The following is a 566,418-nucleotide window of genomic DNA, read 5'->3' on the forward strand; positions in this document are numbered from 1 at the left end:
GTGATGGGAACGCGTCATTTTACGTTGCACCTCTGTCCTTTGCACACCAGATCGTGCAGAAAACAGCACTTTGGACAGAGGCTTGGACTTGGGTGTCCAATTTGTGGTGTTGGTTGATGCTGGCTTTGGTAAGACTGGAATTTAGAGGAATGGGTGGAAAGGCAAGAGGACAGAAGCTTAAAACATGCTATAAACCTCAAGTGCATTATCCATAGGTAACCAGGCATTCCTCTTTGACATGGAAGAGAATAAGTTTCCAAGGCTCTTTAAACTGTATCTGTTTTGAGGTTGGAGCATGGGTTTAGATACCTTTTTCTGCGTGAGAGGGACAAATCCGGTGCACGTGCGGTATCTTCCCTGCTGCACAGATGTCTTTTCATTCCAGCTTTGTAAAATTAGGTTAGCCTTGAGTGAGCAATTTATTTTGACGGGTAAGTAAATTATTACGTATTCCTCATGGTAAAAGAGCAAGCAAATAGTTCTTCTGCTTGCACTGATTTATTTTCATGAAGCTATTTGGGGAAGAGCAGACCTGAAAGGGTTAACGTGGTATTGGTACCGTGCATAACGTACAGAAATGGTACTCCATTGCCAGAAGCAAATTAGTGGTCAGTCTTTCAGCTTGTGGTCGTGACCTGGGGCTTGTTTCAAGTATATAGGTCAAGTTTGCGAAGAAACAAAGAGCATCGGAGGCAGGTCAGCAGAAATATCAGTGGGGAATTGTTTTGCCTTGTGGACTTTCCATATGGTTTGTAGCTGGGATGTTGCAGTGCTTTTGTGCCACTTGCTGATGGGTTGTGAACTGTCAGCATCCCAGTTCTGAAGGGTCTTTTTCTGTGATGGAAAGAGAGGCAAATGATGATGTCACTGAATTTAAGGGGGAATCTGACAACATGGGGAATAGTGCTACTTTGGACGTTTTCCTTTGGGCTTCTGTTTCTTTTGTGGACTTCTGAAAAGGAAATGTCATTTTGCTGTTTGAATGCATTGTTTTGCCTGAAGTGTCAGACCACACTATGGGGATGATTCCAGTCAACTTCCCCCGTTTCAAACCAAACATGTCAGCTACTGTCATATGTTTATACAAGAATTCAGTGTGTTTTGCAGGAGCCCATTCTACATATTTCCAAAAATAGGTGATGTTTTTCATTATTGTGGCTGGAAGAGTTCGTATAGGAGACAAAAAATGGAATGGTTTCCCTTGGTCTTTACATCCTCCTCTCCACAAGTACAAGGAAGATGTTGGCTTCTTCGGGGTTATGTTCATTTGCACTTCTTCTCACAATATTCTTATCTGTGTAGTTCTGTGTGATTCCAGTGGCTGGGACCAAGGCAGGAGCTGTTGTCTCATAGCTGTTGGCTCGATACCATTTTGGCTGATTACAGGGTTAGGGCAGAAAGAGAAGAAGCTGTAAAGAGCTGCAGGAAAATGAGTACATTTTACTTGCAAACCCCTGGACTAATTGCTCTCGTGGCACTGTAAATGTGGGTGGCTTCTATCAGATAGCGTGTGCTCATGCAGGGCCAGTTCCCTCCCCAGTTCCAGGGTCTGGGTTCAGTGTGGTTTCATGCTGGGTTTCAGTGGGCTGCAGCAGCATCTCCTACAAGCAGAGCCTATGAGCTTCGTGATCAGGGGATTTGATGATGAATGTGGTAAGGCCGAGCCAATAAGGCAGCCTGACGGACCCATTCTCCACATCCAGACCCCTGACAGACCCATTCTACTCCACCAGATTCCTGCAAGGCTTTGAACTCGAAGATGAGCACATGCGATGTCTGTGCCTGTCACAGTGAAAGTTGTCATTTGGGTCTGGTAGCTTTCCTCAGGATGTCAGTTACCTTAATATGAAATAAATCAGCTGAAACATCTATCAACTTTTAAAGCCCACAACTGTTTTCCTTGGGAAAAGAAGTCAGTTTGGTGTCTGGGTCACTGAGTCTGGTCAGTGGGAGCCTGTGGATTTCTAGAGTGATTTCTATTCTGATGCTAATCCTTTGCACAGGCTGGCTGTGCGCTGTTAGCCAATGCGAGAAAGGGGATATGCATACTGAGGACGCTCAAGGGAAGCCATTTGGTTAGTTATTGTTATGCAGATGGAGTCTTCCATCCAACCAGAGTTTGGAGAATCACATAACCTAAGGATATAATGCTGCGGGTCAGCAGTCCTGGAGCAATTCTGAGCCAGTTTGGTTGAAGCTGTTTCTTTTCAGCATGAATTTTGGGGGCTTTTGTTTGGTTTGTATTTTAATCCATGTCGTAGCTGAAAACAAATTGGTGCTTTACAATTAGAGCTGGGAAAGAGAAAGTTTTCATTTTTAATCATTGTGTTGGGTAAGAAGTGTAGGAAGGCAGCAAAGTTGTCACTCCATTGATACAGCTATGAGCTGCTCAGTTGGATTCTGCCTCCACTTCTGATGGGGACTTGCTGTGATTCTGCATTGCCTCAATTTCTGCTGCGTAAAACACTTCGGACTGTTGTGTAGCCTGTGTGGGAGGGCTCATAAGTGTGTAAAACCAGGTAAAACATGTAAGTCTTACTCAGCAGAGTTTATTTGTTTGCTGTATATTTGTTCCCTAGAGATTGATTTAAAAATAGGAAGTACTGGAGTAATGGCAAAGTGAAAGGAATGCTCCAGGTTAGTCTTTGGTTGCATATTATACGTGATGCAACTGTATGTGGTTTTCCTCCTTTTAAAGATTCCAGCTAACATCATGGGGGCTTCTGCAATATGTTATTAGGGTGGGGTCAATGTTCAAGTATTAAGAAGCCTTTCTATGTTTTAAGTGTTGTTTTGTGTTGCTGGAGTCCAGAGTAGATCAGCATAGCACATTTTTTGTCTCTCTAGCGTTACATGCTTTGGAAGTGTGCAAAAATAATTAAAAGCTGCCCTTTAAACTATTTAGTAAATTGGATTTGCTTTTACCAGCAGTGGCACAGAAAGTTAATCGTGTTTAAGCTGATGGTGACTTTTCCAATCTGATTTTACCTGGCAAGAAACTTTGCTACCCAGTTGTTAAATGCAGTTAATGAAGCGCTGATTGTTTAAGCTGATAAACCAATGCTACCGTGTTTACTGGAATCACTTTGGTAAATGTGTATATGCTTCCCTATGTTATCATCCTGCTTTTTGATTAAACGCAGTATTAACTACCATCAGACTTACAGTTAGAATCTATTTAGATGCTATTGTCAAGTGATGGTTATGACATTTAACTGTTATTATCCACTGGATGTACTTTGGCTCTGTCTTGGTTACACATGTGTAATTCTGGAGTTCATAGTGTTGTCTCTGAGTCAATAGCTGAGAATACGGCTCAGCAGCTCCTGTCTTTTAACCTGTGGTTTCGAAGGTAAAACTCTGAGCACGTCCTGTTGATGTGGCTTGAAGTCACCAGCTGTAGCAATAGTTCAGCACATACTACTGATCAATGACTCATTCATCCTCTTGTCAAGTCAGTTTCTTTGGCTTGAAGTCGCTACTTGAATCAATAGTTCAGTGCAAACTACTGATCAATGAATCATTCATCCTCTTGTCACGTCAGTTTCTTTTGCTGATGAAGAAGCTGCAGTTGCTGCCCCTCCATTCCCTTCCTGATGTGCCCAGTGCTTCTGCCTGTCGACATCTTGTCCCTTGCTGGTTGCAGGTGAAAAGCATTGATTTAGCATATCCATTATAACTCTCCAAGAATCAGAGAACGGAGAGTTTTGCCCATTTCTGACATTAATTCATTAAGCTGTGGCCACAAGAAGTTTGGAGCCAGGCTTCTGATGGATTTCAGAGGAAAATTAAATGCTGAACTGTCCCTGAGGTTGTCTGTTGGATGGAAGGACACTAATTCAGCTGCAGCCTTAGATCTTCAGTAGTGGTCCTGTGTTAATTCAGATATGGTTTTGCTTCATCTTTTCTAGTAAGCATAAAGTTGTAAAGCAGGTGGAAAAGTGTCTTACAGCAGAAGTTTGCTGGTGTGACATCACATGTGTGATTCAAACCTGTAGTTCAGCAGTACATGGACATGGTAGTGGTCCCCCGGCCATGGCCCCAGAATCCAGCTGTAGAAAAGGATGACAGAGATTGACTTACTCCCATAAGTTGCTCTTAAGACACAACGATGAAAGGGGGTGTTCTAACAGCTTTGTGAGATTGAGGTAATCAGTTTTGCTAAAAATAACTGACGGCAAGGTGTTAGGTTCTTAAAAGTGGCTCTAAAATTCTTGCTTCTTAAAGAAAACCATGTTAAATCCCCTGTGTATTTGTTACCTGAGAAATATTTATAACCTGAAGACTAGAGAAATATTTATCACCTGAAGACTAAACGAATATCTACTGACATGTTGAGCTGTTTGGCTTTTAATTTCAGTAACAATGTTTCCTGCCATTTGGGAGGTGAACTTTTTGCACTCAATATTCGTAATGCTCAAGGTGTGTGTGAAAAGGAAAGAATGGTGCTCAGTGTTTTGGAAGCAGATTAACCACACTCTGGTCAGATCTGTCGTTACCTCAATGCTTTGTTCCCCACACTGGGCACCAAAAAGAACTGTTGTGGTGTAAGCCCAGCCAGTAACTCAGAACCATGCAGCCATTTGCTCACTTCCCCCCCTTTTTCCCCCCAGCTCCTGGAGGGATGGGGAGGAGAATTGAAAGAGTGCAACTTCCATGGATTGAGATAAGAACAGCCCAGTAACTAAGCTATAACACAAACCACTACTGCTGCCGCCAGTAATAATAATGATAAGGGAGATAACAAGGGAAGAGAATACAATTGCTCAGCACCTGCCAACTGTTACCCAGCCTGACCCAAACAGCAATCTGGGCCTTCTGGATAACTGCCTCCAGTTTATATACTGGCCATGACATGCTCTGGTATGGAATACCCCTTTGGCTAGTTTGGGTCAGGTGTCCTGTCACTCTCTCCTCCCAGCTTCTTGTGCTCCTCCTCGCTGGCACAGCATGAGACTAAAAGTCCTTGATTGGAGTAAACGTTACTGAGCAACAACTAAAACCATCGGTCTTATCAGTGTTGTTCTCAGGCTAAAGTCAAAACCACAACACTACACCAGCTACTAAGAAGGAGAAAAATGACTGCTACTGCTGAGCCCAGGACAGTTTGTTTTGTGCCGGTGTAAAACCAGAAAGTTTTCCAAATAAAAATGCTTTGGTTTGGCCGTATTCCACCTGACTTCACTAAGGTTGTAAGTGTGGCTGTTACAAAGAAGGACATAGCTGGGCAACCTCTGTTTGAGCCTAATTTTAACTGTTGGAGGAACCTTAGAGTATTCACTGGGATCATTCACCTTTATTCCTTGTTATGATTCCATGAATGTTTTCATTAGATTTCGGATTAGCTGATATCTTTAGTGTTGCATATTTGACAAGAAGAGTCAGTTCCCACCTGTGAGGAACAACCAATCTTTTAAAAGGATAAATGAAAATGTAAGTTTAAAAAGGCTAAATTAAAACTTCTTTCAAAAAGCCACTTCTCCTGCTCAGTAACGCACCTTGCCTGTTTTCCTCCCAAAATTTACATAGCAGCTGATAGAATCTTTACAAACTTTACCAGCAATTTCCAGATCATCCTTTCATGGAATGTGAATGTGTTTTATAGCTGCTTTCTGTACACTCCAGGTGGGATATAAACAGGAAAAAAATCCCTCTTTGGGTTTCACTGTTTGCTTCAAGTGCGTATGTGTGTGTGTGTTATTTGAAACATTGCTGACAGCTACCACTTTTGCATTACAAAGTAGAATTTTATTATAAACTCCCAAATCATAGAATCCTAAAATGGTTTGTGTTGGAAGGGATCTTAAAGCTCATCCAGTTCCAACCCTTGTATCTATTTTCTTATATCTCCTTCTATGTAACCTGAACTTACCTTGTATCAGTTTGAACCCATCATCCCTTGTCCTATCACTACAGTCCCTGATGCAGAGCCCCTCTCCAGCATCCCTGTAGCCCCCTTCAGACACTGGCAGCTGCCCCAAGGCCTCCATGCAGCTTCTCTTCTCCAGGCTGTACAGCCCCAACTTTCTCAGCCTGTCTTTACATGTGAGGTGCTCCAGCCCTTGATCATCCTCGTGGCCTCCTCTGGACTTGAATGAACAAATGAATGTGCAATAGTTGTAAATTTATTTTCAGATAAACCAAAAAGATGTCTTTTATACAATCTGTAAACCAGAATCTATTGGTCGGTCCTCGCTTCTCTGTATGTGCAGGAGCGTGAAATACTGTATATTATACAGGAGTATGAAATTCTGTATATACTGTGGAGGTTGATATAATAAGCAGGAGATGATTTTGATGTCAGAACAAGTTCTGATCATTTCTTCTTGAAAGCGTAAATGAGATTCCATAGCCCTTGAGATGAATGATGCACAAGGCAAGCTTTAGGCAGCAAGTTCACTCATTGGTAACTGCTGCAGCTTATTTCATTGAAGAAACAGGAACAAAAGTTGGTTTGTAAGTACTCTGGAATGGAGAACAAAGGCTGTGGGGACCTTTGAACCTCTCTGGCTGTGCAGCTGAAGGAGGAATTGTTCAGGAATGGGAAAAACTGCCAGAAGACCAGAGATCTGCTTTTCCCTATGTCTTTCTACAGCAGTGTTCAACTACTGCAAGCAAAGCAGAAAGTAGTTAGTTAATTGGAAGAGTTTCTTTCTTACTCTTCCCCAACTTGATAATCAAGTGCGTGCAGGAGTGGTTATTCTATCAGTTATTTTTCACTGAGGCAAGCTTAGAACAAATGAGTGTGTGTGCTTTTGTGTCTGCTTTTCTTGGGGGGGTTGGAGGAAGGGAGAGAAATCTGAATGGTTGATTGCATCCTTTAACATTTTGTTCTCTCTCCAATGTTCTGTGCAAATAATTCAGGCCTATGAAGCAATTTGTTTCCATGCTTCCTGGTGGTGTTCTGACATCATTCTGTGCTAGCTATCTCACCAAGGAAAGATGGGAGGGAATAATCAGTGTGCTGAAGAAATGGTTATTCTCTGCAAGATGTGATGGCTGGCTTGTTGAGGGTTCCACCTCCAGTGAGTTGCCCAGCTGGAATGTTCTGCTTCAGGCGGTGATATGTGCTGTATCATAGAACCATAGACTCACAGACTGGTTTGGCTTGAAGACACCTTAGAGCTCATCCAGTTCCAACCCCCTGCCACAGGCAGGGACCCCTTCCACTGGAGCAGCTTGCTCCAAGCCCCTGTGTCCAACCTGGCCTTGAGCACTGCCAGGGATGGGGCAGCCACAGCCTTCTCTGGGCACCCTGTGCCAGCGCCTCAGCACCCTCACAGGGAAGAATGTTTGCCTTAGATCTAACCTGAATTTTACAAGGCTTAAAGATAGGATGGGCTATATTCAAAGAACATACTCTCAAAATTGCTTCGTGCTGAGGGAGAGAAACCGCGGTAGTGTTTTTCTTTGAGTAATGAACATAACCCACCAGCTGGAAACAACAGGGTTGTTCATTTATCTTTCTCAGCCTGTACATGCAGCTCATAACTGTGCTCAGGCATGCATGTAGTGTTCATGCCTGTCCTTCTTTCTATTGCTGAAGAAATACTCTATGCTGCTCTGGAACTGGTTGGGTGGAAGGGAAAGGCAGAGCTTGCCCCACATGGTCTCTCCGGGATTGAATTGGGAGTTCTGGCATCTGGTGTTCTTCCGCCTGGCTTGGTTCAGCCTCTGTGGAGAGAGGACTCTCCCTGGCAGTTTGGAAGGGCTGCAGCCACCTTGAGAGCATCGTTTGGGGTGTCCTGTGGGTTCCTCATCCCCAGAAGCACAGAGAGGATTGGAAAGGCTCTAGCTACCAGCAAGGGGAGTAGCAACTGGGCATGGTTTAGTTGAGAGATTAGTGTTTTAAGCATGATTCTTCTTGCTGCTAGAAAACAGTTTCTTTCTTGGAATGTTAAATTGTTTAGGGGCCTCCAGTACCCATTTTGGTCCTTTTTCCTAAGGGGTTCATGCAGGCAGTGAAGGTTGTGTGTTCAGCCTGCCTTTTCAGCTGTCCAAATGACAGCATTTCTCAAATGTCTTCTCTTGCTTCTTCCAGCTTGTCCTCTTCCTAACCTTTGGCTGCAGATTCTCTGATATGAGGCTGTGCTGTAGGGAAAATCAGCTTCCTTTCTTCCAGGCGGCATATGAACCTGGCTCCTGGGAGCATGGTGAAACTCCAGGGTGGTTGTCCTTGTATCTTAGAAGTTCTTTACAGTGTCCTGGTTGGTTGTCTCCTTGTTTTTTGCTTCCTCCTTTGGAAAGTTGCACAGCAACTTGAGCTACACCAGTAACCTATCATGTTTTAAGGATTTCACTATAGAGAGTATTCATTACCTAATACTTCCAGTCATCCATACACAAAGCAATACAAGGAAGCCGATACATCCTTGGCTACTTAGTTATGTAGCCATATTGTATTGATTTAGGGAGAATTTAGCTGTCTGGAGTACAGCGTAGGAGCTTCCTGAGTGTTTTCACCTAGATGCCAAGAAAACTTTTCCTTGCTTGCATCATTTGCTATAGGTACCCTTTGCATTTCCTGTTCTTCAAATGCCACGTTGAAAAATTAAACCACGGTAGATTTCGAAGATTAAAATTGGAAATTAAACCATATAGATCAGTGTTTGAGAAAACTGAATTTGTCAGTTCTTATCTCCAGCAAACGTGTGTGGAGGAGGGCTGCCATATGGCTGCTAAATATAACCTAACTTTCTCCTGAAAGCAGTCTGAAAAGTACAGAAGTTCACAATCTGGTATCTGTGTTTTTAAGAAGAGTGTGCTGCAGAGTTTAAGAATTCCATGAGTGCAAACTAAGGTGATGGGAACAGAGCCAAAAAGTTATCCAGTAACGTGTAAGTATTTCCTGTGCAGAGGTGACACTGGCTGACACGCTGGAGAGGTGCTCAGCAGCTCGTAGATACTGGACGCTTTAGCTATGCCTTTAAGGTGTAAGGGTGGTAGTAGCTGTTGAGGGTACATCAGTTGTTGGTGCTCACTGCCCTGTAGGTCCAACAGCTTGTATTCTTGTTTTCCTTCAGGAGTTGCACTGTTACATCTCAGCACTGGGATGCTGGGGAGCTTCATCTCTTGCTACACTGTGCAAGATAGTATTTCTATGTGATTTCAGTATTGAGCAGCTTTATGAAATACTTTGGCATGTAGATGAGCCATTTTCTGACTGGGAAACCCCTGAGCTGTAAAAGAATTGGGATGCTGGGGAGCTTCATCTCTTGCTACACTGTGCAAGATAGTATTTCTATGTGATTTCAGTACTGAGCAGCTTTATGAAATACTTTGGCATGTAGATGAGCCATTTTCTGACTGGGAAACCCCTGAGCTGTAAAAGAATTGTGATTTCCTCCTCTCCCCCAAGACTACTCCCTGTGCCATGCTGTCCCTCTCCTCTTTTTGTCTGGAAATGTCCAAAATAGGTATTGAATTTCAGATTTAGCAAAGCACTTTAAAATAGGTCTACTGTTAGTAATGCGAGGGCTCTGTATAGGATAAAAGGCATTGCTGAACGGAGTCAGATATATCTGATAGGAAAAGCTTATCTTGGAAAAGAATCAGAGGAGAAATTATATTGGTTATATTCCTTAAGGCCTTAAAACATATCAAAGGGATGAGTATAGATTTACTGATGGGGTTTTGGTGACTAAAAATGCTGTTATGCAAATCAGAGCTTGTCATGGCAGGGAGCACATGTGCCCCTTCACTGGTTTCTCTATGAAGTTGAATTATAGACAACAAGAATGCACTTTGTTGTTCTTTAATAATAAATAACAGCACAGCACTTTTGATCTTCAAAGCACTGCTCAGACCTTAATTAATCTTCATAACAGTCCTTTGAGAGCCTCACAAATGCTCCCTGCTCTTTTGGGGAAGGAACTCCTTAACATGGAGATGTTGGAGGATTTACTGAAGGCCATATTGTCAGTGCTTGCTGGGACAGTGGCTCAGAAATCCCTGCTGTGGCTGGTTCAGGAGGCTGTGTTGCTTCTCTTTTAGGTGTTAAAATTCCCCCAAATTTGAATACATAAAGAAATGGAGTTCTAAATTCCTTGTGTCATTTTGGATTTCCATCTGAGCGTTAACTTATGCATATGCATGTTGGAATTTCCCTTTTGAATACTCCTGTAGGCGCCAAGTGCCGAAGGTTTGTGTGTGTGTGTGTTGTGCACAGTGTGTGGGAGCAGGTATGCAGAATGGCACTGCACAAAACCTGGGGCACAGCTTTGGTGTTGCAGGAGAAGCAAGTAAAAGGATACTTTCAGCGACTGTAGGACACATAATAAATAGATAGCGTCTCTCCGTCTGCCTTCTCTAATCTTCCTAATTATTTATCAAGTTTAAAATTAAGAGAAGAAGAGGAATTAGTGTTGATTTTCAAGATTTTTTCCTAGGTAATTGGTGATTTGAGTTCTAAACCAGATTTAGCACATTCCTGCCTGAAAGCCTGCGCTTGGAGAATGAAGTAAGAATGGCAAAACCCGAGACTGTTCAACTCCTCTGGAGAAGTGGTTCAACAGAAATGATCATCTAAAGGTGGTGATCTCTCTATATAACCCTGTGTGGCCAGAGTCTGGAGAACAGCAAAGCTTTGTTGAACGTGTGTTTTTCTCGCAAACAAGAGGATGGAGTGTTTGTGAATCAGCGTAACTGAAGGTAAGGGACTCAAAATGCAAACCATCACAAGGAATGCAGAGATACATCTCTAACACGTACACAGTTGTGTTAGATTCTGAAATAACCAATGTTTAACACTTTCTGAACTCCAAATAGTTTGTCATAAACTGGGCTGCCTCAAACTAATGAGTGTTTTTATAATGAGCTCCGTCTTTGGCATAAGGCACTGTAATTCCTGCTGGAGGTTGCACCAGTTTGCATGAGGAATGAATGTGGGTCTAGTTTGTGAAGGAGAAAGCTGAGAACCTGTTAAACAGGTTTGAAGAATTCTTCAGTACCAACAGCTAAGTCAGCAGAATGCTGTAAGCAGTGCCAGCAAACCCTGTTCTACTTAACCTGGTGACCTTGTCAGCTCACAAGAACTGGCTGACAGCATGATGCTTCCAGCTTTATTTGGGTGAAGGTCTTCTCAGCCTTCCCTGCTGTGGTCCAGGAGCTCCTCATTGCTCGGTACATGCATTCAGAGGAAGGATCTGTGAAGTGATTTAAATGCCTGTGTTTAATTTATTAGAAATGCAGTGATTTAGGCTGACTCAAGGGGCAATAGAATCGTAGAATATCGTGCATGTGGAAATGGCAGAGAAGACTCTGCAGAACACACTGACACCTTCTAGCCCCTGAACTCGGGCACTGTGGGCTCCTCTGCTTGACCTTTGAAAGCATGTGTGTGACTTTGCTTGTATTACTGCTTCAAGTAAGGTAGTTCCTCTTTGTGTGGGGAAATGTGGATAACATGTAGCTCTGGAGAGTGCTTTTTGAAAGCTGATTGGGAAGGTTGTTTGCTGACTGACATATGGAGTGACATACGGTGCTATTTACCACCTCAGGGGCTGAACTTCCAGGGAAGTGAGTTTTTCTTTCTGAAACATTTAACTCTATTAAGCACTTGTAGAAATCTTCCTTGTCCTAGCCAAACCCATTTACACTTTCCTTTGCTTCTGTTTGTCCCATCTGGTTGTGATTGTTTGTTGTTTTTCCTGTTGTAAATGGACTGTAGTGTTCCAAGGGCTGAGGTTCTCGGTGGCAACCAGCACTCTTAGCTGCAGCCCTCAAGGTGTTAGGTTTCTTTCACCTTCCTAGAGGATGGAAACGCATGCCAGGCCAACTACTAGGCTGGAAAAATTGCTCTCTGCAAGGTCTAGTGGAGCATCTTTCCAAGTCATCTTAGTTCTCCTCAGGAATAACGAGTGTTGGAAACCGAGTAATGGGTGAGGATGGAGAAATGACATCAGAGGTGACATTTTTTCGTTGAAAAGCTGGTTTGTAATGGAAGAGTGGCAAAAATAACATGGAACAAACTGTTACCTTAAAACCTGTGCAAAAGTAGCTTGAAGGCAGTGGAGCTTCTGCAAGATACATCATGCCTTTGGGCGCTGGTGGGAGATGTTGGAATAAAAAGGCTTTCCAGGGAGAAGAAATGCACTGGACTTTTCCAAGCGTGACTCCTGATAGCATGGATTCTGCTGTCGGGTTTGCTGCCTTCCAGCTGGCCCTCTGTAGGGATTGCATTGATGGTGTTATTGGTTTGGTTGTATATTACTGCTTTTTCACCAAATACTTGGAGTATTCCCCTTATATAAAAGATAAGTGATAAAAGACTTGAAATATATGGGGGGGGGAGAGGGTGCGCAGAATGGCCTGTGTATGCTAAGCTTGTTTGCATCTTTCTAGCTTATATTAGTCTCATTGCTTTAGCAGATGCTGCAATTTTGCAGAATGAAACATTGTGTGTGTACAAATAGCTTGAGATTCTTCCTTGTGCTCTGATTCCACTTTCGTCTTCTGCGGTCTCATTGGGAGCAGCCTGATTGAAATGTGGCTGTACATCCCCATGAAAACAGCGTGTCAGAATGTGTCCCACTGCTCACCTCCTGAACATTCATGTAGAGAGCAAGCAAGAAATGTTCCTCCTCCTTGTTTCTTCCCTTCTCCTCTATTGTTTCTTTCTTTCCCTTTTTTCCCCCCTAGTCACTAAGAAATGGTATTGAAAGGTTTAAGCAAGAAACTTGTGTAAACTACTACGTTTGCTGCTTAAATTAATAGGTGGTAGAAAAATTGGAAGTGAAGGTCTAGCCTTGAGCAGTTTCCTGTGTTTCTACTCTACCCCAGATATATGGCTTGATAATCTCATTGTAAGATGCTAAATGCTGATCCTTTTTTCATGTATTTAATGCAAATAGTAAGATGCATGTAAAGGAAAGGTTTTTTACTGCAGATTATTAAGTTTTTCATGGTGTGAGGTGCACACAACAGAGAAAAGTGCTCTCTACTTCCATGAAGCTTTGTGAAGATTTAAGAGATTCCAACCGGAAAAATCTATCTGGATTTGTCAGTCAGATATTTGTTTCTTAGAACTAGTTTTTAGAACGTGGAGAAGTGATTGCTTCAGTATGTCAGAAGTGCGGGATAATGCAGGATGGGGAGGCAATCCAGGTCATCAGTGAGATGCTTAAACCAGACAGGACAACTTTAAGAGGCTTTCTTATGTCTATGAAATGCCCTTGTCAAAGTGCTTCAGTGAGGGCTGGTTTTGGTAACAGAGACCATACATTTACATAAGCTTAAATGCAACTGCATGGCTTCTGAGGGGACATGAAACACACTTTTCCCCCCTTCCTTTCCCATTAGGCCTTTGAGTTTGCCAGATGACACTGCTCTGATGGTATTCAGGAGAACCAAAGTAAATTTCCTTGTGTGTATCCATGCATGACGAATGTTGAAAACCTGGTGCCATAGGAAGATAAACTGTGTATGACAGCAAAGGGTTTACTGCCCGCAGGACTGTGACAAACTCATCGCTTTGGTAGTCTCTTCCTATGTGTGGTAGGATAGAGGACATTCTTTACAGGATCTTAGAATATAGTGGAGGTGGCAAACTACACGCCAAGGGGGAGAGAGACTTCATGGGAGTACTGTGATCACAGCTCAGCACTCGAAGGGGGAATAGCACAGGAAGCAGAACGGAGCCATCTGTCAGTGGCCATAAGGTCTGCAGGGAATGTGCCTGGAAGTTTGTGAAAACAACTTCTTTGTGATGTAAATGTTACTTGGACTCTGCTAACCCTCCGCAGAGAGTTCTGCCCATGGAATGCTTTCTCTGGAGGTCCAGAAATTAAACACCAAGGTCCAGGTCTGGAACTGCTTAGAACCCACATGGCTTTCAGTAGGGGAGGTGATTACACCAAGGCTCCAGACACCTTCAAACCAGCGTAAAGCGGAAGAGCAGCAGAAAGGAAACGGATCGGAGCTTCATCAGATCCAGCTCCAGTTGGTACTTCCTTGCAAACCCAAATTTGCTTGCAGGTTTGGTCTCCTGGGCTGGCCTGTGATCTGGAGGTACAGGTGCTTCCCTGGTTCTGCAGTGGTATTCCAAGTGGACACATGATAATGCAGTGAAGCTCTCTGTCTCTGGCTCTCGTTCATTGCTACTACATTTCGTAGAAGTATTCATCAAGTCTGTGTGTTTTCCTGATGGGTGGCAGAGGTGGCTCCTGAATTTCACTCAAGGTATTTCTTTGTCAAACTTCCCTACATAAAAGAGAGGAGATTAAATGGCTGTGTTCTGGAAATGGGGATAAATCTCTCTGAAGTGGCTTGAATAAACGTTGCTGCATAGTCTATGTCCATCCTTTGGAGGAAGTGTTGACAGAGCAGTTAAGGTTTTTGCCTCCTTTGATGTATGAGGGTTTGACAGCTCTTCAAAATCACCATTTCTTTAAATAGGCCCAAATCTTACTTTGAAGGAAGACGAGCAGGAAAAGCGAATGACTGATGAGACCAATTTGCTTAAGAACTTCCCATTTAGGCAAGAGATCAAACTGGTTTTCATCTAAATTCCCAATTTAGAGTAAGACTGATCAACCCAAGAGCCCCATTAAGTGTTTCTGTGCACATCTTCAGATCAGATCAATCCTGTGGCTGTGTTCTGCGGGGCTTTTTGCTCTAAGTGAGTATGTGCCTTGTGTTCTCTGGGTCACTGACTTCTTTCCTGAATTACCAGAGCCTCTGTGTGGGGAAAGGACCCTAATATTAAGAAAACAGTGGAGTTATAATTCATTTTGTGCCTGCAAGCACAAATTTGTAAGGAAAAAACCTGCAGTATCTAGAATCTAGCTGAGCTTTACAGAATCACTTTGGAGAAGTGATCCTGAGTGGCCCTGTGGAGAAGGACTTGGGGTGTTGGTCAATGAGAAACTGAGCATGAGCTGCTTCAGTGTGCGTTTGCAGCCTGGAAACCAACCGTGTGCTGGGCAGCATCAAAAGCAGTGTGACCAGCAGGTTGAAGGAGGTGATCCTGCCCCTCTGCTCTCGTGAGACCCTGCCTGAAGAACTGTGTGCAGTTCTGGTGTTGTCAACATCAGAAGGACATGGAGCTGGTGAAGCTAGTCCAGAGGAGGCCACGAGGATGAGCAGGGCCTGGAGCACCTCCCGTATGGAGACAGGCTGAGAATGTTGGGGCTGTTCAGGCTGGAGAAGCTGCATGAAGACCTCAGAGCAGCTTCCAGTGTCTGAAGGGGGCTACAAGGATGCTGGGGAGGGACTGTGCATCAGGGACTGCAGTGATAGGACAAGGGGTGATGGGTTCAAACTGAAACAGGGCAAGTTCAGGTTAGATATAAGGAAGAAGCTTTTTCCTGTGAGGGTGCTGAGGTGCTGGCACAGGGTGCCCAGAGAAGCTGTGGCTGCCCCATCCCTGGCAGTGTTTGAGGCCAGGTTGGATGGGGCTTGGAGCAAGCTGCTCCAGTGAAAGGGGTCCCTGCCCATGGCAGAGGGTTGGAACTGGATGATCCTAAGGTGTTTTCCAACCCAAACTGTTTGATTTTATGATTTCAAGCCCAGTAAGCAGAACTTGTCACCTGCTTCCTTTTGCTCTGCTGGAATTGACATCTAAATGCAAGAAACAAAGTAATCCCAATCTAAAAACTTTGGAAGGCTTGAAAGCCTCTTCAGATAAACTGCTTTTGAGTAGTGTTGTTGCTTCAGTCCTTTGCAAAACTGCCCAGTGTGTATGGGAGTGCAGCAGACCTGTATGTTGCCTGGCTCACCTGGAGCCTGGTCTGTAGCATGGTATCTGTGTGCTACAGAATCCACTCATTAAAGTACAAAATGTGGTGCAGAGTATGTGCTGCTGAGCAGTCACTTAGCAAGGTGAGTTCAACTTCACATGTGATTTGGTACCTGCATCTTAATCTTGTTGATAGTCTTTGAGATACATCATTTTAGGGCTAGGGGAGAGGATTGAATCTCTGTCATGTTTATCCATTTATCCATGACAGTTGAAATGTTCTTGCCCCAAAACATATCTATGTTTGTTCAGCACAAATATACTCTTCTGGAAGAGTTCCCATCTGTTTCCTTTCTTCTGCAGCTGTGAAAACTGTTCTGGTTTTCCCTTTTTTCCTCTGGGTAAACTTACCCTTGTTTTTCAAGCCTGTAGTAGATGATTAGTAGTTGTATTTGGTTTGTTGGTTTGAAAAAGCCTGTTGTGAATTCAGTACTTAATGTCATCATACTGATACGCTCCATGAAGTTCAATTGGAAAGCAACTGGTGGCAATAAGCGTTTTGGTTGACAGACACATGGAGTGGTTGACAGACACAGAGAATATTTGGCTCGTGTAGCGGAGGGAATTTGTAAGTGTCCTGCAATGGGTTTGACACAATGCACAATGGCAGTGGTGCTCTGGCCTAGCTGATCCTCAGCTCTGTTGTCATGTACCAAACTCCTCCCCCAGTGTTTGGTTCTTGTGTTCAGTTTATAGTTACCTACCTTTGGAGATCATGCTTGAAAGGAAATTTTCCTTCTTCATGAGTGGTGTTGATACTTGATGGTGTTTCTTTTTAGTACTACTCTTGCACACTGCTTCCAAAGCTTATTTTATCCTTTAAGCCAAAAGCATTCATTTTATGGCTCGTGATGCGGGGTTTGCAGAAGTTCACGTCAGGAACATGACAGGGCTTGCAGTGATGCAGTGGGGAAAAAAATCTCTGGCTCAAGGTGGTTTTAAAACCAAACGAATTAATTTTCTCTGCCTTTGACTGATGGTCATGGTGCTTTGCTTTAGTTTTAATCTTTTACTTAGTCTCTTGAAAGCTTCAAGGAGCTACCAGCCGCCCTGAGGCTTAGAAACACAGTGCCTTCAGTTGGAGCTGCAATAAATAACTCCTAAATAAGATCCTCTTTGCTTTAGAAAAATCACGCAAAAGAGAGCAGGATCAGGCAGTGGTCAGCATGAACTCTAGTCACCGAAGGGGTCGTTTTCATGGCTGCTGTGTGAGCAAATACAACAAGAGATGCCAGGAGGATTCTGCTAAATGTTGTAGCTTATTATTGGAGATGCTGAACCTGACCCAGCAAAGGAGGTTTTGTTGCTGCTGTTTTCAATGCACAGGCTGAATGACTCATTCTGTGGCTGTGAGGATGAGCGAGCAAGGTGCAGCCTCTTGCAGGGCTATCGGTGATTCACTTGGGTTTTGCTACAGGTTAGTTAGAATTCCTTCAATAAGGAATCCTTTTCTTGAGCTCTTTCAGATCATACGCACGTTCAGTAACTTTAATAGGCATCTCTGGGAGGGAACAGCACATTTAACAGCGCTTGAGAAAAAATATCATTGAGATCTTGTATTTGAGGACTTTTGTTTAAAGAGGGTTTTTATTGGTTCTGTTGTCTTTGCTAATGAACCAGTTTGTGTCCACGTCAAATGATTTGAGCATCTTGTGTATAAAATAGATTGTAAAAGCCCCTTTGTATAGTTTCTCTGCAGTGGAAGCGCAGGTCTGCAGCCTCTGTGTGTGCTGACAGGCTCAGAGCCTTGCAGTTGCCAGCTGTGAGGCTGGATTCTGCTGAGCCACAATGACTCCATGGGAAAGGGAATGCTCTCAAGAGTGGCACATTTCACTGCAGTTTTATTTACAAGCCTTCACGCTTCTGGGGGGCACGAAAAACAACATTTCAGCAGCAATTTGCTTCATAAACACTGTTCATTCAAGTTGCAGATGCACTTGATTGAGGACAGTGTTCCCAGCGGCTGCTGAGCCTGCAACACAAGCAGCCCCATGGATGTCAAGGGAACTGATGTATTTAACTTAAAGCATATGCAGAGCTGAAATGTAAACTGCAATAATACTGGATTCTGTTTTCTGGATGGATCTGAATTCTAACCCATTCTTCTGTACTTGTTGGGAGTAAAATGGCACTTTCTCCATGCTTGTTTTGCAGCGTAGTTATTCCACTTGGATAGCCTTTTTAAGATTTAGGGTAGCTCTTCCCCATCTCCATTTATAGTTGAACTCCATAGGTTTATCTTCATAAAGTCATTTCTATGAAGCAGGCAAGCAATCTCTTGAACGTTTGTACCTAGTGTGCAAAGTGAAGAGCCAGTTTGGGTTAGAACCATGCCATGTCTGTGGGACTGCATTGTGCTGACATTTGCTCTTTGCTTGCACGCTGGAGATGACTTTCTCCTTCTGGCTTTTGAAGCAGCAGGCACTCAAGGTTATCCCCTCCTACCACTCAGGTTCTTAGGCTTTATCCTCTCACCTGCAAACTTGCCCCTTCATAATGAGGTGGAATCAGCTCATTCCTTATTCCCCAGCAAAGCCATGACGTGCATTGTCCCTCTTCATCAGGGACTGTAGCGACAGGACAAGGGGTGATGTGTTTAAGCTGAAACGGGAAGTTCAGGTTAGATGTAAGGAAGAAGCTCTTCCCTGTGAGGGTGCTGAGGCGCTGGCACAGGGTGCCCAGAGAAGCTGTGGCTGCCCCATCCCTGGCAGTGTTCAAGGCCGGGTTGGACACAGGGGCTTGGAGCAAGCTGCTCTAGTGGAAGGGGTCCCTGCCCCTGCAGGATTTGAAATGGATGAGGTTTAAGGTCCCTTTCAACCTAGTCTGGGATTCTGTGATTGTCCTGTGTGATGACCCCTGCAGTGGACAGTGCTTGGATCTCATATTGATGCTGCTCAGACATGCTGTGAGGCTCTTTGCTCAGGTGACAAATATGATTAGTCCCATTTTACAGGTAGGCAGACTGTTTGTTGTAAAATCACATGTGATCATTGTTAACCTGAGGAAATTGTTTTGATCTGAGACCGTATTCTAGGTGCTCGGGAATGGAACTGGGAGTAGGAATGGCCACCAGCCTCAAGTGTTGCTGTGTTACGTACATGAGTGCATTCACCAGTGGTATGAATCTGAGTTTCTCTTGACTGAGCCTCAGCCATTGGTCTGTCCTTGTTCTTCAATTGCAGCAATGTTTAGGCCAGAGTACTAGTTCCTTTTTCCCCCCCTTTCCTTTCTTTTTTAGGGACAACATTTTTGAGGCTCACATTGTCTGGTCATGCCTCTTGAAATGCAGATTTTATCTGACAGCCCCTGGATTTTGGCTGCACCTTCTCTTCAGCAAGTTGGGTATTTAAGAAGAGGAGGTCACCACTTGAGCGTGAGAAAAAAGGGGTTTATTGAATTGCAAAAGAGCATACTCCTCTCTTTGAATTCCTTTGAGAAAAGCCCTACATTATGTGTATTGCTGTTTGGAATTGGCCCCATGCATTTGGCAAGCACAAATGGAAGTGGGTAGTAGAGCCAGAGTATTGTACTTGTTCCTTTTAGTGCTAGATCCTGAAGGTTGGTGTGTCTTTAGGTTTCAGTGAAGTTACCATATCAATAAATCAGTCACGTGGGTGTTTGTATGTGTTGGAAGCAGATTTTAATAGTCCAGTTGATTTCAGTGGTTCTGAATTTTTCCCTGTGCATTTGCATTGAATAAATCATGGCATTAAAATGCTGCTTGTAAAGTAGAATAATGTATGTCCTGAAGCAAAGACATTAGAAATAGGAACTTTGGAGACCTATCTCTGTTTAGCGTGTTGTAAATGTGATCCATGTTCCATAAATGCTGCGGTGGGGATGTTAGACCAAAACAGTGGTGGCAGTTTATGCTATGCAAGAGCAAAGTGATGTCATCAATTACAGAAAACAATAGAAGAAGGATGTTTATTGAGGAGAGAATTCTCAAACTTGTTATAAACTTCAGCATTCATTCTGCTTCCACTGAAAGTAGGAAAACTTAGTTTCAAAGAGCACAAAGCAGCACTGGGCACACAAAATAAAGGGAAACTAATTTCACATTATTGCTTGGGAAAAGAAAATCTACATTCCCTTCCTTTGCTGGCTCTCCTCCAGCTGCTGGTGGTGACATAAAATGGGGATTGTGGGTTTGATCCTATGCTTATTCCAGCTGCAGTTCTGGGACTTGCAATTGCACTGTATGCGGTTGTGCCCTCAGCATCAGAAGGACATGGAGCTGTTGGGGCAAGTCCAGAGGAGGCCACGAGGATGAGCAGGGCCTGGAGCACCTCATGTATGGAGACAGGCTGAGAACACTGGCGCTGTTCAGGCTGGAGAAGAGAAGCTGCGTGGGGACCTCAGAGCAGCTTCCAGTGTCTGAAAGGGTCTACAAGGATGCTGGGGAGGGACTGTGCATCAGGGACTGTAGCAACAGGAGAAACTGAAACAGGGGAAGTTCAGGTTGGATATAAGGAAGAAGTACTTTATTGTGAGCGTGCTGAGGCCCTGGAACAGGCTGCCCAGAGAAGTGGTAAATCCTCTGTCGCTGGCAGTGTTCAAGGCCAGGTTGGACAGGGCTTGGAGCAACCTGCTCTAGTGGAAGGTGTTTCTGCCCATGGCAGGGAGTTGGAGCTGGGTGATCTTAAGGTCCTTTTCCAACCCAACCCATTCTATGATTTTCATTTATTGCATGAAATTTCTTTTCCCTCCTTGATCTCCAGCACTTGGTACAAACGAGGTCTTCACGCCTTCTACTTCACCTTTTTCGGCCACACGTGTATGTGAAAGCCCTTCTCTGGGTTGGATTGAATTGGTAATACACTGAAGTCTACAGACTCATCTGCTCCTCAAAGTGTCTTTGTAAATGGGGCATGGAGGCCTGGTAGTGAAGTGTTTCCCTGCTTTACCTCAAAGTCAGAGCAGCTGAGCAGCCCATCTTCTATGGCTCCTGCATGGCATGCTTACCATTTATAAAGGCAAATAGGAAGTTGTCACTCTCGGCAAACTAATCATGCCAATTGTATTTGGCCTTTCAAAGGCATTCTCTAATTGAGCTGTTAAAGAAATTGCTTACCCAGAAGGCATGCAACAGGAAATAATAAAAGCAATTTTCTTTGGGGAGTGTTTTTAATGTCTATGTTGGGTAGTTGATACTTGGAATTAAATAATGGGGAGAGTAGTAACTGCAGACTGTTCCGAAGGGAAGCATCAACAAAGGGGAGGAATTTCCCCCCTGAAAATTCTGGGCTGGCAAAATGGTGCTCTTTGGATTCCGGATTGATACTTAAAATGTATTCAGCTCTGCAGCATCCCCCTTGTCTCGAGGCCTTGTTTGCCGAGTGCTCTCTGGGAGTCACTTTGTCTTGGCATTGACTCTTATCTAAAATGTAACTATTTCACTAAAGTACTCAAAATCCCATAGACCTGTTTCAGTGATATTTTGTCAAAGAAAGGGTAGAGAATTGCTCCCCAGTGTCAGATAGGTCTGGTCCTTCTCCTGGTCTATGAAGATGATGGAACCAGTGAATTTCAGAGGGCAGTCAGCTTCAACTGTTTTAAATATATGGATTTTAGTGGAGCTAAAACCAGTTGAGGATTTAGTCCTTGGTATAGCTGGTAGAACAGTGTCACGACAGGGCTGTCTGTTTCTATGTGTACAGTAACCAGTGAGGAACCACAAACCTCATGTTATGAATACATTTACATAAAGCATTGTTCAGTGTTCTGCAGTGATTTTTACGCTGCTGCTGAATTTATAAGTTGTTGAATATATCAAGATCTAGAAATGCCTGAATTAAAGGCACCATAAGATCTTTCTAGTGAGGAGAGTGGCTGTTATGTCTTGAATGTACCAGGATTTCTTATTTTCACATTAAATTCCAACCTTTGGAAAATACTGCAGATGCTTGGGAGCTGTTTGTGAGATGATCTGGGAGATGGTGAATTGGAAGTTACCTGGAACATATGTTGACCAGAACTCTTCTAAAACCTGTATTTAGCTCAGTGTGGATGTAGCAAAAGGAATAGAACTTACAGATTATAATACCTATTCATCTTTGCAGCTTACTGAGAGATCAAACTTGCTTTTTACATGGTGAGTGCTACTGGACCAAGTCTGTTAATTTAATGGGATGGGAGGGATGCAAACAGCGTATTTTTCTTTAGCCTAGGAAGGTGATACCTGTTTAAAAACTCCTCCTCAGGGCCCTGAGGGCACTAATAAGCCCCACTGGCCCTGAGCAACCTCATCTGGTGTCTGCACCCACATCCCTGAGCCCAGGAAGCTCAGGCTCAGTCTCTCCCTGGGCTGTGCTGGAGGAGTGTGGTCTTCTGCTTGGCCACAAGTGTCTGCCCCAGGAGTGTCTTGGTCTGGACCTCAACCCACAGGCCAGCCTCCTGGCTTGGGCTTAGCTCTCTCCAGTTGCTACAGACCTGAGCCTAACCCTGACCTAAGGACTGGCTTCCCAGCTTTACCTCAGGCCTGCCTTAACACCAGGATACCATGTTATGAGCTGGACTCTGGGCTGGAGCTGCTGCCGTCCCTGGGTCAGTCTTGCTTGCCTTGCCAGGGGGATGTGACAGCACCAGAGGCACCCAAGCTGGGGTTTGATTGATGCTCGCTGCTTGCCTCTCAGGCTCTGTAAGCAAGCTTATTGTACACGAGTAGTTCTCACAGGAATTTAACAGTCTCACAGCTGAATTTGGCTTTGTGTGTAGCCAGTGTATCAGGAGCAGGTATGTCTCAAAAGGCTGTACTTTTCAGAGCCTTTTTCTAGTTAGCTTGCTTTCCATTTTCCCTCTTTTATTTTTAATTAAATGTAAATGCTTGGAATTAGGTTTTTTTCCCCAGTTCAGCCTCTTGCTGGTTCTTATAGTTCTGTTAAAAACAGCGGAAAGCTTTCTGGAGGGCGATACTCGAGCCGTGGATCTGTTAAGCCTCTTGCTTCGCCCCCCCCAGCTTTAATTCCAAAGCAGCAGCCTATCCAGATCTTCTGCTGCATTCTCTTAATCCTTCGAAGTTCAGGATATTTTTCTCTCTCTCTCCAGAGGAATTTTAATTATTCTTGTATCATGAGTGTGGAAAAAAATATCCCCTTTCCTGTAGTGTGAATGTGCAGGCAGTGCTATTGTCAAGTCTCGGTGGGTTACTTGCATATAAATAAATTACAGGGGGGGGAAGTAATCTTTTGTTAACGTTGCGTTCTCTTAGGCTGCTATGGTAACAGATGAGAGGGAGACAGGGCTTGCATGGTAAAGCTTCATGGCAAAGCAGGAGCAAGAAGGGAAGAGAGCACAAATCCTTTAGCAATCATAGAATGAACTGCGTTGGAAAAGACCTTTTAAGACCGAGTCCAGCCGTTCCCCAGCACTGCCAAGGCACTGAAGGCAAAGGGATCTCTCCTTGTGGCTGCCACCCATGATCTCAACCCACAGCCACCCCTCATCTGCCCCCCATAGTGAACCACACTGCTGTCCCTACCCTTCATAACCACCCCATATCTCCTCTCACGCTCAGCCCTCACAATCCATGGGTGCCCCTTCTCTGCCATCATGACCTCCCAAAATGAGTCACCAATTCAGTCACAGATGGAGAAGAGCTTGCCTATTTACAACTGATTTACATCAGATTTAGTCCATTGTATTTGGAGCAGGGGGAGTGGCAGACTGGACCTTTGGGCAGCAGTAAGTGGGACTGCATCTTTCTCAGCTGATTCTTTGGGGTCGTGTCCCCCCCCCCCCCCCCCCCCGCCTTGAATCAGCTCCTCTGTGTGGCTTGTCAAGGTAGCATTGCTGTGGGGATGGCTTCTGAATCATCCTGAGTGACTTTGCTGACTCTGGACCTTGCCAAGGCAAGGCAGTGGGCAGTTTCATAGGTTCTTAGAATGGTTTGGGTTGGAAGGGACCTTAAAGCTCATCAAGTCCCACATCCCTGGTACTCTGGTTTCTCTTACGTTTCTGTTGAGTGGTGGGATTTTTCCCCTTCCATGTATTCCAGTATGACTTCTGTACTGCTGAATGATAGTGATTTCTTTGAGCTCCTGGGGAGGAGGGTACTTGTCATCTCAAGTTCTTGGTGAAGTATCAAGAGAGAATTATAATTGCTGCTTCAGTGGGAGTGCTTAAGCGCAAAGTTCCAGAGCACGGGATCTTTCCTGCAGCAGCTTCATCCGAAGCTTTAGCATTGTGGATGTCATGTCATGGAAGTGATTCCAGAAGGGAGTAAACAGATCATTTACTGTCAGTTAGCAGTGCCAGATAGTGTCAGTTCCACAGCTGGGAAGAAAGAGCAATGCCAGGTTTTCAGCAGAGCTGGAGGGAGGGAATGGGACGTAACAGGAGGGGCAAAGGGAAGGGTTTTGTGAGAACAAGTGACGTGTGAGATGGAAAGCTGAAGTGCGGATGGTTCGAGTGGAGGATGTTTAGCGTCAGATTTCAGTTTCATTAAATAAGGCAGAACAGCATGGCATGACCCTTGGCAGAGATGGGCACGGGGTATTCTGCATTGCCTTGGGCCTTGGTCTTAGTCTTTCTGCCTGTAACTGGAAGCAGAGTACCCAAGGTTGCTTCATGAGGGTAGAAATGGATGGTGATTGAACAGGGTGGGAGAAGAATTAACTGAGATGAAACCCCGATTTCTATGCAGAGTTATAAATAGCGGGAAGTTAAATTTGGGCCTCTCGTATGTGCTGTGAGCTTGTTACAATGAGAAAGAACTCTGTCACTGCTGTGTCCTTGCCATCCTCAGGAGTTCGTGGAAAAAGCCTGCTTTTGCAAGGCGAGAGGCTTTGTGGGACCTTCTGTGTCCTGTTTGATTGTCCCAGCCTCTGGGGAGAGATGGAGCAGGTCTATTAAGGACTGTTGAGTGCCGATTCAGGACAGGTCTTGCAGGGGAGGGAATACTCTGGGGTCCTTTACAGTCTAATTCAGGTTGCAGGAATGGCCTTATTTTGCAAGCTTCTGTGGTTTGAGATGTGCCCTGAAGGACAGTGAAGGATTTCAGTGTAGGATTGCCCTATCTGAGCTGAGGAAGGCAAGCCATCACCTTGCAACATCTTCGTTAGTCCTGGAAATGCATTTTTATTTGTCATTATTTAAAGATAAGTGCCATTACATGATGTATTTCAAACAGTGCAGGTGATTAATTGCACTACCTCAGATTATTACTGGCTTCCTGTTTCCTTTCCCAGTTTCACTTGAATGAAGGATATTTCATCCCTAGACACTTCTTCATTTTCTGCTCCATAAACCAGCATAGTGCTGAAGAGCTGATCTAGCAAGAAGCACCTTGTTAAAGGTAAAGTTGGGTCATTTCCTTGCCTCTGATGATGTTGTTCCTTTTCTGGATGGTGTAGCACCATTCAGGTACAGGCTGAGAGAGCTGGGCTGGGGCAGCCTGGAGAAGAGAAGGCTCCTAAAGGGGAGACCTGAGAGCAGCTCCAGTGCCTAAAGGGGCTGCAGGAAACCTGGAGAGGGGCTTGGGACAAGGGCCTGTAGGGCCAGGCCAAGGGGAATGGCTTGAACCTGCCCGAGGGGAGACTGAGATGAGCTCTTAGGCAGAAGCTCTTCCCTGTGAGGGTGCTGAGGTGCTGGCACAGGGTGCCCAGAGAAGCTGTGGCTGCCCCATCCCTGGCAGTGCTCAAGGGGTTGGAACTGGATGAGCTTTAGGGGACCATCCAGCCCAGACCAGTCTGGGATTCCATGATTCCTGCTAAGGCTGGCTTTATTCCCTCATAACTGTAAAGGAGAATGATTTTGAAAAGTTAGAATTTTTACTTTGGAATTCATTTAAACCAAAGCAAACTGCAGATAGGGATTTAAAATGAAATCTTCTTTTCAACACCTACTTCTGTTACAGCCGACGAGTACTTGGCCTTTGTGTGCCATGGATGCAGGATGCACTGAATTGTTGCTGTTCTCTTGGTGCACCGCAGTCGCGTGCTGGTTTTGGCTGCCAGGGGAAGGAGTAAAAGCATGCATTGAGAGAGCCTGAAGTGTTACAGGGAGATCACACAGTTACTTGTGTATATGTTTTGTTTGGTGAGCTCTGTGTTGTATAATCACTGCTGGCAGTGCTCTTAAGTAAGGAAGCTGTTTCCATTTGGGACACAGAAAGGGAAAAGCATGGAGGACAGAAACTGTAAGTGGTTGAAGACATTGGGAAATAAGGATGCTCAGCAAAGCCTTTCCTGTGTCAAGCAACCGGTGAGTCTAGAGCTTGAAATAGAACCGGGCTGCCTGACTTGCCCACTGCTCTGCTGTGAAGCTACTCTCATTTTCTAGCAAGAGTCTCGGTGTCACTGTGGTGTTGGTAATAAATTGAACCAGCAGATGTTCATTTCCTGCTTTGCAGTGATTTCCACAGAGCCTTCTCAGGTCTGAGTAACTACTCCAAACAACACATGCTGGGTGGTGGTTTTGTTTTCAGCTGGGAAGTTCAGCTTTTGACCCTTCGTGCGGCACTTGAGGATTTTGGGGTCTGGCTGGGTTGGTTTGGGTTGGGGTTTGTTGTTACTGTTGTTTTTCCACAAGTGCAGTGGAGGGGCAGTGCATTGGAGCCTGGTTTGACTTTCATTCGTTTTCACAGCTACTTTAAAACCCTTCTGACCATGCAAGCCTTCAGCCTCAGCTCTGCTTGTGCTTGGCTCTCTTGTAGTCCTCCTGGTTGGGTGGTTGTTGTTGATCAGCCTGTATTTCCAGTGGGGTTCACATCTGTCAGGCCTCTTTGAGGCTGAAAGGCAGTGTTTGGGGGGTGAAGTGTGATCGCAGTGGAGAAGATGGGTGTGGGTCGGATCAGGAGAGACAGAGACGAGTGGAATGAATCAGACACTGGAAGCTGGGTGGGTACATTTATTCTGGGTACAGGGTGGTTGTCCTCATGGTTAGGAGGAAATGCAATTTGGGAAGCAAAAAGAGGCAGTGTATGGCAGAACCCTGCTGGTTCTCACTGAAGGCCTGAGAGACAAGACACGGATGTTGTTTTGCTACAAGATCAGCAGAAAGCCTTTTCAAACAACTTGTGCCTTTTAGAGCCATTTGTTGTCTGTGGAAGGGGAACAGCTGGTTTTGGCTCCTTTCTGTCATTGGCCTTTGATGCTATGAGGGACAAACTATAGAGAACCTGATTTTGAACACCATAGGGTAAGTATTGCTCGCTAAATACAAAGAAAAATTCATTCTTGCCTGGTGATTGCTCAATATACAGGTATAGCAGCACACCTGGAAGGCCTTAAAAAGTTGGGCAAGATGAGACATGGCAAAAGCCATTTTGCCTGAACATGTTTCTCATGTGAAAGAGAAGGCGTGTGCTGCTCTGAAGAAGCTGTAGCCGTTCCTGAGGCCTTTAACAGCCTCAGTCAGGGTGTTGCTGTGGATGCTGTCGGGAATATTCTCTTACCAGTAAGAACGAGTTCATCTTTATTCCATGTATTTTCAGTGTCTGCAGGTTGTGATGCTGTCAGGTTGTGATGCTGTCAGGTTGTGACCCATGGGGCACGAGGTTCCTGTGTTTTGCATAGCAGACAGTGTGTTCGCCTGTCAAGTGTATTTGTGTGGTTCCAGGGGGGCATGGTGCCCTCAAGGTTTGATGTTACTCTCAGCAATTGCAGAGGCTTCCAGGGTCATTCACTATCTCAATGTGCCATCAAATAAGGAGATACAGGAGACAGACCTCTTTCTTCCTGAATATAAGTTTAGAACATAGAACTAACCAGGTTGGAAAAGACCTTTAGGATCATCAAGTCCAACTCAGGGCTGCTAAGACCACCACTAAACCATGTCACAGACGGCCTCATCTATGCAGTTTGTGAACCCTTCCAGGGATGGCGATTCTACCACTTTCCTGAGCCATATCCTTTTAAAAGGAAGAAAGGACACAAAGATCCAGCGTCCAAGGGAAGCCCCTTTCCCCTGTAAATCCTGAAAGGCCTTGGACCAGCCAAGCGATGGATTTGTAGCTCTTACCAGTCATAGGACACAAGGTTATAAGATTATTATAATAACTGCTTTGCCCTGTTATTTTTATGTCATTTTAGCTCTGAGAATCCATTGCTGAAACTCCAAAATACCATCTATTGAATTATGTAAAGCATTAATCTTTAAATCTAGCAGAGATACTAAAAAGGTTGGGATTATGAGGCTTTTCTGGAGGCATGCAGTCACACTCAGATCTGGTCCTTTCTGTTACCAGGCCTTCATGGGTGTCTCTGATATCATTGACTGTTTTTGATAGGAGAAAGTACTTTTCAAGCTCTGAAGCTTTGAAACAGAAAAGATGGAGATTAGTGCTCATTGTTGGGTTCTTAAAGCATGGTTTTCGTGCAGTGCAGTTCCTGGGGGGGTTGAGGACAGATTCTGGAGATGGTAACAGGACTCCAGAAGATTACAGGAAGCTATTTAATGGTTTTGGGCAGGTTTTCAGCCTGACTAAATGAAGCAGCATTTCATTGAATGAACGGCAGTTTCATTATTTAGTGTACATTTTATGTCTCTTCTTTTTTGAGAGGAAAAACCCACTCACCAGTCCTTTATTAGACTTTTGCTGAGGGCCAGATGTTTCTCTGCTCCAAAGCTGAGGCCATAATGCAAAGAGGCACTCTGCAGTCAAGTCCTTTGCAGCACAAGTGCCTTACTCAGAGAGAAAAGCGAATGTGTTGAGGGTAAGATATTAACTTCTATTATGAATGATTTGGGAGGGGGAATATGTTTGGGGCTTGATGAGGGATCGTGGGTAGCGCTGATTTGTACAGTCCCAATGAAGTAAGTGCAGAGTCCTTTCTAACGAGCACAAATGACAGTGCAACTGTCTAAAACCAGTTAGATGGCAAATAAACAATCTTCTGTCATCTAAGGGGTGGTTATTGTCATCATGGAAATGGATTGCCAAAGCTCCAGGCCAAAGGAATACGCTGTAGCTGAGCAGCGCATAACACGAGGAGGTGTTCCTGCTCCTGCGGGTCCCAGCTCAGTTTGTTCTCAGGGGAATGAGTGGCATGCGTTGTTCCTGTCGCTTAGGTGACACGCTAACAGGAAATTCTGATCCATTGGTCTTTGTGCTGTTGTTTAGTGGCACATAGAGAATATGCCAAAGGAGACGGAAGTGTTTGCCCGTGACCAAGAGTGCTCCCTTTGCTTCCTGTGATGATGATGATTTTCAGCTTGGAAACAGTTGAAACTGGAGCAAAGCTGGGCCAGGATGTATATGGACAACAGTGCATTCTTTCAGAGAGAAGCAAACAGATGTTCAAGCAAAAATAATCAAAATAGAACATGACCTTTCCTCTGCATTAGCTGCCATTAGAAGAGATGGAAGGGGAAGCCTCCAGAAATGAAGTTCTACTACCGAGAGAGGCACTCGGGAAGTTGCACCGTGTCCTGTGGCAGAAATAGCTCCTGTGATGGATTCCCTGTTTCCTGGTTGTGTTTGCAGCAAGCTGACTTCTACAGGAGTGTTTTTTGAGCAGTCTCTTCTATAATGGTCTTGCCCAGACTTCCCCCCCCCCCCCCCCCCAAATTGCTTGTTTCTTTTTGAATGAATTTTATATGTAAGACTATGGAGCACTGAGGCATCAATATTGTCACAGAAACTAGAACTGCAGCGCTGGCTTTCAGCCAGAAAACACACTGATTCATGGCTGGGATGTGGGTGTCTGGAAATGAAATAAATTCTGATTCTCAGGTGAATCAATGAAGGAGGAATTTGTGTTTGTATATATTGATTCCCCCCCCCCCCCCAGAGGTGTTTTAGAACATCTTTCTTCCCCTGTCTCCTTCATTTGTACCATTTTAAATGGTAGGAAGGATGCTAACTACACCTCAACTGCTTAGATGAGTAAATACAGCTCTGTGAGGTGAATACTAACTTGTTTCTTCTTTTCCTTTTAGCTCAGCTTTAAATTCACAAAGTATGAGAGGTGGAAGCTGGGATTTTGTGATATAGCAGTTTGATGTCATTATGGGCTGCTTTGAGAACAGGTTTGTGTCTGGAATGTGTGAATGCGGTTTCTGTGTAGGCCACCAGGATGCGCTAATTGCAGATCAGGGTTGCTAAATGCAACCTCAACTTCTATAAATGTTGGTTGTGCCCACAGTGAATCCTACGTTTTGTTTATATTTATACATAGAAATAAGGTAATTGCAGCACACACACAGGCACAAGTGGAGATGTGAACAGCAGGGCTGTGTTACGGGTACACGTGCTTTCAACATCCTCCTGTTGCTGGGAGTTTCTCATTGCTGTCTTTGAGTTAGGGCACCTTCTCATAGAATCAAAGGAGCCCAGACTGGTTTGGGTTGGAAAGGACCTTAAGATCATCCGGTTCCAACCCTTGCCACGGGCAGGGACACCTTCCGCTAGAGCAGGTTGCTCCAAGCCCCGTTCAACCTGGCCTTGAACATTGCTAGGGATGGGGCAGCCGCAGCTTCTCTGGGCACCCTGTGCCAGCGCCTCAGCACCCTCACAGGGAAGAGCTTCTCCTTATCTCCAACCTGAACTTCCCCTGTTTCAGTTTGAACCCATTACCCCTTGTCCTATCACTACAGTCCCTGATGAAGAGCCCCTCTCCAGCATCCCTATAGGCCCCCTTCAGACACTGGAAGCTGCTCTGAGGTCTCCACGCAGCTTCTCTTCTCCAGGCTGAACAGCCCCAATGTTCTCAGCCTGTCTCCATACACAAGGTGCTTCAGGCCCTGCTCATCGTCGTGGCCTCCTCTGGACTTGCTCCAACAGCTCCATGTCCTTCTGATGTTGCGGACACCAGAACTGCACAATTAGTATCAGTTAATAAGGAATCATTCCTGTCAGTAATTTGAGACTACAGTGAAGTAGTTTAACAGGGTTTATGCATTTGAGTGCCATGTGTTAGTAACGATTGCTTTTCAGTTTCAGTCCTCTGTTATTGCAAGTAATATGCAAGATGCTCTTTCCTTCCATTTCTTCCTCCTCTTTGTGGCTTAGGTGATTTTTATTTCATGGGCTGTGCTTGTCTCTGCAGGTCTTTTACCTGATCATCCTCGTGGCCTCCTCTGGACTTGCTCCAACAGCTCCATGTCCTTTTTATGTTTGAGGTCAACACAGACGTGAGTTTGTAACAGTCCTGACAGAAGGCAAACCCATTGACCTCTTAAACAGGGGAAGTTTAGGTTAGATATAAGGAAGAAGTTCTTTACTGCAAGGGTGGTGAGGCACTGGAATGGGTTGCCCAAAGAAGTTATGAATGCTCTGTCCCTGGCGGTGTTCAAGGCTAGGTTGGATGGAGCCTTGGGTGAGATGGTTTAGTGTGAGGTGTCCCTACCCATGGCAGGGGGGGTTGGAAGTGGATGATCTTGAGGTCCTTTCCAACCCTAACTATTCTATGATGTTGTGAATTTGTTAGTCCACAGGCTTTTGAGTGAGTTGCTGCTGAGATGGTGTATCCTGTGCAAGTATGTACCAGGGTTTTTGGTGCTGCTGTGAAGGGTGATACTGCTCTTGAAGTTTGGAGTCCCAGAATGATGGAGACCTCGTGGGTTCAGTGGGGCAGAAGATTCAGAATGGATCTATCTTCTACTCAGTGGTGCTGTGGATGTCCCTGGAGACATTCAAGGCTGTGGTTCTGCGCATCCTGGTCCAGTTGAGGATGTCCCTGCTCATTGCAGGGGGTTGGATTAGATGAGCTCTGAAGGTCCCTTCCGATCTCAACCATTCTATGGTTCTACCTGTAGAGGAGCTAGAATCTGCTTATGTAGCGCAGGAAAAGTGTGCTACCAGGAGGACTGGTTGGGAGCCAATATTGGTTCGCTTTCCCATTTCAGAATGTGTTTCAAACGCTCCCCCTTCTGCCTTCTGATTTTAATAAAGCAAAAGAACAAATTTGTTCTTGAAGACTATTGTTTCATTAGATTCTGAGGCTTAGATGGTTCCAGCATGTACAACTGAGAGACATTAGGTGTGGGGGAGAGGGGAAGAGGAAGCCTCTGTGGCCCTTGAGTGCTTTAAAAAGCATCTCTGTTTCTAAGGTGCCCGTTTCTCTACTATGAGTTGTTCTGTGTGGGGTTTTTCTACCCTCTTAAATTAGTGGGGCAATTTTGGTGGTTATTGTTGTATATTTTCTTAATATTAGGCTCCAGCTTTTCAACAGGGGGACAAAGCTAGGTGGGGAAAGCAGGTCCTTCTGTCTCCCTGTGCTGTGCGCCTTCGTTTGCCTGTTGTCTTTTCTGAATAGTATGGCTTTTATATCCTCATTCCAATTGGGAATGGATGTGGAGGAGGCGAATGAGGTAATGCTTCCTCAAAGACATCTCTGTTGCTGCTAAACAACTCCCTGCTGTGCTTCCTACCCCGTGTGGTGAAGCTGCTGCCTTGTAGCTGCCCTGTCACCAATGGCAGGGATGTCATTTTAGGTCTTTTAGAGTCATCCTTGTGTTCTGGGGCTGTATTTTGACTCAAATTCACGAGGATGCGTATGAATAAATGGGGCTCATGGAGTACCTGACAGCAGCTAGAGATGTGTCTAAAGGAAAGCAGCATTCTGGTTGGGCTCTTGAGGAAAGTGCTGGAGTAACAAGCATTCCTGTACATCCATTATTTGCCTTTCAGTCAGATGGGAGCAAAACTGACCCATGTTTTTAGTCTGGCAGTAGATATGGAATATGAAGTAAAGAATAGACACAAATGATGGCAATTACTGGTTCTTTGCTGCAAATGTTGGGGGCATTTGACTAACATGGCTTGTGAGTGCAAACAGACTATTGAACAGCAGAACACATCACTGTTAGGCGTAGACAGCGCTTGGATTTCACAATGAGGATGAAGGACAGGATTCAAGGCAAAGAATGAGCTGGTTTGTTTCCCCTGATAACCACATTTGACAGCATAGCAGCTGTGCTGGCAATAACTTCATGCACACAAGTTCTGCATAGGTTTGCTTCTCTCTAAGGCTACTGTGTTTGGCATGCACCCGATTCAGCTGTTCAGACCCTAAATGTGAAGCTTTTTAGACTGGTTTTATAAAGCCAAACCAAAACACCCTCCCCAACCCAAATGTAGGTTAGAGATGATTGTGACCTGATGGTTCTGTTTAAAATTAGGACTGGTGGGTTGGTTTCTGCTTCCCCCCTTCCAAATGCTGTCTTCATGTGAGCCAAGGAACTTAAGCGACCTTGTTTCTTCTGTAGTGTCCTGAAGTTTCTCCTTATGATGTTCCACTCACTGGACCGGATGAACAGTTAGAAACCACCTCCTCTGGTAGGACACATCTGCCCCAGCTTGTGCAGTTGAAAACTGGTGACTGTGTCTTCCTCTGGAGCCCATGCAGACAAGTGAGCACCTCCTGGGGTGAAAAGCATCCCTGTATCTCCAAACACTGTAGGTGAAATATATGTATTTTAAGTTCTATGCACAAAAAACCTTGAGTTCTGGAGGGGCTACAGGATTTTGATGCTAACCATGGAATCCCAGACTGATTTGGGTTGGAAAGGACCTTAAGATCATCCAGTTCCAACCCCCTGCCATGGGCAGGGATAATTCACACTAGACCATGTTCTCGCCCATCTCTCAGAGTTGATCTTTTACCTCATAGTGAGCTCTGAAAGTCTCTTTGGCCCTTCTTGAGAAGAACTGGTGAGGCTGCGGCGACTGGGCTTTCAAGTGTCGATGGAATTGCTCTCATGGAAACTGAGATTGTGTTGATAGGTGCAGTATGGCAACAAAAGCCAAGTAGCAAGCAGAGAGGCTGTTTTCCTCTCCTTCCACAGCCCTGTTGTGTCCCTGTGGGGTAGTTGGCATCTTCAAGCATCCATGTATCCATGGCTGACGCTGCTATGGAGGAGAGCAGAAGGAGGTGCAGGTCAGCAGGGTTTGCTGTGCTGGAGGCAGTGCAGCAGAGCTGCCCATCTCTCACTGAAACACATTCAAAGCTTTTGGAATAACTGTGCTTGGTTCTTTGCACTCCTCTGAATCCCAAATACTGAGGAAGAAGGCATCACAGAGAAATACAGAAGAGGTTTGGCTGCATGTGCTGAGCCTGTTGGGACAAGAGCTTGTTCTGTCTTGAAACAAGCTGAAGATGAAAGGCAGTTAGTGAATGATGAGGGTTCCGTAGTTCCTAATGTGTATTACTTCATCTGAGGGGCCAAAGTTCAGCGAAGGTGACTTTATAACTGCCTTACAGTGCAGTGGTTGGTGCTGGGAAATGAAGAAGGATTAATCAGAGCATTGAACTTGATGTGAGTTTTCCATGTCTAGTGTTGGTAGGGTTTGGGGTTTGAGCATAGAATCATAGAATGGTTTGGGTTGGAAGGGACCTTAAGATCATCCAGTTCCAACCCCCTGAACAGCTTTCTTTACTCAAAGGACTGAGGACATGGAGGTGCTTCATTCATCTCAATTATTAGGGTGTTAAAACCATGGGGAATGTGTGTAGTTACTGAGGGTTCAACTGATAGATCTCACTAAGAAACAAAGCCTAAGCCGAGTCAAAGCAGCTCCGAGCAGTGCAGTGTCAGTGTTGATGTCTCTGTTTGATGGAGGGTTAGTTATTTGCTACTGGTACTTTCATGAAGGTGAATGTTTTCCCTTTTCCAGCCACAGTTTCAGTTGTGGTCAGTGTGGCTTGCCTTTGGCTTGGGCAAAATACGAAGCACGATGCTTGTTGAAACCCACACGGGAGGAACATCCTATTGGCCTGTCATGCTCAGAAAGAGGCCTTTCTGGTGCCCTTCTGTATGTTAAGACTTAATGGCACCTGCTCTTTGCTTGTCTGTTGTCTGAGCAGTGCCTCTACTGCCGGGTGATATGGAAATCTCTGTAGCATAGAAAAAGAACTTAAAAACTTGATTTGACTGCAGTGAAAGGGCAGGTATGTTCCTATCAGCAGAGGATTCTAAGGGTTGGCAAGATAAAAAGTCTTATCTCAGTTGAGAGACGGGGCAGCTATAATTCAGAACAGGTCAACTGACAGGCAGGAATGCATGGGGATTCAAGCTGGGCCTCTGAACACTACAGAGGCTTTTTAGTAGCTGCTATCTGTAGTAGAAGCCTTTATCCTGATGCGGATGCTACTACAAGGCCAGAATCCCCAGTCCATTCTCGGTGGCCATCCTTTGCAAGTGTCATTATTCCCCGTGTTTGGGGTGGAGGGTGGGAAACAGGAACGAGAGTCATACTTTTCATTTTGGGATGCTAAGGACTAGCTGCTGCTAGCATTGAAAACCAAAGGGGAGGAAGAGAAAATGGTGCTGACAGCAATTGCTGCTGCTGCTGTACACAATTAACACTATTCAGTTGGGATAAAGCCCCATCAGGAGCATTTTCCAGCAAAAGGCTGATTATGACCTCTGAGCCCTTCTACAAGCAAGCATGCAGAGTACATGATGATGCACTGTTCTTGTACGGTGCAAACAGGGAACAGCCCTTCTGTTATTAACTTTTAAAAGCCTTGATTCCTGTCTATTCCCTTTTTTGTTTCCTTTTGGTTTATTCTTGACCCAGTGCTGTATTTCTTTGATGTTTTGGGGTTACTGCTTTCTGCTCCTTCCATGGCTGCATGCTCTGATGTTGCTTTTGATAGAAGTGGATGTTTTGGTGACACTGTTCAGCCAGACCACATCGCTACAGAGTCCGAGTGGCCTGACGTGGAAAGAACGAGCAGAAAGAGAGCAAGACGGTGAACTAACTGCTGCAAGAGTCTGCCTGAGCCCAAGTTGCTGCAAGGGGGCAAAGAAGCTGTCAGCTGAGAAGTAGGGCACATCTGGGGTCATGCAGCTGCTCCTGCCCTGTGTTCTCTCACGTGGATCTTCACTTTGGGCTTGCCTGCACTTGCAGTGTGTTGCAAGTTAACTCCTTGTGTAAATTAACAAAGCTCTGTGCCTTTTTGTGCACATCCTCTGGTGTTTTACAGCACATCCTTGTTGTGTTGCTGGTGCAGACTTCAGCCCACAGCTAAGTAGGTGTGGGTGCTTTGGAGCCCAAACCTCTTGCAGTTTGGGGGGGGTGTTATAATTCACTGATTCACTGGGCTGTGTTGTCTGTTCTCAACTTCATGACTATCTTAAGTAGACATTGACTTTTATTGTTTAAGTGAAGTCAAAGCCTTTCTTCTAAACACCCTGCAAGCTGGAAGCCATGTGTGCCTTGGCTGTATTTATTCCATCACTGCAGTGCTAGGAATCATAGAATCAGACTGGTTTGGGTTTGAAAGGACCTGAAGATTGTCCAGTTCCAACCCCCTGCCACAGGCAGGGATGCCTCACACTAGACCCTGTCACCCGAGGCTCAACCTGGCCTTGAACACTGCCAGGGATGGAGCATTCACCACTTCTCTGGGCACCCTGTGCCAGCGCCTCAGCACGCTCACAGTAAAGAACTCCTTCCTTATATCTAACCTGAACTTCCCTGTTTCAGTTTGAACCCATCACCCCTTCTCCTATCACACCAGTCCCTGATGCAGAGCCCCTCCCCAGCATCCTTGTAGCCCCCTTCAGACACTGGAAGCTGCTATGAGGTCTCCATGCAGCCATCTCTTCTTCAGGCTGAACAGCCCCAACGTTCTCAGCCTGTCTCCATACACGAGGTGCTCCAGCCCCTGCTCATCCTCGTGGCCTCCTCTGGACTTGCTCCAACAGCTCCATGTCCTTTTTGTGTTGAGGACACCAGAACTGCACACAGTGCTGCAGGTGGGGTCTCACGAGAGCAGAGGGGCAGGATCACCTCCTTTGACCTGCTGCTCACTCTCTGGGGGTGCAGCCCAGCACTCGGGGAGGGGGGGTCTGGTCTCAAGCACACACTGAAGCTGGGTTATGGGGAGCTTCTCATCACCCAACACCCCCAAGTCCTTCTCCTCAGACTGCTCTGAATGGCCTCTTCGCCCAGTCTTGCAGAAGCAGTCTGAGGCTGAGCTGTGAAGCAGATGTGGCTCTCTCCAGCAAAGGGATGCGGTGGAGTGAAATGCAGTGGGTGGCTTTATGCAGGTGCTGGCACAGATAAGGACACTGGGAGGTTTTTTGTTTTCCTTCCGTACAAAAGATTTCCATGGGTTAATTCTCCTGCTGCTTCAAAAGTTACCGGAGAATTAAACATTTCAAAGGATGGATTCAAAGCACCGAGGTGTCAGTTAAGCAGCAAACTGGAGGTGGGGGGCAGAAGGATTTACCTATTTGGATATGTGTAGCATGCCAAGTTCTAATTAAAATCCCTGTAGGTGCCTTCTGTTTTTCTTTGTCAGGTTGACTAAAAAAGGGATTTTGTGATAGCTCACCTGCATGGAGAGAGAACATTTTCTAGCAGAGATAAGAGGGTCTGGGAGGGAGAGAAAAAGGAAAGCCTGGAGATAAAGAAGTTATCCTCGTGGAATGTGTGCATGAGTTTCTGAATCAGAGCTGTCTTCTGTTTCTCTTCACTCCTGGGATTTTGTATGACACTGGGGGTGGCACTGGAAGGGGAGGCAGGAAATCCATCCCTGGCAGTGTTCAAGGCCAGGTTGGATGGAGCCTTGTGTGACATGGTCTAGTGAAAGGTGTCCCTGCCCACGGCAGGGGGTTGGAACTGGATGATCTTAAGGTCCTTTCCAACCCAAACCTCTCTGTGATTCTATGATTCTATGGAAAGATTGTGTTTACTTGAGTAAGGAAGCGGGAGAGAAGAGAATGGGGGATGGAACATGTCTCACTAGGGTTGGGAATCTCAGAGATATCCAAGTAAAGTTAAGGAAATTGTAATTATCCCTTTCTGTAGATGAAATGGGGACAGAGGTTAAAAAAGCAGCATCTGAATTTCACGGCAGGGTTTAATGGCAGCAGCTTGTGCCCAGGCAGCCAAGAAGCCAATAGCATCCTGGCCTGGATCAGAAATAGCATAACCAGCAGGACCAGGCCAGTCCCATCACCATCCCTCCCTGTGTTCACACACTGTGGAGATGAGGCCCTCAGTGCCATGGGTTAGTGGTGGCCTTGGCAGTGCTGGGAATGGTTGGACTTAAAGGTCTTTTCCACCCTGGTTGATTGTATGATTCTGTGCTTCCATCCCTGTCCCAGAGACAGGAGCTCCACACTCATGCATTGTTCTTGTAGGGAAAGTAAGAGTTTTCAGACTATGAAATCCCATTTTATCCTTGTGCTAAGAGCATAAAAGCCTCTTTAAAACATTTCCCTTGGAGTTTTGTTGGAAGACTATTCTCTAGACCTGATGTGCAATGTATTTTTGGCTGATGTTTTAACTGAAAAATGGGTTTCTGACTTTTTTTAACTTTACCAATTGCCCTGCTTTAATTTCTTTTCTTTTTCCAAGCTATTTCATGTAAATTAAAGTCTGTAGAAATAGCAGTTAATTATAGTCAGCTCAGAGTTAGGCCTGAAATAGGTCACATGCTGTTTGGAATAAAACACACTGGAAGTTATTAAATCTGTGTTGTTGGGCTTGAAATACCTTCTGGGGTGTTTGATCCTCCCCTGGCTGCTGCTGTTCCAGTTTGTTCTTATCTACCATGGCTGCACCATCAGGTGATGATCAAGTGACAATGTCTCTTCTAAAGGGAAGAAAGAGGGTGTGAAACTGTTGGGCTTTCTGTCTTTAACACTGGGGCTGAAATCTTCTTTCACTGCATCTATTTGAGACCAACTAAACTTCTTCCTAAGGGTTGTCGCCTTATCTGAGTTCCCAGGGGGAAGATGTGCTGTTTGCTGTCTTATAAAACAGCTAATCTTCAGCTTAATCATTCCTTTCCTTTTTCCTCTGGAGTTGCATTTCAGGTCCTGGCTTTCAAGGGAGTTTCTTTCCCATCCTGTTTAGAGGGGATAAGGATGGAGCTGCTTTGGTGAGTCAGCAGGATCTGGTTAACCCTCTCCCTTCTAGGGCTGTAGTGCTTTTCTGCATATAGGTGATGCTTCTTGTTGTGCTTCATAGGAATTTCTGCGTTGTGCCAGTTGGGCTTTTTTAATTGAATTCTTCTAAATGCTGTTGAATCAATGCCATTAAAGCAGCTTTACCAGTGACCTTGAGCAAAAGGGATTTCCAGCAGCAGAGCTTCTGCATTTAAGCACTGACTTCATGCCTGCACTTCCTCAGGTTCAGCTTTTCTACATCAACTCTTGTTTCGCATTCCTGATCCAGAGTCTCTGCAGTATAAGCAGAAGGGGGATTACTGTAACTTCGCAGACACTAGGAGATGGGTAAATCCAACTGTCCTTTCCTCCTGTTCTCTCCTCCACCACTAACCCCAGTTTCTGCTTTATCATTGCTGATGGAACCAGCTTGTGTGTTTGGGTAAGCCTGAGACTTCCCAGCCTGTCCTCACTGTCCTGCGTTACTCCCACTGGATTATCTGCTGGCAAGGAATGGAAGTAGGCAGTTGTGTTGATCTGCTGTTGTCACTGAAGGAAGGAGGCAGGGCTGACCTTGGGCAGCTTTCAGGAGCTATGCTGTTGAGCTAAAGGCTGTTTATGCTGAGTTAGTGTTAAGGATAAAGCTGTGGCTCAAAAATAGGCCTTTCCTAAGAAGTGTTTTCCAATACAGTTGTGAATGCACACACAGGAAGATACCAGTGCAGCAGTCCTGTATGTGATCTAGTGCATGAGGCCTTGAGCATCCTCGCTGTAGACGGTTGGATTTCTCCCAGTCACCATCACCGTAAGTCTGTTGTGAGTGTTCTTTAGGCTTGCACATCCACAGGTAGCAGCATGTAGCAGTTCTGTATCGGCATCTCCATCACAGAAGAGGTTAGGCTGCAGGTGCTGTCTCCCTTTTAATGATTTTTAGGACATCTACATCATGAAAGGTAAAATGTTGGAGCACTGAGGTTGTTTGACTTGAGATTAATGGAAAACTCACCAAGTACAGAGCAGATTTGTTTTCCCTTGGCTGACATCACTGAAAAGGGGGAATGGAGGCAGCTTTCCATACTCAACATGACTGTGGAGTCACAGAATGAGGTAGTTGGTGGTATCTTTCTGTTACAGCTTCAGAAAAGATGGATAATGGCTTCCCATCCTTGAAGAGTTCACTCTGGGTGCTTCTTATTTCCAACTCTTGTATTTTGAGCTGTGGTTTAGCAGGACCTGTGAGGAAACAGAAGGAATGGGGATTTCTAGCAGCAGCTCTAAGTGTGTTTAGGTTCCCTCAGTCCCACTGTAAAGCCATAAGCACCTCTTGGTGAGTTTGGGGCTACGTTATGGATACAGTGAGCCGCATCTCTGCAAGAGGAGAGTAAAGTTTTCTAGTCCCTGGTTACTTATATGTAGGTCAAGAGGCAGGTCCTGCAAATCATTCCTGATTGTAGTCACTTCTATATGGAAAATTTTATAGGAGATGGTGTCCAACTTTTCCTTCTCTTCATCTTTTGTGATTCCTTCTGCTGTTCTTTGAGCTTTCCCCACTGAAGGCTACAGGGATGTTTTGTAGAGAATATGATCTTTGAAAAGAGCACTTGATGGAAGCAACTTGTGCAAGAGAAATACTCTCTGTAAAATGAAATCATTCATGGCTTTTAGCTCTTTAAAACCCCATCTTAATGCTCCTGCTGGGTGCCTTTCACTGAGAAGTAAAGCAAAGGATTAGTCAGCATCAGCTCATTAGGCAGCAGCAAAGTCTGTTTAAGCGATTCTGCCCTGATTCAGTTTCCATTCATAGGGCTTGCCCATTGAAACCAAATGAAATAAGGACATCTTGATGGCATTGGAAATGTCAGAGCAAGTGTGAGGTGAGGCATTCGTGAAGGAGTTTTGCACCTGAGGAGGAAATGCAAGGTAATCCTGTGCAGTTTCCATACCCAAACAGTTTTCCTGTGTTCTGAGTGAGGCTACAGGTTTATCTCCTGGTTTCTTAATAGCTCCAGTGGTTTGAGAGCTTTAATTCCACTCTATCCTTCTGAAAATGATGGGAGTGAAGGAGTTCATAGAATCCCAGCCTGATTTGGGTTGGAAGGGACCTTAAAGCTCCTCCAGTTCCAACCCCTGCCATGGGCAGGGACACCTTCCACTGGAGCAGCTTGCTCCAAGCCCTGTCCAACCTGGCCTTGAGCACTGCCAGGGATGGGGCAGCCACAGCTTCTCTGGGTGTTCCGGTGTCTCACCACCCTCATAGTAGAGTTGCTGGAGAGTCTTTCTATTCCTGCGAGTCTGCGCTGCCTTGGGGTCCGTGTTGGATTGGCTTTGCATGGATCTGTGGCTGAGAACCCTTTAATACCCTCCCTTGCCCCCCAAACTGCTTAGCATCAGCTCTTGGCAGGCCTGAAGCAGGAGAGCACAGCTTGGGGGTGCCAGGGTAGGTTGATGGACTCTCAAGATCCACGGAAACTGTGGTTTGCAATAGAGCACACAGGGACCGGGAGCAGTAGCTTCTGTTGGAAGGTTTGTCTTGGCCTTCACTTCATAAAAGCACTGCAGCACATACTTAAATGCACACAGACCTACATGTTATGTGCTGAGCAGCTTGCTCTGACTTTGGATCTCGCTGAGGAATGCTGACACTTCATGTTTGCCTATAAGGACCAGCTGGATTTTACTTCTTGCCCAGTGGTTCCCATAAGATTACTTACAGCTGAGGAATTTGGGAAGAACAACTCAGCCTTTTCTGAGTAGAGATTATTCCAGTAAAGCTTTGCCAATTGGGGCACTGGGTCTGCGGAAAGGGAGGAATTGACCTTTTTGTATTGAGCTTTATAAGAAACAAAAAGCAAACCGTCTCTTTCATACTAGCACAAGGGATCTTTGAGTTAACATGGTATCGTTTTAAACAGAAGGCATTGCTGGAGATCATCTGTCATAGATGAAGTAGGTGGGATATGGTGGAAGAGAGGATTCAAGGGGTTTCTGCTTTTCAGTCAAGACTGCTTTCTAGTGACAAGTGGTGTTATTTAACACATCACTCCTATTGCTGGTATTGGTAATGGACCAGTGAATTACTCTTTATGGCTCCCAGTTTCAACGTAGGACCTTGAAACTGAGCCCACAAGCAATCAGCTGGTGAAGAAAGGACATGGAACCAAGAAACACCCATTCCTTTAAGTGGAACATACATTTTGGTGCCTGTGAGTCTGTCTGACCCTGTTACACAGATGAGAAAAGGGGTAAAATCCCCTCTTTGTTCAGCTGGTGAGGAGCTTTTAGGAGGAAAGAGAAGATTGGGTGACTTTGACAAGGTGGCTGCAGCCTTGAGACTGTTGAAGGGGATGAGGTGAGGCTGGGGTTCAGGGAACTGAGAGAAGAAAGCAACGAGGAGCTAGGTAGAGTGTGAAGAAGTGGGAGAGACCCAATTCCTCTTTACCTTTAGGCACTGTAGAAAGCATGAATGTGGACAAGTTGTTTCCCTGCCTCCCACACCCCCTCAGGAACACCAGCTGCAAAATACTTCTCTTTTCCAGTCTGTGGAGTACCAGAGTAGATGAGAGCCTGTTCTTCCCAGCGTTCAGACAGGAGATCCCTAGGGACATGTCTGCCAAACTTCCCAGCCAGCCTTCACTGCTGTCTTCCTCATTTTTCTTACTTTAAAGGAACATCCTCGCTATAACAATAAAGCAAAATAGCAATTCACTTACAGAGTGAGAAAAGAACTGTTTAACTTGTCTGCCCATTGTAGACACCTTTGAAATGATGTTCTGCATGCAGATGAGGGCTTGGAGCTTCCCCTTCCTGATGCTATGGTAGGCATATGGTAGTGTCATGTGGAATCAGGATGACAGCTTCTGGTCTAGCAGTTCCCTCACATCGTTTTTGAGCATTCTGAAGCTTGAATATCCCGTTGTTTCCTAAATGTTGTGGGATGAGCTTTCCAAAGAGATCTTCTTTTCCTTTGTTTTTATTCCTTGAAGAGAAGGTGCATTGTCTGAGGCAGTTCCAAGGTGAGTCACTTGTATATAAATAGAAGTGCTGAGCACACCGGGTAAGCTGCAGCGTGCAGAGGACAAGAATGGCTCAGAAGAAGGAAAGCTGCCTTATTAAAATGATCACATCATTGTAAATGCCTGTCCTTTGAGACTGCTGTCAAGGGGACCTGCCACAGCAGCTTTTCCCTTCCCCAGGCCCCTCCTTGCAGTGCAGGTTCATTTCAAATGGTGATTAGTGCATTTGTAGGACCACTGAAGCTTCAGCAGAGAGCACCTGGGGTGGTGAGAGCTGCAGTACAGATGCTTGCGGTGTAAATTCTGTTCCTACACGGTATTTCAGTTTGCCAGCACATGGTTCATGTTGCATTAACATGGTAATATCAGATCCTGGGCTCTGGTGCCATGCTGCAGGAGAGCAGAGGCCTGCTCACTCAGGGGTGCTGAGCTCATTCAGGCTCTGACAGAGTTCTTAAGGCTTTATTCAGTTAGATCTGATATGAAGAGCAAAAGGAGGCTTCTGGCAGGATGAAGCATGAAAGTGTCACCAGGTTTGCGGGATAAAAGGCAGCAATTCAGTAGCTGTGACAAAAGGTCAATTTGTTGGTCAATGCAGACTCTGGGAGAGGTGTGATGGGGAAGGCAGAGGCATGTGGCTGGACTGGTTCATACAGCAGTATAGGGGTTTTGCACCCAGTGAACCTGCCCAGGTACATTTTTCCATACATTACAGTGTTTCAGCATGCCCAAACTTCTCTTTCTGAAGAGCCTGCTCCCATTTAGAGGTAAGTTTTTGCTTATGTCTCTAACTTCCACTATAGATTGGGCTGGTGTTGGAGTTGTTTGTTCTCTGCAATAACATCCTTGAAATCTTTGTTAAAACCACTCTTGGCAAAACTTGAATATTTTTAGAAGCACTTTCCCTGGGCAATTCTCACTTTAACATTCACGTTTTGAGTCAAAAAGGCATTTCAAGGCCATTTCATTTTCATAATCTTCATTTAAATGCAGTCCCTTGCACTATACAAGTGCTGATGCGGTACACAGCTCACTAGGTGAGGGTTTGGCACTATCGGAATATGAATTAAATCAGCCATGAATTATATTTGGTCTGTAAAACACGTCTGGAGCTTTCCTGTAGTGATTTAAACTGATGGGGATGATCTGGATTTCGTTTGCAGGTGTGAGGTCTTGTTGGTTATGTCTTCAGAGCAAATCCACAGACAAAAGCTTAGCATCTGGAGAGCTTGTAGTGAGCTTGAAGCTTGAAAAGTAGTTGTACATGTAACGGTGGTGCAATGCACCAGGAGAGCTTAAATTGGCTTTATTCTAGAATATCTTGATTATTATCTAAGTATATAAGATTTAAATTGTGTATTTTATATATCATCATTTGGAAAATGATTCTGTGTTTCCCTGATAATAAAGCACAGGGTGCAGCAAAAAGGCTTTGAGACCCTTTGCAGAAGCATCAGCTCAGGTTTAGGATCACAGCCCTGCAAGCTCGAAGTTGGCCTCAACATCCAAGGAATCAACTTGTGTGCTTGCAACCTGTCTGGTGCTTCCCTACCTTCATCCCTGAGGAGTTCTTCACAGTGCTTCTCTCTTCACTTTATCCTACCACAAACAGAAAAGGGACACTTGCTGAGGTTTTGTTGCTCTCAATTTCATACAGTAAATGTCAATCCGCTTGTTCAGGTTTGAAGATACATTTGAGGGAGGAACATGACATTTTTGCATCTGGTCCTTATATTCCAAGAGCAGTCTCCAAATCCTCATTGTGGCAAAAGTACCCTCTTTGTATAAAAATACTCATCTGTAAATATTGATGATGAGAACTTCATAGCACCAAATTGCAGCCTGTCTATGCCAGGGCGTGATTCACCTCCTCCGGCACAGCACTTGTCACCCAGGCGTCTGGCACTCGGGTTTCCTTTTATACATTTGACTCGAACATAGGGATTTTGAGTTCTTTATTTGCCTCCCTCCATTCCCTGTGAGTCCCAAGACATCTAAAAAGCCACATGGGGATTGGTGAGACTTCCAAGTGACAGCCCGAAAGAAACCCAAGGTGTTATGTCTGGATGTTCGCCTGTGGGACTGGACAAACAGGCACAAAAAGTGACTCCACGTTCTTGGTGCCCTGTGGATTTGATGTCCCCTTTGCAGCATTGTTCCCCTTGAAATTGGGATTCCAAATGGAATTGGGAGCAGTCTGTGTTTCGTGCAGCTGTGGTTGATGTGGATACAAGTACCTGGTGCTGGAGGTCTGCTCAATACCCTGTGGTTCGCTGTGAAAGACTCCATGTCTCTAATGATGCCTGTGCTCTCTTGTTAGGCTATTTAAAGTGATGTTCTGTTTGGTGTGAGTTAGACACCTGTGTCCTCTCATAGTCCATGAAACAATTGACTTGGTTGGTGTAGGTCAGTGTTCAGAGGTGAGCTCCAAGGGCTTATTTTGGCTTAACCAAACAGGAGATGCAGTTTGCCTTCCTTTCTGGCCCCAGATGATGGGTTGTCTTCTTGCTGCTTTAATGAGAAAGAGCAATCTGGGTTGGTGAACCAAATGGGCAGAGAGGTGAGGAAATGGAACTGGGTCTCAGGAGAGCTGGGCTGTAATCACTGTTTGCGATCAGAAAAGTCATTTCATGGCCCATCCCTTCATTTCTCCTCTGGCTTTTCAGCCATCAGACTTGTGCTCTAGACCCTTCAAAAGGCCAACTGTGTCCTACAAAGGGCTGTACTTAAACTAAACCCAGCCCTGCTGCAGAATCCTGAGCATGAAGACAAAACCCCAGGAAATCCCCATTTCATTGCAGTTACTGAGGAAATGCTTTAAATCTCTTTTCCAGTTGGTGTTTCATTTAGCTACCTGTGGCATTGTGGATGATGATGAATGTTACCTCACAGAGATGCGAACCGGGCTCTGTTTGCTTTTGACTTGCTGCTTTTACACCTTGTGTGCTCATTACGTGCTTGAAACTCAGCGAGGAAGCAGCTTCTTGGCCTTGTGGGGCCAATTTCCAGTTGTCTGTTTAAATCTTCGCTGTTGTATTTGCAGCAAGGCTGGTTCAGAGGGCATTAAAGCCTTGAAGTGCAAAGCATCAGTGGCCGTGCTCTCAGAACTCTGGGATCAGTCGCTATTGAACTACTTCCAAGATGCACTTTTCCCCCTTTGTTTCCTTTCCCTGTCTTCCCCCCCCCCACCAAAAAGGGAATTTTTTGCTGCATCTTGCAGCCCATTTTTCTATTACATGTATTTAACAACTCTCCCACCAAACCACTCCCCTGGTGTGTTAGGCGATGGGCAAAGCAGGGCAGTAACACCCTCTTCTGTCTTTCCCCCTGACCACAGCACTTGCGTGTTTTCCTGCTGTAACGTGCTGCTTGGATGTTGTTCTCCATGCAAAACTCCTGACAAACTTACCAAAAGATTCTCCGAGCTCTTTCTCAATCTGCTTTTGTTTTCTTGATGGTGCTTTGTGGGTTTATTATGCTTTAAAACAGTTAGATTATACCAATGGGGAAAGCGATGAGAAGAAATCCGTGCATCAGTGGATTGTAATGGGAGAAATTAGATGTCTTTTGTGTTTTCTTTCCATTTGAGAACAAGAAAGAAAGCGTAATCTCTTCTTCATGTTCAAAACAGCCATTTTATTCTTCTTTAGCGGCTTCATGGAATTCCCACCTCTGGGAGCTGGTGTGCACGCATGGAGTTAGATCACCCCTGCTGCAGAGGACAGACGGTGCAGTCCCAGGAGATACCTGGATGCAGCCTCTAGGTGAAGTGTCTTAGCTGACAGTTGTGTGTGAAGAGCAGCTGGTTGAAAAAGGGACTTGAGGAAACTAAGACAGGGGAAGTTCAGGTTAGAGGTAAGGAAGTTCTTCCCTGTGATGATGCTGAGGTGCAGGGTGCCCAGAGAAGCTGCGGCTGCCCCATCGTTGGCTGGCAGTGTTCAAGGCCAGGTTGGACACAGGGGCTTGGAGCAAGCTGCTCCAGTGGAAGGGGTCCCTGCCCGTGGCACTGGATGAGCTTTGAAGTCCCTTCCAACCCAAACCAGTCTGGGGCTCTGTGGTTCTATGAAATGTGGAATGATGCTCAGAAATGAGAGGGATGGACCGGTGCGGGCAGCATCTGAAATGTTTCAGCTACCGTGGAGTCTCTTCTGGTTCTAGATATGCAGATGCTCCAATCACTTTCTGTTTCCTTCTTTCTGCTAACCTCTGGCACTGGAGAAAAAGTCGCTCCTTCAGGTACTGGCTTATGGGGGCTGAGAAGCTGTTAACCTTGGAGGACTTTGACCTGGTTGCAGTAAATGTGCCTGTGCCAATTGATCTGCTCCCCTGTTACTCAAACTTGGAGTCTGGATTTGGCCACCTTCCACCACAGAACATCTCAAGCTGTGGCTGTCCTTCCTTGGCTCTGCAGAACACTTGCATCATCCACGTTCAATGAAGAAGAAACAGTGCTGCTCTCTTCCCCAGGAGATGTAAAGGTGACAGACTTCTTTACAGTGTCAACTGCCCAACATCCTTCTCCTTTGCCTGCCTCTGCTGCTGAACCTGCTTCTGTCTTCTCCAAGTCTTGAGGTGATCCTGCCCCTCTGCTCTCATGAGACCCTACTTGCAGCACTGTGTGCAGTTCTGATGTCCTCAACATCAGAAGGACATGGAGCCGCTGGAGCAAGCCCAGAGGAGGCCAAAAGGATGAGAAGGCGCAGGAGAACCTCCGGTATGGAGAAGAGAAGCTGCGTGGAGCCCCCAGAGCAGCTTCCAGTGTCTGAAGGGGGCTACAGAGATGCTGGGGAGGGGCTCTGCATCAGGGACTGTAGTGACAGGACAAGGGGTGATGGGTTCAAACTGAAAGAGGGGAGATTTAGGCTGGATATAAGGCAGAAGCTCTTCCCTGTGAGGGTGCTGAGGCGCTGGCACAGGGTGCCCAGAGAAGCTGTGGCTGCCCCATCCCTGGCAGTGCTCAAGGCCAGGTTGGACACAGGGGCTTGGAGCAAGCTGCTCTATGGAAGGTGTCCCTGCCCATGGCAAGGGTTAGAACCGGATGAGCTTTAAGGTCCCTTCCAACCCAAACCAGGCTGGGATTCTGTGAAACCCAAAACTTGTGTGGGGTAACCACCGCAGCTGTGGTCTTGGCAGTGCTGAATCCAGGCAGGTGGATTGCACAGACACACCTTGGACACAGCATTGCAAAGCATCCCAACAAGCAGGAACTTGTGTGGAGCAGCACTAGCTCAGGCTGCTTGACAGAGCAGGAAAAGCAGTGCAGGAATACTGGAATGAATCATCTGGTTCAGCGTCTGCCTCGTGAGGCTGGTTCCTCTCCGCTTTGGAATAAGGTTTCACTCGCAGTAAGTTGCAGGGAGCACTTATTTCTTCTCCTAGCAGGGATTCCACCCATGCAGATCATGGTTCATGACTTAAAACTGCACACCATGTTGTGTCCCATCCATGCAGGATTTGGAGCTGGGTAGCTGCTCCTTAGCCTTCTCTTCAGGTGTTGTTCCTGGTCAAGCTGAAGTATAAGCATCCTCCTGTAGTTTTACACCTTTTATAGACCAACATTCAGATGAGAAAGGATTTAAAAGTGTTCAGTGTGGGTTTGAGTGTGGATGTGTCAGTCTTTACTGCATTAGTGTGTGCAGGAGTGTCCTAAAGCCATGCTACATGGGTGCTTCTGCTCTTTGCACCAGCCTCAGCCTGCTCTCAGGTTTAGGAGGGGGAGATAAGACACATTCTGTGTGCTTTTTGGCACCTCTAGCAATAGCCCTGCTGCTGAGTGTTCCTTGTGAGGTCACAGCACTTGTATTTGACACCTTTGAAGCAAAAAAGGCTTTGGGAGTTGAAGATACTCCACGTTATGTAGCCAGTGTGGGAGGGGGTTCTCTACACCTCAGTCACCCCCTTTCAGTCCTGATCGGAGGTGCTTGCAGGGCTGGGTTTTCACTGAGATCCTCAATGATTTGTTCTCCTCTCCTGCTCATACCACATGCTCTCTGCAGCTCATTCATAGAGACGTCAGTAATATACCTGCAGCAGACCAGTTGGGCATCAGAAGAACAGGACCTACACCAAGAAGTCCAGCATGGCATAACTGTCATGGGGATGTAATAATACAGATCTGTATAACTGGCCTTGGAAGATGGTTAGCTGGGAGGGGTGCAGCAGTGGCAATAGCTTTACATTTGAAGTAGAGCCTGGAGCCTAGTTCTGATCCAGGGAATGTGTCCCAAAGGAATCTCCCTTTAGATTGGAAGGTGTCTGCTGCAGCCTCCTCAGCATGCCTGTTGTCTTCATGGGGAAGGCAGAGCTTAAATCAGCCCTGGGGAGAGTCTTTGGATCTAAGCCATGTGAAAGGAGTGTCTGTGGTGAGGGGTTGAAAGGCCTCTCTCTACATGTGTTTTGTCAGCCAGAAACTGTGGTCTGGTTTTCTCTTTCTTGGGCTGTCATTCACCTATAGACCGCCCTTATCTCATAAAGCATTGAAACAGGCTATGAACTATGTGCTCTGTGGCTCATGGAAGGCAAATGTCCTGCCATCCGCTTCAGTAGAGAGCAGTTTGTGACCCGTGTCATCACTTAGGAATGAAATGGTTCTCATCTCGGGGCTAGCAGCAAGGTTTTCTTGTCAATATCGTAGTTTCTTGGTTCCAGTTGGTCTTGATGTTTCTTGGACTTGTTTCAGTGTGTATTGAGCAACGCCTGAGCTAAAACTGTGGTTGGAATACACAGTGTGAGAGCGGAGTTGCTTCAAGTCATTGATTCAGAGGTAGTAGATAACCTCAAGCATTGAAAGAGGTTACATTTAAAACCCACTGTTGCTGGGCATTTTAATCCCTTTAAGGGGAATGGTGTTTAAACTCGGAGGAACTCTGGAAATTGGAATGAATGTGCTGGCAGAGGTGACAAGTTGGATCATCTTATTCTGTAAGTGCTTGACAGAAGTTGCTGTTAAAAGGAGTCTGCAACAGGAGTTGGTGTTGCAAGTGCCCAGAGTGTATTTAGGTAGTAGAAAGCTGAAACAGGATGTAAATCCAATGGTCATTTTTGGTATCATTCTGTATCAAGTTGGAAGTGAGGAAGTTGGTTGTGTCATAAAGAAGCTTTCCAGATTGGACACTTGTGGTGATGTCTGATTCTGCTCTCCCCTCTGTTACCCCTTGGTTTAAGAGGTTAAAGTTTTCCAACCACTGCTAATTCAGCAGCAAATTGGAGCTTGCAGTTAGTGACAGGCTCTCTCTGTCCTCTCCATCACAACCACCGAACCACCTCCAATCTGGGTCAAGATTTCAGGCTGGTTTTGCTGCTATTGTGATAATTCAAGCCTCAAGTAAGGATAAAGTGCAGCTGAACTTGTCTGCGTTAGAAAACTGATCCTTTGCTATCAAAACTTGGTTCCAGCAGAAGTCCTCCAGCTCCCATGCATCGAAGCTCTTAGTTCACATCAAATCTCAGCACGGTTTTGAGCCTGCTCTTTGAGGAGATGCCTTAAAAGCACCGTTTTTAAACTGCGACACTTGCTGTGTGTTTCTTAACTAGGGAATGGTTGTTAGATAGGAAACAAAGCCCTTGTTACTGTTCAACCATGGAATCCAGAGCACTGCTCTTGAAAACAACCTGGCTGCGGCTGAATTACCTGCACTCAAGTCAGAGAGGGCAAACCACAAGGTGAGGGATACAGTCGCTGAGATGAATCCATCCACTGTACTTGGGTCTCTGCCACCAGGAGCTACAGGAAGGGGAAGGAAGAGGGTTGTGGCAGCTCCTGGAGCTCTACAGCATTTACCAAGGCAAAGTCAGGGTGGTTATTTCCTAAATGGGCATGTTGTTTCCTCCTCAGTTCTTCTATCTTTAGCTTGTCCCACTCAGATGTGTCCGTTTTAGTGAAGCAAAGAGAAATTGGCATTGGGAGAAAAGGGTTTAGAAAGAATAATTAGGCTTTCGAGGCACAGAACAGGTCTAACCTGTTTGACTTTGCTCAGGCTTTGCCAAGCTTGCGTCTTCCCCTGTAACTGCTCAAGGAAGGGCTGGCATGGCTCTGTCCTGCATCAGGTTATTGTCTCTGCTATACAGCACTTAACAAGCAACATCGATCCAGCCAGTGAAAACTAGGGGAGAATCCCCTCCCTCCACCTCCTGCTCCCGCTCTGGGGCTGCAGCACAGCACATGGTTTGGGGGTTCTGGGCTCAAATGCACACTGAAGCCAGGTCATGGGGAGCTCCTGGGATCCCCATCAGTGTCACCCTGTTCGCAAACTGGAGGAAGCAGAACAGCGCATCTGTCGATGTGATCCACCCAAGGTCGTGCACTTGGCAGAACTGGGCTTAGACTCCTGCTTGTAGGACTCTTATTGGTCACAGTCAGAGTTGCTGAAGTTTTGCGTTGGGTAAAACCCTGCAGAGAGCAGGTAAGAACAAAGAAATCCCTTTCGCTGCCTCTCCTCCTCCAGCTGGGAAAGGGTTACACTGAAATGCCTGGAACAGCCTCGGGAAAACATGAATCAGTGCTAGCAAGAGAAAGCAGAATGGGAACCCGGAATTGCGACCTGGTCTGTGCTTTTCATTGCTATATACATTTTTTGGGGGGGGGGGAGGGGGGTGGGTGTTAGTTAAATCCCATGTTTCAGAGGGTCGGGGCACAGCTGATGCTTGAGCAGCTCCTGTACGGTATCATTACTGGGTGCCTTTGTGCTGGGGTTAGGGGGGGACAGCATCATCCCTTCCTCCTCTCTGTGCCTCCTGTTCCTGCAGAGCCAGAGTGCGAGTGTGAGTGCACACACGCAACATGGAGGGAGGGACCGGAGCTGCTGCCGCTGCTGCCTTCCCCGTTGGGTCTCCGGCAGCAGCGGGGACGGGAGGAGCTGGAAGCGATGCTGAGGAATCGGAAAGGTCAGTGCTAGCCGTGCATCACCCGCTGAGAAACACTCCTTGGAGCTGCTCCTTTCCTTTCCTTCTTAACCCTGTTCTCTCCGAGATGGAGTGTTAAAGCAATACCGTGTCTCTGAGGAATGGGATGGTGTCACAGTGTGTGATAGAGATGTGGAGCATGACTTAAGCAGGCAAAGCTGTCATTTCGTGTAGCAAATACACCTTCCGTTTAATTCTCAGTGTGTTTTGAAGCATATGTATATGACTGTCTTTTGAGTGGTTGAGTTATTTGAATGGAGAAAGGTTAATTGCTTCCTTCAATCAGATTGCATATGTAGGTTACAGTAGCATGCAGAAAGCACACCAAGTATAATCTTGCGTCCCATTCTTCATGTGACACTAGTCCTTGAGGCATTTTACGGTGAAGTGTGTAGAATGTGGTTGTTGGCATGACTGCAACATGCATTTAGAAAGCAAAAACCTCCTGTATCCTGTCTGTAGCAGAGTAGAGCACTTTGGTTGTGTGCAAACAGCAGTAGTCACAAGGGCTCTGTGCTTAGTGGGCTTCCTTTCCTAAATGGATAACCAAGTGCTGCTGATCTGGTGGGGATTTAGGAGCAATGGGGCTGGAAGGCCAGGTTATGGTGGAGTTGGAGTTCTTGTGGAATGAAGCAGTGCTGATTATCCTCATGACCTCCATCCCCTTCACCCTGGCTTGGGTTTGCACTGATGGGAACTAAGCCCAGTGCTGCTGCAGTTCACTTGGGGTTTTCTGCTTCAGGGTTGAGGGTGCATAAAGATTTACTGGTGGAAGAAAGCAAAAGAGGGACTTGGGGACACAGTGAACCAGTGTGATTGAAAACTTGCCGTTAGCCCTACCTGTGTTACGCATCCAGGCTGCTTCTCCCAAACTCCAGGTTATTTCTGAACATAGCTGCTGGCAGCTGGAGATGCAGGTTCCTGTTTCGCTGGGTAAGAGATGATAATGAAGTCCTGATAATTTATGCTAATCCCACCTCCTACAGCTCCCACTGCTAGGAACCGGAGGAGAGAAGCTCCAACACTGCAACATTCCTTCTTTCTTGAAGTATCGCCACCTGTGTGTATGGCCACGCACATGCCATAGAGGATTTTGTGAGCAGGAACACCATGGGAGTTTGGTGTGAATTCCCTTGGGAGTGTGCAAAGTGACCTTTGTGAGTAGCTGGCAGTGTGAAGACCGCTACCACCAGAGCTGTGGCTGAACCCAGCTGCAGTTTAGCAGTGCTGTGGTACAACCTCTGCGGTTCTCTTCCAGACAGGTCTTGTATCTCACATGGAATCCGCAGCCCATTCCACGTCTGGCAGTGGCTGCACTGCTTGTACAGACAGTCCAGAGCATGATAGAACTTCCTATTAGCTTAAGACAGTTGAGTTCCTGAAGGGAGACCTCTCCTCGTGTCCCCTCAGTGTCCTCCTCTTTAGCATAGACAAAAACTTGCATTGTTTCGTAGAAGCAAGACTTTGATAGGATTATAGAAGGGGTTTTAACTTCATACTCTCAGTCTGGAGATACTTGGAGCTTGCAAACGTATTTGAGGTGAATATCCAGAAAGCAAAGGTGTGTATTTCATGCTCAAGCCTGTTCTTTGTGCTAGAGACCAGAGTGGGAATGGCAGGAGGGATTTGAACTGGTACCCCCTTGCTTTGAAGCACTACTTATATTCTGGCTTCTCCTACATCCTGAGTTCACTCCTTCTGAAACTGAGTGTGAAATTTGTTATCGCAGCACCCCTGCAGACACCCGGGGTGGTGCAATACCTGTTTTTCAGTCAGTTGCTTTTTCTTATGCAATCCCTAATCTAATCTGGTGTTCTTCCTGTGGGTAAAACAGCAGAAGTGCAATATTTATTCCATACTTACTAAGTCACAAACAAAGTTTTATTTCAAAGCTGATAGCAACCCGGGTGCTTTGTAGTGGCAAAGACCGCACTCGGTTCCAAGAGGAGGTGACAGAGCCCAGCGTGACCTTCTCTCTGTTCAGCCTCCTACACCAGGAACAGCGTGGATGTGTTGGGTCGTGTGTGTTAGATCATCCTCATGGCCTCTGCTTTAGTTTCTAAAGGGTTGCCCGGCCTTGCATTCCCTTTCAGTGTAATCCCATGGCTGAATGAACTCCTGAAGCATCCAGAAGATGACAGTGCATTACTGCTTGTTGACTTGCATATTTACAGTTACTCTAGGTTCGCTTCCAAGCTCGTCCTTGGAGGAGTGAAATCTCCAGTTAATCCAACTTGGGGAAGGCCTTGTAACACTTTTTGACGCTTCTCATGATGTTAAGGGCTAGAACTTTATCACAGCTCTTTGTTTTTTAATTCAGACAGTTCAAGCTGGGGGCAGTTTTAGCTGGGTGATCACAAGCATCCTATTGCTCTTGCTGAAAGAAGATGACAGCTTTGTGGCCGTGGAGCTGCTACACAGGCAGTGGCAGTGGTTTGAATTCATTGCAGTGTGGGGTCCTGATGGGATTTAACCACTCTGAGAAGGGGGGCAGGTCTGGTGCAATGATTTTCCACTTGGTCTAAGTCTCTGGCTGCAGCTCACTGTTGTAAACCCAATGTGACACATGGGTGAACTCTAGCAATGTGTGTTCATTCTGTATTGTACGACACCTTTCCTGATGGCAGCACTAGTGAAGCACCAAGTTTCCAAGCCTTTCCAGTCTCTTGTTCTCTGTGTGTTTTCTCTTGCTGATGATCTAGTGCAATTACAATAGAATTTCTGTATTAGATAAATGTGATTTGTGCCATAGTCTGTATCTCTCTGCGGCTTGTTCAGTCTCGAACTGTGCTGAATTATACTGGAGAAGTGTAAGGACCAAGGCATGTTGGGCTTCCTTAAGGATTACAGAAAATCCTATTAGATTACCTATTGTGTGAAAACTTCCTTGTTCTTTAAATAAAGATGTGCTGGGAGAGAAATTCTGGGAACCAAACCACTATATACCATGAGAGCAAGAGCCAAAAGGGAAATAAAAAGAGCACTCAACTCTTTACCACCTCTTTTTGATGGTTTCTCCTGATTCAGAATGATGGGAAGAGAGGCTAGGACACAGTATTTCCATGTTTTCCATTAGTGATACCAGAGTAAGGCTGGGACTTTGGCATCAAACACACTTGGACTGGGAATGAGTTTTAACCTCAGTCATGTGTCTTGAAGCACTTGGTGTGTCTGGAACTTAGATACCCTGTGTTGCACACCAAGCATCTCACTTGGTACACTGCAAAGAAAAGTGGTGCACTTTCCTACCCAGAGCCAGCACATGGGTTGCAACAAATAAGAGGAGGAAATTACAAGGATGTCTTAATTTTGCATGGTTTCAGCTGCAACACAGTGCTGACAGCTTCCCTTGAACTGAGGACTTCCCTTACGCTACCGAGGGAGCTGCTTACGGGCGCATATGAAAGTACTTAGATTCTCATCTATTAGTGAGGGAGGGGAATGAGGCCAGTGAAATAGCATTTTCAGAAGATGCTTGTTCTGAAATCCAACTATTTGTGGTTGCAGAAAGCCTCTAAATTCGGGCCCAGAAGGCTGACCAAATCCACGTTGGGGTTTTTTTGTCTCCAGCCTAATGTGTTCAGTACTGCCACAGTCCATCATAACTTTTTGCAGGAGCAATGTAATGAGGTTGACAATCTGATCACTTCTATATCTGATACTTCAATCCCCTGGGGAGGTGTGAAAGTGTCAGAGCTCTGCTGCTCTTGTATGGGGGGAAAAGCCAGGAGTTGTTCTGTATGGAAGATGTGGAGTTGGTTGCTGGGATGATGGAGCAGCAAAGCTTCAATGTGCAGCCTTGGAGCAGGAGGGACTTTCAGAAACAGAGCAGAGATGCCGAGGGGTTCATTATTGGAAAGAAAAGCCAAACAGCCTCTCCTTCCCCTCACGATCCTCTGAAGAGGGAAGCAACTTCCCTCGGGAGATAGTTCTGCTACTGGAAAAGCTGCTGTGACAGCAGTGGAGTGCTTGTGGGGAAAAGCCATGTTACATAGACACTGATTTCTTCCCTTTTTCACCCAGTTAGGCATCTTGTATATGCAGAGTGCTGTCACTGCTTACCTCCTTCCATGGCTTTCTTTGCCTGCTCCAGGCTACCAGGCAGTGAGGTGGTTTAGTTATTTCAAGTGGGAATGCAGTTTGACCTCTTAGTTATATTTCCCCCTGCTTCTAAAAGCATCCATCGTTGATTATGCATGCAAAACTAGCAGCCTTGTCTTAAAACCAAACCGAGAGAGAACTCTGCATAGTTTTATTGTGAAAGCAAACAGAACACAACTGAGTATGATTCTGAAGCAGTGGTGTGTTCCTGGGCTTGTTTTAGCCAGCACTTTAGTACTGGTGAGATGTTAACAGCTGCAATACAGATGTTGTAGTCTCCACACCACCATAGCTCACAGCAGCTTCTGGGTAAGGTGCATAAGTCGTTTCCCCCAGTCCAGTTCTCGAGCTTGGTAGAGATGTTCCCTTTTGCCTTGTGCATGGAGCTGGTGACTCGTCGGAATAATACCTCTTTTTTTTTCCACTCTTCAATGTACATGAACAACCACTGGAGACACGAATCGCACAAAAGCCTTTTCTCCAGCCAATGTCTCTGCGTTTGAATGCATTCTTCCTTTTGAGGGCTTGACCACACATGGAACTTCTCAGGAACAGCTGCTCCCAAATAATTCCAGATGCAGACATTCAAATACAATGTTCTGCTCTGTTTTGGGCCTGTTTATGCTGCCCTTTTCCAATCCCTTTTATTGCTCTTTAAGCTCAGGATTACCTCTTTGCTCATTTAAAAATACAAACTCTAGATACTTTAAAATCTCACCATTCACACACATGAGCTGAAACTACTTTTACTCATAGCTGTATTCTTTTGGCACACTGAAGGTGCTTTGCTGCTGTTGGAACTGTCCCTCTAACAAGAGCTGTAGGATTTGGGGGGCTGCAGAGCCATTGGTACGCAGGCAGTGAAGTCTTTGCTGCTTATAGACTTGAGGAGAGGGCTTTAGCCCTCTGAGAACCAGTTATTTGGTTACTCACCCGGGTAGGTCAGAAGTGCTGATATGGCAAGCGAGGAGCTGAACTTGTTGGCCACAGGACTCGGTGAAGCTAAAGATTTCCCCTCAACAAATACTGACTTTGGTTTCTTGATCATGATTTGCCTTATTTCCCTCTTTTTCAGCGAGGAAATGTCAGAGCACGTTACAAATCCTCTAACTCATTTTCAGGTGAGTCCACGTGCACTCAGTTAACAATGGAAACGTACCTGACCGCATTGACACAGGCAACAGCCAGAAGGAGCAGGGCTGGAATTGCTCAGACCTTCTTGACTACAGGGAGGAGCATTCCCTGTGCCAGCTGGAATGCAGCTGCCCCTTAAATCTGGCACCTAGAGTCCTATCGAAGTACAGGGGGACCTTCGGAGGTCTCTTCCAGCCTGAACTATGGTTCTGTGATTCCTGGGGCTGAAACCTCCTTCAGTACTTTCTGCCCCTTGGATGAGGAGTGAAGCTGTTGAAAACACTTGATACGTTTGGGTGCTAACACCACGTAGCTGTCATGTTGAATTTCATCATCGTTAAATGAACATTGCTAACAGGAAGAAGGTTAAAGCTGATTCGGTAAACGATTTTACTGGGGTTTCTTTGGCTCTTTTCATACCTTGTAAATGATTATGACAGAAAACAACAGAGAATTCCAGTTTATTTTCAGTTATGTGTTTCCTTTTGTGCTCAGGCTTTGCACGGTGGGGTTAATACATTTATTCTCCTGGCAAGCAGCACAGGCAGACATCCATCAGAGATAAAATGAGAAAGGGACTGTACGTGTGATACTGTGAGTTGAATTACGATGTGTTTTCTATTTCTCTATCTTCACAGCTGCTTTACTGGCAGATCTGAGCAAATGTGAGCCGAAATGTGAGGTTGTGGGAGAGAGAAGGCCTGCCTGAAATCTGTCACGCAGCTGTTAGGAGCAAGCAGTACCTTTGGGAGATACTAACGGTATTACAATTATGTGTATACTCGGTAGTATACACATACTATCCTTCACTACAGTGAAGAAGACAGTAACGCGCTTGTGTCCGTTGTAGCTTTTCTTTCCTCTTCTCTCTTAAGGGAATAGAAAGTAAGTTCGTTAGTGGAAATAGGGTGGATCCCTTTCTTGGGGGTTGACTTTGCCCTACCTGTCGAGGTGATGTTTCTTCTGCCTGTGCTTGAGGCTGTGACAGGCTCAGAGGTGGCTGACGCACTCCTCTGTGTGAGAGGAAAGGTCCGGTGCTGACTCACAGCCTTGTGCTTGAGCAGAGTGAGCAGCACACTTCATTTAGAGGGGTCGCAGTAACATTTCTTCCTCCTGGACGGGAGGAAGAACCTCTGTACAATGAGGGTGGTGAAACACTGGCACGGGCTGCCCAGAGAGGTGGTGGATGCCCCATCCCTGGGGACATTCAAGGCTGTGGATGCGGTTCTGGGCAACCTGGTCTAGTTGAAAATGTCCCTGCTCATTGCTGGGGGTTGGACATAAGCTTTGAGGGTCCCTTCCAACCCAAACTGTTCTGTGATTCTAACAGGGTTCACAAAAGGATTTCTCTGTTTAATTCTGGACTATAGCTTCCTCCAGGCATTCATCTCTTCCATTAGATGATAATACTTTATCCTAGTGCTATCTTATACCAGAGATTGTGGGGTTTGCTGTTCATTGTTTTCCTATGGGAATCCCTTGCCTGAGTCTGCACAGTCACTCAGGGACTGACAGGCTCATTGGAACGAAATGCTGAGCTCCTACAGTGGCTTTTCATCTCTCTCTTGGCCCCTCCAGCATTTAAAACCCAGCAGTCAAGTCACTGACACCCCTCCAGATTGCTTTTTAGAAGTGCTTTTTCAGGTGCACTTCCATTATTTATGGGGTTTTAATTTGAATCCGGTTTGAGATTTAAATGCAAGGCAGGTCGTGTTGTGCAGCTTCCCTCTGCACCATGGGCTCATCACTATAGGGAAAGCTGAGGGTGTTTCTTCACTCTTTGGCTCCGTGACTGGAGCTTCGCGAATACGAAATGCTGGGAGTCTTGCAGTGGAATGATAAGGGATTCTAACAGTGAGCCTTGCATGGTGTATTCTGAAGGTCATGGGCAGTCCCAACGACATCTGTGCTCATGGAGGTCTTAGTGGTTGGTCTGGCAATGAAAATATCTCCCCATTGCACCTCAGCTCCTTGAAAACAGCCAGAAAGGGTTTTTTTTCCTTCTTGGGCATGTAGAAATGTGCACACATTCTGTCTGCTTTCTGAAGGGCATCTGAATCCAGCTTCATATAGAATTGTGTTCTACTGCGGCAGCATCCCTGCTCCGTGCAGGGCTTTATAAATACACACTAGCACTGGGTAAAGGTGGAGTTGCAGGTACTGGAAGAGGCCCTCCCGTCATGCTCTTTGCCCCATGGAGCTGATCTTTGTCTCCTCCAGGGAAGCAACAGCCCACATGTTATATGTATTACTTGTGTATATCCCACTGAAGTACCCTGAATGCTTTCACTTCGGAGTCTGTGCTGGGCTTCGTGAGCTCCAGCTCTTCAGCAGCAAGGGGAGGACAAGGTGTTGATCTCCCCTGGCAAATGAGACCTCCTATCTGATTACAGCTAACAATCCATGGACATAAGATATGGTAACAGATACCCAATGAGATGCAAAACTGTTGCTGAATAGCAGTTGATGCCCAGTGGGCTTTTTAATTAGGACCTGGCCTCTTTTTGAACCACGATGTGCCTCTGTAGAGGAAGATTTTGGATGCGTTTTGGCTCATAAAGCACCAGAAGGTAATGTTCTTTTCCCCTCTTCCTCTATGTGTTTTCCTTTTTGGTAAGGAGATGCAGCGCTGGTGAGTCTGGGTTTTGGTGCTCTGGGGTTTTCCCTGCCCTGATGACAAGATGAACTTTCTTTTCCAAGCGTTACAGTGGTGATGAAGGGATGTGAGGAGTGAGGAACGGATGAGTAGCTTTCCAGGACATATCTGGCTGTTCTGTAAGGCCAGACCTCAATGGGAATCATTTGGAAGTGCTGTCAGGCTGCTCTGGTCCCTGGAAATTGTGTTACATCTTACAATTCTACTCTCTAATTTACTATGTTCTTACCTTTTTTACTTCTTAACCTATTCTCTCACAGCTTTCTGGTCTTGCTGAGGTATTCCTTATGCACTAAAAGGTCTCTTTTGCAGTTGTCTGTCCTAAAATCATCAGGATTTCTAAGGTGGGGGGGAAAGCTTGAAATGTACGTGCACTGATGTTAACAGTATCTCGTTCCTTTGGGAAGGCCAATAGCCTGGTCACTTCATTATCCTGCCTTTCTGCACGAGAGCCAACGTAACAGAAACGCTTCCATTTGCCACACTACCCGTTGGGTGCTTGAGACAACTGCTTGCAGAAGTGGAACCACGCTTTCTTCTTTGTTCTGTCAATAAATCTCCCCATCACCTCTCCGTGTAGGTCAGCATATTGCATGTGCAACCCTTTTTAATGCTGTTAATGGTGTGCTTGCCCTGGTAGGTACTTTACCAACTCATTAAGGCTTTCTTCGTCTACCTATTGATTTTCCCAAGAGGGCATTTTATTACTGACAGCGTGAGCCAGGGCAGTTAAAGGTTGCAGTGAAATACTCCAGCTTCTGATGTGATGCAATAGGAACTGGAATGAAATATTCCCTTAGACACAGTAAAAAGAAACCCCTATTAACATGCTGTGGTACCCGTGAGGTAGAATGCTGCCAGGTCTCCCTTCTCAGTAACTTCTTCTCCCAGTGTGCATCATTGTTCTGTGTTAGTGTGCAACCAGCATAGAGTTAAAGTGTGTTGTCCACACTCATGTTTTATGGAGAGAAGGCTGTTAGGAAGGAAGGAAGGCAGGACTCTGGGGTTTTACTCCAGGCTTCACTGACTCAGCCAGGGCTGAGTCTTCTTGTGCATTATTTACACCAGTTTTAGGCAAGGGTAACAAAAATAGCTATTTTACGGGAAGGTCCTGACTGAATTTGAAGGGCTGTGTATAAATGCATATACAGAGAGCTGTATATATAAAGTATAAGTATAAAAATGACTTCAGGGCAAAATTTTATCTTATTCCCATTGGTTTTGAAACAGGATTGGTGGTGGCTTTAGTGGCTGTGTGGAATTTGCAGCAGGATTGTCCTTGTCTATTGGCTTCCCCTTGGATTGTAAGAACTCTGCCCAAGGCAGGGTGGATGTTGACACGGTGTTGCAGATACTGTGCTTCTCCTCACTATGAATTCCTGGATTTAACAGTAACTTGGCACACTAACACAGCAGCCTAGCATCCATCTTAGTCCCTCACTGCCAGCCATCCAGCCACACAAACACATGGGGTCATGGAATGGTTTGGGTTGGAAGGGACTATAAAGCTCATCTAGTTCCTTAAAGCCATTGCAGGGACACCTTCCACTTAGACAAGGCTGTTCCAAGCTAGGTATAAAGCCCCAGGTCCTTGCAGGGTTTCATTTCTCAGTGGTGGGAATGGGCAGTGCCTTGTGTTAGGTGGTATGGCCTCAAAGGAGAGCATTTAGAAGGTCATTTTAAGCCCTGTTACCTCTTCAGCTGCTCTGGCCAGATTTTGTGGCCTTTCCTCCCCTTCCCTCTGACTTTATAGGTCCCTGCTTTAGCCAGCCCAGTTACACAGATACATTCCATGGAACAGAGAAGGTGTTGCCATCCTCTCAGCTTCTGTTCTGCTAAGGAGAATGGTTGCAGAGATACCACGTAGCATCGATACTGGTGGAAGCAGGCCAGGAGTGGTTTTAAAAGCAGAGGAGAAGGAAGTGATAAGACATGGTATTTCTCACAAATGGTGGGAAGGAGTTTCAGTTACCTGATATCGCTCTTTTCTACCCCTTGAAAGCACATCAGCATCTGCTTAAATGTCACAGCACTTTACCACATGGCTCAAGCAGCAGCTACCTGCACCCTTGCTGCTTCCCCTGCGGCTGGTTCCAGGCTGAAGGGCAACTGATGTGTCAGTGGCAATTTAGAGGATTAAATGTTCTCGAAAAGCTACTGCAGAAAGGTTTGTAAAGGAGGGAATGTGTTAAAGTGAGCAGTGAGAGCTGCACAGCTTTCCTTATCCATCTGCTTGGACTGTGTTAGCTGTGTTTAACGGATTACATTTCACCTTCCCGTTTCAGGGAGGGCTCTTGAGCCTCAACAGCAATGGGAGAGATGTCCTGCAGAGTTGTGCAGGTAGAGCAGGAGCTTCAGCTTCACTCTAACATGAAACAACAAGGAGGTGAGAACAGCAGACGAGGTGCAGGGATACCACATCACCTTTGTGTCCTGACCACTCTTGTTGGCGTTACAGGCCGGGAGATGCGGGCAACTCTCCTGCTTTGCTTCCTAGGCTAGTGCTGGGTTCACTTTCTGCCTTCCCTGTGCTTGGGGCCTGGCTTTAGCTTCCTGTTGAGAAGCCGGTTCCCAGCCTGCCCAGGCAGCAGCAGTGGTGAAGCAGGGGTTAAAGGAGCTCAGTTTCCTGCTCTTCTGCTTACTCAGGTGTGCTGCAAAAGGGCACAGAGAATGGCTGATCAGGAGAAACAACTTTGTGCGAGGAGCTTGCGGGACCAGGAACAATTCCAGGCTGGGAACTCTTCGTGTTTCCCTTTGTTTCACTTATTTTCCCTCTGGTAGCTGTCATTCCTTATGGAAAAGCCTGTCCTATCTGCAGCTACATTTTTCTTCTGTATTTTTTTCTTCGTGCTGAGTCATTGCCCAACTCAACAGTCATTTCTGTGCTCGCTTCCTGGAGTCTCGAATGGGTTTGTCACGGCCCTTTCTGCTTCCCTCTTACGTGTAATACAACTGCACTGGCTTCCAGCACAGCAGAACTCCTCTCCGATGGTGCCACGGTACCTCTCTGTGATCAGGGTGAGTGGGGATTGGCAGGATTTGTCCTGTGGAACAGATCAGTAGGCTGTTATTCCTGGGATAATGTTAACATGTAGGAATTACTCATTTTCCTTACACAGAGGCAGCCGGGGAATGCAAACGTGTTACCTTATAACTGAGGGGCAGAAAACTTCCTTTGCTTTTGCTTTTTCATGCAACATCCCACTGTTGGCAGCTGCAGTTAAACACCTTTCATCTTTTTCATCCTCTATAATGCATGAGAGGGGTCCTTGCTTTGTTGTTTGTTGAGTATCTTGCCAGTCCTGACTCATCTATGAATATGTATTTCGCTTTTCTCCCCTCTTTTTGTCCCCCTTTTCCTTCTGCCTTTAGAAGTGGGTTGGTGTTTTAAGGACTCTCTTGGCCTGGCTGATGTTAAACTGAAGAGGTTACCTAAACCTCATTAATAGGTTTGTTTTAAAAGGGGGATAATTCCTGACTGATGTTTCATCAGTGGTAAAATGCTGTTCCCAGCTGCAGGTTGGTTCGTAGCTGCAGGTTGTGATGTTCAGATGTTGTTGCTCATAATTTGCTTTTCAAATCAGAAACAGAATCTTCACCTTTTTTTCTTCCCCTTCAGGTGTTTGTGTTTCAGATGCTTCCCCCCCCCCATATAATCAGAAATCACAACCAACACAACTGTTCTTTTTCGTGAGCTCTGGCATTCCCAAAAGATTTGGGTGACGTTGCATGATGAAGCATTGCAGCAACCTCCGCTCCTCAGCTCTAGCCCTTGCAAAGCTAAGATAAATATCCATATCCTCTTCACTCAGTATGAAGGGACACATGTACAAATGAGGATGGGATCTGCAAAAGCCCACAGGATGCTCCATAGGGCAGGAGGTGGCCAAAATCAAAAGGTCTCTGAGGAGAGTGAAGATGTTGCTCATCCCCTCTTGTGGACCGACCTTCTAGGGCAGGTGAATTAAAGCAGTAAATGCCCTATCCCTGGCAGTGTTGAAGGCCAGGCTGGATGGGGCTTGGAGCAAGCTGCTCTAGTGGAAGGTGTCCCTGCCCGTGGCAGGGGGTTAGAACTGGATGAGCTTTAAGGCCCTTTCCATCCCAAACCCATCTGGGATTCCATGATTCTGTGTTGTGTCGGAAGGAGGCATTTCCAGCCCTGCCATCTCCCTTAGGCCAAGAGGAGCTGCTGTGGCAGGGGCTTTGCTGCTGATCCAATGAAAGCCAGTCCTTTTTGGAATGTATTTCTTTATCCTCCAGTGTCTGTAGAGAGGGGCAAGCACCTCTGCTGGCATGGGGAGATACATCATCAGGTGCTGGGGAGAAGTGGGGAGCTGCCCTTTTGGCACCAGCAGAGCCCTTTGCATTGCTTCTTACTGTTACAGAAACCTCCTTGCTGGATGAAAGTGCTGTCTTGAAGCTGTGCTGCACAAGCACTTGAATGATGCTCATCCCTGCAGCCCAGTCCTCCTGGGTTTAGTGGGCCTAGGCAGTCTTTCTGTACATAGCTTATGGCTATCTCCCTGAGTTCTTTTCCCTGGGTCTCATCGTTTTCCCTTCAGGCCCTGATAAGGTGTTTGGTACTCACCTGCCTTTGGGTAGAAGCTGTGTGTGGTTAGGAACTGTGAAACCCAAGTGATTTCCTACTTCAGGCTCAGTCTTCCTCTGAAATACAGGACAAGCTGTCAGTTACTTTGGGAAATGGATGGAGGTACTCTCTTTGCTCACCTCTTGTCTGCATTGATGCAGATAGTCCTTACCTTGATGTTTTATAGTCTCCTGACATACCCAAGTGCAGCATAATTGGGGTCACTGGGCCCTAGGCAATAGTGCTTGTTGTCAGAAATCCTTATAATCCCAGGTTCCACGTGGTATTTCAGTGTTGTGCTCCTTTGAGTAGCCTTTAGAGTTAGCGGTTTTGTTTTAGGATGTGCCGCCTCTCAGCCTGTCCTCCAAGCAGAAAAAGCAATTGAAATTTGCTTGGCTAATTGTTCTTTCTCTATTCATCCCTTTGGCAGCAGGAAACCTAGCAGCAGGGTTTCCATTGCCAGCAGACATGGTACACTTCTGTCCCTAAAGTGTGGGAGAGGGAGGTAAAAATGACTGGGGGCAGTAGTGGATGCAGCTGCATCCTCGAGACCTCAAGGCAAGGGAGAGCAGTGATTTCTTTCCTCTATGTTGAGGCTTACTCACTGGGAAAGATACTGAACGAATTACTCTAAAAGGGCCAAGTGAAGGTATTTGGGGGTCTGTTTGCAGTGCTGTGCACAAGGGAAGAATGGAATTGTGCCCTGAAGCACTGCGAGACAATTCGACCCCTACAGCACCTTCATCTTCTGGTCTGCGTCGAGCTCTCAGGTGCTGCTTCACGCATCACCCCTACATCTTCCTTTGCTGCTGGCTCTTCCCTTTCCTCATCTCGTGCATCAGGATGGGTGGCCTGGGAGGTTTGTCCTGGTCAGCAGTTTGCTGTTCCAGCTTTGTGTGAGCCTCGGGATGACCCATTTGCTCATGAGACACGTCTCTGCTGTCGAGAAATAATCATGGTATGGCTTTGCTCATGTCATGCCTGTATGACCCCCGTGTGTTAAATCTGACCCTGATGACTTACTGTAGTTGCAGACCTCCATTTAGCTGGGCAAGAGCAGTCCAGTGGGAATAATAGGAGTGAAACATGTAAGTAGTGGTTTCTACACATGAAAGCATGGAGCAGCCTCTTGTTTGCTGTTGATGCCGTCAAAATGGAGTGATACTAGCACAGGTAGGAAAGTGCTGTTGTGAGTAAGATGCAAGAGGGCACCACACCTTTCAGCCTAGATTTAAAGTCAGAACAACTGTAGCTATTCTATTCTCTGTTTAGTGCTCAAGGCCAGGTTGGACAGAGCTTGGAACAACCTGGATTAGTGGAAGATGTCCCTGTGGTCTCAGTGCTGCTACATGTTAGGAGCAGTTGTCACTTAACAGCATGCGAGGCTCATTGTAACTGAGGAGTTGACTGCCCTTGAGCATTGCTGAAAGCATCAGTTTTCCAGTATACGCTTCTATGAGGAAAGATTACATTTGGCTTTGCCCTGGCACTGAGCTGCAGCCAAGAGATCAGATGAATGCCCTTGGATGTAGGTTTGGGTCATTCTTTACAATTTGGGGTGTACTTTGATCTCTGCTACATTTGGATGGGCTCTAAGCAGATGGGGTTCGTTACTGCTCTGGGTTACTAGACTATTTGAAGACTCCAGCAAGGATTAGAATGGCTTTTGCTGGGCAGTGGGGAAGGAATGAGGCTGGTTGAGGAGAATCATAGAATCATAGAATAGTTAGGCTTGGAAGGGACCTCAAGTTCATCCAGTTCCAACCCCCCTGCCATGGGCAGGGACACCTCACACTAAACCATCCCACCTAAGGCTTCATCCAACCTGGCCTTGAACACTGCCAGGGATGGAGCACTCACAACCTCCCTGGGCAACCCATTCCAGTGCCTCACCACCCTAACAGGGAAGAATTTCCTCCTTAGATCCAATCTAAACTTCCCCTGTTTAAGCTTTAACCCGTTACCCCCTGTCCTGTCACTACAGTCCCTGACGAAGAGTCCCTGCCCCAGCATCCCTATAGGCCCCCTTCAGGTACTGGAAGCTGCTCTGAGGTCTCCACGCAGCCTTCTCTGATCTTAACAAGTCAAAGGAGGTAGCAAAGGAACATTACTTCCCAGTGCAGCAGGAAGGCAGGAAGGAGCACGCAGTCCTTTCCCATCTCTCTTCCGTGTTCTAAGTTCAGTGCTGCTTTTAGCAGTTTATCAATTGTAAATGAGAGGTTAGTACCCTTTCTCCCTGGAGGAAAATACCTTTAATACTTTCATATTTGTTCCTGAATCAAATGAAAGAAATCCAAGGCAGGGCTCAGTGATTCTGATTTTTCAGTGATTTCCTAATTCCTTTTCTTAAAGTGATAAGAAAACCCTATTCCTGAAGAACTGTTTTAGTGACTGCCACTGTGTTCTTCTGCAAGAAAATGCCAAGCACCTACTGAAACAATGTTCTCTTATGTGTTGCCAGATAACAGAGCAGGTTTGTTCAGTAATATATGCATGAGGATTCTGTGATTATAAAGCTTTTTAATCACTAAGAATAGGTCTCAGAGCTTGTAAAAGCTGAATATTCCTCAAACTTCTTCTTTTCATAATGAGTTTAAAGGAATTCCAGTTATGCAAAACTTGGATGCAAATTGTTGCAGCCCAGTTCAACAAAGCTCTGGGGTACATGTTCCATTCCTTCCAGAGCATGCTCCTGAGCTTCCATCAGAAGCAGCAAGTCCATATCCTTCTGTTTTGTTCCATTGTTGTTCCTCTATTTTGTTCCATGTTCCATTCCTTCTAGAGCATGTTCCTGAGCTTCGATCAGAAGCAGCAAGTCCATATCCCTCTGTTTTACTTATGGAGATGGTGTTACTGAGTTGAGATGTAAGACACCATCAGGTGAGATAAAAAGTAGTGAAAGAAGCTGTCAACACTATGGCAGAAGAGCAGAACAAAGGGAAAGTGGGTCTGTTAGTTGCTATTTGTTGCCTCCCTCCTTACCCCTTGATGGATGTGCAGAGCATCTCTTCAGTGGGTGCATCTTTGACACCTTGATGGTACTTTACACCTTCTTCCCTGTGAGGGTGCTGAGGCACAGGGTGCCCAGAGAAGCTGTGGCTGCCCCATCCCTGGCAGTGCTCAAGGCCAGGTTGGACACAGGGGCTTGGAGCAAGCTGCTCCAGTGGAAGGGGTCCCTGCCCATGGCGCTGGATGATGGGTATATCTACTTGTGAAATACTCTTACTCTATTCATTATTCTTGTTTAGTGGCTTCCCAAACAATTGAATTTTGGCTGCCCGACCCTGAGCTTCCATCAGAAGTAGCAATTGCAGCTCTCGGCTTGGTTGAATCAATCACAGTAAACCATTTAGTTATGCCAGGTCTTCACGTTGTGGTCGAGGATTAAGTACAATCCATTTACCATTTGTTTATTTATGATGGAGGCTTTAAGCTGACCTTGCTGGTCTTTTCTAGCTTCATGTTGTATGATCCTTGAGACAGAAACCTTTATGTAGTACAGATGGACATAATGGAATCAGGAAGGTGTTGACAAAGCTGATTTAAAACATGGGAAATGAAACCCTCTTTCAGGTCAGCCCTGGCAGCCTTCAATTCCCATCTTTTGTTTCGTTTTTCCTGGGGCTCCTGAGCTATCTCTGCTTCCCATATTGCACAATTCTTTTCTTCCTTTCCACTGCATTAGTTTTAATTTCATGGACACAGAGTTTACTTGAAACCATTCGGATTTGATGGGTTTTAACCCCACTGAAGCTGAACTTTCAAGGTACCTCCCTGTCGATTCACTGTTGGCTTTTATGTGTCCATGCTGTGATTGAGACCTTTGGGACTGAATCCTGTCAAGACTACTTGATTCCATAGGAAGAGACGGGGATGCTGTTATGCCGAAGGGCCTTGAAGTGTTGATATGTGCTGTGGCTCACCCATAGTGACATCCTGAAGCTGAATGTAACCTGTCTCTGCTGTTCTCTTCCTTGAGCACTGTCTGGCAAACTGAAGAGTGCTTATTGAAGACAAACATGGTTGCTAGGAGTGAGGGAGATGAGCCAAGTAGATGTAGAGGTCCGTGCACATGATATTTGCAAGCAGTGCAAAGCTCAAGCCATCGTTCTTTTTAGTGTGGTATTTTGGCCTTTTGTGCAAATGACTTGAGTGCATAAATACCAGTTTTCATCAGCCGGTGTTTGGAGCTCCTTGGCTTTCAGGATGAGTTTGTGTCAGCACAGTGTGGCTTTTTGGGTAATATTTATAGCACAGAAATCATCCCTTTCTGTGGCGCTCTGAATCCTCTTGTATCGTTGGTTCTGTAGGGCAAAGCTTTTACATTGGCTGAGAAATCTCCAGGCGCATCACCTGTGTTAGATAATAAATACACTAATAAATCAGCTCTCATCAGCTCCCACCTCTCCAGTTGAGCTCAGAAGCAACAGCCATTTGTGAGAGAAGCAGCAAGGAGAGCTGAAACGCCTCAGGTCCCCATGGGGGAGCACAACCTAAAGATCAGGCTCGGCATTTCATTTAAAGCTTATATAGCCAGGCCCCAACGAGGCTCTGTCAAGCAGAAAGTTCCCCCTCTGCTATGAGGAGCCTGGCATTCAAAATGCTTCATGCTTCTACCAGCATGGGGCTTTTAAGCCACCTCTGCAAGGCATTTGTCAGCAGCCTCGTGTCCTCCCGGAGCAGAGCGGTTCATCTGTGTGTCACCAGCGTCGAGGTGACAGCAAAGCCCATGACAGTTGTGTTTTGTGGTCTGTTGTGCGATGCAGGATGTGCCAAAGAGCCTCAAGCAGGGGAACAAGGGTTCTTTCTTGTAGGGATCCCACAGTGGTTTAAGAGCTTCTGTCCTTTCTTCTACAAGGATGCTGGAGAGGGACTGCATCAGGGACTGTAGTGACAGGACAAGGGTGATGGGTTCAGACTGAAACAGGGGCAGTTCAGGATGGAGATAAGGAAGCTCTTCCCTGTGAGGGTGCTGAGGCGCTGGCACAGGGTGCCCAGAGAAGCTGTGGCTGCCCCATCCCTGGCAGTGCTCAAGGCCAGGTTGGACACAGGGGCTTGGAGCAAGCTGCTCTATGGAAGGCGTCCTTGCCTGTGGCAGGGGTTGGAGCTGGATGAGCTTTAAGGTTCCTTCCAGCCCAAACCACGCTGGGGTCCTATGATTCTCCTCCCTGTTTGATTTAAGGAGTTCTTCCCACAGACCCACTTCTGGGACCAGCAAATTGAGCACGTGGAAAAGATGTTTCTTGATACAGTTTGCTATGGCCAAATGTACATCCCTGGCTCGAAATTCATCAGCTGGACCTACCAGAGAGCTTTAAAGAATGGGTGTGAATGTGGGCTGGGCCTTTTGTGAAATGTCCTGCAAACATTTGTTCCAGTACATTTGCTTCTCAATTTACAATGAAGAAGGATTCATTCAGCTGAACAGGGATTGCTTAATGGTCTCTATGCAGTCAGAACCTTTATTAATGTAATGGTGTCAGCCTGCATTTGAAGGGCATTCAGAGCTGCTCAGCACTTGAAGAAGTGGCATTTTAAATGAAATTGGGGTTCTATTCTTATGGCTCCTGTTAAATTTCCCAGTGGATTTTCAATCATTTATAACTCCCATGGAACAGCCAAATACCTGCTCCCTGCATAAGTGTCTTTAATGCATACAAAGTATGGGTGTCGGTGTTTGTAAGTGCCAGTGGGACTCTGGATCTTCTCCCAGAAGAATCCATGGCAGAAACAAGATGAGGGTGGATGGAGAAATAATGCTTAGAAGTGTTGTTGCTGATGGATGTCAGACCCTGAGGTTTGGTTTCCTTGTCTGTGTCACCCTCGAGAGCGCACAGTTGAAGTAAAGGCTGTTGGAGCAGTGTGAAAAATGGGAGCATCTTGAGCAGCCTCCACCTTTCTGACCCTACTCAGACCCATATTTTACTGCTGCCAATCCATACCGTTCATTTTCTATCATCCCCATTGCGGATAGGGAGGAAGAAGCCACTAGACTTAGTGTATAAGGGACTGATATAACCTATAGCATCTTGAGCCTTCCTCCGTCTCTTGTCTCAGCTGGCATGGAATGCCGTAGTTACAATTCAAGATAAATAAGGGTTCACAGGTGGTTATCAAGCGGTTTTGATTGTGTTAGAAAATCTTCAGGATTCCACCTTTTTTATGGCCCTGTGACAAAGGGTTTAATTTTCATCAGTAGTAGAATATTGTGCTCAATATGGAAGTGGACACACAGATTGTTTCTAATCCCAGGAAAAGTCCAGAGCACGCTCAGGAGGAAGGGTAATGGGACTGTGCTTCAGGATCTCAGTGGGAAGGCTTTTTGGGGAGGTATTTCTCATGGAGTTCTATAGACATAAGCAGATTAAATGTGAGTAAATAGATGGGAGTCTGTTTAAAAGGTCTGCTGACATCTGTTTGTCCACTGTGAGGGCAGACCCGAGAACCCTACGTGATGTTACAACAGAACGCATTATTCTCTGTGCTCAGACCACCACAGGGTTTGAAGCATCTTCCAGGAGGAGCTGAGCAATGGTCACCATAACCAGGCTAAGGACAGACTGTGTGTGATACAACCATTCAGAAGGCGTACTTCTTGAAAGAAAACCACATCTCTGCTGAGGAACCCAGGAGGAATTGCCCTAAGCCTTAGGAGTTGTGTAGTAAATGAATTTGTAATCCAGGGTGCTGATAAAGGTGTAAATTCAGTCTCATGTTCTTCCATATAATGAGAAAGTGTTCATTGTGATAAGCTGCTTGTTTTAAGCATGGGGTTGGAAGCTGGATCTTGCCCATGTTACCCATCCTTTCCTTCCAGCACCCACTGGAATTAGACTGAACGCTGTCTCACAGCATTAGACTGAAGCTGCTGAGGGATGGTTTGGTCAGAATCTCTGTCTACAGCTGCAGTAAACCAAGCCCCAACACTCTGAAATGCTGAGGAAAGCCTCACTGGGCCTTGTTCAAAATCATGAGGTTGATTTAAAGAACTGTGGACTTTTCCCCCACTTTGTCTTCAGTTTTGGAGTTGCACAACCCAGTTTGTGCTTGTAAGATCAGTGAAAATAAGTGGCAAACTCCTCATGTGGTGGAGAAAGAGGCCACATCTTCTCACTCTGGGTACGGAAAGAAGGAGGAAGGGAAGAGCCACCTCTCTGAAGTTTTCAGGTTCACAAAAATCACATTCTTTTGGCCACATACACGTCAAAGGTGCCCATCGGAGCTGGCATCACACCTCTACCTTCTAAATCATGCTATGGTCATGCAGGGCTTTTCTGAGGCTGGAACTGGATGATCTTAAGGTCCTTTCCAACCCAAACCATTCTATCAATCTATGGAAGCTGCTCTCTCCATTTAGGCAAAACATGAGTGGACAACTAGGGTCTGGAATGTGTGTTTCTTCTCATGTTGCTTGCCTGGGCAACAGAAGCAATTGGGTTTGAATGGCCTGAAAATGACTGCTCTGCATTTGTGTTTCAAGACTTGCAGACTGTGCAGTGATTAAACAGAATGATCCATTGGTTGGTTAGGGAGTGCAGCTTTCTCTCCACCAGATTGACACTTTGTCCTGCTTGGATGATAAGAAATGAAGAGTCCTGGGTTTATAAAAGCATTTGTATTGTCATATGAGCCACAAACCCAAGCACTAGCACAGACCACATGTAAGATTACCTAAACCTTATCACCTGTATCAAACCTCTCTGTCCTCCTTTCCAGAATGATGAAGTCCTCTGTACACGCAGAAGAAGATGACTTTGTGCCAGAGCTTCAGAGGAGCATCCATCCCAGAGAGAGGCCAGACTGGGAGGAGACGCTCAGCGCTATGGTGAGACGCTGTGTGCTGTTTTCTGTCTGTGTTATTTTCAGTGCTGCACGCTCTTCCAGTTACACACTCATTTACATGCCCTGAGTTTCAGATTGCTAAATACACACTACTTTCAGGACCAAAATACTTCCCTTCCTCTGGCAGTTCGTCAAGGAGAGAGAAGGAACGTGCATCATGCTTCTGCCCTATTAATACGTGCCCCAAAGCAGGTCTAGTAACCAATTAAAGGTCCATAATGTCACAAGGATTTTGTCTGCAGTAACCTCTTTTTTCAGCAGGGCTTATGAGCACGAAGCATGTACAAACAAGCTCTTTGAAGCATGCAGCATTGTGGAAGAATTAGGTTTTAGCAAAAGGCTGCTTTAGTCTACAGAAATAAAACCTCAGCCTGAAAGCTAATGTACCATCAGAGGGAGCAGAAACAGAACCACAAAGGTGCTGTTCTCGTGCTGACAGAAGGCAAATGGCAGTGGGCCACAGACAATTGTTGTTACCTTCATACAGAATCATAGAATAGAATCATAGAATATCTTCTAAATGAGGGAGTAAAGTACCTGCAGTTCCACTTTCCCAACCCCCTCTGGCAGTTGCTGAGATTGGAAGGTCAGATGTTATGTATTACCAGCCAAACAGGGCAACGTGATGAGGTGGTTTTGTGGGGTTACCTTATCTCACAGAAGCTTGACCTGCTTTGTTGCAGTTCAGGAGTGTCTGGAGGTTGGAACTTGTCTGGTGTTTTCAGTTGTTCTTATCGTACCTCCTTAGCATCCTAAATTGGAGAGGAGATTGCCTTCTGTGACAGAGCTTGGCCCCCTGGTTTTGGATTAGCTGTTGGTTATACAGTGCTCAGAAAGTGCACAGGTAGTAAACTCCCTGTTTATGTTGATTTTAAACAGGGGAGCAAAGATAAGTACTCTCTTTTACTCTCAAAAAAGCATCATCAAACCCCATATAATACAATGATCACATTTTGTTGCAAACTTTATGTTTAAGGCAAAAAAATCAACCCAAAACATAGGATTTGGCATTGGTTTTGTCTGTGGGTGTTTTCTGTGCTGCTCACTCCACTGAACCCCTCAATCCCCAACATTAGTGTTGACTTTCTGCAGCTGGCACTATGTTTTTTCTCATCTGCAGCTATTTTCTCCTCCTTCTCCTTGGCCAGCAGCTCACACTGGTGCTGGGTGTCTGAGAGCATTGTCTGTTCTCATCAGCATTCCCCAGCCTCAGCGCATGGTGTTTCTTACCCCCCTGGAGCCATGCTGGTGTCAGTCACTGTGTGACCCCGCTCCGTGCTGGCTGTAACCTCATGGTGTGTCTCAGGATTGGGAGTCCCTGCTGCAGTGTCTCCCCATGTAACACAAGGTAGCTGGCATACCTCATTTGTTACTGTTCTGTTCCACTGTTGACTTACAGGGAAGGAAGTGTTCACCTCTTCTGCCTTGGTACTTCCTTTGTTCTCATCCAGGCTGTTGTGCTCATGGCTCAGGCTGTTCTTTTTCCTTAAACGTTGATCTTTAGGGAGAAAAGATGCCGTGGTTTTAGCTAATGATGCATGAAAGCATCCTTGGAGGATGAAGGTTCTCACTATCACTTCCTGCACAGTTCGCTTCATGTTCAGGTGTTTGGGGTATAAATTGCATGTCACAAGTAGACACATTCTTCACATTACTATGTTGTTAGAAGAGTTGGGGAAACGAGCGTGTCGTACACCAGGTTTGTGTTTTACGCCACTGGAAACAGCTCTTTGTATAAACCAAAAGGGGAGTCCAGGTTGGCTTTACATTGTTCAGTGTTCAGCTCCTACGTGTATGCGTAAAGTTGCTCTCACTCCACTATCACATCACTTCTTAAACAGCTCTGTGCCAGCAATATAAAGATTGAACAGTCCAGGTGGCTGTAAAAAAGAGATTTAGAGGACAAGAAACAAGAAAATTCCCATCTCAGATCTGCTGCACAGGGATTTGGAGTCATGGAAGCGCAGGGCTCGGTGCACCATCCCTGGGTTTCTAATGGCTTGGATTTGCGCTTACGGCGTTGGTTTGACCTCCTGCTCCTCTGAATGCATTGTAGATGGGTAGAAAACCCTCATGTTTACCGTGCTGAGAGAATCACATTTCCTCTCTCAATCCCTGCCTTATGGCCTGTCAGAAGGCAGGATCTACAAAATGTCAGTATTTACAGGCAGGTGGAGAGGCAGCTAGGGACAGGGCTTTGTTACAGAGCTGAATTCCACGGTCTGAGCAAATACTGGGAGTAGGAACACTATGGAGAGCTCAGGATACTCAACAGACTCGTGATGCTTATTCATTTGTCCCTTGAACTTTGTCTTCATACATGGCACAGGGTGCCCAGAGAAGTTGTAAATGCTCCATCCCTGGCAGTGTTCAAGGCCAGGTTGGATGGGGCTTGGAGCAAGCTGCTCTAGTGGAAGGTGTCCATGCCCATGGCAGGGGATTGGAACTGGATGAGCTTTAAGGTCCTTTCCAGCCCAAACCATGCTGTGATTCTATGTTTTTTTACTTTGGGAAAGGGCCATTTATGCAGTCACAGTTAGATGAACCCTGGTCATCCCCACTCTCCCTCCTCCCTTTTATCTGCAATCCATTTCGAAGTGCTTATTATTAGTGTATAAAAGGGCTTTGTTTCCAGACCTTTTCTTAACTAGAAATAAACTAAACGTCTTTGAAATGGATGGAGGTTGAATGTCCTCTGCTGTAAATGTAAAGTAGGGCAAAACCTCTATTTCTAATGTTTCTGTGCTTGCCAGTTTATTTTGGGCACCTGAGTAGCTTCAGTCCTTCAGTATCAGTGTGCTACTACTTTTATCATAGAATCATGGAATAGTTTGGGTTGGAAGGGACCTTAAAGCTCATCCAGTTCCATCCCCCTGCCATGGGCATGGATACCTTCCACTAGAGCAGCTTGCTCCAAGCAGTTAAGTGGATTTTGGGAACCAAGCTGGACAAGATGCAATACTACGTTGACAGACGTCGCAGCAGCTGGGTACGAAGCCAGCTGCCTGCATAGTCCTCAAGGACTCCTGTTTTATATTCCCCTCCCAACTCCTGTTGTGTATTTATGGAGTTTGGGGATATTAGAAGCTCCTGGTCCCTCTGTGCCTCAGGGTAACCTTCATACAGGTCTTTTTCTCTCTCTGCTCATTTGGAAAATGCAGTTGATGATACTGACTTTCTTTGGAGGAGACTTGTGAGTTCTAGGGGTGAAAAGCCATATTTGAGGCAAGTGATATTGCAGGATATAGATTTCCTCTAAATTGATACTTAATACTACATTTACCTTCTGTTATTGACCATCTCAGCACCTCTGTATGAGCTCAGTAAACTTCCCACCCTTCTGAACACTTGCTTTTGGGATCTAGATTGAGGATATTGAGGTGACAGCCGTGCTGTCCGAAGTGTTAGTGGTTTATAGCCAGGCTGCCAGCAGAGGTGTGATGAGGAACCTCTACATTACCAATAGAAAACCATGATGAATCCTTGAATTTGGCCAACGCAGAAGTGAACAAGAAGGCAGGCAGGTGGCACTTGGTGCACGTCATCCTTTTTGGCTTATGCTGGTGGAGTTTTCTGTAGAAGAATACAAATCTACAAGTGTTTTGGAAGGGCACAGGGGTTATATGATATCCTAGGAAGGCCCTGGAGTAATCTTCATTCCTGTGTCAGGTCAGTTTTGTTCTGAGATCAGCAGCTGATAGTAGATAAGGGAAAGTACCATGGCTCCGGAAGGTAATAAAGGCGTTTTAATGAGACCTCGATACATCACTGTTAAATCTGGGACATGAGTGAGGAGAAAACTATTTTTAAATGCAGTTTATAAAAGCGTGTGGAAATGAGTGAATTGCAAAGGTTTAAAGAGAGATTTCACTCTCCTTAGCACAGGGTTCTTTTCTTGTTCTTCCTGCGGCACTTAGCCCAATGCAAGGGACCTTAGCGCTCATCCAGTTCAGACAATGCAGTGGAGACGGACTTTAGATCTTTTCTTCACTGAGATGCTCCGGCAGTTGGCTTCTGGCTCTAAATCTCTGCATTTCCTGAATGCCATGGAAAACGTTCCCTTAAAACAGTTCCGTGCAGTTCTGGTCTGGCCTTGCACCTATATTCCATTTTCAAGCCCCATCACTTGTTTTCCTTGTTCTTGCTGCAGAAATGAAATGGTTTTCCCCCTTATTAGGCTTTTGGCAAGGTGTTCTGTTGTCCTGCATGGTTCTTTCTCTCCCTCTTGGTTAGAGAGTTGTTTTATTTCCCAGGCTAACTCCCAGCATGAAGCTTGTCCCTGAGAATCTCGGAAAACTGGGACAATCACTGAATTGGAAGCACATTGGCTTCCATTTGGGCTCTCTAATTAAATGAGTTCAATTAAACCAGAATGGATCCCATCTTTTTGGCAGTAAATATTAATTTATAGCAATCATTTAATTTTCAGTGGTGGTGCTATAGAAGGGATTGTTTCTGGTGGCATTTACTCACTTTACACTGCACAGCGTTGATCCAGGAGAAAAGTAATACGTTTTCTCTATTTCTGGTTTAAATCTGTGTGGTTACACCATTTAGCCAAGAAGGAATGAGTTGGAATTTGGGAAGGCTGGATCAGTAACGTTGTTGTTCCCCATGATCATGACTTTATGCCCCCTTCTGCGTATTTATCCATCTCAAAGTGAATCCGAGGCACATCAGTGAAGTGTTTGGGGCATGGATTTATGCACCTCCACTAGGAATTCTTTTATGGTCATACGGGATAACGGCAGTTACAGAGATAAAGATGGCACTGGAGTGTAATGGCTCGTGTCTGGAATGCTCCCAGCCAAATTCCATAAGTGTAGGTAGATGTCATCATGTATTAATGAACACGAAGCACTTAGGGCTGGATTTACTAAGGCATTAGGGAGCCTGAGCGCTTCACTTTGTCACGCTGTGAGTAAACCACTGGGCTCAGTGGTGTGCATACTCTAGGTAGCAGCTTTTGTGAATGAGCAGCGTGCATTTCTTGGGGTGTAGATGGTAGAATTTGAGGTTCAGTGTCAGACAGTTCCATATCCCAGTATCCATTACCATTATCTGCCTGTTGGTGCCAGTATGGTGATGCTGTTGTGATGAGTCACACTGCTGGAAGCTCAGAGAGGCACCATGAGATGAGCTCTGAAGACAGGAGCACGTTGTCATGACCCTCCACCCCTTTTCCTCCTACCTTATTCCAAAGATGGTCTCTTTTTAGTAATGTTTTGTTGTACTAATAGGAGAAAAGCCGTATTTATGGGCAGCGTGCTTCTTTGGGAGATAAGACTCATCATTTATTTATCAGGCAATCACTTTTCCCTACTCCCAGCTGCTTGACAATAAGATGGAGCATCCAGGATAGGAAAGGAGTCTCTTCTAACTCAAGTGCTTGCTTTTGTTGGGGGGGGGGGGTTTGGTTTGGTTTGAAATCATTGATTCTTAGTTACCATAATGCAAGGAAGGATGGAACCGCTCTTGAAGGGTTGTCAGTAGTTTCCTTATCTATCCCCTTCTGTTCCCCAAGAGTCAAGCCAGACATGTCATATATTCATAGAATCATAGAATCATAGAATGGTTAGGGTTGGAAAGGACCTCGCCTTGCTTAATGTTGTAGGCATGAATTGTTTGTCCCTAATTCAGCCTTCTTTATTATAAGGTGATGAATTACTCCCTGAAAGCACTGATTAATCTTTAGCCTGGTTTATTTCTTTTAAATCCAAGTGTTGTGCTCATTGGATGTGCTATTTGCTGGGGCTTTTTCCTCACATTTGTTTTGTAGGCTCTACAGAAGCCATAGGGAGGACACCTTCCACTAGACCAGGTTGCTCCAAGCCCCATCCACTGTGGGATTCCATTTAACCAAAGCTGTTGTTTCACATGTGAGCTGGAGATGGTTTTACCAGGAGGTGAATAGTTAAGCATTTGTTCTTTGTACATTCCAGTCTGATCCTTTAAACTATGGTAAATGGATGCCCTGGTCTAACTCCTTTACAATGCTGAGGCTCAGGAATGAGAGGTTTCTCTTCATTTGCCAGCTCATGGCAATGCTTAGAAATGTTTTTCTTCTTATTCCCCCCTTTTTTGGAGGGGAAAAGCTGGGTATAGAAAAAGTACATCCTGTGTGGTCTTTGGAAAGAGTAGAACTCCCTGTTAACTGTGCCACGCAGCGAGTACTGCCTACAACAACCCAGCATTGACAGGGAAATGTGGAAAATGGCATTAAAAGTCCTAAGCTCAGAAAATGATACACATGAAAGTGTCTTCTTTATTGAATGCAGATTTCTTAGGCCCAGGATTAAGGATGTGCATTGCCAGTATTCAGAGTTTCCCTACTGGAAGCACTTGCCAGTTTTTCACTGGCTTTCCTCTATCCCATTTCTCATTTACTGTGAGCTTTTAAAGGCATCTCTGGCTGGGTAGCTGCTTCCCTGCATTGCACAGTCCCTGAACTGAGAGCTAAATGAAGAACTCAGTGCTGCCTCTAATGAATGACTCCAGCCATTGTGGCCTGGAGCTATCCCTGCACATGGTCCTACTGCTTTCTTATATATCAGAAAGGATGCATCTCTTAACTTTGCAATAGGGATCAAGACATTTGCACTGCATAAGGAGCTAAGTGATGGCTTCACACTGACTAAAGAATACCTGTATAAAATGTAAAAGGTCCCACTATTTCTCATTGTGCCTTCTGGTGGATCTCGAAGCTGTTTACTTGCTGTGATCACAGTATGTTTGGACCCTCGAAGTGATGCCTTGCTGCAGCTCTTGCAAACGTGGATGGGTACCCAGGCCCCTCGGGCATGAGGAGTGGAGCTTGTCCTTGGCTGCAAGCTTTGGTACTGCTCTGAGTGGTTATTCAATGTGCCAGTGCTGCACTCTGCTGACCACGCCGTGAACAGCGCAGATCTTCATACCTAAGGTGCTCCATTAGGAAAAGCGCTTGGAAAGGGGGTGGTTATTTTACTTTTTGACTTCTTCAGTAAAGCTTCTGTAGTACCATGGGCAGATAGCTCTGTTTCAGCTGAGACTGATGGACCTGGAGACACTCAAGACCAGGCTGGACGTGGTTCTGAGCAACCTGATGTAGTTGAAGATGTCCCTGCTCGTTGCAGGGGGGCTGCCCTAGATGAGCTTTGAAGGCCTCTCCCAACCCAAACCATTCTATGATTCCATAACCCAGATGCAATTGCTTCTTCATCTTAAATGTGTCCAAATGTCTGAAGGAGCTCTGAAAAATGTAGCTGAAATGTGTTAAAGTGTCACAAACACCCTGGATGAAAATGCTTAGGAAGATTCATTTGCACCACTGAATGAATCAATGGGAAGTGCTAATATGGAGAACTTGGCAAACGTTTGCGGTTCTGTCATCTTGCCTCTGTATCTCAGACGGTTTTGGGTGACAGTTGCATCTTCTTCAATGACCAAACTTTTCTGCTGTTTGCTAAAGTGACCCAGTTGCAGCCTCGTGTGCTTGATATGTTCTCATCCTTTTCAGAGAATCAGGGAATCAGCCAGGGTGGAAAAGCCCTTTAAGCACATCCAGTCCAACCGTTCCCCATCACTGCCAAGGCCACCACTGACCCATGGCACTGAGGGCTTCACCTCTATGGTGTGTGAACACTTCCAGGGACAGTGACCGCAGCACTGCCCTGGGCAGCCTGTTCCACTGTATGTGAGTGGCTGTGGAGGATGAAGCTGAGCTGAACCATCTTTCTCCTTTTACTGTGCTAACTCTTGAGCAGTAAGGGTCAAAGCAGGACGGTGCTGATGAAGCCATCATCTGTGACCCGTGATGAGGGGACGGTTCCTTCTTGATGTTGCCAAGCTCTGCAGAGAGGTTGATGCTGAGCCAGCTTGGTGTAGCTGGTTGGTACCCAAGGTCTGGAGTAGCTGTCGACGTCCTTGTGCATAGACACCCACTTCAGATAGGCAGCTGTGTAGTTCAGTCCACCCTCTTGCTCAGGTTAAGTAGACTATTGCCACAAAGTCATGTCTTACTGAACCAGCGTTTCTCCAGTGAAGAAGTAAAGCTGTAACAGAGCTTTGGGGTTTCTGATGATGGGGTTTTTTCCCTTCTTTTTTTTTGTTTTTTATCTCTCCTCCAGGAAAATGGAGGGGAAATGAAGATGATGTAAAGGAAAGACTGTCATAGAAACCAACCAGCTCAGCCATTTCTAGAAACAAGGCCATGTGCTGAAAGCATCCAGAGCAGTCTGGTCCCTCCAAGCTGGTTTCAGTGAGAGATTGGTGGTAGGAAGGTGCATAAAGGCCAAGGCCAAATTGGATGGGGCTTGGAGCAACCTGCTCTAGTGGAACATGTCCCTGACCATGGCAGGGGGTTGGAACTGGATGGGCTTTCAGGTCTCTTCCAACCCAGACCAATCTGAGATACTATGAAAGTCAACTAACTGAGTTCTCGATCAAGTCCTAATGTGTTGACTAAGTCTCAAGACAGAGCAGCTTGGCTCAGCAGTGGCATTAAGCTGTGAAGACTGGGCAAGCTCATTTGCCTAAACAGATTTGCTCTGTACTTCCTGGCTTTCCACAGACCAGCGCTGCATGGAAAGCAGGGAAGTGAGGAGCAGTCGCTGAGGCTGGTGAGCTGATTTTCAGATGTGAATAACCCAGCTGTTTCAAAGTGATTTAAAACATGAAACCACTGTGACACAGAGCACAAAAGATGACAAATCTCATTTGGAGAGGTTTGTATTTTGGGAGGAGGGGACAGTTTACATGCCAGGTTTTGGATCAGAACAGGTACAGACTAGTAGGGAATAAAGTGCTTTTATCTAGCTTCATATCTTTGGCTTAAATAGAAAGTAGTTGCAGTTTCCTTTGGAGTAACATGGTTTCTAAATGGCAGTGAGTTTCTTTTTTGCTTACCTGTCTATCCACCCTGTTTTTTCTGGGGTTAATACCTCCTACTAAAGAGTTTAGCTTGCACAAGATCACCATTGTGTCCCGTTTCCCTCAGCTGTGAGACTTGAGAGAGATTGTCACCCTGCAGCAGAGTCAGAGAGCTCAGATCTACTTGGAAAAGCAACTCAAGTGAATTACTGTGTTGCATCTCATTGTAGTCCATTGAAACGGATACTTGGTGGTAATGGGAGACAGACCGCTCCTTCCAGCAGGGTTTGGACGTAACCGAACTGGGAAGAAGAGGATAATGCAACTTCTTCAAAGAGAGATGCTGGCATTTCACTCTGCTGGAGGTGTGAGTTTTGCCTACGCTGCTTTGAGTCAGATCCAGGAGAGTCTCTACCCACTGCTGCAAACTGGCTTAAAGCCCACATTTTTCTGTCAGAGTTGTTTATCCATTTTTATATCCCACCAGCTTCTAGTGCTGAGGGAGGAGAAAAACTCTTCTTCTTCCTACAGAAATTCTGTTCCTTAGAAAACTAAGGCAAGCACATCCAGCTTTGCCTGAAAGCAGCTTGCAGGGATGGCATGTTTATTACTGTCCTTAGTTATCTGCTTAGGTAGAAAGACCTGTCAGGTTTATTACATTGGTGATCCCCTTAACGTTACAGTTCACAAGGAGACTCTCAAGTGCCCTGTTCCATACTGGAATAATCGTGTGCTTAGTTAGCCAGCCCAGGGAGGTTTCTGTAGAGGCATAAATACTTCTTTAAGGGTATATTGCTTGCAGTGCACGGTCTGTACAGTGGTGGGACAGTGGAGCTGAAGGGCTGTGAATGGCACAACTGGGAGAGTGAGTGTCCTGGCTTCAGATTTATTTAGGAATGTTGGAAAGGGGGAGCAGTAGTGCTGTAGAGAACAGGAATTTGTCAGGGTGCAGAGAAGATGCTCTTCTCGCGGCCTGTGTAAGCCGCAGTGATGGTTGAATGAATGCAACCAGGATCATCCCACATTCCCTGTGTCAAGGGAGGAATAGATCCTGCCACAACACAGTTTCTTCTGTCCTCATCTGTTGCCTGAAGTGTGTGAACTGGACCCCAGTGTATCTGTGGTGACTGTGAAAGCATCCTCAGGTAGAAAGCACAGTTGGAGCTGTGCACGCCAGGAGCTGAGAGACATGAATCCCTTCCTGTTGAGGTAATGAATTAATGAATCTAGACAATATTCAATTAATGAATCTAGACAGTATTCAATTAATGAACCTAGACAGTATTCAATTAATGAATATAGACACAGGGAATGATTTTGAGTCATTTGCTGCAGCTATTTCTGATGTGGTGAAGCATGTGGAAATGTGACCTGTGTCCAGCTAAGAGGAAAGCTTCTGGGGTAGGGATAAGAAAGATTCCCCCATTGTTCATCCCATATGTGGGCTGCTGGCTGGAACTGTAGTTGTCTGACTCTGAAGTTTTGGGGTGAGGACCGAGTTGTTTCCATATTTTACATGTATTCTGTTGCATGCAGCAGCTTTTGGACTGAGCATCTCTGTTCAGAGATCTTTGGTGGGCCAGGTTAGAAGCATCGGTACTGATGTGGATCAGGGAGGTCATCTCTGCTCCCAAGGGATCTGATGTAATACTTTTTCATTGCAGGCCTGTAGGGGAAGAAATACTGAGGTGCCTTTCTTCCACATAATTGGTTGTGTAAAGCAGAAAAAAGCTCCTTCAACCAATGTCACCCTCATCACTAATGACTGCCTCTGGCCAACATCAGGGACTGTGTTTTTCTCCTCCCATTTGATCACTGCTCTCTTCATAAGAGCCTCACCTAAACCCCTTGACTCCTCTAGAGCTCAGGGCCCGGTGCAGCACAGCAGGAACAGGAGTGTTTCAGAGCCCCTGGGGTGGTGAATGCAGCTGGAGGAGGGAGAGGATGGGGAAGCATGACAGAACAATTGAGAAGAGGGAGTTTGCAGTTCTGTCCTCCTGAAAGTCAACCAATTTCAGTGATTAAGGAACTTTAATATGCACTTACACCAATAGCTTCAAACACCTCCTTTAAATGTTCACCTCCCACATCTAAGCAGCTCTGTCATTAACTTGATTTCCCAGTGTGTGAGCTCTCCAGCTTCTTCCAGTGCCTGTGCTTGAATCCAAGTGTTCGGAAAAGCAGGTACTCATGAGGAGTCTGAGGATGGAGTTTAGGGATGGATGTCTGACTCCTACCTCTGAAAACCTCTTTAGACACCAGCAGCAGCAATGAATGAAGTCCTGGCACTTGCAGTTATTACTGAGAATTGGGAAGGTTCTGCAGCAGGGTGCTGGAAAAGATGATCCCCTCCTAGATCCTAATCCCGAGGTTCCCTTTTCCTCTTTCAAAGGGCAGAAGTGCAACTTGTAGCACATACATTTTAGCTGCGTTTGTAAAAATACGGGCTTAGCAGGCAGCAAGCCATAGCATGCCATCAGATTTGAAGTTCCTTGTTGTTTCTTCCTCCTGTTCTGCAGGCAAGAGGTGCGGATATTCCCGACATTCCAGGGGAGCTGGCGCTCCGGACCTGCGGCAGCACAGCCAGTATGAAAGTGAAGAATGTGAAAAAGTAAGAGCAGTGTCCTTTGATTTTCCTGTCCTTGCTTGGCTTCTCTTTCTGATATCCCAGCGAGGGCATTTGGGAACGATTTGGGGTAATACCTTCCTCAGAGCCACCAAGATCCGTGTGAAACCAAGTAAATTAGAGCCGATGGAGTCTAAAAGTGGGGATGTGAGAGGCTTTGGTGGCTGTCCCCCCTGTTTGTGGCCATAGAAGCAAAGCCTCTTAGAGTTTTGAACTTACACATTTTCTTCCTATTTAGTAAAATAACTTAAAAACACACATTAAAAAAACCTGAAGATGGTCCCAGGCAATGTGTCAGTGAGAGAATCTTCCCTCTCTTCCCATGCTCTGGGAAGCTAAACCAGGACAAATGGGTGGCCTAGATATATTTTTTCTCTTTCCCTTTCTTTGCGTTCTGCCCTGTACATCTTCATCTGAATGGGGTTTGCACAGTTTTAGGGGTATTTTTTCTTCTCTGATCTCCCAGATTTATTTCTCCATGGTCTCGCACTGTCCTTCTCTCTCATTCTCCCCCAGAGAATATAAAGCAATTGATTCTGCTTGCAGCTAAGGTTTCAAACCTCTAACCTGCAAAGGGGATCAGCAGCAATCAATATGTCTTTGCTATGAATGCTGACTGGAGGACCACAACTCCCCAGCATCGATTGCTCTGTGCCTTCAGCTCACCTCTCTGATGCTGTAAGGGAAATGGCTCTTTGTTCTAGTGCTGAGCAGCCAGCTGCTGCATCTCACTTCCCACTTATATTCCCGTGGGAAGAGAGAGCTAGATAATGACAATCTCATTGGCTCACCACCAGCAATATCTATAGGAGTCTATAATAGCTTCAGCAGGAGCGAGAGCATGTTGCAGAGCCAGAGGATCTCCCCGTCAGCCCTCACTGTAAATGGAGACACTTGGAAATAATTATGGCTCACTTTGGAATTTGAAAAAGGCAAAGGATAAATAGCGTTTGTTCTGCACCCTCAGATACATCAACCCGGGACTGATGGGCTGTGATGCCTTTCACAGGTAAAGCTCTACTTTCCTATGTGTCTCGTGTAAGGCTGTGTATTTGCACTGCACAAAAGCTTTTGTAAAGATAGAGCAGCTTGTCCCTGTGCCTGTCCTTCAAGATGGGGGCTTTGGTGTGGATGAGCTGCCACACAGTGCTTTAAGGATGCTGTGGTAAAAGCCACTTTGCACTTTAGTTTTCCTTTCTCACTCGATTCCTTTCTCCACTCTTTTGGTGCATCACATCAACAAATCCCTCTGTTCCCTTGGCTTTTGGATGCGAAAGTGGGAAGTGTTATTTTCTATTAGTAACTGCATTTTGGAATGGTACTTGATGCTTGGTTCGCTGATTTGCATCTATCTGATGGGGTGCTTTTGATGTGCTTCAGGTTATCCTTTACAAAGGGTCACTTCCCGAAGATGGCTGAATGTGCACATTTCCATTATGAAAACGTGGATTTCGGCAACATCCAGGTGAGTTTCCGGCTTCTTTTATATAGAAAACATCCCTGGGTTTGACTGCCAACTAACCTGCTGGGGAAGCCAGAGGAGGGACCTCCACTAAGGTTGGTTTAGCTTGTTGTTTAGTAATGAGAAGTTAAAGCAATAGGGTCTCTTGCTGTGGGCTTGCTTCCATGTACTGGGCCAGCATCTTCACGTGTTGCCACCCCTTTGAGGCTGGAGTGGTGTTATTTCCACTGGATTTGACTGAGGTCACTGAAGACTGCATCAAACACTCATGTTGGAGTCATCTCGATAACTGCATGCATGATTTTACGTGTGTGTGTCATTAACCAGCTGTGTGGATGTATTTATGTGAATAGAAATCATTCCATTTTGTCCCTTCTCTTCAAGTTATCTTGGCTCTGCATTGTGCGGCAGAATCCAAGCAATTGTTAGTCAGCCTGAGTTGCACTTCTGGAAGTGGGATCCATCCATCAGAAGCACTTTTTGCTGGGCAGTAATGGGGAGGGCTGAGTACCAAGAATCACAGCTGGTTTCTCCTGAACAGGGCACATCTTGCTCTGCACTTAGAGAAGCAGGGATGCCTCCAGCGTCTGCCAGCCTTGGAGCCAAAAAGAGGTTACAACCTTTTCATTTGTAAGACGTTTCCTGGACTAGAGAGTGAATTATTTAGAGCCTTTCATGTTTCTGTACTCGACAGGTCTGCAAGCAGAGTTACGCATCCGATCTTTCTGTCTCTATGAAATTCCAACTGAGAAGGAGTTTGGGTCCTAGTTGGGGGTTTTATCTACTACTGTTCACATTTAGTGGCTCTAAGTAGGTCCATTCTATTGAGCATAGGCTGGCAGACACACATACACAGGCAAAGCAACTGAGGCAAAATGGAGATGACACCAGCATAAGAGCTCAGTTCTCAGGAGGTCACTGGAAGCTGCTGACACAAACAGGAGCAGTCCTCAGTTTTCTGGAGCAAAACTGTGTTTCTTTATTTGCAGCGTATAGGAACAGGTTGGCTACTCCGTGTGTCTGGTTTTGGTCTCCTGGTAGTTTTCTGATTTGGCACCATTACTTTTTCACTCATCTTGGAAAGAAGTTTGCTGTTGGAGTAGGTGTCAAGCAGGTATCTGTATCCATACAGATCTCTCTTGCATCGCAAGTTTTCCTTTCCATCATTCAGAGATACAAGCAAGCTACAGAGAGATCACAACCCTTGCATGGCACCAGGATTTGAAGCATTTTAAAGGCAAAGTGTGGTTGTGTATGCTAGGGGGGGGGGATCTGTGCTCTGTTTCCACCACTCCTACCTCTGAAAAATCATATACACTTCACTATTTAGGTACCTAAAGCAAAGCATATGCTTAGATAAGGTGAATGAGGCTCTGAGTACTGGCTCTGTGCCTCTCGTCCCTTTCTTTTTCTAAGCAAGATTTCTGTAATGACCATTTGATACGCATAAAAATATCCTAAGAACAGAGCTTTGCTCCTGAAATGCAAGAAGTGTAGGACATTACAGTATTTCCTTAGTAGCAGAACAGTGTTAAGGGTAAAATAAATGCAAGCTATTAATATAACAGCAGTATTAGTCTACAGGTTTCAAAATAGGTTCATCTAGGGCTCATATGTGTGAATCAGAAGGCATTCATTGGTGGCTCCTTGGTGCTAAGAAGGGAACCAGAGAATAGCAGTAGGCTGAAGTGACTTGTAAGTGACAGCTTGGCACCTAATAGTGAGCTGCCAAGTTGCATCTGAGGGGTAGTGGGTGGAAACTCCTTTCAAACTCTCTTCAGTGTTCAAGATGTGCAGAGTTGCAGTGCAGCATTAGCAGGTATTGTGTAATGCTGCCTTTTAAGAGCCTGGCTGGATTTCAGCTTGTTTTGTAACTGTTGATGTCACTTCGAAGATGGGCTCATGGCGCAATCGGTATTAATATCCTGGCTCCTCACCTCATGAGCTCATTCTAAATTAACTTTCGGAGATGTGTGAAATAGGATTTGTTCTCTTCTTACCCTAGCACCGTGCTAACAAAACTGGGTGCTTCTGGGGATGCTTTTTCTTCGCAGAAATGTGCTGCTCTCCTGCTTTCTATGTGCTTTAACCTTGTTTGCTTCTGGCCAGTGAGGCACATGTTGCATAGGCAGGAAATTGCTGGTTTACCATGCACAGGTAGTTGATGTCCAAGCTGTAGTTATAGGAGAGGCTTTACAGATTGCATCAGTGCCTGAAATTCAGTGCTGTTTTGCTGAAATACCTTCAATTTCTTACTGCAGTGAGTTTTTAAGGCTACATCGATTTTTAATCTTAGAATGAAAAATCACTGCATAATAGATTTCTCTTGACATTGATTTCATCTTAACATTCTCTTAACATATCTAACATTGGATTAATGTGTAAGAATCCCATTAGCAGGAGCAGAACTGTGGTTGAGCTCCACTGTGATCTGGGTCTCCCAAACATCATGCCTTGATGATCTTAAAGGTCTTTCCCAACCTGGTTGATTCTGTGTGAGGCCATGGCTGGATTGGCATCACTCAGCATCAGTTACGTCAGTTCTGTTGCTTTCCTTCCCTCTAAGCTCTGCTGCCTTCACACAGGGCTTAGCTAAAACCTCTCAGTGATGCCTTTCCCTCTCTGGAACATCAAAAGTCAATACACAAAGCACTGAGGTTTGGAGTCCTCAACATCTCTACCAGCTCTTACATTAAGGCAGAAAGGATCATGATGCCTTTAACTTCATGAGTGCCTAAGTCATCCTAATGTAAAATAAGTTCATAATCAGCTTCTAAGGCAGCTTATTAAATTAAGCACAATTTTTGGGTCTCAGAGTTGCCTTCTTAGGGGCTTGAGTTGTTCCAGTATGAAGCTGAGGTACAGCATAGCATCTTCCTGGCAGGATTTGAGTTGGAGTGGAACCCTCAGCCAACCTGATGGCCCGTTCCAGGTTTTGGGCTGTAGCTGTAGAGCTGTTGAGGTGAACTCATTCACACGGGATTTGGGTATCTCAGTGCAGCATTTGTGTCATGTAGTTTCACTGCCTTTCATCAGTGAGCTTTAGGCCTAATATGTAGGAATGGAACTATTTCAACACCTCCCCGTGTCGCTAAGTTACACAGAGTATAGTGATTGTCCCCCCAGTGTGGTGCAAATGTGATTGTGTTTTCCTTAGTGCTGTGTGCCATTCATGTTAACAGGAAAAATAGAGATTGGGTATTGTGTAACATCTGTACTTCCTGCCAGCAATACTTTGTTCTACCCTTGAAAGAATTAAGACTTCAGCTTTGAGTAGGTTTGAGTAATAGAATATGGGGAACTGATCAGCTCCCTGCTTCCCAGGTAATATTCCTTGCTGCCTGAAAAGCAGATTGCTAAAGGCAAAGTGCTGTTAGGCATTCCAGCACTGGTCATGGATTCAACCCCTTCAGACAACAGGTCTCTTGTCTCTCTGTGTAGCTGCCTTCTAAAAATAACCCCATCGGAACAGGATGGGATCACGGGGCATGAAAGATCCTTTGCCTCTCCTTATCTGTTAAACTTTGGCATTGCAAGTGGTAGGAGCATGTTATCAGCCGTAAAGGAAGTATTTGATCCAGAATCACTTCCGCCTGCGGAGGCATCGGCTGCCAGGAATGCTGCCAGGAATTCCTGTTCCCAGCTCAGCAGTATTGTTTGCTGCTGAGTGCCTTTGGCAAGCTGCAGCTTTCCAGCCAAGATGATGCTCTGCCTTGCAGTGGGGGCTGTGGTTCCTGCCTGTCACCGCGTTTTGCTGTTGCATCTTCAGAGGGAAGAGCAGCTCCGTTCTTCTCGTGCCTTCTGCCAGCAAAGCCTGTTGAGAAGGGATTTTTCAGGGTTGTCTTCTTTTGGTTTGCCTTTTTGTTGAATGCCGTTCCAGGGAAGGGGGTGCAGAGGGAAGCGTGCTTGGGAAGGTGTCTCTGTTAGTTATACAGTCATTTTCCGGAGGTGGATTGCAAAGGAAACACAGGTGGTAAAGCCTGACCAGGTGCCCTCCTCAGGAGTGAGCTGGGGTAGTTTCAGATGTTTGTGCCACAGCTAAAAGCAGTTCTCTGCACAGATCAACCAGAAAGAGCAGGAGCAGAGGGGTGCTGCTGGTCTGTGTGTGAAGTCAGGCAGCTTAGCTCGATCCCCTTCCAGCAGTCGTTTCAAAGCAAGGCTGCTCGCTACCTTCAGTGTAGGAGGGTTTCTTCATTCCGCAGCTCTTCTGTGGGCACGGTGGCTCTCAGTGTCTCGGCAGTCATGAGCAGCTCCAGGCTGTAATACCTTTGCAAAGTGTTCTAAGAGGAAAACGCCATAGAATCACAGAGTGGTTTCGGTTGGAAGGGACCTTAAAGCTCATCCAGTTCCACCTTCCACTAGACCAAGCTTTGATGTATTCTGCTGCGTTGTGTTCCCCTTCTTTAGATGGATACCTCCCTCCTGTTCCCTGTCTTTTCTATATGGTTTCTTTACTATTGCCTTCTACAGGGGCAGGGGGAGATGTTGCAAGGGCTGCTTTAAGGACATGGGTATATCAACCCAGCTATGTTCATAGTGTAGGTGGAAACTGCTCCTATTAAATTAATAATTCCAGCCACAATTCCCTGAAAGCTGGCGCAGTCTCCTGCCAAGATTTAGAGTCTCTAGGCCAAGCTTCCTGATGCCAAAAAAGTCAGGAAAATATTTGAGTTAAGTTCACCTCAGTTTGTGGATCCTTCTGTTTCCTGCTCTTGCATCCAACTTTGCCACGAACTCCTCAGGAATATTCCTCCCTGGAACGAGATCGGACCTGTGACATTCCAGCTTGCTTGGTTTTCTTCCAGGGAAGTGGGGGAGAAATCCAGCACGGGTGTTCCAGTGGAAGGGTAACTTCAAGTGGATGGAGGATCTCTCATGGAGCTTTATGGTTGCCTCTCACACATTTACTACTTGTTTACTCGTGTTGCTTGCTGTACAGAACAGTGGCAGCCTTCAAGTGATCCAGCTTTAACGGGGCTGTGTTGGAGGCCAGGTTGGACACAGGGGCTTGGAGCAAGCTGCTCCAGTGGAAGGTGTCCCTGTCCATGGCAGGGAGTTGGAGCTGGATGAGCTTTAAGGTCCCTTCCAACCCAAACCAGTCTGGGATTCTATGATGGACAATTACTGAAATCAATAACTGCTCCATGTTCATCTTATAAAGTAAAAGGTAATTTGCTGACGTTACTCAGCTGGAGGGTTATTGAATTGCCTGTCACAGGGAGGAAAGGCTCTAGACTAGCTCTGTGATTCCAGGTATGTTCATCATCTAGGTGTGTAAATGGAAGGGCAGACCCCCAAATCATCGTTAAAAGCAAATGAGATTCTACCTGTCACTCTGTTGAACAAGTATTTTTGCTTTCTGTCTTCTCCTCAACACACAGCAAACTGGTTTGTGGATCTTGAGTGCATTGTGGCTGTTCGATGGCGTGAATAAAAGTGAGTGCAATAAACCCAGCTTTAACTTTGGCATTGACCTGCCGTTTGCCACCGTCGTCCATCATCTCTAGCAACGTGTGACAGAAATGTACTAAAGTTGTTTTAATTAGTGACTTGTGTTGGGAAATTTTCCTTCCCTGAGGATTAATGGCCTGGAAAAAACAGGGAGATGTGTTACATGTGTGATTGAAATGTATTAAAAAGAATCCATAGGCTCCAGAAAAATAACCCCTTACCTCACTGGTGTTTCGTAGTTTGAAAAGGGATGAAAACCCCTGGTTTTGTGTCTAGTAAACCACGTTGTTAACACGAATGGTGTTAAAATGCAGCATAATCTTGTGCTCAGAGACCTGCCAGCGTGCCAAGCTGGTGGGATTTTAATGACCAGCAAACTTCATGTTGCTGTGATGCTGAGATTTCCCGAGGCAGGGCTGCGTTCTCAGTCCGCAGGGGAGGTTTGTGGTGCCAGTGGATGTATTAGGTGTTAAAGCAAACAGCACGGGCAGCATTCCCATTCTGGATTTGCCGTACCTGCTTGCAATAGGGCAGTTTATTTACTTTGGGCTTCTGTGCCAGAAACGTGAGGTTTGATGGCAGAGTTGGCAGCTCAGGGGGAGCAGGTTAGGCTGCAGGGTTTTAAGGTGTTCATTCATGGCCTTGGCTTTCCCGTGGTGTGTGTGTACCTTTGGCCCGCAGTTCCAAGCATCTTCATTCATTTCCTGGTGAGGAAGCATGGATAGGATAGAACCTATAGATGTGATCTTGCAAAATGTGGGTTCCTCACTGGCTTGGCTTTGGGAGCTGTTGGAGGGAGGCCAGAAGAGGCCATGGAGCTGCTCCAAGGGCTGGAGCAGCTCTGCTCTGGAGCCAGGCTGAGAGAGCTGGGCTGGGGCAGCCTGGACAAGAGAAGGCTCCTGAAGGGGAGACCTGAGAGCAGCTCCAGTGCCTAAAGGGGCTACTGGGATGCTGCAAAACAACCGTGCTTGTGCATGCACAAAGTGGTGCTTCTGCCTTCCCCCAGGGCACGGTAATGAGCAAGCAGCTAAAGGCCATAGGGTTCATTGGGGAGCACTGGGAGTCCTGTAGCTCTGCGTGTGCCTATGTGATACTCAGATGCTTGCAGCGATCAGTTTAGTCCTAGCCTGACCTTAGTGGAAAAGCAGGGGGTGTCGGAGTGGAATGCAGCACTTAGGGTTTCCCACAGCCCGATTTGGGAAGATGAGTGGTTGTTGATCTTTCCCACTTCTGGGGTCATGGCAGGAAATGGACTGCGCTTCCCCTCGGCTTTTATCACTTCCTCCTGCCAGCTAAGGGGAGATTATTTTCCTTCATTCGCTTCTCCTCTTGTCAGCAAGAGGAGTTGGTGTTTAGCCAGATAGCAAATCATGCTTTTCCTGGGGAAGGAGCTCTCAGGAATGCTGATTTCCCCAGCCCCTTGTTTCTCGCTTGATCTTAGTCCTGCAAGTTCTTGCTTGGGAAGATGTGCTTTGCATATATGCGATGTGCAAAGCTTGTTTGCTTTTGCTTACCGTCCTTTTCTGAAGCTTTTGCAGCAGTTCTGATGGTGGCTCCTTATCTGCTGTTGTGTAAGGCTTTTGAAGATGCTGCAGACCAGCCTTGCAGTGCAAGTGTGTGCTTGTGCACGCTGGGTTAGTATTCTGCATTCTTATTTATGGAGTCTACTTTATCATTCACAAAGGGAGACTTTGTCATCTTGTTGAGCTGATTCTCTTCACCTGAGCCTGCAAGGGTGCTGCACGCCTGCAGTGGGTTGAAGAATATGGATCCCTCTGTACTTGGTGATGGGTAAAACGTGGAGCGTGGGGTGAAGGCTGGGTCTTGCAGTGCTCCGGGGAGGTTAACAATCACCAATCTGAAATCAGCACATCAGGATCCACTGGAATACTCTCCAGAGCCTATGGAATTACTGGGCACATGGGTCTGTGGGAAGGAAGTTGTGCATCACCCATGGGTAAGTTGAAGCCAGGAGGTGCACTTGCTACTGAGATTCCAGAGTTATTCATGTCCTACACCTCCAGCTACAGCACAACCAAGCTGCTGACTTCAAGGCTCTTCAGGGTACATTTGCTTTTCCCTTGTGGGCATTGGTAAGGTTTGCTTGCTTCCTTTCTGCCCTGGGGATGTTGGTTCCTTGTTACTGGTTCTCTATAAATGCAGACTAGGAAATGTTACTGAGCACAGTTCTTGCTTTGGCCTGTGCATTCAGAGTAACGCGAGCACCTCTCTTCAGATGAGATGAAGGTGAGAAGTCATAGCAAAAACTTACCTGCACTCTTGAGTAAGTAAAGGTGCTTTGAAAACATAGCAGGGAGACAGGATCAATGACTGCCTTAAGCACATTAAGCTTCTCATCACCACAGTACTCTTCCCCTCATCAAAAGTATGGTTTCTGGGAGGGGTTTGGTGTTCTTTCTCCCCTCTTGCAGCTCCTGCTGGTATTTCAGATATCTATAAGACATTTTTTGGCAGTGATTTTGATTCTTCTCAGTGTGGACAAAAAAGATAATATTGATTTAGTGGGGGAGAAGAAAGAAACAGTGAGTGAGTAAGAGAATAATAGCCTGGAATGACAGGACTGTCAATTTTCAGTTCTCTCACAGGAGTAATATGCTTGTTTCAAGCAAATGGAAAAGTAGACTGTGACTAAAACTGCCGCTGACCTCCCACAGAATTGAATGGATTTTGGAGCTCAGAGAAGAAAAGGCAGTTGTAACTAACGTGGTGATTTTAATGTGCTTTCCTTGAAAGTCAGCACTTTTATGAGATGCTGTATGCGGGGAGCTTAAATGTGTCTGTAGAGGATCATGGAATCCCAGCGTGGTTTGGGCTGGAAGGGACCTTAAAGCTCATCCAGCAACAACCCCTGCCACTGGCAGGGACCCCTTCCACTGGAGCAGCTTGCTCCAAGCCCCTGTGTCCAACCTGGCCTTGAGCACTGCCAGGGATGGGGCAGCCACAGCTTCTCTGGGCACCCTGTGCCAGCGCCTCAGCACCCTCACAGGGAAGAGCTTCTGCCTAAGAGCTCAGCTCAGTCTCCCCTCGGGCAGGTTCAAGCCATTCCCCTTGGCCTGTCCCTACAGGCCCTTGTCCCAAGCCCCTCTCCAGGTTCCCTGCAGCCCCTTTAGGCACTGGAGCTGCTCTCAGGTCTCCCCTTCAGGAGCCTTCTCTTCTCCAGGCTGACCCAGCCCAGCTCTCTCAGCCTGGCTCCAGAGCAGAGCTGCTCCAGCCCTCGCAGCATCTCCGTGACTTCCTCTGGCCTTGCTCCAACAGCTCCACATCCCTCTTATCTTACAAAGCTATAAAGTAATTTATATTCACTGGCTTGGTCCTTTTTTTGGTATGGTTGAATGCATTTTTCAATAAGCTTAAACAATACCATACATGATGGAATTATAAATGTATTATAGGTTCAGCCCATAGAACAAACCTGTTTAAAAATGATGGCTGAAAACCTGAAGCAGTCTCTTTCGAGTGGCTTTTCTGTGCGAGCAGCAGCGCCAGCTATGAAAAGGTCCCTTTTGCAGGCTGAGGAGGGACGTCGCACTTGTGTGTATTTATTGGCAACAGCCCGAGTTAAGAATCCTGTTCTGTCCCGTGGCAGACAGTGGAAGAAAGGACACTTTGTTTGGTGGCAAAGCCACTTTTCCTTTTAAATAAGCACATAGATAAATAAACAACAATTTAATTGAACTGCCTCTTTGTGCCTGAAGCCACCGAGGGGCTGGTTCCTCTTACAGAGCCATCTCCATTGTGTTGACACTGTAAGTGTTCAGGCAGTGGTGCTGAGCACCTGGCCTTTCAGGAGGGCCAGGAAGGGATTTCTGGTGGTGGTTTGCCTAGGAACCCCAGTCGGTGCCTAATCCCTGCGATAATTTGTAGTGCAATGCCATCTAGTGTGCACGGGGCTTCCAAACCTCTGGAAATTCATCCAGCAGTGATCTATCTTCCTTGTGCGTCTAACTCCTCCCTGTGCATCAAGCAGCCGCATCTTTCAGTGGACATGGTTCTAATAGCGTTGTAAGTGTTCAAGGCTAGGCTGGATCAGGTTTGGAGCAAGCTGCTCTAGTTGAAGGTGTCCCTGCCCATGGCAGGGGTCGGAACTGGATGAGCTTTAAGGTCCCTTCCAACCCAAACCAGTCTGGGATTCTGTGAACTTCCAGCTTTTCTCTTCTGGGGTTTGCATCATGTCCAGTGGCTGGTAGGTGTTTACATCTGGTCTGTTGTTACTGTTGTGCTTCTGTATGAAACACAGCTAGGAATCACCTTACCAAGTCAGAGGCCATTTGAATTGACTTTGCTGTTCTTCAGACCTGTTGTCTAAGAGATTTGGGGCAGGAGCAGCAGTACTTCATCACTCACACTGCCTGCGCTTTGGTCTCAGTTCCGCACATGGAAGGATATGGTTTTCCCTGCCAGTAGAATCATGGAATCATAGAATAGTCAGGGTTGGAAAGGACCTCAAGATCATCCAGTTCCAACCCCCCTGCCATGGGCAGGGACACCTCACACTAAACCATCCCACACAAGGCTTCATCCAACCCGGCCTTGAACACTGCCAGGGATGGAGCACTCACAACCTCCCTGGGCAACCCATTCCAGTGCCTCACCACCCTAACAGGAAAGAATTTCCTCCTTATATCCAATCTGAACTTCCCCTGTTTCAGTTTGAACCCGTTACCCCTTGTCCTGTCACTACAGTCCCTGACGAAGAGTCCCTCCCCAGCATCCCTATAGGCCCCCTTCAGGTACTGGGAGGCTGCTCTGAGGTCTCCATGCAGCCTTCTCTTCTCCAGGCTGAACAGCCCCAACTTCCTCAGCCTGTCTTCATATGGGAGGTGCTCCAGCCCCTGAGCATCCTCGTGGCCTCCTCTGGACTTGTTCCAGCAGTTCCATGTCCTTTTTATGTTGAGGACACCAGAACTGCACACAATACTCCAGGTGAGGTCTCACAAGAGCAGAGCAGAGGGGCAGGATCACCTCCTTCGCCCTGCTGGTCACGCTCCTTTTGATGCAGCCCAGGATACGGTTGGCTTTCTGGGCTGCGAGCGCACACTGCAGCCGGCTCATGTTCATTTTCTCATCGACCAGCACCCCCAAGTCCTTCTCTGCAGGGCCGCTCTGAATCTCTTCTTTGCCCAATCTGCAGCTGTGCCTGGGATTGCTCCGACCCAGGTGTAGGACCTTGCACTTGTCGTGGTTGAACTTCATAAGGTTGGCATCAGCCCACCTCACAAGCGTGTCAAGGTCCCTCTGGATGGCATCGCTTCCCTCCACCATGTCAACCGGACCACACAGCTTGGTGTCATCAGCAAACTTGCTGAGGGCGCAGAATAATCCTTCCCTCTCTAGTTCTGAAAAGTGATGGTTGGTATCGCTGCGTGGTACCCAGTGTCTCACTGCTGCCAGGAGCAGGGCTGTGTCTCTGCAGGTGGTGACTAGGCCCCAGCCTGGCAAAGGATTTGTTTCTGAATATTCTCATTTGGGTTTCAATTAGTTGTGCAATCAGACTGTAACGGGGTGTGAAATGGAACGAGAGAGAGGTAGCACCAGATGCCTCGATTTACATGTGTTAATCAACACAGACCCAAACAACAACAACGGATTCAACTGGAGCCGTTCGTACAGTTTGAAACGCTCCACGTTGTAAAATGTATGATGTGGGAGAGAGATGGAAGGTCAGGAGCATGGAGCCAACATGCCAGCGTCCGATCCGACCCCCCCCTGCAGTTACAGCATTTCAGGAGCACCCAATGTGGCTATTGAAACCCATCATTACATTGAATTAGCTTTGCTGTGAACAGTAATGTGGACGATATTTACTTCTCCCTTTTGGAGCATAGCCTGTGGAGTAACAACGAACACACAGTGTGATGTGTGTTATTCTGTGTACTTTGTATCGCAAAATGCCTGCTTCCAAATGGCTGCTATTATATTCACCAGGGTCAATTTACTAGTGACTAAAGGGGGTTTCCTTTGGAGACAGGCTGCTGGTTCTGTAATGGTAGGCATCGGAATTCTATGGGAATTTATACTGGAAGCAAAGTTTGGCAGCCAGAGGGATTTTGTAGTTAACTCTTTAATTGAGCTCAGTGGGGTGAGGGAGAGAACCAGTATTTCATGGTGGTTGTGCTGCAGATGGTAGTAAGAGTTTTGTCTGAGGAAAAACACACTTGCGGCTGGTTCTGTTGTTCAACAGAGCAATTGGATTTGGGTTCCTGGGAAACTTGTGGGTTTTGATGCTGTTTGGGGATCAGGTTTGGTGCAACGAGGAAGGTGATTCCTCTAGGGAGGAGTTGAGGCAGGTTGGTGCAGTAACAAGAAAGAAGCCTTTTACATAGAAGCACCACTTCTTCTGGTGCCCTGAAGTCCTTTTGAAACCCTGTTTATAACCCTGCAGACCACGTAGATCCCCAGCTCCCCCTGTGGTGGGAGAAGAAGTGGTCAGTGTCATCCGTAACGTGTTCAAAGGGTTAAGAGGGGACAAGGGGAGTTGTGGCTACGTGGCGTAGGGCTCTGCGTACTCCTGGGTGCAGATCTTCAGCATCCCAGGTAGGTTGTAGGATGTACTGACATCAGAGCGCCTGTCGAGGTGCTCTAAGCTGTAGTTGAGCCTGTTTTGTTTCAGCAGCAGTACTCACCATTCAAAACACGCTATGTGAAATGCTGCTGCTGTTTTAAACCAGACAATGATTCAGGATTTGAAGTTCAAGCAGGTTTCTTACCCCCTTGCATGAACCAGGACTGAGTGTTGCTGATGTAAGGGTATGAGCAATGATTTCATTTAATAAGGCTAATTTAGAGAGGAGTTACAGTTGTAGCTGGTTCAAATGTGATTTGTCAGTTGAGGGAATAAGAACTTCATTTATTTGCTGGTGTGTCTTTTCCCTCTTAGAAGGAAATCATAGAAGCAACTGCATTGGAAAAGACCTTTAAGATCGTTGATTCCAACCATTCCCCAGCACTGCCAAGACCACCACTAACCCATGGCACTGAGGGCAAAGTTCTGTTTGCCTTAGGGAGTATTCTTCCATCCTCAGAAGTGATTTCCTTCATTGTCACTTTCTAGCATCTCTTTGTGCCAACAACAGGCCAGTCTGCACATCAATAGCAGCACCAATTCTGCATCAGGAGTTGCTTTCTAATGGACAAGACCAGGTACAGGAGTGGTTAACAGAGAGCAGGACTTGGAAGCTACTACTCACTGATTACTACCCTCTTTTGCACAAAAGAAGGCTGCTCCTGAGGCGTAGGCTGTGTGATGTGAAGGCACTGACTTCCTTCATTCCCTACTGTTTTCTCTGTGCCATTACAGCCCCCTGTAGACTCATTTACTTTGGTGTACGAGAAGCAATCTTATAAACTTTCCCAACTTCTCATCCCTAAAAATACAGCAACCGGTGGCACTGTTTAATAAGTTTTCCAATGGGACAGTTTAGAAGACACTTTAACGGAAAGCAATTTTCCAAGGTTTGGGAGAAGTAGTGTATTGGATGGGAAAGGAACTGGAGTTTCTTCACGACAATGTTAGTTTGCATATTTGAAACAGCTTGGGTTGAGCATTACACATTCTCTGGGGTATTTTCATGTTTTCTGGAAGAACAGAAAGAGGCTTTGACGAGGGGAGAAGTCAGTTGATGAGTAAATCAGTTCTATCAGTTGATGAGAAATCAGTTCTATCAGTGTGATAGACGTGTATGTCCCTATATGATGTACATGTGATGGACCTGAAAACTCTCACCTCGCTGCGTCTTCCACTCCACTTGTTAGAGAAATGAAAGTGTGCAGCTTTGCATTTTAACCTTTGAATTCAGGAAGAGAGATGTGAGAAGAGGGAGCTGACTGCATTGCCTTCCTTCAGGGTGAAATTACTGCCTGGGGAGGGCAGGCTGGCTGTAGCTAGAACCAATTCCATGGTGAGGAACTCTCTTTCTGAATAGAAATGACCAGAGCTTGATATTCTGGACTAGCCAAAGTGCTGGGAAGCTGCAGCAGCAGTATTCCACAGCGTGGTGGTCTTTAGTTCATTGCATGGTTAAATAACCAGGCATGCTTTCAACTGAACCTAAATTCTGGGGCTGGAGGTAAGGAATGATCCCCTTGTTAGTGGTCACCGTGCTCAGGAGCTGAATGGGAAAGTCCTGCCAGGGAAAAATGGTCTGCCAACTTTGATTCTGCACGTGCCCCAGGACCATTTGTTCTGTAGTGATAGTACAGGAGCCCTGGGCAAGCAAAGGTGTTCAGGCTCTTAACTGAACAGGGAGCATTTTGACAGCAGACTTTTCACCATCGAAATGCTTGTTTTCCTTAGGGAATACGTGCAGTGAACAGAGAACCCTTGTACCTAGGCGCTAGGGCACGCATCCTGCATCGATCTGCACCGGGGACTGGAGGGGAATTTCATGGAGCTTTAGCTCCATGGTACCAGTGGAAAAGGACGAGCAAGGAGGAATCGGCTTTCCTGGAGCCGTGCTGGGCTTCAGGCATGTGATGGCAGTTTGCTGTCATTTGTTTTCTTTCCCTTTGAGCTGTAGCAGCAGACTTCTCTGCCTCAACACAGCCCCTGCCTGCATTCCCTCCCTCTCTGTTTCTCTTGGCTCTTGTTAAACTCCACGGCATGTCTTGTGGGACCTTTCCAATGCGAGAGCGAACGGGAGAGAAAGGAACACCGCAGCTTGCTCCCCGGTGCAAACTGAGCATGAAATGGGCAGTGTGGAAGCGGCGATCAGGGCTGCGGAGGCAGATCTTCAATGCTATTCATAGGCACTGAAGAAGCAGCAGCACCGGGAAGAGAAGAGAGCGAGGGAAGCGAATGTGGGGAGTTTGATTTGATTCTTCCAGCCTGGAGTTCCTGCCTTTCGGAGCTGATGCCTGGAAGGTTTTTGCACTTAGCTGCTGGGAAGCCACGGAGGGACCTGGAACCATTAGGCCTTGGCTAGGGATCCATCCATGAAAAGAATAGATCGTTGTAGCAGGGGTAAGTAGCGCGCTCAGCCTTTGAGAGATCCTCTGTGCTTGAGAGAAGATCCTTTTTGTTACTGGCACGCTGTAACCGTGATGCTAGCAGAAAACCAGCAGGAAGGATGGTACCGAGTGCTAATGTGGCAGGAAGGGACGATTCCGATGGCGGTTTTACAGGCAGCGGTTCCTTTGCAGGGTGATCCGCTGCAGTTTCCAGGGGGGGTTTATGGCATCGTTGTGCAGGCTGTCTCCCATTACAGATTTGAAAGCTCAGCACAATGCAAACTGTGGCTCTCCTGCCCGAGGCTAACCTGTGGCCTCTGGGAAGATCCCTGTTTCTGAGGTGCCCGGAATTAAGTGGGAGTGGGGCTGGGAACATCCCAGGAATGATTTCCTTCTTTGGCTCTTCAGATATACAGTTTTCTGTGTGTCTTTCTGAGTGTTCTCAGTGTGCCTTCTACTGATTAATGAGGGCCAGTAAAAGAAAGAATATATCCCATTTTAGGGTGCTAGATGTGTTCCAAAGTGTTCCTGATAGTACCTACAATGCTCCCTTTGTTTTAAGGGTAGGATTAGTAAAGGCTTCTTTTTGCAAGAAGGAGATTTCAGAACTAACTTCATTTTCTTTGCTCTTTCATGCATCTTCCTTTTAAAATCATCACTGGAATGTGAAATATTGATAATGGGAGTGCGTATTTGACTTTGTAAGCCTTCATTCTGTATTTCTTCTTGAGGCAGGTATGTCTGTATGTGACTCAGAGATTGGAATAAATCTTTATTCAGGTGCATGGGCACATAATACTCATCTTTGATGCCATATTGACAGGAGCCATAGGACAATATGCAAGGACAGACGAGGATTTTTCCATTCATAGCCAGTGAGGTATTAACCATGCAAAAGCAGCTTCAGGGCTTTCTAGGAATGACTTTGTCCATGTGCCTACCTGTGGAATTCCTGCCACAGGCAGCTCAGTGCCACTCCAAGCCCTCAGTTATCAGTGCAACCTGGTACAAAGCATCTGTGAGACCCCTGCAAAAGCCTTCTGAGGGTTGCCGTTGCTCCTTCATTGGGGAATGGTAAATCACTGTGAGCTTTTAGGATGCGTCCTAACTTCTCCCTTTGTGGTGGCTCAGCTCTCTGCCTCTTTTGTGCAGGAGAGCTGGACTTTCGACCACTTCCCATTTCCTGCCTGTCTCTGCTCATTGCTTTTCATATGGCCCATTTTATCCCCTGCCCCAAGATGTGCGTTTGTGAGCAAGGGGCATCTCTTTACATCCTTTTTTCCCCCTCTGTTGGCTTCATTGAGTTCATTTGAGTTCTTGCTTAGTGTTGCTGGTGATACAAACATCTGAGCTTAAGATTTGCCATAAGCTAAAGAAACTGAGAGCTTTTTTGTGTTGTATTGATGTGTTTGGCTGCTTTCAGAACACTGCACAGTTTGCTTCTCACACACCAACTTCAGCAACTGTGCCATTTAAATCCATTCTTTGGAATCTATCTGTTGGACTTGTGGCTTTTTTCTCGTGCTCCTTCCTTCCAACACACTTCAGTGAGCAGCCAGGTTTTCTGCTTGTGTCTTCCTTTGTTACCTTTCACGTTTTAAAAGGTAGGAATTCATCAGGATCAACTTGTTATGCTCTGGAGCTCAAGGGGACAGACTCCTCACAAGAACTGTGCTGCTTAATAAGACATGTGACACGGGGAGGCACGTGGGGCTGCAGGCGATGTGCTGGTCACTGCTTCAGTGCAATCATTTAATCAACAACATGCCATAATAGAGGCTCTGTATTTACTGAAAGCAGATGCATTCATGTCTCTCAGGCTGGGCTTAAGCTTCACAAGAGCTGTGGTTTTGATTCCCATTGTAGGTGTGCTAGCAAAATGGGCTTTTTCCTTGTTGTTTTATCCTATGCATGTTCTATAATGGATAGATACATGGATAATATATTTATATCCTTCCCTGTGAAGGTGCTGAGGCACTGGCACAGGGTGCCCAGAGCAGCTGTGGCAGCCCCATCCCTGGCAGTGTTCAAGGCCAGGTTGGATGGGGCTTGGAGCAAGGGGAAGGTGCCCCTGACCATGGCACCGGAGGAGCTTTAAGGTCCCTTCCGACCCAAACTAGTCTGTGATCCTGTGATATGATTCTATTGTATCTCTCTTGGTGGTAATACGAGTTATAAATGGAGTCAGTAACAGATCCTTTTCATTTATCTTCTAGTTCTTAATCCCCGAAGCACATGTCTAGTGGCAGAGTAGCCCTGGAGCCCTGGACTCCGGTTAACGTGGTGTTGGCTATGGCCTAATAAGCTCTCAAGGGTGAGTTTGAGGAAGGAATATGATTCCCTGCACCCATTCACACTGCTCTGGCAGTGATTCCCCGGTTGTGGTCACAGTTACTGGATGCAGGGACTTTCCACGTTGTCACCATGTGTAACTGATTACCCCATTGTATGTCTGGCAGCAGTACAGCCACCCGTGTCCACACTAAGCGTTTGCCTCTGCTTAGTGTCATGTTTCATTGCTGTCTTCCGAAACCCCAGAGACTGGAAGTAGTTTCCCCCATGAGAAAAGGAGAAGAAAGAGGTCATCATGGAAGCTAAAACCATGCAGGAATGAGATCTGTGAAACAAAGCTCGTAGTCGTTCCCTGTTTCTCCCATGTCTTCCCAAATTTCATTACAAGTGAGAGAGGAGACACAGGAAGATGGGAAATCCAGGTTTCACCCAGCTAAGGTGAAAAGCAGTTTTCAGCCTCAAAATCCTCTCACTAACAATGTTTTGGGTCTAATTTATCTCTTGGCCACTATTTCTGTGGACTGGAATACATGGAGTGAGCAAGTTTCTTAGCGGTCAGTTCACTCAGAGCTTTAAAGACGAAAGTCAAAGCCACTAAACTCCATCCAGGTGACAATTCCAGCTTATGGAGCAGTCCAGGATGTCGTCAGCCATGAAGAAGTGCCCCAAGCAGTGCTCTGCATGCAGCCACGTGGAGGGGTTTGTTTTTCATAGCAGCAGATACTTGAACTTTGTGAAAGCTTTCTGTTGTCAGCCCCTAAGAAGTTGGTTTTGCCTCGTGGAGTCCCTGATGGCTGCATCTGAGATGTTTTGATGACTATTTCATTGCTTAGGAAGACTGACCTTCTTGCACATTGAGAGGAAATCAGAGGGTGAGACCACATGAGAAAACATTTGCAGCTTAATACAGGAAAACCTGGGGAAGAAGTATCCGTGACACAGCTCTCTGAGATTTTATGTCTCAACAGGCTTAGGCATCAAATGTACTTGGCTTAAGAACTAGAACCAACTCCAGCAGCATATACATCATCTGCCTGTGTTGCCAGCTCAACCTGGAATCAGGGATTGGAAGTATGGTCGTTCCAATTGTGCATTTTTCTCTCCACTGGTTCTTGGGGGTATTCCTTTGCTTGGCCTTGAATCCCCCCAATAGGTACCGAGATGCACAGCACATGTCCATGGCCTCCTTGTAAGCCCATACTGAAACCAGCATAAAACAACCCAAAGGAGACCTGATCTTGTGCCTATGAGGCACATATGGAACTCTGTGTGATTGAAGCACCTCGAGGATCCTGCTGCAGGATCAGTATCTGCCCTTTTCTCTAGCTGTGCATATTTATGGTAGGATTTATTAGTCTTGAAGGTGAAGCTCAGTCGAAGGGGTGCTGCCTGCTGAATAATCATGCTTCCATCGGAAGAACTTGTCCCATGTGATTTGCAAGCTTAAAATAGTTCTGAAAGTAACTACAGGCAAAATACACATCCCACCACCTTTCCTATTTACTTAGCGCTTGTACTTGCAGGAAATCCAGCCTTCCCAGCACACCTGCGGTTTGCTGGGGCTTGTGTCTGCGAGGAGGAGACTCTAAGCCAGGAGTTAATTTCACCTCTGGCACTAGTATCCTCCTTGCATGTTCTAGGGATGTTTTTCTAGTGTTGTTATAGGCTGATTTGGGTTGGAAGGGACCTTAAAGCTCATCCAGCTCCAAGCCCCTGTGTCCAACCTGGCCTTGAGCACTGCCAGGGATGGGGCAGCCACAGCTTCTCTGGGCACCCTGTCCTCAGCACCCTCACAGGGAAGAGCTTCTACCTAAGAGCTCATCTCAGTCTCCCCTCGGGCAGGTTCAAGCCATTCCCCTTGGCCTGTCCCTACAGGCCCTTGTCCAAAGCCCCTCTCCAGACTTTTCTCAGCCCCCTTAGGATGCTTCTATGCAGACGTATCACCTACATTTTGCAGTACTTGGATCATTCAGCATGTTTATGCTTGGGTAAAGAAGCTGCTCTGTCAGAAATGTGCTTTTCCTGCTCTGAAGCCACAGTTCAGTATGAAAAGGATAAAGCAAAAGATGGGGAACCCAGTGGGAGGATAATTAGTACATTTAGCTAGAAAAATGTGGAGCAAGGAAAAATAGGCCAGATAAATACATGTATGGTGTCGGAGTCATGAGCTAGAACACGTTTCCCTGCTTGAAACGGTTTGCCAGCCTAGGATTTCAAACACAATAAAATCCAATCCTCAAATACATCAAAACCCAGGTCAGGAAGGTGCCTCGGTGCAGGACAAACGTGTGTCATGGGCTCAGCTAAATGAAGTGGTTTGTGAGTCACCAGCGTGATTCAGGAGATAGCGGAAGTATTGGCTATCAGGGACTGGAGCTGCGAAAGGGAATAAAAGCTGTTTCTTATATATCTCTATGAGTGTGATCAGTGTTAACTCTTTTAATTTCTCCAGGGTTTATCCCAAGGATATTTGGGCTTTTTTGAGGATCAAGCATAGCAATGTTTCACAGGAAAATGAGCCTCATGTTTCTTGCTCTTGGCCACCACACGTACTTTTCGCCCCATCCATACATTCCAAAGCGATGCACGAAGGTGGCATTTGTCCTGTGGTTTTTTTTTCCCTCGTCTGATTTGCTCAATTGCACAAGCATCATAAATTCCCATGGAGGAGGCAGGAGGTGGTTCAGAAAGAGAAGAAAGACAAAGTTTGTGCCTAACGCTGTCAGGAGAAAAATCATCAGATGTAATAGTGGTTTGGAAACTTAATGAGCTTTTGCTCTGCTTGAGCTTTCGGTTGCATGTGTCTGGCTGCTTTTAACCTGAAATTCCAGCTCGGAAAAACATAGAAGGATTACCAGGTTTCCTTGGAACAATGACACATCCTTCGCCAGGAAAAGCATCAGCCTTTCCACTGACTTCAAGCTCCTGGCAGAAGACTTCCTCACCATTCTTGCCATCTCTCCTCTCCGGGAGATCTCCACAGATGTGTGCTGTGTTTGCGATGACACCTTGAAGCTCATGCTTGCCAGGGAGGCTGGGTCATCGCCATCTGCCCCATCACATCCCTCCGGGAGCTCTTCATCCCGCCTGGAACGCTGTGCCAGATGCTGCCAGTTGTGGGATGTCACAGCGGGACAGGTTGTGGGTTCAAGTGAGAGGAGTGGGTCTGTATTAGCTAACTTTATAGCAAACTTCTAATAATATTAATATTAGGAAGCATTACAGTTTCATAGAATCATAGAATGGTTTGGGTTGGAAAGGACCTTAAGATCATCCAATTCCAACCCCCTAACATGCTCCAAGCCCCCTCCAACCTGGCCTTGAGCACTGCCAGGGATGGGGCAGCCACAGCTTCTCTGGGCACCCTGTGCCAGCGCCTCAGCACCCTCACAGGGAAGAGCTTCTGCCTTATATCCAACCTAGATCTCCCCTGTTTCAGTTTGACCCCATCACCCCTTGTTCTATCAGTACAGTCCCTGATGAAAAGTCCTTCTCTGTCATCCTTGTAGGATTCCTTGCAGGATTCATCCTTGTAGGTTTCTCTTCATCTGTAAAGAGGAGTTGTATTCATTTTAGGTACCTGATTACTTCGATTTGTCATGGAATACGTGTTTCACAGGAGAACATGCATTTGCACTGCTCAGATACGTGTGTGCAAGTGAAATCCATGTGTTCCTGACTGTTGGAAGCAGAAGCTGAAATAAGTAAGGTTCAGAGATGAATTAAATCTGTCCTTCCCCAGTTTTTCACATATTATCCTGTCATCAGGAGGGCTGGATGATGGAGTTAACATCACTCAGCAAACAAGGAAACGAAAGCCAAAGCTATTTAAATGAGCTTATTTGGCATCTAGGATCAGAGGCAGAGCGAGGAGGAGCAGACACAGCCCCACTGACATTGCAAAGCAGAGCCAGCTCTTACTTGGTAAGGATTTGGCACTTCAATTTAGTAGCCAACACTCCTGCTGTTGGCAATGGATTTCTGTAGTGCTTTTCCTTGAAGTGATTCTTCAGAGCTTCTGCAGTTCCTAAGAGGAGCACACAAGGATGTGACTCTGGTTTAAAGCCTGTGGTCACCCTGACAAGTGAAGGACCTGCCACTGCTCAGATTAAAGCCCTCTCCCCAGTCACCAGCCCTTGCTTTTTGGCTCTGTGTGAGGAACGTGGCAGCTCCCATGTGGCTCCCAGACAGGTTCACAGTGGCCTTGTGGAGCTCCAGGCCAACAAATGTGTCTTTAAAACACACGCTGCTTTGCTCCAAGCACACATCTGCCAAGGTTTGATGCGACGAGTGTTCTTGGAGGGCGAGCAGAAGGCAGCTTCCAAAGCCGCTTTGGAGAGGAGGGATGCGAGTGTGAGTTTTGTTCTTGTTAGCCCCAGTTCTGGAAGGTAAATGCACAGCATTGCACCTTGTAAAACTGCTGAGCGTTGGAATAAGCCTTCTGAATGTGCTGTATCATAACTTACCCTACTGTTCACTCTGGTGCTGTTTAGCTCTACAGGAGGAATAAGCAGTAAATCATCCTCTGCAGGGAGACTCCTGTAATCACTGTCTTTATCTGCTGGCTTACCAGAGATGAGCTGCTTGTTCTCAGACTGCATGAACTAGGGGCACTTGGAACCTACTCTTGCCTCTCTGTGTGACCCAATAGTCTTGGCTGGTGAGCTCTGCTCTTGTGTATGAGCAAGGTACATTTTGCCTTTCACCCTTCCTGGTGATACCATGAGGTCCCGATTGCTTCTTCCTCCTGCTCTGGAAGTCTTTGCTTGGTTTATTTAGTTTGTTGTAGTTACTCATCCTTTGGCAGGTCATCGTAGTAGGGACTACCGCTCTTACTCGTCAGCTGCACAAAGCAGCATAGTGTGAATGTGCTGGTAGAGGGAAAAAGGCCTGTCTGCTCCAGGGTTTAATACACTCACCGGGTCCTTGTGGATGTGTGCAGGAAGGAAGAAGGGAGGGGATTCACAACGATAGCTTGACATAACATTCACAGCACTCTGTGCTATTCAGGCACCTGTTAAACCTCATAGGAGCATCTTTAGGGCTTTCTTTATGTATCGTGAAATGCTTCCACTGGAAAGTTTAGGGTACCATGGAGTCAGTCGTATCTGCCTGTGCTGGCTGAGCAGAGCATTCCAGTAACAAATGTACCCCCCAAACCTAATGCGTCCTATGTGCTTATCGTGCTCAAGAAGTTTGACACGTTTTGAATGTGAAAAAAGAACATTTTGGGTTCTATATCAAGCCACATCTATCTGAAGGATGCAGTTTAACCCTTTGCTCAGCCGCCATAGATGCTATTCACAGGTTGTTTCAGCTGTCTCACATTTCTGCTTCCATTTGTTGGGATTTTTTTGCTCTTGGCCAATGATGATTTTTTCCAGACTTCAGTTTTTCCAAAAGAGAACCAAGTCTCTTGTTCCAAAAGACCTTTGTGGAAAAAGGCCTGGACTCTTCCTCAGTGCTTTCTGCTTTTAAGCTGGCATCGTTTCTGCTTAACAAGGTGCTGTCGCTGCAATTTAATGTCTATCACACAAGGAATAAAGATAGCTGTGATGGCTGTATGAGTGCTGAGAGGCTGAGATCTTCATCCTGCTCTGTGTGTAATGGAGTTTTTCATATATATGTACATATATATATATATACAGTTTTTAGTTCCTGGGTCTCTGTGCTGGGTAATGATCTCTTCCATAAACCAACTTTTTGGAAGATGTTTCCTTTTATTATTTGCTTTGCAAAGTCTTAATTTGCTTCTGATCACTTTTAATGGTGACTTTTCAGAGAAGATGATGAAATATAAGCAATTGTACATATAGGATGTTTAACTAGCAGGAGCAGCAGGACTAGTAGTAGTACTAGTCAAGGCACTTGGTACGTTGAGTGCATGTAAGGAATGAGGTGGTTAAAATCCCTCCTCCCTGCTCTGAAATGAAAGCACATCCTGATGTTGTATTTAATGACTCTGTATGTGATGAATGGTGCCATAAAGCTCTCTGTTGTGGTAAATTGCTTGACAAGGCTGAAACGAGGAGATCTGATTTGTTACCTAATGTCTGCTGAACAGATTGAATAGAAAATGAATGAAATTGGGGGGGGGGGAAATCACTGTTATCTGATACATGAATATTTATAGAGATATTTCAGTGAACAATTGATTTTGCAGACTCCTGAGCTGTAATCCCTGGCTTGAATACTTTGCCTTCCTAGGCTGGTTTTATTTTTGAGCCATAGTTTCAGTTTTAAGCTGTCAGGTGAGATGCCAAAATCCAATGGCATTCCAGTGCAAGCCATGAAGGCTCGATGTTTCCTCTCTGACAGCTCCAGACACACAAACACGTCCCGATTCCCTGCTACTCAGCATGTCTTGGAGCAAGTTGATGTGAACGTTGTGCTTCATGCGTGATTACATGCCTGGCTTATCCCTGCTCACTGACCTGGTCTTTCTCTCTTTCTCCACCCCATCCCTTCTCCCTTGGTGTAGCTTTCGCTCCCGGAGGAACAGAATGAAGTAACAAGAAATGGCTGTGAATCCAAGGAACTGGTCTACCTTGTACAGATCTCTTGTCAGGTAAATGCTGTGTTTTCTAGCCCCACTTTGTTTTACAGCATGTTTGGCAGCACAGCGTTTTGATGGGACACTTCTCGGTGGTGGGGAGGGGGGTTTCTGCTTCTCACTTTGGGTCCTCCAAAAGATGCTGTCTGTGGGACTGCAGGGAGCTTATTGTAAGCAAAGGACCATCAAGGGGAGAAAAAGGCATCTCAAAGCAAAGAATCCTTGTTCCAGAGCTGCTGGATGAGTAACCTGGAGATGCAGCACTGCTCCATGAGTAGCCTAGAGATACTGGCTGCTGGCCGCCAGGAGATGGGGATTCTCCATCTATGTCTGTAGGCATCTGGCATGGAACTCTTTCACTGCCTTTCATATCCAAATGCTTTGGGCAGATAAATCTGCTGCTTTGGACCCTGTCTGCTTTGACGAAGATAGTGACTTTGTCCAACGCTGCTTAACAAGTGATCATATTTTAATACGTTGAATTAAATTGTTGTTTGTGTGAGACATTGCATGGATGGGTTCAGCTAAGTGTAATGCCTGTCTTTGGTCATTTCTCTCCTCCTGGCGTAGCAGTTCTTTCTGTGATTCATGTCAGCACCTCTTGAGCATCCACCTTAGCAATTTATGCTGAACATCACTCCAGTGTCTGTCTTTTTAGAGCTCTTTATGTGATCCTGCTGGCATTTCTCAGGTACCAAAAGGAAGTGTACAGACAAGGCACACCTCTCCTGCCTACATGTGAATTGCTGAGGTAGGAAAGTATCTTTCTGTTGAATATTGGATTGTACTGGCCCAGTGGCATTAGTACACACAGAGACAGGTAGTGAGTTCACAGTGTACTCGCTCCTCTCCTCTACCTCTGTGCGCACACTGGCGTGGGTAGAGCTGAGGAGCAAAGCATCCCGCCCTGTTTCAAAGGTGGAGCTTGGCAAAAGCTGCACCACAGCAGCGCAGTTGGTGTGATAGAAACACACAGAATAATTCTTCTCTGTTGTCCTGCTCTCTCAGATGCTTTGCAGGGATGTGTCTGAGAACACAGTGCAGAGATTTGATTTCTGTGGGGACAGTGTGGGGAATTCTCTGCCTTGGCTAAGGAAGATGGTACTTTGCAGCTGCTGTCCAATAGATCCAGAGGCTGTGAATAATGGAATCATGGAATGGTTTGGGTGGGAAGAGACCTTAAAGCTCATCCAGTCCCAAGCCCCTGCCACAAGCAGGGACACCTTCCACTGGAGCAGCTTGCTCCAAGCCCTGAATGTTCAGCCTGGCCTTGAACGTTCTTGGGATGGAAGCACTTCATGTCCAACTGCTGAGAGGTTCTGGTACCTTCTGTTTTCCTGTTTTCTATTCTAAGTAATCCTCCCAGCTCACTGGGATTCCTCCCTACCCCAGCCATTGATTCACCTCCTGTGTCTTAGTCTATGCCCTTGTCTCTCGGATACTTACAAAGTTGGGAAGCTTGTGGCATCTGGATTCAATGTGTGGAAAGGCATGGAATGAACTGCACAGCTGAGCATCATTCCTACCATGGCGATACTTCACCCCTGACATCTCGCGGCCTCTCCTAATGTCCAGGGAAAGATTCCATTCTATCACACATTGGACACTGCCGGTGTCTGGATGGGTTTGGCTCCACATTAGAATGGAATGGGAGGTGTGAAATAGCTCATGGAATGATAGTGCAGTGGGGGAGAGATTTTGGCAGGATGCACTTGGATAACGCCAAAAATATTGAAGGAGGGAGCAAAAAGGCCTATGCAGCAAAGTTTACTTTGCTCACCCTTTGGATGTACTGCTACCACTGGTACTGCAGCGCATGCAGAAACCTTGTCACTTCTCAGATGGACACAGAGAAGACCAATTCTGTTGATGAAGGCTAAACCCACGTACTTTTAAAAGCCTTAAGATACTTGGGGTTTGTTGCATAAACTGATAGCATGGGGAAGAAGAAGGGCATTTGGCCGTCCTGGCAATTTTAGATTACAGACCTTAGAGAAATACCCCAAAGCCCTCAGTTTTGGGGTTGAACTTAAGCTACTGCTGTGCCTTGCACAGTTTGGACTGTGCAGCCCCAGTCTGTGTGTTGTGTGGTCCATGAAAAGACATTGATTTTATCCTCTCACTCTGTAGCAGGCAACAAACCAAAGCTTGTGAACATTAGACCTTTAAAACCTCCAGTTCAGCCTTAGCTGTGTTTGGCAGACTACACTAAGGAAACTCAATCCCACTCTTTCCCATCTGTAAGTATGATTTCAGTGGTGTAAAGAGAATTATTGTCTTGCAAAACCCTCCCAGATAAGGGTTGAAACAAGTGTTGAGGGGAATTATGTTTGTGACACAGTTCTGCTGCCCCTCAGCTTGTGAAATACAAGCTTTGTGTGAGGTTCAGAGGGGGGGTTCAAGTCTCTGTTCAGCTTTTCTTCTGCTTAGAGACCTCAAAACAATAATCCAGTTTAGTAGCTGTTAAGAAGAAGTTGGGGATATTGAGAGGTTGATATTACTAAACTAAACCTAACCAAAATCCCTTTCTATGATAGAAGAGGGGAGGGAAGAAGGGAGGAAAAGATTGCGGGGTGGATGGATGCATGGATGGATGGATGGGCCTCTTGGTGGGAGTAATGGCAAGTCTTAATGATAACCCTGGTCCTTAAAGGACTCCAGGGAATGCTGAGACCTTGGTGAACCTGTGCTATCCCTGCAGGCTGGGAAGGACCGTGGGCAGTGTTTGCAGTCCTTGCAAGGTTCCACAGGGATAGACAAAGAATTTACAAGCTCTGCAACACATTTAAAGGGGTTATTCTGTACCTTGAGAAGAAATGAAGCCTGCAAAAAGGTTGAACTAGGCTAAGCCATGGAGTATTGTCAAGTCCTAAAGCGGGCTGTGAAAAGACACGTTTTCAGTGGTTCTGGACCTGTTTGTGTGACAGTACAGCAGCTCGCAGCCCAGAAAGCCAACTGTATCCTGGGCTGCATCAAAATGAGCGTGACCAGCAGGGCGAAGGAGGTGATCCTGCCCCTCTGCTCTGCTCTTGTGAGACGTCACCTGGAGCACTGTGTGCAGTTCTGGTGTCCTCAACATAAAAAGGACATGGAACTGCTGGAACAAGTCCAGAGGAGGCCACGAGGATGATCAGGGGCTGGAGCACCTCCCGTATGAAGACAGGCTGAGGAAGTTGGGGCTGTTCAGCCTGGAGAAGAGAAGGCTGCGTGGGGACCTAATAGCAGCCTTCCAGTACCTGAAGGGGGCCTATAGAGATGCTGGGGAGGGACTCTTTGTCAGGGACTGTAGTGACAGGACAAGGGGTAACGGGTTCAAACTGAAACAGGGGAAGTTTAGATTGGATCTAAGGAGGAAATTCTTTCCTGTGAGGGTGCTGAGGCACTGGAATGGGTTGCCCAGGGAGGTTGTGAGTGCTCCATCCCTGGCAGTGTTCAAGGATGGGGCTTGGAGCATGTTAGGGGGTTGGAACTAGATGTTCTTGAGGTCCTTTCCAACCCTAACTATTCTATGATTCTATATTTAAATATCCCAACATGAGAATTACCAGTCTAAGCTATTGTTTTGAAAAACATGCATTTGAACACTTCAGACATCATTTTGCGGTGATGTTTTGAATGGGAAGGAGAGAAGAGACAAATTATGAAACTGTTCTAAGGGAGACCTTAAACTCCAGTCATCTCCTGGGGGTTTTCTTGTTCATTTTCAGCATCACAGGTCGATTGTTGAAACAGGAGTGACAGACTGCAGGCATGGCTGATGTTTAGCACCATGAGAGAAAGGTTTGGGTTGGAAAAGATCTTAAAGCACATCCAGCTCCAAACCGCTGCCATGGGCACGGACACCTTCCACTAGAGCAGGTTGCTCCAAGCCCCTGTGTCCAGCCTGGCCTTGAACACTGCCAGGGATGGGGCAGCCACAGCTTCTCTGGGCACCCTGTGCCATCACCCTCATAGTGAAGAGCTTCTTCCTAATATCTAGTCTAAATCTTAGGACTAGATCTCATTGCAGACCTTTAAACCCAGACTGGCTGTTGTGCTCTTGGAACCGAGCCACAGCACCTCCTCTGCTTCCTGCGGTTCAGGGGGTAACACCAGTGTCCTGCAAAGGAAGCCTCTTCCTGCTGCACCTCTGGCAGGTTTCTGAGGCTGTTCTCATGGGCCAGGTGTGGGTTTTCTCTCTTCTTCTGCTCCCATTTGCAGACCACGTGCTGGCAGCAAGAGGAGTTGTGTGGCTTTGTTGTGCAGGATGCCCTGTTCCTGCTTTTTGTTCAAGGCAGCCACTGCTGCCTGTGCTGTGTTCATTTTGATTGATAGAATAAGGTCTCTAATGCACTACATGAAGGCTTTTATGCAACTCTGTGCCACTTGTATCTCCCAGCTGTGCCTTGCAGGAGATTCAAGCTCAGTATCTTCTGTCTGAGAAACAACATTTGCAAACCTCTGAAGGCACCCTCATCCAGCGTTCCATGGCTGGAAGCGTGGTTGCAATCATAAGTGCTTCAAGGGCAGCAGAGAGAATGCCAGGAAAAAGTGGGATCCAACAAGGAAGAACAGACCGGACTCCCTATCCTGGGTGGTTTGTGGGGAGAGGAGAGTGGGGTCTGTTTTCACAGAAGCAAATGTCTTACTCAGACTACTGACATGTAAAGTATGGTTCTCTCTGCCCCTCACAGTCTCTGCTAGAAACCACAAATTGCTTGCAGTAGGATTCAAAACCCTTTTGTGTGCGTGGTTTTTTGTCTTGAAGGCTTGTTGTGTAGCATGTTGATGGTTTCATCTCGTGTGATTGGAGTTCGAACACCTAGGGAACAGTTACTCAGTAGGTGCTGCTGACATACCTCCTATTGGAAGCCACAGGTCTTTAAACAGGTGACTCGATGGGACTTGTCCTTCACTCCCAACCACAGAACAGACTCAGTATTCCTGAGTGTAAATCCATCCCCTGGTGACGATTGATCAGGAATCTTAGCCTTCAGTATTCAAATTCTCCGTTCATGGCTCTCTCTGAGCTTTCTCCTCTATTTAGATATGGATTGGGAAGGGAATGGTTCTTTCTTGTTCCTGACTCTGGCTGCTTGAGCTGCGGTACCAGGGTTCTAGCTGTGCTGTGTGGATTTTGAATGGAATGATTTCTTTATTGAGTGACGCCATAGGGATAAATACCATGGAATGTTTGTGCTAAAGCTCGTTCCTTCAGCAGATGCAAATGGAAGTGCATTTCAAGCTGTCCCTTGATAGAGAGGCTTTACTGTGCTCTGTGCTGAAGGCTTCCAGTGTAGACTCTAGGAGAGAAATCATAGAATCCCAGCCTGGTTTGGGTTGGAAGGGACCTTAAAGCTCATCCAGTTCCAACCCCATGCTATGGGCAGGGACACCTTGCACTAGAGCAGCTTGCTCAAGTGGAAGGTGTCCACTTGAAATGGTGGGTTTATTTAAGGGTGGTTTTTACTGGGAAAAGAAGGCATCCAAGCAGATACCAGCCTCTCAGTTCATCAGACCTGTGCTGGACCGAGCTGCAGTGCAGTTGTTGAGTGCTCTATAGCAAAATCTGCTTTCATGTGCTCTTCAGATGCTTTGCTGTAATGAAAACCCACAAGCTGAAGCGAATGCTTAGTGTAGCCCTGGTCTAGGAAGGGATGGTGAGCAAGAGGGGAAATGAGCTCTCCGAATAAAATGCAGTATCACATAAAAGTGCTGCCACGAAAGAGGGTTTTTTTAAGCAACAGAAGCTTTTACAATTACATGGTAGCTTGTTATTGTCTTGTCCTTTGGGCATTTTGCTTTCAGAAAGCAAGCTCTGAATTAGAGACACCAATCCTCTTGTCTCCAAGTTGTATTGTGCTTAGCTCTGAAGCCAATGTGAAAATCACTGTTGCAGTGCAAGAGCCAGGATGATGATTATGGTTTCTGTCAGTAAGTGATGGTTTTGGCAGGGCTTCCCCTTGTCATGTGGTGCTTTGTAGACAAGGCTGGGCCCAGCCACAGATTGAAGAGTAGAGCTGGCTTTTCATCTGAAGAGACACTGAATCCTGCCCCGTAACCAGGCAAGTGCAAACCCATTGCAGAGGAGCAGCTTGTCTACAGTCTTACTTGTTTTACACCTTCTCCAAGAGCTCACATCCAAGCTAAGAGAAGGATTATGGTGCATGTTCCTGGTTTTCAGTGGTGACAGAACCATAGAATGGGTTCGGTTGGGAAGGACCTTCAAAGCTCCTCCAGTCCAACCCCCCTGCAATGAGCAGGGACATCTTCAACTACATCAGGTTGCCCAGAACCACATCCATGGTCTTGAATGTCTCTCCATGGCCAAGAACTGAGACTTAAGCAGATGAAGATCACTGTCTGCCTAAACCAGCCTCAGGCGAGCCATGGGGAAAGCTGTGTCTTGTTTTCCTTCCCTAACCTCAGGAGAGTCATTTTCAAAGGGTTTTTTTTTGTTGCTCTGGTTTAAAGGATGGTGCTGTGGCCTTACTGTAATGAAACTCTGCTGCTGCTTCTCTGTGGTTAAGATTATAGCACGTTTAGAGCGTGGGGTGAAGAGGGCGTTGTGTTTCAATATGAGCAGTGCCTGTGTAATCATTTGTAAGTGTATATCTGTATCCACTCCTTGCCTTGCTACCTGGAGGATGGGAGAATCTTACTCCCTGTTACTCAGCAGTCGTGTTAGTGCCTTTGAGCTATTCCTTTTGTGGCTGTAAGCTCATGTTGGGTTATTCCTTGTACGTTCTGCAGCGTAAGACAGCAATCCCTGTGTTGTGGCTTCACCTCTGTGTCCCTCTGCGACCTGCTGCTCTTACAGGATCATTTTACTAAGGAGATGATTGATGCTGAATTGTTTCAATTAGAGCGTGCCAGGAAAGCAGGGGATTTCATTCACGTGGTGAGAGTTGTAAACCCCGTTTCAAGTTCATTAGGTGCCTGTCAGCCTGCCATTCAGAAGCAGGCTTTCCTGTGGGAGCAGAAATGGATGTTCAGGTTTCAAGTACACGTGGTGGGTCTTCTTAGCGTGCCCTTATTTCTCTGTACCACGGATGGGGCAGCCACAGCTTCTCTGGGCCCCCTGTACCAGCACCTCAGCACCCTCCCAGGGAAGAGCTCCTGCCTAAGAGCTCAGCTCAATCTCCCCTCTGTCAGTTTAAAACACAGTTCCCATGTGTGTTTTTAGTGTTCCAGTCTGTAATTGGCATCAGGGTGAGCAAGGAAGTACTAATTTAGGAGAGAAAAGCTTCAGTGGTTTCCATTAAAATCTCTTTTCTTTGCTGATTGCAATTAGTTGATATTAAACTGATAATTAATGCTGAGAGACATGAATTTCTTCTGTGGAATAAGGCTGTTAAGGATTCAGCACATGAATGCACTGAACTTTCTCCTCTGCCTTCTGCTTTGCAGTCCGTCTGTGTGCTCCCTTCATCTTGTGATAGTTGGTCTCTGGTGTGATTTCAGTAGCGCTGAAGTTACAGCATTCCCATTATTTTCACCCTATTTCACCTCCCTCCTGCCCATACTTCATTTTCTTCTTGTCATAAATAAGGGCCTGACAGTGGAATGGGGATCACACTGCAAGCTGTGGCTGCTCTCTTCTAAACGAGTCAAGTGAGCAGACATCACCTTGGTGTAGCTGTCCTCACCATTGCCTTGGCTCTGCCCAGCTCCATCAGCCGAAATGGGAGCAAGCACTAATGTTTGCCAAGGGAAATGTGTTCATCAGTTCCAGTATCTTGGAAATGTCTTCCAGCTTAAGGAAAAGCCATAATGCGTGTTCCATACCCCTGAGGAGCAATGCAAGTGAGCATCCATCTGTGGCCTCAAGGTGAGACCTGGAAGCCCAAAAGCATCGCGCCGCTGAGGATATGCTTTCATTCAGAAATGAGGTTGCATTAGTGCAAACTCCCTTTAAGTTTTACTGCTTTATAGTTTCCCTAAAGTTATAATAATACACCAGAGGTCATGAGATCATGCAGGACATTTTGGTCAACAAACTGAAGCTTAGATAAAGCCACCTATGGCCCCAGCTAAGAACACTTCCTGGGGAAACCCAAAGTGATGGATTTTATCAGGTTTGGTTTCTGTTTTGACTAAATTTCTAAGCCATTTTCCAGTGTGACTTGAAATAGAAAAAGGCTGAAGGGTCATGCTGGAATAACATACAGAACCCAGGACCCAGACAGCTGTAAAAGTCACCCTCATGGCAGGGTTAAACCCTATTGGGGGATGCTGGAAGTTTCCAGCTATTTAATACATGGTGTTTTCTTACTGTCAGGTCAAACTGAAATGACTTTTGCTGTATACTCCGGTCTCATTTTCTGGGCTTGATCTGGTAAGGTTCATGAGAGCATCCACGTGATTTCCCTCAGGAAATAAGCATTTGAACCAGAAAAGAAAGGTCTACCCCTGCCTTTAAATAAATAAATCCAAGGTGCTACAGAGAAAACAGAGACCGTGGGACAGGCAAGTTGTGCAGGCAGGGACTCAGTAGGACCCTGCCTGGCTTGAAGGGGCATTGATAGACACAAAGGACTCCTGTCTGCTCAGCTGCAGGCAGATGCAGCTGGAAACACAGTCTTCCTTATATCTAACCTGAACTTCCCCTGCTTCAGTTTAAACCCATCACCCCTTGTCCTATAGCCACAGTCCCTGATGAAGGGTATCATGATGAAGAGTAATACGTGTTATTTCTCCTGCAACTGTGATCTCTACTAACGTACCATATACATAAGAGCCTGAACTCGAGGGCTGGGATTGCAGGCATTGGGCTGACCGAATACAACAGGGGTTCTGGTCACCCTGGTTGTGCACCACCCCTCTTCTGGAGGTTGCTGCTGCTGCTTCCGCAGGGATAGCTCAGGAATAGCTCAGCTGGTTGCTTAGCAGCAATTGGAAGGTACAGGAACGGGTCAGGGCTACCTCTGCACCACGCTCAGGCTGTGCTGGCTCAGTGCTTGCTCCACGAGTTGTTGTGAAGAAGCTCCCAGAGAGATGCTGCTGCCAGGAGGTAAGCTGTCCCTGCTCACCGAGCAGCTGCCTTGCTAGCTACTAGTAGCCTTGTCACCATGATGGTGTAGCATGGCTTTCATCAGAGGCAAGGAGAACACTGTATAATCTGTTCTCTGCAGCTCATCCTGCTCGCTCCATGCCATGGACCGGTTGTTTGCCAACCCCAGCTATTCCCACCTTGTAAATATAACTCGAATGTCTTGATTACAGGTAAAAAGAGACTGCGTATCTACAGTCCAACGCTTGAAAATATAGAATCATAGAATGGTTTGGGTTGGAAGGGACCTTAAGATCTCATCCAGTTCCAACCTCCTGCCACAGGGGGATTGGAATCTGTCATTGACTTACTGACAGATTTATGATCATTTGACAAATCTGCTTGTGTTTTGTGTGGGTAACGTGTGAGATCATGTTGAAATATCCTCTGAAGTGCAGCAGGCAGAAGGAAATGAAGGATTGCAGCGATTTCTCTGTTGTTTCTTATATTGGTGACTAAACCTTGCTTTAGGTGACTTACCTAGAGAGCAAGAACCACTGAGCTGCAAAAGGTGGAGAGGTTGGAAAGGCTGTCACCTTTCTGCAGATAGACTTGCACTCCTGGTTTTGGTTTTCTCCTTTAGGTGAAAAGTAAATCGACATAACTTCTGGAAATCACAAAGCATTTATGTCCTGTGTAGGTACCCTCTTCGTAGGGTTGTGAAATAGGGGTGATTCCTTGTTTCTGGGCACAGTACACGGTCTGGAGTTGTCTTAAATAAAGAGTTGGTATGCTGAAGTATGGGGTTTGCATTTACAATTGCCTTGAAGGCTTTGGATGTTGGTATAAAAATGATGCTTAGAAGCCTCCTGGCAAATGAATCTAGCAGAATGGTGAATGTGAGGTAATGCTTTTTGTATATCAGGTGAAGAAGGCATCCAGTGGAGATTGAGAGCCACATACAGCACATCTGGTTCAGGCTTTACAGCTCCTTTCCCTAGCGAAGTGTCCCCTCTTATACCATGCATTTCCCTCCTGTTTGTGCTGGTTGCCAGGCTTTTAATCCTTGCTCTGCCTTACAGTGGGCCATGTATCCTGGAGCAATGTAATTCCTTCCTCTGGCATCTTCTTCTGAGTCCATGCCAGAGCACCCGGACTTGGACAGCATGGCTAACATCTCTTGCAGGCTGTGTTGGTTTTCCCATCCTTTCCCAAGGGAGAACAACTGCCTGTGGAGTGAGGCAAGAGTCTGCAATGCTGATGGAGATTCTCTTCTTGCTAAATCACAGAATTCCAGGCTGGTTTGGGCTGGAAGGGACCTCAAAGCTCATCCAGCCCCAACCCCTGCCACGGGCAGGGACCCCTTCCACTGGAGCAGCTTGCTCCAAGCCCCTGTGTCCAACCTGGCCTTGAGCACTGCCAGGGATGGGGCAGTCACAGCTTCCCTGGGCACCCTGTGCCAGCGCCTCAGCACCCTCACGAGGAAGAATAAATAACAGCCATACTGTTGAGTTTGGGCAAGAAAGACTGAAACAAGCACTTTGCACTTGAAAGACACGGTGTGGGAGCTTTGTGGAGGTCCACGGTCACTGAGTCAGCATCCACATCTGTACCACGCGAGCAGTCTCACTTAAGGTGCTGAGAGGATGAATGACTGTTCATAAAGTGCTTTGACCTGTAAACTGCTGCGTTGTTACAGCATTCTTTTATTGATCATAATAGGCCATGCAGCATTTAGAAGTGGTCATTTAGATAGTAATAGCTTCGCAAAGCAAATTATGCTGCCCTGGGCTCTTCCTTGTCCCCTGAAGCAGTGTGTGTCTTGTCAGTGTTTTAACCGGGGCAGTGATATGCACTCAGGAGTAATGTGTTATGCAGCAGAGATTGGTGGGAACAGTTCCTGCCCCAGAGGGTGCTCAGGCATTGGAACAGGCTGCCCAGGGCAGGGCTGCAGGCACCGGCCCTGCAAGTGTTCGCACACCGTGGAGACGAGGCCCTCAGTGCCATGGGTTAGTGGTGGCCTTGGCAGTGCTGGGCAGTAGCTGGATTTGATGAACTTAAAGGGCTTTCCACCCTGGTTGATTCTGTGATTCTCCACACTCTTCTGTTTTCTCCGTCTACCCCAGTGGGTGAGGAGCCTCTAACAGAGGGATTCTCTCTTGTCTTTCTGCAGGGGAGGAGCTGGATCGTGAAGCGCAGTTATGAAGATTTCCGAGTCCTGGACAAGCACCTTCACCTGTGTATTTATGACCGGCGCTTCTCCCAGCTCTCCGAGCTACCCCGCTCTGATGCCCTGAAGGACAACCCAGAGGTGAATTCCCTAAAGCACAGTCATAGAATCATAGAATAGTTAGGGTTGGAAAGGACCTCAAGATCATCCAGTTCCAACCCCCCTGCCATGGGCAGGGACACCTCACACTAAACCATCCCACCCAAGGCTTCATCCAACCTGGCCTTGAACACTGCCAGGGATGGAGCACTCACAACCTCCCTGGGCAACCAATTCCAGTGCCTCAGCACCCTCACAGGAAAGAATTTCCTCCTTATATCCAATCTAAACTTCCCCTGTTTAAGCTTTAACCCGTTACCCCTTGTCCTGTCACTACAGTCCCTGACAAAGAGTCCCTCCCCAGCATCCCTATAGCCCCCCTTCAGATACTGGAAGGCTGCTCTGAGGTCTCCACGCAGCCTTCTCTTCTCCAGGCTGAACAGCCCCAACTTCCTCAGCCTGTCTTCATACAGGAGGTGCTCCAGCCCCTGATCATCCTCGTGGCCTCCTCTGCGCTTGTTCCAGCAGTTCCATGTCCTTTTTATGTTGAGGACACCAGAACTGCACACAATGCTCCAGGTGAGGTCTCACAAGAGCAGAGCAGAGGGGCAGGATCACCTCCTTGGACCTGTTGGTCACGCTCCTTTTGATGCAGCCCAGGGTATGATTGGCTTTCACCAGCAAGGGCTTGGAAGAGAGAGCTTGAAACTGCTTTTTCATGTACAAAGTAGTTTTTATGTAGCCAGGGTTAGGTTTGGACATTGATTACGAGTAAGAAGGTGTAAGAACTATGTGTTTTCCACCCTGAATTTCAATGGGCTAAAGGGAAATGCCCTGCAAGTTCATAAGGATTAATGTGCTGCTAAACATGGAATGGTTATTGAGAGTGTCAGGAGAGAAGCTGTCCAGTCCGTACCTTAGCTAAGAATGTAGTTCCATCTTTGGAAACATCTTCAATGATGTGGATGAGTTCCTGCCTTAATGTTAGCAGCTTGACATTCCAAGGAAATTATGCTGTGCCAGGGCTGGGCACTGCAAGAGCACTGTCATTTGCAGTGCTAGACTCACATCTATGGGCTGAAAACTACTGAAGCATTTGCATTAATGCATTATTTAAATGCTCTTTTAAAAGCTTAAAAAGTGGGGGTTTTCCCTAAATGAAGAAGAGGTGTTTTTCATTGTGAGCTGGAATTCCTTTGGCTTCATAAGCCTGTTGATAACTCAGAGATTCACTCATGTCCATAATGATCTTCTGGGAAGCAGCAGGTGCATCTTGACTGCATTGTGTCAGAAGATGTGGAGAGGGAAGCAATGTAATGCATGGCCAGAGGTTACTTGAGCCAGTGGAGCAGGACAAAACCATTCTGCCTGTCTGTCTGCAGGAGGAGGCTGTTACCCAGTGATGGACAGTGCCCCTTGCTTCATTTCACAGGTCACTTAGCTCAGGGACCTGTGCTTGTATGTTTGCCCGCTGCCATCAAGCACAAGTATGGGACAATCCTGACATGCTGTGCGGGAAGGCTGATGTTGCCTGCCCACAAGATGCATAGCGGAAAAGGGAAACGGGGAAATTGAGGCCATTCAAACAAGAATCCATCCAGCACCTGTAAATCAGAATGTGTGCTCTTTCAGCACGGAGCTGGTGAGAGCTGATTGCTTTTGAGCAACAGGCAGTGGCTGAAGTCAGTACCCACTAGAGTCTGCAGGGCCATTGCATATGGGAAGTTGGTAATGCGGTCCCATTGCTCATCAGAACGTCTGATTTATTAGTTGCTTTGGCTTAATGCAGCCTGTTCCTGTAGAGAATTTAGTTTCTAATCTTTTAAATTCAGCAGAAGCAGCAATATTCAGGGGAGTGAATTCCTGGGTTTATTGTTTTAAGTTCTATTTTAGGCGTTCCTATCTCTTACATCTTTATTTGTACAACTGATTTAATATGCGCTTTATAGCATGAGCCTGAAAATTTCTCTCTAAGCACAGGAGATGTAAAGGTACTGAACAGCTCTACTGCTCCAAAATGGAATTCTGCGGCTGGGTGGCATCTTGCACTGTATTTTTCACTCTGAATTGACCACATTTGAACAGACGTTTGAAGAAAGCAATGTTTTAAACCCCCCTACCAACTCGGGGCTGCTTGGTAAAAGCGCTTTATAACACTGGGAAGCTTTGGGAAGTCCTCCCCAGGTTCTCTTTACTAAAAGCAAGTTTACTGTTACAGAAAGGACATTGCCAAGTGTATTTTAAAACCCCTCTTCTACTGTTTGAAATATTCCCTCTTTCACCAAGGGGACAGCCTGAGTTGCCACATTTCTAAGGGTTTGCAAGTGGGTGGGCATAGTGGGGTTTGTTGCGCTAAATGGTTCCAGGCTGTGTTTGATGTCCATAATGTATGATTTGTTTGGTATGAAATTCATGATGAGAAAAGAGCTTTAGGTTTCAGGTGTCTTGACAAGGGAGATTAATGAAATCTTATATCTGTTATAAAAAGAACTATTACTTTCACAGGGAGCTGCTGCTTTACCCTGTTTTTCTGGTGTGTAATCACTGTAGTGTGCTGTCCTCCTGCCAATGACAGATTTCCTTGCAAAAGGGAATATATCACTTTTATGACAATGGACACTTTATGGTCTCTCTCTAAGTCTGAAGAAGTCTTTCCAAACTGGTGCATTAACAGAACAACTCTGTCTCTCTTTCTTTCTGTCCCAGCTTGTCACCCAGATGCTGATGGCTTACCTGTCACGTCTCTCCGCCATCGCAGGCAACAAGATAAACTGTGGGCCTGCTCTCACATGGATGGAGGTATGGGATGAAGCTTAGGTTGTTCTTTGCTTCATGACCTTAGCAAGCCGCAAATGTGCTCGTTGGCCTTTCCAGAAAGAGGTAGAATCCTTCCAGACCTATTGGTGTCACTGAAACGCTATCCTAAAAGCTTTACTCCCTGGTTACCAGCATATAAGTGGCCAAAGAATGTCTAGAACGAACAGAATCAGATCCAGTGTTCATACAGGAGCTTTTCCCTCCCGTCTTGCTTGGATTTTGTCACCCAAAGACATATCATTCTGCTAAGACAAGTAAAAGGAGGTGACAATTCCAGGGAAGCAGTGACTTGGGCAGTCTGGAAAAGTCCCCGAGGAACAGACTGCAGAAAGCACACACATTCTTACCCTCCTTTTAGGCAAGGCAATAGTGCAAGTGTGGCAAAGCTATTGGGGCTGTCTCAGTTATGGGGTTTGCCTGCCCTCTTTATTTTAATTTCCCTGGTGATGGCTACAGAAGCAATCAAATCAGTTCCCATTTACTGTTGGCTAAACCGGTGCTGTTTGCATATTGTGAATTGTAGCTTTTGTTTCTCTGTTAATGCTCTTCTGCCACCTCAAACAACAGACCTCATTGGGCCAGGAGTACAGGAAAGACTGGGGCTAAGAGATGAAGCCCCCCTTGTCTGTGTCAGCAGTGCTGTTGCCGATTAGTCGTGTGGAGATACGTGTGTCTTTCCATTGCCTGATGGTATTGCTGCACACCAGAAATAGAAACACCTATTATTAGGCTGTTGCAATTCAGGTTTAAATGGTTGTAATAAGGATTTTGAGTGCATTTTCCTGCAATTTTCCCTGCTGATATCCTCCTCGCCCTGAAATACTCTTCCTGGGTTGCTCTCCCTCTCCCTGGCTGTGTGTGCTGTGCCCTGCTCTGTGTGCGCTGCTCTCCTCAGGGGGCCCTCAAGCTGTGCTGTTGCTGGGAATCAGCTTGAAGCCCCTGCCATGGAGATGAGCATCACTAAAATGCCTCCTCGCTTGTCCCCAGCTGCCTCACAGTCTCCTGTGCTCTTTATTTCAGATTGATAACAAGGGGAATCACCTGCTAGTCCACGAGGAATCATCCATTAATGTTCCTGCTATTGCCGCTGCCCATGTTATTAAGAGATATATTGCTCAAGCAGCAGATGAACTGTCCTTTGAGGTAAATAACAGAACTTCTATTCCTCATTGTCATATATAGCAGAGTGTAACGTGTCTGTGGTGTGTGTGCACATCAGGAATATATTCAGACACTTACAGAATGTTTTGTGAGGTGAAGCTTAGAAGATTCAGTTAAATACTCGATTTGCAATGGGTTAGATACAGGGAGGAGTTCAGTCATCTGTAAAATACAGCTTTACTTGGCATTAGTATCTCCTGATTACACGGATGCTGCCAAGTGCTCCAGCCTGGTCTCTGAGCAGCAGCTCATACTGCACAGGGTATTAAAAGTATGTTGTCTCTGTCCACATACGTGTGTGAGGACACATGCCAAGTTCATTCCTCACTGGCCAGTTTACACAAGCTGTGCTCCTGTTGGCAAGGCCATGTCTAACCCCGTTTGTAAAAGCTTTTGCTCCCATGGAAAGTAAAGAACCAGACTGTCAAAGGATTTGATGCTTGAAGAATGTGATCCTCTAAAGCTGCTCTGAAGATCTTGCTTGATGCAGAGTAGGAGCTGCTGTTGGAGCAAAGATCTGGAAGATGAGACCCTGGAAGTCTTTGGGTGTCCACCTCTTGTCTGTTCTACCCAGAGAGCAGCATTTCATGCTCTGATTGTTCATGTGCAGTGCTACTATCAATGGAGCATTCATGGTGGTGTACAAAGAAGTGTCAAGGGAAACAGGTAGTGCCCAGAGGAGCGTTTGTGATCACATTGTTGGCATGCAGCACAGGAAGGAAAGATAATGGTGCTGGTCTGGTGCTGCCATGGCTTTGTGCGTATTCAGGTGCAGTAACTCTTCTGCCTCACATTTGGATCTCACAAAGGCAGATACCTCAAGATTGCATTTCTGCAGTTGAACAGGTTTTCTGCAGTGTTGAAAAATGCAGTTATTCAAACCATGCTGTGAACTGCCGGCTGTGATTGATGTTGCCGTTGTTTTCCAGGTGGGAGACATCGTGTCTGTTATTGATATGCCACCAAAGGAGCTGACTACATGGTGGAGAGGCAAACACGGATTTCAGGTAGACACAAGCATCGGGCACGATATGCAACTTAATGAAAGGCAGAAAACTCAGCAGTGTGTTTATGGGACTGCTGTGCCTGCACAGGATGTGAGCAGTGCCCCTGTGTCGGTGTAAGAGGACTTTCTCTCTGGACTTCCTGCCTAACTGTTTGAGTTAAGGATAGCCATGACCCTTTGGACAGCTGATAGCAGTGGAAGCTGATACTGCACCCCCTCCACTGCAGCTGACACTGTTATTCAAATCATCTCTGTAATCAATGTTATTCAAATCATCTCGTTCCTTCCACTCTCTAAAGCTAGATCAGGCAGAACATCGAGGGTTTAGAGAAAGCCAGTTGGTGAGACACTGCCACTGACTTGGACAAGGCACCCAACTACCCTGTGCTTTCATGTCTGCATTTATTGTGTAGCCTTAGCACTACTGGTCTCTGTAAGTGTTACAGCAGAGAGGATTAAACTCCATTTTCAAGAGATCCTAAACATTCCTGGGAATTAGGTACCAAACCTTTTGTGTCAAAGAGGCACTGCTCTGCCCAAAGAGTTTTATTCCCAGCCTGGGTTTCCTCATCAGGGCTTTAAAAGAGAGAAGTCTCTATTTACAAACAAAACCTTCCACTAGAGCAGGGTGCTCCAAGCTCCTGTGTCCAACCTGGCCTTTAACACTGCCAGGGAAGCCACAGCTTCTCTGGGCACCCTGTGCCAGCACCTCAGCACCCTCACAGGGAAGAGCTTCTGCCTAAGAGCTCAGCTCAGTCTCCCCTCGGGCAGGTTAAAGCCATTCCCCTTGGCCTGTCCCTACAGGCCCTCATCCAGGTTTCCTGCGGCCCCTTTAGGCACTGGAGCTGCTCTGAGGTCTCCCCTTCAGGAGCCTTCTCTTCTCCAGGCTGCCCCAGCCCAGCTCTCTCAGCCTGGCTCCAGAGCAGAGCTGCTCCAGCCCTCGCAGCATCTCCGTGGCCTCAGTGCAAGCTGCCTGCTTGCCATCAGCGTGGCTGAAATCACGACTAGATACGAGAACTGCTGGTGATTGAAGGCACAAGAAGCAAGAGAGCTCTTGTGCAACCTGTCACTGCCTTCTGCCTCTCGGATCAGAGCAATCCTAGGGTGCTTTCCCAGCATAAAGATACGTTGATCAGCAAACCATTTGAAGAGGGATTTGTCTGTATCCATGCACAGTCAGCCTACTGACACAACAGATCCGAGCAGCTGCAGAGGTAGAACACCATATTCTGGCTTAACAGAAAACTAGGGGTGGAATAATCTCGTGTCTTACGTTATAAGCAAGCCTTTCACAATGTGAGTCCGATCATGACCACTGAGCCACACCACTGGAAGCACAGCAGCTGTAGTACACGTTTCAGTAGCTCTCAGGATGCGCTTGGTTGTGTGCTTTGGGAAGCAAACCGTATCCTGGGCTGCATCAAGAGGAGCATGACCAATAGGTCCAAGGAGGTGATCCTGCCCCTCTGCTCTCGTGAGACCTCACCTGGAGCATTGTGTGCAGTTCTGGTGTCCTCAACATAAAAAGGACACGGAACTGTTGGAACAAGTCCAGAGGAGGCCACGAGGATGATCAGGGACTGGAGCACCTCCCGTATGAAGACAGGCTGAGAAAGCTGGGGCTGTTCAGCTGAGGCAGGTAACAAACCATCTGGGTGCTTTCTGCTCCCCCTGACTGCCAAGTAAAGCTGCTTGGAGCAGAGGTGGTTTCCAGCAGCTGTATCTGGGCTGACAGGCAGTGATTTCGTCAGCTATGCAAACTCAGTTATTACTACATCAACAGAGTTCTTCACACACCGTGGCTCTGATTTGCAGAGAGGTGCATTTTTCCTAGGAGTTGATAGGTTTTGTCAGTTCTTTGAGCAGGACTTGGCAGAGCTTTTCATTTCCATGAAATCAGCTACCAAGAGATGCCAATTCCAGTGTGGTACAAAGAGGGAGGGGGGGGGTTAGTGTAAGTTTAAGGCCCATAAGCTGTGAGAGTGCAGGAAAAGCACGCTTTCCTGATATAACAGGGGATTTTGGGCCATGCTAACTGCTGCAGTGAGAAGAGAATTCAGAGAAAGGAGATTATCTCTGGTGCTGGTACACCAGAGTGTGTTACCATTCAGTACCAAACTGGTCTTGATGAGTGTACAGGTGAAGAATGTTGTTATAGTTACAGGTTCTGATGAAGCTCTGCAGCCTTGGAAGCATTTGTTCTAGGCAAACAATCGTGTTCCCGTGTAGGAACAGAAGGTGATAAGGTGATAGCAATCAGTTGATCCAGTCATTTTAATGGGTGACATAAATCAACCAGCACTGGCTTGCCCCAGAGGGTTGTGATTCTGAGAGCAGAGAAAAGGACGAGGCCCAAAGACCAAATGCGTGGCCAGTTTATTCGTGTTAATGCTCAGGTTTCTGCTTTGGGCTCAGAAAGGAGCAAGGTTTTATGCAACGGCCGCAGCTTACACTGTAAATCATGCCTTGATAGAGGTGAGCAAGGCTTTGCTCCATAGGGAAAACCATGACTTTGGGACTGAAGAGAACTGATTTGGTTGTGTGCATTTAAAGCAGCTGTAACTTGGTTATGTCTGGGCAGAAGTGTGTTCATTTCTGCACGTCTCCCCAGCTACTGGAGTGAATAAAGGCTTTCTCTGTGGTGGGCAGATGAACAAGAGGCAGCTCTACTGATACCATCAGAAAAGCAGATCCAATAGGTTACAAGTGTGTTCAATGTGAGCTGGAGCTTTGATTCTGCGTGGAAGTCAATTTATTCTGTGCCAGGCAGAGCTATCCTGCAGGGATGAATCACCATTCCTGTTACCCTCCAATTCCCTGGTAGAGTTGCAGGTCCTTTTCTCCCAGTACCTGATCTAATGACTGCCTTGCAAGACACTAAAGCCAATGCAGAAGGGAACAGCTCGCTGGGCTATCATTTACTCTGCTTAAAGTAAAGCGATTTTGAACACATTTCTCCTCCAGCCTTTCTCTTTTCAAATGCCCTTAGTGAGTCACTGCTTTCCTTGTCAGATTGTTACCTAAATTGCAGCCACCTCCACACTAAGAGCCTTCCAGCCCTCTTTGTTCTCCTTTTCCTTCATGCTTTGTCTTTTCAATCACAGTTTCAGGCAGCTGAATCACGAGGGAGAGGCCCTTTTTTGATGCACAAGTGCCTTTGGATGTGCTGGATAATTCTGTCTCTTAGTTGCACTGCTGCTGGAGGTGACACAAAGCACTGTAGTAACCAGAAGTGGATTGGACTTTTTGGTAACACATGGGCTTGAACTGGTTGTGGCCCTTGCTTTCACACCCGTGGTCCATGCTGAACCTGAACACGGGCTTTAAGACTGAATAGATTTCCCAAGAAGGGACATGGATCGGTCAGTGGTGAAGCATTAGTTTGCTTTCCTCCTTTGGTTAAGGTGTGTGGTGGTATTTTAGATGACTTTGTATTGATCTAAATATATTGCTGTTCATTTTCGGATGTTGCCTTTAATCCAGTGCCTGACTCCATCAGTTGAGATTAACTCCTGGCCTAAACTCCTTTATTCATACAAAACCAGGGAAAACTTTGCAGGGGAGGAAAAGCAGCATCTTTTAAGTGAGTGGGAATGAGGCAAAGTAACAGGTTGTGACCCTGAAGATGATCTCTTGGGATCATTTCATCATTTCAGTCATTTCATTGCTTGAAAATGATCTTGAAAGAAGAGTTGGAATAAATAAGTCAGAAGATGTAAGCCATGAGATGTGGTACCAGGGAATTAACATCGGATTGCTTGTCAACAGCAGCATGAGGGAAAATGCCCCTTCCCTAAAAAATCCGGTAGTTGGGAACATGGCAGAAATGACCCCATGAGAACAGTACAGTGTTTTATTTGGGCATGGTTCTGAGGTATCTAGAAGTAATGGCAAAAAAGGGGTTTTCTTTCCTTCCTGAATTCGTGTTTAGCATTTTCTATTGCTAACAGGGAAAACATTAGGTTGCCAATCAAAGGCAAATGAGCTTTTGATTACAGGATGGGATTTGGGGCTGGATTTAGATCCACCGTTTTTCACAGTCTCCCATATGTATCGTTTGTGTGATGGGCTCAGACTCCCACTGGATATGTATATTTTTCCTAGCATAAATATTGTCTCCTTCATCTCTTGCACAGGAGATGCCCAAGAGAGGCTCTTAGCTATGGTAAAGTAGTTAAAAACCATAGACTAGGTATTGTTTAAGTATATTTTGCCCAGAGAAGCTGTGGCTGCCCCATCCCTGGCAGTGCTCAAGGCCAGGTTGGACACAGGGGCTTGGAGCAAGCTGCTCCAGTGGAAGGGGTCCCTGCCCGTGGCAGGGGTTGGGACTGGATGGGCTTTAAGGTCCTTTCCAGCACAAACCAGGCTGGGATTCGATGAAATCATTTCTCCCAGATATGGAGACTGTTGAGTGGCATGTGAATTCCTGCTGGCACATCCTATTTCATCAGAGCATTAAGATCCTCACCACACGCCAGTCTTTAAACTCTACACTGGTTTTGACAGTGTCTCTGCCATTTCTGAGTTAGGGATGCAGGGAAAGCTGCCACGATGAGGGTCGGTGCAGGAGCACTGCAAATGAACATTTGAGAGGAGTGGGTATGGTTAAGAAGCTCGTGTGGTATGTTCATCAGCTGTTCTTCAGGTCAGTGTTCAGTAATGAATATATGGCACTTTTCTCCCCTGTCCTTTGGTGACAGAGAAACTGAGGCACAAGGGTTGCACTGGCTTGTCCACGTTCAGATGCTCACCAGGAATTCTGGCTCCTGTTAGAGCTGGTTTTGCTACCTCACATTCTAAAACCACTTATGTTTAGTCAAATCTCTGGGTTCTCACTTACAAAAGCAGAACTCACTGTGTATTTTATTACATCTCAGTTCTAAGACTGAATTGAATTCAATAGAACTAAAACCACATCTCTTAAACACAAGTTGTGAATGCTCCATCCCTGGCAGTGTTCAAGGCTAGGTCGGACAGGGCCTTGGGCAACATGGTCTAGTGTGGGGCATCCCTGCCCATGGCAGGGACTTGGAACTGGATGATCTTAAGGTCCTTTCCAACCTAATTTGATCTATGATTCTATGAAACACACTTATTTGGGATGCTTCAGTAGTATCATGAATCACCCCATTAGCTCATCAGACCAAGCACATGCAGTAAGGCAAGCACATGGTAGAGAGCTTTGTGCATTCAATGTGTCGTCTCTTAACTTAGTGCATGAGAATACGCCTTTTTTTCTGTAATGGGCCTACACAGACAGGCAAATACATTGAACCATACCGGATTTCAGTTTTCTAAAGGAATAAAATGCTCAAGTGCTTGTGAATATGGTATTTTAGCAGTGAAAACAGCGAGGTGTTGGTGTGATTTGAGCACACACGGTTGAGCTGCTAAGAGCTCTTCCTTACATTTCATGGGACATACATGCAGTGCAGGAAACCCAGCAGAAGTCTTTCTGCCTCTCTTGAGCTCCACTTGTGCTTTAGGGGTGTGTAGCACACTTATCCTCTCCCCTCTCTGTTACAATTGAATATGAACCAGGCTTAGAAAACAGACTCACAGCAGTGGTTTACAGCACTAACTCTTGGGTTTGTAGGATTTTAGCTGCATCACTTCTCTCAGGCTGGTCATTTTATGGTGGGGCATGTTTTGGAGCATCAGAGAGGAAGGAAAATGTTTCCCAGGTGCTGGTTTAACAGGTCAGATGTGAAACCCACCGCACTGAGCCTTGTGCCTCTCTTTGTGTTTCTGCCACAGGTTGGATTTTTCCCTAGCGAGTGTGTTGAACTAATTAACGACAAAGTTCCTCAGTCCGTGACCAACTCTGTGCCAAAACCAGGTACGTGTGTTCAGGTTTATGATGAGCGAACGGATCTTTTCGGTGTTCCATGTTTAATACCGCCTTTATACCTACACACCGTGTTACACTCTGCGTGTCGATCATTCTTTGTACGTACCGTGTTACCCTTTCTATGTGTCAATCATCCCCACGTTCCCTCTCTCTGAGTAGCTCCCACTGGTGAATGTCTTTCATCTGCAGTGTTTTGTAAGCTCCTGTCAACGTCCATCTCCTGCATGGTTTGAAAGATTTTAAGCTTGTAAGGACTTAAATACATTCAGCAATCTGGAAGTAGCGATTCCATGCGACCTCCTGCTTCCTGGTGTCCAGAAGGTGTTGTCTGTTGGGTTATTTTCATACAGCGGACAGGTGACCCAAAAATGCTTCTGCTGACTTGGATGGAATAGATTAATTAGGTGCTGAAAGCTTCCTTCTGTTTGAGGATTGATGGAGAGGGTCGGATTTAACAGAACTTGGAATCCTGATTGCTTCTGCTCTGGGTATATGACTCCATCTACTTCCTACTGCCCTCTGTACCAGGCAGATTACTACCCAGCATTGCTGAGGAAAGGGAAAATAAATAGAAAATGAGACCTTGGATCTATTCTGTTGTCACCCCAGTATACACTGGAAGTAACTGCAGGTAAATGTGCTGGCATAATTGCCATCTCTGCAGGGCGTGCTGGTGGTGAAGCTTTTGTTCTAAGTTAGAATAAGAAAATCTGTGTCTTCATGTAGATGAAGATAGAGCTATATATCTTTTGTATCAAGAGAAGCAATCTGAAATTGCTGATCTTTCTTCAAATGTTATGCAGCTGGCAAGTTGGGCTGGAAGATGGTTAACTGGGGTTCTTTGCATCTATTTGAATGATGTTCCTTATCTTCTCAGATTGCTGACTTGATATTTGGAAACAAATAGATGTGATTCAGAAGTTTGGCTTTTACTGAGGGAAATGTGTTTTATCAGATCTTGTCTTGCAGCTTGGAACTTGTGGTTCAGTGGTAAAAAGCCATCAGTGCACTGCATGAATCTACGTGCTTCAAAGAGCTGACAGCTTAGGGAAACCGTGTCCTCAGCCTTTGGTATTGCAAGCCTTTGTTATTCCTGGGAGCATGCAAATGGATTTGTTGGAATCAGTGTCATGGAGAATTCAAAGCAATCCAAAGCGCTGCAGCAGGTGGTCATTCCATAAATCCAGTATCTGCCTTTTGCTGTTTGAAGTTGATGTCTCAGGACTGCGATCAGCCACTTCTCTGTGCTCTCTGCTAAAGCACGGGGACAAGGGCGGCTTTAAATCTAAATACAGGCCAGGCTGATCCATACAATCATAAGCAAAGTGTTTGCTATTAAATATGGCTCAGGCAGTGAAGTGTCATGAGCTGCTAGTGAGTAGTTTCTTGCTGTGCTTTAATGAGAGATAATGAAGCAGCACGGAATAATAGATCCTGTTTGGCTTCAGCAACACACGTGGTGGTGGATTTCCTCTTTCAGCCCTGGGAAGTGGCTGTTATGAGTTGATACCAAAAGCCCAGCTCCTATTAAAAGTGTTAAGTTGAAAGATATCACCAAGTCATGAGGCTGTCCCTGTTGACCTTCCCAGGTAGTTGTTGTGGGCATACAATTCAAGGCAAAAGTCCACTCTAGAGGAACACAGATGAGCTTTCGGATGTAAGGATTGCTAGAAGGAACGTCGACACTGGCTCTGCAGTCCTGCTCCGCTCTTCCTTTGCACCCAGAGTTGATGATACCATTCCTTTGTCGCATTATGCTTCCCATGATTCCCACCTTCGGACGTAACAGTGCTTCTGTGGTGGAGGCAGAAGTCTTAGAAGAGTCTTCCTTGGGTGCTACGGAGTTTGGCATGGGTCAGAAATGAGCTGCTGGAGCACCCGGAGCAGCTTAAAGAGCACTGCTGAGAAGTGGGATCTTTCCAGAGCTCACTAGGAATTGCATTGCTGGGATAGCACGGAAGAGCTTGTGTTTTCCTCATCCATATTCCGTGCATTTAGTATAGTCTATGGCTTAAACATATAAGGTAGTTCTCACACACTTAAATGTCCACATCCATGTTTTTCTCTCTTTAACTATATTTAAAACAGCGGATTGGCTTTTCCCAAGGAATAAGAGACTTCTCTCAAAGGAACCACTTGGAGCTTTTGTCCTTACTCGTCATTAGCAGAGTATTTCATCTAGAATCAATGTGATTTGGGCTTGATAAGAGGTACTTACGACATGCAAGCTGTGTTTTCTTCCATCCAGATGTGCAGGACATTTTGTATCTGCAGCGGAAAGCTCTTTGCCATGAAGGAATTTACAAACATAGAGCTCCTTGTGCTGTTCAGTTGTCCATAGGCTTGGCTGGGTTGAGGAATCTAATGAAAAGCAGATGGAAAGCAAAGAACTTCCTGCCCTGTGTTTTTATTATGATTTATAATGAGAGGGTTTGATTTGCAGAAGCGATGGGGACAGCATTTTAATAGAACCATAAACTACTGCAGTGGTCTGCAACAGGACAAATAATGACTGGAGTTCAAATGGAAACGAAACGCAGGGAATGGGAGGGGAAGGTTGGGTTGAAGTGCCAACTCTGCTCTTAGAAGCAGTATTTTCTTTGCTTTTAGACTCTAATGATAACTTCTTAGCCTAAATTATGATATTGAATTGATAGCTGATAGTTCAGAGCTAATCCCATTTACTGCGAATTCCAGTACTAGAATAAATGGAAGCAGCTCGTATTTCCTAATGGTTTTTGAAGAGATCCAGGATAAAGGTTGCATTTGAATTTCAGATACTCAGTGAGAAGAGAATCTCTTCAATATTCATTAGTAATAGAAAAAGCTCCTGTTTTTTCCTTCTCAGTGAACATCGGGGAATTGTCTGTAGCATGTGGCTGTGTTTACTCTGCTCATTCCCTTCTGTCCGTCTCTGGTTTGGTCTTTTCTGGGAATGATGTGTCTGTGTGTGTGCTCATCTTGTCCCCACTCATCATAGCTCACAGTCCCAGGCAGCATGTCTCAGCTATGTTTCGGTCCGTTCTTCCTCATAATCCGGGATATCCATAGCTTCTCAGTCTTGCTTAGGACAAAAGAATGACTAACCCCAGCAGCTCTGGCCAAATTCCTATCTCATCCATTCATTACATTTGGATTGAACAGGTAAATGTGCTCTTACGATACGCAGCTAAGGACACTTTAAAGGATACTTGTTAGTATTCCAAGCTTAATCCAGGTCAACACACCAAATACAACTAATCCACTGACCTTCAGGAGGATTGAAATCTAGGTCTGGACCAGGCAGCAGACTCTGTTCTGACTTCCTGAAGGCTCTGGTACAGTGCTGAAGGAGTGAATGTGAACTGCAAAGAGTGCAAACTGAGCTACATCCACTGTATTTAGAGCTATTGCAACCATGACAGACCCTTACGAGGTCATGCCTGGGTTGAAACAGGCCAGTTGCTAATCCCTGGGCATAAAAGGTTGTAGGTTTTCTTTTACATAAGAATAAAAAAGCATGAAGAATAAGGTACAGATAGGAGGTAGGTTCTCCAGTGGCCTGGGTTGAACAGTCATTGACACTGATGAGCGCATAATGTTTTAATCACTGGTTTTATAAAGAGAGATATATGTAATTAGTACCATTCTCCTTAATCTTATAGCAATGAACTAGTCGTTTGGTGTTCAACATGCAACTGTCTCATTAAAGCTTAATGAACTGAAGCTCTTACTGAGCCAAGTTAGGTCTCCATTTCCAGTGTGAGAGGAGACAGGGAATAAACATGCTGAAGGCCCCTAAATATAGCTCTCGATGCAGAAGACAGGACATGTGCTTTCAGTATTGACAGAGCTCAGGACCAGTCCTTCAAGTTATCTCCTGGGCTTTGTGTTTTCTCTCTTCCATTAAAACCAAAGCTCATCCTTGGGGCTGAGGCAGAGCTAAGTCTCTGCCTCCTCTGCAAGTAATGATTGTCAGGAAGAGCACCTTTAGTCACTAGGAAAACAGAGATCTGTGCCATTTCCTTTTTGCGTGGAATGCACAGCAAGATAAAGCATATTAGAGATAATAAAGATATTAAAATAGAGGAAAGCTGGGTGTGTAAGTTACCAAACCACACAAAATACACATTTACAAATCCGGGTGTTGTTTTCTTATGGAAGTGCTTGGCATTGTCCATTTGGACAAAGAAGTCTTCCAGCCCTGTTCCTGACCCCCCAAGGTACTTAAACATGGGCTTAACCATAAACACATGCTCAGCAGAGGGTGGAAGTAACACAGAGGAATCCCATGCTTCCCTGCCTTGCTCAGCAGGGATGGGCCTTGTGCTAAAGGTTCAGACATGCAACATGTTTGGGGGTATTTTTTGACCTGGGACACGCTGGCTGGGGAGTTGTTGGATCCTATGGAATTTCCAAAGCGTTTAGGGAATAAAGCACCAAACAGCGTGGAGGATTGGGGCTGAGCTTTGTGTGAAATGAGCCCATTTCAATGGGTGCGTGTTTTAACCAACTGTTTTGTTTCTTTCTTTCTTTTTTCGCTTACTCCTTCCCAGTCTCCCCTGCCCACGGAGCCCGTCCAGCGTCCTGGAGCTACTTCCCCCCTTGTACGTTCTCATTGATTCCTTTTTCCTTCTTTCACTCTTTCTCTCCCTTTCTCTCTCTTTCGTTAAGGATTACTGTTTTCCTCTGTACTTGCAGGTCCAGGTGCTCTGAAGGATATTTAGGGAAACCAAACCGATCCTTTAGTCTTACATGCCTTTTTAAAAGCTTAAAAAGAAATAAGCTGCCACATAGAGCAGGGGAACAAAGATATTTTAACTCCTTTCTGGAGGAGATGATAAAATCATTTGGAATGAATAAAACCAGAAGGGAAAGAAACTAAGCGCCAGGCAACCAAATGTCAGTTTGAAAGAAAGAGGGGATAAAAATGGGTGATGGAGAGGAATTAACTGTTGTAAACGACCTGCCAGGGTGGGGAGGCACTGGAAGAGGTTGCCCAAAGGAGTGATAAATGCCCCATCCCTGGCAGTGTTCAAGGCCAGGATGGACAGAGCCATGGGTGATATGGTCTAGTGTGAGGTGTCCCTGTCCACAGCAGGGGGTTGGAACTGGATGATCTGAAGGTCCTTTCCAACCCAAATCATTCTGTGATTCTAAAGTTTATTAGAACTTGAAAATCTTAGAAGCAAAGATTCCCCTTTAGGTTTTTTTTAAGCCCAGAAGATGCTACTTGAGCTCAGCATCCCCCAGTGCCCAAAGTGAAGCTGTTACGTGACTTACTTATTCACAGAGTCCTGCTTCACGGTGCCCTGGTCTTGTTTAGGTCCTGCTGGTGCTCATCTAACCTCACAGCAATGATCTGGTATGAGTAAAATCAGTGACTGTCTCCACAGATGTACCTTTTTTTCACACTAAAGGTCTCATTTACACTTATTGATTTCATACATCAGCCTTAAAACTGGATATGCAAATACTGTAGAGAGAGATAGATATAAAACTCAAAATGTGTAACATGCATATATATATATACACACACATGTATATATATATGTGCTTTCCCCATGCACATGTGCACTTCCAGCCTGTTGGCATAGAGACGTTGTGCTGGTAGCCTTCTAACATGGAAACAGGAACATGGTTCCTATTCCTGATGCTTCTTCCTAGAGAAGAATGTTATTTGACAGCAAACATCTTGTTTTGGAGCGCCTTACTCGGCATGTGCCAACATTATCAAATGATGTCCAGACAGAAAGGTAGAGACTTCAGAGAGGAAGGAGAGAACAGGGTTTGTGTTTCAGCTATAACTTCCAGTACCTACAGGGGATGACAGGAAACCTGGAGAGGGGCTTTGGACAAGGGCCTGTAGGGACAGGCCAAGGGGAATGGCTTGAACCTGCCCGAGGGGAGACTGAGCTGAGCTCTTAGGCAGAAGCTCTTCCCTGTGAGGGTGCTGAGGTGCTGGCACAGGGTGCCCAGAGAAGCTGTGGCTGCCCCATCCCTGGCAGTGCTCAAGGCCAGGTTGGACACAGGGGCTTGGAGCAAGCTGCTCCAGTGGAAGGGGTCCCTGCCCATGGCAGGGGTTGGAACTAGGTGAGCTTTAAGGTCCCTTCCAACCCAAACCAATCTGGGGTTCTGTGATACAGGAAGAGAGGACAGATATTTCTTCGGGTTTTCCCTTTTTTGTAGTTACGCTCCTTGAACCCATCAGTGATGCAATTCCTGTTAAGGATTAGTAGCAGTTAACTGCATATAATGAAGGCAGGGTTGGGCTTTTTGCCCTTTTTAACATGAAAACAAAGAACAGCCCCATTCCTGGTTATTTATAGCAGCGTGACAGCTTAGCATTCAGTCACCCTCCTCCTTGAGCCATTGTCGAGAAGGGAGACTTCAACCCCAGAGCAGCTACAGCATTTCTGCTCAAAGCTATAAGGCTTATTAGTGCTTCTGCTTGGTTTTCATGTCAGATTAATTTGTTTGGGCAGCCGTGTCCCTTTGTGAGTCATGGAATTGCACCAGGGACCAGAAACTTGAGTGGGGCTGTGCCCAGAGCCCTGCTACAGGGACCACGTGCCGCATCCCGCCCGTGCCCCAGCGCTTCTCTGTGGTCTGCGCTCGTGGTTCCTGTTTATAACGTTTCAGTCCACCAAAGGTCATGGCTGCAGCAGTGATTTAGGGAGGTACTTCATGTGTTTGTTTAGTGTGGAAGGTCCAAGGTCCTGCTCAGAGCTTGCCAGTGTTAGAGGGAAGTTACTTTCTGGGAGAAAGCTGGAATAGGCTTTGGACAAGGGCCTGTAGGGACAGGCCAAGGGGAATGGCTTGAACCTGCCCGAGGGGAGACTGAGATGAGCTCTTAGGCAGAAGCTCTTCCCTGTGAGGGTGCTGAGGCGCTGGCACAGGGTGCCCAGAGAAGCTGTGGCTGCCCCATCCCTGGCAGTGCTCAAGGCCAGGTTGGACACAGGGGCTTGGAGCAAGCTGCTCTATAGTGGAAGGGGTTGGAGCTGGATGAGCTTTGAGGTCCCTTCAACCCAAACCAGGCTGGGGCTCTGTGATTTCTCTAGCACTGTCTCTAGCTGCTGTCTCTGCAAATTGAATTGTTACGCTCCTGCTGTTTGTTCCAGGAGATACTTTAACTTTGTCCTTTCTCTTGCCTTCTGTCTGTCCCTTGTCCCTCTTCCCACCTGACCTTACTTACGTGCAGATTTGGAGATGGATAGTGTAAAGCCAGGCTCTGCGTATGTTACAGAGGCTCTGAACCACTCCCAGCCGAGCTCAGGTAGAGCCCATTGGTGTCCTAACCAAGTCTAACACTGTGTGTGATAGCAATAACCATTTACTAACACCCTAGGTTTGGTTACAGAAGCTAGATGTAGTTGAAATAGTTTATTATTCGTTTTATTTCTATTCCTGTCTGTTGGCTGGAAGAGCCAAGGGCTGCTTCTCAGAATCCACCTTCTCACAGGCAGGTTTTCCACAGGGGATTTCATTCAAGTCAATGAATCCAGATCTTAAAGAGTATGTTTAACACAAGTGGGCTTGGATTGCGAGTGTCTGCAGCATCAGGACTGTGTGACTCTTGGTCTCTGTATCCTAAATTACCTTCTTCGCCCCTGCAACTGCTGGATTTCTAAATATAGAGTGTTCTTCTCTTCCCAGGCTTTCAATTTGTGTCTCAGAAAGATATCTGCAAAGAGCGTGCCAAACCCCATTTGACCATGCTCTGTAGGAAAGAACTCGCTTGAATAAGAGAGAAATGTGGTTAAATCCTATAGTTTGATGGCAATGTAACGACCTTAATAGCAGAAAACAACTGTGTTGTGTTGTCTTTGTCATGACGACGTCGTTAGGGCTTTCCAGAACTAGCACTAGGTAAAATCAAAGTGCTCCAGTGGAGCTGAGCAATGAGATGTGTCTCGGGTATGTCTTAAGTACATGCCATGTACTTAACCAGTTTGATCCTCAGTTGTTGAGGGCTGTTTGACAACGGACATTTCAATTGGGGTGGTTTTGTTAAATCAGACCTGGACTTCAATTTTGCTGGAGCAAAGTGCTTTGGAAAAAGATGTAAGTGGAATTTTAAGAGAGGCTGAGCCGCAAACTGTGGAAGTTCTGTTTTCCAGAGGTCTGGATCAGGCCTTTAGAGTAAAGCAAAGTGTTTCTTGCATAGTGCTCAGGCAGTGCGTTGTCCTCTCATGTCCCTCTGTTTCATCCAGTCCTTTCATCCTGTGGTTGCAATGCATTTGCAGGGTAGCTACCTGTCACAGAGATCACCCCAGTCTGTTCTGTGGGTAAAAGGAATTGTTTAGTGGCTGGCTGGTACGGAAGTGATGCTGAGAAAGGCAGGCAGCGCTCCCTCGGGTCCTGCTGTCCACGATGCTGGGTTTACGTTTCATTGCATCTTGGATACATTAGGAATGCCAAACTTCGTCTTCCATAATTATGTTGCATTGCTTCTTGCTTTCAGTGCAAGAAATGCTGAGAAAGTGCTTATTTAACCCGAATTGCTCCAGTAATTACCTGGTTGTAAGAGAAGGGGATTTATTGCAGTGACTGAACACAACTCTTAACGTGTTCTATTGCAGTGGTTTTAGTCTTCTTAGGTCTTCAAATTCATGCACAGAATGGTACCAATCAGAACAGCAGCAGCGTTTTCCTCTTGGTTCTTCATTCCCTTGGAGTCTTCCTTTCTCCTTGCTCTCCCTCCTTTCTTTAAAGTGATTCTTCCCCCTGCTTTTTTTCCTCCTTCCCATTTTTTGGCTGAGCTAGAAAGGGACAAGGACCGTGGGCTGATCTGTGGAAACGCTGCTATATACAGGATGCATCTGGTCCTCTCTGAAAGTCACACCATCAAATCTGTGATTCTGCTGGAGAAGTATGGGTTTGAGAGAACAGCTCCCTCGAGCCTGTGTGCCGGGAACACATAAGCGATTGAAACTCTAAATGACAGACACTGTATTCACCAGGCACGGAAGCATGGGTAGGTATGATGAGCATCCCAACTGCACAGTGTATGTGCTGCCCTGGGTCCTACAAAATCAGGGTGCCCAGAGAAGCTGTGGCTGCCCCAGCCCTTGCAATGTTCAAGGCCAAGTTGGACACAGGGGCTTGGAGCAACCTCTTGACTATAAGAACATGTTTTTCTGTGCAACTTGCTTTTGGATTCAGCCTTCAGCAGCGTATCTGAAATACTCTTCCTGACCACCTAAATGAAGCCAGTAAATCTTGGTATAAGTGAGGGATGAGCAAGAATTTGAAGTATTTCAAGGCAGTTCCTAAGGATACACAGCATTAGGAAGTCAATGTATTTTTTGTCTCCTTCTTAATCCTTTAATCCTTTACCAGTGCAGATGTTTTCTGCACTGACAGCAGGAGGGAGAACCAAGCCTTCATTTTGGCAGGGTTTTTAAGCGCCATGGTTGTGGTTCTTACCCACAGACTCTGTGGAGTTGGTGGTGGTGTTTGTAGCCAATGGAGCATTTGCAGTGTGAACAGATGAGGTATTTTTGGAACACTTCCTAGGTGCTATGGAAACACGTCTGGATGGTTATCGGGTACTTGAGAGCAAACTGGTTGATGTTTTCTTCAAGAAGCCTGGATGGGAAAGTCTGGAGTTGCCCATAGGAGAGAAGGGATTTGGGGATTACTGATGGGTCCAGGGTCAGAGGCAGAGGAAGCTCGGCAGGGCAGGAGATCCATAGTTTGGAGAAGACCAGGAGAGAGTCTGGACTAAACCTAAAGGGCATCTGCAGTGATGAGGAGGAGTTTCCTCACTTCAGGAAGTGCTCAGGTGTGCACAGTAGTTATTGCACATGAGCATTGCCTTGCACTAGTGCAAACTGAACAAGGTGATTGTGGGCTTCTTTGTACAGGACCAAGTGGTGAACATCAGTGAATGCGACCTTGGGCTCCAACCCCAGGCCAGGTTTGCACTCGTGCCTTTCCTGGCACAGCTGTGGATATGGAAAAGGTCACATCAGAGCTGGTACAGCCAAAAATACCCCCCTAAGGACCCAGCTGCAGTGTACGCACGGCCAGAAGAGTCCCTTTGCTAGCTTAGGCTGTGGCGGAGCTCTGCCAGTTGGGAAGCATCTCCATCAGCACATCCCGCATCTCCACTGGGAGGCACTACCGGTGTAACCACAGCATTGGAAACCACGTGGAGCCTCCTCAAGTGCAAGGAAACACAGATGGCAGGACAAGACAGATTAATTTCTGCATTCCCTGTAGACTTCTTCTTTGTGCAGGCTCACTCTCCCCACTGAGGCTTTCTGAAGAAGCTGAACCCATGGGCTTCAGGCTTCAAGTGTTTTTACAGGCAATTTTATGGCAAATCCTGGCCATGTTTCCTGGAGGAATTATAATTGGGAAAGAAAGCGTGGTGTATGGCTCTGTATGCCTGAGTTCAGAAATAATTACATAGCTCCATGGATTGTGTAGGTAAAAAGAGCCATATTCATCTTTCCGTTACGGAATCCTTCATGCCTCACCTCTTTGCAGAGTTTTGGTGGAGAGTCCACCAGCATAGGATGGCTGGTTGGGAAGCCAAGTGGTAAAGCATGGCTGAGCACAGGGGTGTTCGAGGCACTGATGTGCTGTTAATAAGGCCAGCTTCCCTTTCACATGTTCTGTGCTGCTTTCTCACTCTGCCTGCTCTTCACTTACTCAGGTTGGAGGGGTTGTTATTTTTAAACTAGATGTTTTTTCCCTTTAACACAAGCTCTGTCGAAATAGGACCTAACTCTAATAATAGTTGGCTTGAGCACAACTCCGCAGTTACGCTAAGAGCTTGGAAATCGTGGCAAAAGGTGGTTTGTTCTGCTCTGCTTTCCTCCTGGATAATCCTGCAGATCAGTGTGGGAGCCAGGCTGTGGCTGAAAAACATTCTCATAGAATCCCAGCCTGGTTTGGGTTGGAAGGGACCTTAAAGCTCATCCAGCTCCAACCCCTGCCACGGGCAGGGACCCCTTCCACTGGAGCAGCTTGCTCCAAGCCCCATCCAACCTGGCCTTGAGCACTGCCAGGGATGGGGCAGCCACAGCTTTAAAGCCATTTCCTACAGGCCTGGCCCTACGTGCCCTTGTGAAAGGTCCACACTGGCAAATCCCTGTGTTTGGCTTTCGCAGAAGGCCTTGGATTGGGCACAGCTATGGTGTCTACTGGGGTCATGTAGAAATGGATCTCCTCCAGCAGCAAGGCAAGAGCATCCCTGCCCCTCTCTGCTTCTCCATCCTTCTCTGTCATCCCTCCTTGTCTTCCCCTCTCCCTGGTAGTGAATTCAATACCTGCAAAGGGCAGCTCCCAACATTACAGTGGATTCTAGGACTCGCTTTGCTAGCTCGTGAATCAGCCTGGCTCTGTGATTAATGCACAAGTCTTTGGTGATCAGAAGTTTCATCTGCCGGATTTCGTTTAGGAGCTGGTCTCCATGCCGTGCTCATTCTTCTTCAGCGTTTAATCCTGTGACTGCAGTTGGAAGCTTGCTGCAAATTCTTTGTCTTGTTCTCACGGGAACTGCTTTTGCTGAAGGAAAGGCAAGTAAAAGGCTTCTATTACCTGCTTGGCTGTGCATCACCTCGGTCCTGACTCTGGGTTTGCCTTTGTAAATGCACTATTTGGACTTGCAGACCTGGAGAGCCATGGCAGACCATGGCTACATCCACCCCAAGAACAGGTCACCACCTGGCTGTCCAGGTACCCTGTGACAAGGTGATTCCTTTCTGTCCAGCCCGGTTTCTGTGAGCCCTGTGAATGGAATCACATCACTTTGATGATGTGCCAGGACAGTCTATTGCATGGTGTGCTGTTCTGTTGGGGTTTCTTTAATCTCTGAGCCTGCTTTCGTCTATAATCCCGGTTTCTCCCCAAACCCCTTTATTTAAGAAGGGGGGCTGTTTATTGGGGGGGGGGGGGGGTCTTTTTATGTGTTTTGAGAGCATTTGAGTGCAGGATGCCAGGTTGGACAGAGCCTTGGTCAACTTGGGCTAGTGTGAGGCCTCCCTGCCCATGGCAGGGGCTTGGAACTGGATGATCTTAAGGTCCTTTCCAACCCAAACCAGTCTGGGATTCGATGACAAATCGAGCTGAGTAAGACTCAGCACTGAAAAATACCGGCTGCCTGACTTCTAATAATGGGTTGAGGCTTCCTGCAGCGGTTGAATCTGCAAAACCAGGCTATATTAATAACAGTTGTAGGCCCTCTGCCTTCCCAGGGCTGAACCAAGCAGGATAGCTTAAAACGATGCAGGGCAAAGCCTGTGAGCTCCCGAGCAGGAGTCACGTCCCCGTGGTGATGTGCACACGCTCCTCAGTGTGATGCCGTGCTGTGCCGAAGGCAGAGCTGCCGTTTCCAGGTGTGGAAGAGCCGCATCTCTGGTTGCTCAGGTTTCGTTCCGTAAAGAAGGATGTTTTGGGACAAACACAAAGTGTTTTCCTTTACAGGAAGCCAGGTGCAGGTGGGGCAAGGTGTGCCATTGTACACCAGGTAGTAAGGCAGCTCCTCAAGCACTGCTGATCATCATGCAACCAGTGTCGAGGTTTCTACCTTTGAGCTTGTTGTCTGTGTCTTTCGTGTGTCGATTGGGAAGAGCATGGTTTCTGTGCTGTTCATTCCCTCTCTGTGTTGGGATAGCACCACCTTTTATCCATAGGTTTGAGAGGAAGAACGTTCCTGGCATGGGCGTTTGTATCAGGAGGAAGGGGTTGCATTCAGAACTGGGTTTGGGAGTCATGCGTGGCTGCTGAGGAGAAAAGCGATGTGGTAGCGTGATCATTGTCCAAGCACAGCACGGCCGGTGATAAATCCAGTGTAATGGGCAGCTGGAGAAGGGGCACTGTTTGGAGATGACAAGTCTGAGAATAACCCATTTGCTGGAGGAGAAGCTGCGAGCACGGCAAGGAAGGAGCTGTACCCTCCTCAGCAGCAGCTGTATTTAGTCCGCAAGCACGGAATAAACGTGGGTAAGGCAGGAAGGTTCGTCCCAGGTTTCCTGGAGCCCGGTGACCAGCTTGGCTTGTGTCCCTGCTGCGGGGTGGCCGAGCAAGTGATGGTCAAGCCGAGCCACGGCCTGCTCTGCTCCCTGCCCCGGAGCACGGTGCGCTGGTGCACGGGTCACTGTGCAGCGAGCTGTGTCCTTTGCCTTTGGTTTTAAGGGCAGAGCTCCTGGAGCTTTGAGCTGAGGGGGGTTCTGTTGCATCTGGTCAGCGCGGCCACGAACTGCTTGTTGATGGCCGCTCAGGGCGGGGATGGGTGAGAGAAGAGGCCGATCCGTGCCCGCAGCAGGGGCTGGCGTGGGTGATGCTGAGGGGAACCAGGGCTGTGTTTGCCCCCCCGGCCCCAGGAGGCCGAGCAGGGTCCGGGGGCAGCGCCGCTCCTCCGGAGCCGGCGTCGAGGGAGGCACCTGCGGGAGGTGGAGCCGGGCGGTGGGGCCGGCTCGGCCGGGGAGGGGCCTGGCAGAGCCGCAGAGGCGGTGAGCGCCCGGCGCACCGCACCGCACCGCACCGCACCGCCGGGGAGGGAAGAGCCGAGCCGAGCCGGGCCGGGCCGGGCCGTCCGCGGCTGCACCCCTCGGTGCGGGGAGCGCGGCCCCTCCGCGGGCGCGGACAGCGGCGGAGCGGCTGACGGTAGGAGCGGGTTTCTTATCCCCCACCTCCCGGCCCGGCGTCGGGTGAGACCCGCGGTGTGTGCTCGGGCTCCTGCGCCCACTTGTTGCTTCGTGCCTGTTTCATGCGCGGGTGCGGAGGGCGATGTTGGGGGGGGGGGGGAAGAGGCGGTTTGGGACCCCGTGCGCCCGGCAGTGGGCATTGGGCTCTCCTTCGACCGAAGGGTGATGGGGGAAACGCCGTGTGCTTCCCCCCCTCCCCGTGCTCATGGACTTGTTCCGCCGATCCCCGGCTCCAGGTTTCGATTGCGCCTCTCCCCTCGCTAGGTCCGTAGTTGTAAACTGGTTTATTGGACTTGCTGCAGGGTGTGTAGCAAGCCGGAGCTCGTAAAGGGAGCCTCCTGCACGGCTGGGATGGGGTGTGAGGATCCCCCCCCCCCCCATATCCCAAGGGAGAAGGGATTCCAGCTTGCGTGCCCCTGTGAGAGCAGGGCTCCCTGCTCCCATTTAGACCCAGCTGACAGATGGGAACGGCTGGAATCTCCATTGCGATGGCTTTTTGCACATCGCTTCTTCCCCCCCCCCCCCCCCCACTGGCACTCGGAGGACATAGGATGCATTCCTAGGCATTCCTCATTCTGTTGTTCGGGAGAAGGGGGCTTCCTGTTTAAAAACGCCAATCCTTTGTTTGCTGGAGCCCCGGGGCAGCGAATGCCACGCTGGGGAAAATAACATTCCCAGGGAGAGCAGTTACTGGGATCATAGGAGGCATTTTGCCTTGTCTGTTCCCATTGGATCATAAAACCTCCTAGAAGCTCCAGTCCCTTTGAAAGGCTGAACGCCCCGCAGGAGCTTATTCTTTATGACAGAGAAGGCAGGAGGCCTCCCCTTTCCACTCTTCCCTGACCTCCTTTGTTCTGGGCACCACACAGGAATGATAAAAGAGCCTGATTTGGAATCGAAGCTCTTGCTGGTGAGATAAAGGAAGAGAATAAAGCAGGCGAAGCAACGCAATATCTGCATTCCTAAGTCTGAGAAAGCAGATTTCAAATCCCCAAACAGATTGGGCCCCATTTTCTTTTCCCATAAAGCTTTTGTATCCTTCTTTAGCTGCGTAAGGAGGACGTATGGGAAGATGCCATTTTCATCCTCTTTAAAGCTACTGATTCCTGCTGCTGCTGCTTCAAGTGACTCTAATGTGGACGAGGCTCATGCCTGTTGTCTTCAATAGTTTCCACTCCAGGTGCGTGAAATTGTGCTTCCAAAGGCAGAATGGTCTCGTGCAGGTGTTAATAGCTAAAGTCTAAATCACTCAGGAAGTCAGGATTGTGACTACAAAGAACCAGAACGATACCGATCTCGGAAGAGGAGGTCACTGTGATTTGCAAGTAACTGGTCTGGGCTGTAAACAGCTGCCCTCTGGCTACTGAAAATGGAGATCAGCATCATCTGGGAGTGAAGGGATTGAGAGAGCAGCAGCAGCGCTACTTGTCCTACTGGCAGTGCCACATACTTCAGAGGAGTCCGTACTGAGGGTTGAGGTAATGGCTGCGCCGTGTGGCTTAAGAGAAGGGAGGTAGCGTGCTTTGACCCGAGCCTCCTCCTTATTCCAGCTGGATTGCTCATCTCCCTTCCTGGTGGGATGAAAAGTGGCTTTCCGGGGCCTTGCGTAAGAGCAGACACCCTCTCGCTCCAGGATCGGGCTCCATCTGCCAAACTCCTCATTATTCAACTTGTGTTGGCTGTTGATTCATGTCAGATCTCCTCTCATCACTCGCCTCCTCCCACCACCCAAGCTGGAGCGTGCTGCCGTGCAAAACTGGAGTAACTGGACTGCCGCAGTCACTCTGGTTATCCTGGTTCAGCTGATGGCAGGATGGGGCTGAAGCGTTGTGTTTGAGTGACTAGTGAAGGCTCCAGGCTGCGTGTGTGTGTCCAAAGCACTCGATGTCATTTGGGGTTGGCTTGGGTTACTGTCGAGCTTTTGGAAACTCTCCTATACTGATGGTAGCAGAAGTGGAAATGGTGTGGGTGAGGCTCAGCAGCGTCACTCAGGCTGTTGTAAAGCTTTTGAGCAAGGAAGGCTACTGCACGCAGCATGGTGTTTGAATAAGGCAGGGCAAAAAGGCAGTTAGCTTTGGGATTTCTGGCCTCTCTGAAGCCACGGCCGCTGTAGACAGGACAATGAATGTTTAGTGTGGATTGTATGAGAAGGAGGTTGGGGCCAGGCAGTAAGAAACTACATCTGTAAAGTTAGAATCACAGAATCCTATCCGGCAGCTCAAAGCAATCACCAACAGAGCACGGGCGGCATTTTCATCGCTGGCAACTGCTGAGGTGGCGGTCACCGAATGGGTTAGGTGGCAACCTGGCTCTTGGTTTTTCTCTCCTCTCTTCCTTATTTACAAGTATCTGTAGAGTACCTAATGCACAATTGCAGTACACAGTGTGAATGAAAGACATTCCAAGTGTCTTGCCCATTTCCTCCTAGGTCTGCATTTCCCAGTTTGCTCCCTTGTCTCCCAGTCCTGCTGCTGGTTTTGTCATCTGAGCTGCTGGTGCTGCTGCCTTGTGTGCTGCACGCCCTCATCTCTACTCTCTATTGGCCTCTGATAACTTATTCCCCATCTAGTATCCTTGTGTCATGTACCTGAAGCCCATCCCTGCTGCATCATCACAGGACTGCAGTCAGCGCTGCTTTTTTGTCCCAAATAGGATTCAAATATGTCGATAGCATTACTAGACTGAACTTGTCAGGTCCCTTTGGAACCTCTTTCCCAGTTAGCCTTCAGCTGACTGATTTCCATCTCCTAACCATAGACTGCTTCCATCAGAGTAGGTGCACTGCGGGGAGTTAATGCAGAGATGTCCCATGATCTAGGAGGCCAGGTTGTATTATCTGATGGCCTTAGAGTCTCTGAAGAGATCAGACATGTCTTTAACCTGGAAAATATCACAGATTTCTTGGTATCAGACTTCCCTAGCTGTAGGTACATGACATATCTAACTCACCTCGTGGTTATCATTCTTACCCCATTATAAATACTCAGCAAATTTGACAATGAGGGGCACGGAAAGAAGTTTTGCCATTGTAAATAGTGCCTGGTTTTTGCCTGCATTCACATAAAGGAACTTTCTCTACACGCTTCAGGCTGTACGTACTCCTTGTGTGTGTCCTTACAGATGTGTGCTTTGAGTTAAATCAGTGGTGCTGAAAGGAATCAGTGCTGCTGGTGAGAAGCGGTTGAATTTGCAGCCGCCTGCCTCTGGAGGAGGACTGATTAGACCCAAATGAAGCAGAACCTGACAGAGGCTCTGCATGGAAAAGCACCGAGTGAGTTGCCAAAGCCGGTCCATCTCCAGCTAACCAGAATAAGCCAGTTCTCCAGCTTGAGCCGAAGGCTGATGTTGGCAAGGATGAGGGGGAGCTGCTCTTCTGAGGAGATGATTGCTTCCAGATGCTGCCCAAAGCATGGCCCCAGAAGCTTGGGCAGATGCAAGGATGAGCTCTTTGCTACTAGACTGTAAGAACAGCACCGTCACTTACTGCTTTACTCTCCATGTGCATGGTGATAGCTGGAAATCTGTGCCGCTTCTTTCCATCATAGTTAGTTTGAATGGTTTTTATCTAATGCCATTTAATCACCTTTAACCTGTTTCATGACTACTTCTAACACAAAGGCCAGCTTTAACTGATGGCAGCCTGGCACGAGATAAGCACTGCGGCATCAAAGAGCATTTTCACTTCTCTATAGAGTAAATCAGTAAGCACACATTTATGAAGGTTATTTTTGATCCTCTTCCTGAAAACCTTTATGACCAGTGAGGGAGGCCGGTGCAGAGATGAGTGCAATTATGGATGTGGTGTTGGTTGGTCCTTCTTCAAACCCAGCCTCCTATTCAAGGACTGAAGGATGGTGCTCGGTGGCGCGTGGTTCCAGATTCTGGTTGGGATTTTAGGGCTGCATAAATAAGCTTCCAAAATAGAATGTGCCGTGGCAGGAGGAAGGGGAGGAAAATGTCTTGTTGCTAAGGAACATGACAGAGAACTGGGAGATGTGACTCAGTTCTTGGCTTCATGTAACTTCTCTTCAGGAAGATGTGGGTCCACAGAGCTTGTCTCTCTGCATGTGAAGCAGTGGGTATTTACTGAGGTTTTAAGAAGATGCTGTGTGGGGAACCAGTTGAACTCTGTCCACTCTCACACTTAAGTGTACTTCTGAGTGTCTGCAGCATCAGGAGCACGGGGAAATAGTGGCAAACCAACCCTGGCTTCTCACCTCCTGATTCCTCTTCTTCAATAGGGTCTGTTGCTGCTCTTTCTCCCTGTTTAATATTAGAGGAGGATGGATCCTGAAGGCCTAATAGCCTGGAAGGATGATAGCTTGACTTGCTGCGAATCTCTCTTCAAAGACGAGGGATTTGGCTTTTGGTTTGTAATACCTACCTGAAGCTTGTTCTATGCCATCCCCATGCCTTTCCCAGCTTCGATGTTGTGACTGGATGTCACAGGTTGGTTGTACCTTTTCAACTGTAGCAACCACATGTGTTCATGTTCCTGACCTTAGCACCACGCTCTTCTGACACGGCTGGGTTCTGGGGCCTGTAAAATCACTGCTAATAAGAAGAGAAACCCAGAATAAGAGAAACAAAGGTGGCCGTGTGTTGGGGCAGCACACCCCTCCAAGATGTTCTTTCCGAGTCAAAGTTTACTGACCCTGTATTAGGACGTGCTCTGTTGTCAGGTTCAAATCCAGCATATTAGTGATAGCAACACGAGATAAAGCAGGTGTTCTGTGTTTGTTTAGCATGGGTTCGGTCTCCCTTGGCAAAGTGTCCTGGGGGAAGCTGCCATTATCCTGTTCAAAATGCAGGACCATGCGCTGGATGGGCACCGAGCAAGCGCTTACCTTGCACCGTAAGTGTGCGAGACTTGAAACGTGTTTTGTTCTGGGAGCCGTTGTTTCATGGGGTTTTTCTTACTGAAAAGGGGAGGAAAATGCAAGCACAAGGTGATCTGGGGGACACAGGAAAGCTTCAGTTATTAAAAGGCTTCTCCTGTTTGTTTGCCAGGATTCAAAGCCAAGGAGTCAGTGCTCTTTTCAGAGAATCATGGAATGGTTTGGGTTGGAAGGGACCTTAAAGCTCACCCAGCTCCAACCCCTGCCACGGGCAGGGACCCCTTCCACTGGAGCAGCTTGCTCCAAGCCCCTGTGTCCAACCTGGCCTTGAGCACTGCCAGGGATGGGGCAGCCACAGCTTCTCTGGGCACCCTGTGCCAGCGCCTCAGCACCCTCACAGGGAAGAGCTCCTGCCTAAGAGCTCAGCTCAGTCTCCCCTCGGGCAGGTTCAAGCCATTCCCCTTGGCCTGTCCCTACGGGCCCTTGTCCCAAGCCCCTCTCCAGGTTTCTTGTTAGCCCCTCTAGGTACGTTCCTGACCTAACCCAGGAAGGACATACCGTGGCCAAGAGGAGCCATGCAAGTACCTTGAAGCTGATGCTGGCACATTTCTCCATGAGCAAGCTTCATAAAGTATATCCCAAAGTGCCTTTTCAGTCTGGGCATTAGGCTGAGCAGTTTGTGCCCTGCTTTTAATGAAGTAATTGTTATGTAATGGTTTTTATCAGAGCCAGGGGAATCTCAGGCTTCACTTCTACTACAAAAGCTTGGTGGTGGAACAGCAGCATGGCTTGATGGATCAGTGTTCTTCAGGGAGGTACAGACTATGGCAGCTGCCCAAACCCACAATAAACTACCTGGCACCAACCTTCCTTTTCCTTCCCTCCCTTCCCACCATATAAAGACGTTGTCCAGTGTAGTTATGTCGGCCAAGGGTGTGAGGTTTCTTCTCACTCCTAATAGACAGAGTCGTGCCAGCAAAGCTTCACAAGGAGTCCAGCCTCAGGTGAGGGGTTTTTGCAGCCAGTCTCACGATGGAGATGGAGAACTTGTTGTTGCTGCTTCAGGCCCTGTGATTTATCCAGACCCGAGGAAAATCAGCCCTTGGCTCTTCCAGGAAAGCCTCTGTTTCTTGGATTATAGTGGTTAAATCCCAAGTGGAAAGTAGTACGGATAAACGTTAGGATTTGTGTTGAGTTTTATTTGCCTTTCAGTTGGTAACTCTTGTCTCTGACTACAGCAACCGTTTAAAACTGCCCTGTAGGAATGCTGCTGCATCTGAATTTACTTCTGAATTCACCTGAATTTACTTCTAGGACCTTTGTTGAACGCCTCACATGGAGACACAAGCTGTGAATGGTTCAGATGTATCGTATCCCCGCTTCATTGGTGCTGCTAGTTTGGGGGTCAGAAAGCATTCCCCCTTTGCTTGCTGTTTGTTGGCAGGACAGCTTGTCCTTATCAGACACCTCCTGGCTTTTTTGATCTACTTTTCATTAACCTGTCAGCAAAGAGATGACTGCTTGGGTTGTCTTGATGTTCTCCTTTTCTCCCCCACCCAGGAGAGGCTGAACTCCTACCAGTGAATCATTCCTGCGTAGGTATAAAGCTCTGAAGTTGCTTTAGCCTGAGAAGCTCTCCTACAGAGCAGGCAGTGATTCAGAGGAGAGCAGTGCAGGCAACTGTTTAACCAAGGAACAATGCAAACTTGTGGACGGGCTGTGGATCAGGGTATTTCTGGCTATGGAACCTGTTCCGGCATTGCCCTGGCAGTGTTCTGGACACTGATGCAGAAAACAAGGGGATTATTTTAACCTGCACTGAGTGGCTTAAAGGCAGAACAGATTTATTGTGGTTTAGAACTCAGCTCTCCTTTCTGGTTCGTGATCAGTGCCAAGCAAAGTACATCTGTGCATCCTGGAGGTGCATCCCTTGCACCTTTTCCTGCATTGAGCAGCCAAGGTGACACCCAAAAGTCACTTGCTGTCCTGGTCACCAGCATTAGTGGGATTTCTGCAGTGCTTGGACTGCGTTTTTCTCCATTGGACTCATTTTTCATTATGTGGAATAAGATCCTCCACGAAGAACTGTGTGAGGAGTCTGTAAATGAACACCTTTGTATTACTCGTTGCTTCATTTGTCTCTTTATTTGACTGCTGTAAAAGCATCCATCTCAGACCTATCACCTCCAACTTTGACATTGCCCCAAGTCAGGATGAGACCCGCACTTGGGGGATGGCTGCTCCATCCCTGGCACTGTTCAAGGCTGGGTTGTATGGGGCTTGGAGCAAGCTGCTCTAGTGCAAGGTGTCCCTGCCCATGGCAGGGGTTGGAACTGGGTGAGCTTTAAGGTCCCTTCCAACCGGAACCAGTCTGTGAGCCTGTGATTTATTCTTGAGGAGGGCTGATAGGAGGTGATCAATGATCAGTTAAAGCCCCCATAGCCACAGCTGATGATGCTCAATGCTTGTGTTTGGTTAAGTGATTTGGAGTTGATGCAGACACGGGGTTTGTGGGAGATTTGAGGATTTCAGGTGTTCCGATGCATTTGGCTGCTGCAGATCGTGGTGGTGCCACATCCGAAAAGCAACGCTCTGCTCACACAGGTAGAAGCATGTTAAGGTCGTAAACAGAGGGACCACATCAATACCTGGTAAAACAGAAGGGGAAATACTCAGCTGTTTGAAGGGATTAAACCAACTTGAAGCCTATGGTATAATCTTGTTCCTGGGACAAGGTTTTTTGTGCTGGCTGCTTGAGGAATACCCTGCCTGCCGTAAGTCCCAGGTTTGCTGAGTCGCACTCCCAAAGCTGCTCCCTGCATTTCCAGCTGTGTGTGTTAGGGAGGCGCGGTGACCCTGAAGAGATGCCCCTTTGTCACCAGGGCTCTTCGCTGCTTCTGTGGTTTGTTTGAACCAGCCTCACTCTGCTGGACCCTGATGACAGGGCTCAGGGGGTTAATGCAGGTGAAATACGGGGTTGTCTTTCCTCCCTGGGATCGGAAACGGGAGATGGGGAGAGGGATTGCTGGTGCTGCCGGAGCCTTTACAACCTCCCAGAGCTGTAAAGGCTTCCTCACAAAGCAGCACAGCCCTTTCTACCCTGTGATTTGTTCTTTTCAATAGAGCTCTTCTGTTTTTACCTCCACCTACACAATAGCACTTTTGTTGGGGAGGCCTCTCCGCCTCGGGAAGAGAAGTTGACATCCAAGGGCATTGTGCTGCGTCCCATGGGAATGCTCAGCTTCTCCTTCCAGTCTGCATGGGGTTGTGTCATCCACTTCTGCCCTTTGTGACTCCCCGCATCCTTCCACTGTGGATTGTCCTCCTTAAGGGACTGCCTGGTGTTAACAGGGACCGATTGCACCAGTGTGGCAGTGCGGAGAGAAACGGAATGGGAGGTTTGGAGGGACAGCTCTCTTCCCTTTGTAGGCTTCTTGTATTTATTCTGGAGAGGATAAACTGCATCCCTTCAAGTCAGCTGCCTTAGTTTGCTGTTAAATCAAACAAAGACGGTAATGTTTTCATCTTGCAATGGCTTGAGGAGACTCGGAAAGCCCTGGAATGGAGCGTGCGTCCGCAGCTGCAGCGAGGGCCATTCACGCTGCAGGTGTGCTGGAAAGGGCACTCAGAGCCAAACGTCCTCCACGTTCCGATATTATTAGGCACTCGTTTGTTCTGGAGGCCCCTAAAACCACTCGAATGAGAGTAGAGTTAATGCCAGTGCATTTCTTTGTGCTCACGGATTACAGATGGCGTTGGTCCATGCACACAAGGTTACCGGGCTTGTTGGTTTAGCCTTTTGCATTCTCCCAGCTCTCAGGTGCTGCTCACTGTCCAGTACTCCATGTAAGGTCCTTCAGACGCTCCCACCTGCAGCTGCATTGCTGATGAATGTGTCTTTGTGTTCGGTTCTCCTGTTATTTCTGCGCTAGCACCAAAGCCAAGTCTCTGTTTAGTATCGGACCTTGGAAAATCTGTAATTGGAATTATTGCCACTGCAGTTCTTGCTTGCCCTGTAGAACGTGTTATGCTTGGCCTTGCCTGACTTGAGACCAACCTAAACCGAGGTGTTTTGCCTGTATTTTGTTGTGCAGTGTCGAAAAAGCACGGCAAGCTCATCACCTTCCTGAGGACATTCATGAAGTCGCGCCCAACCAAGCAGAAGCTGAAGCAACGGGGGATACTGAAGGAAAGGGTGTTCGGCTGTGACCTGGGGGAGCATCTTCTCAACTCTGGCCATGACGGTAAGAAACACTCCATTCTGGAGTTCTTCCTCTGTTGGGGATCTTATTGCAGGGTGATGGGAGCCAATAAAGGGCTAGTTGGGGCTAGCAGAGAAATGGGTGATGGAAGAGGAGAGGAGGGAGGAGAGGAGAGAGGAGAGAGAGGAGAAAGGAGAGAGGAGAGGAGGCTCTAGGGAGACCTTAGAGCAGCTTCCAGTGCCTAAAGGGGTTACAAGAAACCTGGAGAGTGGCTTTTTATAGAGAAAGTAGGGATAGGATAAGGGATCATAGAAGGAGTTAGATTTAGATTAGATCTAAGGCAGAAGCTCTTCCCTGTGAGGGTGCTGAGGCGCTGGCACAGGGTGCCCAGAGAAGCTGTGGCTGCCCCATCCCTGGCAGTGCTCAAGGCCAGGTTGGACACAGGGGCTTGGAGCAAGCTGCTCCAGTGGAAGGGGTCCCTGCCCGTGGAACTGGATGAGCTTTAAGGTCCCTTCCAACCCAAACCAGGCTGGGACTCTAATAAGAAGCAAATGTGGTTGATGTGGGAGTGCTGGAGCTGGCAATGAGTTCTCAACCTTTCGGTGTCTCTGAGTAAAGAGTGAATAAGGGGTTTTTTTATTCTTTTTTTCAGGGAAATAGACTTTATTTTAGACTTTATTTAGAAAATAGACTTCATTTACGTGTCAGTGTCAATGAGTGATTAACTGGTGTGTTAAATCCATACGTTTCTCTGACTCGGGACCTTGCGGTGTAAATCCTTCCTCCGCCTTTTCCCTTGGTTTCACAAAGCTCACTGGAGTTAAACGGGCACAATGTTTGATCACAGCCTCCTTTCCCCTCAGCTTGTCAGGGTGAGGTTTCTGTAGCTCTTCTCAGTCCCTTTCACTTCCCATCAGCAGCTGAGGGAGGCAGCAGAGAAGTTGTGCCCTTTCCAAGGTAAAGTTGCGCTGTTGTTGGTGCTCCTCCTTGGATGAACTTCTTTCGCGCGCTCTTTCCTACCCTCTCCCTTTGGGGTGGGGAGGTACCTGCATTGCTGTGGAGCAAACCCAAGACAGGGATTCTTTCACGGTTCGCATGGTTTCACATGGTAACAGCAACATGCACTCCTTGGCTTTACACGAGGTGTTTTATGAATAACATGAGCTTGTTCTTATGGAATCAGGGCTGTAGCAAGGCTCGTTGGCTTGTTAACTAGAGCCAGTCTTTATTGCTGGGCCTTGAAAAGCATCAGAGAGCCAGGACCAGGATGGTTTGGAGACAGAAACAGACAGTAACCCGGGGAAGAACTACATCAGGGGTAGGTAATTCACGCCGCCGGGTAGCTCGAGAGCTGGGTTTATATTCCTGCTGTGGGAGCAGTGTGGGAGGGCAGGAGGCACGCCAGCGGAGTGAGCTCATTCATGGGAAAGAGAGGGTTCTCTTTTATCCCCAGCCCTCCTCCTGCCCGTTTTAGCTAGGCAAAAGTCAGCAGTAACTAAAGCTTATCCCTGCCCTCCGTGATGACGTCTTCCCCCGGCTTGGTGTGCGTTGCATTTAGCATTAAAAGACACATCCTGAGCTGAACTGGATTGTTCTGAGTCCACCAGAAGCTCCTGTTTGACAGTCTCGGGGAACTCAAGTCTTCTTCTGGTCACTCCCATCACATGTGCCTGAGTGACTGTGCTGCGTGGGGCTAATGAGGCCTCTTCACCTGAGGAGCTGCCAGTTGCTTTCAGCCTTGAGTTACTAACTCTTTCCTAACTCCCTGGAGTGGAACAGATCCAGTTTGGATGCTGCTAACAGGCGCATGTCTCCTTTTCGCACAGCAGGGTTGGTTTTGGGTGTGATTCAGCTCTCTGACCTGTATTCCAAGTGATGTAATCCTGGGGTTGGTTTTGTGGAGATGTTGCTGTTTTCCTGTGAACCAGGCTCCGTGCATGAGCAGCGCTTTAAGATTCCCTCATCCCATAGCATTAATGTCTTGGAGGCAGCTGCTGAAAGGGGATGGAGATGCCACAGCAGACCCTGGGTGGAACTGGAGAGAGCAAAGAGCTCGGCTTCCTCACCTCATAAGCAGAACATAACCAGGTAGTTTTATGGGAGCAGTGTTTGAAATGAGCAGCAAGGTGTTCACGTGCGCCTCAGAAATGCAGTGTTGAACCAGACTGGAGTTATGTTCATTACCAAAGCCTAAAGAGGGGCTCTTCATCAGGGACTGCAGCGACAGGCCAAGGGGTGATGGGTTTGAGCTGAAACAGGGGTAGTTCGGCTTGGATACAAGGCAGAAGCTCTTCCCTGTGAGGGTGCTGAGGCGCTGGCACAGGGTGCCCAGAGAAGCTGTGGCTGCCCCATCCCTGGCAGTGCTCAAGGCCAGGTTGGACACAGGGGCTTGGAGCAAGCTGCTCCAGTGGAAGGGGTCCCTGCCCATGGCAGGGGTTGGGGCTGGATGGGCTTTAAGGTCCCTTCAACCCAAACCAGGCTGGGGTTCTGTGATTCTGTGCAGCACATTCAGTGTAACCTCTGGCTCAGGTAGAGGCCGTGTTCCCTTTGGAGGTAGGGAGACTTTTTTTCCCCTGTTTTTCTTCTCCTCTCAAAGGAAACCAAATCGAACTTAAATTTAGCTTGACCCCAATTAGAAAGAATTGTGCTTGCAGAGGCTGTGTTTGGTTGGTGTGGGAGCTGGTGAAGTGCTGCATTGCAGCATCTGTGCCATGTCCTCGTTTGTGCCTCTGAGTATGTCGAAACAGAGCACTCTATGGCTTCAGGGTGCCCAAGAGAAGCTGTGGCTGCCCCATCCGTGGCAGTGCTCAAGGCCAGGTTGGACACAGGGGCTTGGAGCAAGCTGCTCCAGTGGAAGGGGTCCCTGCCCGTGGAACTGGATGAGCTTTAAGGTCCTTTCCAACACAAACCAGGCTGGGATTCTATGAGTCTATAAGAAATAAAACGAGCACCCTGTGTCAGTGCTTCTTATCGGGGGTCCTCCAGTGTTACCTGTTCCTTCGAGCCATGCCCTGGCTACAGCTGAGTGATGCAGTTGCCTTTGATGCTAATTTATTGCAGATTTGAGCTAGGGAGAGTGCCGTGACCAGAACAGGAACATAAGGAATGAGATGTTGGGCAGCATCTTGGCATGGATCTGTAAAGACCTGGTTCCCCTTAGCTCAAGGGTAAGGTCGGTCATGTCTGTGTTGTCGCTTTGGTTCCTACTATTAATGTGAGGAGTCCCATTTACTAAGAGTTTTCATGATAATAAACGTCTGCCTGGCTGGCTTTGGGTCTTTGCCATCTCGATTTGGAATTCAGGACAGCTGAGTCTTAGTATTTGGCTTATGTGGATGTTTCAGAGGGTAAATGCAGCCGTTTTGCCCTCTCTCTCTTGCTGCTAGAGAGTGAAATGGAGCAGAACAAACCAGAAGTGAAGCAAACTTTGCTGGAAAGGAGAAAGTTAGAAATATTTACAGATTTGTTGCTTTTTCCCCCCTTTTCCTTTCTTCAAACCCTAGACTGAATTGTAAACACAGGGCACGTCCTGGAATCCAAGAAGACGCAGGTGAAATCCCTGCTTGTGATGGCCTGGACCACAAAAGGGAGTTGCTTTGCACCAAGGTTTTTGCTTCAGAAAGTGCTTTGCAGAGCTTTCATGAGAAATAGATCCTGAAGCTTTAGTACAGACTCGCTCGTGGAATGGTTTGGGCTGGAAGGAACCTTAAAGCTGAAGGAATATTGCTCAGGGAAGGAGTCAACCCAACCCCATTAGCACAGTTTTGCTATTTGCCTGGGAACATGGAAATGGAAAGGGCTTTGTGCTGGGTTTAACAAACGCAGACACCAGTTCTGGTGGGCCCTGAGGCTTCCTGAGCAGAGATTACCGGGGCTGGAGGCATATTCTGTGTGTTACCCTGTGCCGAAGTGGCTTGGTTGTGGTGGTCATCAGGAACTGGGTGCTGAGCTAAGACAGGCCTCGATGGCTCTTGATGCAGACCACGTGTGTCATCGAGCCTGGTTGGTAGAATTGCAGGAAACCACAATTAACTAACATTAGTGTTAGGGAATTTTAGTGTAGATGCTACTCCATCCTGTGAGAAGAAATGCCCAGTGCTACGTTTCTGATTGGTCTGGGATCCAGAAGCTGGAATCGGGCTCTGAACTGGCAAGTTCACAGAGGGATTTATGCCACAGGCAGGGAGAGAGGCCTGAAGAAGTCATAGAATCATAGAATAGTTAGGGTTGGAAAGGACCTCAGGATCATCCAGTTCCAACCCCCCTGCCATGGGCAGGGACACCTCACACTAAACCATCCCACACAAGGCTTCATCCAACCTGGCCTTGAACACTGCCAGGGATGGAGCACTCACAACCTCCCTGGGCAACCCATTTCAGTGCCTCACCACCCTCACAGGAAAGAATTTCCTCCTTAGATCCAATCTAAACTTCCCCTGTTTCAGTTTGAACCCGGTACCCCTTGTCCTGTCACTGCAGTCCCTGATAAAGAGTCCCTCCCCAGCATCCCTATAGGCCCCCTTCAGATACTGGAAGGCTCCTCTGAGGTCTCCACACAGCTTCTCCTCTCCAGGCTGAACAGCCCCAACTTCCTCAGCCTGTCTTCATACGGGAGGTGCTCCAGCCCCTGATCATCCTCGTGGCCTCCTCTGGACTTGTTCCAGCAGTTCCATGTCCTTTTTATGTTGAGGACACCAGAACTGCACACAATGCTCCAGGTGAGGTCTCACGAGAGCAGAGCAGAGGGGCAGGATAACCAGAAGCCACTGTTATAAAGTCAAGTCTTGGCTTGTGCTGTCATCCCATCCTTACATGACATGGTCCCCTCCAGGTGTGTGTCTCTACATGTAGATAAGGATGTAGCTGGAGGGCTTGGGACTCAAAGGGCAGAGGAGGTTGAACACACATGGAATTGTTAAACATTCAGAACTCAGAACAATCAAGTCACCATTCCAGCCAAGGCCTTCAGGTATAGCTATAGCCCTCCTCGGGCTGCAGCCACTTCTCCAACCCTGCAGAATTCCCCCAAAATACCCATGCTGCTGCCATGATATATTTAGCTTAAAGAACAGCTCGTCCTGGTAACCAGATTAGGAAATGCATCGAGCAGGTCTGCTGGAGCTTTTCAGTGTCTATTCATTATTCTGGCTGTGTCCATGACACGTAAGTACTTTGGGAAGCATATCGTAGGTGTCGCATCCCTCACCCTTCCCCCTGTTGTCCCTTGACCTGGTTCACATTGTCACAACAGGTTGCTGCTCAGCTCAAATACCATAAATACCATGCAGACACTGTTCGCAGCGTGCTGTTTGTTGACACAGCTCCATAAACCCCAGGGGATGAGGCCCTGGAGCGGTGCATAGCTCTGGAAGGTCCCACACACAGTGTGTGCATCACCCTTCCTGGGCATTATCAGTCTCCTGGTAGGAATTGGGCAGGAATGTGCTATGTATTTATTTGTTTATGTATTTCTTTCAATGGGAAACCCCAACAAGATTCAAATGTGGATTGTTAAAGTCTTTGGGATTGTGGAGCTGAGCATTAGGGGCTTGTTCAAGCACTGGGCTGGGGCAGCCTGGAGAAGAGAAGGCTCCTTAAGGGGAGACCTTAGAGCAGCTCCAGTGCCTAAAGGGGCTCCAGGAAGCCTGGAGGGTTTGAATCTCTTTGCAGAAAGGGTTAGAATTTAGGGCCATTTTGTTGGGCCCTGTGCTCGGGTGCACAGCACCAGTGCCCTGTGCTCAGGACTCACCTGCTGATTGCCAGGGAACCCGTTAGTATGGGTCTTTCCTCAGGCTGCAGAGGGGGGAAGCACAGAGCATCCGAGTGCAGGAGAATGGGCTCACAGATGGCATTTGCTGCTTGATGGAAGGGGATTTGCCACTTGACCTGTTCAGGATCTGTCACGTGGCGAAGTGATCAGACCTGTCATCTAGCGTAAGGATAAACGCAGATCAGCACAGGAGCTTGCGGAGGGATCCACCGGGATCTGAGCTTTTCCCATGAAGATTTGCTGATGCTCACAAGAGCTCAGTCCTGATTTTCCTTCGGTGTTCAGGGCAGTTCTATCTCCCTTTTAGTAAGGGATTTGCTCCTTCGTCAGCTTCCAAGGGTGCGCAGATAGCTCCAGCAGTGGGTGCTGCATGAGGCTGAGAAGTCAGCTGGAACGAATTGGTTGGTGAAGCGGTTTGAACATTAACTTGACACCTAATTATAGCCTCTGGGCTTATTCTTTCCATTCTGCCATAGCCTGGTTTGTCTGCAGCTTCTGTGAGTGGGGCACATTGTGTAGCTTCTAAATCCACTCACGCTCTGGTAGACATTAGCGGGGGAAACTATCGGTGGTAAAAGCTAAAACTGGCCTGGCTCTGGTACAGAAAGTAGCATCTCCTTCATGTTTGCCTTTGCTTAAGCCAAGGGGTAAGGGTTAATCCTGTGTAGATTTGCAAACAAAAGAAATCTTGGGCTAATATTGTGTCTTTACTCAATATTGTAGCTCTCCTGGCATGGAATTTCATGCCATGGTTCTTGTGGGAGGTGCGATGGGACCTGCGCTGCCTCTGCTTGACCACAGTTGACTCTGTTCAACCTGATTCACATCCTGGCATTTCTTTAGAGCAAAGGAAACCTCTGACCGCTTTCCACACCAGTTCCTAAAGTGAAATTCCTTACAGACTCTCTCCTCTAAGAACTAAAGGAAGAACTAAAGCAATAGCTCAGCTGGGTTTAGTGTATGGCATCTGACAAGACCGCAGCCTGAACTAGGACTTTAATCACACGCTCAACTAACCAGCTACACTTGCTCCTTAGTCCCACAGGTCCTCAAGAGCTGCACTGAATTCATTGAGAAACATGGCATTGTGGATGGGATATATCGTCTGTCCGGGATTGCATCCAACATCCAGAAACTGCGGTAAGGGCACCATGTCTGACCCGCTGGGATGGGCTCTTCACCCTCTGGTGTGAAGCAGCAGAGACCCCTCCTGTCCCTCAGTCCGGCTTCCATCACACATCATTGTGTCTAAGGGAAGGCAGGAGCTGCTTCCTCACCCTGTATGGGATGTAGGGGTGATGGCTGCAGTTGCAAATGCACCTGGTACAAATGGGCTCCGTTCTGTCAGCAGAGAGGTGAGCTCTGTGTTTGGGCTGTGCTGAAGGCACATTTTATCTTGGCTACAAATCGCCTGGCTTGGACATGGGGGAGAGGCCGGGGCTGATGCCACCAAGGCCCTGACATTGTGGTTTCAATGTAGACAGTTGATGGGCAGGTTTGGTTTAAAGCTTAAAGCCCCTCGTAGGGGAGCGCAGCTTCAGCGGGAGCAGCTATGTTCTTGCGGCCCCTGCCAGTCTGTCTTCCTGATTCAACCCAGCACTTTCCATGCACATATTCCAGCAGCTCCATATTTCATAAAACCATATTTCATAAATGGTTGTCATTTGGGGTTTCCTCTCTCTTGGAAAACCAGGGGAATGCTCAGGGATTTTCTTCATGTGGTTCCTGGCTCACATTCCCCTTTAGCAGAGGCGTTTCCCTTGTGCTGATAGCACTGCTGCTGGGCATTGCTTTCTCTTTTTGATTTCCAAGCCTCTGCAATGCAAAGGGACAGCAGCTTCCCTTCAGACCTGGGCACTGTGCCCCACCAGGCAGCCCCCAGTCACAGTTAAGCCTTCGCATTGCCTTTGTGCTTGTGGAAGACACGCTCAGCCTTTGGGAAGAGCCCTGTCGCAGCAGTAGGGCTTGCAGGCCAGGCAGTCAGTTGGAAAACTAACTGGAAATGCCTTGTCAAACCAAAAAGGTCTTCCTTATGGAAAGCTCCATTCTAGCAGCACCATGGCCATCGGGCACATGGCTTTGGGCACTAAGGGTTCATGTCTTCCTGTTTATCAGGAACTACTCGCTTTTCTTGACTGCCATTTGCGCTGGTTTTCCTTTTCATCCCTCCTTTCCGACCCCCTTTGCCCATTGTCCTGTTCTCCTTTCCAGCCACGAGTTTGACTCCGAGCAGATCCCTGACTTGACAAAGGATATTTACATCCAGGACATCCACTGCGTGGGCTCCCTCTGCAAACTGTACTTCCGTGAGCTCCCGAACCCTCTGCTGACCTACCAGCTCTATGAGAAGTTCTCAGTAAGTACTTTTGGCTTTCCACTTCAGCTCCACTTCATCCACATGGAGAAGCCCTGAAGAGGATCCAGCAGGACGATGAACCTCTCTCACGCGCACCTTTCTTTGTCTTACTTCTGCTTAAGTTGGGGTTTTTAGATGCAATCTGCTCCCCCTTTAGCACTACCATGTGCTGTTGTCCCCTGTGCCACATCTCAATTCCAGTTGTGGGGCCCCAGGTCGAGGCTATTGGGACATAAGTAAGAATTCCCCTATATCGTTTGCCAGCCCCCAGTGATTACTTGAACATGACTGGGATTAGAGGCAAGCAGTGCTTGGAGCTGGAAACCCTCTGTAAGGAATGGCTCAGTTGTTTTAAAGGTGATGCTTTACAGCCTTGCTGGAAGGAGGGAATGCGGATTTCTCTTTCCAGTCTCACCTGTAGTAATAATTGCTGCCTCATTCCTGCTTCTCTGTGTGTGTCCCCATTCAACAGCAGAACAAACTGATTCATGTCCAGCTCTGTATTTTTGCCCCCATTTATATACACGGATAAAATAAGCCCCAAATCCCAGGCAGTGCATCTAAAATTGCTTGTTTTGCACCCGCGTTATCAAGTCGCTTTAAAACCAGTCAGTCCCTCAATTCTTCCCCCTTTTTTCATCCCTGTTTCAGAGCACAAAGGGACCTTCCCCACCTCTTGTTCCCTCTTGAACATCTGGGCTGAAAGGCTCCATTTTAAAGGCTGATTCTGAAAGTCTTTATTTCAGTTTTCTTACTATAGGTACTGAGGTGCCAGCGTGAGTTGTCCTGAACGGTTGGACTTGATGATCTTAAAGGTCTTTTCTAACCTCTTTGATTCTGTGCTGCTAGAAAGTGGCCTAGATCTTGATGTACTTGACCTTTCTCACATTATCTGTGTGCTGCTCTGTCCCCAGAAGGCAAAGACCAGCACGATCCACCTCACTGCCACAGAGGCCACGTGGATCCAGACGACGCGTCAGGTATTGAGTCTTATTCGCAGCTAAATCCCTTCCCGTCTCGTTCCAGGATGCTGTTTCTGCTGCTACAGATGAGGAACGGTTGGTGAAAATCCATGATGTCATCCAGCAGCTGCCCCCTCCTCACTACAGGTCGGTGGCACGATGGGTTCTAGCCCAAGTTTGCTCCTTAGCCAACACTACCTCCTCTGCATAGTCTTGTTTGCCTGCCTTGGAAACGACATTTGGAGGCAAATACAGGGTTGCAGTAGATTAACTATAATACAGGGTTTAAAAAACACCAGCTAACTATAATATATTCCAACTTATTATTAACTAATTTGTGAGTTATTGTGTAACTCACAAATTAGTTACTAATTTGTGTTATTAGAGTGTAAGTAATTGTGTTTAATACTCAAGGCCATGTTAATAGTTATGGTAAAAAGGCATTAGATACAAAAAAAGCTGGTGATTGGTATTACTAACTAATATAATAGTGTATGAGAATGAGTCTTTTAGTCACTAAGTGTTGTAATGGGGTGTGCTAAGTTCTCTTCATCACCTATGTATTCTAATGGCTGCATGCAGCTCCTAAAGTTATTTGGATATCGATAACTGCTTATTGTGTAAAGAATGCTAAGCAAGCAACAAGATAAAGCAAAGTAAACCAGTGCTAATTTATGCTAATATATGCTAATTTATCCAAGTAAATGCAAATGTACTTGGATGAGGGAATCTGGTGATCGAACCCTATTCAGATTTATGCTAATACATTGAAATGAAGGGATCTGGTGATCTTGGGGTTTAGCTCTATGCAGATTTATACATATACATGGAAATTTATGTTAATGATACTAATTTATGCTAATAGATGGAAATAAGGAGGACCTTCCATGTTCTGACTCTATGCAGATTTAGGCAGAAATATTAAAAAAATATGTTAATGAATGATAATTTATGCTAAAATTGAAATGAGGGGACCAGCTAATCTCATGTCCCGCCCGACTCTATTCAGTAGTATGAGGCTTTATGATAATGTATTCTAGTTTATGCTAATATATTGAAATGAGGGGATCTGTTGATCTTGTTTTTGGGTTCTGTGCAGCTTAATGGGGTATGAAAATGTGTTTGTGATTAGATACTATGACTGTTTGAGTCATTGTAATGTATGGTGGTTAGCTGGGCCATTGCTGTGCTCTAACTGTCTTATATGTTACTTCAATATCAGTAATTAACTCTATGGGCATTCATCTGAGCGAATCATTGTTAACTAATGTGTTATAAGCTATAACTGTGTGCTAGCTGGTGTACATTACTAATGGTAATACTCTATATATGTTAACCAAGGGGACAGGGCCTTGAAGGGGACCTTCTCACAAGTGGTCTCCTTTTCTCTAGCGCATTCCACCTTTTCCCTAAAATGCCTCTTCATTTTACGGGGGTGAGCAAAGACTCGGAGCTCATGGGTCCTCTGTGTGTGGTGTAGCCCTAGACTAGAGGGGGGACATGGGAGACACCAGGATGGAAACCAGTGTACAAAGAGGGAGACTTCATTGTTGCCCTGCTCTATGCAGAGAAGTTCCATGGGGTGCTAGAGCTCTGTTTTATTTCCAGCTGGAAACATCCATCCTCACTCCAGGCCTTGTCCCTGTGAAGTTTAACCTTTATATGTATGTACAAGAGCCCTGGAGCCAGTCATTTCACCAGTAGACTCAGACACAGCAGAGTTTTGTGGCACAGTGTTACACTGAAGCAGCCAAGCAGTGAATTTCCAGGGCACTCTGCTTCTGGATCCAGCCCTTGGACTGAGTGGCTTTTCCTTGAGCCTACACAAACGAGGACAGACACCCCCACCCCAGTGTAATTATCTGCTAAAGACAACTTCACCATCCCTCTTAGGGTACATCCTGCGATGTTTTCTTTCCTGGGAGCTGTCAAACCAAAAGAAACTAATGAAGTGGGGTTTGTTTTGTAAGCCACAGCACGGCTCTGCTCATCCGTGCTGAACATTGGCCTATCTCCTCTTTTCCAGGACACTGGAGTTCCTAATGAGGCATTTGGCTCGTCTTGCTGATTACTGCTCCATCACAAACATGCACACCAAGAACTTAGCGATTGTCTGGGCTCCAAACCTCCTGAGGTACTCTTCGGCTTTTCTCCCCCATTTCAATACAGGATGAGCTTTTCTATTTACATAAAAGCAGATAGCTGCTCTCCAGCAAAATCACAGCTTTCAGCAGGTGAGAAAGAGCTTCCTTTCCTCCATCCAATGTGCTCTTTTTCCTCCTCTGAAACCTGCTAATGGGAACGAAGCACAAGCTCGAGGCCAGCTCCTGACCCAGCAATGTAGTTCAGCCACGACGTAGCCCCTGTTACACTGATTCCTGGACTGCTTTTGTGTCCAGCCTGAGAAATGTGAGAAACCTGAGTCATAGATTCCCCTATGGACACTTAATTAGGGTAGGCTCTTTTCTCCTTGCTGGCAATTCACCCCCAAGCAGTCAAATGATGTCTTGTTTGAGTTTGCTCCTGCGAATACTGGGGTAATGGCTTGGCAGGGTCAGTGGGAGACAATCCCTACCCCTGAAGTCTTGCGTTAGGAACCAGGCACGACATGCCAAAGCCTTACCCACAGGGAGCACATCTTCAAGTGTTCTTCTGGCTGTTGGTGTTTCATTTCCTCTGCCTTCTCTTCAGATCAAAGCAGATAGAGTCTGCCTGCTTCAGTGGAACCGCTGCCTTCATGGAGGTGCGCATCCAGTCAGTGGTCGTGGAATTCATCTTGAACCACGTGGATGTCCTCTTCAGTTCCAAGCTCAGTTCAGTCATACGGGATGGAGCAGGTGAGTGGCTTCCTCCAGGAGCTGCACCTTGATCAAAAGAGGTAGCAGGCACTTCATGGGCATCTGGGACATTGAAAACGCATTTGTTCTATAAGCTAAAGGACATATTTCTAGGGTCGCGATGTTAGAACCTGGCAAATGCAGCCTGGTGTTAGAAACTGCTGTTAGCACCTTTCATAGAAGCCAAGGATGCTCCACATAAGCATGCATCTTAATGTTTGGCTGCTACTTTTATGTTCTAGCACTGAGAAATTGCAAGTAATCTCCTGAACCTTCGCACCCCTTGCTCCCTTCCCTTTCTTTTTAAAACCATCCTCAAGGATGCTCCTGCATGTCCATTCGAGCTGCCTTGCAGTACCATACCATGCCTGATTTGTCCACCCTCACCAGCACCTTAGAACATAAAGAGAAGCAAAGCAATTTAAAGCAAGCTTTCTGTGTTCAGTAATGGAATACAGAGTAAGTAAGGAACTTAACAGGGAATGCTTTGGCTTCTGCTGTAAGTATGCACATTCCATTGAAAAGGAGCAGAGTTGCATCAAGGAAGTTTACTCCCTGTTAGCTCAGCAAACTTAGGTACCACGAGCTGTTACTACTCCTAAGCAGCAGTCAGCCTGTACCATCTGCTTTGATAACCTGCCGTTCCTATGAAATGTACTCATCCTTTGCAGGTACAACCACCTGTGGAGTACAGATAGCTGGGTTTCCAGTGTATTTACTGCTCCCCCTTTTAAACAACTCCTCTTAGACAGCAGAGTTGCTCCAAGTCCGGCTTCTGTTCCTACTGGAGGGCAATTTCAAGTCAAGAAGAGCCAGAGGTTAACTTGGCTGAACAGGAATAGGCCACAGCAGGCTGAGCACTGCCAGGGCAAGATAAGCACACTAAGAATCAGAGCCAAATGATTATCCAGGCTTAGAGTGGACCATGGAAATTCAGCTAATTGTTCAGTGACTTGGTCATTCACAGTCAGTGTGCTCCGACACAAATCTGGCAGGGAGGTGGCGCAGGCTCTTTGACAGCAGATGAGGCAAGAGCAGGCAAGGCAGCATCTCTTCAGTGCTTCCAGGAGCCTGGCTCTTGAGCATGGCTTCCTTCCCCCTTCCACCCCTGAGAGGTGAAAGTGGTATTCCCAAGCCTGCTTTAAGCCACTCCAGGTAAGGCAAAGAGAGCTGGAACCCAAACTTCACCTGGGATAGCATTTACAGCTGACAAACACATACACTGCACAAGAGGTGCTGTAGGGAAGGAACCAACCAGGGTGTAGATGCAATGGCATCCTTCCCCCGACCCCTTAACTCACACCACTTCTGTTGCACCAAGAGGTGGAACTTGGGGCTGACCAAAACTGTGTAAGAAGAAACCCATAGCTTTCTTTACAGGCTTTTGCATGCACGTGAAGCTTAAGGAAGGCTTATGTTCATGTTTCTAACCTCCCTGCTTCTTAAAAGGCACTAAGCTGCTCTCAGTTATGTGTATTTGTGTTTGTCATAACCATACCTCTACAAAAGGGTTATTCTGACCACGTCTTTCAGTGGCTGCAATAACAAAGCTTTAGGAAAACACAGCACCTCCCTAGACACACAGAGCAGGGCTTTGATCTCTGTACTGCTGTGTTCTGATTCTCCTCTTGCCTGTGGTTTTGCCTTGCAGGGCACAGCTCTTTATCACGGCCCAAGTCTCTGTTGGTGTCCTCTCCTTCCACCAAGCTGCTCACGCTGGAGGAAGCGCAGGCACGGACACAAGCCCAGATCAACTCTCCCATCGTGGCAGACAGCAAATACATCGAAGTGGGAGAAGGCCCTGCAGCTTTACAGGGGAAATTCCACACAGTCATAGACTTCCCATCCGAAAGGTAGGGATGAGTTTTCCTTTCCAGCACGTGTCATAACTGGTTGGGGGTTTTAGCACAGCAAAAACTTGCCGGTATTGACTTACACTAATCATACCTGGAGGAACATAGCCAGTTTTTCCACCTGCTTTGGACTCTGTGAGGATTCAGCTCAGATCAGCTGTCTGCTGGACTCAGTTTCGCCATGTCACTTCTGTGCCACTGCCACCTCTTCAGCAAGGTTATTACACGTATAAAGCTGTGTTGTATGTGATGCATAGAGATCACACACACTGACGTGTAAGGGGGGTGAACACCTGGAAACATGGGAGTTTCCAGGTTTCAGGACTGAGTGCCTGGAACAAATCCAGGTTCCGCTCGAAATGGAGCAGTTGAATGGATGCGATGGCACTAAATATGGCAGTGGGAGGAGGCAGATGTGATTTTACAGCATCAGCAAGAGATGCTTTCACAGTTCATAGAGAGCTGGTGCATCTGCCAGCTAAATAAAAGCCATTCCTTCACTGCCGTGCTGTATGAGCATGGGGCTTAGCTCACCTGCACCACACCAGAAATTTACCCAGCAACACCTCAAGGCTGAGCTATAGAAACAAGAAACATCCTCAGCTATTGGAAAGAGGCCTTGTTTCTAAGCTCAGTAAACCAGACAGTGCTAATAGCAACTGACCAGTAACGGGAGCTAAGTGCAGCTTCCCCCCGCAGCAGTTTGCCCTGTTTTCTCGCTCCAGGAAAAGGCCTCCCAGCAAGATGAAGAAGTCTCCAGTTGGCAGCTGGCGTTCCTTCTTCAACCTGGGAAAATCCTCCTCCGTGTCCAAGCGCAAGCTGCAGCGCAATCCCAGCGAGCCCTCGGAAATGAAAGCCATAGCCCTGGCAGGTGAGGCTGCAGACCCAGCTCCCGAAGCAGGGAATACTTCAGATTTGCAGTGTGCTTTTATCTCCTTCTAGCGTTCGAGCCGTGCATGACACCTTCAGCTAACTGCTCTCTTCCCTCCATGGATCTCACATTAGCTCAGATCTAGAGCACACACCTCTTAGCGCTCTCCTCAGAGGAGCTTGTGAAAGACTATATAGAATCATAGAAGAGTTAGGGTTGGAAAGGACCTCAAGATCATCCAGTTCCAACCCTCCTGCCATGGGCAGGGACACCTCACACTAAACCATCCCACCCAAGGCTCCATCCAACCTGGCCTTGAACACTGCCAGGGATGGAGCACTCACAACCTCCCTGGGCAACCCATTCCAGTGCCTCACCGCCCTCACAGGAAAGAATTTCCTGCTTAGATCCAATCTGAACTTCCCCTGTTAAGTTTTAACCCATTACCCCTTGTCCTGTCACTACACTGTAATAAGTCTGAGTAATTCCTTATGACACTTACTATGAAATAATAAGTTCTGTCTCCCTTTGCTGCTCTCACAAGACACCAGTTAGAGTAAGTAAAGTCACTTTTCCACAGACAGCTTCACCCCAAAAGCGTAACTAGAGGCGGCACCCAACAGGTTTTTATAGCCACATCCGACGTACATAGGGTGAATTCTCAGCCCTTTCCATGTACAGTTTACTGTCTCTTTCCCCATTTAAAATAGCAACAGTATATTCTTGTGGTAAAACACACCACAAATCCCTAAACAGCGGCTAGCGAGGACTTTTATCCCATCTTTTACCTGGTGCCATTCCCAAATTAAGACTGTTGTAGTATAAGAAACGCGTGCTAGGCATGCCCTTATGGCTGTCCTCTCAGCGTGCTGAGGTCATACTTGTTTAGTGCTCATCAAACAAGTTGTGTAAATGTTACCTTCTTCCCCATTTTTAAGGGGGTTTGTGTGCTGGCAGGAGCCAGCCCATTACCATGGGTACCTCCAGACAGGGCCTGCAGCAGAGGGAAGGGAGGGCTGTTTCCCAACCTGTCGTCTGCAGCAGGTACTATTTAGGTGGGTTACTTTTCCGCAGCCTCTAAAACAAGCACAACTGTTACCGTTGCTGGAAACCCATCTGCGGGTTTCCTGCCAGTGTTACATGGCCAGATATAAACCAATTCCCTAACTCAGCCTTTCCCTGTCTTGCTGCATTCCCTCAGGTGGACGAGGAGACAGCGGGACTCTTCGCTCAGCTAAGAGTGAAGAATCGCTCACCTCCCTGCATGCTGTTGATGGTAAGACGAGTTGTACCTGCCCTTTTAACCTGTGTGCATTTAAAAAGGCAGTTTGGCATTACTGACTGCTGATTTTCATTTCCAGCCCTCCAGTAAAAGCTGGACTTGCTAACTAATGAAGCAGCTGTGCCCAACATAGATGGGTATCACAGAGAAAGCCTTAGCTCTACAGCGCACTTAAACTAGTTTTGCTTGTGCACACAGCTTAGTTCCAGACTAAATCAGACCAGAGTGCTTGAGCAAGCACAATAAAGAGCTACTGCTAACTACATTGGTTTTGTGTGTAAGAGTTGAGCAGGTGAGCATCTCGCACACCGCCTTAAGTCTACTTTAAAAAGACCACCAAACCGTCACCTCGTGGACAATAAGGTTTGACACAAACCCATCTCTCTCTGCCCTTTTCTAGGTGAATCTAAACTCTTTAGGCCCAGAAGACCTAGGTCCAGTAGCGATGCATTGTCTGCTTCCTTCAACGGAGAGCTCTTGGGAAACATGAATCGCTGCAATTCTTACGACAACCTTCCCCACGATGACAGCGATGGGGACGAGGGGCTCATCCACGTTCCTGCCCTCATTTCTCCTCGGTCTGCTGAAGATGTTGACCTGAGCCCACCCGATATCGGAGTCGCAAGCCTGGATTTTGACCCTATGTCTTTTCAGTGCAGCCCACCCCAAGCAGAGTCCGAGTGCCTGGATAGCAGTACCTCCCTGCTGGAGTCCATTGGCCTAAATAAGGAGAAGCCAAGCCTACTAAAGAAAGATCTAGAATCAGGCAGCCAGTCGCAGACACCAGGCAGTGCCACGAGCTCTGAGCCAGTCTCCCCTTTCCACGAGAAGATGAGTCCCTTCTTCACTCTGGACCTGAGCCCCACGGAAGAGAAGAGCTGCAAACCCCCCACGTTCTCACCCAAGATGGGCCGGAAACCCATCATATCTCCACCACTGACTACACCAGAACCCGTCTCCTTCGCGCTGCCCAGCCGCATGCCAGAAGCCACTGGGGCAGTGCCCGTCACATCCAGAAACTCCTCTGCTTCCAGCTGGAGCAAAGGGATTGGCATGACTGAAATCACAAACAGGTCCCCAACCCAGATGTCCTTGCCCCTGAAAAACAGTGAAACAGGAACAGGGGAAGGAGACCATCAAGAGCTACAGCACACGCAGCTAGTGGCTGCTGGCAAAGCAGAGTTGCCAGAAGAAGGGGAGAGACCAATGTCAAGCAGTCAGAATAAGACTGTACCCACTGGACACACACAGCCAGGTACAGTGCATTTTCCTCCATTCTTTCTTTAAGTTCCAAAGGGGACCTGCTCTCAGAAACATCCTCCTCTGCGTGCCTTTTAGGAGAGGGGATTGCCCGTCAGTTCTGATCACAAGTGTCTTGCAGGGCTGTGCAGATCAGTAAGGTCTTAACCTCTGCCTTCTCCCTACATCACACAAATCACATAATACTCTATATACCGCTTTTTCCCCCCCCCATCCCATCATACGTGAAAACCTCTAGCATGTCCTTCTAAACCATTGCAGCCAATAGACCACCTAAGACTTTTCTTTGTTAAATTAAAAGTCCGCCAGCACTCGAAGAAGGGACCTTTTCGCCTAAAACCTTATGATCAAAATTGTGTAAGGGTATCTCATTCTCTGCTTCCTACCTCTCTAGAAATGCAAGAGGAGCCTTTAGACAATCTCTTGCGGTTTTTTCCCCCCCTTTTTGTGATGAACTGCTGTGCTGTTGAGCAGCATTGTGAGACACGAGCTCTAAGTCGTGTTTCACCTCAGAAGGAACGGCCACTGTGAATAAGTGTGGAAAGCATCTATTTTTCTATAGTAGGCATTACGGTTAGGTCACTCTCCTTATTGGGTAACGTAAAATCAACTCTCTCTCTCGATTTTCCCCCCATTAGGAGCAGTTGCCCTCGACTCCCCCCAGGATCCTGTTCCCGTCAGTTCTGTGTCTCTTATCCCTCCTCCTCCTCCGAAAAACGCGGCGCGCATGCTGGCCCTAGCGTTAGCCGAGTCTGCGCAGCAAGCGTCCGCCCACTCTCAGAAAAGGCCAGGAGATGCTCATGCTGAAAGCACAAATTATGGAGAGGCTGAAGCTGGCACAGCTCTAGAAAAGCTCCATCTCTCTGCCGGTGCTCCAGACAAGCTCCATCTCTATACTGGTCTGCCCGAGAGCCGACTTCACTTCCAGACGGGTGCACCAGTAGAGCAGGATTTCCAAGGTAGCAGCAGCACACCCGGGGAGCAGAACCACCCACCGGGTGCACCTGGAAGCCAGGACCCCCTTCCACCTCTCCACACCCCTGGGGACGTGCCTGGCAGCAGAGATGCAGAGCAGGAGCAGTCCAGCTTCCATCCTGGTAAACCGGGGGACCAAGACCACTTCCCCTCGCATGCTGGGGACTGGGAGCACACCCCCCCCCACCCTCCTGGTGCACTGCCTGACTGGGAGCCACCCGCAGCAGACTTGCCTGTAGATAAGCCCCAGCTCCGCACCTCTGGGGCTGGGGACAAGCACCACATTCCCATCTGCACAGCCGATGACAAGCTTCAGTCTCCTCCTGTCCTAAGTGCCGGGGAGAAAAGCACCCCGGCCTCCCTGCCATACTTAGCACCCATCCAGACAGCAGCAGCGGAGCCCCAGCGGGGACCGGCGGGTGCCACCACGACGCAGGCGGAGGTGGCGGTGCCAGCGCCACGCACAGCACCGAGCAGCCAGCCCGCCCCGGCGCAGCGCCACGATCCCCAGGCAGCGACGGGACAAGTGCCGGTGGCCTCTGCTAAAGCACCCAGTGCTTCCAGTCAGGTGCGTGCATGTTCCCCCCCCAGCCTTGCGTGGGCTTGAAATCAGAGGAGGCTCAGCTCTGGGAGAGTCCCATTCCAAATGGCACAAGGCAGGGGAGTCACAGGATACTGGGAATCCCACCAGAGCCAGGCTTAGAGGAAAGCAGGGCAGGATTTCCTCAGGAACACCCCAGTATAGAATCATGGTTTGGGCTGGAAAGGACCTTAAAGCTCATCCAGTTCCAACCTCCTGCCACAGGCAGGGATGCCTCACACGAGAGCAGGTTGCCCAAGGCTCTGTTCCACGTGGCCTTGAACAGTGCAGGGATGGGGCATTTACCCCTTCTCTGGGCACCCTGTGCCAGCGCCTCAGCACCCTCACAGTAAAGAACTTCCTCCTTATATCCAAACTGAACTGCTGCCCTTGGCTTTAAGGAAATAAAAAGGTATCTGCTGGGGTAACTGGTACAGGGCATGCTAGTTCAGAAGTGCTCAGAACCAAGTGAGAACTTCTGCATCCTCTCTTGTGCAGATTCCCCAACACTGGGCACTCCAAGATAAGGGTGCTGGGACATCTAGCTGAGGTCCTGCTTTGCCTCGAAAGGTTGGACCAGATGATCCTTAAGGTCCCTTCTAACCTGGGATTCTAGGGTTCTGCACTGAGATTGACCATACCCTCAGATTCGTTGCATGAGGGTTAGACATCCACTCAGAAATCCAAGCTGCTGCAGCCTCTCTTAAGCACCATAGCCACATTTAAGTAAGGGATTTCTGCTGTATCACTTGATCTGCTCACCAGGGTGTGAGGAGTTGAATTCCAGCTGCGTTTGCATTTGTCTAAGTGTATTTGTAAGCAAAACACTGTATAGAAGTTTTAACCTGTTGCTATAGACGGACAGCTTCTCCCCTTGCCCTAGATTGCTACTTGTGGTGGGTCCCAACACCTCCCAGAGGCACCACCAGCTCCTTGCTCCCCTGCTCCCAGTGGAGGGGGTGAGCTTCCGCATGTCCTCTTTTCCAGAAGCACATTAGCTCTCCAGAGCAAGCCAGAACTTAAACTGAACTAATCTGTACGAGCGCCTGTGATTTTAGGTACAGAACAGGACGGGGAAGACTTGTGTCTAACCAGTTCTTTCTCGGTAGGTGTGGGGCACAACCGCAGCTGAGAAGCCACCGGAGCCCACGCCTGGCTTTGTCTCAGAAGGCAGTTCCACCACCCGCTGCTCCTCCTCTTCCGTGCCCACGGGTCACCAAAGCCATGTGGAAAAGCCTCGGGAGATGACGAGGGCTCCCCCGCTGCACCTGCGCTCTGAGTCCGTCCCTACTCACTCCTCCTACGGCTTCACACCCCCTGTCCCACCTGTGAGAACGCTGGAGAGCAAGATCGCTGCCGCCATGCACTCGAACAACGCAGACCCCATCAACAACTCCAACTACCACGCTTTCCTCTCTTCCTCCATGCTGGCCTCCTCCATGGAGGAAGCCCTGCTGCCACCACCACCACCGCCCCCTCCTCCCAAGCACGCTTCCCTGCAGACCGTGTACGTGCCGCATCCCAAGCCAGAGAGCATCCCTGAGCCCTCTGGTCCAGACAGCTACCTGCACCACAAGCCAGCTTCCGTCCACCAGTACAGACCCGAGAGCGTTCCTCCACACATGTACCACAGCAAGCCCGACCAGCACCAAGCCTACCCTCCTCGCTCCGAGACACCCGCGTCCGCAGGCACTCGCTACAACACCTACACCACCCAAGGGAAGAGCACCTCTGCCCTGCACTCCAAGCCTCGCAGAGAGTTTGTGTCCTCCGTGAGCCCAACGGGCCTGCGCAGCGCCGGCTATGCCGAGGATGCTCCACCCTACCCCACAATCCGGAGGGTGCAGTCGCTGCACGTGCCCACCCCTGCTGCCTCCGCCATCCGCTCTGTTCCCATTTCACGGACCGAGGTCCCTCCGGATGATGAGCCAGTGTACTGCCCGCGGCCCCTCTATCAGTACAAGCCATATCAGCCCCACTCCGACTACCACGTAACTCAGCTGCAGCCTTACTTTGAGAACGGGCGGGTACATTACCGGTACAGCCCTTACTCCAGCTCTTCTGCATCCTCTTACTACACCACTGCTGATGGAAGCTTTTACGACCTGGATCCCTACAGCACCGTGCGGGTCCGGCCTTTCCACCCCCTGCCCAGCCGAGACTTTGCCTCCTATGCCTCGCGGCTGCAGAGCAAGGGCCTGTACCGCTACCCCAGCTTCTCAGCCTACCCTCGGGGTGGCCTCATCGGTCACCTTGCAGGCAAAGAGCACAGCTTCATCAGCAGAGACGTGCCACCTGCCCCAGACATCAAGCACATGTACATGTCCTGGGACCTGGAGGACATGGAGAAGTACCGCATGCAGTCTATTCGCCGGGAGAGCCGCACGCGCCAGAAGGTGAAAGGGCCGGTGATGTCCCAGTATGATAACGTGGCCCCACTGCTGCAGGAGGATCTGGGAGGACTGGATGTGATACACTTGCGCAGCAAGTCAGATCCTGGGAAAACTGGCCTGCTCACTGTGGCAGAAGGGAAGGAGGGGAGGTACCCGGCCAAAGCAGCTACGCCTGAGGGTGAGGAGCGTTACTACATGCAGCACCCTGAGCCAGAGCTGGAGAGAGCCCACTACCACGGGGCCTATGGGAATGGGCAGTCAGAGAAGCCGTCCCTTCCCCAGAAGCAGAGCAGCATCCGGAACAGGAAGCTTCACGAGCCAGGCTGCGGCACAACCGAACACAGGACGCACTTGCAGCAGGAAGCGAGCCATAGGCAGCCTTCTGAACCCAAAAACGGGCCCCCTTATCCCGACTACAGGCCCAAAGGTGGCCCCGAGCCCTCTGAGCCCATCGGTTACCAGCACGCGGGCAGCAAGTACGTCCCGGTGAACCAGGAGACCCTGAGACTGAACCACAAGGAGGTGAGGTTGGCAGAGGACAGGCCGGACTTGGAGAGGTCTCGAGGCAGACCCACCACGTCCATGGAGAAACACTCCAGAGACTGCTATAAGGAAGAGGAACACGCTGCCTCCCCCATGGCACCGCCGCCCAAGCCCGAACGGAGCCACAGCCTCAGAATGCAGCACCCCGACCCCATGGAGAGGGACTCAGCCCTGCTCTACCCGTACCAAACCCTTGGGAAACGCCAAAGCACTATGACTGTGGTGTCCCAGTATGATAATTTGGAGGATTACCATACCATGCCTCAGCACCAAAGAGGGGGCTATGTTGGAGGAGGGGGGTTTGTGCCCCCCAGTTTTACCCATGTGCACAGTAGAACTTATGCCACGGCGCTCGGCCAGGGAGCCTTCCTCCCGACGGAGCTGTGTTTGCAGAGGCCTGAAACAGAGGTCCACGTCGAGTGAGTCGGTGGGGGGGAAGGTGGGATAGAGTCTAAGCAGCCTCTGCTGGACAGTGGACTGTTTTATTTTTTCAGTGATGGAAAAAAAACCCCACAAACACAAACCAGTCCTGCCCCGATGAGCAAAGCAAACCCCCCTGCAGCACCCCAGCCCCGCCACTCACTGTTTTTATGTAGTAGAGATAGAGCTTTTCCATGTAGTTTTGAGACAACTGGAATGATAGGGCAGGCTCTTGGCACACAGATGTTGCCAGAGAGGCTGGGCAGAGCTGAAAGAGATGCTGTTGGGGCAGGGAGGGTAGGAAATGCTTGTCCTTCCCCACCTTTGCCATTGGCGGTTAGCGCCGCGTCCTCCCCATGCATGAGGGACTGTGCATGCAGCTCTTCTCCCTTCCCACTGCCAGCTTCTCAGCAAGGGGCTCCATACAGGCCTTGGAAAACCAATGTTCTGCCCCCCCTCCCAAGGTTACACAGCAAGAACTGGATGGGGGGGGAAGAATTCCCAAGTATTTTCCTGATAAATGCTGAGGTCTCCCTTGAAAATTAGTGCTTAGGCCTCGTGGATCCATTTCAATTGCTTTGAAGTGGGTGGGAGCCAGTTTTCACTTGAAGCCTGTGGAATAGGCTCTGAAGCAAGCTCAGAATACAACACACTTTCTAAATTGCTGACTTCCAAGCTGTTTCGGACGACAAGAAATCAATTACTTGCAATTTCTATGGGAGCCAAGTAGGGCAGTTTGCATTTCGCATACCAAAAGAAACAACACAAAACCACACCAAACCATGCACACCCATTGGGAACAGCACACCCATTTCATGCCAATTCCTCTTTACTGCTAGGCTGTCTCCGGTCCAGACAATGTGATGCTGTGTTGTGGCTGGCCAGACAGCATCATCTCTACAAAACAATACTATAAAGTCTCTTTAGCGTTCTGTCCAGCTTGTAAATTGGAGCCAGACTCACCAGCTGGGAATGACTGTGTAAGTGCCGAGTTACCTGCATGACCAGCTATTAGCCCCGGGCCAGATTCTGCAGCTCTTAGATCAGGGAATGCTCCTGTGGACCTCAAGGAAGGGCTCCAGGACATGGTTTTCTGTAACCTTTAAGTTCTGTGTTGGCAAGGGGATCCCTGTGAAGCTGTGGCACATACAGAGTAGTTATGTGCTGTCTGTGCGCTGTGAAATAGCATTGCCTCCCGTATTGCAGTCGAAGCTCATACCAGTGTTCAGTTAGCAGTAGGGACAGAAGGTCAGTGCACTCTCTAATACACTAACCACGTTGTCCTAGGTATTTAAAAGCTTTCCATATTGTCAAAGAGAAGAAAAATGGGCATCCCAGGATGCCCTACAACCTCACCTTATAGATAAAGCACACCCATTTCATTAGGCAGGGCTTTGCAAGCAATACTTGAGACTGCGTTAGTTTTTACGTGTTCACCAAGAAATTCCAAGGCCATTCCTGTTCCGTGTGGTTGAAGGAAGAGCTTTTCTACCCGTGTTGAACCTCTTTAATGTTTTATTAAAACCCTGGAGGTTCTGCAGTCAGCACACAGCTGTTAAAGCTCACAATCATAGGACAGAACTTCCATGGCTGTTTTAAATCCTAAGGAAAACCTGTTTCTAGTTGCTACCCAGCCTTTAACTTCTTTTTCATCATGTAGCCCCATCTGGGGCTGTTTCAGTGGCACCACCTCATGGTCCTGTTTCATGGTGCAGTGCTGTTGGTTTAAACATCGTGTTGAGAAGAGTCATTCTGCCATGTTACAGAGCTAAATCTGGCAGCAGGGGGGGAATGGGATAAAGGAAAAAGCAGCACTGTGAGCCAGGTTACCACCATCTCCTTGTGAGTCGTCAGCAGGTGAGAGGGGTCAGGGTTTTGTAATGTTTTCTGTGGAGGAAAAGTAACAAGAATAGATAGAAAGGGGCCATGAGGTGAGCCACATTGGGCATTGCTAGCTGACTCCATAGGGAAGGGCTGACCTGTTCGGGTTCCTCAGCGCAAGCGCACCAAGCGAGTCCGCTGTGAGGACCTGCTCTCTCAGTAGAGGCGTGTGTTGTATTAGGACTAGTAGCAGTCTTCAGGCGTTGTAGTACAGTCTCCCCACAGCTGCCAAGTTACCTGCTGAGGCCTCCAGTCAAAGCAGGGAACAACATGTTTGGTTCAGGCTATTTGGGATTCAGGTAATGAGAGCTGGAGGTCAACCCTCTCTCTCTGTGGAAGCCTTAACTCCCCACTCCTGCCCCACAGCAACTCTCCTAACCTCCATTTTGGCCTTAGGTTAACCAGGACTATCCTACTATGAGGGAGCTGAGCCCAGCTCTCAGGAATTGTCAATGCCTCTCTGGATTTTCCTGCTCAAAGCCACTGTCTCCCTCTAGTGCCATCCTTAGACAACTTCTGTTCCTTATGGGCTTGTCACTACTCCTGCCTGAGCCTGGGCCCTGCAGCTCGGTGCATTGTGTGAGGTGCCAAGTACCCTGTCTCCCCATGGGAAGGAAAAGCTGTAAAGGGCTTTTGGAAGTGAGGTGGCTGCTACACACAGCCTTCTTCTTGAGAATAAGGTCTCCATCTAAAAAAGGCAGCAGAGAACTTACTATCCCTCTGCACACAGCCCCATCAGTGCGTACTTCAAGGGCTGCAAGCTCTCCAAGAACCCGAAGTAACTGCTGTACGTTAGTGTTGAGCCACAAGGACAAAAAGGCAAACAGAAACCAAGGCTAAGGCACCAGCTTTTCCCCGAGAATAGTACACCAGCACCTTTCTTTTAGTGTAGCTACTGCCCATGGCTTAAACAATTTAGGCATCCCGCATCCACCCCGCACAAAGCCATACAGTGAACTATGCAGTCCTTTTGTACTGTGGTTATCCTCATCCTCATCAACTGAGTCAGCATCAAGTCAAAACATCCCCAAATCATAGCTGAGCTTACAGGGGGCATCATGCATCAGAGTGACGAGGGGGGTTTACACCAGATGTGTGAGTAGGACCTCTGAGTTGGTCGTTCAGTTCTTAGTGTCCTAGCAGAGAAATGGGAGGGCAACGCAAAGAATACTCTTCCTGCACATCCCGTTCTGCTCCGAGTAGTAATTCCTTGCCTAACCCTATCTCCAGTGATACGACAAGCAGCTATGTTGTTAAGTAACACCCTTCTAAGTTGACACAAGCTGTCTGCATCTGAAATTGCCACTTCCCAGATTTCCAGCCGAGGTTCTCCCTAACGCATGCAGGTGACACTGGATTGTCACCTCTGCTTCAGAGCAGAGACTTTAGAGCCGGGGGAGTGCAGATGTTGGGTAATGAGGACCTAACCCTTATGAAGTCTTAAGTAAGGCATTAATGTCTCCCTTTTAAAGAGTCTTATCAGGTGAAATCTATATGCACAGACAAAACACCCACAGCTTTGTGCCTATGTCTTTCCAGAGGTCCTGACTTTATGCTCATCGTTTGAAGGGGGGGGTCAGTAAGGATTGCACAGCGGTAGTAAGTTGCTGCACCAAACCAAAACCAACTTGAAAACCTGCTGTTCCTCTCTACCTCCAGAAAGGGACAGACCCTCACACTTACTCTGGTGATCAGTACATTGACTGAAAGCATTAGGAAACGTGGATGAGAACCTGTTTTGCTTCCCTTAGAGGCAGCTTAGGAGAGCAGCAGTTTCCCCAGAGCCTCGTGCTGCAGATCCCTAACGGTGAAAGGCATGGTCTGGTCTCAACAGATGTAAAACCTGCGTGTGTGGAGCCTTGCCTCATCCGGTTGTGGGGAGGGAGGAGGAAAGGGTTGTTTTGCAGTTCATTTTCCTGCTGTAAAAGACTTGAGTTTTCTTTCCCTGAGCCGCATGAGAGGAAAAACCTCGCAGAAAGTCTTGGGTTCCCTTTGGAGTTCCCTTCACTTTAATTTATAGAGTGTCTTTTTTTGTGAACTGGTGTAAAATGTATATGCTGACAAGCTCCTGTATTTTTATGTAAATATCTTTTGTGGTTTTCCCCCCTTGCCCTTCTCTGTAAATATTTAGAATTCTCATCTTCTTCTCACCTTGTATGATGCAGATGTGGTTTTGTTTCTGGTTTTTATTTGTACTGTAATGCAACAATCCAGACTGAGGTGTCTTGTGGTATTAAACAAAAGCAACAGTCCCACTGAGCTCACACTCAGATGTGCAACTTGACAGCATTAATCAAGCCAGGTTAAAAACGATTCCGTTGTGTTTGTGTCTCTTTTTGCCTCTGCCTCATCTGTTAATTGTAGATCCTTAAAGCATAGGAAAAACTGCTTCAGAGCCATGTTTAGGAGAGGTCTCCAAAGCAAATGAGGTAACTTTGTGTTATCCACCAAAGCCATCACAAAGCACTCACCTTAAGCCCTGCTCATCTCTGCAGTTACTCCTATGGCCGTGGCATACTCTATACCCATGAATAAACCATCCTGGGGTTTTGAGCCTCCCTTTATTCCCACCCAGCGGGACAGTGCGAGGAGACACAGCTTGGTGCTTGCACACAAGGCACATGGCAGATGAAGAGAGGACTAACAGATGGCACAGGCCACCTTCGAGCTGGCCAGGAGGGATTCTAGGCACCAGTGTAATATTGTTCCTAGTTAATTACAGCGAAAGGATGATTAAAGGAAGCTAATTTCATACTTTTTTAACATTGTAAGGACTTCTGTTGGTCCTCAACAGAGGACTTGGGGTGTACAAGCGTCATTGAGAGTGTTTCTTAATCACACACCCTTTTGTGTCACCTTCGTGACACAGCAGAAGCAGTTATCTGCATCCGCTCCCTGCCTGGCAGTGCTGTGACGATGCTGGGGGCAAGGGGAAGCCCTGGAGGGAAAGTTTTACCTCTCTGTGGAGCGTGGGAGAGTGAAAATGAGCGGAGTTTTGCATGTGGCAAAGACCGCAAACCTCTGCCTGAGGTTTTACCCCTGCCGAAAGCAGCCCCTTCTCGAGCACTAATGGAGATGGCAAGGGAATGCCTTTTGGAAGCAGGGGAATCTCTGCATGTGTTGAATACAGGCATCTGTATGAGTCTATGTGCAGAGCCTTTGTGTGCTGACAGCATAGGAGGCAGAAGGGCTAGCCAACAGCAGGGTGGTTTGGGGCTGAGTGGTCAAGGCCAAAGGGGAAGGTGGGGTAGACTTGTCTGGCTTTGTGCTGCTGTCCCCTCCCACTTCTGCCCTCAGCTTCATGAGTGTCTCACTTGTCTCTGTGCCTGCTCCAGTGCCTCCTCCAGATCTGGCAGCCTCTGCCTGAGCCCTTCATTGTCAGCTTTTGCCTGCCAGGTCATGTCCCTCCAAGGAACAGCAAGCCTGAGATGCACAGGAATGCCCTGGGGACAATGTGCTTCCTGCCAGGTGACCCACACCACAACCTTGGCCTGAGCACAGGCAGGCAAAGGGCACCATCCATGCCATACTGGGTGGCTATTCCCTACCCAATACCTTGGTGCTTCAGATCAGCAGTGATTTGTTCCTAGCCTCTTTGCTCCCAAAGCCAATGGGATGTGGACACCACCTCAGCCTATACCTGGCTCCAAGCCTTGCCTGAAGAGTTAATCCCATAGCAAGAAACCTCCCCTTTGTCTCAGCCCAGCACTGTGCTAAGGAAGCACTTCCAGGGGGGTTCCCCACCACGGCATCCCTTGCTTGGTGCGGCCCCTGGCTCCTTCCAACCTTACCCAGGGGCTCTTTTCGGCACGTTAACCTCCAGTGCCATTTTCCAGTGCTTCTCTTTCTGCAGCCAGAGGGAAGAAGGAAGGGGCAGAGCCAAGAGCAGCTCTTGGCCCAGGGGAAGCCTGCCTTGGGCCCTAAACGCTGCTCTTGCCCGCAGCCATACATGCATGAGATGCACATGGAGAGCCAGAGGCACCAAGACACACTCGACCAGCACGACGTGGCTTTCCAGCACAGCCATGGCGAGGGATGGCTGTGCCCATCCCCATCATGGGCCTGAGGGATAGAAGCAAAGAGGTGCTTGGCTCTTCTTTCCTGCAGGAAGGGCATCGTCGTGGGCAGAAGCACCCTTTGCTTGAAGCCTCGTATAGAAACACAGCTGTAACGTGGAGTGAATCGCGCCCAGGGAAGCAGATAGTTGGGAATGCAATTGCTCAAGCACGTTCCCTGATCTCTTTGGATTGGGGCCATGGTGATTTTTGCTCCACGAAGCCGGTGTTACCCTCGCCAGCCCTCTCGCCAGGTACCTGTGGTATTCCGGCACCCTCCGGTGGTCAATCCGGCTTGACTATTAGCCAGGATCCATTAGCACCTAATGGGGAAAGCCTCAGGAACACGGCCTCAATAAACGCTGACATAGTTGAGGTCGATATAATCCTGAGGAAAATTTGCCCAGGTAATTAAAGCCAGACGAGGCTTTAAAGCCTGCCCCACGGATATTTACCAAAGGCAGTAACCCCAAGACGGTTTAATAAGCGCTGCACGCAGGGCTGCTTTGCCACCCCTGGTGCTGTGTGCCGCTGCTCCCTCCTGCTCATCCCATGCCTCAGCACGCCATGCGCTGGGCGAGAACTCACCGGGAGCCAACGGGCAGGAGGAAGGAGGCTGAAAAGAGGATCTGAAGGCAGCGAAGACCCGGAACCGAGCACACGCCATGATCCCTGCAGCTTTGGCGCTGTCAGCTCTAAAAGGTCCCGTTTCTCTGCCCGCTCTCACCCCGTGTGCACACGGCTTTGACCTTCCCCTTTGTGCCCTTAGGGACAAACGGGAACCTGCTCCTGGAAACGGGAACCGAGCCCGTTCCGCACGCTCCGGAACGGAGCCGTTACCGGTCCCCTCAGCCGGGCCCGGCTCTGCCCGCCCCAGGCGCGGCCCTCGCCGTTTCCATGGCGACCGCGCCCCGCCCTCCCGCCCTCATCCAACATGGCGGCCGCGCCTCCCTCACCGCCGCCCTGCGCCTGCGCCACGGCAGCCGGGCGGGGCCTGGCGGACGGGCCGCGGCTCTCCCCGCTCCCCCTCCCTCGGCCGCGGGTATCGGCCAATCAGCGCCGGCTCCTCCCCGGCTGAGGGGGCGGTCTCGCCAATCAGCGCGCAGCGTGGCCGGGGCGGAGGGCGGGGCCACGCTGGAGCCGGGCGCCGCCGCCGCTGCTGCCACCGCCCGCAGCTCCCGCTGCCGCCGCCGCCTTGCCCTGCCCGGCCCGGCCGCACGTCCGGTTGTCCTGCAGGGCCCCGGCCCGGCGCAGGACGGGGGGGACGGGCCGGGCGCGGCTGCGGGCCCGCTCGCGGCTGCCCCCCGCCCCCGCGCCGCCCTCATGTCGGCGCCGCTGAAGAAGGGCCCCGGGGGGCTGATCGGGCTCATGAAGGACGCGTTCCAGCCGCACCACCACCACCTCGGCCCGCACCAGCCCGGCGCCGTGGACAAGAAGATGGTGGAGAAGTGCTGGAAGCTCATGGACAAGGTGGGCCCGGGCGGGGCGGGGGGGGGGGGGGGGTCGGGCTGGGGCGGAAGCGGGACTTGTCGGCTGAGGTAGGGCTGAGGCGAAGGGGTTCGGGCTGGGGATTGGGGTAGGGCTGTCCTGGAGAGGTTGGGCTGGATGTGGGGGCTGAGGTAAGCCTGGAGCTGCAGGGGTTTGCAGGGTAGAGGAGCTGTGGGGCCGGGGCGAAGCCGGTTTGTGTGGGGTTGGGAGCTGTCTGGGCGCAGGAATGGGAGCAGCGCTTTGGGGAGGGGAGGATGTGGGAGCTGGTGGCCAGGTAATGCGGTGGAAGAGAGGCCGGAAGCGGGATGGGAGTGGGATGTGGAGATGGGGAGGTGTGGACGGGGAAGAGCAGCTCGGTAAGGGATGGGCTGCACGCAGGGCTGTGGAAGGGAACAGGCTGGAAAAAGAGGGGCAGGTTTGGGATGGAGGATGCAGACCTGCTCAAGAGGATCAGGGGTTTGTACCACTGCACTCTTGTATGGGCGAGGTGTGGTAGGGAGCTGCAGGTGCATCCTGGTGGCGGCAGCAATAGGAATTCCTACCTGGGTTAGAACTGCACGAGGGAGGAATCTAGGATTTGTTTGTCTGCAGGTGAGCTTTGGCCTGTGGCAGAGCCTGCTGTGTGGGTACTGCATGGTAAGGCTGAACGTGTGCTTTGTGGCGGTTCAGGTGATTCTGAATCAACGGGGCCATGTTACCGAGCTCAGCACAAAACCTTTTCCTGGGACCCTGATAAAAAACCCCATAGAAGTCTGAATAAAACTCTACATGCGGTGAATGCATGTAGCTATGCAAAGATAAATGGGTATGAAATCTAACATTAAATAATGAGAACCTGTGGTGCAGGGATTGGAAAGGCCATCTTACAGCCCTACACCTTTTTATGCAGGGCACTACACTCTGGGGTCATTAAGACTCTCCCCTTCTCCACCCCTTACAATGCCAGGGAATGGCTACTGAAAGGGGCAGGACACCAGACGTTTTGGCCCAGTGGTGTGATGGAGCGAGGCAAGTGATGTACTAGCCTGGCTGGGTGTGTTGGTAAATCCATTGTTTCAAGGGTGATGAGATGTTAGTGAATGCTGGCATTACTTATAGGAAGTAATCCCCAGAAAGATGAGCACAGGCATCCAGAAGTGGGCATAAAATAAAAATCCTCCGATGTTTTCCCTGGGATTTTGATTGATCCTTTCATGTTACTACTGTTGAGCCCTGAGAATTGAGGCTAAAACATGCAGTGCGTTCTATAATGCTGGGTTCAGGGCCCTAAAAGTACTGCAGAGTTAAAGCATTGGCAAAGATGCCTCCAGTCCTTGGGGAGTGTCACCTTGCTGCCTTCTTCCCCTCTGGGGGGAGAGCAAGCCGGGCTGATGGGCACGCTTCATCCCGGTGCCCTGCAGGCTTATGCATTTCGACTTTTCTTTCTCTTTTCCCTGCGTTGCTTATCCATGCAGAGTCTGAATCTCCTGCAGTAAATCCCGAAGCAGGCAGAGCAGGTGATGTTTTTAAGGACATACTAAATCATGTTCATGCCAAGAAGTCACTTTGTGTTGGCTGGCTCAACAAAAGGCATGGTTTATAGTTGTGCCTTGCTGTGCTCGTGATGAGCTTTGATCACCTTCTACAGAGAGAGACTGGGATAAAGAAGAAAGCCTTTTGAGAGGTGCCAGTGGCTCTCTAGCAAACATTGAGGGCAAGCATAACTGCTACTGTGGGAAAGGTAGTTTGAGCATGGAAACGTGATCCTCAAGTTTAACTTGCAGGTACAGCTTGTAAGAGTGCACATCTTCCTTCTTGTGCATGCGATATGGATGTGAATGTCAACCTGTGTTTGACCTCATAACCTGGTCTGGTCAAAGGAAAAGGTTGGGCTGAAAACAGCCTTTTCCTTACCTTGGCGTTTCGAATTGCAGTGGGATGCTTTAATGTGGGGTGGGTACTTTCACAGCTTTAGATCTGCATAGCCAGCCTTTGGCTGTATACCCTCTCCCCCATATCACTGACAGAAAAGCCAAGGCTACTGTTGTATTTGTCACAAGTGAAAGAAAACTCTTTTAAATGTGCCCTGGCAGGGCAGCATCTGAAAACACTGATGTGTAGGCTTAACTTTTAAGGGCTTAAAGAGTTAGTTGTTCAGTCTGATTTGTACAAGAGGAAGGATTTGGCTGTGAAAAGCCTTGCAGATTTCAGTTAGACTTCAGTTGTACTCATGCACACATCTGAATTAAACATCTTTTTAGTAGTGTAGCAACTTGCCAGGCTGACATAGTCCTTGTGAAACCAGTGGTGAGAAAGGCTTAACGTATGGGAAGTGTTGAAAATGGGTTAGTTTTCTGGGCCAAGAAATGAAATTACAGGTGCAAATCAAAGAAATGCTTGTGAGCATGTTTAATAGATGATGTGTTTGCCTTTCAGAGCTGTATCTATGTGCGTACGCTACATTCATGACCTGATTCGTTAAGTCTGCATAATCAACTGGTGCTGTCAAAGCATTCGTGCTTCTCTGTTTTCAGATGTGACTGATGAATTTCCTATGCAAGTTGATTCTTGTCCAAATATTTTCCCCATAATGTTCTCCATAAGCTGCCTGACATGGATTCCTTTTGCTTCAAGTTCTAAGCTTTGTCAGCCCTGACTGTCCCTCCCACAGTTGCATGTGGACACATAGAGAGCATGGACATCAAGTAGCCCTTTTCATCCCTGTGCAGCAGGTTGTTCACCTTCGGTTGAATTACGTGATGGTTTTGTGCTTATCTATGGAATAGGGGTTAAGTGTGTCTTTGGAAGCTGAATGCATTGTCCTGTATCTGTGAGCCTACAGTGCTGAATAGCAGCATAGCAATTTCCTTGCAGTGTCCTGAATCTAGTCAAGAGTATAGATTAGTGCCGGTGGGAGGAACTGCTGTTAGCTTGGTTTTTTTATGCTTATAATAAACTCATCTCATTGTGTTTAGCAAATAAAAGTGTTTAGTGTAAGAAACACACAATGTATTGGCTGGTGAAAACAGTTCCGATTTTTTTACACAAAAGGATGAAATTACAAATCAGTTCTTATGAAAGTGATCTGGGCAGCAGGTAATGCAAACCTCTGGAGTTCATTGCTGTGGCTTCTATTTGAAGAACTGGTGGTGTAGTTGTGAGCCACTCAGGGTGAGATATAAAGGCTGTAGCAGAAAAGTGGTAAGAGTACATGCAGCAAGACATGGAGGAGGAAGACAAGCTTTGAGATAAAGCTTCTCCAAACAGCGTACTGATACCATTCAGTTTCTAAAACTGATATAGAGAAATGCCACTGTAGGTCACCTTCATTGTAAGTAGAGGAGAGGCCAAATGTAAATTCAGCAGGAGATAAGGGACCTTTGAGTAGGTTTTCTTTTTGCTGCTGGCTTAGGATGAAATGGGATGTGATTTTAGTAAAGAAGGTACTTATTTAGTTCTTGAAGGAAAAGACTATGGCTTTTCAGAACTGTGGTGAATAAGGGGTCTGAGCTGGAAGGGGAAAACGTTCATCTGGCAGAGAAGCACATTGGGGGCCTGTTAGTTAAACACTGTCCCCTGCCTGAGGCAAGCAGGTAAGTGGTGTCTGTGCTGGGGGCCTTCTGCCTGAACAAGAAGCTGGGTGCTGTACCAATGGCTGCAGCAAGCAGGCTGGCACCAGCTTTTTCATGTGTGAGGCTGGGGATGAGCAAAACAGGGAAAGAGGATGGGATGGGCAGACAGGAAGCTGAGAGAGGGGGATTCAGGATGTGTTGGAGGACAACGGGTGAGTGTGCCTTGAGGGGCCACAATTTGGATAGGTTTGTTAAGCTGCATTCTCTGCCCTTCCTAACAAATACTGGGTATTGTTAAATGAGTGCATTTGCTTAGGTATCTTGTTTTTTTTCGAGTGCTTCTTTCTTGCTTCTACAAACATGCACCTAATCCAGCTGCATAACTGGACTGCACTGTTCAGATAAGCTGGTTCTTGCTGTGTTTTCTCAGGTTATGTATACGTTGTGCCTGTGACAGCGCTTTCTATCTAGTATCACTGTTCCCTACACTGGTTACCCAGTGGCTTTATTTGTGCAAGCCTAGCGAAGCAGTGCTGAAGGGGGATGTTTTACATCCAGAGACAGGTCAAGGCAAGCTGAGGAGTCTTGAGGGAAAAGACTCAGTTCCAGGCCTAGAAAATCTGCTTGAGACTTTTTTTCCTCGAGTGAGGAGGTAACAGATTCATGCCTCCAAACAGAGGGAGGAAACGGTTTGGTTCTATTATTTTCTTCTCTTGAGGTTGGAAAATGAAAATCAGACAATTTTAGGCTTCTTCACAGTCTCTTAGACTCTTTGTGCTGAGTTTGAAATGCTTTATTGGTGTTTCCAAAAACCAAAAAATATCTCCATAAAAGGCTTGTTCCTGAGCGAATAAAGCGTAAGCCGGGATGAGTTTGGGTGGTATCTTAAAAACACGGATTGCTTGTGTGTGTTACCATCCCACCTAACTGAAAATACTTGCCGCTCTTTGCTCAGTTCCCTTCCACGTTGCTGGTCCCTGTGCGAGGCAGGGGAGCTCGCTGAGGGGCAGCTGTTCCCAGGGCTGGGAACATTCCTTTTGCCGTTGTCACGATGCTGCAAGTGCACGCTTTGAGAAACAAGCAGAATGCAACTGGTTTTGTTGCTCCTGTTCCGGGATTACCGACTCTGCTCAAGAGGCAGCAGTTTCTACTTCCATAGCTTTATTTAAATGCTTCTCTGAGCAGATTTTAGCCTAGGTGGCAAATGAAGCAGCTCTGATAATAAAATCACAGCAGTTTTGGCCTTTCGGTTAACTGTTTGAGGTATCTTTGCAAGTAATTTCTTGGGACACATTTCTATAGAGGCTATGAGGATGCAGAGCTTGCTCCTGCTGTGGGGAAGTTTTTCCTGCTTGCTACTGGTTTGTTACATGACAGCAGCACAGTGGGTCTGCTGCTTCTGTAGCTGGGTATTTTCAAGGGGTAACAGCCAAACTGTTTCCTATTACAGATGACGGGGAGAAGTACATACTGTGACGTGTATGCTTGCTTAACGTGGCTGCTCCATGAGAGCTGACTGCGTTTTTGCTAAGGGTTTAAAACGTGTAATAACCAATTTCTCTTGGGGAAAAAAAGAGAAATAAATCTTTCTGAAAGCAAGGTTTTGCTGTCCACAGCACAACTGTGCTGTGTCTGAGGAGCAGATTTAGAACTTATTCATGCTGCATGGTGAAGCAAGTTCTATTCAGGGGACAAGCGTGTTGACTCAAATCTGTGGATGGTGTTCATTGTACAATGTTCACAGGAGCTGAGGCATCAGAATGAACTGGGTAAATCAGTTGTCTGGCCATCCATCTCCTTATCTAGACCGTGGCAGCTTCTTCAAAATGGGGGGAAAATTGTGGCAGGAGTTTTCCATGTGTTCTTGCAGAAGCTTTTTTAGGCACGTCATTCTTTTAATGGCAGTCAGATTTTTCTCTTTGACTTTTGATCCACTTTCTCTGCACTGAGATTGAATCTTTCTCAGTGTGCTCTTATTAGAAGCACTACTGTAAGTTGGATATAATTGGAGATGTCACTTGACAGGGTTGCTTTTTGCATATACTCTGACTGGCAAAGGTAAATGCTAAAGCACTGTTTCAGAATAAATTACTTTGTTTGCCATCAGCATGTAAGTGTGTGAGGGAAGTAGGTGTTTAAGTATGCGTTGTAGGGAACTAGTCGATTCCTCTTGAAGGTTTCACAACATGTTGTGGAAATGATGTACTGCGAAACGACATTAGATGGTTCTTTCACTTTTTCTTATCCATTTCCCCTTAAGCTTTGCATTGTGCAGCACCACACTGTTTGATGCCTGTAATGCCCTTGTACCTTGCAGCATCGTTAGTTTAGACCTCATTTGTGTGCACTAAGACTATACCAGCTGCTGGTTCTCTGCTCGTAAACTCCATCTGAAACTGGCCTTGCAGCTCCAGAGTTTCAGCCCTTGTTATAACTGAAAGTGCACCACTAATTTTGCTGTTATCTCCATCATTCTTTCAGTCTAGATAATGGAAAATTTTGGCTATGGTGGGTGATGAAGTGACTTCCTTTATCCTCCCCTATGACATAAACTTGCTATCGTGAGCTTCTGGCATGTAAGCTCTCTGTTCCTGTGTGTTAAAGACTTGTATTCAGTTCAGCTTGCATCCTGATTTGGGTGTGTACAGGTAGAACTATTGCATTGCTTGTGAGTCCTGAACAGGAATATTCTACTTGTTACTTGGGCCTTAAGTAAGTAATGCAAAAGTAAGTGCCTGAAATCATTTTGTCAATGATCCCATAAATTCACTGCAGAATGCACAAAATGTGGGTTAATAGATTCAAGTTCTTAGCCTTGAGAATATGTGATCTTGCCGCTGAAATAGAGAGAGAGCACATGTGGCTTGGAAGGGGGAAAATTAAGATGTTTAGTTGCATGCCAAGCAGAAGACAGGTTGAGGTCATTTAATAACCCTTTCATCTAATTCCTGGTATCACTGTGGATGCGTTATTACAAAAACAAAACCAAGCAAACCCACAGAAATCACTGTGAAGAATCTGGATTTGCCCTGAAATTCATCTAACAGAAGCTAGAAGCATAACTGGTGTTCTAACAGTTGTTCTGATGTTCTGAATAACTGATGTTCTAAGTACGCTTCTAACAGCGTAACATACGTTGATGCATAACTGTGGACACGAGTTCTTGCAGGCTGAACTTTTACCCAGACTTTTCTTACCACATCTACTATGCTGCTGCTTATTTGTCATTCTGGCACAGAAAAAATCCCTTTGAATTAGTTCTTTCTTGATGGTTGTTATTATCCACAGCAAATAGAGTTTGTTGCGAGTGAACGTATCAGTGTATTGTGTTTGTAACGCTGAATTGTGTTTCAGTATCTGATTGCTGCTTCCTATTCTTAAGTTTTCATAGTGGGTTTTTCTCCATCAACCATAGGTGGTGCGTTTGTGTCAGAACCCAAAACTGGCGCTGAAGAACAGCCCACCCTATATCCTAGATCTGCTGCCTGACACCTACCAGCATCTCCGAACCATCCTGTCGCGCTATGAGGGGAAGATGGAGACCCTGGGAGAAAACGAGTATTTCCGCGTGTTCATGGAGAACTTGATGAAGAAAACCAAGCAGACCATCAGCCTTTTCAAGGAAGGGAAAGAGCGGATGTATGAGGAGAACTCTCAGCCTAGGTAATGGCGAGAAATGATTTCCAGTATTTATGAGTTTTGCAAAGCAGCAGGTTGCTCTTAAATTATTTCAAGCAGAATTTGTCTTGAAAATGGTGTTGTGTGTTGCTCCCCAGTAATAGAACTGGTGTTACTTTCTAGAACACTTACCGTTATCTCCCAAAGTAGGCTAAAATGGTATATAAAACCCTTTGGAATGTATCTGTGATATTTGTTCTGATTAACTGTGTGTATGTTGTGAACATCTGATGAGTAAGTAACTGATAGCTGTGTCAATCTTAAGTCCAACATCTTGCCTCCAGTCCCTTGTTCTTTTCAGAGAGAAGTAAAGAGAAAGGATTCCAAAGGGTTAATCATGCTGGTCAGTTTGTAGTCAAACTAATTGATAAAAGGGGGTGGGTGAAATCCAAATCAATAGATATGAACTTCAGAAACAGAATTCCAATAGAGGCTTGCTTTCTCGCAGCAGTGATGGGAGTCTTTGGGGAATTGCTGATTGTACCACTTATGAATAAACAGCTTAACAGGGGAGCAACTGTGGTGAGACTTGTAAACATAAGAGTAAAAGCAGAATCACATTCTGGCTAGTTTCAGTAGATCTTCATTTGCTTTCCACTCAGCCCAGGAAGCAGCAGTTACTGGTTTGTCACGTAGGGGAAATACCAGACAGCCGTTTCTGGGTACTGATAGCGAGCATCTTAACTTTCTTAATGCTCTAATTTGTCATATAGACAAATAGAAAAGGAAGTGGTTGGAGCAGGCAGTGCATATGATTCCAATACCAGTTCAAGAGATACCTGCACAAAGAATGGCCCTTTTGCTTCAGCTGGGGATTCTGTTCAATGCCACACTTCCAGGATCAGACTCTGTGGTTGTGTAAGCTTTTGGGGCCTGATCACTTTAAGTGCAGCTTGTTTCACCTGATGCTTAGTTAAATGAATCATTGCTATCAAGGCACCTTTAGATTTAAAGTGTGTGTAATAATTTAAGGTGAATAAATTTAGAAAAACCTCTCACCTTGTCAGGAATTGAAGAAAAACAGGGTTTTTTTTTTCCTTTTGTAAGGATCAATGACTTCAAATATTCCAAGAGTATCAGACACTTCAGATATAGAAACAATCTTTCTTGAAGATTATGGGCACCATTGTAAAGCAAATGTAACCCGAACCTGGTATTCAGTGAACATGTACTCATGGGAGTGTATGTATATATAAAGCAATCTGGTTTGCTCTTGATCTCCTGCAAGGTGTGGCTGATGTTAGTCTGCAGTGTTTTGAAGCCATGCCTTTAAAAATGTAGCCTGGTGTCCTGAAGTATCGCTTTGTCTTGACTTTTCCTGACTTCTTTTTTCCTCTTGTCCTTGAATCTTCTTTCTTCCTTTCCTCCACATTTACCATTCACTTTGTTTCCTGTTGTCTCTGCTCTTGTTTTCCTCCCCCAAATGTCTGCTGATGTAGAGCATTAGCAAACACCTGCGCAGCTTTCACACTAGCTATGCAAATGCCAAACATACTAGTAATTAGAAATTACTGGTCTCTTTTAGACTGTAGGATCAGAATTGTCTTGCTCACTTCACAAATTCTATATTTATTATTTCTATATTATATTTATACTTATTTGTTTTTCTATATTTACTATATTCATTATTCTCTATTATTTCTTTATTATATTTATTATTCTATATTTATTATTTCTATATTGCTCTTTGCATATTTCCTCTCTGACGTTTTAGATGTTCTCCAATGTGTCCATCCAAGGTGGACTGCGGCACAGCTGTTGGGAGCACCATGTCTTGTAGCTGCTTGTCGTGCTTTGAGAGTTCTGATAGCCACAAGATGTGTGTCATCTGGCATTGAGCGGTTTGGTACATTGCTGTCTCTGTGTACAGAATGTGTAGCACTATAATCTGGATGCTGTTTGGTGTTTGCTGTAAGGCAGGCAGTTCATTCTCTGACTTTCAAAATACGGTAGGGGAGTAAAGGTGCTGTGAACAGGGTGAAAAAAACCTTGTGTGAGCATTCACCGTGCTTACGGATGTGGGTGAATGTTTGTTCCTTCAGTTTTTAACTAGTTGCAGTCATAAAGCTGGCAAAAGTGAATGTAGGTCTCCTGCGTCATACCTTAACCATCAGGGTGCTGAAAGCAGCCTTCTGTTGTGGCTAACTCACAGTTAGGTGATACCTGATGCTATGAACACTCAAACACTCAATGGCTTCCTTTTCTCAGGGCTGTAACGGCTGGTTTGTCTGTGTAGCACTGATGTATAGACTTTCAGCTGAAAATGTTACTCTTGCATAAACTCATACTGCTATTTTTGTGAAGAGAGCTCGCTTATGATATCAGGAGAGCTTTAAAGATGCTGTTTAAATTCTGCTCTAAGTCACTTCCATATCTGTTTAAAAATTAATGCCGTCGAGTGTGCTTTTAAAGCTATGTATGCACTTCCTGACTCATGTACACACAATAACTTCTAGTTGCTGTTTACAGGCTGAATTTAAGCAAGTACATCAGCTTCGACTTGGTGACTTCTGAGTAAGGTGTGGGTTTTATAGTGGAGATATATATAGGTTTTCTGAGTTTTAGCAGCTTAGGAGCTTATTTGGGTTATCCTTGCCTATCCTATCCTATATATACCCTATCCTATAGGATATATAGGATAGGATATATCCTATCCTATAGGTAGGTCTATAAAAACAAATTATGTATTTGAGGATCTGGTAAAACACAGTGATAACATCTGCAGGCCTCGATACTGGAATCAAATAGTATTTGAAGAGTTAATAATTCTGGATATTGTCATATGCTTGCAGTAAGGTCCAGGTAAGTTAGTCAATAATTAGTTGGCTTTGCTGCAGTAATAAGCAGGTATTGAGGCTATCCACTTATCCAAAGCTGTTGTTTCCTGTTCTTTAATAGATCCACAGTGCTTTCTAATGCAAAAGGTATTTTAAGACTCATCACCTTAAGTTTTAAAAACAAAGCGAAGACCAACCCAAAGGTGAAGTTTGTAGCCTTTATAGCTGAAACACTGCAATAAAAGAAATCCTCTACAGGATCCTTAGCAGGTCTCTATGCAGAGCAGAAAGCTACACCTGTTTAGCACTGAGTAGCTTGCTGTGCTGCTGCAGTGGTAAATATGTGACTTCTCTGACCCTGTAGGTATGGTGAATTTCTTGAGTTTACTTTTTAACTCGTGATAACAAAAACTGGTTAAACATACATATTGTTTTTCCTGCAATGGGATGCTTCCATTGATTGATAGTGCCATTAATGCTAATGCCACGACTGCTCTGAGCATGCTGAACTTGCTTCAGCTCTTGATTACAGTTTAATTTAGAGGCACAGTGGTTATGCTGGAATAGTTCTTGTTTCTATTGCAGAAAGCTTTTACTCCTCCAGACCTCTTACTTGCACCGAGGAGCTGTCATTTGTCAGCTTTCCCCACTTCATAAATTACTTACTGCAGCAGCTTTTTTGCACTTGTGTAAATATTCTTCACATGGCGGGACAGAAGAATAGCTTGCTGATCAGTAAACAGGGATAGGAATTGTCTGTTACGTAGAAAAGGATGAATTAGGCTAAAGAGTCCCGTTTTTCTCCAATGAATCAAATTTACTGATTATGTGAAACCAGTCCATTATGAGGGAAAATGATTTTTCTGAATCAAATCAGACCACTGCAACTGTTTTGACATTAGAATGCAGTTCTGTAAGGCAGAGGGTAGGGGTTAGGCGAAAGGCTGAGCAGAAGTAATTACTCAGGATGTGGACTGGATGTGTAAGAAATAGCACAAGTTATTGTACCAGTTCAGCTTGCATACTGTGGAAAACAAACTGTTAACAAAACGAGTTAGCAAAGCTAACATATCTGTAGAGGAGAATGGGATTAGGTGGGGAATGTGGGGAATATCATAAACCCTCTCCATAGAACATGAAGTTGCAAAAAAGCTTTGGGAAGTTAGTCTGTATTTAACTGTCTTTGTGACAGGAGCCTTATGGGATGCTGGCTCAGCAGGATTTCGTATTCTTCTCGAGCTCCAAAGTGAAGACTTACTAATTTGCACAGGAAAAAGCTACCAATATTTAATGTCTCCTGGAAATGACCGTGCTCTAAAGGGAGAGGAAATGCATGAAGAATGACTTGGGCCGGGGGGGGGGGGGGAGTTGTCTTTTAAAGAGGAAGAAGTTGGAAAGCACTTGTGCTAAGCCATGAACCAGTAAAGCCCTTTGGGGGGAGGGCGTGAGTGCTCTGATCTCCTATTTTAGAGTGCTTGCACATATTGCTGTGCAGTGAAAAAGCGATGGTATAAAATGTGGAACTCGAGCGGTGCGTAGTGTGTGAGTCCTCTTTCTGTCACTTCCTTCTACTACAGCTAAGACTGGGGTTTTTTTGGTAACAAAACCCACTAGCGTGAAGAAGTCTACATCTGCATTTAAATTAGAACATCTTAAAGAAAAGAACAGGCTCCAAAGCAGCCCCACAAGAAAGGTTTCCTTGCCAGGCTTCAGCATATGAACACTAACTAACTGCTTATTGCCCAAGAAGAAATCCATTATCATTTAAATGTTGTTGGAGGTTGAAATGTGCTATTTCGTTCTAATTTGGCTTTAAATTGCTAGTTTAGGTGATAGTTGTGGAACTTAAGTAACACTTAGCATAGCTGGCAGAAGCGTTCGTTTAGTTCAGTTTTCTTTCTGACAAAAATTGATCACAGTCTTGAAAATCAACTTATGGACAAATGCAAGCTTTCAAACTATTGCATAATCAGGAAGGAAGATTGGCTTTAGTCTTTGTTCTTGGAGCCTCTAACAGCATTGAGTTTTATGGAAGACTGACTCCGAGGACTTGATGTGGATGGAAGTGCAAGCGTGTTACTTAATTTGCAGGAATTACAATTTGAAGTGTGGTTAGGTTTCTTGATGCTGGCAAAACCGTGTTGCTGCTCCTTGGCAACCATAGCCTGTTTCTTGGGTGCTTGGTTTGCGTATTAAGGGCTGAAATGCTATGTGTTGTATTTCCATAGTGTTTAAATCAAGAGAAATAAGTGGAATTTTAGCCTTTTAACTTTGAAAGAGATCTAGCTTGTTAAAAATACAACACTAACGTGTGCCTAGAATAATAAATCCAGATGCTCTAAGGGGTCAGTGGGCTTGGTGTGCCTGCTCAGCATACTGGACTCTTGTCCTCTCTGCTTCAGATCAGTCACATCCTTGTGCATAATCATACAGGTATACCAAAATTTGCTGCTGCATTTTGCATGCCACTTTAAACTGATTGGCATTCTCTACTTGCAGAACTCAAGGTGTTTAAATACATATATATGTTAGTTGAAAAGTGCCGGGATTCGGAAGACTATAAGGAAACGTGTGTTTCGTGTAATAGCTCTGTCTTGTAGTATCTAAAGCACTGATAAAGGAATTAGCCCATAGTATTTCTTGCTTCTTTAAAGCTTCAACTGGTACCATTAAAAATATTTACAATGGGAAGGAATACCGTATATAGTACTAGCCAACTATTGCAATTCATGGGGACCTTAGGTAGTACCTAAGCCTCATGGAGGCTTAGGTACAATGTCATATGAAGTCTAGCTTCCAGGTGCGGTTAGATGGGTGTTTTGCGCATGAGCTGACATCCTTAGCCAGGTACGCTGGCATCCATGGCATCCACTAATGCAGACCAGCTCCACTGCAGAGGAGGCAATGAACAGTGCATTCAGGTTATTCCAGCCTGCTGTTGGGACTATGTAGTGGAGCTGGGATCAGACCTAGGAATGACAGAAATATCTGCTCCTGTGGTTTATGTGTGCCCATTCCCATTTTGCTGCTTCAGTAAATGAAGTCTTGAAGTTGCAGAATTAGCAACTGGTTTTATAGCTCTACAAAGAATGAAACAGTGAAGCCCCTAGTTCTTGAAATGGAGAAGTGTTTCTGGAGCTGAACCTTGTATGAACAAGAGGTGATAAACATGTTCCGTGTTAGTTTCCTTTTTTCCTAAGGGTGCTGGGATGAGCTAGTCTACCAAATCAGTGTAGCTTTAGCTGTCGAAGTTTATAGTACAAGCAGTCAATCTGCTGATTCTGAATTGTTTGGTTTGCTGTCAGTCTGCTCTATTGGTCCTGTGCGAGTACTGGAAGTGTTGGAGCAGTGGCCCAGCGTAACTTTGTGAGGTGACTTCTGTTGGGTCAGTAATAGTTAAATGGAATTGCATTCACTTCCTGTGTTGCAAGTTGTGCTGAAAGTAGTTCCGCTGCTTCTATTTTTAACACTGATTACTGTGTGTGGAGAGGACTGACGCTGTCTCCGAGTTAGAAAAGGCATCTTGGGGTCACTTCAAGCATTTCCACTTAACGGCTTATAGGCATAGGCTGTTTCTGGTAACATGAAGAGCATGCAGAAAACTTCTTCCTGGTGTGGTAGCAGCATATAAGATGCAGTTCTTGGAACCAGGCTTAGTCACCTATCTACTGAAATTGGGTCTAAATGCTCACATCTGGTGCATATTTGGTAACAGCTGTGTTGTGTGATAACCTCACGCCTTTGTGGTTTCCAAAAGGTACATTTGACTTGTTGGAGGCTTGTGAAAAGAGCTGATTATGGGGGGTTTGGTTGGCCTTTTAGGTCTTAAACCTTCACAGTATCCAGTTGTAATATGTAAAATAGTCACAGGAAAAAATAGCACTTGGCTGCTTGCAGGACCCAAGACCTGTGGTTCTTGCAGTAGTACTTAGTAAGGGGATAACATCCTGCAATCGTGAGCATGTGATAAGGAATTAAAAGTTCATAGAATGCATAGACAGCACATTTCTTACTGTGAGCTGCATTTTTTGGGTCATGCCTCTTGAAGCAGCCAAGTTGATGTGTAGAGAGAGCCTTCTCTTGAGTTTTGAGCAGAACGATTGTACAGTAACTGAGGTCCTGTGATTTTAATTTATTTTACACATCAGCAGTGAAGATTCAAGAGGGGAATCTTAGCCACTTCGGCACTGATTTGATAAAATAAAGCATTTTCTCTAAAGTGTGTGGAAATGAAGCCAGTTTGAGTAGTGTTCAGCTTCATTTTATTTTGGGGCCAAGGTGAAGGTGTGGCTGTGCAGCCTTCTCTTAGCTGAACATTACTGGTGTAAATCCAGTGCTCACAAGTGTAACTGAAGTCAGTGGCAGCGCAAATACGGAAATCCCTATGAAAATCTGGTCATAGATCCGAAATATGCACATGAACTGAGGAGGAATGAAGCGCTTTGTTCCAGCTCTGAATTCCTCTGCACAACAGTGTTTGTAGCACGCTTTCAACAGCACAAGCTCTACAGACATGACAGTGCGTGCATGTCAAATGATGGCATGTGAGCACAATATTGTGACTATATCACCCAGTGGAGCAGTCTCCCTGCTGTGTGTGAGGAATGGAATTGCACCGTCGCAGTGTTGGCTGGGAAGCAGTTGAGAAATAGTGGAGGAAAACAACTGAATTCTGCCTGGTAGTGGCAGAAGTGTTAGGACTACATTAGCATTGCCTTGAGGTGAGAAAGGCGCTTTAGGTGCTGTATGACTTTGTAACATGAATTAATTTAACTAATGGTGTCAACATAGCTGAAAGAGGCAGCACTGATTTCAGCTGTCCTCTGCCCTTAATGGCTTTGCTGAGACTGAGCCTGGAAAAAGGCTTTTGTCCAACCAACAGGAAGCTGGAAAAGCAAAACGTGCTCTAGGTCTGGAGGAGGCAGCAGCACCAGAACCCCCAGCTGGGGGCCAGCCTGCGGTGCAGAACTGGTGCAAATGGAAGAGCCTGCTCGACCTTTGGACTTCCGCTAAGATGCGCGGAGCAAACACAGGCCTGAAACAGGAAGGAAGTAGCACAACCACAGCGAAGGGGGCACGGAGGAGGGAGCAGGAAGGAACATGCCTGCTCAGCCTGCAGACCTGGCCTTGGGGAGCCAGCTGATTGATAACCACGGGGTAACTGGAGGAAGAGTCTTGCTTCATGCTGGTTTTTGTTCCCCAAAACGGCCGCTCTTTGGAGTCCTGTCAGTGTCAAGGCAGTGCAGTTTTACAGGCGACTGTAACTGCAGCTGTACAGGCTCTGGTGATGCTTCTGGGTTGTTGAAGAAGCTGTTCTGTTAACATTGTGTGTGTGGAAGGAACTGCAGATGTCTGTTAGGCAAATATTTGGCTACTGTATGGAGTGGAGAAATGTTTGGCTTTCTGAGCTTTCACCTTTTCTGTCCTTCCTTGTTTCACTGTCTAACAATAATACTCTGCATGGATGTGTGGAAGCACTGGCAAGGATGTGAAATCCCACCTAAACTGAAGCAGTTGCTCTGCGTGGACGTTAACCACTGAACACAAACATGCTGTAGTTCTGTGTTTGAAGCTGGTGCAGGTGTTACCTTCAGCTCAGTTGCAAACAGCGAGAAGAGCTAACTGATACGGCCTGTGGTCCCTGGGTGATGCTTTCAAGAATGCTTATATGACGGGTGTTTAAATCCAGTGGGATTTAGGTGCCTAAATCAGTGATTCCCAAACTGCGGTTACCATACCTCTTATGCGGCTCTTGGTAACAGTATCTGTGTTCAGCTAAAGTCTGAAAGAGGGTCATTATGGGAAGTTGCTGGAGTTCTGTGGCCAAAAGTGTTTGGGAATCTCTGGGCTAAGTCACTTAAGTGTTCATTGCAAATAGTCCGCTCTTTTTCTAGGAGAATACTTCCTTCTCTTTAGTTGAGGCAAAGGAGATGAGGACCAGTGCTGATATTGCTACAACTAAAATACAATCACTGAACTCCGATATGCCAATAAAGACGTTCACTGTCCTTGCAAGCACTTACTTGGTCTGTATTAACTTCCAATTGTGTAACTTGCCTGATTGAAATAAAGGAGCACACTCTTGAAAGGAAATGTCCTTTTGGCACAGGATTGGTAACTGGTCGCTGGATGTAAAAGCTGGCTCCTGACATTAAACATTCACTTTCTGTGCTTTTGCTGTTGTTGATGTAAGATACAGCAGAATATGAAAATATGAAGCTGAATATGTTCAGTTAATAGAAACTTTCTTGGAAACAGAGTCCCTCATTGTGTGTCTGTGTAAAACGATTTGTTTATCCCCTTTCCAGCCTGTGCAAGTTCATTCTTCTCTCGCTGAACTGACATGCAAGCACTTCCTGAAACTCAGCTAAGGGAGAAGGCTCTAAGGCAGAACCTATGAGCAACTTGACACAGGAAGATACCTCGTCATCTTGCAGTGCTGTTACTTGAAACCGTGCTCTTGTCCACTTAGCAGCTTGTTTGAGGGTCAGAAATGGGTTAGGGTGCTTGTTTTTCACACTGCTGGGCAGCAATAGGAAGAGTATATGCCTGAAATGACTTCCCTTCCACCTACCAAATGCTTGAAACGAATGTATGCAGTATGTTAAGAGTACTGTATAACTAAGCAGCTTTAGGGTTGCTGACTTTGTAGTCACTTGGCATTAATGGATTGCTGCAAGATGCCACATTACCTGCTAAGATGGCACACAAATATTGCATGCTGACCCTTCAGAGAACTAATTCTTACCAATGACTTCCATGTTAGTGTAACAAAGCCTCCGTTTTTATCAGCTTAGGAGAAAGCAATCTCGCTGTTCCCAAGTTGTGAGTGATTCATAATTCACGGCGTTTGCTTTGTTCCCTTGCACTGCTGTAACCTGTCCCCTATTCTGCTGGTTTATGGAAGTGAGGGCTTTCAGCAGCCAGTTTGAGGAGCAAGCTCTGCAGCTGGAACCTCTGATTTGCAGCTTTTGTACTGGTTGTCAGCCAGAGGCACTGCAGGGACATGGTGGGACCCTACCCTCCACAGGGAGGGAGGGAGGGAGCTGGGCTGTGAGTTTGCGCTGAGTCTTCTCTATAGCATTAGCCAGTGGCTGTGCCTAGGAATCCGAGCCTTCCCACTCAAGGCACAGGTGCTTATCTGCTCCTGGGAGGAGGGATACACAGCTTTGAACTGCTTCACATTACACAAGGGTGGGGAGATGCACAAACAGCCTGGTTTTGTACTGCTCTTTGTGTATCTATACATTCTAGGTCCTAACCAGTGATCTTCACAAATGCAACTGTGATCACATAGGAAGATATTACTTTGCTGTTCTAATACAGCTTTGTTTTCCCGACACACGCATCCTGTAGGACATGCTGTATAAACCCTCCTAAAAACAGAAGGTGAGGGATTACTGTAGCGCTCCAAAGGTATAACAAACTGCAAAAGCAGATGACTTGCAATTGAGATGCACTACTAAGGCAAGGGGACTTTCTGCCAGCCCCTCTCTGTGGGGGGGGGCAGTTAACTCACAAAGAGTGGTAAACAGCAAAGCTTTTTGGTCTGTGTTTATAGGCTCAAATAAGCAAATCACATAGCTGCTTTAAAACACAGCCAGTTTGAGTGCGTAAGGCATCCAGTAGAGAGGTGCTGAACAGAGCAGCTGACGGAAGAGCATCTGCATGCTTTTACTTTGTTAATCTTGAGCACCTGTTGTTATTGGGCATGTATGAAATGACAAAAACCAGAGCCCCTTGCTGTGTAGCTGACACCTTCTATAAACGCTTGGAGCAAACATCCGTGTTGTAGTTGAATAAATGAGGGTGAGGAGCGAGAGCTGCTGTCCGGGAAGATTTACAAGGTTGAGCCATGTATACCTCCTAGTCTACCCACACTCTATCCCAGTGCAGAGAAAGAACTCCCATGGAGTGGAGTAAATAGCAGAATATATGTCAAGCAAAATGGGCCACTTTCAGTTGAATTTAGAGTGTATGAAAGCATGGTATGGAGCCAGAAGACCTAAGCCTGAATGTCCAGAGGCTCTTTGCAGAAAGTCTGGAGGCAGTTCCCTGTCTCCAGCTGGGGTCAGTTCTGCAGTCAGGCAGAGTAACAGGATCAGTATTTCAAGTAGGAATGGCCTATCTGGGGTAAGGGGTGTCTGAAAAATGGCCAGGATTAAGTAAATTGGACCCAGTCCAGCTAGAAGTTGTTGAAAAGCTGAAACCTGGGGGGAGCATAGTGTGCTGCCAAGCTCAGCTGTCTTAGGGGAGGTGGCACACTGCAATAGTAACGTATGCAGGGAGAGAATTTGGAATCGAGGCGTTAAGAAAATGCTGTGTGACTGGAGATGCTTCTAGCCCTGGGTGCTTTTGCAGTCTGCGGCAGAACTTGTTGCTCAATGTCGTAACTGACTCCTTGCAGTGCCTTAGTGGTTGTGCAGTCTTCTGACCAGCTCCGGTCTGTTGGGTGTAACTTAGAAGTTGTCCTTTCCCACATGATGCTAGTTCCTTCTTTTACCTTCAGGCATGTGACATGGGGGTGAAAAAAAAGCTTCTGGCCTAGAAATAGCCCTGTCTCTTTTCAGGAACTACATTTTCCTAACATCTGGATAATGTAATGGAGTGGAAAAGAAAAGAATCATCCTTTATTTGGATAAAGAAGTGATACAAATAGATGCCACTAGTGATTTTCCCCCCCCCCATCTATGAATAGAAGACTACCTGTCTAGTGTGTAATAGTGCTATTGTTTCACTCCTAAATAGGAAGACTGTTATTCCTGTACTGCTATAGTATAAGTATTCCTGTACTGCTATAGGCACTGATGCTTTGAGGTACCCAAGCTAGCTCTATTTCTGCTTAGCACAGTTACAACATAGAGCTTACCTCCTTGTGTAGTTGCTCCCGGTGCTGCTGTGTCCTCTCTGCTAGGCAGGAGTCCTTCTGTCTTCCACTTCTGGAAATCCTTTACATGTTGACTAATTCTCCAACTTTCCCTCTCCGGTTTAGAAAAGGTCCTAACCTGATGGACTAGAGCACTTCAGATATGTGTGTTTAGGCAGAGAAGGGATCTGTAGCAATTTGGAATTAAATTGGATAATTACTCAGTGCAGTGTTGTTGAGGACTCTCAAGCTTTTGAAGAAGAACCATCAAGCTTTTGTATGTAAATTATTCACATTATAGATAAAAACTGCAGGTGTTTTGACCTTCCCTTGAGAGCTGGACCTGTTGTTATCACTTAGAAGTTATCTGAGCAAATCTGCTCTGTTGGAACCCTTGGAGACTTGGAAAGACATTCAGCTTGCTTGGTCCAAGGCAGTAGTAGTTTTATGTGCTGTTGTAGGGAATTCTTAGACCCAAGAGCAAAGGAGTCTGATGAGGTTTTGGTTATAGTGTTATTGAATTAGTAGGTAAGGTCTGAATGCCTGTTTTGGACATTTTCTGTGCCTGTGTTTTCCTGGGAGGGTTTGCCATGGAAATAACCTGCCCACCTCAAAGAGATTACGCAAAGTTAGTCTTGATGGAAAACGTCTTCACAAACACAGACCTTGCTGGTAAGTACATTGTGGTGGATGTGCTCTGAATGCTGAGTAAACTCAGTCCCAAGCAAGAGGAGTTTTCTAGGCTGGGATGCTTGAATAGCAGTAGGTACCATTTCTGGTTTGTTCCGTGCTAAACCACATCTGTCTTTTCTACAAGAGACCTTTGGTTTTTTGTGCTCCTTTGTAGGCGTAACCTGACAAAGTTATCCCTGATATTCAGCCATATGCTGGCCGAGCTCAAAGGTATTTTCCCAAGCGGCCTTTTCCAGGGGGACACGTTCCGGATCACCAAGGCAGATGCTGCCGAATTTTGGAGAAAGGCTTTTGGTGAAAAGTAAGTTTCTAACTGGGATGAAAAATAGAACGGTGGGAACAACTTGCACACAGCAGTGTGTAGGTTTCAGAGCTGTTCAGAAGAGTCTTTGTAAGGTTCAAATGGACGATGGGAGAGACCTACAGTCATTTGGTCCACTCTCTGGGGTGAGATACAGGATTGTTCCTCCGTTATATTCCCTAGTTCATTGTCCTGTCTGGTTTTAAATGTGTCGGGTGATGGGTCTTTCCTCACTTTCCCTAGGAAACTCTGGTGCTGTCACAGAGTTTCCCTCTATTATTCAGCTTCAATTTTCCCCTCCTTAATTTAATTCCTTAACTTGTAAGTAACTATGCAAACTAATCTGCTTTCTTCTTCCAAAGGTTACCATGCCCGCAATATTAGTTGTCCTTTAGCTAAGCCATTTCACCTTCCCTCCAATTAGTTTGTCTAATCACTTAGTCACCTTTCTTCTGGCTTCTCTGAACTTCTGTCAGTTTGCATAATGGCTTTGTTAGGATGGAATGGAGGAGAAAGTGAAGTGCTAATGGTTGAAATCTCAGTTTTCACTTTTGTATCTATTGAAAGATGACTGCATGAACTGTAGACGTGTCCAAAGCAATGTTTGAGGATTAAAATGAATGGATTTGGCTACTGCTTTCTAACTAAGGTAACTTCAGGTGCTTCACATAAAGAGTTTAATTAGTAGCTGTCGGAACCAAAAGCAATAATATCTTTAGTCATGAGGAACATGCCTGAAGGTAGGCATGTTCTTTCTATGTCTGTATTCCACGTGATATTTTGAAAGAAGGAAAATATTCCCGTAAACAGGAGCCTTGGTTTTGGCTTGTGATTATCTTCTCCAGTTAATCCCTCCTTTTGCAGCTTCTTTTCTTTCCCTGTTTTTGAACTATATAGACCTCTACTAAAAGACTTCCTGTGAACTCCTTCCCTACCAGCCACAACGTTCTGAAACTCTTATCAAGTGATAGTGTTTCATGCAGCCCAGGGTACAGACAGGTCCATACATGACCAGAGTGCAGAAAAAGGGAAAGGAGAAAGCAGAACTGGACTTTAAACATTCCGCATATGCAGGGAAAATTGTTCATTTGGCTGCTAATTTACTGCAGTAACAAGAAATCTGTCCCTGCACAACATGAACAAATCTCTTGTGGCTAATTCTGCTTTTCTTCACTTTCGTTACCATGAGATGCATACTCACAATAAAAGTATATAAGGTATGTATATAGTGGTGGTCTTGAGATGCATCACATTTACACATGGCTTGGTTTTCCCCAGGACCATTGTTCCTTGGAAAAGCTTCCGTCAGGCCTTGCATGAAGTGCATCCAATCAGTTCAGGGCTGGAAGCCATGGCCCTGAAGTCAACGATCGACTTGACGTGCAATGACTACATTTCAGTATTTGAATTTGATATCTTCACACGACTTTTTCAGGTAAGAGTTGAGGCTTGGCAGTCACTTGAAATCATCGAATCATAGAATAGTCAGGGTTGGAAAGGACCTCAGGATCATCCAGTTCCAACCCCCCTGCCATGGGCAGGGACACCTCACACTAAACCATCCCACCCAAGGCTTCATCCAACCTGGCCTTGAACACTGCCAGGGATGGAGCACTCACAACCTCCCTGGGCAACCCATTCCAGTGCCTCACCACCCTAACAGGAAAGAATTTCCTCCTTAGAGCCAATCTAAACTTCCCCTGTTTAAGTTTGAACCCGTTACCCCTTGTCCTGTCACTACAGTCCCTGACGAATGTGGCTCAGTGCTTCAGTTCAGACCCCTTTCCCAGGACAAATTGTCTTTTACACACTGAAATGATTTATGCTGTAAGGGATTTGGTCGTCTTGCCCTTCATCCCCTGAACAGCTGCAGTACTAAGGCCTTATATTGCAGTAAAAGTGTGTAGTACTTCTGGTTGTAGAAGAAAAGATTGTCTAAATATGTACTGCAACTGTAAGGCACATTCACTGTCCTCCCACGAATCAGTTTTTCCCTTTCAAAGGTCACTTTCAGACTCAAGTTCTGACACAAGTTCCGTAAGCCAGGAAATGTGAAGCTTAGTTTATCACTTTGTCTTTCCTTGTCCTTTGCTTTCTTGTCAGATTTATTTTCCATGGAGGGGTTGTTCAGGATGGAGCGCAACCATGGAAGTTTGGGCTTCCTAGCTTTTGAACCATCACAGCCAGGATGTTGTGGACATGTCTGTGTTCTGTGCAGGAGAAATACCCTTATCGCTAGTAGCTAAAATTCTAAGCCATAGTCTTTAATAGTGCTAGACTGAAAACCACAGCTTCTGATGGCACAATTGGGTATTTACAAGAACAAACACTTACTTCTTTAGCTCTGACTTGCCTTTTCCCATGTGATAGGGTGGGTTGTAATTAAGATATGTCTAGATGAAGAATGCCCATGTGCAGTGTTGCAATGTAGCTGATCTCATTCAGTACTTTTTCCAGCTACAGTACATAAAGAGCAAGTTAAGAGCTGCTGCAGTTTCTCAGAGGTGCAAAGTTCTTAGGGAGAGCTAACATCTTCTTTTAGATGAGTTGAGAAAATCAGAAGAATTGGATGAGATGGAGACACCCAAACCCTTCTCAGGATTGAAAGCTTCCAAACGGTTGTTACAGCTTTTTCTGCATCATTTGAAGGAATATTTGACATGGATGTGCTGGTTTACTTATTCAAATCTTAGAGTAGCAAGTAATCCTTGCCACACCCAAGTGAGGTTAAGTGGCTAAGGAACAGTCACAAGCATCTTACACATAGTGAAACTGAGACAGAGAGGGGAGGGCACTTTCCTGAGGCTGTTTAGGAAGTCAGTGTTAGAGATTGGACCAGTCATGGTTTTGGTCCTGTGCATAATCTTACTAAACTCCCATCTTTATCCCTGTCTCAGGAATGAGTCATTTTCTCTGCAGAAGCAGTACAAATTGGTAGCTATTGTTGAGCTATCTTTATGTGACCTCAGTGGCTTCTCCCATAGCTTTTATTAAAGGAGTTTTGATTAAGGTCTGTCTTAAGTGATGTTTTTTATCACCGACAAGAAACTCAAATGCTAAGGCTGCTGCCTGGGAATGTACTGTTTAGTTCCTCTACTGGATTTATGGTGGATAAGAAACCTGCTGCTTTCACTCTTTATCCCTTTGAGTAAGGAATATTGTATGTGTTGCTACCTTTTAGAAGTGGATGGTTAATATACTTCTTTGTTGTTTCTATAGCCATGGTCTTCTTTGCTCAGGAACTGGAACAGTCTAGCGGTGACTCATCCTGGCTATATGGCATTCCTAACGTATGATGAGGTGAAAGCCCGGCTTCAGAAATTCATTCACAAACCTGGCAGGTTAGTGCTCAGCAGCAGTTGCTTTTTTGATCATTCTGGCTAACGTCACTGATTACTGCACCAGCTGAGATTGGATTTGGTTTGTCTTTGTCCTTCCTCAGAAACCTAGACTATGACAAACCCTAGCTTGCCCTGCATTGATGGGGTGACTTACCTCCTGCCCACCCCTCCCAGCTGTCACAACAGCTCCCTCAGGCATGAGCAGGACACAAGAGGCAGACCCTGCCAGAGTGAGCCTAAACAATGGCCATTTAGGACCACAAATAAGGGCGTGTATCTATAGGCCCCATAACTTTCTGATGTATACGCATAAAACCAGGAGAGCTGAGTGGATTGCAACCCTCGGAGTAGTTTGTACCTTTGAAGCCAACTTTAGACAAAGAAAGCAACGTGGTGGTGGGCAGAGCAGGCTGCAAGATAATGCTGCAGGCTGGGCACCCTTCAGAGGCTCTGTGGGGCAACAGTTTTGAGCTACCTAAGGTCCTAAATAGAACCTGGCCCAGTGCAACAAGGCTTTATGCAGGAAGGGCCAAGTGTTAATTTCTGGAGGTTGTTACTATGTGATTAATTCTGTGCTGGTTTTATGAATGGAAACCTTGTGTCGTCTGTCGGGTTTGTTGTTTGTTGGGGGGGGGTTTAAAGTTAATTTGAAACAAATGATTTTAAGGCTGCTAACACTTTTCTTGCTCTGGATTCTGGGTTTAATTTCACCTGGAGGCCAGGGCTTGGATGCTTTGCTCAGTTTGTATCAGATTGCAAGGTTCTCCTATGATCTGCCTGGGGGATAATTAAGGAAAGCTGGTATAAATCATCAAGTTATCCCTATTAGGTTTTCGTTTGCTGTCTAGAGATAGCCAGGCAAAGGCTGCCTACTTGACATTCAGTCTTTTCTGCCTGGTCCAAACTGAAGTTTCCTTTCCTTTGTGTGTCTTTAGTTATATTTTCCGATTGAGTTGTACACGGCTTGGTCAGTGGGCCATTGGCTATGTCACCGCAGATGGGAATATTCTTCAGACAATCCCCCACAACAAACCTCTCTTTCAAGCACTGATTGATGGCTTCAGGGAAGGCTTGTAAGTAACTTTATCAAAATCAAGTGTTTTGCCCTTTTTTCACTGTTTGTTCTATAAATGTTCATCCTGTGATGAGGGCTTGAAGTCAGTCGAATGGTAAAATGTACCTTCTGGGTTTATCACAAGAGAGACAGCACATTGCAGAGGTCAAACAATCACTATTGAAATCACTGAGACCCTTTTGGACACCTCTTGGCTCTTCCTTTTTATTTAGTTGTTGATTCAGCAAAACAGTTCAGTTGCCAATAGTGCCTAATTTGAGCCACCGCGACTTACATTATGGTATCAGGTTTATTACTGTGGATATTACGGTTTCACTACAGGATGATTTAAGAAGAGTAGTCTGGGACCATAACATCCTGTTTGAAAGGAAAATTACAGGCAGGAAGGAAAAGAAGCTTTTCTTTTGAAGATGACATTTTGGGTTTTGTCCCATAGTAAAATCCTTCCAAATCTCCTTTTGAATTCAGAATACCTTGAATTCCCACCCCTTGCTTCTTTCCCACCCTCATTCTTCTCTTTCCTCCACCATCCCCAAAAGAAACCTTACGTGTGCATTCATGTGTGTGTATGCACGTGTGTATGTGCACACACACAGAAAGAGATCTGTTTTTTCCCCCAACTGCTTACAGTTATTTATTTCCCGATGGCCGGAATCAGAATCCTGACTTGACTGGCTTGTGTGAACCCACACCTCAGGACCACATTAAAGTTACACAGGTGAGCAAGGTATTCTGTCCCATCAAACTTGCTAACTTTCTTCCTAATTCCTAGTCTCCTTAGCTGTTTGCAGGATTCTGGCTTACTTGGTATCCCCAAGACTTTGTTTTTAAGGATGATGTATTTTAGAGGTGGGGATTTGAATGGTAGGGACGAGCAGAGGAGATTGCAGAGGTTAGGTAAAGCTTTTGTGCAGGGCTGACAGTTTTATTTGGGTTTAGAATGTTTCTGACAAATATTCATGCTTTTGTGCCATGCAGCACGTCTTGGGCCCTGCTTTTGGGACACCTAAATGAAAACCTGGCCTAGCTTGAAATCCGTTCTTTTCAGACCTTGACAGATGTATCTAGTGCGTAAAGCTGTAGTGAAATCTTTGCAGATCTCTGTTCTCCTTTGCGCTGTGTTCTTGTGTCGGGTTTACAGCATTAACCACGTATGTCTGTCTTGCCCCAAGGAACAATACGAACTGTATTGCGAGATGGGCTCCACGTTTCAGCTGTGTAAAATATGTGCTGAAAATGACAAGGATGTGAAGATTGAACCGTGCGGCCATCTGATGTGCACGTCCTGTCTCACTGCGTGGCAGGTGAGGTGTTGCCTCGTGTTAATCCCTGTGAGTAAGGCTAGTTGCTCTTTTACAGGAGCGGTATATAACAGCTCTCTTCTCCTCCATGAAGGAATCAGAAGGCCAGGGATGTCCTTTTTGCCGCTGTGAAATCAAAGGCACGGAGCCAATTGTAGTAGACCCGTTTGATCCCAGAGGAGGAGGAGGATTGTCACGACAAGGGGCAGAAGGAACTCCCTCGCCCAATTATGATGATGATGACGATGACAGAGCCGATGATTCCCTCTTCATGATGAAAGAACTCGCTGGTACCAAAGTAAGCTCACCAGAGTGTGTGCTAGCAGATGTGGCAGGATGTACGCAGACTGCGTGTTGTCCTTCAGTTTTCTGTGGCCTTACTGATTTTTGTAGGTGAGGGTTGTCAGACCTTATAGCAGAAAAGATATCACACGGTATGGAAAACATGGATTTAGGATCAGTTTTGTCCGTTTAGTTCATACTGTCAGGTGATTACACTTGGAAATCTTTGCTCTTTTGTGTGTTGTCTTGAAAGAAGAGCAAAAAGGCTGGCTTGGCCTGTTGGAATGTAAGATCTAGGTTTATAACACTTCTCTGTATACTCAGCAATGCTGCTTTTGATTTATTAGCCATAATTCACTCATATCAGCAAGAATTCATCCATTTTCCCCAGTGATTAATACAGCCAACTAGATAGAATCTTACCAAGGTCCTCATGACTAATGGGGTAAAGGGCAGGCTATTTTGCTGTGCAAGTCAATTTGGCTGTCATTTTTTTATATGGTGTCTGATAAATCTGTATAATAAAGGTGTGATAACTCTCTGCCATTAGTGCTGCGTCCTTCCAGGAGATGGGCACAAGACAGGCATTCTGTATGGATCCCTGCATGGTTTACTTCTATTAGCTTGTTGCTGCTCTTGCACACCTGCACTTTGCAGTGTTTTACTGCATAGGGAAGTGGGTTTGAACTTGGCTAATTTTTAATAGTCGAATACACTAAATGAAGTTGCCTGTCCTGGTCAGAAAGAAGCCTTTACGCTGGTTTACCTGTGGTCATATTTCTCTTTAGCTTCCACCATGTGAAATCGTGCCCTAAACAGTAAAACCTATTCCCGGAGATGGTTTTTGTACCCATAACTTGAGAAAGCAAAGCAGTTTCCTCCATGTGACATCCTGTCATGGTCTGCAGCAGGCTCTGTTGGCGCTACGGAGCACAGTGGCACCTGCAGTGGGTTTTGCAGCAGATCATGCCCTCTTGTGTTGAAAAGAAGCTTGCTCCTGCTCAGGGCCCCCAGTAAGGCGACAAAACAGCTTTTCTGTTACTGCACCACTGCTAAGTGTGCATTTTCAGTTGTGTGCCACAGCTAAAGCCGTTGGTGATCTTCAGGGCTTGCTGAAAGTCAAATGCTGTAGTGCTGGGAAATTGCCTTCATTCGCTGGTGTGTGGTGGTTACTAATCCAGTAATTATTGTTAATTCAATAGCAGCATTGAAGCCGGTACAAATCACAGAGCTTCAAAGCCTCTCTAGAGGAAAGGAGCTCTGCTGGGGTTTGTCATTTGTTGATTTTCCCATTCTTTTCTTTCTCAGGTCGAGCGTCCTCCTTCTCCCTTCTCAGTAGCTCCACAGGCCACCCTTCCTCCTGTGCCACCGCGACTGGATCTCTTGCAGCAGCGAGTGTCCAACCCGCCTGGGGCTTCCAGTCCTGGGACCACTTCAAAGGTCAAACACACTGCTTTCCCTTTCAGCTGTCATTTTGGTGGGGCAGGCAGGAAGGAGAGCGTTCTGGTGAACCTTTGTGGCATCCCCAAGTGCTTGCACACAAGACTTTTTCTTCTTCCTTTTCCTGTTAGGCCATTTTCCTTCCATTCCCCATGGGAGTCCAGTCTGTCCTAAAAGCAAATGCTTCCTTCTGGAATCCATGGTGGGAGAGTCCCTTTATGCTGTTTAAAGGGCCTGTCTTTTCTTCACATTTGCCCATACAGTTGCTAGAAAGAAGCCAGTGCTAAGGTGAAGTACTTGCTCACTTAGTGTGACTGGTGTCCTCCTGCTGAGCTACTAAGTTATTGTGATTACCAGTATCTTCACTGGTTTTTAGCCTGTGCTCTTTGGAGCTGCATTTGTGGGCTTGTGTTTTGTTCTAGCTATCAGGGAAGGTGTCGTATTAACTGCTTTTCTCATTGACTAGCAGAAGGCAGTAGTATGATCTTGGTGGCATCTGATCACTGGCTCTTGAGGTACAGCAGCAGTTCAGCTAGTTTGGATGAAGTAATGAAATCAGGCTTCAAAATACAGGCGGAAGAAAACACCCATTTCTATGACTATTCATGGCTGACTGATGAATGTTAACTTGCATAAATGACCCACAGTTGCATCAGTTTTGTGAGTGATGGGTGTGCTTTGGAATCCAATCTAGTGCTGATGTGAGCTTCTTTTCCTTCTACAAAAATCATCTGGGGTATTTAGTGCCTTGCTGTAGCTGCACGTAGGTACCCTGTTATCTCTTCAAGCCTGTAGAGAAGGTATCTCGGCAGGGTTAGCTTGTGGAGATGTGGAGAGTTATCTCCACACCCTTTGAGATAATTTCTTGTAAAAATAGATAAAATGAAAGCCAAAGCTCACCCTTCTGCCGCCTGCCTCCCTCTTTTTGATGTTTTGTGGCTGAACTACCTTTGTTAAGCAATATTTAACATTCCTTTGCCCCGCAGGCTGCTCCTGGTGCTCTTCACAAGGATAAACCTCTCCCAGTCCCTCCCACGCTCAGAGATCTCCCACCGCCGCCGCCTCCGGACAGGCCACATTCCATTGGGACTGAAGGTCGACCTCAGAGACGTCCCTTGCCCTGCACACCAGGAGACTGCCCTTCGAGAGACAAACCACCCCCTGTGCCCTCCAACCGCCAGGCAGATCTGTGGCCATCCAGGCCCATTCCAAAAGCCCCCTCTGTAGCTCTCAGTCCCGGTGACCCTTGGGCTGGGAGAGAACTGTCAAACAGGCACTCCCTCCCCTTCTCCTTGCCCTCGCAGATAGAATCCAGGGCTGACAGCCATCGGCTTGGGAGCACGCTCAGCCTGGACAACCCAGTGGTGAGTAGGCCTATTGGAGGTGAAGGTAATCTGTAAGGAATTAAGTCTTCCAAGGTGTCCTCATAATGAATAGAATATTCATTTGAATAGGGTGATCTTGGGCCAAGGGAGAGATGGAAAGGCACTGGTGAATGCTGGGCAAGGGAGAATAATGGGAGGACTTCCTAGGGAGGTGCTTTGGTGCCTCGTGGGAGCTAGGCTGAAATCCCAGTTTGAACAGTCATGAGGCACAATTTCATGGTCATAGCTCACCTCTCAGTTCTGAAAAACTGGGAATCTTTTGTGCTGGGAAATGGAATGCTGGAAAAGTGCAGTTTATTCTTCTCAGGAGCTATGACGAGTTTAACACTGTAAAATCTGAGTTAAATTTGGATCTATTACCAATGTCATCATGTGTAACTTAATAGTCCAACGTATTGTTCTCTAAAAGAAATTCCAGGCAGATTTGCCCATTTTTGTCATTCCATTCCCCTATTTTTTCCTTTTAAAACCTCCAGCTTTCTCCAGTTGAGAGGCAGTACATTTTAAGCCAGATTGTCCAAGAAAATAACACTTGGACATTTGTCATTCTGTCTTGGGATGTGTGTGCTTGTCTGCATCCTTTTCCTCTTGTCCCCTCTTTTGGCCTTCTAGCCTGTTTCAGCCAAATTTGCCAAAGCCATTGGAATCTCAAAAGATACGAAGTTCCTGCAGGTTTTATGTAACCAAGCAGTTGGATACAGGAGGAAAACCCAGCTGGTACCCCCACTGAGGGAAAACTGTCACAGAACTCCGGGATTTCTAAGGCATTAGTAAATGCTTTGGCGCAAATGAAGATGTTTCATTCCCACCCGGGATGTTTGGAATGACTGGCTGACAGCTTGGCAACTACGTTGTCGGTATCTGTGGTGTTTCTGATTCCTGGTTGGAATTTTGTCTTGCAGAGCTTGAACAGTGGTCCCCCAACAACCTCAGAGTGTGAACACCCCAAGATTAAACCCTCCTCGTCTGCCAATGCGATCTACTCCCTAGCTGCCAGGTCTGTTGTTTTCTAGCTCAAGTGCTCTTCTGTGCCTTACAGAATGGTAACTGTAGGGCTCTCTCCATGCTGGTGCCAGGGACAGAATTTGACACAACTCTGTCAGCCTTAATTGCAACCTCTGACAGATTCAAAATACACAGTCTAAAGGAAGCAGATTCAATCAGAATCCCAAAGGTCTGTGGATGGTGGTGGTAGTTCCCCTTGGCTGTGGCAGTAGGAAGCAGGCTACAGTTGCTATTAGCTCTTGTATGAATTCACTTTTGAGTTGGTATTTATGTGAAGTTGGTGGTGTGTGATGTGTATGATTGCATTATGAGCTTGTGTCAGTGTGACCGTGTATCTGGGCTGCTAAGAATACTGAAGGCCAGGTTATTTCTGTAGACAGAATCACTCTGACTGCTTGTTCCATCCACTGTGGATTTTAAAGGCCACTTTGGTATTAATCGGATTTGGTGTAAATGTGTTTCTGATGTTTGTATCTTGTTTCTTCTGCCTCCAGACCACTGCCTGTACCAAAACTGCCTCCTGGGGAACAGTCTGAAAATGATGAAGACACCGAATACATGTCACCATCCTCTCTGCCTGTAGTGCCTCCAGGTCCTGCTGTACAAAAACCAGAGATCAAAATGCCTTTGGAGATGGCTCAGAGTTTGCGGTGAGGTTCTGTTTGTATGTTCTGGGCTTTCTCCTCACAGCTCTGGGAAAGCTTTTGCTCATTTGTTTACTAGGGAGGAGATTTTGCTTGCTGGGTTTGCTGAATTCCCCCAGTGATACTCACCAGATCTAGCCTAACATAGTAACTATACGTTCTGCTCTGTAGCAGAATCCCTGTACAGTATTAAAGGAGTCAGATAACCACTCCCCTGTCTTTCTGATAGTAACCTTTGGAGAGCAGCAGCAACTGAAACTCCATATTCTATTAAAAGGTGGTGTTCTGGTGGTATCAAACTCTTTTAAGCCAATATGCTCTATTGCAATAGACATTACTGAGCATTTTCTAGAGTCACAGAGGCTCTGTATTAGTGGTTTACTGGTGCCACTTGTCCAAAGGGAAATGCTTGTTCTCTCCCCCAGAGTTTTAGACTGCGACCAGCAGACGGATGGCTGTACGTATGAAGCAATGTACAACATCCACTCCCAAGCAGCATCCTCAGCTTTCGAGACTGTCAACACTTGTGGTGAGTGGGTGTGCTAAAAAAAGCCCTGAGAAACTGGAGGACAATAGATTGGTCCCACTCACAGTTGGAAAGGCGTTTCAGGCTCAGTTAAATGTTACGTGCTTTTGCTGTTAAAATAGCCAGGGTGCATGGGGAAACATCTGGGTCTCTGTACTGCAGGCTCATAGCATGTGGGGATGTTGTTGAGGAGCCTGGTTGGAATGCGTTGTAAAAATAATAGTTGTTATAAAAGTTGCTGTTTGGAAGATTCTTACTTTTTTATGGGCAGCAGTTGTCAGCCCACATTCATCATAAGCATTTTTAATCTAATACTACCTTCTGGAAAGAGCTTCCGTTGAATGTGGGGTTTTGGCAGCAAAACCTTTGTTCTGTGTCCTGTCAATGTTTGTGGACTACAGGGACCAGAGTCTGCCTCGAGAGACAGAGGTTCTGTTCAGTGCCAGCACTCATCAGAATGTGCCTCTTATTCTAGACGAAGGGGATCTGGCAGCAGCCACTGCCAGCAACGGCCCTGAAGAGTCAGAAAATGAAGAGGATGGCTATGATGTCCCCAAACCACCACTACCAGTCGCCATTGCTCGTCGCACCCTGTCTGATATCTCCAATGCCACACCTGCCTTCAGCCGAATGTCTTTGGAAAATGACCCTGTGACAGGTTAGAGAACATGATATTCTTCATGCTGTAGTGGGTACTGATGGCTTGCTATGCACTGTCACTCACTCAAGGGTTTGTATGTAAGCTGTGAGGGTTTATAAAGCAGATTGCACTGATTTCTTAGGTGTTCGGTTGAATGCACCGCCTTGGTCATTTAATCACTGAGCTAGCAAACAGCATTTAAATCACTGTTAGGAAAACCTTTCCTCAGCTTCAAGGATATTCCTTAAGCCACTGTTTCCTACAGGGCATGGCATATGTCTTGTGCCAGGGTGTACCGGGGCATGCAACAGATCTTCAGGACATCACTAACGGCTGTTGCAAGTAGATGACATTGCGGGTCTTGCCCAGCTTGGCTCGGTCTCGCCTGCGGTTGCGGCCAGCAGATGGCACAAGTGAGCTGCTTGAGGCCCTCAGTTCCCTCGAGCAGGGACCTAGTGGCTCAGCAAGGTCAGCTTTTTGTCCCTGGGGAGTAGAGGACATCTTGTCCTTGTGGCTGTAAGCGCATTCTCCGAAGGGAAAACTAAAGCCTCATCTCTCCAAGAGCCTTTCTGAATAATGCTCGACTTATTCCCTACAACTGCCCAGCAGCTCTAAAGGAAGCTCTGAAACGTTTCCTGTCGGGGGGCTTTCCGCATTGTCTAAACACCCTGGTGATTTGCCAAGTAAGAGGAGTGAGTTTCTTGTTCCTTATGGAGGACCACTTGCCCCAGTGAGTGCTTTGTTCACCTCCTTCACCACTTCCCCTTCCCTGAGCTTGCCCTTCTTCAGCACAGAGAAGGGCTTAGTAGTGCAGAGAAGTTTATTAGCTTTTGCCACTCCTCGCTGCTCCCTGCCTCATTGTTTAAGTCTCACTGTGCTGTAGAATGTTGCTGAGAGGGCTGAGAAAGGGCAGAGAGAGCTCACATCCTCCTCCCACGTGAAGTCCTCCGCTTAAACATTGACTCCTCTTTGTTTTTACAGCCCTGAAATAACAATGCTATTGTCCTGATATGTAGTGGTAGGAGATCTGCTAATGAGGAATGCTGATTGTTGCTGCTCTGGGGAGCATATGCAGTTTTGTGAAACACTGGCTATTGGCCCCTGCTGTAGTCTGGTGTGAAGCAAACGTGCCTAGTCTGGGATGCATTTGGGCAGATTTATGTTCTCATGCCTTGTGCCCTACAGTTTGGTTTCTTAATCATTTACCAGGCGAGCTGTGCTAGTGGTTGTCCTTTCAGATTGACCCACGGTCTCTGAAATTTGATCCAGTGCGAGCAGAAAGGGCCAATTCAAAAGGCACTTTAGGGGAGAGAAGTGGGTAGTCCCTTTTCTCCACTCTACAAAAAGCTTTTTATGTGTCAGAAGCTTGGAGGTTGAAGAGCAGGGAGTTGAACTGCATTGTGGTTGGGGAGGCCGCTCCGATGAATTTGCTTCCTGAGGAGCCTTCTCCATCTTAGTGCTTTCAATGCAAGTGTTTCAGAAAGGCTCTTCAATGACTGCTTCTCTTCTGACCAGTGCTGCAGTGCCCACTGTTAGAAAGGGCTTGTTTGGGTGTTCTTAGCCCTATGGATTTGTCTGTTGTACTGCTAGAAAGCTAAGTCTTGATTGCCTTGAGGAGGTTTTCCAGGAGGCAAATACAACTTTAAGGTGGTGTCAAATACTCATGCAGGAAAGTTGCCTGTGATTTGCAGAGTGGGGAAAGATGCTCTCTACCATGCTAGATGAGGTTAGAACTCAAAGGTCTATCAGATGTTGGATTAATGCATTAAGCAGCATTGGTTTTCCCTAAGGCCTTGGGGTGTTATGTCTCTCGTTTGGTTTATTGGCTGTTCTTTTTCCTTCCCATGATGTGGCTACTGGCAAGTACCACGTCTGAATGACTAAGGGGAAAGGCAGAACAGGCTGAGCTTATTGATCTGTCAAAGCTGCCAGCCATTAGGTAGGATGAGCTTCAGCAGGAGCTCTTGTAGGTGGCCCTGGCCTGCAGAGGAAGAGGAGAGACCTTTCAGAGACCATAATTCAGCTGCTGGAGCACTTACAGTGGATGAGTTGGAACTGATAGATCTGGTTTTGTGCACCCACTCCCTCAGCACGCTTCTATGGGGGCAGCAGTGTGAGGCAAGATCAGGATCTCAGCAGTTAAACCGGGGGTTGCTGCCTGATTCTAGGAGGAAATGGGATGTTTGGTGAAGTTGCATATCCTTACAGGCTAGGTTGGTTGGAGAAAGTGGCGTAGCTTTTAGTGGCATTCTTTGCAGTGCCGTTTATCCATCTAATATCATCGCTGCTTTGTTCCAAGCAAGAATTACGTATCCTTTCTTGAAGCGATGCCTTTGGTTCTCCTTCCAGGTTTCTCCGATGGCTCTCAAGTTCCAGAAAGGCCGCCAAAGCCGCTACCAAGGAGAATCAACTCTGAGCGGAAAGCAGGGAGCTGCCAGCCAGGCGGAGCCAGCAGTGGGACCAGTGCATCACTGCAGCTCTCCAGTGAGATCGAGAACCTAATGAGCCAAGGCTATTCATATCAGGACATTCAGAAAGCACTGGTCATTGCACATAACAATATTGAAATGGCCAAGAACATTCTCCGGGAGTTTGTTTCCATTTCCTCCCCTGCGCATGTGGCCACATAGCACATTACCTCCACACCTACATCTTCTGTGGACCAACTGCCTGGGCAGCTGTAGCCCAGCTCCGCACCAAAGGGGAAGGGGGTTCCTTTAGAGACTTCGTGCTGAGGTCAGTCCTGCCTCTCAAGAGAATCAGTTATCAGGTTTTTGTGGTTCCAGATTTCAAAGCAGTGGGATGAAATGGAGCAGAATGGTGTTTTATACAGTGTATGTTTTGGAGTCCTTTACCCCTACCTCTTGTTTGAGAGAAGAAATTTCTTTCCAGGGTGTTTGTAAGAGAAAGGTATCGCAACAAGGGATTCCCAAGCTGATGCCCTGGAGGCTGGGGGGAGTGTTTTGTGCTGTGAATTCTAAGTGAATGCTCTGAGAAACCAAGTCTTGAGGTCGGCGTGGTGTGTCCTGTGGTTCATGGTACTAGGTTTGGATCTGTTTGCTGCTGTGTGTCTGGCTCAGGCTTTTTAGGCCAGCTGGGAGGTCACTTTCTGCTGGGAATAAATAGGAGACCTCAGAAGAATCTTTAGATTGCTTCCCGTTTGCCATGGCGTTTCCCTCTTGCCTGTAACAATAGCATTTATTGCTCTTGATTCGAGTCCTCCCTTTTTGCCTGGAGATAGCTTGATGAGCTTCTGTCAGGCATTTGGGTCCTGACAGGGCACTGAGTTGGATTTCTCTCCTATGTGTCCTCTTGCTGGCAGCACTATCAGATCCCAGGCAGCTCGACGTGCTGAAAAGGTTTGCATGCTTTTGAGGGGTGGGAGAGGGTGGGAAGAATTGGAGCCAAGATCTGGCTGCTGCTTCCCCTTCTTTAGCCTTGAGCATTTTGAGCTTCAATGCTCAGACTTGATTGTGGCCCTGCTGGGCCTTGAGCAGCCGCCACTGGGCGCTCCCACACGCTCTTCCTCTGGGAATGGTGCACCTGGTAAATATGATGTTTTATTTATCTTAATTGCATGGTGACTGTGCAGAGTAGTGGCCTTCATGCACATTCCATCATCTCCTTCAGAGAGCTTTTGCGGGAGCCAGCTGTCTTCGTGCCAGGCTGTGTTGTGGAATTGGTAGGTGCAGCTGATGTGTTCGTTGGTGTCTTACCTGCTTTGCAGTATAAGAAGTGTAGCAGTTCTCTGCATGGCTGTCACAACAACATGGGGGGCTCTTCTTTCCATTGCCATTACTCTAAGGTATTGCCAGAGCCTGTGCTAAAACAGATCTGGGAATCTTCTGTATTTGTAAAGTGATCACATGGCTTTAAAAGTCAGTACTCAGCTGTTACTTTGGAAAAACCTGACTTGCATACTCAGCTACTTGACTCTGTTCATATGTGCTTGACGTGTGAGAAGTGTGCAATTCCTTCTGAGAAGAGTTAAATCAAGCAGGCACGCACGCACCGCAGCCTGACAGATGAACAAGTGCTCTGTGTACACTGAGAGGCTATTAGCCTTTCGAAGCATGGCTAACATCACTGGCATCTCTCAAAGGGCAGCAGTAGTCACTAGGCAAAGGACTGCGACTTGAAATACTGTTGGGGTGATTACTGGATGCAGGTTAGCCTTTTTAAGAGCCTCGTGGCTGGGCCCAGATCTCTGCTTGCAATTGGCAGAGAGGGCTGACCAACTCCTGGCAAAGGGAACTAAGCGTGGAATGTGTGGTTTATGTAGAGTATAGGTTTCTCTCTAGACCTACAGCTTTATAAACTGATGCAGCGGGTTCCAGGCAGTCTCAAAGCAGGAACTGTCTCTCTTTACTCCTCTGCATTCTGTAGTGAGGAATATTTTCTCCCGTGCTGTAAGGAGATCTCCTGCAGCGCTTCCAGGCTATCACCACCGTTGCTATTTCAGGGTGAGGGCTGAAGCTTGGAAATGCAGCACACTGGGGAGATTCGTGTCTGCGGGCACGGCGCTCTGCTGTGGTGCACCGAGAGGGCGGGCGCAGGCAGGAGCAGGGTCTGAGCGCTTCCCCAGGTGCTGAGCCGAGTTGCAGAGGTGATGTCAGTGCACGTGGCACTTGGGGAAGAAGAGCTGTTCTTTTTCCCCTGCCCATACGTGCAGCATTGTGAACCAGTCCTGCTCTTGCCGTGTGCCCTGCTCTGCCAGTCGTGCATAGCAGCCTTGCTCAGTGCATCTCAGCCCAGCACTGGTGCTGCTGAGGCAGGAGCATGGGGCAGCTCTGGTTGTTCCCTCTGTAGATCTGCATGTTACACTTGTGAGCAGCTAGTCCTAGCGTATGAGAGTCACTTCCTTGGCTTTGTACTGGAGAACCAGGTAAAACCCCTTTTGTGAGGGAGCACTACGGTTTTATAGCCCTCTTTTTGTGTATCCTCTCCAGTGCTGCCACTTGGTCCCTGTTAGGTTTGGAGCCACTTTGTTCCCGATTTGCTGTGTTAACTCAGTGCAAGTGTGTTCAAGTGTGGTGTGTGACTCTTGCCACTGCCAAGGCTGCATAAGAGCCAAGTCCAGCCAGCTAGAAAGCCTTAATTCTCGTCTTGCACAGTGTGTGTGATCAGACTAGTGATGCCCTGTCCCGTACAAGCCGTTTATTACAGGCTTCTTGTTGTAATGTTTAATTAAATCATGCTTAGCAGAGCTGTTACAGGCCTGTCTTTGGGGTTTATGTGCCGAGAGATGTTCCTATGGCTATTGTTCCAGGTTTTAGAGATTAGAGAGAACAGTCTTTGTGGCATGTGTCACTGATTTTTCTGCATGTGTCCTTTCTGTGCACTGTTTGTGTCCCAACCTGATTAAAGAAACTTAAATCTTGACTTTTTGTCCTTAGACATGTTAGCATTTGCTGGAACCACTGAAGTGCAGCAGAGTCCTGACCATGTCCTATGGCTGTGCTCTGTGAAGTCAGTCCAGGCACTGTACAGTGTATTTTTCTTGTTCTTTCACAAAAATAAGCCCAAGATTGATTTCTCTTTCTTCCCTTCACCTTCTTGATCTTTATTCTGAAGAAGTTAACGTTATGATGCTACTTTAAAAGGAAATAAAACCCCCACATGTCTAGTGCCTTTCTTAAGGGAATGCTGCATCTCTAGGCTGGACCTGAGTATCCACCCCTCTGTGAAAATGAGGAGCCCAAAGCAGACAAGCTGTAAAGACAGCCTTTGAGCCATGAGGCTGCTTGGAAGAGGGTGAAAAGAAGGGGCAAAAAGATGGGCAATTGTCACTTCAGCTCTGACACTGTTTGGTAGCATTTCAGCTGTGCAGGTCACTTACTTTACCTGTTACTAACAGTGACTTGTCCGGACTGGTGCTGTACTAAGCTTGGTTGTGAAGACAGTAGAATTGTAGGACAGGATTGCTTTTGCTTGTAACACAGGATAAGTTCCGCTCTTCAAGATGCTGGTTTTCCCCCTTGCCTGTCAACCATGGACACACAGCAAGCAGAGAACAGCACAGTAAGAGCTGGGCACAAACCAGTATGAGTCCCTGCCCAGCGAGCAGCTGTGGAAAGCAGGCAAGTATTGACTGCTCTGAACAGGGTTTCTGACTGACTTCCAGTGCCACCGTAGCTGAATGGGAATCAGAAATGGGACATATCCTGCCAGGGCTGCGGGAGAACCTGCCTGCAGCGCTGCCCCTGTGTGTCTGCCTCTACAAGTGCTGCAGCTTGAGGCCTGCAGGGTCTCTGCTGGGAACCAGCGGTCTTGCTTTCCCTATGAACAGCTTTTCTGCATGCCCTTTACTGAGCCCTTCCTTGCGGGGAGCCAGGTAGGCTCGGAGTGCAGCATGTTGCTTCCTGCACTAGGCTGATTCCATTACTGTAGCTAATCCTGAGGCAGGGTCATTACTGTAAATGGGTTTATTTGAGTTGAGCAAGAAAAAATGCAACTCCCAGGGCCCTTCCTTAAAGGTGCCCCTTTAAAAAGGAGTGGGGAATAAGGACACTTGTTTTTAAAGTTCCTAAGAGAAATGTTGCTTGGAATTCGCGGGGCGGGGGGAGGGACAAGTTGTTCTTCCCCTTGAATGACAAATAAATACCAATTTGTATAATATCAGTGTTAAAAATGTTGAGATTTTCACAAACTATTTTAAGAAAGCTATAATAGCGTCGTTAATATAAAACTATAATAGCAGTATTTAATCCTTTCAGATCTGTAAAGAATAAGGAGAAACAGAAGGTAAATATTCTTACAGAGAGTAGCTGAGCTTTAAGGTTCACTCGGTTTAAAGTCCTCGTTGGCGAACGCACTGTTCATGTTTAGAGGTTATACTAATGTTATTTATTAATTGTTTCCATTCTCGTCTGCTGCCCACTAAAGAGCTGCTTTCTTTGGGATTTCCTTCACCTGTGTCAGTACGAAAAGAAGACAAAAAGGTTTATTTTTAAATAAAATCCCCTTTGTTGTAGCACATGGTCCGTGTCGCGTCGCTTCTCTCCTGGAGGAAGGGGTATCCTGCTCGTGCCTGTCGCAGTCACCTCCGTCAGGATAGCCAAGTTGGAGGTGTTCACGCAGCCTCCTTGCGTCTCTTGCACATCACGGCTTTGTACCTATTTTAACTAACTCTCTATTGTAACAGTTATCTGTTAAATTCACTTTCATGGATGCTAGCAGAGGGCAGAACTGATTTATACCAAGTTGATACTGATAATTCTGTTGATAGAGTTATCTATCATAGATAACTAGATAGATATCATAGATAACATAGAAATTGATACTAATAATTATAATTGATACTAATAATTCTATTGATAGTTATCTATCATAGGTAACTAGATAGATATCATAGATAACATAGAAATTGATACTAATAATTCTAATTGATACTAATAATTCTACTGATAGAGTTATCATAGACAACTAGATATCATAACATAGTAATTGATACTAATTCTAATTCATACTGATAATTCTGTTGATAGAGTTGCCTATCATAGATAACTAGATAGATATCGTAGATAACATAGAAATTGATACTAATAATTCCATTGATAGAGTTATCATAGATAACTAGATATCATAGATAATGTAGTAACTGATACTAATAATTCTAATTGATACTAATAATTTTATTGGTGATAGAGTTATCTATCATAGGTAACTAGATACCATAGATAACATAGTAATTGATACTAATTCTAATTGATACTAATAATTCTATTGATAGAGTTATCTATCATAGATAACCAGATAGATGTCATAGATAACATAGATAGTCCGTTCTAATCAAATTGATTAATAAAGTCCATAATCCAGCAGGACCTATTGGAGTCTGAGAATGACATGAAGAGATTTGTTACGTCCCCTGAGGAGGGTCTAAGAGAGTCCATGGAATTTGGTGGAGCCTCATGCAGTGCCTGCTGGGGTCCAGTGGATCCTGAAGCCATCATCCCATGCTTTAACCATCCCCATTAACCAGGGTGGGTTACTACTTTACTATAGACTCTTAAAGACTTGTCTGATTATTGCATACCATCTCTGTAACTCCATATATCGCACAGGTACACACTATATATATGAAGTATAAAGGAGATACAATGGATCCAAAATGACATCTACACAGGCAATATTACACACTTCTCACAGTGTGTGTTCTGGTGGGTGTTATACAATGACAAACACTGTTAGAGCCCAGCGTGTGGGGCTGGGACCCGTGAGAGGCGGAGGTGTGAACCTGGTACCCTGGGGCACTGAGAGGCTGGATCCATGAAGCCTGTGAGCCTGGAGCATCCCTGGTTTTGGGCTCTGTTAACACAGAACCACCCCAAGAAATGGAGCCGAGCGAAGGCGAACTGGTCCAGCTGAACCCCCCAGGGCAGCTGGGGGGCAACCGAGAGTACATGGGGGCAAATGAGGACACTCAAGTGGCAAGGGGTTGAGGGAACCCCAAACCAAGTCACATTGGGGTCAGATGAAGACATGGGCGTTACCTGGGGTCAGAAACCCCCATACTCACCCTGGGGTGGAGGTAAATGAGATCGTAGGGGTCAAATGAGGACACACAGAGGGGTCACCTCAGGTCAAAGGAGCCTCTCAAAAGGTCATCTTGGGGTCATGGGGGGTTAATTTGGGGTCAAATGAGGTCATAGGGGTCAAACGAGGTCACAGAGGTTGCTTCAAGCTACACCTCCAGACTTTGCCAGGGGTTACTTTAGGTCACAGCAGGGGTCACGTCAGGTCAAATTCACCTCTCGAAAGGTCAACTTGGGGTCATCCAAGGTCAAATGAGGTCAGAGAGGGGTTACTACAGGTCAAATAGGTGCCAGAGGGGTCACTTCAGGTTAAATGGACCTCTCAAGGGGTTACCTTGGGTTGGATGGTGGTAACTGGGCTCAGCTGAGCATATGGGGGTGAATGGAGGACAGGAGGGGTTAAAGACTAAGTCCTCTGTTCGTGCCTTGCATTGGGCTGGAACATTCCAGCTAAATGCTACTGGAGATCCTAACCATTAGGACCAATAATCCCGGTTTTCAGTTTCTTCTAGTCAAAACAATGGCCTATGTGTCATTATTAGCATCTACAGCAGGGAGTAGCAAAGGGGTTTTTTATGGATCCTAACAACAGGCCGATGTATCAGCACCTCCAGTAGGGAGTAACACAGATGATAACCACAACCTATACAGTAGGTACTATACCCTAACAAGTTCTCTATAAGAGCAGTTGGTCCTAAGCAGTAACTACCTTGATATTTGTACCTGTTTTAACTATTTTATGCATTAACTCTCTATTGTAAGAGTTACCTGTTAAATTCACATTCGTGTCATGGATACTAACAGAGGGCAGAACTGATTTACACCAAGTCGATGCTAATAATTCCATTGATAGAGTTAATCCAATCAAATCGATGAATAAAGTCTGTAATCCAGCAGCTGATGGCTCAGAATCATAATCCTAATTGATCAGAATATACTTGTAGACTTGTGGCTTTATTAGTGCCTACAATAGCTGGTGATGGGATTTGCTCTACCAGTACCGAATAACACTGTTATTCACATTAGAGATCGTAGCATCTCTAATAGCTAGAAACAGTAGAAACGATGGCAGAATCTGCTTATCCAATTGACTATAGTAGTTATTAATGCAATTACCTATCAGTATTGCTGGAGTTCCTTATACTTAACAGCTAGCCATATGATTTTGTCTCATGAACTATGAGGATCTTTTAACAGAATGATCTGTTCTTACCTGTATCAGTATTATTGCAACTGTTAATGTGCAATATTTTAATAATGGTAATAATAATAATTAATAAATAATTACATGTGATTACTAAATAACCATTTAACAAATCCCCTAGTTGTGTTTAGCATCTATAGTAGCTATTAATACAAATTAAACCGTATTGGAATATATCGATAAGAATGCTCGATTAGGATCTAGAGTAGCTAGAGCACGAATAAGCTATACTGTATTAGAGCTCCTTAAGAGAAAAAAGGCATTACTATCATTTAGTGTCTATAGTAGCTATCATAACAACTATCTGCTATAATGTTATTCATTAGAATCTAGTGCTAGACTTAACTATGAGTAGTTAGCAGTACCTGTATTAGCTGTGGATGCACCTAATCGATTCTACCACTGAGATCTATTAAATTCTATTGACAGTATCATCTTGTCGTATCTACCATCACTAATAATAAAACTAAGTATTACAATCTAGTACTGCAGTTATCTGTTAGAATACCTAGATTACCTATTAGAATACCTATAGAAGTATTAGCATTGGTAATCGTGTCTGTATTAGATGTCAGTGCAATTACCTATTAGAACCTATAGATGTACAGGGGACATCATCTGCTCTCTGTACCTCATCTGCCCGTTTGGTATCAGACTGACACCTGTAAATAGCATCACCTACGGCCAGTGAACACAACCCATTTTCCTGCCCCAGCCACGGTGCAAAGGCAGGTTGAGCCAACAGTGTTCTGCCACCCATGGGCACGATGCCACCACCCTCGGTAGGGTTAGGGAGCCCTGCAGCTGAGGAGGGACAGGGCAGATAGGCAATCCTTACCGCTCCAGTGGAGCTGCCCTCTAGCAGGACCACACTCAGACCCCAGCTTGGAACTTGGTACTTTTATTGTCACATATATAAAAAAAACAGACAAAACTTCTGGAAATGTACACACAACCCAACAAAAATATATATAAACCAAAGCTCCGGCTTCGACAACACTTGTAGCTCACGAGTATAGCTCGCTGCTTTGGGAGGGTGCTGGCTTGCTGCACGGCTCCCCATCACCTGCAGAGAGCTACCCCAAGGGCTGGGGCTTGTGGACAGCATAGCACTGAGTACATTGCTTAGAGGAAAGGGGCTGCAGGGCGCTGATCTCTCTAGAGGAAGGCAGGAGAGAGCCATGTTGCAGGCGGAGGGCTGGGAAGGGCCACGGCAGCAGAAACTGAAGGCAGGCTGCTTGCCCATCCATCTCCCCTCTCCACCATTCAAGCTGCCTGGTGCCACCGAAGCACAGAAACGAACCAGTTTAACCTGGGGGCCGGTAACTGTTCAGCACGAAAAACACAAACCCTGAGACATCGCCAACTGGCTCTGGCCTAATATTCCTTAAGGTTTAAATGTGGGGGGGGTTATCCGGGACCTGCTGTTGCCAGCCCCTCTAAAAGCAATCCAATTCCTGGGGAATGGGGAGAACGGAGCCCTCCCGCTCCTGTCAGCGAGGCTACGCTGCAAACCAGAGACCCTAAGCCCTTAGCCTGGCATGTGCCTGAGAGGTGGGCACCCCTGTCCTTGCTCCACCGCATCCTCGCCTCCCATAGGATCACAGCTGCCCATCGTGGAGCTGTGCAGCACCACCAGGACACGCTGGGCTAAACGGAGACAAGGACAGGTCAATGGGAAAGCAAAGCACTAACACCTCCCCGCTCTCACAAACACTGCTCTAACCCTCCGCTTGCATTCCCCACCTTGTCTAACCTGCACACCGCTGCACCCGACGTGCCTGGGCCATCCCGAAAGCACAACGCCACCCGCTTCGCTGAGCAAGTCTGGGGTAAAACACATCAAAACCTTCCCATATGCGTACAGATTCCCTGCAAAAACGCCTCCAATCCTGCCATCAGGCAGCTTAAATGGGGTATTCCTGCCTACTGTTGCTGTTGGCTTCTCTGCAGTAGTTAAGCAAGTCCAGCTTTGCTGCTGCTAAGCCAACAACCTGCAAGCCCACGGTTGAGGTAACAGAGAGGTGAGCCAGGGAGGTGTCCTGAGCTCAGCACCGCGACGCAGTCATTGTCTCTGGCTGTGCTCCCCAGGTACTGGAGCAGGGGTGGGACAAGGCAATCCAAGAGCAGGAAAGGTTTGAAGGAAGAAAGCACTTGGTAGCTTCAGGCCCTCTCTAGTTCCTCAGATCGATGTATTTCTCGCTCTTCAGGCCAGCAAAACAGAAAGAAGGGGAGGAAAAAAAAAGGCCATTAGGGGTAATCCTCTACCGCAGGTAGACAGCAGACAGCAACGTGATGGGGTTGAGCCCAGGAGACTCATCCCATCCTGCACTGAGAGCTGTGGCTTAAAGATGCCAGAGCACAGCCTGGCAGCCTCTGACTCTTGGCCAGAGGTGTTTAAGCAGTTCCTCTTCCCAGAGCTCCTTAGGGAGCCTGGCTCCTGCTCCAGGGAGCGCAGGAGGAGGCAGAGCCAAGCAGGAGGTGCCAGGGGCTGGCACGGAGCAGAGCACGCGCTGGTGCCGCATCCCTGGAGCAGGAATCCATGCCGTTATCACCTCCCCTCCCTGCATCCCATGGCCCCTCTGAGCGCGGATGATGGATGACGGAGGCCCATGCAAAGGGGGGGAGCTTGCGGAGAGGAGGGAAGCGCAACCTCGATGCAACCTCACCTCTGTGCCCAGCCCTGGCCCTGGGTGCAGCGCACGATGATGCTCTGTCCTACCTGGTCAGCGGCAGATCTCTTCTCGCCGTTGGCGCCCTGCAGGAGCCCAGCCTCTTCGGACACTTTATCTGACTTAACTTCTACTACAATCTTGTCTTTACGTGCCTCTGGCCTTGTGCTAGGGGAGGGAGGTGACAACTCTGAGACAGGATCGCGATACCGAAGAGGGCAACGTGGCCGCTTGTGCTCGGCTCCATCACAGGGGATGCTCTGGAGCGGGGCCGGGGGGAATAAGGCTCCGGCCACAGAAAGCTTTGGGCTGCCCATCCCCTCTCCCTTGGCTGCTCTACCCCTCTGCTCTCCTCCTCATTGCCTCCCTGCAAGGACGGGGCAAGCAGTGCGGTCCCCAGGCTGTGGAAAGCTGGAAGCGCTGCCGAGACCCCAGCACGGTGCCCCCCGCCCCGAGGCTGCACTATTGCCCCTCTCTGCAATGAGCAGGGAGCAGCCGGTGCAATGAGATGGGAAGCATGAGTGATGGCAAGCACCTCTGTCCCCAAGGGCTCCCCGGCTGGGCAGGCGGCAGTGCTTACATGTCCTGTTTCCCAGCGCGGCCACATGGGATCTTGCCTTTCTTGTGCAGGAAGTAGATGACGGACCCCAGCACGGCCACCACGAGGATGCAGACGATGATGGCCACAATGATCACCCCTTTGCTCTCTGGGATCTTTTGATCTAAAGACAACGGGAGAGGAAGAAGTTAACGCCTGTCTCCACCGTCTGCATTGCTGCACTCCCGTGGGGGCAAGGAGAGAACCCGTGCCCTGAAGAAAGCATTGTGGGGAGCCCGGTTCCTGGTGCTTCTCCAGCTCCCTGCAGGATGCAGATGTCAGTACAGAAGTGCAGGGTTTCTGTTTCTATTCTATTCTATTTCATCCATATATTCTGTATTTATACACGGACAGGCCAGTTTCTGTACAAATACACCTTGCATCCTGCACCCGGCATCCTGCTCCTGGCATAATCCCATGCATCCTTGCATCCTGCACCTGGCATCCTGCTCCTGGCATAATCCCATGCATCCCTGCATCCTGCACCCGGCATCCTACTCCTGGCATAATCCCATGCCATGGGATTATGGCTTCCAGGCCTTCCTGCGAGCCATCAGGCCACCCTTTTGCTTCCAGCAGGCCTGCGCTGCAGGAAGTGGCACTCGATGGCCTCACCGGGCTACAAGCAGAGGACAAGCAGGCAGCTTCCACACCGCTGCAGGAACAGATGGAGACAGAGCCCCTGCTTCCCCCTCGGCTTGGCAGGGAAGAGAGGAGCAGCGAGAGATGCAGGAGCCAGCAGCCACGGTTGCCTCCTCAGCCCAGAGGCTAGCACGACCCCCATTGATGCCGGGCTGATGGGCGCATGCACCCAGCGCAGTCCGGGCACTGACCTTTTCTGATGGACTCCACTGGTAGAGCAGGAAGGGAAAGAGACAGAGCTCAGCCACACCACGGCCGCAGGGCACACACGGTGCCCGTGCGAAGAGCACCAATCCTGCTTTGGGTTCCCTTCGAGAGCAGAGCGCGGGACTCACCCAGCAGCTGGATGTGCTCCTCGCTGACGCCCAGCGCATTGGACACCCTGCACATGGCTCCTGCCCGCAGCAGGTCGTGGCTCACCCGCACTGTCAGGTTGCTGGCGATGTGCTGGTCTTCCACGTACTCATGAGCCTGTGCCGGGGTGGGGAACAGCAAAGGATTCGGTGCCCGCAGCAACGCGCAGCCCCTCCGCCACCAGTGTCTGACGCAGCTCTCACCGTCCCATTGACGCTCCAGTGCACAGAGGGCCTGGGGAACGCGATGGCCTTGCACGTCAGGTTCACCACCTCGTCCTGCCGCACGTACAGCGGGGAGCTGATGGACACGATCCGCGGCTTCCCTGTGGGGAGGCCATTGGGGGCACGGCGCTGAGGCTGGGCAGGGCAGGCTCACCCCGGCGCTGACGTGCCCGCACGCACGCTGGGTCTTACCCTCAACAGCCACTGCCACCCGCTTGCTCTGCTCCAGCCCCGGCACGCTCGGTGCCATCACCTTGCAGCTGAGGTTCCTGGAGGTTTCGAAGGTGAGGTTGCTCAGGAAGAGCTGGTTCCCTTTCGCGACCGTCCTGTCCTGTTGGCAAGGGACATCCCCCAGCACTGAGCCCCAAGCACTACGCCCTCCTGCTTCCGGCTCCGAATAGCCCAGGCTTGCTCGGTAACAGCCCCTGAATGCCTGCTCACCTTCTCGTCCCTCCACTGGTAGTCCAGGGACAAAGGGCTATGGGCGTTGCAGCTCAGCCTCACGCTATCCCCTTCCCGAAGGGGCGAGGATGGCTCCATCTTCACGCGGACCCCTTCAATGTCTAGGAGAGGGATGGAGACCAGGGCAGGGTGAGCTGGAGGGATGAGACACCCGCAGCAGGAGGTCCACCGGGTCCCGTCCCCCCTGCCTTACAGTTCACAACAAGCTCCACGTCCTTCTCCAGCTGCCTCATATCATCCAGGTCCAGGGTCTGGCATCGGTAGAGGCCACTGCTGTTCTTATTCACATCGTGCAGATTCAGCACCCCACTGCTGGTGTCCGTCAGCGATGACAGGTCATGCCAGACATCATCCAGCTGCAGGCAGCGGGAAGCGAGCAGAGCCCTTAGCCCCACGCAAGCATCCTCCATCCCAGCCCCACGCAAGCATCCTCCATCCCAGCCGCTGCATCCCCCTCCATAGGGCCCTGTGGATGGGGACAAGGAGCCAGAACACAAGGAGGTGCCCAGGTCCCCTCTGGCCTTACCCCTCTCTTGAAGAAACTGAAGACAGGCGCCGGGTTTCCATCCGCCTCGCAGACCAGCTTCACGTCATCGCCTTCCTTCACCAGCGCCGACGAGGGCAGGACCTGCAGCTTCACGTGCTCGGCGGGGTCTGCGGGGAGGAGGCAGCGGGAGCGCTCGCTGCGCATCCCTGCCCCGCAGCGCCCGCGCCCGCGGCCCCCGACTCACAGAACACGGTGATGTTGACCCGCCGCGACTCGGCCGTGCGCCGCTGGCCCCGCAGCCGGTAGTGCACGGAGCAGTGGTACAGGGAGTGCCGGTCCTCGCGGGTGACGTGGGCGAAGAGGGTGCTGCTCACCGTGTACAGCCCGCTCGACTCGCGCGTCAGCGTCGACGGCATCTTCACCGCTGCAGGGGACACAGGGGCTGCTCGCATCCCACAGGAAAAGACCCAGGCCATGGCAGAGAGGAGGAGCACAGGGCTCCTTTGGACGGCCTGGAGAGCACCCCAGTGCCTCTCGCAGGCAGGCGGGCATCATCCCCATCCCCATCCCCATCCCCATCCCCATCCCCATCCCCATCCAACTCACTGTTCTCCTCCGGCTGCAGCTGCTCCCCGTTCTTGTGCCATGTAATATTGGGGGGTGGGAAGCTGTTCCTGCTCACACAGCGGGCAATCTGCGGGCATACAGAGAGCCCTGAGCACACGGGGTGCCCCCATGGGGAGAGGGGAGCAGGGGGCTCGGCGTGGCTCGGAGCCTCCCCCTTCCCCGTCTGGGGCATCTCCTCACCTCGGGGATTTCACTGCTCTGCACGGAGGCACCTCCTGAGCTGGCCACGATCTCGGGGGCCTCGGGCACCTCTGCAAAGAGAACCCACCCCACACGGGTCGGAATGCACAGAACGGGATCCCCCAGCAGCCCGGCCACGCCGCCCTCCTGCCCCATCACTCACTGTACACGTGGAGCCTGGTCTGGTTCTCGCCCAGGACGTGGCTGCCTTCCCCGACCTGGCACACAAAGGTCCTGGCGTCCTGCACCGTCACCCTGCTGATGGACAGGGCTCGGTCCCCCCCCACCGCCAGCCGGCCCTTGTAGTCCACGTTCTCCTCCAGGAGCTCGCTGCCCGCGATGCGGCACAGCCTCACGCGGTGGTTGCGGTCCATCTGCAAGCGGAGAGCCCGAGGCTGTGCTGATGGGAGCCCCGGGCTTGCTGCTGCCCCAGCCCCACTGCTCCTCCCCCAGGCCTCACTCACATAGAACCAGCTGATAGAGGTGGAGGAACCATTCTCAGGGGTGTAGAAGTTGCACTCCATCCTGGCCGTGCCCCCGGCCTCCGCCTCAACCACCGCCGGCATGGAGACCTCCAGGCCGCCGGCTGCAGCTATGGGACAAGGTCCGTCAGGGGCAGGAAGCCCAGGGAATCCCTCGTGTCTGAGCGCATCCCCACCTCCATCCCACAAAGGGCACGGGGCAGAGCTGCCTCCTGTGCCAGCGCTCCCTCGGCACCACGTCCCAGCACAGTGGAAGGGCCAGCCAGGAGCACGGCATCACTCCTGCTGCCACAGTGCCTTCTGTGTGCGCACAGCATGGGCAGCACTCAGGGGGGATGTTCCAACCCTGCGGCTCCCTTTCCCCCTCCATGCCCCCCAGCCACCGTGGCCATGGCACAAACAGGACTCCCCACATCCCCCCTCCAGCACATCCAAGCTGAGCCCCTTGTCGCTCCTCTGCTGCCTGCCCACCCGTAACACCAGAGGCCGGAGCAGAGCCTGCCCATCCCTGCACCACGCTGCTTGCCCACACCAGTAATGGAGCTGCTGGCCACGCTCCAGAGCGGCAGGGAAGGTAATGGCTATCGATCCAGGACAGCTTCCCAAGGGGCTGGGGGCTGCGTCACAAGGATGGGAGCTGCCGTTGGCACTGCGGGTGCCAGGACAAGCAGGGTCCGCACGCCCCTGGCTGGCACACAGCCCTGCAGAGGGTCTCTGCCCCAGCACACAGGGCTCAGCACCCGCAGCCCAGCCCAGGTATGGGAGCCTGGGACAAGGGTACTGAAAGAAGGCAGCTGTGTCAACAGCTCCCTTGATAGTGCCGCTCGGTGACAGCCACCGAGCCCTGCAAGCCAGGGGACTTCAAAGGGCGATGCCGTGCTCACAAAACGCTCTTTGTCTGGACAGGGTATGCAGTGGCACGATGCCAATGTGCGGCCAGGAGCCCTTCTGGCACAGCAAAGGCCCCGGCTCGCAGGATTAGGCACCTGAGGACATCCCAACGGGCAGCTTTTATCCCTCAGCCATCCCGCTGGCACTAAGCACAGAGGGAGAAGCAAAGCACTGAACAGGAAAGGAGGTGCTGGAAAAACAGGTGAAAACCCCAGAGGCAGGCGTGCAGCGGGGCCAGGAAGCTACACCAAGCATACATAGGAAAAGATAACTGTGCGCTGGAAGCACCTGCACCTCCATGGCCATGACTCGGCTGCCTGCTGCGCCCCTGTGCCCTCATGCTTGTGAGCTGCAGGCAGGCTTTGTCCCCCCAGCATCCCTACAGACCTCCGACATGGGCCCAGGGCAGGAGCAGCCCCTGGGAGAGGGAGAGCTGGTGTCCAGCCCCACTGACCTGCTCGGCATGAGAGCCCTCGCCCAGGCAGCTGAAACATGAGCTCAGAACTGGGGAATGAGCGGCATCCAGGGCTGGCATGAGGCACGCAGCCCTCCCAGCCACCCGCTGCCCTTGAGGAGGTGGACATGGTCCTGCAGCCCCCGCATGCTTGGAACAAGGGTTCATTGCTCCCCACCTCCTCCAGGGCAGGCTGGATACTCGCCTTCCCCAGCCACACAAGTGCTGCGGGACACAAGGCTTCCTCCTGCAGCTCCAAGACCCCACAGCTGGCTCTTTGCATGGGCACCCTGGCTCTGAGGACATGGCCAACCCTCTCCTGCGCCCAGCGTGGCTGCAGTTTCGGCGCAGGGTCACGGGCAGCGCTGAGCTCCATCCCTCCCCACGCACCCCAAGCGCCTGGCACAGCTCCGGCGATGGGGAGAGCACCGGCTGCAGCAAGCGAGCGGGGAAGGCAGGAGAGCCCCCCGGTGCCGTTCCATCTGGCCGGCGCACAGCCGGCCGGCAGCCAGCGCTCCGCAAGAACAAAGATCGGCTTTTAGAGCCGGGGAAAAGGGGTGGGGAGAGCGCAGCCTCCTGCGGAACGAGGTGTGCGGGGCAGAGCCCCCGGCGCGGAGCCCCCGGGGGGAGCGCTCTTGTGGGGCGCCGCAGGGGTCTGGAAGCCGCGCATGGGATGCCTGAGGTTCCCTGCGCAGGGAAACCAGCTGCGGCCAGATCCCGTCTGCTCCCGGCACAGCCACACACGCTGCTCCCCTCTGTGCCTGGGCAGCGAAGACCCCCGAGCCACGGGGCCCGGCTCAAACGGAGCAGCATCACCTGCACCCCTTCTTCTCCTCACAGGGTGCAGAGCCAGGCCCTGAAGCAAGCAGCACCACCCCAGCGCCCCACAGCCTCCGCCCCAGCCCTTTTGGTGCTGCGCATGGAGCCCAAGCTCTCCTGCAGCAGGGATCAGCACCCCCAAACCAACGCCAGCACCCCATCAGGCTCAAAACCCCGGTCCTGCGGGCAGGTGACAACACGCACAGAGAGCTCTCTCTGAGAGGCTGCGATGCAAAGGGGGCAACGGTGGCACCGGCACCAGTGTGGGCTCAGCCCCTGCAGCACAGCGAGACCCCCGTCCTGTCTGGCAATGGCTTGGCTGTGGGGCTCCCCCCCAATGCTTCTGGGAAGCATCAAGGCTTCCACAGCAGCTGGGCTTGCAACCACACCAGTGAAGCCAACCAATAAACTCCTCGCTCGGCACATGTGCGGTGGGGAAGGGGATCGCTGGCTGCGAGCATGGGCCGGGGGTGGAAGCAGCCGGCTTTGGCTTGGGGCTTTGTGCGCTCCTGCAGAGCCAACGCCTTGGCCAAAGCAGCTTCCCCAGCGCCTGGGGCCACCTCCGCTGCTCGGCAGGGCAGGGACAAGGCGAGAAGGCGGCAGGGAGTAGCCAGCGCACCGGGACCGCTCCCTGGCCCCCGTGGAGGAGAAGGGCATGCTGCAGGGAGCAGGGCAGGGCAGGAAACGCAACCTCCCCCCCCCGGCCCCGAGGGTGAAAATGGACTGGAAAGAGGATAAAAAAAGCAAGCGTGAAAAAAGCCAAGAGAAACAGAGAGCTCGGGGAAAAACTCCTTAGAAGGAATGGGGTGGATGTTTCTTGGTAACTCGACCAATTCAAGCTACTGTACACACGTGGGGGCACCGCCGGCACCCTGCCCCTTAAGTCCTTTTCCCTGCCCCACGAAGCACGCACCCCTGGAGCTCGCCTTGCCCCGGCCAGCGCCCCCCGGGACAGCAGAGCCGCCTGCTCTGCATTAGCGGGGTGCTGCAAAGGGGTCCCGAGGGAGCTGCTCCCACCTGGGCTCTGCCGGCACCACGGTTTCAGCGCTCCTGGCCCCAAGCCAGGCTGCTTCCCCAGGGCGTCAGCGGGCAGAGCCCAGCACGGCTGCGGCGCGGAGCCCCGAGGGCAACGGGGGGCCGGCGGCAGCACGGAGCGAAGCGGCCGCGCCCCGCAGGCGGCTGCACCGACCGACGGCCCCGCAGGTGCGCCCGCCCCGTCCCATCCATCCCATCCCGTCCCGTCCCGTCCCGTCCCGTCCGGTCCCGGGGGCACTCACCGCAGCAGAGCAGGAGGCAGCAGCCCCAGCGCAGGGCGAGCCCCGCCGCCCGTCGCCCCCCAGCCATGCCCGCCGCCACCGCCGGCCGCCCGCGACTGAGCGGGACCACGGGCTGACGTCAGGCAGAGGAGGAGGAGGAGGAGGAGGAGGAGGAGGAGGAAGGCGCGGAGCCTGCCCACCGCCCGCAGCCGTTTACCACCCCCCAGCGGCAGCCGCCGGGGCGCCGGCACACCGAGCCCCGCACCGCCCGGCGCGGCCGTGGGGAAAGCGGGGGTACGGAGCCCCGACACCCGCAGGCATCGCTCGGGTGTCGGCCGGTGCCCCCGCTGTCCCAGGCGGGCTGGAGCTCCGAGCCCCGAGCAAATCCCCCCCCCTTGCCTGGTGTTGGTAGGGGCCGTTTTCAGGCATTCCCAGCTCGGCTGGAGGGGCTCGTTCCAAGCTTTGCTTGCAGACGCGCCGGCTGCCAGGTCCTGCCTGCCCGGGCGTGCACAGGCGGATCGCTGCAGACTGCAGGGCGCTGGAGGTGTAAATCACTGCAGAGCCTGCGGCGGGGGCAGAGGTGTAGGTCGGGTTGTTTTCCACATGGGGTTAAGGGAATGCTGGAAAGGGGAATCCATCCCCTGCTCAGCCCTGCCGCAAAGCCCAGCCACAGCAACCAACACAAACCTCAAAACCAGGGGGACCAAACCGCTCCTCAGCGATTGCCTGGGCTCTGAGGGGCACCTGAGGATAGCAGCAACAGGGACGCAAGGATGCGGCTATCCTAGGCGGGTCACTGAGGTCTGCAGGGTTTGTGCCCCATGCCCTGCTCCCCCTCGGTTTCCCTGCGCCATGGGGAAGCTCTGTTCAAAGCCCCCTTGTCCCCGCAGCAGGGCCCCGGGCCCCGCTCCACGGAGCACACAGCCATGGCACAAGCCCCACGCAGCTGTTGAACAGGGCGGCTGTGCAGAAGCCGTTGGTTGCGGTGGCCGGGGCAGCACGCCTGGCCCGGGGCCAGCCCGGGGGCGATCGGCGCTGCACAAGGCCGCTATTATCGAGGGGTAATCACCCAGCCCAAACACAGCCCTGCAGGAGCACAACAAACACCCCCAGGTACCGCGGCCAACCGTGCGGGGCACGCAAGTCCAGTGCTCTGCCCCATCGCAGCTTGGTTCTGAGCCTCAGCTTCCCCCCGGGGCAGTGACAGCCGGAGGAGCTGCGTTGGGAGAAAGCACTGGGGGTTTCTTGTCCTTCAACACCCTTCTTCTGCCTCCCACACTCCTGCTCCCCATTCACAAAGTTGCATTCACACCCTGAGGACAGGCCCCGGGGCTGCCCCAGCATCTCCCAGGCACAGTAAGAGCATCCTCCTCCAGCTCTCGGCCCCAAGGTTTCTGAACCTTTGCCTATCCTCTTGTCTCCTCCACTTGCTTTTCCTGCAACACGATCTGTGCTCCAGCCCCTGAGCCTCGCTGGGGCCAGGCTGCAGCTTCCTACAGCATTCCTCCCAGGCATGCCCAAGCACCTCTCATACCTCCAGCCCCAGCAACCCTGTGCTGGCCCCCAGCCCCACTCCCCACCGGTGCTAAGCAGCGGCTCCTCCTGCCTCCTCTGCATGCCTGGCCAGCCCCACACACTGTGCCAGCCACATAGATGATTCATCGGAAATGATTAAGTTTTTCCCCACCAGATCAACTGCTTCAAATGGCAGCGCTGGGCAGTGATAAGGCTCCGAGCCCTCGTGCTGCCAGTGCGGAGGGCACGGGCAGTGGAAGGAACAAGTCCAAGGGAGCTGTGCCATCATGTGCAAGCTCCTCACGAGGTGCTCTCCAGCCCCACGGCTGCAGTGTGGGGATGCTCCCTGTCTGCGGTGGGTACAGCCACCCCCCAAGAGGGTGCCCTGACAATGTGCTCGCACTTTCCGTCCAAAGGGCAGGATGCAGCATCACAGGGGGCTCAGGCTTTGCTCCCCTTAAAGAAGAGAAAAGGATGTTCCATTAGGCACAAACCATCACTCAAATGCCACCCTACAAGGGGAGAGGATCCGAGGAGTCCCACTTTCCTTTGGGAAAGCAGCCTCCAAGTCAAACAAACAAGTGGGAGAACTGGTTTGGTTCATTTTGTTCTGGTGCCCGCTTCTATCCCGCGTTAAAAATAAAGCAAACTGTTGCTAATAAAACCTCCGCAGAAAATTCCCAGCGCTTGGAAAGGACAATGCCCTTTCTCCAGGGAAAACAGGCCGGCCAACCGCTGCGGCAGGAAGCGTGCCACCCTGGAACAGCCTCCTGCTCTTCCTGCAATGCCCGTGCCTCCGCTTGCTTGGGCTTTTGCCTTTCGGACTGCTTCACTTGGAAGTGAACTTGGTTGTCCCCTGCCGAAGCAATGGTGCTGGGGGCGAAGGGCAGGGGGCGAAAGCAAGGCCCTGCCAGCCTCCCGTCTGCCACGAAACCTCATTGCCACGCTGTGTGTGGCACCCGGCGGGCTCAGGGTGTCTCTGCGTGGGGAGCTTCATCCTCCCTCCCTGTCGCCTTACCACATGCCTTCTGGTTTATTTGCTCGCTTAATGGATTTGGCTTCGGCTCCCATTCACTGCTATGCAAATAAACAGCATGGATCAGGCTCCCGTGTCGCAGGCCCACGCGCGCAGCCGGGGTGGGAAGGGCAGGGCACGTGGGTCCATCCCCAGCTGAGCTCTCCGGCAGCATAGGGAATACATGGGGATACCCTCCTGACACCACCGGGATGAGAGCCACACACCTCAGCCCCTTATGCCTTTTCCTTGCCTTCCTTTTGAGACCCGCTGGGTCCTGCCCATGCTGGCCCAAGGGAGCTGGCCCCGGCGCGGGCTGTGCTGGCAGGCAGCGCGCTGCACACCCCTTGTGCATGTCCTTACATGCCGCTCAGGTAGGCATGAGGGGCCCCACACCTTCCCCAGCACCCTGCAGCATCTGACCACGCCGATGGCGCCCAGAGCAGCCTGGGTGTCTCCGGAGAGCTCTGTGGGATGCTCCATGCACCAGCAAGCCCCCGCTGGTGCTGCTGAGCCACGAGCTGTCGGCTGGCGCTGGCTCCCTGCGCTGCTGCAGGCTGGATGAAGGGCAGCCGTGCTGGGTGGAAGCCGGCTGCCGTGTCCGCCCGGGCCTGCACCTCTTCACACAACACCGGCAGGGCCGAGAGGGGCCCCATTCCCTAGGGAAGGGACGGGATGCGGGCCAGTGCTGCGCTTTCCCACACCAGCCTTGCAGATGGGGCATGGCAGTGCTGAGGCTCTTTACATTGGGGCACCTTCACTGCAGCCGCATTCAGCTCCCCATTCCCTGGAAGACCATGAGGGGTTGGGAATCAGATGTGCCACTTCCACCCTCTCTGTGTCCGCCTTTGGGAGCCCTGTTTGATGCCCCTGTCCTACAGCTCAGGAAAGCGCCTTCTTCCACCCCCCTTGGCTGGGCTCCCAGCGGCTTCTTTGTGTCTCCCCTCTCCTTCCTCTCCTCTTCTGCAGGGCCTTTCTGCGGGGATTATTAACCATGGCTACGGGGCCTTTGTTTAGGAGGGGCCAGGAGCCGGGCAAGGGGCTGGGCGGGCAGAGGAAGGAAGGACGTGAGCGGAAGCGGGGAAGGAAGGTGACATCTGGATTTCTGTGCTGGAGGAGCGCAGCCTCGCAGGGCAGCTGTGCAGAGACGGCCCCAAAGAGGAGCCGAGCTGGGTCACCCAGCCCCACGCCGTCCCAAGCGCAGCCCCGTGGTGATGGTGCCGTGGTCATGGGACAGACCCATAAGCCCAGGGCTGCAAGGGGCTGGCTCGTGGCACGCAAGTGATGCGGCTTGGCCGTATCACAGCGGTGGGGGGGAAGGCTACGGAGCCGTGCAGCCTCTTGTGCCCTGCCCTGGGGACCCAAACCTCGCTGTGTGCAGGGTGGATGGACCAAGACAGCTGGGGAGTGGGTGCTGACTGAGACCAAGCCATTAGGCCTTAGTTGAAATAACTACTTTTTAGCATGAGTAAGACTTAGCACTCAAACACCACTGCTCGCTTAACAGCGGGCTCCGAGGGGGGGAACCTGCCCTTCTGGTAGGCGTGATAAACCATGCGTTAGAATTCGGGCCTGTAGACAGCTTGCATCTGCTTCTGTAAAGGGCTTCTAAGCAGGGACATCCCTCACGGTAAGATAGGATAACAATTTGAACGAGGAACTAAGCACATAGCTCACAGGTATTAGCAGTTGAAAGCTAAAAGGTAACCAGTAGACTGTTGTCATAGCCCTAACCCAAGCGTGCAGGAGGATAAGAGGACTACAGATCTATAACTTACCCAATTATATCTATGGATGCTTCAGATAAAATTATATCAAGGTGAGAACGTGAAGTATAAACCCCCCTGAAATTTGCTGTGCTTTGGAGACGTGGATGGAGGTTTGAACCCCCACGTGCTCCCCATGGCCTGGAGCAGGGGCAGCCCTGGGACAGCGGGCAAACATCCCCATTGTGCCCTCTCGCTCGCACGTGTGGCACGTGTGTGCCCCAGGCTCCTCTCCCAGCCCCTGTGCATTGCGCTGGGGCTGGGGGCTGATGGGGCAGCAGGGGGAAGCTGGAAGCGTAGGGATGGCTATTTATAAAGCGGCTTTTTCCTTCGGAAGACTTCCGAGTTCATCTCCCCCCACCCTGGCCGGAAAAAGGCCCCATTGTCTTGACGCCAGATGGGCCGGGGCTGGGCACTCGCCCGCACAATGGGGTGGATTATGCACCCGGATGGTTGGAGTCCGGCACTGGGATGCCCGGGAGGAGCAGCTGCCATCACCACCCATGCAGCAGCCCCATGGCTGGGCAGGCAGGGGCTTGGACACTCTTATTCCTCACCCTGCTAACGAATGGCACGGCTCTTGTGCCACAGCTCCCTGGAGGAGCATGGAGGAGGAACACCCCTGCCCTGTGCTCATTGCACCGAGCAGTGTGCTTCCCACTACCAAAGAAGGGAGGAGAAGCCAGCACAGGGGACCAGCATCATTCCCTGTGCTTACCCTGCAGCCCGCAGGCACTGACGTCTTCATCCTGGCTTTGTCTGTAAGGTTTGGCGCTCCCCCAGGACACCTCCTTAGGAGTCACTACAAGAAAGCACAATGAGAGATCAGCCCCAGGCAGGTGGCGAGGGCAGCCCCAGCTTTGGGGAGCCCCTTTCATACCCAAGGGCTGTGGAGGATCCCTCTGGAGGGCTTTAGGGAAGGCTCCCTGCTGCTGCGAGGACACACGGAGCAGAGGCAAGGGCAAGAGGGGAGAAGGCAGCGAGTCCCCATGGCACCTCCCTGTGCCACTGGCCCCACACCCTGCTCGGCCCCACAGCACTGGGGACATGCCAGAGCACCAGGGCCCTGGGGAGCTGTGCGGCCGGCCCAGCCAAGCAGGGACTTCTCCTTGTGGGACTTTCCCAAGGAAGAGGACTTGCTTTTCCCAGGGCTGTCTGGCCGGGCTCCAGGAGGAGAGAGAGATCCCAGCTCCCTCTGTGGGGATCCGCACAGCCCTCACATACAGCCTGCCATACAGCGGGCAGCCCTCGTGCTACCGCTCTGCAGGGCAAACAAAGGCAGGGAAGGTGCCTGCTGCTGGCAACCCAGCGGGAGATGGGCACCTCCAGCTCCTAGGGGGTCTCTCCGGCAGGCTCATCCATGCGGCACGCAGGGCGGATGCCAGCTGCCATTCCCTGCCTGCAGGGATGCGTGCAGTGCGGGACACCGTCACCTGCGCCTCCAAGGCTAGGCGAAGGCCGGAGGAAGAGTGAGCCATGTCATCCTGGAGCTGAGCCCAAGTGGGGACGGGGACTTCCCTGGAGTGGATGCACTGGAATGAGCTATTGTTCCAGCCTGGCCTGCGAGCACGGGGCTGCAGGCGCCCGCTAAGGCATCTGCCCAGCCCTTGGCTGAGGGGAGCTGAGGTAAGGATGCTGGCAGGAGGACCATGCTGGCTGCCTTCCCCCAAGCACTGGGGCTGCTGCGTGGCCAGGGGTGTGTGATGGTCCCGGCTGCGTGGCCATTCGTGAGCATGCTGGGAGCACTGGTGTGATGCCGACAGGACCCACATCCCAGAAACACCCTTCCTGCCTCAGGGCAGGAGGTGCCCATGCAGCAAGGGCCTAGGAAGGCTGGGTAAGATGCTGGGGCTGGGGAAGCTGCACGGCCCCTCTATGGAGGCAGGCCTGGAGGGAACCACTGTGGTCCCCAGCACCATCTCCCAGCTCTGTGGCTGCAGGCTGTGCTGCCAGCCCTTCGTCTACCTCATTCTTCCCATTCCTTTGCCACCCACAGCCTGTTCCCAAGATACAAGGCAGCCCCTGCGCTGCTAGCATGGTCCCAGGCTCCACACAGCCTGGACACCAGAGCACAGGGTCCCGATCCCCCTTCAAGCACGTCAGGCTCCAGAAAGCTCCTCACGCACTGTGACACCCAGCCCTGGGGCTGCTCCCTGTGCTTCCAGCTAAAAGCCCTATAGCTGGCTTCCTCCCGGCGCTCTGTTTCCCCGAAATGCGGATCAGCTGCCTGGCTGCAGTGAGCTCAGCACCGGGAAGGCAGCTCAGAGGCATGATGCAGCAGCAGCTCTGTGGCCAGGCTCAGTGCCAGCACAGCCAGGCAGGGTACATGCAGGGCAGGCAGGGGTGAACACATCCTGGGGTCCCTCACCCCCAGCGTGGGCTGCGCTGGCCCTGCTTAGCACCAGTGCAGCCCAGTTTATGGTACAGCCCTGTCTATATGAGGAGCTGATGAGGAGAGGGGGCTCACAAGCCTGTCCTGCTGCTGGCAGCTGCCACGGGCACAACTGGGAGCTGGTGGCATCACGCCCGGACCTCCAGCAAGTGCAAGGACAGCTGGGGGGGACCCTCCTCATCCGCACACCCTGCCAGGGACCTCTGTCCCCAAAGCAAGGCCCCAGGAGGGTGTTCCTCACCCCTCGCACTCCATCCCCTCCACGGGGAGCCCTGCTCTGCTCCAGTGTTCCAGTCTGAACCGATCCCCCTGGTGCTCCCCATGCCGGGGTGCCTGAGCCCTGTCCCTCTCTCCAACAGGTCGGGATGCTGCGGAGCCGCGCACCCTACAGCCGGGGAGCACAGGCTCCCCTCTGCCCCGCGGAGCAATGATGGAGAAGCCCCTGCTACTGAGCCACGACCCTGCAGCCGCTGCATCTCCCCGGCCCCGCAGCGGGGACCCTGCAGGGATGCAGGTGCGCTGCCGGCGGCAGGGAAGGAGCGGACCGCGCCCTGCCCTCGGCTCTTCGCCTTCCTGCTCCCGTTCGGTGAAGCGCTGAGAAATCCAAACATTACCATAAATGCCGAAAGCATCCTGGCTCGGTGACGCGGGCGCGCACACCGCCGGGGGGGTCAGGCAGGGAGGGGACGGGGCTGGAGGGGAGCCAGCCGGACGGACACGGAGCTGCCATCCCGGCTCGCCTGGCACCGCGCAGCATCAGGGTGCTGCGCCTGCCCCGGCCACTGCTCCGAGTGCTACGCTTCAGGAAGCGGACCCCAACGTCCTGCTCCCTCGGGGCTCCTGCCTTGCTCCCCCGGGGGGACAGAGCCGGTGCCTCCCCGGGCTGCAGATGTCTTTGCCATGGGTCATCGGCTCCGCTCGCTCTCCCCTTCCTTAAAAAGGCTCCAGGGCTGGGTTTCCTAGAGCCTGTCATTGCTCTGGGAGCGCTGGCAGCCCCACGCCCTGCCCGAGGGCCGGCGGGGAGGGCAGGAGCTGCTCTAGGGCCGTAACCTCGGGCCGGGTCACGGCCATGAGTTTATTCTTAGACCTCCTGCAGGAAACGGCTCGGTGGAGCGAGAGCAGCGCTGCCCCGGGCTGCCCCTGCCCCAGACACTGCCGCCCCTGCGAGCGCAGAACCTTCCCCGTGCTCATCACACCCCGTGGGTGCGGGTACCCCCCCGCGCTGCTTGGAACCAGCGTGAGGGGGCTCAATCGTGCCCCGGGGCACCCCCGCTCTGCCCCGTCCTGCTGCGCCCGCACTATTAAACACGTGCTACTGGCCCTTTAAATGCTCTCCAGCGGGCGTGGCCATGGGGCCGCGCCCCCTCCGCGTCGTCCGAACCGCCCAATGGGCAGCGGGGAGAGGCTCTGCCCTCGCCGCCGATTGGCCCGGTGCCGCGCGGCCGCGGGAGCGAAGATGGCGGCGCCCAGCGCCGGGGGTCCCCGAGCGGAGCTCCGGTAACGGCCCCCCCCACACCCGGTACGGGGCTCCCGGCGCCGCCGCCATGGACCTGCTGTTCGTGCTGCTCCGCGGCCTGCGGCTGGCGCTGGACCTGCTGCTGCTGCTGCTGGACGTCAACTTCTTCCTGGTGTCCTCGCTCGTGTCCGCGCTCCTCTGGCTGCTCTCCGCCGCCTGGAGCCTGCCCGCGGCCGCCACGGCCGGCGCGCTGGCCTGCTGGGACGGGCTGCTGCTGTGGCTGGCCTCGGCGGGGCGGGCGGCGCTGGGCGCCCTGCAGGGGCTGTCCGCCGCGCTGCGCGGCTGCTGCTGCGGCCTGGAGGGGCTCAAGGTGCTGGGGCACCTCCTGTCGCACCTAGCGCTGCGGGGCAAGGAGCTGCTGCACCGGGAGCTCTGCGGGCTGCTGGGCTGCGGGCAGGCCCTGGCCAGGCAGGCGTGCGAGGGCCTGGCCATCGGCACCAGCCTGCTGGCTTACCTGGTCAACAGCCTGGTCAACGTGTGCCTCATCGGCACGCAGAACCTCTTCGCCTTGGCCGTGGTCCTGTGGGATTCCCTCGCCGGCCCCTTGCTCAGGGTCACCGAGCTGCTGGCCGCTTTCCTCGCGCACGTCTCCAGCGGCGCCATCGCCGTGTCCATCCTGCTGTGGTCGCCGTGCCAAATGGCCTTCGAGCTCCTGGCTTCCGGCGCCCAGCTCTTCGTCACCACCTTCTTTGTGAATATCTACGGCCTGGGCTTGCTGGTCCTCATTATTGCTGTCGGCGCCTTCGTCTTCAACCCAGGGCTGCTGTGGACGCTGACGGACTGCGTGCTGGGTTACTTCAACACGCTGCCTTCCTACCACCGCCTGCAGCGGGACGTGTGGCGGCTCTACCAGGTGGCAGTGCTGACGCTGGGTATGGCCATGACCTCGCAGACCTGGCGCAGGTTGGTGGACTGGAGCCTGCAGGTGACCAACTGGAGCCAAGGAGGCAGAATGGTGAACGGGGAAAGCAACCAGCGAGGGGCAGCTGAGCCTGCCCTGAGATACGCAGCTCCTGGCAGGCCGGTGGTGGCAGGGGTCGCCCAGCTGCCCGCAGAGCACGAGGACGATGAGGATGCTGAGCGGGTGCCACAAGCGCGCCCTGCTCTGGGTCGAAGCGTGTCGGGACAGCGTCTGCAGCCACACAGGGAGCAGCCGGGTACCTCCTGGGGGAAAGCTCAGAGGAGGCAGCAGCTGAACGCAGGGGCTAGGGATGCTGAGGGCGCTGCGGATAACGACCCCTGGATGCTCCTGAAAGAGCAAGAGGAACGCAAGAAATGCGTCATCTGTCAAGACCAAACTAAGACCGTCCTGCTTCTGCCCTGCAGGCACCTGTGCCTGTGTCAGGAGTGCACAGAAGTCCTCCTGCAGCAGGCCATCTACCAGCGCAACTGCCCGCTGTGCCGCCAGATGATCCTCCAGACGCTCAATGTGTACTTGTGAGCCCAAGGGGTGGGTGCCTTGGGTCACTTTGCCAGGCGGTCGAGGGCACCGCACCCCTGTCTGCCTCTTGCCAGGAAGCAGAACTTCCCAGGGCTGCCTTGAGCAGCTTCCAAAGAACTAAGGATGGTGCTGAAAGGGCAAAAGGCTTTTAGGGGTGTCTGCTAGCCACGTTTGCTACGTAACTAGACTGTAGCTCTTGCTAGCAAGCGCCAGAACTGATCTCTGCAGCGGGCTGAGTTACCTTTTCTTTCGTTGACAACCTCTGCTCTTCCAGGGCCTGTCGCCTGGAGCCTGCAGCAGTCTCAGATTCAAAGCAGAGTGCAAGAAGGATGCTCTGGTTCCTTCTAGCCAAAGGTGGTGGCAGGTTTAAATGCTGTGCCCTCCTGGGAGTCAGAGGAGCTGGTGCAAGGTAAGGGAGGATTTTTCCCAAGGTCTGCCCAGGAAAACTACCTGGCAGACTGCATTCAGGTCTCTGTTACCTCCTCCCACCATCTAAGTATGGGAGCTCCCTGAGAAGGGAGAAGCAAAGGGAGAAGCAAAGCCCTACGAGAGCAATGAGCGCACTCAAGTTTAAGCTTTGCTACCAGGGGGCTGAGCCTGGCTTTCAGCTAGAGAAGAGCAGGGTTTCTGGGGTTCTTTAGTATCCCAGCCACCATGGCTTTGGTTTTTGAGCTTCCTGTTCCCCTAGCCAGGACAATGAGGAGCTGTGACCATCGCAGGCTCCCTGCAGGCCATAGCTGACTGCAGAGCCCAGTGTTGCTGCCGCTTCCGTGCATCACCTATGCAAGACTAGCAAGCACACATCGGGTTACTCATATGGGGAGGCCAGAGGGAGTTACTTGTGCTGCAGGGGTGGTGCTGCTGCTGGGGAAAGCTGAGGGTCCCTGGCAGCACACATCTGAGCCAGTGCTGGAGAGTCTTCTCTAGATAAGACATCTTCAGGCTCAGAGGGCCATGGGACTGCATAACGCACACCAGTGCTTGCTTGCTGCCTCCCAGGCTGGGCTGCTTAGAGGGAGTCATGTTCTGGGAGGAGATTGGGACACCCCAAAGCTCCTGGGAGCCCATTGAGACATTCCCGCTCCAGGCACAGGTTCTGCATATCCATTCCGTGGATCTGCAGGCGTGTGCATGGAGCAGTACCAGGACCATGGGATATCATTGCTGAGGGCAGGGTTCCACTGTTACACTGCTGTTCTGTCTTTCTTGTCTGTTCAAAACGTAGCTAGTTTAAGTGTCTCCTGAAGGCATCAAATCCCAGCTGGGAAGCCGGAGGTGGCTCATCCCAGCTTAGTCAACCAGCACCATTCCAATTACTGGGCTGCAGGAGGGCCTTGTGCTTGAAAGCTTTTCCTTTTCCAGCAGCTTGCCTGAGGTCAGCCATGCACCACAGCCAATTTTGGCTGGAGCCAGACTGGAAAGAGCCTTGACTCCTGCACTGCAAGCCAAGAGCCCGAGGGTGGCTGGCATGGTCTTCCTTCTCTCTTCTCCTTGATTAGTGATTTAAGCCAAAGCAGGCAGCAGAGAGGCTGGGCTGTGCTGGGAGATACCTCTGGGCTGTAAACCTGAGCTGCAGCAAGATGCTATCTTGTTGGGAGAGCGGCTTTGCTCTGGGAGGCACTGCAGGGGCTGGTTTACGCCACTGTGATGGGGTCCGGAGGCACTCCCTGGGCTCCAGAGTATTAGCAGGGCCTGGTCCCAGGGCTGTCAGCTGCTTCCGCCTCTCTTTGCAGAGGTACAAAACTCCCTGCCCAAGCCCTTGTTGCTCAGCCTCTTGTCCCTGTGCCTCCCCAGGCACAGCACCCACGGTAATGTTTGCTCACTCCAACCCTCTCCCCTATAGCTGCGGCCAGTGATGCTTTGCAGTTGAGTAGCCAAGCCTTTGCCAGAGCAGCGAGTGCAACCCCACCGCATTCCTGCATTCCACAGGCATTGCAGAGGTCATCCTTCAGGTGTGCCTGCGGAGACACCCAGGAGCAGGAATGTGGCCATGCTGCAGGCTGGGGTGTTTGGTCAGGGACCACCTCATGGTGCAATGTTTTCTATGTGAATTACAGGGAGGAAAGGCCGCCTCTCCAGGTCTGCAGTTTCTCCCCTTAAACCCTTTTTCTATTATAATACCTATGCTTTTTGTTTTAGGGGCTGTTTGTTTGCTGCCTGTTTATAAAGGAAAAAGAGAGAGCTTTGCCTTAAGTTTTACTCTTTGCACTATGGATTAGACACTGAGCAGATTAAAGTCTCCTTTACCAAAAGCTGTTTGATGCCTCATTCTTGGAAAGGGTTTTCCCTGGAGGGATGGGGTCTCACCCCTGGGCTCCCCAGCAAGCCTAGCGCTCCCCGAGGGTCACAGCTGGAGGGGTGACACCACCAGCAAGCTATGGGGTGCTTGCATCTCTAAAGGCAGAGCTGGATGGAGCTCGCCAGGGCCTGAGCAGCCCAAAGCTGAGGGGCTGTTATTTTTCAGGTGGAAAGGAACACGATATGGACATAAAATCCCCGCTTCTGCAGGTCCTTGATATCCTGCTGCTTGTGATGGAGGGCGATGCAAGCCTGACTGCCCCAGGGATGGAGGCAGCACCCAAAGCATCAGGAGCTGTGGAGCCGCAGGCAGCACAGGGCTCCTCCGCCTGGCCTTGCTGTGGCAGGCTCAGCCACTGTGCTACCGGTGAGCAGATGCATTTGCTGCACGATGGGTTACTCCTTGGCTGCGGTCTGAGCTCTTGGCAGGCTGCTGTGTGCTTTTAAGCACCCCCTGCTTCTCCAGCATCCTTGTAAATTGCTTGGAAAAATGCTTCAGGACCCCGATGGGCAGAGATGCCAGGAGCTCTGGCTCAGCCTGCCCTCAGCTCACCTGCCTTGGGAGGGCAGAGCCAGCTAATCTGAACCTGGCTGAGAACCATAGCAGGGAGAGGGAGGGCTGCAGGAACAGAGCCCTGCCTGGCGCAGGGAACACCCCATTGAGCCCTATGGGGGCCTGGCTGTGGATGGGTGACTGCTGAGGCTGCAGACCTACCCCAAGGAAGGAGGATGGAGGCAGCAGGGCCATGCCTGCATCCCCTGCATCAACAGGGTGATCCCAGCCCATCACTCCCCAGCCAGCCCCAGTGGGGGACACAGAGGGTGCTCAGCCAGCTCAGGCCACTGCAGTCGAGCAAGGACAGGATGTGAAGGACAGTGGCTTCCCCTGGGAGCCATGCTGCACGCACTTGGCTCAGCCCCTGGCCAAGCAGTGAGCAATTACAGGAGGAAGACACAGTCACCTCCCAGCTGATGGGCAGTGCGTAGGGTCCCTGGGACTGATGCTATGCCTGCCTTCTCCAGCACTGTGGCTCTTGGTGTAGAGCTGCACTGCCTGGGGAGGGTACCCAGCAGCAATAGCACTCGCAGACCAGGGCATGAGATCTGGAGTCCCGGGGTCCTCCCTCCTCCAGAGCTTGCTAGGGAGCCTTGCACATGAGCTGAGCGGGCTGGTCTTAGCCCATCACAATGCCACGACCCCTCCCGAGGGAGGGAGGAGCAGGATGCTGCTGGGTTACTGCAGTTCAGGAGCACTGGGGGCTGACAGCTTGCTGAAAGCAGGGCCCCGCAGGCTCTGGGAAGATCCCCGGGATCCCTTTGTTAGCCCAGCTGCACCAGCCCATCCCTAATGAGCCGCTATTGCAGCCTGGGGACAAGAGCCACCGCCTGCCTGACAGCAGGGAGCAGGCTCGGCAGACGCTCGCTGCAGATGCGCAGCTCCTGATACCAGGCCAACAGGGAGGGAGCAGGTGATGCTCAGCAGCCGAACCATGGGGGGCCTTTGGGCTGCTCCCGGGCCCCAGCTTTGCTCCTTCATTATCAGCTCAGCGCAGGGAGCCTCACCGGCTCCCCAGACACTGTGGCAATCCCCATTTAAAGCTCTCCTTAGCACGTCAGCTGGCCGAGGTCACCTGAAGATGACTGAGGGTGGTCCCTGCATCTCCTCAGTGATGAGGGCACCGAACCTATGCCATAAACCACAAGCTTTTGGATGGAGCAGCATCCATCCTCCTACTGCCAGGAGTCACCAGGGCAACCTTCACCATCGGGGGCATTTCCACTTTCAAACCTGTCAGGAGGATGCTCTGTTACCATCGTCAAAGGATCGGGCTCAGAGAGATGCGGCTGATCTCCTTAATGCCCTCTTTGACACCATATAGCACCCTGACCACCTCCACTTGCCAGCACAGCTCCAAGATGCACAAACCACACACCTCTTGCAGGATGCACCCTCAGCAGCTCAGGAATGGCCAGGCTGTGCCCTCCGGCATTGCAGGAATTGCTGCTCCAGTGGCTGTGACCTTGGTGTGCTGGAACTTTAAAAACCCCAAACAAGAAAGCAATCAAAAAGGAGGAAAATAACCCCAAAAGAACCCCACCAGCCTGCTGCCTCCCTCTACTGCACTTTATGGGCTGAGCCTGCCTCTTTTATAGGCTTCTGCCCTGCACTGGATAAGGGATGCTGGCCTCTCCCTAGCCTGGGCTCAGCTGGAACAGGGCCTTCAAGCACTCCTTCCTCAGGTGCAGCTTCTAGAGCTCATTAGAAGCAGCTAAACCACACCAGGAACATGGCAGAAGTCAAGGACTCCTGTGATTCCCCTTACTGTTATCCTTCCCTTATCCTCTTCCACCCCAGGCAGCAGCAGGCATCCCCCGTGTTCCTCAGAGGCTTCCCAACAGCCCCACAATGATCCCAGACAAAGCGTCCCAAAGACCAAGGGCATCTCAAAGCAAGCAGAGCCTAGAAACTGCTGTGCCTATGGCTGCCTCCGTTAGCTGTGCGATAGGGACCAGAGGATGCTCCCAGCCCCCACACACCTTCCCCTGGCCCGGTCTCAAGCCATTTTCCTCCTCCCAGAATAGATCCCATGCCATCGATCTGCTCTGCGGCGCTGTGTGCCCCTGGGCGGCTCTGCTTACAGAAAAGGCCATCCTCAACCCAAACAGCCGCTTCCGCTGCAACCCAATCCTGGCGCTGGGGAGAGGAGCCTGCAGGATGGCTCCGGACCCGCTCCATTCGCTTCACCTTTGGTCCCAGAGCCTCCGTGGGCTTAACGGGTTAAGGGTGGTCCTTGGGATGCTGGACTGCGCATCCCCCCCTGGTCGCACACAGCCGGGCAGACTGCAGTGACGTGTCCTGGGCCCCAGGTCCCTGCGTGGTCCCCCAGCCCCATGGTGGGGAGCTGTGGGGCTGTGGGCAGCCCCTTTTGGAGGTGGTGCTGGCTGTCACACAGGGGCTCCCAGCTCCCAGCCGGGTTTGTTCATCCCGGACGGGCATGGCCATAGCCCCGGGGGCTCCGTGCACTTGTGGGGCAGGAGGGCAGCCGGCCGGGAGGAGAGGTGGCTGTCCCGTTGTGTAGATCCTGCTGCCATGGCAGGAGAAGAGCCCAGCCCAGCTGCCGCCCGACGGCCGGGCAGAGCAAGCCGTCCGCAGCCTGCTCCGGCAGCACGGCCCATTAAGGACTTGGGCCGCTGTCCAAAAGCCCCCTCCCTGGCTGGAACCCGCAGGGACCCATTTTGGGCAGGAATGAGGAAGCTCTTCATTCCCCTGCTAAAAATAGGGACCTTTCTCAGCGGCGGGTCACTGCGTTCACACTGGAGTGCGGGGCAGGCAGGAAGGGGGGCCCCATCCCGGGCACCTCCCGCGGCGCTGGGGCGGCCGGTCCCCCGCTCCGGGATGCCGGTACCTCCATCTAGTGGCTCCCGCTGGCTCTGCCGCTGAGGCCGGCAGCCCAGGACCGTTCCCTCCGGTCTCCCGTCGCGGTACCCCGTCGGCAGGACCCGGCACACGCGTGGACAAGGAGCCCTTTATTGGAGGTGGAGGAGGAAGGGGAGGCGGAGGGCAGGGAGCCGGGGTGATGGGCAGGGTAGCTGCCAGCCCTATGGACCCTGCCGGCCCTATGGACTGGGCTGGCTGTGTGTGTATGGGGAGAAGCTGGCAGCACCAGGGCATCGTGTCCGTGATGGCTGCGTGTCGAGGAGGCTATGGCGAGTTGCATACAACAGCCAGGTTACTGTGGCTTTCAGGCCTGGGTGTCCTGCCCCAGAGCCGGGTGCCTGTGATAATACTTAGCTCTTATACAGCGCTGCTGAAGGGATGCTCCCCACCACACCTGGGTTGGCAGAGGAGCTGTATCCCTGCCCTGTGCTGGGCAGGGGTCCTGGTTCCTACATGGCCAGACCCCGGCTTTACCCTCCCCAGGGCACCAGTGGCTGGGAAGGGGCAGTGCCCAGGTCCTGGCCCCAGCCAAGGGCAGGCTTAGGCGAAGACAGCGGAGTTTTGCCAGTAGGAGTAGACGAGGAAGCCGGTGAAGGTGCTGTCCGTCTTGACGCTGGCATAGAAGCCGATGTAGTCCCCGACACCAACCTGCACCCACACCTCATCCTCAGGCTCCAGGCGGACCAGGGCACCCCCAGAGAGTGAGGTGGGCTTGGGCCAGTTCCCATAGTACTGGAAGAAGGAGGCGATGGACTGGCCGTTCTTCATGATGTCAAACTGGAGGCTGGCGCGGTACACCGTGGCATGGACGGCGAAGTAGTAGAGGCCGGGCACCTCGCAGGTGAATTTGCCCGTGGCGGGGTCGTAGTGGCCCTGCTCGTTGATGAGCACCACGTCGAAGCGGATGGGCTGGTCAGCCAGGGGAGGGCTGCGGGACTCGGAGCGCTTGGCGCTGAAGGCTGAGCGGGGGGCCACTGCACACTCGCCCTGTGCCCCCTTCTCACCGTGCATGCCATCCATGCCGGGGCTGCCCACGTCCCCGCGGGGACCGGGCACTCCTGGGGCAGGCAGGAGGGGAACAGAGTTACCTCTAAGCCATCAGGCCCCCCAACCCCACCATGGTTTCAAGCCTCCCATAGGATGCGGGTGGTGCATCACAAGCGGGAAGGGATAAGTGGAAGAGAGGGATGGCAGTTGGGGATGGAGGGAAATGCATCTTTGTTAGTGACAGGGACCTGCTGCCTGTTGCAGGCACCACAGGCAGGACCGGGGGTGGGGGGGGCAGTGGTGGCAGGATTTGCTCTCAGTTTGGTAAAGTGGGGCTGTGCCAGCATCTAGGGCTCCCCCGAGCATGAAGGCATTCCTCGCAGGCAGTGCAGAGCAGGTCCCCATCCCCAGCCAGCACATCTCCTTCCTTACCCGGAGGGCCCATCTCGCCCTTCTCCCCTGGCATCCCCATCATCCCATCCCGGCCGTCTCGTCCATCTCTGCCTGGCAGACCCTGGCCCCCATGCAGGCCCGGGGTCCCCGGGATGCCCGGCTGCCCTGAGCACAGCCCGGGGATCTTGTTGTCTTCAATCTGCAAGGAGCTGGTGATGAGCCCCAGGAAGAAGAGGAGGAAGAGCTGCTCCATCTCGTCTGCTGTGGAGGGGCTGGAAGGGGCAGAGAAGGGGAACGGCTCTGGGCACCTCAGTGAAGAGGGCTGGGAAACAGCCTTGCAGTGCTCAGCAGGGAGTGGGTACAGGAGGTTGATGAGGGATTGTTCCTCCCTTCTTTCCTCTTTGCCTTTCCGGCTGCTCTTCACAGGGGCTGCACCTGCCGCAGCATCCCCATCCATCAGCACTGCCACCACATCATCCTGCCTCATGCACTGGTGTATCCCACCGTGGAAGTGCCAGGAGGCATGTGCGGGAGGCAGGAGCCCCGTGCGTGTGTTTGGGGCTCTATGGGGTGGGAGCTGCCCCATGCCCGGCTATGGGTGTACATGGGGGTGCCGGCAGGGCTGCTGCGGGTGAGCCGGCGTGCACGGGGCGCGGTTGTTGCAGCCGGGACGGCAGCTCTCCACCGGGAGCGCCGAGCTGCCTCACGGCCCAGCCCTTGGCAGCATCCCTGCTGCCGGCGGCTCGCTCCACGCCTGCCCCGCTCCCTGGGGCATGGCTGGGGCTGCAGCATCCCCGGCCGTGCCGGACCACCCCGCTGCCGGGACCACCCCAGCCCACCCCACGCCAGCGCAGCGAGAGCGGAGCCCCACGGCCCCCTTCCCCGTGGCCTTCCCCGGGGATCGCTGCTCTCTTCCCCCTCCTGGACGCGACGGGTGCAACAAAGAGGAAAAAGGAGGAGGAAAGAGCCTGTCCTCCGCCCCGGAGCTGGAGCCAGGACCCCGGCGAGGCCCGGCTGCCTCTAGCGCGGAGCGGGCAGAGCTGCTCATCCCCACTCACTGCGACCCCACGGCTCCTGCCCCGGTGCCTCGCTGCTCTCCGGCGTGGACGGGCTGCGGCTCTTCCTGACCGCTTCGCTCTGACGAAGGCCCGGGGAAAGGCAGCCTCTCCCCCCCCCCCCCTCCTCCTCCTCCTCCTCCTCACGTCTCTCCTCCCAAACTCCAAAGGAAATCAAGGGCCTTGGGAGCCAAAAGCTACAAGAGAAGGGGAAAAGAAAAATAATCCCATGGTGTCAGAAGTGCTGTAAGCAGGGGGAAGGGAGAGCGAGGCAAAGAGCCCGGCAAAGGGAGAGGAAACATGGGTTGCAAACCACCCCAGCTGGACACGGCTGAGCAGCGGGACGGAGGGAAGGGAGAGAAAACAGGCAGCAAAGTGAGGGTGGAACAGGAGAAAGGCCAAGGGAGGGAAACCCAGCAAAGGCAGGCAGGGATGGAGTAGCAGAAGGAAGACCGAGCTCTTGGGACATGCAGGTCCCCCAGCCTTAGGGCAGGATGCACTCAGGCTGCAGCGCCAGCACTGGGAGCACCTATGGGCGCTGCAGCCAGCCAGGGGGCAAGGGGCCGAGCATGGGGCTGAGCAGGCAGGGATGTGCCAGGCAGCAGCGGCATTGGAAGTGCAGGCAGAGCAGCGCTGCGGCCGTGCCAGGAAGCAGGATTAGCCCTGGGGGACGGCGGAGCAGGAGGCGAAGCTTTCGAGGACATTCCCAGCTTGCCTTTAACTCGTTCCAGCACTGAGTGCGTCCAAGGGACACCACCAGGCTCCAGCGGTGGGGAAGTCCTATGGCAGGGGGGAGTCCCTGTGCCCTGCAGCCGGCAGAGCCTTCCTTGCCTGCGCGCCCAGCGCCAGGCTGGTGCTGGCAGGGAGCCGCACGGCTCCTCCCTCCCGAGGTGTGAAGGGGTTGTTGGTTTTGGCCAGCGTGGAGCTGGGCTGGGGCCACGGGGTGTTGCCAGGCTTGTGGCCATCAGGGCGGCCTGGAGCCAGCACAACCAGCTCGGACAGCAGGGACACAGCCCTTGCTGGGGCAAGGATCCCCCCGCTGCACCATGGGGCCGCCAGCCTGACGCCCATCCATCTCCCCAGGGCCCTGCAAGGCTCTCAGCCCATCGAGGGCACAGCCAGCAGACAGGCAGCAGCCCCTGAGCCCCTCCATTCCTGCCCAGACCCCCCCGCTCCAGCCCTGGCTTCCCCCCTTTCCCTTAGGATCTGCAGGCAGACCCTTCCCAAATGAGCCACCTTCTCCATCGGGTTTGTCAGCTGCTCGTGCTGTTTATTCTGCTAGCTTTGGGGCTGTGGGATACAGGCAGTCCTGGGCTCTTCTTCTGCCTGCTCCATTTGGGGAGCATTAAACCCTTCCCCTTTCAGGCTAGCAGCTGCCTGAGGGCTGTGGGGAAGAGGCCTGGAGATGCTGAAAGAGAGAAATGGGCTGGGAACCACGCACAACCCCAACATGGGGCTGGCTGAGGATGGGGAAGCAGCGCCCAACTCTTGCCACCGTCCCGCTGCTCAGCAAGGGGACTACCAGCACAGCTCCAGCCGATGGGCACAACCCCTCCAGCACAAGCCTTTCCCTGGAGCAAGGCTGGGAAGGGGCACTTGCTCTCCATGGCATCCTCGAACTGAGCTGGCTCTGAGCAAAGGTGCTGACCCCAGGGCAGGCGAGGAGCCAGGCAATGGGGTGCTGCTGATGGGGGACACCCCGTTAGTTGGGTATTTGCAGCAGGAGGAGGAGGATGGGAGGGACATTTGGGGCAGAGCAGTGGGTGCTTCAGCCCTGGCTCATCCTCTCTTGCCGGATCAGGGCTGGAAGCACTCTATGGGGTCATTGGAGTCAGGCAGGATGTTGCAGTTGATGGGCCAGAGGATGCCGAGGAGGCCGAGGGACTGCTGGCACCGCAGCTCGGCAGCCAGGCACACGGCTCGACAGGGCTGCAGGACCCCCCCATCCGGGGTGCATTTGGGCACGAAGAGGCTGCAGATGAGGAGTCGGAGGTGCTGGTAGCAGGCGAGCTCCATCAGTGTCTGCGGGAGAGCGGCAGTGATGGTGCACACCACGGTGTGGTGCGGGCAGCCCTGCGGGCATCCCTTGGGAAGCTCACCTGATAGTCCTGGAGCACCTCGGCGGCTCCCTCCTGGTCCGGGATGGCCAGCCAGATGTTGGGAAAGGAGGTGGCGTTGTAGCCCAGCCCCAGGCACATCTCCACTTGCACGGGCTCACAGACAGACCCTGCCCCGGGGCACTTCCCTTCTTATAGCAGCAGTGATGCCCACCGAGTGCCACGGTGCTGGGCCAGGACGAGGGGTGGCACTCACCGAAGGCGGGGTAGGAGACCCCGGTGCAGTTCAGCTCGTCGGTGCCGTCGGGGCAGTCGTGCCACCCATCACATACAGACTCCAGCGCCCGGCACTCGCCATTCCCACAGGAGAACTCTGCGGGGCTGCAGGTCTCTGTAAGAGCAGCATGGGCATGGGCAGGGAGCAGGCTGGCCATGGCTGGGGCTCAGCCTGTTCCTATGCTGACCACCCCTGCCTTCACTCTTCTTGGTCACTGGCCAAGAGGTGAGCATTGCTGGCTCAGCTTAGGGGCATCCCAAATTCCCTGCGTTATCTAGGGGCAGCCCTCAGGTGATGGGTCGCGATGTGTGCAGGTGAGCAATCCACATTGCAACGGCTGGGATCAATAGGGTAATGCTGTAGCCCAAATTCCTGCTCCAAGGAGATGAGGGCAGTTTTTCCCAGAGGCTAGTCCAGTCTGGGTTTGAAGGCCCCCAAGGACAGTGACTGCATAGCCCCTCTGGGCAGCCTGTGCCCCTGCTTGGCTACTTACTCTCTGTGGCATTGCGGGCTTGGTAGGTGGCAAAGAACCCATCGTCTGCAACCCCTTCATCTGCCACGAAGAGGACGGTCATGACGTGGCGGGAGGAGGTCAGGATGGGTGGCAGCTGGTGCCCACAGAACCTGCCGAGGTGGTGGGGTGAGAGATGGGGTCCGGGCGGGCAGCACCTCCCCAGCCCTGTCCTCCGGTGCCTCCTCTTCACCAGCCTGCCCTATGCATGGAAGCCACAGGAGCCCAGCGCACTGAGGCTGGCGCAGCAGGGCCAGGGATACCATGGCCTGTACCTGCCCATGAGGCTGGCAGCCCCCGTGCCGGCGCTGTCGTGCACCTCCACGAAGTCGAAGCTGCAGTCCTCATGCATCTCCAGGCTGAAGTTGTGGAAGCGCAGGTCGATGACGTGCCCCACGGGCACCGAGATCTGCCAGAGGCACAGCTGCAGGGCAGGGGGCAGCCGGGACACCCATGAAACCAGGGCTCTTCCCAATGGCAGGTTGCCTTCCTCCCTGCCCACCCTCACCCTGCTCCCACCTCCATCCCACCAGCATCCCCTCTCTCACCTGCTGGTGCGGGTATGGCTGGGGGTGGTTTGGGGTGAAGAAGTGCCCCTCCAAGGCGGTTAGCGGCCCCCCGCACTCTGAAGGGAAACACACACATGCAGCTTTACCCCCTGCCCCTTTTCCTTTGCTCTGTCTCCTTACACCCCTGCCTCCCATCACCGTGCCCTCTGGCCGGGCGCTGCAGCAGCTACGGGCAGGGGTAAACGCTGACCTTTGTGTTTGAGGCTGCAGTTGGCCTCATCGCTCTTGTCCGTGCAGTCATGGAAGCCATCGCAGACAAAGCCCAAGTGGAGACACAGCCCCTGGTCACACAAGTGCTCATCCCAGGCACAGCTCTCTGGCAGAGACAGCCAGGCTGGTGGTGGCATCCCACTGGGCACCCTCCCGTGCCCCGGTACCCCAATGCTACCCAGGTCCCACAGTGAGGAGTCCGAGTGATGCCCGGGGGGGGTACTCACTGTCACTGGGGGCCACAGCACGGTAGCGGGCACTGAAGCCTGGGGCACCCACGCTGCTGTCGGAGACGAAGGTGACACGCAGGTGGTTGGAGTTGGTGTTGAAGGTCGGGGGTACCACATTGCCACAAAACCTGGGGGCACAACAAGGGGTGACACCGCTCACCGCATCCCGACTGCATTGCCACGCTCCGCTGGTGCGAGGTGCCCTACCTGGTCGGACCCCCCCTAAGCGTTGCAGGGTCCGCGCTGCCAGCACCCTGCTCTTCATAGAGCTCCACACGGTCAAAGAGGCAGGAGGCAGTGCCCTCCACGCTGAACGTCTCCATCTTCAGCTGGATGGCGAGGCCGGGGCTCACCTCGATGCGCCAGATGCAGAGTGAATCAGGGGGGTACGGGCTGGGGTAGTTGGGGGAGCTGAAGGAGCCCTCGGGGCTCCGCAGGGTCCCACCGCAGGCTGCATGGGGCAGTAGCGTGGGTATGAGACGATGCTTCAGGGCACCGCTGTCCCAGCACGCTGCCCCACATGGGACTTACCCGGTGCTGCGGTGCCGGCGGTGGGCAGCCAGCTCTGGGTTGGGGTGGCAGCAGTTCTGGGTGCCGGGGGGGCCCTTCGGGTGGGTGCTGCGGCTCCATGGGCAGGCAGGGCTGCGGCTGGGGCGCGGGGTGGCTGCGGGGATGTCAGCTCTGTGCCCAGGGAAGAGCAGGCGCGGCTCAGCCCCAGCAGGGAGAAGGGGCTGCAGTGCAGGGAAGGGGCTTAGGAAGCCCACCCAGCCCCGTGTGCTGTGGCCCCAGGTGTGGGCAGGTCCCACAGTGCCCTTCCCCATCCCAGGGAGGTGGAGATCCCACTTGCTCCTGTGCGTGGGGGCCCTCTCACCACGGAGGTGCTGTACGGAATGGATGCCCTCTCCGTGCTCCTTTCCCCCCTCCGTGCTGCCTCTGTGTGCTCACGGCACTCACGGTGGATAACGATGCCCAGCAGGAGGGCGATGAGGAAGATGAGGACTGCGCTCATCAGAGCCACGCAGAGCCAGGTGAACTTGAAGTCAGCACGGAACCGCCGGCCTGCCTGCCCCCAGAGCTGCTGGCCTGTGGAAGGCAAGGGAAGAGGGCAGAGCAGCAGCCACGCTGATAACGGGTCCCTAAATGCTCCCTGGGGGGGAGCTTGCCCATCACCCTGCTCCCCAGCTGGTGCCTGTGCACAAACCCCAGGCTGGTACCGAGGCCGTCCCGCTGCGATGTGGGGCTGCTCCCATCCTCATCTGCTGGGCACCCTGTGCTTGGTGCTGCCCGGGGCTCCTCGCCCTCGAAGACGGGGTTGCAGAACTCGGTCTGCAGGAGAGTGAGCACGGGTGGCACCATGAGGAGCACGCAGCAGGGACCCCTCAGTGCCATTCCCCCCCCAAACCCTACCTTGCTGTGGTCCAGAGCCTCTGGGCAAAGCACGATCTCGGTGAAGTCCTTCATGGCAGCAGGCGGTTGCCAGCAGAGCTGGGCTAAAAGCCTCCCCAGCACACCCTGCCCCACAGCACAGCCCCCTGCCCCACTGCCTCCTCCTCCCCAGCCGCCCCCATTGGCCCTGGGGTGGTGTGGGACCCCCGCTCCACCATGCACCAAGGCAGAGGAGGTGGCAGTGCCGGCTGTGCCTACGTGTGCTGCCCCAGCACCGGACCCCTTGGAACCCCAAAGGCCATTCCCACTGTGCGGTGAGTGTGGAAAGCGCAGCCCCAACCCCCTCGGCAGGCCCCTTGCCCTGTTAATCCAGCTCAGCTGAGGATGCCGAGGTCAGGCTCTGGCACAGAGAACCAGCGTCTTAAAGGGGAATGTGTGCTTGCACCCACTCTGCTGGGAGCCCATCCAGCCGGGGACCTCGCTTTTGGGTGCATGGAGGCAGCATCGGTTTGCCTGCTGTTTCCACGTCCCTATCAGGGCAGGGCAGCACTGAAGGGGCTGTGTTGGGGGCATTGAACACATCCCTCCTTGCCTTGTGCCTCCCCAGCACTGAATGCTTGAGCCCTTCCACCTGCACTCCCACTGCCTCTTAATGCCCTGGTGCCCGTCCCTGTTCCTAAGAAGGGGAGAAAAGCGCCATTGTTCATGGGCTTTGAGGGAACGGCATGGGCACGGAGGAGCTCCACAGGGCTGGCGCAGGAGGAAAGGCTCCCTCTGCCTCTGCAGGTGGCTGGAGGAGAAGGGCTGCTGCCTGCATCCATCGCTCCAGGCACGCCTTGGGGCATGGATGCTCCATGGATGAGCACTGGCAGGCTCTGGCGGTGGTTTCCCTCTGGCTGCTGGAGCCACAGTCCCTCGTGTGCCCACGCAGAGACAAGCACAGGCACACAGCAATCTGTTCAAGCTCAGATTTATTCCCGCACGAGTCTCCCTTGTATGAGACACTTCCTGCCCATCTTGCTTACACAGTAAACAAGCCACCTGCCAAGAAGCATCGCTGCCCCAGTCCGGTACCTGCCGCGGGCAGCCCCTCCATCCTGCCTGCCCTCCCCTCCCCTCCATCCGAGCCCCACTGCGATGCCCCCGGGCTGGGTGGGATGCTCATGGCACCAGAGCGCTCAGTGCGTGCCCGTGGCACCAGCGAGGGCGAAGGAGAATGGGTTCGCTGGGTTGGATGTAGCTGCCTTGCGAGCTGGGGCTGGGATTGGGCTGGGTTGGGCCCATCTCCCCTCCAGATGCACCTCAGGCAAGGCAGGATGGGGAGGAGAATAAATTAAAGGCTTAAAAGGCCACTGGCATTTGCTAGCTGGAGGACAGAGCAGCAGGGCTGGGGGGGACACGCACCCCGGGCACCCAGCGGGGCTCCTGATCGCAGGGACAAGACAGCCCCAATCGCAGATGGTCCCGGAAAGCCACTGCCCTTCCCTCCCTCTCCTCCACAGGATGGATGTTTCTGTGCAACCCCAATGGCCTCCCGCTCCCCCGGAGGGTTTAAGGCACCGTCGCATGAGGATGCAGGTAAAAACCTCCCTGAAGCATCCCCCGGCACAAGTCCCTGGAGAGCCAGGAAGCAGCGGGGTGCTCCAGGTTGAGCAAAGTCCACTAGAAATACATAGAAATCCCCCAAAAGGGTTTCCTCCTTCCTGTCCGTGAGTCTCGCTTCGAGGAGCGTGCGCGGGGCAGCTGGTGGGGACATGCTGCCTGCGATGGGACGGAGGCGACCGAAGGGCTCAAGGTCCTTTGCCAGGAGGTTCGGAAGTGCTGGGAGGAGGCCGGGAGCAGTTCACAGATCCTCCGGGATGGCCAAGCAGAATGGGAGCGCCAAAGAGGCCAGGAGGGATGCGGGAGGCTCTCCTGGGTCCCCAGCTGCGGGTGCTCCGCCGGGGGAGCAGAGGTCCTGGCTGAGTCAATGGGGCCGGCAGCCCCATGCCCGCGATGTCCCTTGCTCAGTATTTTTATTACACACCAACCAAAAAGAGAAGAAGAAAGAAACTAAAACGTACCCCAAGGTAAAAAACAAACGCCAGCGACCAGGAGGTGCCTGAGCTGCCGGGGCCCTGCCCTGCTGCCGCTGCCCTCCTCGGCTTGTGAGCTGGGGTGTTCCTTGCTCGGGGTCTGCTCCTTGGCTGCCTCCAGCCTCCCGCTGCAGCCACCTCGGGGTCCTTCCTCTTCACCTCCTCCTGCACTTGTGGGGCCGGTAGTGAGGGGTGTCGCAGGGGATCCCCAGGCAGGCAGGGCTGGCTACATGCGGGAGGACGGGCTGGCCAGTTCGTAGAAGAGCAGGTAGGCATCGCTGCTGCGGATGTGGCTGGATGACATCGGGGTAACACTGCGGACAGGGGGGAGATGCGTTGTGAGCGATGGGGACAAGGCACCAGGATGCTGCTCTGGGCAGGGGGTCCCTGCTCGCCCTGACCCTGCACCCCACGCTCACCGTGAGTCATTGAAACTGTGCCACTCGTTGGAGATGGGGCTCTTGCAGTAGGCAGTGTAGTGTCCCCCCATGGTGGTGCCCGAGTGGTTGGAGACGGCATAGAGGTTGTAAACGGCATGGTCTGTGGGGAGCAAAGGGGTGCTCAGCCATGCAGGCTGCTGCCCTGCTGTCCCCCAGTGCGCCAGCACGGAGCTGGGGCCAGGAGGGACCAGTACCCATGGCTCTGCCCCCCAGCACTGCACTCACTGCAGCTCTGCGAGGCGAACTCCCGGAGGTCCAGGTCCTTCAGCTGGAAGTTGATGAAGGTTGTGAGCTTGCTGGTTCGTATTCTAGCCTCTGAGAAGCGCTTCAGGTCTGGGCATCAGGTCAAGGAGGCAACGGATAAAGGGGAGCCTGTGAGGAACTGCCTGCCCCCCCACCCAGCACCCCTGGCCCCATCCCTCTGCCTGAAAGGATACGGAGCACCAGGATCTTGGGGAACTTCTGGATGCTGAATTTCTTTGTGCACCTTGTCCTGGCTTTGCAGCGACAACACGTCTGTGGGAGACAGACAGCATGAGGAGGAGGGTGGGAGCAGAGCGCGGCCCCATGGGGCTCTGAGCCCACGGTGCTGGCAACACAGGCACAGAGGGAAAGGGGCCCAGCCTGCATCGAGGCAAGCCCCATGCCCCCTGCCCCATACCGGTTTCTCATCCCCATCCAGCACATCCTCTTTGGTGAAGAGCCGTAGGCAGTCCATGAGGGTCACCTCCCCATAGCTTTTCTGTGGGAGCATAGCGTGGATTAGGGACAGGGCGTGCGGGGCAGGGTGCTGGGGGTTTAGGGACTGAGAGCACCCGTCACCTTGGGGATGGGCAGGGACAGGTCCCAGAAGGGATCGAAGGCTGTGGAGCAGTATCCGCACTCACTGCAGGTCAGCGAACTCTTCAGCTGCCCAACGAAGAGGTCTGGTGGGACAAAGGTGGGACGAAGCCAGGTGAGACCCCGCGTTTCCAGCCCCGCTCCCAGCCCTGCCCTCCTCTCCCCACCGCCCTGCTCACCGCTGATGCGGCTGTCCTCCCTCTCCTGGTACCTCCTCCACATCTGGCGGCTCTTCTCATCGTCGCTGCGGGAGATGGGCAAAGTGGTACCAAGTGTGGCCGAGGGACAGCATCCCCCGTGACAAGCCCAGAGTGGACCCATGTAATCCCCCTCCCTGGGCCGAGCCTGCCTCTGCCCCAGCTGGCACTTACGGGAGGTGGTCCAGGGTGTCCGTGCTTGCCCGTGGCCGCACCAGCACGCGGTTCACTTCGCTGTGCAGCCCATCCAGGAGGAACCGCAGGAACTCCTGTGCATCCTGCTGGCTGCAAGACAAAGCGCATGGCCAGTGAGCAGTGGGGGGAGCGCAGCACCCCCCCCCCCCCCCAGGCCACCGCTGCACCAACACCCCTTACTTGTAGCCCACAAAGCGGGGGGCATATCTCTGGATCTGGATCTTGAACTCGGAGGGGCTCACGCTCTCGTTGGGGGACGAGGTCCAGAGCAGCTGAAGCAGCTTTGCAAACTCTGCGTGCACAGAGGCAGGTCTTCAGCACAGGGGCCGGTGATGGGACCCACAGCACAGCGCCGAGGCTGGGGGACGTGGGGCGTCCCAGGGGAGCAAGGACACGGTGCGGGGTGCGGAGGCAGGGGCTGGTGCCCGGCGGTTACCTGACATGAGCGCGGTGCGCATGCGGCTGTTGTTGTTGAGGTCCCGCAGGTACTGGTTCTGCAGGCAGTAATCCCGCAGCTCCTTGGTGTTGCTCAGGCACTGCAGGATGGAGTTCATGAAGCACTGGGGGAGGCAGAAGAGAAAACCATGGCAACGAGAGGCAGAGGGAGGCAGGCGGTGGAAGGGGGACACGCGGGGCGGGTGGGCAGAGGATAGGGACGAAGCGGGGATGCTCTTCCCCAGCTCGCTCCATTGGGATTGGCGTGTGGGGAGACACCGGGGTGAGAGCGCGGGTGCTGCGGGGCGAGGCAAAGGGACAGGGCTTCCCTCTGCCCCATAGACGTGCCAGCAGAAGGCACGGTGTGAGCTGGGACCCCCAGCCGGGTGCCTGGGCTGGCACTCACCGTGTTGCCGAGGTTTCGCAGGCCGGTCAGCCCCTGCACCACCTTGGAGCTCTGCGGAGAGAAGGAACAGGGCTGAGACAGTGTCCAGCACAGGCTGGCCATGCTGTGGGCAGCACAGTAAGGCCATGGTGCCATGCAGCAGACCCTCAAGTGCAAGCAGAGGCCCTATCTCCCTATGGGCATCATAGGCAGCACCGCGGTTGCTCTGTGCTCCGGATGCACACAGGACTGTAGCCAAGGACCCAGAGGGAAGCCATGGCTGGCCTGCCCCATCCTGCCTGCCTGGCTGCTGCTCCTTAGCTCCCTGGACAATGTGCAGTGGTCAAAGTTCGCCCTGCCTGGTGCCACTGCTGCCCCATGCCCTGGGCTGCAGGCCAGACCAAACACCCCTTCTTCCTCCCCTTGCCAGCCCTGTGCCCTAGGAAGCTGTGGGGTGGAAGCACCCTGTGCCTGCCCCACAGCTGCAGGAGGTGCACAGTGCCCCACTGCTGCCTGCCTTGTCCATGCTGGGTGTCCCCCCCCTGCACAAGCACACCCAGACCTTGGCACAGGATAAAGTCCATCCAGGAAAGTGCAAGCCCAGCCCTGCCGCACGGAGCCCAGGCATGGGGCTGCATGTCCAGCACTGCCCTCCCAGCCACTCGCTGGCCTGGCTGGGCTATGCCTGTGCTATGGGTCAGCTCTAGGTCCACCAGTACTCCCAGAGCCAGGCAGGATCATGCCAAGCAGAGACAGCCATAGGCAGCGGGGTGATGGGGCCAGGAGGCATAGCCACTCTTTGCTGGAGAGACCGAGAGCGCAGAGGGGCTTTGGGAGCCCCAGGGTTGCCTGTGTTGCATGGAGGGCTATGGGGTTGGTGGGATGGAGCAGGGGTCCTGCTCCCAGCCCTGCACAGAGGGTGGGATGAACCTCCCGGGTGCTGTGCCCAGAGCAGGGTGCTGGGACAATGAGGCTTGCAGGGCCAGGCTGCCCATCCTGCTCCCTCGGATGACCAGGTTTTAAGGATCCTCAGGCACGCCCCCAGCTGCCCACCCCAGCGTGAGGAGCGGGAGGAGAGGAGGGGAGGGGGCCCAGCAGCTCTGAAATAGCAGCATCTGGTGTGTGTGTGGGAGGTGCTGAGCACCCAGCCCTGACAGCAGCCCAAAATAACCCAGATCCACTTACACGTGCTCCTTAGCGACGGCGCAGGCATCACCCACCGCAGCACCAGCGGCCACTCGGCCGCCCTGTGTGGGTGCACATGGCACGGCCGGACCCAGCACTTATCCCTGTGCAGGGACCCACAGGCCATGGGGCAGGCTGGGCTGGCTGCGGTGGGTCAGTGTGACACACCAATGGCACGAGGAGCTGGCCTGGCTCTGCAGGCAGCAGAAGTGGGTCTGTGCCCTGACAGCCTCCATCCCTTGAAGGGGCTGCCCCTCACTGCTCGCATCCTCATGCCTATTGGAGGCAAGGTCACAGTCCTGGGGCTGGGCGGGGGGGGGAACTGCATCTCCCAGGAGCTGCCCCAATGTGCCCCAGCCATCCCAAACAGGACCCTGCTCATCCGGTGGCCCTGGTTGGGCAGCTCCCTCCATGTGCCCAGAGCGACCCACCAGTGTGGGTGCAAACCTCCCCATAGACACGGCATTCACTCGCTGCCTGGCCAGGCCAGCGGCTGAAGCACCAAAGGCCCAGGTGCCCCCATACCACGGCACAAGCGCTGCGTGCACCCAGGTCTTATCTCCCCCCTTGGTTTTCCCTCCCGTGGGTGACTCAACTCCAGCTAATCCCCCTCGCCCGTCCAGGGCTTTATCTAGGACACGGCACTGCTCGGAGGCGGCGAAGGAGAGCTGGCTCACGCGGCGGCGGCTGGGGAGTCCCTGAGGCTGCACTGCAGGAGGGGGACAAGGGGCAGGGGATGGGGACAAGGGACAAGACCCGAGCTGTGCTGCTCCCATCCGGGTCCACAAGCCAAGGGCCTGTTGGGGCAGCAGGAGAGCCGGAGCAGGCAGACTTACATAAGTGCCCAGATCTGCCCTCCCCTGCCCCTTGCCTCGGCCATCCCTGCATGGGGGAGATCTGCCCCGGCACTGCCGCCCTGGGGACAGCCAGGCTCAGCACGGGGACACTGCCAAGGGGCCAGCGTGGCCAGGAGCCCCTTCCTTGCACTGGGCAGGGCTGGGGAACGGGAACCTGGCCAAGGTCACCACAAGGGCAGGGCTGGGAGAGTGACCCAGGCGTCCTGACACGCGCCTTCACCCGCTCCTCGTCCCTCCTGCGGGACACCCGGGCACCCTGGCCCCAGGGCCAGCCAGGATGGGCACCCAGCCCCAGGCACCCCATCCTCCAGCAACGGGGATGCCGTGGGGTACCCGCTGCTCCCCAGTGAGGGCAGGGGCCACCCCATCCCCATCCCTCCACCCGTGCCCCCAAGGCGGAGGGCAGGGAGCTGCAAGGCAGAGCTCATACCTTGGTCTTGTTGAGGACGAGCCCGACGAAGGTAGAGACCAGCAGCGACCCTGGCATGGAGGTGCGGGGCCGCAGGTCCTTGTGAAGGTCGGGGAGCGCGGGGGGCTCCTCGGGCAGCGTCACCGTGTACGAGTCCCTCATGATGGCCCCGTCGGGCACGGCACGCTGGGGACCAGCGGTGGGTACGGGGGGATGCCGGCGGGGGCCGGGTGGGCACCTCTTGCCTGCGGCCGAGCTATCGCCCTGGGTACGGGGTCAGGCGCCCGGCTCCAGCGGAGCGCCTGCAGCGGAGCCGGTGCCGGCTCCGGGGCTGACGGCACCTGAGCGGCTCTGACATCAAATGGGTGGAGAGGCGGCCGCGGCTCGGTGACGGCCGGCCCCCGCCGCACCGCGTGGTACAGCCGAGCCCAGCCCGCAGCCAAGGGGGCCCGCGAGGGGCGGCGGGGCCCGTAGGACGCGCTCCTAGCACCGGGGGGGGGGACTCTGCGGAGGGTGCTAGAGCCCCACTGCATCCCTGACCCCCCCCTTCCATCCGCCGCAGCCCAGCTCCAGGCAGCGCTGCTCCCCACGCACAACGTTGTCCGCCTCGCAACACCGGCACCGCGCCAGCATCATGAGGGCAATAGGGCGAGGAGGCAGCCGGAGGAGCGCTTGCTTCCCCTCCCTGTGCTCCCGGCTGACTGATGGCACCGGCTTCCCATCGTCGCCAGCACGGTGCTGGTCTGAGAGCTGGGCAGGCACCGGGCAGAGCGGGTCTGTCCCAGCAGGGAGTCACTCGCCAGAGCTCGGTCAAACTGGGACACTGTGGGTGCATGGGGTACCCAGAGGGGGGATAAGGATGTCTGAGAGGGGCTCCCAGCCATGTGCCTTCCTTGCAGTGCTGTGCTGGGCTCCCGTTTGTTGAGCAACAAGAGACAGAGCATGCCCCCCTCTACGGAGGATGCGTTGACACTGAGCTCAGAGGTATTTCAGTGCCTTGCTTCATCTGCTGGGGAAAAAACTCTCCCCAGATCCTGTGTGAAGCAAAGAGCCCATCTGGTGCCTCCCCTCTGAGCACTGGGTAAACTGAGGCACGGAGCGGGCAGCGCTCAGTCTCTTCTCCCGCAGCAAGGGCAGGTGAGGAGGCTGGCAGGAAGCCCAGCTATCCCGTGTCCCAGTCCTGCGTCTCCCCTCTGACCACAGCAGGGTGAGCAACAGAGGCTTGCGATTGCTCTGTGTGCGCCCAGGTGTCCTTCCTGCCTGCTCCGGGAAATTTCCATGGGCAGTGGAGACAGGGAGAGCGGCCCGGCTGCTCCGAGCACATCCAGAGCCTTCAGCATCGCTGACCAGGCTGGAGGCATGGAGCAGAGCCTGCTTTCCTCCCAATACACCCCAGCCAGAGCCAGTGGCTGCTGTCTGAATCCCAATTGCTGCAGATGCAGCCTCCCCTTGTCCGCGGCGCAAGCTCGGCACAGCCAGTGGAGGGGCTGATGGGGGGGGGGAGACTATTTTTGGCATCAGCAAAAATATCCGAGGAGGCATCTTGCAGCGTTATTCATCTGCAGGGCCAGGGCTTTTTGCATCACAACAGGATGCTTGTCGTAATCCCTGCTTGCGTGTGCGCGCATGTGTATATATATACACACCCCGCCGTGTGTACACCGTACACACTCAGGGACACGCCGTTCGCATGGGGCTGCGCACCCCGTCAGCATCACAAACGCTGCGTGGCTCTCACAGCCCCTCCGTGTCCCATCCTGGGCCTCAGGACCATGGCACAGCTCCCCAGTGTGTCCTCTGCTTGTACCGGTGCTGCCCGCACCAGCCAGCATCCCACCGCCCTGCCCTGCATCCCGGTGGGTAGCTTGGGGACAGGATTCGCCCCAGTGCACAGCCTGCCCCAAGCTCTGTGCAGGGTGCTCCCTGCCCTCAGCAGTGGTGACCTTCGGCCACGAGCAGAGGTTGCCGCGGGCCTGGTTGGCACCGCAAAGGCACTGGACCAGCACTGGCCTCAGGGCAGAGCCGTCAGCTGCTCAGGATGGGGCTGCGGAGAGCTGCCGGCGCTTTTGCGGGTGGCTCTGGCCTTCTGACCCTATGTCCACCCAGGGTGGTTAATGGGGCGGCACAGCCACTCGCTGCAGCTGCACACACCTCCCTTTGCCCTGCGGGATGGTAAACTGAGGCACGGAGCGATGGGTAGGCACAAATGCGGGCGTCCTCACCTCCTGCTCTGGATCACGGCTCGTGTGGTGCACAGGCAGGAGGTGCATGGGGAAGAAGGGGTAGGAGGAAGCACTGAGCCAGCCCCACCGTGCCCTGGCTCTGGTGGGTGCTGCTGGCGCTGCCCAAAGGGCTGGGTAATGGGGCAGAACCAATGGCGCTTGTTTCCGGCGCCTGGCATGACCGCAGTCGTTTTACGACGGGTACATTTGCTTCCTGGCTTGGGAAAGGGAGGGAAAAACCCCACAGGAATGGAAAATAGCCCATCAAAGCACCAAGGAAACCTTAGCCAATGTCACTGATCCATGCTCCCCGCCTGCCCTCGCACCCTGTGCCAGCTCCACCGCCATCAGCCCCAGCTGCAAAGCCCCCGGCCCTGTCCGCATACAACCCCAAGGTGTGTTTTGGGAGTAGCTGCCCCATGGCCATCCCATGGGGCCCCCACATCACAGTGGTGCGTGGGCACCTGGTGGTGGGGACCCCAGCCCAAGCAGTGGTGGTGAGGGCTTCAGTGAGTGCCATGGGGGCAGCAGCTTCTGGGTCCCCCCCTCGGTCCCCCCCACCAGGACCTGTTGTGGGAGGCAGGAATTCCCTTCAACAGCATCATTCCTCCACTCACCCAGCCCTCCAACCTGCTCCATCCCGGGGCTGGGGACCAGGGACCAGGCAGGTTGGGCACAGGGGGACCCACACCAGGGCAAGGGGGCTGCCTGTGTGCGCCAGGGCAGCCTGGTCCCTCCACCATGGGTGAATGGAGGCTGACTGGAAAGAGAGCAGGAGACGGCGTGTGCAGAGCCTGACAGGAGCTTGGAAGGAAACCTTCCAAGTGGAAAATTACCAGGCTGCTCCCCTCTGCGCCCGAGCCGGGCTGCGCGTGCGATGCCGGCTCCTGGCCTGGGCTGAGGCCCTGGGGATGGTGCAGCACCGATTGATACCTGGGGCACCGAGTGCCTGCCACCACGTGTGATGCTGAGCAGAGCAGCCGCTGCCATGGAGAAACTGGTGCTTCCCTGGCTGCCATGGCCTACACTAGGAGCTGGGGCGCAGGGCCCCGGGATGGCAGCAATAAACCATTGCAGTGATCAGGCATCACCGGGTATCAGTGGAAAACCTGACCAGCAGCTGGCTACCAAGTCATTGTGCCAAAGCACCAGCCAAACCAGCCTCCCCAGCTGGGTGTCACAGCAAGGTGAGTGCCCAGCCCGGTCATGTCACCCTCTCTAGCTGGGCTGAAGCAGCAGGAAACCCATCTTGGATGGGATGGAGCAGACGCAAGGGGTGCGGGCACAGTCAGCTCTGTGTGTCAGCATCCAACCTGGCCTGGAGATGGGGCAGCCACAGCTTCTCTGGGCACCCTGTGCCGGCGCCTCAGCACCCTCACAGGGAAGAACATCCTTATATCTAACATGGGGCACCCTTAGCTGCAAGGCACCCATGGGGAGCCCTGTGAGCTGAGAGCACAGCCCCTCAGAGCGCACCTGCACATGGCTGCGTCAGCAGCTCTAGCCCAGCACTGCTGCGACAGCAAGGGCGGCTTCAGAGGGTCAACAGCAGAAACAGAGGCACAGAGCGATGCACCGAGGTCCCCAGCTGAGAGCACGCAGGGTGTCCCAGGCTCCCTACCCCAGCGCCAGCAGGCCCGGATGACGGACCCCAGTACATCCCATCAGGAGCCCCTTACCGTGGTGCTCCGTGCGGACGCGTCGCAGCACCCATCATCGCTCCTCTCGCAGGACTGAGCGGTGCCGCGGGTGCCTGAGGGTGGCAGGGCCTGTGAGGGGCTGGGGAAGCTGCTGTGGCCGCTCTTCCTCCCGTAGCTCTCCACGTAGCTGCGGACGTAGTCGGAGTGCGCAGCAGCCTGGTACAGACCTCGCAGGGCACCGAGTTCTTGCTGTCCCTGCGCGCCGGTGCTTGCATAGGCGCTGTCCGAGGCGTGCAGCCCGGAGAACTCCCGGGCCAGGTCGGCGTGGCTGATGGATTTGCGACGGCTGAGGGATGCTGGGGGGGGCAGGTAGGCTGGGGGGCTGCTGGGGGGCCCTGCGAAGGTGTAACAGGCACCCCCGTTCAGCCCACCGCCGGGCGGCCGGGGCTGGCTGCGGATGTACGTGGAGCTCAGGCGGATGCTGGAGTCGGGATACAGGGGCAGGCGGCTGCTGTCATAGCCGCTGGTCGGGGACAGCCCCGCATGGTGGTAGCGAGGGGAGGGCAGGTAGCTGCTTTTGAAGCCGATTTTGTCACTGCTCGCATAGGATGTGGACAAGGTGGATCCGTAGGAGGTGTAGGAGCTGTAGCCGCTGGGCACCTTGCTGTAGGTGGTCTCAGCATAGCGGGATGAGTCAACGTACCGCTTCAGGGTGGAGGAGAGCTGGGACATGATGGAGGCTGGGGGTCTGCAGGCTCTCCTGGAGTCATCGACTGCAAGAGAAGAGTCCAGGGGTCAGCTCCTATGGGCCATGGGCACCCAGCACTCACCCAGAAGCTCACCGGCTCCTGCCTGGACATCCTGGGACAGGCAACAGCGGGATGCCAGGGGATGAAGGGTGCAGGGAGGGCTGTGACTTCTGGAGAGCCTGGTACACCAAGACCTAGCTGGCACTGCCACCCATGTGCCTTCGGGTACCATGTACCACACTGAGCGTCGGGGCACAGCCAGAAGCACCCAGCATCCTGGTACCCACAGTCACCAAAGCCAAAGGACTGCAGTGGTCACCTCTGCCCCAGCCCTAGCATCCATCCATCCCGTGGCTATTCCACTTGTGGGGCTGCAGAGGTATCCCCAGTGTCTCCTCCACATAGGAGGCAGCTGCCTGGTCACATTCATGATGCTGAGATAGGCACATGGGATGGACTGATTCAGCCCATCCAGCACCTCCCCGGGTTATTCAGAGTGAGCACCAGGGCTTGGCAGGGGGCTGGCGTTTCCAGCTCACTAAAACACTCCCCATTTGGCTGATGGGGAAACTGAGGCGCAATCAGGAAGTCAGCACAGGAGTCCTTGCCATCCATCCCTGCTCCCCACTTGGTGCCTTGGGGGACTGTGGGTACAGCCTGGGACCCCCTCACTGCAGTGCCCAGCCAGCCAAGCAGCCTGCCCCATCTCCCTGCTGCCGCTGTGCCCTGCTTGCCTCTCAGCAGTAATTCAAGCTGATGCAGATCGTCCTGCGAGGTGGCTGCTGTACCACCCCCCCCCGCCAGGCAGAGCCAGTCCATAGGGGTGGCTGACACCCAGTGCTTGATCCCCACAGGGTGGCTTCTGCCCCATGGCATCCATATGGGGCAGGAGTATAGAGGGGCAGAAGCACCCAGAGCACACGTGGAGCCGGGACGGGGCAGACCCCAGTGCCTGCAAACACTGTCTGGATCTGCGGGGGAGTTTGCTCTCAGCACCCGTGGCTGGTCCCCTACCTGTCCAGGGTCGCAGGACCCAAGCGGAGCTCTTCTGTCCCTGTGCTGCCGGTGCTCAGCTCCCTAGGAGCCTGGCGTCCCTTCCCTGGCAGGACAGTGGCTCATGTGGCTCCCAGAGTCTCCAGTCACCCAGGAGATGACCCTGATTCAAAGGCTTTTCCCAGCCCAGCAAGGGCGGGCTCTGGCCTGGCTCCAAGTCAGGAGGTGATGGAGACGGTGCCTGGCCCAGCCCTCGCACAGCCCTGGCCTGGCAGCACACAGGGCGCATCCAGGCTTGGGGATGGGCACTGGATCCCCAGCAAGAGGAGCCACCGCAGCATCGCTCCCTGCCTGACCCTGTGGGGATCCAGCTCCTGCTTAGAGCCCCAGGCATGCCACCCATTAGTGGGACACCCTGCCCAGAGGGGCCAGCAGCACCCCTCTAGGGGAGCCACCTCCTTGGCTCCACAGACCCTGGGGTGGTGGGTACCAGCTCCCACTGCCCATCTAACTAACCCTGGTGTGGAAATGCCCCAGGACTGCTTTGCTTTTAGGAGGTGGTGTCAGAAGCAGCATCCAGGCACCTCCTGGAGAGCAGCCCAGCTGCATCCCGGCTACTGTTGTTATTGCCCAGGGAACAACCATCCCACAGCGAAGAGGGAACTATTTACAAGCAAGAGCGAGGTGGGGCCAACAGACCTGTTTGGGAATGGAGGCTGAGAGCTGAATAATCGGCTCGCAGGCAAGGACTCCACCAAGCACCCAGCTCTTCCAGGCCAGGCTGCGGCCACCCTCACCAGCACTGGGAGGACTCAGGAGTGGTTCTGCCAGCCGGGATTTGACATGGACAATGGGGACCCCAGGCAAGGGACTGGCATCCCCTATTGATGCTGGAGTTAGAGCCCCTCGCCTTCCAGGGAGCACACACTTCCCTGTGTGCCATAATGGGACACAGGGGCTCTCTCTGGGCTGCCTCTGCTCCCTAACCCCTAGCCAGAACCGACAACCAGTGCCAGGACAGCCCCATGCCATTGTCCCGCTGTGCCACGCCACTGCTGGCACCAGCAGCATCTCTTCTTTGCTCTCAGTACAGCCACCGGCTTGCGAGTGGGAGGGCATCAAGGCAGCAGGACACATCTCCACAGGGCAGCGTGTGCCCTGGGGCCGTGCGGGAGCTGATGGAGGGATGCGGGGCCCGGGGAGGGGAACCTGTCCCAGACACAGGAGCTAACCCATTGGCATTGCGGGAAGAGGGCTCTTACCGCGGAGGAACGCCGCATCTGCTAGGACCGCCTGCGCTGCGGAGTCCCCGTGTCACATCGGAGCCGAGCCCGGCGCCGTGGGGCAGCGGAGCACGGCAGGACCCAGAGGAGCTCGCGGGGTGTGAGAGCACACAGGTTCCTCCCATCACTTCCTGGCCTGCCTGGCCCCTCCCTGCCCGTAATAGTGCTGAGCTTTCCTGGTGCCTGGCGAAGCCCTGGGGCTGGCATGGCTGAGTCAGGGCTCCTGCACCCTCATCATCCTCCTGGGGTGTCAGGGGAAGCTGATGCACAGGAATGTCCGGTCTGCCTTCACGTGGCCAGCGCCAGGCACCCACGGGGCTCCTATGGGAATGTTTCCATAGGAAGTTCAGCCTGAAGCCGGGAGGCAGAGGCTCCCTCTCCAGCCATTCCTCTGCACTGTGGCTGTTCCCCTCGGAGCCCCAGGGCAGGCTCAGCTTACACAGCACTGGCTCCATCCAAGGTGTTGGATGCACAGCACAGCTGCTCCTCGCTTACGCAGGCTCGGAGCTGTATCCCCTGTCCCTTGAGACGCAATGTCCCAGCCTGGAGGTGACACCAGAGCTCCCAGATCCCTCTGGGAATCTGCATTTCCCTCTAGGAAGGGTGGCCCCAGGCAGCCCTGCAGGGGGGATGTGCTGCTGGGGTTGCTCCCTGCATTGAGCCCAAGTCACCTCGCGGGCGGTGATAGAAAACCAGTGCCCAACGGGACCTGCCCAAGGTCATGCGTGCAGCTTGGGCCAGCCTGAGAGGGCTGGAGCTCACGGCGCAGCGCTGGGCAGGAGTCATCACCCTGGACCCGCTCCGTGCTGCTGACCCATACCCAGCTGCCTGCGGAGCTCACCCCTCAGGCAATAGAACCCCAACCTCACAGGGAACCTTGTCGTAAAGACCCAGCGAGTGTGTAATTGCTCTGAGGTCTGCGGGGGCAAGGGAAGAATGGACCCCGGGGAGGCTCTGCCCGTGCTGGGGCACAAGGATGGTGCCGGGGAGATGGTTTCAGTGGAGAGCTGCCAGGTTGGGCCCTATGGGGATACAGAGACCGCAAACCTCTCCCCCATGGCTTTACCCAGCCGAAGGGCTGAGTCCTTGATGCCAGGGCCCCCGGTGCCCCCATGGCACCCCCTCCACTCACCTGCGTGCGGGGCAGCGGTGCGGGCGGCTGCTGGCTGCTCAGGGGCACGAGGCCGGCGCGGCAGGAGGCAGGCGGCTGGTCATGGGGCTGAGCGGAGGGGCCCGATCCTGCCCCCTCGGGGCATGTCCCTTTGGGGTGGGATGAGAGCGAGCGATGCAGAGCGGGCCGGCAGCACCCCGAGCCCTTAGCGGGGGACCGGGCACCCCGTGGCTCGGCTCCTCCAGCCTGCACCGAGAGGACAGAGGGGGCCGAGCCGGAGGGCTGTGGGGCCGCATAAAAACACCAGGGCAGAAATTCGCAGCTCAGGTTACCGGGTAGATAAATATAGAGCCTTTATCTGACCTCACAGGGCGCTGAAATGCTCCTCTCGCATTCCAGCTTCGGGGAAGCTTAAAGGGGACGTGAACCCGAGAGGGCTGGTGGCCCACGGCAAAGGGGGGAAGGCGACAGAGGTAAGGGGGAGTTGTTGTGGGAATGAAGAAGCGTGTCCGAAGGTATGGGGAAGGGAGAGATGTGGGGAGGGAGACGGAGGTCTGGGCAGGAAAGGGTGGATGGAGCATTAAGAGAGGGAGCTTGGTGTGGGGGTCAGGAAGGCAGAAAGAGGGGGTGCCCGTGGCTCCCACTGAGGACTGGAGCAGAGCATCAAGGTGAGGGGAGGAGATGCTCCCTTGGGGCAAAACACAGGGACAAGAGTCCCCTAAGCCTGCATCGACGTCAGGCACGGGGTGGGTGATGTGGCGGTGATGCACAGGAGCACCCGTTCCTCATAGCTCCATGCGGCCACCGGGGCACCCACCCAGCACCGCTCCCCGACGCCTGACCCGCCCAGGGCGCTGTGGCCTCACGGTGCCGGCACCCCGAGCGGCCGTGACTCAATGAGCACCTGCCGAGGGTAATTAGCAGGGATGTAATTACGGTGGCATTTGGGGCCCTCCTGCCTGGCTCCAGCCCTTAAACAGGGAGGGATGCGTCTGGGCGTCACTCTGGGAGGCTGCTATAGGGTCACCAGTGGGGTCAGTGGGTAGTGTCGGGCCCCACTCCCAAACGTGAGGGTGAGGAGAGCCCCCGGTCCCAGGGTGGCAGGGAGCAGTGTGCCTGCTCTAGGAGATGTGGGGGCCCTTGGCATCCCGTGTAGGAAGGACCCTGGGATGACAGACGCAGCGCCAGGAGCTCCAGCACACGCATCCACACCCAGCCCTGCTCCTACACACACTCCCAGCTCCGACAATTCCCTCCCCAGAGGATGGTTGGGCCGGGATGCATGCCGGGGTACCCAGTTGTACCTACCCTGCTTCGCCTCCCTGCTGGCACGATGGAATGCCCTGGCCCTGAGCTCACAATGGGGCCAGGAGGGTTGGGGTGCGAGAAGAGAGTACGGGGCATAGGGACAGGGGTGGGATGATGGGATGGGGTAAAGGGACTGGGTGCAGGGGTCCGTGCTCTGGGTTCATAGGAGGGCATCACCCTGGGGAAGGCAAGACTTGTGTCTGCCTGCTTCTATCCCTCCTGCTGGAGGCTTGCGGGAGGCAGGACGCGGGTTGCCCAGGAAGGGTGCCCCCCCAGATGGGAGGCTGAAAGCAAAGGTTGGATCCCGGCCCTTCGCCCCATCACCGCACACACGGGTGGCCGCGGCTCCAACACACAACCTAGGGTTTTATTGTGCAGACAGAGGAACACGCCTGGAGGATACGGTGGTTTTTTTGTTGTTGCTTTTCGTAGGGTTCCTTCCCCCCCCCCCCCCCCCCCCCCACTTTGACAGAGTTTGGTTTATGACAAGCTGTGGAAAACAACTACAAATGGTCACCCAAAAATGAGACTCGAGATGCATCCGCGCTCTGCTGGCTGGGCTCTGCGCCTGCCCCAGCGCTCACCAGCAAGCCCAGGGAGCTGGGCGCAGCCAGACCTCAGCTATACACGGCCTCAGCAGCACTAGACAGCAAGCAAGCAGGCAGGGACGGGCAGGGAACGGGCAGGGGGGTAGGTAGGAGGCAGCTCGCAAGGCGTGGGGAGCAGCTGCTGTGGGTTGCTCTCAGCCGTGGTGGCACAGCTCAGGCTGCACGCGTAGCTCAGCGGGGCTGGGGTTCACCCCATGGACCAGGATGCTCCTGCCTGCATCTTCCCCTGCTCCTGTGCCCTCTCCTGGGTGAGGGTACAGCAAGACCAGCCCTTTGGTCTCTCTCCCCATGGCCGGCTGGGCTGCCCTTACACCCTTTCTGTTCTTGAATGGAGACAGGGAATGATGAAAGGGAGGAAGGAGAAGGGAACGGGTACAGGGGGACCTCCCAGCGGCATGGTGGGGCTGGAGGAAGACTGCTAAGCCTAGCTGTGGCCAGGCATTGGGATGTGCCCTCCCCACCAGCCTGGCTGGATCCAGCTCTGGGGACCACAGGGAGAGGAGTAGGGGCAATGCGGGGCTGTGGCTAGCTCAGAGAGGCTCTGCTTGCCTCCACTGGTGCTGGCAGCAGTTCTCTCGTCACAGCTAAGGGCTGGTCTCGGGGTGGTGTCTGTGGCTTGGGCAGCCCAAAGGTACCAGATGATGCCTGGAGGAGGCCTCACTTCCAGCTCGGCTGTAAAAGACAGATCAGGAAATACTTGTTGCCAAAGCACGTTTGCAGTGAGCCCCCTCCCCAGGGCCCCGAAAGAGCCCTAAGGAGGCAGGGTCATTTGATGGTGTCTCCTAAACCTGCTCCCTTTCCTTCTCCCAGCCCGGCCAGGCTGGGGACACGCAGCCCCATCTCCAATAGGGGCACAGCACCCAGCATGGGGACCCCTCTGCATGCTCTCGCATCACCTCCCTCTCTTACCTGCCGATCCTGCTGTGTTTCCCCAGTTGAGAACAGGCAAACCCCAAAAGCCAAAGGGATGGGAGAAGCAGGCTGTGTGGGGCTGAGGCTCCAGTGCTCCCAACCAACCAGCCTACCGAGCGGGGAGGAGCGATGGGAGAAGCAATGCTGCCTAGCAGAGCCACCATGCTTCGGAGCAGGGCATGTGTGCGTGTGACGGCGGGCCTTGGCACCGGGCGGTGGGTCGCGTTATATACGGCTATATAGAGATAACACGGAGAGAGGTTTCACTGGTTCCAGATGGTTCAGCTTCTCCTTCCAAGGGCTGCGTTCTGGCGGGGGAGGCGGGTTTGCTGGGGTGCTCGGTGTGTGCGTGCATGTGTGCGTGTGTGCTTTTCCTTTCACAGGGACACGAAGTCCACGGCTTGCAGGAGAGGCAGGGAAAGGAGAAGGAGCAGGAGCCACGAAGTGTTCTGGATCAAGAGGCTGAAGCCGGCGCACTTCTCCAGTTTGTCTGTGAGGAAAGGGGATGGGGAGGGAGAGAAAAGCCATGATGAAATCCCTCAGGAACAGGCATCAGGTGTTATAAGGGGTGTTGGGACTCAGCTTCTCACAGAACCGCACCAAGTCTCATCCTGGCCCCGTGCCTGTTTCCCCTCCCACCTTGTGCCCTTCAAAGCTTTTAGGGGCACGCAGAGACCTGGGGAAGCATAACCCTGCTTTTGGCTGACTAGGGTGACAAGGGGATGGGCACCAGCGCAGATGCAGATGGAGGGCTGCTCCTGCACAACCTAAGTGTGGAAAAGCCACATCCCTCTTCAGTCCTTCCCCAGCAAACTTGTTCCCTCTGCTGGGACTATGAAGCATCACCTATGGGGGGACACCTGAGACACGTGGGGCCCAGGAGAGACAGGGTTAAGCGGTCAAGGCAGAGCAAGTGGGGCTGACGGCTCTGCCTGCAGGATGAAGGGCTTGTAAGGGCTGGAAAACAGCTCAAGGAGGGTCTGGGGACACCATGGGGGGTTCTGGTTCTCTCTGCTGGCCCTGCCAAGCCAAGGAGCAGGTAGGAAAGAGGGATTGAAGCCAGGCTGCCCATCTCACCTTTGATGACGGTGATGTTCTTTATCTGGTTCCCGGTGTAGTCGTTGGTGGCCTTCAGCTCACACATGTAGACACCCTCATCGCTGGTGGTGAAGCTCTGCAGGTAGAGGCACACCAGGTTCTTGTGCATGGTGACGTTGGCTCGGCTGCGGTAGATGTTCTCCGAGACGCTGATGGTGCTGTGGATGACGTGCTTCCTGTTGTCCTTGGTGATGCTGAACTCGTAGGTCAGGGGGTTGCTGGTTTTGTTCTCATAGCGGCAGTCCACCCGGAGGCTCTGGCCCAGCAGGCAGGCACTCAGGTCCTTGATCATCTGGCAGTGGGCAGCCTGGAGGACTGGGAGAGGCAAGCAGGGGTTGGACAAGGAATACAAGCACTGGGGATGCCCACATAGCCTCTGGCTCTCGCCTGGCTGCTCTGGGCTGAACTCATTGCATAGAAGGGAGGGGATGTGTGTCTACCTGTCAGGATGACAGCGATGCCGACGGTGGGGTTCATCTCTCCGCTGAGGTGCCCAGCAGTGGCTGTCACTGGAAGGGGAGCCTGGGCAGAGGGAAGGAGAGGAGGTTAGCCATCGAACCCAGCACAGAGATAGGGGCACACACGGCACAGGTAGGCAGGCTGGCTCTCTATGATGCTCTATAGCTTGCTTCTCATCATGGTGGCTGATTGACTGTGCAGGGACTGGCCGGCCCTGCAGCCAGCTAGGAAATGAGGGATTATGTGTCTGGCCAGCATTACCTTCCCATATCCCCAGGCCACACCAGCCACACTCTTTTCCCTGTCTGTATCCCCACACCAGACATTAAATAAGCATGGCCCAGACCTGCAGCATGGCCTACGTGCGCTGCCTTCCCTTTCTGCTGCCCCGTGCCCGGGATGAGGACCAGGCAGGAGGACTCAGTGCCTGCCCATGATGACCATAGGGCTGCCAGGTGAGGGACCGTCCATCGGTGCCGGCGGGCGCCAGGCCGCCAGCCCTCCTGCGGCTCCAGCGGGTGAGCTCAGCACGGATGAGTCACTGCGATGCAGCGAGGGAAAGGGGCCAACAGCAGCGGGAAGGAGGGACACGGCAGCTGGACACAGAGCCAAGGCGGCCAAAGGATGGCACCGAGTCCCCGAGGGCTGAGCCGAGCCTGCCCAGCTACAGGGTGGCAGGGCTCTGGGGGGGGCAGAGCCCACCCTCTGGGTTCCCAACCCGTGTCTCTTCAGGGCGAGGGGCCCGTGGATGTGCTGTCAAAACCGCAGGGCTGCCGAGAGCCCAATGTGGCTGAAAGGAATCAATCAAAGGTTTGCAGCCCAGCCAAGCAGCCGCATGGGGAATCCAGCCGCAGGCATGCGGAATGGAGGCAGAGGGTGGGGGAGCAGCAAAGCAGACACCGGGGCTGAAGGACACCGCATCCTGCAGCCGGTTCTCCAGGCTGGCGATGCGGAGCCAGGTCAAGAGGAGGAGGTGAAGTACCACCCTTTGGGGCTCCAGGCTGGCAGAGGGGAGAGCGGGCCACCAGTTTGCTCCCTCTGAGCCTGACTAAGCATCCAGGGAAGAGCTCTGCACTGCAGCCAGCTGGATTATTCTTCTTAGCATATTTTCAGTCTTTCATATAACGTTCTACGAGGAAATACCAAACCCATTTGCTCACTGTGCAGCTGTGAAATATCGCTGTATCTGCAGCCCCAGACCCCGGCCAGGAAGAAAAATTCCCTTCTCTATGGTCTCGACAACCAAAAAGGTGCAAATGGGCACAAAGGCATGATGGAGGAGACTACTCGAGTCTCCTCTGGGTACCTAGAAACTGCCCCCTGTCCTTTCCTTTCTTATTTCTCAGCTCTGACCCACTCCTCTTTGAGTGTCCTGGGACACTATCTAGGTCACAGCCAGGCTTTTTTTTCCAGAAAATCAGTGCAAATAAGCTCCCAGAGAAGGGGGTTTCCTCCCATCTATGTGCAAGAGCACCCAGATATTCCAGGCTCTGGATTCATGACCGCTTGAATCCATTGTACCTCTCCTCCTGACAGTGGTGCCAGGTCACTCTTGCTCCTGCACAGTCCCAGGGTCTTTGCACAGGGACAGATCTCACAAGAATGGTAGCATTAGAGCAACCCCAGCTCTTGCAGAGCACAGCTTCCTATCGTGTTCTCTACCACCTACGTGGGGCCACGCTATGATGGTGGTACCTCCATACCCACCACCACGACAAACGAGCTGGGACGGCAAAGCCATCGGGGCAGAAGAGAGCCAGGCTGATGGGCTCGGATAAACCACGGGAACCTGGCTGCAGATCTGGGAACAAGGGTACCTGCGCTCTCCCTTTACGCCGTGTGGATGCTCAAGGAAGCGGGCAACACCTCTGCCGGGCCCTGGAGGGGCAGGAGGGCTCCGTGCGAGCTGCTCAGCCCGCAGGCAGCGGGCGTGCGCGCCGCCGTGCCCGTGGAGGAATGCCGCAGTCCCGAGCCTTTGCAGGGGAGGGAGGGACGGAGGGGAAGGGAAGCATGGGGAGCGCCGCCCTGCAGCAGCATCCCGGTCCCCGGTCCCCTGGGCGGGCAGCGCATCCCTCCCGCACAGGAACGAGCGGCTCCAGCTTTGGGGCCCCGACCCTCCCGCAGCCTCCGCTCCCCTTTCCCCGTCCCGTAGAGGGGCATCGCAGCGGCGGCTCCGCTGGGTGCGGCGGGGCCGAGCCGTGCCTTACCTGCCGGCGCTGTCCGGTGCTGGCCGCGCTGCCGCCCTCGGGGCTGCCGGCGCTGTCCGGTGCTGCCCGTCGGGGCTGTGGGCGGCGCGGCGCTCCCCGCAGTTTGGGCCGGGCCGGGCGGGCGGCCCCAGCAAATCAGGGCCGGGCGGCGTCACGCAGGCTCGGCCCCCGGCCCTGCGGCGCGGGGCGGAGGGGGGGGCTCGGCTCTGCGGACCGGCCCCGCTCCAGCCCCCGCCCCGGCCTGCGGCCGAACCGGCCCCGACGGGCCGCGGGGGCGTCGGGGGTGACCGGGGAGGGAAGAAGCCCCCGGGGGGCCCCTCGTTGGGGCACAGGGGGGGTCCTGTTCCGCCCCTTCCCCGTTCCCCTCTTAGCGCAAAGCGGGAAGGGTGACACATCCCCATCGCTATGGGAGCACCACGTTCTGCGGAAGAGCGGCCAGCCCCCGGCCTTCCCGGCAATACGGGTGCTGCTTTGCTGGGAAGGGGGGGTGCTTTGGAAGCGGTCATACGAGCGTGGCTTGAGCCCTGCTGAGGAAGGGGGACGTATTCCCCTTCCCGACATGGGTATAGCTCAGGTGCGCAACGAGCAGCGGACACCAAGTCGCCAGGGACCCATGCACCACGCAGGCTATGGTGGTGGAACCACGGGACACAGCAGAAGCTCTGTGATGCCCCTGGCCACAAGCGTTAAGCTTTAGGCCCCGGGCTGGTGAGGATGCAAACAAGGGCTTGCTCCCCATGAGCTCCCACCACTGCATGGTTGGGAAGGGGCTAAGCAGAGCTGCTTCTGTGCAAAACGTCTTTGAACCCAGTTCAAAGGAACTCGTCTCTGCTCTAGAGCCAAGTGGAGACGACAGAAGAGGACAGCAGCATCATGGAGCTGCTCTTCCTCAGAATCTGTGCTCTGAAGCATCCCAGCAAGGAGCAGAGGCATGCAGGATGGCCTGCCCTGTCCTCACCTCTGCCCGCAGCCCTTGGCTCTGCAGAAAAGGGCTGGCGCTGCGAAAGTTGATAGGAGAAGTCATATTCTGCTCCAGCAGAACCTGATCCCCAGTGACACCCAAGTGCTGAGCTGGCTGTGCAGTGGGGTTTTGCTAATTCTACAGAATATTGGCTCTGGCTATGCTGCCCCAAATGGGGCTGGATACCCAAGCTGGCCACAGGCCCGTGATGCCCAGGAAGGGCTCCCAGTGTGCTGCCATGAGGAGGGCAAAGGCCTGACCCTATCTGGGTACTGAATGGACCCAGGCTGTGGTCGCTACCACATGTGCATAGCAACGCAACTAGGATGGTAACCCAGGGTACACAAAGCTGACAGTGCTGGCTGAGGATGGGATTAAAGGCATGGCAAACTGACACAGAAAGCCATCACTAACGACTGGAAGCAGATTGATGCAACGCAAACAGACAAGAACAAGAGGCGCGTTGCCACGTAGTTAGGGTGCAAAAACCATGCAAGCATGAGGGCTGCATCCAAACACAGCTGTGATGTAACCATGCACACACACATGTCCCTTTTATATCTAACTCCACATCCCCACCCTCACTCCCAGCTATGCAAGCATAGGCAACCAAGGAATTCAGGCTTGAGGGACTGGCTTTTGGAAGCATGCAGTTGCCCAAGCCCTGCTGCACTGCAAGAGATTTCAGCTCCCTTCAGATCCCTGGCTGGTGGTGCTGTGGAGGCAGGCATGATTGTGCAGTTTCTGGGCAGTGCTGGCAGCGAATGTCCTGCCTAGGTACTTGCAGGAGGCTCCTTGCAGAGGTTCTCTCACTGGGTAGCCCCTTCACTGCAGATTGCAGGCTGGCTGCTATCCATACACCAGGGAAAAATCAGTCCCCAAGTCACACCTAGTGCAGAGGCCTCCGGATCGTGCTCCAAGGCAAAGAAAAGGGTGCGTGGGGAGGGGAAAACCTAATCATGACAGAGAAACGGAGAGGGTGCAGGCAGCATTTGCAGTGGCAAGGGACAGGCGGAGACAGACAGACAGACATAAACAGGGGCAAGGGGGGAGCCAGACACAGCGCAGTTACCAGCAGGCATGGGTGGATGTGGCAGGACAGACAGGCAGAGGCAGGGCACAGCTCTCCTAAGAGCTCAAATCAGTTGAACTGCCCCTATCTCCTCTCTGGAGAGCAAGCCAGGGCATGGGGGAAGTCCTTCTGCTGGGATGGAGTGCGTCAGGGGCATCACCGCTCCAAGTCGCCCTAGGACCATCCCCAGTAGCTGCAGGGGTTAGGCTCGAAGCTGAGGCACTGACTGGGGACCGTGACTCGAGTGTCTGGTGCTGCTGCAGCAATTAAAACCTGGCCTTGTCCCAAGGACATGCTGCTGCAGGAAATGCCCTTCTAGGAGAGAGGTGCGCATCCTTCCCAAGAGGAACATCACCCCCCCTGCCCTCAGCCTGCCCCCAAAGACAGGAGGAAAGGGAGCATCCCTCCCTCCTGCTCATGAATCACAGCACAGCATCACACTGGGTCCTGCTCAAAACGTGACAGCAGGATGCCCACGCAGCAGCCGGTCCCTACCAGCAATCATTTGCTCCCCCACTGCTAATTGCAGGGGAGGAGAGACATTAGGTCCCAGCCAACAGGATCTGGGGCAGCACTCCTGGGGACAAACCCCTGGCATCCTCTCCCAGGCCATTAGAGCTGGGGAGTTACGGGATGGAGGAGTAAGGGAGGGCGTCTGAGAATCAGTGCTATCGATCTGGCAGACATTGCAGCTCTAGGCTCGACTGATGGATACGCTCATCAGCTTCACAGCGCAGTGCCTGCCCCTGCATGTCCCCGCTCTGCCTGGCCCCAGAGCTCCAGCTGACAGGAGGGTGGCAAAGACTTCATGCTTGTCACTGCACAAAGCCAAACCCAGGCCCTTCCCACCCCATCTTTGAGGCTGCAGAAGAGCTTTGCCCTTCTTTGGAGAGACAGAAAGGCCCTTGGGAGCCCAGCGAGGCCCCACGGATGCTATATGTAGCATGGCCCAGATTCAAAGCCCTTGGGCTTCGTGGCACCACCACACGGAGCAGGGGTGGAGGAGACTGTGCTCCCCTCCTTCCTGCCTGCAGCACACAGCCATAGAAAACAGGGGCAAGCAGGGCTGCTGCTGCAGCACGATCCTGGCCTCTGCTGTGCTTGGAGCAGCCACATTAGCCCAGCAAAGAAGATGGCTGGCACGATACCCCAGCACTGCCAGGGTGGCTTGCCTGCAGTGTGCAGGGCTCCTCCATGGTACCTCTGCCTGCTTATGGCTGCATCCTGGCTACAGAGAAGCCCCAGAGATGTGAAGACCTAACAGGAATCGGCTGTTAGAGGAATCGGCTCCAGTCCCTGCACTGACACCTGACAGCAGGAACATCCCTCCCTTCCCTCTGTGCCTCCCTGTTTGCCTGCAGGGTCTGGATAGCCAGGTCCTGGCTCCATGCTGACATGCAAGTCATGCAAGAGTGCCCAGTGGGGATGCTGCACCCTCCTGCTTGTGGCAGTGGCTTGCCTTGAAGGGAGACACTGCTGGGAGGCTGCCAGCAGTGAGTATGCACTGCAGTGTAGGATGCTCCATAGCAAACCCCTGCTTCACCTGACATTGCTATCAGGGTCTGGGAGCCACCAGGCAAGGTTCCAGCAGTGAACTCTCCTGCCCAACCATTGCAGGGCAATTCCTTGCAGTTTGATATCCATCTGGAGGATGGGTGACCATCTCTGCTTCTAGCCCTTCATTCCCAGAGCCACTACACTATTCCTGTGAGAGACTTGGAAGCCCTGGTCGAGCCAACTCAGCCTGCAAGAGGGGTTGACTGAGGCACAAAGCTCTCAGCTTGCTCCATCTGCTCCTCAGACCGAGTGGGAATGGTGCTTGGCTGCCTGCTCAGACTCCTCGCTGCCTCCCGTTGCAACCAACAATGCATCCTGGTGGGATAGGAAAGCTGGTTTCTGGACCATGCCCTGCAAACCTGACCTCTGCTGAGCTCAGGGGGAGACTCGTCCCTGGGGGAAGGAGAAGCATCTCTACCGAGCCAGGCAGATAACTTGGTTGCTAGCTCAGAGGCTGCAGGTCTGGGTCTCTTACCTCAGGGCGAGTGGCCAGAGGGCCTGTATTCAGCCTCTTTGCAATGGTGCCACATCCCATGGGCTCTTCATATGGGAGCTGACATGAACGGAGAGCTGGAACTGGGAAAAGATGCCACTTCGGATGGTGGAGCCCCCCTCTTCAACCTGCTGAACACCTACCCCTGTGACATACCATCACCCCCTGTCCTGCATCAGGATGGCAATACCCCACTGATGCCAGGTTGTGCAGCATTAGAAGCCCCAGACATGCGACTGATTGATTGCCAGGGCAGCTTAAAACCCCTTTGTCTTGGGGAAATCTACCTGTGTGGGGAAGGAGAAGCTCTTAGGGCCCTCCTAGGGCAATGCTGGATGGAGAAAGAGGCATAGAGCAGAGCACTGCTGCTCTCCATCCCCAGCCTAGCTTTCTCCTCTGTGTCTCAGGAGGCATGAATAATGCAAGCTACAGAAAATGGAAACAGCTTCCCTGAATTTTCTCCTCCTACCTGCTGGGCCTTAAGGAATGGAACCTGTTTATTGGCATTCCTTATTTATGAAGGAACCATCGGGGCAGGGTGGTCAACTCTCACCACACGGGTTCCTGGGGATGATTCCCAGCCAGCAAGGAGGCTCCTCAAGGCTGGGGAGAGGCAGGTTAAATACAGGCACGGAACAGAGCTTGGTTCTGCTATTGGGGGGCCTGGCTCTCACCCTGGCAGTGCTGGACAGGCAGGGGCTGTCCCTGCAGCACGCACAGAGCTTCCCTTTAGCATCCAGCCAGCTGCTTGCTGCACTTGGGTTTGTGTCATCAGCTCCAGCACTCGCTTGTCTCCCCCATTGTTAGTGGGGACAATGGGAGCGTGTACCCAGGCTGGGCAGAAGGGCTTCCCCTGCTCCCTGCCTTCCCTGCAGCTGATAGGAGCCAGCCAGTCTGTGCTGCAAGGAGCAGAGGGGCAGACAGCGCTGCCTGATGTCAGCTCTCCCTGGAGGCACTGGGCAAGCCCTGCTCTGGTCCTTACTCCTCTCCTCTGCACCAAGCCACGAACACCAGCATCCTCCCAGCCACATCTGGCCGTGCGGAGCCACATCTGCCAGCCCTGCACTGTACTGAGTCACTCGCTGGGTCCTCCCAGCCCATATGACAAATGGTTTGGAGCAGAGGGAGATTTTCAAGCATTTCCTCGGCAGCTTTTTACCCACTGTTGTTTGCTTCTGATTGCTTAGGAGGCTGGAGAGCCTTGTGCTTCCCCAGGCTCTTGCAGCAGAGCTAGGAAGCCTGAGTCTCCATCTCTTCTACAGTCTCCTTCAGGGACAGGGTCACTTCACACCTCTGTGCATCAGTATCGCCACAGAGGACCATGTCCTGAAGAAATTCCTTCCTTTTTCATCCAGGCTGACCTTCTGATTTGAAACACTTGTCTCTAGGAAACAGATTGTAGATGGAGACAGCACCAGCAGAAAGAATCACTGCGCTTTCATCAAGAGACTCCAAAAGCCATAGGTCAAAGTTATCAATGAAAGATAAAGTCACCCAGACACCCAGCGAAGAGCTACACTGGTCCCTCAAGGGAGTCCCACTTCCAGGCCAGACAGGATGCCCATTGGCCCTGTACTCCACTTGGGAAGGGACCGAAGCACCTCTGGAGCACTGCCCCATAAGGTGCCTGCTTAAGGGGCACAAAGTATGGCAATGTCACCTACCTGGCTACCACCTCATGATACCCGAGGTTCCACTTGGGAGTACCCAGAACAAATACACAACCACCTTGTGACAGCGATAACTGCAACTGCTGTTGAAAAGGTGCAATTGTATGAGCGTAAGAAACAGGAAAACAGGCAGGGAAAATGGCTATAATGCAGAGATTGAAAAATGACTTTATGGAGGAACCAGAACACTGAGTGATGGGAAGGGGAAAAAGGGCAATCACAGACGCTGTACCTGCACAGGAAGAACACTGATTTTCCAGATGTGGGGTCCAAAGTTGTTTCCAACATGAATATGCTGCAAGAAACCCCAAAATAAGCGAGACAAACCCACCACAATATATCTCTAACCTAAAGGACAACAAGGCAGCCTAAAAGAACAGAGTAAAGGCTCCATCATACAAGGACACCCATTCCACACAGCTGCATGACAAAACACTGCAAAAGAAAGCCCCAAGCAGGTCCTACATTAGAGCGTTTGATGACAATCCCCCCCCCCCCCATCACAGAAACCCCCTCTTACTTCAGCTTGTCTCACCGAAGCGATGTGCTGCAGGGTTCTGGATGGTGCTGGAGCCTCTCACCCCTGGCAAACGGTGCTGGATGTGCAAAGGTGCCGCAGCCCTGCTTGAAGAGAGCTGCAAAGCAGCTGGGGCTGCAGGGCCCTCCAGCAGCCCACAGGCTGCTGTAGAGCTCAGCCGAACACAAGAGGCCCTTTCATTTCCTTTATTATAGGTAGTCGGAGATCAACCCTGTGTGCTCTGATTTGGCTGCCCCAAGTTCCCCATCACATGCACCCCCTGAAGTGGCTTTGTACAGGAACACATCTGGTTTCATCTTTTCCACATTTGTGCTGCTGTTTTCCCAGAACAAACGCTTCGGCAGTCACCATTCCTCTGCCAGGAACAATTCCAAAGGGAGCACGCTAGTTTGTGCTGGAACGCGCGGTCAGAAAGAGCTATAAAAGTTAAGGAAATAAGGCTGGCTCCTTATGCATTTTTAAGCCTTTCTTTTCTGCCGCTCTCTGCACAAAGGTTCTTGTGGTTAGCAGGAAAAATGTACATTTCCTGTCACCAGCATCCTGGGTCAGATTGCAGCCCTGCGTCCATAGGACTTCAAGCTTCCGTTTCCAGCACTCAAGAGCCTCAAAAAGAACCCCTAAGCAAGGCAAAATAGGACCCCCAAAGCCAATTCGTGAATTACTTTCTCTAGAGACTCTTGGCCCTCTTGCAAGTCAAAGAAATTACATTTACTGGAACTAGAAGCTCACATCCAGGCCTTGAATACCCACTTCCAGACTGGAGATACTGTGCCAACACAAAATGCTGAATCGGTGTAAATTCACTCTGCTGACTCAGGTGTTCAAGCACTATTACTCTGAAGGAGGAAGCTTTGTCCCAGCGGGTTGATGCCAGATAGACTATCAGCTGTGCTCCTGCAGATGACACAGCCAGCACAAACAGCTCTGCATGTGCCAGCAAATGGGGCTAAAACCTGCCTGTGCATCGGTCTGGCCACCGCTTTCATTGCCAGGTGATGCACAGGTATGTGGACCCAAGTTGGGTCCACAATCAATGCAAATCAGCAAGCCTGATCAATGCCTGATCAAAGCCTGATCAATGCAAAACAGCAGCCTGCGACAGCTATGCTCTAAAAAGGGACTAGACATTTGGAAGTGAAAGAGAACAGTCTCAAGGCAGGGAACAGCAGATGCCAGCACTGACACACGGTTCCGGGTCTGGCAGAGCAGCAGCCTCTCCACTTGTTTTTCTAGGCTTTTCAAGGCATTATCAATGTTTCTGCAAGCATTTATACCCAGTCTCCAGCCAAATACCTGTATCTGCCTGGGTTCCTCTGAAGCTTTAATGCAGATCGTACTGAGGACCCTTCCAGCACCTCATACCAGCACAAACAACAGCTCCTAGCTGCTGCTGGGAAAGGCACTTATAGGCATCCCAGCTGCATTTCTAGGGTGATGGGGGCAGGAGCCCTCATTGGTAGCACCTGAGGGGCAGTTAACATCAAATCCATTAACCCTTGCATTTATATCATTCAGGAGTTGAAGTCTAAACATGATGTTTTAGGCCCTTTACAACCAAAAATGCTGTCACTCTATTGTATATGAGCAGGAAGTTATTGCAGTTTTTCAGTGGTCTCCTTGGTGTTTTTAAAGAACAACCTATCAAGAAGTTGTTGTTATCTATCTTTCCTGTGCAGTGCTAGGAAACAAATGTGGAAATGAAGATTTATGCTCTCTCTTTCTAGTGATGCGTCTCATGCCTGCATCCTTCCTCTCTCTGCAGCTGGATTTGTACTTGCCATTGCCTTGAAATGCCTGGATGCAAAGCACTGGCCAGTCTGAGTATCAGTGTTCTCCTGAGCCCTCTGAGGTATTCAAAGACCCAAAACATGATTAAAACCCATGAGATGATGAGTCTTATAACACAAAGAAATCATCACTTAAGTTTGTATGTTGGCTTAGAACCCCTTTGAATGAGTATGTTCCTTGGTTTTTTACATCTCTTCTTTACGCACTGTGTTTCTTGACATATACACAGAGACCGCGTTTATTGACATAGTGCTTTATATTGCAAGCAGTGGAGGGTGTTTGTGATGAGTCAGCTGTAACATGAGGTGTTATACATATATTTCACTCCTGCCATGGGATAGATGCCTTTTTATGTCGTGAATCTCTGTTTTGAAGAGATTCAGTAAGTGCATTGGGACAGATACTCCAAACCCCGATGTCTAGTATATAACCAGAATCTAGGCTAAGGCTAGGAAATGGTACAGAAGGCAACCCTCACAATACACATCACTGGAACCTTTGCAGCTGTAACCAAGGGGAAATACACATATTTTTGTGCATCTTCCTCAGTGAGATCCCTTTTCTTTCTGGTGATCTTTTAACTTGCAGGAAGCTCTTAGAGGTATTTCTGAAGCCACAGTAGTAAGCTCGAAAGAATCCTCAAAAAGCAAGTTATTGGCAACCAAAGGAAGGTTTTCTTGGTGAAAATCAGAGGCAGGGCCAAAGAGATGGAAAAAATGAGGAAGGCAGGGAAAGAATGAGATGAAAAACAAGTACTGTCAGAGGAAAACATGGCTATTATAATCGCGCATGCACACAGACACAGGGGAAAGCTCCACTTAAATACAAACACACACTTAACAAAAAGGGGATTTATGAAGCATCGCAAACAATGTAATCTGCTGTTTACCACAGGAATGGTAAATCAACCCTAGGAACCAAACCACAGCCTGTTTTAATGCAGTCCTGCCTGTGCTGGCAGGCCAGGGCTCCATTTCTGAGAATTGTATTAGAAATGAATGACAAAAAGCCCCATGCAAGTGAAGAAAAGGCTTGCAAATGTGAGTTAATCAAGTGTGAAGGGCCGACAAAGACTGCCACGAAGTCTCCAGGTGCCCTCCTCATGCAAAGCAATGACTTGATAAGAGTTAGCTTCTTCCTCCATTCCCTTTAATGCTACATTAATTGCTTTGCCTGCGGAGGTACAGAATTTACACTGAAACCACTGAAAAGAGTCAGAAACAGCTTTAACAGGGGGAGGGAAAGGAAACACCTCCATTGCCTGCACAGATGAGTGTGAGCACAGCCCGTTGCGCCTTGCTGTGTGCATTTAATAGCTTTCCATGGTGAAGGTGGTCTGTGTTATTGGGGTGAGCCAGTCAGCATCGTTGGACATCTCTTTCCAGTGCAGTGTTTTAGGGAACCTGGGGTGCTATGGCACTCTCAGAGACAAAGCTGCCCCATACACATAGGCTGGCCTGTCTGGAGGGATGTGAGAGGAAGCAGTATGATAGCATCCCTGCCTTGCAGGCCCTGTGTCAGCTCTTGAGCAATGGGCAGGCTGGTTATTCTGCTAGGAAGCACCAGAGGGTAGCATTGCCTTTTGCTGGAGTACGCTTGTGGCAACCACTGTAGGGCTGCTGTTATCCCTAGAGTGAGGATTGTCGGGATGGAGCAGGCTGGATCCTAAGGTCCTACAGTGGTCTGTGCTTACATGTGAAAAGGAATACATTGTAAGAGCCTAAAGTTTATGGGGTGAAATAATAGGGATGAAAGTGAGCTTTATGGACTCATCTAGTCATGAGTTGTACAGCTCTATTTCATGCATATGCTAAGTTACTGTGGCAGGGCTTTAGTGGGGAAACACTGATTTCAGCACTGATCTTCTAGAAGCTTACCAGCTGAAATGATGAAAAGCAATAGCAGAACAGCTTCTGGATGCCTTGTGGAACCCATTGGGAGCTCTCCTGGATTGTCTTTCCAAATCTAATGTGTCCTTCCCCTGCAGGTGTGCACCAGGATGAGGAAGGACGCTGAAGCTGCCCTGATGACTCCAGAGCTCAGAGCTGCACTGTGCTGTGTGCAGCTCAAGCTGCCTTGACCTATAAAAGGCAACCAGAGGCTCAGAGCTTCTCTGTGCTATGGGGTACTGACAGCGTCCTGCTTCAGAGGTAGCTGCATCATCTTCTACCTACAGCAGAGCCTGGGTTCCTTAGTAAGAAGCATTAATGAAAAGTAAGCCAGAGCTTAACAAAGTGTTGGGACGCTGATCTCCCATGCAGTTTATGGGATGCGATGGCTTACCTTCACCTAAGTGATGCTGGAGCGTGGTGAACATCTTGGTTTGCCTCTTACTTGAGGCAAATATACATATACTGTGGAAATAAAGCAGCTTTCAAGGTCACTCAGCAATCCTGGCCCAGTGACATCTCTAGACAAGGTTCACCCCACTCTCCACATTGTGCCAGGTACCAGTGTCCAGTCAGTGGTGTCACAGGACCTTCAAACACCCTTCTGTGTTCCCTGTGCCCTCTGCCTGATGCGCTTTCTTCTGCAGCCTTTGGTTCTTCCTCATCATAAATCCTGTAGGATTTAACTTCTAGCTACTGATCCTTTTGACAGTAATGGACCATTAACTAACTAGACATAAAATTGAAAGTGTAAATCCCTCTCCCTTGGGGAATTACAAAGTAGGTTTAGGATGCAGGCCATGAAACGCAAGAGTTCACTGTAATCACAAACAAGGCCTGATTAACTCTGCCTGCCCAGCATTCCCAGGTCTGTGCCAGCTCATAAACAAGAAAGCAGAAGCTGGGCTAGTACAGCAGAACCATTCGCATCTGCCAGGGAAAAGCCTTTAGCTTCTGTGTTTGAGCCTGTTCATCCCATTGCCAGGGTCTCCCCTGTAAGAGCCTGGGCTATGAAGGAGTTATATCCAGAGGCTGATGCTGTCTCCGACCACAAGCTTGGTGTGTTCCCCTTTCCTGGGACAGGGTGAAAAGGGAAGACCAGGAACTTTGCTCACTTCAAAGGTGAGGAGGACGGAAAGCGCAAGCTGCCCCAGGGGAATAATGCCAACTGCTCCCACTGGGGAGAAGGATGGGATGATACAGCATCCTTGGTGGGTACCAAGTCCAATCCCAGCACTTCCCCTCTCTCTCCAGTAATGTGGCAGCGCTCCACTACGTATCTGTGGGAGTGAGTTTGCCGCTGACTCTGTTCTATAAACCTTGAGATCAGCGCCCACTGATTAAAGTTAATTACCTTCCTCTTGCAGGAGGGACTCTGCTTTCAAGGTCTCGCAGGTCCTTAACCAAGCACCTGCCTTTGAAAGAGAATTTGATTGAATTGCAATACGCAATTAGAGCCAGGATGGCCCGGACAGAGGAGGACGGGTCCAGAAACCGGGCTGTCTGTATTATTGCCCTCCTGTGAAGCGCCAGGTCACTGCTGGCCAGCACCCCCCGCACACCTCAGGGCATGCTCCAGCTACTCCCTCCTTTCCTTGCTCCACGCTCCTGCAGCCAAGCCGTGTGCTGGTGCCTGTGCCATCCATCATGCCAGCAGCGTAAGAGCAGCTGCAGAAAGTGCCTGGGATTTATCACCCGTGGCAGGAGCTTTTGTCTGTAATAAGCCCCACTTTTCCCCTCCCCTCTTGTAAAGCTTTCCCCCTTCCCTTCTCTCATTATTATTATTGTTATTTTTAAGGAGCTTAATGCCATATGCCTTGCTGTGTCATAAATAACCCCTGTAATCAAACAGCACTGGGTAAATGTAGTATTCCAGCTTATGCAATTTGTTTGACAAAATGAATCCAGAAGAATATAAGTCTGTGGTGGAAAGACAAATAGAGCAGCTTGGATGAATGTGTTAACCAAGAGAAAAATGGCTTGGCAGAGGGGTTGATGCTATATTTATCCATGCAAATGGAGCTCAGGGCTAATTTATTATAAATAGAGTGCAGAGCTTGCCAGAATGGGCAGTGTCTCCTGAGAGGGACAGCAAGAAACATGGCCTTGCCAGGGTCATGGAGGGGAGCTGGGCTCAGGCTTGGCATGAGGCTGTTAGGTCTTTGTGCACTGTGTGGAGACAGGCAGTGTGGAGGGGCTAAAGGGACTCCGCTCAGCTGATGGACACACGGGATGCAGCAGTGCTAGCGTGTGCTGGCAATGCAAGTAGCCCTTGCCTAGGTGCTGGGTATACTCAAACCCAGACATTGCTGCAAGGAGCACACAGTCCAGTAACAATGATCAGCAGGTGCCTGTTGAATCTCTCATCTTCTGGGCTTTTTTCATGCCTGTCCTCTGAATCTCTCTCTGAAGGTGCTCAGTAGATTCACATCGAGCATCAGCCCTTCCCTGGCCTTACTGATGCATTTGTATTGCTCATGGGGAAACCAGGAGTCCACACTCCCTGTTTCGGGGCTAAGCAGGTCAGAGCTGGCCACTGGCAAAAGTTTTCCAGCCTGAACACAACTGGTTCCAGCTGGGAGACATAGGCCAAGCGTGGCTCTTTGCCAAACGGGTTGTGGCTGGCCATGGGATGATGCTGCCTGGCTGGGGACTGGCAAGAAGAGAGCCGTATTCTAGTCCCTGTGAGCTGGGAAAGCCTCTGAGCTGTATGGAAGCCAAAGGGGACCCCCAGTCTCTGCAGTTGCTGCGTTGCTGGGCCTGATGAGCTTGATTGAGTTGTTTCCTTCTAGAGCTTGGGTGCAGTCCTGATAATATCACAGGTAACGTGGGGTAGCCAGGATCTGAAGCTGCAGCCCTTTCCGTGAGCTCTGTCTGCCCCTGGTCTGTGTTTCCTTTGTTAAAGGTGATCTTTGTCTTTCTCCTTTGGCAAAGTCCAGACCCCTCATGGCTGCTCTCCTTCTACCCACCCCAGCTAGGCTGGGTGTTCCTAAAGCTACCCTCAAGGTGAAGGCTGTGGGCCAGGCTCCCCATAGTGCTGCTGCTACAACACAGTGCAGGTGATGGTGTTTCTGGGTACCCTGCCTTGTTTCCTGGCAGAGGAAACAGATAAACGGTGAGCACTGAGCACACAGCCTTTTGTCTCCCTGAGAACTCCTCCAGTGCTTGTACACAAGGAGCTGAGCAGCCGGTGTGCACAGCAGCAGCCCTTTGCTGTGTCTGGGTTTGCTGGGAGGAGATCTGCGCCTTCCTGAGCATCTCTCTGCAACCACACTGCTGCTGCCTGTACCCTGCTGCAAGATGTAGCTGAGCCTATGAGTGAACTTCTCGGGGCAGGAGAAGCTGAGGCGTGCCTTTAGGCATCTCCTGTGAGGTTGTGTCTCTTCACCAATGCTGTGTGTAGTCTCTTCCATGCGAAATCCACCCCAGAAGACGCTGAGAGCCTGCCTTAGCCTAGGAAGTGCTGCAACCTAGAGGAGAAATCCCTTTACACTGCAGCAGAGCCCTTCCTCCTCTTCACCATCAGGCGGCATTGCAGGCTCTGGTGACCGGCAGGGTTGGGATGCGCCCAGAGCGAAGATGAAGAAGGGCATTTCTCATTGAGGAGGAATACCTCAGCTCCTGCTCCCTGCGTTTCACCTTTTACACACTTGCCCCTTGGCCATGTCGGCTGAAGAGCTGAATTTTTCATCAAAGCAACGACCGTGCTTATAGATAAGGGGGGTGTTTGTGTGCGTAGAGGGGGATGTTTTCCTACCTTTTCACCCCCTTCCTGCCCTCAGAGCCCCTGATCTGTCTCTGCGAGCACAACGCTGCCCTGCAGGCTCGAAGGGGAGCCTGGGGGATGACCCACACATGGGACGCAGGCTGGAAAAGCAGAGGCTGTTGCTCCTGCAGGCCTTCGCTGGCCTGGGCTGTGTATGGGAGGGAGAGGCAGGCAAGGCTGCAGTGCAGGTGGCTCACGTGTCGGGCTGCACATCCAGCGGGAGGAATGCTGGCTCATTAGTCCAGGAAACACCTCCTCCAAGCGGGAGCGCAGCCCCCCCTCGCCACCCTTCTCCCCATTCTTGATGTGTACGAGTATTCTTTTTTAAGTGGCAAGCTGAATATTTTAAACCAACACTGCTTAAAATCTATAATTTATGGGCAAAGCTTCAGAAGAGGAGATCAGTCGTCTCTCAGTGCTCAGGGTGGCTCTCCATCCACAGCAGCCCCCACTGCTCTGCTTCCAGTCAACTGGCGCAGGCATAAGGGATTAGCCTTGGGCAGGGCAGCCACCAGAAAATTCCTAGCTCTGAACGAAGGGAAACCGGATTGTCTTCTCTTGCAGGCAGGAGCAGCTCGGAGCCTTTCCCCAGCACATGCCCCCATTGAGAGCCCTGGGAGCAGCTGGCTGGGCGCTGGGGTTTGGGGCTGTTTCAGCTCTCAGTGTAGGATTAGGAATGTGCTGCCTTCCTTCAGCCCCTCTTGATGCAGTGCGCTGGCTCCTGCTTGGGCTGACACAGGGGAGGAGGCCAAGAGGCTGAACTCCCAAAGCTGACAGGCTAGACACGATGGGGAGCTGCACCAGGACCTGCGCTGACGGGCACTGCTGGGAAGTGGTAGACCCCAGGACACTGGGAGAAGACCCTGCCTTTGCTGTCCTTCTCCCCTCGATGCCCTGGATGTTCCCCAAGCTGAGCTGAGGGAAGATTCCAGGCTTGTTCGTTAATGGGAGCAGAGAGACTTTTGCTTCGATCAATTAATTTGCTGCTCTTCCCCATTTTCAGGACCATCTTTTATTCATAGCCAAGTGGTACAGACACCGCTGCTTGCTGCCTTCTCAGGATGCTCGCATTAATATTTCATCCTGGAGCCTGCTTGTGCTGAAGAGAGTTCACGTCCCACGTACCTGCCTCTTCCCGCTGATCGCCTGCCCTGGGCCAGCTCATGTTCCTCCCTTCCAGACCCAGACCGGGTCTCCCTGTCTCTTCCCTGGCTGTAAAGAGCTCATATTCTCTAGCTATTAAATGTGGCACACTTAGAGACGGAGCTCGCAGCTCACTTTGTGTCCTGTGTGATGCTGGGTAACCAGCCCTGTGCACCGAGTGACATGATTACTGAGGCGATAACAGGTTCTGGGGGCAACTTACTTGGGTATAAGGCAGTAAGGAAGGGGATTGACCTGTATTCTTCTGTCCTTCTGCCCCGTGCTAGGAAATCAGGGAACAGAGGTGCCAGAGGAGCAGTTCAGCGCTGTGGCTGCAACCTGGGAGGACAGAAGGCTGAAGAAGAACCCCCTGTCTATACCTGGCAGAGGAGCAGCGGCAAAGGAGCTCTCCTGCTTCTTCACCCCTCTCCTAGCTCCTGTGCATGCACTCACTGGCATCACTTCGTTCTGCAGAGCTCCAAGGCCAGGAGCAGCCTTCGCCTGCAGCCCCAGGAAGGCTGTCTCTGAAGACAGGCAGGCCACGGTGCAGCCGTTTGGAGTGGCACTTCATTTACTGAATGGCAGCTCCATAATCCTCTTCAAATAAAAAGACTGTGAAGTTTCTGCGCTGGGAGCGGGTGGAAGCCTTTGCATTCAGGCAGGTTGCACAAAGGAGGATCTCCTTGCTGTAAGAGCGCCTGGGTTTTGCTTGGGCTTTGTGATTTCAGTATTTGTTTTCCTTTGCACTGGGAGTGCTAAGGATTTATCAGAGGGCCTCATAGCTTATTCCTGGTTGCCCTCTTCAGGAGCAGTGTATCCTGTGCACATTGTATCTGGGGCTCTCAGCAGCACGCTGATCTCTGGCTGTTGCAGTTGAGGAGGCAGATTAATTACGCCTCAGCTCTAGTTTCCAGGGGTGCCTTTCGTATCAGAGTGAGCCTGTGGATCAGGGGGGATGTGTTTTTCCTCCTTTCCCACCTTGGGATACACCCTCCCTGACTCAAGGGCTTGTGCTGGCAGGGTAATGCTCACAAGGTGTCGGATCTCTGCTCTCGCCTCTTCGCCCCAGCTCTCAGCAGAGCTGACTCTTGGTACATTGTCCATCTCTTCCAGAGCAAGCGACTGCCATCCACCCTTACCCACTACTCTCCCCCTTTCCCCCCTCTCCAACATCTTGCCAATTGGCTTTTCTCCATTAAAATCCTTCACACCTTTGTGGACGGCAGCAATTTGCACTTCTTGACATGAACCTTTCCAGCGTTTCCCCAAGCTGTCAAGGGAGCAGCTTAGACCAGTCTGCTCCAAAGAGCGCCCGAGCTGTAGAAGTGCTGCTCCAACCCACTGGATATCCCAGAGATTCGTTTAAAGCAGGAAAGCTGCCAAAAGGACAAGAGACGCCTGGAAAAAGCACTTTACTGGGTGCCAGCCGCACTGAATAGCTGGGAAAAGGGCAGCGCCAGAAGCTGTTGCAGCACACAAAGGAGGAGCAGGAACTGCCAGGAGCCAGGGACCTGCTCCAGAGGCACAGGCATCATCCCCAAAGGGCCACGGTGCTCCAGGTGCCCTCAGCCCCGCGGCCAGGGAGATCCCCAGACCAGGAGCGCTCTTCCCTCTCCCCTTCCTCCGGCGCTGCTGCTCCGTTCCTCTTCTCGCTCTCGCCTCGCCGCAACTTCCACACCCGAGGGACGTGTCCGTGCTCTCCTCCGCCGGCAGCCGCTGCAGGGAGGAGCAGCCCTGGCTGTCCCCCACCGCTCCGCAGTGGCCCCGCTCGTCCAACCCGTACCCCCCCTCCAAGCAGACACCTCGGCACTCGCCTTGTCTCACTGGAGCCGGGTTCCGGGGCTCCGCCGGCGCTGGAGGCGGCACCCTGGGCACACGCTGCTGGGCGTGCAAAGCAGCGGCTGGAGGGGGCGGCCCTGGTCCCCAGCCCTCGGGGCTCCCTCTCTCCCATTCAGGGGCACCCTGACCTCGCTAACGGGGCGGTCACCCCACACAGGCTGCGCGCTCTGGAGAGTGCGGGGCAGCGCAATCGCTACAGACTCTGACAAGGGCATTTCCCCGGAGGGTTCGGGGGCTTGGGCAGAACCTCCTGAGGTGGGTCCCTCCCCCTCGGGAGAAGCTGTCGCTTTAACGCCGAGCAGCTGGTGGCGAACTGGATGGTGTTTGGAGCGTGCAAGCAGTGCTGGCCACCCTCAACCTGCTGCCATCCCATCCCACCCGCCTCGCCGTGCGCTGGTCCGCTCGGTCTCTGCTCTCAAGACCCAGGAGTCTGGACAGAGAAAACCATCCGGGAAGGCGGGGGGCGAGGGGAAAGGGGCTTGTTCAGGGTTCAAGCCCTGCCGGGGCTCCCCTTTTAACGCCCCGGCTGGACCAGCGCCCCCGAAGTAAAGACGGGGCCCCTGCTCTGCAAGTCCGGGCTGCTGGGCACCACAGCACGGAGAGAAGCGGGCCCGAGGCAGCGCACGGGGGAATGACGGCCGTGGGTCAGTAAGCACCGCAGGGATGTTCCTCCGGGGCCGGCGCCCCCCGGTCCGCCGGGCGGAGGAGTTGGCGAAGGCTCCCCTGTTCCTTGGCAGCAGCCCCCGGAGGAGAAGGTTAAACAGAGGCATCCCTCGGGTGTGGAACTGCAAGGCAAGAGCGAGCCAGAGGAGAAGCAGCGGGCTGAAGGAGGGCCCAGAGAAAGGCTCTCTGGGCAAAGGGACGTCCCTGTCACCGGGGCTGCAGTCACGCTACAGCATCCTTAGTGCTTTTGGGAGGGTCTTTATGGGTCTGGGGAGGTACTTGGCTCAGTGCCGTTCCCTGCTGGTTTAGAAGCCATTCCAGTTCTGCCATGAGAAGTCACATCTTCCAGATTGTTGCCCCTGCAAGGCTGGGGCCAGGGACACCCACCTGCTTACAGGGGGGGCCCTCCCACTGGGAGCAGGGGACCACAGCCCTCCTTACAGGTGGTTCCCCTTGCCTCAGTGCTCCCAGCAAGCCCCACGGAGCCTGAGGTTCCGACCTGTGCCTGAGTTATGGACCAGACGTCCTGGCTGCAGCACATCACCACCACCATCACCATCACCATCATCATCATCATCAATCATCATCATCATCATTATCATCATCATGTGCTTCTTCAGGAGCCCCAACGAGGGGGAGGTCACCCCAGCCAAAGGTGGGCCTGCATCCTCCAGCACAGCACTTCCTCAACCTGCACCCTCTAAAGGGCCAGGGAAGACTCTTTCCTGTGGGCTGGCTAAAGCAGCCTCCCAAGCCCTGCTTAAAGCGGGCTGGGGATGCTCCTCGGGACAGAGGCTCCATGGACTGTGACACACGTTCTGACAGCAGGGATCACACTGGCAGGTCACCAGCAGGACAGGCAGCCGTGCAGGCAGAGACCCAGGTCCTGACTACAGGCAGGTCGCATTGCCTGCACCACGACCAAATGGCTTGGCGCTGTCCTTAGAAAGAAGAGGTGAGCCCAGAGCATCCCTCCGCTCGCAGACTCAGAGGAGACCTCCCTGTTCCTGCACAGAGCCCTGCTCTCCTGGGAAGTTCAGGCTAAGTACGCTGCAGTTATTTCAACAAGGGCCTAAACAAGCTCATTCTGCTGCTCATGCACACGCACACAGACTCACATGCAAATACAGACACAGAGGGAAACAGAAGTTCCACATGGGCTCCATGCAGCCAGTGTCTGGGGAGTCACCCTACTCGCGAGCAGGAGAGGAGAGCCCCAGACCGGGCCCCTGGGGTGCGTGGAAGCCGGAGAGCTTCAACACGCCAAGGGGCAGATGCTGCGACACCCCCTGACAACAGGGGGTCACGCTGGGCAGGCCACCAGCAGGCAGAAAGCTGCTGGGGCAGAGGAGTGGGGCAGGGAAATGGCCCTCCCCTGCTTACAGGGTGGCCTGAGGGTCAAGAGAGCTCCATTTCCCCCTCGGGTGTGGGGATGGTGGCTCTCACCTCCTTACAGGGTTGCCATGCTCTCCAGGCAGCCAAACCATGGGGCATCGTGGCAAAAGGCCAAAGGCTTGAGCCCTGTTTACAGGGGGGTCACCCAGTGCACCACCAGTTAAAGGTGTTGGCAGTGCTCTTGTGGTCAGCCCACCGCCCCTTGTCTAGCTCGCCCGTGGTGCTCACTGGCACCATTCCATATGATGTCCTTCTTGTCCAGGAGCTGCTGCCAAGGAAGGGGGGGGTCACAGTCAAGACCCAGGTCCTCTGCCCGGAGGAGTGAGGGACTTCAGCCTCAGAGGAAGGTCCCAGACAGCGCGCCCTGGCCCCCGGTCCCCCTTCCACCCACACCTCCCATAATCAGCTGCCTTAGGCCAACCTTTCTCACCTCCATGATGCTCAGCGGTCCGGAGGGAAGCAGCCCAGCCAAGAGAGGCCCCAGCCCTGCTTGTGGGGCACGAGCGCAGCTCAAGGCTAGGACTGCCCAGGCATGAGCTGGACCCCACTTGCAGGCACGACACAATAACACAATACCCACAGGGGGTCCAGTTCCCCCCAGCCTCCCACCTTCCCAGTAGCCCACTCCCTCCTAAACCGCTGCTAGGGCTGAGAGCAGAGAGAAAGGGGCGTAGGGCAGGGCATGCCCAGCCCCACACATCTCAGCCCCACGCATCTGAAAGGCCAGGACCCCCCGCCCTGAGGCAGTTACGGACCCTTCCCCACCAAGGTGACAGCACCGCTTCCCTCCTGTCCCAACGCCATTGCAGACCCTTCCCCACCAAGACGACAGCACCGGTTCCCTCCCATCCCGAGGCCATTGCAGACCCTTCCCCACCAAGACGACAGCACCGATTCCCTCCTGTCCCAACGCCATTGCAGACCCTTCCCCACCAAGGCGATGGCACCGGTTCCCTCCTGTCCCAACGCCATTGCAGACCCTTCCCCACCAAGGCAATGGCACCGGTTCCCTCCTGTCCCAACGCCATTGCAGACCCTTCCCCACCAAGGCGATGGCACCGGTTCCCTCCTGTCCCAACGCCATTGCAGACCCTTCCTCACCAAGGCGATGGCACCGGTTCCCTCCCATCCTGAGGCCATTGCGGACCCTTCCCCACCAAGGCGATGGCACCGGTTCCCTCCTGTCCCAACGCCATTGCAGACCCTTCCCCACCAAGGCAACGGCACCGGTTCCCTCCTGTCCCAACGCCATTGCAGACCCTTCCCCACCAAGGCGATGGCACCGGTTCCCTCCTGTCCCAACGCCATTGCAGACCCTTCCCCACCAAGGCGGGGGGGGGGGGGGGGGGGTGTCTCCCAGTGCCTGAGCACCCCGGGGACCATCCCGTGGTGCTGGGGACAGCTCCCGCTGGTCCCCGGCTCCTGGCGTCTCCTCCTGCGCATCCCGCAATAAGCTCTGTCGCTGCTCTTAGCCCAGCTATTCCTTGCGGTGGGCACCCACTAAAACGCCTTCTCCAACCGTTTCTTGTCCATTTGGCCCCTTTCCTGCCCAAATCTGCTTCAAGCGATGCAGCGCAACCGCACAGCGCGTGTGGAACGTAAACCCCAGCTGCCTGGCTCAGAACAGAGAGGCCTGCCCCGCGGCAGAGCCAAGCGCGTTAAAAGTCATCACACCGCAACCCCGCTTGAATAGAGGTCCCAAAACCGGCGTGTGAGAAGCTGAGATTTTGGAAGGACCAGATGTGGTTAATGGAGAGTCACAGGCCCTACATTTGCCCTATGGACTCAGGAGCCTGGGAGGAGGCATGGACAGAGAGGGGAGCTGGGAGGAACTGTTCTGCAAAGGGTGGATGGTGCTGGAGCGCACGTGCACGTGAATGTGCATTCACACACGTGTAGCGGGGATGTGTTTGATTAAGGGAATGTGACTGGAGGTTGCAGGATGTGGAGGCTGCGAGTGGCAGAATCTCCACAGCCTCATTAAACTCTCATGTCCAAATTAAATGTCAGATTTGCATATCGGGTCTGCGTTTTCAGGCCCGTGATGCAGCAGCCAGGAAGAAGCGCATGGGTGGGGAATGCTGTGGGTGTCCAGCGAGCCCTGATGTTTGCTTGCTGGTTTTGCTTTTCAAAGCCATTTACCAAGCAGGGCATTGGCCCAGACCAGTTTGCCCATCAAAGTTGAGGAAACTGAGGCACAGGAAAAGATTCACCTACCAAAGCCTTTTTGCCTCCAGGAAGCCCTTTACAATTCCCCCAGGCTGGATCCCATTAAGATCTTGTTTTAATTCAGATCTAATTATCCATAAAGACAGACAAGCCTCTTCCTTGCCCCTTGGGAAGCACAGCCAGCAGGGGAGCTTCAGGTACTGGTACAAAGCCAAACTGCAGCCCAGGCTGGTGAGCCCCTGAAGTGCACAGGGATTTCCTATGTGAATGGACATGTGTAATGCAGCAGGAGCAGAGCAAAAGCCATCCTGTTCACCTCCCCTCCTCAGGTAGGACCAGACTAGTGATCAGCATGAAGATTAGAGCACCTCATGGGGGAGAGGGGGAAGGTGAGACAGTGTTCAGTCTTTCAGGAAAGGAATCATGGTGAGCTGGGTACGCTGTTGTGTGCTGCTACTGGGACCTGACGGAGTCTGGCAGATTGTGTGTCTTCAGTCCCTGGAAAGCAAGAATGAGGAATGAGGTCTCTATTGCTCTGCAAAGCCTGTGCCTGCTGTCCCGCACATCTGTGTAGCATGTCACATCCCTAATGGGCCAGATGCTGAAAGATGCTGAACATCCTTAGAAGGTCAAACTCAGATGGCAGAAAGCCCTCCTGGCTAATTCTGAGATGGGGAAGTGATGGGGCCTACATGACAGGAGATGACTGGGAGGCAGAAAAGCATCTGAGCCAGCCTCTAGAGAAAGATTTGTCAGTGGATGGGCTAGTTTTCACCAGCTCCACAGCTGGTGGCAGTTTCTGCACTTCATGCAAGAGGCATCTTGTGTGGCTGACATGCTGGTGCCTGGAGGGGAGCCAGGCAATGCGACCACTCCTTTCTCACTGGGGGTTGATGCCTGTGGACTTTATCCAGGCACTCTTTGCACTGCGGTACCACTTCCCCAGGAAGAAAAGGGGCCCAGCATCAGGAAAGAGCCTGTGGGCTCAGGGCTGGGAGACTGAAGGGATTGAAGAGTCTTCTCTTCCTAACTCATGCTTGCCTAGGAGGCCAGGCTATGAGAACAGCCCCACAGCTCACCACCTTACAGCAGGCTGCTAGGCAGGTGTACAGTGTATAGTATACATATATATATAAAGACAGTGTACTTCCAGGGGAGTTGCTCCAGATTTGCATGATTGTAAAGGGAAGGGATGCAGCTTTCATTAAACCTAGGAGGAGCCCTGGCAGGGGCAAAGTGATGGATGACTGGGATAAAACTCTGAGATCTGCCATAGCCTCCCTATAAGTCAGGTGTATAATTCCTCCCAGTCCCAATTCTCCTATCCATAAAAGCTGGGATACCTCCTGCCTTGGCTATGAGGAATACAACCCTTTCAGGTCTGAGAGTGCTCCTGCCAACCATCACAACAGCCAGGAGAGTAATGGAGTTCCACGTGCTGCTCTGCCCACTGCTTCAACCCGATTCCGGGTTGGCAAAACTCACTATGGAGTAAAGCTCACAGCAGGAGCAGAAAGACTCAGTGAGCGGTGGAGGAGAGCATCCTTCATGGCACAATGGAAGCAGTGAGCCTTGGCCTTCTGCAGGCAGAAGAGCGAGGCATGCAGGACGGCTGAGGTTACGGGGCTCTGAACAGGAGCAGCACTGAGCTTTTATGCACATGCCCTTTCCTGCTTGCCTCTGTTCATGCTGGCAACGCAACTGCTTTCTCTGTATCCATCTTTCTGTCAGAAAATCCTTAGCCTCTGAATAGATTTACTCTCTGATTTGTAAGCTGTTTGGCAGCAAGGCTGTCTAATGGAAGGAGGTGAATGTGTCTGGAAGGCTTTATTGGCAGGACAGTGCTCTGGAGGGGAGGCTGGCTCACTTGTTATTGATGGAACCCTTCATTGGTGGAGATAGCCTTGAGGATGGGGAGTTAGGCAATGGTGGTTAGCCCAAGACTAGACTGGCTATAGGTTTGACCCTGCCACTGCTCCCCTGCTCTGTAGCCAAGGGCAAATCCCTAGTATTTGCTTTACTTCTGTAACAGTTGCCCTTCTGTAAAACACAGTGAAGCACCCCTCTCTCTATGGATGGTGAAGCAGAAGTCTCCTCTTGTATTTAAGACCCACAGCTAAACAAGGTCGTTTATGGAAAGGACACCACATGGAGCGCTCATTCGGGCTCTGCTTTCTGTCATTGCAATGATGGTGCAGACAAATCCTTGCTCCTTTGGCTGGATTCCCCAGAGGCAGTTGTTAATGCTGCTTCCCCCGCTCCTCCACTGTGCTGTCTCTGCTTACTGCACTCATATAATCAGAAGTTGTAAACCCACTGACAAGTCTATAGACCAGAATGGAGATTACATGCAACATTAACATTAAAAACGGGCCAGACTTACCAAGTTGTCTTCATTAGGCGGCTGTGTTTTATTTGTGGCTTTTACTGCCAAATAAATAACCTTCCAGGTGAGTTAGTTAAGCTGCCCTCAGGAGCAAGAGAAGGTGGAGAAGGAGAGGAAGTTCTGCATGGCCACTGGGAATTCTGTCACAAATGAGCCAGCCTGGAGAATGCGGGACTGGTCTAAAATCAGGATTCTCATCACTTTTAAACCCCTCCAGCTCTCCCTGAGCGCTCAATGCAGCCCCAGGGATCAAATTGCGGGATGAGAGAAGTGATGCTGCTACCACTGCCAGCAGAGGAGCGTCAGTGTGAAAAGAGCTACCTTTCACTTCCTGACAGAATCACAGAATCACAGGATCCCAAGGGTTGGAAGGGACCTCAAAAGATCATCTAGTCCAACCCCCCTGCAAGAGCAGGGTAACCTACAGTACATCACACAGGAACTTGTCCAGGCGGGCCTTGAATATCTCCAGTGTAGGAGACTCCACAACCCCCCTGGGCAACCTGTTCCAGTGCTCTGTCACTCTTACAGTAAAGAAGTTCTTCCTGATGTTAACGTGGAACTTCCTATGCTCCAGTTTACACCCATTGCCCCTTGTCCTATCACTGGATATCACTGAAAAAAGCCTAGCTCCATCATCCTGACACCTACCCTTCACATATTTGTAAACATTGATGAGGTCACCCCTCAGTCTCCTCTTCTCCAAGCTAAAGAGACCCAGCTCCCTCAGCCTCTCCTCATAAGGGAGATGTTCCACTCCCTTAATCATCTTTGTGGCTCTGCGCTGGACTCCTTCAAGCAATTCCCTGTCCTTCTTGAACAGAGGGGCCCAGAACTGGACGCAATATTGCAGATGCGGCCTCACCAAGGCTGAGTAGAGGGGGAGGAGAACCTCTCTTGACCTACTAACCACTCCCTTTCTAATGCACCCTAAGATGCCATTTGCCTTCTTGGCCACAAGAGCACATTGCTGGCTCATGGTCATCCTCCTATCCACCAGGACCCCCAGGTCCCTTTCCCCTTCACTACTTTCCAGCAGGTCAACCCCCAACCTGTACTGGTACATGGGGTTGTTCTTCCCCAGATGCAAGACTCTACACTTGCCCTTGTTAAATTTCATCAAGTTTCTCCCCGCCCAACTCTCCAGCCTGTCCAGGTCTCGCTGAATGGCAGCACAGTCCTCTGGTGTGTCAGCCACTCCTCCCAGTTTTGTGTCATCAGCAAACTTGCTGAGGGTGCACTCAGTTCCCTCATCCAGGTCATTGATGAAAATATTAAACAGCACCGGTCCCAGCACCGACCCCTGAGGAACTCCACTAGTCACAGACCTCCAGCTAGATTCTGCGCCATTGACCACAACTCTCTGCCTTCTTCCTTTCAACCAGTTCTCGATCCACCTCACTACTTGATCGTCAAGCCCACACTTCTTTAGCTTATCTATGAGGATGCTGACTGTTCTAGGCTGCGGTTCTGCCTCCCTGATTACTCCTTGACTCCCTGACACTGTCCAGGATCATGGTTAGCACGGAAATCCAGCCCTTCCACTGCCGCGGCTGTCAGGCTGTGTCAGAAGAGCTCCTCAGTACTAATGGGGGAAGATGAGATATGACTCGGGAAGGTCAGGTATTCTCTGATTATCTCTTTCCTCATCAGAAGGCTGCTTTAGTGAAACTGAAATTCTTTGCAGAAAGCGCTTTCATAAATAAGTCAATTTTCCCAAGCAAATGCAATAACAGATGAATCTAAGGGAAAAAATGAAAGATAGAGGCGAATCATCCCTTTTCAACACTCCCAAAATCGACAAAATCTTCCACTTTACATTAGAAGACACCATTTTGTTCAGAAATGAAAGTTAACTGATATTACAAAAAAAGATCACAAAGGCTGAGCTTGTATGGGTATAGATAGGGAAGGAGCCCTTGTCTTCTTCCTGCTCTGGGAGCTCAGACCAAGCTCAGCTGAATGAACTTTATCCTTTTAATACAAAGCAGGTCTTTTTGCCATCCACCTTTACACTTTAAAGTACCGTTCACTGCAAAGCCAGTGCTGTGAGCAGGCACATTATACACTTTGCACATTACACCACATTAATAGGTTGAAAATAAACAGTATAGGAAGCGGGGCCTTGGTTGTGAGACCCCTTACGAGCAGCGTGGGGACCTTTCCCTTTGTGGATGTCTTTGGGTAGGGGCAGAGCATCCCATGCGGGATGCCACCCCAGCCATGCTGATGGCGTGGAGGGCAGTCATGGAGCATCACATTTGGATGCAGATGTTGGCACTGGTGCAGACTTGTTTCTTGGCCTTGGTTTTGTCATTTAGATTTCTCTGGGCATCTCGTTTCAGAGGCTGTCAGGAAAAAAGGGAGAAAAGCAACTCCTGACTTCTCTCCCTTAGGCATGTGATAAGGATGTGTGAAACCAGTGAGGAGATCCTATACAATAGCCAAAGAAGTTATTTAAGCCTTGGAGATGGGTATGTTTTCACTGGCACAGATGTCAGACAGTAATCCATTCTCCATGTCAGGCAGGCCAGAGCCCTCGGCTGCGCTCAGCAGCGTGCCTCTGCTCCCCGTGCAGCCGGGCTCCATCCTGCCCGCGCTGCCGTGGCGTGCGCTGCTCCAAACAGCCTGTGGTGAGCACGAAGGGAAAACTCCCCCAGCCCTCAGTGGGGAGCAATTGCTGCGAGCTCCAGCGCTCCCCAGGGAGGCAGCGGGAGAGCGTTCATGCTGTTTGTCTCTGTGTGTCTATGTGTGGGTTTTCCCTGGCAAAAAAGAAACCTTGGCTCATCTGGCAGGGCATGATGGAGCTCCTGCCTTTGTTGCATAGCCTCGCTGTGAAAGCCTTGTCACCCCATGGCTCTGGAGGGGCACAGCGCGAATAACTGCACTTGGTCCCCAGCTGTGCTCTTAAGGAGGCGGTACTCATTTGTATAATGTCCTATTGTTATGGGATTTAATTAGCTGTGGTTTGTTCGCTCAGCAGACACAAACGAGGTTTTAATTTTTTGTGTACAGTTGCGAGGTGGTTTTTATTCATCGCATCAGGAACTCTCGGAGGCCTCCCACGTCAGAAACTGCCTCTAAAAGGATGGAAAGAGCCAGACAAAACTGGGATGCTGTTCCAGAAGTGGCAGGATGAGATTGCGGCTTTAATACCAGCTGGGGCTATTTGTCACAGACACGAGGCACTAGAGTGTGCCCTTACTAGCACCTAGGAAATGTCCTGGTTGCACAACAACATAACATACTTCTGGGCAATAAGTGACTTAGGACAACTTGTCCTCGGCAACAGTGCCAAAACAACGCAAGATTCCTAGGACCATCCACCATGCGAGTACTGGTAGGAAACTCTCTCAGCTCAGCAGAGGTGTTGAACGCACGGAAAGAGGTGTTCAGCATGGGAGAACTTCTGGAGATCGGACAGTTGGCTTCATCCATGCTGAGAACCAGGCAGCAATATTGGATGAGACTCGCAAAAAGCCATTCCAGAAAGATGGAATGCTAGACACAACCATGGAAACATTGATTTTGGCATGACTTTTATCCTTTTCTCTGCCTGCTTTCTACCTTTGCCACCTTTCTCAGCTTTTGCTGTCTTGCTGTCTCCATCAGAAAGCCTAAGTCACTCTTCCTCCCATCTACACCTCTCAGTGTGTAGATGCTGAGAGGGGCTGGGAGCAGACCTAAGTCTCTCTAAAACTTTCCAGAGCCTCATTTCTTTCTGTTCTACATTGTCTATGCTTTTCACTCCCTCCAAGCACCCAGAAGCAAAGTGGCATTTACTCTCTTATTTAACACCAATATTTGCTTTCCTTTGGTTCTTTCTGTTTAATAATAACTCTCAAGAACAGAAGAGAGGTGAGGCCTCTGGGACCAGCTCTGTGAGCTCAGACTGAGGACGGTAGTCCTCTTTTCCTTTGGGAGACATTCTCCTGGGGTTGGAGCAGTGAAGGGAAAATGCCTGGACTCCAGGATGCTCATGCATGCTTGCAGATAGACGTTTGACTTCGGTGGGATGCCAATATACGTGGCTCCTACTCCTGTACGATTCTCTTCACTCCCCTTCCCTCTGCGATGAATGCTGTCTATGAGACAGGCAGCTGCAGAGGGAGATGCAATTTTTCTTAGCTTGCCAGCCATCAATCTCCTGAACAATACTCAGCTAATGAAATGGCAATGTTATCACAAGCCTGTCACCAGCAGTAATGGGGCGATTGTTAGAAACTCAGACCAGACGGAGAGAAGGCGAGAAAGGCTTCAGAGCTTGTCTTCAGAGTGCAGCTCCTGGTGAACTCTGGCCATCCTTTAGTGCAGAACCAGGAGCCCCGGTTTGCTGTCCATCTTCTCCCACTTTGAAAGCAGCACCTTCCTCTTGTACTGGGGGAGGACAGAAGTGTCCACACGTGAACAGCCACTGTCCTTCACACAACACTGTTTTAATCTGAGTTCACAGAATGGACACCTGTAGAGATCTAAGGAGGCAATTTCTCCCGTTCCTTTGGGAACTGATATTGCCAAGTGAGCAAGAAAGGTTTTGATGCTTCTTCCTTTGAAAACCAAGTGGGTTTAAAGTGGGCAAGCTGTGCCCGGAGCTGTTGCTATTCCACCCCTTGCTTTCCACACTCAGCATTCCTTAGATTAGGCAGAAAAGCACTCATTGAACAATACTTTGTCCCTGAGGCCCTTCTGTCCATATTCTTAGTGAATCCTAAGGCACAAAGCACAGTGAGAGAGCAGTGCTTTGCCTCCTGATAGCCTTTCTGCTCTGCATGGCTTGTTTTTGTTCTGAGTGATTAAATGCAGACTGGTGATCTGCTTTCCTTGCGAGGAGATGGAGCTGATAGCAGATGGAGACACACTTGGAACCTGCAGGAGACATTAATCAAAGCAGAGGTGCTGCCTGGGCCATGCTGCACCTACCATGGGGCAGACTCCTTTAACGGCGAGGAATTTCCAGTTACGACAAAACTCCTGTATGTGTCAACAGATGGAAGGGGCAACTGGGAGGAAATGAGAGACAAGGGGAAGATACCAAAGGAGCAATCCTTCCCTTAGCCAGGACTTTGGGCTGCCTCCAGACAGGAAAGATGAGCTACTCTTTAGGTCTCATCCTGCTGATGATACGGACAAGCATCTGGTGCAACGAACCCTGGGGAAGTTGGCAACACCTCCAAACAGTGAAGAAATGATAAAAATATAGGTGTTACGTGCTCACTCTTTCTTAGTAGCTTTGGTGCACAACAGGTACAAGTAAGAAAGTGCTGGGGGTGTCAGGGGGTGCAGAAGTGAAACAACACAAGCTCTCTGCAGCAAATATGCTTAGTGCACCCAAGGTCACTTGGGCTCTCAGAGTTTATGGAACAAGTGAATCCAGCCCCATTGCTTCATCCTTTATGAGCTGTGGTTTACGTGACTGTTCTCATTCTAGGTGTTGGATGGAAAAAATGTTGGGTTTTTTTTTTTTAGTAATAATTGTCACTGAAAACTGAAAATAAAAAAAGAAATGAGAAATGACCAGAAAATAACCTCCTGAGAGTGCTGTAACACAATATTGGTGTTTATTTACTTTGGGAGAAAGACGACTCAAAGAGGAGAGTCATAAGAAAAAGACTCTGCAATGAGAGAAAAATGCAATTTTCCTTTTAAAGATCTTTCTGATTCTAAAGTGACAGATGGAAAAGTATAAATGGTCCTAAAAACCTGCACCAAAGCAAAACCCAACCTGAAACACAGAGAAGAGAAATTAACTGCAATGAAGGGCACTATATCAAGGGTCGTATCTGCCTTCATCTCCTGTAAAACAGTATTTGCTGCAACAAAGGCATGGATATTTTTGTTATAACAACAGTGTTCTGTGTTACCACGTAACCGGTGGCATCACCTTGCAAAAATGATGATGGGGAAGACAGTTGTGATGTGCCTTGCCCATCCTGAAAACTGCTAGGCCGAGTGAGCCACTGGGCATTCCATGCAAGAGCCCCCAACACCAGAAAGATAGGCAAGCTGTGAGTAGTGCTGCAGACAGCCAGAGGGAGCAATGCCATTTGTGCATAGCTCACTTGGCTTTTCAAAGCACAGTTAAGAGGCTGTTGAGCTGCAAAGAGGCACAAACGTTTCCTCCCACCTTCGTTGGGCTTTAGTTCAAGAGTTTTTCTTGAGCTTGTCCCTTCTTGTCGTATCTTGGAAACAATCAGATGAGATGTCCAAGATGGGATCTTGGTGTTAGCTCTCATCCACCAAGATGATCAGGACAGGAAAACATGGCTTAGTTGCAAGCTGGAGCAATGAAGAGAAGGCAGAGAGCAATTTGCCTGCAGCTTTCCAGAAGTGGGTTCTCCTCTGGCATCAGTCACTATAGTCAAAGAGCAGCACGGCTGGGTGTAGGTAGAGGTGAGGGACCCTTTCCCTTGCAGCAAGAGGGTGTGGGAGCCAGGAAGAGTTCCAGGAGGATGAGGATGAGGATGAGTAGGAGGGTCTGTCTGATGGAGCCTGCCTGGTGGCACATCTCAGCACCCTGACAACCCCCTGTGCAGCTTCGCCTCCATCATCCCGGTACCGAGGTACCTCCATCATCCCAGTACTCCATCATTCCTGGCGCCAAGGGGGAAGCTGCAGTGCTGGTAGCCTGGGGGTCCCAGTGCTGGTAACCTGGGGTCCCAGCTGCCCCCAGATGTGGTACTGGCACTCTTGAAGGGCATGGTCACTACAGTGAAGTTAATAGGGATCTGAAGGTGACATGAGTACAAGGAAGAAGAGGTCTTGCAGAACAGGCAAAGTGGCAGACAGCACCTGCGGGGAGAGGGCTGCACTCGTTCAGGCACACTCACACCACAGATAGACACTAATAAGCAACATTTAAAAGTGCCAGAAACCCACCACCTTTTTCAAGCGAGCATGATGTCAGCTCTTCCTCATCCCAGTTTGTGGACTGAGTGTACAGAGTCTCTTTCAATCCAGCCCACAAATCATCTTGTCCCTTTTATGTCTTCTCTTCAGGCAGTTGGTATTTGTCATTAACACATTTTAGCAATCCTTATTCCCCACCCCCAGTAAGAAACCACCCCACAAGTCTTAATAAAATGCCAGCACACATACTGAGCGGAAGAACAAATTGTTAATGCGTTCGTTAAACAAATACACTTCTCCTCCAGTCTTCGGATGGAAATTAATTACCCTCCTGGAACTTAAACCTGGATGTGTGCTCTGATTGACAGCTGGAGGTTGACTCTGAATCCTTTTTGTAGGGGCTGAAGTGAGAACTGGCTTGACAGCACTGCCGAGCGGAGTCCAACAGCTTGATGGGTGTAATCACCCCAGCATGGTTTCTGATAAGCCTCAGCCCTACCCCCCGAAAACAACGCGCCAAGGCCAAAGCCACATCGGCCCATTTACAGCGATGGAGCTTGGCTGTTAACTGTGACGCTTTCAGTCCTGAGGTCAGGTATTGGCAGGGCTCTAAGAAGGGCTCTGAGAAGGGGGTGAGACAGCAGTTTGCAGAAGGTGGCTTCACTGGGTGCTGAAAAAGACAGGAGCAAGAAGCTTGCTAAGCTCTCCCAGCAGCTTGCAGGCTTTCTCATTGGCTTGTGGCCCAGCTAGAGGCAAAATCCTGGGCTAGCTGAGCCTTTTGTCATGCTTGTGTTACTTCCCTCTCCCTGCCTCCCATTGCCAGAGCCATAGGAAGGCAGGATTCCTCTTTATCCTAGCAATAAAGTGCCCTTAGATGCAGCCAGATGCATAACCCCATGTAGCACATCTCTGCCACACCACTGAAAACAGCTCCAAAGTCCAGACCCAGCATCTCCTGCAAGGCCAGACTGGCCTCCTGCTGCCAGCCTGGGTTAGTGAGGTTTCTGGGACATGTAATTGGACTACCCCATGATATGGGTGCGTTATTAGTCCACGAGCATGTGATAATGGACATTTTGCCTGCGATTAGAGAAGGGGGGAAAAGAAAGAGAATGAATGAGGTGGGAAAGAGAGAATGACTGAGGATTCAGTTAGTTAACAAAGGGATTGCAGAAAGCAAGGTGAAGAGACAGTGGTAATTTTATGCACTGCCAGTCAGGCCCATTTGTCCTGGGAGCAGCTCCAATTTCTCTCTGAGCTGTTCTTTTACTTTAGAAATGTAGCTGTGAAAGGGAAGGAAAAAACCAAGAACCAAACCCTGATTAAAATCAGCACCCAAAGTTATAAGGGAAAAAGGCATTTTCATCTCTGCCTCCGTAGATGTATCTTCTCCCAAATAAGTGAAACAAAGGGGAATTCAGATTATTGGCTAGTCATACAGATCAGAGGCTGAAATCATCCGGACTTTGATGGTAGTCTTGTTATATCTCAGTTCTAACCACAAGGGAAAGCCAAATTTCATCTTTACAACTATTAATTCCCACACATATACGCATCTATCCACTCCGCCCTCATTCACTCCCCATTCATTCATGACTGTTTCAGGGCAAGCCTCCCTTAAAGCCCTTATTAGCACTTTAATGCCTTATCTCTACAACTGGTTCAATCTTCTTCCCATTATTAAGTATTCTTAATGCTGCATCATAACTCATAACCCTTGCCCTAGCCTGAGCTGAACTCAGAGGAAGAGGCAGTTGCTACTCTGCCAGCACCACACACTGGGCATCTATTGCTTTTAAACTAACCTCTTTCAGACCCCTGAGCATCAAGGGGGAGGGAGATGTACTCGATGATGGTGCGTAAAGCTGCAGTTTCTAATTGAGAAGAAAAGAAGTTATTTGGGGAAGGGCATTCCTGTGTTTAAAAGCAGGCATGGATTTTCCGCTGCAGTCAGTGGGAACCCGTTGTGGAAAGGCTGGTTATACTTTAAGACCAGGATGGGGACATAAATAGGAACCTGTAAGTATTCAATTCTGGCTGAGCGGGTTTGGAAGGGGATGGATGAGGCAGTTTTGTGGCAGGTCTTTGGGCAGATGGATGTGTTTGCCTGTAAATCCCCCTTCACTACAAACCGTTCTCCGCAAGCGGGTCCAGGTTTTGAGCTCCTGAGCAGTTAGTGCGCGCCAAGGTCATGCTTTTGCCTTTGAGATAGATGCTCTGGCCAACTGTGGCAGTGGCTTGGTACAAGGATGAGTGGGATTGAGCACATGGAGCACAATTTGTGCATCTGCAGATGCAAACTGCTAGTATAGGAGCATTCCTGTTGCAGAAGGCAATTGCTTTGTTTTATCCTGTCCTGTCCATCCTCAGCTTGGCTCAGAGAAAGCTAAGGCCTGGCCACAGTAGATGTCAGCAAATGTAACCACTCAGGGCTGTTAGAGAAGCTTTCAGGGCTTGTCTCCAAGGGAACACACAGAAAGGTTCAGGAGCAAAGCCAGTGCATTTCTTAAAGAGATTTAAATCTAACGGGGATTGCCTGTAAGCACAGCGTCTTGCACAAAAGGCTGAAAGTCCTCATATATCTGTTTAACCTCTTTTAACTTCTCTGCCTTTACCCCTTTAACTGAGTGAGCACAATTGCCTTGCTCTTGTCTTGATGACTCGAGTGCAAAAAGGTGTGTGGGATTCCTTTTAGCTGAAGCACCAATAGCACGTGCCCTTTCCTCAGGCACACAGAGGATATAAACCACTCATCAGAAAGATGAGGGTGTTTTACTTTAGTGTTATTACTCATGGAGATGAGATGTGGGGGGTGTTTAAGAAATGAAGGCAAGTAGCATTGCTGAGCTTTGCTATAAAGGAGGATGCTGTGGGTATTAATGTGAGGGGCAGTGTTGGGGCTCAGTGCAACGAGGTGGTTTGCGTGGTGCAGCTCAAGCTTGAGGGGACCGTCCTGCTCTTTTATCGCCGACGGTGCTCTTTGGTTGGGGCTGTAGTTCAGCACAGTTCAGCTCTGGCACAGAGGCCCTGCTCCAACCGATGTAATCACATTACAGGGAATTATCAGGTGGTCGCACCTGGCTCAGAGAGCTCCAAGGAGGCGCAGGGTGCAAAGGGGAAGGAAAAGCACCGGTGGCTTATGAAATTGAAAAGTTCATGGTTGCCAAGTCCATGTGCTAGAGAGGAGCTGAGAGATGGAAGGTTTCAGGAACGTTTCATCAGGAGGTAGGACAAGGAGATTGGAGTTGAAAGCACTGATTTGCTATCTTTTCTCTGCACCTTGGCTGCAAGTTCTGCCTTTAGGGCTTTGTTAGGTACCTTGGGTGAGAACTATTTCGGTATGTATTCAGAGGGCTCTGCTTGCAGAGGCATAGCACGCATAAGGTAGAAAACCTCTGCCTGGAGAGATCAGATCGAGTGTCTCTTGTACCCTACTGCAAATAAAAACGGAATAGGGAAAAGGAGAAAAAACCTAACATGGGCTTCAGATGAATCCTAAGGCTTAAACTGCTTATGATGCTCTTGGAATTGGGAGTGCCTGGCATGGGAGTTTTGGCAGAGGAGAAAGCTAGACAGCTATGTGCAAAGTATATAGGGCATCTGTGTAACATGGTGTCTGGGCCTCAAGTGATGGAGAGTTGACTTGCTGCTGTGACCTCTGAGTAGGGCAGGACTGCCTAGATGTTGCAGTGGTGGAAGAGGTGCCAGAGCTGCTGTGTTCTCCACACATTGCCCAAACAGTGGCTGTCTGGCCAAAGGCCTTTTGTAAAGAGAAGACGTTCGTGGAGAGCCGCCATAAAGGGGCGCAGAGCCTCTCACCACCACGGGCAGCATCTGGCTTGATGTGTGTCCCAATGTCCTTTTGGAGATGGATGATCCAGTGTGCTTCCCCCTAAGCCTCCTATACTTGGAAACAGAATTGGTATTTGCACTGTGAATGTTATTGGTTTGATCTGTTCCTATTTGAAAGAGACCTTGGCAGTACCTGGCTAGCATGCTCCTGTCTTGATGGAAGAGAAGCTACGCGTGGGGCAGAGCAGGATTTTTCTTGTGTGACATGCCTGCTGGATGGGAGTGTGTGGAGAGGAGAAGGAGAGGTCAGGATTCCTCTGAAATACAAGACCTTGCCCTTTCTGAAAGGAGGGGACCAAATGCTTAGACAGACATCTTGTAAAGCTCATTCTTAGGAGACTTGTTTTCTGTTGCTGCTGAAGGGGAGATGGGCAGCCTTGTAGTTAGCTCAGAAGGAAGTTCACAGAATCAAACAGGTCTGTGCAATGCAATGAGTGCCTGTGGTTAGTCTGGGCATACCAGCAGATCAGGAGGCTTGCTGGCCCAGAGCTCAGCTGGTGTTAATGTAGGAAAATCTGAAGAAGTTAAAGGCCTTAAATGATGCTGAGAGAGGAACCGAGGCTTTACTTTCTGTCTATAAAGATGGGGCAGTTGGCTCATTTTGCCTCGACAGTGTGCTGCCAATTGAAAAGAGGATCTCAAGAGAGTGGATAAGATTCTCCTTTGCTTTTAGAGCCTACTGTTTCATCTCTACTCTTTCCTCAAAGGAAAAATCTCCATTCAGGGCTGGAAACCTTGGTACCCCTGGGCACTTGTGTATTGTCAGATGCTGGTTGCCAGTGTAATGTAGGTCTGGTCCTGTAGATGTTGGTGCTGATTGGAGATGCTTAGTAATAATATCACGACTTGCTGGCAGTGGCACAACAGGAAATTGGAGTAGTAAAATATTTCCCTCCTCACTGCATCCCATTTACATGCTTATAATGGAGGGTTTTAAGACCCTAATGAGGAAGAATGCTCATTGCTGCGAGATGATTAAAGCAGAGACAGAAGGGATTTCAGACAATAACAAAGGGATGTTAATTACATCAAAGGAACCAGGGGGGTGTGCAGATGGAGTACTGCTGTTTGCCACCCTGTGATTGGGGCTGACCTTGTCCCCTTGATCCCAGCACAGATGTGCTCACCCATAGACTCCAAAAGCAGCTGAGGTGCAGCTATGGGCAGAGAGGGACAAAGCAGACAAAAAAGCCCCAAAGAAAACCAAAGTCTCCTTCCAGCTGCAGCTTCCAATAGAAAGAGGGATCTGAATAGGTGCATGGAAAGCAAAGCTTGCCTCTGTCTGCCTGTGGGAAAGTAAGCAGTATTCACAGCAAGATTGAAGATGCTCAGGAGAAGCAAAGAGAGAGCAGAAGGGCCCTGGAGACATGGCTGAGAGCACATCCTGTTAGGTGAGGTGGGCTGGGTAGGGAATTGATGGGGTGCAGATTAAGGAGCTTCTGTTGGGTGCATATAAATCAGAGCCAGCCTTTGAAGCTATGTAGAGGGTGCTGTGGTTGTTTCTTCTCTGCCAGCCAAGTTCTCTCGGCATTCTGATTTCTGCTGCCTTGCTGGTGAAGCAATGCCCCAGGGAGGTATCTCCTTGGATGGAAAACTCAAACTGCCTTCCCATGAGAGTACAGGGCACAGCGCTGTGCTAGAAAAGGTGTTTGAGGAGATGTACACTTGGTGACAGAAGAGAGACAGAAAGGAAGGGATAAAAGAAAGTGCATGCATATAATTCAGCATAATCAAAAATAGCTGGGGAAAGAGTGAATTAATGGAAGAGTGCATGAATGAGTGAAAGAACAAATGAAAAAGAGGTCTTCAACAATTGCATAGGGCCTAATTTAAGCAGAATAATCCAGCTAATTTCTCTTTAAATAAATATATCAGCAGAGCCCAAAGTGTTTGAGTTGGTCGCAGTCAAAGCCTCAGTATCAAACTTTCATCTCTTCTTGACAGAGCAATTAAAGGGAGGGATACAGGCTGGGAAATGTAGCCAAGAGTAGACTGAATATTTAATACAGTTCCAGGCTTTGAAAGCCCCAACAAACCAGTGGGATGGAGAAGCTGATGACAGCTTTATCTTAATAAGGAAACAGGGGGGAAAAACCCAGGTGGCACGTGTTCTGCAGAGGGGGAAGGCCTCATTAGAAGGAATGGAAGCACAGCACTGGCAGCAGTGTTACTCCAAGCTGTAGCTGGGAGCATAAGCACCTGTAAGTGAAGGACAAGAGGGATGTGCTGACAGCCAAAGGGCTGTTCCTGTGGAGCAAAGGGGAAGCAGGTAGAACTGCATTAGGTATGTTTGACTAGTGCCTATCTCCCCCTAAAATCCAGAGGAGGAGAAACAAAGCATCAGACCTGGTAGGTAAGCTTCCTACCCACGGACACTGCAGCAGGGCTATGACCAGAGCCTGTGGTGGGGAGGATGTTCAATCAGTGTGGCTGCTTGTATGCCTCCATTCTCAGCATTTGAATCTGATTTGGCTTGGTCCCTGCGAAAGCAATTAAAGCTGCCAATGTGGGGCAGTCAGAGGCTCCTGAAGCAGTAATCCTCCCTCATTCATGCCTGATTTACGCTGTTTCTTTGCATCAGGGCAAATTGTAGCACCAGTGCAAAATAACAAAGAACAGCCGTAAAGGCTGGATGAGGCCACTGTGATGTGTTCTGCCATGCATTATCCATGCAGAGAAATTTTGCCTTGGGATCAAATCAAGAATGTATCCCTATCATCCTTGCTGGCTGGGTAGGAAACAGGCAGCACCTTTCCAGACTGTCTCCTTAGATGCTGCAATAGCATTTCCCAAGCTGTGTTCTGTGAAGAGCGAAGTGGATCTTCCCACCTCTCCTGTCCTATCTCAACGTGAGTGCTGGGGGTGGATAGATGGGCTTTCTGTTTGAGCAGTACTGAATGACTGTGAGCAGTGACTAATAGCAGGTTATTGGGGACTCTGGCCATGGGGTCTGCACCCTTCAGAGGCAGCAGTGGTGTGTACCTTGCCTCCCTAGGGATGCAGTTTGGGAAGCTCTGCTCTGTTACACTGGTTGGAAGCCTTTCCCAGCCCAGCAGGTGCTTGTCATAGAGAAGGAAGTGTCATTAGCTCCAGTGAGCCTTGGGAATGAATGGCTGCGAGTGAATCAATGGGAGGTTTTAGCCCTTGCACAAAGCCTAATTTAGGGAGAGCAGTTCAGCCTAATGTGCATGAATAGCCCAGGGTGATCCCACTCCTATTGCTGTTCGCAGGGAAGATTCTGCTTGCCAAAGAAGTCGCCTTGCCCGTGAGCACAGCTTGTGTGCTGTGTGTGTGATCTGAGACGGGGCCCTGAGACACCCGGAGGGGAGCTCAGCACTGGGAGGAGGTGAAGGTGAGCTTGTATGGGAGGAGAGGAGAGCCGGTGAGTTAGCATACAGTTTAGCTCAGCTGCCAGAGCTAAAGCAACTCATTAAAGGGATTAGGCACCATCCCTGACTGGATTTAGGACCGTGGCTGTTGCTATCAATAAGTAATCCTATCTCCAATCCTCTCTAGTGGTTTGGGGAAGACAGACAAGAGAGGAAGGATGGGAGGGACAGTAAGAAATGAGAGGGATAAATTAAGGGCAGCAAGTTCAAAATCAACCCTGAGAGAGGCTGGCTTGCTGGCTAGCCAAGGAGCAAACTATTCCAGCTCCCTGGGCTGGGGAGAGGGCTCTGTGCTGTGGTGAAGAGCCAGGGAATAACCAGTTTACAAGTTACTGGAACCCCTGACTGTTTCACCCTTTTCTCCCTCCCCAGAGCTGGGGCTGCTTCACTCCTGCAAAGGATGGCATTGCAAAAGCAAGCTCTGGCATGGGACCCCCCCCTTTGGCATTGCTGTACAGGGCTTGCAGCCATCCAAGCTAAACTGGCTGGAAGGGGATTGTGTTGTGCAGTGGCTGGGGATTGAGTTTTGATTAGTCCTGACACAGTCACTTATAACCTTTTCATTAGAAAATTATGTTTAATAGCAATTGTGCTGTCACCTCAGCAGTGTTTTCTGCTAATTCATCACAGGCTCACATGGTGGGGAGGGATGGCAGATAAATGGAAAGGTATCTGTTCAGGCGGTTCCTGTTTGGTGACAATATTTACGCTGATCAGGCTGTGGTGTGAAGTGACTGGAGAGCAGGAGCACAAAGGAGAAATGCTAGTGAGAACAGTTTCCTTGAACCCTGGGGGAGAAGAGGTGCATCAACCCAGTGCACGCAGCAGGGAAATGTAAACCAGCAAATAGTGCTGCTGCTTGTGCTGGTTCCACAAGGCTGGTGGGTACCAACAGCAAATGCTGCATGCAGGGACTTAAAGCCCAAAAGCATCCTCAGGAAACTACCTGCTGCTGACCTTGCAAGTGGCATGTCCGGCCTTCCGCTCATGAGTGCTGTATGTTCACTGAGCATCCCTTCACACAAACTCATCCACCTGCTTACTGCTGTATCTTCTAGCTACATATTTATTCATACATTTACAATAGCCACACACCTCTTGTTTACCTGCTCACCTATTTGCTAACTTGCCTGTCTATTCCTCCTTCTTCACTATCCATCCAAACATGGGGGTGAATGTGTCTGCTTTCTGTTCTGAATTAGAATCCAGTGTTACTCCTTTCTGTGGAACACGAGTTTTTGCAAGCAACATTGTTTTGGGCCAACTGCAATATTTCTTTTCAATTGTGCCTTGAAAAGATAATAGTATAAAAGCCATGTTCTGAAATGGCAGGGCTTAAAATGAGAAATGAAGGTGTTCCTTTCTAACAGTGTCAAAGCTGTTTCTGCTTTATAGAAAGGGATCTCTACCTGGTTTTTAATCAAAATTTCTTCTCAATTGCTTGGTGCATGGGTGGTGGAGGAAAAAAAACAGCAGAGCAAGCATAGGAAATGTCTCCATGTCTTCATCTGCATGATGCAGCCTAGTATTGAAATGCTAAGGCATGTGTATAGCTTACACTTGGGTGCGAAGGATGTATTTGTGCGTGGATGCTGATGTGTCCAAACTAAACTGCTGCTCCAGGTAAGTGCCATGTGGGAGAACATATGGGCATGTCTGCATGTTTTGGGTTTCATAGAGGGCAGGAGAGATAAGGCTTGGCAGAGAATTTGTTGGTGGCAGCAGTGACAGTGCATTGGTCACATCAGTAATACAAGGTGCTGCGGTGTGATTGTTTGCATTAGCTGACCTCAGGCTTGGGGGACCATGCCTGAAGCACCACGTATGACACAGATCGTGTCATCTCAGCATCTACTTCCATACCTGCGTGATGGAAAGGAATACCATGTGTGGGAACGTAAGGAATAATAGTTATTTGCATAGCTCTTTGAGATCCTTAAAGGGAAAACCCGGGAGAGATGTGAAGCATTATTGTAAGGGCTGTAAGCTCTTTTCAGGCAGTTAAAGGGATAATAAATTCATTGCCCAGGAGATCTGGTAGTACAGTTCAGTGCAGAATATGGTAAAAAGGTAAGATTGCTGGAGACCAGGAGCTTTTCAACATCGATACTGAGCAGAAGGGCAACGTAGCCAGCGTTATCAAGTTGAGGGTTATCTTGGTTCTGGGTTAAAGTGAGATTGAAGGAGGGTCTAAGAAGGGTCAGTGTGTGTGTGCCCACCTCTTCGGGATGATCTGTGCTGTGTGTTAGCCCTGGGGTCTGAATATCAATTCTCTCCCCAATAGGGTTGTGCAGCTCAGAAAGGGGACAGGTGAGTGCATGGACAGCCAGGAACGATAATATAAGGCACTTGCTCATCTTGCTTGGTAACAGAGCTATGTTCAGCAGTTTTTCCTTAGGAAGCATCAGAGGAAGGGAGAACTTGAAGAAGCTTTTTCTAATTCTAGGAATTCTGTTTCCTTTCTAGCAAAAGGCACGAGCCCACTGATTTGTTGTTGGTTAAGGCAGCCTTTCATAAAATACTACATGTCTGGAGCTTGTGCTATTCCTCTGATTTGTTATTATTTAATCACTATGTAGTCAGATATTTGGGCCTAAACTCTCATTTGAATTTCTTTGGCTTCATCTTGTAGTCATCGCATTGCTCTAATGTCTTTTTTTTGGCAGATTAATGAGGCCTTTAGTACCTGCTATTGCCTCCCCACAAAGGTTTTAAACAGTTCCAGACAAGGCACTTCTCAATATCAAAACTTTGCTTTGATAAACTAAAAGGATTGAGCTCTTTATGTCCCCCTCCAGGGAGCAATGCATCAGTGCTATCAACATGCTCTGCATCCGCCTTCGGTCTCCACCAGGGAAAGCAGTTATCCAGACACCAGCCCCGCTTCAGTGAATTCCTGCTATATGGATGCTTGCTAGCCGGCGTGCTTTTTCCTGGCCAGGTAATTTGCGAGGCTCCAGATTTGTAGCATCCTTTGGAGAGCAGAGTGGGAAGCAGTGGTTGATTGCTCTCATTGCAGCTGTATCCAGTGGAGCAATTGCCTCTGCTTCACTGCTACTCATGCACCGGCTGCTGAGTTACTCATGTGCCTCCTGCCTCTGCTCGCTATGGAACTACAGACACACTGTTCCATGTCCTTTGAGGCTTGAACAAGCCCAGCTTCCTGAGTGATCCAGTGCTCTTCCTGAGCAATTTTGCCTCTTTATTGCCATATACCTCTCCTTAGATCTTTGGGCTTAGTTGTTAAGGAGATTTCGTTAGTATTAATTTAATTCTTCATATCAAGATCATCAAGGAAAATGGAGTGCCAGCCTAGAAATGTGTCAGAAGCACCATTTCTGCCTCTCTCCCTTGTTCAATGATAGTTCTCCATTGACAACCCATTTCCAAGGAACCGTCAGAAAGCTGATTCTTAATCCATTTAACATGTGCTTTACTGATACCGTATAGCGCTAATTTTTTAATCAGAAGGTTGTGAGATACAAAGTCAAACATCTTACAACAGCTAAATATATTACGTCTTTGCAGTTACCCTTATCAACCAAACTTGTAATCTCATCAAAGAATGAAATCAGATTTGTCTGACAAGACCTATTTTCCATGAAACCGTGTTGACTGATGTTAATTATATTCCTCTCCTTTAATTCTTTATCAATTGAATCATATATCAACTTTTCTGATTACTTTGCCAGGGACAGATGTTAGCTGGCCTAGATTCCCTGGTTCAGTCTTGTGGCGGTTGTGAATACAGGCACTGTGTTTGCATTTTCCTTCTGTGATTGCCTTCCTTTTCCAGGGAACTGGATACACGTGAGCCCTCATGTATAGGGGAATATGGCTGGGGGAGAAAACATAGCAACTGCTTTGTACAAATGGGGGGGAACGGAGGTTTCCTGGGAGCTGAAGTGGGAACCAATGCAGGACCATGCTGGTTGGCCCTATTTTGGTTAGGAAGCCCACCTCTTCTGTGTAATAGAAGCACCCAAAGACCCACTGCAAACACTCCCGGCATCGTGTGTGTTTATTATATGTATTGTATTGTGTGTATCCATCCACCTGATCAACTATTTGCATCCGAGTTTCACTCTGCAAAGGTAGAGAAAAATTAGTAGCAGCTTAATCTCCCTGTGCTGGATCACTCGGAGGTGTAATTGTGCAGAAAAAAGAGGTATTAAAATGCAAAACACTCTCCTATACTTTTTCATGTTTAATCCCTTCTTCCTTCTGTTCTTTTAATTCTACAAGAGGGTTTTCACTTTTTTCCTTCCCCCCCATGTGTGTATCTGTGCATCTTTCATAAAGAGAACGAGCTGGGCATGCAGGGAGAATAATTTCAATTTCTACATGAATCTCAGAAATGAATACTTAAATTCAAGGAAAAAAAACCCGCATTCTTACACCTTTAATTTCCTCTCTATGAAGTATAATGTAAAAGCCTGATTATTTTTAATTCTTCCCTTTAATAATTCAGCAGCAGAGTGATTTAAAGCTGGGCACGATAATTACCTTTTCACTTCCCTGGTAAATGGAGTTTTAATAGAAATGGAAGCTCAAACGCTGGAATTAATTCAACCAGGTCAGTGTCAGGTCATCCACAGCATCTTCTGTATAAATCATTTATCTGAAAAATGGCCTGCTTCTCCGTTTCACAGGAATCCCTACCCAGAGGCTACATTGAAGAGAGAAGATGCTATGTTTATACCTTGTAAAGCATGGGGAGGGAGGTGGAGGGAAGTGCAATTCACATCATCTTGGATGGATTTCTTTAATGCAAATTAAACTGCTAGTTGAAGGACAGGAGAACGGGGGCTTGTCTAGATTAGGAAAATTCAGCTGTAGCTACAATGATCATTTACTCTGGAAGCTTATATAGATCCCATTATCTAAGCAGTTTGTGCTCCTCAGTCTATTTATCTTCATACTACACCTGCTACACCCATTTTATAGAAGAGGGATGGAGATGAGCGATGTCATCCAGAGAGAGCGGAGCAGCTCAGACTAGACCCCAAAATGGTGACTAGGCTCTAATAACCAACCCAGTACCCATTAAGGTTTTGGGGTGGAGAGGGTGAGCCTCTTCAGCTCAGCCATCCATGGAGGTGTGTGTTGTAAAAGCGAGGAAGGAAACAGGCCGGCTTTGGCCAAAGCTGACCCTGCCCTGGGGACGATGGAAACCCCTCAGAGGTGATGCACCAAGGCTTTCCTTGGGAGGAAAAAGGCTATGATGGCTTTGCCGGGATTCCCAGGGCCTGCACCAAGGTCCTAACCTAACAGATTCAATTCCCAAACCATCCCAATGGCCTTGGGAGCTCTGCTGAAACACTTACCCTGAGCAGTCCTAAGGCTGGGGTTGATGCCTCTGCGCAGGGAGGGGATGAGCCCAGCACCCCACTGGGACGTGGTCCAGAAGCAGAGTTTGGCTGGAATCAGGCAAAGCATCCGGGGGTTAAATTTTTCATGAGTGCTAAACATAAGCAGCCTGGTCTCTAATTAAGCACTGGGACGATGGAACTTTAAAGCACTCCAGCTCTGATTCGCCACAAGTGCGTGGTAATGATTTCTTTTCAAATGTCAAGCAGTTTTGTTTCTATTTCCTTTCATAAATAATTGGTGCTGAGCCGGTGGCAACACCAGCATCCAGCTGGCAGGAGGAGCCCGCGTGATCCACTTCTAGCATCCAGCTGTGCACTGGGGCTGTTGCAGCATATCCCAGGAGTGCAGGCAAGATTTAGGGTGCTGTTCCACCCTAAAGGAAACAGGGAGAGGGGCCGAAGAATTCATTTTGCTTGGGTGGAAATCTGTTCTTTCCTGCTGTCAGAGCAGGTACAGAAAGCAATTGCAATGTCGTTGCATTTACAGTATGCTCATGTTAGAGAAGCGTGGCTGTGCACTGCGAGGATGGAGGACGGCGAAAGACGTGCTCTTTTGCACCTCATGCCTGAGTGCTGGGCGAATTCTTTGCTCCTGTGTTGACTTACAATGGGGGAGGAAAGGAGCATGGCGCAGACTGCTTGTCTCCCATTGAGCTGCCACCAGGCTAGCACTGGCCAGAGAGCCTGCAGGTGAATAAGTACATGCCCAGCTATGCTGATCCATCAGACGGGAGCCAACTGCTCCATGTGAGTTGTCCCCTTCCAGCTCCTCTGCAATGAGCACCACATCCTGCTGGGATGCACTGTCCTTCCTAGAGCTCCACTGGTTGGTGTGTGTTTTCTGGTTAGACTCTACACTAATACTTCTATATCCATTACTGTTTACAGCCACGTATTATACACCATTGCCTGGGGAACTCAAGCAAATGATTGCATTGCTGGAATCTCAAACTCTGTCGGTAAATACAAATACAGCTTCCAGACACAGGCAATGACCCAATCAGTCATCAAGTCAAGGAGTTCAACTGATGTCTTTTTTTGGGGTCCTACTTAAAATGCTGCTGAAGAGCTGTGTGTTATAAAAATGTTCAGTACAACTTGCAGGTCCCTATTTAGACTGACAGACTCTCTAATCCAAAGTTAAATAATGCCCTTTTTCCTTTCCCTCCTCTCTGCTGTCTTCAGGGGTGGCACTGGCAGTGCTATAGATAAGTGCATTCAATCATACAGAGAAAACGTCCTGGAAATGTAAAAACCATGGAAATCAGATCTCCTGGCAGAGAGGTGCCCTGCTAAGGGACATCCTGCCCTTACTGCAGTGGTGGCATTGATCAAAGGAATGCCTGTAGTTCTTCAGATTCCCTGGATCTATCCAGCTGAGGACTGCAGATGGTTAAACCCTGATTTTGCTTGCTTCTTGCTGTATTCCTTATTTAGCCCCAGAAATATCTGAAGTGGGCATGCTGCCTATCTCAAGAGGGAAGGAAGAAAATAAACCAGACAAAATAGAAGCTGGGTTGTTTGCTTAAGGCATGTTAAAGAAGTGTTTGCACAGCCTCCTGCTTCAGCTGCAGGGTGCTGCCATGGCTAATATCTATTCCTTGTTTCAGATGCTTCTTGGGGCCAGCCAACTTGTATTATCTGGAGCTACTAAGCCAGAGACCTGCGTTGTATGCATTTCACTCACAGACCCACAGGCTGGCTTCTGTCTATGCATACCCTGGTGTCAGCACGTACACGTATAATATACATACATAGCTCTCCCATGCGCATGTGGCTCTCCCATATAGTCCAACCCTCCACTATAGGAAGGTGGAGCAATGCAAGGGTATGCTCCAAACAGCCCGGGCTGCTTGGTGAACCACTGCTCTCTGAATCACTGCTGGTTGCAGCCTCTTGCACATACAGGTCTTTCTCCTTTCCCCTTGCAGTGATGATGTTTATTGAGTCACGCACGCATCCACTCTCCTGCATTTTTCATGGCCTGCTCTCCAGAGGCAGTGAATCCTGCTAATCAGACCTCACCAAAACAGGCAATTGCTTCTGCTCCCTACTACAGCCGATAATTACCCTCCTTTCCCCGCAACAAGCCCTGACAACTGCCACCCATTGGTCACTAGCCACATGTTTAATTGACAGGCACTCTATTACCTCTGCTCATGCAGCCTCTCTGATTAAGTGCTAGGAGAAGGCAGCCGCTGCCCTGTCCGTCTTCAAGCAAAGGAGGGGTGGAAACAGGCCGTGCTGTATGGCTGGGACCCAGCCACCAACATTATTATTCATCCTGTGATAATAAACTCTGCCTTTTCCATCCTGTCTTCTTACAATAGTTCAGCAGGGGGTGCTGGCCATGACAGTAAGGCAGAGCCCTCATCTTACAGCAGAAAAAAGGCTGGAAAGGTTGTTCTCTTAAAACAGCCCAGCAAGCATCTGCTGTGTGAAATAATCCCCTTCATTTGAAGGCCTCAGCCTTGAAAGCAACGAGGTAGCAATCCTGTTTTCCTTACAATGGGGTTTTTAACAGCAGGAAGAGTTCTGTGGCACTGACAGACACACACATAGTTCCCCCTATGCACACACACAGGGAATAGGAGAGGATTGACTGGGACTCTTGGGATACAGAAACGTTACACATATTCCTTTCTCTTTTCATCCCTCCCTCTAGGCATCTCTTTCTCTGTATAAACACAACTGTCTCCCCAGTCATCCATTGCTTTCTCTCCGTCTCGCACACACACCTCTGCCTTTCTGTGCTTTACCATCACAATATCTTTGAGTCTCCCTCAAGAGTGCTCCATTTCAACAGGAGATGGGACCTGGGAATTTGCCTTTAATATTTCATAAGCTTCCGTCTAAAATGTAAAGCATATTTACGTTATTTGCATCAACTACCAGGAAAACAAATGCCTTCGATTTGCAAGCAGATCCTAACCTGCTGCCCATTTTTCCAGGGCTGAGCATAAATAACACAATGTATTCAAAGGAATCCTTTCTGTTATTTACATTTATATTGAATAATGTAAAGCAACTTTCTCCACTCCCATCAATTCTTCCATCCAGGGTGGGAGAACCTGTCCATGCCTAAGAAACATGCTTCTAAGGGACACTTAACTGCACAAGCACACACATAGGTTTGCAAACCTGATCATATTCACGCCTGACCCCTGCCTGAGGATGAACGGACCTTACTGAGCAAAGAGACCATACCGTGAGCCCAGGAGTGAGAGCTGCGAGGTGGATTATACTGAGGAAGAGCTCTCACAGAGGATGTAAAGATGCCAGTGTGAAGCAAACTGGCATCAGTACTCCGGTCTTGCCCAGACTGTGTTGTTCGCTGTGTGCTCACTTGGGAACGATGGAAGAGTTTGTCTCTCGGAGGTAAACTGTCCCTACACCCTGCCAGCTGAGACAGCAGAGGACTGAAAATCACCTGGCCCTTCCCATGTTCTCTTCCTTCCTCTTTTGCCTGCATCTGAAGAGAAAGATGCAAAGGGACTGCATTAGAGATCAACACACGCTGATGGCTAACGCAACAAACTCAGGCTCCGCAATCCTAATGCTGGAAAAAGCTTGTAGGATTCAGCCTGCAGAGTGTTAGGGCTGAGCTCCTCCCAGCAGCAGCTGGGGAGACAGATCTTCAGCTGGTGTCAGTCTGTGATAATCAGTGAGTTGATTTAAACCCACTGAATACCACTTTCCCACTTTCATTTCCTCTCTCCCTGGACAGGTTTAGGCTCTTTGTCTCTTATCTCTTTCTAATCATTTATATTTTCATCACTTTCTCTTCCTCAGGGTTTCTTTGGCAGTATTCTCTTAAGTCTGGTTTGTTTGCTAGACACAGAGTTAATGTTATTATTCTATACTGGCTTCCAGACACATTGTCCATCACTTAGGCATGACAGGGAAGTGAGCCAAAAATGAATCAAGCTATCACACCCCAATGGATGGGGGAATCTCTGTTGGAAACCCAAGCAGGAGCAGCCAGAGAGGAAATTCTACAGTGAATCTCACTACAGGAGTGGGAGTCCATATTGATTAGCAATAGTGAGGGGGGGAAGTGTGAATAGTATCTGTTTACCTAACATAAAACCCATCTCTATCCCTCTCAAGACTCCAGGTTCTCCGAGCACAGAGCATGATCTAAACCTTACCGTGTGCCCTCAATAGCTGATGATTTTTTGACCCTGCCTTTACAGGAGACTATGATGGAGGTATGATTCTTTTCCCCTTTAATTTCTTTAATCTATGCTAATCTCAGCCTGTTGGACCCCTCTGTGTAGTCGACACAGGCGTATTGCAGTGTGTGGTTTATCCACAGGCAATAGGGGGATCTCCTGTGGCTGGAAAGCCTCCTGAGTTTACCTTTGCTAAATGGTAATTGTTAAGTTGAGGGGAAGCCAGGGAGGTAGAGGAGGGCCCTTGAAGCAGACTAAAAGGGTGGTAATCGGCCATGCAAGGTTCATAGCTCCTCTGTGGGAGGCATCTGCAAGCTTTAGACTGGCGTATTGACTTGTTGTATGTTTGGAGGTGCTAGCTTGTAGGCTTCTTATCGCAAATGGGAGGAAGGGAGAGAAATGGCAAGTAATTTGCTTGCCCTTTGGGAATAACTTCTGCAGGCACCGACAAGAATCACAGGAAGCTCTGCTGGGAGGAGCCTGATACCGCACTGAGGAGGTGCCAGAGAAATGGAAGCAGAGCAACAGGCAGAAACACCAGGCAATGAGGGTAGGAAGCTTCTTCCTTTTCACTGCAGCTTTGTTTTGTAAGGGGGAATTTATATGCTGAGCCTTTGGCTGAGAAAGCCCTCAGTTCATCCCTCAGGAGGTAGCGCATTCCAGAGTACGGACACTCGCTTGCTGGGCTGAGACCTGCACAGCTCGGTTCAAAACTGCTCAGAGACCACCAGAAGGGTGCAAGTCTCTTATTCAGGCTCAAGGCAAGTTCTGGGACCCCAGATCAGGAAGTCCATTGTTTTTAAGGAGAGTTTTGACTGATGGCCCTGAGGTGATTTGTACTTAAACTGAGTGCATCAGACCACAAAGGGGTGGGAGGCCAATCCCAAAGAAGACACAAACGGCAGGGAATGCTATCCTTAAATTGGAGTAAATTTGGAGCCATTTAAATGAAGCCCAAAGCACTTGGGAACTATTCGGATAAATACATTTTTAATCTGGTGTTGGCTTCTTTAGAAACGGAGGAACCTAATTTCTGCTTGCAGTAAAACTGGAGAAAGATGCTGGCAAATAAAGATGATAGAGTAACAGAAGTGTTAATCTTTTAATTGAAAGTGGAATAAATCCACCTGCACAGAATACCTCCCAGAATATTCCTCCTCAAAGCTTCCTTTTCTTTTCTCAGCCATTACTAAAATCTCAAGGTTAGAGATTAATTATAATGGTACTATTGCCGTTTATTTTACTGCCAGCTGAACAGGGAAAATAAACCTAGCTTCAAAATAAATTGTGATTACTGTGTCCACACTTAAAAGCTTGCGATGCTGCCTCTGTATTAATGAAATATTATTGACTAATTCTATTGAATTTGGCAAAAGCACTCCCTTGCTGCTTCCTCTGCACCGAGGCAGGGATCTTGAAAACACGAGATCTTGTTCAAATAGGAGTTCAGCTCCTGGCATCGAGCAAACTGGAACATCAGAAAAGAAAGTGATGAACACCCTTTCCTTCCTTGCCCTTAATCTAAAGTAGCTTGTTTCCATTCCTCCTTCTTTTGTTTTTAGTTCTCTGAAATCCAACCTCCTGGCAATGTTTTATGTTTAAGGGCGCAGATACCCATTTAATTAACTCCGTAATTGTATGGTAACCTCTGGTCTTCTCATTCCACTGTAAGCAGCAGATAGGCTAAGACAGTAATTTCATGGTTATTTCTCTTTCCCAACTGCTGGGGTCTCCGGGACAAATTGAGATATCCCTTGGGAAACTTAGAATGAAGCAAAGCATCTCACTCAGGCCAGGTGAAGATCGGTGTACCCAGAACATCTGCACATGCCTATTGACCCAGCTATTAATGCTATAATGGAGCTGGAGCTCCCCACACAGGGCTCAGCAGCATCAAGGGCCACACGACAGAGATCCCTGTTCATGTTGTGGGAGAAGGCAGCTCTGATTTCTCCTGCAACTGTGTGATACAATGAACAAACCCCATGTGGCTGCAAAGCATGAAACTCTGGGCTTTATTAACTCAAACTTCTTCACTGATACTAGACTTGTAATGCCCACAGAACAGATTGCCCATTAGCTAGGTAAATTATGATAGGAAATGAAAGCAAGTTCCCTCCTCTTCTCCCACTCTCCCAGTCCGTTTCAACTAGTGGGTCATGGTCTTGCTTTTCCCTTTCTTTATCAGCTTAAGTTAGACATGAGGTTTTGGAGTCTAGGGTTGCATCAGGAATGACAAAATCACAGAGACTTCACATTCTCTGTTGACTATGAGGCTGGGCCACATTCTATTGAAGCCAGTGGGACACTTTCCTAGACATTGTGTCCAGACTTAAAAAGGGTTAAAATAGGAAATAACAGTAGAAAGAGAAATTGGAATGACTTGGCAAACACTGCTCCCAGTGGGTATGGCTGAACCTGCAGCAAACCCAGTACAAGATTCAAAGCTGAGATCCACTGGTAGTTTCCGCTGAATCTTCAAACTGTCTTTAGTTGTCAGAACATTTGGGAGCCATATGGTACTGATGGCACTTGCCACCGAGCTTGAAGTGCTGGAGATTCTGTTTAGGAACCAAAATAATATCTTCTTTCTGGATACACTTCTCAAAGACCCAAATTGTGATACCCCTTCAAGCACCAGCCAGGGGCCCGTTAGGGCGCTTGTGTTTGAACATTCGAAGCAATTATTCATGTTCATCGAGCTCCGAATAGCTACCAAACACCATGTGTTTCTCCTCAGTGTTAATAAAATCCTAAATGATTCTTCATTAAGAAGCCCATTAAGACGACTTCAGTTTCCTCGAAGCTCGTTAGAGGATATTCTCACCACTAAATTATCACACTGGAGTTTTATAGAAGGCTGAGGAAAGATGCCCTATTGTGATTAATTCATGATAGATTTTCTCTCCCTTGCTTGCAGTCTGTCCCCCAGACTTGGCTTTGCCAAGCTCTCAACCTTTGGGTTACATGGCGAATAACAGTGGTTCTTCAGCTTTGCTTCATGGGAAGGATGCTCCAGAGCTCAGAGGTGCTGAGCCTGACAGTGATGATGGCCAGGAGGAAGCTGGCTGGCCGGTACGTGGCCTCTGTTGGCACATCTCTGCGGGAGGTCAGTGGGCCACCCCTTGCCCGCAGTGGCAAGTGGCGTGTCTGTATGTGTTGCCTGGAGAGCAAGGCTCCAGGCACCAAAACACCACACTGCACCCATTAACCACACACCCTCCTCTAACTCTTCCATCTCAAAAGCATTAGGATCAAGAGCAGCCCTTGCAAGGCAAAAATCTGAAGACAAAGTGGTCAAAACGATAGCAGAAGACAGAATCGTTTAAGCTAAGCCCATGCTGGGTCAATGTGTGTTCTCCCCACACCAGGTTCTCCTGAACCCAGTGGCGAGCTGTAAGGGCTGTGGATCATTGCAGTGTGGGAACACAGGCTGTTTTAATACAATAAAGCTTACTGCTCTAATTTCCCACCGAGTATTAAGATCTCATTTTATGCTACATTATACACTTGGCCTTTTGAACAATCAGTGACCATAAACGGTGTTTGCATCCTGAAGCCAAATCTGGGGAAAGAACAAGAGATAATCTGTCTGGCTGGAGAGGATGGAGCGGGAAGGGCCAGCTCTGCACAATTATTTATGTCCATTCAGAGACACAGGAAAATGAAGTGCATTAACAGGGTTGCCAGGCCCTCTTCAGAATGGGGCTTTAAATGATATTGATGCGGTGCTAATAGGTGCACAGTTTATCTTTTATGTATTACAGCTCGGGGCCTGGAACAAGCACTTGGATATCGAGCTCAGGCATATTCTGCCTCTTCCAGAGGATTTGGTTCTAGGGATTTGGAGCTTTCCGAAGCTGCACATTCTATCTGAACCAACAAGAGGATCATGGAGGTGACAGGAATAGCCACGTTGCTAATCTGAAAGTTGACCTGCAACTACTTCTGAAGTAGGACGTGTTAAGGCATCTCTGGAGCTGTGTGTCCAGGCATTTGGGGCATGCCTTCTGCTGGATACTCTTGTGCTATAGTGACTTAAAGGGTTTGGTCCTTTGCTGGCTTCTGGTCCAGGGAATTTCTTCTTTTGACCTCCTATGTTTTTGGGACATGTCTCCTATAAGAAACCACAGGAAACCCTCTGTCCACTCTTTCAAATGGTCTGGCTGCCCTTGTAAGGCTGCCTAGGAAATCCTTCCCACCTATAGACACAAGTTCCTTGTATGTGGCCTATTCCTTTCGGCTTTAATCTTCCCCGGAATCAGCTATTACATCAAGAGTGTGTGTGCTTATCTGCTGTCATCTTCGGAGGAAAAGGTGCCGAGATTGAAGGCAAATGCTGTTTATTCATTCAGCTCCTTCTGCAGCTCAGGCAGAACACTGATCCTGGCACAGAATTAGGGGAGGAAGGGCAGTTTGCTGTGATTTGTTGGCTTAATTTGACAGGCAATTTTCAGATCTGGATCAGGAAGTTATAGCGAAAGTTTTAGGAATGGCTGCACTTGGGTTTAGCTTTGGGGGAGCAGAGTGTTGTTTTTACTCTAGGTTTGGAGGAAAGATGATGAGTTTTCCATAAGTCATTGCAGTTTTTCATGATTCAGTTCTGGAGCTGCAGTATCAAGTGAAGCTAGCTGAGACCAGATACTAGTTGTGCTGTGCACTGCACGGAGCAAGCACAGTCCCACCCGAAAGAGCCCAGGTACACTAATAAACATAAGGAATAAATGAGGAAATTATTCAGTGAGTAATAAATCACAACGATGGAAGTATGTAACACCATTATTTTCCAATTCGCTTCCGATGTGAGGGTATGAATACACCACTTGGATCAGCTGAGTGAAACTGGTCTGATGTTAAAGAAGTCACGGGGCCACGTCTGTGCAGTGGGCAAACCAGTGCAATGAACTTATTCATGGGGTACTTCACAGCATCTGTTTCTGAAGGGAAAGCCTTCTCCAGATGCCTTGGGGAAAACACAAGCCAAGACTGTTTGATAGCAACTCAGAAATCCAGGGAGATCTGGGCACATGCTGCTCATGTTTTCTCTCTCCTTCCCTCTCTCTTTTCCTCCTCATGAGCTGAGATAATTATTTCTGTGCATCGTGGTTCTAAAGTGAACATCCCTGATACCAGCTCTGCCTCTTATCATGAGGCAGCTGCAAAATTGCTTTCAGATTGTTTTACAATCGGGTTTTGCATGCGAACCTTTTGATTGAGCAAGGCAGAAATGACACGAGAAAAGCATTTGGGAAGGAGGGAGCAGAGAGGAGGCCAAGAGGTTGAGACTGGGGAGACTGAAGAAATGAAAAGAGGGATTAAAGATGCTGTTTTCAACAGAAGCTCGTGGCTCACAGCAGAAGGGACGGGTTCCTTAACCTTTCAGAGTGAGAAGCACTTGGTGTGCACAAGCATTGCTGCTGCCCTGCGTCTGTGCAGAGCCTAGCGCATGGTTAGAGAGGATGTGAAGCACTACAGGAAGGCCAATATCTTTGTGCCTGTAATATCGGCCCACACATTATGGTTAAAATCAGTCGAGTTGATTGCGACAGCCCCAAAATCCATTTAACCTGGAATCTTCTGCTCCAACAGTGATAGAAAAAGGGAATCGTAGCCATCGTGCAAGCGAGGATGGAACCTAGTAAGAAATGAAAGGCCCCAGGTGAAATTGTGTCCTCTGAGAAGTGGAAAGTAATTTTTCTACCGACTGCATCCACCACAGTTCCACCCTCTCCCATCGGGTGCGAGGCCATAATCAGCACCACTGCCAAGGTATTTCCTTGAAGTGCAATAAAAACAAAATACTATCTGATCCAGCAGTTCTGATAGCAGTGACTTTGTTTAAGCAACTTTATAATGAATCCTAGTTCTTCTCCCAATAGATGCCTTTGCTATAATATCCTCGAGTAGCAAAGGAGTAAAATAAATCAGCTTTTACAAACTCATAAACACATAGAAGGGAATGTAAACCAATTTCTGATCTAGTTGAGGTGCACTGAGATTTCACTGAGTGGCATGAAGCTTGAGTGGGTTCTGAAATTGCTCTTGAGCCTGTGAATTCATCTCTCCTTTCCTCTGCCAACAGGGATGTTGCTCTTAACCCTTCGAAGGCTGTCCATGCATCCACACTCTCTTTTGGTCTCTGTATGTGTGTACTGTATTCTCTTGTGTAGCTATGTGCAGGTAAACCCAAGTATGCACACACACAATCTCCCAGGGCATTTTAAGACAGCAGGCTGAGAGAAACCAGATTGTCTTCTTGTGTCCTCAACCCGACGAGGATATGGCCCCACAAATAAAGAAGATGCCACTCTACGGGGAGCAAATGAAGGAAAGCGGTGATTTAGGCGGAGAAAAGACATCTGCACTGTCTGGTGCAGATGGTAGCACAGAAGAGGTCCTCAGGGGCCTGAGGAGACAGACTTGCAGCCTCTAGAGCCATGCCAAGAGACAGCCCCCAGCCTTTTTGAAGCACGTCTCTTTCCTTCATTATTTCAAAGTAAAGATTTGGCAGGTAAAGGGGTTTTTCTGCTCCCAGGATGCTTCCCACATCCCCTTCTATGCTAGTGCTTTATCACAGAGCATAAAGAAATACTTCTTAGTTTTATTTGTTACGCTCCTATTGGGCACGTTGCCTGACCTGGCTGTAACGGGGGCTGGACACAGCCTTGAGCAGGGACCAGGGAAGACAGCAGCAGCAATGCAGCATCCAGAACATGCATCCAGTCTGAGCTCACAAAGCAGAGCCTGTCACTCTCAAGGGAAGCTTGCTCTAGAGTTTGCTGCTGCATTTAGTATTTGGAGAAGAGTCCAATTTGTTGATTGTGCTGGTGGGTTGTGAAAGGCAGGATAGAGTTTTACTGCAAAGCAGTTGACCTTGCTCCAGAGATATTGCCGATACACAGCTGCTATTCAGCGTTTCAGAACACTGTAGTCATTATGTGAATCTGCCTGCTAAGAGTAGCAATTAGACTTCAGAGCATTATGGTCTGCCTGTCTAAAGAAAGGGCACATACAGGTGGGATGATGGGGGCAGCTCCCTCTCTGTCTCAGTTGGAGAGCTCTGGAGAACACACAGAGTGTCTTGTGCTGTCATTGAGGATCCAGGCAATGCCTCTTCCCCACTCCAAACCCGTTGAAGACAGGGTGACAAATGTGGTTCTATAGGTTGCTCAGTGGGAAGGGAGTATGCAGTGGCAATCTCTAGTGGTGAGACCAGTCAGAGAGGGGTTAAATAGTAGAACAAATCCTATGGACTCTTCCAAGCTCTCCTTACTAACATCCTTGGTTCCTTCAACAAGATCAGCCGAAGTGCAGAGGTGGCAAAGGGGCAGTCTCCCTCTAGCAAGAAGGTGTGAGGCTAATCTCAAGGGCTGTTGCAATATAGGATGCTCAAGAGGAGGGAGGGAGGACAGGGAAGGGTTTTGTGCTTACTGGTGAGCTGTAATTATGCTGCAAGTCTGTATCACCGATTACACTTGTTCTGCTTGTAGAGCACAGGGCTGGTGGCTTGTTTAACAATGCACAGCGCATTGTTCCTGCTCCAGCCCTTAACGCCGCAAAATTGATATTGCTTTTCCACGGGCAGAGAGATAAGACATGTGCTTAGTACACAGTCAGGGCCATGATACCATCGCCACATGGGGAAATTAAAAGTCTCCACATGGCACCAAAGCCTCTCTCCCTTCCTCAGCACATTGTTGGGCAGCACAGAACTTCCCAGCAGGAATAGTAAAGAGGGCAACAAGCAAGAGGGGATATGCCATTGAGGAGCACCTTTAGGCTGCAGGGAAGGGAGGAACGCCTTCTGTACAGGAGGGGAGTTGAAAACCAGCAGAATCCAATAGAAAACCAACTGGATCTCAAGGCCATCGGGGAAGTTGAAGTCCCTGTCGCTTTAGGCTGAGCCTTTAAAGCAATGAACGCCTTTTCTGCCCTCCCCATGGCAGTTCTCCAAAATACACTCTTTAGCTGGGCACAAAGCGAAGAGTGTGTTTGTACAGCAGAGGGCAAGGAGCTGTTGTGTGCTGCACTTGGGAATAAGGGAACTGGAAAGAGAATGGTGAGCATGAGATTGCCTCTGACAGGCAGCCACAGCGGCAATTTTTGCACCGAGATGCATTTTGTCCTTCACTGAAAAGTGCTGATTTGTTGCTATAGAGCTATTCAAGATTTGGAGTTTTCTGGGTTGGAAAAACATAGCTGAAAATTAGCAATGAACCTCATATAATCAAGGCACAAAGTCTGGGAAAGTCTTCATTGAAATCTATCATTTCACTTGAAGCTTAAACTTGTATGCTTTAAAATACCCCAGAGCTCAAAATCAAAATGGAACAATCTAAAGTTATTGGAGTAAAGTGTGGAGCGACCTAATCTAAACTGTATTTCTCTTGGTCATCTTGGGGAAAATCGGCAATGCATTGACTTCTTACCTCAATTTGAAGTGGATTTCTGTCAGTAAAGAACATCATTTCCCTCCCCATCCTTTAACATCATTTCCCTCCCCATCCTTTTTTCTCTCTGCATGGTGCGACATGAGCACATCGTGGGCTATGGCCACTGTACTTGGCTATGCGGGACCCTGCAGCCCCTGTGCGCAGTGCATGTCTCTAGGAGCAGTCCCTCTCCTCATGCTGGGCACCATCTCTGCTTTGTGGGATGGGGCTGCCTTGTGATGGGAAAACACATTTCATAGCGCTGCAGTGCGGGTTGTTGGTTGGAACAGAAGAACACCGCATCACACACCTGGTTTTGTCAGAGACGGATGGCTCCAGGAGAGCCATCAGCTCAATATGAGAAGAATTATTGCAGTTTTAATTAAACTTACTTTGCTGCCTATATGGGCCTGGGGGAGAGAAAGTGCTCGGAATCAAAACCCAATATTTTTCAGAACCTGTGGGGTCTTTTCTGGCTCTTCCCTTCCCTTCCCCCTCTTCTCTTCCCCATCCCTTCTGCAGGATTCACTTGTGCTCCTGAGCGGATCAGGAGCATGAAAACTGCATGTAGCCACGGCAGGAAACTCGTGATCGGTGGCAGAGAGGCTGAGGTTGCATGAGGGAAGAATGGAAGGTGTAAGACAGAGTGGGAGCCATGGTATGAAGGTTCAGCCCCGGAAGGTGTGGGGTTACCATCAGGTCTAGGTGAAGCAGTGCCACATGAGGGAAGGGAATACATGAAGCCAGAATGGGAGTAGAGGCGAAGGGATGGAAGACTTGCTTCAGAGCCTGAAAGAAGCTAACATGAGCTTTGTCCAAATATTTCCATGCTAGAACAAATAAGATTTGTTTGTGTGGGCTGGCTCCCAGAAGCCTGGCTCTTCTCCTCAAAAGCTCCCCTTTCCCCATTGCTATCCTCTTAATGAAGTTGATAATAAGCAAAGCAAATCCTGTTGGATAAGTAATTAATCAGGAGGCTGGAACAGTGGAACAGCATTCATTTTTGCAAAGCCAGAGATTTCTTCGCTGGGAAACCCCACAGCAAAAGAAGATGGGAAGGCCTCGGGAGGGTGCCATGAGGAAAGGAGGTGTCTGCATTGGTGATAGGCAGTGAGAAGATGGGTCAGAGGGACAAGGGGTGTTCAGCTGGGTTTCTCAAGATTGGCCCTACTTAAGGGGAGCACGCTTTAGTTTCCCTGCTCTGAGACTAAAACGAGGGGAGGTTCAGGTACTGTGGCACTCTGGAGGGGATGTAAGGCTTACACATTGCACATCCCCTTGCAGGCTGTCTCCTAGAAAATACTGCTCAAACCACACGTGGAACCAGGACTTCTCAAGACCTTCAAGATGCCTCTGGCATAGCTTTAACACATAATGTGGGCCAGGCCATTCCAGGAAACAGGAATGAAGCAGGGGTAGCCTGCTTTAAGCATCCATCTGGCAAGAGAGGATGCAAAATAGAAGGGGCTGGGCAGGGGCTCTGAAGTGCACAGATTGCACCTCCTCTCTTGGCTCTTCAAACACAGATACCCAGCCAGAAGGAACCATTGATCGGCATGACTAATGGGGACTTTAAGGGGGAAGTGTGCCAGATCAATATGCAATCCACAGTACATGCATCACTCCGGCTTTTCCAATTTATTCAGCTCCAAATCAAATGAATGAAACCAAAGATAAATATATAGCCATGGGGATGCTGGGATGGGGGGGGATGTGTGTGTGAGGAAGGTGGGAGAGGGAGGCAGAGTCTCACAAGGGATAATTAACCAGCTTTTATCATTCTAACAAAGCATTAAGCCGGTAAATCTATGAAAATGGGAATACCCCAGAGAGTTCTTACTGGCATAAAGCAGAGATTCCAGAGTCCCGCTCCTCTTCTCAAAGTTGTTCGGGTTGAGGCAGAGCTGAACATGGGACCCTACAGCCCATTTCTGTAGCACTCCTAGGGGTCCCTTACCGATAACAGAGCATCGGCAGCCTCTGTCTCCATAGTGATGTCTTAACCTCTAACTTCATCTCCTGGATTATCTCCCGAGTTAGCAATGCCTGAAAGCAATCATCAGAGCCACCAAAACCTGCATGTTCCCAGCCGCACCAGGTGTGACAAAGTACAATCCCTCCTTGCCTGCTACAGAGATGGAAAGGCACATTCGCCCGAGTTCACAAAGAAGAATTAGTGGTTGAAGCAAAGACCTGATCCCAGCCACGCTGTGCACTCTGCTTAACGCTTCCATTGTCAGATGATGCATCAAAAAAGCTGCTTTAGGAGTGAGGAATTGGAGAGCTTGCTGGTCCAGGCATTGCTCAAGGGGGAGAGGAGGGCAATGGATGTTAACATTCCAGAATGGGTCCGCTAGACCCTGAACACTGGGAATTTCTCCCAGGAGCTCATTTGAGGCTTGAATACTTACTCCACAAGGTAAGGGGGACTCAAACACAGGCTGGCTGGAAACAATCTGCCTTGGATTCAAAGGTTGCAGGCTTTCCTGGGAGGAAGCAGAAAGAACACAGGAAGATTTGCAAATCAAAAAGCACCCAGGATCAAAGGCAGCAGAGGTAGGAAATCTTTCCTCCTGCATGGAAAGCCATCAAGACAGGGCGCTGCCAAACCAATGTCATTCTGCACTAGCCTAGCACTAGTCTATCCTCCAGCAGAGCTCATAACACGCTCTACTAAGGTATAGCAGCATGACCTGCCTCAGATACAGGCACAGCTAAATGGGGACATTTAGCCAGTCATCACAGAGCCATCAGCACCGCCAATTCCAGGTCTCAGCCTCCTGATTCCCTACTTTTTGGTCTGAATCACTTCCACACATGGCTGGGCAGGCATCTGGATCCATAACCCATCTTTCAATCCCCCGGTGCCTCGGGAAGCAGTTTTAAGCTATGTGCTGAGGTGGCAGGCACCAAAATGCTACGGATCAGTGGTTTCTAACCTGTACTTTGAAGACTGTTAGGGGTCAACAGATTATATCTAAGGAGCTGCAAGAAGAGACTAAGAAAAGCCAGCTTGTCAGCAGGCTTAGCTGAGGTCTTCAGCTGGCAGGAAAAATATGCCTCCATGGGAAACTTAACAGGATCTGGAATACAAAGAAGACTGAAAGCTCGGTATGTGGCTGAGGGTCAGAACACAAATACAAGGGTAATACAGGGGGACCTTTTGTCTGTTTAATTTAAAGGTATTTGTATTTCTTCCAGGCTGGGTTCTCCTCAAGAGAAGCTGGTTGGTCAGCACTGCAGCTCGGGGCTGTGCCCCGAGAAAGGGACCAGGTCCCCCCTCTGAGTGCTCCTGTTGACCCCTGGGTGGTTCAGAAGCAGGAGCAGTTTGCCCCATGCTCAAAACCAGTTTTGCCCACACTAACAAAGCAAATGGAATTAATTCAGGTTGGGAAACCTTATTCTGACACTGTCTCATAAGTAAGTCTCATAAATCAGTCCCCTGCTCTCTCTTCAGGAATAGTCCCAGCCTGTCTCTGCTGGGAACATCATCACTGGGACCAGCAAGGAGCATTTGTGCTGTGTTCAACACATGCCACAGCCCCAGCAGGACCTGACAAAAAGATCTCAAACTTCCCATACAAACTCAGTCATCCCCTGAGGCTCCTGGGGGCTGATGTGTCAAAGCTACATGTGAGCCCGTTCCATAGGGTCCCCTTCCTTATGCCTGTGCTAGATAGGCAGCAGAAGGGGAGATGGGTCCGCCTTGTCCTGTCAGGCTGATAAAATCCTTCAGCAGCTTCAGAGATGCTAACATGTTCTGCCTGCCAAGCTCAGGGTGATGGGAGCACCTGACAGACAGCAGCTTCCCTCTGTGTTAAACATTAATAGCTTTGCAGCTTTGCCGCTGGATTTTCTGTTGCTAAGACCTGAGCTGCCTCTCTGGAGATGTCAGTCCACGACAATACAATTACTGCCCCAGCTCCACACTCGCTGAAGAGGCCTGACGGCTTCAGCACAGGCGGGGAATGGATTGCCCAAGAGTGATTAAAGGGAATATGGGGGCATGAAGGGACTGAATTGAAGATGTGTTGCTTGGCAGGGGCAGAGGACAGCTGCCAGGTTGTGGAATCCATCTCCACTGAGGAAGATGAATAGCTTGGTTTCAGGGAGATGTTATCACCGATATCTTATTACTCGTGGTAGCTTGGACAAAACCTAGGGCCACGCTCCAGCTCTGCCACCACCATCATCTGTCTCCTCTATTTCCCTCACTCTGAATAACTTTCCAAGTACCCATTCCCCATCTGCATCCTCACCTGATCTATTTCTGCAGGCTTTTGGCTCTCTGGTTCTCTTCAGTGATGTCTGCTTTCCAGGGAGGCTGCTGAGGGATGTAAATATGGCAATGTTGCATGAAGTCTCAGCAGCTTTTTTTCCCCCCTTCTTTTGTATATGATTCACAATTTTGCCTTTCAGGAAAATTCATGCCAGTGAAATGTCTTCTCTGTGAGATTTCGCCAAGCAGAGGGTTTTCCCTGCTGAAAATATCTGCAACTGCAAGTGTGAGAGGTTTTGGTACAAATCTGCCTTCGTGATACTCACCACTTGGAGCTGATTCAAGATTTCCTTCATGGCCACATGATCCTTCACATAGGCTAGGTTTGAAAACAAACCCATTTTCTCTGCCAAAAAGAAAAAAGGAGGAATCCTTTCATAAGAACAGGATAGGTTCCAACTCAGCAATGATCCATGTAAGCGCACAAATATAGGGTGCTATCCTTCAGAAATCTAGACATTAAAAGATCAGCTAACAGAAAATAACATGATTGCTTTGAAAGCTACATCATTTGCACTGTTGGATGGGAAAATATAGGCCTATGAAGTAAAACCAGCAGGACACAAGTGTTAATTACTACAGAAACAGTCCTTTCCTAAACAGCGTGTGTCTCTCTATGTAGTTCTCCCTCTGCCTCTCTTGTTCTCTGTTCTGGCTCATGAACCACAAATGTGTTTCTGCTGGTGCCTGGTGTGGAGGACACCATCCCAAAGCCTGGGGCAGACCTGTAGGAACTGGGAACAAAAGATGCAGTCGAGCCTGTTGCTTCAGATCTTGTTGCTGGTCCCATACCACTCATCAGCATCACAAGACTTTACACACCCCCAGTGCCACTGCTGCAATAGATGGCTATAGGCAGATGCAATAGAAAGATCTGCAATAGGTCTTTGGATGCAATAGGAAGATGTGCTGTACAAATAGCAATGCAGGATGAGGGAAAAGAAACAAGGTTACCTATTTACCAACCTCTTAATATTTATGAGGGCTATCAACCAGATTGATTTCCATGCACCATTTCACCTGCAGTGCTTTCCTTCCATGTTTATGGAAAGGGGAAATAAACAGACAAAAGAAAACCTATCTAGCTTCTTTTAGATGGTGTATGAGCTATCTGCCATTTGCATCAGGATGCTTCTCTTGATGCAGAATGTCTTTGTCTTCTGGGTTAGTGGGAAGCTTTAGGCCAAGGGATGACTTGCCAAAAGACTTCAGAGTATTATTATAGGGTCAAGGCAGCCAAACGCTGTGCTTTTCCTGTGAGTGGTGCCATAGGGACCTATGGGAAGCAAAACCTACAGGTCAGATATGGGTGGGAATGGGTATCCTCAGAGTCATGGATGAAGCAAAAAGCAAGGCCAGTGACAGACCCACTGTATGCATTCCCATTGTATGCATTCAACTGCACCTCTAACTTCAGCCCAGGTAGTTGCAGCTTTGTTATTTAGAAATGCAATTCTGCTCTTTGGATGCTCCCAATCCCCCAGGGAAACATTTTCCTTCTGTACCTAGGAGAAACACAGTTAAGTCTGTTTATGAAACCAGTTATTGCTATAAATTAACATTTAAAACCCTCTACACTTTGCATTTCCATTTATAAGATTTCCTGTTAGGATTATTTGATAACGTGAATTCTCCTCTACTGCTTTAATAGACCCTTCAGTGTCGGGGTGGGTTTTGATTTCAATTGCTTTTTGGTGTTTTTGTTCTTCTAGTAATAGGATTTGCTCTACATATGACAGATTTGTCAGTGGAATTTGAACAAATAATACCAAACGAACTCTAAATGCCATTTGTATCATCACTTTTTAATTTCACAAGTGTCACCCTATTGCATTTGGGGAATGGGGAAATTGACAGCTCACCCACTAAATTTTATGGCAGCCCAACGTGTCCGGAATACTTCCCGCTGATATTTCTGTTTAGTTAATCCTTGCAATATAAGGGAAAGATTAGTTGTTGGTCTTTCGTTTATTTCTTTCAGAATGGCTTCATCTTTCTCATTAATGAAATGATGTAGAGTTATGCAAAACAAGGTACAAATTCTATTGGAAGCAGACTATGAAATACACAGCTTGGGGTGGGAGAAACCCGGGCTAAAGAAACGGAATGATTACAGTGTGCGACAGCACGTGGTAAGAGTCTTTAAAGCCCTGTATTCGTGTGGCTTTACAATGAGATACAGACTTGAGAAGGTAACTTGCAGTGGAGTTCTTGCTTCTGCAGGATCACAGCCCCTTTACAGCTAGATAAATAACTCCCTTCGGACCAGTTTGCTTCACCGACTTCATGGCCCATGCCAACACACTCAAACACAAGAAAGGATCATCGTGTTAATTGCAATCCTCTTGTTATGCAAAGTCATCAGCAGACTAATGTCCCGTGTTATTACCTGGAGCTGCAGACACCTCAATTCGAACAGAAGCCAGGATGTGTGCGGAGACAGACCTGAGACCTACGGCTGGCTGGCAAGCTGGCTCAGCTCTGTGTGTGCTTCGGGAAGGCAGGCAACCCTCTCCTGTTATTGTTGGAGTTAGTAACTGTGATGTTATGACATGCCAAGTGCAAGGTCCTACACCTGGGTCAGAGCAATCCCAGGCACGGCTACAGGTTGGGCAAAGAAGAGATTCAGAGCGGCCCTGTGGAGAAGGACTTGGGGGTGCTGGTCGATGAGAAAATGAACATGAGCCGGCTGCAGTGTGCGCACGCAGCCCAGAAACCAACCGGATCCTGGGCTGCATCCAAAGGAGTGTGACCAGCAGGGCAAAGGAGGTGATCCTGCCCCTCTGCTCTGCTCTTGTGAGACCTCACCTGGAGCATTGTGTGCAGTTCTGGTGTCCTCAACATAAAAAGGACATGGAACTGCTGGAACAAGTCCAGAGGAGGCCATGAGGATGATCAGGGGCTGGAGCAGCTCCCGTATGAAGACAGGCTGAGGACGTTGGGGCTGTTCAGCCTGGAGAAGAGAAGGCTGCGTGGAGACCTCAGAGCAGCCTTCCAGTACCTGAAGGGGGCCTATAGGGATGCTGGGGAGGGACTCTTCGTCAGGGACTGTAGTGACAGGACAAGGGGTAACGGGCTCAAACTGAAACAGGGGAAGTTTAGATTGGATATAAGGAGGAAATTCTTCCCTGTGAGGGTGGTGAGGCACTGGAATGGGTTGCCCAGGGAGGTTGTGAGTGCTCCATCCCTGGCAGTGCTCAAGGCCAGGTTGGATGAAGTCTTGTGTGGGATGGTTTAGTGTGAGGTGTCCCTGCCCATGGCAGGGGGGTTGGAACTGGATGATCTTGAGGTCCTTTCCAACCCTAACTATTCTCAGTATTTCTTGTGGTGCAGTGTCAAGCGTGCCCCTGGCCCCTTTGCTCACACATCCTGCCACTTCCACACGTGTACCTCTTCCTGTCTCCTTTTCCCAGAGCTTCCTGTATCTTTTGTCTTTAAGCTTTAGTGGCAGTAGTTGGGTTGTGGGAGCCTTCAATTTCCTATTCAGTTCATCATGGAGCAGTAATTTTCTGCACTTCCATAATTAGGGGAATTTTAAGCAAACCACCCTGTGGATGATTACAGCCGGATTCAATTTCTCCTGCTTTGATCACCAAAGGACGAAGACGCCGCTTGAATATTTGGTTATGTGCTCTGCCTAAAGAAGAACCTCACACCAGCTGCTTCCTTCCTGCCTTCTCTCTCCACCTCTCCCTTTTCAGCCCCCACCACCCCTCCCTACCAATCGGGAGATTGTCTTTCTGCTGCTTCTTTAGCTCGAGTGGAAGCCAATGCCCCTTCCTGAAAGATGGAGCTCTATTTAAATCAGGATGTTTTCCCAGCTAAAAGGCAGCATGATCTGATTTTTTAGAGCAGGGCATAAGGAAAAAGCATAGTCAGGGAATTTAATTTCCAGGTGTGTCCCTTGGTTTGCTCATCTATAAAGTGATGGGGCAGAGGAACAGGGCATTCATTTGCTGTTCTGTTTTGGAAAGGCCCCTATATGCAGTGTAGCAAGGACAAACTGTAAGCCTCATTTCTTGGGTCTGCAAGATGGTTTGGGAAACCCTATGACATCAAGGTGTCTTTGAAGTGATAATTGGTTCTTCCTGGTTTTATCAGCTTTATCACCCAGGAATAAACACAAGACCTTTTGCCATCACCTTTTTGCTTTAGCTACGCTCTAGCTATCTCCCTGATCATCTGCTTTCCGCTCCAGGGCTGGGGATTCATCCATGAGAGAACAGTCCATGGCAGCATTTAATCGTCTCTAGTTCTAGAAAGGGGAAAACGACAGAGCACTGCTGAAGCGGCTGAGGACACCCTGTGTGCTTCCCGAGCCTCAGTGTCTAGTGAGGGCTGCAGAGAGTGGGAAGGATGCGTGATAGGAGACACAGGGAGATGCAGTTCAGGGTTGAAGAAGAGGACAGCACAGCAACTTCAGCTGATGCGCACAGGTTATGGCAGGAGGTGCACCAGACCTGCCACGGTCCTTCCCAGCAGAGGGGAAGATCAGACCTTACCTTTCGCAGGGAGCTATTCTCAATGGGAGACCACACTTCAAGGGGTTCTGCCTTCCTGTTCCCAAACGTGAGCATGATGGGCTGTCAGCTCCGGCATATTAATAGACTATAAATGCTTCCAAGTTTCCTGAGCCACGTGTATGGGTTTTCGATAGGTTAATTAGGCCATATTTCAGGATAATTACAGCTGTATATTTCTACACTAATTAAGTGGCTTTAAAACATAGCCACAATGTGGCTCAGTGAATCATAATTAAACTTCCTCTGCCTCCTGCTATACACTATGGAACTAGGACCCATAAAAGACCCAAGCGCTGCTCCTCGCCAGCAGCAAATTAGAGCTCACAAAAATAATCTTATGGAATGTATCTTTTTTATAGAATCATGTACAAATTAATTCAAAATGAATATTACATGAGTCATCAAAATGCTTCAGCTGCCTTCTCTTTATTTATATTTATCCTCCCACTTGAACCGTCACCTGGTGGAGACAGTGGGGAACCAGGGTGAAGGCAGAGTGACTCATTCATGCAATGCTTCCCGACAGTGATGTGCTTTGATTTTCCCTCCCTTCGAGCTGGGGAAGGTATAAGGTCCATGGGAAAACTGACAGTGAAATCCACGTTTATTTCTTCCACTTCCATGGAAGCCTGCGTGCCACAGCAAAGCACAGGCTGTGGTTAGGTGCTGGTGGGGTCAAGGAGACTGGTACTGGATGCTGTGGGTCTGTCTGTTGCTGTCCCTCGGGTGAAGCAGGTTGTGTGGGGCAGCCAGAGCTTGCCCAGCCAGAATCAGCCTGATGGAGATGAGGAATGCTCTGGCACATCTGGGAAAGGAGTGGCCGGGGATGCAGGCAGCCCCAGTGGTACTGGCCTATGGCTGATGTGACCAGTGTGGTCCCCTCTGTGCGCCGTCATCTTCTCCAGCATAGAAAGCATCATCTGGTGGCCCTGATGACAAAGAACCTCTTTCTTCTTTCTGGCCTAACTGTAGTCACTGATGTTTTTCTCTGTTTGCCCTCCTCCTTTGTTATTGTTTGGCTGGAGGACTGAAGCTCCCTCCTCTTTCCTCTGCTGTTTATAGCCGCAGGCATCAGATGCTCTTTCAGCCTCCACTTTTGCTAGACAAAGATGCCAGCCCCTTCTCTTTGAGGTTTATCATTCCCTAAAAGATCCCAGTAATACTTTATCTGTACTGGTTTCTTTTGTGTTTTTCAAGATGAGATCTATCCTTTTCTTTGTGCCTTGTCTCAAGCTATTATCACCACCTCCTGCCTACTGGAAAGCTGCTGTTGAGCCATTCAAGTCTTTTCACTGCCTGCTTGTAGGCACGGTGTCCTGACGCTTGGCTCCGGGCATCCACACTCTCCTGCAATACAATTAATAGCCATCCTTTTCTTCCTTATATCAGATTTTTACATTTCCAGTGGAACCTGAACAGGTTCAAACTTACCCTTTTCATTCTCCCTGGATTTAGGAATGCTGTCCAGCAGTTTTAAAGGGCCTGAAAAACTGGGATTAAATACAGGGAACTGGCTAGCAGATTTCAGACAATATCTGTCTGCATTTTCAACTGGTTTACTCCAGTTGTATCTACATGCCTTTGATGCGAGCTTGCAGCAAACATTCTAGTGGACGAATTAATAACTAGATGGTGCAGTGATGGGTGCTCTAGAAACAAAATTAGACAGACAGATAGATCAGTCTGACTGAGGGAAGTGAATTTTAAGCGGTGTTACAGAACATTAAAGGAAATCAAATGTGATATTCTTATTCATCCTGGAAACTCATTCCAGGGGCTGAGTTCAGCTGCTCGGGAGACAGACACAACGCCATGTGAGCAGCATAGCCAATCCAAACCAGCTCTCACTTCGAGTCCTGGATAACTCCTGCTGCAAAGGAAAGCAAATTCAGGACTTCCACTAGGACCTGGGATTCACAGCCTCTGCCATTGTGTGTGTAAGCTCACCTAATGAATAGATTCTGGGAGAGACATCTTCATGCAGAGAGCTCACAGGCAGGAATGGAAGCCAAACTGGTGGGATTATTCAGCCATCCCTGCCTGTAACACTGACATGTGAGTCAGGAGCTTCGTGCCCTGAGGCACCGCATTCACTGTGGGAGTAGGAATCCAGGACTGCTGGTTTATCATCAACATACTGCATAAACGCCTCTTACTTGTGCAAATCAATTGACTCCAGGTCTCAGGCCTTAGCCTCATGTGCCTCCTACTTGGGAACAAAGAATTGAGTTCTGGGTGGGGCTCATTCCCTATGGTTCATGCCAAAAGCTCTTACCGAGGCATGAAAACTGCTTGGTTCGTTACTTACCTGTAATGAATGGGAGAGGGAAAAATGCAACGATTCAGGTGAGGTATAAGGAAAAGCTTTCTAATTCTGGTAGGAGCAAGGCATGGGAACAAGTTATCCAGGAGAGTCACTGGACCTCCTCCCTCAGAGACTTCTAAAGGCGGGCAAGGATGTGTTGGATACGTACAGTTCTGTGTCAGGGAAGCAGGGAGGGATGCGATGCCCTCCTGACGTCCCTCCCAACTGTACATGTCTAAGGCAGAAAGGAAGGAAATTAAATCGCAGGTCAGCTGAGGCAGGCTTCACCTGGGATGAGGGTGTTTCAAAGACATCACTGAGTGTGGGGAACGTGAGCCTTGGCAATACGCAGATTCCCCAGGATGAATGGTACCCACCTTAATTCAAGACACGGACCCATCGGGCTTCAGCCACCATCAGTGCTGAAGGTGGGTTTTTAAAGCTGTTTGGAAGCTTTGGGTACCCTGTTCAGAAGAAAGGGAGTCAGCCTCCCCCTCTGCTGCCCACCCAGGTTCCTGGGCAATGCTTGCCACATGCCATTAACCCAGCTTTCACGCTGCATTGCCCAAGGGGCTATCTTTCTGGCTCTGAAGGAAACAAGGGTCTGTATTTTGGTGCAACCTCCTAAGTGCCCTGCACCGCTTAGACTGGAAGGCACTGTATAAAATGTTAACCATTATCATTAAGCGCTCCTCTATGTTGCTGCTGACTTTTATGTGGCAGGCACTGCAGTCTATAACAAGCTACTGTCACCGTAAAAATATCCCTGTGCATTTGTGGCTGAGCTGGAGGGCAAACCAGGAGAAAGGGAACAAGCATTTGCAGCTGCTGAGAGGGATGAAAGGGGTTGATGCCCTGCAGGGGTTGGCAGAGGTATAGGGAAGAGGCTGGATGCAGCAGCTTCAGTAGGGCTGCGGCTGTACCAGTGCTTCCAGCGGGAGTTACAGTTTGCTGCAATAACTCCATCCCTGAGTGCAAACACAAGGATGTCGGCTCTCTGAATACAAATGGACTTTTTTGGCTGTGTGGACAGCTTGAGGAAAATCAGACACTTCTTTTCCTGCAGTTTGGACAGCAATAGCACACCTGTAGTGACTTCCAAGAAAACTCTGGATCAGGGGGTGTAACAGGGTGTTTGGCACTTGATTTTGAGGACTGAAGGAATCCTGCCACTGGGCAGCTGAGAAAGACTCCCATTTTAGGGGACTCATGGGACAGGAGAGGGCTGTTAGTTCAGGGCAGGGGTGCTGGGGTTGCATCAAGATTGGGTTGGAAGAGCTAGAAAAAAGGAGGATGCAATGGAAGGAGGAATATATTATAAGGAGGAAGTTCTTTACTGTGAGGGTGGTGAGGCACTGGAATGGGTTGCCCAGGGAGGTTGTGAGTGCTCCATCCCTGGCAGTGTTCAAGGCCAGGTTGGATGAAGCCTTGTGTGGGATGGTTTAGTGTGAGGTGTCCCTGCCCATGGCAGGGGGGTTGGAACTGGATGATCTTGAGGTCCTTTCCAACCCTGACTGTTCCATGATTCTAATGGGGGTACCTTTTGTTGTGCAGAAGGGAGAGCATCCCTGCTAGGCAGGGGTGAGGGCCCAGGCTGCAGTAGAGTGCATCCCTGGGCACTCAGTGCACACTACAGAAGAGCTCTTGAGGTGCGGGTGAGATCAAGAATGTCCAAGACAGAAGAGGATCTGACAACTGCACCTTCTTTCAGAGACAGCCCTTCTGGGCAGACACCTCCTCTGTGTTGGAGGGTATGAAACTGTGGCTTGGCTACACCTTGCGCTCCCATCTCCTGTTGCTGAAAGGGGGTGTGATCCCCCCAGCAAGCCACAGCCACTTGCCTTTCCTGTTGCCAATAAGGCTGGTGAAGGATTAAAGGAGAGAACAGCGGATTTGTTCTAGAAGCAATGCTATCACCTTGGGCAGTTTTAATAAACTGATAATCAAATAAAGAACAGAGTACAATAAATTAACATCTTTTACCAGGAGCCAGGCAAGGCTATCCTTTTAAAGCCATTGTCAGCGTTGTAACCAGTGAGAAGGAGGAGGGAGGAGAGATGAAGGAGCAGTCGAGGGGAAAAGCAGGGGGAAAAGAAAAAGGCATTTAACCCTGCTTGTTAGACATGTGAATCCCACGTCCAATTTCCAGCGGCCTTACACCATGTGTGAGCGCTGATAAGGCCCTGTGTGAAATTGACAGCTCGGTCTGAGGCGTCTATCTGCCATAAACCAATTCTTTATTGCACAGATAAAGGAGCGAGGCTGGCTGAGCATGACTGCGCGATTAAACTTTCCATCCGAGGAAGGAGAGGTGAAGAAAGAAACACATTCCTATTAGGGCCGCTATTAGTTAATGAGCAAGTGTGCGTGTGTGCGATGATAGAGTGTTTGCACACACGCACCTGGTCGCAGGTTGTGTGCGAGTGGAGCAGAACGAAGGTGGAAAGGCAGGATGGGGAGCGGAGGGATCAGAGGCACTGCAAGCACCGTGCAATGCAGGTGGGCTTGGAGATGTGTGTGAGAAGCAGGTAAACAGGGAGCAAACCCACGTTTGGGCACATTCAGCTGTGTTTGTGAGGACAGGAGGGGCTGGAGGAGTGGACCGTGCACTAGTGCTGCTGCTGCCTGATGGAGCGGCTGCCTGAGCTCAGCTCCGGAGTTCTGCATTTTGGGTACCGAAGCTTCAACAGCTTTGCTGAGTAGTGTTACACTGCCTGGCACGTTTCCTGAGGGTGTTATCCCTGCACTTCTGATGCTGCTTTACTTACATCTCTGTCACTGGTGCAGTCCCCAGCTAACATCACTGGTGATCAGTAGGGCGATCAAAGAGGATAGATATACAGCCCTCAGGCTCTTGGATTCCTTGACTCCTTTCCCCAGCCGGGGAAGGTCTGATCTCTGTGCCTGGACAGTGGACTAGCATGGCACTATGTGGCAGGCAGTGATGCTACCCTCACTGCTGATGGAAGCCAATGTACTGGGTAGGAGAGAACAAGTGGTCCAGAGGGCTTCGGCACACTTGGACTGGAGCAGGCCTGTTAAATCAGAGCAGATGGCCACGTTAGCCCTGCGGAAGAGCAGCAACTCCGTACTCATCACTGGCCACCCATCCAGTCTCTGCCTTCCAATTTTCTCTGCAAGCCTTTGACAGCTGCTCCCAGGGAAATTGCACTCATGTGGCGAGCCGGGGTTAGAGAAACGTATCCCTCACCTCCTTTTCATTACCAATAAGCACGCACTCCCTTTGTCTTCGAAAGCAATTTCATAGCCGGTGCACAAACACGGAGCCATCAAAGGAGCCTTTCACTGGGCTGGCACGAGAGACAATGGGAAGCAGATACACCTTCATCAACAAAGAAGCGCATTTCCATTTTGATAACAAATGTCTCTGGCTCCCTGTTGAACACCTGCATCTTGTTCTCCCTCTGTTTTCTCTCTCCTTCCCCAAGCCAGCGAGAGGAGGCCGCCAAGCAGAATGGTGTGTACAATAGCATCTCCCCCTTCCCTCCCATTGCCAGTTGTCGTGCTGACAGATCTGATAGGCCTGCTTGCCACGCTTTGCCTTTCGTTCCTAACAGCAGAGAGAGAGAGAGAAATGCAGGCCTTATTTTCCTCCCTTCAGCGTTATCATCCTCTTTCATGTTCTCATTACAATGCCACCATGGCGATAGAAAAGGAGAGATTCAGGAGCTGCCAAAAGAGCCGCCAGCTATTTCACTGCTCCCAGCAACCTGACACATGGCAAACTCTGCATGGACATGTACAGGGGTGCTGACCCATTAGGGTAGGTGAACATGGCCCTAACCATACAAAGGCAAGCAGAGCGCTATCGTAATTAGATGACGCCCCAATTTCTTCATTATTTACCTCTTTTACCTCCTCCCTTAACTAACTGTCTCGAGCAACTGCCCAGCAGGTCTCAGTGCATGTTGCAGAGGATGAAGAACTCTGGTTCCTTTTACTTTTGCAAGGCTGACAGAAGCAAGGCACTGAGTTTCCATCCATCTCCTCATCCGGGCTGATGCTGTCCTGTGGTTCGGGTGTTTCCCTCGCTGCTTGAGCAAGACCATCATCTGGTGACTTGCCTGCATTGAGGACAAGTTGCTAGGCATTGTATTACACAGGGAAAATGCCACAGGCAGCCCTTCTGGTTTGGTTGCTGCCTCCCAAGCCTTGCAGTATTCATGCCCCCACAACTGAGTTCAGCTACTGCGGATCCCGGGAAAGGCAGGCAAGGAAATGAAGAGCTCCAGCTCTTTGTCCTTACGGACACTCTGTAATGGAGCACTTGCTGGGCACAGGAAGGATGAGTTTGCTCCCTCCAGACTCTGCTGGGAGAGCGTCCTGAAGCGTAGTTGGAAAGATGTGATGCATTATACAGGTTCCTCCCTTTACTGCTATCAGGTGGCAATCCAGAGAAGGGCCCCGGTGCCAGGAGCTGTCCAGAACTCTGCTTAGTCTATCTTGTCTCTTCTACCAACATTTCTTGGTCTGGCAAGTTTTCCAGCCTCAGCAGAAGAGCAGTTTCCTGATCAGATTCATCCGGAGGGGATGAACAGATGCCTTCTTTCGTTGCAGGACCTCTCTTGGTGGCATGACATGGTGCAGGGATTGAGAGAGAAGCAGGGGTGAAAGGGGAAGCTGAAAGAGAGGGAAGGGTGGGTGAAAGACAACCTAAGGAGAGGGAGATCAGAGTGTAAAGAGGGCAAGGAAAAACACAGGAGACCTTTTTAGAGGTAAGAGGGGATGAAGTGGGGAAGTGATGAAAACAGGGCAAGAAGCATTGCGTATGGTGGATTGTTCACCAGGAATCTAAGATCAGAATGCCAACTAAATTAGGGTATTATAGGTCACTGAACAGAAATTGCACCACTGCTGAGTCTCTAACAAAGGTTAAAACATGGAACAAAGGCAAATAATGACACAATCCATAGTCAGTGACCATAAACTCCGAACAAAAAGGAGGGCGTTGCGGAGATGATGGGAAAGCAGAAGAAATCGTTGCCTGCAATCAGTGTTCAGTGGGTCAGATTGAAAAGAAAATGCGCTTTTCAGAGCTTACATCCTAGATGCAAACACAGATGTAGGTTTGACAATGTCTTTCAGTAACATTAATGCACTTAGAACACTCGGGAGGAATGAGAAGCCAACGCCGGCTTAGGGACAGGCAGAAACGTGCCTAAAAGGTACAGTATGAAATATGAACATTAGAATGAAGGAAGGAAACCCTGGTTTCTCTGAGCTGCTGAATACAGCTGTCTGCAAAGTTTTCAGTGAAATCTTTGGTTGGAAACTGTCAATTTAGCAAAATTGAAGCCCTTTCCATTAAAAAAAAGGCAGTTTTGCTGAACTTCTGGGTTCAGGGGTTTATGCGAGAGGCAGGTTACGTAGACAAGATGTTGGGGAAGCAGCTGTGTTGTGAGATCAAAAACCAGCACCCAGAAACCCTGACTCCCCCTAATCTGATGCATAAACCATCCCTGATCTCCCAGACAGGCTGTCCTTTAGGTGACTTTTGGGGTTGCTATGGCAGCAAAATTGATAACTCCCATCTAAACAGGCATTTCAGTGTTGCGCAGGACGATCAATGATATCCATCATGCCTGTATCCCATAGGTGCTAGGGTATATGACCACCATATCCACTCCAGGAATCCTTATAGCTGCATGCTGTTAGTTGGACCTTGTCTCCTCACAGTTTACCCCGTAAAGAGAAAGCTGTAGCCGAGCATGTGGAAAAGGAGTGAAAGACACACAATATTCTTGCTTTGACAGAGATGTTTTACTTCACCTCAGGTAAGTCTCTGTAGAGGGTGGCTATGACCATGGCTGCTGCTTGTCAGTTGCTCAGTAGTGCACTGCTGTCTAGGATGATGCTTTGGGTCCTGCATGCAGTGATAGATGCTCCTTCAGCTTCATATCTTGTACTGCTGTGAGTCTGAGATAGTGAAGTCTTCGCTGGATTTCTTTAGGGTACTATCTTTTAACACCTCAGATCTGCCTAGCAGCCAATGAGGTTGTATAAATAGGAGGAATCTGGGGATGCAAAGGATGGAAAGGCAGCCCACGTGGTCTGTGACATAAAACCAGGGCTCACAGCAGCTATACTGGCTGGAGTGAAACAAAAGGGAGTGTGAAGAGACACATGGCAATGCTGAGAGCACAGCCTGGATCTATAAACTCCAGGCTGCAAGAAACTCAGGTGACAGCAGCATGTGGAAGATCTTGTTACTGCTCTAGACATCTCTAGGGTCACCGTATCTCACCCTGTTTCAACACAATCGCGCCTCTGCAAAGCAATGTTAAAGGCAAACACTGCTTCTCTCCCCTCCAAAATCCCAGGCAAAAAGACAATGATGAGATCCAGCTGCAGCTGCTTGTGCTACGGCACTTAATAAATGTTGACATTTTTACAGAGAGAAGCGTGTGTTCTATTGGTGTTAATGTGATCTACACAGGATTAACGGGACCCCAAACGTTCTCTCAACATGCAAATAAAGGCATATTTGCTCTTGCAAAACTTGATTCCAGCTTTCCTTCCCTTTGATGCTGAGATGATGCAGCAGGGAGGGGATTAGCCCTCCCCAGCTCCCCAGACCCGGGGACCCACTTTACACCTCCAGGCCCCCTCCCTGGCAGCATGGCCATGCTGCCCTGCTCTGTTTGTCGAAGCAGTCACTGTGCTGCTCAGCTTCATTTTCCCTCGTGCTCCCTTTTGACCTGCCTTATTTTTAGCTGCTTCTCACAGCTCTCTGAGCTGCACGTCTTCAGCTTTGATTGTACTGGCTGAGGTAGCAATAGCGAGCGCAATTTGCAAGCTATGTTTCATGGATGGTTTAGAATAAAACCCCCTGCATTAGCCTGGGCAGCTCCTTAGTGTTCACAAAGCTGCTGCTTATCACGCATGCATACTGCATTCTGCCCTCTCTTCCACTTACTCATAGGAGTGACACCATTAGCTGGACTGGCCTGGAGCTACTGTTTTGCACTCACACAGTCTGCAAACAAACCTCTTTCTCAGTGCTCTCCAGAGTAAGAAAGCCATTCCTTTGTACTGCAGCATCCCTCGCCAGTGATGGAGATGAAGGCTCCTCCTTCCCGGTCTGACAGATAGGTCATCCTCCATCCTAAAAGGGTACCACAGACCACGACCCTGTCTGCTGGGTCCTGTGCTACCTGTCAGACTGTCCTTCTCCCCAGACAGGGCAGTGTCTATGACAAGCATCCAGTCTTCCCTCTGGGACTTGCTTTGCAGCCAGTTGAACCTAGCTTAGCTCTGTGACCAAGCATGCTGCCAGGTAAAGCACCTCCAGCCGAGCACGGTGCTCTAAATCACTGCGTATACCTCTGAGTCTTTTCCAGCCTGCCCCTCAGCCCTCCTTCCTGCCTCTCTCCATGGTGGATGAACAAATAACCATGACAAGCCCCAGGGATGCTAAAGGCAGGCTCTCATTCTCCCCCCGGACTCATCGGTGCAGATGCAGTCACCTTCCTCTCCATTAATCCCATGGAAGCTCTGCTAACTGCTGCACCGCAGTCCCAGCACTGGTAAATCTCTCTCTTGCTCACAGCTGTTTATTCCCTGGTTGGAGCAGCTGGGATTTGCAGCTCTATAAAAGTCTCTGAGCACCACTGGGGCCCCCAGGCACCCTCATGAATAACACTACTCAGTATGGAAATGATCTGACTGGAGAGGAGACCAGGCAGTGCCCCTGGGGGGCCATTGTTGTCTCTTGGCTGAGGGGACCTCATCTGTCTGGTGTCAAAGCCTGAAGCCTGTTGCCTACACGATGGTTTTGTGTGTAAAAGCTTCACCCAGCACACAGGGATAAGGGAGACTTTCCTCACACCCTCCTGGCTTCTGCTCCAGCTCTGTCCTTCCCAACTCACTGTGTGCAAGGTCCCCAGCACCATGTACCCAGACAAAGGGGGGAAATGCATTCGACTTACAGGAGATGGCAACTCAGCCTTAGTGATTTAGGGTGTCCCTGCCAGCTGAGTTGTCTGTACATGAGACCCAGGAAGCACTGTCAGTACCCTTATTAATGTCGTGCTAAGGCACAGGTTGCTCATGGAAGCATGCAGATAGAGGAAATAATGCAGATCACAGTCGTTCCCCCTATAGCCATGCATGATTTTACTGTTTTTCCTTGCCATCCACTGCCAGCCCTGTCTTTCTACCCCGCTGTTCAGTGCACGTCCAGTACAACCCGAGTCGTGCTGTTCTCAGTGACTCAGTAAGCAGATAGCTGGTAAATACACTGAAAGCTCTTGTCTCCCCACATTACCCAGTGCCTGGGGAAAAGCTCTGCAAGAACAAGTTCCACCCCACTTGTTCTGATGCCTCCTTGCCTGGCCACCGACCAAGCTGAGTTCAGCATCCATGTATTCTCCAGTGGATGAGCAAGGAGGAATATAGCCAAGACCCTATCAAAGCTGGAGTCAGAGGAACAGTGAGGTCTGCACCTCATTAAGTGGAGTTAGGAAGTGTGACAGTGAGCTACAGGCTGCTGGGCATGCATGTTCTGAAGAAAGAAATGTCCTGAATGCAGAAAGAGGGGGGAAGTGAAGGGCTTTGCATTGAGGAGTAGAAACAAAACACAAGTAAATAGCAAGGCCAGTTTTATCTACGGCCTCTAAGGGATCTCTGCGCAATTCAGACTTGCTTTGCTCTTTCTCCTCGGGATGGCACTGGCACAAACCTCAGCAACCTGTCTGTGTGTGCAGTTTGGTCCAAAAGCAGTGCAGAGCTGTCCCAGAGGACTTGGTACTGCTCCTGGTCCTAGCATCGGAATGGTTTCTGCATGCTCAGAAATCTCTGCCCACCTCAGGGCCTTGTCTCAGCATCTGATGAACCTGCTGATGGACCTGCAGAGCATCCGGCCCCTGCGCCAGCACCTCTGCCATTGCATCTGCCTGCGCTGGCACCTGAAGCAACAGCCTCCGACGCGTTGTGTGTGCAGCTCCAGTCCCTGCGACACCAGGGCACACATCTTGGCACGGAGCTGCTGGGAGTGCCAAAGGGATCCTCCCAGCTGGCGAGGGGCTGGGGCCAGATGGTGGGCAGGATTAGAAGCATTTGATTTTTCAGAACACATCAGAAACGTCGATGATCTAATACCGCTCCAGATGTGAAATGCCTTAATCCACAGGGAAGAGAGCTGTCTTGGGGGAAGGGACAGGCCCTGCCAATTCCCTTCCTGGAAAGGAATTCTCTTGCCGAAGTGGGGAGTAGTGGTCTGGGAGTGTATAAAAGAAATCACAGCACGTAGCTGGCTCACTCGTCACTGGCAAGCCTTCCTGCACAGCAGCTCCCGAACCCCTCCATACAGTCATTCAGGCTATGAGACTTTAAAACATGCCTTTATTACAGGGATTATTATTGTAAGTAGGTTAAACCATCATTGACAATGCCAGCTACGCTGAGGAGGGAAAAGTAGTGACTTGAAGACTGGTGATGTCAAGCAGCTGCCCACCTCCCCTCCCAGCCCCATTCTGACTCATTCGGACCTCAGGCAGTTGCCTCTTGGCTGTGATGTGCAAGGCGCAGAAAAGGCATTATAAATAACCGCTATTGTCCCAAGATAGCCATCTCTGCCTCTTGCTCCTTCACCCTCTCCCAAAGGCAGATTGCAAGGCCCTCATTTGTGCTAAGGAGGAGAAGGAAAGGGCTGCTCAAATCTTCCCTGTCCTCTCCGCATTCCCTTGGCTTTGGCTTTGCTGCAGCAGCGACACAAAGCTGTGCTCCCCCTGCTTCCGAACTGCCCCTTCCGTGAAAGGCGAGGGGGAGCTCAGCTTTGTGTGTCTTTGCCCACTTCAGCCTTGCATAACAGCAGCTACCAATGTACATGTTGGCTTCACGTATAGGTTTGATCCTTCTCTGTGTTCCTGAGCATCCCTAAGTGAAGAAGCGTTTTACCATTCAGGGAAGCATACGCCCGAGTAGGGTTTGTAAATAGGGACTGAGCCTCGGCTCTGCAGGACTCCGAGGTTTTCCATGGAGCTGGCCTGAGGGACTTAACAGATGGGGGCCCTGATGGAGGGGTGGATGGAGAAGGGGGGAACGCAGGGAACACACAGGCACCCACCGTGTCAACACAGGCTGGTTTCTCACTGTGTGTGAGCATGAGGAGGGCAAAGCTATTCTCCCAGCCTGATGTACAAACGTCAGTGCCAGGGGGTATTTTCCAGGAAGGATTTCTAGAGGAGGGAAGCAGAGCATTTCCTGGAGCTGGTTTATGGTCGTTTCCACACTTGCCAGCTGTTTGCACATGAAATTGTTTCACGCGATTAGGCAGTAGCAGCACCTCTAAGCCCTGTGTCAGATATCATTGTGCAATAAAATAAATCCCTGAAGGCAATCGTCTTGACACACACTCTGATTTACACCCTGCACCATAAAGATAATTACTTTTCAGTGTGATATATAAAAGGCAGCGTAAGAAGCTTGTGAAGAAGGTGCAGTACCTGCTAAGTCATGGGAGTCTTGTTAATCACTGGTTTACAGGGATCCAACAACCATTGGTACAAACAGGGACTAACAGTTCTGATCCACGGGGTGGCTGCGAGGAGGGCTGGGAGCAGGGCTGGCTGGGGAAGACTGAACAGTAACAGGAGGATGAGAACTGTGGCCTTTTCCTGGGCCTCCGTTTCCAAAACGAGCATGTAGCACTCATTAGCTCCCTGATCCCAACAACAACAGAAAACATGGCTCGAAGCGTGGCTGCAAATGTAGTTGAAGATGTTAAGGCTGTTGGAGAGGAGAACCGGGAAGGATGCCTTTGCTCAGGAGGGAATGTAATGTCTAAGAGAAGGGAAAATACCCCTATTCCCCGAATAAGTGCACTGGGCCAGGTTGAGGCTTTATTCTGCCTCTCTGTCCCCGTCCATGAAAAAGGGAAGTATTGAGTTCAGTAGTCACTAGAGCTTATTGGTAGTTCCTCTTCGCTTTGCCTTCATGCAGGAAGACATCCCTTCTTTCTCATTTATAACAAAGGCACCTCTTTGATTTGATTTCTTCCTGAGAAATCCCAGGAAGAAATGAGATTTAACCATGTCTCATTGCCAAAAAAGCTCATGCCATGAGCTCAAGAGCAGCGCTGGTTTTTCCTTCTCTTTCTTGGAGGCTGGTGAGACGAATCCTTTCAGGGCATGAAAAAGGGCAGAAAAGCCTAAGGCAAACGGAAGTCTCAGCCCCCACCTCCTTTCCCAGTAGAGAAGCTGTGGCCTGAAAGTGCAGCTCTGTGTGGGCTCTAAGCAGAGCAAGTCAAACGAGGAGTTAGATGTTCTGTTGACCATCAGTGACTGAAGTGAGCTGTGCAGGATATGAAGCACTGCATCTCTCAATGGTTCACAGCCCTTCAGCCTTGGCAGCCCCTGCAATTCATCACTTAACACAGAGGAATACGTATGAGAAATGACAGGCAGATTACACTCTGGGTAGAGCCAAACCTTCTTCGTTTGGGTCTAGAATTGGTTTCAGGCTGCAGGGGATCTTGACAGTGATGAATAGTTGGTGTGGTGGTCACTGCTGCTTACACTCACAACTCATGGAGTGAGTGGGTATTCATTAACATCACTGTATTAACTTTCCAGTGACAAGTGACATCAGCCATCATGTTGCATTTGGGCTAGAGAGAGCACAAGACAAGCCCGAGACACAGCTGAAGGTCCACAAAGTGGCTCCTCTGAGCTGCCTTTGCCGGCACACACCCGGGACATTGAACTGAGTTCTGTCCCTCTCTTATGCCTTAGCCTTTTTGCTTGACTGAGCATTGGTGAAATAACCACCGTGATTAGGAAAAGAGGAGAAAGAAATTAATTACTCATAAGAAACTTTTAAGATCATGGGTTAGACACTGCCTTCTTAAAAGTCTCCAAATCCCCATGAAAAGCCAGGTCCTTGCAATGCACTTTACATACTAACAGAGTCTAATTCCCTGTCTGATAAAAGCAGAAGGAAAGATAAAAAAGCCTGAAGGCAAATAGGATTAATTGTGTGTCAGAGGTGCCTAATTAGAAAGAATGATGGACTGGAAGGCAGCACACAGGAGGCACGAGCCAGCCCAAGCTGCTCTGAATGGCCTCTTCTGCTTCGGTGTATCCAGGAGCATCAGCTATATGCAATGTAAATGCTTTAGCATCAGTCCTCTTTTTCTGATGTTTCCCTTCACTCAGGGGGCTGGGAAGCCCTTCTCTAGTGCCTGTCGTGTGTCAGTGTGACCCTGGCAAGATTTCACCCATCCACATGCTCTTCGTTCCATCTACTTTTCCCCTCAAAGATCAATGTGTTAAGGAACTCTTGCTCCTTCTCCTCTTTCCCTCTTCATTCCAGTGTCTGCCCTCCCCAGCCTTTTCTCCCACAAGCATTTTGAGCACCTGAAATTTCTAAGTCAAATATTTCTCTTCACTCTCCACCTCAGGAGAGCCCTGAGTCCCTGGCCTCCTATGAGGACACAGAGTTGGCTTCGTTAGACATGCCCCATGCTGGTAGGAAAGCCAAGCTGCTCAAGGGAACTCAAACCATGAGCCAGGCAGTAGAGATGGGGAGAACCTTTAATCTCTGTGATTCTTCTTCTCGTGTGGATTAGGCCATTCTCTTTGTGGCTCCAGGGCCCTACCTAAAGAGTAGTCCTGCTGGTTTGAGCAAAGAAGAGGAGTCCATCTGACACAGCCAGTAGAGATATCAGCAGCTGGCTGGACTAGAGCTACCTTTTGGCAGTGTCCCATTAGGAGAAGTGCTGCCCAGAGAGACGGTATGGGTTGCCATAGTAAATGGAAATACATGGCCAGCAGTGTTGTACTGGAATTTTCCATAAGGGAGAGAGCAGCTGGAGGGGAGCTGGTTATTACATGTGATGGGTAAGTGCCAGTCTCTTCTCCTGCTTGAAGGCTCAGGGAGCATGAGTGGGACTAATTTCATTTCACCTAAAGCGTTCAGTGAATCCTATTCACCATGTAAAATCCATTGCAGTTTTCTCATTAATCCTGCAAAGCACAGACACTTACTCCAGGCCTAATCCCACTCCGCTATTGTGTTTCTCTACTGCAGCCTTCCCTCATCAGCTTAACAAATTCCCTCTATTTCAATGGAATATCCAAAGCTGAACATGCTGGGCATTAAACTGAAACCATCTCCCAAGGGCTGCTACCCCTTCTTCCTCGGCAGCCTCATTTCCTGGCCTGGGCAGGGAAGAATCCTGAAAGCAGACAGGAGAGATGGAGGTCATGAGCTGTGACATTAAAAGATTGCTTCTCTGAGCCTGTGTCAGGTGAGACAAAACCGTATCATGTCCCAGGCAAATGAGAATTGATTGCACTTGGTGTGGGGTTGGGATTTCATTTTTCCCCTTTGTCTTGCATCCGGGGCTGATTCTAACTCAGGGGGGCAGAATATATCGAGAGGCCATGCTGGTGATAAGGCACTGGATGTAATTAAAGACTTCGTCAAAGGGCTTTGTTTCAGAGGCTCAGCTCCAACCGCCAATAGATCCCCATCCATCAATTTTAAGCAGGCCCTTGCTATGCATAGATACTGCAGCCCAAAGTGAGCAACGTGCTGAGGGCTTCTTAAACCCCCAGCCACTGGCCCTCACTCTGCTCTTGTTAGTGGGAGCAACACGGCACAGAGCTGCTCACAGTAAAGTTCACCCAAGGACTTTTACTTCTTCTGGCTTGGTGCCTGGTTTCCTTCCCCTGTGTTCATTTTGGTTTCCTTTCCTCTTTCCACACAGAGGCAAGACTCCAGAAGGACAACTGAGCAAGTAACTACACACACTGATTCAGTTGCAACCTGCCGTATCCCAACTATTGGCCCATTTGCAATCCACTGGGGACCTAAGGAGACGTGCACAGCTCAGTTTTCCTATTCTACCTGTCTCTTCTTTAGCTTTCAAGAGGCACCTAACACCTGAATAAGTTTCATGTACCTATCTGGCCTTAGACCCCTTGTCAATAGTACAGGCTAATACCATTTGCTGTGTTTCCATTTTTAAGGCATGGTTCCCATGTAAATGTTTCACTTGCTTTTGAAACTACTTTGATCTTTTCCGCGATTTTTTTTACCTCTTTTTACTGCATTCTGTGATCATAATCCTGCTTTATGTCCTGCTATCTTTCGGATAGGCCAAATGCCTACACGCATTTGGTTTTCAGTCTGGCATTTTCACTGTGCAATTGCTGCATGAGCACACTTCTGAGGGAAAGATTCACAGTGGAAATTAAGCGCAAAAGACTAAATGCTCCTATTGAGCTATGCGCTGTTGTGTTGCTTTGTTAAATTTTTAAGAGTATTCGGATGGAAATAGTCCCTTTTTTTGGCTTAGTTTTTACAAATCTCTGAGGAACCATAGCATTCTCCTGGAACATGCAGGAAAGACTTGTCTTCTTTAATAACAGTGAGAAGGGAGAAAAGAAATAAACCCAGAAACAAGCCGTATATCCCCTGAAATTACAGGCATCCTAGTAGAACTAACTTGGGAATGATGGTGTAACACGCACAGAAATGGGGTAGAAGCAAAAGGGGTGGGAAGGAAGTGTGGGTGAAAAATAGGCTTAGAGGAGATTAATATGGTACAGAAGGGAGAATGTGTACGTGGCATATTGTCTGTGCCTGTGCTGTGAGACAGCAAGAGTTTGTTTTCCATCTTTATCACATCCTGATTTGTAAAGCGAGCTCACCCAGCCAAGAGGATTGCTCTGCTGCTGGCTCCTGAAGAAACAAAGGAGATCTGTCCATAAAGGACCAGTCTGAAATACCCAGCATCAAGCTGATAGTCACATTTCCATGCAGGCTCTCCTGTGGTTTATTTCCATGCATTAGTGAGCCACTTCTGCTGCCTTAGATTCCGGAGGGGATTTAACCTGAACACGCATGATTACTTGGGGAAAGGCCAGCTGAGGTGTCTAGGTTGCCAATTACATATGCATATAACCATGATGCGTGCTATGGATGGATGCTGAATTTATACAATCAGCCTCTGATCAGATGGGCCTGAGGCATTACTAAAACATAAAGCACAGGACAGGCCTAGGGAATCCTAAAAGCACAGGCTCAGCATGATCAAACCCGTCTGCCCCTGTTACACTTCAATCCCGTCTTCCTACCGATCCTTCAAAACAAAGTACAGCCAACAAGACAGACAAAGCAGCCACCGGTGCTGTCTGTGAACAAAGCATTCGATGCTGATCCCAACATTTAAAGAGGAAGCACTCTTCCCCAGCCCTCGCTCCAGTCCACCGGCAGAGGAGGTTCGATGACAGCCCCCATGTTTTCCCTTTACCTCCCTCCCCATCACTGTGAAGTGGGATGTTTCCACCGCGTATTTGTCTGAGTTGCAGAGTTATGGCTGTTATTAAGCTTGGATATCTTTATAGACTTCTCCACTTACAGTATACAAGCGCACCTACACACACGACCCTTTTGCTTTAATTTAGTTCTCTCCTTCCCTGCACCACATCAAGTAACTTCTAATAAATGACCGAATAAATGCATTCAGATAGTGCTGTAATGGAGAAAAACTCAGTGTCTAATGAAGAGATTGTTCATACCCCAGGACTGTAAAGATGAATGATGGTGACTACAGCTTGAAAACTCCTTTTAGTTTAAAATATTGCTCCTTCATATAGGAAAAAGAAGGCTCAAAGAAAAATAATCCCACCCAGTCCTGTATAGTTTTTACCAGGAAGGAGCTGCATGCGCACAGAACTGTCGTAGCCAAAATTGCTTCATACATCATAGACCAACACCAGGCAGATAATGGCAAACAGGTTCTGATCAGGCAGTGATTACTGCTCCGTGCTCCAAGCACTGACTACAGCTTGGGTTTTCTTTAACTGAACTGATTTTTTGAGGTTGAAATTAAGAATGCAATCACACCGGCCGGAAAGATGAGGTGCCAACCTGAAGGGAAATTCGTATAAGAAGTCAGTCCTTCCTCTCTCATGCTTTTGTTTTCTGTTTGGAATAGGATCATCTCCTTCCACATTGTAGCTATGGGTGCCTGTGCTTGAAGGAAAACATGAAAAGGCTCATCTTCCTGACCTGATACTGACAGAAATCAAATTATCTCAAAATCACCTTGCACCTGATGGAAATCTGTAGTCAGATGAGTTATCAGATTTCAGACCCTGGCAGAAATAGGAAGCAGAGAGGAGGGAGTTATGATGAGATAATTTAGTTTAGTGCCAATCTGCTCTACCCCAGTTTATCTGATGTGATGCTCAAGCACCCATCATCTCCCATGCAGCTGGAGTTGGTGTGCGTTTGTTTTGCCAAAGCAGGGAAAGAGTTGTTCATACAGAACAAAAGGCAGGCTGCTATGAGTGGTTTGGGAGCAGGGGGGTATGCCAGGGGATGCAGTTGCAGGCAAGGCACAGAGCCTCTGAGCACTCTGTCCACTGGCCAGGAACATGTAAGGAGTGCTCATCCTTCTGGCCAGTCTTGCTCAGCCACATAGGTCCTTTGGAGAGGATACAAACCTCGGCAGACACCAATGGACATCTGCTCAATGCCATCTGCTCTGTTACACCCCTCTGGTTGTTAGCTCCTTCCCCTGGGTACCACTTCATGCTCTTTGCTTTGTTTGGCTTTGACTGTACTGCTGGTGCTTACAACCACATTCATGCTTTTCAAACTCACAAAGGACGCTGGGATCAAGTACCCTGGCACTGGAGGTTTAAACTGGAACAGGGGAGATGCAAAGGCAGGTCTGCCCGGTGCCAGTGTGATGTCATATGGGATCATCAATCAGCTCATTTGGCCAGCCTCAAAACTCTTCCCTTCTCCCAGTATTGCATCTATTTAGGTCATATGAGTTTCAGGACAGGGACATTTTCTACCTGGTACAGAGCCCAGCTGGACAGGACCTGAGGGACACAGTGCAAATAATGATCAAATGCACCAGCTAAATTCTGTCCACTATGAACAGAGCTGTGGTTGAGCAGAAGGAGGGAATAGAACCTGCAGCAAGGAATCTGCCCTTTCCTCTATCCATCCTGATACGGATACAGCTTGAGCCTCCAGGGTTAGTGTGGTGGCCAGTACTCCAAGGGAAGAAGTCGAATTGACCAGCATTATCCAAAGGTTCAGGGGTCTATAGCATGTCAGTGCACTGGCTGAGCAGTTAGCCAAGATGAGTCCTGATAGGGAGGTTCAAAGGAAGAAGCAAATAATACAGTAAGAAAATTCATGCACAGATGAATCCCCTGCCACTAAGACAACAAGAAGTCAAACTTTCACCTTTCATGGCTGAGACAGCACATTAAAATTAATTGAATGAGCCCCAGCTTTCATGAAAAGGATGTTCTATGGCTGTTCATCTGAATCCTTCCTCCCCTCAAAGATGCCGCTGTGTCATTAATCCAGACTTGCTCTGCATATACTCTTTCTTGTAAAGCACAATGAGACACACAAGACCTGGGATCTGCCAGAGTTTGTTATTGAGTTTGTAATATGCAATTGTGGAAATGATTATAATATTACCAACTGGATTTCATCTGTCCCTGCACATTCGAACGTGCGAGCTGAAATGAACAGTGACAGGAAAATGTTCTTGTTTGCACACAAATACTTTAATAGCTAGCAATTTCAGAAAGAGAAAAGTAGGAGGAAAAAAGGAGTTGAAGGGCAAAGAACTCACGCATTAAACTCTACAGCGACGTTAACTCTTAAAAAACATATCATTAAGGCTTTCAATGTGCCTTGAAGAGTGGTAAAGGGTTAATCCCCCCCTTACATCTCTTATCCAGCGACCACTACTTTGCATGCCTTTTAAGGCAGCCAGGAAATTACATTAATTCCTCTAATGTGTGCGATGCCACAAGTTCTTTTTTTAATTATGATGATCAAAATATTGCTTAAAATTAAAGGCAGCTGCATTTGTTTCTGACGGATATCATAATTGCAATTGTAAATTGGGAAATGTAATGTTTCCTGGTGCTGCTGTGAGTAATGGTTCTGAAATCATTATGGATAGGTAGATATAAATAAACCAAGAGATCTGTGGAAAGGGAGCAAAAGCAAGCTAAAAGGGTAATTAGCAAAGCGAATGGGAGCAGGAGAATCCAGTGCTCACCAAAATCTACAAATTCTGTAGAGTTCTGTGACTGTATTTGTAGCATTTTGCGAAAAAACAAAGGGGAAAATTGCTTTCCAAACAGGAAGGAAAAGGAAGAATTAATTTGAACTCTGTATTTATCACGATGTTTCTTTGCTGTCGGTTGTTATACCCTGCAGAGAAATAAATTCCTCCCCATAAGATACTCAAATCAAACGCCACAGATGATAGAGTCCTGTTCCTTTTGGTTTGCCCTACCCTTGGGCTAGACTTGGAGCAACGCTGACGCTTTATGCTGACTGCCTTGCTTTTCCCTGGGGATCAGCAGGTGAAAAGCAACTTGTCCTGGGGCTCTGTCATTGCCAGTGATGAAAAGACAAGTCCCATCTTTACAGGGGAGGATCAGCTGCTTCTTTTCACCTCCTGGTCCTGAAGAGGGAATGGAGCTCCTTGCCTCAGGGCTATGCCTAATCCGGATGCAGTTATCCTGAGAGAGGAAAGGAGTGGTTTTACACCCAGGAAACATTTCTATTCCACACAGTTATGGAAAAACAGAAAGTATTCCTAAAATCCCTGAAACACCCAGCAAGGCTGCTGCTGTGTAACTGAATGCACACCCAGAACGTAACAAGCCAATTCGGGATGGGTGTAAATGCAGAGGAATGCATGGCATCACTTTGAGCCATGGGGTAGAAAACAGAATCACAGAACAGTTGTCAAAGGTATCTTATATTTGCCCTTCCCCAAGGCCCATCTCTTTAGGCTGTGAGGGAAAGAGGTAAAACTAATAAAAGAGGTAAAACTAAGGAGGAAAAGGTAAAACTGATCTTAATTTTCAAGTCTCAGGCTGCATTTTTTTGTATTTAAAGGAAAAGAAACGAAAGGCTTTCTGGTCTTGTGGCCCTGATAACTGTAAAGCAGGCAGCTCAACGGCGACATTTGTCAGTAGACCCTGAGCAATAACAAGCAATCGCACTCCAGCTGGCTCACCATCAATAAGCAGGGATGGATTATTAGTAACAATTCTGTAGGTTTTGGGAAGCGAACACTGAAAAAGAGCAGTTGCAGACTGGAGACCTCGGCCTGGATTTCCTGCTCTGCTAAACTCACTTGTCCAACAGCTCCAGGTGGTGCTGCCACATAACTGCATCCCGAGTGCCGCACTGGAAATAGCGGACTGAGCCGGTGACTCATGGAGTAGATAAACAGATGGAAACGGGAAAGCAGCCAACAGCTGTGCAGACTCCGGCAACATCCCCAGATGGAACGAAGCTATCGCTGGATGCGCTGACCACAGGGCTGGAATTGTTCCTAGCACAGGCAGGAGCACACAGATCTAACACTCTTTCGAAGATACTTGCTACCGGTCAAATTAGAGGCATAGGAGACTGCAAAACCCAGTGGAGCTCTGAGGCGCTGGGAGAGCCCAAACTGGGCTTTGATTGTTGAGCCACAAAATCTGCAAGCACAAGTAGAGCTGAAATTATCTAACATCTGCTGGAGAAATAGGTGCTGTTGCGTATGTGACATTTTGGCCTTAAGTGAAAGAAAACAAGCACCAGAATCTGACTAGCCAGGCAGAATTCCAAGAAAAGCCAGTCCATCCCATAAAGCTGATTGCCAAGGAACACTTTCCCTCTACTGGGGGCTGGAGGAGAAGCCGAGAGACTTCTCCGGGTTCGTTAGAGAAATGGGATCATTATTTTCCTTCTTCAGCTCATAGAATCACCTCCTGAAAGGCTCTTTTGGCAGCCAGAAATGAACTTAACAAGGACACTGACTGATTGAAGAGCCTTTGTGGATTCTGTAAACAGTATTGATTTTCGCATTCACAAAGAAATGAATTAGATGCCAATTGTATATGAACTGAGCCATTGTCTCTTGTACACAGTGTGTCTCCCTACCTGTATGAATAGAAATAAGTCTGCAAAACACAGCGTACCCTCAAGCAAAGAAAGTGTTGAGGACAGAGGGAGTAGAGGGATTGAAAAGGTGAGGTCTCCAGTTTAGTCCTCTGCTATTGTCAGCAAGCGCCTTAGGGAAAGCCATATCTCAGCTAATCTGGCTGCTCTATAAAACCTTAGGGAAGCAGATTTAAACTCCGTGATCGCTGTGGTGCTGATGTGCATGGTTATAGACTACCCTTGCACCTCCTAGCTAAGCGCATGTTTATTCTCTTGCTTGACAAATGGCAAAATAGACATGTCATCGAGCACCACTAACACCTCTGTGCCAGTCACGATGACCTTTCCCTTTCGGAGCTTCCAAACTACTGCTCAGGACAGTTGTTCAGCTCTGGGAGATGGAGGGACGCATATTGCTGCTGTGTCCCATCATGTGCTGGCCATGTTTGACAAGGGCAGACCTAAGAGCCATGACAAATGACCTGACCCCGTGTCATGAAGCTCTGCCTCCTACTCCAGCATTCATTATCACCAGCACGAAGAAGATCTCAGACACTGAAGTCAGGGCTGGTTTAATTTTCTGCAGGCCTGTAATGACTCTGAACCCTCTGTCTAACATCACTCAGCATGACTGCTTAATTACAGTAATTAAGGAGCATGGTAGAAACCTGCGCAGTGTGAAGGAGGCACTGCACTCAGGAAATGGATTCTCTGTCAGTCGGGTCCATTAGGAGCTGAGCCCGCTTGTCACTTCCATCTCCGGCAGCAGATGATGCTCAAGTCTGGGAGCTTGGGAGGCCTGTCTGAAACACACTGGACTGGACACCGTGTCCTAGGCACGGGACATGCAACTTCCTATCTCCCTTCCTTCCTTCCTTCCTTCCTTCCTTCCTTCCTTCCTTCCTCCCTTCCTCCCTCCCTTCCTCCCTTCCTCCCTTCCTCCCTTCCTCCCTTCCTCCCTTCCTCCCTTCCTCCCTTCCTCCCTTCCCATTCCCAGGACTGCTTTTACACTCCAAGATTAGGCCCATTGAAAGGCCACTCCGGGCTACTCTTTATCAGACAAAACAGTGTTTGTTAGTTAGGGAGGTGTCCCTGGGAGAGATGGTGACAGTGAGGGCTCCTCTCTTACCATCACCCCCAATAAGAGTGCAAGTGCTCACCATAGCTTTACCACCGAGTCACAGGGAGTCTGTGCATAAGCCAGGATGGCATTTAGAGTCCATGGCATGTTAAGGAAGTGAATACAGCTTGCCCTCAAAGTAGGTGTGATGTCTTTCTGGAGAAGCATCTCACTCCTGACTATTGTCCAGCCACCTAAACAGGTTGTCTTAGGTCAGGCAGTGCAAATCCTCTCTATCCTGTGCCATGAGTGGCTTCCGCAGGCTCACAGTAACTCTGCCCCAGACTTGGAGCTGGATCTCCTAAGCACTGCTACAAACCTTTTGCCACACGTTCGTTGCAGTCCTGGCACTTAACCTGCCTGCAAGGATTCCTTTGGCTGCTCTCACTCTGCTCGTCACACCTGATCTGCCCTGAACTGTAACCGAACGCATTTCACACTAGGTCTGCACCAGGGGTATTGACCTTTCCATCCTCACGTGGTTCAGAAACACCTTCCTGCCCGGTGCGATGCTCCTGTGCGAGCTCACACAACTTTGTTCACACTCCAATAGGGGATGCCGAGTGTGGCCAAGGGATGCGGATTAGAACCTGGCCCCAGCCAGGGCAGAAATAATCCTGGCCCCACACTACTGCACCGAGGCAGATCTCTGGCTCCGAGTTAATGAACCATAAATTCCAGCTTAATGAGTTTTATACTGAGGAGAATAATTAATGTAATTAGTCCTGATATGAAAATGATGGTACTTGAGCCTGGATTACAAGGGGGAGGGGTGGATCTGGGGGTGGAATGAAGCTTGGAGAAAGTTCATTTCGTTCTATGGTGCTGTTCACCCAGAGGAACAGGCTGGATGCATTCTTGGCAGGCTTTAAAACCTCACCTCCCATCCACCATAAAGAGAAAGAAAATAGAGCATGACAGAATAGAGCAGAAAAAGAGATCAGCCATCCCTGTTTGCAGCAGAGATGTGGAATCTTTAATGCAGCTCTTTCCTGTGCTCTCCTCTAATTTGCAGCTCCCCCACTGCACTCCACACTGGTGGTGTATCGTCTGCCCTCCGCAGCGCCTAGTTATTGCTTCTATATGAAAAGCTCTTTAGAAAGGCGACCAGCTCCAAGTGTAAAACAACAGCTCTTAACCTATACAAGTATTTTAATACGGTTTATATACGCAGTGCACTCTAAGAGGTAGTAATACCAACATGTTAGTTTTATGCACACAGATTCATACGTAGAACTTCTGTATACACACAAAGTGAGGCTGCAGGAGGTATTGTGTTCTGAGTGAAGCATCGATCATAGGACATTCAGCACTGGAGGAAGAGACCTCAAATCTCATCTTAACTGCGGACCCTGCTTGCATATCTGGTATCAGTGGGGAAATAGAAAACAAGCATGAATGGATGTGCTTCACAGCATCTCTGAATGGGCATCTTTTCCACCTTATCTGTGCAGTGTCTGTGATACTGGCCTGGGTGTTTGTGTGCCTTTTTGACTTAGATGAGCAAAGCTTTAGCTGGGCATTGGTGGGAGTCTCCATCCAAACATGTTATAACTGCCACGCATGAGAGAAATCCATATTCCTTTCCCCTGTTTAGAAAGTAGATACAGTCCTGGGGGGAGATGCCAGGATCCAGAAATACAGGATAAACTCGTCTGTGCAGAGGGGCTAAATCGTTCCAAAAGATCTTTATCCAGATGCAGAGGCTCTGTCCTTGTGCAGAGGAGTTTTTACCCTGGGGCTGCTGGGGCTGTGCAGTCATGGGGCTGTGGTGGAAGTATCCCCCCCCCACCCCGGAATGCTTTCCTCTTCTTGCCCCCTGCCCTCTTGCCAGACAGCTTGTTTTTAACCAGAGGACCCCCTTTAAAGACGGGGTTTTATTCTGTTGCCTGTTTCTCATGCGAATCCAGCTACTGCTAATCCCAGATTAACCAGGGGGCACTTCCCAGCAGATGATTGCCATGTGCTGCTGGTAAGGAAGCATCCAGGACACCAGCACTTGCTGCTCACTGCACCATGATTCACGGATGCTAGTGGAGCATGTAATGAAGCAGGGGCAGAGATGGAATAGACTTGTTCCCCGTGTGTTATGGATGAGGTAGAGGAGGGCTCCTCATCCCTCTCTGACAGCTCCCACGCAGCACATCAGGGTTCAACAGAGGCTCCTGAGCACTCCCTTCCAGCAAAGGCAGCTGCAATGCATGTGCTGTCATAAAACAGTGTTCAGTGTCTACCTGCATATGGAAACATATGGAATGCATATGGAGTGCTTGCCTGCAGAAGGAAATCAGGGCACTTACATGAGAAGTGGGCTAGAGAGGAAGGGGCCCCAGGCATGACTTTACCTGCTCCTTCCCTAAATAGCTGCTGGCCCAGAGAACTGGTTGTGACTCTGAATCTATTCCACCCACTTGCACTACAGGGAGGAGGCTTCCCACAGGAGTAGGAAGTGAACTAAGTGAAAGGGGCATCTCCCCTAGAGCACTCGGGCAGCGTAATTGTGTTTGCATTGCTCCGAGGGCAGAGCTCTAGCAGTGATGTGCATCAGGCATTGCCTTGCAGGTCACCTGAACGCTGCTCCTCTGCTTACCTTGAAGTCCCAGGTCCCTGCCAGTGCTGCAGGCAGTGAAGGATGCAACATGAAAGGTGGCTGAATCGAGTCCTGAGGACAGCCTTTGCAGAACTCAGCCAGGAAGAAGTGTGTGTGCACATGTGTACGTTCTGGGGTGTGAATGTGCAAGGGATGATGGATGTAGTGAACAACTCAGGAGGAAGTCAGCACTGGGAGAAAGGAAGAGATCAAGCGCCTCACACCAGCTTCACAGCTATGAGAGAAGCTGTAACTCTTCAGCTCATCTTTATTTGAGTTCTGTGATCAGTCTTTTCCATCTGCAAGAGCTCGGGTGTCAGCGCCGCCAACATACGAAGCAGGAATGATGACATTTCACCCCAGTAACAGCAAGAACGGCTTCACGTCTCACACCAGTCAGACGTGGGGATAGAACACCAACCTCTCCCATATACTGCGAGCCCACTGGGTGCATGATCACACTGGACCAGTTTCCTGTTCGACTTGTTCGGCAATCTACGCCCAACAATGCTACTGGATGGCTCTGTTCCCGGAGAAGGGATCTTATTTGCACCATGGCAGGAGGAGAGCTCCTCTCATTAGCATTGCTGTGGCAGGATTTCTGTGCCTGCAAGGTCACCACAGACATGGGTAGGTAGTGTTAAGCCCATGGCAACGAGTGCAGCAAAGTCTGGAAACAGCCATTAGGCAAACGCAGTGCAACCGTATGGAAAATAGGGAAGAATAAGAGCCCTGACCCTGAACCATTTCTAAATGCAGCTTTATAAAACTGAAACAAAGGACTTGCACCACACTGTCTCCTTCAGCAGGGGCTTTCTGAGGGGGTTTTCCCCCCTTTTTCTAGGGTACAAAGGAATTTGGTGGTGTCTGGAGACTCTTTTGCTGTTTTCTTGGAGACCAATGCAGTCTGAAGAAGAGAGGCAAAGAGAACCGAGGCATTCCTAAATTTAACGTAGGTGCTGACACAAGTCAAACTACTGCTTGAATTTATGCTTTTCTTGCTTTTTCCCTTTCTAAGGAGGGTTGAAATCCTTTTCCTTTGCTGGAAAGCACAGTAAAACCCTTTGTGGCTGTGATTCAAAGCTGCACAAGGCAACTGGGCTCTCTGTAATGCTGCAGTCCATATCTCTGCCTTCTCCTTCCTTATCAAAGCATCATCTCTCCAGCCACAGGCAGCACAGAAAACCACCTGCATCGTGTTCCCTGCCTCCTCTGGAAAATGGTCCCTTATGTATTTGAAGATCTGACCGTATTTCACTTCTCATTTACATTCTTAGATCAGTCTGAAAGTGCACCAGGTGAAGGCTCCCAATCAAATCTACTTTAATTGCCACTGTGCAGGCAGCATCCTGCTATTGCAGGCAAGCAAATAGGGAAGTGTCTCATGGACTTTTCCCTGCTTTTTCTCCATGGTCAGTGGCGCTGGGTTGATTCTAGGATGTCAGAGAGCCCTGGATTCTCCAGCACCTCATCACCTTTCCAAATGGAGTGACCCAAGACATGTTTGTCAGACTCCATGTTTCCCCTGCCAAGGTGAGTGTGTTGGTTGTGGCTTCAGTTCAGTTCAGAGCACACCCAATTTCCAGCTCTGCGGTAAACACAAAGCACCTTCAGTATGGTGAGAGGAAAACAAGAGAGAGAAATACATTATCTGAATCAAGACACGTAGCACTCGAGTCCATTGCTGTAAGGAAATGGCTGGCTGAATTCCCTAGAGACTGGCAGAGGAAATGTGAATCCAAATTACTCTGAAAAGGGTTTCATCAGTCAAGACCAAAAGGATGGTATTGGAAAAGTTGTGTTTAATGCTCTAAGGCTATGTCTGTACAGTGCCCTGATCCTCCGGGAATGAGAGTGCTCCATGCACTAGCACGTATGGAAGCTGCTATGCCTGTCAGAGGTACTGGCCCTATCAGCATGGCCAAGAAGCACATCAGTGCCCTTTCATCCACACCTCATCCAGGTAGGCAGAGCCAGGTCAGCCAGCTGATACTACAGCCTCTCAACCCAGTGTAGAACCACGTCCCAGCAGGAAACTACCTGCCCACATGGTGTAGCCATTTCCCACCTCAGAGACAACAACCTCGTCCTTGTGACCAGCTTCCATGCTGTCTCCACAAAGCACAAAGTGGCAACGTGCACCAGGGAAGCAGGGGAAGAGGGAGGGTTGGTTCTCCAAGGGTGTGCTGCATGCCATGCAGGGATCCATGCACGTGGCGTCATCCTCATGCAGTGCTGTATTGCCTAACTGAAGTATGAGCATCCCTCTTATATACAGATCTATTTATTAGCCTGCAGGGAATCCCTGAGGTAGTGTGAACACAGATGTGCTTCTCTGTGGAGGAAGAGGGTCAAGCGGGGTGAGTCTTGAGGCTGCTTTAGATGATGGGAACACAGAAAGTGCATAGAACAACTATAGCTGTTCAGATTTAGCTATACAGAAATAAAATGGTGCCTCAGTCCGTGCGGCACAGCAGGAGCTGGGTTGGAAGCATCCAATGCAGTATTCATACCTCCTCTTATGGGGAGGGTTTCATCTTGGTAGTTTCACTTCTTATTTGTGCAGGTAGCACTGACACGTTATCGGTGTGTGGGCAACAGGATAATGGTGTGGTCCCCATCTCTCCCTCCCACACGCGCTTCGCTCAAACATCTTCATGGTTTCCAGAGTGATATTAAGTGTGCAATGTCTGCAGACTGCCAAATACCCAACCTGAGACAAAGGAAAGTAAATGCCCATTCACCAAGAAGGCATATCCCTTGTCCAGAACTGTCCCAGCCATCATCTCTTTTATGCCATACCTGGGTGAGACAGACAAAAGTTACCCTTGAAGCCAAGCTCTCAGACAGGATGTTAATGCCTTTTTCTCCTCTTCTTTGCTTTTATACACATTTAAGTGTGTATCTATATTTATTTTTACTCTAATACAAGTGAACACAAATGTGATGTGGAGATGAGTTCCATTCTTTAAAACACTTTGTGGTCACAGGAATATACACGTTTGCATTTACACACTCACACACATTCCAGTATCAAAAGATTTGTAGTCCCAAGACCAAGATGCTTTAGAAAAAAGTTAAAAGGCCAGATTCTGCTCTTGGCTTTTATCCTTCATTAAGAGCAAGAGGATTACCTGAAATTGTGATTTATTCTTTATATTCTGCCTGAGTTCATTCTGAAATTCCAATCAACAGATGCAAGGAAGAGAGGGGGAAATGCTAGTGGGGGGTCACATTAGGCTTTGAAAAGGAAAATTAGAGAGAATGTTTTCCTTCCTATATTTTTTTTTTTCCCTTTGGGTTTTGGGTTATAAGACAGTTATTTAAAGGATGCTGTCTCCAAATGTGTTGGCTTCAAAATATATCCCCATGCCATCTGGATTTAAAAGAGCCAATCCAAGATATTGGGAGTGGGAGCAGGAGGGAAAAGGGAGAGAAACGAAACCCCTAAACCAAGACCTTTTCTCTATTCTTAGGTTGGTTTTGAGCATCTTTCATTATAAGCATCTTACTATTTGGTTCAGCAATCTTGGCTGTTTAGCTCTTCGCAACAGGGATTTCCTATCCCCACTGCCAAGGGGGAAACAAATTTCTGCAAAGGAGGGGAAAAAGCCCTGCTACAGCCTCAGATTTAGCACTGGCTGTGCTGTAAAACTTCACACGAGCTGAAACAAGGGCTGTGAAGAATCCACACCCAGCTACTCTGGTGCAAACAGTGCAGAGACTGGCACAAGGGAACCTACGGACATTTAATCAGGTTGGGCACATCCCATCCGACACAGGGCAGCTGTCACCCACATACACATGCACGCACAGAGCTAGCTTGATACAGGAGGGCCAGGATGAGAAAAGAAAGATGCAAGTACCGAATGAGATGTGGGCGATGGCAGAGTGCTCCCTTGAGCATAAGCAAGCCAGGCAGATACTTAACCTAACCATATCAATTACAATCGCACCCCAATTTCAAATGCCATAAATAAAACAAGCAATGGCAAGAGAGGGATCTAAAAGGCCTTGGTTGTTGAGCGACTGGCCTAGGAGAAGTGAGAAACATTAGCTTCTTCATTTTGCAGTGCTGATGCTTTAAACATACTGTTCCTTAGGACAGATGTAAGGAGCCCGGGAACCAGGAGGTGGGCAGCAGAAGGAGATGTCAGGATGATGAGGATAAAGATCTTGCGGAAGATCTGACATAGGGGTGTAAACGTGAGGGATCTTCTCCAGATACCGATCTTCATGTGAGTAGCAGCGGGTCAGGTAATCACTCGCATTCGATACCTCTGAGTGACACTTTCCAAAGTTCTGGAAGTAGAGACAAAAGTCAATGGGTGAGAACTCTGGCATCAACGGCCATAAACCACACAACTCTTCAGTTCCTTGCTGAGACACGTAGAACAAGAAGGATGGAAAGTTAAACAGTTCTGCTTACTGCTTCAGAAAAAGAGAAACCCAGGAGATAAATCCTCACATTCCAAAATCAACATCTCACTTCCCGAAATATCCATCCTGCTGATGAATATGGATAGATTTTGCACCGTTTGCCCCTTGTCTGTAAATGTACAAATGCCTCTGTACAAAATAAGCACTTGGCCAAGCAAGGACACTTTCTTTTCAAGCTTCCTAAGTCTTCCACAGCTGAACTTTGAAAAAGCAGTGCTTGTATGCATCATTAATCTGATTCGGGCTCATGTTCTTTTATTTAAAGGGCACATGTATCTGACCAGGGACTTTGGATGCAAAATGGGTTATAGCGTGTGATGTTTACCTAGTAGATAGGAGTGCATGTGCTAAGCTTTACCTGTGTGAGCGATCCCACTAAAAGCCTTGGGGCCAGTTTTGTAAGTCAAATCAACTACAGAGAATGCAAAGCGCTCTCAAGAATGAGACTGCTCTGTGGTCCCACGATCTTTGCTCTGATGGAACGCATTCTTATGGATGCTTTGCAAAATCTGCGTCAAAGTGCCAAACGCAATGAACCCCTCTGAGAGTCCAAAATGCTTTGATTTCCACTGAGGTAATTTTGCAGAGGCAATACTGAAGAAAGACTGCTTGTTCAAGTGCAAGTGTTGCAGAGACCCTTTTTGTCCGTGCAAACAGCAGCATCAGGAGACGGAGACCCCCTGCTACACGCTTGTGTAAGCTCGGAGGAGCGCGGAGCTTCCCCGTAGACCAGGACTCCGGCTCCCCAGAGGGTGGCAGCAGATGGGAAGGATTCCTCCCTGCTCCCAGACCCTTCACTCCCGTTTGGAGCCCTACAAGATGACCCAAGCAGGAGGGACATCTAGCGAGGACAGCGCTTTTGGTCTTTAAAATCAACCCACATTCAGTTGCTCTCCCCAAGGGCTAATCTGTTCTCTAAGAGAGAGCAAATGCGTTAGCAATCACCTTTTTATGCCTGTGGTTTGAACGGGGGCTGGTTGAAGCAAGTAACTTGCCCTTGAGTCCTTCCTTGTTCTCTTTCAAAATACTAGAAACAGTCACTTTAGTGGAAAGGACGAGGATGTGACCCTCAGGAGAAAACGCCTGAAGGAACAGAACAATCTACTCTGCTCGTCCGCTGCCAGCTCCTGGATAAATATTTCACCAGGGTGCTTAAAAAATCTGATGGAAAATGAAGTGTCGACAATAATTTATTGATGGTCCAGACTGCTCGAAGAGGCTACAAGCGAGTCGGAGGGCTGCACGGTTAGCGCAATGTCAGGAACAGCCTCACTAAGAGCAATGACGGCTGCTAAAGGGTGGAAAGTTTGTCTAAGCACCAGGAAAACCGCAGCAATGCCAAGGCCAGACTGATGTTCATTTCCCTTTCCTTGGCAAAACTCTATATCCCATCACTTAAGCTGTTAAAGGTCAGTGATCTTGACCTGGCCACGTAATGAAGGACAAAAAGCCCTTTCTATTTAGAACTGCTGCATGGGTATGTGAAATTTAGGTGAGCCATTCCCACAGCTACCTCATGAGGGTTCCATCCACTTCTGGCTTTTAAATGCCAAGTGAACACGTGGAGAAGTGCTGTGCATCATTATAGCTGTTAAACTGGAGGAACCCAAGCCAGGGGACATGAAGAAGCTTCACTAACTCCACCTGAACCCCTACAATCACTTCCTGCTGCTTTAAGGCACCCTTCCAAGTGGCAGCTATACTTACAGAGGAAGTTTAGGCCTCTACAGAGTCAGATTCACTCTGTACACATACAACCCCGTGGCTAGAAAACCAGGCAGGCTGTGGCAACACATACTTCAAGCCTGGAGACAGTTATCTTCATTCAAATGCTATAGCATTACCAGGCATTCGTACCATAAGGGAAGCAGAGAACAAAGAACAGCTGTTTGCTATTCTCCTGATTGAGCCAGCTGATAAAAGGGGATAAAGAGAGGTTAACAGGTTGGGGAGAGTGTTGGCTACCAGAGAGTTGGTAAATGGTTTCTCTATGCTTAATCTACTCTTGAGGAGTCTCAAACACAGCAGAGATTCTTTCCATGCCTGCAAGGGGGAAAAATTATTAGCGGTGCTCTCCTCCTGCGTTATTATAGAGGTAAGTTATTAACTGATTGCTCAACTACCTGGATAAAACTAACCTGGAAGGGAAGTTGTCTTAATGATTGAAACTTAGATGTAGCAGGCAAGAAGGGTCTTTTAGGAAAGCTACAATCTTTTATCAATTAAATGGTAGGGTGGTTTTATATGATTTTTGAGCACGCAAACGGAAAGCATAGGACTTCATACTAGTATGTGCACGCAAAATGTCTCATAGACAGAAAGGTCTAACAGGAAAGATGAGTTAACATAAGTTAACTTGTGTAAATTGAGTTGGGTATTAGCATCTAACACTGAAAGAAGCAGAAGAGGTCATGAGATGCTGTTTGTGGGCTGCCTATTGGCAATATGCTGTGTTAGTAAAGCATATTTCTTTCTGCTTATCTATCAGTTAATGTGGGCATGAAATGAGCATCTATGAAGTAGGACTAGAGCAAATAAGTGATGTTTTGTCAGGACTTCGGTTTGGCCAGGCGAGCATATGAGCAAGTTCTTTTCTTTCTTCACTCTGCATGGGTTGGAGTGTGGCCAGAGCAGGGCAGCTGGAGAACACCAGCACAGGGTCAAAGAAAGAGACTTCCCTGTCTCTTTTCACCTTCCTGCAGCATGTGAAGCCAGGAGCCACATTGCTCCGTTTGCTCCCTGATCTCATTTCTAAGTGGTAAAAGCGAAGAGAGCGAGATCAGCCTGATGTTTTTTAACATATTTAGCAGCTGGTGCCCTTTGACTTCCCTCCCCATTCCCACTGTGACTTTTCCCCATATCTAATTTATCTTCACCAAAAGTTTGAAATTAAATTAGGGATAATGAACTAATTAAATTGAACTGGCACACGATTCTGCCACCTTCCCCCACCTGACTTCTCCCACTTGTCTTTGTTTCCAGCATGATTCCATACAATTCTTCATTATCTGGGTTATATCCTCCCCTCTCAGTTTTATTTTCAAGAGTTTGATTAAAGGGGATGTCAGTAATCTATCCGTTTCAGACAGCCTGGTAGATTAGCTTTAAACAGTCTTTATTTGATTGAATTAGCTTTCATTTCTGCCATGATTTACTCTCAACCCTTCTCCATCCCCTATACACCTTTTCTTCTCTATCTCTTTGGTGAAACTAGGTGTGCTGCAGACAGCTTTCCCTGTGATCTGACCATATCCTGTACCTTTAATCATCCCAAAATAACGAGTTCTTGCTGGTCTAAAAGTGAAAACCTCCTTCTTGGGGTCCTGAGGATTCCTCTGCTATAGTTACAGGAAAACCTGAAGACTCTGGTAACATGTGAGAGTTGGAAAGATACCGCTACAGGGAACTGGGTTTCTGTTACTGCTCAAAAGCTCAAGAGCCAGTTAATAACCTCTCATGCAGTTTAAGCTTGTCTTTAGTCTTGCAGCATGGCTCACAAACAGAAGTAGGCTGTTCTTTCTCTGCTTGGCCAAAACCAAGGCAAACACAGTGCACATTCATGCACTGATCTCATGTATCAGCTTGTTCCCTGACTGGGAAAAATCCCTGCAGTTCAAAGCTGTTCGGACTTTGGGCTGCCATTATCCTGACCCTCTCCACGAGCTGGTTTTGAATTCTGGGATGGACAGAAAGAAGCAGTCCTGTTGAGTGACAGCAACTGAAGACAGTTGTCGTAGTGTGGACCAGTCCGTGGAAAGGATGCAGATGTTGGAAGATAGAAAATGTAATGGGAACCAAAACTAAGCAGCAGTTAAGTGTGGTGCTCCTTGAATAATCGATGTCTGAGTAAAGAATGAACATCAATGCACTGGGGCTGAGCAGGAACCAGTGTCTCTGAGCTTGCTTTTAGGAGTATTCTCCTTTTTGTGAGGACAAAACAGAGAGCGAGTGGGACAGTGGGGCTCACCCCTGGGTTAGAGAAAAAGAAAAGGTGTGAGGAAGGCTGAAATGCCTTATATAGGGCAAGGACCTACGATGAGCAATGCACCCGCAGACACATGCAAGTGTTACTTACACAGAAAACTTGCTCTTAAAGCTGCATTCCTTCTTACAGCATGCTTTGAACATTCTCTTGCTGTCTACAGTACGTACCCGTTGTGCATTCCTAGGGGATCTTAGACCAACAATGATCTTAAGCGCTTCCCTCCTTGCTGTTTCCCTCCTGAGTCCTTCTGTCTGCCCTTTTGGAGTCAGAGCAGGGCTGTCATCCTCATGTACAAATGGGAAACTAGCAAGGAGCCCCTGAGTTCTTTGCTTTATTTCTCCTGGAAACTGGAAAAGGGGGCTCCTGACCTGGGTGTTGCTAGGAAGGAGGTGTGTTCACTGGGAATTGAGTCAGGCCTGCTACATTAGGTGGTTAAGGCATCATTGAAAAGGCATAAAAACATCTCCTTGCTCTATGGCGTGTCTGAGGAGGGAGGTTTTGTGGCGGTGAGATTACACCTTCAAAGCACCATATGACTGGCTTTATTTTTACTTCAGAGAAAGTGGGAGGATTTCCCAGTTTGGATTTAGAGGATTACTGTGCTTTCGCTGGCAATAAAATCCCCCACCCCAGGGAGGACGAGGCAGGACCTCCCAAGATGGATTAGGGAGCGCTTGTCTTGTTACAGGAGGAGTGGTCCTCCAGCGCAGGCCAAGAAACTGGTGGTGCTTCCAACCGCATCTTGCTCTGGGCTGGCTTTTCCATCCTTTCCCTGTATGCAAGAGGTTGGTGGTGCTGCTGCCTGGGAGCTGTCAGCACCTGTCTCCAGTGACAAACAGATCCCACAACCAGATGGAGAAAGAAAAACCAAACCAAGCCAGCACTTACTGTCCGCTCTCGCTCGTTACGTCTACGAAGACCTTGATCCTCATTCTGGGAGCAGGGGTGGGTGAGACACCGCAAGAGAGAGAGGTTACCGTTCTGGTCCGGGCCAGGCTTGCTGCAGACACTTACCTAGGAAGGCTTTTGCTACAGCAAGGGAACTACAGGGCTGCTTCCGACACAGGAACACCAGGGACCACAGGGATAAAGGCAGACTGAGCTAACCCACTGCACATCATCTACCCTGGTCTTTGTGCTCCACTTTCACCCACCTCTTAGCATGGATGGTCCTAGCCTGCAAGGAGGCACTAAGCAACATGTGTCCTGTGGGACACCGTTCTCCTGCACAGAGCTATTCCCTTCCTTCTCAAGGATACAATTCCCTTGCCCTTTACCTTTTCCAAACCACATTTCTCCATCCCTGGGCCACTCTGTGCCTTTTATGATCTGCCCTGGGTGACATGGGAGGGATTCGATGAGCTGCAAAGCACCTTATCTCTCCCTTTGCTTTCTTCATTGTCTCCCCATCTCTTCACTGAGTAGCCCTGTGTGGCTGTAGCCCCATTAAATCTACAGCCCCTTCCTCCCATTTAAAAGGCAGTAAAATAAAGGGGAAGGGGCTGCAGTAGCCAAACTCTGGGAATACCCAGGAGCAAGGGAGAGTTGTAGCCGAGGAGGGGGCTGCTAATGGAATTTCTTTGGCCAACAGCTCTTGGTATCGCCCAGCAAATATCTCCCAGTGGGTGGGAGAGGAAAGTTGCCTCCCTTTCAGATAGAGACCTGCTGGCTTTAATAACAGAGAAAAGGGTATGATTATAGGAGAAGGTAATAAAAAGTGCTGAAGACATTGCAAACACTATTCCCTTTCAAAGGGTCACTGGTAGCTAGGGATAGTCCAGAGCAACCACTTGAAGGTTTAAATGCAAGCTGAGTCCTAATCAGCCCCTGCTGCAAGACCTGAGCTTGATGACACTTCAAGTGGTCAGAAAAGCAGAAGAAAAGGGAACAGTGAGGTCTGGGATCCAGTTCTGAGAAGGAGAGCTCCAAAGAAAACAGTCTTTCTCCCTCTCTTTCAGACATTGAAATGCGCTGTCTGCACCAACCCCGCACAATACAAGCTCTTTTATTTTAACATCCGTGGTTCCTCTCTGTCTGTCTCTTATTCACTGACTCTTTTAGATGCAGGAACCTTTATGTGTTCCCATATCCTCTCACATCCTCTCCCACCTTGTTCTTTCACACATGCACATATGCTCCATCTTATCTATAGTTGCTTCCATTCACACAAAGCTCCTTGTTTTGCTTTTCCTTTCAGTAAGGCCCCTTTCCTTTCTCTCCTCTTGTATTCGACTAGCTTGGAAAGGCCCTCTTAAAACCTCGTGGGGATGTTAGGCTTCTGCACATCCTGGTATTGCTGCTCTGCTTCATGCTGTTGAGCCTCATAGAAATCCCTGAGACCAAATCCCACCCCAAGAGCTGTACCCTTCAAACCCACCTCATTGCTCCCTGTGTCTCCAGCCACACTGACTGCAGAGGCAGCAGACCCCTGTTCTGAAACAAAGCCATTAACCCTTTCCCCTTGCCTCACCTTATAAAGCAAAGGAAAACACTGCAGAGCATGCACGGGAAGCAAGACAAGGCAAAGGCATTGCTGTCAGTGCCCCCAGAAACAAGGGTAGCAAAGGGACCGGGCATCGTGGGCAGCGTGCAGGAGGTGGAGGGAGGAGAATGAGGACGGACTTGATGCATATGAGCCACTCCACAGAAGGGAAGGAGATGCAGGCGGGAGGCACTGACTTCAAAGGGGGGCAGTGAGGAAGGCAGAGTGTGATCATGTACCTTGAGGCCAGAATCTGAGGGGAAAGGGCCTAGAGTGACATGCGCTAGCGTAAGTTGGGCTGGATAGTTGCATACTCGACTAGGTCTCCGCCAGCATGGATGGAGGTCCGAGGACTGGGTGACGAGGCCAGAGCGGAAGTGTCCAGCTCTGCATAGTGGACATCACAGTCCTTGTTGCCAGTGTTCTGGAGAGAAGAGAGCAGCAACGTGGTGGGGATACAAGAGGGAGGAGGTGGGGTTGAAGTAGGGAGGCACAGGAGTGAGAACACAGGAACCATGCAGAAGGTGGGGAGTGAGTGAAGGAGACAGGAGAGGGTGTGTGGAGGGTGGAGGGGGAAAGAAGAAAAGGGTGAGAGGGGGGAGGAAGAAAGAAAACCAGTTAAAAAGAGGGAGGTGGGGAGGCGATGAACAGTCAGTCAGGTAAAATCCCAAATCAAAAGGTCCCAGTGGCACTGCTCCCTCCACCACTGAGCTGAGTGACACAGCCCAGCTTGGTAGCATCTGCCCCAAGCAGCATCTCGCTGCTCTTGTCCTCCCATGAACCTTTCCAGGATCAGCATTTTCCTTAGCTGGGGTGGTTCAGTGAATTCAAACCCTATCCGATATCTGAGCTGTCTGTTTTGACCCAGGAATTTGGGGTTTGTTGCAGCACACTGGATGCAAATGCAGTGTTGGGGACATGAGTGGAAATCGTGAACTTTGGGTGTCAAGAAGGAGATTCCTAGAGGCAGTGGTGTCAAAGACATGGGTGGGTTTGCAGTGGATGCATTACCATAGGGAAATGACACTGCTATGCAGCATGACATTGTCATTGTAATAATGTCTAATAGATGCTAAAAGCATCCTTCTTTCCATGAAAATATTTGTGGGTATCCCTTTACTAAGCGGGCTTATCAGCAAGAACTGCATGAATGGAATATTATCCAATTTGAGCAGGAAAGATCAGACATCTTTCATGCCTTACAAATAATGGTTGGAGAACCCTGGAAGGCAGAATGCCCTGGAAACTTCACTGCTTAATGGGGAAAATTAGTCACCAGGAGGAGCCCTGGTGTCGGTATTGAAGGTGGGAGGGGATACTCTGGCTACTTGCCCTATGGAGTTAATACTCGCTTTTGGGCCTGGTTTCTTCTTCCAGCCTTAGCCAAGTGTCTGCTAAGCTTCTCTGAGAAGAGTTATCTCTTCCAAAGGAAATCGCTTCCCAGTTTCTCTCTCCATTCTCCAAAACGGCTGCATCACTTGGCAATTAAGCAAAAGGTGTTTAATTTGAAAATGGTTCTCTTCTCTTCGTTTGGAAGCATCCTCAGCCACATACCAGCTGTGGCAGAGCCATTCTCAGGAGTTTATAGCCCCTATAATGAGCTGTTTCAGTGCCTGTTGCTGGGAGGGGTTATTCAGTCAGTGATTCTGCTGTGCTCTTCTGTGACAGGGTTTGGTTCGCTGACGGTGCCCCTCAGCCACAGGGATGAGGGGAAAGGGGAACGCTGCCGCAGTGGCATTTCCAGTATCCAGTTCCCCTGTGGTGCTCAGCAAGGCTGCATGCTGGAGGACCACGAGGCTTGAGGTCCCCCTTATGTCCTGTCACTGGGGAGGTGACCAGACAGCAGGGACAAGATGCTGGTGTGAAAGCTGTGCACCCTATGGCCTTTCTGCTTCGTGTCTATGGATGTTTGAAAAAGCAAGTGATGCCAGCTCCATTCTTAAACCTAAACCTATGCCCTGTAGAACTTTCCCCCTGACCTTTGTATCTCAGTACCTCTTCTAGTCCCAGAGAAAGGCAGACTAAGTCTTTACCTCCTACATTTGTACTCTGTTTGCCTCACTTCTCTCCCAAATAGTGCTTCTTTCTCCCTGGAGGTGTTTTCTCCATGGACATCCCCTGCTTTCTGCCACTCATAGGCTTGCTCCTGCTCTGTGCTGCTTGTTTGGAGCAAAAATGATTACAATATCAATAATGTGACTTGTATACAAGGCCTAGCACTGCCACATGCAAGTGCTCTGTGTAAATCATCGGCATCGACACCCTGGTAATTGCCCTGTAAACTGAAAGGAATTATTTTGCTGTCTATAGCAATGGAACTTTCCTTTCTACCTGTGCAAATGGGTATTGCTGACATGGGCACCAATCGTACTTCTGCTCCTACACGCACGCGTGCTTCCACCTCTCTTGCTCATGCTCCCTCTCACACGCATACCCACAGGATCTACACGACGCACAGGCTCTGCCATGTGCACACAGCACACTTGAACACACACACACGTGTTACTCTGTGCACTGACACGCATGGGTACCAGCGCTCTGGCATGCACAGTCTTTGTAGCTGTTACCTGAAACACGCACTTGCCTTTCCATCCCATCCACTCCTGCTTAGATATTCTCACATAAATCACAGCTTTTACCCTACAAGAGCTCAGAGACAAATGCTGCAAGCAACCCCATCCCCTTATGCTATCCTATACTATCCTTGCGTGTTTCTGTGCTGTTGGCCTCATGCTATGTTTCCCACAGTTTGCAACACACAAACGCACATATTCACTCACAGCCTCTGACACGGGGCCCATCCCTGCTCCTTTGTGTAGGTATCTTGTCCCTGCCGACATGCCCCAGCCTGTCGCCTTCACCTGGTCCCCTGCCAGCACGCATCTGCACACATCCACACGTACCTGCACACCCTCTTTGCGCATTCCTCCTCCACTTGCCTTCGTATCGCCTGGCACCTCTCCCGTTTCCCCTTCCCTCGCTCTTTGCCACCTCTAATCACTTTCTGACTCCCATTCTAGCGCTGTGAAACAGTCAACCCCAGGCAGTGGCTTTCATACCGCCTTGTGATGAATCTGGTTTATCCCAAATTACGAGGTTTTGCACAATTCATTGAAAGCTGAATGCACCCGCCCCATTTTCCTGCAGAAGCCGTTCCCTTCAACTCTCATCTTCTTCACTACCCTCCCAAGCCAAATCTCCAGATGAAGTACATGCAGAACAAGAATAGCCTGCCTTTCTTTTGTGCCTTCCCCTCTAAAGGATCCCAGAACTGCATATATATAGCAGAGCAGCTGCCTGCATCTGCATCTGAACACAGTGGGAGAGGGGCTGTATCAAAGTGAGGTTGGCAGGGAACCAGTGAAGCTGAAGGAAATGTGCTTCCCTCCTCATCCTCCACCTGACCCAGCTCTCAGGCAAAAAGGACTGTGCAGGTCTAGCTTGCATTGGTCAGTCCCTTAGCACGCTGGTGGAGTGTGATTACTGGGACTGAGCCAGGCATGCTGGTATTGGTTTTGGTAACCACCACTATCCCTGGAGGTTTCCATGCAAGTGCTATCCCAGCCAGACGCTCCTCAGCATCCCCTCTGCAGGGAAGAGAATGCGTTTGACATGAACAAGAAACCTCTGTGATGCTTTAGGGGTGATGCCTGTGAGTGGTCCTGCAGAGAGGAGGGCAAGCGCTGGCTCCTTGCACATGGGCAACGTGATGCACACCTGGTGCTAGCTGTGGCAGTGCGTACTGCCTGTGTTACCTGGGCAGAATCCAGCAAAACCAGCACTCTTTGGCAGCAAACCCACACCCTCCTTCCCCTTGCCAGTCACGAACCTGAACAGCCTGCTGTCTGCCCAAAGGATGCAGTGATTTAGCAAGAAATGGGAGCGAGCCTCATCTTGTTCCTGCGGCAAGAAGCCAAAGCGCGGTGTGTGGACGTGTTGGGGGAGCCTCATGCCACTCGGAGGGACTGCCAGCCAAGCTGACCAGGGGACAGGACCAATGCACAGCTGTGCTAGTCTTGTGCCAAGAGCGGGCAGAGCGGTGGCTGAGTCACCCAGACGCCACATCCCCACTGCACAGGGAGCTCCTTCATGGGCCAAGTGAAATGAGGGCTCCACAGTCCATCACCTCTTGGCTAAAGCCACGGGTAAGGAGCAGCGAGTGCCAAGCATGGGACAGAGAAATGCATCTTCTCAGACCAGAATTGAGAGCAGCAAACTCGGTTCCCATGGTTACGGAGCAGCTACCCATCAGGCCCCATCTCACATCACTAACTCTGCCACTTAATTAACTGACTGCTCGTTATTTCCTGAAATGAGCTCCTCCATCCTCCCGCTTGCCTGAATTTTGGCTCTCGGATGCTCCCCACAAAGCCGTCCATCTCAGCCTAGCATCCTGTGCCTCATTTAAAGCTCAGCTACCACTCAGCAAGGATTAGAAAGAGCTAGAGAACAAGCCCTGGGACTGAGGGAGGACTCCAAAGGGAAGCTTTTCTTTAGGGACATCAGTCAGGTTCAGCTAGAGTGAAGTAAATAGGATCACATCAACACAGCTCAGTACAGAGCTGTGCCTTTTTATTTCCAACACCCTCAGGATCTGCCTTGCTGCAGACTTCTTCTAGCTAAAGGTCACTGGGCCCTGTCCTTCTATTACCTGCACAGGAATACGCATTAAAGGGTCACACCAGGATGAGCTGGAGGGAGGGTTTATCATTAGTTAGGTTCATAAAATATTACTCCGCTGCGGGCTGATATTTATACTTGATATTCTCAGGCAAATGGATTCACATTGCTGAGCCCCAGAAGCACCACTCGTGGTGTGGAGCACTGTGAACCAGCCCTCCTGGAGGAAGAATCTGAGAGAGACCTGCAGCATCAACATGGGGGATCCCCTGTCTCCTGTGGAGGATGGGGAGAGCAGCCCCATGCCATGGGGTGAGGGAGGGAAAGGATATTGTCCAAGGTCTGGGAGGAGGAAGGTTTTCTGTTTTCTCATCAGGGGAGGACTCTCACTCTGCCTGTTTTGTGCTTCCCTTGACTTTGCCCTTTGAATCTACTATTTCCTCCTTCAGCATCGGTCATTGAAAACCAGCCTTTCCTGCATGGCTGCTAGTATCCCTCTGCTGCTGCTGCCTCACATTAGCATCTCCCTATCTGGGGCTGAGCAAATCCACACAGATAAAGGGGGTTTAAAGAGCTGGCTGTCAATTGAGAGTCAAACACGGGCATGCTCAGCCTCATGGATAATTACAGGGTTTTTTATAGAGGAATGACCTATAAGGCACAGCTCTAGGACCTATAGAAACCAACAGCAAAGGGGGCAAGTGCTGAATTAGCATCAGTGGTATTTGAGAGGTGGGCTCAGGTCAGAGTGTGGAGGTTGCCTTGCTCCAGGAGAGGATCTCCTATATTGGGAAGGCTGTTTGTTCACACCCGTGGATGGTGGGGCTCTTTTGCTGTTTAGGGTGAAAGGCAGTGAGGATGGGGCCAGGCAGCACTATTAGCACCCTGGTCTCCTTACCAGTTTGTCAGTGTAGGGAGAGGGCTCGGTGGCTGCCATGTCATAGTATGGAGTCTGCAGAGGGAGTTTCTGGATTTCCTCCTCGTGTTTCATGTTGTCTAAATGAACAACCTACAACAGACAAGAGAGAAGAGGGATGAGAAGAGCAAGCAGTGTTCTTCTGTCACAGCTCAGGGCCACATCTGCACCACCACCGGGTATCACCATGGTAAGCAGCGCATCTTGCCTTCTCCCTTCCTCCAACCATATGATTTGCCTCCCATTCTCTTTCTTTCATTCTCATACCCCTCACTACCACTCATGACATTCAGAACGGGTGGGAATGCTCAAAAGTCCTCCCATTGGAACACCACCTCCTTTAAAACTCAATCCCCACGTAAGTCAGCAGGATCCCAATTACAGCTTTCAAATAGTGCCAATATTTGGGAGTTCTGGGCAGAGAAGTCCTCACTTTCTGACCCTCAAACTTAGGCCGTGGACGATTTTACTCTTGCAAACCCAGTGTTCCCACTGTGGACACTGCTTGAAGTCGGTTTTCCTTGCCAGAGGAAGGAGCTGGGCTAGGGAGCCATACCTGGATGTCTTCTGCAGTCAGGTGGCTTTTCATCTCCTGTTTCCTCTTTGGTGGAGGGGCAGGTTTGCGGGATGGAGGCAAGTCAATTCTGTGGATAAAGAAGTGGTTAGAGAGGAAAGGGCTCTGCTTGCTTTGGTGTCCGTGACAAGCCGCATCCTGCATGCACCAAAGACTGGGTTGTGTTTGGCACCAAACTGCCGATATAACCATATACATTATTCTCTGTAACCCCTCCGTGCCCTCCTTCTCACCCCAATTAGAAGTGCTAATAGAAATCAGCATTCCGTTCCTAACTCCAAGCAGATCTCCATGTCGCATTGCAGATCCTGAGCTGCAGCTGGGATACCTGTCTCCCAGCACTCTTTTGGGATGGCTCCAAACCATCCCATGGGAGGTGGCTTATTCAATGTATAGCTGTAGGGTACCAGGAAGTGTCTGACAGCGGTCACTGCAAATCAACAGGGTCATGTCACCCCCAGTTCAGGAGCTTGTCTGCTATGGCAACCCCTGCCACAGGCTTCCCAGTAGGACTTTGAGTCTTCCCTGTAGACGTGCTATGCCACGCAGGCGTATTTATCCCTGACCCCAGCCAGGGGATCAGCTTTTGCCCCAGAGCATAAGGATTGGCAGCCATTGTAATCCCAGCCTAGAGACTGTCTCTGCGCATTCTGTTCACATGCATAGATGTGCCTAATCCTTTTACAAAACTTATTAAAACCGATCCACTAATTGGCTGGGCCCCCCCCTCTCTTCTCTCTGTACAATCTTCCCCAGATCTTCTGACAGAGATGGGTGACTTTCCTTGGCAACCCAATGGGTTCTAGCGTGGGATCGGAGTGTAGGGGCGAGTGGGAAGGTAAAATGGGTCCCCAAGGCTCTGCAAAGCATTGACATGATGGCTTTAAAGGAAAGAAATGCTGGTACCTTTTAGAGGCTTTGGAGCAGACTCCGCAATAGAGGCAGCACCTCTGCAGACTAGGGCACCATTGTGTTTCTATTCTCCGCTAAAGTGGCTCTTCACTGTGCCTGTGTGGAGGGCCATTGTGGGAAGTGGATTGTCTGAATGCATCTCTAGTGTAGGGCTGATGCTGTTGATGCAATTTCACCTTGTGGTGCTATGGTTTTGTTTGTGTGCCTTTCTGTTCCTCCTCTTGCTTTCCCTGTTCTCTCCCCCCCTGCGCGCCTTATCCTCCAATGCCCTCTCTCAAATGGGATTAAATGGAGCACAAAATGCGGCCAAGATGTATCAACAATGAGGATGGGTGTTGTGGAAGATAAAAGCAACTTCTGGCCTTTGGGCTTTCCGTGCCTCCCCTATGAAGTGGGGAGGAAGGGAGGGGGTGCTCTTGTGAAAAGGCAGTTACAAGATAGAGCTTTTCAGGAAGCGGCCAGGATAAACAGTTCTGAAGAGGGCTCTGTTCATGCTGCATTGCCTGAACTCCACAGCATCGAATTCCCTGCCTGGGATCCGTGCTGCACAGCCTAGGGCAGAGCAAAGCAAGTACCCGTCAAAGAGGAGCCCCTGGGGCATCCCCTTGCCCTGCCCTCGTGTTGCCAGAGTTCAGGTCTTCAGTCTGGCATGGCAGGAACAAAACTGGAATGTGGAGTGCCTGTGACTGGATTCCTTGGGATACCCAAGTGCTCAGGCTCTATCAGAGACCCCTCTCTGAGTCAAAGGAGTGAGCCAGGGGATGGCAGACAGGGAGAAATGGCAGGAAAGCCAGTTTGCTGACCAGCTTTTCTATGTGCAGGTAGTGAAGGGCCCGTGGTGCTCTCTGCCTGTAGCCCCATCCATCCTGTACCGCCAGCTGTACTTCAAGCATGGGGCTACTTACAGGTCGTTGTCTGTTTCAGTGCGGTTCTTCTGTTGCCTCCTGTAGACAATAATTACGGTGACAGCCACACCGATGATGAGGACTGCTGCGATGACACCTCCCACGATCCCAATAATGCCTCCTGGCGCACCCTGAGGTAGTGGCTTATCTGCAACACACAGGGAAGCAAAGGGAAAGAGGGTTAGGGTATCAGACAACACAAGGGTAAGGTGCTAAGAGCAAAGGTCATGCCGAAATGTAGTTATCAGAGCTCAAAAGGAACAGAACTCTGTAGCTGCCATTGCAGCCCATGGGTTTCCAAGGGCTAACCACTTCCTTATTCCGTTCTGCAATTCCCCCTTGAACTAGGTGGTTATTCCCGGGCCTGTTGTTCTGCTTTTGTTCTGTCCCCAAAGAAAGAAGGGCTCAGGGACTAAAGGTGCTTCCAAGATGACCCCCATGTGGCGCAGTGGGACTCATATGGAAGTGTTATCTATCTCAAAAGCCTTCTGCAGGGCCTTATCACAGTGTCTTCAGTGAGGTCCTGGCACTGCTGAAATGAAGGAGAGCTTTGCTATTCATGTAGACCTTAGAAGACCTGAGGACCAAAGCTCAGTTTATCGATGTGGAGTATAGAGCTATGTACACCCCCAAACCATACCAAAAAGAAGTCCTGCATGGAGGATTGAGGGGCGAGGGGAAGATGTATCACATCTTGCATTTCATTTCCTCTTTGCCTCATGGCCAGAGAGCTCGGTGACTTGGGCCAGCTCCTCAGTGGCTAACATGGACCTCATTCAAAGGAAATCTATCCCATGGGCCTGACGGGAAAGCGCTTTGAAACATACGATAAAAGGATTTAATTTGCTCTACCTTCCAACCTAATTAAACTTGAAAACTAGCTAATTGGTACTTTGTACTTACAGCTCCGGCAGTGATGAAAGAAGGAGATAATTGGAATGGAGGAAGATGGAGGAGGAGGAGAAGGAAAAGGAATTCAGGGGAGGGGAGCGAGACAGGGATGAGGGAGCGAGGTGTTTCGTAGAACTTGTCTGTCACATCTAATTCTCCTACTTAATGCCCTGGCTGCTGTTAGAGACTAGACACTGGACTATACGGACCTCATTCTGCAACAGTTGGCTTTGGGTATCATAGTGGTAGCCTGTACCTCCACTAAACCCAAGGTCTCAAAATTGCACGCACTTTACATGTGTGCATGGTTATAAAACATCCGCACACGTTCCCAAATCACACAGAACAACTTAGGACATTTCAGGGTGAAAATCTGCCATGTACTCCCACCTCACATCCATGGATTCATCGCTTGCTTAGCTCGAAGGCTGGGCTCCCTGAAATCACATACACCAGGCACAACTGCAGCACTGTGCTGCTGAGAGCCTATTCCCGGATCTCACCTCTTCACCTTTCAGATTCACTCCTGTCACCCAGAAATGAGCTGAGATGTACAAACCTTTCCCAAGGAAACCCCCTCTCTGGTCAATACTGACAAATTGCACAGCAGAGAACTGGCATGTTCACTGCAACACTCGAACTCCCAGCACCATGCTGAGACATTGCTACCAATGAGGCGTTTTCCCTGGGAAGCATCTTGACACAGATCCCTCATCCCTTTCCATGCAAACCTGGTTTTCTCTTGCCTCCCTCAGTCAGCATCCCACACCCCACCTTTCCCTGTTTGTTAACTAAGAGCTTAGAGCTGTGTGTCTTCAAGTGATGCTGTAGTCATCAGCATGTGAGGCTCCGCTCCCCACCATCCTCAGCAGTGGCAGTCACTTTGCTTTCTCTTCCTTTCTCCATAAGCCACATTATCTTGTAAATAATATTTCTGCCTTGAGACAGCTCACTTACAGCCATGCTCAGGCTGACGTGTTGCAATCCAAACCCCAGGACAGCATTCGAGATAGCGGCAGGGACAGCGACTGTAAAGAATCTTCCAGTCACTTTGGCTGGGGCATTTCCATGATGAATTGGCCCCTAATGGCTCTCTGGAAGGCAGGTAGTGAGCAGAGAACATCAGCCTCCTGCTACAGCTGTAAATCAGCAGTGTGTATATGTGTGTGGGGGAAAGGGATGGAAGGAGGAAGAGGGAAAGGGAAATAAATAAAGCTAAAATGAACCTCCAGGAACTTGAACAGGGCTGTGCACCAGTGGAAAAGGGCTAGGAAAATCTAAAGAGGGGAAAATGCAGCCATCAGTTTGCAGAAGAGAAATACCGGGCACTGGGCAAAGAAAGTAAGGGCATGACGAGAGGGAAAGGACAAAAGAGCACTGTGAATGCTTTGCGGGGTCTGACAGAGTACTTCCTTCTTTCCAAGCTAAGGTATGAACATTCTGGTGCAGGTACCCATTACGGCTGCCTAAGATGGGGCTGTGTTGCTTCCACAGAATGGCAAATACCAAGCAATGACACAGTCCTACAGTAACAAGCCCTGCCCTACACGTGCAGGTCTCTTTCCTGAGGACAAGCTGAGCCCTCCTGCAGAAGTGGTGGTGACATCTTTGCAGGAATCCAGCTAGGAAGCTGTGAAAGGCAATGGGATCATTGCTGTCAATGAGCGGAAACACCAAGAGACAAGGGAGATGAATGAGAGATCATGAAAGTGCAGAGGAGGTGAAAAGAAATGGAAAAGGTAGAGAGAGACCTTCCTTTCTGCTGGCTCTTCCCTCTCTCCCCCCTTTTTGCTTTGTTTTTCTTTCCTGTTTTAAACCTTCCATCAGCATCCCTGGCTATTTCCTCAACCTCCCCTTCCTGGGGAAGAGTTGTGGCTACCATAGTTTGGAGGACTCACCTGCAAGCCAGCCTATGCCCTTCCTTCCTCTGGGCACTGCCTCCTTAACAGGTAAAGTCAGAGGCACCAACAGGGCTTGTCTGGAGGGCAGGGGGGCTGCAAGAAAGGATGCTGTAAATGAAGCAGGAGGACACGAGGAAAGCCTCAGGAGGAGATAAGAACGGGGAGATGAGGATTCAGTTACATTGACAAGGCTTTCGTGCAGCCCTGGGAAGGTGTTTGCAAGGCTTGCGGATCAGGATCAGAATAAATTGGCAGGGCAACTCAGGGGCCTCCGGACCAGAGTGGGAAAAGGCTTTGGCAATTAAGAATGCAAAACCCCTCGCTCCGTGTCACGCTCGGATAATTTAAACCCTCCAAAAAGTTAGTGTGAAGCAGTTGGCAGTGAGCTTGGTACCAGAGAACCCAAAGGGGTTGAATGAAGAGCTCAGCCTTATCTGGATGCCTAAGGGCTGCTGGGAACTTCTCGCTCCTGCTGGAAACTGAATTAATTCACAGTGTTACAATTAAGGAGAAAAGAAGGACACTCCACCCCCAGTCTCTTTCAGCTCAGTTTCCTTCATTACTTGTTCTCCCATGGCTATTCTGGAGATAGAAGACACAGGAAAAGAAGAAAAGGGATTATCTATCCATAAAGCATCCTGCCCACTCACCCAATGCTGTGTGTGTGTGTGGCCGGGTTTCCAAAAGTAACTGGTAACAGATGAAGACCTTTCTACCAACTAGGTCAACTAAAGCATGGTGTGAGGTGCCGATACTGCAATTCACCAGTCCCCATGCTCAGTTAAATCACACCCAGAAGTTCAATGCTGTCTGTTGTTCCCGTTTCCCAAACAAGTGAAGAATGTCCACTAGACAAGAATGTCCGCCCTGGAGAGATGCATCGGCCGCAATCACAGCGCTCAACTGATGCATGGCTTCATAGCACCGGCTGTGGAAAAACCCTTGCCCAAACAGCCCCAGGGCTCTGTCTGTATGGACAGAGCCGTGGCTCAGATTTACTGCATGCAGCCATGGTGGCAATTCAAAGCACAGAGACAAACGGACAGAGCTGTCCACACGTGCTATGCCCACGGGGTGAAACAGTGCAGCTGCAGAGCGCAGTAGTAAATAATAATAGAGGAACAATGAAGGCTTTGGAGAAGCAGCTTGCAGGAGAGCAAGAGAGATGTTCCCAAAGGGAACTTGAAGTGAGGCAAAGACGGATAAACTGGAAAGCTTCCAGAGGAGGGTATTCCAGAGCAGAGGAAATGACTCAGTTGCTCTTGGTGGAGGGTGATGTGAAGGACTTTCTAAAAGGAAAGGAGAGACAGAAGAGTGTCTGTCACTCTTTTGAAAGTAAGGTGTCTTTCCTTACAGCTACTTGTATGGCTGGGACATTTGCATCATGAAGCAGCTTGGCTGTTGCTGGGATCAAAGCATGCGAGCGGGATATATTACATCCCCACCGAGGGCCTGTGCCTGTATGGGATCGACATTATGTAAAGCTGGGATTGGCCAGACAGTTCTGTGCTTCCTGCAGTTTGGGTTTCACACCTTTAATGTCTTCTTTCTATCCTGTCTGCCATGTATTCAGCTGCCCCGGGGAGAGCCTAAACCCCATCTAATTGCTGATGCACTAACCTGCATCTCCCAGGTAAATCTGGAAGCTGAGTCAGTCTCTGGGCTCAGTTCACTGCCACTCTTTGAGCTCTGTGGTTTATTTGAGCACCACTTTGCTCAAATAGAGCTGCACACTCTTCTCCTGTCTTTGCCTCCTCCTGACTTCAACCTGATCCCTCAATGCTTCGTAGAAAACCAGCATGACAACATACACCTCTTCTGATAAGCCATTTGCTCAAAGATCTGCCTGCATCTGTAACCAATTGCAAAGCAGGGTTCCCTTTCTGTTTATCACCTCCCCACACAAAACAAATCCCCATCTATTTCAAGGCTAGCTGGCCAAGGCACTTCGCAATGTGCTGCCTCGCTCACAGACAAGTTGCAAATCAATAGGAAGGAATCGTGATTCTTTTCTTTATGCTGGCAGCTTTGAAGCTCTTCTAACTGCCAGCCGTGCTGGAGTTAATGTTACCTTGGTACTCAACTGCATCCCTGTTCACAGGCATACACAGCTTGCAGATATAAAGCAGCCTGTCCTGGTACAACGCCAGCTCAAAGTAAGCCTGTCTGTGACCTGGATTGTCACCCTGCTCCAGTGGAAGGAGTTAGCACTTGCTGGACTCTTTCTGCTGCTAAACCTTTGAGCAAGGCGCTGAGATCAGATGATGCATATTTATAATACACCCCACCTGACACATTCCAGGGAGCCTGAGACACGGCAAGTTCACAGAGCTAAATTAAACTGAGTTGAAAAGCTTGGCAGAACAAATACATCCCCAGTTTGGTTTAAAAGACAAGAGCAGGATTGGCTAATTTGAGACACGCTCCAACAGCACACACATCCGCAGGCATGAGCCGCTTCAGAGCCTCGCGATGCTCTGTGTTTGTAAAGGGTTAATGAAACGCCGTTCTCAGGGGAGCGGAGATGTGAGCTGGTAGAGTTGATGGGCCGAAGGGTTAGATGAACAGCAGGGCTTGCGAGTCACTGGAGGTTTTAAAGGGATCTGAAGTATGAGGGAGGAGAGGTGGGGTAGGTTTCTCTGGGGGCAGGTCCCTTTGCTGTGTATGCTCAGTGAATCCCTGACACGGACAGCTAAGCATCCAGGGGATAAAAGGGATTAAGAAGGGAAAGACGCTGAGCCAATGGCAGTAGAGCATTAGCGTGAGGATAAAGTTCCATCCTACCCCCTCCCAGCATCAGCATTTCCATCACCCATCAGAGCTGGGTCCTGAATCTTCATGCCCTTTCCTTTTGTCCTGGCCTGAAATGGAGTGGAGAAGGGGAACACAACATCTCGGTATTCATCCAGAACCAGCTCTGTTACCAAGTGTTGTTCATCTGCTGACATACGCCGAGAGAGAAAGAAGGGGAGTTAGAAAGATGGGCAAGAGGAGTGATTTGGTTAGCAAGGCTGGTTGGCAGGGGTTTCTGAGCAGGAGGAGTGTCTGGGCTTCACTTGGCAAGAGCAGCCCTCCCCATCCCTGCCTCCCAGAGACTCCTCCAGCTACAAAAAGAGCTGAGGACCGATCTTGCTAACAAGAGAAGGTGCTTCTGGTTCTTCAGTGTCCCCAGGGGTAGTTCAACAAGCAAATGCTCCTGACTTCTCTCTGTGTTGTCCTTTCTCTCCCTCCCACAAATGGGAATCCCTCACAACTGCCAAGCCCTCTATGAGTGACCTGATATATCCCCCATCTAATCCTGCTCTCTTGAAGTTATGGGTGTTCTCTGGGTCCCAAGTGCATTCCGGGCATGGGTATCCCACTGCCAGGATACTAATCGCAGCATCCTTTTAAGATCCCTGCCCACTTTGCTTCCCCCTGTAATTTTTACCAGCCCAACTTAAAGACTTTGCAAACCACTTTGCCCGTCTCTGATGAGGTTTTGGGAGAGTTTGGCAGTGTGATGTGTGGATCCAGCCCTCCCTGGGGTGCCTGCTTTGAAGAGCATGCCCAACTGCAAGTGGACACATGGATCTGCTTGATATTAGCAGAGATTTCACACACATTCCAGCAAAGGCAATTGCTTTGCCATTCACCAAGGGTGGAGGCATCTCGGCTCTCTCCAGTAATGACCAGCTTTCCCCCTTTCCTCTCCTGCAGGAGAAGCAGCAGAGTCATCCTTGGTTAAGTAGCATCTGGTTAAGTAGCTGCTGGCTGCAAAAGCATGTCTGGAATGTGGCTTTAACCCCTGGTGACCTTCCCTTGCAATGCTTCCCAGTGGCCACTAAAGAGGCTGGGGTTTGGAGAGCAGCAATAGGAGCAGTGTGTTAACCCCATGGGATCCAGCAGAGAGGAGGACTGACCCCTGCAGACACCTCTTACTGAGCTGGTTTCTCTTCCACTCCTGGAGCAAAGGTGTTAAGCAGCACCTGGACACATGGTTTGGGAGCTTAGGAAGGAGGGCCTGTTCTCTATGTGAAAGGACAGAGCTGAGCAAGGACATCACTGTGCAACAGAAAGGGCAGATGTTGAGGGTGCAGCAGCAAGCAGCCATTTGCAGCAGTGGCCACCCTTAGAAACTGAGCTCTGTTTGTGCACATCCCTGTGCTTTCCACTCAGCCAAACAATGTCTGCATTAGCTCCATATCCTCGGATGTCCCTGTCTCTTCATGCCACTCAACAGCTCTAGCAGAGAGGGAGCAGACATGACTTTGTCTCTAACCCATCTATCCAAATCTCTGCCTTCTCTTCATCCTGCTTGTCCACCTCCACAGATCTCCCTGCCTTCCCAGAACTGGGGGCTTCACAGCTCAATACAGCAATATGGAGAGTGCCCAAACCTGTTTTGGGGGAGAAAATGGGCCCCGAGAAGACAGGAAACGTTATCTGACATTTCTTCTGCCTCCCAGCCCTTAATTTTAGTTCTGCTTCATTTCCTTGCAACTCAGCAGAGTAATGAACAATCAAATCCCTTTAGCAGTTTATTTCCTCTGCTGTACAGCTTCAAGGAGGTGATGACACTTTAAATTGCCTCTCCTGGAGGAGGAAGGGGCCAGATCCTGAACCCCATTACACCACAGTGTGTCTCTCTTGATCTTAGCAGGCTGCCCAGGGCACAGTGTGGTCCCAAATCCATGTTTAGTCAGAGATGCAGCCTTGCTCCCTTGATGAGTCCATTAAGGTCATGCTATTACAAGCAGCCACCAGATGAATTGTGTCAGATAGAAGGTACAGGGACTGCAGCTCAGACTCTCATCATTTGCGTTAATAGAGTTAATTTGCTCAACAATCTCCAGCAGCGCTCCTGGGTACATCTCGCTCTGCTTGGCCACGTGCCCTGGGTCGTATTTGTCTCCTGTTGCCTCCTGGATGCTTACAGCACAGGGCAGCTGCATCTTGGATGTTCCCAAAGGATAAGATCAGTTCCCTGTTTGTGTCTATGCAGAGAGAGGTGCAGACACAGGGTATGTGCTGCAGGGCAAGGAGGAACTGCTCTGCTCCTGTGTCATCTGGCCAAAAGGGCATGAACAGTTGTGCAAATGGAAAGGTGGACAGGGCTACAGTTCTCTTATTTCCCCTGGTAACTGCTGTCTCCTCTGCTGCTCCTCACATGCATCCTCCTGACCAGTGGTGCTCAGGGTGAGATCTGCTTCTCCCAAGCCAGGGCTGTAACTGTGCCTGCGCTGATGTAGTAATAACATCCCTGGCTTCCTCTATTCAATCCTGCTCCAGAAGAGAGACAATGGGGCAGAAAGCAACTCAGACTTGATGCTTCTGACCCTTTTCCTGTTTTCTCCCTCCTGTTAATAGCAATGGAAACTCCTAACACACCTTCCCTCCTAACTTCTCAGACGCCTTGAAAGCTCTGTGGGACAGCCTCTGCCTTAGCGTGGAATTTAAATCAATATTTAGCCACGTAGACTTAATTCAGCTGGGTACTTCTTAGCTGGCACATAGAGAACTTCCCTTATGTCCAATATAGATCAAATGCAAAAGCTGGCAAGAGAGCGATCAGTCAGTATGAAAGGGAAGCTGTGAAGGACAGGCGATGGATACAAAAGCAAGGTTTACCCTGTGGAATACAGCAGGAACAAACAAAATCTCTGCAGTGCTCTATAGTCACTTTACCAGACGGATATGGTCAAGAGGGCAGTAACGGTTCAGAAAAGGCAGGAGATTTGAATAACTATTCACGATCTCTCTCTGGAGACCAACAGCCATTCGTTGTTTCTAAGAGGACAAAACAATTGGTGCATGTTTGAGGATGACAGGAGCAAGGAGCTTGCTGGACACCATCTCCTTGGATACTCCACTTAGTATAAGCAAACAGACAGGTTGAAAGTGTTAGCTGAGGAGATCCCTAACTGAGTCCTGTTAGTTTTTACTATATGTTAAACCAGTTGAATTCTAGAAGGTTAAATTCTAGCAGGCTGGAAGAGGACACAGAATGCTATAGGGTGCTTTGCTGGCATCAAAGATAAAAGCTAACGCAGGTTCCAGTTAATAAAGAATTAATAAAAGGCAGGCACAGAATCAATGCCAATCTACCTGGTTCATGGGAAATAGCTCTTGTCAGTCAAACACATTGTCATCTTTTGCCTCCTAAACCAGTCATCTCGTCAACGTAAGCGTAGAGGTGGAATGGAAAATAGATTAAGACTGGCTAGCTGACAGGTCTCAGGAGGAGTTGTCAAGAGGGAATCACTGTCAGCGGGTGCATTTCTACATGGTCTGCAAGGAGGGGTGGTGGTTGTGATGCCACACAATGCTTTCATAGGGCTGCTGGAAATAATGACCGCCTCAGTGCCTTAGCAATCCCTGGAGGAGACAGAGGTTGGTGGATTAATGCAGAAGACCATTAATACACTCAGGACATTGTAATTCAGCCATTGCAACGCTCTGGGAAGAGGACCGAGAAGGGAAGAATGCAGAAGATGCCGGAGTATAGCTTTACAGTAAGTGTATTGAAACTGGACCTCAAGCGATGCTCCTTAACACCTTCCTGGCCAGAAAGAAACCGGTGCCAACCTGCAGCAGAGAAACAGGGGAACAAGCAAGAGCTGAACACGGAATCTCACAGGCTGCCAGCACCTATCAGTCACAAGGTGATGCTGTAAACCACAGGCAAACCTTCCCCATCTCTACACCTTCTCCTCACCCTAATCCTCTGCTGTGTGTCAGCCTTTTTGGCTCGGCAGTCAGCTGAATGCTGAGAGAGGGGAGGTGACCCCCTCTGTGACACAGGGAATATTACTGGCTTTGAGGAAAGAGCATCCTAGGGAGGGGAGAAGGGTGTCAAAGCCTCTGTGGATGGTGCAGAGCTCCCTGCACACATTCCTCCGTGCAGGGACCGGCTTCACACATCCTCCTCTTCAGCCCCCCCTATTCTGTTGCTCAGGTAACACTTTCAATGCAGGTCCTCCAAGGAAATTTTTAGGTCAGTTATAATTGGGAAACCTCGTGTGGAGCTATAAAACATCAGTTAATATGCTGGAACTATCTAGTTAAATGCCAATTATAAAACCCCATAAGCTCCTCAACTCAAATATATTAATAACATAATTAGACATTTATTGCTTATGCAAATTAAAAGTTAAGTTAATCGGACATCAACGAAACCCCAGGAAGTGACCATTTAAGTAACTAATTTCTATTTGATTATGATTTCTTCCTATTATAAAGCCCCCATGCCATTATTTCTCGACTGCTCCGCAGTGTTTACCCATTCAGACTTGGCATTCCCACTCTGATATCCATTCATAATAGCAGACAGCTGCAGCATTCATACCAACAGCCATGGTCCTCGCACAGCTGCCAGCAGCTGGACTGGCTGCTCCTCCTACTTGTTGCTCCTTCTCCTACCTCTTCCTTGTCTAAGTTATTAGGAAGGGCACAGCCAGTATTAAATGTCCTCCGGGTTCTGTAGATTAAGAGGGGGCAGAGGATGAGGTATGCACCAGACCCATGGAAAAGCATCTGCTGGGGATGGTGACAGGGAGCGTTATGTTTGTGCACATTGCATAGGCAGAAGTGTGCTCTCATGAGCAAGATAAGGATTTAGTTCTCCTAAGTCCGCCCCTGAACCTTCTCCTCTGGTTCCCTGCACACTTTCGCTGAATTCATTTCACTTCTCTGTATCACCCCCCCCCCCCCAGGGAAAGGAGAAGAATGATGGACCTCAGGGGATGAGTGCTTCATGATCAGATCAGCTCCTTGGGCGGACGAAACTGTGTGCCAGCAGAAAGCTACTGTTCATTATGACTGTAAGGCGGTAATTGAAAGGGCTGGGAGCTACAGCAGGACAATAAGATGAGGCCGGGAGTCGGAAAATGAAGCGGTTTGCTCCTTGAGGGATGGCGACATTTCCCCTGGTGAGCGGAGGCTGCGCAGCCAAGGCCATATGGATGGACTCCCTCCCTCCAAGCAACAGGCAATCAGTTAAACCTGACGGGTGTGAAGTTGGCAATTTTCTTTTCAAAGCAGCGAGATAAACAGGCTGCCAGGAGCAGAGAGATAAGGGAGGAATGGAAGCATCCAGGTGCCCTCTCCCCATGGGGCAACCGGGGGCTCACAGGCAGATGAATGGAGGAAAGCGTTCGCTTTGCAAAGCTCCAGATACGCCAGGGGCTTGGGTGCAAGGCTAGGAAAAGGCTTGGCACAAATGAAAGAGAGAAACCCATTCCTCCCACAGCTCCTCAAAGGGCGCTCCCTTTGATGTCTTAGCATTTGATCCCTATTAATCTCCCGGGATTTAGCCAGCACTGAACTGTTCCTCCTGATCTCCCCGGCAAACTGCGGGAGCATTTAGTGCCTCTTCGCATGCATTTTCTTCCCGGTTCAGACAGAAACCTCTGCCTGCTTCCTACGAGGATCTGGGTTTGGTTCAGCAGTTGTGAAACCCACAGAGGAGGGATTGTCCCTAACTCACCTTGCACTGGGCTTAGTCAGATGAGGTGAAGGGAGCAGCTCCAATGGCTGGTATCCATAAATCACTGCCTTTCAATAACTCAGCCCCTGAGGGGTGATACAACAGTTTCAACCTACATTTTAATAGCGGGCACATTTATCTCGCTGTGCCCTTGCTTTGCCTACGTGGCCATGCCTATGCAACATGGATCCGGCTGAGTTTTAAACAGGCTGATCCTCATTCTGTTCATCATCTGGCAAACCCTATATAAGCGAGAGAGCCTGCGCCTAAACACACCGAGGAAGGCTGTGAAATGCATCGTTTGGAGGAGGAAAGAAGCAGCCCCCCCTTGCCCTCTGCCAGGCACCACTGAGAGCATCGACAGTGCCACAGGTCCCCCAGCTGGAATACATTTGCATAAAGCAATTTCCTCTAACAAATACGTTCATACAAATCGAACTCAAGATTGCAAACACTCTGAAACCATGAAAACAACCTCATCATACATATTTGTTACTACAAGTGATTCACCCAGCGCTGCTCTAAACCGACAAGTTTCCCTCAGTTCCACTTTTCCAGCACTAGCTCCAAGAGATTTAATGGTATGTGTGACCTTGAGTGCTTCGCCTTGAACTAAAGCACAGACTGTCTCTTACCTCACAATGAAGGTTAGACTGATGGCTGTATTTCTGGACTGGTGGCGTGTGGCCTGACCTGTCTCCAGTGCCCCTCGAGCTCCCACCCCTGCATATCCAGCCTGGGTTAACACCTCCCAGTTACACTGCCTTTCTCTCTGTCTGTTGCAGCCCTCTGTGCTTCCAGTTCTGAGTCTGCCATGAATGCGGTTTTGAGTGTTGTGCAAGACAGTAACACCAGTATGGGAGGGACATCCTCCCAGGAGCCAGTGCCCAAGGGTGTTGGGCAGGTTGCCTGCTAATTACACTGGACTGTATCTCACTCTCACTCCCTATATGTCCTACTTAGGCCACACGCATTTGTATGGGTGGAAATAAGCATAACTCCACTATAGGCAGAAAAGGTGGATATGCTCACACCACCAAGGAGCCTGGCTCTGTCTCTCCACCATGGACATTTCAGCCCTGAATTCCATGCACATCTCCCAGGTCCAGGGAGATAAATCGCATGGCATTTGCTCTGGTTCAGACTGGCTCTCTGCTGCCGGACCATGCTCAGCAGTGGGCAAACAGCCTATGAGCAAACACAAGCCTCTTGTTCATCTCCTCCTGCCCTGATCCAGCTCCTCCCCTGACTCTGCTGGTACCTCTGCTCTGAAGCTGCTGTTGGGGCCAGCAGCGCTCGCCTGCAGAGATGTGGCTTTGAGAAGGGATCCAAGCCACGCTGCCATTTTTCCATGGGCTACATGCATTGCTGGCATTCCCGCCCCCAACGTGTTTCTGTTTTGTTCCAGAGAAACACAATACTTGGGGGCACTGCATGGGAGTCACTTCCCGCTGCGTTCAGCTCTCTGCAACCTGAGCTGCTGAGAAGAGGCCCCATGCAATGGGTTTTATCCATCATCGCTTAACTGTAAGACATGGCCTGGGAAACCACCGCGGCATTTCCCAGGGGCTCATCGCAGTCGGACCACGGGCAAAGACAGCCCCTCCTATGCTTCTTTCCATCCAACAGCCCCATCCCAGCTCCCTGGTGTTCCTTTTCTTCCTCCTTTACTTCCCTACCCCCAAACTTGGCTGGTGTGGATGAGCCAGCTGCTGGGGATCCAGTTCTACAGGTTCCGGCCCCTCGGCATCTCTGTCCTGGTTGGTCCTAAGGCTGCTGGCCTGAACCGCTGCAGCTGAAGCAAAGCTACGCTCCCAGCATCTTGTCACGACTAAGAGGAGCTGCAAACAGGGGAAAATGAGAGGAGTAAAATATGTGGGCACGTGGATACAGGCCAGATAGTGGTCACAACTCCCTTGGCCACGTTGAAGCCTGATAACAAGAGTGTTCCTGGCTTTCTCTCTCTGCATCTGACGAGAGGCTCCCCAAGGCTTTACCTTTAACCTCTTCCAAAGTGAGGTGCCCTCTGTCCTTTATCAGCAGAATGGCTGAGCACTGGTCCCTTTAGTGGCATGGGGTTTTGAGGGAGCCTGTCTGCCAAGCAGCACACAATGCACTGATCATCAAGCCTTGTATCAGAGCCTCCTGCTGCTCTGGCTCATGCTCCATGCCTGCTTTGCTGCTGACTGGGAATGAAGAGTCTGCACCAAACCACTCCTTTCCAGCCTAATCCTGAACTACTTCCTGCCCCGTCCAACCTAACTCTTCACGATGGAGACCAGTTCAGATCTGGGTCAGGATCCCTCTCTCTGTGATGGGGTGTGCTGGGGTTTGGCGCTGATCTCCAGCAAATCATTCACGTGCTGAAGCTGGGTGCAAAATTCCTTTCCCAGGGAGTATTTCGCTCTGTAGGCCAGAGCCATGGCAAAACGCCTGTTGATATCACTGCAAGGAAGAGCATGGGCATTTTCTCTCATCTCTTGCTTGCTTTGTCTCTCCCTCCCTTGCCAAAGCCTGGGTCTTGCAGAGCTGTCTGCCTTGATCTTTGGGAACAAGGCTTTCTTTGCAGCGTATATTCACAGTCAGGAGTCTGAAAAGCAAGGGGAAAGACAAACTGCTCTTTGCAATGCAGAGATCAGTAACGGGGACGCAGTGATGCAGTTTGACTGATCTTGCCTCTCAATGGACCTTTAGCATCCCTATAGCATTCAGACGTTTTCGATGTGCTATAGGAATACCCTACTGTGTCAAATCAAAGGTTGGCCCGGCCCAGTATCCTGGCCCTGACCACACCTAATTAACAGCGCCTAGAGGAAACGTAAGAAGAGAGCAAGTGTGTATTGACATATTTCCAATAGCCTGTCCCATCTGCTATAGCTAACAGCAACTTAAGAGCTTCCTAAGCTAGAGGCAGTGTCATAACTGTTAATAGCTTTTGATGGATTTTTCTCCCCTAGGTTCTTCTAGGGAAGAACTCTTTCAGCTCAGGTTAACTTTGGACACCAGCAGCATCCTTTAACAGGGAATTTCACTGTTTACATTGATAAGGGGGAACGCTCCCACCTCCTTTTGTCTATCTGGAATCTGCTGTGAAGAATTTCACCTACTACAACCTACGTCAGCGGCAAACCCGGTCATTCCCCGTCCACCTTCTCCAGGCCACTCATTGCTTAGCACATCTTAACCCTCACCCTTGAGCCTTCATCTGCAAGCAACTCCCATTACAAAATACCGCATATCAAGGGAACAGCCCTAAGTCATCGGAAAGCAGATGCCATTCCTGCTACTGTGACTCTCCTTGCAGCTTCAGTCCCACGTTGCGAATCGACGCAGTCACAGATGCACAAAGGAAAAAGTCTCTTTTTCTTTTAAAATTCTTTATTTATAAAAAAGTACATTTTTTTTTTTTCCACAGCTGAGCCACTATTGGGTTTTATACAAGTAAAAGGAAGGGTGATGCAACACCCTGCCCACACAAATTATAACCATGAAAATGCCTCCCTGGACCCCAAACAAACAAATCACAAAGGATGGAAAAAGAAACGAAACGGAACGAAACCCAAACAAAAAAATCATAAAAGTCCATTACATTATTATTATTATTTTTATTTTTTATTTTTTACAAAAGCACTTACAACACAGATTACAAAAAAAAAAAAAAAAGAAAAAGAAAGAAAGAAGTGGGGTTGGGGTTGTTTGTCTGTCTCTAGTCTTTATTCCACAATTTAATTACAGCAAGAGGAGGAAGAAAGAGAGATCAAATCACTGCAGTTAAGGAATTATGTTTAAAAAACAAAGGCAAAAGAAAAGAAAAATCAGATCCTCAGTATGAGAGTACCTCCACCAATACCAGCTTATGCTAGCGGAGGATCGGACTCCATAGGCTTCTTACATTCACCCCTAGGTAAATGCCGTATGAAAGTCACACTGGTCCAAAGTACAAACTCACCCCCTCCTCTAAGGCTTGGGTTTCCCTCCCTTGCTGGTGGACTGAATCCTCCCCTCAGCCCCATTGCGGAAGGCAGCACCCTCTGCTCCAGCACCCCAGCCCTGGCTGTGCTCTGCTATCATAAGCCCGGCAGAATGAAGAACAGGCATCGGTACACACGATGCTGGCAGCATCACTTCTCCTCACTGGGTCCTAGCAGAGCAAACAGGCCCCAAAACTCCAATGGCCCCCTCATTTCCACAGTATGAAACCCCCAAGCTCTGTGCAGCCGGCAGGCACAACCCATTTGCTTCCTCAGTGGGCTGGGCAATGGGGTTTCCCCTCCACTCTTGAGCATAAAGACTGGTGGCTGAACCTCCAGAAAGCTCTGTGTGTGCGTGTGTGCTTATGCATGGGAAAGAGTAACAGCAAAGGAGAGCAGCAGCTCCTGTTCTAATTTCATCCCTTCCTCTAATTGCTTGAAGATCAATCTTTCGAATCCCTCTCTCTAACCCTCAGTGATTCCTGCTGAACAGTTGTGCTCCTTTTTTGACTCAACATCAGGAAAATGGCTCCCTTTGTCCCTTATGTCTTCGCAATCAATTCGGTGCTACCATTTGGTTTGATTTTTTTTTTTTTATCTTTATTCAGAAATCTTCAGGGCTGGTTTGGGTTTTTTTTTTTTTAATCCTTTTCTTTTTTTCCCCTGGCTGAATGAAAATGTTTTAACAACAGGGGTGGGGTGGAGCAATTAAATAAGGGAAAATAACATCACCAGGGTGAATGGCGATGAATAATCTCAGAGCTAAGCCCCAGCAGGAGAGCAGCTGGGGTGTCTTTGTACATAAACTACAGGCTTGTTTTGGGTTGTGACATCGATGCATCTGCATCAGTACCACTCCCTGAATACACACAGGGGCTTGGCCCAAATTCAGCTGCATTTGCTTTGTTGAGATGTGGGTGAGACCCAGAGCGATGTACCGCAGGGCTCAGGCTGACCTCCCCTCATCCGCCTGTTCAGCTTTCCCATAGGCACATCTTACATCTTGAGGTACCACGAGGTTTGCCTCAAGTTGCCATTCAGGATCAGGGCTTGGGAAGGGAAAAGCACCATGTTGATAAGTCTCTTCACTGGCAAGAACCCAGCAAAGGGATGTGGACAATGACACCTTCAAATGGAGGTAGGGCAACCGGCCATACCTCCAAGGTGGCTTCCATCTCCCAGATGGAAGCTTCTGCTTGTTCTTTGCAGTGTCCCACAGGGACATTTTACACCTCTTTAGCACCTCTGATGAAACGGGGGTAGAGAAGCAGGGGAGTTTTCACTTGAGGTAGCCGGAGGGTCCCTGGGAGAGGTGGCTCAGCTGGCCCAGCCAGTGGGAAGCGCATCACCACTTAAAACCGGCAGCTTGACTCCAGCCTGCCGGAATCTGGACCATGGCAAGAAACTGAGGCACAAAGGGACAAGTGACACCGTCCCCCAAGGTAAGAAGATTGCCCCTCTGCCTTCCCTCGCAGCCCTAGGGGCCTCCAGGAGGCAGATTGTCCCTGCAAGGATGAGTACGGCACCGTCTCCAGCACCTCCGCTCCCCTGCAGAACCCCCCAGGATACACACGGTCTCGGATTTGGCATCTCTACTGAGCCCACCCTTGCATTCGAGTAGAAGCAGGTACCACTTTCTTCCTGACGCTGCTGGAAAACCTGATCTAATTTCCTTCAATGGCCCCCTCAGAGCAATTCAACCCGGAGAAGGGAGCGATGCTATTACTGGATCAAAACAGCTCTCGGATGCAGCATCAATCTGATTTTTTTCCTGCATGCTTCTTTTTTCTTCTACCTTGCTCCAGTTTAATGGCTAATCATTTGGCTAATTACCACCCCAAGAGTCTCTAGGCCAATTAGCTGACCTTGCAAGGGACAGCAAGAGGCAAATCACTGCACAGAGGTGGCATTTCTCCATGGCTGTGTGGATAATTGCACCGACGCAGTAACGCTGAAGGATGAAGAGGAATGCACTACTGAACCTTGAGCTACCTGAACCTTGCAGGGTACCTCACTGCTGTGCAATACTGTCTAAGGATCTTCCACTCCAGGTTCTGGATGAGAAATAACCATCTGACCCCCTTTCTCAACCACTCTGATGAGCTAAATGGCTGAGCAATTGTGCCGCTGGGAAACAAGAAGCGTGATGTGGCAGAAAGAGAACTGTATAGAGGCTTGTCGTGGTTTAACCCCAGCTGGCCACGAAGCACCACACAACACCTGGAAGCACCATATTGCTTCGCTATTTCCTCTCCTTTCTCTCAGTCCCACTGTTTTTCTGAGCTAGCTATGTGGACTGGGTATGAATGGGCAATGAAGAAGCCAAGGAGGCTACATATCACAAAACAACACCTCGGAATGCAAGGCTAACAGCTACCAAAGCGTATTTCTTAGAGCTCCTTGTTCATACTTCCTGCAAGGCATACGTTATCTCAGGAGCACTCGCACTGGCCCGTTCTCTCCCAGGTCTGCTTCACTTGCAAGGCTTTGTACCTTTGGTCTTTAGGAGACAACTTCACTGCGGGCTGGGACCCTGGGGGGATGTGGAGTCAGTGCAATGTGAATCTGCCAATGAGCTCAGTGGTCCCTGCTTGTGACTGGTGCAGAACATGAAAGAATCACTGCTGGACCCTGCGGGCTTTATAAAGGGTTGTTTTCTTCCAAACCCATTGCCTCGTGGAACGTATCTGTCCTGGGGGAGATGTGCAGAGGAGGGGCTGCGCCACTGATTTCCACTCTGCGCTTGGTCACGGACCACCCGGAGTTTGATGCTGGCGATGTTGCCACAACCCTTTTTAGATCCGTGTTGTGACATTCAGATCTAAGGGATGATTCACTTGAGAAACGGACTTTGTGGAGAATCGTCTCTGAACCACAAACGGCGCAGGCTCTGAAGCACATCCTGTGTTACGTTAAAGTAAGCTGTGGCTAAGGTACAGTGCTCAGCAATGCTGCTCTGTCCTGATCCAGATTATAGGTTCAATCCCAACAGCTCCCGAGGGAATCTCTGTCTGCCCTGCTTTGAGTGGACATAAAGCAGCCTTCCTGTGGCATTTGGCTGTTCTGCCAGAAGCCAGGAAGCCTGAAGGGCTGGCAGGAACAGCAGAAAGATTACAGGGTAACAATTGGATTTCCCATTCCCTCACACCGCTAACACAATAAGAGCAAGCTACAAAGTGGGGATGGCTCAGGCTGAGCCTCAGTTGTCTGGACCAAGCACCACACGCAAAGGAAAGCATTGGAGGCTGCCTGGATGAGAGATCTGACCTTCACTCATCCGCGTGGGTCTCACTCTCCACCCTCCCTTTTGCAGCAGGATAGCTACTGGATGCTACGGAACAAAACCCAGCAGGTAAGGCAGGAGGAGAATTAGTCCTGCTATTTTTAGATGTGCATGATAACACAGCTCAGAAAACTGGGGATTTCTTTTCAAACAAAACATTTATTTGTACATCAACTTAAAAAAAAATGAAAACAACCCACGAGAAGGAAAATAAGCCCCCAACCCAGTGAATCTGATCTGGATATGGTCAGTGTCAGAGGGGCCCTGAAGTCTGGAATCCCACTTCTCCACAGAGCAGCGATAGCAGCAATCCAAGCCTCCCCATCACAACACAGTGGCTCAAGGGAAGGAGGACAAGATCAATACCCCAGGCTCACTCAATCCTGCCCTGTCTACCAAGGCTCTGCTTAGAAGAGGGATGTGATATTGAAAAAGTGGCAATCAATGCAGACTAAAGCAATGGATCTAACGGCTGGGGCTGTTGCTAGGAGAGTTAAAGAGAAGTACCCCCGTGCTCTGACACCCCCTCCTCACAAAGAAGTGTAAACACATGACAATTAAGTCTTAGTGGTATAACAAAACTTAGGGGCCTGATCCTGGGCTGAAGCCCTCGAAGACACTGGATGGTACGCTGGGAGACCTGCCCTGCCAGGGCCAGGCAGTGGGGATGTGGAAGAAGCAAAGTGGTATCAGTTGGTCCCCTTCCCCAGGCGAGGTGCGTGCACGACCACAGCGCCAGAGTTGACCGCTCTGTGGCTGGTACGAGCAACAACAACAACAACAGCAACAAGAACAAAAAGAGCCGGTATTTCTCTGCGCCATCGCAGGGGGGAAAATGTCAGCAATAAATACTCCTTTCCTTTCTTTTAAAAGAACACTCAAACAAAGACAGAAAATGAAAAGCCAGGAAATAATAAATCGCAGGAGGAAAATGGCAGCTGTTTCCCTGCCCCGCTATCAGCCCATGCACCTGGGCTTTGTTCTAAGGGCTTTTGCTCCCCCTTTGCTTCTAATTCTCCTAAGTTTGTTTTGGAGTCCTTAGAAACGGGGAGTGGATCTCCCCAGGCATGCAGTGGGCAATGGGATACCCAGACCCCACTGAAAACAAAGGGATGAGGGGGAAAAAGTCGATCAGTTCACCTTATAATGGCACCTACGTTTCCATCGCCATCATCTTTCCTGGCCTCTGTCCTTCTACGGACAGCCCACTTGACCCCCTCCCAAGGTTAAAAAACAACAAAGAAGACAACATACAAACAAATTCCAGTGTTTCAGGGGTGCGGAAGTGGGAGGAGGAACCTCGGGGAGGGCAGTGGGGCCGAAGGGCACTCTGAGACATGAAGACACAAACAAGAGTGTAATATACAGGCTGGGCAACAGTCGTTAAAGCAAATAGTAACACCTAAGCCACCGACCAATACAAACACCACAGAAGGGGACGAAAAGTCATCAAGGGAAATTAAAAAGCAAAACCAAAAACTGAGAAAATAATTACCCGACCTCCCACCTCCCGCCTGCCCCCCCCCCCCCCCCAAAAATGATCTGTAAGCAAAGCTGCCCTCCCCGCTCGCTCCTGCCACTGCTGGCAGCATCCAAAGTCTCTGCTTGAGCGCCTGGGGCAGGCGTGCGTGCGCAGGGGGGTGAGCACTGTGCGTGCAAGTGTGCGCGCGAGCGGGCGCGCACGCTCGGCTCCGCTCGGCGGGGATGCAGGCGAGCGGGAGGGCATCACTCGTGGTGCGTGTGTATGGATGTGGATGTGTGTGTTTGTGTGTGTGTGTGTGTGTGGAGTGATGCGGTGCCGAGCTACACGTACCACTCCTTTTTGGAAATAAAGGATCCGTCGTTCTGTGAGACCATGTTCTCCGCGATGTCGAGCTGCTCCGGGTCGTATTGGAAGCCGAGTGTCCTTTCGTCATAAGGTTCGGGGTGCGCCTCCCCTTCGTCTACCGTGAAGTAAGGCCGCTTAGCATCCTCCTCGTATTTGTTGGGGCCGCCCAGCTTGCGCTCGCCTCCCGCATCCTCATCCTCATCTTCATACGTGCTGCCGCCCAGCGGGCCCGGCTTCTTCTCGTCGTCCGAGTCGTCGGGGTACTGGAGGTTTTGGGCCATGGGGGGGTGATGCTGCGGGATGCCGGCCTTGCTGTAGCCATTGCCGTACACGTGCTTCTTTGTGCTGTAGTCACCCTTGAAGGTGTGACGCCGGCGCCGGAGTACCACAAAGAGCACCACGGCCACCACCAGGACCAGCGAGACTCCTCCCACTATGCCCCCAATCACCGGTGTGGGGATGTTCGGCTGCACCATGGATTTGCGATCATCGATTGGAGACGGGGTGTAGGGAAATTCTGGGTAGGAAAAGACAGATGGAAGGGGGAACAGTGTCAAACCATGCGGAAACGCGCCCTCCCTCCATGCTTTCATTGCCATTTTTGTGGGGTGAGGGGGTGGGAAGATGAGGGTAAGGAACAGGGAAGGGAAAAAGTAGGGAAAGGGGAAGAGGGTGCATCCTCAGAGGGAACAGCGCATGGGAGCTCTGCTTAGCAAGGGGAACGCAGCGTGCTGTGCCAAGCTCGCCAAGCCTCATGCAGGAACAGGCTGGAAGCAGTGTTTCCCTTCCCACCCCACCTGGTTTCTCCAGACGAGCTCAGATCCCACAAGCCCAGTGCCTTGAGTCCAGACGCTTGCCATTTTACTGGGTGAATTTCAGGTCCAGTTTACCAGAGCACACCGACAGCCCCAGAGTGCTCCTGCTGGGGAGCAAGACCCAGACCCCGTTCCACAGTGGGCAGGGAGCTCCCATGGCTGCTCCTATAGGATGCCATGCTAGATCAGCCCCCTTCTTGGCATCCCAGCTTGGCTGACCCTAACCAGGGCAGGTCAGGCCAGAAGGCAGCAGCACTTTGTGATCTGCCCTCCCATCCGCCCCACAAGTGATGTGCTCAAGGCCATGGCTGGCTCCTGGACCCGCTTACTGCCCTGGCTGTACCCTGCAGCACAAGGGCACAGCCCTCCCACTGTTCCTTTTCCTTCTGCTACCGCTGTGGCCAGCTGAACACCACTGCTCACGCTATTGTTCCTACAGTTACCCTGACCTATTTAAGAAAGCCATAAATCACAAAGAGAAAGAGAAGACATCACGAAGAAACTCTTCTCTTTCAGTTCAACACCTACACTTGGGCACAGATAAAGTCTGGTCCAGGACTTACATCAGTCTTCCTAACACTCCCTGGGCACAGTTACAGCCCCTGGCCAAACTCTGCTTTCACACAGTGCCTGTTGAGCATCTCTGTCTGTGGGGCGTTAAGACCCAAATGGCTCTCTTGGTACTTTGCTTGCCTCTGAATTTAGACAGCAGGCTCCTGGTTCATGCCCCCGGCAGCCTTGCCCTCCCACACCATGCTCTGACCCCTCACACTGCTTTTTCCCACCCCCAAGGCCTGTCTGCAGTCCTTGTGTGCTGCTCTGGAGCCTCCCGGCCCTCACATTTTAACCTGGCAGCCAAGGAGAGGCGCAGAACAACCAGCAATCTCAGCACACCCTCCCAGAACAGCAGCCGGGATAGGGCGATGCGGAAGGAAGGGCTCAAAGGCAGCACATTTAAAAGGGATATGAGGCAGAGCCTGCTTCTTGCCCCCTCTTCATGTACCTGTGGCTCTGCCTGCTGCTGGAAGTCACTTTCCTGCGTTAGAACAAGCAGGAGCTGGGCAGGGAGTGGGTTTCCCTGCAGCACAGCTTAGCCCAGCTGCTAAAGGAAGAGGGTAGAACAGAGCATCCCCAGGGTAGAGGCAGCTCCTGAAACAGCTGCGGAGTTTGGACAAGGGTACCGAATTCAAGCAATCGCTGGCCTGATCCTTGCGGCATAAACGTTTTGCTTGTGCCTGAGAGCAGTTTCGTGCCTGCCTTTCCTGAGACATCAGCCCGACAACAGCATCTTGGTTTCTGCAGCGCTGACTTGCCTCGAGCAGAGCCTCACGAGCCCGAAACCACACACGGAGCAGCACACTGGGTAGAAAGAGCTGGAAGACAGGCAGATGGGGGGGCTCCCTGCTGCAGCCAGAATGAGGAGCAAGACACTGTGCAGGCAGGAGCCAGCATCCCTGTCCAAAGACAGCCTCCAGAGCAGGAGCGAGGGCATGTCTTTCAGCACGGAAAGCCAAAGCCACACGTTGCATCAACAACACATGGCTTGTCATAGCTAGCTGGTTCATACAGAACCTCTCTGCAGAGACAGTAAGAAATGTCACGTCCATCCCCTGGTAACCCTGGCTGCTGAGGGCTCGGCTTCAACCGCACAAGCATCCATACAGCTCTTTCTGCCCTCACCCATAGCACCTCCTCAGGCCTGCTCTTTGCCACCACAGCCTCATCCACCCCCAGAGCTCCAGTCTGAAGCCTCTTCCTACCCAGAGCAAGGCATGGGACCCAGACATGGTGTGCATGTCGCTGAAGCCATACTGATCCCCTCTGCCTCCCAGCGCCGGAGCACAGACAGATCTGAGAGCAGAAATCTGTGTCTGCGCACGATTTCGAGAGGAGCTTGGCCCACTTTTCTATTAAAAGCCTCATTAACAGCCCAGGCTGGACGTGGCAAGCAAAAGGACGAATGTTTTTCTACCTATTTTTTCCCTGCCCTTTGTGCTGCCCACCCCTACGATAGCACTCTCCTACATGCCACCCCCCTGCCACTGCCAACGCCGCGGACACGAACGCTAACACGCCGCTGTGTTGGATTTCACACGTTGCGCAGGGAACAAACTATTTTCTGCTCGGATCCCATCCCCATCCTCCTCGCAGTGGCCCAGTTCCCATGCCAGAGAAAACAAAATCCAACGGTGGGAAGAGAGGGAGAAGAAAGACGGGAAGATCGCAAGCCAGCAGCCGAAACCATCCCCTCCCTACCCACACAGCTCCCTCCCCTGCTCGTCCACCCACCGCACTCCCCCGGAGCCTGGAAAACCGAGTGGGGATGCGGATGCGGAGGGGGAACGTGGTAGAAGGGTACAAGCGACCAAGAGAGGAGGAGGAGGAGGAGGAGGAGGAGGAGGGGGACCGGCGGCTGGGGAGCAGGGCAGGGCGCAGGCCCGACACCGCCGCTGGATGGCGGTACAGACCGCGCTGCCTCCGCAGCCCATCGCCGTGGCCGCTGGGCTGCAGCGCGCAGCCAAGCCGGGCTAAGCCGGTAAGGGATGGGGGTCCCCGGCTTGGGGCAGTGTTTCTGCCCCGCAACAAGGTGCAGCCTCCTGCTATGGTTTGACACCCAGGTAACGTGAACTGATGGGCGACGGTCGCTCCTTCATCAGTTACAGGTTACCCAGGTAACTAGAAATGAATGACCTGGGACAGGTCCGGCTCTCAGCGGGTGCTGCTTCGCACACAGCCGCTGCTGTCAGCCCCACAAAGGCGGATTTACCCCTCTGCCCACCCAGCTTCGTGCCTGGGGTGCACAAGAGAGCCTGGGGAGAGAGGGCAAAGTGTGGGAAAAGGATCCCCCTTTTTTGTGTCCAAGGGGTGCGTGACGTTTCTGGAAAGCAGCGCGCAGCCTGAGCGTGCCGGGGGCCCCGTGTGAGAAATCCATTAGGAAGAGTCTGCAGAGAATTAAAGCCGCTGTGAAAAGCGGCCTGGAGAAACAGGAGACAGCAGAGCAGAGGGAGGGGGAACAAGCCAGGCTTTAATGCCAGCATAAAAAGCCTCCCCCATCTCCTGCTCATAAAAAGAGGGAGTGCTGTGTGAATAGGAACTAGAGCAGCAACACTATCTGCCCGCTGCCCAGCTCTGCCAGCTGTTGCATTCAGCCCTGCTTCCTATCCCCGTGCCAGGAGCCAGACCTCTGGGGCGGCAGCTGGGAGCGCAGGGAGACGGGGCCAAACCCACAGCTTCTCCTTATCCCTCCATGCAAGGCTCCGAGCATCCCCCTGCCCCGGCTCCTGCCTGCTGCCGTCAGTGCCCAGTGACAAACCAGGCCTTCCCCATCACAAAATACACGGTTTAAAAGACACATCTTTCTTCTAATGGCTGGTTTCCAATGAAAATGAGACGCATGCAAATCATCCTGCCTGTCCATCATCCTGCCTTATCTACCGCTTTTTGAACCTGCTGGCCAATTTCAGCGCTATCTGGCAGAAGAATGAGCCCAAATTATCCTACCATAAAGCTCTTGCAGAGAGCTGGAGTGGGATCCTTGGTAGAGGTGCGAGCTAAACCTCATTAGACATCAGAGAACCCACGGGGACAAGAGGCTGCTCCCAAGGGCAGGAAGGGCCCAGATCAGAAAAAGCGTATTTTTAGACATCAAGTAATTCTTCTAGGATATGCAGATCCACAGGAAACCAGCTTTCAAAAGCCCTTCTGCTTATCGCACTGCTTAGGTATTTGAAAAGATACCATGTCCTGTGGACACGTTGCTTCTTGAAGTTACGTTTCCATCCTCCTTCCTTCAATCATAAGCGCCAAGGAAAAACCCAGCACCAGCCAAGGTTCTCACTGTAGCCATGGGCACTGAGGACAACGTCAAACTCCATAAGAAATCACACTTTCTTGACATGTATCAGCCCAAGCTGCTCCTTGTGTGAAGCTCTTCCAGAGGAAGACTCTGGACTGGAATGGGGCTTCCCAGTCCCTAGCTGGTCTCAGCAAACACAGCAGTGATCATGCGGGGTTTGTTAAGAGGCAGCTTGCTGGTGGCAAAGCTTCCCTTGCCACTCCAGTCCATGCCAAATTACGCCAGGGCTGCAACGCGAGAAACCTGTAGCACTATCTTCTTCCCTTCACAACAGCCCTTGCACCGATGCACGCCCATCGCTGACTTCGAGGCATCCTGCTTTTCCTCTCCCTACCAGGGATTTCTGTTCTCCTGTGGAGCAGGGTCATGGGGAGAGGGGGCAGTGGGGATGGAAAAACCACTGGCAGCTAATCCAGAAGTTCAGCAGCTGCCGCTGGCGTTTCAGAGTGTGACGGCTTTCAGGCCAGATGCCAAATGTGTCTTAGGTTCTAATCTCTCTGTCAGGTCACCTACCGCTTGTCAATCAAGCGCTGCTCTCCCAGGGGCCTGCTGGCACAGACACCATCAGACAGGATGCAGCAGACGCTCCTACCGCCATCCATGCATCCCGAAGATTAGCATCAGTCAGACCCCCCGGCTTGCTCCTCTGTAGCCCCTGGCCCTATGTCCTCCCATCTAAAGTAGCCACGAGCAAACACTTGCTGGTGCAGCATCTGGCCTTTGCATTTAACGCTCCCCAGAACGAGCATCCTCTTCAGCTCTGAGCTTCTGCAAAGGGCTGGGGCAGCATGGCAGAGAGCTCCAGCGAGCCCCATGGGCTGTTTGCAGTGACCTTGCTGGGAGGAGATCACTGGTGGCGTGCAAATAACTCCCTGATGGGTTTGCCAAGCAAACGGGGGGGCCATCAGCCCCTGCCTGCATGTTGCACATCCAAGGCCAAGGCTGCAAAGCTAGTCCCTGGGCAAGGAACAGAACAGTGTCCATGAGCCTGCTGTATCCTGGAAGAAAGGACCCCTTCCTGGCCTTGGGAGGCAGGTGGGAGCCTGTCTTAACCTCTTTCTCCTTCTGCTTTCGCTGGCTAAAGCCAGTGCACAGGCGCATGAACATCCCCCTGCAGACACACAGATGTATATGTCCACACATGCATTGCTGCACACAAGCCCATACAGAGCAGCGCATGTTCATTAATACATGCATATTCATACATGCCAATGTGATGCTCTTGCACCCTGCATGCACACGTGACTGCAGGCATGCAGGTCTGGGAGGCCCATTTGCATGCCAGGATACAGACTGGGGTCACACGTATGTGTATGTACATGACACATGTGCACGTGTGTGCAGGCATGCAGGGACGCCCATGCAGGTTATAACCACAGCCTTTTATAAGTCACCTAACCGCCTGCAATAAATAGTTACATGTCACACTACACGGCTTGGCTGCAACTGACAAAGGTCCTGCAAGGCAGGAGAAGCTATTATGGGAACAGATTGCTGGAATAAAATATTAAATTTCCTCTTATCAATCTCTTCAATGTGCCATAACTCTAACAGAAGTGTTCAGCCTTCTCCCTGCGAACAAATTGCCCTCCCCAGGAAGGGGCTGAACTATCCATGCACTCCTATCCGGAGCCAGGGCTGGGAGGAAGGATGCTGTGCGGCAGGAGGGGGAGGCCTCTACCCAGGGAGACAGGAGGGGGAAAAGCTGCTGCAGGGTTTTCTCTGCATCAGCCTTCTGTTTTTATTCCTCCCAAGGCTGGCTGCTCCCTAGATTGAACTCCATTTATTGCATGCAGCTCTTGAAAGAGGTTTCGTGGTCCACTGACAATCCCTAAATTGCCTGCAAGACCCAAACAAATGTACCTGTAATAGCTGAGCGAGGACGGCTGAGCCCTCCCCAGCACTGGCCTAATCGGTCCTTAGGGAGAGCTGGATAAACATATTCAGATCCCATGAATTATTAAAGGCGTTTTTTTATGTGGTGGAGGCCTGGCCTGACAGATTGCCTGGTAATCCCTCCTAGCCAGGCAGCTGCGGGAGTGCCCTTCCTTCCCTCTCATTTAACCCCAAACCCCATAACCCGCTCCTTTGGGAATAAACTGAGATTACAGGCAGGCAGACATCAACCCAACATCATTCCCCCAAACCCCTGCCAGTCCCCACTTCCCTTGCCAGCACTGCACGGACAGAGCATGAGAATGATGCTCTCCCATTCCCCTAAAGAAACACCAGGAAGGGAGACGTTTCCTAAAGCCCAGAGGGGGAACCCACAGGCTCTTGTTCCTAAAGGAGCCCATGCAGGCAAGTCAGGCTGCGATGCTATTGTGCTGAGACAGATAAGATGCTGGCAGGTGGCAGAAGGAAATATGAGGACAAGGCTGTATCTGGTATGTCAGAACGTGTGCCCTGACACTGCAAGAGACAGAACGACAGCAAGAAATGGACGGTCTATACAGAAATGGAAAACGCGTCATGGTGAAGTCTTCTGCAATACCCATCCCACCTCCTCCTCTGCGACTGGGGACTGAGGCAGGAGGCTTGTTCCCCCCACTTATTGCTTCCAATGTGACTCAAGGTGCTTGTTACTGTGTAGGGTTGTTTTCTATTGCTGATGGGAAGCACGTCTGATAGTTTGTACCAGGCACTTGCCTTCACTGTCCCAGAAACACAGCGCCTTTAGTGGCAACTGCCATTAAATGGCTAGTGGCTGAATGGATTTTGACCTTCCCCCCAGCTTCGGGTGGTTGGGCAGGGATGGAAAGGGTGCTGCGCCACATCTGTCCTGAACAAAGAGCTGTGCTCTTCTCCTGCCTTTCACTGGCTAATGAAATATCCCCCAGAGAAAAGCATCCACCAGCAGGCAAGGATCCAGGACAGGAGGTGTGAATTAAAGGCTTGCTACAGTTGATAATGATCATAAGTAAATACTTGGTAATTAGCATCTAATTAGCACATCCCATCCACTGACCTCCAAGCACTTGGATAGAAGAAGATTAGCCTTATTTACCCATGTTGCAGAAGAGGTGGCGAGGGTGCCAGACACAGTATTATTGCTAATTTCAAGGGGTCAGCTGCCCAGGCCTCCTCTTTATGCTTGCCCAGCACTTGCCACTATGGAGAGTGGGTGAAGAGAGCAGCGGCTCGGCCCCCCTGATAAGCCCATTTCATCACTCCCAGGTCAAACAGCTCCTCCAGGACTGGTGTGGCTCAAGGAGCTGGCCTGCTACCAGGTCTGATTTGCCTTAGGCTGGACAGCAGGTAGGGGTAACAACCCCAGGCACCTTTCCTTTATTTCTCATGCCTTGGGAATACCCCAGCGCATCTCATTCCCCATCCGGGTCGCAGGCATCAGTGCTGTCTGTGGTATCTGCAGGATTCAGGCTGCTCCAACACCGCATGGTCCCTGCTGTGAGCCCGGCTGGAAAAGTGGCCATGTGCCCTGGGCTGTGCTGCCTGCCCACCTTGTCTGCATCCCGTGATGTTACTGCTTTCTGCAGCCCAGACAATGCTACTCACAGCTTCTTGGTAACGTGTGGCAGGCAGATGAGCAAGTGCACAGACCAACATGGCCTTGGAAGGAGCATTGCCTAACATCAGAAACACCAAATCCTGAACAACTGCCTCATCCATCTCATGCTTTACTGCCTCAGTGGTAGTCCATATCCTCATCCTGCTCCTTTCTTCTACCTTCTAACAAATGTCTCCCTGTTGTGCCTTCGCTTCTAACTTATCCAATAATCTCTCTGAATCCAAAGCGGAAGACAAGGGGGAAACAAATTGAACGTATCTTGGTTTGAGAAAGGAAAAGACAACAAGCGGAAAGGAGAAAAAATCCAAGCCAAAACCAGTGCAAAACCAGTACAAAGCAAAGAACTTCACTGCTCCCTTCCCATCATGAAACTTCCACCTCCTATGAAGGGACACTGGTGATTAAGGCAGACATTAAGGAGACATAACTGGTAGCTGTCAGCTACTCGTACGCTTCTCTCCCCACCTCCTCCTCCTCTTCTGTCTTTCAAAGCACACCAAGTGTTTTCCTACCTGTGACATTGACTTCTACCAACCCCGACCGGGTACCGATGGCGTTCGAGGCCTCGCAGACGTAGGTGCCAGCCACGCTGTAGGAGACGGGCCCTTTAAAGTAGATGGTGTTGTTCTGGATTTCCACGCTCCCTGGCAGAGTCCCATTTGGCCTAGAGGAAACAAAGAGGGTAAATCCATTGAATGATGAGAATCAGGCTCTTTATATGGATTGTTTGGGGTTTTTTTTTCCCTTCTCCATGATTACAAGGGAGACTGGACACATCTGGGTCACCTCCAACCATGACTTTGCATTTGATGGAATACACAGGAATGGGACACCAACCTGGCCCTGTTTTACTCCAGTTTCCTCCCCATGGAAGTCTCCTGGGCAGCTTATCAGCCAGTGCTAATTGCAACTCAGGTCGAATAAAGCAGTGCTGATTTACAGCCCTGCCACCTATGACCTGCCCATGTCAGAATAGGTGTGAAACTGGCATAATGCAGGACGAGATCTAGAGATACACAGAATGAATGAACAAAAGCAGGCAAAAAATAAAACCAAAACCCCTGTGTGTCAGGAAAAGGCACACATGGCCTGGTTATTCTTAATTACTGAAGCAAAGTAAAGTAATTACTTCTCTTAGGCAATTAAAAATTACTCAAGTCATTCTTTCCCCTCCTCCCACCAAAGATGTGCACATATTGTCAGCAATTTGTAAGAAACAAAAGGGAATAACGGGGGTATAATTAGGTCTGTGAAGAAGTGCCTAAATGCACATGCACATATTTTGCATGTCTACATGTACACATAGGCACATATGTATAGCAAACACTTTAAGTCTTCCTCAGCTACATCAGGCCAATGAAAAGCTGTTAGAAGAACACAAGAGCCTAAGGTTGATCCTCTGCCTATAGGGCCCTGAACAAAAGGGCGCATCTGAAATCTGTGGTGTGTGATGCTAAAGAAGGCTATAGCTTCCTGTAACAGCTCCCCTGACTGTTGCTCTTCAGGGATGGCTGGCTTTTACATTCCAAGCAGGAACCAAACATCCTCCTCCTTCCTTTCTTCCTCTGTTTCCCCCAGTCTCACTTGCTTTCTCTATTTTCCTCTTCTTCCATCTCCACTGTCCTTATCTTCAGCTGCACTCCCTCGTTCCTTTCCATCCTCTCAGGTCAATAACCCTATACACTGTCCCAACTGACCCATCAAGTGTGCAAGATAGACTGGGGAATCAGGCTGAAGCACTGTCAGGCTTTGAAACCCACACTCTGTAGCTCCTTGCTTTCTCTCTCCATTATTCTTCCCACAGCTCCTTCTCAAAGCAAAGTATTGATGCTCCCAGCTGTAAGTCAAGAAACCCTTGCAGGCTAAAGACAGACAAATGGACATACGCCCAGCTCATAGAGAATCCAATAGGAAAACAACTCTTTCCAGCGCTGAAAAAAAAGGCATCAATCAAACAAGCACATGGGGACCAACTCAGTGCCTGGCTCACAGAGATGCTGCTCCCAGGAATCCATTTCTGCCAGAGCTGACTTTATTACCCACACAGTGTATAAACCAGGTGTGCAAATGACACATAATAGTCATGCGGTGCCATTCTCAACCCTAACACCTGCATCCCCTGTTGTGTTTGAACCTAGCTGGTAACTAAACCTCTTTCTTGCCCAGGGCTGCAGAAACACCACGTGGCTGAGACATTTGGCACCTGGTGACGCCACGCTTCAGCTCTCAGCCTGACTTCAGCATCACTACCACAGCAGAAGCAGACTGCTCCAACAGAGGTCAGGGTCAGTGACAGAGCCCCTGCCGCAGAAAGCCTGGGAGCCCAGCAAGCATTCAGCCTCCAGCCTAGGTGTGAGCAATAGCAGAACAAAGGGATGAAATGACTTGCCCCAAAGCAGAGCAAAACCCTGCCTTCCGTCCCCAGCTCCATCTCACAGGGCTTGCTTCAGCTCAATCCATTGGTCCTGCTGCACAGAGATAGCCTAAACCTGAATCTCTTCTGCCTTGGTGCCACAAGGGGCATCTTTGCCTCTACCGCTTTCCTGGCAATGTTGTGAGGAACCCAGAAAGCCCCTTGGAGTTGAAGTCGAACTGGCAGAACCAACAGAGCAAGAGAAAGGGGAACAAGGACTAGAAAGAAGGCAAGAAAAACAATCCTCTTCAGCCTTTCACTGCGAACAGTTTGATCTGGGAAGCGGAGTAAGAGTGAATATGCCTAGCTCCTTATAAAGCCATTTTGAGAGCCTCTTTCCTGATGACAAATGCCAGCTGAAAAGAAGAAAGGATCCATTTGATCTTTCTTTTTTAAAGCTACATGAGTGCCTCTAGAAAAGAAAGAGGGAGAGAGAACCACACCAGGTTGCATCAGTTCCCATCCGACTCCCCAGACGCCCTTCACTCACTCTTCAATCCCTTTAGTGCGCTCAGCCAAAAGCTGAAACCCTGAAGGATCGGGAATTGCTTCTGTTCAACGTCAGTCACAGGAGGATGAGTGTTCCAAGGGGGAGCTCCTGCTCACTGCTGGGGCGGATTCCAGGGAAAGGCTTTTTGACATGGAGATAATTTTGATGCTATTTGTGCCCCTTTAAGGAAGGGAACTCTTGGGTTCTTTTTCTCGCACTGACTCACTTCATTGGTGCTGGGCAAATTATTCACCTTGTCATAGCTCGGCTGCTTCACATCACCAGAGCAGCATGTTATTCCAGTGGAATGAGAATAGGAAGTTATCCAGGGTATTGAGGCTGCAACTGACCAACTCTCCCCTCACATACACAGGTTTTACCGTGGACATTATCACTGACAGTAATGGGACCAGGCCTTAACTGACCAGAGAGTGATGGAGGTTTCTATAGGTTTCCTTGTCCCTGTTTGAAGATCATATGCGCTGCTCAGAGCAGTAGCACTGTAGATACTTACAGCTTCCACTCATAGGTGTGAGCTGGGGGGTTGGCATCAGATTTGCATATCAGCTTCACATCCTTCCGGTTGAGGAACCAGTTGCCATCAAAGCCCTCGATAGTGACTTCTGGCTCATCTGCAAGGGGATGAAAAAGATAGAAGAGCAGGATGGAAAAGGAGAGGAAACAATCATGGAAAAAGAAGAGGGAGAAAATTAAGTAGGAAGAGATGAGGGGGCAGAGGTAACACAAGAAGAGAGATTGAAAGGTGGGAAAGATGATGGGACAAGGAATGTGAGAGAGGATGAATGAAGAGAGAGAGAGGGGGAGGAACAAAGGGACATGGCAGAGGCAGAGAGGGAAAGAAGAAAGAGAAAGCATATGATTATTCCAGGCATCACTTCATCTTTCACTCTCCAGAAGGAGAGAGCAGTCCCTACTTCAACCCTTGCACCAGGCCAGCATCTTGCATTCAGAACAATCCCTTTTCGGCCAGGTTTATGCCCACCCCAGGGCCTGGCCATGGAGCGTTCTCTCCAGCCCTGCCCACGCTCACTTACACTGCACGTTGAGGGTCATGCTGTCGGTAAAGCGGTCCAGCTGGTAATTGACCACACACATGAGCTGCTGGCGGTGGGCTTCCCGGCTCGGCACCAGCCGGTACCGGCTGATCACGGTGATGGTGCCATTGCTATTCCGGATCTCCTCGAACTCCGCTTCCCCTTTGAGCTTGGTGTCCCAGGTGACAGTGCTGGGGGGCTTCCCATTAGAGGAGGTGCAAGTAGCTACCAAGATCTTTTCTGTCCTGCCAGACTTAGCAATAAGTGGCCGCTTGGTGCCCTCCATCCAATTTGTGGGCTTGGCTGCAAGGAATTGCAAAAAGGAGGAGAAGAAAAGGGTTAGGAAAGCAATGCTACTGCCCGAGAGACATCTAGCACCACTGAGCCTGATGCTGAAAACTGCCAGCAACCTACTCCGGGGAAAGAATGGTGGAGGTCCCTCAGAGGCACAGATACACCGTGGAAAGCCAGTCCTTTCCTGCCATAGGTTTTCAGCACTATGCTTGAATGAGAAACCAAAACTGGAGAGCAAATGAACCACGTACACTGTGGGTGGGGTCTCTTCACTCACAACCTAAGCGCCATGGACAAGCTCTACTTGTGCATAGGATCTTTCTATTGTCTTTTCTCTGTTCGCTTGACAGCCACGGGCTCACTACAACTCACCACTCCCTTAGGGAGCAGGTCACTGTTATTGCTGCTGCATTTAAGAGGCAGGGCAACTGAGGCCTGGAAAGAGGAAGAGGCATTCCTGTGAACGCTCAGTGAACCACCTACCCTGAGTTCCCTGCTCTTTGCCTCTTTACAGTCAACCTGAAAGATCATCATAGGTGTAATTCACACCCAAGATTCACCTTTGCCCTAAGCTCGCAGGAAATGAGTCTCAAGCTCCTCCAGATCTGTTTAACTGGAGGCAATGGCTCACACGACTCTTACCCAGCACAGTGAGGTTGAGTTGACTTTCCCGGTTGCCGGCTGGGAAGGTAGCAAACTCACAGATGTAAACCCCCTCATCCTCCAGCTCTAGCCGGGAGAGCTGAATGGTGCCGTCTTTGAAGGATGGATTCCGGAACGTCACCCGCTCTTTGTAGGGCGAGAGGATGGAGACCCCCATGGCAGGGTTGTAGATGGCCACATTCTGCTTGGTGCCATTGGTGGCTTTCTGCCACGTCACTTGCGTGATCTTCACATTGGGGAGTGGATTGGTGAAGCTGCAGTGCAGGACCACGTCTGTTCCGATAAACCCCGAGACTGTGTCATTGACTAAGACAGTCTGAGCTTGCAGCCCTGCAATAAAACACAAAGACGTGAATATACCCGTGCTCCTCAGACAGAGAAAGTGAGAAAAAGAACAGTTCTTGGACATCACGCCCATGAATTCCTTCATTTATTCATTTTTCTGCTTCTTGGCATGGCTGATATGAGGTCAGTCTATGGCTACAGGCACCCATTATCTTCTGCAGCTACCTGCATCCACCTCCATCTCCTGCAGCTCCATTCCTGTTCATAAACACCTTCCTTTCCACAGTCGGTGTTTACACTTCACTACAACCAACCCCAATGCTCTGCAGCCTAGGGTTCATGGTCACCAAAAGGCATGAGGTTGGATCAATAATACTTTCCTTCCTTTTGTCTTCAAATTCGGATGACACTTGATCAGTTGCTGTAAATATACAGAGCATGCATATCTGGAGGCTCATGAAAGCACTGATATTTATCAGCCCAGCATATCCTAACATATGCTAACACACACTCAGACATCCATTTAATCCTATTGCAAATGCATCAGTAATTAAGTGAGCTGCTAAGACTCAGCCCTGATTTTGGAGTAGCAATAGTTCCCATCTAAGAACAGATTTACAGCAGTGCCCATACACCTTGCATGATCTAGCTGCGTAATCTAGATTGTTTCTGTGGCCTTTTATTAACCCCAGAAGTGGCTGCATTGAGGAACCTTCCACCTTTATCCTGCGGAGTAAAGATGAAAGGTGCCTGGGCAAAGCGGTGGCTGGTGCTCATGACTGCTATTCTGTCTCAGCTGATCCCTCCCCTAACAGCTGGAGTACAAGGTCTCCCACCAGGCTGACCCTGAAATTCATCTTTGACTGCCACTGTGTCTTTCCCTAATCTGTATGTTTAGAGATAATGCTCTGGTAATTATACAGCCAGTATTTATATGATAAATGCAATACAGAAGCAAGGTGGTAAGAACAAGAAAAGCGGGTTTTGCTCATTGCTTCTGGCAGAATCTGAAATTGGATGTATTCTGGGAGACTGAGAGTGAAGGAAAAGAAAGGGGTAATAAAAAAAGAAAGATGTACAAAGAGGGAGGAACATGAAAGGGTAATGAAAGAGACAAAGTCTGGGCAAAGAAAAAACCTATGGCAGGAGAAACAGGGCAGCATCTCCCAACTGAGGGGACAGAGCATTTCAGAATGCTCTATTCTTCCAGGGGACAAACAGGTTCCCCATGTAAATCCAAGATGAATTCCTCAATCTTAACCCTCCCCAGACTCCTGGTGGATGTACCCTGTGATGCACACGTGAACCTGAGCAAGGTCTCCCTCCTGCACCTTCGCACGCACACAAGCGCAGGCATACAAAAGCCTCACCCACAAGCATCACCTCCACCATCCCCTCGCCATGCTCCCATGCTGTCCTCTCACACCGTGCCTGCAGCACTCCGCCTCGTCTCAGTCCCCACATCTCATCTCTCAGCCTCTTCTTTCTCCCCTTCTCCTTCCCACCACGCCAAGCCTATGACCCTGAGGACAAGCCTCAACAATCCATCCCGGCCATGAGACGCCATCAGCTGACCACAGTCATCAGCAGTTAAGACCGAAACTCAGTCTCTAGAGCTTTGTGTGAACTTGCCCCCTTCCCTGAGTCAAGTGCTGGTTTGCCCCACACCCTAGCATCGCGGCTGGGTGCTCAGGAATGCCTTTCAGTGCCGCTCACAGCCACAGCAAAGCACCGGTGCCCTCATGTGCCTGCATGCATGACTATTCGGACACCAGACCAGCCCATGAGCTGCGGGACCCCAGCACACATCAGCCTTCCTGTTGGAATGAGGGCACTGGATGGAGATAACGCTATGCTGGGATGAGAGGAAGATGGATGGCGAGAGGGGAGATGTCTCCAACATGCTTCACAGCATGTGCTGCTCCTTCTACCCTGCAGGTGAGAGTCTCTTGCAGAATTGCCCACACCCGCGGAGGTGAGCAACACAATTTGCCAAGCAGTCTGGCTCGGAAGCCTTCAGAGCTTCACAAAGCGTGTGGGAGCTTGCCGGAGAGCAAAAGCAATCACGTAGCAAAGGCCCTGGGAACAACCTGCCGCCCATCTCATGCTGTAGGTGTGCTCAGCACTCCCTCTTTCTCCCAAGGCTGGAGCAGAGCGGATTCATCAGCACCGGTCCCCACCTCTTTCATGCGGGGCCCATGCCCTGGAGCAGGACCTGCCCACGGCTGGGGCGATGGCGCAGCTGGCTGCGCTCCCACACAAGCTGCCTGACCCCCCACAGGCCCCGGCGCTTCCCTTTGAACCCAGCTTTCCACATCCCAATAAAAGAGGCCCCGTTCGCGACAGCAGGAAGTCGCAGCCCTATGCCTCCTCCCTTGCCAGCAAAGCGAGGGACGAGCCGAGGGATGAGCCGAACCCCTGAGAGGATGGATGGAAAGCCAGCGGCATCTCCCCAGAGCTCCCATGCAGGGCAGCAGCCTGGTCTCTCCCTAACAAGGGCTGCGGATAGGCGCTGCATGCAGAAGGCTATGCCAGGATGCAGGCTACCGCTGCCCAATGGGTACCTAAGACATGCCTCTTAAATAAGGATATTGTCAGCCGGCCTGGCAGAGAATGCGATATGCATCACAAGAGAGAGATCAATCCAGCCCCTCACTTATCATTGCTATGTCCTTTCTTCAAGCTATGATTTCCCTGCAAATTAATGAATGATCCTGTTAAAAATCAAGTGATTTTTCTTGCCTTTGAGAGGTGGAAACAATTCCCAGTCCTGCTCTCCCCCTTCTACCCTACCACCGCCGTGGGGTCCATGCACCAGTGCAGACTGCTTGGACAGGAACTGGAGAAAGAGCAGACTTCGGTGCTGACAAACCAGACCCCAGAACGGTCCTTGCAGAACCCTCTGCCCAGGTGTAGCAAACTTTTGGCTAGGGAAGAAGCTGGTGCCAGTTCAGGACTGCCTGCCAGCAACACCACGCTGCCAAAGCTGGGATTCAGGCTCCTACATGTAGCAGCTTTAACAAAAACACATTCCAAACTTTCTAAAGGCTTCAGGGAGAAACGGGGGAGACTAAAAACAGCACGAGAACAAAACAAATCAAACAAAAAATACCCCCAAAAAACCCCAAACACCGTGCGGAAATGGTGTTTCCTTTCCAGGTGACTGAATAACCCATGGCTCTTTTGCAAGAGAGGGTGAACCCTTTCTGCTGCGCTCCTCGAAGCCTCTCGTCAGGAAAACAGCTCACCCATTGTTCCGCTCCATACCAGGCCAACAACACCCGCGCCTCAACCGCAGCGACGAGGAAGGGGGATAGATGGGAGTAAAGGGGTTTTGCAAGTTGCTGGATTAGCCTTCCATGCACCCATCCTAAAGCAGAAGCCAGAGGGCAAACTAGCGGCCGTCATGCTCTGGGGAGCAGTTGTTTGCAAGGTGACTGAGCTGGGATGGCAGGTCTTCCCTCGCCCCGTTACACACTCAATAATTCATTAGGGCAAACGCATAGATAATTGATGGTAATGAGTGTGCAAGGCCGGGAGAGGAGGAGAAAATAAAATCACTAATCAACCTCTGGAGAGCCTTGAACATATTAAGCAGTGAGTGGGGATGTGCAGCGCTGGGGGTTCGCCTTGCTGCTGCGTTGCTGAAGGATCTGTGTGGTCGGTGTGGCAGGGAAAAGGCTTGGATGCATCCTGCCATCTACGCCAGATCTCCCAGTGCCCACCAATCCACTCTGATACCTCCCAGGGGCAGCCAGCACACATGGAAGCGTTAGGTGTATAGGTTGAAGCTTGCCAAGGTGTTTTTTACTCGTTAGTTTTTTGGTGTTAGCTTTTGTTCAGGACCAAAAGCAATAAAAAAGGCCCAGCTGAGTGCCAAAGACATGTTGGTGCCAAGACCTCATTAGTGGAGACCTCTGAGATCCTACTCCTCCACCTTGGCCTCTGAAGTGGTTTGTGCTGGTGCCTTTCCCCACGATCCCAAACCCAGATATTCACTAGGTCACACAAGGCCTGGGGGGCACCATGCAGAACTCAAGGTGCCCTGCGGCACAGGCAGCGGGCTGGGAAGAGGAGGTCTGGACTCCTTGGGTGTGAGGGGCGCTGGGGAGGGAACTGATGAAGTGGCAGCTTGTGGCTCCTGAACCTGAAAACCCTTTCTCCTAAAAGCCCGCAAGGTGCTGTTATTACATCAAGGCTCCCACACTTGTAAATCTGGTTCTTGCTCCCCCATATAGAAAGCTCTGGAAACGATCTCCAGGCCCTAGCGAGCTCTGTCACAACAGCGAGCCTCCAATCAATGCCTCTTTGTTAAGAACCATGCGAACTCCACGCTGCTTTGCACAACCTTGCCTCGGCTGAGCCTCTCACCAATTTCTCTCCCTCCTGTTCCCTGATACTCATCTCACCCCAAGGGCATTGAAACAGCCCTTGGCAGCAAGCGTGATGAGCCACCCTTCAGTGTGGCAATATCATGGCTGATGCAAAAATCAGAGGAATCAGTACTGATAGTCTTTGCATCCCTTATATAACTAAACTGAAGGTCACAGTAGCTGGACCTTACAAAAGCATTTGCTGGCATTCCTGAATTCACCTTCCAAGTCTTCCTCATTCTCACGTGGAAACCAAGGTCTGAAACACAACCCTTGTGGAGCAGAACACAACCAGACTCCAACAGCCCAGAGGAATGCCACAGGTGTGCTAGGCAGGGTGGGAAATGGGAAAGAAGATCCTAAATCCCAGCAGGGGAATTTCAGGTGGCAAGAAGCAAAGGTTTGAGCTGGTGCTGTGCCAAGATGTTGGGGTTAATACCTGTCCTCTTGCCAGAGAGACTTTGTATTGATTGCCAGGCATTCAAATCAGTACTCTGCTGCTCTTCCAAAAGAACACAGTGCTTGCCTCACCCTGCTTAGTCAATGCTCGCAGCCGACTGCAACGAAGGAGTGGTCTCCAGTGATTCACCAACACGCACTTCCTGCAGCAGCAGACTTTCACTGGAGGTCTCACTGTCATGCACTGATTCAGTTCTGCCCCACTCACTGTGGAGCTTGGACACCAAAGGGATTAGAAAGGGAAGACCGAGTTTCCAACACAAGGGCCTTAGAAAGAAGATGAATGCAAAAGATGTGGCAAGATGATAGCTCCAGGTGACATGGCTGCACATGAAAGTGAAAGGCCTGAGATAACACTGTGATCGGGTGGGGGCACACCAAGTGAAACTGCAAGCCCAAGCATCCCTTCCCCAGGCTGAGAGCTGCGAGCTTTATGGGAGTTGAAAGGGAAATGGCAGTGTGCACATTGGCCCATCTGGCTTTCATCCAAATCCCTCTCAGAAAAGAACCAACGGGCTTGGCTTTGGCTTGCAAATGGGAAACACAAGGTCTTTTACTCCAGGTCACTGGTTCATACTCAGAACCAGCAGATAGTAGCAGCAGCAGAGATGTTATTGTCTGAGGTCCAGTCAATGGCTTGTATTGAGTGAGGTCTCTAAGTCAGTCCTCCATTGGCCATCTGCTGGGACAGGGCAGTGGAGATGCCTTTGGGATAAAGCAGGGTTGCCTTCTGCCTACGCAGTATTTCCTCTTAGGATAAATGGAGCACAAGGTAGCCTCAGGATCCCCTTCAATAAAAGATCTTCCCCAAAGGGCCTGATCCATTGATGCTCCACTTGCTCTCTGTTAAGGTTTGGGAGGTCTATTCATTGAGCCACCACTGGGATTCACACAAAGGCCCCAAATAACACCGAGGCCATGTTTGTCCCAGGCGCTCTTCACAGAAATAGATGAAAGAAAAGCAGACGCCCAGGGTGAGCCTGGCCACCGATCAAACAGACAGTGGCAAGCAGAGATGAGCACCAGGCTGGACCATTAGTTCTTGCTGTCTGTGCTTCTGCTTCGCGAACGGTCTCAGTTGCAGCCAACCTTCTAGTTCTCTAGGAAAAGGGCTGCCAACCAGAGGAGTGGGAACGGAACAATGATGCCTGCCTTTGCTCCTGGCTCCCACTCCGTGCTGCACCTCTCCTGGCTTTCACACAGCTGCTTTGCTTCCCCCCCCTAAGTCAAGGAGGGGAACATGCCCCATGGCAAACGCAGGAGGGCTGGCAGAGCAAGGGCTGCTGCTGAAAGAGCTGACACAGCACTGGGAAAGGCCTTCCTGCAATAAAGCTCTGAAACCCCATGCTCAGCAACAAAGCACAAAGGCTCCTCAGTCACCACGGAGGAGCCGGCTCCGCTGCCCGGCCCGCCCCGCAAGCATGTCGGCTAATCCTTGGGCAAGAGCTGCCAGTTCCCACACACCTGAGCAGCGAACCCGGCTGCCCCCGGCCTCCATCTGACGGGCACGGGCACCGCGACCACTTCCCCATCCATGCAGCCTTTCCCTTCAGCCCTGCTCCCACTGCGAGCTCGTACTCATACCTGCCCAGTGCCTGGCTTCACAAGACCGTCATCTCCTTTCCCCTGTGGCCTTGCGCAGCTTACTGTAGCTAACTCACAGCTCCCTCTTCCCCTGCTCCCTGTCTCAGTAAGCCAGGGGAGGATTGCTTCTCAACTTGGTCTACAATGCTTGTCTCTTTCACTTGCCCTCCTTCCATTTTACAACAGTTCCTACCCCTTTTGTGTCTCTCCGACATCACTTGCATCTTCTCATCCCTAGCCACTAGTCTCTCTGGAGGGGCATCGGTGAATATGCCCAGGATCATAATTCTCCACTAGGAAAAGCAGGCAGCGGGACACGAAAATACAAGGGTGGGCAAAGAACAAAAAAATCAAAGACCCTTCTCTCAAGACCCATCTTTTTGCCTGCCAGCAAGGAAAAAGCCAGAGTCTTCTTGCTTACCAACTCTGCGCTGTAAACAAGAGGGAAGACTGGGAAAGAGGACCACAGTCAGAGCCAATGCTTATTTGGTGGTTGGGTGGGGAAGCAAAGGCAGAAAAAAACAGCGCAGCTGGAAAATCAAGTGTGGAGGAGGGGGAATGCTGGAGCATTAAGCAGGGGTAAGCTAATTAAGCTGAGACTGTCCTGAGACCTTATCTTGATGGGCTCAGTCCCCAAATGTACATGAGTATTTTCTCTGCCCTGCCTCCTTCTTGGACTTCCTTGTTGCCTTGGATGTCGTTCAAGGAGTCCTGGTCCAGGGCTAAATATTCTCGCTATTAGAGCTCTCCAGGTGCGAAGGAGGAGGGATTTAATGAAGAGCTGTGAAGAGGGGATCAAGATAGTAACCCATCGAGCGTCTCATTTCCGAAAGGGAGGAACTTGAGACTGAAGAGATTCAACACAAACAAAAATAAACTCGATGGCACAGAAAGAGGGAATATCAGATCCTTCCTTCCCTCCCTGGGCTGACAGCTCAGAGCAGGAAGCCGGGGAGCTCTCAGGGCTCGGCCGGTCATGACTCATTCGCCTCCACAATGGGAACGCGACAAAGCCGAAACTCTGCTGACTCAGGCGTGACTTCAGCGCCAGGGTTAATCCCTGGCAGCCCTAAACTGGCTGCCCCCACCAGCCCCTGGTTCTCTCTGCCCTCACTCAGATCAGGCCTCTTTTATCAGAGGGGTAGATGCCAGGTCATGGGAAATTACCAAAGGACACAAGCCCTCTGGTCTTCTGTCCAAGACATGGTGAAAAATGCACCCCTGCCTGCCAGACCAACGTGGTGTTGACCACGACCTGCAATTTCTGTGAAGATCAAAAGTCCCACTTTCCTATAGTTTAAATGCACGCTAACCAGTCACGGCTTTGTGACTGTGGTCTTGCTTTCCTCTTGTCTTTCTTCCCATTATCCTTTTAGTATACAATGTACTACTGATATTGCACTATCTCCTTCAGTTAAAGGCAAACGTTTCCTACTCCTGCAAGTGGGAATGCCGCGCTCTGTTCTACTACAATTTGTTTGGAGACAGAAACAACACAAACTTTATGTGACCAGAAGAATGTGATCCATGTTCTGGCGGCTCACGACCCATCAGAGCTGACAACTAGGCAAAAGCTTTGCAAACAACGTAAGCGCAAACATGGCACCAAACACATGCAATGGACAGACGCCCTTTGCCAGCCGACTGCCTCTCTCGTAATGTGTGGAAGGTGTCCCTGCCCACAGCAGGGGGTCTGGAACAAGATGATCTTTATGGTCCCTTCGAACCCCAAACCATTCTGTATTTCTATGATGATCTTATCCAAGGAAAAGTAAAAGAGACCCAGATGTCCCAACTTTGTCTGACCTGTTTAGGGCCTCCTGCCCATGAATAACAGGCTGTCAAGAACAGTGTGTACATATAAACCCTATCTCAGTGCCCTGCCTTATTTCCAGCCTGCTGCTGCTCAGCTTTCTTATCACCAAGTCCTTGTGCAGGGAACTAATTTAACCTCTTCCCGGATCGACGATCTCCACAGTGCACAGGGACAGACACCAGCCTTTAGTCCTACCTGGGCCCCATCTGTAGGCATAAGTCTGCATCTTTATGAAAAGCTTTGCATCTTCAAAAGGCTTTTCAAAGAGTAACTAATTAATCTTCCAGCACCCTGAGAGGCAGGAAAGTATCATTACCCCTGCTTTCAGGGATGGGGAAATCAGAGGTGCTGAATGACAAAGAGATGTGCCCAAGGCCACCCAGGCAAGCACTGGCAATCTCACTTGAATGGCTCCGTTTAGATGTGGGTATCTGCCTATTATGGTGACAATTCTCACCTAAGGAAGCAGGTATGGAGGCATTTGTGGTGAGGCCCCACAGCCCCACCTACCACTCATGCGAACAGAAGAGGTCACTCTCATTTTTATGGCTGAGGAAACCAACCAAGGCACTGGGAGATGAAGTGGAAAACTGAACTCTGTTGACAGCGCCTGGGAGCAAAACTTAAACATTATCCACATCAACAGCTAGACTAAAGGCTCCCAAAATGCGGCTCCTGTTTTCCTCAAGGAGCAAACTGGCTGCAACCAAATCTATGCCATTTTGTGTAAGAACGTGCCAGAAACTATGAGAGACATTGAGGCTGATGCTGAGTGTCCCGTTCAACCTCTGAGCAAAGCCAGCTCCACAATTCCAGCCCCCACTGCCCCAAGGAGCACTCCGGGTTTGCCTCATCTCTCGCCTGCTGAAAGTGGCTGCTGTGATCCTCCTAGCCCAGGTTTAGACCCGGCACAGCCCGCTACAGCTCAGCAGCAATGCCACATCGGCGAGAAGAGACACGTGAACAGGACAGATTTGGGTGCATGGGAGTCCCGTTGACTCCAGACCTCGCAGCAGATGGTGGGGTTGAGCGGAGGGCGGCTGGCAGAGACACACACTCTGCGCGGGATGGAGATGCATCACTCTATTAAGGTCACAGCCTCCATCCAGGCTGTCTGGAGAGCGATTGCTGAGCTTCACAACGCCTGCGCAGGTGGGGGCTTAGAGGAGCCTGCTGAGCTTGTAAGGCTCAGAACTGTAAACAAGTGACAAGACCACCCATTAAAGGCAGCCTGGTCTGGCCCCAGTGATGAGCATCAGGACTGGGGGAGGAAGGCAGCGAGGAGGCCTCCCACAGGGGGTCATGCTCCTGCCTGCTACACAGCTCTAGGATACATGGGGCAGCAGCTTTGCTTTCCTGGGGATGACAAGGGAGACCAACACGGTTATATCCACTCTTACCTGCCCAAAAAGGTGAGGGCAGTCAGCAAGAGCTCACTGCACTGTGAAGGCATTTAGCACTTAGCCCAGCGCAGAGGGCAAGTCGGGAGGAAGAGGAGTTCAAAGGGACTTCTGCAGAAAGAAGATGACTTGTCCTGCAGAGAGCTTACAAAATAGGGACCACACTGCATTTCCCTTCGGATACCTCAATGGGAGCAAGGCTTGGTCTTTCCGGTGGGGTAAGCAGGGGTAACTGGAGACTTTGAGTTAATGAGGGCTTCTTGGAGCCTCATTATCCCCTCCTCAAACAAGACAGCTTTGTGCTTCTAGGTAGCCCCAGGGAGGAGGTGGGTTGTGATGCAACACTCAGGGGAATTCGATGACAAATGTCACTCAGAAGGAGGAATGACAGGCTGTGCTGAGTGACTCATTGGGCCTCCTATGCCCAGGTATAGAGATGTCCCTTCATACACATCCTGTGAGACATTTCTGCTATGCAGCACCCAGAGTCTGATGGATGCATCAGCATCTATATTGGGTTTCTACTGTTTGGGCTCGTTTTTGGGGTCTCTCTCTGCACGTGTCACTTTTTCCCCCGTCTGGGGATGCCTGAGTAGGAAGGCTGGGATACCAACAACTGTGATGGGAGCTGCAGGTCTGAATCCCAATAGTGGGCTCTAAACCTAACTGTTCCCTAACTCTAGATTCACGAGAAACAAGCCAGAACCAAAAACCAATCAGCTCCCCACAAACATCTATTAACAGCAGACAGGATGGAGCAAGCCGAAAGTCAACATTCCATTTTCAGCCTCACACTGGAGAAACTAGGCCCATAGACAGAGGGTTAAATAGCTCGCTTGGCCTTAATTGCCGTATTTCTTTTACTTTCAGAGCTATTTTATTGACTTCTGTTGAAACTGCATCAGCACGAGGCTCCCTGTCACCTCACAGAGCATTAAGCCATGGTCCAAAGGCTGGCTATGTGGACAGGAACAGCAGGCTGCTCAGCAGGGCAGATGGATTCTCCTCTATGCCACTGGGGAGAGCTCCAGTGAATCATCGTGGTCTTCAAAGACCAAGAGGTCAACTGCTCTCTTGGGGCTCCTGTGTGCTTCGTCCTAGCCGAAACCAGGGGCTGACGAAGTTGCCACAAAAATGGAGAGCATGTGGAAAAAAGCACTAGATCTAGTGGAAAATCTTCCAACATGGCATGTTTTTTCTGATGGAAAGTGCCATTTAGTCCAAGCCAAAACTGTCCTCTGGAACGTGCTGATTTTGGCAAAATTCAATTAAATAAATAAAAAGCCTTTTGATAAGGTTGCAATGGCCAACCTTGGAACTGAATGTGTCCTTTTTTTGTGGTTTCAGCTTTTCCCATTGTCAAAAAAAGGGTTTTCTCCTTTTAAGTCTTATTAAATTCATTATCGAACAACTTATCCTTTTGGACTCTCCTCTCTTTCAAATGGAGCATGGTAAAACACTGACCAGAACTGCAACCAGAATGAAATGCTGTGGTTGTAATGCAAATGGCACATTTTGGAGCAAGCCAGGCCAAAGTTTCCCTTTGAAATTTCATTTCCATGGACATTTTCAAATGCCAGTTCGTTCCAAAAGCAGAAGGAAAACTCATCCCGAAACACCCGATGTCCCCACTTGCAAGCCCATTCTGTGTTTCAGCCATCTCCACAACCGACCTTTCCAACAGATCTCACACCCCAAGAGAAAGCACCTCCTGCCTGCCTGCAGATCTCCCCACCTTCATTTTCACAGCCCACTCTCAGCTCCAATCCATCTGGATTCATTCTGTAAGAGCCTCATCCCACCCTGTCCTTGGGTTAGGAGTCATCTGGGGACTTGGGACAATCCACACAGCCCAGGATGGGACCGCGCAGCCCCGCTCCACAGGGTGCCCCGTTCCAATGCGTGTCCCTCTGGATTCCATTCCTTCTTCCTTCCTGACAGACGGATTTGCTCCCACCCTCCACCTGCCTGCTGTGCCCACCTCCTCCTCCGTCTGCTGTTTGTGTCTTCCCACTTGCTAACAACTACATGGGAGGCTATTTCAGAGAACTCGTGTTCTTTTCAGATTGGGGTGGGGAGGAAAGCAGGAGAGAGAACACAAACCAGACTATTGCGTTTTTCAGCAGACGTGACAACATGGACACAGCTCCCGTGGAACATTGTACCTTTTTAAAGCCAAACTTTACCAAGGACAAATGCTCCCCAATACCACAGCATCACACAAGAGCAGCCCTGTTCCACATCACGATGGGGAAAACGGCTCTGGAGCCGAAGCGCTGTAAGCAGAAGCAGGGAGACTTGTAGATCAGATGTGATGGAGTTTCCTGACCTACTATGCCAGGTCCTAGAACCGCTGATAACCATCACACAAGGGAAGGAGGAGCTGTGCAGAATGAATCCGCACCTCCCCTGGTGTCCTGATGAACCACAGAAGGACAGGACAAGGCTGGCCAGGGCTTCACCCCCTCTGGGCATGGCAGCTGGGCTTGAATTGCTCACAGGCTGTCACTTGTTTGCCACCCCTGCTCTAGAGCAGGCATTGCTTGAGCTAACATCTGCTAAGAAACATCTTTACTTGTTGCTTAGGCACCAAGGTGACAGATATAACACATCTGGACGCTTGACTACGTAAGAAGATGGATGGAAGCATATAAATAGCTAAGAGCAAGAGAAAAAAAGGACAAAAAGTCCCATCTCCAATTCAGTAACAAATGACCAGAATAGAACTGGAGAAAGACTTCCAGAAATATCCACATGGGTATTTAATGAATGCAACAAGGAAAAAAAAGAAACCAGGGAAAAGAGATTAAAGGAAGCTCCTTAACTTGTTTGAACGTTAATTCTCCCATCCTGCAAAAGGAATTGATGTCACCTGGATGCCACAAACCAACACTGGCAGTAAGGTACCCAAGGTACCCAGATACTTCAGTGTGGGCAGGGGAAAAGACAGGTAAGTATGCAGATAGATGTCATGAACTCCTATTAGTGTGGGGGTTAAAGGGTTCAAAGGGTCAATCCAGTTAAGCGTAGAGGTTTCAGGGCTGTGCTTGTCTGCAGAAACTCTGAGAGGAGGCAAAGGTGGGCAGAAACACATCAGTTTTAAGGCACGTTGTCACCTTGTGTGAAGACGGAGCAGAGCAGGACGTGTCCTCCTGGCACAGCACAGTGCCACGCAGAAATAGCTTACCTTGCTCATTAAATGTAAGCTCAGGTATTGGAAAACGGCACAGTCATTCTAGTAAAAGCCTCTACTTGTGCTAAGCAGCACAGTTGGTTTAAGCAAGGGGAATACTGCTGCAAGGCACAGACTGGTGCCTTGCCAGTTACCCACCAGTTGGATGAAATGAAAGAATCATTAATTAAACCAAAAGCTAAGTTTCTTCCCAGTCCTGGAAAGGCACCAGACTTGAGAATTGGCTGTTTCTGATGCTGTCACAGCACCAAATCCAACAGGCAGAAGGAACAGGTCTTTGGACTTGAGCTTTCAACAGGTCTACGGTGTGGCGAGCAGATCGGTCTACACTGGAATTGCCCAAGCAAGAATGGACGATGGGTTCTGCATCTGAAGTCACCCTGCGCCAGCAAAACACATGGGCAGAGAGGGAGGAAACAGTGCAAGAGGATAAGAATGATGTGCCCCAAAGGGAAATGAAGAGACTTCATTTAGGGGAGAGACACACCTTCCTCAGCAGAGATCCCATCAGAAACAAATAACACCCCTCACATGGAAAACAACTGCCTCTTTGCAGAGCTGAAGGCGACCTGAAAGGGCAGCCCAATCTTATCCCCAGGGCTATTTTCAACCCTCTGGGCTATACAAGCTTGACAAGCACTAAGAAAAGGACTGGGAGTTTTTGCTGTGGATCTCCTCAAGGGAAGGACTCAGCCAGGGAAGCAACAGGAAGCCCAAGAGGAAGAGGAAGTTTACAGCTGTCCTCAGAAAAGTGCATGTGGCATTTTCTCTCCGAGCTTCCGTATCCCTTGGGAAAGCATTAACAGCTTACATGCAAGTCTGCACAGGACCCTTTGGGAGTCTGAACCTCAGGCCTGACAACCGACTGGCACAGTGTGAATCTAAAGTAATTGCATTGTTTGCTCAGGGAATACTCCTGATATGCTTGGCCTAACTGAGAAATAAGACTGCAAAGGCTCCTACTGTAGGATCTACAAATCCCCTGCTCTTTCACATCCCTTGGACCTGTTTCTTCTCTTCTCTTGTGCCCTTTCTTTCCATTGCCCCGATCCTGGAAAAAGGTATTTGAGTTTTGCCTTCACTCTCTCGCTATGTAATGAAATCCTTGTATCCTCCAAACATGCCTTGCAGTTAAGGGGTTCTCTGGAGCAGACAATGAGGTAAGGGTCCCTTGGGCATAAAGACAAGTTATCTGCAGGCAGCTGTTTGGGCTGCAGGGTTAAGCCATTTTAATTACCTGTAAGCAGAGCACCAGCCAAAGAATGGTCAATGTGTAAAGCAAGCCCTGCTGTCCCAGTGGGGCTGGGATGTCTCAGGAAGGCTGCCTGCTGATCTTTAGCTAGATTAAATTCTTCTGTGAGCGCTGGCCTACAGTTTGATAGCAATGGGGATAACTTCTTCCCTGCACCCTCGAGTCTGTTGTTTGGTTTGGGGCAATGCCTGTGATCCCAGAGCACTGCAACTGCAAACCTCCCATCCGGATTACAACATGGCCTGCAAAATCCCAGGAACCGTGACTTCAGCAGGGTTTGAAGCTGTTGCTTTTCCATTCCTGCCATTGCAGAGAGGCAGACCCCACTCTCTGAGCCCTAGAGCTTCAGGAGATCAGTGTATATTCCAGGATGTGTCACCCCCAGAAACAGTTCTCATACACACTGCCCTCAGCAAAGTGCTGCCAGGTCTACCACTCTCACCATGGCTCAGGCTTGGACTAAACAGGAATGTGGGACTGAGGTGTGCAAGGGGACTCACTCTGTCATGATCGTATCTCACCCACCCAGCAGGTTGTTTCCACCTCTGGGCTCCATCTACCTATTTAGTCCATCTGCCCCAGTCCTACCTAGCCCTACCCAATTCCCAATAGTTACCCATGGCTGTGGTCCCGTCGTATCCCTGCCTCAGTGCCCACAGCATACCGATGTGAAAGAAAATGGTGTTTGGGTGTGTTTATATGTGGGCAGAGGGAAGGGAAGGAACAGCTCTTTCCCAAGAGACTAAGACGGGAGCCGGTGCTGAACAGCAGCTCTTCCCAAAGCAGGCATGGCCGTCTGCCTGCTGGGTTGCCCTGTCCCTGTGTGGTCACCGGAGGCTATGGCAGCACTCCCCACCAAAGGCTCCAATAGCCCATACATGGCATACTGCTTGGCAAGCTGTGCTGTGCCTCTATGGCACTCCTGCACATGCCTAACCCCCTTCTCTGCTCTTCCCTTGCCTCCTTCCCAAGGAAGGCTGCTTAATCCCTGCAGATCCATGGAATACAGTGATGTTCTCCACGGTAAACCCGTCCCCTCCCAGCTGGCAATGGCTCAGCTGCATGGACCCCACATGGAGCTGCTTTGCTGAGGACAGCATGTCTTCTTGGCTCCTTGCCTCCTTCCCTTCTCCCTCCATACTAGGAAAGTCACGGCTTGGTCCCACAGGACTCGGGGTCTCCAGTATGGCCCTGTCATGTGGGAAGCTGCACCCTGACCTCTTCGAGCTCTGACTTGCTTCCCCAAATTCAACTGGTTATGGGTAGGACAAGCCAGAGCCTGCCCCCTCCTCCCCATCCCTTTGAACACAGACACGTAGGCAGCGAAACACGCTCAACGCAGCTGCGGGATCCAGCCCTCCGACTTTGGTGTGGAAAAACCACAGCTCCATGAGTCACCTGCAGAGACAGGGCCTGCAAATGTTCCCATCCTCTTCCCTTGCTCAGTGGGACAGCCGTGCTCCCAAGACACCACGTCTCCCTCTTCCCTCCCCAGTAACTGCACCTGGGGGGGGACATAAACTGCTTTGAGAGGAGGATCCTGGCCCTTAGGATGGGTGAAGGGAAGGCTTTCATGCAGCCTGATGTCCTGCTGTGAAAAAGGGGAAGGAGGGAAGAGCCAGGGATGTCTGGTGCTGCAGCAGATAACTACAGCAGGCGGCTCCCTGCGGAGCAAGCCGCAAGTCACGGAGGGCTGATGTGCTTCAGCCTCGACTGCAGCGAAGGAGCCTGCCTCAGCTGAAGCATCCATGCTCAGCATCGACCCCTTCCTCCTCGACTCCATTATCACCCTGTTCAGGTGCTCCCCTCCTTCCACTGGTGCCTTTCCAAGGGATGAGGTGTATTGGGTGTGGGTTGTTCCTGCCTAGCGCTGGGGGAGCCATCTGACAAGCGGGGTACAGAGCAGTGCGCGCGCAGAAAGCACGCGTTGGGAAGAGGCATCCGTGCTCTATTCCCATGGATGCACTCCTCCTTTCAGGGCTTGGCACAAAGGCTTTTCAACTTCCGCAGCCCAGCTACAAATCCCCCACAAAGGCCATTTTCTCAGGCAGAGAGACAATAGAGATCTAATGCAAACAACCTCGTAGGGGTTAGCACACGGGGAACAAGCCTGCCCCCACTGCTGCCTCTCTTCTCCCTCCGTGGAGCTGATGCTGGCGTGACACAATGTGTAATTAGGTTAATGAGCTAAGCATGGATTTTAATTGGGATTCCCTGATTTACTGGTCTATCTCCTTCTTTTGTTTTACTGGTGGGGAAGGTTCCTAAAAGCTGCCCTTGCTAAAGGCTCTGATATCAGAAAGGTCTTACGGATCTTTAATTGTATTTAATCATCAAGGTAATTAATGATCCTTGAGCAAAATGGAGATTGCATCTAGAGTAGTTCCAGTCTTGCCCTTCAGCATCTATTGTGTCTGGGCAGAGGCATTCTGCAGGCACGTAGGAAGGGGGTTGAAACAGAGAAAGACAAAAGGATAGTGGATTCCTATGGCCCTGCCTGAGCTACCCAAGAGGACAGGAGGCTACAAGCTATTTAATTCCAGAGCCTGGAGCATTAGCTCATGGGGGATGGCTGCATCCCTATGCCTCCAACCATACAGCCTCAACAGGTGCTTAGTGCTCACGCTCCAGCAAGTTTCCTCCCATAAGACAGAATCACCTGCTCCTGCTGTTCCCCTTTTTCCGCCTTTGCTTCCGTTTGGCACCATTTCACACCTTTTTTTTCTTTGCAGGGACATTTCCAAAGTTCAAAACCCTGCGAGGGACCCGGGGAGAAGGGGAGCAATGGGCAGCAGGTTACAACACATCCCCTTCTCTCTCTCCCAGGCCACAACCGTGCAACTCCCATCCCAGGTGAAGCCTGCAGCCAAGCTCCCCATTTCTCCCAGAGCACAAAGCCTGTCCAACAAGAAACTGGGCTGCCTGCTCCGACTTGCCCCACAAATGCAGCTGTAGTTAGAAACGTCAGCGGGAAAGCAGAAGGGCCATGGAATCAGTCCCTGTCGCTTGGGACCTATGTGCAAAGCAGGGAGAGGTGCGCGTGTCGACAGAGGGGGTCTGTGCTGGCTTGTTGAGGAATGTGCTCCGGCTTCCAGCCTCAATGACAAGGGGTGGTTTAGCACAGGAAAGCCATGGCCCTCCCCAATTCCAGCCTCAATAAGGGTGGAAGGCTAAATACAGCTGCTCTGGTGTGAGAATTGAGGACAGTTGTAAATACTGCTTATGACACAGGGGAAGGACCAGTGGGGTGATACTTGGCATGAGTCTTCTGCAGAGGCAAAACCCAGCTGTCACAGCAGGACCCACCAAAAAGTTCCTTTGCTCATTCCTATTCTGGTGGGCTCTCCATAGTTGAGCACAACTGAAAGGCCCTGGTGTGCTGCTAGGCTGAGCCTGCTTTTATACTGTCATTGTAAATTAGCCCCAGTGTGGCTTCACGCAGGACCCAGATAAGCTCTGTGAACTGTGACTTGCAGAGAAAGACGTTGGGTTGGGCTTGCCTTTCAAACGGGGTTCACAGCCTTCCTCAAGCGTGGAGCAGCCTCAAGTCCAGGTTAAAAGTTGGGGGCAGAATTCCCTTCCAGGGAGCCCAGCTTTTCCTGGAAACCTTGGGCCCCATTACCATGAGAAAGGGACTGCACAGAGCCAGTCCTGACTGGGAATCTGCCCCTTCCCACTCTGGAACAAGCCTCCTCACCTGGCAAGTTTCAGCTTGCTTGGGCCGTCAGCTTGGCGGATCTCATTTCTAGTGGTTTTTCTCTCCTTTATTGCCTACTTATCTGCCCTAGGGCTTGAGAAAAGGCTGCCTCCTTTACAGCATTCGCAAACATGCCAATTTTCCCCACTTGGAATATGTTATACACAGGCCCTTTTCTCCCACGCTCGCTCCCTACCCACCTTCTCTATCCCACATTGGGCTATGGCCACCGCAGCAGCTTGTCATGTATGGCAGGCACGGGCGGGCAGGCAGTGTGCTTGCTCGCTGTACTTTACCCTCCAACCGTAGCACGACTGAGCAAATAGGAGCACTAGGTGTGAGATACGGGGAGAGGCAGCGTGCCAGGAGCTGCGAGGAAGGAGTGTCACCCAGAACTATGGGACAAGGAGCAAGCCAGCACAAAGAGAACAGGAGGAGAAGAAGTCACGGGCCGGTTTGTGCCTGCCCACAGCGATGTGCACTGCACTGGGGAGAAAGGAGAGGGCTGGAAGACCGAGGAAGCAATGTCATGACACTGGGGTTGGTCGTGCTCGCACTAAAACTCCCCTCCCTGCAGGCAGAGCGGGGTCTCAGGCTCCCTACCAAGGATGATCTCTACAGACCCTGATGCTGGGAATGGCTAAAGCTGATTGCAGCAGCAATGAAGATCTGGATCAATCCTCTCCTCCCTCCCAGCACATAAGATCAGCCCGGCTGATTGTGTCATTTATTCCCCAGCAAACAAAGCAGCCAAAAGAGAAACCCAGCCCATAAATGAGAAATCCTGGAGACACAGCTCAGCGCGGAGCAGCTGGGCAGAGCAGGAGGAGAGCAGGGATGGTGCTTCCTGGCCTGACCTCATTTGTGCAGGAGCTGCCGTGGGCTGGAACACAGCAGAAGGCACAGCACCTTCATCTGTACTTATATTAAGTACTGTATTATCAAGCTCACACTATCCTGTTGGGATGCAGATGCTGCGCACGATGCCCTGGTGATGAGTCCCCACTGACAACCAGCTCCAGCACACATCCAGCCAGGGCTATATTGCACCAAGGAAAGCCCGGGGCTCTCTTTGGAACTGCTCAGCACAGCCATGGTGCCAGGGCCTGCTGGCAGCATCCGTGCCTTCTCCCAGGGGATGGCGTGCAGGGGAAGCAAGCTGTGCTGGAACTGCTTGCCTTGGGGTCCCTGCCAGCACAGTGATTTCCCTCTCGCGTGTCAAGGGCAGCAGCACAGAGCTGGCTGCGAAGCTCCCCCTCTGTCTCTCAGCTTTGCCTTCCCAGGAGGAAGGGACGCAGAGCGCCAGGCTCAGGACCATGCACAAATGCACCTGACTTGCACTTTCTCTCTCTTTTCCTTTCCTGCCACCCACCACATCGTCTCTTGCCCTGCCCTCCCGGCACCTCTGCGCACAGCAGCATTGTTCTCTGCTGCCAGAAAGAGCATCCTGACAAATTTAGAGCAGCGAAGCTCTGCAGTGGCACACAGGGAGCCAAGTGTGTGGGAAGGGGAGAGCTGAGCAGGTTCACTTCACCCCATCTCACTGCAGAAGCTTTCCCTGCCTCGAAACATCTGCACTTGCACACGGATGCAAAGGCACCCAGCAACTGGAAGCACCACGATAGGAGCTTCTAGGCACAACTCAGCAAAGAGCCCACGCTGCTCTTGTTTGCTCCTGCCTGCCAGGGAAGGATTGGGCCCGAGTATGCAGTGTTCTTGTTTGGAAACTGAGCTTGATCCCTTGCCTTTGTTTTTCACAAAGAGGTAGGAACAGAGCAAAAGATCTTGAGGGAGGCAATGAAGTCGCCGACTGAATACACAGGCATCGAAACCTCTCCAAGACACTGTGAAACCTCTGAACCATTGCTCAAATAGATTTCAAATAGAGTCCCAGGCCTTCGTGCACTGAAGGTGATGGAGAAAAAAAGATGAACCAACAGATTTTCAGTGTACACATTGAGGACAAATGGCTTTTTCATTGATAATGCCAGGGGATGAAGCCAGAGGATTCATCAGCATGTTCTGGCATCCCTTGGGACTGCGGGATTCTGCCCATAGCAATGTTAAATAACGCATTAACAGGAGCAGAAGTGCAAGCAGGGTGCAAGGCCTCCCAGCAACTGAAAGTACCACAAAAGCTGCTGCCAGACGCGCTCAGGAGACTTCAGCTTTCATAATCAACCCCATAATCACTCTAAAGATGAACGGAGAGTAACTCCTGCAGTGCAGATGCCAGCCAGGTCACTTGGCTTGGATTGTCCTCTGCTTCTGTCCCAGAGGAAACACTGTGCTGGGAATTACCCCCAGAGAGCACAAGCAGCTGAAAGGGAGGCAATGGCTTAGCTTCTGCACAGTCATTGCTGCTCTTATCCTCACCTTTCTGTGCACAACCAGACCGAGTGTTGGGATGCCACCATGCCAGGATACTGCTATGCCCTGTCTGCATGGACTGATTCCATGTATTTCATTACCCACACTTGTGTTTTCTCTTCCCATCACACAAACACACTACTAAAAATGTTGGAATGATTGAGAGAGGCAGGGAAGGGCAGAAGGAGGCTCCATCTCCCACTCTGTAAAGCACTTCAGCATCTCCAGAACATGATGCCAAGCTGCTGAACTGGCTCCTACAGTTGCAGTGGCAGAAAGGTGAGAGGAGTAGAAACCCTGCCTGCACAAGCAGCCCCTCTCAGGGGAAACACAGCTCCTGCTGCTGATCATTCAGCAGCTTACCAACAACTGCTCGAAACACTGGCTCAGGGGACCTTGGCCTAGGTTTGCTAAAGGGAGGAAAGAAAGGCTGTCTAATTGGGTCTTCCAAGCTGGAGACCTGGTTTCATGTGAGCCCGTTCTTCCCACAGTGACTTACGAAGTGCCGGCCTCCTAAACAGGTCTTAACATGGGCAGCCCAAATCACAAGCTACAAGGGGAACATCGGCTGAACCCATCTCCTCCTCCAGAGCCTCCCCGGCAGTACGAGCTTAGCTCTTGCCCACATTTCTAAGCAGAGCACTTGTCTTTTTTCTTCTCTGTTTGCAAAACACCCCTCTGTGAAAACTGACGCTGCCTGGGGATCACATTTCTGACTCATCACTTAAAGATGATGCGTTTTGGCCCAACGCTCAATCCGGCCTTTGTAAAATGATGCTTGACCTCTTCTCTCTCCCACCCCCTACTGCCCTCCTGAACAGCCAGTCTACGAGACAGAGGCAGTGGTAACCCAGATGTATTTGTTGCACTGACAGTGTGATGAGGCAACGACCTGTCCATCACAAGGGAAAGGAAAGGAAGAGAGGGGAAGGGAAAGGGAGTGCTGGACCAGCCATTCCCAGCCTGGAATGTGCACTGGACCCGGGTGTGCAGGGGGAGGGGAGATCCGCGGGGAGGTGGTTTGATCACCGCTCCTGCCATGAGCAGGAACAAAGCGATGGGGCCAGGAATTCAGAGCAACCAACAGCATTTCTATGCTAATGAAAGCTCCCGAGTTAGATCCTGCTGCCTGTGGCAAATTGGAGTGAAAATCCAGGCTTGAAAGGATGCAACTTTCATGTCCGACGAGCGTCGCTGGGCTCCAGCACCAGTCCTTCTCCCTCGGTTTATTTTTAATTGACTCCTACTAAGCCGGAGTACATGTTCATCTGTTCCAACTGGAGCAGCTGTTGAAACTGAAAATCAGCATCAGAAAGTGCAGACGTCTCTAGTTTGTGGTGTTCACTTCTTAGCACTCCATTTCCAAACCTCAACAGCCTGCCCAGAACAAAGGATGCCTTGGCAGAGCATTAACCCCATCCTGCAACCCTCGCATCCCCTTGGGCTTGTGCAGAAAGGGCTGCGGGCTGGATCCTGCGCTGAGCATCCCCTCTACACTGATGAATGAGGTGATGGAAGGTGAGGCTGGAAAAGCTTATAAAGCTAACTATGCTTCAGCCAGCCCCAGCAGGGAGTGTTTTGATCAACAGGGGCAGAAGCAAGGTCTCCATCCTTCGCATAACTGTCCACCGAGAGGCCAGCACACCAAACCCTCAGAAACAAGACCTGACAAGGCACTGGCCCCTGGAGGTGAACTGATGGACTCCATGACCTAATACAATCGCTGTGTTTTAGCAGGCGTGGTGTTCTGGCCATCAGGCAACAGAGCTGACATGCTGGTGCTTGGTCCGCCTCACAAATAAACCATGCCCTCCTACACAATGAAAACACCAGCTGGCTAAGTCTTGGCCATCCCAGTGCTTAGTCTCAAGGGATAATCCAGACACCAGGCACTGCAACATATACTGGAGAACCCCAAGGATTGCCAAGTTCCTACAGCAGTCCCAAACCAACAGCTGGAGCAATTGGGCTCCAACTCGGGAGCTGCGCTCTGCAGAGGGATAGAATCCATCAAGCAGGGACTGAGCTCTGCTAACACAGTGCTGGTGGTCTGGCTGGCTCTGTGCACAGGCAGGGTTCACTCCTATCTCTCTGGAAAGATACCGTGTACTTTGATGTGAAGAGAGGCTCAGCAAATTCCTAAGGCTGGTGTGCCAGTGTCTTTCCCAAAACAAAGGACAAAAGGAGCCATAAAAACTCCACAGGGACCAGAAGAGCCAGGATGCTGCAGAGCAGCCTCTGCTACTGCAGTAGGTTCAGGGCTTGGGACAAGGAGCATCCCTGGATACTGCTCTACGAATGTTACAGCCACCATCTTCCAGGTTGGCGACAGCCCTCTTAAAAGCCTGTGCACCTCTTTCCTCTTCTCTGAGCTCAACATGAAAGAATCAGAAGAAGAAAAGTGCTGCAATGCTCCAGACAGCCTGACCATGGAGCCCAACCGTAGAAACATTTCTGGAGGCAGCAAGAATTGCTAATGGGAGAATCAAAGCTCAGGCTTTCTCCCTTCGGAGTCTGCACTGAGAGTGGTAAAGGGCCTGGATCCCTAATACCAACAAAGCCAGAGGGAAGGCTTCCTAAGAAAGATCCTGCTTCAGGAAGGATATTCCTCTCGCCTCCTCCCTGCATCCTCAGGAGCAGAATCCAGCCATGTGAAAAGACCTGGAGGAAAACCCCAAGAAAGAACAGGAGGAGGAGGAGTGGATGAAAAGATAACCCTTTGTTAGCACGCGCCAGCAGGACTTTCCCTATAACCAGTAACCCACACCAAGGGCACGCTGGGTGCCAGTCGTTTCAGACATTTACCAGGGTGCTTTGCTGGGAGCTGAAGTGTTTAGGAAACCTGGCACTGACCGATGTCAGCTTAATCCTAAAGTAACCGATTGATTCAAAGCTGACCCTGAGCTTTCCCTAAAGCCTGCCCCTATCTGCCCAGCTCTAACAACAGAAAAAGCAGTTTCTGTGTTTTGCCAAGCAAACAAATGGAGCTCCAGACCTCTGATTAAATATTAACTACCCTGCACAGACCACAAGCAACATCCACAGCTAGTCCTTGCTCCAAAGGCAGCTGCAGCAAGACACAAACCAAAGCACCCAGAACCAGGCAGGAACGAACGGTGTCATCCACATCAAGAAGCTTCCCATGTGTGCTTGAGTCAGCTTGAAGCCAGGAGGCATTTAAGAGCACATTTCACTGGGCTCAGCGCTCGGGGACCCGGCGCTGTCAGTGCACGGCTCTCTAGGTCCCACATGCCTCCCAGCACCCTCCGCTCCTCCCTGCACCGCATGAGTGAGCAGGCTACAGCCCGATCCATCAGCTAATGACGTCAATGATCTTCGCTCTGGATCTCGCTGCAAAACCCTCTGTGATGCCTTTGGGAGGGTAAACTGGGGACTAACTCATTTATCCCCTTTCATCCCCTTTTCAAAGCCCAGTTTGGGACCAGCAGAGGCCAAACAATGACATTTAGAGACACAAAAGGGGTTGCTCAGCCAGCCCTGTGAGCCTGCAGCTGCAGAGGTCAATGAGGATGCTGTTGCTGCACTGGTCCTAGGGCACAAGTGTGGGACACTGGTAGGAGCCGAGGTCAGAACAGTGTCCCCATACCAAACCCATTCACTTCTTGCAGCCCTGTTAAACACCTGATCACACCACGGCAGAGGTTTATGTTTCACAAAAGGATAGCACAGATCTTCTGGATGGTACAGCCTTCACCTTCCTCCTCCTCCTCCTCCTCCTCCCAGATGCTTCTCCATAGGGCTCCTCATGGGCTTGGAGTTAAGCAAGTGCTGAAGGGCTGCAGGCAATGGAGCTGCCCTCCTTGCTGTGCGTATGCTGAGGCAGGTATCTGCAGCCTTCCATGACTGCAGGTCTCACTAAAGCCAGGCTGAGGTGCGGCAGCCTGCAGCACTGGCTGGGTTTTGCCCCATGAAGTGGCTAGGTAGTGCTAACACCACCTGTACGCCCCATGCACGTGTCTTTGAAGGCTTTCCCCTGGGGTTCCCAGTATCATTTGACGCCCTGGAGCAACAGGACAAAAGGTGATTGTTCCCCATCTTATTTCTAATTATGATTGGAAATAAAAAAGCAGCTGTGCTCCTATTTGGGCCCTCAGCCAGCCCTGGTATCCCCCCCCCCCGCCTGACTTCACAGACATATGCTCAGGTTTCTGACGCACAGAGATCAAATAACCCATCACTCAGGGTAAGATATTATCCCCTATTACCAATTCAATGCAAACAGCTCTCATCTTCTCCAGATTAAAAGCCAATTAGAGAACCTTGCTTTTCAAGGGGAGAGGAAACCGAGAGAGGGTTTTTTGGTGGGGTTTTTGTTGGTCTCTGGCAGTATCTCCCATAAGTGTTATCGACGAGTTCTTTTCAAACAGCATTGATTTTGCTCAGAACCCTTTGGGATTCACGTCTCCAGAGGGAAAAAAGAGAAACGCAGGGAGGACAACGGCACAATCACAACAACCCACGTTCTAAAAAGGTAAAGGACATAAATTTCACTCGCTGGAGGATCAGCGGTGTTTGCTTAAGTCAGCAATTGGTGTTTTGGGTTTCAAAGCTTTCTCGGGGCAAGGCAGCCTTTACTCTCAAGGTGAAGAGCAAGCTCATAAATCTGGGAGAAGCTTCAAGACCAGAATATGCTGATTCCCCACTGCAGGGAGGGCAGAGCCAACAGGAAAAGGGCATTTGCTCTGCAAACAAGAAGCAGGATGAGTACTTGTAAATCGCTAGTCACAAGGGAACAGGTGACATTCAGTCCTGCTGCACTCGGATCTGGGATACAAGGGGAAGAGAAAGGTGACTTTAAGCCAGCTCTGCACTCACAAGGGCCGAGGGAGCCCCTGGTTTCTCCTCTCAGGTCAGCTCTGATATTCCCTTTCCTACAGCTCTCACTGTGCAAGATTGATCTCCAGAGCAGCAGACTCAGCCCTGGCCCCAAATGCCTCCTCTTGCCCCCGGGAGCAGACACGTCTAAGAGACATGTCCGGCGCAGGGATAAAGCCGGAGATGGGAACATCTCCCGGCTGGGACTGCAGCCAGCACAGCAGGACTCCAACACAAAAGTATGCAGCGATAACTCTCTCCATCGATCCCGCTTCCCTCCATTTAGTAGAAACAAACAAAAAGCCTCATCATCGAAAACCCCCGACTGCCTTTCCAGCGAGTATCATACCCAAAGGAGCTCTGTGCTCAGGCTTCCCCCACTCGCTACTGTTTTACTCGCTGCCTGTTGACCCCCTGCCTCTCTTAGGGCACACACTGCTCATAGCCCATTACTATTAGCTCGCAATCAGTGCACAGGAACCGCCCCAGGCTTCTGCCTGCCATGGCCCTGCAAAGCCCTGCCACCCAGAGCAGCCTTCTAGTGAGCGTGCTGCAAGGTGAAGGGGGATTGAGCTCTTGATGGAGGCCGTTTAGCACACCCCTCTGCTTCAGTAGGTAGGTGGATGACCTCCCGAGGTCCTCTGCAACCTGAATTATCTGCTGTTTCTATCGGGATGCTAAACGAGCACAAAAACATGTCTGTCTTTCTGTCAATCTGCCACTTCGCATTCATTTCATCTTCATCTGTCACGCGTTAGCCCAGGTCTTGCTGTCTATAAGCACAGTTATTTATTGTTTCCTCTTTTGCTTTCCCTTTTAAATCCATCTCCACTTGAAATATACCCCCACACACACACAGAGGCGCACACAAACAGCAGTGCACCATTTTCACCAGGCTTACTCTTTGTTCCAGGCTTCGTTAGTGAGAAAGACTGGGAGTAACTTGGTCTGACAAGTGACTCTTTGCATTAACACCAACAGCCAAACCGCCGCAGCCTCCTCTTGGTTGCGCACGCAGGCAGGGCGAGGGGATCTGCCCAGCTTCCCCGCATGGTGCTCAAGCAGAACAGGAGGCCAGGCTGTGTCTACACCGCCAGCAGCACATCTCAGCCCGTTTCCAGTCCGCACTTGCCCACCAGCCAACGTGTTCCCATGCAACCACAAGTTTTGCATCGGGAGAGGAGGGGCCCGACCACAGCCCAACAAAGAGGAACCCAAAATCTTGCTCCCACTGTCTGGGCTGAGCACGAGCACAAACCAAACCGCCCACAGCAGACGTCCGGAACGCCCTTGTGCTTCAGCATCACGCCGGTGACTTCAGCCTGAGGAGCCACCAGGCAGAAAGTGGGAAGTGGTGGGACATAGGCACGGTGTGGAGGGGACTACAACAGCGTCTCCCCAGGGTCAGGAAACGTGCTTTAGTGATGGGCAATGGATGGGAAGAGCACCGGGGCTGGGGGAGAAGCTGAAGAACAAAAGACACCTCCCAGCACACACCTGCACAGCCACAGCCCATCCTGCTGCTGCACACATGCATTGAGACTCAGGAAGGGAAAGGGGGGTGAGCAGGAGGAGCCTGGGGACAGGCCGGCGGGGAGGAAGGAAGGGGGAGGATCCCTCCCTCTCCCCTTCATTTCCGCCCAGGAAGGAAAAAAACAAGGAAGACTTTTCCGTGCATGGATATTTTTCCCATCGTCCCCGGCTGCCGCTGGTGAAACCCCATCTCAAGCCACCCCGTCGCCATGGCAACGGGCCGAAAGGAACAGATGGTCCTGGCGAGCCAAATCCCCTTTCGAGGGGAGCAGCACAGGGGCCCTGGGGGGGACTGGGGGGGGTCACCCCCATGGAGCTCCTATTGCTTGTCCTCCAGCCATGGCGGCACATTGGTGCCACGTTGGGGTGGCCTCACATGGATGCTCAGTCCCAAGGGGTATGAACCCTCTAAGAGCCACCTTGGGCTGCTGTAGCTAAGAGAATAGCCATGTTTACTCAGGCATCCAGAGCATCTCTCTGCCTGCCTTTAGCAATCCTGACGTCCCAAGATGGGGGATCAAGCGTGGGGTCCAGACCTGTCCATCTGCGAAGTGAGCAGACACAGGGCTCAACTGCCACAGCCTCGCCGCATCTCCCAGATGGATTCATCCGAGCAGACCAGGGGTGAGGACCGGGGTGGGTGAAGATAAACCTCAGCCACTAATCTCCTTGTGGATTAGCTCTCAAGCCTGTCCGCGTGGGGCCATGGTGTGGGGCTTTGGAGCAGACAAACAACATCTAAGCTCTGCTGGAGGCACCCATGACTCTGGAGTATTTGAGAGGAGGACCCAGCGAGAAGAGGGTATTTCTCAGGGGCACAGACCTCTTCTCTCATTAGATTTGCAGAGTGAGCTTGGTGCGGTCAGCCCCATCACCGGTTGCGCTATGGGGGAAAGCAGCAAGTGTGAAACCACACTTCAAAGACTACACACAGCTGCCTGGACCTGTAAAGGCAAAGGACTCTCTATGGGAAAACACAGGTTAAAGATGCCAGGGAACATCGCTGCAAGAAATTAAACGCTAAAGAAGCGGCTTTTCCTTTGGGAACCTCAGCTCCTAGCACAGGCTGTCTCAACTGCTCAGGCCCATTCTCTCCTGAAAACCCCAAAGCAATCCTCATTGGAGTATTGGCCTCAGTGGTCCATTATAAACTCTCCAGAGCCAGTTTTGGAGCTGTTACCACCATTAACACAGCTTGCTTTAGCTCCAGACAAGTTAAGGCTCTCTGGACCAGTCTTGCAGCCGCTTGTCTTGCCCACGGGAGGGTTCATCCCATTGTGTTTTTCAAGGGCTCAGGGGCCAGAAGCAGCTGAGGACGCAAAGCAGCCATCCTAGGGTGAGAACCGAGCATGTGGGGCCCTAAACCCCCATCCTTCCCCCTGCTGCAAGGAGCCAAGCTGCTCCCTTTCCGGCAGCCCTGGCACGCTCACAGATACTGGCCTCGGGGGCTCAGCCCGGCCCAACCGGCTCCCAGCCCACACCCGTGAGAAGAGCGAGAGCCCATCCTGCCTCTCAGGTGTGGCCCTTCGCCTGCGGGCTGCCGCTGGTGCCAGCTTGGATGCGGCCACTCGTGCTGGTGAGAGGAGGGAGGCAGGAGCTGCTGGGCTTTGGAAGCTGCCGAGCATCCTGGTGTGAAGGGGGGGGGGGGTGTCCGCAGCACCCCTGTTCCGCGCTTCCTCTCCTTCAGAGGGGGCCTCACAGATGCTTTCTGCTCACATCTGGGTTCAGCCCTGGAAACGCACATCTCTTCCCTGCAGAACAGGTTGGGTGCCGGAGCCGTGCCCGCCTCCCACGCTCCAGCCTGGCCCACACCTTCCCCCTGCCCCAATAGCCCATCTCTTGCTTTCCCTCCGCTGCCTCCCCTCCCTGTATTACCAACATTATTCAGCTGCTAGATAAGAAGCTCTCCAGCAGCTCTTTATTAATCCCAGTGGAGGCAGAAAGGAGGCAGAGCGAAAGGACTCAGCATGGCCAGGACAGAGACTAATGTTCCACGAAGCACCTCTGCGAGAGCGAGGCACGTCTTTCTCCCAGCGAGTCCCATGGGAAGCTCGGGTAATAATTAACAATTATTGAACTTTAAAACCTCCATCTCTCCCTCTGTTCTAACCAGGATTTTGTAATAACTCATCCAGTCTAAAACACTCCCAGCCCGATTTGCTGGGGCACAATGGGGTAATGAGGCCGATGCAGACAGACTCCAATGCAGGCAGTTGCTGAGTTGCTTTTACACTGAGCTGCCATGTCCCAGCTCCAAGCTGCCAGAGAGCTTGGGCAGGAAAACCTCCCATTCAATGCATCTTGCAGTTCCTTCGGCCACAAAAAGAAATGGCTTGTTGTGGGAACTTCCAAGGGAAGGTTCCCCCCACCCTTGGAATACCACAGACTCTTGCATATGGCTAAAATAGTAATCTACCCGGGAGATAGACTAGAAAGCTTTTACAGCATGAAGACACTTGTTTAAATCCATCTGCTGTCTGAGGCAACTATAATCAATACCATGTGATGGCTCACACGTGGAACAAGTTGCACGGCTCATAGGGCCTGGGTTTGCGTTGCTACCTGCCCCCTCTTATGGATGGACCGCAGAGTTTGTGAAACGCCTGTTCACGCAACAGGCAGGGTATGTCTAATCTGCATCCGACAATGGGGCAACTCCGGTGTTACAACAGTTGCTCACAGGATATTAGTGGCAAAAGCAAAACACCCTGCAGATACCTGAAGACTTCAATTACCGTCCCCAGCATGCTGCCACCCTTCCAGCCTTAGCATTTACAGCGAACCCACCCAGGACAGGGCACAATGTGAACCCCTGTCACTTGTCCTGCCTTTGAATTAAGCCAGGCAGGGAAGCCAGGGGACCATCACTTAAACCCCATGATTTCAACCCATCCATCACACACCCAGTGCAGTAAGAAACTGGGCCCAGTGCTTGCAAGGGCAGAATACGCGTGTGTCGATCTACGCAAAGCAATTCCTCGTCTTCTAAACTCCTCGGGTTAGGAGCTGTTGGCTCCTGGCTGCTATGAAAAATGACAAAGTGAAGGGGAGTCATCTTTCCCTGTGCTTTGCAAATGGGCTCCTGCCTGTATAAAGTAACGTCAGCAAGATCAGTTGTGCAAGGCGCCCCGCGGACACAGGGCAATATGAGCAGAGAAGGAGAGGGACTGCTTTTGACAAGGAAAGGCACACAGAGGTGAAGCGAGCTGGCCAAGGATATTCCAGGGAGCCTGTGGCAAAGCCAGGAAATGATGCCAGCCCTTCTGAGCTCAGCCTGCCTTTGCCATCACCTCCAGGCCATTCTTTCCCTTTAAGTAAAAGCTGATTCACTCCTGGTAGAAGTCAGTGTGAGGCAGCAGATATTCCCACTTCCAGCGAGGAGCTGTAGGGTACTCCACGGGCACGGCAGCAATCGGGATGTCAAGGATACAAAACCATATATATATACCTAAAAATAATTACTGAAGTCTTTCATTTCCAAAGTGAGCTTAGAGCTGGTGAAAGGTCTCAGATCAATACCTGCAAATTGGAGTCCTCCCCTTAGCCACGGAAAGGGTACAGCTGAGACAGCATCTGCACAAGCAGCCTGCCCATAGCCTCTGCCAGCCTGCCTCAGCTCTGACCTTGAGGAGCTGCCTTGAAGTGCAAGAGGGAAACTCCCCCTTCCTCCCTGCTTCCCATGCAGCCCTGGCCTTTTGTTCCCCAGCAGGGAGATCACCGCTGGTTCACTTCTCTTGGGTACCTTCTGTCTAGTGACAAGCTCATCCCACGTGCACACCAAGAAGACCTGCTTCATCATTGCAGGTAGAAGTCCTAACAGGTTCAATGGGATTTTGCAGCACAGATTTCGAGGCAAATCCAGCCTTAGAGAGAGCCTAGCTACCAGGCTGGCTCTGGGATTTCAGATGGTGAGATGCAGTTCGCCTGTTCATGCGGTCCATTATAAACAGGCCTTTCTTCTCTCCTGCCCCACATGTGCTCGGCCCCATGCCCCAGGGACCTTTGAAAGCTGCATTATAGGTTCTCCCCATACAAAGTTGGGTTCAATACAGCCGTCAGGCTTTGGCCACATTACCCCTGCTAATTGGAATTACAATAGGCAGACTGCAGCTTTCACTCCATCTCTCTGTTGCTTGTCATAATGTAATCAAAATCCCTCTCGCTCTCTCTTTATCATGGAGCGTGACGGCAGTAGAGGCACTGGCAACCACGTGGCCTGTAGACACTATGGATTCCTGCGGATCACACTGGGGCTGGGACACTTTGCCATAGGGTGCAAAAAGAGACCCCCCCCCACTGCCAAAACTCTCCGGGCGGCCTTTGCCAAGCAGGTTAATGGGTAGGGACCTGGCTGGGCACAGCAAGGAGACAAAGATGGGGACTGAGGGGTGCTGGTGGAGCACATCCTGCGGTTAGGAGGTGCAGAGGCCAGAGGCAGGCACAGACTGACTGTAGAGCTGGACACCGGCTGGGTGTCTGGACAGGAATGGGCCAAAGCTTTGTGCTCACATAGGGAGCTGCCTACTTCTTGCTTAGCAAAGCAAGCAAAGCTGAGATAACATCTAAAGGCTTCATCTTGGTCAGGATCCCTGCCACGCTAGGTGCTGTGCACAAGTCCCTGCCCCAGCGCGCTGACTCACAACCCCCTGCCCGCATCATCCTCCCTGCTCCCCGCCTATTTGCAGCAGCTCTGCCAAGCAAGAAGCCGTGCACGTCTTGCTCACACCAGCCCCAAAGGCTCGGCCAATTTACGGGGCCGGGGTGAGATCCATAGCGGTGCGATGGATAGCACAGCTGTGATTTGTCGATCATTATCACAAGGCAGTAACACAGGGCTGAATTACCCAGGCGAAAGAAGGACCGGCAGCCCGGACCTACTCAGCTCCCTAGGAACTGGCCATAAACAAAACTTCCATAATTAGAGTGCTTGGGTGGAAATGCAGCCTCTGAGGATTCTTAGGGCTCACGCAAATAAAGGAAATAAATTGTTGGAAGGTGCCAGGCTGCATGGGGCAGAGGGAGGCTCATTTTCCACATCACTTGAGAGCAGCCGTTATAAATCTCACTGCAAGATGCACCTCCCCAGGCCAGCGCTATTTTTAACCTCCAGGAGAGATGGGGGGGGGGGGCAAAACCACATTTTAGTATTTACACCACAGGTGAAAAGGGTATTTAAAACCCAGGGTGCGTGGTTCCTGCCATGCCCAGAAAGAAAGAAGGGGGTTTCTTTCTATAGTGGGATAGCTGGAAGCATCAGCCCTGGAGAATTCATCGCTCCACCATCGCTCTGGTGTAAGCTGGGGAACCAAACCCCCACAAGGACTTGGGGGGGGACAGGGGATAAAGGTTCCTTCCCTGGCAAATTCAGCTCCCAACTGAATCAGCAGCGAATGCAAATCAGCTCCTCTGAATCGTGAGGGGTGACTTCTGCACTGTCCCTGCTTACTGGTGTCTGGGATAGCATCCCATAGGAGATGAGACAACAGCAGCACCCTCAGGGGAACAGCAGTTTGCTGGGCCAGGAGCCCGAGCTGGAAACCAGACACAGCAGGGATGGGACACCAGGGCATAGGATGTCAATGAAGGACGTGGCCCTGGAGTTGGAGCCAGAGCAGAGCCCCACGTGGTGCTTTGCCTGCTGGAGCAGTGTGTCCCAGCCGCTCTGCATGGCAAGGGCACCTGAGCTTTGGGGCAGGGAAATCCATGCACCAGGACAGTTTTCCTTCCTGATGCTCCCTGCAGCTGGTTCGTGCTTCCTTCCTGTGCAGGGCGGGGAGTGGGGTGGGCTCTGGTTTTGGCAGTCACCTACTGGTGATCATTGACCACAGGCTGAGTGATGCTGCACAGCAACAGCCTGCCATAGGAGGTGTAATGATGTGACAGTTCTCAGCCTTGCTCTCTAAGGGGTCCTACAGGGCCTTCCTCTACAACCACTGCCGCTTTCCTCCTGCTAAACTCAGTCCTGCTCCTAACTCCCTCCCAGATCCTCACGCACTGAGAACATTCCTCCTTTTACAAGCTGTGCTCTGTGCAAGCCTCTTCCCCTCCCAACCCTCCCACCCCTTACCAGGACTGCTGTTATCTTCCCAAAAGGATCCTATTCAGCTCGTATCAAAGGGATGCATGAGCACACCCATTAGGAATCAGAGCATCAAGCAAATCCCCAAACAAGCCGCCTCTAAAGATCAGAGCATACTGTAATCACTCCCTCTGCTAGGAGATCCCCAATAAGTCCTCCCCCACTTTTTCTGGGTTCTTTCTGAACCCAAGCACACGAGATAGGTTTGGTAAACTCAGCTGCAGCACTAGGAAAGGTCTCTTCCTTCAACTCGCACACAGAGCTCCTGGCCTCCCTGCAAACCCTCTCCTCCATTTCAGCACACAGATGATGCTCAGAGGCTGCTCCAGCCCTTGCGCCCTGCAGTCAGAAGGGCATGGCTGCTGCTCTGCGTCTCACATCCTGGGTAAGAGGGGCTGCTGCAGACACCACAGGCTATAGCAGCAGGTCTCTTCACCCTCACCCTCCTCTCCCTCCTTCCCTATGGGAGACAACAGGAAAGCAATGCCAGCACCAGCAGCAGGGTGGGAATGCCTGCACAGGACAAGCACCAGGACAGAAGTGGCTCTCTGGTACATACATGTTGATTCACGTGTTGGTGCACATGAGCATCTTTCATAACCGTGGCCTCAAAGAGAAAGGCAAGGAGCCTTTTCTAAAGCCTTTCATAAGACACCATGTGCTTTACCAACACGACACAAGCACAGCACTTGGCTTTGACACTGTGACAATAGGTGTCCTGTAGCTGTGGATCCTGGGCTGCCCCTTTCTTCAGCACCTACTACCAAGGTCTCAGCCCCTTGGTGCACATGAATGAACTCATCCTTCCCGAGTGAAATAAACAGAGCTCCAGCGCATCCAGCTGTGGGGTGCAGTGCACAGACAGCAGCACTGCCTGCAGAGCCAAGAGGGGTCTTGTATCCCATGGAAACTGTGGCAGCTGATACAAATTACAGCATGGCAAGGATGCTGCTATGCAACACATCCCTGATCCTAATGACCATACATGGGCACAGTTTTGGTTCTTCTCTGCAGCCAGGAGATACCCTGTCCTGCGGCTCGGTCCCCAGCCACCGCGATGGTGCAGCTGAAGAGGGAAAAGCATGAACAGGCCCAGTAATGAACCGCTTGTGCTGCTGTCTCCGCTGTACATCACCAAATCACTACCTGCTGCCCCTGCTCCGGCCCTTAAAACAACATTGCTTCTCAAATGGCTAAGTGACACAGGCAAAAGCAGCAAGGAAACACTGTGTGCTGCAGCCTCCCTGGAACAGGGCTGATCTTCCCCTTTGTGCTACTTCCAGCCCTTAAACTGACTTTGATTATCCATCCATCTCCTCTAGTTTTGGCACCCCCAGGCTAGGAAGGCCATCAGCACAACTACTCTGCTGGGAATGGGACTCCGGGCTTGCCTACAAGGGGTCTCAGTGCTGATGATGAAGGCCAAGAAAAGTCAAAGAGTAAAGCCCATTAGATGCCTTTGCTAAGAAAAAAGCAGCCATAGCTTGATGCAGCTTAGCTCTCCAGAGGAAACACTGCAGTCCTGACTGCAGGCTTTGTATGGATTTTAATGTGCTGGCAGCAATGAACACCCTTCTCCTGCTCCCCCAGCATTCACATTGATGGGCGATAGCACTCATCAGTCTCTGGTGCAGTGGATGCAGGAAAGCTGAGGCTGTACCACAAGGAGACACTGGGACAGTCTCTTTCTTTCTGGTCCCAGCCCAGTGAGAGGATGAAGAGATGTTTGAAGGCAGCGGAAAGCTCCATCAGGGCCATGGGTTTGGGTGAGGGGTTAAGTCATGAATCCACACTGTGCTGATAACTCACACAGCCCCAGAGCATAGGCTCAGCTTGTTCTTTTGCAAGGACGGGGCAAGGTTCATCATCCCTTGCTGCTCTCCTCTGCCCTGTGCCACAATGTCTCTCACAAGCCAGCATAACCATTGCTATCAAGCTGCTCTACACAGAAACCTCAAGAAGGCAGTGACAGAAACCCTGACCTTTCTCCTCAAACTATCCAGCCCTCTGATTGTGCCTCCCAGTAAACCTTGTTCATCCTACCAAACCCTCCCCTAGGTCTATGACTTCTGTCCATCATGGACTGTTTGTAACCCCGGCTTTGCTAGGATGCTCAACACAGGAGCCTTTAATTACAGACCTCTGCTTGAGTCCCACCAGCCTACTCTACATTAGACCCTGAGCCCATAGACAGAACTCTGCCCTCAGACTGCTCCCTTGGGCTCTCTTTCCACAGTGAAAATGGTCAATGAAAAGCTTCTCCCCCTCAGTCCAGAGGGTACCAGAAATGAAACCTGGTTTTGCCACCTGTGAGATGCTCACTACAAAAAGCAGACACCTATAAGGGGGCAGGTGAAATCCAGGGTCCTCCCCAGCATCCCCATGATGTGGCTACAGGCTCTCCACTGCAGCAGCCCGTTCTGTAGCCTCACACAGAGAACAAGGCTGGTTTTGCTCTCAGGTGGCCACGCAGCGCTCTGCTCCAGCCCCCTCGTCTCCCACACAGATGGGCCTTTGTGCTGGGAACCGCTCTCGCCTGTCACCAGAGCAGAAACGCTGGATGTTAGCCACTGGCTGCGAGCTGCATGGACCCTCTGTCACTCCTGGCCATGCCACCGGATGCCTTGACCTAGCAGGGGGAGAGGAATGGATCTTCCACGGGAGAGGGAAAATAGACTCCAATTCGGTCTGGTTATGGGGTTTTCCCAGGTAGGGAGAACTGCTAAGAAGAGAGATGGAGGCAGAGTCCTCTTGACTAACCAGGCTTGGAGCACCTGCTGTCACATAGCCAGGTGGTCCATCTGGTACCTGCCGCTGCTTCAAGGCAGTGATGTGATTTGCAGGTCCTTCTGTAGCATCCCTGCATGGTTGGGAGCAGATGGAGGCACTTTGCTACTTCCTGCAGTTAGAAAGGCAAACAGACTGGGATGGGGAACGGAAACCCCCATCCCTGTGTCTTCTCTTTCAGGGAGGACTCACGCGGATCTTGTTGTTCCTTAAGCTCTCCTCACCTGTAGGTCAAATGAAGATGGAAAGCAGTGCTGCACACCAATCTCCAACTGGCTCGGAGAGGTTAGATGAATGGTGCTTAGAAAGTCTTTCCTCCTGCATCACACCAAATAATGTCAAAGGAGGATTATAAACCTTCTACAGGGACAGCTTTATCTTGGGCAAATGAAGAGACAGTTCATCAAGTTGGGTCAGTTCCTCCTATCCATCCCACAGAGATGCCAAAGGGACAAGAGGCTGCTGGCTGCATTCCCCCTATCCCCTGCCGCTGCAGACCTGTACCATACAGGCACAAGCAGCCTCCCTAGCCTGGGACCCCCTGTCCTCCTGGGCTGGGCAAACAGCAAGGGCCTGAAGCTCACTCTCCCCCTCTCACACCCAGGAGCTGCTGTTTGTCTGCTTTGGGATTGCTGCAGAGCCGAAGAGTGCCGCAGCTTTTGTGATGCCAGCCTGCTGCATCAGCCCCGGAGATGGGGAGAAACAGCGAATGGACGGCAAGGCGCTGAACTCCCCATGCTTCCTTGGGTGCCCATGGAGACAGGGACACACAGAAATGACAGCATAGGGCATATAATGTAACAGTGCCGGGAAAGGCAAATTTCACTTCCCATTTCTATGCGTGATATGGCCAGGGTTGTAAAAGCAGGACTTTAAACCTCGCACGGCGGCACGCTGGGAGGACACAGAGGTGCCTGTCTGGCTGGCACAGAGGGGAAACTGCCCTTCCTCCCATGGATGATACTTCTGCATTTGAGCAGATTGGGTAATAGTTTCTCTTCTGCTACGGAGCTGAGGGGTTCCCCTTGAAAACCAAGCTGGGAGAGTACATGCCTACGTGCTGAAAGGGTGACGTGCGTCATACCTAGCCTGGACTAAACCTTTACTGGAGAAGTGAAGAAAACTGTAAGGCCGGGAGAATACCTGCATCGAAACAGCAGGCAGGAGGAAAAGAGAGGTGCGTCTCACGAGAGATGTCATTCCTTAGTTAAACACGTTTTCACCTGGAACAATAATCTGGGTTAGGGAACCCGCACCGCAGAGCTCTGAATTCTCTGCGCTGGGATGGCTGAGCTCTGGTAATTAACACAAGAGGTGTCTCAAATGCAAACTGGGTCCCAGCTCCAGTAGCTGGCGGCTCGAACTCACCCTGCATCAGAGCAGCCCTGATTTAATCTGACGTAGTTGAGAAAGCAAGAAGATCTCTAGGGGTTGCTCAGACGGGAGTACCTTTGTCCTTCCCTCGTTTGTTTCTGCTTTTTGCACTGATATGCCTTGCTGATGGCTTGTTAAAAGGACTGAGCAAGAGCCATCACGACCTCGAGCAATGATGTTGCGAGATGCAAGCCTTTTCTTAGAGGATTGTGGCCGTTCTATCTGAGGCCTTACCAATGCATCCCTGCAGCTTTCACAGGCACCAGATGATGGGCTGTCCCTACCCTTAGCAGCACTAGCAGAGGGCAAGGGGTGCCGGTGCAAAGGCAGGCCTGGGAAGCAGGTCACGACAACCGGCTCTTCTGGTTCCCTTCGTGATTCAGCCGAGGTGTGAGCGGTGCCCAAAGCATCCTCCTGGTGCCTGCCTTTAAACTTAGCTTTGTGGCTGGTGCAGCTGCAACCCAGAGGAGGGGTGATGCGAGGAGAGAGATGTGCCAGGCTCCACCAGCACCGGCATCTTGTCAGCCACCGGCTAATGTTGAGCATTTGCCTCACGCTAGAAGTGCTGCTGGATGTGGTAATGCCCCTGCTTCTCTACATCTATTTGCAAATGGATCCGTGTGCACTGGCCTGGGAGCTCTTGCTTGATTAACGCTGCCGGTTCAGAGAGCAAATAGCATTAACCACAGCCGTCCCCTGGCTCTGGCCATGGGGCAGACACTCTCCTGCTTGTGGGCTGAGCTGGCTCCCAATACAGCCTGTCGCCTCACCCACACTGACACAGCCATGAGCTCATCAATTCGCACCAGGTTAGAACTCGGCGGGTTGGTTCCACCGCAGCAAGCGAGGTTTAATGAGAAAACGCCAGCAGAAGGTGCACCTCTGCTTCCTGAAATAGCCCGATGTTGCTTCCGAGTCTTGGGAGGAGATAGGTGGGGGAAAGGCAAAAGCACAACCAAGAACTTAAACCAAAGGCTGAACACAACTCTGGCAGCTTTCTGGCTGCGTTAGGACATTAAAGCAGCTCAAGAGCACAAGATGGACCAGATCCCGCAGTGACACACTGTGACTATTCCCAGCACTCCAGACTGCTCTCACACCTCCCCAAAAAGGAGCCTCCCATCCAGCTGCAGCCAAGTTTGACCCAAGGCCTCCAGGTCACTTGGGCTCAGTCAATGCCGCTTTCAAGCGCCGTGATGGAAAAACCCTGTGTCAAAGGCTCAGACACCTCTCCAGCTCTCCCCTGCTGGGGATCTCAAAGCACTTTGCAAACTAAGCCTCCCAGGCCCCTCTCAGAGCCCAAGAGGTAGCCCGGTGACAGCAGACAGGAATTTGCCCGCAGACGGAGCAGAAAGCTTGGAAGCAGAGGCCCAGGTCTGCAGATGCAGGACCAAGCACAAGATGAATGCCTCTTCTCTGCCTGGTTGCATCTCAAGATGTACCGAGTTTCATGGCGGGGATAAACAGACAGGTTGCTAAGACTTGGAAAGCATGCATTTAACTGCAAGTGTTCCTGACCTCTAAAGATCTGCCTTGGCTCTCACATCGGTATCTTGGAGCCCTAATGCCGTAGCCTGAGTTGATACCTGGTTAATGGTTCCAAGCGGATAGGCAGGCAGATGTGCGTGGAAGGCTCCAGGAGCACTGAATGGAATCCGTCATGGACGATTGAGCCGATCACATTAAAGACAATTTGTAAAGCAGATTTTTATAAGGGGCTCCTTTACGGCTTTTACAGCAAGGAACTTTAATTTCCTTATCAGAAAAAAAAAGCTAACATTGTCAGAAGGGGGAGGCGGCATACGTGGATGGGAACCAAATGAAATGGCATTGATCAGATGAGCACGAAGGGTTTTCCAGAAAGCAGGTAGCGTCTCCTGCCTTCCTCTCATCCTTCTTGGCTGCTAGGTACCAAATCACAGTTTTCAACAAAGTCCACAGTTACTGATTCAAAGCTTACATATGGCTTGTTATATATATATATATGTGCGTGTGTGTATATATATATATGTGTGTGTATATATATCCTCAGCTGAATTGGGCCCGACGCATTGCAAACTTGAGGAACAACCTGCCTCACTACAGCAGACCTGTGGTTTAGTAAGGACTGTCCGGCTGCCGTGGCTTTGTGCAGCAGCTAGCACAGCATTGTGCTGGTCCTTCCCTGCAGCTCTGGGATGCATCCACAGCACAGCTAAGCACACAAATAAATGAATGAGTAAATTTACACCATGGGATCAGTCGTTCCTGCAAACGTGGTGCATCCACCACTAAACTGGTCCAGCCACGTCTCACCCACGCAGGCTGCGGGGTACTCGGTGAGCATGGATTGGGGTCGGGAAGGATTATCTTCCCGGAACATTGCAGAGCTGGCTGTACCCTTTGCTTGGCAAGGCACCACTAGATGCACCACTGGCTTATCCTGGCAGAGCTGTCAGCAGGACAGAGCAAGACAAACTACCAGGCTACTGCAGAGTGGCAGGAGATGAGTTTGCCTGACTGCTGGCAGCAAAGCCTTGAGAACAGCCAAAAATAGGATAAGCGGGGGGGGAAAAAAAGCCTTTCTTGGCAGCACAAGGTGAGATACCGGGCTGCGCCAGGGTCACTGTCTGCGCGTCTCCTTGGTGAAAGCTATTCCTAGAGGCACTGAGGGAGCATAAACCCCTTTTGGTTTACCCAGCACAGTCACTTTAGCAGGACTGCAGCTCTAATGCCCTTCACAGGGGTTGTGGGGAGGGTTGCCTGCAGGAGGCTGCTTGGTGGAGGGATGAGAAGGAGGGAAGACCAGGTGAAGAATGGCATGGAAAGTTGTGAGACTCCTTGTGAGGAACCAGAGCGCAGCCAGGCACCTGCCTGGAAGCAGAGGAGTGCAGAGAGCCTGAGGCTGTCCCTTCCATCACCCCTTTCTGTAATGCACGGCAGATCTCTTTGTCCTAGGAATACAGAGGTATACCCAGACCTGCTTTCTCATCACTCAACCTTTTTCATCTCAGAGTCTCCCTGGTTTCACAACTGCCACCCCCTGCCATTTCACCTCTGTCCTCATCTATTTTAGCTGGACCACTGAGTCACTGTGCTCTGTTGATCTCCCATGCACTGGATGTAATCACCTCTGTCTTTGCCAGCGCCAGAGACCCGTGGGCCCTGGCACTGGCTCTGATGGCCGGTCCTTTGGCCCAGACCTTGTTAACTGCAGCCACATCTCAGTCACAGCCCAGCCAGCCTCTAGAATGCTGCCCCAGCCCAATGAGAGGGTGAGCGGAGGCAACTTCACCCTGCTTTCACTGCAGCTTCTCTCCAGCTGCAGATCCCACTCCTTCTGCAGGCACAGGCTGCCTCGTACCCCCGCAGAAGGCTGGGTACCGACCCAGGGGTGGCACATGGGTCAGCCACCAGCGCTCCAGACCCGGCCACCACGAGCTCAGCCTCAACAAGGCGTTGAACATCGGTCCTATTTGCATTTCCCAGCTCATTCGCAAGCGCTGTAAACCCAGACTGAGGGTCCCCCTTCCATGTCTCCTACAGCCGACTCCGGAAAGCCCTCCAGGATGGCATTAACCCACTCCGCACTGGAGCAGAAGAGTGGCCCGCAGGGCACTTTGCAAAGTGGGTCACTCTTCTACTTCAAAGAGGTGTGCAGGGCAGAACAAACGGGGCAGGACCAAGCCCTGGGGTGGGGACACAGGGGCTGCTCTGCAACCGCCCGGGTGGGTCAAATGAGCCGGGGAGAGCCGATCCAAAGCTTTGCCCACCTCCTGCATCCCAGGGATGGCTCAGAACCAAAGCCATGGCTCAGACACCACCCGACACCCGAGTGCAAAAGCAGTGAAAGGAAGGTCTAAAACCCGGTAGCAGCCCATCCCCTCCACAAAAAAGCCCGTGCGAAGTGCGTGTGTGTGCGGAGGGGAACGGGGGTTTCGGGGATGCTGGACAGCTAAACCCTTCCTTTCTCTCCTTCCGAAACATCTGTGCTCATTCCCCAGCCGGGTGGCTCCCTCTCCCCCTGGCTGCTATGCCTCGCTAGACGTTGCTCGATCCAAAAAGCAAACAAACGGCCTCAGCTCCCAGGACTCCGGAGCCCACTGCCTGCAGCTGCTTCCAAAACAAACGATCGTGTTGTTCCTTTCCAAGCCAGCGATGAAACCGGCCCCGACTCCCTCCCGCCCTCACGCAGATGCTTCCACACCTGCTCCAGACCCAGGCGCGCACCCCAAAAAGCTCGATCCCACCCCTACCAGCACCCCGTTCCCCCCCCCCTCTCCCCACCGGCACCCCGCAGCGCCCCGGCAGAGCCCACCGCCTCCCGGGGGGACCGGCCGGCAGCGGCTCACCTGGTAGGAGCGCGGCCGCCAGGATGCAAACTCCGATAGTCCACCGAGATGCACGGCAACTTGTCTGCAGCCGTGAAGCCATGAGAGTTCCTTAGGAGAAATGGGCAGGGGTCGGTCTGGCAGCGTCGCTGGCCCCCCCAACCCACCCCAAACCCTTCCCGGACCCCGGTGGTTTAAGTTCGGGTCTGCTTAAGGGGAATCAGGATTGAAGAACCGTAGGTGCGGGAGGACAAAGAGGTGCTGCGCCCGGCGGGGAACCGGCGGGAGGACGGCGGCCGGAGGAGAGCTTCGCACATCCGCAAGGGGCCCTGGGGCTCGGTGGGACGCGGGGCCCCTGTCGTCGGGCGCCGGGGCAGCGCGGTGCCTTCGTCCGGGAAGCGAGCACGGCCGCAGAGCCGGGCGGGCGAGCCGGGGAGGGCGGAAAAATGCGGTGGGGAGGGGAGGGGGGGGGGGAGTAAAAAAAGGGAAGGAAAAACGGAAAACGAAGAGGAAGGGGGGCCGGAGAAACGAATCGGGGAGAGCGAGGGAGAGCCCTCCGCGGGCTGCTGCCGCCGGTCGCAGCGCGGCGGTCCCGTGGCTCCAGCGGCGGGGCTCGGCAGCCCCCGCCCGCTGCCTGCCCTCCGCTTCCCGGGGTGCTCAGGCGGCGGCGGCGGCGGCGAGCCGGGTGCGGCGCTCCATGGCCGGGCGGTGGGCGCAGGGCCGGGCCGGCCGCGGGGCGGGGGATGCGGGGTGCCCGGGCTGCGAGGCACGGCCGGCGGCTCCGCTCGGCTCCACACGCACGCACGGTCCCGGGCGGAGCTGGGGGGGGCGGCGGCGGCGGCGGCGGTGCTCGCCCTCTCCCCGCGTGATGTCAGCGCTCAGCGGAAGGAGGGCGCAGCGTTAACCCTTAGCGAGCTCCGCGCTCCGCCAGCCGCCCCGCTTCGGGGATCGCCGCCACCCGCAACCGGGCGCTGCCCGAGTCGGCCTGCGGAGGGGTCGTGGTGGGGACACACACACACACACACACGGACCGGCGTGCCCAGCCTCGCCTCCCCTCCCTGCCTCCTCCTCCCCTCCTGCTGTTGGCAGCTGGCCTTTGTTAAGGCGAGGGTCCGGAGGACTTGCGGGCGGCAATCCGGAGGCCCCGGGCGCCGCTCTGTCGGTGTCCTAAGGTGCTCTGCACCCAGGGGTTGCGGAGCCGAGGCTGGGTTTCCGAATTCCCTTACGGATGGTGGAACGCCTGCGCCGGGGCTGCTGGCGGGGGCAGCAGCATCGATCCGGCTTGCAAAAATGCCTTACCTAAACCGCGAGTGAAACAGACACAGCTACCAGATAGCATCTAGATTTGCACTCGTAAATGCTTTGGGCGCAGACCCTGAATAATATACGGTGTTTTCGTGGGGCCTACTGAAAGAAGGACCTTGTTCTGGACGCGTTGTCTGTGCGCTGATAAGCGAGGGGATTCAGAATCAGCACAAGGGCTGATGCGCTGGAGGAGGGAGGCACTGGTTTGCTGTGCTTCGTAACAGCCCTTATTATGTGGACACAGACGCAGCCTTTGTGGATCTTTTGCTAAGGAGGTATTTAGCCTGCTAATGCCAGCTCCTGAGCTGCCCTGGCCTCCACAAGGATGCTGAACCCCAAACAAAGATGTGAACAACAATGACAACAACCAACAACAAAGTCATGTTGATTTCAAGCTCCATTAGAACAACACAGGAACAAATCAATGCCTGGCAAGCAGAAAAGGACAGAATCAGTGGGGAAGGATACCACACATAGTGGAAAAGGGAAGGGGGGGGCAGGCAGCAGCTATAAAAAGATATCTCTAAGGACCCCTTCAGCAGTCTCCTCCTTCTTTTAATTCCTTTAGAAGTTAATTCCTGTTCAAGGGAAGGATGGGCAGCTCTGTAACAAAGCGGATTAGCCAGATACAAGGTTTGTTCCAAAATAACAGAAGTTATTACGTAGTAATGAGGTTTAGTTAATAGATTCACAGACTTTAAGGCCACTGGGATTCCTGTGGACATCCCGCTTGTGGAGCGAACGCTGAGCTCGCCCTGATGACTTCTGCCTCCTGCCTCCTTTGTAAAGCTGCAAGGCCAGAGCTAGGAGCGCGGCTCCCTGTCCTTGTGGACAGGCAAGATATGGAGAGCTCCTGGCATCCTTGCAACAGGTTTTTCAGCGGTTGATTTTCCCGTCCTTGGAGCGTTTATCTATCTAGTTTCACCTTTAAACCATAAAATCTCATTATTCCTTTTCCCGACTCCATTAAAGAGATACCTCCAATGAGACGTGGGCAGGTCTCTCTAAGTTGCAATCGAGTCCCCTGTGTTGCACAATGTTCCAACTTCATTTTTCCCAGTGCTATACTCTCCTATCTCCCTTTTAGTGTGTTGCCACTGGCACTTGAGATGCATGGGGCAGGCCAGACCTCAGCACTACTGCTATAAGCTTTATGTGAATCCAGGCAAAGGTGTCTTGGGGTGGGTACCCTCGCTTCACACATTCAGGGCCAGCAGCTAGAGGTTTTCCTCTGTGATAGGGAAGAGAATAGCCAAAGCAGTGATTCTGCAGTACGCCAGGCAGGTCTGTTCTTACCCTTGGCAACCCTTTGGTGCTGCTTGGCCGAGGGGAGCAGCGATGGTTTGGCAAACACTGGAATTCATCGAGTCATTCACTGCGATTGCTAGGAAGGGGAGCGCTGTTCCTGGGGGTGACACAGAAGAGACATGGCCAAAGCAGGGAATTCCCTCTTGGTTTGTTGCACACTCAAATCTGAAATCGATCACCGAAAGAAAAACTCGGGATGGATCAGAGCTTGATCTGAGCAAGCTGACATTTCACTGCTGTATCTGGGGTACGATTAAGATTTCCCTTCAAGAATATGAGGAGATTTGATAGAGCGCTGGGCCTTGGGCTCCTGAATCACAGACCTCAAAGCATCTGAGACAAAACTGTAAGTCCATTAGCAGCAGCAGCAGTAGAACATTAGCCCTGGTGCATCAGGCCTAACTGATTGAGCCAGAATGTATTATTTTCCCGATCCTGTGCAAAGCAAAACCCATCACATTTGGCACAGTTCTGGCTGTTAACTTCTAAGATTTATTACACAGTGCCATGGGGCCCCTGTTCTGCAGCTTTTTGTGAGTCCAAAATCTCCGTGAAACCCAAGGGGACTTGTGCATGAGCAGGAAAGGCAGGACCAGAATACTTCAGTTTGGCAGGTTTTTGTCGTTTCCAGGGGAGGAAGAGCATAATATGTAACATATTTAATTGCATCACCCTGATTTTTTTGGTTTAGGGAGGTCTCTGTGTGCATGTCCTCTGAGGAGGCTGCCTTCTGCTTTGCCATATCAGCTGGTTTAGCTGCTTTGTGCCTTGTCTTGCAGCAGTAGGTTTCTAAAGCGCGTCCCAGCCAGAGATGTGATGGACGAGCCCTTACTGCTTTATACAGCATAGTACTTGCAATAGTAGGGCAGGGGTTTCAGAGGTTGCCCATCCTTTCCACTCTTAGTGTGGGAACACGTGAAGCACTCTGGTGCTCAGAAATCCCTTTCATGACTATAAACATATTCCACTACGAATAAGAAGCAGAGACAAGAACAACCCACCTGGTGCTTCAGTCTGAAGGACTGGCCTGTGAGGCATCCCCCTTCCACAACGGGCAAATGGGGAAAATCATTCCTAATACTGTACAGGAGGGATATTTACCCACTCTTGATGTTTAGGGGTGGCAGAAGTCTCGTTTCAGATAGCGACGAGCCATCAGAACAGAGATGCGAAAGTTATACCAGCCCCTTCCTCTTACACCCCTGTGAAATCTGTCTTAGGCGCAGATACTAGAAACGGTGTAGTCGCTTGGCCGACACTTACATAAGTTGTCATGCTAATACGGCTCTTGAAAATTGCCATTAAAGCATGAAACAACATTTGGCTGGGAGAAAAACAAGGCTTGCTTGTAGCTGAGCACTGTTCTGTCCGCCCAGCATTTTGGCTGTGCAGCCAGCACAAGTTTTCTGCTGATGCTGACATGTGAGGTAACGTCTCTGCAGCAACCTGCTGTACTAGGACATTTCATGTGTCCCTCCCCAGTGGCTAACGTGGTTGAGAGCAGTCTTCTGGCAGTGCGCAGGAGGACACAGGATGGGTTTGGTAAGGGTTCTGCAGTGACACAATTCCTTTGGATGGGGTCTTTCGTGGCGAGCTGATTCACATCCTTTCGCCGGGGGCTGAACATTTGCTGGGCTGGAATCAGGGCAAATGGCTCATCCAGATCTTTGGAAGTGCAGCTCCTATCTGCTCTGGGATGAGCACAGCACATGCTCAGGAACAATGGGGCTGAGCTGATGGATTGCCCTCAGGGGACCACTTCGCTTCCATCCTCGGGGCTGCTGCCTGCCACGGAGGAGGAAATGTCACCCAGGAATTCCCCCACACTGGTGAACTCCAGTTCCTCCCCTGACGTCTGGGGCTGTGCCTCTGCTCCCCTTCTCCAGCCATGGCCACTCTCCAGTGGCTCCCTGCGCATACACATTGTCTGGCAGAGCTCTGCAACTTGAAAGGCTCTTGGACTTGAATGGACATCTTATATAATTTTATACAATGGTTATTACCAGAGGGGAGGAAGGGGAGGAGGAAATGCTCTTTAAAACATTCCTCTGTGGGGTTTTTTCAGCTGCTTTTTGGTTGATGGGGAGTCCCCAGCAGAGGCCTGTCATTCTGAGCTGGGCGTGCAGTTGACGCTCCTGTCTCCGCGGTGTACCTGGTGCGTATTTGCTGCAGCGCTGATTGCGTTGAGTTCCGTGTTTATAAACATTTGGAATCCGTGCAGGAGGCTGTGCTGAAGGGAATGGCCAAGCCAGCATCGGTTTTATTTTTGCCTTTTCATCTGTAAACGCACATAATGTGTCTGCCGCACAGTCAACAATGAGGGATCAGAGGAGCAAAGGGCTTCCTGAGCTGATTCTTTGCTTGGCTTCACTTCTGAGCTCTCCTGATACAGCCTCCTCCATGCTTACATGAACACACATACGTATGCACACGTAGACACTGTACAGACAGTGGACACTCCTTCACATCTGAAAGCACGATCCTTTTGAACGGCAATTCAGCGCTGATAGTCACTCCTGTCCTGCTGTTCTCTGGATAGGGCGAGCAGCTGGAGAGGATATTAAATCTGAACTGGTGAGAAAATTGCCTCCCAGTTAAGGGAAGCTGATTGTAAGGTACGGTTGTAAGCAGTCTGCAAACAGCAGTGGGGTTTTACTGTCCCCCTCTCTTGAAGGGTTTGTAATAGCCTTCCTGCAATGCTATCTGAGCGCCTTAACCCTCTCAATCCCCGCAGCACCCCCTTGTGAGACAGGAATTAATCCATAGTCCTCATTATACATGGAGAAAAGAAGCCCAGGGAGATTAGGAATACCAGCCTTGCAGGAAGCAATATGAATTCCGCTATTCAGTGAAAAGTGGCTCTAAGTGCAAAGCAGGTGGGCTTGGAAGGACCCACGTTTGGAAATGCCCAACAGAAGCAGATCTGGGTGCCTCTCAATCCAAGCAGCAGCAAACTTAAGTGCGAATTTGGTCTGGAGTGCTCCTGCATGGGTAAGACTGCTGCGAGCAGCATCCATGCGTGGCTTGGTCCACTCTTCTCGGCTTTCTGTGCAGGCAAGCAACTTCCACTCCAGCCGTTAAGGCTGAAGTTCCTGCTGGGAGATGGTTTTAGTTTGGAGCAGAGCTCGGCAGAGGAGGGGTGGAGGCTCCATCTGTTGATAGGCAGGGGAAAGGGCTCCAAACGTCTTGAGTGCTGCTAGGGCACCTCCCGTGTTCCAGCTGCAGGAGCAGGGTCAGTGCGAGCATCCCGCTGGAGCAGCGGGACGCGGCTGTGTCCATCCTGCCCGGCGCAGGGACCACGGACACGGCGAGGGGAGCCTGTCTGGAGGAGCAAAGGGCCGAACACCTTGCAAAGGAACACGTTAGGAGCCCCAGCGCCAGCCCCGGGAGCCGCCGCACCGAGCACAACGGCCGAGCACCACCTAGTGTCAGCAGGATCGGCTCCGTCGGGCAGGGCATCCCCGGTACCGCAGCGGGACGGCTGCTTGCACATGGGTCCAGGGGTGAAGATCAGGCAGAGCATTCAGAGGTTCGATGGCATAGAGAAAGAAAATAGGGGTGGAAATGCGACGTGGTCCAGCGTGAAGCATCCCTGCCCATGGCAGGGGGTTGGAACTGGGTGATCTTACAGTCTTTTCCAACTCAAACCATTCTATGTGTTCCTGGCATTCCTAATGAGGACCAGCAAGGGGAATTCTCCCTCTTCTCTTCACACTTGTCTCCCAGCTCCGACATCTGAACTGATACGCTCTCTGGCACTGACACAGCTCATTCAGAGCATGCACAAGCCTCAGAGGTTATCGTATTAGAAAATGGCATGCATTATTGAACAGTGTTGTAGCCCTGCCTTCCTGAGTGCCTTGGCAGTGCCCATGCGTGGCAAGGAAGGCAGGACACAGAGTCCCAATACCCAGAATAGCCTTCTGTCTGAGGGGTTTAGATGCTGCTGTGCGGTCATCCATGAGGGAAAAGCCACAGAGAGGATTTCTTCCGAACTGGAAATTCGCTGACATGTTCTGCTTTGGATTTGAATCGGGATCAGAACCTGCTGTAAATTTACAAGTGGAAATAAGCCCTTTGCTTTTAGGAGCTGGACAAATATGCTCCTTTTCTTGCATAAGCTCTTCTGGAACCTGATCTCTGGATCAGAGGGTGAGAAGTCAAGAGGTTCGCAGGCCTGTCTCATTTTCAGGCTGTCAAGTCAATAGCACCAGAGCGTAAATTTGATGCTGTGGCAGCAGAGCTGCTGCTGTGAACGGGGAGCAATGCCCCTGCGGACACCACAGCGAGTCTGGAGAGGGACATTGCCATCAGCAGAGCACTGATTCCACTGTCACCCTGCTGGAATCAGCTCCCCCATGTCAAGGTGCGCCTCTGGAGCAACTCTAATGCAAATCTACAGCAAATCCAGACTGGACACGGGGATTTCTGGTGTAAATCTGGACTGAGTTGAGCACAATTGATGGGGCAGCACGGCAGCCCACCCCGTGCTGGTGTGGCTGGACACAGAAGGCAGCCCCAGCAGTTCCCAGGCAGATGTGAGCTCTGTTTAAATCCACATCCAGGTGGGGACACATTTCTGCTGCACAAGCACCTTCCCCATCCAGTGCCGTCTGCTCGTGACGCACATCCAGCAAAGTCTCTCCTCTCTCCCCCACCCTGCTCCCAGCCAGGCTGTTAATTTCTGGCTGTCACAAACGAGCTGTTCCTCTGTGAGCAGAGCCCTTTGCCCCTCTCCAGCAGGCGAGGCAGGCATCAGCCTTGTCAGCATCAGAATCAGCCACAGGAATCAACACATCCCGGTGATGCTGATTTATCGCCCTCTGGGTTGTCAGCATAAATACTTGATAGATGCAGATATGAATAATACAGGCTGAGTTTACCTTGTCGGCATTAATGAATCTCCTGTTGGAGAGCAGGGGGAGGCTATTGCCAGGCTGTGCATGCAGTGGAGATCTCCTGTGCATGCTCCTCCACCATCCCAGGGAAGGTGAAGGGGTTTAATCCAGACAGTGCTTTTGCGAACCTGGAGTAATCCCCTTTGCAGCCTGCTTTTGGAAACGCCAGCTTGGGCCTGGCTCTTGTCTATGGAGGGGATTTTTGCTGCAGTCTCAGGAGCTGGAGACGTGAATTTGGAGGGACTCCAAGGGGAATGTTTCTGTCAGCCTGGAGTAGCTGCAGAGGGGCCAGCGGAATGATGTTGCTGTTCTCTCTCAGAGGACAAACCTCTCCTCATGGGCCAATTCCCTCCTCCTGTCCAACAGCGGGAGCAATTGTTCTCCCCATCCATGAGCTTTTTCCTGCAGGTGTTGGAGGGAGGAGGTCACCTTCCTTATGCTGAGCTCCTGGGAGATTATGGGAGATGCTGGATAGGGAGGCATTGCTCTGGGACAGCTGGAGGAGCATTTGTCCTTGTGGCTTTCACTCAACTAAGCCAAATAGCCACCTGGCTAGCCAAATAGCCGGGCTCTGCCTGATAATTCCTATTAGCTGGTTGGTTGGGGGATGGAAAATGAGACTAGGAAAAACAAGGTAGATCCATGGTACTTTACAGCCTTCCCATGGGAATTCCTGGATTCCTCCTCAGGGGGGATGCTTGGGGGAGTCAGCTTTATTTGCCCTACCTCCTAGTGTTTGGGGGTAATGTGGCTCTACTTCCAAACACTGTAGACCTCGCCATCCTGGGCACACAGTAAGAGCTGGAGGCTGACTTTATGAGTCATCCCTTTCCAAGCAGGGAGAAAAATGTCACATTACATTCTTGTTTGCAAATTCTTCACACGTGTATCTCGAGTTCTCAACACAAATGAGCTCCCAGTGGAAGCTGTCTGCAGGGCTCGGTTCTCCATGCTTTTGGTGGAGGTTTGGTGAGGGTTCTGGGTTCCAAGCTGCCCCCTCATAGAGCGACAGCTAGAAGAGCATCTACATGGGGTTTCATGGTAGTGGAGTTCAGCATGTCTTATCCGTGGCAAGAAGACAGAAGTCTTCCAGCAGCAGAAACAGGCTCCCAATATAGGGGTCTCTATTAGTCCCATTATTTTCCCATGTAATATTCTGTGTGGTGTTCAAGGCCAGGTAGGGCACAATTATATGTATTTTGCCCTGATATGAGCAACTGGGACTAGAATTCACTTTGCAGCAGAGCTGCCAATGCCTGTCTATAATACCCACTGCTGCTTGTATACCTGAGCATCCAAATCTGGGCCTGAGGCTTCATCATTTCGTGCCTCAGTTTGCCACCAGACAACAGGTCACAGCTAACAGGAGAGTTTGGCAGCCAAAAGCCCTTAGTGGCTGGAGCACGCTCATCCAAGAGCTTAGGTAAATGAATAAATGGTTTCCATTTGGGGCATTCTGGGAATCTGGCCCTCTTTGGAGGTGATGTGTTGTGAGATGGATAATAGCAGGGACAAGCTGTTAAGAGCTTTCTGTCCTTCTGCAGGCAGCAAGGATTTCATCTTTTAAGATAACCTGAGAGGAGTAGGGCTATGGGCTCACTCCATTCGTCAAGTGATTCTTTCTTTTTTTCTTTAATGCCTTTAAATACTTTTACAGTGTCTGTTAATGAAACTTTGGTGACCCTGGGGCTCCTGAGGGAATCCATCTGCATCTAAGTGGTGGAAAATGAACTTGTTAATGGCTGGGGCCTGCTCAGTCAATATAGGAAATCGATTCTCAGTGATGAAGGGCTGTATGGGAAGGGGCTTGGCTAAGTGGCTTTATCTTGAGGCTGAATGGGGATGGGTGGGTGGGCAGTGCAGAGCAGTGACTGATGAAGAGGATCAGATGGTGGTTGGGAAAATGCCTCATTTTTACTGCTAACTGCAGGGAATTAGGAGGGCTTGCCAAACTGAGGTACTTGTGCCTGAAGGACATGTGGAAAGCCTGTGTAAGGTCTGATTGCAATCTCTCTACTTCTCTCTTCTGCGCTTGTACTCCACCTAGCACCACAGGAGGTCTTCTTTCCCTTCATTCCCAGTTTTCCTCCAGGAAGGGGAGATGCCTCCCCAAAGCCATCCATCCCTGCTCCCATCAAACCTACTCTTCTCCTGTCACAAGTAATTCAGCATCAGGAGGGAGACTAGAGCTCCTGGAAGAGCTCACACTATGGATAACAGAGGATAAAGGCTGGCAGGACCAGAAAGCCATTGGAAAGCCTGGTGTCTGGGTCCTCTGAGAAGTGCTCTGGAGTCGTTTGGACATCTTCTCTGCACCTAACAGGAGTTATTTTGCCCTTTGCTAACCCTCTCCACTTCCAGCTCATTCCTTTCCCCTATGGCCTTTCTGCACTGCAACAGGGACACGGGTTCTCCGCCTCGTGCTGAACTTGCACATGAGCAGGGACTTGCAGCTCCAAGGGTATTAGCAATGGTGGAATTACGTCATTGAGGGGATGGTGTAAAGGGCATTAGGGTGCCCTTTACATATGAATGTGGGGAGGAGGATGACAAATTAGAGAGGTAAGGAGGGAACAGGAAGCGTATTTTTCTGCATTTGGGGATGCTGTGTGTGCTGTACACACCATCTGTGCACTGGGGAAACCATGTTGGGTCTTTTAAGAGCACTGATCCGCCCTTTCATCTCTCACACAGGGCAAAACGTGTACCGTAGAGCTGGGAATAGAGCCTCAGACAGAGTAAATTGGTCATGTTCTGCTGGTATCCACAGGGTGATGCTGATTTTCATTGCAGAGGCGAATGGCCCAGTGAGATCACAACAGCAGGGCTGACTGTGCTTTCAGTCAGGGTCCCTTTACACCCCCCTCCTCTGCTTCGTGGGGGGGATCGCCCTGGTTTAGAGCAGCTGAACCTGCAGGGAGTGTATGGAAAAGGCAAGTTTGGAAACAGGAGGAAAACCTTTATGGCTCTAAAGCAGCTTTGGACAGCTGCAAACTGCTTTGAGATCTGCAGCAGCCAGTTGCCAAAGAGGAGCAGTTTAATTGTGATGTGATTGGTGCTATGCCCTTCAATGATTCGCACATCCCGTGGGTCACATCCTTGGCTGATAAAAGCTGGGAGAACCAAACTGATTTATGTCCACTGAAGATCAGCTGCAGCGAGCCCACGTTATGCCATTTGATGAAGTCTCCTCTCTCTCTTCTCTCTCCATTTGCCTTTAGTCACTAAAATCTGCTTCATTAACAAACTGTCCCTAATCACTGCTCCTGAGCAGTGGAGCACTTTGCCCAGTGGGGCTCTGCATGAAGCTTCTGCCCAAGGATTGTTAACAGTGAATGTAATGCACACTTTAATGACTTTGCTTCTCCGTAGCCAGTTGTTGGAGGATATGGAGCAGTGATTCTGCACCGCTCGCTGTGCTGGGAGTCTCTCATGGGTGGCTGGATGGTAGCTGTGAATCTGCTCACCTCCTGCACGACGGAACGTTTCCCTTCTCTAAACAGTCTGGTTTGAATCACAGTCTTTTAGCTAAAGGCATCTTTTTGCAGAGTCAGAAAGTGAAGGCTAGCAGGATGGCGGAGGTGATGCTTCAGGTTGTAGGCATGTCATGGAAAGAGGTTAGGGGTCTTTAAGGATTTTTCTGGCAAGATTTGGCTGGAGATTTTTGGGAAAATAAAAAAAAAAAAAGAGGTTTCCAGGAAATACAGTTTCCTGATCTGGAAGTGATTAGATTTTGTCTATGCCATGAGGAAAGGAAAGATGGGTATTGAAAAGAGCATGATCCATCTATGTGCTCGACAGTAGCTGCCAATCCTCGCAGCCCCACGTGCTCGCAGCCCCGCTCTGTCAGCACGGCTGATGGAGACCCACACCCAGCCCCACAAAGCAACGTGAAGAGTGTAATTTAAGCCGTTCTATTCCTATCCTGGCATGGATCCATTTGTCGGAGACGTAAGAGTCTCCCACACACAACCCATCGCAGCGGCGTGTTTGCTGTGGGGAGCCACGCACTGCGCGGCGGTGCTGGGGGAGCGGTGAGGAGCAGCCCAGCCAGCATTATCCTGTGGGCGGCTTGTTTTTCATCCTGCCCACCCTCGCAGTGATGATGAGGCCTATTTTTTCTCTCCTTCGATGTGCAGAAATAGCTTGCCTTTGTCGTAAATCACCTCGGCTGCAGATGGTGAGTCACTGGTTGATCAAAGGCGAGACCCTTTTCGAGGTCTGAGTGGAAGACTGGATGCTTCAATAAATCATTAGGAACCAGCACTAAAGAGAGTTTCCTTGGGTTTAACAAGAAAACCTCACCACCCCCCTCCTTTGTCCCCCATGCCCCCTGGCTTGTGCGGTGTAAATTGAAAATCTCAGTGACATCAATGGAATTACCTGATTTAGGATTCCTGTTTCCTAGGCTTTGGGCAGTAGTTTTCTGCCCCAACCAACAAGTCTGGATGGGAGCATGGGGAAAAGTGCTATAGCAGAGGGGGATAAATATGACTGAGCACAAGTGCTGGGAGCAGGGACTGAGAAAGGACACAGAGTGTTAGCATGTGCCATTCACCAGTAGGAAATGATATAAGAAATGCAGGGTCCAATGGTATCACCATGTGCCAAGCATGAGTGTGACATGAGCTAGCATAGTGGTGACAGGAGCTGGGATGCAGGGTGAGATAAACCACAAGGTCCATGCCATAACTGCATCAGGGTCCAAGATGCCACACTGGGTACCTATTGCAAGGTGAGGTGAGGTGGCATTGAGCAGGACTGCTCACTCAGATGAGACATTATATGTCTCATTATGTGTCTCATTATTAATACGAGCGTTAATATGGCCGTGGAGAGAGGAAGAGAGGCTTAACCCAAGCCACGCATCTGCCAGCATCAGTGATGGTGGTACCCTGCCCAGGATGGAGTACTGGGTTATGGGGGAGCAGAGGATGGTGTGAGAGCTGTCAAGGGAAGCCAGCAAGACCTGTAAGTGTTCCTGTACACTACACATTCCTTTCCTCTCCTCATCCCTTGCATGTCTCCAGCCAGCCTCCCTGGGAACTAAGAGATCAATGGCTCTTGAGTCAGAGACTGCGCTGAAAGCCGAGCAGATGAAGGGTTTGCCATCTGTGAACAAGTTGTTCTGATTGAATTAGGGAACATTTAACATTTACAGATAATTAGAAACAGCCACCCATTACAAAGGGAGCAAGAGGCAGCAGAGAGAAGAGAAGCTTTTGAAAGGCGATTGGAAACTCCTTGACACATCAGCCAGGGGAGCTTTTCAGATGCAACTTCTGAGCGGTTCTAAATGCTTTGTGCTCATTACATCCCACATCTTGGAAGCCATGTACCTTATCTCTCTCTTTTCTGTCCTCTCCATTGTGTTTCTTAACTACCTTTTTCTCCCAGCCAGCTATCAGCCAGATGCCTTTCTGGTTGGTTTTGACAGGGTGTCCCCTTTGCTCTCATTCTGGGCAAAAGGGAAGGAAATTTGCTTTTCATCTCCATGACTGTCACAATCTCCTTGGCCTGGCATTGGGCTGTGCAGCCATGGGGAGACACAGCTCTGGATGCAGAGGCTCCTATGCTATCCTGACCTCTACAGGATAGACCTGCGTGTAAAGCCGGTTGACATTACTTTCGAGCTAACTTTATTACATAGAAAGATAAATACGCTTGGAAAAGAAAGAGAAAAAAAAATCGAAAAAGTAAAATATGTAAAATGCTCTCTTTTCTACTCCAAGATAGCTTCTTTCTTACAAATTCCTCTCTTTCTTCCTCATGTTTCCTTAATATGTTTTTACATCAACAGTGTTAAGAGAAGGCTGTTTCTCGTACTTTGCTTCTGAGAGAGAAAGAAGCGAGTGTAAATTTGAAATTCCTCAAAACACAAAAAGAGATGATTTCCTTCCCAAATTTCCTCTGAAAAATAACTGGCATCTCTCAAGCAGCTTGAGCAGTAATTGTGCTTACATCAGTGACGGTAATTGCATTGCATCTGCCGCAGAAGAGTTACCCAAGAGGTGAAACCATAACGCTGCAGCTGCCCTCTTGCTGGAAGAAGAAGCCTCAGTGATGGCTCTTGGGCAGTGGCTCCTTGACTTGACTTCAGCACCATGGGTGGCTCCAGGAGCAGAGGCAGCTGCAGTTAAAGCCCATCAATGGGCATCCCACCCTCCAACAGAGCAGAACAGGTCCCCCGGGACAAGAAGGTGATAACAGCAGAGTTAAAAGGCTGGAGAGGCAAGAGAGGGATGAGCCCAGGGATGTCTTTAGGAGGAGGTCAGCTCAGGACACACTCGCTTGAGACCGGGATGATGAAAAAGTGATGTAGCTTTTGCAAGATATCCTCAGCTCTTCAAAGAACATGAGCTGCGTGAATGTTTTGTCCTTGTAGGATTGATTTTGGGTGAGCAGTCCTCCTAGGAAGGGCTTATTCAAGGGTCGCACAGCTGGGTTTGCTCTTGGCGGGTACTGGAACAGCATCTTCCTGTTATCTACAGCAGGGTAAAGGTGAAGGCCTGTCTAAGCATCCCTAATGGAGGTGTCTACCTCGAGGCTATGTCCTAAGGAGACACTTTAAAACTTGCCTAAAAAGCATCTGCAATGAAGCTGGAGGAGAGCTTATGGTACACAGCGATAATACTCAGCTTCCCCGCATTTCTTAGAAGGAAGTACATGGAAAACTGAGATTTCTCCGCAGGTCCAATAATATCCAGAAGCCTGACTGGGATAACGAAGTGAGAAGCAGACAGCTTTCTGCGCAGCTTGCACCCCAGCCTTGTTTACCAGGGCTACCCCTAGCAGGCAGTGTGTAGGACCCTGACAGACATCTAGTGGCATTTTCCTATAACTACAAGCTAAGAAGGGGGTGCCGGGGAGGGAGGTGGGGTATGTATGGTGGTAAGGAGATGGTTCTGCTCTCCAAATAAGTAATAGGCTTTGGTCACGGGGAAATGTAAGCCCCTGTCGCTTGCCCTGGCATCCATCTTAGGGAAGAGCAAAAGGGAAAGACTGTGATGTAGCAGTGTTGTTTCTTGGAGAGTCAGGCTGAAAGCAAAGGAATCCCTGCAGACGGCTCACCCTACACAACCCTGTCGTGCTGGCTCTGCTATCTCTGCTGCTGTTGGTGGGGAAGGACAGGGTACGGAGGGCAGCCCCCTGCCATCAGAGACAATGCGCGCTGGGGGGATCTGCACGTGCCCACGTCTTGGCTGGGAGCATGAGAAGATGCCTCCAAGGGGGTGTCAGACACAGTTACAGTGAACCACGATATTTATAACAAAGTGTGGGGGAAGGTGTCACATCACATTACACTGATGCTCCGGCGCCAGAGACACAGGGACGATGCTGCAGAGTGGGATGCGGTGGGGGCCGGGAGGTGGGGAGATGAGTTTGCTCTGCAAATACCGAGTCTTTGCTGGGCTCCTGGCAGCATGGCACACCAGAGCAGGGGTTTTCTGCAGGCCAGGGGAGGGCAAGCATCACGGATGCTAGCATCAGCTGGTGGTGGCACTTGGCTCTTAAATCCCTGTGCCTGGCCCTGCCTTAAGGGACAGTAGAGTTAGGGTGTATGGTGGTGAAATGGGGGAAATATAATCCGGGTATTCCCAATGTACTTAAACACTGGAGTCTGTTTTCTTTCCTGGATGGATGTATCCCACTTCTTTTGTGCCAGTGGGAGGACATTGGCCAAGGAACATAACCTTGCTGATAGACCTCCCTTCACCAAGCTGTGATCTAAATGCTCTTATCTTTGGAATAAACAGTTCTTTGCAGAAAGCTAAGCTGCGTCAATGCAAGCATCTGGGATTGCACAACTCCCTCCTTAAAGAAGGAGTCCCTGAAAGCACCCGGCTCTTTGGAATTGCTGCAAAGAGTGGGCCAAGACGTAGAAAGCTGAAGCCAAGGACCAGGTCTCAGAGATGCATTTTGCCTGTGCAGCAGGAGGAGGCCTGGATACCCATGCGGATCCCTCATGAATTGGTAACCAGAGCAGTGGGAGCTCCTACACATGCACAAGCACATCCCTGTGCATCCAGCTCCTGCTCCTTCCCCTTGCCCTGGCAACGGTACAGCCAAACATGGATGCAGTGCAGCACAGCAATTGCAACCTTCATGGGCCTCTTGAGGCCAATTGCTTGGGAATAGCTTTTGTCAGCTGCTGTTTGTCCCTCACTGCAAGCATCACTTGAGACAGCAGCCAGCACATGGGCGGGCAGAACCGGAGCCTGCTGCTTGGTGCAGTATTTGGTATTTGGTGCTGTTCTGGTGGCAGGTAAACCCTCTCCCCACAGTGGTGAATAGAGCCTGGTCTGCACACGTCAGGCTTGGGTGGGCTTTGCACACCCTGCGGCAGACACTCATTCAGCAGAGGAGTCATCCCCACTGCCCTGCAGTCCTCTGTGGGCCAGTTCAGCCTCCATCCACTCCACACAACCCCTTTTCTCCCTGCTTCTCCCCCAGACAGACAGCCCTACCATTTACCTCGCAGGGATTCAGGTGCTCAGTGCCTGCAGGGATTGATGTTCTTCCCCAGGGTGTTTTGAGTCCAGGTTGAGCATCCCAGCTCCATCCAGAAGCAGCGACCTCATCACTGTTGGTGCCAGCTTTTATTCTCATGGGGTTCTGCCTGACTGCCTTCACTGGAGTGCAAGCATGGGTATGGGTGACCTTGGCCCCTTTTCCTGCCCTTATGAGGCTGTTTCCAAGTGCCTGCAGCACTGAAGCCGCAGTCCCTGAGTGGAAATGGCAGCAGCGGCTGCAGACAGGGAGGCAGGCTCCCCCACAGCCCCCTGGGGCAAGTGTTCCATGGCAAGACATCGGCTCCTGCCTGCTTTGCGAAGCAGGCTTGCACGTGTCTATTAGTTTCCCTAGGGAAATGAACACTCTTGACCTCAGCCCTAGACCAAGCCAGCCCTGAGCTCTGGTGGGCTCCGCTTGTCATCCACTGTGTGTGGCAATAATAGCAGGTGGATGTGAGATACCCTCATTAGGTTATCACAGGCCTGGGCTTGTTCCCTTGAGCCATAAGGATATATCTGTATGAGGAAAGAGGCAGGAGAAAGGAGGGACAAGAGCACAAGCTGGTAGTAGGCGAAGGGCTGGAGCACCTTAACAGGTACGGTCCTTTGTTAGCACTGCTGTCAGGGCTGCTTTTGGAAGGAAAAGGTGCTGGAAGCACGCAGGTTGCTAAGTGAGAGCCATTAAGTAGGTTGTAGACTGTGCCTTTGTGTGATGGGGTGTATTTTGTGCTGTATACATCTGTACTGTCTAACACAGACTGTTGTTGTATACCTACTGTGCCAGACCAGCACGCATACTGTGACTGATGCTCCAGTATGACTACACGGGGAAATACATCAGCAGAGAGTGCACCTTTACTGTGCTCTTTTTGCAGTGGGATCAGAGAGGGACACAATGTCCATACGAGGACAGAAAATGCCTGGGTCCCTGCACGCCACCTCCATGCATGGGTGATACATGTAAGCATCCTGCCTTGGGACATATTTATGCCAGCGTCTGACTGCAGACGTTACATCCACGTGGTGTGTTGGGCTAAGGAGGGTCGGCATGTGTGTGGCTGCAAGGCATTACATCTCCCTGCATCCTGGTCCGCAGGGCTCTCTAATGTCACGTGCGAGTCAGCACGAAACCCAGGCGTCTGGTTGGGATGTCCCAGTCTATATGTGCGGGTTACCCTGCTGTGTGTGCCCTGCAAGGCACGTTCTGCGGTGTCTGCGTCCCGTGTGCCTGTTTGCTGCCTGAGGTCCGGCCGGCTCCGTGCCCACAGCAATGGCACGGCGCCACGACGCAGCCAGCCCTCTAATGTGAGGACCGCTCCTCTCACTACCCAGGCAGTTTAAAGGAGGTCATCCTTGTCCCACTACAGTGACTAAGGCAGCCTGGCATTTACCCAGGGTTTATTTGGACACTCTAGAGCCAGCTGCACACATTTTTTGGTTGTTTGGTTTTCGTCTGACTTTGTGCCCTTTTGGTGATTCCTCATAACCCCAGCTCAGAGAAGGGACAAATCCTCTCTGCTTTCAGGGGAAGGAGGATTGTGCAGCATCCCCCGCATGCAGACAGACCGTAAAAAGAAAGAGAAAGCCTCTTGCATTATCTGTCCTGGAAATGGTATTTGGTTCTGTGTACAATTCCCTTTGACTCTTTAGGCAAAGATTTATTCTCTCTCTTCTCATGACAGCAGAGTTTGCAGCCTTCCGGTAAGTTTGGACCAGCCCAAATTAACTGTGCATCCTCAGTGTCTGATTAGCTCTATTTGCTGTGTTTTTATTGACCTATGCAAGCGAAAAACTAGGTCAAGCCAGGCTGATGAGGCTAGATCTGGCTCTGTAATATAAATCAGTGCAAACAAGGCCATCCATTCGCTGAGCCATCAAATCACGCTCAGGGGTGTGTGGCCTCCAAAGTATCCAGGGGACATAATTAGGAACTTTCCCAAGCTGTCAATCAGAAGTGGAGCGTGGTTCGGAGGTAGAGGGTGGATGGATTATTTTAGAAGCCGTTCTTTGTTTCTCTGGTGAGGGGTATTTTATCAGCAAGCGGATGAAGCGCAGTCACTGGAATGGCTGCAAATAGAAATGGCCCTTGCCCATCTGTGACTCCTGTGCAAAGCCTCTCCACGGAGAAGGGATGGAGGCAGTTAAAAGAAGGCTGCAAGGCTGAGATGAGGTTTTATTCTACAGAAGGGAGAACGGAATCTTTCACCCAGCTTCCTTCCTAGCGGACCTTATTGATGGCTTTTGCCATGCACAGCCAAAGGCGACACAGCCACCCTCTGCTATGGAGAAGCCTTTGAGATTCCTCTGAAGTTACCTCTCATGGTTTGGTTGGATCAGAGCAGGAATCAGCCTGTGACCCAGCCTGCTGCTGCTGTGTTAGGCACCGTGCTCTGGGGAGAAAGGAGGTGGTGAAGTCTGTGACAGGCTGAGTTCAGATGCATTAAAAGAATCCCTCCATCACCCTGGAAAAGCTCTTTGTGGGGAGACTTGTGTGCCTGGTGCTGGAAGTTTCCAGGACAGGAAGCGAGGAGCAGCCTCAGCTGGTCTCATCTTCAGTGTGTGATGTGCTGGGAGCGCGATGTCACACAGCATTAGCTTCACTTTCAGTGGGCAGTCGCGCTGTGACAGCTCAGGGGGCTCACAACGCCACCCTGCAAGGGGGGCAAAGGAGCAACGTGGCAAAGCAGAGGGGCCCAGACCCCAAGTAGTTTGTGCTGGTGTGGCAGGGCTCAAAGAGGGGGTACCGGGAAGGGGGTGCAGGAGGCTTGTTGCTGTATGCACAGCGGGCATTGCAGGCTTTCCCTGCTCATCGTGATTACCCGCGGGGCTGCCAGCAAGCCGCTGCTGGATTGGCCTCTGCTTTGCGGAGCAGCAGCGTGTGCAGGGGGGAAGCTCAGGTCAGCGTCACGTTGTGCTGCCGAGAGCCACACATGTGATGGCCAGCTGGAAGAAGGTCACCTGGATGTGAAATCCAGTTGGGATCCGCTGTTGAAGAAGCAAGGGGCAGACCCGTGCAGGGTGGATTCAGCCATGACAACAGAGCAGGAGGTTTTCAGTGCGCAAGGGGAGGCAGAGTTCTCCTGCATGTTCTATTGCATAGATATCAGGCCACAAATGCCTCATCCTTCACCCCTGAGATTATCTGCAGTCCCTTCTCAGTGGGATCTGAAGAGATTTTGTGTGTTGCAATCCATAAGGCAGAAGCACTTTCAGTGGGAGTGCCAGGATGCAGAGGGTTACCTGTTACGAAGAGGAACAAGCCACCATCTTTTGTACTGCTGTGCACCGGGCTCTGTACAGCAGGTGTTGAATGTGCAGTAAATGCTGTTCCTTTGGGGAAAATGTGGTCATTAAAACAAGAGGAATTTCAGCTTTAACGGAGAGAGACAAGAGATGATGAAACCCGGCTGTTAAAAACCTGGAGTTACCAGGTATCTTCCACTGAACCCAAATACCCATTCAGCTAAATCAGCTTCCAGGGAGATGCTTCCCATTTCCTTCTGCAAGACGCTGTCTTTGCTGGGTGGCTGGTGGCAATGCCAGAGGGTAGGAGCTAGCACGGGCATCTCTGCCTGTGCAGCCATCAGACCTGCCTCTCCTGTCTGAGCTCAGCAGCAAGCTGATGTGAGCGATGGCTCCAGCTTCCCGGATGCATTTACATTCCCTTTGCATGCTCTTGTTGCCTTCCCGTCTTTATGGTTGTGATTTACTGACGTCACAGGCGCAGCATCACGGAATTGAGTTTACGGGAGGCTGAATTTATGATTAGAGAGATGAACCCTCCACCACTCCATGCTGCCCCCCCCCTTCTGTACACACATGCAGGAGGAGCGCAGCACCTCGCTCTGCTCTGCAGTGCAGTGGCAAAGGGGGAAGAGAGGCCATGGAAGACCCTGGTTTATGGAGGATAAACTGCAGCCACCCTTGTACGCTGGGCTCCTGGGTTTTGCATGTGTGCCTGAGAGGAGGAGTGGGTTGCAGCCCGTGAGGCAGGGCTCCTGGCTGCTTGGTTTCGTATTAACAGTCCTCTTCACAATGGTGCATTCCTACTTTTGGGTGGTTTCCAAAGCATTCCCAGCAGGCATTTCTCAGCCTTGCCACCTCCTTGTCCCTCCCCTCCAGATTTTCCCCTCTCTCCCACTGAACTTCTGGATAAACTGCAAGGTCAGGAAGCCGAGCGAAGAAGGAAGGGGAGAGAAAATTTACAGGTTGTAAGCCAAGCTCAATAGGATGCAGCTCTGTGCGTGGCTCGGTTTGTATCTGGGTGTGTTGGAATAACTCCATTCTCAAGAGCTAATTTAGGACGTCCTCTGCTCTCTGCCTGGAGAGGAAACAGCTTCCATACAGAAGGCACTTGTCTGTGACAGATCTCTTGTAAACAGCATAATAGCTTGATGTCAGACACGCTGAAGACATCTTTATCAGGTGCTTTGCCAAAGCCCCCAGGGGGAAGCTGCAGGACAGACCTTGGTCAGCAGAGATTTTTCAGGCACAGGCTGGCTTTGATTCAGAGCCAGGCTGCGTGGAGCCCTTGCTAACCCAAAGGCTTGGGTAGACCACCAGCTATTAATAAAAAAGGAGGTCTGTGTTATACCACGCTGCATCACAGAGCCAGCTGTCTCTCAGCAGAGGAGCTTTGCTGAGATATTCTAGGCAGAGGCACTAAAGAAAAGATCGTATCCAAAATGGAGCGAGTTAGAAGAGCAGATTGGGTAGAGGATTTCCTGCTCTGGGGGAAGGTCAAAGCCTGCTTTTCCAAAATTAAAATCCTGGTGGCTTTCATCACTCATCAAGACCCGTTTTTGTCTGTGTTTAATCACAATGATTGATGTAGGCCTTCTGATATTTTGCTTTTCCCTACTCCTGTACCTGTCTTGAGTACCTTCCCAATGAAATATCCCTTCATGCCAAAAATCCCCCAAAATCTTGGCTTAAAAATCATTGCCGTGCTTCTTTTTCGCTAGGGTGTTTCATAAGGGAGGGGAATCAGTCTTGCTTTTACATGAACTACTGGGGGTTTTGTAGCTGAAAGCAGAACGATTTTGATGGGCATCCGTGTTTCTCTGGCGACGTGCTTATTTCTTCCCAGCTTCTGAAACCCTGCACCCCTGTGCCTGCTGCCGGTCCATCCGTTCATTCATCCATCTATCCATTCCCATCTCTCCCCGCATGCCAGAATACCCTTTGGCTATGCTGAAATGTACTGAACTGCAGAGATTGCGCTTGAGGTGGAGAAATTGCAGAAGCAGAAGGAGCCTTCACAGCAAACAGTCTATTTATTGATATTTTATTATGCTGTTTAGCAGGACCCTGGTGCCTGTAATAAAGCATTAAGGAAGTGCAGCAGCACTTTCCCATTGATCCCATTCAGTGCTGTGGTATTAGCGTGACGGCCAGCGACAAAGAGAAGAAATCGTTTTATTTCCCTCCCCTGCGCTGAATTGCTGATGGCAAAATGCCCTGTAAGCCTGAAGATTAGTTAGTTGTACTGTGATGCCCAGCTGAATGATCACAAACCACATGCAAAAAGGGAAAGGCAAACTCCTTTTGTTTGCTCTGTAGAGCTGCGCAGTGAGGGATCTGCAGAAATCCGTGATGACTCAGGAGGGCTCAGGTCTATCAAACCTGGTATTTCATGGCTGAAGATGGACGTGGTCTGAGCTGGTCCTGAAGGGCAGGCAGGGAACAGGATGAGCTGAAACATTCCTTGTGGAATTGTGCTATTGCAGGTTTTCTGGTTGCAGCAGCTAGTCTTGAGCTAGCAGCACAAGGAACAAGCCACATAAGCTCACAGATCTGGGTGGTACGTCTCTCTCTGTCCCTTATGATGACTCCACAGCCACATATGACACCAGTGGAGAGGGAGAGATGTGAGCCCATCTGTAACAGACCACAGTGAATGTGCCTTATCAGGAAACCTTCAAGAGTTTATACCCTAAGTACAAAACAAGTGAGAACAGTAGCAAACTGGTGAAGCAGTCACTAAGTGTGACAGTGGCAGAATGGACACAAGCTCTGCTTGGTCACTATATGGCAAGCCAGAGACTCAGACACTGCCCACCGACCAACAGAAGATCCCTTGCTGCTTCATCCCTGGTCTTTCCAGGGTGTTTAGTAGGGAAGCCACAGCCAGGCTGGGGCAGGCTCCTGCCTTTGCTTGCACAGAGAGCCCCATACCCCAGAGCCTGCCCTGTGCCCCAGAGCCCTGCAATACCATCAGTGCAAGGGGCTGGAACCTCTCCTCTGGGGTCTCCCTGTGCTGCCAGTACCCTGGGGATGGAGGGATGTGCTCCTGCTTTCTCCTTTGTTCCTTTGGAGATCACACAAGCGCTGCTCCTGGGTGAATCCCATCTCCTGCGCATCTCCGTCTGCTCAGCCCTTGCCCCGGAGAGGGTGGCTCAGAGTCAGCCTACTCCAGATTAACATGTGCAAACAGTGCATTAGCCAAATGGCCTTTGCAGAGGGAGGAGGTGCCTGGGTGTTTGAGGAGGGATTTAGCTCTATTATTACCTGGACAGCTGGTGTTCGGGCCCAGCGTGGCTGAATATTTACAGTCGAGCAGAGCGGTTGGGGAATACTGCCCAAGGAGTGTCCGCTCCTCAGCCAGCCTCCCACCGCTGCCCTTGCACACTGCTGCTGCTCATCCTGAGGTCTGCTTTCTAACCCTCTCCTCTACCAAGTCCCTACGTGGGCTCTTCATCTTCTGATGCTCTTTTCCACCCTCCCTGTGAAGAGTAGGGTAATAATAGTAGCCCCTAGGATCACTGGAAAGGGATGAATCATTAGCTCAATTAATGTTTCCAAGGGCCTGAACCTCTCATTTTGTGTGTGGTGGTGTTCGCATCCGCACGAACGTGTTTCCTTCTACCTTAGCAATCTCCACATTCCCCTGCTGTGACTGTGGGGACAATTAGTAGCTGTAATCTTCTGAACGTTGTGTAAGGAAGGAGAGAATCCAGTAATACCTGGCTGGGATTTTGTGTGGATTAATTAGCTACTGTTTGCGCAGCTCTTTTGAAGCTTCGAACCTCTTCAAGTGCTAAGTATTATCATTAAATAGCGATCCATTGGTTCTGATCATTGGCCACAGCTTCTCTGGTGTCATTTTCTACAGCATCATGTATTTGTCTTTGCTATTCCAAATACATTTATTAAGGAGATGCTGCAGCAAAAGGGTCCATCTGCAGTTTTGGTGTAAGTGTGGTTTCGGTACTCATACTGGCTGGGTTATAACTGTGCTTAGCAGTAACAAGTGTATTAAAACCCGTCCTTTCCTGGTTCTGGGTCACTTGCTGAGTACCAGGTGAGGTAAACACGAGCAGGCTGTGTCCTTCACAGTGGCAATACAATGCCTTCAACCCCCTTTCTAGTTTGGTAGCTGTAATTTTAACTGGCAGCACAATTGTGAAAGAACTGTGTTAGCTCAGAGGTCAATGGAAGCTCTGATGCATCCAACCTGACATTTGGGATGTGTCCAGCTGGTTGCCATGTTTCAGCTGGGCTGTGAAGCCATGGGGATTTGAATCCTGCTCTAAATCACTTTGTGCCTGTAGAGCTATGGCTGTTGTTGGTGCATCTATGCAATCGGGACCTATCCTGCTGCAGGAACATCACCTCTGTGCCATCGTACTCTTTCTGTGCCGTGTTGTAAGAGATACCTAACTTCCAGCTGAGCTCCAACGAGCTGGTTTAGTGCTAGCAGTCTTCTTCCAAGCTTGCATCCCTCTAGGGCCTGTCTGTTTCCAGCACTGCTGCCTTCATGTGCGCTGGTGCCAGGGTCTCCGAGCAGGGACCGGCAGCTGTATGCTGCTGCCGCTCGCCTGAGCATCACCTCAAAAGACCCTTCTTTCAAGGAGCACTGTGACAAGTGGCACATGGCAGCTGTTGGCCTCCCAGGCGCGTGACCCATGTGCCATGTAGGGCCCCGGACTTGACAGATCCCTCGGGCAAGCAGGAGCCGCTCTCCTCCTCACACAGGAGCATTCCTCTGCTGGGGTGAGCTGCACCATAGCAGGGACAGGTCTGTGAAGCTCCCTGCGAGCCAAGACCAGCTGTTTAAACCCTCTGAGGATGATGTGCATCTGTGAGCTTACTCCTGGTACTTACCAACGGGAAGAGATCGGAGCCCCCGGCACTGACACACATATGAGGGTGCATATTTCTATCCGGAATTGAGGTTTTATTCTTGTAAACATCGTATTTATTATTGCAGAAAAAATACAGGCTGCCGAATTCATATTGCACAGAAAGCCATAAACCTCCTACTAAAGAGCCAGCAAAATGCTATGAGGAGAACAAAGCAGACATAGATCACTGTATTGGGCCAATCTTAAACCTAGTCACAGCGTTGCAAATAAAATACACAGTGTTCCTTTCACTACAAATGTGTTCTTAATCAGGAAAAAAATACATATGTAATTCAAGATCTAATATGCTCCAAATCGAGTTGTGACTTATGTTCCGGAATCACAAAGATACAAAATCTGGGCAATTTTTACATCCTTCAGGTCTCCAAATGCTCATTCTTCAACTGATGTCTAAGGGAGAAGCTTTGGGACCAAGCAAAGATTGGTAAGTGGGATAACCAACTTGGAAAGCCTCAGATTCTGAGTGATCCCCAGCTTTCTTAAACTCCAGCATCACACCAGTGAAGGGGGTCAATATTGCTCATTGCTTTGGAACTGATTTGAGCTGTTTCCCACACATAAAATCTTATCTTTATGGGATGGTTTAACTCTTGCTCTGCTTGATGCAGGCTAAAACTTTGAAGCATGGGTGTAAGCCAAGAGTTTTATGCCTAAGGTCCTGACTGCTGCGGTATCAGTCCTTTTACCCCTTATTATTCCAGGTTAGAATATGGATTGGTCAATACTTTTCCATGTGGAAATTGAAGGTGAAAGCTACATAGACACTGTGGCAGCAACTGCTTCTCAATAGAGGTATTGGCAGCATGCAGAATAACAGAGACCTATCAGGCTTGGGTAATTTAAGCCCTATCTTAGTATATAGATAAGCATCATGACAGAACCTGGACCTCTTTGCCAGAACTTCCAAATGGTGCCGCAATGCAGAGCAATTTTGTACTTGAATGTGTCTGATACTGTTTCAGAGCTATTTAAGTCTAGTTTAACTTGATCTTAACTCCTTAATTATACCATTTGGATCATTTCCAAACTAGTTCTCTAAAATATCTGACTCCTGAGTCTGAAGAGAGGTGTTACCCAGTTCTTGATCCATTTTCCTCATAAGGCTTATGAGATGGGTTTCAGTCTGATACCGCTTTCTCTTGATGCTGAAGAGGCCAGATTTACAAGCAAGAGAGCCTGTGCATCTAGGTGATGACCACTTCAAATTACATTTGTGTGTTGTCCGATGGTAAACCCTATGCTGCTATTTTGATGGCTCTACCAGTGTGGTGGATCTAACTCAGCATGTGGCTGCTTTGGGGTTTTTGTCTAAATTGCAACCTGGGCCTTAAGGTGTGGGGTGCCTTGAGGAACCTCATTCAAGGAGGGAGGCAAAAGATGTGCAGGAAGGAGTGTTATTCCCCCTGCTGTACAGCTGGGGGCTCTGAGGCACAGCAGGATTAAGCGCTCTACCCATAGTCCTGCTGTCCAGTGCTTCGCTCCTTTTCCATGCTGAGAGCCCTGCAGGGCCCTTAGGGTTTTCCTTGTCCCAGTCACATAAGGGGTTAGGTCTTCAGCAGGCATAAATCTGCGCAGCATCAATGGGCAATGCTTGCTCCTACCTACTGCCTCTGTGGTCCTTTGGCCTTTGTTTCTCAGCATGGATAATGTCCATCTGTTAGCACGTATGGGAACTCTTCCTTCACAGGTTCATCTATGCTTCTGGTTGCAGGGTTGCTTATTAAACGCACAGTTGGAAATGAGGCTGCATCTTGTCTCCTTAGTCTTGGAGACCCTGTCCGCACACTTGTGGCTTCAATATAAATACAGAGTGCTGTGAAACTCTTATCTTAGGGGAAGGTAAATCTTTGAGGATAAACACGCCTCCATCAGTAAGGGAGAAAGGCTTCGCTTCTGGCTCTTAATCACTGCTTATGTGAGCTTTAATCATTCCGCTCTTTGTACTAAGTGAAGCCCTTATGATACATCAGAACCTTGAAGTTTTGTTATAAAAATGTAAATGAAATGTGTTTCTAAATGAAGCTCTTCTTCTGCCTCTGCATTCTTCGCCGTGCACTTGCAGAAAGCACAACAGTGCTGATAACAGCGGGGTCGCTTCGCTGGGCCATTGCAGCACTGAGGTGTACGTGTGCCTTGTTCCTCCCACTCTCCTCACTGCTTCCACTCTTCCACTCACAAAGAAAGAAAGGAAAAGAGGAGCAAAGCTGCCCCCTGTGCATTTGCAGACATTTTGATCCGACTGGGAGACGAGCTGTTCTTCTGGATAAGCTCTAAAAATAAAGATGGGGCTTGTAGGGAAAATATTGCGCTACTGGTTGCTTCTCTATAGAAAGTTAAGCCTGACTCCCGAGGGAAGCAAGGTGTATGCAACCTGCTGGCTGTCTGCCTATGTGTCTGGTACACTGCACTAATAACTTCTGTTGTCATTGGCCCCTTTGGCTGTCACAGAAAGAGAGATGCCTCTGAGGTGTGAAGTTCCTATAAGCTTCCGAAAATCCTGTCTGTCCAAGCACACCGGTTTTGATCCGGTATCTGAGACTTAGCAAAATAAATCAGCACCTTAAGCTCAGTTGTTCATCAGACTGGTCCTGGTGATGTGCAGCTATCAACCATCTGGCCACCGTCCTCAGAGCAGCACTTCCCGAGGGTTTTGGCCAGGATCTGAGCAGAGAAGGGAACAGTTCTGCTGGATCTCAGCTACCCAGGTGGAAGGTGGAGCAGAAATGTCTAGTGCTTAATTTCAAGCTGTTTCCTCAAATTCCACTTTCATGCCACTCTTAGCAACTTCCGGAGAAGCAGAGCCAGCCAAGTCTGGCAGGCGCCTAGGGAAAAGACAGCTCTCTCATGCCCTAAACACTTGTTCTGGGCATGTGGGTGGAATTTTTGTTTCCAGTATTTTTCCGCACACAAGGATTTGCTGGTGATGTGGTGAAACCTCGCAGGAACCCCTGCTTCTTCAGGGATTGCTGCGAACCCCTCACTCAGGACATCGGTGTGCTGCCATTCACAAGGGCCACACAACTGGGATGTGGCTAGCTGGATCCAAGTCTCTCCTATTGTTTCCTATTGGAATGCAGCGTTAGAAGCAGGTGGATGAAGATGTCCTCTGCACTCACCACATTTTTCTTCTGTTTATTTATAGCATCTGGCTGATCGCTTTGCTTGTGTGTTCCATGGACCTCCTAGGCCATAGACATTCTAAGCTCAACTCACCTGCAAGGCACCCCGGTGCTCAAGTGCTCGCCCACACTCTCACACAGTGATGATGCGAGACAGTCTGTTCCTTTTTGTGGTACCTTTCCAATATCCCTCTCTCAAGGCAAGCCTTCACAGAGCCAAGAGTGATTGCAGTTGTTACGGGAGCCCAGAGGCAAGGGGAAGAGCAATGCCAATTTCTTCTTGCTGTTTTTCCCTTGCCGTAGCACTTTTGCAAGGAGCTAATGTGATTTTGAGCAGCCGCTTGGCTCCGTGAATGGCTGAAGCCCAGAGCAAGGTCCAGCCTTTTTGTAATGCACATGGCATCCCTCTCCTATCACTGAGTGCAGGCTGCCTCACCTATGCACAAGGCGGTTTGGGAGACTAATTGCACACTTAAAAGTGCTGACGGGGGCAAACCTCTGTCCCTTCACTTCTAATTGGTATTGACATGGTACTCCCCAGGCCTGGGGTGCTCCACAGCCAAACATAGGTGGGTTATAGGGTTGCAATCTGGGAGGTCTGCTTAGTAAAGACTTCCTTGAGTGTAAGGGGGATAACACTTTTCATAGGCGTGCATACAGGTATTTGTTAAGTGTTCTATTCGTTCTTTGCTACAGTCAGACTTGGCAGCGTTTTTTAGCCCAGCTCTATCTCTACCTATGTGCCAGTCCTGTTCCCAATCAGTTTGAGCTATTGGCTGATTTCAGCAGATCCCTGGTGAAGTTCTGATGGGTTTTTCTAGCTGGGAGAATGAGCCCCAGATTTCTTCCCCAGCTAAAGGAAGAGCTGTGTTGTGAGCACAGCAGCAGCAATAGGCACCAGAGAATCCACACAGGGCAGGGACGTGCTGATTGCTCAGCCCTGAGAAAAACTCCAGTCAGAACCTGCTGCACATTTGTTACAGGAGATCTGAGTGGCCCTGAGCCTCAGAAAACAACCAAAAGCTGATCCAATCTGGTATCTAAGTCAGACATCAAGCTTTAGAGTGGGTTGTGATTTTAGTTTGGATCCGGGGTAGGTCTGTTGATGCTAATGCCCACAGATAATAAACTCCAGGCTGGAGAGTCTCTAGATGCTAATGGGTAGACTGTAGGAATTTGATAGCACAGCACCCTTTCTCTGAGAGAGTATTTTACAGGGCATTAGATTTATGCCATTGACTACTTTATAGATAAAACAGTCACTGTGTTCTAAACCGGTGATGTACCGGGGAATGGGGAATGGACTGGTTTAGTGGTTTCTGAATTTGATTGCTTAGAGGGCAGTTTACTTCTAGATTGGGGTGATTGTGTTCTAAATTACACAGCTAGTGCTTTTCTGTATTGAGCAGGATATGGATTAAGCAGGGGAGGGGGTTGTCTGTTCACTAGTGGCTTCCCATCCTTCAGGATGAGTGGCTGAGGTCAATTTAAGTTCATTACATGGCGAGGAGTTTATGATTTCTTTGTTATGGAGGTTCAATACGAATTGATTTTAAAATAAACTTTTTGGACCAATTTAATAAATTCACTTTATTGTTCAGGCTTTGATGTTGTTTTCCATGCGATCAGCATAAAGCATTTCCCTTGCTACCACTATTACTCTGAATGTTATTTAGACCTTGCGGCTCTTCTTTCTTTCCTTCTCTCCCAAGCTTGATCAAAGATGGGTTTCAACTAGAGCTCATTTGAAGCTTGGGTCTAGATGCCAGTTTTGGAGATGGAATTCAGCCAGTACAACACAGTGAGAGACACTTTTTGCTCAAGCCACTGTTTTCCCAGGCATTTTTGTTGGAATTCAGGAATTTCAAGTCTTTTCAATAAATATTAATAGAAAGTTTCAAACACACAGTCATCATTTGCATCATGGTGCAATTTTGATAGTACTTGCAGCTATTCCTTAGGGACAACTGAGAATTGGCTTGGCATAGGAGTGTCTTTTCACTCATCCAAGCAAGGAACAGGAACAAGAAAACATTACCCACTTTGCAAACCTAAATACATTCTTAATTAGGTCCTTGTTCTGGGGAACCTATGGACTCAGTTCCAAGGGATGAGCATTTGCATAGCTTCTTCAATGTCTAATGGTCTCATGCTGCAGCAGTGCTAGAAACAGTTTCTCCCTCCAGACCTGAGATGTAGAGATGTGTCAGAAACTCACTCTCAGACAGTGTCTTGTCCCCTCTAAACACAGTGAAACTGGACTGGGATTTCAGGAGTCCTGTAGGATAAACATGAAACCAGCAGGAACAGCATGATTATTTCGTAGAGCATCAGGTAAAAGTAATAGGAGCAGTCCTAGGCCTCACTTGGGAATGCAGCTTATTCAGTAACTGAGACAATAAAGTTTTCTCATCGGAAAACATCTTCTCCCATAGTCATGTACCAGTTTCTTCAGTCTATTAAAAATCACCTATAGACGCTACCTTCCATCTGCAACCTCTACCTGGCATTGGAGTGAGCTGTCGTGATTGCAGACAAGCCTGTTTCTCATCAGGCCATGATGCCTCAATCAGCAGCATCACCTGGGGGCACCGCCTTTGCAGGTGATGTATTTATTGAGGAGCACAGCCCTCTTCCTGGCTTTTGTATTGCAAATGCAGGGCTGCTTCTTGTCCTATGCCCAGCTTGAGTTTTTAGCTGTTTCTTTGTGTAGCTGCACCTCACTGTGCTGTAGGTACAAGGTGATTTTCCCTTTTGCTCTGCTCGCCTCCCTGAACCCTGGAGCTGCCTGGATGATAAGGTAGGAAAACTTTCCGTTACTTCTGGTGTTTGGCCTTGTGTCCCTTCCTCCAGCCTGGAGTGCTAGGGCAGGTAGTGGAAGGATGCAGCAGATCTGTCAGTGAGATAAGTGCATTTTAAAGAGCAGTGATATCTGTCAATGAGACAGCAGCTGCACGGTAATTCATTTCTATCACTGCCTCCTCATCTGCTCAGAAATGTCGACGCAGCACTTTTTTCCTCTTCTTTTTCCTTGATTTATTTATTTATCACTGCTTTCAGGGCATCCTGGTGCTGTATCAAGGAGAGGACAAAGAAACCTAGAGAAAGCTCTGTTGTCTGTGTAGTCCAGCCCCATATCTCTCCCTGGACTCCTCAGTGTGCAGTGGTGGGTGAATGGGAGCTTGCTAATGCAGTGCCTCAGGAGGTCTTGTAGTGCTATGCAGAGTATCACACTAATGTCCATCTGTTGGCTTTGCATTTCCAGTCTGTTCCTCTGTTCCTCCCTCTTTGCTGCTCAGTAAGGTCAGCCGGGCTGGAGGGCACTGAGCATGGCTCAGTACCCTTTGAGGTAGAATAGAGCTGCTGCAAGCAGCAGCCAAGCTGTTCCTAAAAAAGGGCTTCATGAGGTAGGGAATAAGTCAGTGGCTTTGTTAGGATGTAAAATATGGAAGGGGAGCTCCGTTGTTGCTGAGAGCACCAAGTTTCTCTCTGAGTCAGTCTACCTAACCCTGCGGCATTCCTAATGTATTACTCAAGGTGTCCTGTCTTTTAGCATCTGCTGGCCTCTATCTTGACGGGGCCAGAGAGATGCATTAGCACCTTAAGTTACGTGGTTTCCATCATGTTTGCATGGGGCACTAGCAGAGGCCCCGGTCCCCTGTGGAAGCGCACATTCTGCGCTGAATTCGGGGTGGTTTTACTAAAACCAGGAACTTTATCTTGGTGCAAGACCATTTGCAGTCACATTCTGCAGAAGATTAGTAAAGGGACCCCTGCTTTGGAAAGCAAATATGAGTTGGTGAGTAGCCCTTTGCATCTCTAGATACCTCCCTTTGAGCGATTTGCCTCTGTAAGGCTCGGTGTTTCTCTCTGATTGCTCTGCAGTTGCCACAGCTTCTCCACTTGGGCTGCAGAGAAAGTCTCCAGTGTCTCTTGGCTCTGCACACCCTGGGTTATGCTCACGGGAGGCTGGTAAAAGTTACTTGCACACTGCCTTTACAAAGGAAGAGGGAGAGACTACAGCATGTATAACTAACATAGGCAACAGTGATGAAAAGCGGCAGGCTGAATAGCTACCCACTATGCTGTTACCTACCCTTTTCCGCTGGTGCTGGTGCTTGTTGCTGAGACTGAAGGTTCATTGTTTCACATCTTTGGTGGAGAAGATTTAAAAGGCATTTTTTGCCAGCCCTGCTGGGGTGTGGGGTGAAATAACATCTGAATGCATCTGTGTACGGGAAGCGCGCTTGGTGTTTCTGTGCAAGTCTTGTCTTTAAGGACCTTTCCTTCAGCCTGTGCGCAGTCAGTGATGCCCACGCTCTCCTCAATGCAAGCAGCATCTATTGCCTGACAGAGGAACTTCCATGAGCACTTTGTTACCTGTTCCCCTCATCTGCAATACACAGTAATAGCTGGGATGCTGATGAATATGCTGAAGAGCTGAAGTGTAAGCAGTGTAGGTTTACCCAGGTGTTCAGCTGGGATGATTACAAATGTTTGTTGCTTTAAGTTGGGAATGTGTCACTTGTAATGTCTTCCATTGTTTGTGTGTGTGGGATGGTAGAGAGCCAAATGATTACCTGCTCCAAGTTGGGATAGCTTCTCTGGAGTTGCATTATGCGCATTTGGGCTTCAAAGTCTGTTGTTTCAGTGGAGCTAGGCTGATTTATGCCAGCTGAAGGTCTGTTTCTAAAACTGTTTCAAGCTTAGTATTCCTCTCTGCGCATCCCTGCGAGATAAGGATTTACTGCAGCTGTTTGAAAAATGCAAATTTGCCTCCAGAAAATATGGCTTTTTTTCATAAAAACGCTTCTCCAGCGAGTGGAAATATTTCACGAGCATCTTTAAGGTTTTGATGGGAGATGGGATCCCAGGAAGCAAAACCTTTGGAGCCGTCTCTTTGAGAAGGCTGCGTTCGCTCGTGGTCTCGATTATTTACGTTATCTTTGTGATAAAAATGGTGATCAATGAAAATAGGGACGTTTTTCATGTGCAGAAAAGGGGTGTTTTGAGGGAGCCTCTTTCAGTGAAAGAATTGCGTTGTATCCTAGTGCTCCAGCCAGCCCTGTGACGAGCTTAAGGCTTAAAATAAGGAAATCCTGGGTTCAGTTTTCATTTGGCAGGTTTCTTTTCTCTTCTATAGGCTTCTGCAAAGCAGCCCATGCTTTCCCTCCTTGTTAAAGAGCAGACTCAATACCCAAGGAGGGTTAACTAGCTTACAATTCATTACATGTATGCGTTTCTAACTGACAATGCAATTCTGGTTTCTCATTTTTCATGTCAACTGTTTCTCGGGAAAAAACAATGAAATAAAGTGGAAAAAGACAAAAAGAGGGAGATTTACCCAAGTCATCAAATGGAATGAGAGCTGACAGGTTCTCTAATGCTACATGCCCAGAACAAAAAGGATTCCTCGTTCTGCTCCTCTGTAATGTTTGAGAACCCTTTGTGTGTAACTGTGCTATTCACTGGGAACCTCAGCTCCAGGATTCCCCAGTAATTCCTTTAGAAATGTACCCAAGATGCTCCTTGGCCTCACAAGAATTATTCAGCAGATCAAAGGCAAGCAGCAGTGAGTCGTTTGGATCTCTTCCCATCTTTGTCACTGAATGTGTCCAAGTTCCCTCAGGCACAATCCTTTTTTTCTTCCAAGTTTCTTTCCTTGTGTGGTAAGAATAGAAGCAACTTTGGGAATGGTAAAGATTGAAAGCTTCTGGAAAAATCCCTGGGTGGGGGGGAAACTCCTCCGCTGATTCAAATAGGACAAGCATCTGCCACCGTTGTGATGTTTTAATCTAGTTCAAAATGTTGGCATGTTTGGATGTGCTTGCAAGTGCATTTGAAGATCACAACCATCTCCACTCATGTGTAGTCAGAAGCTGTAAATCCAGGGGCAAACTCTTGGGCTGTGGTTTGCACTTCAGCAGATGGAGACAGTTTTCCTGCTGATGGGACGACAGGGGTGGTGTGAGGCTGGTGGGGGTACCACTTCAGCCATGGGGCAAGGTGTTTAAGGCAAAGCTACAAAGCAAAGGTTTAACACAACAGAGCCATGGAGGTCCTGGGTTGTCCTTGCTGTAGTGCCAGGTCTGCTTTCATTGACAAAGCTTCCATAGATATGTAGGCTGAAATCACCCACACTCATTGATTAGAGGTTGGGTCTGGGTCTGTTGCAGGGATGGTTTTGGAACTGCTTGATCAAAACCAGTGTCTGTGAGGGCTTGGTCACAAAAACTTGAACCCTTGTAAAGGGCAGATGTGGATTTTTGCACTATGTTCTGAAAGCTGCTTTGAGCTCAATGTGATTTATCTGCAGAGGCTAGCGGGAAGAACTTGACCAAGCTGTTTCACTGTGGGCTGATGGTTGTAACTGATGTGGTATTGCGGTATGTCCCTTTGCATTTCTTTCTGCCTGGTCTACCCCAGCTGATTTCCAGCAGCCAGGGGTTGGGAGGGGCACAATGAATGACAAAAAGAACCTCCTTGGTCTTTTTTAGCCCTCCCTTTGAGACACAGCATACACTGCCAGCCTGGATAAACTCCAGCACTTCCTTGTCCCCATGAGATAAATCCATCACTCCCAAAACAAACTTGCTGCTAAAAAGCAGTCTGAAACCTCTTTTATTCCATCTTTCCATTAGTTCCTCTTCCATCTCCTGCATGACAATATCCCCTCCAGACCCTGCGTGGTGCAGTGCATCTGGAGCATCATACTGCAAGTCAGCATTGTCTGGGTGCTCACAGCCTTGCCCGTCATGGGGGAAAGGAACTGGGTTATTCTCAGCTGCTTTGTTGAGGAGTGGAAGAACTGGGGAGATGTTTTGCAGTGCTAATGATAGAGGGGGGCTTTGCATCTTCTAGGTGGGCGAGGGAAAGCCAGAAGTGAGTTTGCCTGTTTTTTGCCCTGTACTATTAGAAGCTTCTATTCAGGGCTTCTGGTACTGGTCTGCAGGCAGCAGGAAGAATGTGTACCAACAGTCTGCCTCCTTTCATTCCATCTTCAACTGCTGGATTGGTGCTTTTTTGCCTCTCCTGGATTATCAGAGACTGGGGCAGAATGGTAGAAATCCCAAGTATTTACAACCCTGAGTTAAGAGTCCCGGTAGCCCATTCCTGTGTCACTGAGCCACAAAGAGCTGTGACTCGCTGTGCTCCAGAGCAGCTTGCTTTGGCAGGGGGATGGACCAACCAGTGTAAGCGGCCTTTTCCCCATCTGGCTTTTGACACAAAACGTGTTTCCCAGTTGGAATCAAGCTGTGGGGTTGGATCTGCTCACACAGCCTGCCCAGCTCATGGCCCTCTGAAGCTGACACCTGCAGGACCAATGCAATTGAGTCCTCTTGCCAGTCAAAGCTCGATTGGAGGCCAGGGAAATCAGTAGTATTCCTTATCCCAGGAAATGCTGGGTCAGGTCCTGTGCCTTGCTCTTTTCCCAAGTCTTTCTGCAGTTAGATATAATCCCTGTCAGGGGTTATAGCTAAAGCTGACAGCTTCAGCTTTCCATATTAGCTGAAAAAATATGCAGAAATAAACTACTCATGCATCTTCTTAGACTAGCATGACTTTCCTGTCATGTTTTCCATGTTTTCTCCTAGCACTTAATGTTCGCAAGTCACTTTGCTTTAAGCCATGTCTGCTACAGGCCCAGAACATGCAATAGCTACATCTTTCACTCTCTCCCCCTCTATCTCTTCTTAGCTTCAGTGTTTAATTTGCTCCAGACTCTGCTTGAGCAATTTTTGGAGAGCACAGTTTATATTTGTGTATGCAAATCAGCTGAGCAAATATGCTAAGGAGCTCCAAAGATAGATCGGGAGGCTTAAGTACATGCTAGCCCAGAGCAGAATCATCCCAGGACACTCTAGTCTCAGTTAACCCTTCTGCCTTCTTCAGTTCAGAGTCTGGCAAGTACTGAGAGATTCCCTCCCACTTCTTGTATTGCTGTAAACACATGAGCATCACTGGCATCAGTGGTACTGTTCTGCACCATGAGCTGGGCAACAGGGCGCAGCGCTTTGCCCATGGTTACACATAGTTATGTATACAAATATTACTTGTCTTTCATGTCCTTTATGCTGTTAAACAAGCAGTTCCAGGAGCTGCAGAAGTAATGCAGCCAGCTTTCCTTCAGACCTGTGATTGATGTTGGAGTCTCTGGTGTCTCATAAAATGTGAGCTTCTGAAGCTTTGTGCATGGTTGGAGAGTTCATAAAACCACTCTTCCCTGTGGATGCTCTGATAGCTAATAACATAACTGAGTGTAATCATTGCCTTTTCTTTAGGAGCAGGGCAAGAATTTGACCTTTTTCCTCTCATTCCTGCCAGTGGTTACAAAACTAACAAAAAAACTTAAACTCGTGGATCTGTCAAAATAGTTTAAGTTCATTCAAACATCTTGTGATGAGCGCCAGCTTTGCTAATGTGCTTTCCCTTGCTAAAAGGATCCCTATGGCATCTGCACTGCAGCATACTGCTGTCCTGATAAAACATCACAGCACCTGCATACTGGAAGGGCCAAATGTTTTCCCCATCAGAGGGAAAGTTCTCCACTAGAGGCTAACACCTTCCCAAATGGCAAAGCCCATCAATGCCAGGACCGATTTCTTGTGTTCGTCAAGACATTGATTCTTAATGTTAGCTGGTTGAAATCTTCAGCGGCTCCCTAAGCTTCCCAAACTGTTCTCTGAAATGCTGCAACGTAACCTAACCAGCTCTATGGAGGAAGAGGTGTTGCCCATTTTCTCTCCCATCTTCTATTCTGCTGTCGCAGCCTGACTCTCAATTCAGACTGCCTGTGAGAGCCAGAACCTTTTCCTTGCGCTCCTCCCACTTTGGATTGTTCTCTTGCCTATCTGCAGAAGGGGGAATCTCCATCAAATCTCCCTAAATGGAGTCAGGTGGCAGCTCAGGGTGGTGTAGTGCTTTTGCAAATGCTTTGCTCTGCTTGCAGCCAAAGGCAAATCTCGCTACAAGGCCTTGCTAGGCAGTGTAATCTAAATCCTTCCCCCTCAGGTCTGCAGAGCTGCAGTATAGTATGAAGGGCTGGTTTGCAGGGCCCTGCTTCCCATTGCCAAAACAAGCATTTTTGGCTGAGATGGTTTTTCCTTGCACCACTGTATTGAGAAGGCAGCGCCTACAATCTGCGCATCTGTGTTGTCTTAGTCAATGGAAAGAAAGAGGAACAGATGAGAGAAGTCCTTCTACCTGATATTAGGAGTCCACTTTGGGACCTGGATGGGGCCCATTGCTCTTTAGAACACTTATTCCTCTCGGAACTGAAGCTCAAATGAGGACCTTCTCCTGGTCAGTGTCTACACTGAGACAAATAGATCCCTCTTTCTGCAGCCTGTTCAACCACACGAGATCCCCAGCGTGGTGTGGTGACTTCAACAGTGAGCAACCACCATTGAAATGCAACTTACCTGGGATAGGTGGAGTGGGGAATCAATTGCAGAAGGTGGAATGCTCCAGGGAAGATTTGGGCTCAGAAGAGGAGTTGTAGCACTTAAATAAAAGCAACTTAAAACTACCCCATTAGGTAGATGCCTGTAACTGCATCTTCCAAGGGCAAATATGGTCTCCAGATGGGTTCCTCAAATGGGACAGACTGGAGGCAGATGAGTTGCTGGAATTTGAACACTGGGACTTCCAAGTGAGTTATCTCTGAGCAGAACATGGATCCTTATGCAATGACTCTGCAGAATAACTGAATGAGGTGAGGGAGCACTTTATGACATGGGGAAGGAGACCATGCCAGGAGGGTGTCACAGCCACCTAAGTGATACAGCAAGAAGGGTACAATCTGATAAGCTGCTGAGGCATGGGGAGCAGTTCTCTGCATCCTGTGGACCCAGAGTGGAGTGGTTTTGGGACAAAGGAGCTGGTGTTTGGTGTCCCATCATATTCCTTTAGATCATCTGAGCAGTGATGAGAAATCAACGCAGCTCAGGCAGTGTAAGGGGAGGTTGTGGATGAGAAGCAGCAATGAGGTCAGCTTTTATCAGGTGCCTGCCCTTGTGGTGAGTGGAGAAACCAGCTCTTGAGTTGTGCTACGGAATAAGTCAGTGCAGAGGACCTGGTTTTGCCTATGTTCCAGCTCCATAGCCCTGACTCCAGCAAGAATGGGACAGGAGAACCCCCTTGGCCCACGCCAGCCCCTGTTCTGCTCCAGGCAGGCTATAGGAAAGGGCTGTTTCAGGTGCTTAAAGTGAAGCTGCTTATGGCTCTGCAGAGCCTGCTGCCTTATCCCCTCTGTGCGCCCTGGTTTCTGCTGGCGAATGGTGACAAGCAAGTGCCTGCTGGAAGGGCTGGCACCTTCCATGCGCTCTGGGATGTGTTCCCAGATTTGGGCATAGCAGGGATTTTTTGCATGTCTCAACATTAGAAAGCAAAAGCCAGACGCAGGCAAATATTGAAGCGTCTCTTGCCCAGCACAGCTTTTGTGTGTTTATTTGTCAACACTTTGGTTTCCTGACACAAAGTGGAGACATTTGGTCAGTGTTTTGGCTAGTGCTGTGAGTCAGCTGCAGTGTCACTTGCAGTGATGCTCATGGCTCTTCTAGTCCTTCAGATCTGCAGGCACTGACTCCTAATGAGGTTGTAAAATGCTTGTTGCAGCCCCTACTCTACTGGGGGGTAATAGGATTCTATGGACAGGAGCTGTTTTACTAGCTCAAGCAGCAAAGGGCTGGCCTTTGGTAGAGGGACTGTTATAAAACCCTTCTGCAGAGCTGCTAAATTTCTGATCATTTAGCTTAGTAAATGAGCTGATAGTGCACTGAGTTGAAGAGAAGCAAAAATAATTTGGCTAAGCTTATGTTCAATGGTCCAAGTCCTAGTTTTGAGTCTTAGTAATTTTTAATGCAATTACACTCAGTATTATGGTACGATAAATCAATGTTCAAAGAGATCAGGGAAGACTTGGATATGTTTGCTCTGTTCTTTTCTTGCCCCTACATCTGGCTGCTGTATAAAGCAGGATGGTGGATTAGAGGGAACATGGGTCACAGCCTGGTGAGCCTGCAATTAAGACATAGAATTCACGCTCACCTATTGGATTCATAAATATAACTGCCTTGTTTTGTCCTTACTAGAGTAAATCAAGCCTACTTTGCTGTGACTTGCCACCATTGCTACTATGCTTATTTCAACTCCTTTATTGCCAGCATTGTAAGGGAGGTCAGAGTGCTTCCTCGCTGTATTAAGCAGTACCTCTCAGTAACCAGAACACAGTCGGCATTTGAACTTTGTTGCCCAGGTGCTTTGCTGGCTTTAGTTTGGGTCAAGTGTTCTGCTGCTGCTATGTCATTCTTTGCACCTTTGTGATATGTCAGTAACAAGGCAAAAAAGGCTGGTTTACAAAGACAAGGGCTGATCCTGTGGGTGAAATCAAGCGCCTGCTGCCTTTGCTATACACACATACAGAGACTTGTTCCGGTTTGTAGCACCAAAGGCTTGTCCCATGTATTGAGTTGTGCCATCTCTTCTGTTTCCACTTTTAACACAGATGTATTTTGACCCTGAGCAAACACTGACTTGCCTGCTTTTCGGTTTCTCCATCCTGGAATGGGACGTGTGGATCCTCTCTATACCTGTCAGAGCACAGGGTGCAGTCTCATTCATTGAAGTACACAGTGTGTTTTGAGAGCCTGGTTAGCAATTGACGTTATATTATCTTAATATATATATTACATATATGTATTATATATAATAGCAATTAACATTATATTATTGACATTATTCTACAAACTGTATAATGTTATATTTGCTTCTCTGGGAGAAAGACATTGAGGCAACAGCTAACTACGACAACACTGGATTTCCACAAGGACTTGGCCATGACACAGCTGTCAGACTGAGTGCTCTGTAAACTTGAAAGGATTTCTATTTGCAGAGCCCTATATCTATTTAACTATTTTGCTTCAATGGAATCATGTTTTCTATTGAGTCTCTACGCATCGGTACGGAGACCATTGCAGAAATGCAGCCGAAATGGTGTTTGTTTCTTGCTATAGGTGAGGTACATGGGTTTTCCAATGAAACCCCCTACCTTTCCTCTTGGAAGTAGCAAACTTATCCCAAAAGAAACTCCCTGTCAGATTTAGTTTAGCAGACAAGTCAATGGCATGGAGACTTTTACTTGAACTGATTGGCATGTCACGAAGTCATAACTGAAGTCAAGGTTGAGGGCAACCTACCCCCATTGCCTATAGTAAACCTCACAGTGGAAGGCTGGAACTAGGCCTGGACTGAAACTGAAATGGGAAATGATGATTGGAGGTGAAATCTCTTTCAGGTCCATGGTCAATGGCTAGAACACACGGAAGCAACAGAGTACATGTTTATACATCAACAAATGCTTAAAGGATTGATTCCTTCCGGCAGGCTCTTGTAAAAGGCAGGCAGCCCATGTGAGCTGATGCTGTCAAGGGAAATTGGAAGCTCCCTGTTGTTTGACAGGTATATTATTCCAGCTGCCCTGAGCTTATTTACAAAACAAGGAGTTAAGATCCCCGACATAGTGCAAGGCAGTGCTGTGGAGCTGCAAGAGGCCTGGTTTTTTAGCCCTTCAGAACTGGCTTCAATTTGCTTGACATTTGAAATGGATGAAAGAGGAGGAAGGAAAAAACCATTCCCTGCTTCACAGCCTGCTCTGTTAAGGAGACAGATGTAATATTCTAGGAGCGAAAGAATTAAGGTTCTTTTTTCCTGGCTGTGCCAGCAGGGATTGGGACTGCGACGATCTCTTGCATGTTCCATACCTCCATGTGCCTCCATCCAACTGTTGTGGCACTGACACTAGTACAGGTGGTCCTCTCTTGGGCTCACTGGTGCTAGCTGGGGGAAGTGGGACACAAGGACCCGTGGGGCAAAGCAGGGCTGGGAGTGACTCCAACAAGGGCAGGGCAGCCTGTCATTGGGGTCCTGCTCTCCCCAGATTCCCTTGGCTGCACATCTGGCAAATCCTTTGTTGGGAGCTTGGACTTGTAGGTTTAGCCTCATCCTTGTTGGGCTCAAGGGCCTTCATTTCCCTTTTCAAGGTCTTCTATTTCAGTTCCCAATCTCCCTTACTTTTAGTTGTGGTCCTTCATCCGTCTGACAGGCTTTGTAAATCACGCCTTGGAGAGAGCTGCTCTTCCCTGACCACCACCAAGAGGGGCTAGAACCGTTCGTCTGCAGTGTCTCTGAGTGGCTGATGTGAATACCTATATTTGTCCCTGCTTCATGCTCGTTTTCAGACAGTTGAAGCTTAAGGAATTGGTTTTGAACAGTGGCTTGGAGCCTGCCTGCTCGAGGGAACTTCACTGTACCCTTGAAGAACTATCTAATGTAGTGAGATGCAGTTGTCTGGTTATCTAAGCGTTTCTTTCTTGCATTTCCAGAGAGGAATTGCTGGCTTCTATTAATGTTTGACATGACATCCTACTTCCTGAAAGCTGCACCTCTCCAGCCTGTCTTTCCAAATGCCAGAGCTCTACTAAAGCATAGGAGGTGATAAAAAGGCCACTCAGTTAAGGCTTTCACCTACATTGAGTTGGTAAAAATCCCACCCCTGACACAAAGCTTTGTGTATGACATGTGTATTATTTCCTTCTATGTAGAGGACAAATGCAATTATCCTTGCTTGTCTATCTGCTTAGTAACAAAACCCTTGCAAGCAGCTGTGTATCTGGATATTTACTCCATCCAGTGCAACCAGGCTTCAGTTAAAGGTAGGTGATGTAGGTGCTACAGCAGTACAGATACGGAGACTTTACACCCATGCCAGAGAAGAAACAAAGTGAATATCCCTCTCTTCCTACTCCTTTCTGAAAGGTAAAGAGCAGAGCCCTTAGTACACAGAGCTTTCTTGTACCCAGAAAGCTCCCTGCAAGCTTTGTGCAGTGGAGTTTTCTCTTTGGGTAAGGATATTGAAGATGTTGCAGCAAGATCCTAAGTCATCACTATCTTGACACGGGGCCCTAGGGAGTTTCCTTGTTGTTCCGGATGCTTTGAACCTGGCTGCTCATGATGCAGATGGGGCTCTGCACTGTACATGTGTGGCAGCGTCTGTGATAGCAGGTAGGCTCTAGCAGATGGTTACCTCTGTGCTTCTGCTGAAGGTGATTTTCCTATTAAAAGTGTGTTTGCATGCACAGGAACTCTCCTCAGACAATGGAGGGAGAGGCAGGGTCCTTGGAGAATATGGGATGATGAAATGAAATGTTCATTTGTAGGCTCCTGGAGAACTGAAATGGGAATCGGCTCTGACTTTGTAGCATATTCAGCTCATGCCTCCTGCCTTCAAACTCCTTTCAACATTCAACAGGTGTCAGGCTATGGAAAAATGCTGGGAAGTGCTGAGATTGTCCTGTCCTGAGAGGTGAGGCACAAATAGACCTGGCAAGGATGGCTGAAGATGAGCTCTCATTTTATGGTTGCATCGCAGGTACTCAGCTGTGCCTCAGTGAGCTTTTCCAATGGGTTTTGAGTTCAAGGGCATGCCCCTGGGACATGGGGGCAGCTTGTGCTGGGATGAAGACATTGCCAGTAGCCTTTCATGGATGAGAAAGCGGAGCATGCAAGTGACTGGCTCAAAGATACTCCAGAATTCTGGCTGTAGCTCATGCCAGTGGATTCCCCTGCCCTTGAAGGCAAGGGGAGATAAAGAGATACCCTGTTGGCCAGCCACACACTGAGTTGTTTCATTAAAGTGTGTGAAAAGCCTTGGTGGTTTTCAGCAGTGATTAGATGAAAATATATATGTGCACACAGAGACCCGATCTCAACCCTGCAGGCAACACAGCCCGAGATGAGAGACTGCACAAGTATGAAATTGTCACTGATGCTCTGAATTCACTGTGCCCCCAGGTTCGAGGGCTTTCCTCGACTTGATGACAATTTTTAATGCAGTATATTGAAATCACTTTAAAGACAAGAATATATATAGCAAAAGAGGGGATTTGCCATGCAGAAGCCTCTGCAGGTTCGTGTGTTCTTGTCTCCTGTGGTATCATCTGAAAGCTGATAGATATCTCATGGTATCAGGAGGAATACCTCTCCGAAGAGCCCTGTGGCTCCAGATTTGAAAGCTGCAAAGTGAAGCATTCACATGCTTCGTGTTCAGCCCAGCTGATCTTATTGAGGAAACCCTCACTTTGTATTGTCAAAAGGGAACCAGTCATGCTCTCAAATGATGAGGAGCCTCTCTGGAAGGAGGGGTACCATGAACCTCTGCCTCTCATTTGGAGTCAATAGGTGTTGCAATTGTTAATTACCCCTTAGGGTCAGGTTCTATGGGAACATGTTTGTGCTGTGGATTAGAAGTAAAGGGGCTCCTGCTCTTCTATCTGACAAAATGGAGGTATTCCTTTCAGACAAGTATTAAGAGTAACCTGGGAGGAAAGTGGGAGCCAGGACTTGGGGATGCTTCTGGTGTTGAACGCACCTCATCACGCTGACCAAAATGCCTGGGGATGTGGGATAGACACAGGTGCTCACTTCTGGGCTTGTGGCTGCTGAGGATCAGGAAGGCTGCTGAGCCTCAAAGCTCTTCAGGGCAGCAGAAAGCTAGAATTGTCTTCTCACAGCTGGAGATGTTACAGCCTCAACCCATTTGCTGCCCTCTGCATGTGAATCCAGGATGCTCAACAAGTGCCTTGTGAGATATTGTCTCAAAGTATTCACTGGTATCAAAATACAGGCCATCCCCCAGGTGGGAAGCAGGCTCTCAACCTGCCCTTATCACTGATACTGGAGCTTTTTAGGCCAACGTATACTACTTTTTTTCCCCCTCCCTTTCTCCCTGTTTTATAGCTCACCTTTAAATTCTCCTTAGAGAGCAGAACAGGCACAAAGGCAGCACAGAAGGGCAGAAGACTTCGTTGTCAAAGTCCTTGGTGTCAAAAATAACTGCCTGAGAAATTCTTTCTCCTGCAGCTTAAAGCTAAATTATGATCATAAGTTGCTGTCCTCTAATGGTACAATGCAGTGCCCTTTCCTCCACAGCTTCTCCCAACCCTTGCTAGCTTCAGAGCCCAATCCCTTCCTCTCATGTCAGACATCACAAGCGGCAAGTGCCAAGACTGCAGAGTCCAGGAAAGGCAAACCAAAAACCCCTTAATGAATGTGAAACCGGTGGTTTCATTAGTCACAGCCATATGTGTCTGTAAAAAGCTGTGTTACATCAGGGAGGCAGTGGGGAAAGAGGGACTGATGGAGGAAAGAGGAGAGGTTGGTAAAACCAGTTCCTGCTGCAGATGAGTCCTGGTTTTATTTGGTCATTGGGCTGTTTTAGAGCTTAGCTGTTGTTGCCTTTAGGCTAGGGCTGAGTGCATCCCTCCCTTGCTTTCTCTTCTGGCATACCTCTTTAAATCTTCAAGGCAAGTTCTGCCCAAACTTGATCATGTTATGTCCCCTTCTTACAGAGTCTGAACCAAAAGCTGGATTTGCAAAGAGACTCGGGTGTTGAAAGAGACAGGCCTTTATTTTGCACAAGTCTGCTCATGCTGACTTGCACAGAGAGCATCCCAGGTCCTGGGATAGCAGAGCTATGCAGTGTGGAGAGGACACAGCAAAAGGTTACTTGGCTTATCGTCTTGTGTGCTGATGTTGTGAAAGATGTCAAAGCCAGGCTGCAGGAGTCTGCTGCATGTGCCTTAGCAATGAGTGGAGTCGTGCCTCTGTTCTTGCAGGTAGAACAATGCTGTCAGGCAGACCAAAGCATCTCTGCAGCTTGGATGCCCTGGGGTATAATAGGGACTGACTAGCACTGACTGTTTCAGTTTGAGATGGCAAATGCTGAAGGCTGATCAATACTTTAATCAACATCACTATGGCTTTGTCACTCATCTAAACTGGGAAGAAAAGAATGCAAGAGATTACCTAGAGTACTAGAGTTCCATTTGATGAATAATTAAATCAGTTTGAGCAAGGGAGGAGCTTGGAGTGAGAAGCAGGGGTAGAGAAGGGAGAAGGAGTAGTGGGAAACGGGGCCAAGTCTATTAAGCTCAAAAGGACCATAGCTTGTGTTGGAGTATCTGCTTTAGCTGCTTCTGCTTGGAGGAAGAGAGCTGGGATACAGCTTCAGCTGATTGGTGCAAGTTGTGACCCCTGGATTATTTGTGTCACCTCCCACCTTTGCCTGAGCTTCCTTTTCAGTGGTGTTAGAGGCTCGCTCAGAATGCCAGCCACGCTGCCGACAGCCGTTGCAGGCAGCTCTTCCTTTGAATCGTAATGAAAGTCCTGAGAGCGCTGTGGCTTTCTACCTGCTTTTGCTTTTTTGCTTCAAATAAAAGGGACTTATTTCAGTCCACAATGTTCCAGACAGATGAGAGGAAATGGGGAGCGTGAGGTTCATATGGTCCCAGGGCTTCTGGAAATGAGTGTGCCAAGCATGAGGTGCCCAACAGCAAGACTGTTCTTGAAGTGTTGATAGACCTGCATACATGCATCCATAGAAGAAAAGCCTTTGAGACTGTGATCTCCACAGAAGGGAAGGGAGCTTTTGGGCTCAGGCCTTGGTGAGACGCATGGTTCATTGAGACAGGATTATGTGGGTGAGAACTCTGTTGGGGCTAAGGATGGTCTACCTGTACTATAGGAGAAAGTGTTAATCTGAAGTGATTTAGGAATCTTCATATGAAATCTAAAAATTCAGGGCAAAAGCAGCCTATTAGTATTAAGGCAACAGATTCAATCAGGCAACTTGGAGCTAGAAGGACCATACTATACGCTCCAGACTGATAAACCATCAAATTCCCTTCTTCAAGGCGTGTTCAGCTCTATTTGTCTTCAATTTTACATCTTATTTCTGTGTAGTCCTTAATCAATATGTTTTCCTCTGCCCCCAGAATAAATCAGTCTCAAATGGAGGTCTTAAGTTTTGGAGAACATCCAGATGAAATTGCTCCACTTCCAGTTTTACTTGTCATAGGGAAAAGATGAAGATTTCTAAGAGCCTCATGCAAATGTTCAGCTCTTGGTGCTGTTCAATAAAGTTGATCATTTCACTTCGGAAGTATCAATGCAATTTTCCACGCCAGTAACTTAAAGATTGTACCGCGGTAAATGCATCCATTCCTTTTCTCTCATTTGTGTTATGAACAAACAAAAGGAAAAAGAGAAAATGTCTGATGTTGTCTCCCTGACAAATGCATTAGAATCTTGGATAAATTGCCGAAAGCCTGTCCAGAATAGACACCACCAGTGCATTTCTGCAAGTCCCTGTTCCATCTGTGTCTCAGCTAGAATAGTTATTGCGGAGCTAGGGAATGTCTTTCCACCCCATTACATTTCCCAGGGAAATGTGTGAGAATTACCTCTGATGTTAGTAGGAAACCATCAGGACATAAAACACAGAAAATGAAATATTAACTTTGCTATCCAACCCAGTAATGGTTGTTATGTGTTGTATTATAACACAATAAGGTGAAGCTCCTGAATAAAGATCCCAGGCTCGCATCTCGACAGCATTGCACATAGACACACTGATGGTAGATGACAAAATTGGAAAGATGGGGGGGAATATAATATATTCACAGTTTAGATGACAGTGAATATAAAGACAGACTGAGCTTAAGTGGAAGTTGCAAAATATCCTTGAGAAGTCTTCTTCCCTCCAGATTGCTACTGGTAAGTATAAACTCAAAACAGAAGAAAAGCAAAACCTTATGGATCCATGAGCTAAAAGCACCTCTGTGTAATGCTATTTAGTTCCTAGGGTTTACAGAAAGGTTTGATATTTGCCGTTATTCTTAGTAGCCTTCTCTTGTTTTTACCTTGAGCTGGTCTGTGACTCAATGGGGTGGCTGAGCACGCACATGGGACTTGGGAGCAGTTGCATGGCTAGGGCAGGACACTTGTGTTTTCATGTGTTTAGGGCCAGATTGCCTCTTACCATGCCTGGTGTGGTAGGATTTGCTCTGAGCTGGAACCTGCAGAAAACTAAAGTATCTTGAGAGACCAAGAATCCAGACTAGACAGGATGGATGTACAATGCTTTCATTCACTGCTTTTCTTTCACTAAGTTCTTTATTATGTGTTTCCACCAAGAAACTTTCAGTGCTTAGGATGAAAGAAAACTGGGAAATAACCACGCAACCCTTTTCATACTCTGCCCCTCTGAAGCCTAAATAAACCTTCACCATAATGCTGCTCATTTCAGTGAGCTTCAGCAAAAAGCATAAATGCTGGTTCATTACTCTAATTGCCTCATCCTGTTGCTTAGACTAAGGTTGTTTGTCTGGATAGCAAGGACCTAGTTTGCTTGGGGTTCTTGGGTATTACAGCAATTTCCTTGGTAGATAACTTCTGTTTTGTGTCTCTGAAACATAAGGTTTGAGGCCCAATTTGCAAAGGTGCTATGGTCCTCTGATCTCAACAGAGACATAAAGGAATTGCATGCTCAAGTGCCTTCAAGTAACCGGTTCTTCCTATAGGTCTGCTAATTAAACAGTCTGGAGATTTCAGGGGCCAGGGAGGGGAAGAGGTGATAAATGCAATGCTAAATGGTAATGTTTAGGGTTCAAAATGGTCTTCAGTTAGTTTCTAACATCTAGTACCTCACTAACTGAAAATACAAGTGAGAAGTGGTTAATATCATCAGAGGGCATATCTTCTTGTTTTCTAAGACTGGAGCTTTGTCTTGGAGCAAGAGATTTGTCTTAAAGCACATTTCCAGTAAGGAGTTAGAGACTGGATTGGCTGCTTTGGTGGAAATATTCATAGGGCTTTCTCACCTGCATCAGGCCTAGAATTTATTCCTGTTTTAGTTACTATACAGCAACTTAATCAGTGTGAAGGCTGCGTTTCACACACCCCCAGGTGACAGAAAACACTATTGTACATTTTTGGTTTTGAGGGGTTTTTCTGCAGATTTCAAGAAGATCATCTTAGACTTGTCTTCTAGTATGGTTCTTAGACTCCGGTAGCTCTGCAGACGTTAGAGATCATGTGGGGTTTGACTTGGGATACAGAAATCCTGTGTCACAGAACTATCACTTATCCCATCTCCTGGGGCTCAAATTACCTCAATCTGCTTTTAGTAGTGGAGGGGTCTGCTACGAAGTTCATGCTGTAGGTGAATGGGGGGGAAAACACCTTCTAGCTCACTTATTGTTATGAATTCAGACTAGCTTTCAGCATGTTCTCTGCAGCTGTGACCTTTGTATCGCGTCTCCCTGCTGGAACAAGGCACGAACATCACTGCTGAATTACTGGGCTCCGTGCTGGAGCACCACAGCGCATCTTTTGGTAGCAGCCATTCGCTTGTCTCTGGCCAGACAGTAAACAAATCTGAGCTCATGGCATGAGTGGTATAATAGGCAGCTGTTTCTCCACTGGAGCTGAGGGAACTCGCTGCTTTGGCCTTTCATCTAAGTGCTTTTGACAGACAGTGCTTGGAAAATTGTGGGTACCTCCTGCTGCAAGGTAGTCTAGGAGCTATCAGCCTTGTAGGCTGGTGGGAGGAAGGAGAGACCTAGGTCAGCTTAGTATATAGAATGAAAGGTATAAAGTATTCTAAAGTATAAGGTATTCTTAGTGTAAAGAATGAAAGGCTCTCTCGGGGCCATGAGCCAGAATATAATGAAATAGGCCCTAGTAGACATTTGCATGAGAGAATGGGGTTGGGGGTGTATTTCAGACTGCAGAAACCCGACAAGTGGAAAGGAAAAGCACTGATGTACTATCGGTTGTTTTCTGTTTCAGGAAGTTAGTAATGGGCACCTTGCTGGCTTTTTGTTCTTTTGCAGGGCAGCATGTTCTGCTGGGGTACCCTGCTCTCTTTGCAAGTAGGTACCCTCTATGGGACTCTAACCTGTAAAGAAAGAAGGGTGCCTCCCACCTTGTTCTCCTGCTCTGTTTTAACCTGCCTGCAGAGTCATCCTTGCCTGTGTCTTGGATGACACACAAAAAGCATGCTGAGATTTGTCACATAGCGTACAGGCATCATGGCTGCATTCAGTCATTGATGAAGCTCGAGGCCCATGGTCCCAATGTGCTCCTTTGCTGGCAGCCCCCAGGTGACCTATCTGCGTATCTGACTGCCCAACACAATGGCAAGGTGTCCCTCTCCTTCAGGCAGACCTTCTTGTGGGGAAACTGCCCTTACCTCCTTGAGCTGGGTTCGAGTCATTTACAGTGAGAAGCAGAGGAAGGATGAACACAAGAATTTGTCCAGACCTCCTGTTTCTTAGGGGTCAGTGTTTTTCTTCTCAATGGATCTGTCTGCATCTCAGTGAGCATCTCTCTGTGCCCACCTAACCGGTGCGGGTGTCTGCTGTCTCTAAGAGTAAGATACGAGGGTTTTGGGGGGAGGTGGAGACAGTTATTACTGGGAAAACTTAGACTAATGGAGAGCCCCAGTCCTGCGGCAGCTGGTCTGTGATCTCTCTCCCTCTCAGAGCAGTGTTCTGCTCCCAGCCAGATGCTGAGAAATTAGTCTGGTAAAAGCAGCTATGAAGATGCTGTTTAAGAGCATCATCCATAATTTCAATCGAGGCCTTTCTGGGTCATGCTTTGTTTGCAGTACACTATGAAATTAGTTTTTATTTGGAAGCTTGTAGAGGGGGGAACAGTAAGAAGCAAGTACAGAAAAGTGCAGACAAAAGCTACATTACAAACCATTGTTGAAGGCAGTGCAGGGTCTTCCAGATTTGTCAATGACCAAAACCTTCTAGGTAATGAGTCCCATGTAGTGATAGCCCTGATACAGTATGTTTTGGAAGAAAGCAATCAATATATAATAAATGGGAAACTATCTTACAAGCATTTTATCTGCTGTTAAGGACATATAAGCAGAGCAGGAGGTAACTACCCCTATTAATAATAATTAGTCCACTTTAATATGAAAAATGCATTATAGTTTGTGGTGCTCATTTCCCCAAAGGAGACAATTGAGTCCTGAAGTCATTGCAATTGTAAAGTGGTAATTTAGAATAGAACTTGGAGGTTTCAAACTGCAAGGGTATGCCAGAGATGGAGTTTTGGCAAATAGTCTCCAAATGTGATGGTCTTTGTTCTTCCCACTCTTGTGATGGGAAAAGTGGGTCAGGGAGGAAAAGGTTAGGAAGAACCGGAAATCTCCAGTGATGAGTGATGGTCCCTTTTAGGTCCATTCCAGAGAAGCTGCGGTGCCCTGTGTTAATCTGGCCTCCAGATTTCTTGTAGCTTCTGAAGATGTCACTCCATTTACACTTCGGATGCTTTTAGCTTTTGCAACCTCACCCTTGGTTGCTGGAGACTAGGTTCTAAGCTTTGTTTTGCTTGAGTGGCCCTATGTTACACACAGCGTACTGTTTGCTTCAACGTCTCTGAAGCGCACCAGGCAGAGGTTTGTAGCTGGCTGGGTGATACGGTAAAAAGAAGGGGTTGGCTAAAATGAGCTTGAGGGGAAATATGCATGACTGCTCCAGGAAGGGTAGAATTGCACCGTTCTTGGGCTGTAAGTATGGATCTGCTTGCTCCTCTGGGTGTGAGCCTTCCTTGCCAGCAATGTGCCTAGGCATCTAACAATGATTTATAGAGAAGACCAAGACAAACAAGGCAACACGTCTGGAGGCAGATCTGGTACAAGGCTGCATTCTAAAAATGGCCATAGGCTTATTCTCTTTTTGGGTCTAAAATTACTATGTAAATGACTTCTCCCCACCCCCAGCGCCTGCTTGCTACATCTCTGAAATGTGATTCAGAAGTGACAGAGATGGAGATCTATGGTTTTATTGGCAGCAGTGCAGGGAAAAGAGATCCGAAGGAAACAGCTCTCGTTCTCAGCCCAGAATCCTCGAAATAGTAAGTGATCATTGATTTGAGAAAGGCTGCTGCTAGAGTCAGGGCATAGGAGCCAGGGCGAGCACAGCAGTGGGAGCTGGAATGCTGCTGATTATGTGCTAACATGTTATCGGCTCTGAATTTTGAGTAGGCTTGCGGTGCACTTAACAAGAGTTTGACTTCACTCCTCATTTTCCTTTTTTCCATTCCCGGTAATGCTTTTTGTGGAGTATATTGATTCCATTTGCCGGAGTATTCCTTCCTTAAATATTTTTCACATAATGTGTATTGTACACGTTTATAATGGCTTTGGCAATCCTTGTCTTTCAGTGGCACCAATAAAGCAATTTGGTTTAAATTGAATTGAACTCAGTAAAACAGAGAACGCAAATTGAGAAAGGGAAAAGAAATGTGGGCTGCCATTGGGCAAGGGGAAGGAAAGCGAAGGGGAAAGTGTGCAAGGAGAGGTTAAAATAAGGAGAGAAAACAAGAATCCAAAAGCAGAGGAATGTTAATGGTGACTCACAGCTATTGAGAATCCAGCATGCTGGGGTCAGTGCTTAGAATAGGATACACAAAGATGATGATGCTGGGGGCAATACAAGTGCCCTGTGTTTATCAAATAGCGGTTCTGCTTTTGGATTGATTATAAGGTGGAATTTTCCGGCGCACCAGGATGGACACAGAGCATTAACTTGCTGATTCGAGAGAAGGGGTAAGGGGACATGGTGGCAGGTGACAGCTATAGGGCCCTGTGTGAGGTACGTAAGGTCTCTGGGACAATGGAGATGATTCCAAGTCACAGGCAACTGGTGACTGTGTTCCCATTGTTATTCAAAAAGTTCATGGCTATCGTTTTACACAGTAGGATACAATTCAGTCTCAGGACAGGTCAGGCCCAGAGTGCTCAAGAGCACTGAACAATACGTTTGCTTTCATTGTCTGTTCCTCTTATCTTTTTTATATATTGTTACAGGGATCTTATTGTAGGTTTCATCTGCTCTTTCTCTAATTGACAGAGGTTCAATTATCCCCCTGAATACAGCTGTCATGTTCTCAACAACAGAAAATGTCAGGTGTCATTTTGGGGGGGGGGGGGAATGAATGTCACGCTTCCATCCTCCCCTTCCCCCTCTTCTATTCTCTTCTGTTTGCTTCCACTTTCAGGTTTGTTTTATTGTGGATTCAATCTGAAAACAGTACAATAACCCAAGGAAACTTCAGATAATGAGACGGCAGGGAAGGCTGCGCTGCAGTACAGCTTACCCTAATGGACTCCCTTTGGCAAGGGCTACTGCTGTCTGTCACAGCTGTACCCTGAGCCCTCGGACTGGGGCCATGTCACTCTTTCCTGAGCCCTTTCTGGAAGATCACTAGAAGATGCTGTTGCTACCAGGAAAGGTCTTTTCAGTGCACTAGGAGCACCTAAAACATCCAGAAGATATTTGCATCTTGGCCATAGATAATGCGCTTTGGCACATTAAGAAATATAATGGCTAAAGGCATCAGCCATCCAGCCATCCTGGTCCTGTGTGCTTCAAAGCCTGTGCCTTTCTGCTTTAGAGTGGAGCCCCTGGAGAGCAGAGTCTTTCTCCCCATGGGCATCTGGAGAGGAGGAAGATGACAGACAGATGCAGAGCCCAGGAATAGCTGTTGTTCCTCCCATTTACTTCCTAGAGGGCAATGAGCACAGCTAATGGCATCTTGATATTTAAAAGCAGGCAGGAGTTGAAGCCTCTCAATTTTTACTAGGTCTCTGACATTTCAGAGAGCTGTTGTTGAATAAATGCTTGGGTGATTAGCTGATGAGGTCTAAGTACCTCCAGCTATGCTAAGATCATTGCCCAAACTAACTAGTCTGATGACAGCTGAGGCATGTCTATCTGAGCTGCTTGTTTCAGCAAGGCAGTGCTAGAGAATTGCTTGGGATGGGGATCAGCTGTCACCAGAAAAGCCTCTGTTCCTTGCCCTGTAGTACTGGAAATGCAGGAGATGGTTTCCTTGCTGCTTCTTCCTCCGTACTGAATTCACACCAACCAAGAGCAGCTTCCCCAAGACAGCAGCTCACCCCAGCATGGCTTGCAAAGGGATCTCCGTTCTGAGTGCTGTTGGGGAGATGCTGTTTTAGTAGTTGAGTCTTGGAAAAGGAAAGAAGGGTGCCTTGGAGGCGAAAGCATGAGCACTGAAATCTATGCAAGGGCCTTGGCTCCAGTGCTCTCAACATTTCCATATGCCTCGTAATTAAATTGTAAGTAAAAGAAAGGCGCTGACTGCTTCACTAATAGCAGCGAAAGGAGGCAATCATGTAACTTCCATCTGTCTGCAAATATAGTTTATGGTGGAAATACATTAGCAACCTGGAGCTGTGTGCCAGGCTCAATTAGACTAAACAGGATCAAAGGGCACCCTGGGTAATAAATATCCTTGCAGAATCAAGCCAGAGCCTTTCTATTTATTGTTAGAGGAGATAATAATCGTTAGTGAGCCGAAGTGAAATCCAGCAAGCAAAGACAGCTCGGTTTGGGAAGGGGGTGACATTATATTAGAGGGTGAGAAAGCATGTCCCTTTTCCCTAGGCTGATGTTATTACCTAGATTGCTTTCTATATTCCACTGGAGTTTGGGAAAGGAATATAGCCCATATATCGATTGTGGGACTGTAACGGGGGAGAGCTAGCAAAGGTAATTGGGGAAGTTCTTAAAAAGTACACTAGGTAATTGAAAGCTAATACCAACTCCTAGTTCAAGCCCAGAAGAAGCTCTCTTCTAATGAGGCATAGGGTGAAAAGAGATTGACTCTGACTTGTATGGCTACTCCCGGAGAATTGCTTTGCTTTACTGTTTTTAGGTGCTCCTCTGTGTGTGCACGTGCTGCAGCTTCTATTAGCGCGCTCCCAGATGACAGTACTAAATCAGCAGCAGAGCTTTTTGTGACACGTGTAATAGCAATTGCGTCTGGTCATGGCCTTGTAAAAGAATGCTAAACTTACGTCCTCTTCTACTTCAACAGCAAATAGAAGAGAAATACAAATATTTCGGTATCAAGGCTTGCCTTCTGTCAGCTTTTTACCTGCTCTTAAGAAATGAAACAACAACAGAAACTACCTAAAGGAGTGTTTTCTCAAGATGAGCCTGTTATGCTCTCTGAATGTGGATTGAAGGATCCAGCGTGTCAGGCAATGTTTGCTGTTGTAATAGTTACGAAGGGAAGCACATTGCTGTGATATTTCACTGCCTGTTCTTCCCTAGGATTGAGGTTTTGGAAGAGCTCAGTGACAGTATTAAGGCAGCTAATCAAATGACCCTGTTTTCAGCAGCTTTTTCTCTCAAGTGCAGAGTGAGACTTCTTCAAGACCGCATAGGTGACGACAGGGTGCAATTTGTCTTTCCCCGAGAAGTCATATGGCAGCAAACCTCTTGTAGCGGGCGTAACTATCAAGTGTTATGTTGACTGTTCGAGACAACTATGATGTGATCACATCAGCTCTGCTCTCTGTACAGCTTCCTGCATCACTTGACTGAAGCAACACAGAACAGTGGCAAAATGCAGAGTGTAAGCTCTGTATGCCAGCAGGAAGCTTTGCTACTTCCCTTTTTCCCTTTCCCTTCCTTACTTCCAAGGCCAACAGTTTAAAAAGACACTAAACGAAACCGCAAGCTTTGCATTCTGTGAGTACCAAACTGTTCCTTCTTGATTTGCTTTTGTGCAGCATATTCCCCCTCTGCCCATCTGTCTGCTTATGCCACTTGGCTGGAGATGAGCTCTTTGCTGTGCTAGCAATGTGCTGGGCAGATAACACCACCTTGATCTAGTGCTTTGGGAAGTGACCATAATATCATCAAGCATCTATATATATATATATATATATATATATAAACTTTTTAACTACAGGGGAAGCTAAAACTGCATTCTGAGTGTATGGAGCAGTACCATGTCATTGACTGAACACATTTGTGTCTGACAGTCTCTTGTCTTACAACTTCGGTAGTTAACCTTATTTCTCCCCTCGCAACCACCGGTATACTATATTCTCCTACATAGCTAAAAATGTTTTGTGTTTTAAAAATACAATTCAATAATTAATTTCCTTGGGGGTTGAAGTTTGCTGGTTGTCCTGAAATCAGTTATTTTCTAGTGTGATTCTGCATAAGAAGTTGTGTTTTCTGTCAGTAAACCTTTACCTTCCACTGTGCCATGCTGTGTCCTTGGCACATGCTGTGTTGCCAGGGGGAAGAGGTAACTCTGTAAGAGCAGTTATGCTCCAGCTCCACTGTACAGAGAAACAAAATGGAACTCCAAACCAGCTCCTGGTATTCCCTTATAGCATGCTTCCCCTAAAACACATTCCTAAGGGACATCCACATGTGCAGTACTTCTCTTTCTCTATCTTCTACCTGTCTCTTGCCAACAACTGTGCTCAGGTACAGGGAGATGGGTCGGTATTTGATGGCTAACACCACCCTTCGTGGGTGTTACATGGCAGAACCTGCACCCCGAAGAGCAGTCGGGTTTGTCATACATGTGTGCAAAGCTGAGCGCAGAGTGGCTGATCCCAGCTGGGACCTGAATGTGCTGCTTCAATAGGGATGACAGCAATAAATAGTTAATAAAGCTGGGGACAACTCAGCCTGTCCTCTGCTCTGAAAGCAGAAGACTTGGGAAGTCGAGCTTTATATCTACCTGCTTAAGGGTTCTGATGGATGCAGAAAGGTTCAGTGATCTAAAAGCTCAGTCGTGGTTAATTTAAAAGGAAAGAGGATGTTAAATTTGCTTTGTGAATGTTGCCTGTATGGCAGTGTTGAAAACCATCCCCCTACCTGGTTCGATTTCGGTGCTCTCGGATGCCTCGGCTTCATTGGGGAGTGTTTTGTTGTTGTGGATGCATTGGGAAAACAGACTTCGCAGGCTTAATTCCAAATGGCTGATGTGCAGCTACGAAGCTATTAATGCCAGATGTGAGTTCATGTTTATGATCACTTGGAAATTGATTTGGGAAAGACAAAATAAATCAGCAGCACATAGTGACTGTTTATCTAATGGCTGTAAATTTTAATCGCTTCCATATTTTGATGTCCTTGTTGGGGGTTTTTTTGCCCTTCATTGACTTGGAATTTCCTTTTCAGCAGGAACAGTGAGGCAGGGGATCTTTGCCTTATTTCAAGGGGAAACTTATTAAAGGGAACATAATTATGGGAAGACAATAAGAATGCAGTGCACACAGCCCTTTGAATGGTGTGCTTCTGTTTACAGCAGCGAGATAAACGTTTTGCTCAACCACAAATGATAGGATTACATATACAGGGGTCAAAACATGAGGGGGAGGAGATTATTTCCATGAGAAACAATGATATCTTTGTTTTCCATAGGCATGAATAGAATGGTTTATAGATGCACAGAGCTCAAATCCTAGTCCTCTCTGCTTCCATGTAATAACCTGCTTTAGCTTCTGTTTGGGGGAATTCAGACTTAAAGCTAGCTGCGAGGTGAACAGCAACCCTTGCAGTGGCAGTCCTAGGTATCAGGATGGCAGATGAGCTTTGCGCATCCTTGGCTCCTGTTAGGAAGTCTCTAACATGGCCTCCTCTGTAACCTCCTTGGGATTATTCAGTGTGGTGCTGCCAGCCTGCATCTGAAGGCATGTGTAATACTGATGCTCCTGTTCCCCTGCTGGCAAGCAGGATTGCTGTGTGCATAAAGCCTGCACCTGGGGATCAGCTGGCAGTGACTGGACTGTAGACTCCCAATGGGCAACTCCTTTCATCTTTCTGTGCTTCTCTGCCTTCTTGTGAAGCTGCAGGTCACAACCCCCTTTTACCCTCCCCTATTGCCATCTATGTTTGAAGGCTTTGGGAGCAAATCCTTCCCCAGCGCTCAGCAGATCATTGCTAGGGTTCTGTTGTGGCTGCAATATACAACCCCTAATAGCAGAAAGAGAGCATGGGGGAGAAAGACTTGTGGTGGGGAGGCAGTGGGGAGCAAAGAGGGAAGCAGAGCTGAAAGATGGTTACCCTGCCTAACCCCGGAGGACTGCGCCTCTCGAGGCAGATCACAATACATCAGTGTTGCTCGGCACTACTGTCAGCAAGCCTGAGCCACTGGGGCACTATTTATGAAGCCTGATATATGCTTTGGCTGCTCTGCTCAGTGAATTGCTGAGACGTGGATTCCTGACAGGCACACAGCAAAAGGGAAATTAGGGATGGATAAAGTGAATTAAACATAATAAAACTCAAAGTGCCCAGGCGGAGCATTCATCTAATATAAGAACAGCTTCTCAGCTTGGGGAATATGCTGGGTGGAGAGATCTTTCATAACACAAGGGACGGGCCCTGGGTTGGAGAGGAGAGCTCTTAGGCAGCATGGAGATCATGGGGCCGCTCTGGGCACCGGGCCCTTGTCACTGTATTTGGGAAGTCAAGATTGTTGCAGTGAAACAAAAGAGTGTGACACGAAGCTGAGGGCTGCTCCTCACAACCATACCTGACTGGATTCTGCTCCTCCATAAAGTCACAAAGTAAAGTAGGGAGGAGGGCTGTGTACCTGTGCTTATTCAGTAAGCTGCGGGGAGCTCGAGGCGAGATGTGCTGCAGGGGAGACTGTGAGATGCAGCCTTGACACAGCTCTTTGCTGGGAAGTGCACAACAAAGCCATTAAGGTTTTCAATGCTCCTTTCCCCTTTAGCCTTAGAGAAGTCTTCTCCCCCAGAGCAGTCATCCTTGCAAAGCATTGCTTCTGTGTGGTTGCCTTAATCCCATTGACACCTAAACAGGACCTGCTTCAAATTCTCTGTTAATTTTTGTCTACATGGCACATCATTTCAGAGTCCCTGGGTCTGTCCTGCTCTCACCACTGACTTATATGAAGCCATTGACCAAGGTGTTTCTCTGCTATTTTGTCTAAAGTGGCTGGGTCCTCTCTGAAGAGACATAGAGAGAGTCTCCAGGGCTTTGGGGACTTGATCTTGTCAATGTTCTAACAAAACCTGACCTTTTAAGTTATGGACTTTCAGACATGAGCCCTCTATAGCCTGACCACTTGAATATAGGCTGCAGTTTTCCCCAGCGATGGTTGCTGTGAAGGGAATTGTTCCTCTCTCCTACGCAAGCACGCACCCTCAAACCACCTACATGTAGCCTGTAATTATGTACTTATATTGGTTGTACTTTGGAAGAGACTTATATCAGTACGAGCTTATTTTGTATAGCATCTTTCCTACAGACACTATCCTGAATGCTATTCACAGGCAAATAAAAATGAGGCAGTTGAGTACAAGCTAGAGGAAGCAGTGGTTTTTGTGATGTTGGCCAGTGAATCCATTTGAGCAAATGGAGAGAAATCTGAAGCAGTTTCCTTCTAAAACGGACTATGTTTGCCGCTCGTGTCTCAAAGAGGGAAGGTTAGAATAACAGCCATGTGCCTTGTACTGCGGGTAGTTGAAAAGAAGGAGATCTGGGCTTCAAGCAAGGGAATTGACACTGCTATGACATGCTGAGCTGGCTCTCTTGTGCAAAGTCAGACCTGGGCTTGCTAAGATCTTACCTGACTCAAATACCTTTGAGCCCATCATTGTGAAAGTATTTCAGTGGAGCCCCACCACATGTCCTATAAAACCACCTCTTTACAGAGCAGGTGCTTTACTTCCCAAGGCTGTTGGTAGCATTGCTCTGGCTGGGATCCAGATGTCTTGGTGCCAATGCTTTGATCTCTCGCAAACATGCTGTCTTAACCGGAGAGATGTGGAGAAACGTGTAAAAGGCCATGCTGGATCCACGCTGAAGCCAGTGGCGTTGCCCCAGGGATGAATCTGTCCTCTTGAGATTGCTCTGTGTATCTGAGCAAAGCACGGCCAAGTGGCACAGTACAAATGTAAAATAATGAGGTAGCAGCTGAGAGTGTCTGGAGCAAGCAGAGAGGAATGAAGATGGATGACTGTAGCTAAGAGACAATCTGAAAAGGGATAAATACGGGCAACAAGTTATTCACCACAGCAATTTGTAAAGAGTGCTAAAAACCTTCAGACAGGATTGTTTCACTTTGCTGCTTTTTCTATAGGTAGCTTGATGCTTCTTGTCTAAATGGCACTGACTGATGCCTGCAAACCAGTCCCCTTAATCTGTTTCTTTAATTGGTAAGCTTAACTCTTATAATGCCCAGTGCTGGTGGGGCCTGTCATGCCTGGCTGAGGGGGAGCAGCCCCATAGACATAGAAAGCTGGGTGACCAAGTGGGAATTTCATCCTGGCTGCAGAGGGGCAGAGGAAACAGCCAGCAGCACTGAGTATGTCCTATGGGGCAGGGGAGTGTGTTACTCAAAATGAAGTGGCCAGCTGTGGTTAGAAATTAATGGCCAAGGAAAAGTGGGAAAGAGATGGAGTGTTTTCCCACAAAGCAAAATGGCTATGTGATGTTTTGATGGGACACTGGCTGCAGTGCAAGGGAATGTATCCCTGGTCTGAAAAGCCTGTAGAAGCTAGAAAGAAGCAATAGGAATCACAATGGTGTTTGCAGGCTCTGCATGATTTGGTTGGCTGCCTCTCCCCCAAACCCCAAAGCTGCCTCTGGAGTGTAGGATGCTCTAGGTCTGACCCTTGGATCTGCATAAACTCTTACATCACTTGATCTTTTTGTGCCTTTATTCCTCTTGCATTGAATAAAGCATCATAATGCATCCTGACATCCAGAATACACTTGTTCAAGTGTGTTAGACTTGGGTAATGAAAGGGAGGCAGGCAACCTTCAGAACAGAGAAGTGTGACAGTGGGGACAGAATGTAATTACCCATTCTAGGAGCTGGCTATAGCATCAAAGTTAATCTCTTGAGAAATTACCTTTAGATTGTTAATATAAACGCACAAGGATCTTGGAGCCTTCAAGGGAATGGTCTTTGTTTCATTTGCTGTCTATAAACCCAGCGTTTTCCAGTAGCAGCCCCTTCTCTATTCGGTCCATGTGGGCCAGTCTTGACTCAAGAAGAAAAGCACCGCATCACCTGCAGAGCTGGAGCTCTTGGTAGCACTGCTCCTTCCCCATTGTGGTTATAAACTGCACTGACCTTCCAGCATCCTGTCCTAGGACTGAGAGGATCACAGTGAGCGCCAAGATAGCTGAAGCAGCTGGGGAAAAGGGGAAAAAGTCATGCATGAAGATACTGATGCAGCATTTTTTCTCAAGGGAGGGGAAATGGCTGCAAGCAGCAAGAGTAGGCAGAAGCTTGGCAAAATAAAGATATAGAGAAATTTAAGGAGGTGTTTTATTGGAAGCCTTTGAGACAGGCTAGGCCAGGTTAGAAGTATTACCATACTGCAGGGTTAACAGAGAAAACCAGATAACTGATGGGTTAGGGAGGGAAGACAGGAAACAAAGGCAGACTCGGCTTCAGCCCTGTTGCTTTGCAAATCATAGTACTGAGAAGTGTTCCAAATGTGAGAATTCTTCATGTTTCAAAAGTGGCATGGGCCATTCTGTATGTGCACTGTCACGGGGATATGGATATTGGAAACGGGCTTGCTGTGAGTCAGCCTGTACTGGCTGTTCCACTGGTACTTCCCTGAGTTCTTCATGATCTTTATGAATAGACTTGGACCATTCCTTCAGTGGCTTTGGTGTCTGCTCCTTGCAAGGTAAGAGCTGGTACATTTTGCCAGAGTGAAATCTCCCCAGCCCATAAGCATCTTTCAGGCATTGGCTAGATATGAATAGGGATTCTCCTAGACTGACTCTTGCTATGCAACCATCTCCTTATTTCAGCAGAGAGCGGCACTGGGGAAAGGACTGGCAATTATCTTTACGCCTTGGAGGCACATCAGCCAAAGAGAGGTGAAGCTCTTCCTCTCTCTATTTGGAGGACAGCCATTTGCAAATCGGGCTTTACCAGCAGCGCTGAATTCACTTCAGCAGAAGTAGCTCTTTGGAAACAATAAAATGGACTATAGTGCCTTCAATATAGAATTGTTTCCCAAGTGCTTAATTGACCTTGTTACCTAGAATCGTCTATAGAATTGGTTATTACACTGCTGAATGAGCAGATCCAGCTCCTGCTGTCCCAAGATTGGCTTTAGTGTGTAGACTTGCAGATTCCCTTCTGCTGTGATTTCCAGCAAGATGAGACGATTTGGGATTTGAAGGTCACTATCGGTTAGGTCAGCTTGCCCTTTGCCAGGAACGTGACTCAACACACAAGCATCTGGTTGTGATTCAGCATTCCTGATCCAAATACTACCCTCCCCTCTCTCCTACAGCCAGCATGCTGCTTTCTTTTTAGTAGCTTGTTTTGGCTAGAGTTCATTGCCAGCCTGTTACAGGAGAGGGGTGAGAGTAGAGAGAAGAGCAGGTACCAGGTACTCAAAGAGAACACACTATGGAAATACTATGGAGCGTTGTGGTCTATGTTACAGCGAGCAAAACGACTTTAAAGGGTTATTGTGCAGACTCCAAGGGGGATATTGGCTGCAAATGTATTACTGACATAATTAAAATGTAGTGACTGCCTGTTTTCTGAGTGTGGAGCAGGTTGGCAGTAGACTGGCAGGCACATAGCTGTGGAGTGGGTGGAAGCTATAGTTTCTCCTTGCCTCAATCTTTACCACTGCTATTAATTTTCATTACAGAGGAAATTAAACTCAGCCCAGGAGACACCCCCCTACCCCCTTTAGTTCCCATGGAGGAAAGCATCTTGCTTTTATGGCAGGAAAATGCACTTTTAAATGTCTTTAGATTCCCTTGAAGACTGGTTTACAGTTCAAGTCATAGCTTGTCAGTTGGCAGGTAGCTGCTGCTTCCCCTGGGCACCCTTTTGTCTACCTTGGGTTTCTTCCTGTAGTGTTCATTTCCATGCTTCAGGGCATCAGGCAGCTTCTAATTAATCAGGGTCAGGAAGAAAATTTCCTTGGGGAAAGGTTATTTTCTATCCACCTGCTGCAAGGCTTTCTGAGCCTTCTAGATGAGCTGCTGGTACCAGCTTTGGGCAGAGGGAATATGCTAACATCCCAGCATCTCATGGACGTTTGTGTCTTTTCACTGCTGGTTCGGAACTAACTACAAATGCATCAGCTCTGATCTTCTTGGAAACATTAGCTTTTGGGAGAACAACTTGCTAGTGAAGCTCTGAAGGAGTCTCTGCTAAAGGCTGCCATAATTTTACCCCATAGAGGGTGAGGGCTGACACTTCTTTTACTACTGAAGCTGGGTTAACTGCAGTGTTAGCCTGTTCTTCTTGACAATAGCACCCCAGATGCAAGCAGGATCAGGGAGTAAAACCCAGCATCCTCATGGATGTGTCTGCTCCTTATCTACACTTGGTGATGGGCATCAGCAGAGGCTGAGGGTTATGGCATAAAGAGAGCTGGCTTAGGTTTTACCCTGTGGAGGGCAAGGGCTGAGCTAGACTGCTGTTGCTGGCCACTTTGCAGGCAACCCCACATTTACTATACCCATGTCTTAGAAGGGGTATAGCAACACCTAAGCCCTATCTGGGGTGCAGGGTGCTGGGCTGAGCGCTGTGCAGCAGCTCAAGACCCTCGGTTAAGCAACTGTGCCCCTAGGGGTCTGAAGGCAGCGCTCACTTTGGTCCCAACAGCTTAATTTCGGGGGCCAGCCTGCACATTGACAGGAGATGGACATTTTCTGTGCTGAGAAATCACAATGAGGTGGGCAGAGTGGGAGAGGAAGGATTATTTGGCTTGTTTTGCAGAACAATGAAGTGACTTGTCATGGTCACAGTGGGAATCTGAGCCAGAGACAAGAACACAGATTTCTGGTGTCCCCTTGCGATGCTTTAGCCCTATGGTCATTTTGGTTAGTAGAGCAAATTAATGTTACTCCTTGGCAGCTGATGACAGATGACTTCCTTCAACCTGTCCTTTCTAATCTCAAGGGAAAGGAAAGGTTTCCTCAGTCAGATCCCTAACTAGGGAGCTCAAGCTTTCTAAAAGCTGCTCTCATGACCTATACCCCTACAGTGCCAAGGATAGGGTGCATTAAGGGCCATTTCAGCTGCCTGGAAGTAATCCCAAACCAAATTTATCCTTCAGAGACTTGACTAAGGAGCAGCTTGTTTGGACCTAGGGGCTGGCAGAAACTTGGAAAGCAATTTTAATGGGAGCTGCTAGTTTCTCCTCTAACGGCAACTGCCCCGAGTTCTGCATTAGGGGATTGTCAGTTCATTTAGGACTCCAGCATGAAGCTGGCCTCCACGTACCCTCTGCCCAATGCACTGATGTCCTTCGCTTTCTCCCTCCCTCCATCACGGATTTTAAGGGCCAGAGCCAGCAGCAGCAGCTTCAGCCAGCTTGATGCTGGTACTGTTGTCTCTGGGGGGTAAGCATTACTCTTTCTTCTCTGTCATTGGGCACGGTTTCAGATGCAGCAGTGTCTCCTGTTGGGAATTTTTTAGTTTGGGCAGATTCATATTGTTAGTGCTGCAGCAGTAGTGAAGCTGCAGCAATTCAGAACTCGAAGGCCACGTATATTCAGGCTTTCTGAATAGCTGTGTACAGAGTGATTTCCAAAGGAATGGACAGGGTCAGGAAGGACACAGGTGTTGGAGGGCTTTGGGATAGAGAGAAGCCACTAGGCGAGGTGGATGAACAAGTAGAGATGCTGTGATTACAAAACATGAAGCGCTTTTTAAGCGCAGTCAGCAAAGGCAATGCAAACCAATGACCTGAAATAAGCAGACGCATCTATCTTCTATCCCTGAACTAATAAAGGGGGTTTTGTGCCCACTTACTGGGGTCCTCTACCAGCAGTTTACTATCAATACCAGTTCTTCTCCAGGTGTATGCCTGGGCAAGGGAAAGACCACTGACAATCTCTTGTAAGAGCATCCCTGGTCCAGGTTTGTACGACAGCTCCAGCGAGGTGAAATCTCATCTCCCTGATATTAAACTTAACCTTTATGTATTTCACTTTAAACAGCTATGGAATTACACTGCCTGTCCTTTAATCATACAAGGTTTTAAAGTAACATTTCTTTGTTTAATGCTGCAGTCCACTCAGATTTACTGGTGATGAGAGGGAGGAGGGGGTATGGGAGGCAGGTAGGGAAAAGAGAGCCCATCTCCAGCTCTGATGCAGCTCTTGGGAGTAAGTCAGTGGAGGCAGCGCTCAGTGACAACAAGGGGTTTTGGCAGCATTCTGGTGGATGTCTGCATTAATCTGGGCTGGGAGAACGTGGAATGTTCCTTCTGGGCCTGGAATTTCTATGTGCTTTGGGAAAGGAATTGTCTGTTTTCTCCCCAGTCAGCTCCAGTCGATTTGCATGTTTCCCTCCTGATGAGTGGAGACTAAGTCATCAATCTGCCTCCCTAAGCATGTGAGATGCCTCAGGGAAGTAAAGCAGGCCTCATATAGGTCAGTCTGGACTAACATGGTGTAGTTGTGCATTCTGCCCTTCCTTTTCAGGTCCAAATAGCAGCATGTCTCCCTCTGAAGCCCTCTCATGCCATACTGCATGAAGCTGCTCCATAGTAACAACAGCACCACACAAGAATTGTCCTGATCCTCTCCCAGTTCTCCAACCTCAGGAAAATCCGACCTGTGAGCATTATTCCCCTTTAAATAGCATTGGAATGTCCTGTTATCGTGAATACTTCCCCGTTGTTTCTCTAGCTTCCAGACTTGTTAATATCTCTTGGATCGCAGTGTTTTCCATCTTCCTGGCAAAGTCACATTTTCTTTCCAAGTCAGATTTTTAAAGGATAATGAATCTAATATATTCTTGCAAAGGAAGAGCTGACCTTCTAAGCCTTCTATTGCAATTTAAGGGAAAACCAGGGAGATGTGCTGTAAAGTGACTCCAGGAGTGACTGCAGGAACTGAAGCATGAGGCACTGATCTCCCTTATCAATTCTCAGCTTTGTGCACAAATTGATAAAGGAGCAATGTGCTGACCCCTCTGAAATGGGAGAAAATTGTCTCCCTGCACCATTAGCCCCACTGAGCAGCATCTGCGGCTGTATCCTGACCTGGCTCTGTTGCCCATACTGGGTTTTGAGGACAAGGTAGAAGCTGACAGGCTTAAGTGCGCATCCGCTCGCAGCACAGAAATAAGCAATGTATTATTAGGGACTTATCACTTTAAATACCACATCTATAAATAGCTGCAAGGTGAGCCAGTGGTAGAAGAGAGTGAAGGAGCTGGCCAGTTCCATCAGTCGTGTCCTGTCCTCAAGGTCTTTGAGGTGAGGGTTGTTTCCTGTGAGATGGTGAAGGGTATCTTTGCTGTGTGGCTGCCTCTGACTGCAAACAGATGATCATGTAAAACATGCAGCTGAACGAGATGGAAGTGATTTTGCTGGAGATCATTTCCAGCGCAGGCAATAAGCTCTGTGGGCTCAGTGCCTGCATTGTAAGGCTAGCTTTCATTTCATCGTGTGCTCCGCATCAGGAGCGAGCACATGAGAGATCCTCCTTCCTGGAGGATATCTTGCTTGGATACCTGGCTGCGTGCTGAACGAGCAGCTGATGCAAAAGTGGTTTGTAAGAGCACCGGTCCCACTTGTTCTGACCTGATGCCAGCCAGTGCTCAGTGCATGGGAGCTCAGGCATTGGGGCCCACAAGTGCCACAGCTGCTGGTGGAGGAAAATGCCTGGAGTGAGTGCTGGCCTCTCTGCTGAGAGGCTTTACCACCTGCAAAGAGATGCTCCTATCCTGCTGTTTCCGTTTAGCCATCAGGGTGTTGTTTATGGCTGCTGTTTGTTCCCTCCTTCAGCTGTAGACTTAGTGCTCCCGAGGGCAATGTCTGAAATTTATTGCCAGTTTCAATTCTGCATCTGAGCAGATGCATCAGACCACCAAGTCATCACTGCGTGACTGAGAACAAAATGGGACTCAGCCCTTCTGCAGCTAAACCTTTGAAAGGCAACGGAACAAGTGAAGCAGAGAAAAGGCTGCTGCTTGGGTTACTGGGAGAGGAGATTTTCAGGATCCAGAAAGGCTGATGGATTCTGTTGTTTAATGTAGGGCTGCTGAGGTTTTATCTCTAAACCAGGGATCCATCATGGATGAGATTGAGACAGCTCGTGAAAGAACCATGCAGGAGGACCTAGGCATAATGCAGAGAGCTCAGAGTGGGTATGCGTCTTCATAAGCTCCATGGGCCTGGATTTAATGATAATCACTGACCTAGCAGTTCTCCCAGTGGCTGCTATTTCTCCCCTGAAATCCTACACAAGCATGCGGGGTAATCAGAGCAGTGGTCAGCTTGGTTTCTTAGTCATGATGAGCGCCATGCTGAGTTTAATGGTAGGACCTTCAGAACACTAATGCTGTTGCTCCTGCTCTTGTCCTCAGGGTAACTTTACCTAAACTTCCAGTTCAGTTGCTAGAAGAAGAGTTATGACCTCCGGAGGTAAAAGCGTGCTCTGTTATGGTGTGAGCTGGAGGCAGGCCCTGCAGATGCTAACACAACAACTTATCCTCTGGGGCCAGGCACAGGGAACTTCTAAGATGTGCTTGGGCTGTTACACAGCCACAGATGCACACACACAGGCAGCCTTTCATTCTAGCACTTCCTTGTCCTTATACCTATGAGTGACTCCTCTACCTCTTAGCACCTCCACCTTGCACTTAAAGGAGCCTGGGAGCAGCAGTCTCCCCTCAAGTGCCCTGTCACTGATGCAGATGCTCCAGGCAAGAGCCATGTGAAGATGTTTCTATGGGACCACATTGCTCTGGAAGGCTCTCAGCGTTTTTGATGTGTGCTGCCCTTATCTTTCAGCTATTAGATTGCTAGTGAAGTGAGTTGTTTGTGAGCTGCCCCACCATGTGAAGTTAAGCTACCTGGGGAAGGTGCTTCTCTTCAAATAGAGGATGCTGCTGTGTCAGTCTGGCTTGCTGCATTCAGCTGGCAATGAAAGTGCTCCCCCTGATAGTTGGTGGCTTGCAATGCATCACCCCGTGCAAGGTACGGCTCTAACAGTGGGAAAGCTGAGCTCTACTATGCTGGTGCATAAGCCTTTCGCAGTCTGCACTGCACACACATTAGATAGAGGTCTTATACCAGTGTCCTTCAGCTCTGCTCCTGAAACACCTAAAACCAGCAGGCACACTCCTGCTGCGAGCTGGAAGCCCACAGTTCAGTCTTGTGCAGGTATGCCCTTGTACTGGTTAACGGAGTAAGCCTGAGCTGTGCAGCATAGCTGAACCTTGGCATGGTACCTGCTGTGAACTGCAGGTGAGGAACAGTGCCCAAGGGAATCTGCAGCTGTGGTACGTTTGCAGAGCAAAGATGTTCACTGCGCTCCACAAAAACACAAAGAAGAGAAGAATTCAGCGTCCTTCATCCTCCTCCTCGGCGTTATCCTATTGCTGGCTGTTGCCAGGGAGTCTACTCTGTCATCCTGGAGTAGATGGAATGCTGTAAGGGAGAGGCTGTGGAAGGAGCACCACCAGGCTGATACCAAACCCCAATGCCATTTTGTTATGTGGCAAAACAAAGTGAACCCAAAAGTAACAGGAAAGAGGATCGCAGATAAAACTGCCTGGTTAGATGAGGGGGAGATGTCAGAGCTGACAGAAAACAAGCTGAGGTGTTAGACTGAAATCAATAGCCATGGCAGCCCAGGGAAGAGGAGATGGGATTCATTATAGGAAGGATAAAACTGATATTACCCAACCTAGCATAGAGTGTATGTAGGAGAATTAAGGACTTTAACTTTCCGAGTGCTGAGAACAGAAAGGAGGATTTGCAATAGATAAAGTCAACTTGCATAACTCTATAAAGGCTTAGAGAAAGGGGGAGAAAAAAACCTTCTTCTTTCACTGGGTAGCTTTCTGCACGGCTTCATTTCTGTTCTGTCCTCTGTAACACAGGGAACCACGTTGCCTGGTTTTGGGAATTAGCTTAGCTTATGTTGGTCTCATGCTCAGGTGAACTAGCCCTCAGAAGTGAGGCTGTTACTTTGCTCAGTTGGTGGCACTTTTGTCTCTGAGAAGCAAGGAGTTTGTTCTTTGAGTAGGAGTGGTTCTGATGTGCTCTGGGTTTCGCAGCTAGATTGAGGAAAGGGCACACAGATGCCAAAACTACTTCTCCCAATATAAGGAATAAAGCTTTGTGTGTGTGTGTGGTGGTTTTTAACCTCCATATGCTTCCAAATAGTTCTGCTTCCACAGGTAAATCTGCTGAGCAATGTGAAGGCCTCTAGCATCTGCTGTGCTTAATCCCATAATAGCCTCCCATTTGGCTAAGAAAGCCATTTACAGCTCCTTATCTCCAAAGAGGTGTGAAAGCGCAGGTGGCAGAGGATTAGGTGGAGCAGGAGGGAGGCAATAAATGCAACAGTGTGGCTGGACAGGTAATAGAGCGCACTTTAAAAGGCAAGTGGAAGAAAAGACATTAATCTGCTCCTATGTGGGCTCAAAGGTCTGAACCTATTGGCTCAAAGCAGAGCCAGCCACTTGCCTAGTCCCTGGAGGTCTCTGTACCCATTGGAGATGGATGGCGGGGGGAGATCTCCCCTCTCTTCCTTAATGTACTCCCTATGGTGGTGTATGTCCAGGCCCCCCAGTATGCAGCTCAGAGCAAGGAAGATGGATGGTGACTTTATACAGAGGCTCTAGGTAAGGGGTATGTCAGAGTGATGAGTATTCCCAAGACTTTCACTGTCTCAAAAGAAAGTAGTGAAGAAGCTCCCCTAGGCATGGCCATGGGTCAAGGATGGGGAGAGACAGTGCAGGAACACTTGGACTCACTGTGGGGTGGCAAAGAACCAAAGAGATGGAGTTTCACTAGAGAGCTGGGGGTTTGTCCCCTCCTTTCAAAAGGGCATTTGTTATGTAGGAGGGATGCCGGTGTTAGGCACAAAGCAGCATGATTTTAAGGAGAGAGATGTGTTGCTGAGCCATCCTTGTCCACACCTGTAGCTATCCAGTAATCAGAACCTTTCCTCTCCCACCCCTTATCAGTGTGATAACTGGAATTAACTGGGAAGAGCTGGCTCTGAAAGCCTTTACCTGACAATGGCAAAAATTGGTATCCTGCAGTTAAGCCTTTTTCAGCTTGTTGCATGAATTGGAAGCTGTCATTCTTGTGGGCATCCCAGGGTGACACAAATCTGGCCCGTGGCTCGTGTGTGCTGCTGCACAGCAGGATGCAGCAGTGTCCCATGAATAAAAACACAGAGGTGGCTCTCTTCCTTCCCCTGTCCCTCTATGGACATTCACACCAGCAGAAGCTCAATTCTAAAGTCCTTTGCCTGCCATGTTATTTATCCAGTTTCTTCACCACTCTTGTGTTGCAAGCGTTACCTTTCCTAGGGACAGGGATGCTGTAGCAGCCTCAGCTAATCCCCTGATGGTTAAAGGTTTCATGCTTCTGACTGAGCAGAGCAAAGGGGGACAGGGTGCATGTGTCTTCAGGCAGAACACAGAAATCCTCCTAGTTCCCTCTGAAGGAGGAATAGATGGGTGAGCAAACAGAAGAACCCCATAAGAGACTCGCTGCTCCTGTGGGACAGATTATACTATTCCTCTTAGGGCAAGACCCTCTGCAAGCACAGGCAGCAACCATTCCCTCTGCTCATGTTGAGCCTCAGGCTTCTGATTTTCTCCTTTGGCCTTTTCATTTCACAGTGGCTGAGGATGACATTTCCAAGGCAGCCTATGGAAATCAGGTGGCCACATCGCAATGGGAGGTGGACCTCAGCTCAGAAATAACACTTTAATGTGTTATTGGCTTTCTGAGCCTTTCCCCATGTATGACCGCAACCATCAAAAAACTGGCCTGATCTCAGCACTCTTCTACCCCATCTTTACACCCTCAAACCATCACAGGGGCTTTTGGGATCTGTTGTCTCATGCCATGAGCATGCATGACTTAAAGAGAGCATCGTGCTCTTAGTTGTCTGTGGTCTCATGGAGAACCCCAGGACTTGGGGAATCTGGGAGTGGGAACCTTGCCTGGCTTTTGCCGTGTCTCCCTTTGTCTGCCTGGGCAGGGGTGATGAATTCCTTCTGCAGCGATTCCTTTTGGATGTGTTAAGATTTCGAGATGAATTGCATCACGCCGTAGTTAGCTGCTGCGAGGTGCACTGGGTTAGCAAGCACACGTTTGTTCTAGGAACGTTTAAGCATCTAACACAAGGTTTGGGATGAGGCTTTTGTACCCCTGTGATATAAATGCCAAACAGAATTAATAATGAACAAACCCAGAGCTGCTGGATGCTGAGAAGGGGAAGGAAGCAGCTGTTGTTTGTTTGGTTTGTAATGGCTCACAGGAACAGGAGGCCATAAACAGTTAAATTTCTCTTGACAGCTGGGGAATGCTTTGGATGCCTAAAATCAGTGCCGTGGGTTCCTCAGCACCGCCGCCTATTTCCCCTGCAGGAGCTGATGTTTTGCCGTCCATCACTTTGCCGCTTTGATCAGAGAAAGAATACAAACGACACCTTGATGATTACTCACATTTTCAAATGCTGTCCAACAGCACTAACTGTCACCTTCCATAACACCACACTGGGCTCCCATTGCATCGCTCTGTGGCTTGCCCATGTCTCCTCTAATGACTGAGCCCACGCCTGTGATTCCTTACAGCTTCGGCTCCTTGGAAGAAGTGGGTGAGGGAGAGGATTTTTGTAGCTGGTCAAGTGATTTCTGCTCTGTGAATGCAGTCATACAACAAAAATAAGAGCTGCTTGAGGAGAAGGAAGGAAAAAGCTTGGGATCAACGGGATGCGCAGCAGCTTTTCCCTCAGGGGTATTGAGTGCTTCCATATGATGGTTATCAGTGAATAACCGATGAGGTCAGCACAGTGTTGCTAGAAAAATGGCTTTTTCCAGTTCATGCCATGATTTACTTAGGCCCCTGCAACTGGACCGAGGCAGTGCTGCTTAGTGGATGTGTATTTAACAAACAAATGTCACGGATATCAGTTTCAACTTGACTGAAATGATTCCTACATTAGTGCTGAGGCTGCCAAATTGTTTCTGCTGCGGAAGAAAGGGAGGGAATTTGATGGTGTGTGGATCCAGGCCTTTGCAGCTAGGGAAGCAGTACCAGTGCACCCAGTAGCTGTGGGACTGACTATTCCTTTATGTCACAGTGAACCTAGGGCATGGCAAAGGACAGTCTTGGAAACGCAGCTGTATTGTAGATCCCAATGCAGAAGCGAGAACTGCTGGAAATGAAATGAAGGTTAAAAGCTACTGGTGTGATTGCAGGTCACAAGTCCCTGGTTTCAGAGCAAAGCTGTGTCGAGTCAGGCGCTGCTTGGGGCGGATTTCAACCTCATTCTGCTGGTGTCTGCCCCAGCTAGTCATGGTGCTCTCCATGTACCAGCTCGTTGCAAGTGAAATGCTTAGTAACTGGGTGTGGAAGCTACCCTGTGCCTTCCCCTGCCTTTGGAAATGCCGGGTGAGATGGCTCAAGCTTCACCTGTGCTTCACTTCCATAAGAGAGAAGGTATGCTGCAATGTGGCTCATATGCAATAGGAAATGGGGATTGCCTGCTTTGAAACCAAGGTTCTCATCTGCCCTCAGTCTCCAAGACAGTGCGTCCTGAGCAGGCTCCTCCTTTGACATTTCTATCCTGTCTATGTCTGCTGCTCCTTCCCTCACTTGTCTCTTTCTTCCTCTTTGGGTTTCCTGAGCGTGGTCACCCAATTTCTTACTCCTGTGAGCAGCTGGGGCTTCTGGAATCAAATTGAAGTGTCTTCATTTTTAAGAGAAGTGATGCATTGCACCAGCCAGCTGCCCTTCCTCAGCTGCTCCCTCCTATTACACAAGCCCTGTGCGTGCACACACACCTTGACAGATGGCGATGCTCTGAGGAACTGCCTCAATTTTTACTCTCTCCTATAATCCATGGCTGGAGTGCCAAATACTTGAAAGCTGCTGCTGCTTCATAGATCACCCCAAAGTGTTGAAGTCCGGGGCAGTTATACCACTCTGGAAATGCTATCGATCACAGAGGGAAAAGCATCGAACGGCAAACTCCTTAACGCCCAATGTACCTGCTCGTGTCAGAGACAGATGAGGCTGCGGTGGTTTGTGGGCGCATCTTTTTCCTCTTCTATTTCCCTAAATCCATTATCAGAGCTTTTCTGATCAAGGCAGCATACTTGGTGTTTTTAGGCTTGGTGGTTGGCTTTTCTCCCTCTTCTCGACTTGGCTTCTTTACTCAAAGCCAGTCCATGCTCTTAGATGAGGGGCAGTGTTTTTCCTCTCCCTGTACTGACACAATTTCTCCGCTGTATATTCTTTCATGTGTAACAGCCACCATGGTCTCAAGTATCAAATGCCATGCTATACCATTGTCATAAACCAGAGGAAGAATATAACATCTGCTAGGTAGTATTTTCTCCCTCCCTGTGCAACCTTTCTTCAATGCATCTTCTCTCTTAAAAAGCTCTTGCTGTGGCAGCCATCTCTTTGTGGGTAATGCACAGCAGACAGGGAAACTGTGGTCCTGCTACAGTTTGTGTGCATTTGTATTATAGCAGCGCTGACAGTCGCTACCAGGGGTCAGGATGCCACTCCACTGGGCACTGCATTCAGACACCATAATAAGAGCACAATATGAGAACAAAAGAAAGCCAAAACAGAGAAAGGATTTTTTTTCGGGACAAAATGAAGCAGAAATTGAGAGGCTGGTACCCAGAGTTTCATTCCTTATTGGCTCCTGGCCATGCTGGACTCTGTATGAGCACAGATGCAAAGACCACGTATTTGTCCTGAAGGGTGCCAATAAAATCATGCTCTTAGCTGTTGCAAATCTGCCTGAGTTGGCAGAGCAGCTGTTTCTTGGGGGATAGTCAGGATAGGTGCTTCATGAAGAACACGATGGATTAAGTGTATTCAGAAGTCAGACCAAAGCCCCTTACCCTTCCTATTTAACTGTGCTGGAGAATCCAAGAGCTGTCCATCTGCTATTAACAGGCATCTTTTCACAGGAAAAAAAGCCAATCTACTGTGCAAATACACACCTCTACACTATATATTTCCTGCTTTTCCAGCTTCCCCTGCAACCACTCCTCCAGTCAAAGGAAGATCTTTGCCCTATGTCTTCCCACACACTGCTAGAGGATGTTTCTCTCCTTTTCCCAAACCGCATGCTTGAAGCTATGTCAGGCCAGATGGAACGCAGGCAAAGGCAAAACAGCTTGGCTCTTACTGTGCTTCAGTAAATAGGTGTCAAGCAGATTGTGGTGGGAAGTGATGCATTAACCAGGTGACCTACACAGTAGCAACCTGTTGCCCTTCTCTGGGCATACAATACCTGTTACACAAACCTTAGGTAGGTGCAGAAAGGTGTAGGACAGCTACAGGCTCTTTGCTGGAGAACGCTTGAGGGTATTGCTGAAGGGAAGAAGCCAGCAGGTGGTAACTTACATCTTGGCTCTTCCCTTCTTGTAAAGGATCCTGCCCCAGTGTCAAAGGTCCTGATTCTCCTGTATTTCCTTTGCCCACACATACGGCTTTGCTTCCAATTCCTTTCGTAGCTGTAGCACCCTACCTTACTTGCTCCAGGATAGGTTAATAGCATATTAACACTGCCTCATAGCAGGATGTCTGGGATAGCTTTGAGTCAATTCTGAATTATTAGAAAGAGATTTTAATAGCTGAATCACTTCTCCTGGCTGTTGTGATGTTCATGGCATGTATTGTTCACTCACCTTAAACAGCAGTGTATAAAAGGCCTCCCATCTCTTTAAGTACTTGTTATTCAAGTCAACAGTACCCTAGTGATGCAGAACTGGATCCAGAGATCATTGTGTGCAGTATAAATAACTACACAGTAAAGCCACTTAATTAAGAGCTGTCTGTGCCTGGTAGCAAGGAAGCTTTGAGCTGTATCAGTGTATACAGGGTGACCAAACAATCTATATCAAACGCCACAAAATTCCTGTTGGTTTAAATAGATGTAGTCTTCCTGTCAAATGCCATGGCTCAGGCTTCTCAGGGAGGTCGGGAAGGAATATTGCCTTGTTCTTCTATGTTCTTCCGCTCTTGTCGCCATCCTTTGCTCTTCCCATGTAATGTTATACACTGCAACAGCAGCTTAGAAGGCTCTTCTGGCACCAGCTCACACGCTGTATAACATCTATGTTTCTTTTGTTTTTAAGTATGATAAGTACTGAAGAAGGACTTTGCTATAGAAACAGCGTCGTGTTCCCTTATTTTGAGTTGTGTCTTCCACCATTTGCTCTTATTGACACCGAGTACTAACTTCAGTTAGAGCAAATATCAGAGACTGGTCCATTAAATCCCCCAAACCCTTCCAAGTTTCATTTCTCAGCCCCAAAGCTGAGAGTTTGAGAGTTGACCCCTCTCCCTACGGTCTGCTGCCCTGAGGTCCAGGATCATGTAAACCTACATTAACTCTCTGTACCACACGTCTTTTCCCAAGTCAGACACATGAAAGTCATCATTAGTTGACTGTTGAGTTCAGCTTTTAGCGAACAGGCATGCATTTGATTGTTCCTTTGTCTTTACAAAGGCAGCAGCAGGGAAGTGGCTGAGCAACTAATGTACTTGTCTGTGTCGTTATGAAGTAACCATAAATAAAACAGAGAATAAAAGCAGTCTTTTCTACTTTCTCTTTTCAAATAGTGACAGGATCTTCCTGGAAAATTACCTTTTTCCCTTTCTTTAAAGTACAAGTTAAAAGGGTTTGGTATTTCTCGACATCTAATAAACAACCACTTTCCCCTCATTTTCCATCCACTGAAGTAGAGGTAATGAATGCATTTTATCACTGTCTCCCAAGAGAAGACAAAGAATCAAGGATCTAAGGCTTTAGATTTTCATAGATGGGAGTAGCATTGGAACGGGGGCAGGCACCTTCCATTCCCACAGCCTGGCTGCTGTATGGAAGATGCGCATGGCAATCCTAATCTTCCATCCACTAAAAGAGAACCTCTTTTGAGGATGATTAGTATGTATTGTTCTCTATCAAAAATAGGGTGCCATGAAAAACTGCCTTTGATGTTTTCCTGCAATATAGAGGATGCTAAATATGTAAAGAAATACTTCAAGAGAGCTAAATACTCCAAAAAGTACTGTCTTGATAACAAATTAGGCTACTAGAGAGTACAAAGGAAGCAGGTTCAGAGAGAGAAAGCAGGCACAGCTGTGACACAACTTCTCTGGCTTCACCTCAGTGGAGTTTCTTAAACCTTTTGTGCTGCTGCTCCCCATCTGCAACATAGAAATACTGCTCAATGCATGGTATTTGAAAAGAAGACTATGGTGTCCCCTATGCATTCCCAACATCAACCATTGCTCAGTAATGATTTTTCAACCAGTAGACTCAGACTGTGCTGAGGTTCTTTTATTAACACTGAACAGGGGGACAAATCATGGTATATTTTGGGGAGGAGGAGAAAACTGCAGTGTGCACTAAACCCCTTTTCCTTGCTTGCAGCTTCCATCTCCCTTGGGAAATCCTTATCTGTAGAAACAGAAGAATAGGAGCTCTCACCGCTAAGAAGGGTGAAGCAATTCTGCGGCAAAGGTTACTTTCTTTTCCTAAATGGAAATGTGTTTATGAGCTGAGAAAAATAATTTCTGGCAGTTCAGCTCAAGGAAAAAAGAAAAGAGATAAAGGGATCGGGTGAAAAGCGGGCGCTTGGTGCTAGCGAAGGTCTGGAGAAACCATAATCAATGAATACAAAGTTCAACCTCATTTCTTTCCTGAGGGCTTGTTGAATGAGGCTATCAGGGATTCCTCCTGGAGCTTACAGCACAGAGGTTCTGCTCTGCAATCAAGAAGTAGCAAGCGTCTTTCTCCACAGCCGTACAGGCACACGCTGTGAGCTTTAGAGCTTTGCTAAAAGATCCTGACTGACATCAGGTGTATCCTCAAAGGGAGACATGGCTCTAAATCACAGCATCCCTTTGCTGCCAGCTGCTCGCTAGGTCCCACCCCAGAAACGGTTGTGTTCCTATGGTGGAAGAGGTGTTTCTTCAATCAGCAGCTAAAAAGTATTTAGGGTTTTGTAATGCACTGCCCCACAGGCCAGTTCGTGCTGTGGAGGCAGAGTTTCTAGTTCAGCTTCTGTATCCACCCACCCATGAGCCTACCGGAATGGTAACAAAGGCCACCTAATGTAGAAAAGGGTGGTTTTAATACCAATCCCTTTTTTACTTAGGAATAGGTTGAAGAGCAGGTGATGGATAAAACTCCTGCTTAGATTGTCAGTGTTGCGGAGCAGGAGTTGTCCTTTAGTGCTCTGTACAAGGTATGCCTGTGTAACTCTACACAGTGCAGGTGTGTAATGTTGATGTCAGGTGGACAGCTTTAACCACTTTATATTCTTGTGTTCTCTGGACTTTGCAAAGGATCTTGGTGGTTAAAACAAGCAAATTAGTGACAGGAGTGATTTATTCTTAGTAGCTCTGTCAGATAATCAAGTTGAGGGCTGCAACAGAGATGCTGTGCGTGCCGCTGGAGGGAGGAGTCCCTCCTCTAGTGTTAGTTTTCTTCTTCATAACAGCACCTTGAATCCAATCTGTGCCAAAAGGTGCTGGGATCTCCTCACCTTTCCCCACCTTTCTTTTTCCCAAGCACCAGGAGGCAGGTGGCACTTCTACTGATGACTGACGTATTCAGAGAATGGAGTGACAGATTACAAATGCATTGGTAGGAAGCTGAGTTGATCTTTCAAGGTAAGGGTATGTTTCCCATCTAGGAGCAAAATTGTTTCTATGTACCAGTGTATAAGAAGAGACAGGCACAGCAAAGAGAGGAAAGACCTTCTGCCCTACAAGCTGAGAGTTACCAGGGCCTATTTAGCTTCGTGCATCCTTCCAAGCACCAGTATAAGAATAGGAAAGTGGCGACAAGAAAGAATTGAAGCCATTAGAAAGTGTGAGGGGCTGTAAGGTAGTGCAGGGATTGCTACTTACTATATTCCTTTCTCCAGGGTATATAAATGTATATATGTATATATATAATCTATATATTATTATTATTATCTATATAGATATCTATATATAATATCTATATATTAATCCATTATCTATATATCATCTATATATAGTATATATCTATTTATGTACCAGAACATTTCTTTGTCATTAGGATGTTAACAGAATGATTCAATAACTTAGTCTCTAAATAAGAGTCCATTCACAAGAGGAGCAACTTGAGTGCTGCCAGGGAACCACAGTGGGATAAAGTTGTGGTTTAGGATAAATAGAAGTTTAGTGGGAATTGAGGGGTAAAAAAGGGATAGTGGGGACTGGGAGATGAGATCTGAATCACCAGTGTTGTGGTCCAGGCTGGGCTCTGCTTATTTCAATGATATGAGGGTATGTGTTTGGCCAGAGGTGTTGAGGCATGGTTTTAGTCCCAGAAGCAAGATGTGTTGCTTGGGGTCATGGGAAGGGAGTAATAAGGAAGGAAGAGGATGAGTAAGGGGACATGAAGTTTGTATCTCCCTGTCCCTTTCTGATCGTACTGTGACAAACAGAAGCAGGAGGGACAGGGATTTCTGCAGGAAAGAGACAGCCGCCACTGCTGGTTAAGTCATGCATCGTTTAATATCTGGCCCTGGCGCTGGTCACTGGGGTGCTTTTGGGACTCTGGCTCTGAATGAGACAGCTGGCGGGTGGGCAGTCAGCAGTGGAGCCTTTTGGATGCTCTTTTTCCTTTATGCATACTCTCCATCAGTATGGTTAGTTCTGTTCCAGTGCCCAGGGCTCCTATGGGCACCAGCCCTCCGCCACGCTAGCACTGTATCCAAACAGGCTCAAACACCTCTTGGCTGAGGGGTAGTACAGGCAAGAATGATGCTGATTTTCCTTGCAGAAGTAGCACAAGGGCTAAGGAGGGTTAAGTAACTTAACTGGGATCTTGCAGGACTTCAGGTAGAGCTGGGAAGCAAGCTTAGACCTCCTGCTTTCTCTCTGGCACCTCTAACTCTCACTCCGAGAAAGTATGAGTCAAGTGCACAGCTGACTTGGTGAGACATCAGTCTCAGCATCCCATCACGCAGCTGCGCTGGTGCAAGCACAAAACCAAGCCCATCAAATTCCTCCCTGTGTTTGAAAACAGACTTGACCTCGATTCACGTGTCAGCCTTGCTGCTGAAGGGGATGGCAGGAAAAGGATCTGTTTTCAAGCCCAGCTTCCTCTGCCGACACTGTAGCTTTCCTTTAAGTGGAATGGTTAAACGCGTCCTTCTAAATAAACTCTTTGGGCTCCTGCAAGGGACAGGGCTGTGGCTGCTCGCCCCCTTTTCTGGCTTTGCAGCATTCTAGCTACATTACAATGACATTTGTCAGGCCAGTGTTGCTCAGGGCATAGCTGTGATTCCAAAGCTCCTTTTCTGGTTAGTCTCTCAACACTGCCACAGGCTGCGGCTCCTCCAAGGCATTGGCCTGTGGCCTGGTAGGACCAAATTGACATGTCAAGCCCAATAAATCCAGAGGCCCTGATACTGAATAACTCTGCCGAGTGACCTTGGAAGCCACTGTGGGGAAAGTGGCCTCTTACTGTTTTAATACCACTGATAGTTCCAGGTAAATGCTGTTGAATTTCTGTTGTCTAATTAGACAATACATTCAAATCAGTCTCATTGTAAGGTAGGTTCCATCTACTCAGCCATTGTTAAGCTAGCATCTATCAGGAGATGGGATATTAAGATCAGAACACAGGCAAAGCCATGTTGCTACACAAAGGCCTTCCAGTTCATTGAAACTTTGAGTTTTTCACCAAAATCTGGACAAATAGCAGAGGCAGAGTGCCAGATAAGAATGGGGGAAAGAGCATCCTTGGGATCCTTATGACTTTCTACTACTTCAAAGCAGAACCATTCAGTGGGTTTATTTCTGGCTCCTGCTTGCAGTGCTCAGTGCTCCCATTCTCCAGAGCATTCATCAGATACTTATTACCTGGAGTCTGAGATTGTGATGGGCACATTACATTACCTACATTATGCCTTGTCCTCTCAATTGAATTTTCTCTAATGCTCTCCTTTATTGGCAAGAGACAATGAAGTTACGGTGTGCTGTCAAACTGAGGTTGTTTGCTTGCCTGATTAACCATTGCTGTCCTCCACTCTCCACCCCATATTGAGCCAACAACTCGCACTATTGCTGGTTGTAAAGGCAGATAAATTGGTGGCTAATCTTTTAAGGAATGCGTATGATGTTAAGCCTCATTGGCTGCAAGCTAAGAGCACGCATGACTGACACACAGTAATGCATTAAGCTGTAGAGATGCAACTACAACTTTCAGCTCCATGTTTTGCCCTTCAGGGCCTGCATGCCCTTGAGAAAGAGCATTTGGGTTCATGATTAAAGCAGAGGCAAGAAGGGTTCAATGGGTGTGCTTTGCTGTACAGCTGATGTTCAAGTCATCTCGCTCCTCTGCTTCATCTTCCCATGGCAAAATGCCATTGGGAGCCAGGAAGGCGCTTTCAGGTGCACAGCTAAGTGAGGCTGCAAGATGTTGACAATATCTTGTTATTAACTGTGGTACTGTGAGTGTGTGGGAAGGAAAATGAGGTGTGTATTTTAGCTGCTCCTGCTTTGCTGTTGTTAGCTGATTGTACTTATCTCCATAAACAAATATGGTATTTAACATAGAGCATATCTCTCATCTAATCAGCATCAATAATGGGGAGATAATTATTGCAATTGAAAGCTGTGGAGTGTAACTCCCTCAGTTTATGGCTCTGGAGGGGTATATCATCCTGCTATAGGACAGAACACAGGTTTTGCTAGCAGCCTGTGTATGTGGTTCTGGCTTGAACAACCATGAATTATGTCTGGCTTTCTGAAGCAGACCCAGTGGGAGAGCTCCGAGTATTCATCTCCTTTCTGGAAGTAAAATAGCACACTGTCCACAGATTAAGTAGCTGCCTGAAGAACAGCTTTAGCTGTGAGTAGGGAGTAAATGTATTTTCCTACTTTCTCTGCTGAGTATTAATGCTTCATCCCTGGAGCAGTGGGGTTTAGCGCAAGATCTTTCTGCAGGAGTCCTGTTTGAGTATACTGTAACACAGCTGATAGCCCAAGCACGAAGGAAGAAACTTGTCAGAGGTTTTACTTACAGTTTTGGTGAAAACAAAAACAGGCACGAAATGTTTTGGAAGTTTGGAATAGGTGCTTCACAGCAGGTAAACCACTGAGCTGAAAGCTATAGATGCCTAAAAGCAGGACAGGTCAGTCTTTAGAGGAGATGCGAAGACACTTTGCTACCCATCCTTCCACACCTGTGGAATAGCCACAGAACAGAAGCCATGCCCTTTGCCCAAAGCAGGGATATACCTTTCCCACTCCCTGCATTCAGCTCCTTTTGTTTAGCATGATCTGGAGGGATCATTACAATGCAACAGCCTAAGCACATCCTTTCAGTGCCTGAAGACAGCACAGCCCTGGGGAAACATTCTGTGTTGCATACCTGCAGCCCTATGGGCATGGGGGCTTGGTGTGTGTCCCTCTGGATGCTGGTGCCTTTGGCTTAGGAAGGCAACGTGTTTTAATGTAGCACACAGCTTAGGCCCTGAGCACTTCTCTAATCCTCTTCAGTAACACAGGAGTCATTCTTGCTGCATAACATAATCAAATTTCTCTGGGTTTATCTGTCACTTGCAGACCTTCATCACCCTTACCTAGGAGCAGGAGGAGATATCCCAGTGACTTGTAACACCAACCATATCCTATTGTTCCCATTTGTTTGCTGAGCAGGAGGGTGAAGAGGCATAAATATTAAAATATACCTATTATACAGCCAGGTCTCCATTGATAAATGATGTATAAAATCAATTTACAACCTAGGAATAAAAAGCATCCATGAAGTGGTTGCTAGCTCCAGGTACTAGGAAATTATTTCTCCATAACTTGCTCTGACTGGAACTCATTACACACTCTGTCCATAGAATGATTTTGTTGTTAAAAACTGTGTCACTCAGAGCTTATTTATTCCCTCTCCTTGCAAAGACTTTTGGAGTGCCTGCTGCCTGTAAAGCAGAGAGGTTCATTGCTCTCCTGGGCTAGTGCTGCACTGCCAGTCTTGCGTGCCTCAGTGCCTCAGCACCATTTAGGCTGTGGGAGACACTGCTCTGATAGGGCAGGATGAAGAAAATGGAGAACCATTGACACCTCAGATGCTGAAGTGCCAGCAGCTGCGTATTTAGCTTCAGGGAGGTGAATAGTAGTCCTGCTTTCTTCTAAAGGATGATGCTGAAATTTAACCACTGCTTTACCTGCTCTGATGGATCACATTTACAGAACGAAAGCTATCTCCTGCCCAAGTACAGCCTGGAAATAACATCCCATTCCCGATTGTCAAGGTTTTGTCTGGGTGGCTGCTTTTCTGTGAGGTTTAAGGGGGAACCTTCGATTATAGGAAAGAACAACACAGGAGATTCCAGAAGTCTGGAATAAAGACATCCTCCTCCTCCCCTATTAAACAGCTAAGCTGAGGTGAGATTTGGCTGCTTCCACAAATTCTCTGGGCATGCAGTGCAGGGACATTAAGAGTCAAAATAGTCTGGTTCTTATAATTGAAAGATAGTTTGTGTCACCAGCTTTATACTGTCTCGGTGCTGACCTTTATGTACGCTGTTTTGTCAGAGTACCTAAATGACCCAAAAAGGAAGACTTTCCTATCCATCTGAAGGCATACCTGATATCTAGCTGCGTTGAATGTAGAATACGATGTCACATCTCTACTCAGCTCCCAGAAACCTACTTATGAACCAAGGTGGTAGTTTAAATCCTTCTCCCTTTACGGGAACATCTACATGAATGCATACAGACAGACATGAGCTCATTCTGCCCTTGATGTGATCTGGCTGGATGCAAGCCAGCTCTGGTGTCTAGAAAACGTATAGTTACATCAGCTAGGAAGGTCTTTTGAAAGATAAGGGATGTATGTTTGAGCATGGCCCATGCCTGAGTGGTGTGATACAGCTTCTAGCCCAGCTGAAGATGAAAACCCTTCACAGTCCTGTCTCTGAGATGTTCTGCCAAATCCTCCTGTGTGTTTGCAGGATCTAAATAAGGGTGAAAAGAGGCAAGCCAGATGGTGAGAGAGGCAGCAGTCTGAGGTCAAACCTGTGTTACAGAGAGGAACGGCTGATCTGGTATTTTGGCAGGAACAAACCAAGGGATAAAAATAAACCCAATGTGAGTCAGCAGAGTGTCCTCTGAGGGAGGTCCCATCAAACAAACCTGTTGTCTATTTTGGCAGGTACACAGCTCTGGCTGATAGGGGCAGTGGTGTTGGTAGCATATCCTTAGTTTCCTCTAAGGCATTTTGCTTGCTATCACCTGATATTTTGATTAAGAAAAGCCTTCATGAGATGGAATTAATAGGTCTCATGCCCGATGAATGAAAGCATGGCTCAGCAACAGAGCTCAAAAGGCAGTTGTTCGAGGAACAGCAGCAGTGAAGAACTGCTTCAAGCAGGTTCCCCAGGGATGGATTATTTTGGTCCAAGGCTATTTATTAATATACTTTTATGAATGGTTTAGCTGATGATCCATGCGGTTTTCTGGGCTAGATTGCAGATGATGTAGAGATTGGTGATGTTGTAAATAATGTAGTTATTGTTACAATGTGAGGCAAACTGCCTGGTTAGATGCTTGCAGTCCAACAAATTGAACTGTAGCAAGTAAAAGCATCCAATGCATCTAGGAACTGGAATTCTAGGGTTTGGGACTTAATAGTTTCATAGAGATCGACCTTTCTGGCCCTGATGGACAGTGTTTTAGCTCATCTGCAGCACTGCTTTTACCAAGTACACGTTGCATAATACTCTGCTGTCAAATCCTGTCTCCATACAGAAGAATGTGATTGCACCCTGGTTTTGAAAGCATCCTGCTTGTAGCAAAGCTAATTGGTGTGAGCAAGGAGAGAATCCAGCCCTCTGAACAAGACATCTTCAAAATGCATCAATTCCAAGTGTTGGCACCTCCGCAGCCCCTGGAAGAAGCAACACAGCCTGTAGCATTTTTAAGGGACGTTGTTGTGGATAGACCATGCCTGGGTTAGCAGAATTTAATCTGGTGGCTTTGCAAATAATGTTGTAGCTACTGAGCCAGTGGCAAAATGCATCACTCACATCTTGAGTCATTGGTTTCTATATAGAAACGCCAAACCAACAAAACATCTGGTTAAACGCAGCAATAACGTTCAATGATTTAAAATCAGTGCAGGTTCCTCATCTTTGTGCCCCACTCCAGGGATGCTTTTTGACACCGTAGGCACAAACTGTTCAGACAGTTTTGTACTGAGACATCTTCTGAATAGCTGAGGAAACAAGGGCAGAAGAGAAGGACCTAAAGCACAGATGAAACTACAGTTTGTTGGCCCTGGAGTAGTCCATCGTCAGCCTGTCATCATACTGATAGAAGCATCTTTTGGCTAAATTTGTCCTGTTTCTCTGCTCTTCAGAGACCTTGTGTGCAGTCAGAGGGTTAATAACACAGAAGTGACATAGATCAAAATCCAGTCTCAACTGAGGGGTGCAGCTGGTCCTTAAAACTCCTCTGTTATGATCTTGTTCAAGAGAACCAAATGCATGGGGAGACCCTCCACCCTCCTTTCTTCTTTTTCTCCTCTGAGGCAGGGGTTCATGGCATTCACCTTGTTAAAAAGCCATTATGCTGTAAAACAATCTCTCTCTTAATAACTATATTAATTTTAAATGCCAGAGATATAGTCATAAAATTTCTTTGTAGGTTGTTACAACCATAGAGCCCTTTATCTGGCAGGCTAGCAGGCTTGAGACTTCTCTCCAGCCCCTTCCTCCACTGGTACTGGTGATAACTGTAATGTAATATTTTACATCAAGCACTGTGTTTGAAAAGGTCAATGGCTGACATTATTCATGGAATGGGGGGGGGAAAGGAGGAGGGAGAGAGATCTCCCAGCCTCTTGCCATGGAAATCTCCTCCAGTTCAGTTGAGGGGCTTTGGCAGCTCCTGGAAGGAAATGGGAGTGGGGTTTTCATGCAGTGCCAGCTGCTCAGGAAAGGGTGATTTTAAAGTCAGCAAAGTCATCTGAAGATGCTCTTCAAAGCATCTTCTAAACTCCTACCAGCTTCCCATGTGTTTGCATTCGTAAGGGTCTCCAGGCTGTGATGCTGAACCGCTCTTCATTGCCTAAACTGCATGGAAAATGGTTCCCTGATGGATTTCATTCCTGTTCCTGACCATGCTTACTTCTCTAACAGTGGTGAGCTGAAGATCAGTTGGATTTCCTGTAGGTTTTTGAAAGCAGAAGGGGCACTAGAGTCCGGTTTCTCTATAGCCATGGCAGGAAACGTACCTTGATAATCTTGTGGTGTCTCCTTGACTAAGAGAGTTTTGGGTTTGGTTTTATTCTTTTCTGTATTTAAGATGGAGTTGGGCAGTTTTGACTGGGGACACACACACAAATCCCCATTTTCTGCTGGAAAAGTATAAGGCATGTCCTACTTCCAGCCTGGAGCTCTTCAGCGATAAGGTGTTAGGTTTTGTTATGCCTTTGCTAGATTCAAGAGACCTTTACTGTCTCAGAGGTGGGTTAGAAAGACCAACAAACCTACTCACTCTATCAACAGGCAAATAAAACCTGGCTTTGGTTTGAAGTTCAGCATCCCTGAGGCTGGTATTTAGCCACCTACAGAGCAATGTGGTCTGGACTTTCCCCCCTGTGTTTATGAACTCAGGGGCTCCTTGTACCTTTTCTCTTATGGGGTGTAGTAGTGTCATTCAGCAGTCAGTATTTACACTGCTAACAAAAAGGTGGATCAACAGAGGAAAGCAAGCCTTTTTCCCTCTCTTCTACCCCTTAGAAGCACTTATGAGAAGTGATGTTGGAATTTCTGGGGTTTGTGAGCATCCTGTCAGTTGCTCATCCCTAGAAAGTGTGGTTAATTGAAGGGCTTCAAAGCAGACTGACAGCTGGAGTATGACAGAGTACCTAGCACAGCCTACAGGTATTCACAGCTTTGCTATGAATCCATCACTCAAGTGCCCTTTGCGGGCATCTGTCTTTAGCATCTCATCACCTATATTCAATTCCTAACTGTCAATTTGCTGTTTGCTGCATAACTGAAAGGGAAGGGCAGAAGCCACCTAATCAAGGACATAAGGTTGTGAAGATTCCTTGGAAATCCAATGCTGTCTCTGTTTAAGTCAGCTTGTTTAATGACTAGGAAAGGTTTTGGTAGCTGAAGAGAGATACGGTGTAAAGCATCAAATGATGACTGTTAGAATTCAGGCTTCTACCACTGAGCATGCCTTCACATGGCACAGTGCCATTCAAATGACAATCAGCAGTGACATGTACATACGTCGCTGATGCATGATCATACATCAGTGGTGAGGCAGGCAGAAAAAAGGGTGAAATACAGTGTTCAATCACACGTACTGAGTGCATTGTGTTCAGCCGCAAGTGCTTGTATCAACCCTGAAAACAGTGTCTGTGCCTTAAGTGTTGTGCACAGTCTTTAAGAGTTGTCTGGCTTGCGGTTCTCTAGGAAGGAGTTATTTCAACCAGCCGTGTTTGCCCCTTTCCCTAGTCTTTTTGCTCCCTTTGTCCATGGTCTCAAAACTAGCCTGGAATTTCAACTGACAAAACTTACCCGGATTCTTTGTAGACACTTTTATCAAGGAGAGCCTCACCACATCACCTTACCTGACTTCCTTCAAGTGCTCGAGCTCATGTCAGCTTCAGAATGTGGCTGATGTCTGTGTCCTATTTTTTCCTCCTTAAATTTCCCCCACCTCTTGGCCCAAAAAACCCCAAATGCCTCAAAATTAGGTCTGGATTTTGGGAAGAGGAGAGTCCTTCAAAAGGCAGCATTGAGTGAGGCAGGAAGAGACCGATATCACATGCCTGTTTGACACTGCCTGCCCACACCAGAGAGAATTGGGTCATTTCCAGAGCTGGCTAACTCGGCTCTGCTTGTCTTTTCTCAAGCTGCTGGTGGTGGACAGGTAGGAGCTGGACCAATGCAGCACAGCCTGAGCCATCCTTTCCGGAGCTGTGAAACCTGCAGGCAGCTGTAAGGGTTTGAGAGCAGGAGGCTCAGAGCTTGCACTGAGGAGCCGTGATTGCATGCAGGGTCCCAGCCAACAGCCCTCAGGAAAAGAAGCCTGGAAGAGCTGCAGTCTTTAAACCAGTTCAGGGGGATGGGAAGGACATTGTCCAGCTCTTATCTCTAATGACTTTCACTGGAGCAGTCTTTTTCTCCCAGCTAAGGGCAGTGGGGTTATTTCTATGAATGGTGTCTGGTGAGGAAGAAAAAAGCACCCGGCTAAATGAAGTCAGATACAATATTTTTCAATCTGTGAGTTATTTAGACTTTGTGTGTCCTTTGTGAGACACAGAAATCCTCAGGATCAGGTTTAATGGCTCAAGGGCTGAGGGAAGAGGTAAATAATTCTTATGTTTGATATAGAGATGGCTTTCTCCTTGTTTGTCAGATATGATAGATGTCACCCACTGGTCACCTATTGTTATTCTGTTGTTGCTTGTCACAGTCACACCTTCCTTTGAATTCTATTCTTCTTTGTTTTCCTCTTTCTTTCTCTCCTGGCACTGGCCTTCCAAGTAATTTATGTATGACAATATGAGACTAATTCTGTTATTATGTCAAAGGGAAATAGAATCTGGGGCTTTAGAGCTGCATCTGGGAGAAATCTTCAAATGAATCTGGAGTGCAGGAAAACTGTGTTCGATTCATTTTCTTGTCACACTGCCTGCCAGATTAAGTCATTATGAAGGGCTGAGAGGAGCAGAAATGAGGAAAAAACCACAGGAGCTGGCCTGAGAAATGAAAGGATAAGGAGGAAAGGACAGAAGAACTGAAGGCAGAAATCGAAGCAGCAAACTGAGGTGGCATTGTCCAACTGGGTAGTCCTGCAGAGCCATCCTTTGATCTGACAGAGCTGTCTATCATCTCCTCCTAATGCCAAAGGAGTAAGCTCTTCCAGACCACGAATGGGCTCAGTCATTCCATGAAGGCTTCTGTCCCTTTTCATTGGCCATATGTAACTTAGGTATTCCCACTGAATCAACCAGCTGAAGTGAGATGGCTTGTATCCTATAGGTCGTCTTATCTTTTGCTATTCTTATTTCTCATCCTTTACTTCACATGTCACCGGGCTGTAAGGCAAAGAAAGTGAACAAGCCTTACCTGGGATCTGGAACGCTGCAATGCCAGTTGGGTTTTGCTGTATCTCTGCAAGTGAGAGCAAAACCACAGCAATTGATAAGACAAAGGACGGAGCAGATTTAGGAGATCCTTGATGTCTTTTACCAGGTCAGTCATGCTATGTTCAAACAATAAGTTAAAGGAGAAAAATTCATCAATGGTGTTTTATTCCCAGGGCTCACTGAGCTGGACTTTCTTTGATGTGCCTGAACTGTAGCTGCAAATAACATTTTTACTCTGTGTGTTAGAGAATACAGGGGTTAATGCAGTTCTGCTCCCTCCTTCATGTTGCTTAGGCATAACTTGCAAAGAAATGTGTGCATGCTTAATTACTGTGAGTTTGTTTATGGCACTGTTTGCACAACTTTGCCCCCCAGCTATGGTAGAGTTCTGCTCATCCTGTGTGTACAAGGACTGGCAGCTTCACCGCCCTCCCACACCTCTCCCATTCAGCGGCATCTATCACTTCTGTTCCTGATGCTGCATTACTATTAATTGGCTTGTGTAATCTCTGAGATTGTTATTTATTAATAGATTGTTCTGAGTGTAGCAGAGTTCATTATTTAAAGCAGGAGAATGAGATCCAGAGGAACAGATGGATGCATGGACGTATCAGAAGAAGGACTAGTTAAAATTCTAGGCGTGTGCTGAGCCTTGACAAAGGATGGAAAACAGAATCAATCATCATTATCTAGGAGAAAAGCCATCAGTCTGTGTTTAAAATAAGCACTTTGTGTATTAAGCCCACAATGCCAGACATCCAAGAGTTTTGACTGGTAGCTACAGACCCTGAGGTTAGGCAAGTGATGAAGGGGCACTGCTGGGTGCACAAAACAGCGGAGGAAAAGGAAAGAAGACGCGTAAGACTTAAAAATATAATGAGAGTTGGGGTTGATGTCCCTTCAGTTCTGACCGGCTGCAGACAACAAGATTTGTTTATGGCTGTGTTTGGTTTAAGTTACCTCTGAAATGGCAGTGCTATTTAAGACTAGCTCAAGCCTCTCAGATACTGTCTAAGGGACCGCTTTGTGCATCAGCTATAGAAAGCAGGCTTGGAAAAGACCCTTAATATTTATCCTAATAAAGGAATTTCCCCATTGGAATGATTTATTTCCTACCAGAGTGCTCAGCTGACTGCAATGTGGAATATCAATGGAAACTGATAATTGCCTGCAAGTGCTGTGAGGGTGTCAAAACCAAACAAGGGAAGTGTCAAATAAAAAGAAAGGTAGATTTGAGAACTACAAGGGAGCCTTGAGTCAGTCAAGCCTTAAAGATGGGTAAAATGAGTCCTAGCAAGACAAAATTGCTGTAACACTGAGTTGATGACAAAGGTGAGAATAGAATTTAGGTATCTTAAATACTAGGCCATTTTCTAAACCCTAGCTCACATCATGGTTTGCTTAGGTAAGTTCTGGTTCTTGCATAAACAAAAGCTTTGTACCACAACAAACGAAATTATGACTAAACACAGTATTTCTTTTGGACTTCTGTGTGTGAAAGCAAAGGTCAGTTCCATGGTGAGCTATTGCTGAAATTACTCTAATTGCATCCAATTTCCCATACGTGAATTTATCTCCCATTAACAGGCCCTGCAATATTCAGCTATAATAGTCATGCCAGCAAGCACTGCTGCTCAGAGCTACCTCTCGGTAACTGGTTAATAGCAGAGCTGTTTGGTATAGAGATAAACAGGTTTTTTTGCTGAACCTAAAGCTTATATCATGGCTGCTCCTCCAGACAAGGTTATTTCTGGCTGCGTTCTGGCTGCGCGTCTAGCTTGAACCTGTGACATGTACCTGGGCCAATGCGACATAAGGCACAGTTAGCTTCTGCTTTCTTCTTGTTTGGTGCTTGCCTTCACTGCAAAGCATGTGTTTGGGACTCTTCGCGTGCTCGTGGTATGTTGGCAAGGAGGGGTTAGTTAACTATCAGAAACAGAACTCGGGCCCAGTTTCTGCACTTGTCTGAAGACCTTCCTCTGAAAACCCTTCCGCTTTCTTCCAAACGTTGAGATTCCCTGGCATGCAACCTGTTGTGCGGAAACACTTCTCCCTTGGAGCCATTTACAGGTTGTTAAACCCTCCCTGTCCCCTAATGCTGCTCCTCTTTGCATTTGGAGGGCAACAGAAGATTATCTACTAATGCACAACTTCTCTTTTTTACCATCTCTTATTGAGCATAGACAGATCGCTCTTCAACTCCATGTCTCTTTGTACCTGCCTTCCTTTTCTTCGCACTTGAGATGTCAGAAAGGGAGGAAATGAATAACCCTTTGTGTCCTTAACATCTGCATCTTCTACAAGAAAGGGGCTGGGCGGGGGGAAAGCTTTGTGAGCTTTATTTTCAAGATCCTTCCAGAGCTTCTGTAAGAATTAAGATGATGGATGCAGGAGTGTCAGATCCATCAATGCTTTTGTGAGACGTTTTACAGAGCACAGCAAAAGAAACTGATAGCTGGACGTGTGGGATATGAATACTGAAACAATTCATTTGATGTTTTCTTAGTCCTTGCTAGGGGCAAAACTGCCACTGCTTTTCATGAGTTTTGTCTGGTATTGACTTCAGGGAGTGTTCTTGCTTGGGATGGGGCAACAGAGGAATAACTATTTGATACATAGAAGATATTCATACCTCCCTATTTTGCCAGCGATGCTCTAAAAGAGCCTTCCTGTTTCCATAGACTAGATGAGAAGCCAATAATGAAAGCTGAGTTGTGGGACCTGTCGTATTTCCTCTAGCAGATCCCATGTACCTACTTAAATCTGCTTTCTCATGTATTATCCTTGCCAGCAAGTACTGCTTATGGCTGTGTTGGTCTGGCTGGGGAGGGCTAAGTGGCAGAGGAAGACTTGTGGTACAGGCAGCAACATCATCTAACAGTATAGTTAATCCGCAGCCTCTCTCTGGTGTCAATTCAAGCAAGGTCTGTATTTGTTTCACACATTCCTTGTGTACCCCTGCTTGGACATAATTGCTCCCTGGTAAATGACTGCGTATACGCCGAACAGGGAAAGGAGTTAAAGTCATTTGTCCTTAAAAACCTGGGGTCAGGACTTGTGGCCAAGCTGGAAAGAAAGCTCAGGTTTGTACTGGAGGAGGAGGTGGTTTTTCAGGGCTGGTTTCCACAGAGGTGGAATGAAGCGTTAGTGGAGTGAGTGGTGCACGAGCTGGGGATGAATCCCTCTCATGAACAGTTTGTCTCCCCTAAGTGGGACTGCGAGCACAGTTTCCTCAAGGCTTCTTTTGCCTTTCAGAAAAGCCATCCTAAAGCAGTGTCTGTAAATGCTGCCAATCCATCATAAAGGTAGTGGATCAACCCAAGTTCTCGTATGTCCTTGGCTCTCATAAACCTTGGTCCTTGGTCTTGAGAGATGGGACAGTTTCTTCTCTTCAGCCTCCTCTCAAGGGGAATTTGAATGGGACTGGTGGGGGTGATGGATAGTAAGTTTAGAAAACTAAATCCGAGAGATCAATAGAAGCATATACAACCAATGCATCATTCAAGCTCTTCTTGTCTGTACAGCACTAAATCAAAAATGATGAATGTCAGGCTTTTCAGCCTTGGCACCTCCAGCCTTCCCCAGTAGAACAGCATCCAGTGACTGATACAGATTATGCTGCTTTCTAGTGTATTTCCTTTGCTTTCCTAATACTTTTGGCATTGAATCATGATGCTCTGTTTTTAATATCCTTTCCTTCCTCCAGTGCTACCTACCTCTTTCCCCATGTAATTTCCATCTTGCAGGCATACTGCCCATTTCGCATTCCCCTTGCTCATAGTTTAGTCAGGCAATCTATTGCAGGCTGGGTTCCTCCAGAGCTTACACTGCTTTGTACATTTCTTACTTTCTGAATGAGTTACCTCTCCTGGGGGCTGTGTTCCAGCCCCATGAACAGTCCAGGTATGTCAGGAGCTCTGAATTCCTCTCCGGTTGTGAGCTGACTGCTGCTGGTGCCTGTCAGACCCAAGTGGAGTGGGCATGCATGAGCATGTGTGGAGAGGGTGCTGATGTGGCACCAGCTCTGGCAGCCTAGGCTCTGCAGAACTGCTGCCCTAAGGTCAGCAAATGACACTAGCTCAGTGTTTTTGAAGCAGAGCACGAATCCACAGTCAAGGCTCAGAGACTGCCCTCTTCCACCATCGCCTTGTGCCTTTGCAAGGTCATTTACACCATGGAAAGCAATTGCCTTATTTTATTGCATTCGGTATTTATAATAAATGTTCTCAGTAGCAGCTAAAGTGACACTGATCTAAACACTGAAATGTTCCTGGATCGGAACTCTCTGGGTGCTCCAGTGGGAATATTTACATCCCTTTTGCACAGCTCGGTTGGCCCAGCTGCAAATGACGAGTGTCTGCTTTCATTCTTGTGCTGTTGATGTAAACCAGCTCTAAGTTCTGCCCAGTCTGTAGACCTATGCCACTGTGACAAAGCATGCAAGGATACAGTCAGAACATGAGCTTGCTAAGAACCTTGTGAAGTTACTCTTAAAACAGATACAGACAAACGTATTTGATGCAGAAAGCTGAGCAGTTACATCGGCGCTGAAGTGGCCAGAAGCAAAGAGCTGAGGGGCTTAAATAGCAATAACTGCTTTGTAAACGTCGGATCGTGCATAATGAAAAGCTGGTCCAAGCTTTAAAAATCATACGGGATATTTCTGTTCCCTGTCTGTGGTTGCATCATGACTGCAGCATGGAAGCAGCAACAGGATTCTCATAGGCTTCTGGAAGGGCAGAACTGAAGAGTATCTTAGGACACACGTGCTCCAAAAAATATGTTATAGGATGGGGACACTGAGAAAGGAAAAACCTAATTCAAAATCATGACAACAGCACACCCCTTGAGAGCATGCTGAAACACGTCCAAAAATAAACTCCAGTGAGTGAGACAATAATGGAGAGAATTGCATCTTACTCTGGCTCTGAATGAGAGCTTCTAGAATGAAACAGGAGAGGCAGATGATCTGTGTTATCTATCAAGTCAATTGGTTTGTGTATCCAGAGCTTGGCTCTGTAATAAATGGGAATGCCACTCATCTGGTTTTCTGGTCTATTTAGAATATTTTTGGAACTCTTTATGTAAAATATTCTGATAAATCTCTTGAATTTCCCTTTGCTCACTGAGACTTAAAGTAACACTGGATTTAATTATACTGTGACTGGAAGGGATGTAATGAAGGCAGATACAAATCCTTGTGACAGGTTAAAGTGGCAGTGAGAGTATTTATCCATCTAGGAACTGAAATGATGAGTGGTGTACTAGGGCCTGAGTCTTTTGCAAGCAAAAATGGGGTTTTGCTTCCAGCATAGGCAAAGCAGAGGAACTGATGTGAGAACCCTGGGAAGATGTGAATGCAAAGCTATCCCAGTCAGGCCTGATGTGGCTTGCCAGAAGTTACAAGCAAAGCTGGTGGTACCCAGAGCTCAGCTTCCAGAATCCTTGTTTAGGGCATCAAACCCTTTTCCTCATGTTCTTCAATCTGGGAATGGGCTTCTCAGTGATAAAATAAGCTTCGTGGTGGCCAACAAGTTTTCAAGGGCTGTGTTGTTTGGGATGCTGAATTTAGGGCTGGTGATTGCATCAAGTGGGATGGATGACTGGGAAGATACCATCTTCCCAGCCCACATACACCCAACAGTCTCTTGCCTGTGCATGTTGCCACCTCTGAACACTGCACTGTGGATGTCAGTACAAGTAGCTGTTGCCTTATGGTCCCTTTAGTGCATCTCCTGCAGTGCTTTGCAGCCATAAGAAGATAAATGTTTGTTAAGCTGCACCTGCTTGCTTGAATAATTTCCCACAAAAGGAGGCCACTTACCAGTAATTCATTACCAAGCCTTTGTTAGCATAAACAAGGCTGTGAGAAGTAAGCACAGATTTCCCTGTTCCTTAATGTTTATCGGCTGTGGTTTCTATTAAGAGCTATCAGTACCTCTTCTCCTCTCTCACTTTCCCACATCTCAGCTCTGCAGCATAATCTTGTCATGTTGTGGACATTTATATCTGCTTTCTTGGCTTGTTTTTATGCTGTAGTCTAAAGAGGAAAAACAAAACAAAGCTTCCTCATGTGGAGGAAAGCAAACGGGCAGACGGATCAGGAGCGCCTGACAGAAGGCACAGAGCTATTGCTCAGCATTTCTCCTTCTGCTCCATAATGTCTCTTCCTCCTACCCAGTGACACTTACTGAGCAGTGGAGAAGGAAAAGGTTAGAGCCTTCAATGCCATGAGCTTGCTCCATCAACCTGGATGGCAATTTCCAGAGAATGCGTTTTGCAGCTGGGGCGCTGGATGAAAGATTCTCCTTAAGTTCCAAATCTATTCCTTTTGGGCTGCTACAATTAGAAAGAATTGAGACTTTCTATGTCCTTTCTCCCCCACGCTCCCCTGTGGCTGCTGGACATTTAGGGGAAAGAAGTGTCACTTGAGAGTGGAATCTGGTGGAGCTATGCTAACAAGGTGAACTGTAAGTTCCCACCACCCATTCTGAGGTTCTCCCACCATGAAGTGTTGAGAAGTAGATTGGGAGAGAAGCCTTTTCTACGTCACGCTTGAGTTTTTTCCTTACATCAATTAGTTTCCATCAGGCTTTTCTGAAGAAGGATTGAGCTTTGAAATACTTTGGCTCAAAATTAACTCAAGTTCTTGGGAATTGAGGGCAGGAAATTAAAAGGAAAACTTCTGATGCCTTCTGCAGTGTAGTTAGGCACGTAATTAATTCCTTGCATCTTTAGAAGTCCTTCATTTAATTTTTTCCCCCATTTTGGTCAAAGTTGGCTTGTAAATCTTTATGGAATGAATATTGAAGAGATAAATTCTGATTATCATCCGCTTGGTTCTGCTGTTGCCTCTGGCTGCAGGCTTTCGAAGCTGCAGCAGATATGTCCTTGACTGAGTGTTATCCTTGAGATATTCATGGAGGTTTCCTTCTTTTGCAGAAGGTTTATTGGCACATCCCATGCAGTCATTAGCTAGGACATATGCAGCGCCTAAGCTATGACCTGGCTGCAGTTCTGCAGCTCACTGAAGTAGAGACCTCCTGCGTGTAGACATTCCTGCCTCCAATGTTTGTGCTGGGATCTCCCGTATTAGTGGATTTTCAAAAGCAGCGATGAGTCATCCTGTGATGGGAGCTATGGCTTCCACAGGGAATCTCCTGTCATCACATACAGGAGAATCACCAGGAACAACTCAGTTTTGCTTCTTTTGTTGTCTTTCTGGTTTCCGATGGAGTTAAACCTATAGCAAGAATACGAGGTACTACTTGCTACCTAGGGCTGAGAAGTTTCCATACCAAAAGTGGTTTTCTGTATCTTGCTACATATCTCTGTAGACCTTAAAGAGTGAAGCAGTTTTTGCTCATATTGTCTTTCTGGGTTGCACTTTTTCCTTGTGCAACACATTATTCTACGTGCCTTACAAAGTTCTGCTCTCCAGTCACAGCAGTGACTGATCTTAATAGAGAGACTTCAAATTAATGTTGCAGTAAACCTTTCAGAGAGAAGGCAGCGTGTGGGCAAACCAAAACTAAGGCAGTGATTCATTTCCACTTGCTCATGAGCTGTCTCAGTGCTTGTAAACCAGAGATGGGTATTTAGTAAATAATGTTTGCAATTGTTTGAGAGGTAATTGCTCATCTCAGGAGGGAAAGGCTCGTGTTTCCAGCTCTGATTGTCCCAAGTTTAGTGTTCAGCTAAAAAAGCTGCAGCTCTGTGACAGATAAGACAGGAGAAGGGTTGCTGTCCTTGCTTATTGTTTAATAATGTGCTTAAGCAATGTGACTTTAGCCCCTCTTTGGTCAGGTGCTGCTTTGGCTGTGTTGAGAACCTGGAGAGCAGGGGATCACTTTGCGGTGTCCTCAGCACAGAAAGAGAAGTGTGGCCTCTAACAGCACCTTGCAGAGAAGGTGTTGGCGGACAAGGGAGCATTGCCTGCCCATCCTTCCTTGGGAAAAGGTGTGTACCATTGTAAAGAAACAGTTGACTTACCCCGGTCTTGTCCAGTTTAGTGGCCTTTTGGAGAAGAAGCGTGACAGTATTCGGGGTACTTGTTTCCCGGTCTAGCAGAAGAAAGGTCTTGCAATGAGCATTAATCGCCCAGCTTCTTTTGCCCTAGCCCAGTGCCAAACTGCATACAGCTCAAAAGAAACTGTTCATTGGGTAGAAGCAAAGGATTAAGTATTGTGCCTGCAGAATTATATGATAATGTAATGCATTTTATTCTCTTGGAGTTATTCATTGCAGGGAATCCAGAAGATTAGACGTTGTGCTGCCATCTTCCAGACTCACCAGGAGACACAGGGTCTCTTTATAGACTTGCTGAGATACTGTCAAGTCATTTGATTGTGAAAACGAGCATCTTCAAGACTGCTGACTGAGCTCTTAGGCTAGAAGAGATGAGTTTTCTCAGGATGGTAAGAGTAGCATTTGTAGTTTGTTGGGATGAATATGGGAAGTTGCATCCCCATAGCTTAATGACCACTAGCACTTCAGAAGGTGTTCAGTTTTCCCCTTCATAGAATGAAGCCATAATTTTCCAACAGTGTTTGAAAACCCTAGGATAAAACAGAGAAGCACAGATCAATGGTATGGTGAGGGATACGGAGCGATATAATTGATATTCTCATCTCTCAGGCAAAATGATTTAGTGTTTTGTTTATTAAAGAGCATAGAGATTTATAAACTCACAAGAGCAGACTCCCTTCTGGTGCAAGTTGACACTGTTGCTTCTGTTTACATCAGCTGTGATTTTGGGCCATGGTTGGCTTTCTGTAGCTTATTAATAGGCTTCTGTTGACCGTTATCATTTGCATTAAACAAGAATTTCTATCTAGTAGTCTACATATCTTGAAAGCCATTCTTTACCTGAGGCTGTGTTGATAAAACTGATTAGCAAAAGGAAGGCAGGCAGGAAGAAAAGTGTTCGTGGTGAAAAGGGCAGTACATCAAGCTGAAATTCAGGAGAAATGCTGAGTTCACAGAACATATCAGGAGTTATTAACCTTTGCATGAAAACTGTACTGCGCAATGGCAGGAAATTTGCTTAAACTGAACTTCAGCATCTCTCTGACACTGTTTGGCATATGGGAAAAATACAGCAGCAGCACTGATAGTCTGATTTTTACTCTTACTTGACAGCTTCATTCAACTATTTCAAAGCACCTTTACCATGATGAATTTATCCATGCAACAACTCTTGGCTCTGGTCAAATCTTTACCAGGCGACATGTGACAGGCGAATTTCTCTGTACGGTGAAGTCTGCAGTAGACACTTGCAGCATGTAAATGGATGCTGTATCAGTCTGTTTCCTAGCATACGTATCTGGAATATCTGGAGGCACTAAAAGAGGAATATCCCCTTTGCCTTCTTGTCAGCATCAGTCAGTGCAGTGAGTAATCCTGCATTTCCTGTCACAATCCTGAAACTAGACACGCTAAAGTGGCCAGATTAGGGCCTATCTGCACCCACAAGGAAAATAATCAGCTTTGGTAACCTCACAACAAAACATTTCAATCCTGAAGTTATTCGCGGTGTTCTACCCGTTTAGAAAGCAATACATATATCAGTTCTGTCACAGAAATGCCATCGTGAAACCAGAACTTAATCTGCTATTTTGAGACATGCACAATGGAAAGTCTGGATCCTTTCGAAATGAAATGTGTTGGCTCTGGATGTGCTTCAATGATATGTTTTCGCCTTTCCGAAAATAATGTTGTTTCCCTTCCTGCCTCTTCCCCTGAAGCTGCATTGTTAAGTTAAATAAAATAAAAACCATGCTTTTCAGAAGGAATATGCTTCCAAAACCACCTGAAAATTAAACAACAGTTTAACAGTGAAAGGTTGATGTATTGTTTGACGTCTAAGATGCAGGCAGCTACCTAGATGTGGTGTGTGTGGCTAAATCATTTTCTGTCACTTCTCGGAATATACTGTTACCAAAGGCTACATGCTCGGTAAACTAAAGCATAATTATTCCGCATCACCATCTAGAGAGCATAGTTAGAGCTAAGCCTCTCTGTTTTCACCCGTAAATGGTATAACATTATAATTTTGATGGGAATCCTGTCTGGTTTTAGTGCTATTTACTCTAAAGCAGCTCCTATTTATAATATATGCTCTAATACCACATCTGCTTTGTCCATATGGGAAAGAACTTTCAATTTTTACTCCCCTTCCATATGGAGCAAGAGGCATTTTGGGGGGGAACGTGAGCAGGTTAGAATGGGGATAAATGATAGGACACTCCTTTATGGACAACCACCCTAGAAATTAAATGTTCTGGCCTGTTCCAGAGCTGGCCTGTTCTCCCAAAGGGAACTGTGATCTATATCTGGGAAGTATTTGAATAGGAGCAATGACAATGCCTGTACATCGTAATGCATATTGTTGTGCATTCTTATGCGTTGCTACAGGAATCAGTGATGTAATGATGGATGCTAAGCTTTGCTCTGTCGTTCCAGGAAAAGGCCTCTGTATTTGGCTGGAGTACATTATAGGATTACTTTTAGTCGCTGAAGTCAAGTCCTGATGGCCAAGATTTCTCTTCATGGAGCCCACAGTTGCAGGCTGCCTGGGATCCTTTTGTGAATAATGGAACGCTTTCCTGTTTTAATCAGATGCAATTTTGCAAATGGTTTTTATGATTTAGCAAGTCCATTAAAAATGACATTTGTTCTGCTCTGACACTCGTAAGGAGCTCCACAGAGCATAAACACTGGAAATTACTGGTAGGGGAAGAAGATATTAAAATTCCCCAGCCCTTGTGTGCTTGTCTGAGAAATTCTGCTACCTTGTATGGTGCCAGCTTGGAGCTGAGCCATTTGATATGTCTCAGTTTTCTATGTGCACTGACTTGGGGCAGCTCCAGGCTGCCGCAGAGACAAAACATATATATTTATCATGGGTGCCTCTCATATGCTTTATAGAACTATGTCTTAGGGCTGAAAGAGAGGCTAAGTTTAACTGAATTGAGGCACTTGACCGTTCAGAGCAGAAGGGTTAGTAAATACAGTGAATCTCATTCAAGGCATGTCTTGTCAAACAGCATATGTACCAACTGGTCCTTCCCATTATCTCCTGTATCTACTAACTGAATTCATTCTAGCTCTGTATTAAACTCTTCCAAGATTTGCACAATACTTAAATCCCATTCATATTTTTGTCTAGTCCAGAGAAGTTTCAAAATGGAGATCAGTCCCTTACCCCGTGTTCTCCATCTCCATCATTTCCAGGAGGAATTACGGGGTTCCTGGAGTTGAGCTCCTTTCTGTTCCTCCAGGGATCCTCTCAAGAAAGACTACCTGCCCTGTCACATTTGAATATCAGCTTGGCACTAAAAATGACTATTCCGCGTCTCTTTGATATGAAGCTGACATCGGCATTTCAGCTGTAATACACAGCCTGCAGATGCACAGCTTTCAGGAAGCATATTATTTCAGGCTTGCTCCCTTGTCCTATTCAGACAGCGGTATGAAGTTCCTCTGGCTGGGAAGAACTTTCCAACACTCTCTGGAAATGTATCAAATGATCTGGTTTTTCCCCAACTGCCACTTTTGCACTGGTTGATTTTGTGCAGTTTTAAACAAGCTTTTTGCATCTAAGTGCAAAATTATGATGGATTATTCCAAGCCATATCTCTCTGGGCATGGAAGACTACTCCGGAGTTGCAGCTGTCACAATGGGCTTTGCCAGAAAGGGGTCAGAGTGGGTTTTTCATAGTTAGGCTTTCAATGATTCCTCTGAAGTCCATTCCAAGCTTGCATTGGAATGGACTTCCTTTTTTCCCCTGCAACACCAACCACATGCTGGGCACTTGATGCTATTTCAGACTTCCCTTTTATAAGCTGAAACACTAGGTACTTTTACTTTACTAAACTGAAAAACCCTCAATCAAGAAATATCCAATATGAGCAGGAGATACCTCGGGGGAAACCTATGCAGGGTAAATTGGTTACCACTCAGAAAACTACTATAGCAGCCCTGATTACCTAGTAATTAGCCAGAGCAACCTGCTTTTAGCCACCTGGAGAATATGTCCCCTGCTAGTCCCAGCTTTGAGTATTCCATTTCTGTTCAGTCCTGCATCAGGCATCGGTTTAATGCCTCACAGTTGGTTAAGTATGCCGACTGGCAGTAACGTTTTGCAGATATGCTCTGTTCAGTCCAAACTATCTGATGTCCAGCATTTCATCCTATTTGTATCTCCCCGTCTTCTCTTTTCCCTTATAGAGGGATTGAAGTTTTTTGTTATAACCTGTGGGATTTATTGTCAGATCTTTCTGAATGTGAGAATAGCTGCAAGTCAGATTTCTTACGTTGGTTTCTAACTGCAAGACTCGAGGGTTGTTCTTGCTTTCTCCTCTTGGATGTTTAACTATACCCACCATTAAAAAAAGCCTAGCTGCTCGTTGTATGAAGGCTTGGTGAGCAGTGAGAGTGTTACTGTAAATGGCTAAGAAAGATTATTTCTTGTGCAGAGAGAAGTGCTGGTCATACCCACAGGTCATATTGGAGTGCTGAAAGTCTGGGAATGGAGCTGGCATTAACGGATGGGCATGATTTCTCTGGCAGTTGTGTGTCCTTCAGGAATTAATCTATTGTAGGCACTAGGAAATCTTCAGTGGAGATCTTGGTGGAATCTGTGGAAGTAGGAAGCACTGGGAAGAGACAGAGCGGTATGCAGGCTACTGGTTTAGGTTACCAAGATAGAGGCAAATACACAGTTGGGGGAAACCTGACAGTCTGGAAACAGCAACCTCGGGCTTTGTAGAGGGGGAAGGTGATGAAAATTGAGTCAACCTATTGTGAGACATCGAAAAGAGAACATTTGCCTTGATTGGGGATCATGGAGAGGCTGCAGATTCTGATTGAAGGGCAGGGAAAGAAGAGTCAGGAATCTGATTGCATTTGGGATGCACAGCAAACTCCAAGGTCTTGTACAGCTCTCTTGATGCTGTGATGTGCCAGATCATGCGGAGCTAAAACTCCTCTAACAACAGAAGTGAGGCTAGAGCTGAACCTACTTCCAGAGCAAGTTCTCTATGACTCCTGCCACCCTGCCGAGGGCTTCTGCCCCTTGCAGTTCCCACCAGGACCATGAGCAGAAGAATTATTACTCATTGTTATGCATTGCCAGCAAGGAAATGCACATGATAACGCTACCTACCTTGAGGGCAGTGTCACCAGAAACTTCACACTGCTATTACAACTGCTTATGAGCCACTCTTCATAGCAGCAAACAGCAGGATGTGCCTGTGATACCTGCAGCCTTCATTTGTACTCCCAGAAGCTTTAGATAAGCATCAAGAGCTAGATCCTTGGGCTGTGCAAATTGGCTCCATTTCACCAGTGAAGTCAGTAGAGCTGTTCTGTTAAAATACTTGAGAAAAATCTCACTTAGCTGCTCCCTAGGGCTGTATTAGGTGAGCATCACACCATCTTTAACGTCTTTCTCCTCCCTCCACCCTGGTAAGACAAGAGAGTGTTATTATCTCCGGTTTTTCTGATGGGAAGCTACAGTGCCAAGCTGGGTTTGGGCAGCTTGCAATGTGCATGTTGTAAGTCTCATCAGACGCTATCCACAGCCTAAGGCACAGAAATCTCTCTGCAAATCTTATCTGGCTGTAGACCAGGCTCTGATCCTCGAAGACATTAGGTGCCTAATTTCTACTGAGACATTTAGAAGCTGAATCTATTTAAAGAGGTGGTTCAAAGTTGCCTGCTGAGTACCTCATTGGGTTCTGCATCAAAGCAGGGAGCTGAGCGTGGAAGTTCGGATTAGCAGAGTAAACGCAACCCTCCCTCTTTGCTTTGTTACTAGAGATTTTGCTGAATCACATGATGAGCCCCTCTGCAGTGCCAGCGTCCAAGCCTGATGATGGTGGTGACTTCCCTTTATTTAGAAAGGACCTTTCTTTCCCCTTTCTTTCCCCTTTTCAGGAACTGAAAGCAAAACCAGCACAGACAGGCGGCCAGCATTTCCACTACAAAGGCTTTCCCCTCCTCCTCAGATTTAAACCATCGCCACAACTAAGCAACAGAAGCAAGCAGATTGAAAAGCTAAAAGCTGTGTGATGCTTGATGTCTTGTAATGTGTTAACAAGCCCCAAATTTACACTGTCAGTAAGAAACCCCAAGGAAAAGTGGAAGTCATTCTAACCAGGGGAGTGTCTCCCATCCTGCTGCTCTGGCTTTCACTTCTAATTTTGGCAAACAAAGTAAACATGGAAAACACAGTGTTTGTGCAAAATGCTCTTGCAGAAAATATGGACTTATTTTGAGCCTCTTTTGAATTTGCGTCTTAGGTTCTGATTGCACAACAAAGGGGAAGTATTTTCTTGAGATCAAAGCTGAAAAGGAACTGCTGTTTGTGCTCAAAAGTGGTTTGACTCCATGGTTATCTCCTCATCTCCCATCAGTTTTGAATTAATCCGCCGTTTCAGCTGTCAGATCCCTTGGGTTGCCTCAGAAATAATACAATAAGCTTTTAACATGAATTGTTCTGCTCTAGAGGTGCCACTGTTCTGGAGCTGCAGCTCCACGTTGGGGTACCGTAGGGTTGGTGGTGCCAAGTATGGCCACACTGAGGAACACATCTCATACGTAGAGCAAAATAATTACTTGTCCTCTGCATTAATCTGAGTTTTCTGCTCTGTTTTTCCTGTCACTGTGGAATCATTCACTGGTAGGTTTACAGGTTAGGAAACAGGCACTTTATTGCCAGTGCAGGAACACAGTGCATGTGAAGGCACTTTCTTTGATTTCTGCAGTCTTTGCTGCTATCATTCTTAGAGGCAACTGGAAAGGGAGAGAAACTGGAGGAGGTACAGAGGGACCCTCTCGTTTGCAGTGCCATGAATGAAACATTATAAAACATGCCTGCCAACTGAGAGAATCTATTATCAGGGAGCTGTCAGTCAGTGGCAGAAAAGTAAGGAGAGAGGAGAGAATAAACAGTTTAGAAAAGGGGCAGAAGTCACTTTATAAAACCCTTATTTTAAATAATGTTTGCTGAATTATTTGGGGTTTTTTTTCCTCAAGCTTGAAGAAGAAAATATTGGTTCTTTTTCTTCCCTTTGATTCTCAGTTCTGCAGCATGTTCACACCTTTAGTTAAGGAAGGAAAGGAGAAGATGCACCTGAAAGGACTGGTAGATGTTTGGGATCCTGAAGGCATAGCGGTTGTCATTACTCTCCAAAGTCAAACATGACTGCCCCTGAGCTAATGGACTGGTGGAGTTAAGTGGCTGGAAGGGAAGATAAATATTCAGGTCTTATCTTTAATACAAAAGTCTATGAACAAAGATGACATTTCCTGTGTGTTCTCTGCACGTTCAGCTCTTCCTTGTGTTAATGTAAATAGAAAAAGAGCTTGGATGTGGGAGAGAGCTTCACCTCACCACCCACCCTTCCTTTTTGTCAGTGTTTACTCCAGGTTCTGAAATCGCTTGGTTTGAGTATGGAGTGCAATAATACCTTTGGATATTAATCATCACAGGTGCATATGAAATGAAAAGAGTAAAGGTATCAGAGTAAGATAAAAATGTAAACTAAGCTGGCAAACCTATTGGCTTGTCTAAGGTTATTACATCGAACCTCCACTGCTGTCCTGCATGTTATCTGCATGCAGCTCTTAACCTCCTTTCCACTGCTTTCATGCTTTCCTGCCCTCACCAGGAAATTTTGTGGTGGGTTTGTACATTCACTGCTTCAACTGTTTTGCTTTTAGTTGTGTCCTCAGCTCCCAGTCTGCCCACTGGCTACTTAAAGATCAGTCCGGCTGTTTGCGTGTCGCATCCCTTCCCCAAAACCAACAGAGAATGCCTTTTTGGTTGCTTGGTTTTAACCAGAATCAGTCATTAGATTGCTGATGTAAGGGGAGGAATCAGGATAGAAGCAGATGGGACAGAAGGTGGTGGTGGTGGTGGTGGGGGAACATTCTTTTTCTGTATTTTTTTAGTGTTCTTCCTTAAAATGATGGCAATTTTCACCAGATCCCAGGACAGTCGTTGAGTATTGGTAGATTTGTTGTTGACTTCAAGACCTTGTGCAATTTACCTCCTGTTAACCCTTGCTCTCTCACTTTTCCCTAGCCTACATAGGAAACTCCTCTGTCTGTCTATACTACCTTTCTGCCTTTTCCTAACAGCTCTTCCTTTAATTGTTTTCCAGGAGGTGAAGCAACCCTCTTGAAGATACAGGGAGCTGAATAAAAGGCATCCTACCAAGGAAAAGGAGCAGAAAATATGGTGTGAAATGAAGAGTATTCAGCATTACTCTGTTATGGGACTGCTGTAGATGACGTCTGTTTTACAGCTGTGGTAAAGCCTAAATCAGGTGGCTCTCATGGGCTGCTGATTGCCTTTGCTTTATTCACATTGCTGGGTACAGAATATACCCTGAATCAACAGTGTCATCTGCAAAGCTCCAGGCACTCTGGGAATGGACAAGCAACACAAACTCCTCCACACTTGCATTCCGAAACATCAGTGGCAGCACCGAGGTCAGTTTTTCACCTTGCTCATTTATTGGTGAGATTTTGGGTCTGGAGATTCTTCTGATAAAATTCCTGGAAAACGCAATAAAGCAGAAAGTGACTGGGAGAGAAGGTGGACAGAGGCGATTCCTCTTTCATCTGCTTATTGTAAGATTGGGAAGGAATGAAGGATATCTTGAAACAAAGCATTGTGATTGCTTTTTCAAGTCTCTCTAAAGCTTCAGTTCTGTGTAGGTCATGAGGAGGCTAGATTGGTTCTTTTATTTAATCCAATCAAATTCATTCTGGGTCCTGATTTTCCAGAGCAGTATGAAAAGATGACTCTGATACAAGTTTGTTATTATCTAATTGCTTCTCCATAAGGCTTTCACCTGATAATTCAGATATTGTTACAGCTACCGAAACCTGATAATTCTTCTATACTGAAATCTGCCTATATTTATTATTACCTGTGCTATGGGAACAGCTTAAGGATCAGATGGAGGTTGGGTACTCATTAACGGTTACTATAGTAGTTACGCTGTAGGAGATTTTGGGCAAGAGGAGGAAGGCACAAGGGGGTGTGTTGCAGGAGAAGAGCCTGAAGTCACTCAAGCAGAGTCTGAAGGGACTCTGCTTCTTACTATGATCCTGAACACCACAGCTAGTGTTTCATACTAAGCACTATACAGTAAGCATGCTCAGTTTGGACTTTTAAAGGTCTCTTTACATGAGAAGCTGTCCTAGGCTTTCCAGGTGAGGCGATTCCATCAGGGAAAACTTTGCTATCAAGGCAGTGCAAGACTGAAGTGTGCTTCCTCAACATGCACTGTTGTGGAGGTTTGAGAGATACAGAGCCGTAGCTGGCTGATCTTTTGGTGGTAATTGTCCTGCTCTGGGCACTAGGATGGATCAGGTGATGCCTGGGGGTCTTTTCCAGCTTTACGTGACTTCATGAAATGCAGCAGCGGTTGCATTTAGCAGAAGGTAAAAATAATATAATGCAAGAGACCACCTCACCCCCTAAAAGGGGAGATGTCAATCTCCATCCAGATCCTGATAAAGACGATAAACTCACTTTCCCTCAGCTTCAGCACAGCAGCTGACAGGCACCGTGGGCGCCTGCAGCGGTGCGAGGAGGAGGAGAGATGGGCACTCGGGGAGCTCCTCTGGCGATACAGTTATTATATGCTCGGTTACCAATCACAGATTTCTCTGAATCCCATGGCTTATGAGTAATTTCCACTTGCACTTCTAGTCTAGCAGCCAGTGTCTCTTTATTCATGCCTCTGTGTCACTTCTTTCCAAGAAGCGGTTAATCACCAGTGCGCTGGAAGATGGAGAGGGTTCGATCTGACTGTGGCCTGGTGTGTGCTTTGCCTTCCTGCTGAGCTGCCATCCAGAAAACTATTAGGGCAAAATAGAAGTGCTTCAGGGAAGCTTTCTCACCCCTTCTCTGTAGGCCTGGCCTGGGTACCTGAAAAGATGAGGGTTTCATCTAAAAATGACATCAGTAAAAGGATGCTGTCAGGAGAGTATTCCAAGGTTAGAGAAGACTCTTTCTATATGGTGTCAGTGATCTCTGCAAGCTCTTATATCTCTCTTAGAGATCAAATGCAAAGCTGCTACAGCCCCTGTCTCCGTGTATGTAACCCTGACAGATTTCCCAAAGCAAACTTGTAATTCCTACCC

General features: G+C 49.4%; 9 protein-coding genes and 3 long non-coding RNA genes across 34 annotated transcripts; 5 read left to right on the top strand and 7 right to left on the bottom strand.

The window, feature by feature from the left end:
* The first annotated feature begins 39,257 nt into the window (after window positions 1-39,257).
* On the top strand, window positions 39,258-179,011 carry ARHGAP32 (Rho GTPase activating protein 32). 5 transcript variants are annotated; one of them, XM_065697384.1, is made up of 23 exons: window positions 39,258-39,332; window positions 71,637-71,745; window positions 83,129-83,220; window positions 84,203-84,244; window positions 84,616-84,700; window positions 107,889-107,975; window positions 119,105-119,242; window positions 121,907-121,999; window positions 123,038-123,160; window positions 124,108-124,185; window positions 129,942-130,023; window positions 152,608-152,757; window positions 159,523-159,625; window positions 160,697-160,841; window positions 161,868-161,950; window positions 163,830-163,937; window positions 164,495-164,640; window positions 166,292-166,493; window positions 167,219-167,364; window positions 168,566-168,640; window positions 169,047-169,901; window positions 170,545-171,449; window positions 172,571-179,011. In XM_065697384.1, the coding sequence occupies exons 2-23, from the start codon at window positions 71,638-71,640 to the stop codon at window positions 174,818-174,820; spliced, it is 6,096 nt and encodes a 2,031-aa protein (XP_065553456.1). In that variant the 5' UTR covers window positions 39,258-39,332; window position 71,637; the 3' UTR covers window positions 174,821-179,011. The 5 variants fall into 5 exon arrangements, with proteins under 5 accessions (XP_065553456.1, XP_065553453.1, XP_065553454.1 ...); XM_065697381.1 differs by lacking the exon at window positions 39,258-39,332 and adding an exon at window positions 51,308-51,423; XM_065697383.1 differs by lacking the exon at window positions 39,258-39,332 and adding an exon at window positions 57,378-57,437.
* Window positions 155,168-181,639, bottom strand: LOC136023182 (uncharacterized). Its single transcript, XR_010616511.1, has 3 exons — window positions 181,342-181,639; window positions 158,465-164,667; window positions 155,168-156,714 (listed from the first exon to the last, which is right to left on the bottom strand). It is a non-coding gene; the product is annotated as an uncharacterized LOC136023182 (long non-coding RNA).
* Window positions 181,640-181,892: 253 nt separating this feature from the next.
* Window positions 181,893-223,944, top strand: CBL (Cbl proto-oncogene). Of its 5 annotated transcripts, XR_010616481.1 has the most exons (17): window positions 181,894-182,223; window positions 189,208-189,455; window positions 201,961-202,107; window positions 203,386-203,542; window positions 205,327-205,448; window positions 206,384-206,521; window positions 207,154-207,241; window positions 207,696-207,827; window positions 207,919-208,122; window positions 209,415-209,546; window positions 210,533-210,910; window positions 211,834-211,928; window positions 212,431-212,586; window positions 213,006-213,109; window positions 213,582-213,764; window positions 221,568-221,731; window positions 221,813-223,944. XR_010616481.1 is itself a non-coding variant. In XM_065697261.1 (16 exons), the coding sequence occupies exons 1-16, from the start codon at window positions 182,077-182,079 to the stop codon at window positions 220,801-220,803; spliced, it is 2,514 nt and encodes an 837-aa protein (XP_065553333.1). In that variant the 5' UTR covers window positions 181,893-182,076; the 3' UTR covers window positions 220,804-221,561. The 5 variants fall into 5 exon arrangements, 4 of the variants coding, with proteins under 4 accessions (XP_065553333.1, XP_065553335.1, XP_065553336.1 ...); XM_065697261.1 differs by lacking the exons at window positions 221,568-221,731; window positions 221,813-223,944 and adding an exon at window positions 220,721-221,561 and having other exon boundaries at window positions 181,893-182,223; XM_065697263.1 differs by having other exon boundaries at window positions 221,568-223,944.
* A 428-nt stretch (window positions 223,945-224,372) lies between these two features.
* On the bottom strand, window positions 224,373-233,765 carry MCAM (melanoma cell adhesion molecule). 4 transcript variants are annotated; one of them, XM_065697265.1, is made up of 16 exons: window positions 233,657-233,765; window positions 230,198-230,325; window positions 229,897-230,107; window positions 229,734-229,804; window positions 229,533-229,620; window positions 229,171-229,350; window positions 228,966-229,093; window positions 228,633-228,795; window positions 228,419-228,540; window positions 228,170-228,308; window positions 227,957-228,078; window positions 227,735-227,870; window positions 227,591-227,608; window positions 226,740-226,881; window positions 226,210-226,327; window positions 224,373-225,691 (listed from the first exon to the last, which is right to left on the bottom strand). In XM_065697265.1, exons 1-16 carry the CDS (start codon window positions 233,721-233,723, stop codon window positions 225,662-225,664), a joined length of 1,863 nt encoding a protein of 620 aa, XP_065553337.1. In that variant the 5' UTR covers window positions 233,724-233,765; the 3' UTR covers window positions 224,373-225,661. The 4 variants fall into 4 exon arrangements, with proteins under 4 accessions (XP_065553337.1, XP_065553338.1, XP_065553339.1 ...); XM_065697266.1 differs by lacking the exon at window positions 227,591-227,608; XM_065697267.1 differs by lacking the exon at window positions 226,210-226,327.
* An 8,100-nt stretch (window positions 233,766-241,865) lies between these two features.
* On the top strand, window positions 241,866-245,532 carry RNF26 (ring finger protein 26). Its single transcript, XM_065697269.1, has one exon. It carries the CDS (start codon window positions 241,868-241,870, stop codon window positions 243,278-243,280), a length of 1,413 nt encoding a protein of 470 aa, XP_065553341.1. The 5' UTR covers window positions 241,866-241,867; the 3' UTR covers window positions 243,281-245,532.
* A 3,559-nt stretch (window positions 245,533-249,091) lies between these two features.
* On the bottom strand, window positions 249,092-251,539 carry C1QTNF5 (C1q and TNF related 5). The gene is made up of 3 exons (XM_065697023.1): window positions 251,456-251,539; window positions 250,437-250,669; window positions 249,092-250,075 (listed from the first exon to the last, which is right to left on the bottom strand). The coding sequence occupies exons 2-3, from the start codon at window positions 250,648-250,650 to the stop codon at window positions 249,558-249,560; spliced, it is 732 nt and encodes a 243-aa protein (XP_065553095.1). The 5' UTR covers window positions 250,651-250,669; window positions 251,456-251,539; the 3' UTR covers window positions 249,092-249,557.
* A 1,496-nt stretch (window positions 251,540-253,035) lies between these two features.
* On the bottom strand, window positions 253,036-256,782 carry MFRP (membrane frizzled-related protein). The gene is made up of 12 exons (XM_065697108.1): window positions 256,714-256,782; window positions 256,521-256,632; window positions 256,261-256,389; window positions 255,838-255,987; window positions 255,514-255,757; window positions 255,304-255,434; window positions 254,846-254,922; window positions 254,573-254,721; window positions 254,280-254,410; window positions 253,766-253,900; window positions 253,552-253,679; window positions 253,036-253,474 (listed from the first exon to the last, which is right to left on the bottom strand). Exons 1-12 carry the CDS (start codon window positions 256,765-256,767, stop codon window positions 253,250-253,252), a joined length of 1,665 nt encoding a protein of 554 aa, XP_065553180.1. The 5' UTR covers window positions 256,768-256,782; the 3' UTR covers window positions 253,036-253,249.
* Window positions 256,783-258,690: 1,908 nt separating this feature from the next.
* On the bottom strand, window positions 258,691-272,009 carry USP2 (ubiquitin specific peptidase 2). Of its 4 annotated transcripts, none has more exons than XM_065697221.1 (13): window positions 271,730-272,009; window positions 267,612-268,345; window positions 261,281-261,331; window positions 260,876-260,999; window positions 260,620-260,731; window positions 260,419-260,529; window positions 260,227-260,291; window positions 260,030-260,133; window positions 259,869-259,949; window positions 259,645-259,723; window positions 259,433-259,540; window positions 259,187-259,307; window positions 258,691-259,081 (listed from the first exon to the last, which is right to left on the bottom strand). In XM_065697221.1, exons 2-13 carry the CDS (start codon window positions 268,302-268,304, stop codon window positions 258,994-258,996), a joined length of 1,737 nt encoding a protein of 578 aa, XP_065553293.1. In that variant the 5' UTR covers window positions 268,305-268,345; window positions 271,730-272,009; the 3' UTR covers window positions 258,691-258,993. The 4 variants fall into 4 exon arrangements, with proteins under 4 accessions (XP_065553293.1, XP_065553294.1, XP_065553295.1 ...); XM_065697222.1 differs by lacking the exon at window positions 271,730-272,009 and adding an exon at window positions 270,577-270,683; XM_065697223.1 differs by lacking the exon at window positions 271,730-272,009 and adding an exon at window positions 269,336-269,431.
* Window positions 272,010-273,480: 1,471 nt separating this feature from the next.
* Window positions 273,481-284,819, bottom strand: THY1 (Thy-1 cell surface antigen). 5 transcript variants are annotated; one of them, XR_010616461.1, is made up of 5 exons: window positions 278,301-278,406; window positions 276,075-276,156; window positions 275,614-275,949; window positions 274,534-275,026; window positions 273,481-274,296 (listed from the first exon to the last, which is right to left on the bottom strand). XR_010616461.1 is itself a non-coding variant. In XM_065697177.1 (5 exons), the coding sequence occupies exons 3-5, from the start codon at window positions 276,109-276,111 to the stop codon at window positions 274,914-274,916; spliced, it is 486 nt and encodes a 161-aa protein (XP_065553249.1). In that variant the 5' UTR covers window positions 276,112-276,156; window positions 284,286-284,348; window positions 284,589-284,819; the 3' UTR covers window positions 273,481-274,913. The 5 variants fall into 5 exon arrangements, 4 of the variants coding, with proteins under 4 accessions (XP_065553249.1, XP_065553248.1, XP_065553247.1 ...); XM_065697177.1 differs by lacking the exon at window positions 278,301-278,406 and adding exons at window positions 284,286-284,348; window positions 284,589-284,819 and having other exon boundaries at window positions 273,481-275,026; XM_065697176.1 differs by lacking the exon at window positions 278,301-278,406 and adding an exon at window positions 284,589-284,819 and having other exon boundaries at window positions 273,481-275,026.
* Window positions 284,820-311,264: 26,445 nt separating this feature from the next.
* Window positions 311,265-322,893, top strand: LOC136023123 (uncharacterized). 2 transcript variants are annotated; one of them, XR_010616480.1, is made up of 4 exons: window positions 311,265-311,304; window positions 315,558-315,679; window positions 318,515-318,657; window positions 322,699-322,893. It is a non-coding gene; the product is annotated as an uncharacterized LOC136023123 (long non-coding RNA). The 2 variants fall into 2 exon arrangements; XR_010616479.1 differs by lacking the exon at window positions 311,265-311,304 and adding an exon at window positions 315,004-315,176.
* A 2,126-nt stretch (window positions 322,894-325,019) lies between these two features.
* On the top strand, window positions 325,020-329,390 carry LOC136023039 (uncharacterized). 2 transcript variants are annotated; one of them, XR_010616444.1, is made up of 5 exons: window positions 325,020-325,106; window positions 325,199-325,299; window positions 325,705-325,813; window positions 328,184-328,338; window positions 329,031-329,390. It is a non-coding gene; the product is annotated as an uncharacterized LOC136023039 (long non-coding RNA). The 2 variants fall into 2 exon arrangements; XR_010616443.1 differs by lacking the exon at window positions 329,031-329,390 and having other exon boundaries at window positions 328,184-328,986.
* A 41,979-nt stretch (window positions 329,391-371,369) lies between these two features.
* On the bottom strand, window positions 371,370-463,366 carry NECTIN1 (nectin cell adhesion molecule 1). Of its 3 annotated transcripts, none has more exons than XM_065696918.1 (9): window positions 462,131-463,366; window positions 420,741-421,091; window positions 419,805-420,107; window positions 419,264-419,381; window positions 416,359-416,510; window positions 387,306-387,453; window positions 385,471-385,558; window positions 384,897-385,007; window positions 371,370-372,773 (listed from the first exon to the last, which is right to left on the bottom strand). In XM_065696918.1, exons 1-9 carry the CDS (start codon window positions 462,210-462,212, stop codon window positions 372,555-372,557), a joined length of 1,572 nt encoding a protein of 523 aa, XP_065552990.1. In that variant the 5' UTR covers window positions 462,213-463,366; the 3' UTR covers window positions 371,370-372,554. The 3 variants fall into 3 exon arrangements, with proteins under 3 accessions (XP_065552990.1, XP_065552992.1, XP_065552991.1); XM_065696920.1 differs by lacking the exon at window positions 371,370-372,773 and adding an exon at window positions 379,626-379,802 and having other exon boundaries at window positions 462,131-463,365; XM_065696919.1 differs by lacking the exons at window positions 371,370-372,773; window positions 384,897-385,007; window positions 385,471-385,558; window positions 387,306-387,453 and adding an exon at window positions 401,925-408,163 and having other exon boundaries at window positions 462,131-463,122.
* Between the last annotated feature and the right edge of the window lie 103,052 nt (window positions 463,367-566,418).

This window comes from Lathamus discolor, chromosome 17 (assembly GCF_037157495.1).
Source record: "Lathamus discolor isolate bLatDis1 chromosome 17, bLatDis1.hap1, whole genome shotgun sequence".
In the NCBI taxonomy this organism is placed as follows: Eukaryota; Metazoa; Chordata; class Aves; order Psittaciformes; family Psittacidae; genus Lathamus; species Lathamus discolor.

What these genes read in the sequence shown, in the direction of transcription:
- RNF26 (XM_065697269.1), top strand. Translation starts at nt 241,868, where the DNA reads ATGGACCTGCTGTTCGTGCTGCTCCGCGGCCTGCGGCTGGCGCTGGAC.
- MFRP (XM_065697108.1), bottom strand. Translation starts at nt 256,767, where the DNA reads ATGAAGGACTTCACCGAGATCGTGCTTTGCCCAGAGGCTCTGGACCAC. An exon ending in AGGCTCTGGACCACAGCAAG is followed by an intron (nt 256,633 to 256,713) that starts GTAGGGTTTGGG and finishes ACTCTCCTGCAG; the next exon opens with ACCGAGTTCTGCAACCCCGT. An exon ending in GCTGGGCATCGTTATCCACC is followed by an intron (nt 255,988 to 256,260) that starts GTGAGTGCCGTG and finishes CCCTGGGCACAG; the next exon opens with AGCTGACATCCCCGCAGCCA.
- USP2 (XM_065697221.1), bottom strand. Translation starts at nt 268,304, where the DNA reads ATGTCCCAGCTCTCCTCCACCCTGAAGCGGTACGTTGACTCATCCCGC. An exon ending in CGTCCGCACGGAGCACCACG is followed by an intron (nt 261,332 to 267,611) that starts GTAAGGGGCTCC and finishes TTCTCTCCGCAG; the next exon opens with AGCTCCAAGGTGGTGCAGGG. An exon ending in GTTCGCCTCGCAGAGCTGCA is followed by an intron (nt 259,308 to 259,432) that starts GTGAGTGCAGTG and finishes TGCTCCCCACAG; the next exon opens with ACCATGCCGTTTACAACCTC.
- NECTIN1 (XM_065696918.1), bottom strand. Translation starts at nt 462,212, where the DNA reads ATGGCTTCACGGCTGCAGACAAGTTGCCGTGCATCTCGGTGGACTATC. An exon ending in ACTCAACCTCACTGTGCTGG is followed by an intron (nt 420,108 to 420,740) that starts GTAAGAGTCGTG and finishes AATTCCTTGCAG; the next exon opens with CCAAGCCCACAAATTGGATG. An exon ending in CATGACCCTCAACGTGCAGT is followed by an intron (nt 419,382 to 419,804) that starts GTAAGTGAGCGT and finishes ATCCCCTTGCAG; the next exon opens with ATGAGCCAGAAGTCACTATC.
- CBL (XM_065697260.1), top strand. Translation starts at nt 182,077, where the DNA reads ATGTCGGCGCCGCTGAAGAAGGGCCCCGGGGGGCTGATCGGGCTCATG. An exon ending in ACCACATTAAAGTTACACAG is followed by an intron (nt 207,242 to 207,695) that starts GTGAGCAAGGTA and finishes TCTTGCCCCAAG; the next exon opens with GAACAATACGAACTGTATTG. An exon ending in AAGAACTCGCTGGTACCAAA is followed by an intron (nt 208,123 to 209,414) that starts GTAAGCTCACCA and finishes TTTCTTTCTCAG; the next exon opens with GTCGAGCGTCCTCCTTCTCC.
- MCAM (XM_065697265.1), bottom strand. Translation starts at nt 233,723, where the DNA reads ATGGCTGGGGGGCGACGGGCGGCGGGGCTCGCCCTGCGCTGGGGCTGC. An exon ending in GACCAGGCTCCACGTGTACA is followed by an intron (nt 229,805 to 229,896) that starts GTGAGTGATGGG and finishes TTCTCTTTGCAG; the next exon opens with AGGTGCCCGAGGCCCCCGAG. An exon ending in CGTGGAGCTTGTTGTGAACT is followed by an intron (nt 228,541 to 228,632) that starts GTAAGGCAGGGG and finishes TCCCTCTCCTAG; the next exon opens with ACATTGAAGGGGTCCGCGTG.
- C1QTNF5 (XM_065697023.1), bottom strand. Translation starts at nt 250,650, where the DNA reads ATGGAGCAGCTCTTCCTCCTCTTCTTCCTGGGGCTCATCACCAGCTCC. An exon ending in GGGCGAGATGGGCCCTCCGG is followed by an intron (nt 250,076 to 250,436) that starts GTAAGGAAGGAG and finishes TGCCTGCCCCAG; the next exon opens with GAGTGCCCGGTCCCCGCGGG.
- ARHGAP32 (XM_065697381.1), top strand. Translation starts at nt 51,320, where the DNA reads ATGGAGGGAGGGACCGGAGCTGCTGCCGCTGCTGCCTTCCCCGTTGGG. An exon ending in TCCAACATCCAGAAACTGCG is followed by an intron (nt 159,626 to 160,696) that starts GTAAGGGCACCA and finishes TCTCCTTTCCAG; the next exon opens with CCACGAGTTTGACTCCGAGC. An exon ending in AGCTCTATGAGAAGTTCTCA is followed by an intron (nt 160,842 to 161,867) that starts GTAAGTACTTTT and finishes GTCTCGTTCCAG; the next exon opens with GATGCTGTTTCTGCTGCTAC.
- THY1 (XM_065697176.1), bottom strand. Translation starts at nt 276,111, where the DNA reads ATGAACCCCACCGTCGGCATCGCTGTCATCCTGACAG. An exon ending in CATCGCTGTCATCCTGACAG is followed by an intron (nt 275,950 to 276,074) that starts GTAGACACACAT and finishes TGCCTCTCCCAG; the next exon opens with TCCTCCAGGCTGCCCACTGC. An exon ending in GAACATCACCGTCATCAAAG is followed by an intron (nt 275,027 to 275,613) that starts GTGAGATGGGCA and finishes CTTTCCTCACAG; the next exon opens with ACAAACTGGAGAAGTGCGCC.